Raw genomic sequence first — 576,716 nt, forward strand, 5'->3', positions numbered from 1 at the left:
ATCTGTGTTGTATTACAGTCCCTGGGTATGACTGGGGCCCTCACAAAGACGACGCCCTAACTCAGCACACATATGGTGCTTGACATATGGTCCTTGGGCCGTGGTGGGTATACTCTCTGCGTGTAAGAGTTTGTGCGAGTGTGCGTATGTTACGTACCGTGCTGCCTGCTGGGTGAACAGGCCAGGGTGGATGGCACTGAGCCAGTGTATGCCAGGGCTGCCTGGGGAATGGGCCAGAGCTGGCGCGGAGCCCTCTCCAGGTCTGTACTGGAAAGTCCTGAGGGACATGACACATAGCCATCAGAATACAGCATATCAGCCCAATGTGTCCTTTGCCTATGCCGTGACAGTGTATGGACCTCAGAACAGACTCAATTCGTCGGGGCATGGACTCTCCAAGGTGTCGCAAGCGTTCCACAAGGTTGCTGGCCCATGTTGACTCCAATGCTTCCCACAGGTGTGTCAAGTTGGCTGGATGTCCTTTGGGTGGTGGACCATTCTTGATACACGGGGGAAACTCTTCTGCGTGAAAAACCCAGCAGCGTTGCAGTTCCTGACACAAACCGGGCCCCTTCGTCTACACCGATTTAACAGGCGACATCAATAAGGGATCATAGCTTTCACCTGAATTCACCTGGTCAGTCTATGTCATGGAAGGAGCAGGTGTTCCTAATGTTTTGTACACTCAGTGTACAGCAGATGGTGGTTGAAGTGATGGTGTCGCGGATTGACACCCTGCATAAAGAGTGGTCTGTTACAACAAAGCCAGGTTAATCTTACCATGCTGCAGTAATGTACATGAATATAGGTTTATGATGTCAGAGTGAACCCCTGGGACTAAGCGGCGGTTTAAAAGACGACAGTTCCCAGAGGTTTGGGGTTGGTAAAAGGTAGACAGCATGCGCTACAGCTGATTGGTTAGTGCGGCCAGTGTGAGAGATCAGATGACAGAGGCTGTGTCTGTACCAGTAGAGCTGAGGCAGGGGTGCTGTCACGATGACCAGCGTGGTCAGGAGCTGGTCACACAGGCTGTGGATTGAGGCGACCCAGACGCAGCCCGCCACTGATGGCTCTGACTGAGCCAGCGCCTCGGGTCGCTCACACACACTCCACATGAGCTGCTCCACACACAGCAGCACCACCGTGATGTCACACCTGGGGGGGGGGGGGAGAAGGGGTTAGACACTACACAGAGCATCCCGAACTCTCATCAGGCATGACATCATAACATGACAACATGGTTGGCGAGCCAGATGAAACCTCCTGCTGAGTTTATGACAGGACAGTTACGGGCCTGAGGCCTTCGCTCTACTATGTAAATAAATAGCTTCTTTCATGTCCAGAAAGCAGTAAATCTGTTTCCTCAATTGGTTGTAGGGCTTTTATTGGACTATTTCTTCACGGGAGCCAAATCTGTCATCACCATTCTAAGTTAGATGGACAGCATTCCTAAGTGTGTCTTAGTGTAATCATGTGAGGGTTGTGAGTTGGAGCAGAGATAGACAGAGGAACCCTACACTTCCTCCCTCTCTTTGGGAGGCCTGTATGTAACACAGTGCAAGCGCACACACACACACACACACACACACACACACACACACACACACACACACACAAGCCCTCTCTCCCAACACTAATTAATGGACGACCTGCACATTGTCATCCGTCAGCGGTGATGTGAAGCAGTTGTGGACTGAAGGCCTCAGCATGTGTTCAGGGTGTGTTTAGTATGTGTTAATGCAGCGTTCAGTCCCCCACGTCAAGCCCAAGAGGAACACTATGGAACTGAGCCTAACCCTAACACAACAACACTAACAACAACACCAACACCACAAATAACAACACTAACACCAACAATGCTAACAACACGATCAACAACACTAACAACACGATCAACACCAGTAACACCAACAGTACAAACAACAACACTAACAACACTAACAATACTAACAACATGATCAACACCAACAACACAAAATAAACCAACAATACTAACAACACAAAAACCACCAACAATACTAACAACACCAACAGCACAAACAATACTAACAACACAAACAACACTATCAATACTAACAGCACTAACACTACTAACAACACAAACTACAAACAACACTAACAATACTAACACTACTAACACCACTATCAACACTAACAACAACACTAACACTACTAACAAAACTAACACTACTAACACCACGAACAATACTAACAATACTAACACGACCAACAATACTAGCACTACTAACAATAATAACAACACTAACACTACAAACAACACTAACACAACTAACAACACTAACACTACAACCAACACTAACAATATCACTACTACTAACAACACTGACAAAAATAACAATACTAACAAAACTAACACCACTAACAACACTAACACTACAAACAACACTAGCAAAACTAACACTACTAACACCACTAACACTACTAACGCTATTAACAATACTAACACTACAAACAACACCAACAATACTAACACTACTAACACTACAAACAATAATAGCAACACTAACACTACAAACAACACTAACAATACTAACCCCACTATCAACACTAACACCACGGACAACACTAACAATACTAACACTGCTAACACTAACACCACTAACACTACTAACAATACTAGCAACACTAACACTACAAACAACACAAACAAAACTAACACTAATAACAATAATAACAACACTATCAATACTAACAACACTAACATTACTAACACTACTATCAGCACCAATAACACTAACAATACTAACAATATTAACAATAATAAGAACACTACCACCACAAACAACACTAACAATACTAACACCACTATCAACACTAACACTATAAGCAACACTACCAATACTAACACTATTAACAACGCTATCAACACTAACACTACTAACAACACGGACACTACTAACAATACTAACAATACTAACACTACTAACAATCCTAACAATAATAAAAACACTAACACTACAAACAACACTAGCAATACTAACACTACTAACTATACTAACAACACTATCAGAACTAACAACACTAACACTACAAACAACACTAACAACACTAGCCACGCTAACATTACTACCGGCACTAACAATACTAGCACTACTAACAATACTAACAACACTGACAACCCTACCAATACTAACAACACTACCAATGCTAACACTACTAACACCACAAACTATACTAACACTACTAACAATACTAACACGACTAACAACACTACTAACAATACTAACACCACTAACACCACCTACAATACTAACAACACTACCAATACTAACACCACTAACAATACAACACTGCCAATGCTAACACGGCTAACACCACTAACATCACGAACCATACTAACACTGCTAACAATACTAACACCACTAACAACACGACCAATACTAACACCACTGACAATACTAACACCACTAACAATGCTAACAACACTATCAATACTAACAACACTAACACTACAAACAACAGTAACACTCCAAACACTACTATCAACACCAATAACACTAACAACACCAACAATACTAACACTACTAACTATACTAACAACACTCAACACTAACACTACTAACAATGCTAACACTACTAACAACACTACTCGCACTAACAATACTAGCACTACTAACACTGACAACCCTACCAATACTAACAACACTACTAATGCTAACACTACTAACACCACAGACCATACTAACACTACTAGCAATACTAACAACACTTCCAATACTAACACCACTAACAATACTAACACCACTAACAATACTAACACCACTACCAATACTAACACCACTAACGATACTAACACCACTAACACCACTAACAATACTACCAATACTAACACCACTAACAATACAACACTACCAAAACTAACAACACTACCAATGCTAACACTACTAACACCACTAACACCATGGACCATACTAACACTATTAACAATACTAACACCACTAACAACACTACCAATACTAACACCACTAACGATACTAACACCACTAACACCACTAACAACACTACCAATACTAACACCACTAACAATACAACACTACCAAAACTAACAACACTACCAATACTAACACTACTAACACCACGGACCATACTAACACTATTAACAATACTAACACCACTAACAACACTACCAATACTAACACCACTAACGATACTAACAGCACTAACAACACTAACAGCACTACCAATACTAACACCACCAACAATACTAACACTGCTAACACCACTAACAATACGAACAACACTATCAATACTAACACCACGAACAATACTAACACTACTAACAATAGTAGCACTAATAACAATACTAACACCACTAACACTACGAACAATACTAACACTACCAACACCAACAATACTAATGCCACTAACAATACTAACACCACCAACAATAATAACACCACTAATACTACCAATACTAATAACACTACCAATGCTAACACTACTAACACCACTTACACCACTAACAATACTAACACTACTAACACCACTAACAATACTAACACCACTAACACTACTAACAGCACTAACATACTAACAATACTACCACTGCTAACAATTCCAACAATACTATCGATACTAACACCACTAACAATACTAACACCACGAACAATACTAACACCACTAACAATACAAACAACACGAACAAACAATAATGTGTGTGTATATGAGTGTATGTACGCATGTATGTCTGTGTGTTCCTGTATGCATATGTGCGCTTGTGTATGGGGAAGCACTGCCTCATACCATACTGTACCTGATCTGCAGGTGCCTCTTGTAGGAGGGCCGTGCCCTGGAGTACCTCTGCACCAGAACCTGCAGACTCTCACTGGTCACCTGAGCAAGCACGTCCCTCCCCACAGAGCCTGGCACAGCCAACCACAGGTCAGTACGCAGCCCAGTCAGGAAGTAGTGCCACATCTGCACTGAGAATGAACACCTATCACCCTGCAGAGAGAGAGATAGAGGGAGCGAGGGAGCGAGATAGAGAAATGGAGAGATGGATGGATCGATAGATGGGAGAAACAGTGAGCGAGCGATAGAAAGAGAGAGAATGAGAGGGATAATGAATGTGTGTGAGAGAGAGAGAGAGAGAGAGAGAGAGAGAGAGAGAGAGAGAGAGAGAGAGAGAGAGACAGTGCTGTCAACACATAGAAGGCCCCATGGTCACACCACCTGCACTCTGCACCTGGTCTCCTGTTCCCCTATGTGACTAAATACTGCTTTCATGCCCTGATCTGTGGAAGGCATCACAGACAAGGGGAACAGTCTGGAATATCACTAAACACACAGATGTTCACTCACACACACACACACACACACACACACGCACACGCACACGCACACACACAAAACACAAACACACACAGATGCTCACGCACACACACACACTGAAATTAGATGACAGAAAGATGAATGGGGTTTTACATCGGGTCAAAGAAATGTTGTAAAACAAAGACAGAGAGAGAGAGAGGAGAGAGAGGAGGGAGAGGGGGAGAGGAGAGAGAGGGAGAGGAGAGAGAGGAGAGAGAGAGAGGAGGGAGAGGAGAGAGAGGAGGGAGAGGAGAGAGAGGAGGGAGAGGAGAGAGAGGAGGGAGAGAGAGGAGGGAGAGGGGGAGAGGAGGGAGAGGAGAGAGAGACAGGAGAGGTAGAGAGAGAGAGAGAGAGAGAGAGAGAGAGGAGAGAGGAGAGAGAGACAGGAGAGGTAGAGAGAGAGAGAGAGAGAGAGATAATGAGAGAGGCTGGTTTCCTGTCTCTAATTGCTTTCAGACGAGGGGAGGAGGGGGGAGGGGGGGACAGTCCAATACAGTTGGTGTTGTGACCAAAGAGAGATTATTAACAACATGTTCGACATCTAGTAATGATCTCAGCCCCCTCTTCCCCCTCCTCCCCCCAAGGAAATCATTTAGGGATTGTCTCTGGACAGAGAGCATGACCATACGTCCGGGATTAAGACTCCATCCTCTGCCTCTGGACCCAACAGACCCCCCTGAATTACAATCTGTACCAGGACCAATAGGAAGTGCACGTGTGGCTGAGACTTGTCTGTGGCTGGGCCTGGCCAGGTTGTGGGTCTTGGTGCTGGGTCTGGGCCGGAAGAGCTAAGCTGCCTCCCTGGAGCTCCAGGATCCAGGACAGACAGAGGAAAACACACCTGCACACAGCAGGCCTGTCTGACCTCAGTGACTGGGAATGGAGGGAGAGGGAGGGAGTGGGCAAGGGAGGGAGGGGGTTCTGGGTTGGTTTAGGGGGCATAGGTATGGTTTGGACAGGGGCTCCAGCAGCCCTGTTTCCAGATGGTCACAGTGCAGACGCCTCGATCCCACCAGCCCTCAGGGAAGCACGGGAGCCCCAGATGTGCTGGGAGAGCTGAGAGTGGAGCCCTGAGTTTGGGGGCGGGAGGGGAAGGGGGTGCTGATAACGCAAAGAGTGCATTTTGGGAATACATCTAAAGAGGGAGAGAGCTCTTCATAGTTGTAGCGACAAAAAAAAAAAACTTGAATACACACACAAAAACACTACAAGACTCCATTACTCTCTCTTGCTGATAAATACCAGCAGAGAATCTCCATTAGCACAGAGAGCATTATCGAAACGCTTGCTACAGTAGAGTACCATGTAGTAATTGTGGTCTAGCTCACCTCGTAGAAGGGTTTGGGGTCAGCCCAGTGGTGGCTCTCTGCGTCTTGCAGGATAGTGCTGGTGCACACCTGGACACAGTAGCTGGCCAGCTGCTCCCTCAGGCCCTCCGTCACATCCTGGTACCTCTGGATGGGCAGCAGTGTCATGGGGCTGCAGGGCCACAAACAACACACACGCAGGAATACCTTTCAACAGGATTGCACAGGGGCCAGAGGGAGGGGGCAGTTCAAGAGAATAGGGGGTGAGGGGCCACAGGGCAGGTGAAGGTGGGGGGCGTGAGGGAAGAGGTACGGCACATGGGCAAGCAGGGCACTTTGAGGAGGGATACGTGGAGTGCAGTGGCAAAAGGGGTACTAGGAGGTAAATAAATCTGCCAGATGTATTCACAAATGGCTGTGATTAGAACCACTCCATTATTTCCCTCCCTCCCTTCTCTCTTAGCCCCTCCCCCTTCAAACAGCCCACCCCCTTCTCTCCAAACTCTCTCCATCTTGCTCCCCAGCCCTCTCTGTCAGCGCTAGGCCACACAGACTCTCTGTAGCCTTCTCACTCTCCTCTGCCTTTAACCTTTGGCTCAGTTTGAGAGGCAACATCTGTTTTCCAACCAACACATCTCTTCCATTCCACCAGACAGACGAACGGACGGTGCAGTCAGGCCATCGCTCGCACACAGATATGCAGATTCTTTACAACTCAATTACAGAGTTTTAGTACCTTTGGCAGTGCTCTGACAATCTCCCTTGGCTGAGAAACTACACTGGACATCAATAAATCCCCCAGAATATTTTGGAAAATATGTCTGGTGAACCCCCTGGCTTTTTATGGCTTTCTGCTTGTTTTAAATCTTTGTTGTCATGGAGGTGCAGTTTTCTTTTAGCCATGACCAGGGTTGGGGAATAACAGATTACATGTAATCCGTTACATGTAAGGGATTACAAAAAATGGTAACTGTAATCCTGTCACGCCCTGGTCTAAGTATTTTGTGTTTATCTTTATGTATTGGGTCAGGCCAGGGTGTGGCATGGAGTTTTTGTATTGTGGTGTGTTTTGTCTGGGGGTTTTGGTGTGTATGTTAGTGGGATTGTAGCTTAGTAGGGTGTTCTAGGAAAGTCTATGGCTGTCTGGAGTGGTTCTCAATCAGAGGCAGGTGGTTATCGTTGTCTCTGATTGGGAACCATATTTAGGCAGCCATATTCTTTGGTTGTATTGTGGGTGATTGTCCTTAGTGTCCTCGTTGTTAGTTTGCACCAGTTTAGGCTGTTTCGGTTTTCTCATTACGTTTATTGTTTTTTTTTTTGTAAAGTTCGTGTTTCTTTATTATTAAATAAACATGGATTGCAATAGCCACACTGCATTTTGGTCCGATCCTTGCTACACCTCCTCTTCCGAGGAGGAGATAGAAGAAAACCGTTACAGAATCACCCACCACAAACGGACCAAGCAGCGTGTCAACAGGCAGGAGCAGCCCAAAGAGGAGATGCGTGAGAAGGATTTCTGGACATGGGAGGAGATCCTCGACGGGAGAGGACCCTGGGCTAAACCAGGGGAGTGTAGCCGCCCAAAGGTGCAGCAGGAGAAGAGGCAACAGAGGCGGCAGCAGCAGCTACAGTGGGAGAGGCTGCACCACCTGGAGAAATGGACATGGGAGGAGGAACTGGACGGTAAAGGACCCTGGGATCAGCCTGGAGATTATTGTCGCCCCAAAGCCGAGCTAGAAGCGGAAAAAGCGGAGAGGCGCTGGTATGAGGAGGCAGCACGGCGACGTGGATGGAAGCCCGGGAATCAGCCCCAAAAAATTATTGGGGGGGGGGCTTACAGGGAGTATGGCTACGCCAGGTAGGAGATCTGCACAAACTCCCTGTGCTTACCGGGGGGCTAGAGAGACCGGGCAGGCACCGTGTTATGCAGTGGTGCGCACGGTGTCCCCAGTGCGGGTGCATAGCCCGGTGCGGTATATTCCAGCTCCACGTATCGGCCGGGCTAGATTGAGCGTCGAGCCAAATGCCATGAAGCCGGCTCTACGCATCTGGTCCCCAGTGCGTCTCCTTGGGCCGGTGTACATGGTACCAGCCTTGTGCTCAGTGTCTCCGGTTCGCCTACATAGTCCAGTGCGGGCTATTCCACCTCGCCGCACTGGTAGGGCAACCGAGAGTTTTCAACCAGGTAAGGTTGGGCAGGCTCGGTGCTCAAGAGCTCCAGTGCGCCTGCACGGTCCGGTCTATCCAGTACCACCTCCACACCCCAGTCCTCCGGTAGCAGCTCCCCGCACCAGGCTTCCTGTGCGTTTCCTTGATCCAGTACCACCGGTTCCAGCACCACGCACCAGGCCTTCAGTGCGCCTCACCTGTTCAGCGCAGCCAGAGCCTGTCTCCTCTCCTGCGCTGCCGGAGTCTTCCGCCTGTTTAGCGCTGTCGGAGCCTTTCTCTTCTCCTGCGCTGCCGGAGTCTCCAGTCTGCCCAGCGCCGCCAGTCTGCCCAGCGCCGCCAGTCTGGTCAGCGCCACCAGTCTGCCCAGCACCGCCAGTCTGCCCAGCATCGCCAGTGCTCCTAGTCTGCCCAGCGCCGCCAGTCTGCCCAGCGCCGCCAGTCTGCCCAGCGCCGCCAGTCTGCCCAGCGCCGCCAGTCTGCCCAGCGCCGCCAGTCTGCCCAGCGTTGCCAGTCTGCCCAGCACCGTCAGTCAGCCAGACTCTTCCAGATCTGCCAGTCAACCAGACTCTTCCAGATCTGCCAGTCAGCCAGACTCTTCCAGATCTGCCAGTCAACCAGACTCTTCCAGATCTGCCAGTCAGCCAGACTCTTCCAGATCTGCCAGTCAACCAGACTCTTCCAGATCTGCCAGTCAGCCAGACTCTTCCAGATCTGCCAGTCAGCCAGACTCTTCCAGATCTGCCAGTCAGCCAGACTCTTCCAGATCTGCCAGTCAGCCAGACTCTTCCAGATCTGCCAGTCAGCCAGACTCTTCCAGATCTGCCAGTCAGCCAGACTCTTCCAGATCTGCCAGTCAGCCAGACTCTTCCAGATCTGCCAGTCAGCCAGACTCTTCCGGGTCAGCCAGGATCTGCCAGTCAGCCAGGATCTGCCAGTCAGCCAGGATCTGCCAGAAGTGCCAGTCGGCCAGGATCTGCCAGTAGCACCAGTCAGCCAGGATCTGCCAGTCAGCCAGGATCTGCTGAGACCACCAGCCAGCCAGGATCTGGTAGATCTATCTACCTGCCTGAGCTTTCTCTCACTCCCGAGCTTTCTCTCACTCCCGAGCTTTCTCTCACTCCCGAGCTTTCTCTCACTCCCGAGCTTCCCCTCAGTCCCGAGCTTCCCCTCAGTCCCGAGCTTCCCCTCAGTCCCGAGCTGTCTCAGTCCCGAGCTGTCCTTCAGTCCCGATCTGCTCCTCAGTCCAGTGGGGTTCTGGGTGAGGACTACTAGGCCATGGTCGGCGGCGAGGGTGGACTATCCAGGGACGCGAGGAAGAGGGACTAAGACATTAACTGAGTGGGGTCCACGTCCCGCGCCGGAACCGCCACCATGGACAGACGCCCACCCGGACCCTCCCTATTGTGTTGAGGTGCGTTCGGGAGTCCGCACCTTAGGGGGGGGGGGGTTCTGTCACGCCCTGGTCTAAGTATTTTGTGTTTGTCTTTATGTATTGGGTCAGGCCAGGGTGTGGCATGGAGTTTTTGTATTGTGGTGTGTTTTGTCTGGGGGTTTTGGTGTGTATGTTAGTGGGATTGTAGCTTAGTAGGGTGTTCTAGGAAAGTCTATGGCTGTCTGGAGTGGTTCTCAATCAGAGGCAGGTGGTTATCGTTGTCTCTGATTGGGAACCATATTTAGGCAGCCATATTCTTTGGTTGTATTGTGGGTGATTGTCCTTAGTGTCCTCGTTGTTAGTTTGCACCAGTTTAGGCTGTTTCGGTTTTCTCATTACGTTTATTGTTTTTTTTGTAAAGTTCGTGTTTCTTTATTATTAAATAAACATGGATTGCAATAGCCACGCTGCATTTTGGTCCGATCCTTGCTACACCTCCTCTTCCGAGGAGGAGATAGAAGAAAACCGTTACAAATCCGCTATGTTTGCAGCAAAAATATTGTAATCTGATTACAGGTACTTTAGAAAAACTAGATGATTACTTTGAGGATTACTTTTACATTCAGAAAGGATGTTTTCAAAAAAGAAATTTGTTGGCACTCCTCTGTTTTCTCAATGACATTCAAATCAGCATTGAAAAAAAGGTGCAAGTTTAAGTTTGTTCCACCCGAGAGAGTCTGACCACAAGTCAGAGACCACTATGATGACACACCAAATGTGTTTGATGGATCACGGGAAAAGAGGAGGAATAGGCTTTTGGAGGCTACAGTCCAAGCCATGTCTTCCAATGGTACGACTGCTGTCAGCGTCCAAAGATTATCCAACTTGAATAAACGCTTGGAGGTAAGGATGACAGTAGTGGTGTAGTCTACGGTGATACGGATATCACTTATTACTGATATCTACGTAGCGCATTGATGTGAATCACACTGTTACTCTCTCATTTAGCTATTTGTGCCTTATGGATCGTGGTTGTTGTGGATGGCTGATCACAAATCTAAATGTGTATTTCTAACCAGTAATGGTTGAATTCAAGATGTTTACGCTGCCTGTCAATCATTGTTTTTGAAACCAGTTACAGCCAGTGAATAATACATTCCTGCAACAGCTTCATAGTGCGGATCTCAGCCTACGGAATAAAAATGGGGCTTTTATTGCTCAATCTAATTCATGCTGATACAAAAAAGAAATCCATTGGCCTAATAGACACATGCTCAAACTCGTCCAGGTTTGATAGACTTAAAGGGGCCATCTGTAGGTGCTACATTCATTCTTTAACTATATATCAATGGATATATCTATAGATTCTTGAAGAATATAACTTATAAATGCCTCATAAGCTTAGTTCAACTGTCACACTCCATGAGAACCCAAAACATAAGCTTGTTTTACTCCAATGTTTGTAACATGGTTAAAACTATACTTTTTATATAATGGATGGCCAGTCTTTGCATCAATAGCTCTGTCTATTCATCTGAGAGTGGTTATAATTCTCCAGGCCCATCCCTCATCTTTTTACCAAAACAGAGGCGGGCTGACCGTTTTGTTATTGTTTCATATGTGGATTTGCCCTTTAAACAGCTGCAAATTATTAAGATATCAAAGTGTCACCAACAAAAAGGTCAACTAAAGGCCTATAGCAAATGCAGCAGCATATGGCATTCATTTTTCACATGTAAATAGCACTTTTCAGTAGTGCTCAAAGCAGGCCATTCCATGAGCGCAGCATTTATTTTTCAACTCGAAACAATGAGCCCAATCAGTCCTTCATGACAACAGAGTAGGGTTGGCTAATAAATCCTTAGTTTTGGGGTCATGCTCAGGTAAAACAATTTGGCTAATCTATACTTCCATATTTCCAAGTCCTATTGTTGAAGCTCAAGGGGCATAACATTTATTGGAATGACTGGAATTCTGATAGACTTTGGTTTTTAATGTAAAGTCATAATTTAATCGTATTATTTGTAGTAGAAAGCACGTCTTGCACTGAGATGCAGTGCCTTAGACTGCTGCACCACTCGGGAGCCCACAGAACCAAACCATGAAGTAACATCCATATATGGTCAGCTACTGTATGTAAACTTTAACATTGACTTATCCTGCAATAGATGCCGTTCAATTGGTAACATACATTGTTGTCTTCAACTAAAGCCTCTTGAGGGGAAAGTCATCTAAAAGTAACTGCACGTAATCAGACTACTTTTGGGTACCCCAAAAGTTACGTTACTGATTACAATTCTACACAGGCAACGAGTAACTGTAACGGATTACATTTAGCAAGTAACCTACCCAACCCTGGCCATGACACAGGGTTGTAGTGATTATGTAACTGAGAAGGGAGTTGGAAGGTGGACTGTTGAACAAGGGGAGTGGGTGGTGTTTAATACAACGATTATGCTCTTGAGTGTGGAAACCAACAGAGGTATACATGCACACATACGCACGCAGTACACAAACTCACACACGCAGTCTAAACAGACTCACACTCTGGCTGCGGTGGGGTTAGTCTCTCTGAGTTGGGCCTCATAGTGACACAGCCGTTGGTGGATGTACATACTGGTGCCCAGCAGAGCAATAAGGTTCTTCAAGGGGGCAGCAGAGGGCACCTCCCCTGCCCGTTCCTCCACACGGCCCAGGATGGCAGACGTGACCCAGGCACACACCTCCACGAAGCTGCAGCGCACCTCCAGGAGGGCGGCATCTCCACACGCCTCCGCCAGGGGCAGGAGGGCATCACACTCCCCCATGATGTCGCCACAGAACTAGCCAGAGAGGAACAGAGTGGGGATGGATGAGAGCCAAGCCAACAAGAGAGAGAGAAAGCGAGAGCGAGAGTGACAGCATAGACATGAGGTGCCTCTCAGTGAAGGCATGCTATAAACTACAATACGTCTCAATCACCTTTGTTTCTCTGCTTTTACACTCCCATATTAGCCATGCCCCTAACTGAAAGGTCAAGGTTCAAAGCTGTAGAGGTCACCGGTGGTACCTTAATTTGTGGAGGACGGGCTCTTAGCTATGGCCCGGAACATAATGAATGGATTGAACACATAGTTTCAATGTGTTTGATACCGTTCCATTCACTCCAATTCCAACCACTATTATGAGCCGTCCTCCCCTCAGCAGCCTCCTGTGACAGAGGTGTTTAGCTCTTCCTCCTGGTCCTCAACCTCTGTCCCCCTGGCAGACATCACCTACCACATCTACACCTCCGCTCATAACATCAGGATACATCTATTCCAGCCCAGGGAAAGAATGTCTCCAATGTGCATTGTATTAGTGGGGATTCAGTTTGAAAGACAGTGGAGAGCTGCGGTGCCGGGCCGGGCCGGGCCGGAGCATGAGTGACTGAACGTCTTCCAGTTCCCCTCCCGCAGCGCTTGGACAGCAGAAGCAGCACGTCTCCTTTTTTCCACATCGGTCCCGGGGAAACTTTTCTGTTTGGTCCGTGCTGCACCTTTCTATTTGGAAAGGACAGGATACTTGAGGAGCCTAGCAGCTGGGCGTGGTCTGTCTGGGGGAGGATGGTTGGTTGTTTTCAGTGGAGGAGGAGGGTGAGGGTGGGGGGGGGGGGTTGTCCAGAGAATGTAGAAAGACAGTGTCAAATGAATCACCTCACAGAGCGAGAGACAGACACAGAGACATCACCCTGACACACACACACACACAACCCTTCCCATTGACAGCACATTGAGAATAATGGCAGAGGGTCAGCGAATGCCAAAGAGTCACACGTGTGTGAATGAGTTCACCCTACTTTTTATATGTGAGCTATGTGCCAGGGTGATTTAAAAGCAGTAAAACATGGCCAGGTACGCTCATATATTTCCTAAATTCCCGCAGGAGTTGGCTTTCCCTTAGTGTGGAAAAGCACTGAATGTATTTTCTCCCTTCTCCATAACAAAGCCCTTCCAATAGTGGCAGCACGGATATATCAGCTCAGTTCCATTTTGTTTTACACTCACACTGCCTTACTTGACTTACTGTAACACTGGCAGGAGGTCTGACAGTATTACAGACTGAACCTATGGACTATAGACTGAACCTTAACTAGCTCAGAACAAAGGGACGGATCGCGACAGGTCTTACAGGAGCACTCCACTGCAAGGTGATTGAAATGACACAGAGGTAAGGCACGAATTGGATCACTCTCTGTTTCTATGAGACGTTTGTAACGCGAGGCTACAGGCAGCTGAGAGATTGAGTGTACAGGCAGCTGAGAGATTGAGTGTACAGGCAGGGGTGAATGCAGAAAGAGCAAGCGTTAACGTTGCGCCGTCAAACTAACGGACTTACACAGGTAACTGCTCAAATAATGGAAACACCAACATAAAGTCTCTTAATAGGACGTTGGGCCACCAAGAGCCGGAACAGCTTCAGTGCACCTTGGTATAGAGTGTACAAGTGTCCGGGACTCTATTGGAGGGATGCGAGGCCACTTTGCCATGAGAAATTCCATAATTTGGTGTTTTGTTGATGGTAGTGGGAAAACGCTGTCACAGGCGATGCTCCAGAATCTCCTGTAAGTGTTCAATTGGTTTGAGAACCGGTGACTGACACACACACGCACACACACCCTTTTAACCTAGCCATGTTAGCCAAAATAATGGGCAACTAGGCATTTTTATACATGACCCTAAGCATGATGGGATGTTAATTCCCTCATTTACTCAAGCGTTTCCTCTATTTTGGCAGTTACCTGTACCTATTTATGGTCATGTGGGCAGTAGAACGGGTCATGCAACTGAAGCTGGGATGAAGCTACAAAGGTATGCATATGAATGAGTGAAATATTGATCGGCTAATGCTTTCGAACCGGGCCACATTTCATGCTCGGGTCTTGTATAGTAATTTGCTCTCACCTCAAACATGCACGCATATGTCAAAAAAAAGGGAGACAAAAAAAAAAAGGTCTCGCCTTTGGTCTCGGTGGGTGCTCCTCAATGCATATGCATGTATAACCTTTGAGCTGAGAGGCACTCGTATTTTAAGCGTTGACCTACACATAAATATGTTGTACAGGTCTTGAGCGGAGACAAAGTCTTGACACTCGTTAGCAACGAGGAGCCAAAACGAGTGCCGGTGTAAGGGGCTAGAGGAGAGGAGGAGGAGAGGAGGAGGAGGAGAGACAACACAGGCTTCTTATGAGGCAAGGACGAACAAAGAGGTTTAGGGAGAGGAGAGGAGAGGACGAGGAGAGAGAGAAGTGGATGGATGGGGGGGAGAAAGGTATGAGTGAAGAACACTAATATAAGAGAGAGACTTGGAGTGGGGGATGATGGTGATGAACGAGGGGGGGGGGGTTCATCTTGATCTGAGGAGGAGAGAGGGTTGATCGGTGGGGACTTAAGCAGGACAAAATACTTCTGGGCTGAGGGAAGACAGACAGGGCTGCCTCTGTCACACAGCCTGATTTTTCTTCACACGGACCACCCACATATTTGTGTTGATCTTTATGCTTACCTTGGCGACCATCTTGGGGCGGTCCCTCTCTGGGCAGGTGAGGGAGGAGTCATCTCCGTGGGGTGTGCTAGTCAGGACCACGTGGGCGGAGCCAGATGTGTGTGACAGCTCCTCCTGCTGCAGACTCTTGGTGCACACATCCTCCAGCACCACCTTGACACAGTGAGCCATATGGGGCACCAGCTTCCTGAAAGCAGCCCTCCAATCAAACTCCAGAACAATGGCCTACGACCAGGAAGATACAAAAGGTCAACCAATCAACACGAGGAAAGGGCAAAATGAACATCTAAAGAGACTGATTAGTCAGAAACATGTTCAATCAGGTGATATGGCAGCAGTTGATAGAATAATAGTTTATTGCTTAAGCTGCAGTTCCTCCTCCGAGGCAGCAGAGGGCAGTCTCACCTCCGGACTCTGGAAGAGTGTCTCTGCCGTGGTCTTGCTACCATCGACAGTGGTCATATCCAAGTCATCTTTGGTCTTTTTCCATATTCCTATCAACAGAAACAGATATGGATTCCAAATGAGTCTCAACATTGGAATACGGTCTCAGATGGATGGGTTTGGCCAAATCTCCAAGCCCATAGCTAAGATAAATTAATTGGCCATCAACCTAAAGACAAGGTCATGACATAAACTCATTGATAACGCATATTTTGAGAGAATAGGCTATTCAGGAAATATAGCTACTGTATAATTCTTAAAAGTATTGCTGAAATGTCCACGATAATATCCCATGGTAAATGGTGGGCAGCATGGATAATGCATAACTGTACATAAACCAATCAGTACAAGTGACAAGCAAATGACGACATGAGCAGTTAAATCAAGTTTTAAGGCAAATGCAACAGTGAGCGGTTTATTAGTCTAAATCTGGCGCTTGGAGTTGATTTGAACCCAGATAGCAACGGCCATAACTGGGCTAATCCTTTGAGGGGGTGAGGGGGAGGATAAGACGGGTGTATGGGGGAACAAATTAAAAGGAGCACACATCAAGGCCACGTTTTCCTAATCAGAAGCGGAAAAGTGAGACCCCAGGCGAGGCAATTTAGCCGAAACAAGACCGCGCGGAGCGGAAGAGGGGTGGAAGCAGCCCGCGCGTCACTTTTTGACCTTTAAGCCCATCTGATGAATTTCTGGTAATTAAGCCGTTTGATTGCCTCGAATTAATGATTTGGATAACTGCCCTTTAAAGGCTGTTTACTTCTCTGTAAATCGAGCCTTTCTGCATGTCTTGTTTTTTAATGTAACCTTTATGGAAATTACTACATGCACCAAAAGCTTTCATTTAACTTCCCTGCTCCAGTTCAGAGGGGAAAGAGGAGATGGCTGGCAAAGACTTGTACGGCAACAACGATAATTCCCTGTTAAAAGTGCACATTTCAATAACACATGGAGAGCATGCAGTCGATTTAGACTGTATGTCCAGGCAAGTTACGTGTGCAAAAGCATGCAATGTTGTTGTTTGGTGTTCTGTGTGCATGTGTTGGAGTAGACTTGTCTCAGCCTGATGTGCAAAGAGACCTCTTCTTCTGAACATCATGTGCTCTCTCTCTCTCTCATTCTCTCTCTCTCTCTCTCTCTCTCTCTCTCTCTCTCTCTATATATATATATATATAAGGATACCTGCCATCAGTCTCATCAGTGGAGACTGTTGCGAAGGATGTGACATCACTGTTGCAGTCTATCTTCACAGTTCACGCAGACATGCACTGGTGTTTGTGTGTGTGTGTGTGTGTGTGTGTGTTTCTGTAGCGGTTGTGTACCTCTCACACTGCAGGGAGTCTCCCCAGCACAGTTGATGAATGCCAGTTGAGTGGCCAGCTCGTCCACTTGGCTCTCCAGGCCCAGCAGAGTGCAGGCTAGCTGGGTCAGGACCCTCAGCTGGTGAGATGTTAGGCTGAAGTTCCTGTCTCTCCTGGGGGGCAGCTCCAGAGGCGCTGTGGTGGACGAGGTTACACAGAGAAAACAACCACTTTAGCCGATCTGTCACTAGCAGGCTGTCATTTCATATTACAGGATTATTCAACCTCATGTGGTATTCCACACACGCACACCCTCACAAACACACTCACACAGACGCACGCACGCACGCCCGCATGCACACACACCTCCACTCCATCATATCACACCCTCTACCACCTTAGTATAACCTTACACCCCCCTATGAATATCGATTCCCGCACAATTCCCAGCACTCCAACAACAACAAAAAAAGGAAAAACTTTCTCCTAACGAAGTCACACATCCCCGGCACAAACTTTCTCTCTCCCCCTAACCCGCGGATGACCCCCCTCAGCAAATATGGATTTCCCATTTCTGAAGCTGCCAAACCCATCACCCAGGGGATGTTCCGCATTAAGCCAAAGAATGGGCGGCGATGAAATGTGTTGCTGTACTCCCAGACACATGAACAAATACTTTTGTGTGTCTGCTTAAACGAGTTCCTCCACTGCAAAGGCATCTGGGAATGGATCAGCGCGGCATTAGCCATCGTTATAAAAGCATGGCCATGATTGAGTGTGGAGAAAAAAAAGAAGAGGCTTCCAATAATTGCGACACTATTGCCTCTAGATCCTAATGTCATTTTGTCACATTGTTAAACAAAATCGGAAAATATGACAACACACTCCATTCCCTCGTCTCCAGGCTTAATCATGCACGAGAGTGTGTGGCGGGACTGGTAAACATCTTTATTTGTGGAAGGCTTTCGCCTTACATTTGCACGCGTCACTCTTCCTAGATGATTATCCCAGTGCTCCGCTGGTCACCTTGCAACAATATTCATGCTTCAAATGTGCGTGTTGGCATGTGCAAGTACGTGTGTATGCCTGCAGTGTGTGTGTGCGTGCGTGTGTTTGTGTGTGTATGAGAGTGTGATTAAGCAGCATAGGCCCATGGCTCTGCAGCTCCTCAGTAATGGTTTCCAGTGGGAGTCGACGACCTGGCTGACACACACGCGCGCGCACGCACACGCACACGCACACGTACACGCACACACACACACGCACACGCGCGCGTCCGGTAGTATGGTGAGGTGCAGGAAAGGAAAGACCTAGCAAAGCTGCAGCCGGCTCAAAACACAACATGCCCTTAACTGCAAACACAGAACGAACATCAACTACATGCATGATAGTCTTTCATGGTTGTGGGTTGAGGAGAAATGGACTACTTCTTTTCTAGTCTTTTTAAGAAACATTTGTGTGTTGAAAATGCCTAACCATCTAATCTATTTGCATACACGTCAAACAGACATATAGTGTGTTCAGAAAGTATTCACACCCCTTGACTTTTTCCACATTTTGTTGTGTAAGAATTCAAAATGGATTACATTTAGATGTTGTGTCACTGGGCAACACCCATTACCCCATAATGTCAAAGTTGACATGCCCTGGCCATAGAGAGGCTTTTATTCTCTATTTTAGTTAGGCCAGGGTGTGACTAGGTTGGGCATTCTAGTTTCTTTATTTCTATGTTTTCCATTTCTTTGTGTTTGGCCGTGTGTGGTTCTCATTCAGAGGCAGCTGTCTATCGTTGTCTCTGATTGAGAATCATACTTAGGTAGCCTTTTTCCCACCAGGGTTTGTGGGTAGTTGTTTTCTGTATAGTTTTAGCTACCTTACAGAACGGTTTGTTTTTCGCGTTGTTATTTTTTGTTCTAGTGTTGAGATTTAAATAAATATCATGAACACGTACCACGCTGCGCTTTGGCCCACAACTTCTTCATCAGACGAGCGTTACAAAAGTGAAATTATGTTTTTTAGAAATGTTTGCTAATTATTTAAAAATGAAAAGCTGAAATGTCTTGAGTCAATAAGTATTCAATCCCTTTGTTATGGCAAGCCTAAATAAGTTCAGGAGTAAACATTTGCTTAACAAGTCACATAATAAATTGATGGACTCACTCTGTTTGCAATAATAATAACATCTCTGTACCCTACACATACAGTACAATTATCTGTAAGGTCCCTCAGTCAAGCAATGAATTTCAAACACAGATTCAACCACACAAACTAGGGAGGTTTTCCAATGCCTCGCAAAGAAGGGCACCAATACCCTAATCTAACTGCCTGTAGCTCAGGCTCAAGGGCAAGGATATGCATATTCTTGGTATCATTTGAAAGGAAACACTCTGAATTTCGTGGAAATGTGAATTGAATGTAGGAGAATATAACACAATAGATCTGGTAGAAGAAAATACAAGGAAATAAACATACGTTTTCTGTTTTTTATTGTTGCTGCATCATCTTTCAAATGACCAAGAACAGCCAAACATACATATAGGATGCTGGGGATGATTTGAATGAAGAACATAAGATGGCAACAATAGCTGAGCAAAGTTTTGGACAGATAACTTCAGAAATGAGCGAGCTACATGACATTGAGCATGAAGTCACCCAGGTGTCCCACACAAATGTACCCAAATGTACCCAAGTGGCCGAATTGGTACAGTGATACATTTTGAAGGAAAGAACTATATACAAAATACATAAATGCTATTCTAACACCCCCCCCCCAAAAAATAAATATATAAAATATATATATATGTAAAAATATATATAATAATAATAATAATAATAAACAACTCTTAGCCATTTCCTTCTGGAGGATGAAGGCATTCACCACAGCAATGTCAATGAAATGATAGAAAAATGTATTGTACCATTTCATGGTCTTGTGGAGAACATTGTAGTATCCCATCAGTGCATCTGACAGGTCCATGCTCTTGTTGTAGTCCTTCACAACAGCTGGAATGGGGACATTTTTGTGGTCCATGACCCGCTACCGTCCTTCACACGCCTGACGACGTGATCTCCACTGAAGGACTTGTGGATACTGGAGCACATGACCACCTCTCTGGTATCCATCCACTTCACAAAGAGCAGGCCATCTTCACAGATCCATCTCATGGTACCCCGCTCAGCCCGCTTAGGCATGTCGTTCACCTTTGTCTTTGGAAAGCCCACTCTGTTGGTCTGTTGGTCCGAATGGTGCTGCTCTATAAACAGGGTAGGGCTTGTGTAGAAGTCCACAATTTGGCCCTTCCTCAGCTCATAAACAGGGTAGGGCTTGTGTAGAAGTTGTCCACAAACAGTCCCTTCCCCAGCTCTATAAACAGGGTAGGGCTTGTGTAGAAGTTATCAGCTTCCTCAGCTCTATAAACAGGGTAGGGCTTGTGTAGAAGTTGTCCACAAACAGTTTGTAGCCCTTCCTCAGCTCTATAAACAGGGTAGGGCTTGTGTAGAAGTTGTCCACAAACAGTTTGTAGCCCTTCCCCAGCTCTATAAACAGGGTAGGGCTTGTGTAGAAGTTATCCACAAACAGTTTGTAGCCCTTCCTCAGCTCTATAAACAGGGTAGGGCTTGTGTAGAAGTTATCCACAAACAGTTTGTAGCCCTTCCTCAGCTCTATAAACAGGGTAGGGCTTGTGTAGAAGTTGTCCACAAACAGTTTGTAGCCCTTCCCAGCTCTATAAACAGGGTAGGGCTTGTGTAGCTTTGTAGCCCTTCCTCAGCTCTAAAACAGGGTAGGGCTTGTGTAGAAGTTATCCATCAGTTTGTAGCCCTTCCTCAGCTCTATAAACAGGGTAGGGCTTGTGTAGTTTCCACAAACAGTAGCCCTTCCTCAGCTCTATAAACAGGGTAGGGCTTGTGTAGAAGTTGTCCACAAACAGTTTGTAGCCCTTCCTCAGCTCTATAAACAGGGTAGGGCTTGTGTAGAAGTTGTCCACAAACAGTTTGTAGCCCTTCCTCAGCTCTATAAACAGGGTAGGGCTTGTGTAGAAGTTGTCCACAAACAGTTTGTAGCCCTTCCTCAGCTCTATAAACAGGGTAGGGCTTGTGTAGAAGTTATCCACAAACAGTTTGTAGCCCTTCCTCAGCTCTATAAACAGGGTAGGGCTTGTGTAGGGGTTATCCACAAACAGTTTGTAGCCCTTCCTCAGCTCTATAAACAGGGTAGGGCTTGTGTAGAAGTTATCCACAAACAGTTTGTAGCAGCTCTTAAACAGGGTAGGGCCCACAAACAGTTTGTAGCCCTCAGCTCTATAAACAGGGTAGGGCTTGTGTAGAAGTTATCCACCTCAGCTCTATAAACAGGGTAGGGCTTGTGTAGCCCACAAACAGTTTGTAGCCCTTCCTCAGCTCTATAAACAGGGTAGGGCTTGTGTAGAAGTTATCCACAAACAGTTTGTAGCCCTTCCTCAGCTCTATAAACAGGGTAGGGCTTGTGTAGAAGTTAGGGCCCTTCCTCAGCTCTATAAACAGGGTAGGGCTTGTGTAGAAGTTGTCCACAAACAGTTTGTAGCCCTTCCTCAGCTCTATAAACAGGGTAGGGCTTGTGTAGAAGTTATCCACAAACAGTTTGTAGCCCTTCCTCAGCTCTATAAACAGGGTAGGGCTTGTGTAGAAGTTGTTTGTAGCCCTTCCTCAGCTCTATAAACAGGGTAGGGCTTGTGTAGCCCACAAACAGTTTGTAGCCCTTCCTCAGCTCTATAAACAGGGTAGGGCTTGTGTAGAAGTTGTCCACAAACAGTTTGTAGCCCTTCCTCAGCTCTATAAACAGGGTAGGGCTTGTGTAGAAGTACAAACAGTCCAGCTCTAAAACAGGGTAGGGCTTGTAGCCACAAACAGTTCCTTCCTCAGCTCTATAAACAGGGTAGGGCTTGCTCTATAAACAGGGTAGGGCTTGTGTAAAGTTATCCACAAACAGTTTGTAGCCCTTCCTCAGCTCTATAAACAGGGTAGGGCTTGTGTAGGGCTTGTGTAGTTATCCACAAACAGTTTGTAGCCCTTCCTCAGCTCTATAAACAGGGTAGGGCTTGTGTAGAAGCTCTGGGTCTTGTGTAGAAGTTGTCCACAAACAGTTTGTAGCCCTTCCTCAGCTCTATAAACAGGGTAGGGCTTGTGTACAAACAGAAGGGTAGGGCTCCCACAAACAGTTTGTAGCCCTTCCCCTCAGCTCTATAAACAGGGTAGGGCTTGTGTAGAAGTTATCCACAAACAGTTTGTAGCCCTTCCTCAGATCTATAAACAGGGTAGGGCTTGTGTAGAAGTATCCACAAACAGTAAACTAGGGTAGGGCTTGTGTAGAAGTTGTCCACAAACAGTTTTGTAGCCCTTCCCCAGCAGTTGAAAATCCAATAACTCCATAACGGAATCATAACTCAGTCCATTACCGGTAGCAAAACTGTTTTCCCCCTCATAAACAACAACATTGCAAGTGTAGGCACACACAGAATCAGAAAAAAACAAACAGTTTGTAACCCCATTTGGTTGGTTTGTTTCTCATCTATTGTTTGAGGCTGATTCTGGCCTTTGAGGCTACCATCCTCTCATCGATGGACAGGTTCTGGGTGGGCTGAAAATAGGTCTTGCAGGCCTCAACGATGTCGGGGTAGAGAGGTTTGATTTTGCACAGCCTATCAAACCTTGGTGTGCCTCTCTTCTTGTCATTCTCCCCATCAACTTCTGGGTCACTGATGTGAAGCGCCCGTGAGATAGTCAGAAACCTTTTACAAGACATGACAGTCATGGGGAAAGGCAGTTGATAGAGAGCTGACGTTTTCCAGTTGTCCCTTAGAGTTTTCAACTTCACCAGCCCCATGTAAATGACCATTGAAAAGTAGCACAAAAGGTCTGACATGGAAATGGTCTTCCATGTCTCTTTCTTTCCTGCTTCTTAGCCCCGTACTTATTCGTATTCGACACCAGGGAGTCAACAACTGACGAGGTGAAAAACAGTTGAAAAAGTTGAAGGGGGCTGTACTTTGCAGTCATGTCTAGTTGAGGTCCTGGCTGCCTTTTGGGTCTAAAAACTGGTGGATTTGGTTCCACATCATCTTCTAACACAGAGTGCCAATGACCCTCTGTCCCTCTGTCCGCAGGTTTCTCTCTTCCCCACCTCCTCTTCTATGTCACTGACTTCACATCTCTAGATGGCCAGGTAGGTGTGGAGCCGGAGACAGCGGGGTTCCGGCTGGATGAACCAGCTTCAGAGGGAGATGGACACCTAGACATTGACGGCTCATAATCAGAATCACTGCCACTGTGAAAGATTTTTTTAAAATCAGTAACAATACTTTCACGTATGAGCCCTGAATCAACACGTAAAATAAACAGATATATATAGAGTACAGGGGACATAACACTATGGTGAAATGGTGAAGGGCTGTTCCATGTTTATGTAAAATACATTTTGAAAATATATCACACACACACACACAATTTCATTGCAGATTATATTTTTATATATTGCAAATAAAATAACATCTCAAATGAATAATATTTGATATTATTAATTTCAAACAATGACATTAGCATTAGAATTGACCAATCCAGCATGGCATCCTCGCCATGCAGAAACATGTCCTCCGCCTGGGAGTCAAAACTGGCTTTGCTGAAAGATTCATCTTCCTGAAGCAACTCGGTCTCGCTGTATCTATCTATTTCCTCTATAATTTGGGTTAAATCTGTATACCTAGACTTTGTTTCAGCTTTTCCTGATTTATTCATATTTTAAATATAGAAACTTGTTGAAAATGCTATTGAATATGTACTGCTATGCGTAACACCCATGGCTTCGTCAAGTAGGATTTGCGATGGCGAATGAACCTCTCTTACGCCAGAGTTTACGACAAAGGCTGGTCTTCAAACGTATAACCATTACATATTGCCGTTTACCTCAGCTCATTGGCTATCTTCCAGGCTAGATTTCAAGATGATTAGTGGTCATTGGGCCAAAATACAGTCAATCAACGATAGACCGGTGATGTCATTGATTGGTGTCTTCAAATCGGTTTGTTACGGTCAATACGTCCCGGGAAAAGAACCATCATGTATGGTTGTGTTAGTAACAACCAGAGGATTGCAATGAAACCAACCATGACTGGATAAACGTTTGTTTAGTGTGTGTAATTACCACGAACGCATCTTCCAAAGTTGAATGAGACGGAAATCATGACGCAAGCAGTTTACAAAAGTTTCGTGTTAGGATATAAAAATGTATTTTATCAAACAAAACGAACATATTGTTATTTCTGACTTTCATGACGCTAATGCTTGGTTGGAAAATGCTAGTAATACTTGTGTGTGCGTGGAGCCGTCCTCATAAAATAGCATGTTTGCTTTCGTAGTAACGGCTTTTTGAAATCTGACACAGCGGCTGGGTTAATAAGACGTTCATCTTTTAAATGATGTAAGATACATGTATTTACAAGAATGTTTACTATAACAAATGGTGTATTTAGAATGTTAGCTCTCTGCAGTTTCACCGGATGTTGGCCTGGTGGGACGTTAGCCTTCTCACCTACCCTAGAGAGGTTAATAAATACTGACAAAACTGGCACTTAAACTTTTAAGAAATGTCCTGAATACAAAGCATTATGTTTGGGGAAAACACAACACATCACTGAGTACCACTCTTCATATTTACAAGCATGGTGGTGGCTGCATCATGTTATGGGTATGTCATGGGCAAGGGCTAGGGAGTTTTTTAGGATGAAAAGAAACGGAATAGCGCTAAACACAGGCAAAATCCTAGAGGAAAACTTGTTTCAGTCTGTTTTCCACCATAACAATTCAAGAAGAATTAAAAATAATAATAATGTGCAAATATTGTACAATCCAGGTGTGCAAAGCACTTTAGAAAAATCCACATCTGTAATCGCTGCCAGCTGTGATTCTAACATGTTAAGGGGAAGGAATACTTATGTAAATGGTGTTTCTATACAGTAGATAATGGGGATCGTGAAAATCTCTCTCTCTCTCTCTCTCTCTCTCTCTCTCTCTCCAAAGATAAACATGGAAAATAACTAACTTATAACTAAATAAATGTCATCTTTACATCAGTACTACAACTACTATCATCATTGCTACTACTGCTACCACCACCACCATTAAACTGCTATCATTACCATCACCCTACTATCCATACCACTACTATTTGGAATGATGAACAACAATAATAATAGTTATAACAATAATAGTAATTACAGTAATACTAATAATAAGTAAGTTACTATTTACTATGCAGATGTTATTATTCAGTGTCCCTCAGGCTATGGCAGGCAAATACATATTTGGCTGCAAGAGGAGCCATTGCTCCTTCGCCCATGACTATTTTTAGTTTTTCCTCTGGGTTTAATATGTTAAAATTTGGAATAAATGTAGTCATGTCTGTGAATAATGAATCTCAGAGTGCATCTCTGTTTCTACCTCCCCTGTCGTGCAGTGATCACAAACACCCTCTCTCTCTCTCTCTCATCTCTCTCTCTCTCTCATCTCTCTTCTCTCTCTCTCTCATCTCTCTCTCTCTCTCTCTCTCTGCAACATCTCCAAGCAAACCATCTAAACGAGATGTGATGTGTCTCAAAGAAACGCCAACGCACAACCCCCTCTTAATAAAGAGCTCTCTCCTGAGTGGGCAACCTGTTGACTGTTCCCTTCTCTATTCTCTCAGGTGAGTTGTCCGTGAACCCGGGAAGACTGTTTCCCCTCCTCCATCTCTCCGTTACTCCAACACTCACACCGTGACACTTGACCTTGGAGTGTAACAGCCCTGTCTACTTCAACACCCATTGCTATATGAACTATATGTATTTATAGCTCTGGCTCCACTGCTATACAGGATACAGCCATTTAAAGGTCATTATGCCTGTGTCACATCACACGGTGGAACCAAACGGGGGTGCTTAAGGCACCCAGGTGTGTCATCGACAAGAGAGCACCGAGAGGCAGGGAGGAACACGGTAGGGTTCACTTAAGGGTCAGTCTACAGAAAAACTATACGGGGAACTAGCACTATTGCAGCCCTAAAACGGACATGATCACTATTGTATCACACCTGAATGATAGATTTCTTTGATTGAGAGTGATAGGTAAAAGACTGTGCCAGGAAATCATGGGGATATTAGACTACCCTAACTTGGAGAACAAGCCATTGAAACAGAAGTATAGCGTAGCTATATGAAGTCACATACTGCAGTTGGTGTTGTGTGGTGATGGATAGTTGCATGGCCCTTGTGAAAACACAGCCAAGAGGGCGACATATCGGAGGAGCTAGTGAGGTCATGCTCTTATTTCCACAGTCATGACCAAGGCGACTAGTAAAGACAACATGTACTATCAACTGTGGAGGATGGTGGCCAATGATAGACAGCATGTGCTTGGTTGGAACACAAAGGAACACAAACATCCATTTGGGGGGAAAACCGTCAGTTTCCTCCACGGCAGTTCCACCTGAGCTGAACAACATTACTGTCACAGTCACACTCCCCTTGACTGGCATGAAAAGGGAGAGAGGGGAGGGGACGAAAACAGAGGGAGGGAGGGAGGGAAGGGAATTCCCTCAGCAGTTGTTATTGATTCCGGTGTTTACGGGCGGATAGTTTAGTGCCGTTTACAAAACAGAACAGATGCAGCCAGTGAGCAAAAAATGTAAACAATTGCTGTATGGCGGACTGCCAAATCCCCGGCCTGATGTATTAAACTCACACTGAAGTGCATTTCCCCTTTGGGCTGTACTTATTACCACTTCATTTCCTCAGCGCTCCCTCTCTCTTTCTCTCTCGCTCTCTCTCTCTTGTTCCCTCAGTCGTCAGAGTGGGGTGCACCGGCTTGTTGTCTGGCCGTCTTCTGTCCTTCCCTGACCCCGGAGGCCCGGCACTACCTAACAGACCCATTAGCGAGGGGAATTGCATGTGTCTGACGTGGTCGAAAAACCAATTATTAGACACTTTCTTCCAAATGTTGCCAGAGTCTGTTGGGAATGGGCAATCACGCAATAATTTAGCCACTGATTTAATTTCATTTCACTCCTCTCTCTCTCTCTCTCTCTCTCTCTCTCTCTCTCTCTCTCTCTCCCCTCCCTCTTTCTCTCCCTGTAGCGTGGCTGACATCTCTATGGTCCTTTGCCAGGGCTGCTCTCTCTAACTCTGCCAGGGATGGTTAGCTGGCTGGCCTCAAGCCTCACGTCTCAACTCCACCCATGATTACAATAACTCAGACAGGCGCTGAGATGTGCGTGTGTGTGTGTGTGTGTGTGTGTGTGTGTGTTGTGCGTACATACGTACGTACGTTGTTGCTGGTCATAAAAAAAACTCCAGTTCTGTGTGGAGCGGGATATACATTTCAAAAGCCCATTGACAAGTTTATCATGCAGTCAGATCGCCGGGTGCTATTCTCCGCAGACTGGCACTGACAGAACAACAAAGGGTTTGTCAGTGGATTGAAGGCAGATATCCACAAAGATGCAGATATAAACCGCAGAGCCCAGGGACTCCCTCACTCCGACATCAAGCTGGTCTCCTTCCTACCCCGCTCCCCCGTGCATGATGGCACTCAGAGGAGACGGATGCAAGGTGGGGTGGACGGTGTGTATGTGTGTCACGGCAGTTTAAGGGGGGTATAAAGCAGGCACGGCTCCCAGGGCGCTGATTGGCCCCCTGCGTGAGGGTGGCAGGGTCAGAACGGAGCTGGGGGGGCCACCGGGAGGACTGCCCACGGGGCCCCGTGGCGGCTGGGTCCCGCTCCATCAGTCGCGGCCCGCTGCTCAACCAGACAGCCTTATTATGGGACTCCCGCTGATGCCCCCCCTCGTGGCCCCTGGACTGCAAGAGGCAAAGTCTGCCTGAACCACAGCAGGGGCTACCCGCCATTCACAGGGGGGGAAAGTGGGAAGTTTTGATATCTCGATTAGGCTGCTGTTTGGGTGGGGAGGGGTGTACGGTGGCCAGGCTAAGGCTGCTGTCAGCTTTCTCCTTGTACTCTATAGCCAATCAGCTCCAAATGGAGAGAGGGACGTATTGTATTGTGTGGAAACATTTCATTACAGGCCACTTGTTTTGGTACCGTGTTCTTGGACCCTCTAGGACTCCATACAGTAGCAGAGTGTTATCCTGTCTGTGCTCTCAATAAGCCCTGCTCTACTCCCTCTGAAAGAAGGTGCTGGAATACTTGAGTGGTTTGTTGATATGCTTGAGCTTAACAAGAGTGATGCACAAAAGCTTTTTGTGACCATTCGAAGGAAATGGAACCGGACTTGACACACGCGTACTACGCACGCATGTACACGTGTGCGCACGCACACACGCACAAACACACACACAGTGCCATGTTTAGTCTTGCAGTAATTCCAACGGACCTAGGGTTTGGAGACACTGGGACATAGTGGAATTCATAAAATCTCAAGTGAAATGGTGAACACACATAAAAGATTATCTCACACACACACACACACACACACACACACACACACACACACACACACACACACACACACACACACACACACACACAGAGAGACACGCGCACACGCACACCCACATGTAATGAAGCATCATTAACATCAGTAAACAAACCCTCACTAGGTCGTGAACCCACAGCCCTTAAACCAGACCTTCTAGAGCGTAGGGATGTGCAGGTCTGTGGCTATACAATGGGAAGCAGCAGCCGTAAACAGAGAGCATTGGGCATATAAAAACCTCTGGTTCTTCCCCCCCCTCCTCCTCCTGCCGTAATTACATGGCTACATCCATGTGCACGGCCCGGCAGACACCGCGTCTGAACCCCTGCACAGATATGATCTAGTGAAGAGCAGCTCTTATTAAATATTAACAAACACCATTCCCAAGTAGCCTCAATCCCCAGAAGGAATCTCCCGCGGTGGCGGCAGCAGCAGTAGCAGTACTAGCTATCTCTGGCACTACTGAAGCACTCTCCCTGCTGAATAGGCTGGTGCGCTTTGACTGCAGGGAGTTCAGAGAGCCGAGGAAGGAGGCAAGGAGGGAGGCAGAGGGCGGAGGAGTGGAGGTGAGAATGTGCTTACTACACATGTTCAAACCCAAGCCTTCTGTACGCAGTACTTCCTATAGCGCACAGCACAAGTCGGAGAGAATTAGTGGGACCTGGGAATGGAATTCATACCTCGGGGACCATGCAGATGTCCTTCAGTGTGTGAATGGAGACTCTTCGGCTGTGCTGAATGATTGCTTGGGACAAGTTTATCGATGGATGTGTAAGCAGGCAAGCCAGGTGTATCGCGTTCCATGGTGTACATGAAAAGTGTGTTCTGTTTCTATACTATGCAAATTGGGAAGCAATTACTCAATTGCAGATTTGGAAAATCTGCAATTTACATAATGTATATATTAGGCTTATGTAAGAAGCTATTTTTCTGCCGAATTACTGCATGTCATCATTAGACATAATGGAAATGACACATTTCCTCAAAGGTACTTAAACGCTGCACAAACACTTGCGCACCTTCAACGACAGACCACCTGGCAGATAGCAATGCACGTGTACGAACACACAAACAGACACACACACACTACTTGATTACCCCTTTTCCTGTCCAGACGCAGTGAGGTGTGATAGTAAGGTTTAAAGCTTGCATTGTTCCTGGCCAGTCAATCTGTCCGGCAGACTCCAGAGTCCTACTGATCACCCCATTACTCCCGGGAAGGAGAGAGAAAGGGGGGTAGAAAGGAGTTGGAGAGCGAGGGACGGCGCGAAAAGGGGCTACAAAGGGCTGAGACACTCACATCTGTCTGGGAACAATGTCAGCGCTTCCCCATTCAGAGAGAGGGGTTAAAAGAACTGCCACATCTCGCTGATGTGAACGCTGTTAAATGGTTCAGTGGTTTGACAGTAGTTGATGCCAGAGACTGCACTCCCCTGGGAGAGCTCTGGGAAGGAGGCACAGGCTCAGGCTGCCTCCCAGGCTCCCCTCCCATTACCCACCCCTCCATTGAAAATCCAGCAGATAAATAGATAGGCGGAAATAAACAATAACACGCTACAGGGAGATAATAGGGATCTGAGAACGTATGCATCAAGTGAATATATGCATATTGTTTTTCTATGTGTCATCGATGTCAACGTGGCCCTTGAAGATCTCCATGGGTAAAGACAACCACCAAAGTGACGTGAAGCCACTCCGCCGATTAGGCCACAGTGTCCTTGGTGGATCTGTTGATGTTTGGGTGTCTACTGTTGTCTTTCGTTGATGTGACCCCCCGCAAAAACGAGCCCCGATCCCCGTCCCACAGTAGTTGCGGTGGAGCAGGCACTCACATGACAAGGGGCAACAAAAAAAAACTGCATCGCTTTAGTGTCGTTACACTTTGCGGGCGCTGCTTCCCTTTGGTGAGATGTTCTGCCTCCGGTGCTACATTTGACGGTTTGTTGAGCGGCACGTAGGTGTGTAGCCGGAGCCACAGCCGCTGCGCTGTGATCAAACAGCCTAACTGACGCATGGCCAATTATCCTGGCTGCCTTCTTTCATCTCATGTTTAAGGGTAGGGAAAGAGAGCGGGAGCGAGGTGGAGAGAGGGAGCTAGGGAAGGGAGGGAAAGAGCGTGAGAGACGGCTGTGGGTTTAGAAGAGTGGCAGATGTAAAAAGCAGACTTCCCATCCCCAGAAGGAAGCACGCCTGACATATGCACCATTTTGGGAAAGTAAACAACGGAGTTGTCTACTTTGTGGATGGTTACCCCATCTATCCCATAAATAGGCCAATCAGAGAGCCAAACATAGAGTATAAGGGGATCTATCAGATGTGACATACCATGTACAGATTTTTTTGTTCCCCAGTCTCTCTGTACATCACTCCTTTCCTCCCACACAAGAAAAATGACTTCCTTTCAAATTTTTGTAAATACTTCTCAGCTGCTTCATTCTATTATTTTCCCTAGCCCAAGGGCGATAACGTAAGGAACCATCAACTCCTAGACTTATCCTTAGCTGTGAAGGATAGGTTACAAGGCCTGTGCTCACTACCAAGGTCATCTTTGTCCGTTTTACCCTTGGTTTGCATTGATTTGCTACGAGAGAAAGCCTTAAGTGAAGCACTCTGTCGTAAAAGACTAAAATTCCAACTTGTGTTCAAGTGAATGGAATTTAAAAGAATGTAGAGAAGGATTGCTCCTTCTCCAGTGCTTGGTCTGTGCATTGAATACTCCAGGGAGAAAAAGGTGTAGATTCAAGAGCAGAGCGCGGCAGGTGTTTATTTCGCCTTCGCAGAAGGCAGGAATCGTGATCACAGGCAGGCAATGGTCATACACAGGTAGGCAAACAGGCAGGTGAATCAAAACTAGGACTGAAGGCTATAACTGATTCTCACAAACGAGCTAGGAAAAGGCTTAGCAGAGTCAAAACGAACAATACCTCACAACGGCACAATCAGGACGGACTGAACTAAATAAGGAGCTGATGAGACCATGTGAGTAACTAACACAGGTGAAATCAATGAACAAAAATGAAAGACAAGGCTACGTTCAAGAGCACAAAGAAACAGAACACAAGGTTGATGAAGAAAATAAATGCAGAACCTTACAGTGCGTAAGTGGGGAGAGTGTGGTACAGTTTAGAGAGAGTAAGAGGTTTGCTCCACTGACCTACAGTAGCCTTGGTCCTGGCCGAGCTCTTCCTCCCCTTGCCACCGCTCAGCGTAGTGTTGTCCTTTAGGGCGTTCTCACACTCTCTCTCCATCATGGCGCCCAGCTCCTGGGACACAGGGTTCAGGTAGGCAGCATTCAGGAAACCCAGAATGGTATGGGGCTTGGCCACCCCATTGAGGACCTGGAGCTCCTCCCTGAGGGCCGAGCACAGGGCTGGGGCGGCAGCACGGAGCCCCAGGGCCAGCCTGTCGAAGCCCGTCTCCTTCCCACCGGGGCTGGAGGCCAGGGCAGAGTGGAGCAGAGACAGGACAGCCTGGCTCCTCAGGCCCTGGTAGAGCGTCAGCACCTCCCACTCTGGGTAGAGGAAGAACAGCTGCTGCAGACAGTAGATGCGCTGAGGGACGGGGAGGGGACAGGAAAGTCTGTCCAGCAGGTGGCGCCGCAGCCGGAGCCGTACCTCATCCCACACCTCATGGCTCTCCAGAGCACTGTCGTCCCTGACCGTGTGGACCGGGGTGTGTGCCGAGGGGCCGGGCTGCTGGGGGGTGGGCGAGGGGGTGGTGTTGGGGAAGGACACGCCACACTGGGAGGAGATGTTGTGGAGCAGCTGGAGGGTCACGTCCTCTCGCCCCTCCTCCTCGGTCCTAAGGTACTGGAGCTGAAGAGGAGGAAGGATGGTTCACGGAGGAGCTATCAACATGTTTATAGGTATCAATACGATCAGCAAATCATTTTCATTTTATGGATGGTTATTGTTAAGTACATTTTGACTGGCTAGTGAACTACATAGCGTTGTACATTGTAGGTTCACCCTCTCTCATCATTATTATCATGATGTGTTGTTACCAGAGCTTTCAGGAAGTCCAGGAGCTCCTGGTTTCCTGTGGCGACAGGCCTGACGGTGCTGGGGTTCCGTGAGTTAAACCACTGCAGACATTCCGTTGGGCTGGGTGGACGCTCCCCCGTCCAGGACTCACCCATCTTCCCCTGCAGTTCCTTCAGACTCTGTTCTATACTGGAGAGGGACAGAGGGGCGGCAGGGTAGCCTAGTGGTTAGAGCGTTGGACTAGTAACCGAAAGGTTGCAAGTTCAAATCCCTGAGCTGACAAGGTACTAATCTGTCATTCTGCCCCTGAACAGGCAGTTAACCCACTGTTCCTAGGCCGTCATTGAAAATAAGAATTTGTTCTTAACTGATTTGCCTAGTTAAATAAAGGTAAAATAAAAAATAAAACAATAAACCTCTGACTGTCACCTCCATCACATACTGCATAACAGTACTGTATTCCCCCCACCTCCCTGTCCCCCCCTCCCCCGCCGACACACACACCCAAACCCTGAGAGAGACACATCAGCAGTAATGAACACAGACATCAATATATCCCGGCTGTGTGTGTGTGTGTACTGAGTGTCTGGTGTGAAGTGGTGTTACACACGTCCGATACAAGTGCATCTCCCAGTGTCACTTCTCTCGCATCCCCTCGCCACACACACACAGGTCTCTAAATATTAACAGACTACCTCTATCTTATCAAGGGTAGTAGGTTAAGGCCGAGTTCTCTTTGACGTTTTAGGGACACATTTGCATCCACCCCTGCACATACTCGTGAAGACGTTTCCCTTTCACACGCGCACGGAGCACAAAGAAGAATGAACATTGAGAGAGAATTGACATTGATTCAAGAAAAGAAGAAAAAGAAGTCAAATAATGTATTACAATAGTGATTAAAAGGTTAAATATGTTACATGTTAAAGGTTGAAAACATGGGGAAATATATACGGGGGATTCGAGTAATGCCGTAAAATAGTTAACAATGTTAATAATGTTGTTTGCTTTAAAGTACGAGGCATATACACAATGTTTGTTTTGTTGAAAGCTTAGATTAAGGCCTGAGGGCCTGCGGGAGGTTGAGGGTGGAAGGTTTATAATGTTGAAACGCTGTAATGTTGCAGTGATGAAATGTTTAAGCTGGTGGATGTTTAAGGTGTAATGGGAGTGGCGCATTGAGTTGGAGTACGATTGTAATCGAGTGCGGTAAGGAAGATTCATGTTGAAGAGTGAATGTTTAAAAGGTTAAGGTTAATAATAATAAGGATGTTGGCGTGATCTGGAAATTGCCAGGTTAGAACAGTTAGGGCTGAAGTGGATGGACGTCCTGTTTAGGGGAAGAAAAGATTGGGGTTAAGGGGCCCGGAAAAACACCTTTTTGAACGAGGCCCACATGAGGTGTCTAACTACTAGATACGTCATTAGGGTAGGTGTTAACCACAATGAGCAGAAAGGAAAATGGAGGGAATAAAAGAGCTAGGATTTTTTTTGACGGGGAAAAAAACTCTGAGCTTGCTAGAAGAACCTGTCGACTGCTGGATTTAAAAAAAATATATGTATTTTTTTATTATTATAATAACCTTTATTTAACTAGGCAAATCAGTTAAGAACACATTCTATTTTACAATTACGGCCTACCCTGACCAAACCCTAACCCCAGACGAAGCTGGGCCAATTGTGCGCTGCCCTATGGGACTCCCAATCATGGCCGGTTGTGATACAGCCTGGAATCGAACCAGGGTCTGTAGAGAAATATTTGTTCAAGTTTTAGACGCCATCTGAGGGACTTATCATCCTGAGGGGGGAGCCAACAAACTGTTTATAGAGTTGTAGAAGGTTAAAAAAAAAGATATTATATTTTATTGGCACACTGCAAAAGGGGTTTAGTTAAGGGCGCTGAAGGTTGTCTGTCTATCAATTTCATTTACTGTACATTTTTGCTTATCATTTTCTTGCTTATCATTTGCGATTGGTTGTTTGATCTGGGATTTTTTTATGCATGTTTCTGGAATTTTGAATAAACCTTCTTTATTGTTCTGTAACCCTGTGTCATCAAAGAGTCTCTCTTCAACTGTAGGTTTCTGAAGTAGACTTGATTCGTTGAGGATTTTTTCACATCTGGTTAATTAGTCTATTGGGGACTCGAGTGACTGGTATAAAAGAACCTAACCTGAGACACAGCTATAGGTGCTGAGCGCATTGGTAGACGTCGTAGGAGGAGATGATTCTGGGCTAAGCCAACCCAAGAGAGAGCACCCCATAGTGCTCTAAAGTTGAAGCTGTGGCCTGGACGATCCTGAAGAGGCGCCGGGTTGCAGGGGATAGCCCACTCTACTGTAAGGCCCTCACGGTTGAGTTTAAGGGACAGCTGTATACTAGCTCAGTGGTAAGGCAGAGCGGCATCTATCAGATCTGTAGGGATTAGGGCCCAGAAATAACGGAACTGCCATTGGGTAGACAGGGCCTAGTTGAGTCGTTAATCCTGCATGGTGGGGGGTTATTTTAGCTTTGATAATGTGACAGATTAGATATGACATTCGCAGGCTCAACATGTTTAGTCGTGTCCATGAAAATCAATGCTAGCACTCGTCTGTGCGTGTGTGAGAGAGAGTGAGAGAGAGAGAGAGAGAGCGAGAGAGAGCGAGAGAGAGAGAGAGAGAGAGAGAGAGAAGGGAGAGACAGAGGGTAAGAGAGAGAGAGAGGGAGAGACAGAGTAAGAGAGAGAGAGTAAGAGAGAGTGAGAGAGAGAGAGAGAGAAAGAGAGAGAGAGAGAGAGAGTGAGAAAGAGAGAGAGAAGGGAGAGACAGAACAAGAGAGATGGAGAGGGAGAGAGAGAGAGAGAGAGAGAGAGAGAGAGAGAGAGAGATACAGAGAGAGAGAGAGAGAGAGAGAGAGAGAGAGAGGAAAAGGAAACAGTTTCATTTACTAACACCCAGCTCATTCACCACTCTGGGTCTATAAAGCTCCTCCTGCCCCCTGCGAGTCGGCAATACACACATCCAGATGTCTCCCAATGACGACACATTAAATAACCATTCAACGTGACACACTTTCATTTCAGAGGGAAAATGTGGGGCATAAAACGTTATAGACCACCAATCTGTATCCAAATTGCTGCCGATTGAATCCCGCACACGTGGTTTCAGTTGGCTAGACGACGCTGTATGTATAGACAGTCTACTTATTTCAATTTGATGCTGCATTTGCTGACTGACAGAAAGCCAGAACACGCCAGGGGAGTCCACCACAGAGGGCATCCAAGTGGTGACAGGTGTTGTTGGAGGGAACACACACTCTTCCACAACGATAGTCAAGCGCTAGCTGTAAAACAGCGCTAGCTCCAACTAGCTCCCACCGCTAACGGCTTGTGTGAGAAACGCTGACAGTGCTGTCTGTAAAATGAACACAACAGCCCCCCACACACACACACCTAAAATCTATGTATTTTTTCAATTGCTGTTTGTTTTGATTGAATAACTTCTATGCCCTTACCTTGGATGCCACAGTGTTCAAGAATGGGATCCCATTAATGCAGAGAAAGGTTTTCTTGTGCATCGTTATGTATTGAGTACATATGCATTGTTTGAATTGTGTTCGCGCACACAAATGAATATAGCTCAATGTTTTTCTCCAAATGAACCAATATAGCACAAAACAAGAAATCACTAGCTCCCACTCTACCAATCAAAGCAAGCCAAGCTGACATTTCACATTTCTGACCACGCTGACATTTGTTTTAGCCCACATATCTTCATGTTAAAATGTGTACAGGCGAGGCAGATAGAGGCAGTCTATTTAATGTTAGTCATAAACGTGGATGTGTGATCTGGGCTCCACCCCAGGACTTTACTCAGACAGCAGGTCTTAAATGAGCATCCATCTGGTCCGTCAGCCTGCCTCTCAACACCATCAAAACACACCATTTTACAGCATACACCTCTCATTTGACCTCTTTATATAGAAAGACACGCGTGCGTGGGTGAACACATGCGGCCATACACAGTCACGCGTGCACGCACACGCACGCACACGCACATACAGTACACACTTTTATATCCCACCTCTACTTCTCTCTCTCATCTCATCTTTTCTGCTCATCTCAGCTTTGAAGGTCCACTGTAGGATTTACAGTTTGATTGAATGTCTGTGTGTCACCTGCCAGGCTGGGGTCCAACTCAGGGTGTATGGACTATGTCAGAGCCCCCCCCCCCCCCCCCCCCCTCACAATGCACCTCACAATGTCTCACCTTTAGACCTGAGGTGTGGGAACTAATCTGGAGATTAATCAACTCTGCCGGATTAGCCTCAACCACAATGACTTTCACCGCACAGAGCTCACAAGCTGCAGAGCTAGACAGCTAATGCAGCGCGAGATAGAGAAGGGAGGAGAAAGACAGCAGTTTGACACAAGAAAACACCAGTCAATTCTCCAAGTGAAAGTGAACAATGGACAGACCAGAGGTGAAAAGAACCACACAGTTAAAGCTAAACAAAAGGCTGGGAGATGAGTGGAGGAGAAGTTCCTTTAAAGTCTCTCGACAAACATGTCAATCATATCACTCCCCACCTCCTTACCCCTTCTCACATCCCCCAACGAAACTGAATTGTTTTTCAGATTGGGCTATAGCAATACCCTACAAGACAGCCTGGGCACACCACCACCGCCACTCCGTCCCCACCCTCTCACCCCAAAGAAAGGAGCGATAGGAGGGCTTTTGTTAGATGGCACATTTCACAGCTCTGTGACTTACAGAAACCCAATCCTGTGATTAGTCAGCGCATTGACGTTATCTTAAGTTCCTTGTCAGAATTAATTTAGTGTGGGTGGGCTGCGGGGCTGTCTGTCAGGCTCCGGGGAGAGGAAAGCAGAGAGGGGGCTGGAAGCGATCCCTTTCAAATAAGCCCTAGCTCCAAACTGGACCGGCCGCCTGGGAACCAAATATCTGCCCCATCAAAAGGCCCCCTTCTACACAGAAACAAGAGGGAATGGGGTTCAATGAACAGCCTGAAACGGATCCCCCTTCGCCCTGCCCGTGGCCCTCTTAGTGCCCTCAACCTTGCCAGAGACCGCAGGCACACACACACACACTGCCACACACACACACACTGCCACACACTCGCATACACACAAACCTACATGTTTGATATACACAAATACATGTTTAAGGTACATGCAAGCACACGCACTCACACACACGGCAGATATAACTATGAGAAATGTTGGCAGGCGTCTAGTGTAAGCCATTTCCCTGCCTTGCAGAAAGGCGACAGCAGTGTCTGCAGTCCCTTGGCCTGCGCTGACACTTCATTAGAGGACTTTTTCTGCTGGCCTCCTGAAGTGTACCATTTGATGAAACCTAATGGATTACAGCATTTCAATTTGGGGAGCCGGGCCCCGTTGTCAGCCTTCTTAATCTCCTTCAATTAGGGAGCAGCTCTTAGGCAAATCTCTGACATCTGAGAGCTGGGAGCAGGCCAGCCAGTCTGACCCACAAATAGGTTGAAGCCTTCCTTCATGGGAGTGGGAGCTCACTCTTTCTCTTTATCTCTCTTTATCTTTATCTCTCTCTCTCTCTCCTCTCTCTCTCTCTCCTCTCTCTCCCTATCGTCCCGATTCCCTTCACTCTCCTCCTCTTCCATAATTTGTCCCAGACACTGATAAATGGATTAGGCAGCAGGTGTGTGTATACGTGTGTGTGTGTGTGTGTGTGTACGTGTGCGACTGCCTCTGTGTGTGACAGAGGCTGACCTTGGTGGAAGTACTGTAAGAGAGGAGCCTTGCCAGCATCTGTCTCCTAGTCCCCAAATGGGCTGAGATGAGCCCAAGGCTGACTGACCGGAGGTGCAGACTGAGTGGGGATCGCCCCATTTTTTGCCCAATTCCCCATTATCTGTCCCTTTGTTCTCATAATGGTTATCCCTCTCCCATATCCACATGAACACAAAATAACCCTTTAATGCTTAGAAGGAAGAAAAATGCCTTGGCCTTCAGTAATAAGCCTTGAATTACCTACCCAAGGGTTTTCGTTTCAAGATGTGGAATCTTCAATTATTTTGTTCCTATTTTCCCCCCAAAAAGAGGGCGAGAAAAGGGGGGGATGAGACGCAAACGCTAATGGTACCAGAGTGAGAGGCTTTGTTCAGCCGCCACATTTAGCCTGTCCCTCATCATCTATCCTCGCCCTCACAGCAGCACAAAGGATAAAAGAGCTGAAATATAGATTTCTCTCTCTCCTCCTCCTCCCCCTCCCTCCCTCCTTCACTATGCCCGGTCTCCTCTGGTTCCTCTCTCCCTCCCTCAATATGTGCCATCAAAATATTGAGAGCCTAGTGTGGTATTTTCAAAGAGAGAGAGAACGAACGAAAGAGAGAGACAGACATAGAATCGGGTGGCTTGTCTAGCCATCTCATGTGGGAGGGGGGGGTTAAGAATGTAGTATTGGAGCAGAAGTTCTCATCAAAGTGGCTTTCACACACCTCAAAATGAGTCAGTGGTAACTGGTTGGAAAAGCAGGTGTAATGTTCCCTTTGATGTAGAAATCCTAAAACGGGATATGCTTCAACTGTCTATGCAAGATTTACATAAAATTCAGTCTGGGCACATATCTTAAGATTCACTCCTTTACTATAAGTGAATAATGTTATCATGCTCTATCATAACGGAATACAAACAGATGGAGTACGGACAAAAGAGCCAGACAGACAATCAAAGGTTCTTAATCTGCAATGTTGCTGCAAAAGCATGTTCTTTCACATAGGTTGGAGAAGAGCTCTTCATTGTAAATGGTAAATTGAGATGAGTGAATCTTCCAAAGCTTGAGGGCTCTGCTTCCATGATGCTTTCAAAGATAATTGACTTCTTCAAGCTCACAAAAGATCAAAATGTAAACAACGAGCATCTTAATCAACCATTCACTTCTCAAATGAACCTTTAATAACTGTAAACCCACACTGATGTTTCCGACAGATACTTGGCAACGACTAGGAATGCTCATTAGTAACAGAACACACGCACACGTATGCACGCAAACACGCACACACGCACGCACGCACACACACACAAATGGTTTCAGCAGTTATCTTTAACAACGTGCTAAAATATTAAACTTACAACAGAGTTGGATGCTACAAGGCCAGACCATGTTGTAGAGTCTTCTAAATGTTAAAGGCCCAATGCAGCTGTTTTTATCTCAATATCAAATCATTTCTGGGTAACAATTAAGTACATTACAAAAATTGCTTGTTCGCAAGAGCAATTTTTAAAGCAAGACTTTTGCTAGGACTGTCTGGAAGTGGTCTGAGTGCAGGGGAACACTGATAATCCCTGTCAAAATCCAAACTAGCTGTTATTGGCAGAGGTTTGGCCGGTAGGGATATCCTTGTCTCATCGCGCACCAGCGACTCCTGTGGCGGGCCGGGCGCAGTCTACGCTAACCTAGGTTGCCAGGTGCACGGTGTTTCCTCCGACACATCGGTGCGGTTGGCTTCCGGGTTGGATGCACGCTGTGTTAAGAAGCAGTGCGGCTTGGTTGGCTTGTGTTTCGGAGGACGCATGACTTTCGACCTTCGTCTCTCCCGAGCCCATACTGGAGTTGTAGCGATGAGACAAGATAGTACTACTAACAATTGGATACCACGAAATTGGTAGGGAGGGTTAGGGAGTTTTTTTTACATTGTTTGCAAACTGATTTGTGACTCGTATTAATGCCAAAATAACATGCAAAACAGGCAAGCCCCCCCCAAATATACACAGTTGAAGTCGGAAGTTTACGTACACTTAGGTAGGAGTCATTAAAACTTCCTTTTCAACCACTCCACAAATTTCTTGTTAATAACAAACTATAGTTTTGGTAAGTCGGTTAGGACATCTACTTTGTGCATGACAGAAGTAATTTTTCCAACAATTGTTTAGACAGATTATTTAATTTATAATTCATTGTATCACAATTCCAGAGGGTTAGAAGTTTACATACACTAAGTTGACTGTGCCTTTAAACAGCTTGGAAAATTCCAGAAAATTATGTCATGGCTTTAGAAGCTTCTGATATGCTAATTGACATAATTTGAGTCAATTGGAGGTGTACCTGCGGATGTATTTCAAGGCCTACGTTCAAACTCAGTGCCTCCTTGCTTGACATCATGGCAAAAATCAAAAGACCTCAGAAAAAAATTGGAGACCTCCACAATTCTGGTTCATTCTTGGGAGCAATTTCCAAATGCCTGATGTTTTTTTAAATTGTACCTTTATTTAACCAGGTAGGCTAGTTGAGAACAAGTTCTCATTTACAACTGTGACTTGGCCAAGATAAAGCATAGCAATTCGACACATACAACAACACAGATTTACACATGGAATAAACAAAACATAGTCAATAATACAGTAGAACAAAAGAAAACAAAAAGTCTATATACAGTGGGTGCAAGATAAATAAATAAATACTGTATGGGGATGAGGTAGGTAGATAGATGGGCTGTTTACAGATGGGCTATGTACAGGTGCAGTGATCTGTGAGCTGCTCTGACAGCTGGTACAACGCAACTTCGACAGCAGCAACGGTTCCTGATCAACCCGCACTGCGTTCCTGTGATCGTCCTCGGGGCTGGTGTTGTTGTGCTGCTAGTGTAGTGCGTTGGGGGGGGGGGGGGGGGGGGTACTGTCACGGATCCCTCCGAAACTTTCATTATGCACACCTGTCCCCTTTTCCCACAGATTAGTACTTGAATAAGTGTGCCCGTTGGTTTCCATTGGGATGTTGATTCTTTTTACATTGTCAGTTGGTGCGTGTGAGTACCTGGGCTTTATGTTTTGGCTTCGTGCCATTGTGGATTGCGCAGATGATTACAGGTCTCGTCCTGTGTGTTAATCATTGTGTGTGTGTACTATTTCTTCGAGGTACTTCTCGCTATTTAGTTTGGGTTTCAACCCTGTGTTTTGTAACGTGTTTGTTTGCCCTTCGTTCCCGTGCACGGCACGCCGTAATTTGGGTAGAATTTCAAAAAACGATTACGCATTCCTGCGTCTGTCTCCCGATCCTTTCATGCCAACGTGACAGACAAGAACTGGGACATCTCAGCTTAAAACTGTGTGTGTGTACCTGGGTGTATGTGTTTGTACGTGTGTGTGTGTGTACGAGTGTGTATGAGTGTGTCCCTGTCTGTCTGCCTATGTGTGTAGTGCCTCTGTCCAAACTCTCGAGTTTCACCTCCTGTCAGAAAAACTTTAAGAAAACGTCAGTGTGGAATAGACGTATCCTCGGGGCAACCCATCAACCCCAAAAAATTATCGGGATGACACGCTCCTTTCTCTACCAAGCATCCCATTCTACCAAGCATCCCACCAGGTGGCATGGTGCCCAACTTTGCCCACATCCGCTACAGCATAGAGCCTTCACTGACTGTGCTCATATTCCCATAGAATCCCTTGTGCCAGGAGTCGTACCTGGGCACATAACCTGACCAGAGTCTGTATTCAAAAGCATCTCAGAGTAGGAGTGATGATCTAGTATAAGTTTTATAAGCCTTTTGAATCATAATGAATAAGAAGGGGGACCTGATCCTAGATCAGCACTCCTACTCTGGAATACTTGGTGTATATACCGGCCGTGGACAAACTCTGGGTCCTAGTTATGGTGGTCCTGAGAGACACTGACCTGCAGGCATTGAGTTTGAGTTTGTCCTCTGTGTCTCGGAGCAGCTGTTGGATATCCAGCTCGCTGGGAAGCCCAGGAAGCAGGAGCTCTACAAAGGCATGATCCTGTGGAAGGTCCCCCTGCCATTCCATCCTGCCTGGGGCACAGCGAGAGAAGAAGGAGAGTGAGAACGAACGGAGAAAAATGGAAAATGTATTTTCTCACAAAAACAACAAACAAGACATTGTCAGTATCACAGACTAAAAAGGCTTCGGTTCAATAGATGTTTTTCTTGGAGAAAAAAAATCAATAGGTCTCTTGTTTAGCTCTTATTGAATGCATTATGCATACAGTAAATAATGAATGTAACAAAATGAAGCCATCACATTCAAAGATATTTGATCAAATAGACCATGGATGGACCCCCTCCAAACACACGCACACACACACACACACACACACACACACACACACACACACACACATATGAGACATGGTAATTTGATTTCCCCTCAAACAAGATTGTTATCAGGAGACGTAAATCAACTGCACCTGAAACAAGAGGCAACTTAAATATGTTCCACCTCATCCCTTTCCTCTGTTCCACTTACAGTAGGAGGACCCCTCATCAAAATGCATAGCTTCTAAGTATTATCAGACAGTGACACTACAACCAGTTAATGTTAAAAAAAAACTAGGTAAATAAATAACTAACAAGAAAGGGGATTCTTCACTGCAGGCTTTAAATAAACAATCCATCTCGGTTCACCTCAGTATTGACGCCCCCTTGGTGCTTAACACATCCTCGAACAGCCAATCATGCGCTGGCGGGGCTCGGCCCATATCAACACCGTCATCATGAGTCAAATGGAATGTAATGGAGAGTGTCAGTGTCAATTTGGCTTTCTCACACTCCTCTCCCCTTCATCTGCTGTGATTTTAATAATCCCTGTCAAAGTCCAAACAGCCTGCCGTACGTAGGCCTACCACCCTGACACGCCAGACAGAAAGCTCAACATTCATTTAGCCCGCACAAAGGGAGGCCTGTCCAGCTGGACAAATATTATTTTCTTCACTTGACAGTCTCTGCAGTTAAGCTTGTACTTGATTATTCCCTCCCTCCCTCCCTCCCTCATCCTCCCCTCACCCCCTCTCCTTCCCCACATCATCATCCGCGCACTCTGTCTGGGAGGGAGTATATAGAGAGACTTCTGGAGACGTGTAGGTTTTCAATCGGCGGATTAGGAACTCGACGGTGTAATTATATGGGAGAGAGCGTGTGTGGCGGAGGCTGGTGATGATAGTGTGTCACACAGGATGTGCATCAACGCCCATGTGTGTGCGCGCGTGTGTGTGGTACACGTGAGAGTTAAGGGAGAGTGTCAGGTTCACATTGTCACCACACAGGGCCTCATTAGCAGCAGAAGCAGTAGATATCTTTTGTGTTGTCATTATCTATTTTGAAAGCAGATGTTGAGGAGCCCCAGTGTATTTTTGACTGCTGCCACTGGGTTGACTGGGGCAGACGTATACTCAGAGCACTCAGAGAGAATCTACAGTAGCAGTCTCCTCTCACACAATCCAAGTTAGAGATTGTTCTGAAATATTTAGCAGCTCGTCCCCAGGCTGGCATTTTAAAGCCACTTAAAGCATGTCAAGTTAAAGTCAACACGGTTTAAAAGAGGGCACCTAACATCCTCTTTTAAAGAAACAATAAATTAAACACGTACATATTTTGACATCAAAACATTTCAGAAAATGATCTAATGTGTTCTCAGAAGCAGCTATGAAAACACTGTAACTGTGCTTCACAAGGCCTCAAAATAACAGTTTGAAATTGAGTTGATTCATGTTCCCCATTATTTCTCCCTTGCATTCATTCAATTGTCGACCTACTACTGAATTTATGCTTAAAGGTTACCTATATGCTGTGGAAATATCTAAGTAGGCCTATTTGTAGGCTGCTATTACATAGCATCAAAGTAGGCTAAATGGAATTAAAATCAGTCTTTGGAGAAGCAGCTTAATTCACGCTATGGACAGTGGTTATGGTTAGTGTTGGGGTAGGGGCATCCCGGATTTTTGCACTCATTTTTTAAATGGTTTTATTATTTAACCTTTATTTAACTAGGCAAGTCAGTTAAGAACAAATTCTTATTTACAATGACGGCCTCCCCCGGCCAAACCCTAACCCGGTTAGGGGTTAGGCTGTGATACAGATAGAACAAGAGTCTGTAGTGACACCTCTAGCACTGAGGTACAGTGCATTAGACCGCTGCGCCACTCGGGAGCCCGAGTGCCTAGAGTCGAGGGGCCAAGTTTGGCACAGGGGTATAGTTCTCCTTGTTTGTTATTTGAGAATATAAATATAAGACTTCTGTATTTTTTTGAGTTGATGGATTTGATGGGTTATTTGGCTCTGTGCTGAAAATGTAGCTTTCGAATGCCATTCCACTGATTAAGAGTGTCATACTCTGAAGTATTTTAGAGAGATGTGATTTGGTATGATCAAAGAAAATGATCATCCAGAAGTGGCGCTCCTAGTGGCCGAGGACTTTAATGCAGGTTAACTTAAATCTGTTTTTCCTCATTTCTACCAGCATGTCACATGTGCAAACAGAGGGGGAAAAAACTCAAGACGATCTTTATTCGACACACAGAGATGCATACAAAGCTCTCCCTCACCCTCCATTTGGCAAATCTGACCATAATTCTATCCTCCTGATTCCTTCTTACAAGCAAAAACTAAAGCAGGAAGTACCAGTGATTCGCTCAATACGGAAGTGGTCAGATGCGAATGCTACACTACAGGACTCTTTTGCTAGCACAGACTGGAACATGTTCCAGGATTCATCCAAATGCATTGAGGAATATACCACCTCTGTCACCGGCAGATAAAGTAGATGTCACCGGCAGATAAAGTAATCCCTCTCACCCCCCCTCCCCCTGAAAAGATTTAGATGCACTACTGTTCCACTGGAGGTCATAAGGTGAATGCACCAATTTGTAAGTCGCTCTGGATAAGAGCGTCTGCTAAATGACTTAAATGTAAATGTAAATAAGTGAATCATCAATGTTGTCCCCACAGTGACCATACGTACGTACGTACATACCCCAACCAGATTGATTGAATCCTACTACACCGGCTCTGATGCTCATTGGATGTGAAGATGCTCATTGGATGTTCCAACAGTTGTGAAGAAGGCACGACAAAACCTTTTCCCCCTCAGGAGACAAAAAATAGTTGGCATGGGTCCACAGATCCTCAAAAATGTATACTGCTGCACAATCGAGAGCATCCTGATTGGTTGCATCACAGCCTGGAATGGTAACTGCTCGGCATCTGACCGTAAGGCGCTATAGAGAGTAGTGCGTACTGCCCAGTACATCACTGGGGCCAAGCTTTCTGACATCCAGGACCTATATACTAGGCGGTGTCAGACGAAGGCCCAAAAAATTGTCAAAGACTCCAGTCACCCAAGTCATCGACTGTTCTCTTTGCTACCGCACGGCAAGTGGTACTGGAGCGCCAAGTCTAGGACCAAAAGGCTACTTAACAGCTTATACCCCCAAATGGCCATCTGGACTAACTACATTGACCCCCCCCCCCCCGGTACCGATACCCCCTGCATATGTAGCCTCGTTATTGTTACGTCATTTTCTTGTGTTACTTTTTGATTATTTTTTAAAACTTTAGTTTATTTTCTTAACTCTATTTCTTGAACTACTTTGTTGGCTATGGACTTGAAAGTAAGCATTTCACGGTCTACACCTGTTGTATTTGGCGCATGTGACAAATACATTTTGATTTGATTCATGCCAGTCTGTTTTAGAGGAAGGGGGTAGACTGCTACTGGATGACACCAGGATGGATCACACCAGGATGGCCCGAAAATATTTTGGGTAGGTCAGATTGTTCTGGAAATTCTCACATAGAAACTTCAAGGGAAGGAGGATGTTTGACATGCTTTACATTTGTATCATAAACAATGTGTTAAAATCATGATGAAAGTGGCCATATTAGGCCCTTTTCCTCCTGTAAGACCCTTTGATCCGTGAATCATACATGATACAGACAACATCTTGGTGTCATTATAGTCCTTATAGTGTGCCCTAAAATATGAAGTCTACATCCCCCAAAAAAAGTAACATTCATTTAGTCAACATTTAAAATATTAAAGGTTCCACCTCAGACAATTTTATCTCAATATCAAATAATTTCCGGGTAACAACTAGGTACCTTACTGTGATTGTTTTACTTCACCAGTCGCCCTGATTACTATAAAAAGTAACACCTGAGAATAACTTCTGGGGTCAAGAGTGGAAGACAGTGATAAAGGAAAATGGGGAATAAAAGGGCTAAAGTTGTAAATGAGTATAATTTTTGGGTTGGAGTACAATTCACTGACAATTACACTTGTTGGGGGGATCCGTTTCAAGTATTGAGGATGGTAAAGGATGCATTAGGAAAAGTGGAGCTGGTCAGAGTTACCCAAAGTTGTTTTGACTTATTGTGTGTCGAAAGAGTAGAACGAGAAGGCATTATGGCTCTACATCAACCTACAGTGCATTTGAAAAGTATTCACACCCCTTTTCCACATTTTGTTGTGTTATAGCCTGAATTTCAAATGGTTTAATAATGAGTCTTCTGTCGCTGGCCTGCACACATTACCCCACAACGTGAAAGTGGAATTATGTCGTTTTTTTTTACAAAAAAAATGAAAAGGTGAAATGTCTTGAAATGTGGTGAAATGTCAATGAGTATTCAACCCAGGCTATGGCAATCCTAAATACGTTCAAGGGTAAAAATGTGCTTAAGTCACATAATAAGTTGTATGTACTCACTCTGTGTGCAATACTAGTTTTTAACATTATTTTTGAATGACTACTTAATCTCTGTACCCCAAATATACAATTATCTGTAAGGTCCCTCAATCCAGCAGTGAATTGTCTACCACAAAGCCCAGGGAGGTTTTCCAATGCCTTGCAAAAAAGGGCACATCTTGGTAGCTTGGTAAACATACAAAAAGCAGACATGTTGTAGTTATTAATTACACTTTGGATGGTGTATGAATACACCCAGTCACTACAAAGATACAGGCTTCCTTCCTAACTGAGTTGCCAGAGAGGAAGGAAACCACTAAGGGATTTCACCATTAAGGCCAATGATGACTTTAAAACAGTTACATCATTTAATGGCTGTGATAGAAGAAAACTGAGGATGGGATCAACAACATTGTAGAATGGACCTCAGCATAGAAAAATACCTAGAGGAAAACCTGGTTCATTCTGTTTTCCACCTGACACTGGGAGATGAATTCACCTTTCAGCAGGACAATAACCTAAAACACAACGCCAAGTCTACATTGGAGTTGCTTAGCAGGAAGACACTGAATGTGGCCAAGTTACAGTGTTGACTTACAGTGTTGACTACTTGAAAATCTATGGCAAAATCTGAAAATGGTGGTCTAGCAATGATCAACAACCAATTTGACAGAGCTTGTGCAATTTTAAAAGAATAATGGGCAAATATTACACAATCCAGGTGTGGAAAGCTGTTAAGAGACTTACCCAGAAATACTCGCAGCTGTAATCACTGTCAAATGTACTTCAACAAAGTATTGACTCAGGGGTGTGAATACTTGTGTAAATGATATATTTCTGTATTTCATTTTCAATAAATTTGCAAACATTTCTAAAAACATGTTTTCACTTTACCATTATGGGTATTGTGTGTAGATGGGTGAGAGAAAAACCTCAAGTTAATCCATTATCAACTAAAGCTTCAACACAACAAAATGTGGAATAAGTCAAGGGGTATGAATACTTTCAGAAGACACTATATGGGGAAGATGTAGATGGGCAACGTAGATTTTTGAAGCAGAGCACCGTTAAAAGGAATCATCTCTGGCGTCACGATGGATGCTGAGGCCTCGTGGTTTACAAGGACTATACCAGGACTTTGTTGGAGCACGATGTCTGAACCGCGCCGTGGACGGAAGAAAAGAGGAAATCCTGTCTGTATTATTGGCAAAGAGTATCTCCTTTCACATGTGAAGCTGGGATATGTGAGATACGAGGTGAGAGTTTTCGTGTCCAAGCTGTTGTTCTGCTGGAATTGTGTGTCCGGGAAGTAATGTTGATGAAGAATCTGAAGATTTACTGCATTGCAATTGTGCTGAAAAAATCACATTCACAATTCCCTGGAGTGCCCAGTTAGGGTGAATGAGTTTGAAGTGGCAAGGGTCAGGGCTGTACAGGAGGTCTCCACACAGAGGCAGCCGAAATACTGTAGTCGAAGGAGACTGGAGCTGAAGATATGGCGGTGGATGCCCCCGCAGCCTGTGGAGATTCAGTGTCATTAAACAGTTGAGGGAAACTGATATGCTGACAGTGAAGAAGGTAGAATTTGTGGCATTTATTGCACATGTGATTAATTGTACATCCCAAACGAACAAGAAGTCCAAGAAACTGGCCATAATTGTATCTGCGGCTGAAAGGTTCTTGGCTCTCCAGGACTTCACTGCCAACTTCATTGACATTTGAATCTGACAAAAGGATTACATTGATTTTTGCCTTTTGTTAATTATTTGAGAACAATATACTTAAAAATATATATTCTATACTACCCCGCACAGTGGGTGGCGGCATGCACCTCTAATATATGTTTGTGGACCACCATAATACCATAGAAGAAGAACCTCTGGGGTCACTAGAAAAAAGTTTGAAAGATAAGACGATCATGGAAAATACATTTCATCAATTAAAACAGACATTGGTGCTGTGACCCCTTCAAAATTCATAAGAAAAAAGTATCAACAGGCTCAAGAGCAAACCAGACGAGATAGCGTATTGCTGCAGAATGCTGTGGTAGCCATGCTGGTTAAGTGTGCCTTGAATTCTAAATAAATCAAAGACAGCAAACCCTCCCCACACCATCACACCTCCTCCTCCATGCTTCATGGTGGGAATCACACATGCAGAGATCATCCATTCACCTCTGAGTTTCACAAAGACACAGTGGTTGGAAGCAAAAATCTCAAATTTGGACTCATCAGACCAAAGGATAGATTTCCACTGTCCATTGCTCATGTTTCTTGGCTCAAGCAAGTCTCTTCTTATTATTGGGGTCCTTTAGTAGTGGTTTCTTTGCAGCAATTCGACCATGAAGGCCTGATTCACGCCGTTTCCCATGAACAGTTGATGTTGAGATGTGTCTGTTGCCTGAACTCTGTGAAGCATTTATTTGGGCTGCAATCTGAGGTGCAGTTAACATTAATGAACTAATCCTTTGCAGCAGAGGTTACTCTTGGTCTTCCTTTTCTGCGGCTGCTCGGCATAAGGCGCTACAGAGGGTAGTGCGTACATATCACCGGGGGCAAGCTTCCTGCCATCCAGGACCTATATACTAGGCGGTGTCAGAGAAAGGCCCAAAATATGGTCAAAGACTCCAGTCACCCAAGTCATAGACTGTTCTCTCTGCTACCGCACGGCAAGCGGTACTGGAGCACCAAGTCTAGGTTCAAAAGGCTCCTTAACAGCTTCTAATCCCGAACCATAAGACTGCTGAACAATTAATAAAAATGGCTACCAGACTATTTGCATTTACCCCCCCCCCCCCTCCGCGCGCTCTTTATTTTTTACACTGCTGCTTCTCGCTGTTATAATCTATGCATAGTCACTTTACCCCTAACTACATGTACAAATTACCTTGACCAAACTCCCCCCACACATTGACTCGGTACCGGTACCCCTGTAGATAGCCTCATTATTGTTATTTTATTGTGTTACTTAATTTTTAAAATATATTTTAGTTTATTTAATAAATATTTTCTCAACTCTATTTTCTTAAAACTGCATTGTTGGTTAAGGGCTTGTAAGTAAGCATTTCACGGTAATACCTGTTGTATTTGGCGCATGTGACAAATAACATTTGATTTGATTTGATAAACTATGGCCTACAGTGTTTATTTTTTACAACATTGTGAACCAATAATTGAGTTTAACACACTTATATTTGGGGTACTAATGGGGTAATACAGTTGAACTACGCTCAGGAGGCTTTCATGTTATATTCTTCAATAACTAATGGCTATAATCAATTTAAAAGTCTAAAAATTGATGCACTAATGCCGGATTGCGCCCTTAACAGTTTAGCCTCTCTCTATTAGCTCACATGTGAGGTCAGAGCTGAATAATAGAACGGCCTGCATACACTTTTGCCTGTTATAAGTGTGAGGTTTAGATACAACAAAACACCAAGTAGAAGCTATAAAGTACTGATGGCTTTTAATCCATTTCTTTGTTACCAAGAGACAGCCATCAATATCATAATCCCATTAGGCTACTTCTTCAAAATCCCCTATCTAGTAGCTTTACAGCTATGAGCCTATTTCAAATCAAGGACGCAATATAGTGAAAATAGGCATATAAATCCCAATTAAACCTTTTTTCTTCTCCTAAATCTTCATTTAATAAACTGACCATGGGTACAGTCAGAGGCATATATTTCGCTTGTCTCAACCTGTCATGTTGTCCCTTGGTCCCATTGATTGGTCCCCATGTAGCCATACCAGAAAGAGAATTGGATAAATTACAGACTAAGGTTACTCTACATTGGCCAAAAGAGTTTAAAACGATTAAGAATCCTGCATGCTGAGGATACACAACCTATGAACGTTTTTGAACGCCTACAATGCTATGAAAACGTTTGAAATATACATATAAATAGACGATAGGCTACACACCTCTCGATCAGATCGTTTTGTTTGCAGTCAATGAAAATCTGTTACAATCTGCTCCATTTGTAACTAATCTGAATTATCCAGATAGCGTCTGTGACAACCACCCGGAAGCAACCAAGGGAAAACTTCCGCAGGTCGGAATGATCCAAGTTTCAGGCATAATAGGGAGGGATTTTAGTTAATCTTTTTTTTTATTCAACGGTTTTGAGACGTGATACCCATGCACAATTGAATTTGTTATGAAAATTATAATTTACGAATTTGCTTCTCATTAATGAAATCATGCAATGTTAAAATAATGTGTGTTTAAAAATATAAATGTGTCGTGGACCCCCCCTCCCACTAGCGCAGTTTACTGTCAAGATAGAGTATTTTCTTCTTAGCACAAGGGTGGCAAAACACCTATATTTTGTTCAGTGATAGTCCAATATGTAGCTAGTTTATTAACCATTATGCACGATTTAATTGTAGTTTCGATAAATATAGCAACATGTTGTTGAACGAATCAAATGTTAGTCTAGAGAAATAAAATATTGACGGCTCGCGAAATGGTATCGACTGTCAAGTCTGGTCATGGCGTCTGAATTTTGGCGCTAGCTAGATAGCGTTAGTGTGGACGTCACATGCACATGCCAAGGTAATTTAACGTTAACGGTATATTGTTTTTAGTTCAACACTAACCGAACTAGTACCTACTATATAACTAGCCAGTCTTACTGACATATCCAGGGATTTAATGAAAGCGCAATATGAACTTCCCCTCGGGCGTTCTATTGGTTTCTACATCATGCTGAAATTTCCATTGACGTTCTCCGCTAGCTAGCTAACGTTAACTGGCTAGTTATCTGCAGTACAGATAACCACTGAAAACGTCTGTTGCAAAAGTAAAGGACAGTCTTGCTAGCTTGCTCTACTGTTATTTCTACTCAAGCAAGGCATGACATGATGTATAGTAGACTAGTCTTCATGTGTTGTCTTTTATCAGGATGGTGGACACCAAGTATGTGTTCCAAGTGTCTGGGATCAAGAATCTCCAGAAGAAGGGAAAGTTGCTCCATGGAATCGTTCAACTGGGTGGAAAGTACATTGGTGGCTCTGTAAGTGTTGACTTCATAGCTACGGGCTTTCCCGCTCAACCCTCACTCTCACCTTTTTTATAATCGGAAAATAGCACCAAAGGCCAGGCTGTGAGACAGCCATTATGAGAGCTGGATGGCACCTGTCACTGTCAAGACCGTTCATCGAGGAAAAGATGAACAGTGGGTGATTAGTCCTGAAAAATGACCTTAATTGGTTTCTGATGTTGGGATGTATTTTTGACTCTGTCATTTTATCCTTGCCCTCAATTGGCTCTTATTATAGTTACTGTACATTTGCCTCCAGTCTCAGGGGCACACAATGTGCTGCAAAGTTCGTATCCCTTTATCCCCGCCACGACTCTGCGGGAAGGTCACGGCAAGAACGGTCACTGGTCAGTTTAGAACTTTAGTTGCTGACCTCTTTGGTATCCGTTGTTTTATTTTCTATGTACTAGGCCTATATCAAATGAGTTGGCCGACCGCCTAGGATATTTTCAATGCCACCGAAACATCACGCTTTATTTAGATGGTTTGCCTTGGTGGAGTCAAAGCAGATGTGTTGATCTTCCAGGTTTATAAAGACGGAACTACCCATCTGATTGTCACCCGCGAGCTGCCGAGTGAGAAGTTCATGGCAGCCTGTGCAGGAGGTAAGTGATGATGAACGTAAGCGCTACACTTACTAGGTGTTTCCGTAAACTGAGTGTACAAAACATTAGGAACACTTGCACTTTCCATGACAGACTGGCCTGGTGAAAGCTCTGATCCCTTATTGAATGGGCAATACAAAATATGTAGGTGCTTTTGAACGGGGTATGGTAGTAGGTGCCAGGTGCAGCGCTGCTGGGTTTTTCACGCTCTACAGTTTCCCGTGTGTATCAAGAATGGTCCACCACCCAAAGAACATCCAGCCAACTTGACACAACTGTGGGGGTCATTGGAGTCAACATGGGCCAGCGTCCCTGTGGAATGCTTTTGTCACCTTATAGTCCATGCCGCTACGAATTGAGGCTGTTCTGAGGGCAAAAGGGGGTGCCACTCAATATTAGGAAGGTGTTCCTAATGTTTTGTACACAGAGTATTAGGTAGCAAGCTTTGACAAAGTCAGCTTGTACAGACTAGGGATTCCACAGCTTAATACTCTCATGGACCTTTCATAAGTAGCATTTTCATTATTTTGTGGTGTTTGTTTTTCTTCCCTCTCTGTCAGGCAAATGGATCGTGACTCCAGAATATATTTTTGACTCTGTTAAGAATGGTTCGTGGCTGCCAGAGGGGCCCTATGAGTTGGACATTGTCTCCAAGGGGGGAGTCCCTGGGACCTCTAACCCAGTGAAGGTGTGGAGGGAGAGGGTGACCAGCAGGGCCATGGCTGGGGCCTTTGAGGGTTGGAGGGTCCTCCTGATGGTCAATGATCCTACTCGCAGAGACATGCTCAGAAGGTGGTCTTTAGAATTGTAGTGGGCAGTAATGTGTGTATGTATGTGTGTGTGTATAGATATATATAGATATATCTAGATATCTATATATAGATATGAACATGTTTTAGCCATATGTAAGAGCCTACGCTTGAGTAACAGTAATAGACAATGAGGAAATGTCTGAGAATGGAATTCTAAATACATGTGTATTTAATGAATTTGTAAAATGAATGGATTCACATTCAAGGCATAAAGCTTAAGTTACAAGCATTACAAGGCATTCCAAGCATATGCAGTGCATTTGGAAAGTATTCAGACACCCTGACTTTTTCCACATTTTGTTACGTTACAGCCTTATTCAAAAATGTATTAATGTATGTATTAAGTGGACCCCCCCCCCCCCCCCCCCTCAATCTACACAAACTACCTCATAATGACAAAGCAAAAAAGTTTAGACATTTTTGCACATTTATTAAAAACATAACGCTGTCACATAAATATTCAGACCCTTTACTCAGTACTTGAAAGCACCCTTGGCAGTAATTACATCCTTGAGTCTTCTTGGGTATGACACTACAAGCTTGGCACACTTGTATTGGGGAGTTTATCCAATTCTCTGCAGATACTCTCAAGCTCTGTCAGGTTGGATGGGGAGTGTCGCTGCATCAAGGATCTCTACGTTGCTCTGTTCATCCTTCCCTCGATCCTGACAGTCTCCCAGTCCCTGCCACTGAAAAACATTCCCACAGCATGATGGTGCCATCACCATGCTTCACCGTAGGGATGGTGCCAGGTTTCCTCCAGACGTGATGCTTGGCATTCAGGCCAAAGAGTTCAATCTTGGTTTCATCAGACCAGAGAAACTTGTTTTTCATGGTCAGAGTCCTTTAGGTGCCCTTTGGCAAACTCCAAGCGGGCTGTCATGTGCCTTTTACTGAGGTGTGGCATCCATTTGGCCATTACCATAAAGGCCAGATTGGTGGAGTGCTGCAGAGATGGTTGAACTTCTGGAGCTCTGACATAGTGGCCATTGGGTTCTTGGTCACCTCCCTGATCAAGGCCCTTCTCCCCCGATTGCTCAGTTTGGCCGGGTAACCAGCTCTAGGAAGAACCTTGGTGGTTCCAACCTTCTTCCATTTAAGAATGATGGAGGCCACTGTGTTCTTGGGGACCTTCAGTGCTGCAAAAAATGTTTTGGTTCCCTGCCCAGATCTGTGCCTCGACACAATCCTGTCTCGGAGCTCTATAGACAATTCCTTTGACTTCATGGCATGTTTTATGCACTGTCAGCTGTGTGACCTATATATAGACAGGTGTGTGCCTTTCCAAATCAAGTCCAATCAATTTAATTTACCACAGTTGGACTCCAATCAAGTTGTGGAAACATCTCAAGGATGATCATTGGAAACAAGATGCACCTGAGCTCAATTTTGAGTCTCGTAGCAAAGGGTCTGAATACTTATGTAAACAAGGTGTTTTTTGTCACAATACTTGTTTTCTCTTTGTCATTATGGGGTATTGTGTGTAGATTGATGGAAAAAAGTATTTAAAAAATCCATTTTAGAATAAGGCCGTAACGTAGCAATGTGTGGAAAAAGTCAAGGGGTCTGAATACTTTCCCGAAGGCACCGTAGATCCTAAGGTTAACTTACAGGACAGAGCATGAACAAAGAGATGCACACTAGGCCAGAGGCCTAGGAAATGAGAACATGCAACCTTCCTCCATGGACTAGATACAGGATAAGAGAGAGAACAAAGGCATTTCCATTTCTAACATCCGAAGGTGTAACCTTTCAACCCGAAACAAACCACCATTGACATATCAAACGTTACCAAGTTCACAGTAACCTCAACACTCCCAGGCACCGATCTCCACAGGGTGTCGCAGCGTCTAAGAGCTTGTGCGACGGATGAGACCAATGTAAATGAGACCGAATTCCTGAGAAGACAATCGAACTCCTTTGCATGATAGTGTAATTCCGAGGTCACCCTGTACAGACACACGTAAGAGATCGTCCATCCGTATAGATAGCATCTCCGTGAACAAGTTTCAGATAGAGACCAAGCATTGAATTAATGCAATATCTTCCATCACACTAGTCCTCTGGATACTGTAACAGAGATAGATACATGTTGGCCCCTCAGAGGGGGAAGGGCTGACTAGTCCTTGGGCATTGACCTTCTTGTTCCCGTCACATTTTCTGTGCAGCTCCAGGTGACACACATTAGGGCCAAGCCTACAGAATCGTCTTGAAATGAATTGACCTCAAACCTTATGCTTAGACATGTAAATGATGCATTTCTTGTCTTCTCAAAAATGTTGTGTCCTGTATTTGCTACATCATCAGACATACCTGTCACTTTAATTTATTATGAACATATATTTTTTTCAGAATCCTAAAAGCTGGGAAGGCCAATGTGTACTCGTACCCTCCTCCCTCCCATGCTGACGTGACACACGTGTTGACAAAACACGTCGCAGAGCATGTGAAGGCCCACAATGCACCGTGCTACTCCATAGAACACATGGCCCTGCATCTTTTTGGGGTAAATGTCTATGTAGATATCTGTTGATTAGCGTAATTAACAATTACACCCAGTGAAAGGCTTGTATAATAAGGCTCAATCTAAGTGCTCTGTCTTGTCTTCAGGAGAACGTGTGTTCTGATATGGGTTTAACCTGGACAGAGGGCCAGCCAGAGGAGACACAGGAGGCCAATGACGCACTCTCCACAGACTTTTCAGAGCTGGAGAGCGAGGCCAGGGACTACATCTCTCAAATAGGGGTGAGGGGCAGGTCTTTTCAAATCCGTCTATGTTTAGCAATGAAACGCTAGGTTTCCAAATATTTTTTTTTGTGGGCGAAAACTCATGTCAGTCATACAACTTTTTCAGTCGTCATTTTAATGACTGCATGTGTGACATTGTGGATGGCTCATTTCATGCAGGAGCGGAAAAGACTCCCAGATACCCTGAGCTACTATGCCCCCGGACCGTACGCTCAGGTATGCAGATCTGCTCAAAGCGTCTACCATACACGCTTATTATACAACTGTAAATGAGTGTGTGACGTGTCAAAGGAGATCAGGTCATTCAATTTCCTTTATGTCAGGCGCCTCACTGAAAGGTGACATTTTGTGCATAGACGCATCATATCCGGGTCACCTGATTTAACCAATGCTGTCAGTTGATTGGTGAAGCGTGATTGGCAGAGCTATTAAAGGTAGTCTCTCACTGTCCCTCCGGCACCTTCCCAAGTGGATTTTCTTCCGATTGCTATTATAAACGGTCATGTAGTACTTTTTCACATTTCCTAAGTTCATATTCAAGTGGGCAATAGATGACAGTTACCGAGATTACCTGATGAACTTCTGACGTCCTTCTCTTTCTCCACCCCAACTGCTCACGCCATTGTCATCTCTCTCTATTTTTTTGTAGACTGCTGTAGCCAACTTCAGCAACGTGCAGAGCCTCACTGAGTGTGGTTTATTCACCCAAGCCCTAGAGGAGCTCCAGTTGTACCTGCTGCCAGGGCAGCTCCCCCCAGCCCCATTCCTCCAGCCCCTCATGCGTCACGCTCTCCACGTAAAGACCACACAAACTGTTTGTTGTCCATTGTCAAAAAATATAAATGTTACGAATCCCTTTTGGCCCGACAGTCTAGGGGGGATGGTAATGAGACCCGTAACATAACTCATGCAAATTATTATTGTGACAAAGTAAAAGTGTGCACGAAATAACCACGACAACAGAAATCTACCGTCAAACTCTAGGTTTATTTATAAACACACGGTAATGGGGGGGGGGAGCAGGAAAAGGGGCTGAGCTGGACCCAAGGAAAGAAACAATAAGTATTCAAAAACACCCCTAAGCTAGACTAGCCTACTTTAACAACAGCTAACTAACTAACCAAAAATACAGTGGGTGGTCCACCCAGTTCTAACTAGTGTATTTAACAAAGTTCACCTACGGGTAGTGTATGCCCATGGGCGACTTGTCTTGGTTTCCCCCTTTTCCCACCAGCAACAAACAAACACCATAACCAAAAACAATACTCACAGGTGATGACAAAGTGCTATGGAGGTGCTTTAAACAAAAGAGAGGTTTAAGACACAAAGCGAGAGTGAAACACAGAGACCTACAGACATGGCATTTACAGAGAGATTGCTAGAGAGCAAACAAATGATGGGGTTTTTAAACCATGGGGAAGGAACTGTGATAGGGTAGGAAATAGGAGGAGCTGTGTCTTCTGATTGATGATTGATTGTTGACTGATTGGGGAGTGATGGTTTTCACCTGTGAGGGGAGAAGGAGAGAAAAGAAACACACACACAGGATACACACACACACACAGGATAACTGTATCCGTAACAATAAACCTGAGTCCCTGGCTACTCATAGCTCCTCTTTCCCCATCCAGGGGGATGCCAAGCCTTTCTTTCTCAGTGAGTTCCGCACGGTTCTCCACAGCATCCTGAGGAACAACCCTCCCTGGGGTTCTCCAGCTAGCGGGACATTCTTCATGAAGGTGCTACAGTGTCCCCAGTGTCGAAAAGGAGTCTGGCCCCTTTTGGAGACATCACTCAGGTATAGAACACTAGAGAGACACTTATACAAAGGCCATAAACTGTATGTCCCAGTAACGTCTGTTCAAAATATTACTTTAATATGAGATACCCAAGTCTCCTGTGTTTTCATGGGCTATCAGCAATTCTACTATATCCATCTCTCTTTTTTACATACCCTACCGGTGAAAAGTTTTAGAACACCTCATTCAATGTTTTTTTCTACATTCTAGAATAATTGTGAAGACATCAAAACTATGAAATTACACATGGAATCAAGTAAGAACCAAAAATGTGTTAAACAAATCAAAATATATTTTATATTTGAGATTCTTCAAATAACCACCCTTTGCCTTGATGACAGCTTTGCAAACACTTGGCATTCTCTCATCCAGCTTCACCTGGAATGCTTTTCCAACGGTCTTGAAGAAGTTCCCACATATGCTGGGCACTCGTTGGCTGCTTTTTCTTCACTCTACGGTCCAACTCATCCCAAACCTTCTCAATTTGGTTGAGGTCGGGAGTTTGTGGAGGCCATGTCATCTGATGCAGCGCTCCATCACTCTCCTTGATCAAATAGCCCTTACACAGCCTGGAGGTGTGTTGGGTCATTGTCTGGTTGAAAAACAAATGACAGTCCCACTAAGCCCAAACCAGATGGAATGGCGTATCGCTGTGTTGGTTAAGTGTGCCTTGAATTCTAAATGAATCACAGACAGTGTTACGAGCAAAGCACCCCCATACAATAACACCTCCTCCTCCATGCTTTACGATAAAAAATACACACGTGGAGATCATCCATTCACCTACACCGCGTCTCACAAAGACACGGCGGTTGGAACAAAAAAATCTCCAATTTGGACTCTAGACCAAAAGACACATTTCCACCAGTCTAATGTCCATTGCTCGTATTTCTTGGCCCAAGCAAGTCTCTTCTTCTTATTGGTGTCTTTTAGTAGTGGTTTCTTTGCAGCAAATCCACCATGAAGGCCTGAGTCACAGTCTCCGCTGAACAGTTGATGTTGAGATGTGTCTGTTACTTGAACTCTGTGAAGCATTTATTTGGGCTGCAATCTGAGGTGCCGTTAACTCTAATGAACTTATCCTCTGCAGCAGAGGTAACCCTGTGTCTTCCAGTCCTGTGGCGGTCCTCATGAGAGCCAGTTTCATCATAGCGCTTGATGGTTTTTGCAACTGCACTTGAAGAAACTTTGAAAATTCTTGAAATGTTCCATATTGACTGATCTTCATGTCTTAAAGGAAGGACTGTTGTTTCTCTTTGCTTATTTGAGCTGTTCTTGCCATAATATGGACTTGGTCTTAACCCTATTCGGTATATCTTCTGTATACCAACCATACATGGTCAGAACGCAACCGATTGGCTCAAACGCATTAAGAAGGAAAGACATTCCACAAATGAACTTTTAACTTTTAACAAGGCACACCTGTTAATTGAAATGCATTCTAGGTGACTACCTCATGAAGCTGGTTGAGCGAATGCCAAGAGTGTGCAAAGCTGTCATCACGGCAATGGGTGGCTATTTGAAGAATCTCAAATATATTTTAACACTTTTTTCGGTTAGTACGGGATTCCATATGTGTTATTTCATAGTTTTGATCTCTTCACTATTATTCTACAATGTAGAAAATAGTCAATATAAAGAAAAACCCTTGAAAAAAGCAGGTATTCTGGCGACCGTGTCAGCGTGCATGCGCCCGGCCCGCCACAGGAGTCGCTAGGGCGCGATGGGACCCGGACGACGCTGGGCCAATTGTGCGCCACTTCATGGGTCTCCCGGCTGCAGCAGGCTGCGACACAGCCTGGGATCGAATCCGGATCTGTCGTGACACCTCTAGTACTGCAATGCAGTGCCTTAGACCGCTGCGCCACTCGGGAGCCAATCCTTCTCCTTTTCATGTTGTAACCATCTTCCTCCTTTTGGTGTCTCTGTTTCTCCAGGTTCTGCATGGGTAGCAAGCCCTGTCACTCACTCCCTAGCCCCGCCTCCCCAGAGCTGCTCCGCTTCCATGGTGACCTGCAGGCCTTTATGCTCGAGCTCTTCAAGTGTGACATGCACTCAGCTAGCAAAGGGTAATCCCCACCGACGGGACACAGGCATATATTGGCGTAACGTAGAAAACAGGCGTCACTTACTTGAAACAACTTCGATAGTTCCAATCAACGTCATGCACCACAGACACGACACTGGATATTTCAACATGTCCTCCTTCTTCCCTCAGAGAGGCGGGAGGCTTGCGGTCGTCCGTCCTCTACAGGGTGTTCTGGAGCTTGTGGGAGCACTCGACGCTGGCCTCCAAGGCCGTGCAGCAGATCGCCCAGCTCCTGGTCCAGGCCTCATTGTGGGAACGCTCTGTCTCCGAGGTAAACCTGGACACGTTCCCAAGTCCCTGTTCCTGTCCTCACCAACATTCCAGTCACATACAGTAGGCCTACATCCCTGTCCCGCCCATAGATCAGTTCAAAGTCGATTCTGAACTTGCAGCGGTTCCCAAATTGTGGGGTGCTGTGTCAGCAGGGGAAGTGCAGGGGTCTTTTATTTAAAAAAAAATTGGGGTGGGGAGGGGACTCAGTTCCTCTTGTTATGTTAGTCATTACAGACCTTAGAGATATTTGTAACTTATCAGAAATGCCCAGATCAACTAGCCCATGTCAGCTGTTTTTGTTTGTTTGTTGTTTTTTTAGGTATTTTAAGCCGTAGATATTGTTGTAATTATTTTGTCACATGAATAGACATTAGACAAGCCTAAGTGTGTAGGGTTGCAAGACAATTTGCTTTAGAACTGCAACATTTTCTTTGCTCCCATGGTAACATTTGTAGAATTGCAAGCAATCAGCTTTATCCTGCAAAATTCTCCACCAACAAGAGGGGTGTGAACAGTGCTTGTGCACATAGAAATAGACTGGTGCGGGGAGGAATTGCAGGAATTATAATGGAATTGGGCCCTCACTCTGGTCCAGCTAACTACCCATCTCTGTTTTTTTGTGCTGTGGTTGCTTGCGTAGGGTCAGGAGAGGGACTGTGAGAGAGACCGGAGGCAGACGCTGGTGCTGACCCTGCAGGACACGCTGGGCGTGGTGGTGGACTACTGGTGGCAGGAGTACAGCCGCCTCAACCGCAGCCTGGTGGACAAAGGCCTGGAGGACCTGGCTCAACACATCGCCATCCTCTGTCAGGGTACTACGCTGCACTGCACGCAGGTCTGAGGCTCCGTCCCGATCGGCACTCTGTTCCCGATTATAGTACACAACGTTCGCACTACCTGTGGACCCCTGGTGAGAGGTAGTGCACTGTATAGGGAATCGGGTACCATTCGTGACGCAACCAGTCTGACACACAGCAGCACAGTTTTAATCATGTGTTCTAACTGCTCCCGTGTTGATGTGGATGGTATTCTTCCTGCCCTCAGACCTGCCCCCGGATGTCCTCCAGACGTTTGTTCCCGGGATGGTCCCAACCAGGCTACGGATGGTCACGGCAGACGCCATCTTTAGGAACGTGTGCTGCAGGAACGGCATCATCATAGGAGCAGAGCCCATCTCGCTAAGGAAGATTGTACGTTTTGGCCAAGCCTACGTTAGAATGTGTTTGGTTTCCCCGTCTTGGCTCTTGTGTCCCAGGTGTAGTAGAAGTGCAACAGCGGTACAGTGTATTGGAGCTCTGTTGCACATACAGGCCAGTTATTTTGCTGGGATCAGATTCTCCTGCTGCTGTATTCACTGCTGGGCCTCTCACTGTCACAGCTGCTAACGCTGGTGTCTTTATTCCTCTGTCTAACATACACGCACACACCTCCTATACTACAGACCCTCTCTATAAAGACCCTCTCCTTCATCCTACTGTGTGTGTGTGTCCTGACAGGTGTCCTCCTACCTGCCAGCCCTGGGGAGGCTGTGCGCGGTCAGGACAGGTGGTTCCAGAGTCCCCCGGGCAGACAGCGGGGGCCCTCGGCCTGGGACTGAACCCACCTCCTACAGCTGGAGCACCCAGGGGACTGATACAGGGTGAGTCTGTGTGTCTGTTCCCCCGCTGACCACTCCAGTCAGGCTAGAGGCCATACAACCAACCTCCCTGAGGAAGGTGTAGAGGAGGGAAAGCTGTGTGGATGGGAGAGGTGAGAAAGGGAGATGAAATGAGGGAAAAGAAGGAGGGGGTGAGAGGATGCCATAGGAGAGGAGAGTGTAAGAGAGCAGGTCAGAGTGAGTGTGGAGATGTGGAGTCTTCAGTGGACATGCGTTTTCACATGCCTATGTATCAGAGATTACAGGAGAGGTGCAGGGAGCAGGTTAGAGGCCCTACAGCTAGGCTTCTCTGGACAGACTGATGGCTCACCTCTCTCCCCTGCCACCACCGCCCCCGCGTCATACCAGGCAGCTGTTGCTGTTCAACACCCCGCCGCTGGCACAGACACGGGGAGGCAGGGCCCGCTGGGGATGAGGTTCACCTCAAGGCTAGCAGCTCACTCACCGACCAGCCTTGGCCTCTTTTCCCCTCAAACACTTTATTCACCAACATTCACCTTTTTCAATAGAAAATCAAAAGACAAGTTATTTTACCTCACCTTACAAAAATTTATTTTCAATGAGTAATTGTGTATTACTCAGAGAGTTGGGGTGAGGGGATCGTATGATATAGATGATTTGGTTTAGAATGCTGAGGTAGCATGTGAGTGAGAGGCCATGAATATGGCTTAATAGATAAAGTGTGTGATGAGGAGAGTCCCTCTCTTGCTCTCCTCGGCTCTTCCTGTAAGGACAGCTTGCCATCAGGGCACAAGTCCAGACAAAGGCTGGCGGGAGGCTCTCTATAATTGAAGCCCTGTTTCCTCCTGCTGGCTTAATCAAGCAGAGCTTATTGCTTTTCTGTTTGAGCCCGTTTGGGTTTGTCATTCTCTGTATCGCTCTCTCGCCCTCTCTCGACACATGTTACTGTAGTCTAGCAGTTAGAGCGTTGGGCCAGTAACCGAAGAGTCGCGTGTTCGAATACGCGAGTCGACAAGTTGAAAAATCTGCAGACGTGTCCTTGAGCTAGGTACTTAACCCTAATTTGCTCCAGGGGAGCCGTACTAATATGGTTGACCCTGTAAAACAACACATTTCACTGCACCTATCCGTTGTGTGACAATAAAACATATATTTTTGTGTTTATTATTTTACTACAGCACAGTGAATCACACCATCCCTTAAAGGCATAGTAGGCAGCTTTTTTGGCGACCTGAACAATTTCACATATAATGTGTGTTAAGATCTGTTATGCACAGCCGCGAGCTGCCTAGTGACACGAGCCTACCAGACAAGCAAAATTGCTTGCCTCGAAGTGAGCATAGAATTAACACTGAAGCATGCATGAGAGCATCAGCTGTTCTGGACGACTGTGTGATCACGCTCTCCGTAGCCGATGGGAGTAAGACCTTTATAAACAGGTCAACATTCACAAGGCCGTGGGGCCAGACGGATTACCAGGACGTGTACTCCGAGCATGCACTGACCAACTGGCAAGTGTCTTCACTGGCATTTTCAACCTCTCCCTGACTGTGTCTGTGATATCCACATGTTTCAAACAGATCACCATAGTCCCTGTGCCCAAGAACACTAAAGTTAACCTGCCTAAATGACTATCGACCTATAGCACTCACTTCTGTAGCCATGAAGTGCTTTGAAAGGCTGGTCATGGCTCACATCAACACCATTATCCCACTCCAATTTGCATAGCGTCCCAACAGATCCACAGATGATGCAATCTCTATTGCACTCCACACTGCCTTTTCCCACCTGGACAAAAGGAACACCTACCTGAGAATGCTATTCATTGACTACAGCTCAGCGTTCAACACCATCGTGCCCTGAAGGCTCATCTCTAAGCTAAGGACCCTGGGACTAAACACTTCCCTCTGCAACTGGATCCTCCTGGACTTCCTGATGGGCCGCCCCCAGGTGGTAAGGGTAGGTAACAACACATCTGCCACGCTGAACCTACATGGGGGCCCCTCAGGTGTGCGTGCTCAGTCCCCTCTTGTACTCCCTGTTCACCCATGACTGCATGGCCAGGCACGACTCCAACACCTTCATTAAGTTTGCAGATGACACAACAGTGGTTGGCCTGATCACCGACAGACGATGAGGTCGCCTTTTGGGAGGAGGTCCGAGACCTGACCGTGTGGTGCAAGGAAAACAACCTCTCCCTCAACATGATCAAGACAAAGGAGATGATTGTGGACTACAGGAAAAGGAGGACCGAGCACGCCCCCATTGTCATCGACGGGGCTGTAGTGGTACATGTTGAGAGCTTCAAGTTCCTTAGTGTCCACATCACCAACTATCATGGTCCAAACACACCTAGACAGTCATGAAGAGGGCACGACAATGCCTATTACCCCTCAGGAGACTGAAAAGATTGGGCATGGGTCCTCAGATCTTCGAAAGGTCTATAGCTGCACCATCGAGAGCATCCTGATTGATTGTATCACCCACTGCCTGGAATTGCAACTGCTCGGCCGCAAGACACTACAGAGGGTAGTGTCGTACGGCCCTGGGCCAAGTTTCCTGCTGTCCAGTACTTCTATACCAGGCGGTCAAAGGAAGTTCCTAAAAATTGTCAGACTCCAGCCACCCTAGTCTCTCTGCTAACGCACGGCAAACGGTACCGGAGCGCCGAGTCTAGGTCCAAAAGGCTTCCTAACAGCTTCCACCCCCAAGCCATAAGACTCCTGAACAGCTAATGTATTGGCTACCCCAACGCCTGTTTTACCCTGCTGCTACTCTCTGGTTATTATCTATGCATAGTCACGTTAACCTTACCTACATGTACATATTACCTCAATTACCTCGACTAACCTGTGCCCCCGCACATTGACTCTGTACCGGTACGCCCTGTATGTAGCCTCGCTACTGTTATTTTACTGCTGCTCTTTAACTATGTTACATTTTTACTTGACATATATTTTTCTTAACTGCGTTGTTGGTTAAGGGCTTCTAAAAAAGCATTTCACTACACCGGTTTTATTCGGCCCATGTGACACATAAAATTAGGTTAGATTTTCTCATTGAAAGCAAGTCTGAGAAGCGGTAGATCCGTTCTATTTGCACTATTTCTATGCTTCTTATTAAGTTTAATTTTGGTTAGTCTTACTTTCGCATTTGTACACCAGCTGAAAATACAATTTTTGCTTTTTGAAAATGTATTTGGTACAATTCTATTTAAAAAAAAAAATATTTTATTATTACAAAACATATATACACACACAAATGACAGCATACGCACACAAACATCATCACACCTGCCCAGACCCACATGCTCACACCATCTCCAGCGCCTGCATCACTCTCCGCCACATGGCCTCAAACTGCACCATTTTGTTTCTCTCAGTAGCCCACCCACTTTCAACATTTTGGACAATAAATCATTGACCTTTCCATTGTGTTATCAGTAGAGGATTGGTTGATTTCCAGTTAAGTAAGATAAGAGTATCATCCAACCCATCAGGTATCTCACTACACCCTCATATGCCATGCCTTGAACATATGCAGACTGACAGTCAGTGAATTTACATTTGTTAATGTTCGAACATTCCCTCCATCTTGTGCCAATATCAGTTATTTTTAATTCATGGTTCTAATATTTTTTTTCTAAGAGGTTGTCAGTTGGATAGGCTCTCTGCAAGGTAAGATATACAAATCCTATCATATGACCATCCTTTTTTGACTGTAAGATTCCCTCAAGATTGTCCTGATGTCCCAAACATTTCAAATTGAATTTTCGTGATATGAAAGATAAGTTGCATGTTTTTGAAAATATCTACATTGGTCAGTCCAAAATTGCTTTTTACAATTTCCTATTACAAAGTCATTTACGGTTTCTATGCCTTTAGCATTCCATGTGGACCAATTTATTGGTGAATTCTGAAAAGCTTGCTGGTTTTGTGTTCTACCCGGTAATTAATTGCATACACCTGGTGTCCCAGGTCTAAATCTGGCCCCGATTAGAGGGGAACAATGGGGGGGAGCAGTGGGACTGGCTTCAAGGTCCAGAGTTGGGTTTGAGGGCTCTACACTATTCATTGCCTGTTTTGTTACTTCTTAGAATTTTTAGCAACCAGGAAATGGCGGAGCGTTTTCTGCCTATTGTAAAACATTTTTTAAATGAAATAAATCTGCTTTTTATGATTAAAAAAATAACCATTTAGAAAGCCTCAAATGCAATTTAACAAAAGCAATGTCAGTTGTGGAAGGGTTTCTTATGTTGCTGCCTCTTTATCACACCGTGTGGGGTGGAAATGGCACTGGAGAGAGTCTGCTGCCTGTGTGTGTGTGTCTGTGTGTATTTTGTGTTAGTGAATGGCTTATTGTACAATGCCCCCGGGCTTGCAGTGATCCTGCACCCAGAGTGACAGAATGATAATCCTCTATAGTATGGACGATCATAGGGGAATGAGAGAGGCTCTCTCGCCAAGTCTGTTGTCCGTCTCCCCATGTGGACAGGGTACTTTTTGAGTTAAGTGGGATGAGATGAAAATGTTTCTCACACACACGCAGGCACTTCTGATCTCTTCACAGACTTGTCCCTGCTAATAACAAGCTACGTGACAGAACGTGTGTTCCTCCCACACTGTCGGGGAGATTCCGCCCGGGTTCTGAACAGCCCAATTACAGGGAACAAGCAGGCTTCCCTGTAGTAAAGCATGCCTCCCCCTCTCTCTCCTCTTCACTGTCACCCACATGTCAGACGTCCTGCTGGCAGCCAGGCAACAGGTCTCCCCTCCGCACACTCACTCACAGCACTACTGACAGCCATACAGCTATTAGCACTACGCAGCTTTGAAGAGCGCACTTTCACTACTTCGTCTTTATTTATTTCTCATAATCTCCTTTTTCCCCGTTGAAATGACTCAGTTGGGGTTTTACTTACTAGGCGGCGGAAAAGGGACGGAAAAAGGACCTGTGACGCCTACGGAGCCGCCGTGTGTGGTAATTTGATCAAGCGCGTCGTCGCTAGCTAGATGGGATGGTGTTGCGGTATTCCACAGCCAGGACACACAGCTCAGGCTGTAGTGTTATTGCTGCATGGCCAAACTGGTCATCTCTCCTTGACCACGTCATCATTAAATACTGTAGGAAATATTGAATTGCATTCTAGAGTATTAATTTAACCAGCGTCCTCCTTGGCGTTTACACTACCTCACAGGATCCATTTCCTCAGTGCAATTGGGTGTGACCTTAATTTTGGTTATTCTTCAAACGGGGGGCAGTGGAGATGAGTAACACACTGACTGCACTGTATTTGAGAGTATGGGCTTTAGTAGGTGAACAGTGCTTCATAGTGACAGCCATTAAAAGACTGTGCTGAGAGTATCTCTTTGCCAGGGTCCTGGTAGTTGTCTGTTTGAATGAGGCACAGCACAGTGGCCCTGTACACACTGCTGCCACTGCTCTGTTACTCCGAGGATGTTCCATTGCTTTGTGCGCGTGTCCATGTCTTCCTAACGTGTAGGATTACTAATCCCAGCTGTGAAAGGAAATTCCTCTCTATGGACATTCATTGTGGCAGTATTAAATAGTTTGAAGAAATGCCCGTCATCAGATGGCCATGACGATAATGTTTGATGTCAGACCTGACCCTGTCTCCCGTCTCTACCCAGAATGGCCAGCAGTCTGGTTAACGGAGCAGGTCTGGGCAAGGAGAACATCCCCAGAGGTCTCAACCGTGTCAACACAGCAGGTAACACACACACACACAAACACACACACACACGCTTCTCTGCATATTTGCAAGCAAATTTTTTTTTTTTTCATAGACTGATGCACAGGACTAGGTCATCAGTAGAGCGAGGACACGAGAGCCTTGTCGTCCGTTTGAACTTAATGAAGAGCCCATTATGTATTTATAAAGCCATGGATTAGCAGATGGTGTAGCTATGTGGGTGGATTCAATAGGCTTTTCTCGTCTGTAACGAGTTCACCTTGTTTGCCACCTCTGGCATTCTCATTGAAATTCCACACACGGTTTATTTTTTGGATCTATTATTCACATTTTTTTAGGGTAAAAAAAAGAATAATAATCGCACGGATAAAAGAGAAACGTGGAAATAATGACAAAAGACAACACCACCACCACACGGGCACACAATTGGTCGTCAGATCCCCAGTTTAAGAATATTAAACACAGTAATTAGGGCTGTGCTGTGAAAGTGACTTACTACGTGCAGAACTTCCTGCACTTAAGAGGCTTGGCACTCTGTGTGAACTCTCTGAGGTGTCAGCGCTCATATCTCCCCTCTCACCTGTTCAGAAAGGCCCTGCACCAGAGCCAGGGAGGTGGTGTCGGGGAGGGCAGGCAGGAGACTCCAGGCTGTTTGCATGTGTTGTTTTTCCACTACGTGATCTCTATACCGATGCGCTCAAGCATACATTTTTGATGAACCATCAGCACATCTCTCTTTCTCTCGGACACACACACAGATTTCATATTGCTTTCCTATGAGCTATTTTTCTGTGCTGCATATCTCTAGCAGCTGAGAGGGGCTGTGGGTTTAGGAAGGTCGTTGTCTGTGCTCTGGCAGTTCTACAGTCTCCTTGGTGTACGTGCTGTCCTGACTCCACTGTTGAGTTTCTTGGGTGCTACTAACATAGCTAGCATTGAGGAGAGCAGACTCTTACAGTAGGTGAGGTACAACATTAAAAAGTGGCATATTGTACCCCTGATTCCTGTTAGAACGCTCAATTGAAATCGCATCGCTATCCAGTGACCACCGTCTTGTGATGCTCTCTACACACATCAAATCGGTTCCCTGTCGTATGTCACCGATCAAGCCCGGTTCACAACATTCTTACGCAGTTTTTCAACTTCCACGGCAAGCCAGGTTTGGTGTTTTTATACAGTAGGATATTACCATCCAAGAGTGTACGAGGTTGTACATTCAGACATGGGTGTAAATGAATACTTGGCACTGTGTATAGTTTTCTAGCACCGTTCTGACAAATAGCGTTCTTATTGGAACCGATTGCCAGCGGCGTTTTGAACCAGCTTGCCAGTCAACACGCAGCACGGCTACACAGACAAAGTGGGGGGGGTTCAACACACACATTTAACTTTTCTATTAAAGAATGAAATGGGTGATTGTTAGAGGGATTTCTAGAAAAGGACAGGCGGATTTATCCATTCCGTGCTTTATAAATGCTGAGCATGCAATTACCCCTGTAATGGAGGCATTTCGTCCAAATTGGAGCCATTACAGTGATTTAACAGTGCGTGGATTGGGCCTGGCATTTGCGAGGATGTGTACACACGGGGAGCTGTGGAATGGGTGTTTTAATCACAGCGTTTTTAGAGGCTGTAATGGTGGAACACACTGTGCAGAACGCTGACCTGCCACAGTGCAGAACAACTCATTAAGGCCCACTTGGACTTCACTCTCTAGTCTAGTTATTGCTGTTTTTTTGTTGTTTCCCCCCCACGTTTATTATTCATTTTGAATTTTATGTTTATTCGATTTGGAGATCATTTATTTACATGGAAAGAATGTGGTCTTATTTATCGGAGTTTATTAACTGTTATTATAGGAAGATTGAGGAAGTAGCGCTTTATGGGGGAGAGGTTGCGTTGGAAACTGTGCTCATGTCGGCCATCTTGGCTCCTGTGTATTCCTCGCCGCATGGTGTGAGAATATTGGTATGGACCAGTAACTCAGAGAGGAGAGTGTGCAGTTGGGTTCACGGTACTGTTCTGGGAAGCTCCACCGCCAGATCCGATCCACCAGTACCGGCTGTCCCTTTTCAAATCCGGACTATTCCAGTTGGACATAACGGACAACACCGCATTTCAAAACCCATAATTGTGGAGAGGCAGGATTAATTTTGGATTTCCTGTGTTTTGGGCTGGCGAGAGGCAACGCACCGAAGAGACGCTGGGTTGCTCTGGAAGGGAAGTTTTTTTCCGAGGAGGGAGCTGGGGCATGATACAGCAGGGCAACTGGCACTGGAGATCTGAAATATATTCCACAACACAAGCTACCCTCTGCTTTGTGGCTTACCTCTGCATTTTGACACGAAAAAAAAAGAAGAAAGAACAGTGAAACCATTCGCTGTTCCTCGTCCAGATGTTGTCGAAGCTCCAGATAAACAGCGTCTCTTTCTTTGCTGTCCCGCCCTTCAACCTCGTCGTCAGCTGGGAAAACACATTTAATGCGTCTAATGCAACCTCAAAGACACCTCTGGGAAGAAAGGAACTCTTCAAGTTGAAAGCGTCGAGCATTTTCAGTATTTCGCTGTGCCTTGAAATGTAGCAAGCCTCTCTTCCTCTCCCCTGCACTCTTGCATGTCCTGTCTCTGTCTGCCCTCTCCTCCCTTTCTCCCCTCGTTCCTCTCCTCCCACTCCCCATGCCCTGCTCTGTGCTCCAGTGAAGCCTCTGTATGGCCATGCAGGCTAGTAAAGCATTTATTAGGAATTCTGCAGTCCTGTATTATACTGGCAAGCAAAGAGGCACTCATGCTTGGCCTTTAACTTTCTTGTGAAGTTCAGCCATACATGAAAATATATTCCTGATTTAATATTGTATAAAAAAAGAGAGCGGGGGGGGGAAATGTAAATATGTCTTTTGTGTCTGGGTGTTGTAGTTTGCTGATTAAATATCACGTGGTACGTTGGTAATGCCCAGTGGGAGCTTTTGAACCCTGGATGTGTGAAGAATCCTTTTTGGAGCCTTTGTGCCTGGGCTGTGTACCATAACTTCCTCCAGAGGAACAATACGTGACAGGAAGAGGCTCTTCTCACACTCACAGCCCGTTTATTAACTTTGAAGCTCTGGTGTAAGTGGAAAATCCCTCTGTCACCCCCCAAAAAAGGAGGAGAAAGAGCCCTATTCACTACCTTTTTTTATGACTTTATTTAAAATAAATGTTTTTATCTCTCCCTGTTATCTCTCCTCTTAAATTGCATTCTCATTGGAGGTTCGCTGTTTCTTCTTTTTTTTTAGGTCAGTTTTTTTTTTGTGGTCTTTGGGGACATTTCTTCAGTACATTATTGGTGTGTGAGTGTAACAGGGGGACAATGGGTAAGACACACCCTAATTTTTGATTTCTTTTTTTTTTTCTCTTCTCCTCCTTTGTGCCCATTGACGCGGTCCTGGTGAAGGCGAGACACTCCTCCACAGAGCCTGCAAGAGGAACCAGGTTGAGACGCTGCTTCAGATCCTAGCACTTCCTGGGACCGACGTCAACGTGAAAGGTAGGTCACCCCCCCCCTCTCGCTGCTTCCACTTTAGGGTGTCGTGGAGCGATTTTTAACGTGGAATTAGAGAAGGAAGGGAAAGAGAAGTGTGCGTCATCAGTGTAACCTTTAGCTAAAATGCGAAGGGTGTGTCTTGGAGGAACGGGGTGGGTTGGAGGTTAGATTTACAGTCTCTCTGCCAAGTGAATGCACTTCCTCTTATATTTCCACCTGTTTTTTTTTCCTCCCAGGGCAAATATAATAACAGTCTTCCTTTTCAGTCCATTTCAGTGGCTTATGCAGATGCAGCGTTAGTTTAATAGTTTAGATGCGTTGCTGGATGGTCGTCTAACGTGCTAAGTGGAGATTGGGTGAACGGGGGAGGAAGAGTAAAACCAGAGACGGGATGGCGAAAAGGAAACGGGACAAACTGAAGGGCTTAGAGTGGTGGGAGGACTAGTTTGAGTACGATCTCTATGCTCTAGTGACACGGAACGCAAGCCTGTCCCCATAACGAGGCCTCTGGTCTCCGAGACAGAGAACTCCTATTGTTTAACGAGCACAAGAACGATTACACTGGATAAGAGCGTCTGCTAAATGACTTAAATGTAAATGTAAAATTACACCTACAGAATACGCCAACCTACCTTTCTTCAGATCAATATAGATTTAAGCTATTAAATATTACGTTTTGGTGTGTGTCTAGCTTTGGATGTAGAGAAATTATTAGAGTATCCTAGATTATTTGCTTTTCAAATGAAAATATGGCTGCTATGAAGATATTAGCAGTATAATATGTTGTATGCTTGTCATAGGTGTTGTCGTCCATTTAACTCATAATGTAGAATTCAATCTTAAAAATATAATTGGATGACCGTTTTGTCTGGTGTGTGTGTGTGTGTGTGCGCATATTTGTGTGTGTGTGTGTGTTACTACTTAGACCACGCAGGCTGGACGCCCCTGCACGAGGCGTGTAACCATGGCAGCCGTGCGTGTGTGGAGGCCCTGCTGCGCCACCGGCCCACCCCTCACCTGTACAGTCAGGTTGGTGGAGTCAGCCCCCTACATGATTCGCTGCTCGGTGGACACACGGACATCGCCATGATGCTCCTGCAGCATGCAGGTCAGTCAGCGCGCATGGTATCCCGAAACTTCTGTACTTTTTCCATTCTGGAACATGAAATATAAAAAGTTTTGTCGTATGCGCCGAATACAACCTTACAGTGAAATGCTTACTTACAAGACCTTAACCAACAATGCAGTTCAAAAAATAGAGTTTAGGAACTAAAGTTTAAAAAAAAATCTAATTAACAGACAATAAAATAACAATAACGAGGCAATAAATCAATCAAATTCAATCAAATGTATTTATAAAGCCCTTTTTACATCAGCCGATGTCACAAAGTGCTGTACAGAAACCCAGCCTAAAACCCCAAACGGCAAGCAATGCAGATGTAGAAGCACAGAGGGTACCAGTACCGAGTCAATGTGTGGGGGTACAGGTTAGTTGAGGTAATATGTACGTGTAGGTAGGGGTAAACTGACTATGCATAGATAATAAACAGCGGGTAGCAGCAGTGTAAAAATACAGTGTGGGAGGGGGGGTCAATGTAAATAGTCCGGTAGCCATTTTGATGAATTGTTCAGCAGTCTTATGGCTTGGGGGTAGAAGCTGGTAAGGAGCCTTTTGGACCTAGACATGGCGCTCCGGTACCGCTTGCCGTGCGGTAGCAGAGAGAACAGTCGGACTTGGGTGACTGGAGTCTCGGAAAAAAATGTTGGGCCTTCCTCTGACGGTTCGGTGCTAGAATTATTACTTTTGCTATTTCTGTCAAATGTGTCTCACATTGTATAGAGATTAAGAGGAACTCTCAAATATTTTTTTTAACTTCCCACTTTGGGCTGGATGTGTCAATGCAGAATTACTGTTTTACCTCAATTAGCCATGAAATCCCTAGTTTGAAAGCAGCTGTTTTTCTGGAAGCGGTGCTGTGCCATTTTTCCTATATTTTCATGTGGGCCAGCCCCTAGCAATTCAATTTTAACCCATGACCTTCAGCCCCTCAGCATTTGAGTGACAGCTAGCAAGAGGCACACCATGCGCACACAGCAGAGTGAGAGAGAGCAATGACGAAGTGCACATATCATATATGATGTAGTACGCAATTTTAGGGGACCACTCTTTGCTCGTGAGCGCTACTTAAAAGTTTACAAAAGTACCGGAGAACTTTTAGTACCTCACTGGAATAGTTTGCATTAGAATGGGCAAAAATAGCTTTTTATCAAAATGTTGGTACCGTGACCACACACACACACCGAGAGAAACAAATGCTTCACACACAAGGTCGAAGAGTTACTTTATTGGTTTGAGGGCTACTGTAGTATTTGGAAATGTAGCCTAACCATTGAATGAGGTGAGAGGAATATGGATGGATGAATGAGTCTGAAATGTAGCTTTGATGTATCAGGGAAATTGGCACTGGACTTTAGCGGCCTAACAGTCTTACGGCCACAGTCTCGATCTAAATCATCTATGCATCTCTACTATCCCCCACCACCACCCTCTCTTCCTTTCTGTGTTCCATCGCAACGTCTGTCCAAACGTATTACCCATCCACTCATAAGATGTCTGTTAATGTCTTTTTGAAGAGATTAGAGTCGTCAGGTTCTGCCGCTTGTGAAATTCACACGCTGGTTTGGTGGGAAATGTGTCACAACAGAAATAGTTTGTGTGTCTCTGTGTGTTTGCTTGCCACATGCAATCGCTGTTTGGGAGCTTTGAAGTGAGTGTGACGTGTGTCAAAATGAAAGGGGGGAGGAGGTGGTGGTTGCATAGCTGTGTGTGTGTGTGTGTGTGGGTGGATGGGGGGGATGGGTAGGTGTGTGTGTGGGGGGGAGGTAGACAGCGTTGAACAAGACTCCCATGTAGGCTGCCGCCACTTCCCTGCCTCACTCTCCAATTTGACTAATTATAGTTAATTTGATTTGGCTTTCCTATTAACACATGTATATATTCTGTCCTCAAAAAGTAAATTAGATTGGGATTGTTTGGTCCCGGTGAGAGAACTGAGTTTTTTTTTTTTTTTTTCATTGCGTGGTGACAGGAAGAAAAGGAGCAAAATTTTAAGAGGTCAGAGGAAGAGACTATTGGCAAAATGAAAGTGTGCGTGCGAGCTGTCTGTGTGGGCTGCACCAGTCACTGCGAGCGTCGTCTTACTAAGACTCTGCTCGGTGCTGCCCGCTAGGCCACATCACTGAGAGATGGATGGATGGAGCAACTGCTGCTGGAGAAACGAGAGAGTGCTCACAATTTAACACGCAGCTCTTTTCCCCCCTTCTTTCTTTCACTTAGTTTCTGTTTCTTGACGTTGTGACTGGAGGTAGTGAGGCTAGCTGGGGAGAGGGAAGGGGTTGCAGTGTCTCGGTCTGTCCCCACGGACACCACTGGCCTTCAGGCTGACCGATGGAAAGGACGGAGCGAGCGATTCCCGTTGAACAGAACATTCGAACCAGGGGCTTTGATTAGCAGGTGGCTGGGTCCTACACATCAAGACCGTTGTGGAGCCACTTGGACAGCAGCTTGGCTCCATTTACCACTCATTGAGCTTAAAGAAGAGGGCCAAGTAAAGTAGCTTCAATGTATTAATACGTTTTCTACTGACTATTTGGTTTACGATGATTACTGAATACATTTATACATGAAAAAATATCTTTAGTGGTGGGGTTAGCTAGCAAGCGTTGTAGTGGTTACTAAATTGCTGCTGCCTGGCTGTCATCCTGTTGTTCCCAACAGCCAAACTCAGCTGAGCTGCCAGGGCTTGGTCGGAAAGGCAGCTCTCGCTGCCACTGCCAAACAAACAAGGCCTTTCAATGGCAGTGTTGTAACCCTGAAATAATAACCCTGGCTGCAGGACACAGAGGGAGGGAGGGGAAGGGGTGGTGGGGGTTGGAACGTATGGCCCCCACCCTCGACCCTGGGGTGCTGGCGGGGAAAGCATGCCATGGCTAAGGGAAAGGCCTGCTCTCTCTCCTCCCTCTCGTTACCCTCCCTCTGCTCTCTGAAGACTTGCCCACACGACCCTGTGTGTGTGTTAGCGTGTGTGCCCGCTCGCTGTGCCCCCTCCTCGGCTGGGAGTGTTTAAATTTTGCAGGATGACCAGAAAGAGAGAGAGTGCCCCTGATTGGAATGGAAAATGACCTGGAGCTGTGGCTGAGATCTGAGCTGCTCCAGAGAGGCGTGGAGAGAGAGGCAGGAAGAAAAGAGCCTTCAAGCTGTCGCCCTGCGCCTTAATCTCTGGTGGCATGGGCTCAATACAGCCACCCATGTTAGTAAGCAGACCAAGTCTTGCTTAGCCTAGCCTAGCAACCCTCTACATCCAGTCTCATTGAGGCCCAGCTAAAACAGACCAGCTAAACAGCTCATTTAGATTAGGCTACACTACACTAGGTTAATTAATTAGTGTTTTTTTTGCTACTTTTCTTTCCTCATCACGAGCGTTTGCTCAACCGTAGGATAAAGAGGAACTGCACCTGCTGATTTAACCTAGTTTTTTGGCTTGCTCTTCAAGAAATGCTGGCTGCCTTGACAGAAGCCAAATGTGAGTTGGTGTGGCTTGATGTGGGTGTTTCTTGGATGTGTCCTTGCCACCACCAAGACACACTCATCTGTCAGAACCTTGGCCGCAGATGTCCCCCCCCCCCCGATCACAACGAACAAACCTCCTGCAGGTGGCGCTCCATAACTACAGGCACAGGTGTATGGTGAGATGCCAGCGGAAGCTTTGAATAGGTCAGTAGCCTACAGAATAATATGAAAAGAATGCAATTGCTGAATTTCTGCAGATCAAACCGTTATGTCACACGCTTCGGAAACGACAGTTGTAGACTAACAGTGAAATTCTTACTTACGGGCCCTTCCCAACAACGCAGAGAGAACATTATAGAAACGCCAGGAATGAATACACGATGAGTAACAAACTAAGGGTTTTGATAACTTTCAAACAAAGTAGCAGGTCCATGTAGAATAAACAACACTTTACATAATACCATAGAGGCAGTCTTCTGCTAATATGACAATGTGCACCTTTCATTGTCATTCCCAGCTGTGACAGATACGTTGCCTATCGGCGTTTTTGTCTGCTGGTAATGGGGCTACCTTGGCAAACATGTCAGAGTGGTCATACCTTCCTGTGTGGTGTCCCGTATACAGCAGGAGTTCCCAGATCCTTGTGCAGAATACACAGGGTTTCTCCCTCCCCATACTGACTGATACCATTCATTTCAATAATAATCAAAAAAGACAATACAAGAAAAAGTTGTCTAGTATAATTTGTATGCTGAGTGCCAGGTCCCTGTCTATTCAGAGGCATCAGTATCAAACCTGTATGTCCGTCTGGACTTCATCACAACATCTTGCAAGTCTCCATGGATGTTTCTGTGAACACACACACAGTCACAGTTCTATTACTAACGGCAGTTAGGATGTGGGTGATATCTGACACACAAACTCAATTATGGTCTCCCCATCAAACGACCGACGCGCCAGTCCATCTGTAGAAACAGGCAGAGTTGAGGCAGAGTTCATCAGTGACACATGGAATGAAAAGGGTTTTGCTATGAAAAGGGTTTTACTGGACATATACCATGTCGACCGTTGGTGAGCAGGCAAGGGGTGAGGCTGGAGGGTGAGGTCTTTGGCTGCAAACTGGACACCTATCGGCCCACTGCAGCAGTCAATCTTATGAAGTGGTGTTGACTGGGAGGGCCTGCGACAGGGTGACATAATAGACAACCAAGTGGTAAGTTTCATTTTGTTCTAAATAAAAGGACAAAGCTTTTTGCTAATGCACTTCACAACTAAAATGACTACTACTAGATGTACAGTGGGGCAAAAAAGTATTTAGTCAGCCACCAATTGTGCAAGTTCTCCCACTTAAAAAGATGAGGCCTGTAATTTTCATCATAGGTACACTTCAACTATGACAGACAAAATGAGGGAAAAAATCCAGAAAATCACATTGTAGGATTTTTAAATGAATTTATTTGCACATTTCAGGCCTCTCATCTTTTTAAGTGGGAGAACTTGCACAATTGGTGGCTGACTAAATACTTTTTTGCCCCACTGTATCTGCTTGGCTGGGGAATTAGCCTATTTTATCAAGTCAGATATTTCTTATAAAATAACTTTTCACAACACACATTACCTATCATTGTTGATGTGTCATCAGGGCAGTAACTCGGGTCACTATTAGAAGCCTCATGGCATGTCCTTTTCATAGGAGTTGAGGGAGACAGTAAGAGGTGTCACATGGGTACTTGTGTTGCGTGACACTTTTATTCTGAGGTCTTGCCTGACAAGCTGTGAAAATAGCAAGTGAACAATTTAATGAAATTATTGGTCACTAAACCATTTGTAATCACATTGCTGGACATACCACATGATTACCCACCTTTCTGCATTCTGGTAGGTCCTGGCATCCAAATGTGCACTTTGTCTAACAGAAAAACAGGGTCAACCATTGTCATCATTCCTAAATGATAAACATAGCTCGAGAAATAATGTCATCTGGTTTGTTTGCAAATGGTTAGGCTTTACAGATGTAGATTTGACTGGCTCCAGATTAGATTCTGGCCAATTTTCAACCAACTGTGACATGTTTTTGCTATGGCTCTGGGTTGGTTTGAATTTGTTGCTGCTAGTTAGTACACTGTTGTAGTCAGACATGAGTTAGCTCGTACCACCATAGCTGCATCCAATATTTATTTGTGCCCCAATCTTAATTAGCTGGCTATGGGTATACTCATCACCACTGAGGACCAACAAATCTCCATCACCTATCCCCACATGATAGGGTCATTTGGCAGGGCTTACAAACCATAGTTGTTGGATGTGTATCCTGCTTTAAACTTGCGTTGCATGGTCAATCCGTAAAGGCTTTTCAGTCTCAAAACGTCTGTGATCTTTTTGAAATCGTTGGTTGGGGGCGATGAAACAACAGAGCCCCATTCGATGAAGGGACGCGGTGTGGGCGTAGGGGCGGTTTGCACGTGGACATGATTGTAATCCAAACCCAACCTTCATTTACTCATTGTGACACATTTCGGTTCCAAACGTTTAGACGACTTTGACAAAAATGGTCCTATTTACACATTTGTAGTTAATTTTGACACCAGAATAAACGTTTGTGACTCGAAGGGATTAGTTGGTTTTTAGGGGCAGTAGCTCCTTAAAGCAGTTGCAAATTAATTGTTCATTTGAGCACAGCGATTTATGTTCTACCAGACCTCTTCTGCGGCTGCTTGTTTGTTAGTCACACCACCAAGCATTCATCCTCTTGTCTCAGTCATTCACCCCTCCCTTCCCAATCCCTTTTGAGTTCTGAATTCATGTTTGTGGAACTGAAAGATGTCATTAGCTCGGCGGCAAAGGAAGCAGTTTTGTTCCCTCAGACTTGTGCAGTGTCACAGATGTCCTCAGGCTGTGATGCGGTGCGCCGTTTCCAAAATGGCGGGTAAACCTTGCCTTTCTTGATCGGGGTCAACTCGGTAGTTGTCGCAGCTGGGACTGAAACCAGAGACGTTCTGGTAGCGACTGCTACGTTGTTAGCGTGTTGCTTAACCCTCACTGTGGCCAGTGCATGTGTTTCAGCAGAACTTCAGGCTGTGTTTTAAATGGTTAGGTGGGCTGCGAGAAATCTTGCAAGAAAGAAAAATAGCACAAACCCAAGTAGAAGTGTAACCTTGGAATAAATAGCAGCTTGCCTGCATGCACACACACACACACACACACGTGTGAGAGGAGCATGAAAGGGGAAACTCTTCTATAGATAGAGGAGACATCCAAAACACCATTGAAGGCTGCGAGAGAAAGTAGAAATTTGGTGGAGGGCCTAAGCCCCATAAGGACCCAAAGTACATTCTCTGTACTTCCCACACCACCCCATCCACCTCCCTCTTAGACCAGACTAGCCCTCCTCTGTTAGAACCACTTGCCTGGTGCTGTGTTTTGTACTGCCTATCGAGGCAGCTTAGGAAGGGTAGGAAGCTTCTTTTATGTGAGTGGAGTAAACACACACAGGTCGAGCAACTCCTCCTGTAACACTCCATTTTCTCCTTCTCTTCCAAAGGTCCAGTTGCGCGCGCCTTTCCTCTCAGAGGAACAAGGGGCGACTGGCTAGACACAAGCACGGCCCCAAGGTTAATGTCTAGCGTCTCCGTTTCCGACAGGGACGTAGCCGCGTCCTTTTCCTATGACTGTGTCTTCTCTCTGTTCAGGCCGGACCTCAAAAACGCCAGCAATCGGTCTTCACTTGAATCGACTGTGTGTCGACCCAAAAGGCAGCACCACCGTGTCCAAGAGCAACATGAATAAGCCGTAGTTCAGACGTATCTGATCACGGTTACCCAAAAGTAAAAATTGCGCGAAGGTTGTCACTTCCTGTGAATCTGGCCACGAGAGATTAAGAGGAGTCAAGTCTTCTATATTATTACATTTTCCAGCTGTGTTGAATGTGTGAAAAATGAAAGTGTTCAATGTATGATAGTGAGTAGTTTTATAGACCTTCTGTTTGTAAGAGGTCATGACTGCTTTGTGTACTAAGTTGCCTACCCAGTTCCTTCCTTTTTATATGTTGTCCACTGGCCAATGAGGGTCCAAGGGCACTAAAGCTGCTCGAACCCTTACACAGTAACAAGTCTGAGTGGGTCACAGGATATGAAGAGAGAGTCTAACCTCTTTATCGAAAGACACGTGCCTACGCCATGGACTTTCTTAGCCATTTCCATGCACTTCCTTGGTCATCTACTGACAAGACACTGTGCCTCATCGAGGTTATTATCAAAGTGCTGCATAACAGCATAAAGCTTGAATACTGGGCAGCAAGGGATTTACAATGTCGCCTCCAATCTGTTGGTTCCTCGTCCTGTAGATGTCACAACGGCTGTGCGTGTGGCAGGTGTGCCTGTGGGGGATTACAGCTAGAGTCCAGCCTTCAACCCCTAACCCTCTGGCCCATAATCTGGCTCTAATCTCTGTCTGCCCAGGCCTATGTTTGATTGGGTGATGAGCCCTTCAACCGGAGAGCTCTCATTACCACCGCTAACAAACAACCATCCCTACGACTCTCTCGCTACCGCTAGCAGGCTGGGTTCCCTTAAAGATGTGGGCTGCGTCTCAATGATTGCAAGTGGTTTCTAGGGCTGTGACGATACCAGTATCGCCCCCCAAAAAATGTACATGGCAAAAATGAAAGCATGAAGTAGACCAAACTATTATGTTCTTAAAATCCTGCTGCGTGTAAAATATTGTTTGCTGTAGCTTGGAAAATAAATACATGTGACTCTGGATGACAACGTTGTCTCCAACGTTAGGGCTGTTTTCAAGAAGTTAAAGCTGCTTCGTGTTTTGTTTCCTTGCCACGATACAAACAAGTATCGCGATACTGATATCGTCCTGGCCATAGTGGGTTTGTTTCTTTGTCTCCTGTTCCCTTATCCACAGTGATTTCACCAAATCAGTCGTTGTTTTAGATCGGCGTGAAGGAAAGGAGACTAGGAGAATACACTTTATTCCCCTGGCAGTTGAGATGTGTACATTGACTGTGGTTGGGCCGTGCCATTGGTTGATGCTGTGCTATTGTCTTCCTATGGTTGCTGTTGTTGTAGGGCAGGGGTGCTCCTCTGGGGGTGTTGCCCCTGGTCTCAGTTCACACAGTCTCTCGCTGTCTTTCTGTCAGGTGGAAGGGGAAATGGAGAGAGGGATGTTTACTGTGCTCTGCTGTGCTGTGGAGCCGCATCCCAGTCTGTTTGCCTCTGCGTCTCTCGTCTGGAACTAAAGCAGACAGAGAGAGGGGGGGGGGGGGATGGTGGAACTAGGACTCCTTGCTCGGTTTCTCCCCTCCTCCACTCTGGCTTTTGTATTTCTTGTCTTTGCCTGCCCTCTAAAGGCCAGAGGGCTCTGTGCTCTGTGTGTGATGGTGTGTGTGGCAATCAGGCTGCGTCTGACTGGTGCAGGCTGCAGTAGCATTTGCGAGGCATGTGAATTCCCCTGCCTACACACACACATACACACGTAGAGCAAATAGCGTAATTACCCCTGCTCACATTTAATCCCCCAGGTGTTTTATTTATCTCCAGAGCAGCATATCTGACACATTGCGCCAATACCTGGACTCATTTTAATCGCTCTCCGTGATGCAGGAGCCAATATCGTACCAAGCCCCGGACACACTCCCAACGCTCTCTCGCTCTGTGTGTGTAGGGGTGTGTGTGTTTGTGTGTACAGTGTAAGTGTGAAGTAAAGCACTGACAGATTGTTGGCAGGGCTGAGGGAGTCTGAATCGGTTTAGATCATGCCACCAAATATGGTGATGAGAGGAAGTCCAGTGGGAGAATATGGCGATACACCAGTCCTTTGCAGAGCCGAGACTACTTTCCAAGTCAAAATACAAGCCGAGATCTACTGCTCAGATTTACACGACCTTAAAAAAACGTAAGCCTCTGTAACATTAACCAATTAAAAAGCAGTTGTGTAGCAATGAGGTTTGTGCAGTAGGCTATAGACCCAATACATTATCGCTGCATATTGGCTATGCTTTGAGTTGCCGTGCCAATGTCGCTCTTCTCCGGCCATTTTGAAATGATATAACAAACATTGTAGCCACTGTATATGACCATTTGATCACAGTGGTAATAGATCATTTGTTGTATTACTTGTGAGGGCACAGCTGAGTGAGCATAATCTTTTTTTTTTTTACTGGACTGATGGCCTGCATCTGATGGTCAGTCTGAGCAGAGGAAGGGGAGCAGCAGTGAGGCTGCCTCTCACCCGACTCACCATCCCTCCCTCCGCTGGGAAAAGGGGACACAGTCCTCCGGCTGATGGCGAAACTTAAGTCGCACCGCATTATTTCTGCCTCGTGCGCCAATTCATGTTGTTACTCCAATGACCGGAGAAAGGTAAATATTCCTTGATATTAAAAAAGGCACAAGGCGCTAATAATAGCAGCGCTAGCTTATGGAAACACCTTGCTGTGCTCATTCATTGCAGCTGCAGTGCTGGTTGTAGTGTTTGTGGAAGTAGGGAGAACAAGGTGTTGACAGGGCTGAATACCAACTTCAACATGAGCTTACTCATCTAAACAGCAGCTCTTTGCTGTATTCGTCTAGTCATAGTTTTTAAACATTTTGAAATCTCACGTGATCAACTTTGCTGTGCGTTCGAGGCTTCTTGTTTTTACAGTCTATGGTGCGAGGAAATGGTGCAGATGGTGATCTGGTTGTCCTGCGGTAGGCCTATAGGTACCCTTGATTTGTTCTCTCTGGGCCTGTCGGGTAGGCGTTCTACCTTCAGACTTTGTCTTCCTGGCGCTAGGGCTGCTGAATCAAGTGCTCCCGCTGCCATCAAAAACAGGAACGCAAGGCGTTTTTGTTTTACAGAAATGTTTGGCGATCAACTAGGGAATGTTTGTAGATCGACCAAGTGACCACCGCAAATGTTCTCATTGATGAAACACTATCTCAATGCAGTTTTCTGTTCCCCCAAATTAAAAATGTGTTTCGAACAGAGTGCACAACATTTTTGTAGGCTTCACCATTTCTAAAAGTTAGAAAAAATGGCATTGTTTAGAAAGAGCACAAGGACGAATTGCGTGCACTTCAGGGTAGGCATTCCCTAACGAAAATATGCAAATACATGTTAGCTCGCTAGCTAACATGCTCAGCTCTGCCCACCTCCTTGTGTGTTCTGCCCACTATACCTCCTTTGTTACCATTTGGAAACTACGCCGATGAGATATCTTGGGTTAGTTACGGGTAAACATTTTGGAGCGCGTGTGTACAGGGAGACCGACACAGCCAGGCAGGATAGAAAGACCACCATAGAGACAGACCGGTCTCTGCTGAAACCCCCCTCCCCCACTACGCCTCTCTCTGTTACTCCCCCGTGTTGTGGCCTGTCTGTCAGGCAGTTTGATATGGCGGTAGAGCGGCAAGCAGGCCAGGACCACGTCAAGCCTGCCTCGCCCAGCCTGACACGTCACTCACAACTGATGTTTTTGATTTGGGCCCAGGCCTCTTTTGCATGGAGGGGAGAGGGGAAAATTAATCAGCTCGGGGGGGGGAGGAGCTCAGTTCATGGAGAAAGGGGGAGCAGAATAAGTGGGGGGTTGGTGGCTGTGCCCATCATACCCGACTGTAGGTTTAGTATTTGGCTTCCTGTATTTCCAAGTGCCCTGTAGTTAGCAAGCATGTAGGGAGGGCCACAGGATGTTTCAACAGAATTTACAGTCATGGATGATGGTGCACTCCTTTGCCAAGGATTTTTCACACACAAAAACATGGATCGTTGAAGGCCACTTGAGCTGAGCCTGCATTCTGTGGACTGAAAAGATATATATTTTTAATCCTTTTTGGAGAAGAGTTCCAAAAAGTACTCAAGAACATGGCCTTCTGCCATTGAAATGTTAATTGACGGTGTGAAAGGCACATGCAGAGCACAACCCAAGGCTGGACCCCTCACTGAAAGCTACAGCTATTGTGAATAAAATATTCCCACTTTGGAAGTCTAATTTTGAGGCTCAAAACTGGAAGAAATGTGTGAAGATTGCCCATTCCTGACATACAAAACTGTAAGAAATGTGTGAAGATTGCCCATTCCTGACATACAAAAATTCTCTCCCCCTCTCTTAAACTTGATAGACCTGGCAAATACTGTGAATGCTTCCCCTCAAGGCCCAAAGTCCTTTGCCTGAGCATGACATGACTGACCTGAAACTTCATAAGCACTCCTTTTCAATGGGCCTAATGGCAAGGCCAAATAAACCTGGAGTGGTTGGCTATTATTACCTGCTTTGTGTGAAGAACTCTTCTCACCTCGCCTACCTCTCTCTTTCCATCCCTCTCTCTATTTCTCTCTAGAGCGGCTTTGATCAAAACCGTGCTCTTACGTCCTTGACTGCTGCTCCCTGGCTGACCTCTGCATTGTAAATGTCCCTGCTAATGTAAAAGTTTATGTAGATTAACGCGCCAATTTATGCAGATTGAGTTTTTGCCACTTGAGCTTGAAGCACTAAAAGGTAGATGAGAGCTGACCTCCCGTGGTACCCGAGTCATGTGCTTTACTTTCGCTATTCCTCCGAGCGCCAGAGCTGGCTAGCCGTATTCGAGAGGGAAAAAGAAACACCTCTTCATTTGCAAGCTCCCTTTTCTCTCCACAAGTCGTGATGGCCACCTTTTTATTTTAAAAAGGGGTGTTCCCCTAAAGTTCCATAATAAATAACATTATTTAGCGTGAGTACGGTATGTATTTACTATGTGTGCGAGAGCGCCAACCAAGAATTCCAATGTACGTACTGTATTTATTTTAATACCTAGATAATGAGCTACTTGAACTTGCTGAATGCCAACTTCCGCACGCAAGGTAAAGAGCACCATTCTGCGAATTAAATCGTAGGACGAAAGGAGAGCCTCCCTTTTTTAAGCCTGGTGCCGCCTCTGCACGCGCCAACCGCAATCCAACGACAGGGACGGCGATTGTCCTTCCTTTACCCGTCCGGTTTCCCAAGCCTCAGAGTGTCTGTCAAACAGAACCGGCTGCCTTTCAGACTCTGCGGCGAATCGTTAGAGAGCCCTAAACTAGCTCACAAGTGGCGGGAACGTTGCGGACGTTGAGCTGTCAAGTGGCATCAAGTGCAGTTTGCCATAGGAACTTAGGATGTCTAAAAGCAAACAACGGGCGCACACTCGGCCTGCTCCACATCGGCCAAGTGTGCGTGGGCCCGCTGCTGGGAACAGGCTTTTATTATGAACACACAAAGGGAAGAGGAGAGCGGGAGAAGACAAGAAAATGTCAAAAGTACTTTTAACACATTGTCCAACGACACACAGGGAAACTGGCTCTGCGTGAAAATACATTTTGTGTGTACGTATGCGTCATGTACTGTCCTACTGATGTCATATATGAGCGAGGGGAAATGCGGTTCGTGACAAGATCAAATCGGTCTCGTGTTTGAACGACAATGACTTTATTGTCCTCCAGCCTCATCATATCGGTTTCCCAACCCTTAGCAATGCCTCTGTTTGATTAATCTGCACTGACACAGCCTAATGTGTTACATAAGCATGTGTAAACCTAAAACTCATATTAGGTCACTATCTCACTGAGTCCCCAAACACAACCACAATGTGACCAGTTAATCGTGTCAACATAAGTTAGCAGTAAAGTGAGTTGAATGCCCTGGCTGGCCCTGTGGGTTAACAGCTGTTCTCTCTCTGTCTGTCTCGCTCTCTCCACTATATATATCTAAAGCAGTCCCATTGGCCCCCATGGAGTTTTACACTGAGTATGAAAAAACATTAGGAACACCTTCCTAATATTGAGTTGCACCCTCTTTTGGCCTCAGAACAGCCTCGATTCGTCAGGTCATGGATTCTACAAGGTGTTAAAAGCATTCTACAGGGACACTGGCCCATGTTTGACTTCAATGCTTCCCACAGTTGTGTCAAGTTTGCTAGATGTCCTTTGGGTGGTGGACCATTCTTGCCACACCTGGAACATTTTGAGTGTGAAAAACCCAGCAGCGTTGCAGCTCTTGACACACTCAAACCGGTGTACCTGGCACCTACTAACGTACCCCGTGGTAAATCTTTTGCCTTGCCCGCTCTGAATGGCACACATACACAACCCGTGTCTCAAATGTCTAAAGGCTTAAAAATCCTTATTTAATCAGTCTCCTCCCCTTCATCTACACGGATTTGAAGTGGATTTAACAAGTGACATCAATAAGGGATCATAGCTTTCACCTGGATTCAGCTGGTCAGTCTGTCATTGGAAAGAGTTGTTAATATTTTGTTTACTCAGTGTATTTTCATAATTACGCTTCTTAAATTGGCTGCTCAACCGTGCGTTCGTTGTGTCATGATTTCATCACTGATGCTTCTCAGGCCCTAATTGCACATGTATGCAACGTTTCAAAAACATTACCATGTTTTCTTAAGAGTGGCACTGTTTTAATGTCGTTTTATAAAGTTGAATTCTATTTGACTCCCTATTGCTCAGTCATACGATGGTGTAAATATGGTATTAATAGCAGTAGTTGAAATGCCCAAAATATTGAAAATTGCAACGAAAGGTAGAAACTAACTAGAAATCTAAAGCAATCTTGTTGGGGTCAAGATGAAAGGTTAAAGTTGAACTCTGTCTGTCTCTGTCCTGCAGGCTCTGAGCTGCTGCAGCAGAGGGATGGCCGTGGCCGGACAGCGCTGGACCTGGCCTCCACTGTCACGCTGAGGGAGGAGCTTCAACGCAGCGCCCTTGCCGGAGATGCGGTCCTGGAGGCCCTGGGGTCAGAGGTCAGAGACCTACCCTTCCTGGAGGCCTGCTCCTGCCTGCTGACTTGCCTGCTTCTCACCTACCAGCTAGAGAGGGCTGTCCCTTTCCCTCCCCCCTTCTCATCCTCCCAGGCCCAGGACAGGCCTCTCTCCCTGGGGGTGAAGCTGGCCAGAGCCCTGGAGAGCCACTCTGCCCGGAGGCTGACGGCGGGCTGGGGTGACCCACGGCTGGTGCGCCTGGCTGAGGACATGGAGACCGCGTTGGGGGTGGAGGAATGCCTGGCTCAGTTGTGCCCCGCTATCAGGGATTGCCAGGGCCCACACACACGCCTCCTCATCACCCTGCTGGAGGAGATGAAGGCCCACAGAGCAGCGCTTCCCTCTCACACACACACTGTGACACACACACTGTGACACACACACCTGACTGACAATGGACATGGACTGCGGCTGTTATTCAATCCAAGGCACGTTATAGAGCAGAGCACTATAACAGACTTTTAAAGGTATTTTATGCTTTAGCCAACATGGACAACGTTTCCTGTGAATGTGATCTCCACTGTCTAGGTCCCTGCTCTATACCGCACCTTTTGAGTGAATTGTGACATGCATAAATGATTGTTGTTTACATTTGTATTCACGTTAATCATGTGACATTACACTACCACTGTTGAGTCTTTTTTTTATTGTTCATATAAATTTTCATGTTAACACTGTTTTTATAGATTTTGAATAAATATATTTTGTATTGAGAATTGGTACAATATGTAATGATTGACAGCGGCTGCACAACTTCCTCATATGGATGCATTCAAGGGCTAGGCAGGTAGTTATATCCTAAAGGATTGGTAGGTTTAACCAATTACATCAGCCTTTTTTTTTTTTTAAACTATGGGTTGGAAACCCAGTGAGTCATCATGGGTATGTAAAAAGTGGGTCGCTACTGGTGGAGTAAAGCGGTCACAATAGGGCTCTCCTAGGATGAGAAGATCCACGCCCCCTCACCTTGAACCTTCCCTTCCAATCTGTTATAGATTAGCACACTAGACAGCTGAGTTTCAAGTGTTAAAACTGCCCTGGATTTAATCCCAGCCACAACGGGCAAATTCAGTTTGTATTACCTGGGTGGGTGGAGATTTTACCATGGAATGGTCTAAAATAAGCAAACTCCTCCCAACCGGGTCTATGGTCAATGCTAAACTAATCTTGTTCTAAAGGAAGCTCTGCCTCAGGGGCTGAGCAATTGTGATTGGTTGGATAAAAGCTCTGGTCCCTCCCTTTACGCATATTATTTGACAGATATTCTTAAAAATATCTCTATTTATTTTAAGACTCATATTGATGCCATAAGTCAATGGTGCCACCTGTCAATTATTTTAGAAGGCGGGATAATGATTTTAATTATTTCACCGTCTACACTTGTAAGATGTAATGTGTGCCTGACAACCTCCAGAGGTGGCCAGGAAGATCCGATCAATGTGTATTTTGTCTTCACCTGTCTAAAAATGTTGCCACAATCTGTGGACAAGATCAGGACAAAGGACATGTCAAAAAGTTATAAACAGCTCTTTAGTTGCAACACAACGGATGTGGCTTTGACTCCCGTTAAGGCCACATATAAGCTGTGGTGTAGCCACGGGTTGACGTAGCCACGGGTCGACGCATTCAAGGAGAATAGAAAAATAGAAAAACCACAGTACAAACTCATGACGCAGGTGAAAGGTAAAATAAATACTTTTTAATGACAAAGCTCTGTCAGAGCATCTAACTTACTCAAACTGAACTCAAAGTCCTTCCTTCAAAAAGAAATGGTTTATGGAGAGTCCCAATGCAGTGCAGGTGCTGCCAATGTAATAAGGCCACTCAGGCCAGCGACACTTTCTGCAGAATTGAATGTTGTGGAACGTTCAAATAGAAATAGGCTATGTCGATCAAACATGCCTCTCTGGCACGTAGAATAGGGAATTACATTGGCTCTGTTCACAGCATTTCTATCTGCAATGTAGTTGGAAGTGTCACATGTGCATGTGATCGTGCAGCACGAGAGAGACGGGTGTCTGTAAGCAACAACAAAAGTACTTTAATAAAGAGCTTCATCCGTTACAGGGAATGACAAATGACTCTCAAAACAACACAACAGGACTCAGATCAACATAATATTGGCAGAGCTACCCATGCTCTTACCCCAAATAGTCTTCTCCCATGCAGGGGAAGCTACAGTAACCTCTAACCCTGTAAGGCTGTTCACTTCTTTATAGTGGCTGGTACGGGTCAGGAGTCTTTCAAATAAGCAACAACTCACTGCAGTATCACCTACTGGGGCTTCCAGTAGCAGTTCTACCGTTGTGAGAAACCATGCTGCTTAGCATTCGATCGCAGAGCAATTGAAAGGGCAACGAACTGAGGTGCGTGTCAGTTGAACATGCACCAGCACAGGCACGTACGCACACACACTCACCAAAGGTCTATCTTTCTGTTTGGCAGTGGAAGCATCTATTGAGCCCAGGTGGGTCCTGCCATGTTTGGTCACGTAGTGTCCTGAGCTTGGGGCACAGGACAGAGATGGAAGAGGTGGGGGTGGGGGGGGGGTGACCAGGAGTAAGACTAGCCCACCTCTGGGTGCTCAAGAATACAACCTAAAATTAGCCTGGCTACACAAACTACTTCCTGAGTGGGGAACTGCAATAAAGAGATGGGTTTATACTGTAGCGTGTGATTGTGTGTGTTAGAGGGAGCTAGCGATTACATCCTGATATGTGAGGATGATGTGTGTTTGTCAGAGGAGCAGAGACTAATAGCCCAGTGTTCCTTCCTGACCTCTTCTTGTGGAGGGGAGTACCACTGGCTGGGTATGCATGTCGTCATTTATGGGGCTGTGAGGAGTGATGTACAGGAGTTTAGATGGAGGAGGTTCAGACAGTGGAGGGACTCCCAGACTAATAAATGATCCGGTCAGAGGATTCACACAGGGGCCTCAAGGGCCCTCCCGGGTGGTATGCACTTCAGACCAACCTTTTGTGTAGCTGGCTATGTATTTGTCTTCGTGAAGCTCAATGCCATTTTGGCAATGAATGAAAAATCTCCAAAGATGATACAAAATATTTAATCTTTTACACGTTTTTCCAAAATAATCGACATACATCTGGTGAATTTATTGGTCGTATTATATGCACATTATTTTCTCATAACTTTCCCTTTACTGCCCCCACCCAACCCAAATCCCCGTCCTTATCCTCGACAACCATTGGCCAGGACTAGGAGAGTGAAGATGATGTCACAGGCAACACTGCGGGCGAAAATACCTCGGAGAGCAATGACAAGCATACACCGATACAAGATCATCAACCGACCATTTACATTTACAAGCATATTATGTACATCATTCCAAAAGAAGTTGAGTAAAAAAAAAATTAAAAAGGGGGGTGCAAATGAAAGTGCCATTTTCCTTTATGCCTGTCCGATGATACATTCTGTTGAGCATTTTTTTTCTGTCGCGTCAAATAAATCACTTTGGTTTGCTTGCATACATAGCCAAAACAATGTTATAAAACTTAGAATATTTGGATATAAGACCACACACAATATACCCACCACAGTTACTGTAAATAATACCACGTATAGTAGTTCACACATACATATTCAGGTTTTCAAACTGTCCCCTTTAGGCAATACAAATAGACACGAGTCTGCATTTTAGAGAGGATGATATAACCCGTGTAGGTCCTACATTCCACGCAGCATGTTATTGTATTTCAAGTGCATTTCTCGAAACAAACCAAACCAATGGCCTTCCAAAGTGGCAGATCTACACTTGTTGAAGTGTAAAGGACGGAGGGAGGGAGGGAGGGAGAGGGGTATGTGGAGGAGTGGAAGGCCCCTTCAGATGTAGCCTACGCTGTGATCTTTCAACAGATGCTTGCGGGAGACACCCAGGAGACGTTCCCTTCAGACAGGGCCACGATCCTAACCGCTGATGAGGGAGAGAGGGAGAGTGAGAGGGATAATGGGCGGGCTTTGGAAAGAGGGTGCGCGCGCATACACGCAAAGCCCTGCGGTCTCTGGCCACCCGTCGTCGTGTCTTGTCACACAGCGGCTAACTGGCTGCTCGTCTAACAGTCGACCTCTCCACCAACAAAACGCAGCATCTGGCCCTACAAGTTCACAGTCCCATCCACATCACTCTCCAGAGCCAGAAGAGACAAGACAACTCCAGAAACATGCACCCATGCACATTTACATGTGCACACATGTAGCATACACACCCAGCGCGCGCACACACACACACACACACACACACACACACACACACACACACACACACACACACACACACACACACACACACACACACACACACACACACACACACACACACACACACACACACACACACACACACACACACACACACACACACACACACACACACACACACACACACACACACACACACACACACACACACACACACACACACACACACACACACACACACACACACACACACACACACACACACACACACACACACACACACACACACACACACACACACACACACACACACACACACACACACACACACACACACGTCAGTTCAACGTCTACCTTTGATTGATTTACCTTTGGTTCAATTGTCAACTAACCTGAAATCAACCAAACATTTAATCTGGTCATTGGTTTTTGGTTTGGTTGGAAAATTCCCCGACATGGATCAACTCTGTGCAAAGTCATCAGTTTTCCCACGTCGCGTAGCATTGTTTGGGCTGAACTGACGTGGAAGCAACGTTGATTCAGCGTCGTCGCGTAGCATTGTTTGGGCTGAACTGACGTGGAAGCAACGCGATTCAGCATTGTTTGTTTGGCTGAACTGACGTGGAGGCAACGTTGATTCAGCGTCGTCGCGTAGCATTGTTTGGGCTGAACTGACGTGGAAGCAACGTTGATTCAGCGTCATCGCGTAGCATTGTTTGGGCTGAACTGAAGTGGAGGCAACGTTGATTCAGCGTCGTCGCGTAGCATTGTTTGGGCTGAACTGACGTGGAAGCAACGTTGATTCAGTGTCGTCGCGTAGCATTGTTTGGGCTGAACTGACGTGGAGGCAACGTTGATTCAGCGTCATCGCGTAGCATTGTTTGGGCTGAACTGACGTGGAAGCAACGTTGATTCAGCGTCATCGCGTAGCATTGTTTGGGCTGAACTGACGTGGAGGCAACGTTGATTCAGCGTCATCGCGTAGCATTGTTTGGGCTGAACTGACGTGGAGGCAACGTTGATTCAGCGTCATCGCGTAGCATTGTTTGGGCTGAACTGATGTGGAGGCAACGTTGATTCAGCGTCGTCGCGTAGCATTGTTTGGGCTGAACTGACGTGGAGGCAACGTTGATTCAGCGTCATCGCGTAGCATTGTTTGGGCTGAACTGACGTGGAGGCAACGTTGATTCAGCGTCATCGCGTAGCATTCTTTGGGCTTAACTGACGTGGAGGCAACGTTGATTCAGCGTCATCGCGTAGCATTGTTTGGGCTGAACTGACGTGGAAGCAACGTTGATTCAAACTGTTTTTGCCCAGTGGGACACATGCACACACATACACGTATACACAAACTCGTCCCTTGAAAGAGAGATCATAGTTGAGCAGGAGGTGGGGCAGATGGAGATGGCGGCCAGCCTGTGGCACAGTGTTGGAGAGTGTGTGTGTGCCCACTGAGGCAACATGTGGAGATGAGAGGAGAGGAGACCAGCCTTTCAAATAAGATTACCGCTTGGGCTGCCTAAGGCCTGCCTGGCGATTCTGTCTGCACAGGGTGACATCTATATTAGCTCAGTGGCACAGCAGAGATCTACACTTGCCTGCCTCTTCTGGGGGGAAACGACACCCTGTTTCTGAGTAGAAAAACACTGATGTGCGCTATTGATGGTCGTGAAGACCGGAAGAATGGCATATCGGCAGGACTGCAGCAGTCATCGGGTTCCATTTAAAAGAGGATTTTTGAGGTTTTTGAAGTTATCATTCATTTGGATAGTCAAGGACCACTGGAACAGGTTGATATGTATATAGGCCTAAGAGCTGAAAAGACCATTAACATTTGACCTCTTAAAATACACCCCCCCCCCCCCCCCAAAAAAAATAGAATAATTTAATCCAAAATGTAAATACAACAAAAAATATTTACAACATTTTGTAAAATAATGAATAAATAAGCTCTTTATCTATTGTTCCACATGCTTACACCCAGAGGTCATTTGGGAGTTCAGATTTGGAAAAGTAGACTCCATTCTACCTGGTTGGCGGCTTTCTGACTATGATAGGGTTAAATGATATGTTCCTTACGGGGGAATTGTGTAAAAAATGCCTGAAACCTCTTCGGCTGATCTCATAACTGTCACACAGTCGAGCATGACTTGTACATCTGTCAGACTGGTACAATGCTGTAAACACCTGGGTCTGGAATGGTCCAGTCCACTTTCATCCAGGCTCATCTCTAAACTCAGAATTTACCATTTTTCTCTTGCTGTCTCTTTCTACAGTGATAATTACACTTCGGGAGCCTGTACATGTATATATAAAGTCAGTAGAAGAGGGAGAAAGAGGAAAAGATGAAAAAAGGAGAGAGAGAGAGTTGAGGAGGTCCAGACCAGCCTTCCTCTGCTCCTCGGTGTCGGGCCGTTGAGGGAGGGAAGATTCCGTGGGCGGACAAAGCCAGCTACCCCGGGTTGTTTTTCTTTCTTTTATTTGGACTATGACTGAGATCCAGTTTCAGCTCTCGGTACTGCACCTGTTAAAACACACACGCAGAAAGAGAGAGAGAGAGAGAGAGAGAGAGAGAGAGAGACAGAGACAGAGACAGAGAGAGACAGAGACAGAGAGAGACAGAGACAGAGACAGAGAGAGAGAGGCAGAGAGAGAGAGAGACAGAGAGAGAGAGAGACAGAGAGAGAGACAGAGAGAGAGAGAGACAGAGAGAGAGACAGAGAGAGAGAGAGAGAGACAGAGAGAGAGAGAGAGAGACAGAGAGAGAGAGAGAGAGAGACAGAGAGACAGAGAGAGAGAGAGAGAGAGAGAGAGAGAGACAGAGATAGACAGAGAGAGACAGACAGAGAGAGACAGAGAGAGAGAGAGAGAGAGAGAGAGAGAGAGAGAGAGAGAGAGAGAGAGAGAGAGAGAGAGAGACAGAGAGAGACAGAGAGAGAGAGACAGAGAGAGACAGAGAGAGAGAGAGAGAGAGAGCGGGCAGTCAGGTGGGGAAAGTGCAGGATGCTGGGATAGAGTCAGTGAGCACCCTGGGCAGGCTCAGTGTGTCCGTCCAGCTGTGTGGAACAGTGGCCTGGGGGGAAAGGATCACACAAACAAACAGAACAGGGCAAAGGCTCATGGGAGAGCTTGGAGAGAGTACAGAGCCATCCCTGAGTGCACGGAGGCTATGCAGGAAACACAGGTTAACCCTTCACGAGCTACTCCAGTTTAGGCTCCAGCCTCAGTGTAGCAGTGTGTTGTGTTGCTCCGTCTATGAAACCCTGCAATATGCAATGCTAACTGTATTCACCATGCCTAGGCTTGACCACGCAGTGCTTTTGCACAAGTCTGATTATGAACAAGTCATTTCGAGGCCAACTACACACAGCCCCATTCAAATAAACACAATTAATGATGTTCTCCACCTCCATCGGCTTTGTTCTCTACCAGACAAGGACCAGACAGTCGTAACACAGCCCTGTCTCTGAGAGGCACACTGAACAAACCCCACCTGTGTGTCCAAAACGTCATTTGGCAAGAAAGGTCAAATTGGAGATTTTCTCCCATGCTTATATTCTCTAACCCAGAGGTAACCTAACCAGTAAAGATTCTATACGTATGGAGAGAGAGAGAGAGAGAGAGAGAGAGAGAGAGAGAGAGAGAGAGAGAGAGAGAGAGAGAGAGAGAGAGAGAATAACAGCAATCCTCAGTAAGACAAAAATAATGGCGTTCCAAAAAAGGTCCAGTCACCAGGACCACAAATACAAATTCCATCTTGACACCGTTGCCCAAGAGAACACAAACAAATATACCTACCTCGCCCTAAACATCAGCGCCACAGGTAACTTCCACAAAGCTGTGAACGATCTGAGAGACAAGGCAAGAAGGGCCTTCTATGCCATCAAAAGGAACATACAATTTGACATACCAATTAGAATATGGCTAAAAAAACTTGAATCAGTTACAGAACCCATTGCCCTTTATGGTTGTGAGGTCTGGGGTGCGCTCACCAACCAAGAATTCACAAAATGGGACGAACACCAAACTGTGTCCCACGTAAAACACCATATAATTCATGCAGAGCAGCATTAGGCCGATAACCACTAATTATCAAAATCCAGAAAAGATTCTACAACCACCTAAAAGGAAGCGATTCCCAAACCTTCCATAACAAAGCAATCACCTACAGAGAGATGAACCTGGAGAAGAGTCCCAGCAAGCTGGTCCTTGTGTTCACAAACACAAACAGACCCCAGAGAGCCCCAGGACAGCAACACAACTAGACCCAATCAAATCATGAGAAAACAAAAAGATAATTACTGTACTTGACACATTGGAAAGAATTAACAAAAAAAACTGAGCAAACTAGAATGCTATTTGGACCTAAACAGAGAGTACACAGCGGCAAAATACCTGACCACTGTGACTGACCCAAAATTAAGGATATCTTAGACTATGTACAGACTCAGTGAGCATAGCCTTGCTATTGAGAAAAGCCGTCGAAGGCAGACCTGGCTCTCAAGAGAAGACAGGCTATGTGCTCACTGCCCACAAAATGAGGTGGAAACTGAGCTGCACTTCCTAACTTCCTGCCAAATGTATGACCATAATAGAGACACATATTTCCTTCAGATTACACAGACCCACAAAGAATTAATAAACAAACCCAATTTTGATAAACTCCCTTATCTACAGGGTGAAATACCACAGTGTGCCATCACAGCAGCAAAACTTGTGACCTATTGCCACAAAAGGGCAACCAGTGAAGAACAAACACCATTGTGAATAGAACCCATCTTTATGTTTCTTTATTTTCCCTTTTGTACTTTAACTATTTGCACATCGTTACAACACTGTATATAGACAAATGTATTTACTATTTTGGAACTTCTGTGAGTGTAATGTTTACTGTTCATTTTTGTTGTTTATCTCACTTTTGTTTATTATCTACTGTACTTGCTTTGGCAATGTTAACATATGTTTCCCATGCCAATAAAGCCCTGAAATTGAAATTGAATTGAAATTGAGAGGAAAACAGAGAAAGAGAGGGGGAGAGAGACAAGAGGGGGGACAAGAGAGGGGGAGACACGAGGGGGAGAGACAAGAGAGGTGGGGTGGGGGGGGACAAGAGAGAAAGAGAGGCAGTAAAAAGAAAAGGGTAAACAACAACATCATAAATCAGGGGGTCATTAGTGTTTTATTCGTTACCATTGTTATTGTTTCTTTTAAATCGGGCAACAAATGCAGGCTACAGTGTTTAGCTCGATGCTTCGCCTCATACTAATTATGGTCCTGTATGTTGAGGTGGACAGGGAGCCATATATGACATGGATTCAGTAATGGTGTGTTTCTGCAGCACACATTTTCTTTCATCGACACAAAGGAATCGTCCATTAAACATGACGGTGGGTAAAAGCTATCAAAAACAACTCTCGGAGTTCCGTTTCCAACTCAGTAATGGGTGTTCATGCATAGTGGCTTGTCACTCTATTTGCCCCTCACTCACAGAGATAAAGCCATGCAACACACAGAGACACAAGACGCTGGCATCCCTGAAAGCCTGAGGTACACTACACTCCACACTGACTGACACCCTCTCAGATTCGCCAGACAAGTGACGGACGTCATCTAAGCGTTCCCCAGCTCCAGTGTGGTCGCTGTTTGCTGCGGCCGGAACACAAGAATCTCTCATCGTGGCTGTCTGAGAGCGCTAGCTAGAGCTTTCCCATTCGTCTCCTACCGCTAAACAGTGCCACTTCACCAGGCATTGTCTAACCTAGCCTTCATCTGTCTCACAACATGACTCAAGGCACATCACACGGTCATTGCATTAACCCCCCCCAACCAGCCACACACTGTACGCTATTTCATCTCCCCTTCAACAGCGGTCACCACCAATGTTTCACCCATAAAGGGATCGGTGACTGGCGACCATACGCTCCTCCTCTTCGCATTGCTAGCACAGCAGACGGGGCTGATTCAGGGCCGCTGTCCACTGCCTACAAGCAGAACATCTGACAAAACACAGGATCAATTTACAGCTGAACAAATAAGGTTGAGTGAATGGGCATTGTGAGAGAGGTCCGGAGCGGAGGATTGCAGAGTGGAGGAACTAGAAGAGTGGTCCTGTACATCTGTACTGGTTCTGGTGATGAGCACAGATCCGGGGAGAGAGAGAGAGAGACAGTGAGAGAGAGAGAGAGAGAGAGAGAGAGAGAGAGAGAGGGTCCAGCCACATAACAGTGGGGGTGATGACAGATACTGTTCTCATGTGGGTGGGGATAATTTTCTCGTCTGGCCAACTGAAGCAGACACTGGAGCAGAAGCCCAGGGGACACAGGTTTTATATGGCCCCGTCCCATCTGTTCTGCTGCTGGTATGCAGGGCTGCGCTGTGTCAGTCAGAGTTTCATTATGGGAGCTTAGGGGGCCGTCGCAGAGCTGGCGGGATGCCATCGTCGGGTGAGGCTGAGATCCTGCCATGTCCATACGTGAGGGAGTGAGGGAGTGAATGAGTTCATGAACGAGAGAGGGAGTGAGTGAGTGAGTGAATGCACATTTTGGGGGGTGGGACAGGTTCACTTTCAAAGTGCTTTGCCAGGAGCCATTCTGGTTACTTTCTGGAGCACAGTGACAGTCCTGACTCCTGAGTTCTGTTGTTCATATATCATTGGACAACATTGGGTATATTTTCAAAAGCATGCAGGGAGTGAGGAAAACGCCTACAAAGTATCCGAAGCAGGATATTGTGAGATCACTGCCTGTTAGTGCCCCATTATAAAATAAAACGCCTACAACTAGACAAACAAAAGTTTGCATTTTGGGAGAAACTAGTTTCCTTATCGAAAGGAGGGAACCAGACAGAAGAAAAGGAAAGGGGGAAAAACAATAATAGCTCAATCAAAAAAAAGATCTCTTTCAGAAGAGCTGCCAGGGAGCGACGTTCTCCCACACGTCACCTGTTCCCTTCCACCTTCCAGGTGACAGGCCCGCCGTGCAGCACTCGCGGCGCCGCTCGCTGGTGCTCACGCTCACCCTTCCTAATAAAGCTACACCGCCCCGCACAAGAAAACGTGGCGAGCTAGTTAAAGTCAAAAAAGAGGAGCGGGAGAGGAGCTAGTGAGAAGAAAAAAAAAAAAAGGGGTAAAGAGAGAGAGGGAGTGGGAAAAAGGTGACGACAGTGAGCTAGCAATTTGTTTAAAAACAAAGTGTAGAGCACAGAGATAACATCTTTGGGAGACAGTGGGTAAAAGACCTGCTCCACCCTCGCTCCTCGCCACCCGCCCTCCTCTCTTCTCCCCCATGTCGACAGTCAAACTACAAAACAGCCTTTGAAGTGTGCACTGCGGAGGGGGCGCCACGCATACCAGAGAGCATTTTGTTTAGCAGTGTCAGACGGTGGCGGCGTCCCGGGACCCGGTGTTTCCGCACGGCTCTCTCTTCTGTCTCTCTCTCTGTCTCTCTCTCTCCCTCTCTCTCTCTCTCTCTCTCTCTCTCTCTCTCTCTCTCTCTCTCTCTCTCTCTCTCTCTCTCTCTCTCACTCTCTCACTCTCTCACTCTCTCACTGTCGCCCAGTCGTTAAGCGAGAGGATTCCGGTTTGAAGGCGCCTGGGCGGGTAGCGGAGCGGGAAAAGGCAGATATAAGTAAGCCAATGAGAGGAGGCAGAGAGGGCGTTTTAATGATACACTACACTATGCTGTTTCTACAGGGGGGGGGGGAAGCTGCTGCAGGCTTCATCTTTTGTGATGCCTATAACCTTGCATTAGGGGTATTAAACGGTGCCAAAAACAACAGCCAGCGCACCGACACCCATAAACAGGGGACTCGACGGTGCTCCTGTTGAGTTTTCACAGAGAAGAAGCATGTCAAGGTGAAAGTAGGCAAACAGACAAAGAACAAACGGAGCGTTTTCCCGGCAAGTTTGTAGGCTGCTGAGTGGAGACTAATTGCTTGCTTCAAGTGAAAGATTGAAATGTGTCCCAGGGACGATGAGGGGGCCTGTGGCAGAGCAGAGTGGAAGATGTGATGGATGATATTTCACAAGTAGCCTCGGCCCTTTTCAGTCCCCTACGCCCTGCTTTTGACCTCCTGACCTCTGGGATCCCCTCCTCAGCAGCCAATAAGAGCCATCCTCAACATCAAGATTGTTAAAAAAAAAAAAAAAAAAAAATCCCCAGCCTGCATTTGGAGTTCAATGACGAGTCGTGTCTATTTCTGTGGAGAGGTTTAAAGTAAACCTGCTACTTTACGCTGGCTATAAAGGAGCACTTGCTATGCTAATTGCTATCTTCCTACTTATGCAGTCCACAGCTCACATGGCTAATGGCATCATAAAGCATGCTGGTACACGGAGCTGTCCCAAATGGCAGGTTGGAAATACTTAAGTTGATTATGTCTGTTGGCCTCGTTTAGGGCACATGAAGGATTCCCCTAGCCTAGAATGCAAGGTAGCTTACTCTGGTATAAAAATCACAGCCAGCCAACCAGAGGGGGAAGTATACAAGGCAGTCATTATAGTTACAGCCTATGAAGAACATTAAGCCCGGAGGAAAACGAAGCAGCTGACAAGGTGAATTGGCTAGTAGGTAGAGGTTTCAACCAATGTACCCCCCTTTGTTCTGGTCTTTAAAGGGGGTTCACAGTGCTGTTTGAGGCCCAGGGTCAGTGAGCTGAAGAGCACATTTTTATAAAGGCCCCCCTGTAGCTGTAGTGAAAGTGCACTGTTCAGGGTTCACTAGAGCTGAGGGAGTAGCAGCCATCCAGCCCCGCCAACCCAACCGCCAGCACTTCCTGAGCAATGGCCGCCTCGTGAACAATGCTGCAACTGACGAGCAGCAATATGCTGCTTGATCCATTGCTCTCGAAACACAAAACACACACCCACAGACAATCTCGGTCTCTGTGAATGTACACATGTCGGCAAATCAAATAAATGTGAGAAGCTATACAACAATAAACACATATGCACCTGGGAGACCACACGCACGCACGCACACCCAGAGCGAGAGACAGAGAGCGACAGGGAAAGAGACTTCGGGAGATGGCGAGATAGAACGAGAGAGAGAGAGAGAGAGAGAGAGAGAGAGAGAGAGAGAGTACAAACGTTCTTCCACAGAAAAGACACAGAGCATGCCAACCTGTGGTGCAGCAGCCTGTCTGCCCTTTGTATGTAAAGTCATTCGAAAGCCATCAGTCCCGGCTGCTCCAAAGAACCTCTAAAATGACATGGAGCGCTGAGCTGGCCCTGCCCTGGCATCAGAGAGGGCCACCAGGGGGACAGTGTGGGAGGTGTAGAGGGCCCTGAAATAGCACTTCATTTGTTATCCGCAGAGCTGGCCGGCTGGAGACGCGCCGGGGAGGGGATGCTCCATTTAGGCCTGCGGCCCTCCAGCCTAAGCCTCCCCTGACCTGGCCCCTGCAGGCCCCTGTGGCCCAGAAACACAGGCAATGTGGGGAACCCAGCACCGGAGGCAGTGCAGAGGAGAGAGTACAACACATCGGAGGAGGGCAGAACGTTCTGGTCCGATTTTAGCCACGGAGCTCGCAGTGTTCTGCTTCTGGAATGGAGCACCCAGTCCGGTGATCAGGAAGTTATATTTGGCTGGGAATAGTGGTGTGAGATGAGGGTGTCGCAACCTGGTGCTGAAACCTGTTACCAATGAACCCTTCAGCAGCAGCAGTAGTAGCAGCAGTAGCAAGAGCTCCAGGGTCCGTGGGCTGTGTGTCTGTGTGTGTGTGTGTGTGCATGCTTTCGCCCGTGTGTGTGTTGGCGTACGCATGTCTGCCTGTGTGTGTGTATGTGTGCACGCGCGCGTCCCTGAGCTATCCCGACCAGCCACCCCTCATTAAGGGGCTCGTAAAGCCCTCCTACCTGCCGGCCCCTCCGGCTCCAGGTGTGCAAGGTGGCTGCACCTCAGCAGAGGGCCACCTTGGCCTCATTTGGGTCGGGGCTACTTGCCACTGGTATGGCTCTGGAATACCGTAAAACAGCACGGGGCGTGCTGGGGGCGGGGCTGGGGGCGGAGGATTACGACCCTGTAAAGATCAAAGAGGTGGCGGCCAACAGGCGATCAAAGGGGAAGCGCCGATGTGGCAGGGGATTGGGTCGGGTGTGCGTCTGTGTCGCTCTGCTCTCAGCAGCACGCCCTGAGCACCAGGCATTGCTTAGCGGTCACAGAGGACGCCGCCCCTCCCGCCCGCATAACAGGCTCACTTTCACAAGCTGCCGTTTAATTGCAGTTAAACAGAGGCAGCACCTTGGCTGGGCGCGTTAGAGTGTCGGAGTTAAGAGTTTATCAAACCCCACCGTCCTAACCCAGCGACCGCAGCGTTAATCTGATCTCACGGTTAATGTGGAACTAAACCGCGTGAGGGTGGTTAAACTGTTGGTTTAAATCTATAATGACTTGCTCACAACAGCATCTCTATAGGAGCCACTTCTGGATGGATTCAATCAGTCAGCCCATAAAGGTCTTCACTCACTTAACATTATTCATTATGTGGACGTGGAATGAAATCAGGAAGTATTGAGCAGGAAAAACACTTAATAGTGGTTGAAAAAAAATGGTCATATATTGTTTTCCAGTATGTGTTAGCAATAGGGTAGTCTATATAAATCACTATGGGAAAATCACCATTAGAAGGGACATCAGTGAATACATAGGTATGGCGGGAGAGTGAGAGAGAGGGAGAGAGAGAGAGAAGAGAGAGAGAGAGAGAGAGAGAGAGAGAGAGAGAGAGAGAGAAAGAGAGAAAGAGAGAGAAAGAGAGAGAGAGAGAGAGAGAGAGAAAGAGGAGTGGGAGCAGGGAAAGAAGGGACGGAATCACACCCACCACTTGTATATCTGAGGGGACTCTGGACAGGAAGTCCAGGAGCTCGTTGTTGTCAATGTTGTACGGGTCACGGAGCTTCTTGGTGAATTTATTCACCCCTGCAGGCAGAGGGGGAGAGAGCTGTTCAGCGCATGGATCACAAGAGCTCGCCTACCTTCTCTTTCTTTCTCTCTCTCTCTTGTTCACTCACACTATCTTTCTCTCAAACTCCTCTGTCTCACTCACACTATCTTTCACTCTCTCAAACCTCCTGTGTCTCTCACACTATCTTTCTCTTTCTTTCTCTCTCTCTCTTTCTCCCACACTGTCGTTCTCATTCTCTCAAACTCCTCTGTTTCAATCACACACTATCTTTCTCTTTCTCTCTCGATCTCTTTCTCTCACACTCTCTCTCCCATGCTCTTTCACTCTCTGTCTCTTTCCCCCTCTATTTTTCTCTCCTTCTCTCGTTCTCGGTCTGTGTCATCAAAGCCCTCTTTGAGCCCTTCAAGGTAACTCAATGTGTTTCAGAAGACGAGTGCAGACGCCATTAGAGACCAGAGCTCCCCTCTCCACCCCTCAAGGAGGTGCTGCTCAGCTCTGTCTGAAATGCGAGTTTGTTCCCTGAGCAACTGTGCCATGGAAGTAGACACCAACCCACATGACAGGGTCAATAAAGGAGATATAATGATTTTCCATTCCCAATCTAGCCCACCTTACCGGTTACATCACATACAGGTACTGTAAACAAAGAACTTTAGGCTTTATAGAGCATATATAAAGGCTTCATAAGCCCTACATAAATCCTCTATCAGCATATGTCATACACTATAAACAGTGTATAAACATATACAGTGCGGCTTTTGTCACATTTAGCAAATTCACCAAAGGTACTATACAGTTCCATTGTAGTCTTACAAATGTATATTACTACTGCGTTTATAAGACAATGGTACAGTACCTCTGGTGAATGGCCAAATGTGACCGAATGCACAAATGTATGTTTACGCACCCTTGTGAAGCATTTATGTAGTGCTTTATGCAGCCTTTCTGTATGCTCTATAAAGCCTTTAGAAGGTGTAACTTGGTTTCAGGCACTCACCCCAGGCCAGGACAATGTAGCGTAGGGGGATATAGTAGATGAGCACAGTGGCCACACACAGTGCAACGATGGCCAGCCAGCTTAGGAAAGGCACTGTCCAGTTAAATGTGCTGTGGAGAGAGTGGGACAGATACGTATTAGCCCTGAAGGAGAGAGAGAAAAAAAAACGAAAAATATTCAACAGTCTAGACTAAACACTTTTGGTCGAGACTCTTTACTTGAGGGGGGACCATGCATCCTTTAATTCTCAGACATTGCCCTACAAGTGAAACTGACTTGGGAGTCTCAATAACTTTACTGCCTATCCTCTACCCTGTGTGTAGCTGAAACGCGTATGTGTGTGTGTGTGCGTGCATGAACGGGTGCGTGTGTGTACGCGCGCATGGTGTGTGTGTTCCAGCCAGCTTGGCGGGGCTGAGTAAGATGTGACAGGGGGGGGGGCGGTTGGTGAGGGCTAGCGATGCCGACAGCGCTGGCACGGGGAAGCGGGGGGACGAGGGAGCATTGGAGGAGCGGGCCGGGCGCCGAGGAGGAAGCTTACGACTCACTTCTTTATCCTCTCGCCGTAGGAGGCTACTTCATCCAACGCATTCTGCACACTGATGCACACATCCTGGATGGCATACAGCTTGTTGATGAAGCCCTTTCTCTCCGGGTCCTGCAAGGACAGACACAGAGGAGGAGGAGGAGGAGGAGGAGAAGGAGAAAGAGAGAGTGAGAGCAAGATAGAGAGATAGAGAGAGAGAGGAAAGAGATAAAGCGAGCGAGGGAGTGAGAGAGAAAGAGAGACGGGCTGGGCACGTGCATCTTTCAACAAAGAAAACATTTAAAGAGCGTCAAAGACTTGAAGCGGGGAGCCAAATCAGGAGAGATTCTCCTCCAGTTGACTGACTATTCTCCAGGCTGTAATAGAGACAGAAAGTCAGCAGAACGAATCCCAATGTTTTCTCTCTTACAGCGAGGACACGGGGAAATCTGAATATGTGAATAGGGGGGGGGGGGGGGGGATTTAGCTGAATGCCAAATGGATCCATCAATCTTTCTAATGCCAAAGACTGGGCCCGCTTTGTTGTTGGCAGCAAACTGTGATGTCACCAGGGTGACATCATTATCATCGTGAACGCCGTCCGCGCCGTGACGAGCACTTCCTTCTCAACATTTGACGGTTGAGAACATCAGCAGGCCCAAAATGGACCACAGAGTTACGCGTCGGGCCAATGGAAAAGCCCCCAGTTACGTGTATTAGACAGAGTACAAAAGAAGTCATGCAACAGTCAATGAGCTGCTGTAGGACTGACCGACAGAACGGACTGGGACAGGATGTGGTGACTGACTGACGGAGTGAGAGTGGGTGAGTGAGTGAGGACATAAAGACAGACGCAGACTGTTGTGGTCGGGGTGTGCACATGCTTGGAGGAGAGGGGGCCGCAAACCAGGGCTCTCTGTCTCTGTCTCGGGACAAAGACAGACTAAGAGCATAGCACTGATTCAGCATTACACCACTACAGTGACCTGTGACCTTTCAGGAAGTTCACTTGTAGTTTGTAAAGATAGTCACCTACGGGCAAGGAAGACCAGATCAAGTATCACCATCCCTGTTGATTGTCAGGCAGGTTTACGCAAAACCACTTATTTTCAAACCCACTTTACACATCATGGTAGTATTTGACATCAATGAATGGCCACCTGTGTATGACAATGCTACAGTTACACACTCTGGTCATGGCCTTCAATAATCAAATGAAACAGCCACATCCTAGAAACAACAAGAGGCTAATTCATCTCATTAAAGAGAATTAGTGGATCTTTTACCCACCAGGCCCCAACCCCAAATCCTCCCCAGAGCTCCCCAATCGCTCCCCTCCATCGCAACCCTTGTCCTGCTCTCCCTGCTCTTCCTGTAGGATCAGATATTTGAAAAATGAACCTGGATGCAGCCAGCAAAAACCACATGGCCTCCTCGAAAAACCACACAAGACAAATAGATATAATTAGACAATGTCCCAGGGTTATTTTTCTTTGCAAATATTTCACAAACCCTCTTTCTCCCCCTTTCCTCAGCCCCCATCTGTTTTGTATTACTGGGCCCAACAAAGCCCCATGTCCATAGTCCATTGTGTTGGGTTGTGTTGGGCTTTGTGTTCTGGGCCTGGGGAGTGTTCTCGGGGCACCGGGGAGAGTGTTTTGAAGGACAGTCGAGCGGTGTGAGAGAGCGAGTGGGGGCGGAGGGGATAGGTTAGAAGTCAGAGGCGCATAAACCATTGCCACATGCCCCTCGAACTGTGGGCTGACTCCTATTTCCTGCCTTCAAACATAGGAGGGAAGCAGCAAAAACAGAGCCAGGGAGAGCCTTGTGTTTTCCTGCTCCCCAGCAGTCACATATGGACTAGACTAGAGCAACCTGCTCTAGAGAGAAGCTTGATACGAACAGCTGGCTCAGCTGTGGCCAAGTAATACGCCTCAGAATGACTTCACAGTACCTTTAGTTACATTGTGCTGCCTTCACCTTGCTTCTCTTTGCCCCTTTGCTGTTGGTAACCTTGACATCCATTGCGACCTTGCCAATGCACTAGAATGTCAGCGCCGAGGGAAGCGTTGCTATAGAGTGTAGAGTGCATCTGTCTTGGATGACAGCGCCATTCACAGATCATTGCGAAGGTCAAAAGTTGCCATGTGTCGTGTCTTCAAAAGTGTGCGTGTTGAAAGAAGGATAAAATGCAGACTCGTGTCTGCTTCTCGGATGAGGATTTGACTTTGACGTTTAATGTTGGCGCCCTTCCCATTTTGAAAATGTCTTTCACGCGTGTATGTAAATGATCCGGCACCGGCAACAACAAGAACAAAAATTGTGTAGCGTCCGCTACACGTCAGACATGATGAAGTTCAAACAAGTCAATCGAATTGTAGGCTTATGTCCTATTTCTTGTCGGTGTTGTACAATTGCATGTCTTGATGAGGCTATGCCATTGCTAACCCTACTTAACAGTTATAGGCTAGTTTGATGCCAGATGAACCTGGCCTACAACAAGCTGATGTCACTAGTTTATGTCACACTTGTCATGTGGTTTCCATGGCCTGGTCAACAGTGTAAGTGTAGGCAGATCCCTAACGCTGGGTCCTGGTGTCACATACCAGGCCTATATACACCTAACAGGATGACAAGCTAGAGACAGAGGGAGACTGTGGTGCTAGACCTCCCAATGGTAACCAATCGTCACCTGAGCCAACTCTGTACTGTACTCATCTACTCAAACTTCTCCAAATACAGGGGCCTCCCGAGCGGCGCAGCGGTCGCAGTGCTAGCTGAGTCCCTACAGACCCGGGTTCGATCCCAGGCTGTGTTGCAGCCCAGCAGGGGAGTGTTCGGCCGGCCGGGTTGTTCTTGTCCCATTGTGCTCTAGTGACTCCTGTGGCGGGACGGCGCAACGCACGCCAACACAGTCGCCAGGTATACAGTGTTTCCTCCGACACATTGGGGTGGCTGGCTGGCGGGTTAAGCATGCATTGTGTCAAGGAGCAGTGCGGCTTGGCGGGGTTGCGTTTCGGGGGACGCACGGCTCTCGACCTTCGCCTCTCCCGAGTCCGTATGGGAGTTGCATCGATGGTACAAGACTGTAACTACCAATTGGGGAAAAAAACGTTTTTTAAATTATAATATTAAAAAAAACACTTCTCCAAATATGGACAGCACAAATGGGGGAAAATAGGAACGAGAGCCAGATGAAACACTTTGTTGCATTTTGTGAAGATTTGGCCTCTTTGTTTGCTTCAAGGTCTGTGTCTTTGTGACCCATCCTCCCAGGACTGTAGAGGTACATTATAATCGTCTAATGTGTGCTGACATTTCACTGACTTGAAAAAGAAAACAACTTTGAAAATAGATGACTTGATTCATTTCCCATCATTAGAGCTGTATTCATAATGAATGTGTGTGTGGAGGGAGTGTGGTGGCAGGGGCCACTGGTATGTCTGTCTCCGTTGGTGCATTTATTAAAAAGTCTAGTCTAATTATGTCAGGGAAGTTTGTTGCACATAAACAAAACGCAGACGACGATCAGCTCCCCTGACTCTCTCACCCCACCGCCACGGGCTCTGAACTACAAGTCACAGACTTGGAGTCAGTGATATGGGATTCTGCACCTCCAGGAGAATGGAAGAAAACACGCTGTGTGTGTGTGTGTTTGTGCATGCGTGCGTGTGTGTGCTCCTCCATGTGCATGCACACACGCATACAGATGTGGGATCATAATTTGAGCCAGTTTGCTACGGCAGGAAAAGAATCCTACAGCAACAGGAAATGTGAGTTACAATGTGAATTATAATTAATTTTCGCAAGGAAATATCGAGTCTGACATTTCAAAGTGGAAATGTCAAACTTTTAGAAGCCCTTTTAAACCTCAATTACACTACAAGTTTGAAATGTTCTGCATTGCGGGAAAGTTCTCCTGAAACAGGGTGATCAAATTAAGATACTGCATCTGTAAGGTTAGGATTGAATGGTTTCTCATTCATCATCGGTGGCCCCTCTCTGGATTTGGGTCTTTACTGGGGACGGTGGGCCTGTATTTCTGTTTGCCATTGGAATGACTCTGCTCCAACGTCTGTCAAACAGCCTAAGTCCTTATAGTGGTGTAGAGGGAGCGCATATAAAAAGCAAGCGTTTTGAGGCTTCCGTTCTGTGTTTGGTTGATCTGGACTGTGCTGTTCCAACTGTAAGTCCTGCACGGGGGGGATAATGTTCTAATTGACCTAATGGGTGTTCCTGATGGATCATTAGATCATCGGAAGTGCTTATCGACCTCTCCTCATGACGACATCAAACGTCGCCTGCTTTAGATTGAATCTGTTGGAGAGAACGACACACACACACAAACAGCAGCGCGGTATATGCCAGTTCAGTTGGATATGTGTGTGTGTGTGTGTGTGTTGCTCTCTCCACAACAGATCATTTAGTCCAATCTAAAGCATATGGTGCAGTGCCACTCAGCAGCAGAACCTTATGGAGCAGAGGAATGCTCCATTTCATATCTGAGACAAACTGCATTGAGCCCTGCTGGGTGTACTGTACATGAAAGGCCTGTGTTTCAGCGTGAGGGGCAAACATTCTGACGTCAATTCCCTCACTGGGATTTTACAGCCACAAGATTTTGAGGGCTGGTTTCTCTGCTGGAGTTTTTAAAATGGTTTTTATGTATGTTTATTTGTGTGTATTTGCACTTTGCACTAATACTGCGAGTGCATATGTCCATACTGTGTGTGTGTGTGTGTGTGTATCTGTGTGAGTGAAAGTGTGCGTATCTGTGTGTGTGTGTGTGTGTGTGTGTGTGTGTGTGCGCTAGTGATGCGTGGGTCAGCAGGTTCACCTGCACCAACCTGCAATTGCTAATAAACCGCAACCCCTCCAGACTATACGTGATAAAGTGTCAAATCTGAAGCGGGCACCCGACCCTAACCCGCAGATATAGACAATGGGCTGTGCAGTCAGAGACGGCGGAACAATTTTTTGACAGGGGGTGTGGGATTTATTTTAAGCCTAATTTAGATATTTCTTGCTTATAATTTGCATTTTGGTACGCTATTTGTTAGTCAGTGTAATCATAATTAGATACATGCAGTTTCTCTCTAGTCATTACTTGCCCTAGAAGACGAAATAAATCCTTGCTCATAAGAATGTCATAAATCGATAGCATAAATGCTTCAACATCTGTAAAGTTTTCCTCTTTCATCTCCGCTTCTCTCACAGAGCAAAGACTTTTTCCGTGCAAAGATTTCCCAATGACATCAGTTTGACCTTGTTTTAAGGAGATGAAAAGCTGTGAAAAACGACATGTTTTTTGATAAGATTTCAGTTCGGCTTGGATGCATATTCTATGTGGTTGAAATACTAAATGGGCTTCTATGACGCTGCTAAAAGAGACCACCTTTACAGACGGTCCCTAAACACGCGTTCACTCTCTCAAGATGCATGTTTTCTCTTCGCTCCTGTTCGTGAGTCAAAATGCACGTTTTGTCTATCGTTTCACAGCGAGAAATGCTTCATTCTGCAGGGGTTAATATATTAGGCGAGAGGTGAGAGGTTATAGACCAACAGTCCGTGTCCAGATTCCACTTGCTATTCCATTCAACCCGTCTGAATAGTACAGTTCCCTTGACATGTTTGAAGTCCCCCGTCTTGGGACTGTCGAATTTGTATGGCGCCTCACAATCACCACACGTTAGCGTAGCCGGCCCTGCTATCATCCTCTTTTGAATCCATTTCACCAAATCTTTCCCAAACATTACTGTTCTGGCCCTCCCTTGTATTTTCTATTTCAAACTCTCCGTTTCACCGATTTTTGCCTCTGTGGAACCAAGTTAACTTTTTCTGCCCAAGTTCCCAAATGTGTTTGGCAAGTGGCGTGCATTTGGCACGCGTAGGCTGTAGTTAGGCCCTGAAGCTTAGGCTTTAGCCAGATTCAAATAATGAAAGAAAAACCTCAATGTAGCCTATAGATATGAACTGCACAAGAATTACACATGCATTTCATTGTTGTCTCTTTTATCCAACCCACCCGCCATTCATCCACACAATATTTCATGACCCTTAACCCGCCCGCCCCGTGGCTATGAGTCAACCCGCGCATCACTGGTGTGTGCGTGCCCTGCATCTGCGCAAGTTTGTTTGTGTGTGTGTGTGTGTGTGTTTGCTGTGTGTTGATCCCCGTACTGCTGAGCTTGCCTTTCCTATAAGTGTCTGGAGCAGTTCTCTCTATGTGGGAAGACATGGAGGCGACACTCATTAGAATGTTGGGAGCTCGGTAAGAGTCTGTCGAGGAAAGACAACCTACGGTGACATTGGAGAGCGCTCCATATACGCACAGCCAAGTTAGGTTGACTGAACTCCGCATTGTGAATCGGAGGGCGACGACGTTCCTGCAAATTCACTTCATCACAAGTCGAAGCATTTAAAAAGGGAGACGTGAATAGGATATGCCTCGTTGTATGTGTCGTCTATGCTCTCGTTTTTGTCTGAGAGGAATTGCCGTAGGGTGGGACACTAGATGAGCCATTTTGAACTCTATAGAGACAGTTAGTTCTGAACTGACTTAAGGCTTTGAGAAGGAGGGAGGTCACCATCTATAAAGATGGCATCTCACATGATATTATTCTTCCCTAACAGACACATCATAAAAAAAACCTAAGCCTATTCCACGGCAGTCAGGATGAGTGTGAAACTCTGGTGACCGCTCGCTGCTGTGCTTAAATTGCCCCCCCCCCCTTTTTTTGTGGCGCACAATAAAATTGAAATGTCATATAAAACGTGACAGGATGCTAATTTAAGGCTCCCAGGGGGCATTTGAAACAGTTCTTGTTGATTCTGTAACAGCAGACAGCCCGTAATCCCCCTCTTCCACCTCCGAAACAACGGCAGTAAAGATTCAAGCTGCTAAATGCTTTCAGGGTGACACCATTTCCAGCCAAGGCTCAGAATTAGCAACGGCAGAACAGCACAGATATAACAACAAATCAAGAGTCGACTACGTGGGTTTGGCTCGCTCATATTTCTTTCGTTTTAACAAGAGATTCAGCAAAATACGCAGTGTAACTTCAGTCATCACAAAATACCGAACGGTTTCAGAGTAAAAGCACCACGGAGCTACATGGGAGTGCACTTGGGATAAATGCAGCTGGGTTGTTTCATGAAAAGAGTGCCCTTTTAATTCAAAATTCTGCGCCAATATTGAATTTGAAAACCCTGCTGCAATAAATTAAGTGCATTTTAATATAGACCACACGGCCACTTCAATGTATATTATATGAATAAAAGAAGTGCCAAAATTCAGCTTAACCCCAACATGTCTCAAAGTCTTTTAACATCATTGTGTAAAGCCATCATTCTTTTTGTTGCTTTGACCAAGTCGTATCTGAAGCCTATTATTTATTTCCTGTGATTAGTGATTCATTGTATGTCTGTCCCTCGTGTTAAGATCAACCCTGTCATGTGAGCTGAACTCTCGTTTCAGATGGTGAAATTATTCCTTTTTATATTTTTTTCTCCCCCTAAATAAATATTGAACATCTAATAGTCACATCAGAGTGTAAAAGTAGGCGAGCTGGTTCTACGCTTTTTGGCAATTTTTTGGTGTTTTGTGGTGGAAAACCTTCACCCATAGATAAACAGGCTAGACACGTTTTAACAATTACATTTTATTTTTTATTTTTTGTGAAGGTTGCATTCAATTGTCCCTCCCTGTTACACACAAGGTTCCAATTCCCCTGTCACAAGGGGATTTATGGCTGATTTAAGATGAAATCGTCAACCCTGTTACGGTCAACCCTGTTAGAGTCAACCCTGTTACTTTATTTGGCACTTAATAGGCACTTACTATAGTAAATTGAACATGTGGTCTTTATAACAGAATGTTAAAATTAGGGGAAATAAAAGTTGCACTTCTCAAAAGTCAACGAATTGTTGGAATGACCCAGCTCTTATATCAAAATGCTAGAACAAATCTTTAGAATTTCATAAAACTGATATAAACACTGATAACAAATCTAGTTCCTAGCCACCGGCACTGTTTACCAAAGTTCCTCCCTAGATAAAAAAATAATAAAAAAAGGATTGAAGTTGAGCAGCTCATCTGTAGGACATGAGTATTACCCAAGACAGTTTTGGAGGGATGCCTAAACAGGATGCAGTTATCTTATCCATCTAGTTTATAAACAAAAACACATGGATCTCATAAACAGGACCCTACAGTGCCCATGAGACATACTGGTTTATACAGTACAGTACCTCTCGCACCATTCTACAATCCAACCGGAAGGGGGAAGCTGCAGGATCAAACCTGATGGCTTGCGGCCCCAAGCTAATGCTATGTCTGATAACCATTGGTTCACTATTAATCCCTGAAGGTCAGTGATCTATGCTCATGGCCAGACCGCGACCACACTGTACCAGCGGTCCTCATAGAGGACATGTCTCCTATTAGGAGACATGTCCCAACTTCAGCTCCCTCCGACCAGCTAGAGATAGCACTGTGCTGCTGGCACCTCGCCAGCACGACGTAAGAGGCAGATGTTTCGTTTTGAAAGCAGCAGTGTTAATACATGATTTATTTCACAAGTAATCCTTGGGTGAATATGGAGAATACATCTCTGTTTTTCCCTCCCTCTCTTTTCACAACCACATAAATATCTGGTTAACCGGGCCCCGAGATGCTCTGCACGTTCTCCCCTATCATCTAGTGGCGCTCGCAGACACAAAGGGTCTTGGGAAGGCATGCAGGAGCGCTCAGTTCTCTAACGGGGGGTTGTGGTGTGTGTGTGTGTGTATGTATGTATCTATGTGAGTGTGTGGGGTGTTGCTTCGAAGGAGCCAAAGTCAAACTCCAGTTAACTGTGGCAGCTGAAGGTGGACTATGCAGACACTCTCTCATTCTATTGAGGCTTTTCACCCAGCCTGTTCCCATGGCGAGGGTTGCCGAGATGCCCGAGGATAAATGTACACATAAGTGGAGGTGGAGGAGGCTTATTTTCAGGTTGACCTCTACGTCCCATGGCTCCATCCTAAAAAGCCTATGTGTGTGTGTGTGTGTGTGTGTGTGTGTGTGTGCGTGCACTTCTAATGGGGCCGGGGGTAGTGCTGCCATGATCACCTTTCCAATCTCCCACCCACCAGCCTCTCCATCAGAGAGACTCAAGGTCGGGCACAACAGCCTACGGAAACCTCCTCCACCATCCAAGACCCTCACTCTGCCATGCTTCCCCCTGCCTGCCCTCACCCCTGCCCTCCTGTCCCCCTACTCTCCTTCCCCTGTCCTCTCCAGGTTCCCGGGTGGCAGCGGGTGATGAATGGGACACCGATACTCTTCTCGTTTGTTGGCCTGGTTCAGCCCGCTGCCCTCTCCATCTCCAAAAAACAAGGCTGTCACATTCACAACAGCCCCAGCACAACTCTACTCTCAAACTTACGTTGTTTTCTGAGAACCCGGGTTAAAGGCACAGGCAATTCAGGGATTTATAAGTGATGTACAGTCAATAATAAAAGGTTATATATCCAATATGTACACTAGCACAAATACCATCTGTGTTTTTCAATCCTGGTTCGAGACAAGCCACAGGGTCTGCAATGGTTTCAATTAAACCAATTCAATTCATTCCTTCATAGGGCACATGCCTTCAAACATTGGGACACTCTTTCCCTGTCACAATACACTGTGGTGAAACAAGGTAATTTGACAGAGTAAGTCGTGCTGATAGTTAATTTTCTCTGATTCATCAACTTGCTTTACAAAATCCAGGCCAATTTATTCAGTCTTCATAACACCTGAAATGTCATTACATATTCATGTGCGGAGATAAAACAAGAGACCGGGACAATTGGAAAATTCCCGTATTTAAAAAAAAAACTTGTTTTAGAAAAAAGTGATGGGATCGTACCTTCAAAAGCAGCATAAAATATGTATCCTCAACACTCATTACACATTTATGACTCTTGTTAAAAGAAAAGGTAGCAACTGCCTCTTCCCATGTTTGACTTTGAGACACAGACGCAGCCGCTATCATGTGATGTGCTCCAGATTCCAGCCAATCAGAGGGCGGATAGAAGAGCTCCATGTCTGTCAACAGTGCCAACATTCTACCCTGACAGACCTCTGATACTCTGACAGAAGGCAACTTTCACTGGTTTACAAGTGCAGATCTGCTTTAACCGAGGCTGCAGGGGGCTGGTGGCATTTCTCTTCCATATAATGTCCATCAGAGTCAAGACGTCTGGATCGTCTGGTTGTGAATGTGTAGCTGATTCAACTAGAAGGCCGTGACAGGTAGGTAGCAGTGGTATCCTGAGGACAGGGGGATAGGGCCTTCTTGGCTTAGCGACGGTGAATCTCTAAGTACAGGGGACGGGCACACACACACACACACACACACACACACACACACACACACACACACACACACACACGCGCGCGCACATACCCACACACACACACACACACACACACACACACACACACACACACACACACACACACACACACACACACACACACACACACACACACACACATACACACACACACACACACACGCGCACATACCCACAACAATGGCTCACCCATACAGCTAGCAAAGCGTTCCCAGATGGTGTAATGGTGTAACTATTAGATAGGGGACATGAAGCCCTCTTAGCAACTGTTATCTGTGAATGGTCATCTGACACCTGAGACTCGTCATATGGAGAACAGAAAAGGTCCATGGGCTTACACAATGATCGCTGCATGATGAGCTTGGGTTTAACTTCCCATTACAGAGGATCTTGTCTCTTCCCGTCTGTCTTTCCTTATTGGGATGGATCCTACCCCCCCCCCACACACACACACATTCTTATCCCAAAAAGGAACTGGGATGGGCGGTGTCGGGGGTGACAATAGCGCGGTGTGTTACGGAGCGAGCGTGCCAATGAAACGAGGACAGGGACTGGCAGGAGAGCCTGCAGGCGAAGCGGCTGGACAGACAGACGATGAGCCATATAAGCCAGACAGGGACACCGGGAAGACCGGAGCGGGGCCACACTTACCACCATCACCCGTATCCACTCAAAGTGCCAGGAAGCCAACATATCCACAAGGATATGGCTTTCAGGCAGTCGGCCGTCATCCGAATGGCCGGGCCTAGGCACCTTGTGGGTCAGAATAGATTAAAATGTTGTTGTTTTTTAAACCAGGGACACAAAGGAAAGGGTTAAAACAAGGCTGAGCAGCAGAGCAGAGGAACAGATATCTGGGGGAACGGGAGAGAAAGAAAGAGAGAGAGAGCGAGAGAGAGAGAGAGAGAGAGAGAGAGAGAGAGAGAGAGAGAGAGAGAGAGAGAGAGAGAGAGAGAGAGAGAAGAGAGAGAGAGAGAGAGAGAGAGAGAGAAAGAAAGAGAGAGAGAGAGAGACAGAGAGAGGAAAATAATCCACCTGATGTGTTAGAAAAAAATGGCAAACAATGTGGCACACTTTGCTTTGCAAGACAATACTCCTCCACACTTTTCTCCCCACCTTTTTGTTCTTTCACTCTTTATTAGCCAAACATGATTAAAATGCAGTTCCGAGGAGCGTCTCCCAGAAAGAAATAGGCAAAAAAGTAAAAAGCACCTCTTTTTTTTTAACAGCGTGAAGCTTTTCATCCTTCACAGGCGGGGAGAAGAAAAGAACTCAGAAGCAGCTCAAAAGTTCTCTTTATTTTATTCTCCTCCGCACTTAAAAAAAACAACCTAACTTGTTACCTGAGGACATGCATGGCGAATCACAAGCTCAATAGCCCCAGAACAACTTTTCAGTCACACTTTTTAGAGTATTAAAAGTAATCCCCCCCGCGCACTCTTTAGTCCAATTACATCGGAGCAAGCAGCTATCGGCGGATCGGCGCGGCGCAGTGCGGAGCTGGGGCTCCGGCGGCTCCTGCGCTCCATGTGCTATCTGCAGATAAGCACCGTCTCCCTCCACGCCCAGATCCACATTGTCACAATGCTGCCTGTACCAGGATCAGATCTTACAGCATTACACACTGCTGAGAGGTTACCTGTGTTTTCCCCTCTAATGTCACCGCGATAGGAAAACAGAGAGAGGCAGATAGAGAGGGAGAGAGAGAGAGAGAGAAAGAGAAGGAAAGGGAATGACGGAAAGACGGCTCCGAAACAGGACAGAAACAGTGAAGGTAGAAGAATGAGGAAAAAGGGAGATAGTCGGAGAAGAGGAAGAGCGAGAGGGGTAGCGATGGCTGTGAAATGGGGTGTAGCGTATTAAGGTTGCTGCTGTTAGGCCCAGGGGTCAGGAGAACGCGAAGTGTGTTGCTACGGCGCCATGGGCGTCGACGAAGCAACACAGCAACGGTTAATACCCAGACACCTGCCAGGCCATCGATAAACACAGAGCTGCTATCAGGTCGCCACAGCTGCCTAGAACCCCCATGATATCCTCCATTACTGACTCCACATGGTAACGGCGGGGAGATTAGCAACTTTTTTTTTTATTAGCAGATAGTATCTCCATATACTCGCCTTAACAGCATAGCAGTGATATCACTTGATATTTTCTCTCTCTCTCTCTCTCTCTCTCTCTCTCTCTCTCTCTCTCTCTCTCTCTCTCTCTCTCGTGTCATTAATTGTCAGGCGGAACTCAATGAAAGCTTCCCCGAAAAATGCCATACAGCATGAATAACACAAACAGTGTTTTTTCCCAAATTATACTGAACAATGTGCCAGTGTGTTCCCAGTGTGAGCATGAGTGTGCGTGCTCTGCGGAGAACATGTGTGTGTGTGTGTGTGTGTGTGTGTCCTTCGCCTACAGGGAGAGGGGATGGTAAAAAGCCTGCCTCAGCAATACAGAGGAGAAGGATAAGGAGATATGACTAGAGAGAGGGAGAGTGGGGTACTGTCAGCTCTTCATCTCTTTTCAAGAGATCCTTACTCGAACTTAGAATATCCATCACACCTGAGTCCACATGAATGTTCGAATGACGAGTAGCGAAATGTCTATGTGTTATTCACAGTACAGTAATGCCTAGGAAGCATACTGGGAAATGGGACAGACTTGTGCTTAACAAATCAGGGCTGCTTCGCTGTACTAAGTTGTTGAGTCGACATAATCGAAAACAAAGAATGAACAACAACAAACAATGCTTCTCTATACTGTCTAGAGTCTCTACCAGCACCTCATCAGGGCACCTCACTGGAACATGTGATGCAGTCAAAGTGTCCCTGGTGTTTCTAAGCCAGCGTACATAACGCACGTACAGCCCTGTGTGGGTACCAACGCTCAAACTACTCTAGAGGACATAGACAATAAACCCAGCATCAGACAGAGAGGGACAGGACGGAACGAGAAAGTGAAAGGGAGGGAGGGAGAGGGAGAGACAGAGCGCGAGAGAAAAGAGAGACTAACTGAGAGCGAGGGAAGAGGAAAGGGAGGTGGAAGAGGGAAAGAGAGAGAGAGAGGGAGAAGGCTGACATCTGTAGTAGGTGTAAAGAGGCGTGTGGGTGAGGTGTGTGTGTGTGTGTGTGTGTGTGTGTGTGTGTGTGTGTGTGTGTGTGTGTGTGTGTGTCTGTGTGTGTGCGTGTGAGCGCGGTAAAGCCGTGAGTGGGACATGATTGCAGTGTGTATCTTATCTGGCTAGCAGTAAGTCCTGAGGCGAGACGAGCGCGACTCCAGTGACCAGCCATGCGTAGTGAGTGTAATCTCAGAGCTTCTTCAGCCCCTCTATCCCGCTCTGTGAGACAGGCTATCACACACAGGGACCCTGGAGGTGATAACTTTACTCCAGCTCTGGACAGCAGGCTGTGTAAGACAAAGCTGCGACATAGATGTCATTCAGTCCCTACAGATGCTACTGGAAAGTCTAGTCTGTCCTGTACTTACACCGAAAGCTCCCATGGCATACATGTACCAACCTGATCTCATAGTTTCACTCCGGAATTTGACGTAATTGGATGAGCGTTGAGTTTTGACCCGTTAATTCCGTGTGGTTACAGGGTTAATTCCGCGTGGTTACAGGGTTAATTCCGCGTGGTTACAGGGTTAATTCCGCATCGTTACAGGGTTTAAAACAGGGTTAAGTTTAGGTATTGATTCCGCGTGGTTAAGGTTAGGGCTATGGTTTGGGGAAGGCTTAAATCAAAATAATAATAATAATAATAATAAAAAGACCTGTTTCCAGTATCATCAACTAGTCTCCCTGCTTGCTAGAGAATTGTGAACGGCAATGGCGCAGTGGCCTAAGCAGTTTTTATTTATTTATTTTTATTTCACCTTTATTTAACCAGGTAGGCCAATTCTCAAGTTCTCATTTACAACTGTGACCTGGCCAAGTTAAAGCAAAGCAGTGCGACAAAAACAACACAGAGTTACACGTGGGATAAACAATCGTACAGTCATTTACACAATAGAAAAATCTATATACAGTGTGTACAAATGGAGTAAGGAGGTAAGACAATAAATAGGCCATAGTAGCGAACTAATTACAATTTAGCAAATTAACACTGGAGTGATAGATGTGCAGATGATGATGTGCAAGTAGAAATACTGGTGTGCAAAAGAGCAGACAAACAAAAGCAAATATGGGGATGAGGTAGGTAGTTGGTTGGATGGGCTATTTACAGATGTGTACAGCTGCAGCGATAGGTAAGCTGCTCTGACAGCTGATGCTTAAAGTTAGTGAGAGAGATATAAGTCTCCAACTTCAGTGATTTATGCAATTCGTTCCAGTCATTGGCAGAAGAGAACTGGAAGGAAAGGCAGCCAAAGTAGGAATAGGCTTTGGGGGTGATCAGTGAAATATACCTGCTGGAGCACGTGCTAAGGGTGGGTGCTGCTATGGTAACCAGTGTGCTGAGATAAGGCGGGGCTTTACCTAGCAAAGACTTATAGATGACCTGGAGCCAGTGGGTTTGGCGACGAATATGAAGCGAGGGCCAGCCAATGAGAGCATACAGGTCGCAGTGGTGGGTAGTATTATGGGGCTTTGGTGACAAAACGGAGGGCAATGTGATAGACTGCATCCAATTTGCTGAGTAGAGTGTTGGAGGCTATTTTGTAAATGACATCGCCGAAGTCAAGGATCAGTAGGATAGTCAGTTTTATGAGGGTATGTTTGGCAGCATGAGTGAAGGAGGCTTTGTTGCGAAATAGGAAGCCAATTCTAGATTTAATTTTGGATTGGAGATGCTTAATGTGAGTCTGGAAGGAGAGTTTACAGTCTAGCCAGACACCTAGGTATTTATAGTTGTCCACATATTCTAAGTCGAACCGTCCAGAGTAGTGATGCTAGTCGGGCGGGCAGGTGCGGTTGAAGAGCATGCATTTCGTTTTACTTGCATTTAAGAGCAGTTGGAGGCCATGGAAGGAGAGTTGTATGGCATTGAAGCTCGTTTGGAGGTTAGTTAACAAAGTGTCCAAAGAGGGGCCAGAAGTATACAGAATGGTGTCGTCAAGAGCGTCATCATTGATGTAGACAGAGAAAAGAGTCGGTCCCAGGAATTGAACCCTGTGGCACCCACATAGAGACTGCCAGAGGTCCGGACAACAGGCCCCCTGATTTGACACACTGAACTCTCTGAGAAGTAGTTAGTGAACCAGGTGAGGCAGTCATTCGAGAAACCAAGACTGTTGAGTCTGCCGATAAGAATATGGTGATTGACAGAGTCGAAAGCCTTGGCCAGGTCGATGAAGATGGCTGCACCGTACTGTCTTTTATCGACGGCGGTTATGATATCGGTTAGGATCTTGAGCGTGGCTGAGGTGCACACATGACCGGCTCGGAAACCAGATTGCATAGCGGAGAAGGTACGGTGGGATTCGAAATGGTCGGTGATCTGTTTGTTAACTTGGCGTTCGAAGACTTAAGAAAGCCTTTCTGCCTTTCTAAAGCAGAGCAGGATGGATATCAGCCTGTAACAGTCTGGGTCTAGAGTGTCTCCCCCTTTGAAGAGGGGTATGACCGCGGCCACTTTCCAATCTTTAGGAATCTCAGACGATACAAAAGAGAGGTTGAACAGACTAGTAATAATAGGGGTTGCAACCATGGCGGCAGATAAGTTGCTCTCTGGCTTGAGCCCAGTGCTGTGCCATCGTTATGTTTTGGAGGAGGAGTGCCGGCGAAGGCACATTTCCACGTCCTCAGCACCTTTTCAAATGCTCGAAATCCACGGCTCTTTCCTGTCACCAGCCTGACATGTACACTCTTACAGAAAAAGGTGCTATCTAGAACCTAAAAGGGTTCTCCAGCTGTCCCCATAGGAGAACCCTCTGCAGTATTTATGCTGCAGTAGTTTATGTGTCGGGGGGCTAGGGTCAGTTTGTTATATCTGGAGTACTTCTCCTGTCCTATTCGGTGTCCTTTGTGAATCTAATTGTGCGTTCTCTAATTCTTTCCTTCTCTCTTTCTTTCTCTCTCTCGGAGGACCTGAGCCCTAGGACCATGCCCCAGGACTACCTGACATGATGACTCCTTGCTGTCCCCAGTCCACCTGGCCATGCTGCTGCTCCAGTTTCAACTGGCCTGGGCCCTAGGACCATGTCCCAGGACTACCTGACATGATGACTCCTTGCTGTCCCCAGTCCACCTGGCCATGCTGCTGCTCCAGTTTCACCTGTTCTGCCTTACTATTATTCAACCATGCTGGTCATTTATGAACATTTGAACATCTTTGCCACGTTCTGTTATAATCTCCACCCGGCACAGCCAGAAGAGGACTGGCCACCCCACATATGCTCTCTCTAATTCTCTCTTTCTTTCTCTCTCTCGGAGGTCCTGAGCCCTAGGACCGTGCCCCAGGACTACCTGACATGATGACTCCTTGCTGTCCCCAGTCCACCTGACTGTGCTGCTGCTCCAGTTTCAACTGTTCTGCCTTATTATTATTCGACCATGCTGGTCATTTATGAACATTTGAACATCTTGGTCATGTTCTGTTATAATCTCTACCCGGCACAGCCAGAAGAGGACTGGCCACCCCACATAGCCTGGTTCCTCTCTAGGTTTCTTCCTAGGTTTTGGCCTTTCTAGGGAGTTTTTCCTAGCCACCGTGCTTTTACAACTGCATTGTTTGCTGTTTGGGGTTTTAGGCTGGGTTTCTGTACAGCACTTTGAGATATCAGCTGATGTACGAAGGGCTATATAAATAAATTTGATTTGATTTGATTTGAAGAACCCTTTTTGGTTCCAGGTAAAACCCTATTGGGTTCCATGTAGAACCCTTTCCCCAGGGAGTAGGTGTGTGAGTGTGTCTGTCTGTCAATGTCTGTTAATCATACAGGTCTCTCTCACTCCCTCTCCCTCCCTCTCTCTCACTCCCTCTCTTTCAGGGATGAGTGAGCAGACGGCGGTGTGTGTGTGCCGACGGTGTGTGGTGGCAGAACCATCGCCTGCTGGATCCCCTGTAGCGAGGGCCTGTCTGGAGGATGACAGACAGGCAACAGGCAGGAGCCCAGAGAGACGTGGAGGGAGGGAGGGGTGAGAACCAGTGCCAGCCAAGGTAATGACACCCTCATTAGAATATGGCCACGTTCTGTTAGTGTGTGTTTAGCTCTTCAACTGTAATGCAGGTGTTGACATTGATGACATTGAGACCTTGGTATATCAAGTGTGTGTGTTTGTGTGTGTGCGGGCGTGTGTGCGTGCGTGCGTGCGCACATGTGTGTCTAGTCATTGCCATGAATTTACTGGCTGTGGAAGGGTTCGCAGGAAACACATCTTGAACATCTTTAAGTCCTGCCATCCGCACACACACACACACACACACACACACACACACACACACACACACACACACACACACACACACTGCTATTCACCTGGACCATCTCAACAGGTACTATAACGCTCTATGAAAACTGTCTTCTGCATTGATATCATGTTCTCATCCCACGTGGACAGTTCACAGGCAGGCACGCAGCGCGCTCAAACAAGCACACACCACCAGAGAGAGAAGAGGAGGAGGAGGAAGAAGCAGCGCAGAGTTAAGCTTCATTCTTCTTTTCCCCTTCAGGTGCCCGCTTGGGTTTAACAACTGAGCCGTCCCCATCAATTAGCCTGGACTTTGGACTTTCATTGAGAGTAAGTGACTAATATCAGCGTTGGCTAAGAAGAAAGACACTTTTCACGATTGCCCAACAATCTGTTAAGTGGATACACATGTGGCGGCCTCGGCGAAGCCTGCAAGGGGTCCTCTCCCCAATAAAAAACAGGTGCTCCACTTTTTTGCCATGTAATACCCCATTTAGCCCCCGGAGCAAAGGTTATCCAGCTAATAGCTGCCTTGTGGTGCACAGGGAAGAGCAGCACACACGGCCAGAACTGAACATCTGGAACGGATTGCACATACTTGCAACATATGCTTCAGGTTCAATTAAAATGAGGCCTTGGCACATTTATTAATCTTTTTTTTCTACCTTTGTGCCGTGAAAAAGGCCTCCTCTGACCTGACCTTAATATTATACAATTTTAGCAAAGAGGAGAGGTAATGAGAGCGTCAGGTCATTTCAATACCTGAGAGTGAGAATGGAAATGACAAATTTGTTCAGCCTCAAAACTCCATTTGTTGTGCACTTAACCAGGGAATAAGGGGGGGAAGAGGGTGTAAGAATGAAAGAGAACGGGGGAGGGCAGGAATGGAGGGAGGGAGGGAAAGAGTGAGGGAGAGGGCTAGGGTGGTTTGAAGAGACAGATATTGGTGAAATAAAGAAGAAAAACACCCCCCTTTCAACTTCCCTACAGCTCAAATGGAATGCTAACATTTGAGGGGAGCGATAGATCAAAATGTATGAAGCCAGAGTTGGTCAATTGTAGCCTTTGTGGTCGCCTTGCTATCCGGCGCCTCAGCCCTGTGTGCAGAAAGAGCAGGGCCCTCTTATGTGGAATAATCAGCTCAGGACTCAATCTGACAGACGCCGCGAGCTGCAGCTCCCTCATTTCAATATGAAAGTTGAAATGTATTTTTTTTCTCTTTCTATAATCTGCATCTTTTCAAACGCCTGTTTATTTTTTTCTGAGGGAAGGGAGGAAATGCAGAAAAAGAAAAGTAGAGCGATAGAGAGGTGAAAAAAGGTTCAAGGTTGCTTAACGCATATCTTCAATCACCATAGCCTTGGAACCTTGCAGCCGTGGAACTTTTCCCTCAGAGCCGCTGGAGGAAGGGGGAATGAAAATGCTGAGACGCATGTGGACTGGAGTGCACATAATATCTGCTTTTTTAACCCTGTGATCTCACACAGACACTTGTGGCACTTTGGATATTTCAAAGGGCTGGAAAGAGGTCAGCCTAAAATAACTCCACTCTAAATGAAGAGAGTCTTCAGGCTATTTCATTTCAGATAACAAATTGCTTCGTCAAAGGCTCATACAAGTCGAATAAAAAGGACAGACTGAAGAGATTTTTGTCGAAAGTAGTGCCCAGAGATGCTAAATCAGATGATATTCGAATTGGTCTTGGTGTTGGGCAAAAAAACTAACAATAACCACGAATCAGTGTGCAGACAAACCACAACATGTCACGTATTGCCATTTACATCATAGGAAGAACCAGGAAAAACTCTATAGCACACAAATATCCTCCTGAAACAAAACAGAACCTGGGGAACGATTACTTCAGATTTGGTTTGGGACTATTCGATAGGATTCTACTCTGTTGTCTTTTAGGTGCTATGAAAACCTTGCTGCGAGTATCAAATGTCAGGTTCCGTAACGTTGAAGCATAACGCCGCCTCTCTCCCTGACTAGGACTAGAAAGGATCAGGAAGCTCAAGGCTAGTATGGCTACAAGCTGCCACTGTGTAAACGAGCGAGCTAACCCACTAAAGCAGCCACCTGTTGTTACCTGATAGCTGCTGAGCACATATTCTCTTTTATTACTAAGTCAATGAGAAGATAACGCTCCTAAATAGTTCCTGAAGCTCCTTAAAGTCGGCGCTTTAAGCGTGATCCCATCTCGGCGGCGCAACGGGCCAACGCTGCACATCGGCATTCCAAATACAGTAGAGAGCCACATAAAGAAGAGAAGAGGACGTTTTAGAAGAGCGAAGCAGCGCAAATCACTAACACTGGCAACCGTGACGCTATGCATGAAGGGGTTACAACAGGCAGAGGACCACGTGTCTGGACCCATTTCAGGAAGACGACGAACAATGTTCAAAGTTTGGATGCGTGCGTGCGTGTCTGCGTGCACATTTGAACGTGTGCATCTGAAGTTTGGAGTGTATTGAAATGGAGTGTACACAATGCATCTATGTGTTTGTATTTCCTGTGTGTGGAACGCTGGCACCCCAGAGACGTCCTGTCCCTTGACAGCATACAGAGAGAGAGAGAGATAATTACCTTGTCATCTTTCTCATAGTCCTCATCCTCGTCCTCCAGCAAGTCCTCCATCGCTTGCTGCACGGCGGTTGCCACAGGAACAAGAGAAGAAGAGAGAGATTTAAAAATACACAAGTGGGGCAGACAGGTATTCTCATTCATTCTCATTACCACAGATTGCACTATGTACAGTATACTGTACACATGGCTGATGTTAATACAAGTCAATACAGGGCTGATTGTAGGACTGTTAGTCTTCCAGGCCAATCGGAGCCCACCTCTGACCACCCATTCCCCTACCTCTTCTATCACTACAGGGGGTAGAGGAAAGGAGAGGACGGCCTCCAGCAGAGGAAGCCCCAGTGACAGAGGAGTGTAACTATCTGCTTCACTGGTCCCTAACTGATGGAACAACAGCCATTTCAGTAGGGTCCTCCCACTAACCCCCATAACACACACAAACACACACAAGGGAGAACAGATAAAGAAAGAGAGAGAGAGAGAGAGAGACTGGCAGAGAGAGAGCGGGTGAAAGTAAAAATGAAAATGAAAATATTTCTATGTATGTATGCATGTGTGGGATGCTGAAGAAAATAGGTTAAGGAGTTGTGGAAAAGTGGTTGTTTTGACCTTTCTGATAAAAGGCATAAAGACATCATTATTAACCATACGTACGTTATGTGTCTTCTTCAACCGCTCAAATGGCCTTTTAAATCACCTCGGAGGCCTACTTAAGCACATGAACTAGGTTTTGAATCAATCTCTTGCCATTAGCTGTAGGCAAGGAGGAAAGTGGGGGAAAAAACAGGCACTCAAAGTTGTATTACACAACAATGAAGGATGGAGCAGTCAACTGTAAACAGGTTGACTCAGATCAGTGATTGAACTTAGTATCCCCTGGGAAAGAGGAGATCTGTAGATAGTCGGACGGACAAACAGATGGATGGACAGACGGATGGAGAAACAGACAGAGTCGGTGGTATCACGCGTGGATTCTCGCTGCCTGCCTGCCTGAGGAGCAGTGGTAGGACGGCACAGATCGTTATTCCCTCCTCTCCTGCCTCCTCCCCGTCAATCACACATCAAAGTTACAGGGTCAGACGCAGCGGCATTACCATAAACAAACGGGCGCATCATAAACCCGTAAGCTGCCAAGGGGGTTGCATTTATCTCCTCCCATTATCCCATACCCCCTACCCTACCCCCCCGTCCGCACCCGCAAACAAGTTGGAGAAATCCAAAAATCATTACTTCCCAGAACAATAGCTTTTGTCCCTTTGTTTTACTGGAATAATAAAAGTGTGGCTGACATAAGCTCCTTATGTAAATACAGCTTCCCGCAGAAACAAAGAGAGGTTCAACCCAGTTGTGCTGAGCGTGGAGAGAGTAAATACAAGTCATGGCGTTGTGTGTGTGTGTGTGTGTGTGTGTGTATGTATCTATCTACAGCTTAGTATGGTTGTCTAACTTGTTCTACTCCTGCCCATTCGCTGGAATCCATTGGCGAACCACGGCAATCAACTGTTACCGAGCTAACGAGCAAGTGTCCCGCATCTATAACTCTCGTGTACAATAAAGACCTGGGCACCGTGTTAGAATCAAACAACCACAAAGGACGCGCTCAAAATGGATCATGGGTTTCTCCAAACACAGCCTTTTTTTTTTACTACAGTATACAGCACAGTAACATACTGTAGGCCCCATGTTATCTAAAAACAGAGAGAATATCAGCATTACCGACAGAGACAAGGATACCGCCCCCCCCCCCCTACGTTCTCTTCTCTCCTCTTGCCTGGGGTAAAGAGAACAGCCTTGTTCACCGCTACGCGAGTGCGTAGTATTATAAATAAATAAAAGGAAAGACATGTCATCTCATCTGCCCTGAAGATTGCCACCACTAAACGCTGTGTCTCCGGAAGACATCAATTACCAGCGCGGTGCTGATGAATTCAACAATTTCCCCTGTCCTGTTATGATGAACACCGTTTGGGTACATTGTACCATTCAGCTGTTTATCCCCTTATCGCATCGTTTGAATTACTATCATTACAAACCGATGCTTCAAAGACTCAATGTCGACAGGATCGTGTAACGTTCTCACAGCCCACGACGCGCTTCAATCCAACACTTTACCAGAGGGGAAATTAACATATTCAAAGCATTCAAATCATCTGAACGGTACAGGTTATACTCACAGATTACAGAGGGTACAGGAATACATATAAATATCCTGCACATGTGAAATATGTAAAATACATAGCTAGGTGTAATGCAGTGGAGGCTCCTCAGAGGAGGAAGGGGAGGGCCATCCTCCTCAGTGGATTTCATAAAAATAAAAATTGTGAAACATTTAAAAAGTTACTATTTTTAGATAAAACTATACAAAATATATTCACATGTCACTAAATAATTGATTAAAATACACTATTTTGCAATGGCCTACAGTAGCCTCAGCAGCACTCTGTAGGATAGCGCCATTGTGTAGCCGGAGGACAGCTAGATTCCATCGTCCTCTGGGTACATTGACTTCAATACAAAACCTAGGAGGCTCATGGTACTCACTCCCTTCCATAGACTTACACAGTACTTATGACAACTTCCAGAGGACATCCAACCTATCAGAGCTCTTGCAGCATGAACTGATATGTTGTCCACCCAATCAAAGGATCAGATAATTAATCTAGTACTGAAAGCATAAGCTACAGCTAGCTAGCACTGTAGTGCACAAAATGTGTTGAGTAGTAGACTCATAGAGAAAGACAATAGTTGAACAATTTTGAACCCATTAATTTATTAAAAAATGAAGGAGTAGCGAGAGAGAGAGAGAGAGTGACAGAGAGAGAGAGAAAAAGCTAGCTATATTTTCAATATATTTTTTTCACAGACTTAGCTAGCAAATTCCGCTAGCTAGTTTAGCCTACTCAACCACCCAGCTCAAACAGAGGGATGCTATGTTAGCTAGCTGGCTATGACTATCCAACACTGGAACTCTTCCAAGTCAAGGTAAGCTTTTGGTTTGACTTATTTATTGCCTTCTGGGCCCGCCATTGTAACTGCTAAACTGCTTACAAAGGTGAGAGGAGGACAGCGCGTAGATGTGAAAAGGGATACAACGAGCTGTTTGTATGTGGCTATGAAAGTGAATGGTGTATTTATTCCTCCAAATTCTGTTGAAAAAATGTCTTAAACAAAAGCATACGGAAAGAAACGGGGATAAACAAACCTGAATTTGTCCAATAGAAACTCTTGTTTGCAACTGTTGGGCTAATGATTACATCCTAGTTCAGCTGGATGCAGGAAAGAGTGTACAAGGTGGCATTGAATGTGCCACTGACCTGTGTGCACCTACATTGCAAACTTTCGTTTATAGGTTATGGTTGTATTAACCTCATGATGGGTATAGGGAACATTTTAGTATCATGTAGTAGCCTAAACCTATCGCTGTTACATTGAACTGGGTCAACGGAATATGAATGACAGTCATCCAATATGCTGTAATAGAAAAAAGACAATGCTCATGAAAAAATAATTGCCCTCCCTCATCTTAAACGGCACCGACCGCCACTGGTGAAGCGGATAAATAAAGTATAGACCATTTAGTATGGAGCAGTGCTCGTGAACACATGTCCTGGAGGGCAAGTGTCCTGCAGAGTTTATGTGAGTCTGGCTTGTTTAAAACCAGCCTATAGGGTCAGTGCCATGGCAAGCCATTTCCTCTTGTTTGGTCATTAAGCCCCAGTAGGCCGGAGATCCTGACACCTGTGTGCCCTAAAGGAGCAGGGAACAGGGAGCTGACAGAGATATTGATGTACAGTAGGCAAGTACAGGACACTTGAAGTAGGCCTGCCGGCTGTGGGAGGAGAGAGAATAGGAAAACTACAGTGGATGTGTGAATTCTGGAATACCACTCAGGCCTTGGATGGGTCGATGAACCTGAACAACCACACACACACACACACACACACAAGCACACACACGTGCACGCACACAAGGATAAACACGCACATGCACACACCAGACAAGATCGACATCACCATTCGACCTCCTGAGCTGCCGCTGGCATCCTCTTCACCCCAGCTCGGTGACGTCCGCCCTGCCAAGCGAATGCCGTCCCCCAACCCCCCACACCCCCACCACCCTCCTACCACCACTATCTCTGCTGTCTTCCTCCTAACCTTTCCGAATGACAGCCGCTAGGGGAATTGACGCCAAGGCAGACATCCCGCCGAACATGAAGATATACTCTCCTTTTTTCCCTCTCTCTTCTCTTCCCCCTCTCCTTCTCCTCATCTTCCTCTTTGATACGTGAGAGGGTTTTAACCTCTCCAGCTGCCGGGGTCTGCTCCAGTCCCCTCCAGGCCCTGCTTGGTATGCTGTGTGTGTGTGTGTGTGTGTGTGTGTGTGCGCTTTGGCGCTGGAGGAGAGGGGCGAGGAGAGGGGAGGGCTGGAAGGCTGATAAGGACTGTGGGCAGGCAGAGCTTGTCTGACCCATACGGGCCCTTCACAAGCTGTCAGAGCCCTGGCCCTCACAGGGGGGGCCTTCCGTCTACGCTGACCCAGCCCTGGCTCACCCAGCAGGGGGCAGAGAGGGGTGAGGCTGGCTGGGGCGCTCTGGGACTGGGGTTGACGGGGCCTGCCTGTTTTCATGATCACACAGACCAGTCAAAAGTGCCAATCATAATCATCACTACATTCCAGAGAGATACACATAGTATTATCTTATTGATGGACACATTTGACACATGTCAGCACTGAGTCAGACGGACCAACGCAAAGAAAACCAACCTCTGAGTTTTGCTCAAACAGAACCAAACTGAGATAGACCTTAGTTTGTATCAGAAACAGGGCTGGTGTGTGTGTGTGTGGTAGAGAGAGGCAGGTGCCTGGCTGGGGAAAGTAGGAGTCACAGGGTAGAGGAGGCTCTGGGCTAGTGTCTGAACACCCACACACTGTCGAGACACACACACACACACACACACACACACACACACACACACACACACACACACACACACACACACACACACACACACACCCAGAACAGTCAGAGAGAGCAGCAACAGAACAACAACAAGGACTGCGGCAGAACACGGAGAGCTGACATTGTTAGCAGCAACGGGTACAGAGGTTCACAGGGATAGAGAGGGGGGAGGCTGGGAGACTGGCGCGGCGTTCTCGCCCCACTCCCAACCCCGTCTGCCTGCCTGCCAGCGAAGAGGAGCAGGGGCGGCACGGGGGAAATCAGCGGGGCACAAACGCTTCCAGTTAAAAGTGACATGACCTTTTGATTTTGTCACCTGTCACCGACTGCCATGTCTTCCGCTGCACTGAGGAGCGCCTGCCAGGCACCGCAGCCTTCCTCTCTCTCTCCTTTTGTCTATCTCTCTGTTTTTGGGGCAGGGCCACTGTGGAGGTGTTCCTTTGGTTTGAGTGAAGGCACACTGGGCCAGGCTCTCTCTTTCTCCTCCTCCTCCTGCTCCTCCTTATCAGAATATAGTTCATTCTCCTCTCTTTCTGTCAAATCAAATCCTTATGGGGACACATGACATCCCATTAACTTCTTCCAAGGCTTGTTGCTCATTTAAATGAATTATATCCCAACCTATTCTTTCATGGTACAAGCTAACAGAAATGGATTGCTGTCCACATCTAACTAACAAGACACTGATGGCCAAATGGATGTACTGTGTATTCACAATCGACTTAATGTGAAGAAAGACAACAATTAGACAACAATTAGTCAATTCAAGTAGAAGGGGCAGAGAGAGAGAGAGAGAGAGAGACAGAGAGAGAGAGAGAGAGAGAGAGACAAAAAGTGAGAGAAGCTGCAGGCTCTATCCTGGCAAACACCAATAAAGGCTGAGAGAGTAGAAATTGGTGGAGAAAAGGCCCAGGGTCGTATGGGAGGCCTGGTCTTTTGAAACAATATGAGAGAGAGAGAGAGAGAGAGAGAGAGAGAGAGAGAAATTAGACTACTTGACACTGGAAAGAATCAAGCAAAACCCTGACCAAACTAGAATGCTATTTGGCCCTAAACAGAGAATACACAGTAGCAGAATACCTGACCACTGTGACAGACCCAAAATTAAGAAAATCCTTGAATATGTACACTCTGAAAAAAATGGTCTATCTAGAACCTAAAAGGGTTCTTCAGCTGTTCCCATAGGAGAACCCTTTGAAGAACCCTTTTGGGCTCCAGGTAGATCCCTTTCCACAGGGGTTTCACACGGAACCCAAAAGAGTGCTACCTGGAACCAAAAAGGGTTCTGCCTCTGACCGAAAAGGGTTCTCCTATGGGGACAGCCGAATAACCCTTTTGGAACCCTTTTTCTAAGAGTGTACAGTCTCAGTGAGCATAGCCGTGCTATTGAGAGAGGCCGCCATATGCGGGTACAAGTTCCTGACACTTCTCCCTATTGCCAAGGATTTTCCGGGAACTCAAATATTATTTTCAGATTTCCCAAAACTTGAACGAAAAGCTTGGTGAGGAGAAGCCTTCTGTAAAAGAAAACATCCAGCCGGCTCCCACCCATCGACTGCCCGCAAAATGAGATGGAAACTGAGCTGCAATTCCTCACTTCCTGCCAAAGGTATAACCATTTGAGAGACACATATTTCCCACAGATCACACAGACCCGCAAAGAACTTGAAAACAAATCAAGCATTGATAAACTCCCAGATCTGTTAGCCGAAATGCAGCAATTTGCAATCACAGCAGCAAGATTTGTGACCCACTGCCATGAAAACAGGGCGACCAGTGGAGCACAAACAACATTGTAAATTCAACCCAGATTAATCTGTTTACTTGTCTTCCCCTACGAATCGCACTACAACTATTCGCAAGAAGTTAAAAACACTGTACATAGCTGATAATATACATTTCATCCTTTTGAAACCATGATGAGTGCAATGTTTACTGTATATTTTTGTTGTTTGACGTTTTCAGTTTCTTCTCGCTTCCCTTTATTGCTGATTGCACTTGCTTTGGCAATGTAAACATTTGTTTCCCATGCCAATAAAGCACAATTCAATTGAATTGAGAGAAAGAGAGAGAGATGGAGAGAGAGAGAGAGAGGGAGGGAGGGAGGGAGGGAGGGGGAGAAAATACACCTTAAATCTTGGCTGCCAAGTTATCAGAGACTACATTGTGTACGTCTTGTGATTTACAGGCGAAACATGCTACCCAGATTTTAAAAATAACTTTAGACAGATCCCTGTACATAAACTCCCCTGTTCACAACCAGAGAGAGATGGGATGGACTTCACGGTTGTCAGTGTTTTTGCTTTGTTTCAATGTATCTTGTTCTCTTTTTGTTTTGTTTCCTTATAGATCATTTCTGTGCATGCTCATGAATGCACTGTAAATATAAACTATATACTACATTCAATTACGTATACACCCCATACACTTATCCACACACTCCCATAGGCAAACACTCCCATACAAAACCAAGGTGTGTGTGTGCTGGCGTATATGTGCACACACACACGTGCATGCAACCCACACATACACACACACTACCCGACACCTGCATGCATGCTCACCAACACTCCATAGACGTTCCCATTGTACCTCATTGTACCTATTCAATGTTGCTACACGTACACACTGCATGATTTCATTGTACCAATATATATATATATTCTTATTGTTTTGTTTACTGATAAAAGCAAAATAGTTTTTTAGATTATCACATTATTGCAATTTTTATTCATTTTACTTCTATTATTTGTAAAAAAAAATAAAAAAGTACTATTTATGTGTATATATATATATATACTTTTTTTTCTTCTTTCTCTTATCACCATTACTATTATAAATGTTTTATTCTTACTGTTGATGTCATTATGTCACTCCACTTTAGCAACAGTGGCCTTGTCATTGGTGCTAATAGAGCCTATCTGGATCTGAAATCTGAGAGGGGAGGAAGAGAGAAGCACAGCGAGCGACAGCGAGAGAGCGAGAGACTTTTGTAAGTGTAATGTTTACAGTAAATGTTTTATTGCTTATTGTCTACTTCACTTGCTTTGGCAATGTAAACATGTTTCCCATGCCAATAAAGCCCCTTGAATTGAATTGAGAGAGAAAGAAAGAGCCTATCTGAATCAGAAAGCTGAGGGGAGAAAGACAGAAGGACAGTGAGAAACAGAGAGAGAGAGAGAGAGAGAAAGAAAGAGACAACAAGAGACAACGAGAGAGGGGGAGAGAGAGAGGGGGAAGAGAGAGAGAGAGAGAGAGAGAGAGAGAGAGAGAGAGAGAGAGAGAGAGAGAGAGAGAGAGAGAGAGAGAGAGAGAGAGAGAGACAACACCGCCGTATTTCTGCACCATGACAGCATGTGCTATAATTAACACCTCCACAACATCTGGTAAAGAGTTTTCTGGGCCAGTGGCTCAGCAGTGCCGGTCGGTCTTCCAGCGACGGCCCTACAGGCCTCCAGCTTTTCCATTCCAGCTGAGCTGTACCCCGCTTGACTGAGCCCAGCCACCCGGTCACCCAACCCGGCAACAACTCAGAGACGGAACCTACCAAACGGTTCCAGGTTTCAAAACAAACGGGGTGGTGGTGGGAAATGGTGCTGATGGAGGTGGTGGTATTGTTGGCGCGGTCATCCTATCTTTGTCTCCAGACACTAGTCTAGCCGGAGGGTGCAGTACCACCTCCAAACAGTAGGGGTCTCTACTGAAACACAGAGGGCCAGTATGCAAGATGAACAGCTCTTTACATAAAAATATATAGTTCTATTATTTTCCAACTGCAATGAGAATAGCATACAATTATGTTGTGGCATTGGTCAGACTGTCTGCACCTGTAATGATGTCTCAACACGTAACACTTAAAAACACCCTGTCCCCACCACTCTGACCAGCAGCAGTACCATATTCTCTCCCTCTGTCCTGTCAAGGCTCACATAGCCCAGCAGTGTCTGGCATGTTAATAACATATTTTATCCATAACAAGCCACACACCGCCTTAGAGAGGGTGACACATGGGTCATCTAATGGTGCCACAGCTGACAGACAAGATAACAGGGTTAGAGGTCAGAGGTCAGAAAAAGGCAAGGTAAGAGCTGAGGCCAGTCACACTGTTGCTGCACCAGATCTTTAATAGCCGGTCCAAGGTCATCTTTTCTGTTCAGCACGTCTACTGGTGAAGGTAAGGCCTGCATGAGGAGAACCGGTCTGATATATGTTGTATAGGAAGAGAGTAATAGAAACGAAGAGAGTTGCACACTCCATATATATATATAACCTCCCAGTAAATTATTGGGTGTAAAAAAAACACCAACGTTTCGGCATCACCGTGCCTTATTCAGTTTAGTGTCACGAATGCTTGAACCAGGTTGTGTAGAGTAACCAGAGCGCCAGTGACCCTGAGGTGAATATTACAGCGTGTAGAAAAACAGTGTGTTCGTTTACCCATTATGGACAGGGCTGTGGTTTTGGTATAGAATACGAGAGGGATACTCATATTGAACCCATCACATGGAACTCATTTTATTTCATTAGGGAGTTTGTAATCAACTGAGCCCCCCCCCCTCCTCTCTTTTTAGTCAAAGTGAGTTGAGTTCAAGAGAGATTCCTCCAGTATTACCCTCATCCCAGGTTTTTGGAAAAACCACAGCCTTCCGGATGCTGACCCTTGGTGAAGCACAATGGTTTCATTTGACATGTTCTTTAAAGCATTTAGTGGCCGGGTTGTTATTTTCTTTTCCAGGCGAGTGAACGAGGAGGCCACAACTTTCTTTCTCTCTCTAAACCACCCCCCCCAGTGACAAAATGTGAAACACTGCTTTAAAACAAACAGGGACATGCCTTTGGGGATACATCAGTGTCTGTGTGTGTGTGTGTGCGTGCGTGTGTGTGCGGCCGTGAAAGAGAGCTTGGCTCGTGCACGCGCGTGTGCGTGTGTGTAACATGGGGGACAATCATTTTCATATCATATACACAATCACATCCCTTACAAAACTGTCCTTCCCCTAGTGCTATAGTGCTTTCTGGATGGCTGCAACTGCTGTGTGTGTGACTCCGCAGCAGAGGGCTCATATTACTGCAAGGTGAAATTACTGTCTGTCTGTCTGTCTGTCTGTCTGTCTGTCTGTCTGTCTGTCTGTCTGTCTGTCTGTCTGTCTGTCTGTCTGTCTGTCTGCCTGCCAGCCAATGTGAAGATGGCAGCCGAGCCCAGGTGGGAGAAGCAGGATGATACACTCCTAGAGAATGGCCCCTATAACATATCACAGCTCCTCAACCATCCTGCACAGCAGTGCTCAGACACTGACAAAGAGAGGAAAGGCGAGATGGAGGCACTGATATCACACGCCAAGAGCGGTGATTTTCTACAGAGGACGTCTTTTGTGCCAGCTATATACGGCATGTTCCTTCGGCGCAATGGTCTCGGATGTAAGTGAAAGGTGCTAATCTAAAACAATTACTCCCATTCTCCTGCCCACGCATCCCCCATATAGAATGTACACAGTGAGAGAGAGTACGAGAGACTCCATCCCAGGAGTTGATAATGAACTAACTTCCCATTTTTTAGGGACTGTGTGTGAGTGGAGTGCAGTGCTGTGGCTCATCATGGGAATGGGGCTCAGTCAGCGGCTTTGGTTAATGGGAAGCATACCCGCGTGTTTGTTTACTGTGGCGGGGAGCGGAACCCCCCCCCCCCAATACCTCATCTGTTGTGGTTACAATCGTCAAACTGTAGAACAATGGAGGAAGAGAAAAGAGTAGGGGGGAGTAATAACATAATGGCAGCTCTGTCTGAACCCTCCTCTCTCATTGGAAGCACAGGTCACTAATAGTGAACCACACCAACCTGGTTCTGCAGGCACGCAAGCGCACGTGCACAGACAGCCAGACAGCCAGACAGACAAACAAAAACCCAGCTGACCTGGTTTTGGCCAGGGCTCAGATCTCACAGTTGGCTTAACATGTGATCTGACCAGGGAAAACTCTGGGCCCAGGGTCAGATCTCATTACATTTAAGTCATTTAGCAGACGCTCTTATCCAGAGCGACTTACAAATTGGTGCGTTCACCTTAAGACAGTTGTCATAAGGCTGGGAGATTTTCCTCCGTGGGCACATGTGATCTGACCAGGGAAAACTCTGGGCCCAGGGTCATTCCTGGTCAGGCCACTTTAGTCAGTTACAATTCCTGGATTAGGACCTGGTCTTGTACTCATGTTGTAGAGCATGAACCTACAAGAACACAATGTTGTCCAGGATCACGCCAAGGTTCTTAGAATGGAGTTGTCAAGTGATAATCATTCCTTCCCGGGAGGAAGAGCAGCTCCGTTGATTCAGCTGGGTGGTGATCCGTCATAATATGTCTGCCAGACAATTCCTGGTCTTGTACTCATGTTCACAGAATGAAGAAGGGGATATGGGGTGAATAATATACTTGTTTTTTTAAATTCTATCAGATAAATACCACTCATTACAGTGTTAACTGGTTTTAATGTAGAAGCCAATTCGGGGAGTCCTCGAGACAGTAGGAATGGGCGGGGGGGCTCTTCTGCATAGAGAGTTATTTGTATGTGAAGTGAATAGGTATATGCAATCTTTATTGCTTTAATTCAATTAAAACGTGCCTGGTGAAATAACATCGTTATTCATAGATCATATGGAGGTAAATAAATAATGAAATCTTTTTTTTTGGTTTGTGTCTACAGATTTCTGTCAGGCAACGTCGCCATCTACAGGGAAATACTGTATATACAGAGCATTGAAGCAGGAGCGAAGCACCAAGGTACAAAAACGACAAAAGCTGCATGTGTGCACTGCTATGTGCTTACTGTAGGTTTTACACTCAGTTTAACTTCCCGTTGTAAAAATACATGCATTTCTTGCTGTTAATTGTGACCCAGCCACAATAATGTCTGCAATGGCTAAACACATCTATGCCTGAAGCCTGTTCAAGTATTTCCTAACATTCAGGTAATACTAAAACTAGTGCATTCACAGCTACATCCTGTTAAAAAATTTTTTTAAAAGGACAATTAGTTATTCAAATTCGTTTCGCCTGTTGTTTTCATTGGTTTAACGGCTATCTGTTCCATATCCTGAACAATCTGCTGAACTGCGACCTCGTGAAAGATGAAGTCATATACGTTAAGAGAGGACAACATGTGGTCTCTTTATTGTGCATTCTGGAAGGTAGTCTGGAAATGCTCTTATTAAAATGAATCACTTCATTGTTCACGCTCGCACCACAATTGCGGTGCAGCTTCTGCGTCACACGACTCTCCAACTACACCTCGGTGATTAAAACATGTCCACTTCTCCGTGACATTGCTTTGACACTGTTTAATTGGAATAGGAGATTAAAAAAATAAAATAAAAAAAACACAATTAAATACATATAATACTAGGTAAGTGGCGTAGCCTTGCTCAAGGTGACAAGCTATTATTTCCTCCTATGCAAGAGGAAGAATTTGAGAGCGATTCTTGAAAGTTCAAGGCAATTGGCGTTTCTCATTTAGAAGCGTAATGGAAAGAATTTTCTCTCGGTGTCTGTTTCTTGTTTGCATTAACTTTGTGACTCTTTTCAGTCCTATTTCTACATCTAGAGAGAAGGTGCCAACACAATGTGTCCACTCCCTAGTCCACATCTGTTAGCTTTATGTTCACTGGACTTTGTCAACTTTTTATTTGATTTTATTATTTTACAAAGACATATTTACAATAATGATGTCTTAGCACGTAAGTCGCTCTGGATAAGAGCGTCTGCTAAATGACTTAAATGTAAATGTAATGTAAATGTACACATTATATATATTTTTTACTACATACATTTTTTCGTACGTGTTTTTTCTATAGTAAAGATGACAGTATATTCAGGATAAAATCCATATTGAAATGAGATAAATGAGATGATTGACAGAAATGTGTGTGAGATGTAAGCGCTTGCCATATGACCTAGAACGAGACAATTAAAGGGGCAGAACGGCGTAGGGATACTTAAACAGGGACACTCACCACGTCTTGCCTGGTGTCCTTCCCCGAAGCGACAAGGATATAGTTCCAGGCCAGCGGCAGCAGCAGAGCCAGAGGAATCATGTAGAGTTCAAAGTTCCACACCACGAGAACAAAGAGCTGCAGAGAGAGAGAGAGAGAGAGAGAGAGAGAGAGAGAGAGAGAGAGAGAGAGAGAAACACTTGGGACTTAATGTAGCAGAGACCTGCATTGACCTCAAACTGCAAACACACATTCGCATAGCGCGCATAAACATAACACACAGACCCATACATTTGATAATATATGTATGATAATCAAATAGAAGAAAGCATTAAATGGACGGCTGTTGTGACAAAACAGGACCCCTGAACCCAGAGCTGGGACAGGGCCTACGAGGCCAACAGGGCCACCCTCCACCTTCATCGGAGGATGAGGAGGATAAGTACCGACCGTCACAACACTCCCTCTCCACGCCAATCATCCGTCATCCACAGGCCTGAGGTCACTCTCTGTTTCAAGCACAACTAGTCAACATGACCTTAACCCTCCGACCCTCAGCCCAGCACCTGACCTGCCACACCATGAGCCCCCTAACCCTGTCACCCCAACCCCACCCACCCCGAGATGCCCATAACCCTGTCACCCCAGCTCCAAATACCCCTATTCCACCTCCATAGTCATCTGTCCTGTCCCTCTCTATCCCCCATCTCTCATCCTAACAAATAAAAAGCGTAACTCTAGACCTGAGTGCCCCAAAACCTGTATTCTGTTTAGTACAGAGTCTTTTGCAACCCGAACATAAATTATCATGATCCTGTGAAAATGAAATGCTTGAGGAGACATAATTCACAAACACAAAATCACTCATGTCAAATTGTTTTAGCGTGTGTTGACTGATATTTATTTATTTGGGTTGGGGGGGTGGATGGCACATTTTTGTGAAAGAATAGATAAAAACAGTTAAATTATTTCCCGAAACATTAAAAACATATTCCGACATATCTATTTTTTGTTGGAAATGATCAATGTAGAAAATACTTAATAGCAATGTAAAAAAAATAATACTATAATCCAGGTGAAAATATTTGATACATATTCATATATTTTCCGACAATGCACATAAATCAAACTCAAGGACGCAAAATGTTCATTCATTATTTCCAAGTCTATAGAAAAAGACTTGAAATTGTGATGGGAGGACTATGGTTTGAGATGAATTGCATCTGTTGCAAATGCATTCACAATAGATTGTCACTGCCTTAATGGTCAACTTGCACTGACAATGAAAATGAGGTTTGAAACAGGAAACAGCCAATACATCGGGCTGTCTCACCTTGCGCGGTCAATTATGATATATACATGACAAAGCTATACGTTCGGCTGAATGAAATAATACAATACATTTCAATCAATGTATATCTATCTCATAATCAGCGGGAAAGTGCTGGAGTTTACTAACGTTCTTTCAGTTCCTTGCAGCCTCTCGTGGAGCAGTTGATGTGTAGGTGGATACGTGGGATACGTGTGAGTCTTCACCTTCTCTCCTCCTCCCGTCATTTACAGGCTATAGGAATAAAAGCTTCAACATCTTCCCTCCTGTTGACCTAAAAGGACATTGCACCTCTGTGTCCGCGCCCGGCCTCCCTCTATAAACCCCTGCCCTAACACATCTCTAGTCCTGGGTTGGGCACTAGTGCACTAGTGGTCAGGTGTGTTGTACTGTGCTGGGCTCCCTCTCTCCATCTCCGCGGATCATTGGCCTGTCCCTTACAGCCTCGGAACCCGACGCAAACACGCGCGCAGACACACACACACACACACACACACACACACACAAACAAACACATCTAAAATGAATGTGTAACTTACCACCACTAAGCTATAACAAAATTACAAAAGCCACATAAAACTCCTCCCCCCCCACAACCACAAATCATGCACTCATACAAATACAAAAGAGATAAATAAAACATTACAAATGAATTGGCCAGGACATTAGCATATTGCTCAGAGCCAAATATCTCCGTCCACAGTGCAGTACTACCATGGTGGCCAGCCTATTTCCGTCTCTTTCGTTTTCTTTAATAAAGGTCTGTTTAGGGAATTGGAGGAATACTCTTCAATAATTCAGGAGTGCTTAGCAACCTCCAGTACCTGTCCTCCTACTTCCACATCCTTCCGCAAGCCGCCACAAATACTGTCTGTGTGTGGGCTCAGTATTATCTAGTGTTCTTTCTCTAGCACTCCAGTCTAAACGCAAACGGCACCGCCCTCACTAATCTACTGTTACTGTACTGCACAGTCCCACCGCAGTGACCACGCAGAAGAAATAAAGATGCACAGGGTCTTTTAACACTGAAGCAGCGAAACCACATCACCCTGAACACTTGTGTTTTTGAGCAAAACAGGAAAAAAGCGATTTCTCCAAACAAATCTAATTCAGTTATCTTATGCCTATTAATGTTCTACACCTAAATATAACTTCACCCATACAGTGTATAAATACATCTTAACCAACCTAGTTGTTCCCTGTCTATTATACTTTATGCGTTCTCATACGAAGGCGTGATATTTTTGAAGTGTTTCTGAGAGGACTGCAGCTCCCCCCTCCTCTGCAGTGTCTGGCTGGTGTGTGGTGTGTCTGTCCGTCTCGTTTCCCTGCGCCTGGGGTTATTTAACCTGTCGTCCACCTCATCCCTCCCCATTTGGTTATTCTAGCTCTGGGCGAGGCTGTGACTGACAGCTGGAGGAACCTGACACCCCGGCCCCATCAGAGGCCAAGCCTGCCCCGTCTCACAGCCCCTCGGCTGGGGAGAGGAGCCCGCAGCGCCGGGACCTTTCCCCAGGACCAGGAGACCACATCCCCCACATTGCTACCCCACCGAGAGGCTTTCTGCCTGGGGAGGAAGGAGAGAGTGTCAGCCGTGGAGGTCTGTGACTGGAGAAAGAGCAAAAAACATTGAGATAAAAAGGTAGAGGGGAGGAGGGAAAAAGCTGTATACAGTATGTGCTTTGCTTTGTGTGTGTGTATGTGTGTCTGTGTGTGTATGTGTGTGTGTGTGTATGTGTGTGTGTGTATGTGTGTGTGTGTGTGTGTGTGTGTGTGTGTGTGTATGTGTGTGTATGTGTGTCTGTGTGTGTATGTGTGTGTGTGTGTATGTGTGTGTGTGTGTGTGTGTGTGTGTGTGTGTGTGTGTGTGTGTGTGTGTGTGTGTGTGTGCACCCAGGAATTGTCAGAGCTCCCCACACACAGCTCACAGGCTGGTGTTACGGAGCGGCAGCGCTGGCCTTGGAGACACGGCTTTGCTCCATCCCCGCATCAACTTCTGTTACGTTATCCTCCTGATTCGGAGAACTCATCGAAAGTCTCGTGGTGCGAGACTGTATTGGTGTGTGCGCGTGCGTACACATGCATGTTTGCATAACACAAACTCCCTTGAATTAGGTCCCGGGAGTATTAGATAGAAGGAGAATACAATGCAAATGATCACTTCCTATTTGTCGCACACTGAAACAAGAGCTATTCACTGTTCTTCGTCTGGCAAACAGCCTCAACACGGCATGAGTGTAAAATGTTATTAACTCATTAGGATTTACGGTAGCAGAGGATGTTATGTCGATTTTTTTTTAAACACTAAAAAACGACATTTTCTTACGTCAAAGAATGTCAAAATGGAAACAGAATGAGAAGCATCAAAGGTGAACATAGACGTATTCAACTCAGAGCATCATACACAACCGTGCCGAGCTCAGGCCGCCGAGCTCAGGCCGCTTAATAGACGTGCAGTTTTGTTTCCAAATCACAGCAAACCAGCCTGTTAAAAAACGTTACTGAATACAAAATACAAAAAGAAAAATATACTTTAGTGAAACAATTAGAAAAACTCTTCTAGGTACCTCCGTTGATTTTTTTCTCTCTCCAATACGAGAATATAGATATTCTAATGATCTAAAATGGGAAATAGTACATGTGCGTTTATTTATACCAGACAAACGTTTTATGGCATATTATGTGACATGAAAACAACACCCCCCCCCCAACAAAAAACCATTTGGTTTCTACAAACTAATAAACAGCAAAAACAACAGATAATCATGTTAAACTCGAAATGATTATTTTGTTAACATGTAGTAGATACACAATCATTTAACTTTCAATAGAATGAATAACATCCCTGTCTTTATGAAGCATTCCCTTAGGAAACACAATCCCATTCGGGAACAGATGAGTGTTTCATTCATCTACTAAACTTTGATGAAGGTAGAGGATTTGGACTTTATGGTTTTTTGGCATTATGTGGTTTACTGAACACCACTCTGGTGCTCGGCTTTACGGCTTGGATAGGAAGTGCTTTGGCGTACATGGAGCGTGTACTAGTCTTACTCCTCTCCTCCAGAAGTCGACTGGAGTTTTGAATTTCAGAGTTAAGTTGGCTTTATCTTTATTACATGGACATCGACTCCAGATACTAGCCGACCGCTGCCAGACAGCAAATAGAACAAGTCATGTTTGACTGGAAGCCTGTCTTACTTCGTTGGACAGGACAGTCCCATTCTGTGGTGCTAGATTGCCCCCTGCTGGTGAGACAAGTAACTAGAGCTGTTTCGCATTTGATAAAGAGCAGTTGGACATGACATCTGAAACGTGGAGCCAGATATGACCAGGTACTACACTCAATCTGTAACCGAAAATGAACTAAAGACACCCACAAATGGCCTGTAACGGCGTCCATGAATGAGAATAAAACAGAGATAATTATCTTCAGATGTGCTTCTGTCCGTCTTTAACAATCACACCCCAGACTCCACAGTGTCCTCTGGCTCAACCTGCCATTGTATTTCACTCTCCCTCATTTTTCCAATCAGAGAGGTAGTAAAAATGTTATAGTTTATCTATTCCAAGCTGTCCATTGCTCTGTGGCAAAAACAAAATCCTGCTGTTAAAAGTTAGCAAGCTTTCTCAAGTGGAGTCAAGAGAGGAGAGGTGTGTGTTTGTGTGTGTGTCGTGTGTGTGCGTGCCTCTCTCTGTGTGTGTGTGCCTCTCTCTGTGTGTGTGTGTGTATGTGTGTGTGTGTGTGTGTGTGTGTCTGTGTGTGTGTGTGTGTGTGTGTATGTGTGTGTGTGTGTGTGTGTCTGTGTGTGTGTGTGTGTGTCTGTGTGTGTGTGTGTCTGTGTATGTGTGTGTGTGTGTGTCTGTGTGTGTGTGTATGTGTGTGTGTGTGTGTGTGTGTGTGTGTGGCTGTGTGTCTGTGTGTGTGTGTGTGTGTGTGTGTATGTGTGTGTGTGCCAGTGCCATAGGTTTTTCTATTTTTTATTTTATTTCATCAGGGTGAATTTTTATCTTAATGCAAAGCAGGTGATAGGTGCTCCAGTTTCCAGCAGAAGTAACTTCCTTGTCCTCCCACAGATAAGAGTCCTACTTCGCCCCAAATAAAAGGCCCTGGTATCATTTCTCCTGTCTTCCACACAACCCCCGTCTCCTGCCCTTCTCACCCTTCCTGGGCCTCACAAAGCCGGCTTTATTTGCTCCCAATTCAAGGCTCAATTGTGGATAAAGTTACGGCAAATTTGTTTGGAGGAAGAGTTGCTGAGGCCTGCGGTCCCTGGAGCAATAACAGCCTTGTCTTTCAGGAGCCCCGGGGAGAGTTGGCATGACTCACCAAACAGAACCCAACACCACCGAGCCTGACAATGGCCCCAGCTCACATGCAGGGAGGGAAGGATGGGGGGATGAGAGTGGTGGAGCGAGAGGGAGGGGATGGGGGGGGGGGGGCTCAGCTTGCAGGTGTTCAGGTAGAGAGGAAGCAGACGCTTAACCCCCCTCCTCTCCCACACACACACACACACACACCACCCGTGGTGCGGGACGGGAGGTAACTCCAGCTCTGCCCATTGTGCCAACGCCGCGGGCACTGCTGCCACAGTGGCTGGTTCTCTGTCTGGGTTGTGTGGTGTGTGAGGCTCACTTACCACACACACACGACTCTAATCGCAGTTGGCGCTAATGGCTGAGGCGCACATGTGGCTGGATGGACAGATACGGGGAGAAGGAAAGCAGGAGAACAAACTGGAGAGAGGAAGAGAGGATTTGTACCTGTTAGCCCACCAGACTGGATCTGTCTGGACACTAATCTGAGACAGAAAGGCATTACATTACTGCTGTGTGTGTGTGTGTGTGTGTGTGTGTGTGTGTGTGTGTGTGTGTGTGTGTGTGTGTGTGTTTGTGTGGTCAGAATAAGCAGTATTACAACAAATGGGTTGCTCCAACAATATCTATTACAACTACCACTACACAGTCACACACACACACACACTTCACTAGCGTACCACCTTGGCTAGACGGGCCCCCTATAAAAACCCACTTAGAGAGATGAGTGAAGTGATTAAGAGGCCTCTCAAAGCGAGGGAGGGGAGAAGGAGGCACTACCTGTGTGGAGGAGAGGACCTGACAGTACAAGTATACACTGTGGCGTTGCTTAAGGGTCCTCTCCAAACTCCCAATTACAGCCCACGGCCATGTCCACTTTGACACGAGGCGCAGGAAGGACAGAGAGAAAGTGAGAGAGAGAGAGAGTTAGAGAGAGAGAGAGAGACAAAGAGAGAGAGAGACACAGAGATCGAGAGAGAGAGATAGAGAGAGCGAGAGAGAGAACTCAATGAGATCCCCACACCTCATGTTCCATGGCGTTAGACACCTTCTACCAGGAATGTGAGAATGCAGAGCACACCTTTCTTACAGCACACCAGTTGCACTGTCTTCGAACAACTTCATGGAAAGTGTGCAGTGCCAACACAGACAGACGAAGGGTCTTCAGATTGAACACACAGCAGCGATTCCTCTCGTTAGAAAAACAATTGGCTCAAACGCGCGCACGCACGCACACACACACACACACACAGAAGCAAAATGTTAACTGATCAATAACGCCTCTCTCCGGGCTTCTGTCTTGTGACGGCATGATGACCTACACACACACACACACACACACACACACACGCACGCACGCACACACACACACACACACTCCCAACCCTCCGCAGAAATTAAAATGTGTCAAACAGCAAATGCTAATAGTTCACACAGCGACATTTAGTCGCCCAAGGAAAGGGCTCAGGCATCACTAGAACCTCTAAAACAGACAGGTCATGTATCTACTTATGTCTGCGCTAAGGACAGGATTTAAAGTCTGTCTGTCAGTCTATCTGTCTGTCCGTGTGGAGTACCATTCAGCCACTCAGAGGCTTAAAGGAGGGTGTCCTTTTAGTGATAGCTGCTTTGCAGACCAATTATACTTTACAGTTAAATACCAAGTACAGGTGACAGGCAGAGAGCAGGACTTGACTACAGCTGTCATCACCAGAGAGAGGGAGAGAGAGAGAGAGAGAGAGAGAGAGAGAGAGGCAGAGAGGCAGAGAGAGAGAGCGAGAGCACGAGAGAGAGAGAGAGAGAGAGAGAGAGAGAGAGAGAGAGAGAGAGCAGAGAGGCAGAGAGGCAGAGAGAGGCAGAGAGGCAGAGAGGCAGAGAGAGCGAGAGAGCGAGAGAGAGAGAGAGACACTGCCATTTACAACAGGACTTCATTATCAACATTACATTGTCTCTTGCACTCTTAGAAAGACAGGTTCCAAAGGGGTTATTCGGCTGTCCCTTTTTAGCTCCAGGTATAACCTTTTTTTTGGTTCCAGGGAGTAACCTTTTGGGTTCAATGTAGAACCCTCTGTGGAAAGAGTTCTACATGAAACACAGAAGGGTCAGTATGAGAAAGGGGCCTATGAGTGTGCGCATATGTAGCCTATGTGTACTGTGTCATCCGTATATATATATATATATATGTATGTACACGAGGTGTGTAAAAGGAAATGAATGCATTAGTACCAGGAAGGCGCAGATGCTCCTCTGAGGCGAGTGCCATTCGAAGCAGCTGTTGATGTAGCAGCCGGCGTTGATGAGGAACAGGATGCAGCGCCTCACTCTGTTGAAGTTCTGCAGCAGCAACTGGACAGAGCACAGACGTGACATGAGCGGCCGTGAACACGACTCGGGGAAACAGACATAACAATTACAGCCGACGTTGACGGCGGCCCGGCGGCCAAGGAGTCGAGGAATCGATTCTTTCGGGAGGCGACCCTCACTCGGCAGCTTCCTTATGCCGTCACGTGGACTCCGCGCCCTCTCGACTGAGAGAACGGCGGGGACAACGAGTGGGACTACACTTCGACTTCAATGCCGCGTTTGTACGCAGGAAGATACACACAGGCATGATAATGACAGAGTATTATACAAACTGCTACTTGATTGGTCAACATAGGACAGCGGGTAGGCTGTATGCTAAATATAGATGACGCTTGTCTAAAGACAGGAGAGGAGGAATCGTGTCTGGAAAATGTATCATATAAACAAAGCAATCTTGCAGCTGTCTGATAATAGGCTGGCTTAGAACCATGGGATTGGTCCAATAAAACGAAAAACAGGCCACAGGTGACTGATAACGAACAAGATTGTATCTTAGACGTTTGCGAAATCCCCGACCCTGGCGCTTGGGAAATACTTGGCAGAGGTACATTTTCTCGGAGAACTCCTCTGGAACTCGAACGCTACGCCAGCGTCTGTCATCGCATCTCAATGAGCTTTCCTGCCTAAGTCTCTTTCCTACGCGTTGCCTTTGCTACCGCTCTAAGTGTTGCCATCATGTGGTTTTTCTATGGCCTTGTCAGCCCCGGGTATTAGTTGCTCATGACATGTCATCGTCAATAGGTCAATAAACCATCGCATGTTAACTATTAGTTAAGATTCCCCAACAATGTCCCTCGGTATGTGGTAGTGACTATAGGATGATTAAAAGATATATGAACACACATTTACTATGAAATTCCACTTCTAACACGACCAAGCAGAATGAAGTATTCAACCACTCCGTGGGTCTAAAACGTCTTCAGGCCATAATTAACGTCAAATAAAAAATGTTTTGGGCAATATTGCCTGGTAATGTCGCTGCCAATGTAATGGGGTATGAGATACTGGAGCAAAAAACAAATACAATACATTTAGTTTCTCAGACCCCATCACGTCACCCAGCCTAGTGTTGGGTCAAGTATTGGCACAATAACATTAACGAAATGCTGAGCGTACAGGAAACCCAATCGCTAAATCAAGTCAAGTTCACTGAGGCGGGTGTCTTTTTAAAGCTAGCTCGTCAAATGGAGTTCAGTCATAGTAATAGTGTTCACAGCCTGTGATGATTTCACATCCCTAGGGAGTCCATGCAAGCATCTGGCCAAGCATCGCAGTCCCATTCCGCTGTGCTCCAATCACAGAATGCCATAACGACATGACAGAATAGAAGTCAGCCAATCAGGTCACATCCAGGAAGTAGTCCCCGAAGAGGGAATATCTATTCGGATGTGTCTTTAAGAGGATTCGGGGATGTTTAAGGGGGAATTGTGCTTTTTACAGCACCGCCTAATCCATTATTCAACGGAGAGTAGTGGTGAACTGAGAATGACTGTGTGTCTACGGTGTCCTGTTGGGGACATCCATCCCCTGCAGACAACAGCACTCTGAGTCACCCGCATCCCCGCATGGTCTCACGCGGCCACGCTTTGATCACGCAACTGTAACTAGCAGGACTGCTCTAAAGTCTCTCTCTACTGTGTTTGCTCCGCGCATTTCGTTGCAACCAACGTGAGTACTAATATTTAGGGCCAGGAGTTTTTCCCGTGATCACATGACTGGACCAGGAAAAACCCTGGACTCTAGTTATGGGCTATAACTACGACGCGGAGTTTCTCCGGCTTAGGTCCCGGCTCTGGTAATATCCTGCATTCAGATATTAACCGTCTAATTATAATGTCTTATAAATGTCTGTATTTAACTGGCAACTTTTGGGGTTTGTGTGTGTAAGGACAGGCAGCGGGCCACAGCGGGGACTAGCCCAACACAAAAGAGCCCTCACCGGGGCAATCTCTCTAAAGCAATCGATGACATCATCATTCAGAGACGTTGACATGGGGCATCTCTACGAGTCAGAGGTGAAGTGCAGATGAACATAGAGACGCGCAAACAGGGAGGGTGGGTGGGGAGGAGCACACAGGGGAAAGTGCAGAGTGGGCATCTTTTGGCACCGGGAGAGAGAAGGAGAGCGAGAGGGACGAGGAGGGGAGAGAGACAAAAGGGTATAAGAGTGGGTGACTGCTCAGCCCAAACGGCGTTTATGTGACACGTCTGATGTGGGCAAGCCCCCACGATTCAGCCCTTTGTGGGGCCGCCACATTGAGCGGCGTGACAATGAAGTGCAAATCAGCAGTGGCACAGAGGGCCAACTAAGGATGGCCAATCTACTTATACACCCCCAGAGCTGACAGCTTGACATTTCTATTCACCACTCACAGTAAAGGAGAGAGCCGGGGGGGGTGGGAGGAGGGGGGGAGGGAGGGGGGGGGGACGTTTTTCTCTCCCTCCTGCCCACACTGTTGTGGCCTCACAAGATGCCACTCATGACCGGTTGGGTTTTGTTAACATTTGTAATATAATGGAGGACGGTGGTAGACGCCGAGCTAAACGGGCCAGCAGGTTAGAGGGCGTTGGTGTTGACCTACCTGTTTGGACACTCTGGGTTCATCCTCAATGTATTTCTGCTCGATGGGTATTAACGTCCTGAGACCGGCCTTCACCTGGTGTGGGGATAATAGACATATAATCAACACACAGCCAATGGTGGGACATTATCACAATAACACAATATGGTCCTATATCTACTGGGATCGTTCACAAAACGGCATAGACAGATTTCTGAATTGACTGTGTTAAATGCATTACATGTATGTTGTTGTGAGTCACGGCAGTACATATGCCCTGTGTCACGGGCTATAGCGAGAGCTCTCTCCATCACACACAGAACTAAGATGGCCGCCGGCAGGACACACACAGTGAGAATAAATGGGCGAACAAAGGCAGCTGAGTGGGAGTGTTCGATAATTCAACTGAAAATGAGGACGGGGGACAAGGGACGGCAGGGGAGGAAGGACAAACAGCATAAAGACGACAATTCTGGAGCGGGGAGGGAGTGTGTGTGTGGGGGGGCATAGTAGGAAAAAAAGGGGAGGAGAAGGAAAAAAGAAAGACTTACAGCATTAAAAATCACGTCTATTTCGAGAAAGATGACCCCTTTTGTTGGCCCTGTCAGCTCCTTGCTTTTCAAGGCGTAGGCTTTCCGTTCACCATTTTGAATCTGCGGGAGAGGGACATGACAGCCGTCTGTCTGGCAATACCCGGCTGAATACACTCCCTGGGCCACCTTTGAACCCCAGCTGCTGCATCTGACAGAGAGCCCAAAACAACTGTGGCAACTCTGACAAGTACCTGTTCATTACCACCACAGCACTGTCAGGGAGAAATTAACTATCCTGGGGAATCAGCCCAACATTACCACATTCACATTCTCTCTCTCTCTCTCTCTCTCTCTCTCTCTCTCGCTCTCTCTCTCTTTAATGATAACACAGTCTCATCCACAGTTGCAAAAGAAACGTTGTGTTTTTCTCAACAGTATTTCCCCAAGGGGGAGTCGATAGAGATAGCAGATACATTTCATCAGGAGGACTCACGTTTAGTAAAGGGATGGCCACTTTCCCCAGGAAGTCTGCACTCCTGTCTCGGTCCTCGTCGTACACCGTCACCTCCAACACTGAGTGGATGTCCTTCACGTTGCTGCTCGCCACAGAACAACAATTAAACCACTACAATCAGACACCTGCCCACACCGCTCATAGCACAATGAAACTACAGTCCTCTATGACCTGTGTGCTCAACTAAAGAGTATGTGAGTTGTAGGAGGAAGGGTTATCACGGTTTTGCGAAATGTCATCTTTGAAAAGTAGGCTAGCGAGGATGCTGATGGAAAGAAAGGAGGTTAGTCTGAAAGAGAGAGAGAGAGAGAGAGAGAGAGAGAGAGAGAGAGGCGCAGCATTGCGCAAAGGACGACTCAATGACCCAGCTTTCCACGGGAATTCGCTAGTGTATTTCCCCATGAAGAAGATTTGGAATAAATAAAATGGATTTGAAATCAACATGTGTACATAGTCATGTCTTTATAATCCAAACTAACTATAGCATGTCAGTCAAAAAAAGACATTGATAGGCGGAAAGATTCAAGCAGGGAAAGAAACGTAGACGTCAGAGGTTCAATCTCCGCGGTTTACTAGCATTTAGCTATGTTTTGTATGAGACGTATCGACGTATGAATGTAGGAATCATCAATAATACTGTCAAATAAATAGATGGGAGATGGGGAGGGAGGACGCGGGCGGGTGGATGGAGACTGAGAAGCGGAATGGGTTGGGTGCAACTCTTTAATTGTTTTTGTACCTCCACTCCCCTAAAAAAAAGAAAAGACAAAACAAAATATAAAGTTGATATTTTTTTTCTTTCATCAAAATATATTTTTATGATATACAGAAGGCTAAGTGCATATACACGGTGCAATATTTGGCTAGTTGAATGAAAACACATTGGAAATGGCAGTGTTTGATTGCATTATTCAATCAAGATGTTTTCGAAAATGTGCTTAATCCACACAACGATAAATCGAGATATCTGCAGAAATGTGAGAATTCGCCATTAAAAATGGGCATTGTCATGTGCATTCCACAATAACATTTCCACTGTAACACTTACATTTTTACAACATCCTATTGCAAATGTAAACACATGGCCTAATTGGAAACATAGATAACTGGGAGTGTGAACATGTTTTTAAAATGAGGCTGTTTTAAAAAATATATTTGTAAATGTAATAGCTATAATTGCTTTGTTACAAACATCGCTTGTATTAAAGTTATGATAACAATACAATTGAGGCATATGGTTATCCGTCAATGTATTTAAAACGTATTGTAATACTGAAACTAACATAAGATTTATTTTCTTATTTTATTAGGTATAGGTGTAACACAATTGACCCAACAGTACATTTAAGAACAAACAGAATTTGATTTGTGTGTGTGCATCAAGTAGCGGCATGTGTCGGAGAGCGATAGAAACAGAGAATGAGAAATAGAGAGACCACCCAGTATGAGATCATGAGTGTGTACGTCTGTGGCAACATGGGGTGCAGAAGTGCACTCACAAGGTGAAGACCTTGTTCCATTCGGGGTTGAGGTTCTTGTAGACGGTGTGTGTCTGTAGCCGATCATTACTCAGCTCCACCACACAGAAGGGGTCACTCTTGCCTGCGAGGGGGAGACATAACGAGAGAGAGAGAGAGAGAGATAGAGAGAGAGACATGTCGATAAAAAGAGGAGTTGTATTAGCTTTATCTCTGTCTGGTTTACTCCTGTCTAATCCAGTGTCGGCTGGCCTACGGAGCCTACGGAGGAAGCAGCGATGGTGGTTCGCAGTAGCGCTTAGCTTTCTACCTGATAAAGAGGCGCAGGGAAACAGCCAGGAGCTGATCAGAGAATTACCAGCCACATAGCCCTCCTGCTCTTCCCCACCCTTCCTCCTCCTCACCCTCCTCACCGCATGACAGCTCCAGCCACCATTTATAACCCAGAGTAACAATGTGATACATTTATTTTACCCCGTGCTATACTAAATCACCGGCCCTGCTACAAGGATCCTAGCGCTCGGACACTGATAAGCACTACGGAGACTCTGCCTGGGGCAATGGAGAGAGAGAGAGAGAGAGAGAGAGAGAGAAGACATCTTGTCTGACAGGGATGAGACTGAGAAGAGGCAGGGAGGGGGGAGAGGAGCTAGGGAGTTTAGTAAGAGACGGACGAGACAGCGCAAGAGGAAGACACTGATGTCATTTCACTAATCACAGAAAGATTGACGTTATCTACACATGATCTACGCAATGTGTTATCCCTTATAATACTGGCTTTGCTATTTCGGACAGACATTATATTGTATACTAAGCCAAATCATGTGATGGCAGCGTGTTGAAGAAAGACTATCAAAATAAAGAGAGTCACACACTCCATATATAAACTCCCAGCAATTTCATGGGTATTTACCAATGTTTCGGCATCACTGTGCCTTCCTCGGGGTAATGTCATGAACACTTGAACCAGGTTATGTAGACAAAACAGTGCAATTTAGTGCAACCAACGACAACAGTGAGGGGTGTGTCATAATGATAAGTCAATTCAAATGAATTTGTGAAACTGTTCAAAAACAAAAGATGTAAACAAATAAATAGTTCATGGCATATTAAATATATTACGCTATTGTTATCATATAGAAACAAAATGGAATATTGTACCTCATATTAGCATCAACATACATTATTGTTTACTTCAAATCCACATCATTCTTTTGTATTTCATTTCATATTTGCTACATGTAATCTTTGGGTTCAACCTTAATGTATAATGAGCATCATCAACAGGGGGGAACACGTTAGGTGTACGCTAACAAGCTGTAGAAACAATATATACATTTATAAGGCTTGTTCATAAAACAAAGATTTGTTCATAAGAAGGGCCCGAGATCAAAGTCCACATTCAGACCACTAGGGGTCAATGTTTTCAGAGAGGACATCCAGTAAGCCTCCTTTTGTCGAAGTAGGATCTCCATGTTACCTTCCTCTCCTTGGTAGAGCAGCACCTGTGTATTTGAGGGAGGACATGGGATGGTTAGCCTCGACAAAGTGAGCTGCTACTGGATAGTCCGTGTTCTTACACCCGATTGTCTTTCAAATAAGAAAGACAGGCTGACATAATCCCCCATTCAATGAGTAGCATGACGCCAAGACACCATGGAGATGATAGCCGTGCAGGAGATACATCCTCAGCCGCATGAACAGAAGTCACATTTGGCAGAATATTGTGTCTTATGTAATTCTCCACTATCAAAGGAAAGACTCCAGAAAGTTTTGGAGTTGAAAGAAAAACACACAATTTGAAAGCCATGAAATAGAGACATATTGGTTGGACACTTCTCCAGAGAGTAGCATACTGTACTAATCCCAGTCAATGTCCTATATATTCTGTGTTTGTGTATGGAAATACATGTTACTATTTCTTTGTAAAGGACTGCCCCCCCGACAAACTCTTAATTCCAGCTTTGATCTATACTTTTACCAGAACTGTTGGGAACACTTTTGCTGTTTGTTCAAGAAGATCACTCTTAAAAGCTAGGTCAGGGAGAGAGAAACATATCCCATTCAAATTCCCCAAGAGCGTAACGTGAAATAAAATCACTTCCAAGAGTGTGCGGGTTGCTTTTAATAATTAAGTTAATAACAGAACAAAATTGGGTTGAAGGCGAGGCTGAATTTCGGGTTCACGCATCAATTCCCCCGTTGAGGCGGCGCGTCGGGTACAGGCTCCATTGATTCCTGTGAGTTTCTTCCAATGTTGTGACAAGGGCAGAACATTTCGTGGGAGAGCTAAACAAATGTCACGGTGATCAATGCGGAGCCGTAGGTGTGGCCTCCCGCATCTATTTGTGGCACGTATTGATCTGCCGGTACACTTCAAGTTGATATCGACACTCAACTTCTACCATGCAACATCATTATAAACGGAATAATTCCCTATCAGTTATTCGAGTGGGTTCACCCTTTTCACATGCTCTATACTTTGTTCAAGTAATGAATATTGTGAATTTCCATATGCAATTCAGAAAACACTGGGGAGTATTGAGTATAAAGTTCTGCTGTTTTATGTTTTTTGGGGTTTCCTTTTCTAAATTCTGAACAATATATTACATCTTCCTAAATTACTGCACCAACAACCAGTTGTTCATGCTATTTGTGTGGTCACTAGAATATACAAGATATTACTCTCGAATGAGCTGCAATTAACCGAAATCCAATCACTGAAAACGATTGAAATGTTTTGAAGAAGAGAAAATATATTCCCCTCTAACAGTGTTATCCTTTAATAATATGCAGGCAATGTGGCTGCGAGCGGTTGTCGCTGGTGATGAACTTTCACCTTAATGGAGAGCACCAGAGGCGGCTGTCTCAGCCAATTACACGCTCAGGTTTTGAGGGCTACTTTGACGGTCCAGGTAAATGGCCAACCGGAGCTCCTCCCCGGGTTCATTTTCCATATCGTGGCTGGGTTCACGGCGAGAGCTTCAAACTAATTTCAGGCACCAGTTAGATAAGCGTGTTAAACTGAGCTAAGCAAAGCGGTGGAACTGAGGTGATGCCCTTGTCTTCCAGGAGGCAAGTCTGAGTTCCTTTTTTTAGAGATGTTGAAAGCAGCATGCTTTATGCTGCAGTGTTGGAGAGTCTCAACACATCCCTGTCATCCCTATGACTACCCTTGCAAAGTGTTGATACCTGTCATCAACAATCTGTTACATAGTATTATTATTATTATTATTTTTGTTTTACCTTTATTTAACTAGGCAAGTCAGTTAAGAACAAATTCTTATTTTCAATGACGGCCTAGGAACAGTGGGTTAACGGCCTGTTCAGGGGCAGAACGACAGATTTGTACCTTGTCAGCTCGAGGATTCGAACTTGGAACCTTTCGGTTACTAGTCCAACGCTCTAACCACTAGGCTACCCTGCCGCCCCTACCGTAATATAGACGTTTCAGCTCAATGCACGTTTTTACTGTACACCAAATACCATTACAAAGATTGATCCTCCGAGAATAAACAAAGTTCCTCTTATACTGATGCAGTAAATTGATGTGCATTCCTCCTTCACTGGGAAGATGCTGTGTGTCTCTGAAAGGCTGGAACAGCACGGGCGGTGCTCACACGGGTCAGAGCACCTCACCAACTGGGATTGTTATTCTACTGGGCTGGAGTAGAGGTGCTCCATGTAAACACGACAATTAGAGTAGCGATGGGACAGACTTCCTGACAGAGAGAGAGAGAGAGAGAGAGAGAGAGAGAGAGAGAGAGAGAGAGAGAGAGCGAGAGCGAGAGCCAATTAGGATCTGGTTAAAAATACTTGAATCAGTTACAGAACCCATTGCCCTTTATGGTTGTGAGGTCTGGGGTGCGCTCACCAACCAAGAATTCACAAAATAGAACGAACACCAAATTGAGACTCCGCATGCAGAACTCTGCAAAAATATGCTCTTGTGTACAACGTAAAACACCAAATAATGCATGCAGAGCAGAATTAGGCCGATAACCACTAATTATCAAAATCCAGAATAGAGACGTTCAATTCTACAACCACCTAAAAGGAAGCGTTTCCCAAACCGTCCATAACAAAGGTATCACCTACAGAGAGATGAACCTGGAGTAGAGTCCCCTAAGCAAGCTGGTCCTGGGGCTCTGTTCACAAACACAAACAGCAATGCAATTAGACCCAACCAAATCAATCACAAAAAGATTTTGACACATGACACATTGGAAAGAATTAACAAAAAAAACTGAGCAAACTAGAATGCTATTTGGCCCTAAACAAAGAGTACACAGTGGCATAATACCTGACCACTGTGACTGACCCAAATTTAAAAAAATCTTTGGCTATGTACAGACTCAGTGAGCAGACCTGCCTATCAAGAGCAGACGGGCTGTGGTGGAAACTGAGATGCACTTCCTAACTTCCTGACAAATCTTTGACCATATTAGAGACACATATTTCCCTCATATTACACAGACCCACAAAGAATTTGAAAAAAAATCAAATTTTGATAAACTCCCATATCTATTGGGTAAAATACCACAGCAGCAAGATTTGTGACTTGTTGCCACAAGAAAAGGGCAACCAGTGAAGAACAAACACCATTGTAAATACAACCTATATTTATGTTTATTTATTTTCCCTTTTGTTGTTGAACTATTTGCACATCATTATTTGCACATCCTTGTATATAGACATAACATGACATTTGAAATTACTTTATTATTTTGGAACTTTTCTGAGTGTAATGCTAATTTTGTATTGCTTATTTCACTTTTGTTCATGACCTATTTCACTTGCTTTGGCAATGTAAACATATGTTTCCCATGCCAATAAAGCCCCTTAAATGTTATAGTATTGAGAGAGTGGGTGTGAATTGGAGTGGAACGGAAAAAAACTGCCTCTCACTGTCTCAATTCAATTCAAGGGGCTTTATTGGCGGGGAAACATGTGTTAACATTGCCAAAGAAGTGAGGTAAATAATACACAAAAGTGTCTCTCTCACTCATGCTCTCTCTGTCCCTCATGGTCTTTCTCTCATGGTATCTATCTCTCTCTCTCTATCTCTCTCTCTCTCTCTCTCTCTCTCTCTCTCTCTCTCTCTCTCTCTCATGGTTTCTCTCCCTCGCTCATGGCCTCTCTCTCAAGTTCTCTCTCTATCTCGCTCTCATGGTCTCTCTCTCTCGTGGTCTCTCTTACGGTCTCTCTCTCACCGATGGTATCTCTCTCACTTATGGTATCTCTCTCACTTATGGTATCTCTCTCACTTATGGTCTCTCTCATGGTCTCTCTCTCTCTCTTTCCCTCTCCATCCCTTGGGAACACCACACGCACGCACACACAAAAACAAACACACACTGGAACAGCCGGGCAAGGTTAGCAGGTCAGCGTGGTGGACCTGACCATCTGAGGGGGTGGGGCTAGAGGATGGAGCAAACCATCTGAGAGATGGGGTGGTCGATCGGCTGAACAATCTGTGAGGGTGGGATTAGTGGAGGGTACCATCTGGATAGGGGTGATACTGTGAAATTAAGGGTGGAGAGGACAACCTAACAGCAAGAGAGAGAGAGAGAGAGAGAGAGAGAGAGAGAGAGAGAGAGAGAGAGAGAGAGAGGGAGAGCCTCGAAATGGTGATACTTGACAGTGCCTAGCATTCCACAAATGCTCACACTGACAACACCACCGGAGTACAATGCATGAAAAGAGGACACACAACTTCACTCAAAGGACATTTGAGGCATTGCACTTCTGTTGAACTAAACGGTTTGATGGCTATCCTATGCACTTCCCTACCGTAGGCCATATTTGTCCATCATTACACAAGGAACACATTTCTGCAGGTTCTGGGCTGAAAGTGGCTGACTACTTAACTGTAGAATAGCTACAGTAAAACCCAGACTGAGATATGAGTTCTGTATTGAGGTCAGCAGCACATAGCGGAGGGATTCCCATTTGTTTCTCTGGTAAAAAAACAAAAGGCAGAGCCATTAGCCCTTGTTACTGCCGCTTCGCTATCTCCAACAAGAAAATGGAGGAGCGTGGCTCTAGCTGCTAATGTGTGTGGGTCCTCGCACCTGAATAAGGCCAAGCTAACTCACTCCCACTTCCCTTCTGCTAGATAACACACACTGTGAAACAGTAAAGTAGGCCTGTCCACTGTAGACCTCATTAAAAGTGTGAATTAATGGAGAAACTAGGATGTCAGAGAAATATTTTGGAGACTTGGAGGTTTAAATGAAGCTTCTCCCCTATATGAATTAAATCCAGAAGAAATCAGATGTTCTGTAGTCTAGATACTGTCTCGATGGGTTCTTGTGGGCCATTGTCAATTACAACTACACTGATGGATTGATGTTTTATACACTTGGCATGGGAGGATTCAATTTGGTAGAAACTAACAGACAAGCAGGTGTGTTTTTAAGCGACAGATTTACTAAAATGCTTTGCTCTTGATAGCCGAGAAGAAAGTCTTCACGTCAATTGAAGGAGTTTTAGTTGACTTACCTGTGACGTCTGCTGCCATCAGCCTCTCTGCTCTGATGACCTTCACCTGGACCATACCCACATCTTTCAGGTTGTGGAACGACCTCAGCACACTCTGCAGGATAGAGGTCAGAGGTCAGGGGTGAAGAGTACATTGAGTACATTAAGCTTAGAGTATCCCTTTTTGGAGTTCAGCAATTCACCACTGACATTCAAACGGTCACATCAAGGGGAGTCGAACTGGCAAGATGTCCTTTTATTGTCAAGCCAGTCAATGTTTCCCCCCTCTCTGTCTCTTTTTTTATTTTGACACACACGTGTCAGAATAATATCATTACCTTCTCTATTTTGTGTGAACAGAGCGAGAGAGAGAGAGACAGAGACAGAGGGCGAGAGAAACAGCGAGAGCGAGATACAGAGCGAACGAAAGAGCGAGAGAAAGAGTGAGAAACACCATTTACTGATAATAGAGATATTGCAGAGCTCAGCCACTCCCACTGAGGGATGACTGGTACTCAGGCAGTGATGTGATAGTTACTAGGCACCATCACTTATTTACTGGCCATACTGGTACACACACACACACACACACACACACACACACACACACACACACACACACACACACACACACACACACACACACACACACACACCTCCACTCTCTCTGTGACCTTTTCCACACTCAATGAAAACACATATCTCCATGTTAGCACCAGCATCATTGTCACTTCACACAGGTCAGACAGGCAGGCAGCACAGATAAAGAACAGAGCTGAGGAGGTCAATGTGTGTGTGTCACGGCATAAGCATTCACACAAACACACACAAACTGACACACACACACACACAAAGACATGCACTGAGGCCGTACTGAGAGACATGCTGGCGTGTCTTAAAAGCAGTGAAAACGCACTTCACTTCAATTTATTTCTCTCTCTGGCAATAACCCCTTACATACCCAGAGGAGTAATTATAATTTACATTTTGGAGTCAGGGCGAGGCTACAGACTTAATTTATTATAAACTCTATCAGCCTCTGCCTGTTTCCAGCGATATTATTGTTGAAAAGCCTTCGAAAAAAGATGAGAGGAGAGGAAGGAGAGGGAGAAAAAAAACCTTTCCACATAAGTTTAATACATGATTTCTCTGAAGATATGACAGCTTGTTATTTGTGATTATTGGGGATGGCCTAAAAGAGAGAGAGAAAAAAATAAACATGGCTGATTTGTGAAGCCGGAACATTTCCATAGCAGAGGAATTTCTGATTTGCGTGGCTGCCTTTTCAGGCACACTCAATAGACAGGCAGATAGATTGAAAAGCTCAGGAGATGAGGCCTCTTTATTTTTTTAATGAAAGGCTGTAGAATATATTTTCTCACCCTCCATCCTCCCAGCTACCAAGCTGACGAGGCTCTCTCTCTCTCTATATATCTGGGTTCAGCCTAGCCCCATTACTGAAGAGGATCCATCCCCCCCAACCTCCTACCCGCCAGCAGGGATTGGCTGGGGAGGTGGGGTAGAGGGGGGGGGTGGGATAGCATGTGGCGAGGGTGAGTAAGGGGGAGGAGGGGATGGTAATATGGCGGGGCCCCTGGCTTGACTGACAGCTTGTCACCGTGACGTCTTATTCCATCTCTGTTGTGGTGAAAATGAATGTCAGCGCGCCGGGCCTTATGACTCGCTGTCATCTCGGAGGAGCCTCACCTTTTATCAACGCTCCAAATAACATTTCATCCCCACCGTCTGCAGGACGGACAATCCGGTCAGGGGACATTAAATCGGATGACTGTGAAATGTCATAATAAAAATGGAATGCTAACAGCTTCCGCATCCTCCTCTCTCCCCTCTCTCTCTGCAGTTCTCTCTAACCCTTCCACATCCTCCTCTCTCCCCTCTCTCTCTGCAGTTCTCTCTAACCCTTCCGCATCCTCCTCTCTCCCCTCTCTCTCTGCAGTTCTCTCTAACCCTTCCGCATCCTCCTCTCTCCCTCTCTCTCTCTGCAGTTCTCTCTAACCCTTCCACATCCTCCTCTCTCCCCTCTCTCTCTGCAGTTCTCTCTAACCCTTCCGCATCCTCCTCTCTCCCCTCTCTCTCTGCAGTTCTCTCTAACCCTTCCGCATCCTCCTCTCTCCCCTCTCTCTCTGCAGTTCTCTCTAACCCTTCCGCATCCTCCTCTCTCCCCTCTCTCTCTCTGCAGTTCTCTCTAACCCTTCCGCATCCTCCTCTCTCCCCTCTCTCTCTGCAGTTCTCTCTAACCCTTCCGCATCCTCCTCTCTCCCCTCTCTCTCTGCAGTTCTCTCTAACCCTTCCGCATCCTCCTCTCTCCCCTCTCTCTCTGCAGTTCTCTCTAACCCTTCCGCATCCTCCTCTCTCCCCTCTCTCTCTGCAGTTCTCTCTAACCCTTCCCGCATCCTCCTCTCTCCCCTCTCTCTCTGCAGTTCTCTCTAACCCTTCCGCATCCTCCTCTCTCCCCTCTCTCTCTGCAGTTCTCTCTAACCCTTCCGCATCCTCCTCTCTCCCCTCTCTCTCTGCAGTTCTCTCTAACCCTTCCGCATCCTCCTCTCTCCCCTCTCTCTCTGCAGTTCTCTCTAACCCTTCCGCATCCTCCTCTCTCCCCTCTCTCTCTCTGCAGTTCTCTCTAACCCTTCCGCATCCTCCTCTCTCCCCTCTCTCTCTCTGCAGTTCTCTCTAACCCTTCCGCATCCTCCTCCCCCCTCTCTCTCTGCAGTTCTCTCTAACCCTTCCGCATCCTCCTCTTCCCTTCCGCATCCTCCTCCCTCCCCTCTCTCTCTGCAGTTCTCTCTAACCCTCCCGCATCCTCCTCTCTCCCCTCTCTCTCTGCAGTTCTCTCTAACCCTTCCGCATCCTCCTCTCTCCCCTCTCTCTCTGCAGTTCTCTCTAACCCTTCCGCATCCTCCTCTCTCCCCTCTCTCTCTGCAGTTCTCTCTAACCCTTCCGCATCCTCCTCTCTCCCCTCTCTCTCTGCAGTTCTCTCTAACCCTCCCGCATCCTCCTCTCTCCCCTCTCTCTCTCTCTGCAGTTCTCTCTAACCCTTCCGCATCCTCCTCTCTCCCCTCTCTCTCTGCAGTTCTCTCTAACCCTTCCGCATCCTCCTCTCTCCCCTCTCTCTCTGCAGTTCTCTCTAACCCTTCCGCATCCTCCTCTCTCCCCTCTCTCTGCAGTTCTCTCTAACCCTTCCGCATCCTCCTCTCTCCCCTCTCTCTCTGCAGTTCTCTCTAACCCTTCCGCATCCTCCTCTCTCCCCTCTCTCTCTGCAGTTCTCTCTAACCCTTCCGCATCCTCCTCTCTCCCCTCTCTCTCTGCAGTTCTCTCTAACCCTTCCGCATCCTCCTCTCTCCCCTCTCTCTCTGCAGTTCTCTCTAACCCTTCCGCATCCTCCTCTCTCCCCTCTCTCTCTGCAGTTCTCTCTAACCCTTCCGCATCCTCCTCTCTCCCCTCTCTCTCTGCAGTTCTCTCTAACCCTTCCGCATCCTCCTCTCTCCCCTCTCTCTCTGCAGTTCTCTCTAACCCTCCTCCTCCTCTCCCCCTCTCTCTCTGCAGTTCTCTCTAACCCTTCCGCATCCTCCTCTCTCCCCTCTCTCTCTGCAGTTCTCTCTAACCCTTCCGCATCCTCCTCTCTCCCCTCTCTCTCTGCAGTTCTCTCCCTAACCCCTCCCCCCTCTCTCTCTGCATCCTCCTCTCCTCCCTCTCTCTCTCTCTGCAGTTCTCTCTAACCCTTCCGCATCCTCCTCTCTCCCCTCTCTCTCTGCAGTTCTCTCTAACCCTTCCGCATCCTCCTCTCTCCCCTCTCTCTCTGCAGTTCTCTCTAACCCTTCCGCATCCTCCTCTCTCTCTGCAGTTCTCTCTAACCCTTCCGCATCCTCCTCTCTCCCCTCTCTCTCTGCAGTTCTCTCTAACCCTTCCGCATCCTCCTAGTTGCCCCCTCGCTGCTATGTGTGTGTTGAGGGTGAGCTATGGGGGTGTAGGGGCTGCAGGAGTGGAGTAGAGTGGAGTGGCACCACTTGAGGAGAGGTCAGTGTGTGTACCCCCAGGCCCATTAAGACCCATTAGTCCAGTTCCTCCTCCCCCATTAGTATGCATAAGTCCTGCCCGCTCCCTCTTCTCGCCTCACCTTAAAACAGCTGACATACCCAACACACTACAGAGCACCATCACTGGGCTTGGCAGAGGGGTGAAGTAGAGGAAACCATGTTAACATTTGAACACTGGTGGATCAAGACTTAAGGCTAAAGAAAAGTCATACACAGAATGGAATATTTGCACAGATACACAACCAAGATACAGATACACTATCACCATACAGATACACTATCACCATACAGATACACTATCACCATACATTTATACACTATCAACATACAGATACACTATCACCATACATTTATACACTATCACCATACAGATACACTATCACCATACATTTATCACCATACAGATACACTATCACCATACATTTATACACTATCACCATACATATACACTATCACCATACATTTATACACTATCACCATACATATATACACTATCACCATACATTTATACACTATCACCATACATTTATACACTATCACCATACAGATACACTATCACCATAGAGATACACTATCACCATACATGTATACACTATCACCATACAGATACACTATCACCATACATATATACACTATCACCATACATATACACTATCACCATACATATACACTATCAACATACAGATACACTATCACCATACAGATACACTATCAACATACAGATACACTATCACCATACATATATACACTATCACCATACATATACACTATCACCATACAGATACACTATCACCATACAGATACACTATCACCATACATATACACTATCAACATACAGATACACTATCACCATACATATATACACTATCACCATACATATACACTATCACCATACAGATACACTATCACCATACATTTATACACTATCACCATACATTTATACACTATCAACATACAGATACACTATCACCATACAGATACACTATCAACATACATTTATACACTATCACCATACAGATACACTATGACCATACAGATACACTATCACCATACATTTATACACTATCACCATACATTTATACACTATCACCATACAGATACACTATCACCATATATATATACACTATCACCATACAGATACACTATCACCATACAGATACACTATCACCATACAGATACACTATCACCATACAGATACACTATCACCATACATTTATACACTATCACCATACATTTATACACTATCACCATACATTTATACACTATCACCATACATTTATACACTATCAACATACAGATACACTATCACCATACAGATACACTATCACCATACAGATACACTATCACCATACATATATACACTATCACCATACATATATACACTATCACCATACATTTATACACTATCACCATACATATATACACTATCACCATACATTTATACACTATCACCATACATTTATACACTATCACCATACAGATACACTATCACCATAGAGATACACTATCACCATACATGTATACACTATCACCATACAGATACACTATCACCATACAGATACACTATGACCATACAGATACACTATCACCATACATTTATACACTATCACCATACAGATACACTATCACCATACAGATACACTATCAACATACAGATACACTATCACCATACATATATACACTATCACCATACATATACACTATCACCATACAGATACACTATCACCATACAGATACACTATCACCATACATATATACTATCAACATACAGATACACTATCACCATACATATATACACTATCACCATACATATACACTATCACCATACAGATACACTATCACCATACAGATACACTATCACCATACATTTATACACTATCACCATACATTTATACACTATCACCATACAGTTATACACTATCACCATACAGATACACTATCACCATACAGATACACTATCACCATACATTTATACACTATCGCCATACATTTATACACTATCACCATACATTTATACACTATCACCATACAGATACACTATCACCATACATTTATACACTATCACCATACATTTATACACTATCACCATACATTTATACACTATCACCATACATTTATACACTATCACCATACAGATACACTATCACCATACAGATACAGATACACTATCACCATACATTTATACACTATCAACATACAGATACACTATCACCATACATTTATACACTATCACCATACATTTATACACTATCACCATACATTTATACACTATCAACATACATTTATACACTATCACCATACAGATACACTATCACCATACAGATACACTATCACCATACATATATACACTATCACTATCATACATTTATACACTATCAACATACAGATACACTATCACCATACAGATACACTATCACCATACATATACACTATCACCATACATATACACTATCAACATACAGATACACTATCACCATACATTTATACACTATCACCATACATATACACTATCACCATACATTTATACACTATCACCATACATTTATACACTATCACCATACATTTATACACTATCACCATACATTTATACACTATCAACATACAGATACACTATCACCATACAGATACACTATCACCATACAGATACACTATCACCATACAGATACACTATCAACATACAGATACACTATCACCATACATTTATACACTATCACCATACAGATACACTATCACATACAGATACACTATCACCATACATTTATACACTATCAACATACAGATACACTATCACCATACATATATACACTATCAACATACAGATACACTATCACCATACAGATACACTATCAAGATACAGATACACTATCACCATACATATACACTATCAACATACAGATACACTATCACCATGCAGATACACTATCAAGATACAGATACACTATCACCATACATATACACTATCACCATACAGATACACTATCACCATACATATACACTATCACCATACATTTATACACTATCACCATACAGATATACACTATCACCATACATATACACTATCACCATACAGATACATTATCACCATACAGATACACTATCACCATGCAGATACACTATCAAGATACAGATACACTATCAAGATACATTTATACACTATCAACATACAGATACACTATCACCATGCAGATACACTATCAAGATACAGATACACTATCACCATATATATATACACTATCACCATACAGATACACTATCACCATACAGATACTATCAACATACAGATACACTATCACCATACAGATACACTATCACCATACAGATACACTATCACCATACAGATACACTATCACCATACATTTATACACTATCACCATACATTTATACACTATCACCATACATTTATACACTATCAACATACAGATACACTATCACCATACAGATACACTATCACCATACAGATACACTATCACCATACAGATACACTATCACCATACATATATACACTATCACCATACATATATACACTATCACCATACATTTATACACTATCACCATACATATATACACTATCACCATACATTTATACACTATCACCATACATTTATACACTATCACCATACAGATACACTATCACCATACAGATACACTATCACCATACATTTATACACTATCACCATACAGATACACTATCACCATACAGATACACTATCACCATACATTTATACACTATCACCATACAGATACACTATCACCATACAGATACACTATCACCATACATTTATACACTATCACCATACATTTATACACTATCACCATACAGATACACTATCACCATATATATATACACTATCAACATACAGATACACTATCACCATACAGATACACTATCACCATACAGATACACTATCACCATACATATACACTATCAACATACAGATACACTATCACCATACAGATACACTATCAAGATACAGATACACTATCACCATACATATACACTATCACCATACAGATACACTATCACCATACAGATACACTATCAACATACAGATACACTATCACCATACATATATACACTATCACCATACATATACACTATCACCATACAGATACACTATCACCATACAGATACACTATCACCATGCAGATACACTATCAAGATACAGATACACTATCAAGATACATATACACTATCAACATACAGATACACTATCACCATGCAGATACACTATCAAGATACAGATACACTATCAAGGTACATATACACTATCACCATACAGATACACTATCACCATACATATATACTATCAACATACAGATACACTATCACCATACATATATACACTATCACCATACATATACACTATCACCATACAGATACACTATCACCATACATTTATACACTATCACCATACATTTATACACTATCACCATACATTTATACACTATCACCATACAGATACACTATCACCATACAGATACACTATCAACATACAGATACACTATCACCATACATTTATACACTATCGCCATACATTTATACACTATCACCATACATTTATACACTATCACCATACAGATACACTATCACCATACATTTATACACTATCACCATACATTTATACACTATCACCATACAGATACACTATCACCATACAGATACACTATCACCATACAGATACACTATCACCATACAGATACACTATCACCATACAGATACACTATCACCATACAGATACACTATCAACATACAGATACACTATCACCATACATTTATACACTATCACCATACATTTATACACTATCACCATACATTTATACACTATCAACATACAGATACACTATCACCATACAGATACACTATCACCATAAAGATAAACTATCACCATACAGATACACTATCAACATACAGATACACTATCACCATACAGTTATACACTATCAACATACAGATACACTATCACCATACAGATACACTATCAACATACAGATACACTATCACCATACATTTATACACTATCAACATACAGATACACTATCACCATACAGATACACTATCACCATACAGATACACTATCAAGATACATTTATACACTATCACCATACATTTATACACTATCACCATACAGATACACTATCACCATACAGATACACTATCACCATACAGATACACTATCACCATACATATATACACTATCACCATACATATACACTATCACCATACATATATACACTATCAACATACAGATACACTATCAACATACAGATACACTATCAACATACAGATACACTATCAACATACAGATACACTATCACCATGCAGATACACTATCAAGATACAGATACACTATCAAGATACATATACACTATCAACATACAGATACACTATCAACATACAGATACACTATCACCATGCAGATACACTATCAAGATACAGATACACTATCAAGATACATATACACTATCAACATACAGATACACTATCACCATGCAGATACACTATCAAGATACAGATACACTATCAAGGTACATATACACTATCACCATACAGATACACTATCAACATAAATATATACACTATCACCATACATATATACACTATCAACATACAGATACACTATCAAGATACAGATACACTATCAAGATACATATACACTATCAACATACAGATACACTATCAAGATACAGATACACTATCACCATACATATACACTATCAACATAAATATATACAATTAAATGAATGCAACCAACACATGCACTGCATACAAAACGTCCTACAGTAAACCCTCCACGTTTCTCATCGTGGTAGAATAACTGACAGCTAGAGAGACAGCAGTCTGTCAGTCCATTCGGCACAATAGACACAATAAGAGCCAAACCTACTACATGGGGGAAATACCACACCCAACATCTACAAGCCCACCCACCCATGTCCCTCCACTGTTCATCAAACAGACGAATGGTTATGAAAGCCTAGGCCCAGAGTATAATAGAAACATATAGGATGGGAAAATGGTCTTTGAGAAGCCCAACATCTCCAGAGCCCACTCTCAGGTGGGCATTGTCAGTTGTCTTCAATGGCGGCAGATTAGGGAAGGGGAAACGCCTGCAATACACGCTTACCTCAGAGAACTAACGGGCTACCGTCCACATCCTGTTCCCACATGCTATTAAACCAGGGACTTAACGTGGATGGTGGGGGCGGAGAGTGGGGAGGTTCAATAGCCCGGCCCTGTGCCCCTCCCTCTTCTCCTCTCCTCTAGCAGCCAGATGAAAGCTGAAAGTCATCTGATATGTCAGCGCTGCGTTAATGATGTCGGGCCGGGCCGGTGGTGAGAAGCCAGGGACGGAGGAAGGATTTAATTGCGTTTGTTCCTCATCTATACGTTTTTAAGGAGCCAGCATATGTGCTTCAAAGCCCAGGTGCTATGATGATGATGACAATGCACGGCACTTGTAACCCCCACCGACATCCCCCTTCCCTAAGTCGTTTATTGGCTAGTTGATGGAGGGTGAGGGTGCAGGGTGCAGGTTAGCTGGTGTGTTAGGGAGGTTGCAGTGATTAGCACTAGTGGGTGCTTGGTACGGCCGTCTGCTAGACAGCTGATTCCATACTGATGATATCAGGGAAGACATTCGCCGGAGCAATGCTTCACACACACACCTCCTTACGCACACACATATTCATGAACACATGCACACCCGAGACACACACAGACCCACACACACATGCACACACACGCACGCACGCGAGCACACACACACACATTCAGACTAATCTGCTTTGGAGAGTATTGCACAGAATTAGTGGCGACACTTGCTGTTATCGGTCTGCCTTGATAAGGTACATCTTTATTCAATTCTCTCATTGAAAGGGCATCAGTCAGGAGAAAAGGAATACGCGAATGGTGGCAGTCCTCTTCAAACCAAACCATACCACACTGTCCCCCACCGACTCACCCCCCATCCCTCCATCCCTCCATCCTCCACTTGCTGCTAGTCGGGTGGCCAGTGGGGTCGTTGGTGGGAGACAGAGAGCATAGCCTGCACAGAAAGACCAAGAGCGAGCGAGAAAACGAAGGAGAGAGAAGATGGGGGGAAATGTCTCTCCTTTACAGAACAGAGAAAAGGGGGGCGGCAGTAGTGAAAGGTGAAATAGCTTTTTCTTTTCATTTTGCACGCCTACCCCTTCCAACGCAACCCTCGCCCCTTACCTCTCGCTCCCCATTACACACCCACACCCACTTACACACACATTCCCCTCCCCGCCCTTGCTCTATGTGTGTTTAGGAAGAGAGTCGCGACCGCCGCCTGTTTCGGTCCTAGAGCTCCCCCCTCTGAGCATGGGACGCCACTACAGCGTGGAGAGTGCTCTCGTGGCCAGCCAATGAGGTGCTAGCGTGGTATGTAGGTCACGCGTCCGTGGTTGGCCTGTGGAGCGCTCTCCACTGGAGCTCACCCAGATCAAACACACAACCCAGCAGGAATCTAAACTTAAATTAGAGCACAGTTTACACACAAACACACACACACAGAATCAAATTCCCACATACAAACAAATGAAGTAGGTTGCTAGAATATGGTGCAACTACAGAGAAACAAAACACACACACACACACACAGCGTGATAGAGGAATGAGCATTTCCTGTCTTAATGAAGGAGCACGGCACAGCGCTGGGACGTATGCTGAGACTCCTCCAGGCCTCAATCTGCATTATCAGTGTGTTAAGCAACTGCCATCAGACAACATACTGTTGATATGTGACGAGTGTCCCCTGTCAGGGCTGTCAATGCGAGAGCTGCAGTGTCCAGGTTGTGTGTGTGTGTGTGTGTGTGTGTGTGTGTGTGTGTGCGCGTGAGAGAGCGTGTGCGTGCGTGTCTTTGTGCTGGGCCAATGGCTGAGAGTGACAGCAAGTGAAGGGTTAACAGCGCTAAGACAAAGGGACAGGCGAAGTGTATTGTGCTGTGTGGAGGGCCTCAGGTACACAGGGGGCCTAGGACTCCTCAGAGAGACACCAAGCATTTTTCAGCTAACAGGCACACACACAGACGCGCACACACAGGCATACAAACAGTAACACACTAGCAGACACCACAGATCCTTTTGAATATTCAAAAATAATAATATTCACACCCCCTCACATTATGGTATAAAAACACACACTAATGGAGAGAGGGGAGGGAGTCACGGCAGCTTCAGTTTCAATAGAACCTGTCAGAGTCCGTCTTCTTTCTTAACCTCTCAACCCCCTCTCAACCCCCTCTTTTCTTTCTCTTCTCTGTACCCATCCTCTCATCTACGGTCCCCTCCCCTCTTTCAGCGGTAGATACCAGGTCAAAGCCCAGTTCTCACTCGAGATCCAAGGCGATATTTGACATTCGTTCAGGTCGCCAGGACGTCGGGGATGCCTTCAAAACCAGCCACTAGGGGCAACGGTGAGCGCCATTCCCATTAAGTAGGCTTGCAGCTTGCTAGGGTGTTACGGATGGGAGATGGGCGAGCTCCAGCTCCAAGGGTTGCGTGTTCAATCCCAGTGGTAGCCACTCATCTTTACAAATGTCAAACAGTGTCAAACTGAAATCTTGGTGCAAAAAATCTACAAAAGTGATTTTATTGTTACATACACTGGATAGGTGTATCAAAATGTGTTTCTATTGTTACATACACAGGATAGGTGTATCAACATGTGTTTCTATTCTTACATACACTGGATAGGTGTATCAAAATGTGTTTCTATTGTTACATACACCGGATAGCTGTATTAAAGTGTGTTTCTATTGTTACAAACACTGGATAGGTGCATCAAAATGTGTTTCTATTGTTACATACACTGGATAGGTGTATCAAAATGTGTTTCTATTGTTACAAACACTGGATAAGTGCATCAAAATGTGTTTCTATTGTTACATACACTGGATAGTTGTATTAAAGTGTGTTTCTATTGTTACATACACTGGATAGGTGTATCAAAATGTGTTTCTATTGTTACATACACTTGATAGGTGTATCAAAATGTGTGTCTATTGTTACATACACTGGATAGGTGTATTAAAGTGTGTTTCTATTGTTACATACACTGGATAGGTGTATCAAAATGTGTTTCTATTGTTACATACACAGGATAGGTGTATCAAAGTGTGTTTCTATTGTTACATACACTGGATAGGTGTATCAAAATGTGTTTCTATTGTTACATAGACTGGATAGGTGTATCAAAATGTGTTTACATTTTTACATACACTGGATAGTTGTATTAAAGTGTGTTTCTATTGTTACAAACACTGGATAAGTGCATCAAAATGTGTTTCTATTGTTACATACACTGGATAGTTGTATTAAAGTGTGTTTCTATTGTTACATACACTGGATAGGTGTATCAAAATGTGTTTCTATTGTTACATACACTTGATAGGTGTATCAAAATGTGTGTCTATTGTTACATACACTGGATAGGTGTATTAAAGTGTGTTTCTATTGTTACATACACTGGATAGGTGTATCAAAATGTGTTTCTATTGTTACATACACAGGATAGTTGTATTAAAGTGTGTTTCTATTGTTACAAACACTGGATAGGTGCATCAAAATGTGTTTCTATTGTTACATACACTGGATAGTGTATCAAATGTGTTTCTATTGTTACATACACTGGATAGGTGTATCAAAATGTGTTTCTATTGTTACATACACTGGATAGGTGTATCAAAATGTGTTTCTATTGTTACAAACACTGGATAAGTGCATCAAAATGTGTTTCTATTGTTACATACACTGGATAGGTGTATTAAAGTGTGTTTCTATTGTTACATACACTGGATAGGTGTATCAAAATGTGTTTCTATTGTTACATACACTGATAGGTGTATCAAAATGTGTTCTATTGTTACATACACTGGATAGGTGTATTAAAGTGTGTTTCTATTGTTACATACACTGGATAGGTGTATCAAAGTGTGTTTCTATTGTTACATACACTGGATAGGTGTATCAAAATGTGTTTCTATTGTTACATACACTGGATAGGTGTATCAAAATGTGTTTCTATTGTTACATAGACTGGATAGGTGTATCAAAATGTGTTTACATTTTTACATACACTGGATAGTTGTATTAAAGTGTGTTTCTATTGTTACAAACACTGGATAAGTGCATCAAAATGTGTTTCTATTGTTACATACACTGGATAGTTGTATTAAAGTGTGTTTCTATTGTTACATACACTGGATAGGTGTATCAAAATGTGTTTCTATTGTTACATACACTTGATAGGTGTATCAAAATGTGTGTCTATTGTTACATACACTGGATAGGTGTATTAAAGTGTGTTTCTATTGTTACATACACTGGATAGGTGTATCAAAATGTGTTTCTATTGTTACATACACAGGATAGTTGTATTAAAGTGTGTTTCTATTGTTACAAACACTGGATAGGTGCATCAAAATGTGTTTCTATTGTTACATACACTGGATAGTTGTATTAAAGTGTGTTTCTATTGTTACATACACTGGATAGGTGCATCAAAGTGTGTTTCTATTGTTACATACACTGGACAGTTGTATTAAAGTGTGTTTCTATTGTTACATACACTGGACAGTTGTATTAAAGTGTGTTTCTATTGTTACATACACTGGATAGGTGTATTCAAGTGTGTTTACATTGTTACATACACTGGATAGGTGTATCAAAATGTGTTTCTATTGTTCCATACACTGGATAGGTGTATCAAAATGTGTTTCTATTCTTACATACACTGGATAGGTGTATCAAAATGTGTTTCTATTGTTACATACACTGGATAGGTGTATCAAAATGTGTTTCTATTGTTACATACACAGGATAGGTGTATTAAAGTGTGTTTCTATTGTTACATACACTGGATAGGTGTATCAAAATGTGTTTCTATTGTTACATACACTGGATAGGTGTATTAAAATGTGTTTCTATTCTTACATACACTGGATAGGTGTATTAAAGTGTGTTTCTATTGTTACATACACTGGATAGTTGTATCAAAATGTGTTTCTATTGTTACATACACTGGATAGGTGTATCAAAATGTGTTTCTATTGTTACATACACTGGACAGTTGTATTAAAGTGTGTTTCTATTGTTACATACACTGGATAGGTGTATCAAAATGTGTATCTATTGTTACATACACTGGATAAGTGTATCAAAATGTGTTTCTATTTTTACATACACTGGATAGTTGTATTAAAGTGTGTTTCTATTGTTACATACACTGGATAGGTGCATCAAAATGTGTTTCTATTGTTACATACACTGGATAGTTGTATTAAAGTGTGTTTCTATTGTTACATACACTGGATAGGTGCATCAAAGTGTGTTTCTATTGTTACATACACTCGACAGTTGTATTAAAGTGTGTTTCTATTGTTACATACACTGGATAGGTGTATCAAAATGTGTTTCAATTTTTACATACACTGGATAGTTGTATTAAAGTGTGTTTCTATTGTTACAAACACTGGATAGGTGCATCAAAATGTGTTTCTATTGTTACATACACTGGATAGGTGTATCAAAGTGTGTTTCTATTGTTACATACACTGGATAGGTGTATCAAAATGTGTTTCTATTGTTACATACACAGGATAGGTGTATCAAAATGCGTTTCTATTGTTACATACACTGAATAGGTGTATTAAAATGTGTTTCTATTCTTACATACACTGGATAGGTGTATTAAAGTGTGTTTCTATTGTTACATACACTGGATAGTTGTATCAAAATGTGTTTCTATTGTTACATACACTGGATAGGTGTATCAAAATGTGTTTCTATTGTTACATACACTGGACAGTTGTATTAAAGTGTGTTTCTATTGTTACATACTGGATAGGTGTATCAAAATGTTTCTATTGTTACATACACTGGACAGTTGTATTAAAGTATGTTTCTATTGTTACATACACTGGACAGTTGTATTAAAGTGTGTTTCTATTGTTACATACACTGGATAGGTGTATCAAAATGTGTTTCTATTCTTACATACACTGGATAGGTGTATCAAAATGTGTTTCTATTGTTACATACACTGGATAGGTGTATCAAAATGTGTTTCTATTGTTACATACACTGGATAGGTGTATTAAAGTGTGTTTCTATTGTTACATACACTGGATAGGTGTATCAAAATGTGTTTCTATTGTTACATACACTGGATAGGTGTATCAAAGTGTGTTTCTATTGTTACATACACTGGATAGGTGTATCAAAATGTGTTTCTATTGTTACATACACAGGATAGGTGTATCAAAATGTGTTTAAATTGTTACATACACTGGATAGGTGTATCAAAATGCGTTTCTATTGTTACATACACTGAATAGGTGTATTAAAATGTGTTTCTATTCTTACATACACTGGATAGGTGTATTAAAGTGTGTTTCTATTGTTACATACACTGGATAGTTGTATCAAAATGTGTTTCTATTGTTACATACACTGGATAGGTGTATCAAAATGTGTTTCTATTGTTACATACACTGGACAGTTGTATTAAAGTGTGTTTCTATTGTTACATACACTGGATAGGTGCATCAAAGTGTGTTTCTATTGTTACATACACTGGACAGTTGTATTAAAGTATGTTTCTATTGTTACATACACTGGACAGTTGTATTAAAGTGTGTTTCTATTGTTACATACACTGGATAGGTGTATCAACATGTGTTTCTATTCTTACATACACTGGATAGGTGTATCAAAATGTGTTTCTATTGTTACATACACTGGATAGGTGTATCAAAATGTGTTTCTATTGTTACATACACTGGATAGGTGTATTAAAGTGTGTTTCTATTGTTACATACACTGGATAGGTGTATCAAAATGTGTTTCTATTGTTACATACACTGGATAGGTGTATCAAAGTGTGTTTCTATTGTTACATACACTGGATAGGTGTATCAAAATGTGTTTCTATTGTTACATACACTGGATAGGTGTATTAAAATGTGTTTCTATTGTTACATACACTGGATAGGTGTATTAAAATGTGTTTCTATTGTTACATACACTGGATAGTTGTATCAAAATGTGTTTCTATTGTTACATACACTGGATAGGTGTATCAAAATGTGTTTCTATTGTTACATACACTGGATAGTTGTATTAAAGTGTGTTTCTATTGTTACATACACTGGATAGGTGTATTAAAGTGTGTTTCTATTGTTACATACACTGGATAGGTGTATCAAAATGTGTTTCTATTGTTACATACACAGGATAGGTGTATCAAAGTGTGTTTCTATTGTTACATACACTGGATAGGTGTATCAAAATGTGTTTCTATTGTTACATACACTGGATAGGTGTATTAAAGTGTGTTTCTATTGTTACATACACTGGATAGGTGTATCAAAATGTGTTTCTATTGTTACATACACTGGATAGGTGTATCAAAATGTGTTTCTATTGTTACATACACAGGATAGGTGTATCAAAGTGTGTTTCTATTGTTACATACACTGGATAGGTGTATCAAAATGTGTTTCTATTGTTACATACACAGGATAGGTGTATCAAAATGCGTTTCTATTGTTACATACACTGAATAGGTGTATTAAAATGTGTTTCTATTCTTACATACACTGGATAGGTGTATTAAAGTGTGTTTCTATTGTTACATACACTGGATAGTTGTATCAAAATGTGTTTCTATTGTTACATACACTGGATAGGTGTATCAAAATGTGTTTCTATTGTTACATACACTGGACAGTTGTATTAAAGTGTGTTTCTATTGTTACATACACTGGATAGGTGCATCAAAGTGTGTTTCTATTGTTACATACACTGGACAGTTGTATTAAAGTATGTTTCTATTGTTACATACACTGGACAGTTGTATTAAAGTGTGTTTCTATTGTTACATACACTGGATAGGTGTATCAACATGTGTTTCTATTCTTACATACACTGGATAGGTGTATTAAAGTGTGTTTCTATTGTTACATACACTGGATAGGTGTGTCAAAATGTGTTTCTATTGTTACATACACTGGATAGGTGTATCAAAGTGTGTTTATTGTTACATACACTGGATAGGTGTATCAAAATGCGTTTCTATTGTTACATACACTGAATAGGTGTATTAAAATGTGTTTCTATTCTTACATACACTGGATAGGTGTATTAAAGTGTGTTTCTATTGTTACATACACTGGATAGTTGTATCAAAATGTGTTTCTATTGTTACATACACTGGATAGGTGTATCAAAATGTGTTTCTATTGTTACATACACTGGACAGTTGTATTAAAGTGTGTTTCTATTGTTACATACACTGGATAGGTGTATTAAAGTGTGTTTCTATTGTTACATACACTGGATAGGTGTGTCAAAATGTGTTTCTATTGTTACATACACAGGATAGGTGTATCAAAGTGTGTTTCTATTGTTACATACACTGGATAGGTGTATCAAAATGTGTTTCTATTGTTACATACACAGGATAGGTGTATTGTGTTTAAATTGTTACATACACTGGATAGGTGTATCAAAATGCGTTTCTATTGTTACATACACTGGATAGGTGTATTAAAATGTGTTTCTATTCTTACATACACTGGATAGGTGTATCAAAATGTGTTTCTATTGTTACATACACTGGACAGTTGTATTAAAGTGTTTTTCTATTGTTACATACACTGGATAGGTGTATCAAAATGTGTATCTATTGTTACATACACTGGATAGGTGTATCAAAATGTGTTTCTATTTTTACATACACTGGATAGTTGTATTAAAGGGTGTTTCTATTGTTACATACACTGGATAGGTGCATCAAAGTGTGTTTATATTGTTACATACACTGGACAGTTGTATTAAAGTGTGTTTCTATTGTTACATACACTGGACAGTTGTATTAAAGTGTGTTTCTATTGTTACATACACTGGATAGGTGTATTCAAGTGTGTTTACATTGTTACATACACTGGATAGGTGTATCAAAATGTGTTTCTATTGTTACATACACTGGATAGGTGTATCAAAATGTGTTTCTATTGTTACATACACAGGATAGGTGTATCAAAATGTGTTTAAATTGTTACATACACTGGATAGGTGTATCAAAATGTGTTTCTATTGTTACATACACTGGATAGGTGTATTAAAATGTGTTTCTATTCTTACATACACTGGATAGGTGTATTAAAGTGTGTTTCTATTGTTACATACACTGGATAGGTGTATCAAAATGTGTTTCTATTGTTACATACACTGGACAGTTGTATCAAAGTGTGTTTCTATTGTTACATACACTGGATAGGTGTATCAAAATGTGTTTCTATTGTTACATACACAGGATAGGTGTATCAAAATGTGTTTCAATTGTTACATACACTGGATAGGTGTATCAAAATGTGTTTCTATTGTTACATACACTGGATAGGTGTATCAAAATGTGTTTCTATTTTTACATACACTGGATAGTTGTATTAAAGTGTGTTTCTATTGTTACATACACTGGATAGGTGTATCAAAATGTGTTTCTATTGTTACATACACTGGATAGGTGTATCAAAATGTGTTTCTATTCTTACATACACTGGATAGGTGTATCAACATGTGTTTCTATTCTTACATACACTGGATAGGTGTATCAAAGTGTGTTTCTATTGTTACATACACTGGATAGGTGCATCAAAATGTGTTTCTATTGTTACATACACTGGATAGGTGTATTAAAGTGTGTTTCTATTGTTACATACACTGGATAGGTGTGTCAAAATGTGTTTCTATTGTTACATACACTGGATAGGTGTATCAAAGTGTGTTTCTATTGTTACATACACTGGATAGGTGTATCAAAATGTGTTTCTATTGTTACATACACAGGATAGGTGTATCAAAATGTGTTTAAATTGTTACATACACTGGATAGGTGTATCAAAATGTGTTTCTATTGTTACATACACTGGATAGGTGTATCAAAATGTGTTTCTATTCTTACATACACTGGATAGGTGTATCAACATGTGTTTCTATTCTTACATACACTGGATAGGTGTATCAAAATGTGTTTCTATTGTTACATACACTGGATAGGTGTATCAAAATGTGTTTCTATTGTTACATACACTGGATAGGTGTATTAAAGTGTGTTTCTATTGTTACATACACTGGATAGGTGTGTCAAAATGTATTTCTATTGTTACATACACAGGATAGGTGTATCAAAGTGTGTTTCTATTGTTACATACACTGGATAGGTGTATCAAAATGTGTTTCTATTGTTACATACACTGGATAGGTGTATCAAAATGTGTTTATTGTTACATACACTGGATAGGTGTATCAAAATGTGTTTCTATTGTTACATACACTGGATAGGTGCATCAAAGTGTGTTTCTATTGTTACATACACTGGACAGTTGTATTAAAGTGTGTTTCTATTGTTACATACACTGGACAGTTGTATTAAAGTGTGTTTCTATTGTTACATACACTGGATAGGTGTATTCAAAATGTGTTTACATTGTTACATACACTGGATAGGTGTATCAAAATGTGTTTCTATTGTTACATACACTGGATAGGTGTATCAAAATGTGTTTCTATTCTTACATACACTGGATAGGTGTATCAAAATGTGTTTCTATTGTTACATACACTGGATAGGTGTATCAAAATGTGTTTCTATTGTTACATACACTGGATAGGTGTATTAAAATGTGTTTCTATTGTTACATACACTGGATAGGTGTATCAAAATGTGTTTCTATTGTTACATACACTGGATAGGTGTATTAAAATGTGTTTCTATTCTTACATACACTGGATAGGTGTATTAAAGTGTGTTTCTATTGTTACATACACTGGATAGTTGTATCAAAATGTGTTTCTATTGTTACATACACTGGATAGGTGTATCAAAATGTGTTTCTATTGTTACATACACTGGACAGTTGTATTAAAGTGTGTTTCTATTGTTACATACACTGGATAGGTGTATCAAAATGTGTATCTATTGTTACATACACTGGATAAGTGTATCAAAATGTGTTTCTATTTTTACATACACTGGATAGTTGTATTAAAGTGTGTTTCTATTGTTACATACACTGGATAGGTGCATCAAAATGTGTTTCTATTGTTACATACACTGGATAGTTGTATTAAAGTGTGTTTCTATTGTTACATACACTGGATAGGTGTATCAAAATGTGTTTCTATTGTTACATACACTGGATAGTTGTATTAAAGTGTGTTTCTATTGTTACATACACTGGATAGGTGTATCAAAATGTGTTTCTATTTTACATACACTGGATAGGTGTATTAAAGTGTGTTTCTATTGTTACATACACTGGATAGGTGTATCAAAATGTGTTTCTATTGTTACATTCACAGGATAGGTGTATCAAAGTGTGTTTCTATTGTTACATACACTGGATAGGTGTATCAAAATGTGTTTCTATTTTTACATACACTGGATAGGTGTATTAAAATGTGTTTCTATTGTTACATACACTGGATAGGTGTATTAAAATGTGTTTCTATTGTTACATACACTGGATAGGTGTATTAAAATGTGTTTCTATTGTTACATACACTGGATAGGTGTATCAAAATGTGTTTCTATTGTTACATACACTGGATAGTTGTATTAAAGTGTGTTTCTATTGTTACATACACTGGATAGGTGCATCAAAGTGTGTTTCTATTGTTACATTGGACAGTTGTATTAAAGTATGTTTCTATTGTTACATACACTGGACAGTTGTATTAAAGTGTGTTTCTATTGTTACATACACTGGATAGGTGTATCAAAGTGTGTTTCTATTCTTACATACACTGGATAGGTGTATCAAAATGTGTTTCTATTGTTACATACACTGGATAGGTGTATCAAAATGTGTTTCTATTGTTACATACACTGGATAGGTGTATTAAAGTGTGTTTCTATTGTTACATACACTGGATAGGTGTATCAAAATGTGTTTCTATTGTTACATACACAGGATAGGTGTATCAAAGTGTGTTTCTATTGTTACATACACTGGATAGGTGTATCAAAATGTGTTTCTATTGTTACATACACAGGATAGGTGTATCAAAATGTGTTTAAATTTGTTACATACACTGGATAGGTGTATCAAAATGTGTTTCTATTGTTACATACACTGAATAGGTGTATTAAAATGTGTTTCTATTCTTACATACACTGGATAGGTGTATTAAAGTGTGTTTCTATTGTTACATACACTGGATAGTTGTATCAAAATGTGTTTCTATTGTTACATACACTGGATAGGTGTATCAAAATGTGTTTCTATTGTTACATACACTGGACAGTTGTATTAAAGTGTGTTTCTATTGTTACATACACTGGATAGGTGCATCAAAGTGTGTTTCTATTGTTACATACACTGGACAGTTGTATTAAAGTATGTTTCTATTGTTACATACACTGGACAGTTGTATTAAAGTGTGTTTCTATTGTTACATACACTGGATAGGTGTATCAACATGTGTTCTATGTTTCTATTGTTACATACACTGGATAGGTGTATCAAAATGTGTTTCTATTGTTACATACACTGGATAGGTGTATTAAAGTGTGTTTCTATTGTTACATACACTGGATAGGTGTGTCAAAATGTGTTTCTATTGTTACATACACAGGATAGGTGTATCAAAGTGTGTTTAAATTGTTACATACACTGGATAGGTGTATCAAAATGTGTTTCTATTGTTACATACACTGAATAGGTGTATCAAAATGTGTTTCTATTGTTTACATACACTGGATAGGTGTATTAAAGTGTGTTTCTATTGTTACATACACTGGATAGGTGTATCAAAATGTGTTTCTATTGTTACATACACTGGATAGGTGTATCAAAATGTGTTTCTATTGTTACATACACTGGATAGTTGTATTAAAATGTGTTTCTATTGTTACATACACTGGATAGGTGTATCAAAGTGTGTTTCTATTGTTACATACACTGGATAGTGTGTCAAAATGTGTTTCTATTGTTACATACACTGGATAGGTGTATCAAAATGTGTTTCTATTGTTACATACACTGGATAGGTGTATCAAAATGTGTTTCTATTGTTACATACACTGGATAGGTGTATCAAAAATTGTTACATACACTGGATAGGTGTATCAAAATGTGTTTCTATTGTTACATACACTGGATAGGTGTATTAAAATGTGTTTCTATTCTTACATACACTGGATAGGTGTATCAAAATGTGTTTCTATTGTTACATACACTGGACAGTTGTATTAAAGTTTTTTCTATTGTTACTGGATAGGTGTATCAAAATGTGTTTCTATTGTTACATACACTGGATAGGTGTATCAAAATGTGTTTCTATTTTTACATACACTGGATAGGTGTATTAAAGTGTGTTTCTATTGTTACATACACTGGATAGGTGTATCAAAATGTGTTTATATTGTTACATACACTGGACAGTTGTATTAAAGTGTGTTTCTATTGTTACATACACTGGATAGTTGTATTAAAATGTGTTTCTATTGTTACATACACTGGATATTCATTGTTACATACACTGGATAGGTGTATCAAAATGTGTTTCTATTGTTACATACACAGGATAGGTGTATCAAAGTGTGTTTCTATTGTTACATACACTGGATAGGTGTATCAAAATGTGTTTAAATTGTTACATACACTGGATAGGTGTATCAAAATGTGTTTCTATTGTTACATACACTGGATAGGTGTATTAAAATGTGTTTCTATTGTTACATACACTGGATAGGTGTATTAAAGTGTGTTTCTATTGTTACATACACTGGATAGGTGTATCAAAATGTGTTTCTATTGTTACATACATACACTGGATAGGTGTATCAAAATGTGTTTCTATTGTTACATACACTGGATAGGTGTATCAAAATGTGTTTCTATTGTTACATACACTGGATAGGTGTATCAAAATGTGTTTCTATTGTTACATACACTGGATAGGTGTATCAAAATGTGTTTCTATTTTTACATACACTGGATAGTTGTATTAAAGTGTGTTTCTATTGTTACATACACTGGATAGGTGTATCAAAATGTGTTTCTATTGTTACATACACTGGATAGGTGTATCAAAATGGTTTCTATTCTTACATACACTGGATAGGTGTATCAACATGTGTTTCTATTCTTACATACACTGGATAGGTGTATCAAAATGTGTTTCTATTGTTACATACACTGGATAGGTGTATCAAAATGTGTTTCTATTGTTACATACACTGGATAGGTGTATCAAAATGTGTTTCTATTGTTACATACACTGGATAGGTGTATCAAAATGTGTTTCTATTGTTACATACACAGGATAGGTGTATCAAAGTGTGTTTCTATTGTTACATACACTGGATAGGTGTATCAAAATGTGTTTCTATTGTTACATACACTGGATAGGTGTATCAAAATGTGTTTCTATTGTTACATACACTGGATAGGTGTATTAAAATGTGTTTCTATTCTTACATACACTGGATAGGTGTATCAACATGTGTTTCTATTCTTACATACACTGGATAGGTGTATCAAAATGTGTTTCTATTGTTACATACACTGGATAGGTGTATCAAAATGTGTTTCTATTGTTACATACACTGGATAGGTGTATTAAAGTGTGTTTCTATTGTTACATACACTGGATAGGTGTAAAAGTGTAATTGTTACATACACAGGATAGGTGTATCAAAGTGTGTTTCTATTGTTACATACACTGGATAGGTGTATCAAAATGTGTTTCTATTGTTACATACACAGGATAGGTGTATCAAAATGTGTTTAATTGTTACATACACTGGATAGGTGTATCAAAATGTGTTTCTATTGTTACATACACTGGATAGGTGTATTAAAATGTGTTTCTATTCTTACATACACTGGATAGGTGTATTAAAGTGTGTTTCTATTGTTACATACACTGGATAGGTGTATCAAAATGTGTTTCTATTGTTACATACACTGGACAGTTGTATTAAAGTGTGTTTCTATTGTTACATACACTGGATAGGTGTATCAAAATGTGTTTCTATTGTTACATACACAGGATAGGTGTATCAAAATGTGTTTCAATTGTTACATACACTGGATAGGTGTATCAAAATGTGTTTCTATTGTTACATACACTGGATAGGTGTATTAAAATGTGTTTCTATTCTTACATACACTGGATAGGTGTATCAAAGTGTGTTTCTATTGTTACATACACTGGATAGTGTATCAAAGTGTGTTTCTATTGTTACATACACTGGATAGGTGTATCAAAATGTGTATCAATAGGTGTATCAAAAATGTGTTTCTATTTTTACATACACTGGATAGTTGTATTAAAGTGTGTTTCTATTGTTACATACACTGGATAGGTGCATCAAAATGTGTTTCTATTGTTACATACACTGGACAGTTGTATTAAAGTGTGTGTATTAAAAGTGTGTTTCTATTGTTACATACACTGGATAGGTGTATCAAACATTGTTACATACACTGGATAGGTGTATCAAAAATGTGTTTCTATTGTTACATACACTGGATAGGTGTATCAAAATGTGTTTCTATTGTTACATACACTGGATAGGTGTATCAAAATGTGTTTCTATTGTTACATACACTGGATATCAAAATGTGTTTCTATTGTATCAAATAGGTGTATTAAAATGTGTTTCTATTGTTACATACACTGGATAGGTGTATTGTTACAAAATGTGTTTCTATTGTTACATACACTGGATAGGTGTATCAAAGTGTGTTTCTATTGTTACATACACTGGATAGGTGTATCAAAATGTGTTTCTATTGTTATACACAGGAAGGTGTATCAAAATGTTTTATTGTTACATACACTGGATAGGTGTATCAAAATGTGTTTCTATTGTTACATACACTGGATAGGTGTATCAAAATGTGTTTCTATTTTTACATACACTGGATAGTTGTATTAAAGTGTGTTTCTATTGTTACATACACTGGATAGGTGTATCAAAATGTGTTTCTATTGTTACATACACTGGATAGGTGTATCAAAATGTGTTTCTATTCTTACATACACTGGATAGGTGTATCAAATGTGTTTCTATTCTTACATACACTGGATAGGTGTATCAAAATGTGTTTCTATTGTTACATACACTGGATAGGTGTATCAAAATGTGTTTCTATTGTTACATACACTGGATAGGTGTATTAAAGTGTGTTTCTATTGTTACATACACTGGATAGGTGTATCAAAATGTGTTTCTATTGTTACATACACTGGATAGGTGTATCAAAAGTGTGTTTCTATTGTTACATACACAGGATAGGTGTATCAAAGTGTGTTTCTATTGTTACATACACTGGATAGGTGTATCAAAATGTGTTTAAATTGTTACATACACTGGATAGGTGTATCAAAATGTGTTTCTATTGTTACATACACTGGATAGGTGTATTAAAATGTGTTTCTATTCTTACATACACTGGATAGGTGTATCAAAATGTGTTTCTATTCTTACATACACTGGATAGGTGTATCAAAATGTGTTTCTATTGTTACATACACTGGATAGGTGTATCAAAATGTGTTTCTATTGTTACATACACTGGATAGGTGTATTAAAGTGTGTTTCTATTGTTACATACACTGGATAGGTGTGTCAAAATGTATTTCTATTGTTACATACACAGGATAGGTGTATCAAAGTGTGTTTCTATTGTTACATACACTGGATAGGTGTATCAAAATGTGTTTCTATTGTTACATACACTGGATAGGTGTATCAAAATGTGTTTCTATTGTTACATACACTGGATAGGTGTATCAAAATGTGTTTCTATTGTTACATACACTGGATAGGTGTATTAAAATGTGTTTCTATTCTTACATACACTGGATAGGTGTATTAAAGTGTGTTTCTATTGTTACATACACTGGATAGGTGTATCAAAATGTGTTTCTATTGTTACATACACTGGACAGTTGTATTAAAGTGTGTTTCTATTGTTACATACACTGGATAGGTGTATCAAAATGTGTTTCTATTGTTACATACACAGGATAGGTGTATCAAAATGTGTTTCAATTGTTACATACACTGGATAGGTGTATCAAAATGTGTTTCTATTGTTACATACACTGGATAGGTGTATTAAAATGTGTTTCTATTCTTACATACACTGGATAGGTGTATCAAAGTGTGTTTCTATTGTTACATACACTGGATAGGTGTATCAAAATGTGTTTCTATTGTTACATACACTGGATAGGTGTATCAAAATGTGTTTAAATTTTTACATACACTGGATAGTTGTATTAAAGTGTGTTTCTATTGTTACAAACACTGGATAGGTGCATCAAAATGTGTTTCTATTGTTACATACACTGGATGGTTGTATTAAAGTGTGTTTCTATTGTTACATACACTGGATAGGTGTATCAAAATGTGTTTTCTATTGTTACATACACTGGATAGGTGTATCAAAATGTGTTTCTATTGTAACATACACTGGATAGGTGTATCAACATGTGTTTCTATTCTTACATACACTGGATAGGTGTATTAATGTGTGTTTCTATTGTTACATACACTGGATAGGTGTATCAAAATGTGTTTCTATTGTTACATACACTGGATAGGTGTTTCTATTGTTACATACACTGGATAGGTGTATTCAAGTGTGTTTCTATTGTTACATACACAGGATAGGTGTATCAAAGTGTGTTTCTATTGTTACATACACTGGATAGGTGTATCAAAATGTGTTTCTATTGTTACATACACTGGATAGGTGTATCAGAATGTGTTTAAATTGTTACATACACTGGATAGGTGTATTAAAGTGTGTTTCTATTGTTACATACACTGGATAGGTGTATCAAAATGTGTTTCTATTGTTACATACACTGGATAGGTGTATTAAAGTGTGTTTCTATTGTTACATACACTGGATAGGTGTATTCAAGTGTGTTTCTATTGTTACATACACAGGACAGTTGTATCAAAATGTGTTTCTATTGTTACATACACTGGACAGTTGTATTAAAGTGTGTTTCTATTGTTACATACACTGGATAGGTGTTCAAATGTGTTTCTATTGTTACATACACTGGACAGTTGTATTAAAAATGTGTTTCTATTGTTACATACACTGGATTGTATTACTATTGTTACACACTGGATAGGTGTATCAAAATGTTGTTACATACACTGGATAGGTGTATCAAAGTGTGTTTCTATTGTTACATACACTGGATAGGTGTATCAACATGTGTTTCTATTCTTACATACACTGGATAGGTGTATCAAAATGTGTTTCTATTGTTACATACACTGGATAGGTGTATCAAAATGTGTTTCTATTGTTACATACACTGGATAGGTGTATTAAAGTGTGTTTCTATTGTTACATACACTGGATAGGTGTGTCAAAATGTGTTTCTATTGTTACATACACAGGATAGGTGTATCAAAGTGTGTTTCTATTGTTACATACACTGGATAGGTGTATCAAAATGTGTTTCTATTGTTACATACACAGGATAGGTGTATCAAAATGTGTTTAAATTGTTACATACACTGGATAGGTGTATCAAAATGTGTTTCTATTGTTACATACACTGGATAGGTGTATTAAAATGTGTTTCTATTCTTACATACACTGGATAGGTGTATTAAAGTGTGTTTCTATTGTTACATACACTGGATAGTTGTATCAAAATGTGTTTCTATTGTTACATACACTGGATAGGTGTATCAAAATGTGTTTCTATTGTTACATACACTGGACAGTTGTATTAAAGTGTGTTTCTATTGTTACATACACTGGATAGGTGTAAAAGTGTGTTTCTATTGTTACATACACTGGATAGGTGTAAAATGTGTTTCTATTGTTACATACACTGGATAGGTGTATCAAAGTGTGTTTCTATTGTTACATACACTGGATAGGTGTATCAAAATGTGTTTCTATTGTTACATACACAGGATAGGTGTATCAAAATGTGTTTAATACACACTGGATAGGTGTATCAAAATGTGTTTCTATTGTTACATACACTGGATAGGTGTATTAAAATGTGTTTCTATTGTTACATACACTGGATAGTGTATTAAAGTGTTTTTCTATACATACACTGGATAGTATCAAAATGTGTTTCTATTGTTACATACACTGGATAGGTGTATCAAAATGTGTTTCTATTTACATACACTGGATAGGTGTATCAAAATGTGTTTCTATTGTTACATACACTGGATAGGTGTATTAAAATGTGTTTCTATTGTTACATACACTGGATAGGTGTATCAAAATGTGTTTCTATTGTTACATACACTGGATAGGTGTATCAAAATGTGTTTCTATTGTTACACACTGGATAGGTGTATTAAAGTGTGTTTCTATTGTTACATACACTGGATAGGTGTATCAAATGTGTTTCAAAACACTGGATAGTGTATCAAAATGTGTTTCTATTGTTACATACACTGGATAGGTGTATCAAAATGTGTTTCTATTGTTACATACACTGGATAGGTGTATTAAAGTGTGTTTCTATTGTTACAAACTGGATGTGTATTAAAATGTGTTTCTATTGTTACATACACTGGACAGTTGTATTAAAGTGTGTTTCTATTGTTACATACACTGGATAGGTGTATCAAAATGTGTTTCTATTGTTACATACACTGGATAGGTGTATCAAAATGTGTTTCTATTGTTACATGGATGTTTCTATTGTTACATACACTGGATAGGTGTATTAAAGTGTGTTTCTATTGTTACATACACTGGATAGGTGTATTCAAGTGTGTTTCTATTGTTACATACACAGGATAGGTGTATCAAAGTGTGTTTCTATTGTTACATACACTGGATAGGTGTATCAAAATGTGTTTCTATTGTTACATACACTGGATAGGTGTATCAAAATGTGTTTATCAAAATGTGTTTCTATTGTTACATACACTGGATAGGTGTATTAAAATGTGTTTCTATTCTTACATACACTGGATAGGTGTATTAAAGTGTGTTTCTATTGTTACATTGGATACATTGTTACACTGGATAGGTGTATCAAAATGTGTTTCTATTGTTACATACACTGGATAGTTGTATTAAAGTGTGTTTCTATTGTTACATACACTGGATAGGTGCATCAAAGTGTGTTTCTATTGTTACATACACTGGACAGTTGTATTAAAGTATGTTTCTATTGTTACATACACTGGACAGTTGTATTAAAGTGTGTTTCTATTGTTACATACACTGGATAGGTGTATCAACATGTGTTTCTATTCTTACATACACTGGATAGGTGTATCAAAATGTGTTTCTATTGTTACATACACTGGATAGGTGTATCAAAATGTGTTTCTATTGTTACATACACTGGATAGGTGTATTAAAGTGTGTTTCTATTGTTACATACACTGGATAGGTGTGTCAAAATGTGTTTCTATTGTTACATACACAGGATAGGTGTATCAAAGTGTGTTTCTATTGTTACATACACTGGATAGGTGTATCAAAATGTGTTTCTATTGTTACATACACAGGATAGGTGTATCAAAATGTGTTTAAATTGTTACATACACTGGATAGGTGTATCAAAATGCGTTTCTATTGTTACATACACTGAATAGGTGTATTAAAATGTGTTTCTATTCTTACATACACTGGATAGGTGTATTAAAGTGTGTTTCTATTGTTACATACACTGGATAGGTGTATCAAAATGTGTTTCTATTGTTACATACACTGGATAGGTGTATCAAAATGTGTTTCTATTGTTACATACACTGGACAGTTGTATTAAAGTGTGTTTCTATTGTTACATACACTGGATAGGTGTATTAAAGTGTGTTTCTATTGTTACATACACTGGATAGGTGTGTCAAAATGTGTTTCTATTGTTACATACACTGGATAGGTGTATCAAAGTGTGTTTCTATTGTTACATACACTGGATAGGTGTATCAAAATGTGTTTCTATTGTTACATACACAGGATAGGTGTATCAAAATGTGTTTAAATTGTTACATACACTGGATAGGTGTATCAAAATGTGTTTCTATTGTTAAACACTGGATGTGTTTAAAATGTGTTTCTATTGTTACATACACTGGATAAAATGTGTTTCTATTGTTACATACACTGGAAGTGTGTATTAAAGTGTTTTTCTATTGTTACATACACTGGATAGGTGTATCAAAATGTGTTTCTATTGTTACATACACTGGATAGGTGTATCAAAATGTGTTTCTATTTTTACATACACTGGATAGTTGTATTAAAGTGTGTTTCTATTGTACACTGGATTGCATCAAAGTGTGTTTCTATTGTTACATACACTGGATAGTTGTATTAAAGTGTGTTTCTATTGTTACATACACTGGACAGTTGTATTAAAGTGTGTTTCTATTGTTACATACACTGGATGGTGTATTCAAGTGTGTTTACATTGTTGTATCAAAATGTGTTTCACATACACTGGATAGGTGTATCAAAATGTGTTTCTATTGTTACATACACTGGATAGGTGTATCAAAATGTGTTTCTATTGTTACATACACTGGATAGTTGTATTAAAGTGTGTTTCTATTGTTACATACACTGGATAGGTGTATCAAAATGTGTTTCTATTGTTACATACACTGGATAGGTGTATCAAAATGTGTTTCTATTCTTACATACACTGGATAGGTGTATCAACATGTGTTTCTATTGTTACATACACTGGATAGGTGTATCAAAATGTGTTTCTATTGTTACATACACTGGATAGGTGTATCAAAATGTGTTTCTATTGTTACATACACTGGATAGGTGTATTAAAGTGTGTTTCTATTAGGTTAAAATGTATTTCATTGTTACACACAGGATGGATAGGTGTATCAAAACTGGATGTGTTTGTGTTTCTATTGTTACATACACTGGATAGGTGTATCAAAATGTGTTTAAATTGTTACATACACTGGATAGGTGTATCAAAATGTGTTTCTATTGTTACATACACTGGATAGGTGTATTAAAATGTGTTTCTATTCTTACATACACTGGATAGGTGTATCAACATGTGTTTCTGGATAGGTGTATCAAAATGTGTTTCTATTGTTACATACACTGGATAGGTGTATCAAAATGTGTTTCTATTGTTACATACACTGGATAGGTGTATAAAGTGTGTATTGTTACATAACTGGATAGGTGTTTGTATTTCTATTGTTACATACACTGGATAGGTGTATCAAAGTGTGTTTCTATTGTTACATACACTGGATAGGTGTATCAAAATGTGTTTCTATTGTTACATACACAGTTTCTGTGTTTAAATTGTTACATACACTGGATAGGTGTATCAAAATGTGTTTCTATTGTTACATTGGACAGTTGTACATACACTGGATAGGTGTATCAAAATGTGTTTCTATTGTTACATACACTGGATAGGTGTATCAAAATGTGTTTCTATTGTTACATACACTGGATAGGTGTATCAAAATGTGTTTCTATTGTTACATACACTGGATAGGTGTATTAAAATGTGTTTCAACATACACTGGATAGGTGTTCTATTGTTACATACACTGGATAGGTGTATCAAAATGTGTTTCTATTGTTACATACACTGGATAGGTGTATCAAAATGTTTCTATTGTTTACACTGGATAGTTGTTAAAGTGTGTTTCATACACACTGGATAGGTGTATCAAAATGTGTTTCTATTGTTACATACACTGGATAGGTGTATTAAAATGTGTTTCTATTGTTACATACACTGGATAGGTGTATCAAAGTGTGTTTCTATTGTTACATACACTGGATAGGTGTATCAAAATGTGTTTCTATTGTTACATACACTGGATAGGTGTATCAAAATGTGTTTCTTTCTATTGTTACATACACTGGATAGGTGTATCAAAGTGTGTTTCTATTGTTACATACACTGGATAGGTGTATCAAAGTGTGTTTCTATTGTTACATACACTGGATAGGTGTATCAAAATGTGTTTCTATTGTTACATACACTGGATAGGTGTATCAAAGTGTGTTTCTATTGTTACATACACTGGATAGGTGTATCAAAATGTGTTTCTATTGTTACATACACTGGATAGGTGTATCAAAATGTGTTTCTATTGTTACATACACTGGATAGGTGTATCAAAATGTGTTTCTATTGTTACATACACTGGATAGGTGTATTAAAGTGTGTTTCTATTGTTACATACACTGGATAGGTGTATCAAAATGTGTTTCTATTGTTACATACACTGGATAGGTGTATCAAAATGTGTTTCTATTGTTACATACACTGGACAGTTGTATTAAAGTGTGTATTAAATGTGTTTCTATTGTTACATACACTGGATAGGTGTATCAAAATGTGTTTCTATTGTTACATACACAGGATAGGTGTATCAAAGTGTGTTTCTATTGTTACATACACTGGATAGGTGTATCAAAATGTGTTTCTATTGTTACATACACTGGATAGGTGTATCAAAATGTGTTTCATACACTGGATAGGTTATCAAAATGCGTTTCTATTGTTACATACTGGATAGGTGTATTAAAATGTGTTTCTATTCTTACATACACTGGATAGGTGTATCAAAATGTGTTTCTATTGTTACATACACTGGATAGTGTGTTTCTATTGTTACAACACTGGATGTGTTTCTATTGTTACATACACTGGATAGGTGTATCAAAATGTGTTTCTATTGTTACATACACTGGATAGGTGTATCAAAATGTGTTTCTATTGTTACATACACTGGATAGTTGTATTAAAGTGTGTTTCTATTGTTACATACACTGGATAGTTGTATCAAAGTGTGTTTCTATTGTTACATACACTGGATAGGTGTATCAAAATGTGTTTCTATTGTTACATACACTGGACAGTTGTATTAAAGTGTGTTTCTATTGTTACATACATGGACACTGGAACAGTGTGTATTCTTAAACACTGGATGTGTTTCTATTGTTACATACACTGGATAGGTGTATCAAAATGTGTTTCTATTGTTACATACACTGTGTATTAAAATTGTTTCTATTGTTACATACACTGGATAGGTGTATCAAAATGTGTTTCTATTGTTACATACACTGGATAGGTGTATCAAAATGTGTTTCTATTGTTACATACACTGGATAGGTGTATCAAAATGTGTTTCTATTGTTACATACACTGGATAGGTGTATCAAAATGTGTTTCTATTGTTACATACACTGGATAGGTGTATTAAAGTGTGTTTCTATTGTTACATACACTGGATAGGTGTGTCAAAATGTGTTTCTATTGTTACATACACAGGATAGGTGTATCAAAGTGTGTTTCTATTGTTACATACACTGGATAGGTGTATCAAAATGTGTTTCTATTGTTACATACACTGGATAGGTGTATCAAAATGTGTTTAAATTGTTACATACACTGGATAGGTGTATCAAAATGTTTCTATTGTTACATACACTGATAGGTGTATTAAAATGTGTTTCTATTCTTACATACACTGGATAGGTGTATTAAAGTGTGTTTCATTGTTACATACACTGGATAGTTGTATCAAAATGTGTTTCTATTGTTACATACACTGGATAGGTGTATCAAAATGTGTTTCTATTGTTACATACACTGGACAGTTGTATTAAAGGTGTTTCTATTGTTACATACACTGGATAGGTGCATCAAAGTGTGTTTCTATTGTTACATACACTGGATTGTATTAAAGTATGTTTCTATTGTTACATACACTGGACAGTTGTATTAAAGTGTGTTTCTATTGTTACATACACTGGATAGGTGTATCAACATGTGTTTCTATTCTTACATACACTGGATAGGTGTATCAAAATGTGTTTCTATTGTTACATACACTGGATAGGTGTATCAAAATGTGTTTCTATTGTTACATACACTGGATAGGTGTATTAAAATGTGTTTCTATTGTTACATACACTGGATAGGTGTATTCAAGTGTGTTTCTATTGTTACATACACAGGATAGGTGTATCAAAGTGTGTTTCTATTGTTACATACACTGGATAGGTGTATCAAAATGTGTTTCTATTGTTACATACACTGGATAGGTGTATCAAAATGTGTTTAAATTGTTACATACACTGGATAGGTGTATTAAAGTGTGTTTCTATTGTTACATACACTGAATAGGTGTATTAAAATGTGTTTCTATTCTTACATACACTGGATAGTGTATTAAAGTGTGTTTCTATTGTTACATACACTGGATAGTTGTATCAAAATGTGTTTCTATTGTTACATACACTGGATAGGTGTATCAAAATGTGTTTCTATTGTTACATACACTGGACAGTTGTATTAAAGTGTGTTTCTATTGTTACATACACTGGATAGGTGCATCAAAGTGTGTTTCTATTGTTACATACACTGGATAGGTGTATCAAAATGTGTTTCTATTGTTACATACACTGGATAGGTGTATCAAAATGTGTTTCTATTGTTACATACACTGGATAGGTGTATCAAAATGTGTTTCTATTGTTACATACACTGGATAGGTGTATCAAAATGTGTTTAAATTGTTACATACACTGGATTGTATCAAAATGCGTTTCTATTGTACATACACTGGATAGGTGTATTAAAATGTGTTTCTATTCTTACATACACTGGATAGGTGTATCAAAATGTGTTTCTATTGTTACATACACTGGACAGGATTAAAGGTGTTTCAATAGGTGTGTCAAAATGTGTATCTATTGTTACATACACTGGATAGGTGTATCAAAATGTGTTTCTATTTTTACATACACTGGATAGTTGTATTAAAGGGTGTTTCTATTGTTACATACACTGGATAGGTGTATCAAAGTGTGTTTCTATTGTTACATACACTGGACAGTTGTATTAAAGTGTGTTTCTATTGTTACATACACTGGACAGTTGTATTAAAGTGTGTTTCTATTGTTACATAACTGGATAGTGTATTCAAGTGTGTTTCATTGTTACATACACTGGATAGGTGTATCAAAATGTGTTTCAATTGTTACATACACTGGATAGGTGTATCAAAATGTGTTTCTATTGTTACATACACTGGATAGGTGTATCAAAATGTGTTTCTATTTTTACATACACTGGATAGTTGTATTAAAGTGTGTTTCTATTGTTACATACACTGGATAGGTGTATCAAAATGTGTTTCTATTGTTACATACACTGGATAGGTGTATCAAAATGTGTTTCTATTCTTACATACACTGGATAGGTGTATCAACATGTGTTTCTATTCTTACATACACTGGATATGTGTATCAAAATGTGTTTATATTGTTACATACACTGGATAGGTGTATCAAAATGTGTTTCTAACATACACTGGATAGGTGTATTAAAGTGTTTTCTATTGTTACATACACTGGATAGGTGTATCAAAATGTGTTTCTATTGTTACATACACAGGATAGGTGTATCAAAGTGTGTTTCTATTGTTACATACACTGGATAGGTGTAGGTGTATTAAAATGTGTTTAAATTGTTACATACACTGGATAGGTGTATCAAAATGTGTTTCTATTGTTACATACACTGGATAGGTGTATTAAAATGTGTTTCTATTCTTACATACACTGGATAGGTGTATCAAAATGTGTTTCTATTCTTACATACACTGGATAGGTGTATCAAAATGTGTTTCTATTGTTACATACACTGGATAGGTGTATCAAAATGTGTTTCTATTGTTACATACACTGGATAGGTGTATTAAAGTGTGTTTCTATTGTTACATACACTGGATAGGTGTCAAAATGTGTTTCTATTGTTACATACACAGGATAGGTGTATCAAAGTGTGTTTCTATTGTTACATACACTGGATAGGTGTATCAAAGTGTGTTTCTATTGTTACATACACTGGATAGGTGTATCAAAATGTGTTTAAATTGTTACATACACTGGATAGGTGTATCAAAATGTGTTTCTATTGTTACATACACTGGATAGGTGTATTAAAATGTGTTTCTATTCTTACATACACTGGATAGGTGTATTAAAGTGTGTTTCTATTGTTACATACACTGGATAGGTGTATCAAAATGTGTTTCTATTGTTACATACACTGGACAGTTGTATCAAAGTGTGTTTCTATTGTTACATACACTGGATAGGTGTATCAAAATGTGTTTCTATTGTTACATACACAGGATAGGTGTATCAAAATGTGTTTCACATACACTGGATAGGTGTATCAAAATGTGTTTCTATTGTTACATACACTGGAAATTAAATGTGTTTCTATTCTTACATACACTGGATAGGTGTATCAAAATGTGTTTCTATTGTTACATACACTGGATAGGTGTATCAAAATGTGTTTCTATTGTTACATACACTGGATAGGTGTATCAAAATGTGTTTCTATTTTTACATACACTGGATAGTTGTATTAAAGTGTGTTTCTATTGTTACATACACTGGATAGGTGTATCAAAATGTGTTTCTATTGTTACATACACTGGATAGGTGTATCAAAATGTGTTTCTATTCTTACATACACTGGATAGGTGTATCAACATGTGTTTCTATTGTTACATACACTGGATAGGTGTATCAAAATGTGTTTCTAAAACACTGGATGTGTTTCAAAATGTTTTCTATTACATACACTGGATAGGTGTATTAAAGTGTGTTTCTATTGTTACATACACTGGATAGGTGTGTCAAAATGTATTTCTATTGTTACATACACAGGATAGGTGTATCAAAGTGTGTTTCTATTGTTACATACACTGGATAGGTGTATCAAAATGTGTTTCTATTGTTACATACACTGGATAGGTGTATCAAAATGTGTTTAAATTGTTACATACACTGGATAGGTGTATCAAAATGTGTTTCTATTGTTACATACACTGGATAGGTGTATTAAAATGTGTTTCTATTCTTACATACACTGGATAGGTGTATCAACATGTGTTTCTATTCTTACATACACTGGATAGGTGTATCAAAATGTGTTTCTATTGTTACATACACTGGATAGGTGTATCAAAATGTGTTTCTATTGTTACATACACTGGATAGGTGTATTAAAAATGTGTTTCTATTGTTACATACACTGGATAGGTGTGTCAAAATGTATTTCTATTGTTACATACACAGGATAGGTGTATCAAAGTGTGTTTCTATTGTTACATACACTGGATAGGTGTATCAAAATGTGTTTCTATTGTTACATACACAGGATAGGTGTATCAAAATGTGTTTAAATTGTTACATACACTGGATAGGTGTATCAAAATGTGTTTCTATTGTTACATACACTGGATAGGTGTATTAAAATGTGTTTCTATTCTTACATACACTGGATAGGTGTATTAAAGTGTGTTTCTATTGTTACATACACTGGATAGGTGTATCAAAATGTGTTTCTATTGTTACATACACTGGACAGTTGTATTAAAGTGTGTTTCTATTGTTACATACACTGGATAGGTGTATCAAAATGTGTTTCTATTGTTACATACACTGGATAGGTGTATCAAAATGTGTTTCTATTGTTACATACACTGGATAGGTGTATCAAAATGTGTTTCTATTGTTACATACACTGGATAGGTGTATTAAAATGTGTTTCTATTCTTACATACACTGGATAGGTGTATCAAAGTGTGTTTCTATTGTTACATACACTGGATAGGTGTATCAAAATGTGTTTCTATTGTTACATACACTGGATAGGTGTATTGTGTTTCTATTTTTACATACACTGGATAGTGTTTCTATTGTTACATACACTGGATAGGTGTCAAAATGTGTTTCTAACATACACTGGATAGGTGTATTCTATTGTTACATACACTGGATAGGTGTATCAAAATGTGTTTCTATTGTTACATACACTGGATAGGTGTATCAAAATGTGTTTCTATTGTTACATACACTGGATAGGTGTATCAATTGTTACATGTGTTTATAAGTTGTTACATACACTGGATAGTGTGTTTCTATTGTTACAAAATGTGTTTGTGTTTCTATTGTTACATACACTGGATAGGTGTATCAGGTGTTTCTATTTTTACATACACTGGATAGTTGTATTAAAGTGTGTTTCTATTGTTACAAACACTGGATAGGTGCATCAAAATGTGTTTCTATTGTTACATACACTGGATAGTTGTATTAAAGTGTGTTTCTATGGTTACATACACTGGATAGGTGCATCAAAGTGTGTTTCTATTGTTACATACACTGGACAGTTGTATTAAAGTATGTTTCTATTGTTACATACACTGGATAGGTATTAAAGTGTTTCAACATACACTGGATAGGTGTATCAACATGTGTTTCTATTCTTACATACACTGGATAGGTGTATCAAAATGTGTTTCTATTGTTACATACACTGGATAGGTGTATCAAAATGTGTTTCTATTGTTACATACACTGGATAGGTGTATTAAAGTGTGTTTCTATTGTTACATACACTGGATAGGTGTATCAAAATGTGTTTCTATTGTTACATACACAGGATAGGTGTATCAAAGTGTGTTTCTATTGTTACATACACTGGATAGGTGTATCAAAATGTGTTTCTATTGTTACATACACAGGATAGGTGTATCAAAATGTGTTTAAATTGTTACATACACTGGATAGGTGTATCAAAATGGTTTCTATTGTTACATGTATCAAAATGTGTTTCTATTGTTACATACACTGGATAGGTGTATTAAAGTGTGTTTCTATTGTTACATACACTGGATAGTTGTATCAAAATGTGTTTCTATTGTTACATACACTGGATAGGTGTATCAAAATGTGTTTCTATTGTTACATACACTGGACAGTTGTATTAAAGTGTTTTCTATTGTTACATACACTGGATAGGTGTATTAAAGTGTGTTTCTATTGTTACATACACTGGATAGGTGTATTAAAGTGTGTTTCTATTGTTACATACACTGGACAGTTGTATTAAAGTGTGTTTCTATTGTTACATACACTGGATAGGTGTATCAACATGTGTTTCTATTCTTACATACACTGGATAGGTGTATCAAAATGTGTTTCTATTGTTACATACACTGGATAGGTGTATCAAAATGTGTTTCTATTGTTACATACACTGGATAGGTGTATTAAAGTGTGTTTCTATTGTTACATACACTGGATAGGTGTGTCAAAATGTGTTTCTATTGTTACATACACAGGATAGGTGTATCAAAGTGTGTTTCTATTGTTACATACACTGGATAGGTGTATCAAAATGTGTTTCTATTGTTACATACACAGGATAGGTGTATCAAAATGTGTTTAAATTGTTACATACACTGGATAGGTGTATCAAAATGCGTTTCTATTGTTACATACACTGAATAGGTGTATTAAAATGTGTTTCTATTCTTACATACACTGGATAGGTGTATTAAAGTGTGTTTCTATTGTTACATACACTGGATAGGTGTATCAAAATGTGTTTCTATTGTTACATACACTGGATAGGTGTATCAAAATGTGTTTCTATTGTTACATACACTGGACAGTTGTATTAAAGTGTGTTTCTATTGTTACATACACTGGATAGGTGTATTAAAGTGTGTTTCTATTGTTACATACACTGGATAGGTGTGTCAAAATGTGTTTCTATTGTTACATACACAGGATAGGTGTATCAAAGTGTGTTTCTATTGTTACATACACTGGATAGGTGTATCAAAATGTGTTTCTATTGTTACATACACTGGATAGGTGTATCAAAATGTGTTTAAATTGTTACATACACTGGATAGGTGTATCAAAATGTGTTTCTATTGTTACATACACTGAATAGGTGTATTAAAATGTGTTTCTATTCTTACATACACTGGATAGGTGTATCAAAGTGTGTTTCTATTGTTACATACACTGGATAGGTGTATCAAAATGTGTTTCTATTGTTACATACACTGGATAGGTGTATCAAAATGTGTTTCTATTGTTACATACACTGGATAGTTGTATTAAAGTGTGTTTCTATTGTTACATACACTGGATAGGTGCATCAAAGTGTGTTTCTATTGTTACATACACTGGACAGTTGTATTAAAGTGTGTTTCTATTGTTACATACACTGGATAGTTGTGTATCAAAATGTGTTTCTATTGTTACATACACTGGATAGGTGTATCAACATGTGTTTCTATTCTTACATACACTGGATAGGTGTATCAAAATGTGTTTCTATTGTTACATACACTGGATAGGTGTATCAAAATGTGTTTCTATTGTTACATACACTGGATAGGTGTATTAAAGTGTGTTTCTATTGTTACATACACTGGATAGGTGTGTCAAAATGTGTTTCTATTGTTACATACACAGGATAGTGTTTGTGTTTCTATTGTTACATACACTGGATAGGTGTATCAAAATGTGTTTCTATTGTTACATACACTGGATAGTGTATCAAAATGTGTTTAAATTGTTACATACACTGGATAGGTGTATCAAAATGTGTTTCTATTGTTACATACACTGGATAGGTGTATTAAAATGTGTTTCTATTCTTACATACACTGGATAGGTGTATTAAAGTGTGTTTCTATTGTTACATACACTGGATAGGTGTATCAACATGTGTTTCTATTCTTACATACACTGGATAGGTGTATCAAAATGTGTTTCTATTGTTACATACACTGAATAGGTGTATTAAAATGTGTTTCTATTGTTACATACACTGGATAGGTGTATTAAAGTGTGTTTCTATTGTTACATACACTGGATAGGTGTATCAAAATGTGTTTCTATTGTTACATACACAGGATAGGTGTATCAAAGTGTGTTTCTATTGTTACATACACTGGATAGGTGTATCAAAATGTGTTTCTATTGTTACATACACAGGATAGGTGTATCAAAATGTGTTTAAATTGTTACATACACTGGATAGGTGTATCAAAATGCGTTTCTATTGTTACATACACTGGATAGGTGTATTAAAATGTGTTTCTATTCTTACATACACTGGATAGGTGTATCAAAATGTGTTTCTATTGTTACATACACTGGACAGTTGTATTAAAGTGTTTTTCTATTGTTACATACACTGGATAGGTGTATCAAAATGTGTATCTATTGTTACATACACTGGATAGGTGTATCAAAATGTGTTTCTATTTTTACATACACTGGATAGTTGTATTAAAGGGTGTTTCTATTGTTACATACACTGGATAGGTGCATCAAAGTGTGTTTATATTGTTACATACACTGGACAGTTGTATTAAAGTGTGTTTCTATTGTTACATACACTGGACAGTTGTATTAAAGTGTGTTTCTATTGTTACATACACTGGATAGGTGTATTCAAGTGTGTTTACATTGTTACATACACTGGATAGGTGTATCAAAATGTGTTTCTATTGTTACATACACTGGATAGGTGTATCAAAATGTGTTTCTATTCTTACATACACTGGATAGGTGTATCAACATGTGTTTCTATTCTTACATACACTGGATAGGTGTATCAAAATGTGTTTCTATTGTTACATACACTGGATAGGTGTATCAAAGTGTGTTTCTATTGTTACATACACAGGATAGGTGTATCAAAGTGTGTTTCTATTGTTACATACACTGGATAGGTGTATCAAAATGTGTTTCTATTGTTACATACACAGGATAGGTGTATCAAAATGTGTTTAAATTGTTACATACACTGGATAGGTGTATCAAAATGTGTTTCTATTGTTACATACACTGGATAGGTGTATTAAAATGTGTTTCTATTCTTACATACACTGGATAGGTGTATCAAAATGTGTTTCTATTGTTACATACACTGGATAGGTGTATCAAAATGTGTTTCTATTGTTACATACACTGGATAGGTGTATCAAAATGTGTTTCTATTGTTACATACACTGGATAGGTGTATTAAAGTGTGTTTCTATTGTTACATACACTGGATAGGTGTATCAAAATGTGTTTCTATTGTTACATACACTGGATAGTTACAAAATGTGTTTCTATTGTTACATACACTGGATAGGTGTATCAAAATGTGTTTCTATTGTTACATACACTGGATAGGTGTATCAAAATGTGTTTCTATTGTTACATACACTGGATAGGTGTATCAAAATGTGTTTCTATTGTTACATACACTGGATAGGTGTATTAAAGTGTGTTTCTATTGTTACAAAATAGGTGTATTCAAGTGTGTTTCTATTGTTACATACACTGGATAGGTGTATCAAAATGTGTTTCTATTGTTACATACACTGGATAGGTGTATCAAAATGTGTTTCTATTCTTACATACACTGGATAGGTGTATCAACATGTGTTTACTTACATACACTGGATAGGTGTATCAAAATGTGTTTCTATTGTTACATACACTGGTGTATCAAAGTGTGTTTCTATTGTTACATACACTGGATAGGTGTATCAAAATGTGTTTCTATTGTTACATACACTGGATAGGTGTATTAAAATGTGTTTCTATTGTTACATACACTGGATAGGTGTATCAAAATGTGTTTCTATTGTTACATACACTGGATAGGTGTATTAAAGTGTGTTTCTATTGTTACATACACTGGATAGGTGTATCAAAATGTGTTTCTATTGTTACATACACTGGATAGGTGTATCAAAATGTGTTTCTATTTTTACATACACTGGATAGGTGTATTAAAATGTGTTTATATTGTTACATACACTGGATAGGTGTATCAAAGTGTGTTTCTATTGTTACATACACTGGACAGTTGTATTAAAGTGTGTTTCTATTGTTACATACACTGGACAGTTGTATTAAAGTGTGTTTCTATTGTTACATACACTGGATAGGTGTATCAAAATGTGTTTACATTGTTACATACACTGGATAGGTGTATCAAAATGTGTTTCTATTGTTACATACACTGGATAGGTGTATCAAAATGTGTTTCTATTCTTACATACACTGGATAGGTGTATCAACATGTGTTTCTATTCTTACATACACTGGATAGGTGTATCAAAATGTGTTTATATTGTTACATACACTGGATAGGTGTATCAAAATGTGTTTCTATTGTTACATACACTGGATAGGTGTATCAAAGTGTGTTTCTATTGTTACATACACTGGATAGGTGTATCAAAATGTGTTTCTATTGTTACATACACAGGATAGGTGTATCAAAATGTGTTTAAATTGTTACATACACTGGATAGGTGTATCAAAATGTGTTTCTATTGTTACATACACTGGATAGGTGTATTAAAATGTGTTTCTATTCTTACATACACTGGATAGGTGTATCAAATGTGTTTCTATTGTTACATACACTGGATAGGTGTATCAAAATGTGTTTCTATTGTTACATACACTGGATAGGTGTATCAAAATGTGTTTCTATTGTTTACACTGGATAGTGTATTAAAGTGTGTTTCTATTGTTACATACACTGGATAGGTGTATTAAAGTGTGTTTCTATTGTTACATACACTGGATAGGTGTATCAAAATGTGTTTCTATTGTTACATACACAGGATAGGTGTATCAAAGTGTGTTTCTATTGTTACATACACTGGATAGGTGTATCAAAATGTGTTTCTATTGTTACATACACTGGATAGGTGTATCAAAATGTGTTTCTATTGTTACATACACTGGATAGGTGTATTAAAGTGTGTTTCTATTGTTACAACACTGGATAGGTGTATTCAAGTGTGTTTACTATTGTTACATACACTGGATAGGTGTATCAAAATGTGTTTCTATTGTTACATACACTGGATAGGTGTATCAAAATGTGTTTCTATTCTTACATACACTGGATAGGTGTATCAAAATGTGTTTCTATTGTTACATACACTGGATAGGTGTATCAAAATGTGTTTCTATTGTTACATACACTAGGTGTATAAAGTGTGTTTCTATTGTTACAACACTGGATGTGTTCAAAGTGTGTTTCTATTGTTACATACACTGGATAGGTGTATCAAAATGTGTTTCTATTGTTACATACACTGGATAGGTGTATCAAAATGTGTTTAAATTGTTACATACACTGGATAGGTGTATCAAAATGTGTTTCTATTGTTACATACACTGGATAGGTGTATTAAAATGTGTTTCTATTCTTACATACACTGGATAGGTGTATTAAAGTGTGTTTCTATTGTTACATACACTGGATAGGTTGTATCAAAATGTGTTTCTATTGTTAAACACTGGATAGGTGTTTGTGTTTCTATTGTTACATACACTGGATAGTTGTATTAAAATGTGTTTCTATTGTTACATACACTGGATAGGTGTATCAAAATGTGTTTCTATTGTTACATACACTGGATAGGTGTATCAAAATGTGTTTCTATTGTTACATACACAGGATAGGTGTATCAAAGTGTGTTTCTGACATACACTGGTGTGTATTAAAATGTGTTTCTATTGTTACATACACTGGATAGGTGTATTAAAGTGTTTTCTATTGTTACATACACTGGATAGGTGTATCAAAATGTGTTTCTATTGTTACATACACTGGATAGGTGTATCAAAATGTGTTTCTATTTTTACATACACTGGATAGTTGTATTAAAGGGTGTTTCTATTGTTACATACACTGGATAGGTGCATCAAAGTGTGTTTCTATTGTTACATACACTGGACAGTTGTATTAAAATGTGTTTCTATTGTTACATACACTGGATAGGTGTATCAAAACACTGGATGTGTTTCTATTGTTACATACACTGGATAGGTGTATCAAAATGTGTTTCTATTGTTACATACACTGGATAGGTGTATCAAAATGTGTTTCTATTCTTACATACACTGGATAGGTGTTACATACACTACACTGGATAGGTGTATCAAAATGTGTTTCTATTGTTACATACACTGGATAGGTGTGTATCAAAATGTGTTTCTATTGTTACATACACAGGATAGGTGTATCAAAGTGTGTTTCTATTGTTACATACACTGGATAGGTGTATCAAAATGTGTTTCTATTGTTACATACACAGGATAGGTGTATCAAAATGTGTTTAAATTGTTACATACACTGGATAGGTGTATCAAAATGTGTTTCTATTGTTACATACACTGGATAGGTGTATTAAAATGTGTTTCTATTCTTACATACACTGGATAGGTGTATTAAAGTGTGTTTCTATTGTTACATACACTGGATAGTTGTATCAAAATGTGTTTCTAAAACACTGGATAGTGTTTCTATTGTTTCTATTGTTATACACTGGACAGTTGTATTAAAATGTGTTTCTATTGTTACATACACTGGATAGGTGTATTAAAGTGTGTTTCTATTGTTACATACACTGGATAGGTGTGTCAAAATGTGTTTCTATTGTTACATACACAGGATAGGTGTATCAAAGTGTGTTTCTATTGTTACATACACTGGATAGGTGTATTAAAATGTGTTTCTATTGTTACATACACTGGATAGGTGTATCAAAATGTGTTTCTATTGTTACATACACTGGATAGGTGTATTAAAGTGTGTTTCTATTGTTACATACACTGGATAGGTGTATTCAAGTGTGTTTACATTGTTACATACACTGGATAGGTGTATCAAAATGTGTTTCTATTGTTACATACACTGGATAGGTGTATCAAAATGTGTTTCTATTCTTACATACACTGGATAGGTGTATCAAAATGTGTTTCTATTTTACATACACTGGATAGGTGTATCAAAATGTGTTTCTATTGTTACATACACAGGATAGGTGTATCAAAGTGTGTTTCTATTGTTACATACACAGGATAGGTGTATCAAAGTGTGTTTCTATTGTTACATACACTGGATAGGTGTATCAAAATGTGTTTCTATTGTTACATACACAGGATAGGTGTATCAAAATGTGTTTAAATTGTTACATACACTGGATAGGTGTATCAAAATGTGTTTCTATTGTTACATACACTGGATAGGTGTATTAAAATGTGTTTCTATTCTTACATACACTGGATAGGTGTATTAAAGTGTGTTTCTATTGTTACATACACTGGATAGTTGTATCAAAATGTGTTTCTATTGTTACATACACTGGATAGGTGTATCAAAATGTGTTTCTATTGTTACATACACTGGATAGGTGTATTAAAGTGTGTTTCTATTGTTACATACACTGGATAGGTGTGTCAAAATGTGTTTCTATTGTTACATACACAGGATAGGTGTATCAAAGTGTGTTTCTATTGTTACATACACTGGATAGGTGTATTAAAATGTGTTTCTATTGTTACATACACAGGATAGGTGTATCAAAATGTGTTTAAATTGTTACATACACTGGATAGGTGTATCAAAATGCGTTTCTATTGTTACATACACTGAATAGGTGTATTAAAATGTGTTTCTATTCTTACATACACTGGATAGGTGTATTAAAGTGTGTTTCTATTGTTACATACACTGGATAGTTGTATCAAAATGTGTTTCTATTGTTACATACACTGGATAGGTGTATCAAAATGTGTTTCTATTGTTACATACACTGGACAGTTGTATTAAAGTGTGTTTCTATTGTTACATACACTGGATAGGTGCATCAAAGTGTGTTTCTATTGTTACATACACTGGATATTAAAGTGTTTCTCATACACTGGACAGTTGTATTAAAGTGTTTTCTATTGTTACATACACTGGATAGGTGTATCAAATGTGTTTCTATTGTTACATACACTGGATAGGTGTATCAAAATGTGTTTCTATTGTTACAAAATGTGTTTAAAGTGTGTTTCTATTGTTACATACACTGGATAGGTGTAAAATGTGTTTCTAACATACACAGGATAGGTGTATCAAAGTGTGTTTCTATTGTTACATACACTGGATAGGTGTATCAAAATGTGTTTCTATTGTTACATACACAGGATAGGTGTATCAAAATGTGTTTAAATTGTTACATACACTGGATAGGTGTATCAAAATGCGTTTCTATTGTTACATACACTGAATAGGTGTATTAAAATGTGTTCTATTCTTACATACACTGGATAGGTGTATTAAAATGTGTGTTTCTATTGTTACATACACTGGATAGTTGTATCAAAATGTGTTTCTATTGTTACATACACTGGATAGGTGTATCAAAATGTGTTTCTATTGTTACATACACTGGACAGTTGTATTAAAGTGTGTTTCTATTGTTACATACACTGGATAGGTGTATTAAAGTGTGTTTCTAGTTACATACACTGGATAGGTGTAAAATGTTTCTATTGTTTACACAGGATAGGTGTATCAAAGTGTGTTTCTATTGTTACATACACTGGATAGGTGTATCAAAATGTGTTTCTATTGTTACATACACTGGATAGGTGTATCAAAATGTGTTTCTATTCGTTACATACACTGGATAGGTGTATCAAAATGCGTTTCTATTGTTACATACACTGGATAGGTGTATTAAAATGTGTTTCTATTGTTACATACACTGGATAGGTGTATCAAAGTGTTTTTCTATTGTTACATACACTGGATAGGTGTATCAAAATGTGTATCTATTGTTACATACACTGGATAGGTGTATCAAAATGTGTTTCTATTTTTACATACACTGGATAGTTGTATTAAAGGGTGTTTCTATTGTTACATACACTGGATAGGTGCATCAAAGTGTGTTTATATTGTTACATACACTGGACAGTTGTATTAAAGTGTGTTTCTATTGTTACATACACTGGACAGTTGTATTAAAGTGTGTTTCTATTGTTACATACACTGGATAGGTGTATTCAAGTGTGTTTACATTGTTACATACACTGGATAGGTGTATCAAAATGTGTTTCTATTGTTACATACACTGGATAGGTGTATCAAAATGTGTTTCTATTCTTACATACACTGGATAGGTGTATCAACATGTGTTTCTATTCTTACATACACTGGATAGGTGTATCAAAATGTGTTTCTATTGTTACATACACAGGATAGGTGTATCAAAGTGTGTTTCTATTGTGGATAGGTGTATCAAAGTGTGTTTCTATTGTTACATACACTGGATAGGTGTATCAAAATGTGTTTCTATTGTTACATACACAGGATAGGTGTATCAAAATGTGTTTAAATTGTTACATACACTGGATAGGTGTATCAAAATGTGTTTCTATTGTTACATACACTGGATAGGTGTATTAAAATGTGTTTCTATTCTTACATACACTGGATAGGTGTATTAAAGTGTGTTTCTATTGTTACATACACTGGATAGGTGTATCAAAATGTGTTTCTATTGTTACATACACTGGACAGTTGTATCAAAGTGTGTTTCTAGTGTTACATACACTGGATAGGTGTATCAAAATGTGTTTCTATTGTTACATACACAGGATAGGTGTATCAAAATGTGTTTCAATTGTTACATACACTGGATAGGTGTATCAAAATGTGTTTCTATTGTTACATACACTGGATAGGTGTATCAAAATGTGTTTCTATTGTTACATACACTGGATAGGTGTATCAAAATGTGTTTCTATTGTTACATACACTGGATAGGTGTATCAAAATGTGTTTCTATTCTTACATACACTGGATAGGTGTATCAACATGTGTTTCTATTGTTACATACACTGGATAGGTGTATCAAAATGTGTTTCTATTGTTACATACACTGGATAGGTGTATTAAAGTGTGTTTCTATTGTTACATACACTGGATAGGTGTGTCAAAATGTATTTCTATTGTTACATACACAGGATAGGTGTATCAAAGTGTGTTTCTATTGTTACATACACTGGATAGGTGTATCAAAATGTGTTTCTATTGTTACATACACTGGATAGGTGTATCAAAATGTGTTTAAATTGTTACATACACTGGATAGGTGTATCAAAATGTGTTTCTATTGTTACATACACTGGATAGGTGTATTAAAATGTGTTTCTATTCTTACATACACTGGATAGGTGTATCAACATGTGTTTCTATTCTTACATACACTGGATAGGTGTATCAAAATGTGTTTCTATTGTTACATACACTGGATAGGTGTATCAAAATGTGTTTCTATTGTTACATACACTGGATAGGTGTATTAAAGTGTGTTTCTATTGTTACATACACTGGATAGGTGTATCAAAATGTGTTTCTATTGTTACATACACTGGATAGGTGTATCAAAATGTGTTTCTATTGTTACATACACTGGATAGGTGTATCAAAATGTGTTTCTATTGTTACATACACTGGATAGGTGTATCAAAATGTGTTTAAATTGTTACATACACTGGATAGGTGTATCAAAATGTGTTTCTATTGTTACATACACTGGATAGGTGTATTAAAATGTGTTTCTATTCTTACATACACTGGATAGGTGTATTAAAGTGTGTTTCTATTGTTACATACACTGGATAGGTGTATCAAAATGTGTTTCTATTGTTACATACACTGGATAGTTGTATTAAAGTGTGTTTCTATTGTTACATACACTGGATAGGTGTATTAAAATGTGTTTCTATTGTTATACACTGGATAGGTGTATTAAAGTGTGTTTCTATTGTTACATACACTGGATAGGTGTATCAAAATGTGTTTCTATTGTTACATACACTGGATAGGTGTATCAAAATGTGTTTCTATTCTTACATACACTGGATAGGTGTATCAAAATGTGTTTCTATTGTTACATACACTGGATAGGTGTATCAAAATGTGTTTCTATTGTTACATACACTGGATAGGTGTATTAAAGTGTGTTTCTATCAACACTGGATGTGTTCAAAATGTATTTCTATTGTTACATACACAGGATAGGTGTATCAAAGTGTGTTTCTATTGTTACATACACTGGATAGGTGTATCAAAATGTGTTTCTATTGTTACATACACAGGATAGGTGTATCAAAATGTGTTTAAATTGTTACATACACTGGATAGGTGTATCAAAATGTGTTTCTATTGTTACATACACTGGATAGGTGTATTAAAATGTGTTTCTATTCTTACATACACTGGATAGGTGTATTAAAGTGTGTTTCTATTGTTACATACACTGGATAGGTGTATCAAAATGTGTTTCTATTGTTACATACACTGGACAGTTGTATCAAAGTGTGTTTCTATTGTTACATACACTGGATAGGTGTATCAAAATGTGTTTCTATTGTTACATACACAGGATAGGTGTATCAAAATGTGTTTCCATTGTTACATACACTGGATAGGTGTATCAAAATGTGTTTCTATTGTTACATACACTGGATAGGTGTATTAAAATGTGTTTCTATTCTTACATACACTGGATAGGTGTATTAAAGTGTGTTTCTATTGTTACATACACTGGATAGGTGTATCAAAATGTGTTTCTATTGTTACATACACTGGACAGTTGTATCAAAGTGTGTTTCTATTGTTACATACACTGGATAGGTGTATCAAATGTGTTTCTATTGTTACATACACTGGATAGGTGTATCAAAATGTGTTTCTATTGTTACATACACTGGATAGGTGTATCAAAATGTGTTTCTATTGTTACATACACTGGATAGGTGTATCAAAATGTGTTTCTATTTTTACATACACTGGATAGTTGTATTAAAGTGTGTTTCTATTGTTACATACACTGGATAGGTGTATCAAAATGTGTTTCTATTGTTACATACACTGGATAGGTGTATCAAAATGTGTTTCTATTCTTACATACACTGGATAGGTGTATCAACATGTGTTTCTATTCTTACATACACTGGATAGGTGTATCAAAATGTGTTTCTATTGTTACATACACTGGATAGGTGTATCAAAATGTGTTTCTATTGTTACATACACTGGATAGGTGTATCAAAATGTGTTTCTATTGTTACATACACTGGATAGGTGTGTCAAAATGTGTTTCTATTGTTACATACACTGGATAGGTGTATCAAAGTGTGTTTCTATTGTTACATACACTGGATAGGTGTATCAAAATGTGTTTCTATTGTTACATACACAGGATAGGTGTATCAAAATGTGTTTCTATTGTTACATACACTGGATAGGTGTATCAAAATGTGTTTCTATTCTTACATACACTGGATAGGTGTATCAACATGTGTTTCTATTCTTACATACACTGGATAGGTGTATTAAAGTGTGTTTCTATTGTTACATACACTGGATAGGTGTATCAAAATGTGTTTCTATTGTTACATACACTGGATAGGTGTATCAAAATGTGTTTCTATTTTTACATACACTGGATAGGTGTATTAAAGTGTGTTTCTATTGTTACATACACTGGATAGGTGCATCAAAATGTGTTTATATTGTTACATACACTGGATAGTTGTATTAAAGTGTGTTTCTATTGTTACATACACTGGATAGGTGCATCAAAGTGTGTTTCTATTGTTACATACACTGGATAGGTGTATTAAAGTGTGTTTCTATTGTTACATACACTGGATAGGTGTATTCAAGTGTGTTTCTATTGTTACATACACAGGATAGGTGTATCAAAGTGTGTTTCTATTGTTACATACACTGGATAGGTGTATCAAAATGTGTTTAAATTGTTACATACACTGGATAGGTGTATCAAAATGTGTTTCTATTGTTACATACACTGAATAGGTGTATTAAAATGTGTTTCTATTCTTACATACACTGGATAGGTGTATTAAAGTGTGTTTCTATTGTTACATACACTGGATAGTGTATCAAAATGTGTTTCTATTGTTACATACACTGGATAGGTGTATCAAAATGTGTTTCTATTGTTACATACACTGGACAGTTGTATTAAAGTGTGTTTCTATTGTTACATACACTGGATAGGTGTATCAAAGTGTGTTTCTATTGTTACATACACTGGATAGGTGTATCAAAATGTGTTTCTATTGTTACATACACAGGATAGGTGTATCAAAATGTGTTTAAATTGTTACATACACTGGATAGGTGTATCAAAATGTGTTTCTATTGTTACATACACTGGATAGGTGTATTAAAATGTGTTTCTATTGTTACATACACTGGATAGGTGTATCAAAATGTGTTTCTATTGTTACATACACTGGGATAGGTGTATCAAAATGTGTTTCTATTGTTACATACACTGGATAGGTGTATCAAAATGTGTTTCTATTTTTACATACACTGGATAGTTGTATTAAAGTGTGTTTCTATTGTTACATACACTGGATAGGTGTATCAAAATGTGTTTCTATTGTTACATACACTGGATAGGTGTATCAAAATGTGTTTCTATTCTTACATACACTGGATAGGTGTATCAACATGTGTTTCTATTCTTACATACACTGGATAGGTGTATCAAAATGTGTTTCTATTGTTACATACACTGGATAGGTGTATCAAAATGTGTTTCTATTGTTACATACACTGGATAGGTGTATTAAAGTGTGTTTCTATTGTTACATACACTGGATTGTTCAAAATGTATTTCTATTGTTACATACACAGGATAGGTGTATCAAAGTGTGTTTCTATTGTTACATACACTGGATAGGTGTATCAAAATGTGTTTCTATTGTTACATACACAGGATAGGTGTATCAAAATGTGTTTAAATTGTTACATACACTGGATAGGTGTATCAAAATGTGTTTCTATTGTTACATACACTGGATAGGTGTATTAAAATGTGTTTCTATTCTTACATACACTGGATAGGTGTATCAACATGTGTTTCTATTCTTACATACACTGGATAGGTGTATCAAAATGTGTTTCTATTGTTACATACACTGGATAGGTGTATCAAAATGTGTTTCTATTGTTACATACACTGGATAGGTGTATTAAAGTGTGTTTCTATTGTTACATACACTGGATAGGTGTATCAAAATGTGTTTCTATTGTTACATACACTGGATAGTGTGTATCAAAGTGTGTTTCTTTATTGTTACATACACTGGATAGGTGTATCAAAATGTGTTTCTATTGTTACATACACTGGATAGGTGTATCAAAATGTGTTTAAATTGTTACATACACTGGATAGGTGTATCAAAATGTGTTTCTATTGTTACATACACTGGATAGGTGTATTAAAATGTGTTTCTATTCTTACATACACTGGATAGGTGTATTAAAGTGTGTTTCTATTGTTACATACACTGGATAGGTGTATCAAAATGTGTTTCTATTGTTACATACACTGGACAGTTGTATCAAAGTGTGTTTCTATTGTTACATACACTGGATAGGTGTATCAAAATGTGTTTCTATTGTTACATACACAGGATAGGTGTATCAAAATGTGTTTCATTGTTACATACACTGGATAGGTGTATCAAAATGTGTTTCTATTGTTACATACACTGGATAGGTGTATCAAAATGTGTTTCTATTGTTACATACACTGGATAGGTGTATTAAAATGTTTCTATTGTTACATACACTGGATAGGTGTATCAAAATGTGTTTCTATTGTTACATACACTGGATAGGTGTATCAAAATGTGTTTCTATTCTTACATACACTGGATAGGTGTATCAACATGTGTTTCTATTCTTACATACACTGGATAGGTGTATCAAAATGTGTTTCTATTGTTACATACACTGGATAGGTGTATCAAAATGTGTTTCTATTGTTACATACACTGGATAGGTGTATCAAAATGTGTTTCTATTGTTACATACACTGGATAGGTGTGTCAAAATGTATTTCTATTGTTACATACACAGGATAGGTGTATCAAAGTGTGTTTCTATTGTTACATACACTGGATAGGTGTATCAAAATGTGTTTCTATTGTTACATACACAGGATAGGTGTATCAAAATGTGTTTAAATTGTTACATACACTGGATAGGTGTATCAAAATGTGTTTCTATTGTTACATACACTGGATAGGTGTATTAAAATGTGTTTCTATTCTTACATACACTGGATAGGTGTATTGTTACAAAAAATGTGTTTCTATTGTTACATACACTGGATAGGTGTATCAAAATGTGTTTCTATTTTTACATACACTGGATAGTTGTATTAAAGTGTGTTTCTATTGTTACATACACTGGATAGGTGTATCAAAATGTGTTTATATTGTTACATACACTGGATAGTTGTATTAAAATGTGTTTCTATTGTTACATACACTGGATAGGTGCATCAAAGTGTGTTTCTATTGTTACATACACTGGAGAGTTGTATTAAAGTGTGTTTCTATTGTTACATACACTGGACAGTTGTATTAAAGTGTGTTTATATTGTTACATACACTGGATATGTGTATCAAAATGTGTTTCTATTGTTTACACAAAATAGGTGTATCAAAATGTGTTTAAATTGTTACATACACTGGATAGGTGTATCAAAATGTGTTTCTATTGTTACATACACTGGATAGGTGTATTAAAATGTGTTTCTATTCTTACATACACTGGATAGGTGTATTAAAGTGTGTTTCTATTGTTACATACACTGGATAGTTGTATCAAAATGTGTTTCTATTGTTACAAACTGGATAGGTGTATCAAAATGTGTTTCTATTGTTACATACACTGGACAGTTGTATTAAAGTGTGTTTCTATTGTTACATACACTGGATAGGTGTATTAAAGTGTGTTTCTATTGTTACATACACTGGATAGGTGTGTCAAAATGTGTTTCTATTGTTACATACACAGGATAGGTGTATCAAAGTGTGTTTCTATTGTTACATACACTGGATAGGTGTATCAAAATGTGTTTCTATTGTTACATACACAGGATAGGTGTACTGTGTTTAAATTGTTACATACACTGGATAGGTGTATCAAAATGCGTTTCTATTGTTACATACACTGGATAGGTGTATTAAAATGTGTTTCTATTCTTACATACACTGGATAGGTGTATCAAAATGTGTTTCTATTGTTACATACACTGGACAGTTGTATTAAAGTGTTTTTCTATTGTTACATACACTGGATATGTGTATCAAAATGTGTATCTATTGTTACATACACTGGATAGGTGTATCAAAATGTGTTTCTATTTTTACATACACTGGATAGTTGTATTAAAGTATTGTTACATACACTGGATAGGTGCATCAAAATGTGTTTCTATTGTTACATACACTGGATAGTTGTATTAAAGTGTGTTTCTATTGTTACATACACTGGATAGGTGCATCAAAGTGTGTTTCTATTGTTACATACACTGGACAGTTGTATTAAAGTGTGTTTCTATTGTTACATACACTGGACAGTTGTATTAAAGTGTGTTTCTATTGTTACATACACTGGATAGGTGTATTCAAGTGTGTTTACATTGTTACATACACTGGATAGGTGTATCAAAATGTGTTTCTATTGTTACATATACTGGAGAGGTGTATCAAAATGTGTTTCTATTGTTACATACACTGGATAGGTGTATTAAAATGTGTTTCTATTGTTACATACACTGGATAGGTGTATCAAAATGTTTTTCTATTGTTACATACACTGGATAGGTGTATCAAAATGTGTTTCAATTTTTACATGGATAGTTGTATTAAAGTGTGTTTCTATTGTTACATACACTGGATAGGTGTATCAAAATGTGTTTCTATTGTTACATACACTGGATAGTTGTATTAAAGTGTGTTTCTATTGTTACATACACTGGATAGGTGCATCAAAGTGTGTTTATATTGTTACATACACTGGACAGTTGTATTAAAGTGTGTTTCTATTGTTACATACACTGGACAGTTGTATTAAAGTGTGTTTCTATTGTTACATACACTGGATAGGTGTATTCAAGTGTGTTTACATTGTTACATACACTGGATAGGTGTATCAAAATGTGTTTCTATTGTTACATACACTGGATAGGTGTATCAAAATGTGTTTCTATTCTTACATACACTGGATAGGTGTATCAACATGTGTTTCTATTCTTACATACACTGGATAGGTGTATCAAAATGTGTTTCTATTGTTACATACACAGGATAGGTGTATCAAAGTGTGTTTCTATTGTTACATACACAGGATAGGTGTATCAAAGTGTGTTTCTATTGTTACATACACTGGATAGGTGTATCAAAATGTGTTTCTATTGTTACATACACAGGATAGGTGTATCAAAATGTGTTTAAATTGTTACATACACTGGATAGGTGTATCAAAATGTGTTTCTATTGTTACATACACTGGATAGGTGTATTAAAACATGTTTCTATTCTTACATACACTGGATAGGTGTATTAAAGTGTGTTTCTATTGTTACATACACTGGATAGGTGTATTAAAGTGTGTTTCTATTCTTACATACACTGGATAGGTGTATCAAAATGTGTTTCTATTGTTACATACACTGGACTGTATTAAAGTGTGTTTCTATTGTTAAACACTGGATGTGTTTGTTTCTATTGTTACATACACTGGATAGGTGTATCAAAATGTGTTTCTATTGTTACATACACTGGATAGGTGTATCAAAATGTGTTTCTATTGTTACATACACTGGATAGGTGTATCAAAATGTGTTTCTATTGTTACATACACTGGATAGGTGTATTAAAGTGTGTTTCTATTGTTACATACACTGGATAGGTGTATCAAAATGTGTTTCTATTGTTACATACACTGGATAGTTGTATCAAAGTGTGTTTCTATTGTTACATACACTGGATAGGTGTATCAAAATGTGTTTCTATTGTTACATACACTGGATAGGTGTATCAAAATGTGTTTCATTGTTACATACACTGGATAGGTGTATCAAAATGTGTTTCTATTGTTACATACACTGGATAGGTGTATCAAAATGTGTTTCTATTTTTACATACACTGGATAGTTGTATTAAAGTGTGTTTCTATTGTTACATACACTGGATAGGTGTATCAAAATGTGTTTCTATTGTTACATACACTGGATAGGTGTATCAAAATGTGTTTCTATTGTTACATACACTGGATAGGTGTATCAAAATGTGTTTCTATTCTTACATACACTGGATAGGTGTATCAACATGTGTTTCTATTGTTACATACACTGGATAGGTGTATCAAAATGTGTTTCTATTGTTACATACACTGGATAGGTGTATTAAAGTGTGTTTCTATTGTTACATACACTGGATAGGTGTTCAAAATGTATTTCTATTGTTACATACACAGGATAGGTGTATCAAAGTGTGTTTCTATTGTTACATACACTGGATAGGTGTATCAAAATGTGTTTCTATTGTTACATACACTGGATAGGTGTATCAAAATGTGTTTAAATTGTTACATACACTGGATAGGTGTATCAAAATGTGTTTCTATTGTTACATACACTGGATAGGTGTATTAAAATGTGTTTCTATTCTTACATACACTGGATGGTGTATTAAAGTGTGTTTCTATTGTTACATACACTGGATAGGTGTATCAAAATGTGTTTCTATTGTTACATACACTGGATAGGTGTATCAAAATGTGTTTCTATTTTTACATACACTGGATAGTTGTATTAAAGTGTGTTTCTATTGTTACATACACTGGATAGGTGTGTGTTTATATTGTTACATACACTGGATAGTTGTATTAAAGTGTGTTTCTATTGTTACATACACTGGATAGGTGCATCAAAGTGTGTTTCTATTGTTACATACACTGGAGAGTTGTATTAAAGTGTGTTTCTATTGTTACATACACTGGACAGTTGTATTAAAGTGTGTTTATATTGTTACATACACTGGATAGGTGTATCAAAATGTGTTTCTATTGTTACATACACTGGTGTATCAAAATGTGTTTCAAAACATACAATGGATAGGTTATCAAAATGCGTTTCTATTGTTACATACACTGAATAGGTGTATTAAAATGTGTTTCTATTCTTACATACACTGGATAGGTGTATCAAAATGTGTTTCTATTGTTACATACACTGGATAGTTGTATCAAAATGTGTTTCTATTGTTACATACACTGGATAGGTGTATCAAAATGTGTTTCTATTGTTACATACACTGGACAGTTGTATTAAAGTGTGTTTCTATTGTTACATACACTGGATAGGTGTATTAAAGTGTGTTTCTATTGTTACATACACTGGATAGGTGTATCAAAATGTGTTTCTATTGTTACATACACAGGATAGGTGTATCAAAATGTGTTTAAATTGTTACATACACTGGATAGGTGTATCAAAATGCGTTTCTATTGTTACATACACTGGATAGGTGTATTAAAATGTGTTTCTATTCTTACATACACTGGATAGGTGTATCAAAATGTGTTTCTATTGTTACATACACTGGACAGTTGTATTAGAGTTTTTTTCTATTGTTACATACACTGGATAGTTGTATCAAAATGTGTTTCTATTGTTACATACACTGGATAGGTGTATCAAAATGTGTTTCTATTGTTACATACACTGGATAGGTGTATCAAAATGTGTTTCTATTGTTACATACACTGGATAGGTGTATCAAAATGTGTTTCTATTGTTACATACACTGGATAGGTGTATTAAAGTGTGTTTCTATTGTTACATACACTGGATAGGTGTGTCAAAATGTATTTCTATTGTTACATACACAGGATAGGTGTATCAAAGTGTGTTTCTATTGTTACATACACTGGATAGGTGTATCAAAATGTGTTTCTATTGTTACATACACAGGATAGGTGTATCAAAATGTGTTTAAATTGTTACATACACTGGATAGGTGTATCAAAATGTCATTGTTACAACACTGGATAGGTGTATTAAAATGTGTTTCTATTCTTACATACACTGGATAGGTGTATCAACATGTGTTTCTATTCTTACATACACTGGATAGGTGTATCAAAATGTGTTTCTATTGTTACATACACTGGATAGGTGTATCAAAATGTGTTTCTATTGTTACATACACTGGATAGGTGTATTAAAGTGTGTTTCTATTGTTACATACACTGGATAGGTGTATCAAAATGTATTTCTATTGTTACATACACAGGATAAACTGTTACATACACTGGATAGGTGTATCAAAATGTGTTTCTATTGTTACATACACAGGATAGGTGTATCAAAATGTGTTTAAATTGTTACATACACTGGATAGGTGTATCAAAATGTGTTTCTATTGTTACATACACTGGATAGGTGTATCAAAATGTGTTTCCATTGTTACATACACTGGATAGGTGTATCAAAATGTGTTTCTAAATACACTGGATGTGTTTAAAATGTGTTTCTATTCTTACATACACTGGATAGGTGTATTAAAGTGTGTTTCTATTGTTACATACACTGGATAGGTGTATCAAAATGTGTTTCTATTGTTACATACACTGGACAGTTGTATCAAAGTGTGTTTCTATTGTTACATACACTGGATAGGTGTATCAAAATGTGTTTCTATTGTTACATACACAGGATAGGTGTATCAAAATGTGTTTCAATTGTTACATACACTGGATAGGTGTATCAAAATGTGTTTCTATTGTTACATACACTGGATAGGTGTATCAAAATGTGTTTCTATTTTTACATACACTGGATAGTTGTATTAAAGTGTGTTTCTATTGTTACATACACTGGATAGGTGTATCAAAATGTGTTTCTATTGTTACATACACTGGATAGGTGTATCAAAATGTGTTTCTATTCTTACATACACTGGATAGGTGTATCAACATGTGTTTCTATTCTTACATACACTGGATAGGTGTATCAAAATGTGTTTCTATTGTTACATACACTGGATAGGTGTATCAAAATGTGTTTCTATTGTTACATACACTGGATAGGTGTATTAAAGTGTGTTTCTATTGTTACATACACTGGATAGGTGTGTCAAAATGTATTTCTATTGTTACATACACAGGATAGGTGTATCAAAGTGTGTTTCTATTGTTACATACACTGGATAGGTGTATCAAAATGTGTTTCTATTGTTACATACACAGGATAGGTGTATCAAAATGTGTTTAAATTGTTACATACACTGGATAGGTGTATCAAAATGTGTTTCTATTGTTACATACACTGGATAGGTGTATTAAAATGTGTTTCTATTCTTACATACACTGGATAGGTGTATTAAAGTGTGTTTCTATTGTTACATACACTGGATAGGTGTATCAAAATGTGTTTCTATTGTTACATACACTGGATAGGTGTATCAAAATGTGTTTCTATTTTTACATACACTGGATAGTTGTATTAAAGTGTGTTTCTATTGTTACATACACTGGATAGGTGCATCAAAATGTGTTTCTATTGTTACATACACTGGATAGTTGTATTAAAGTGTGTTTCTATTGTTACATACACTGGATAGGTGCATCAAAGTGTGTTTCTATTGTTACATACACTGGAGAGTTGTATTAAAGTGTGTTTCTATTGTTACATACACTGGACAGTTGTATTAAAGTGTGTTTATATTGTTACATACACTGGATATGTGTATCAAAATGTGTTTCTATTGTTACATACACAAAATAGGTGTATCAAAATGTGTTTAAATTGTTACATACAATGGATAGGTGTATCAAAATGCGTTTCTATTGTTACATACACTGAATAGGTGTATTAAAATGTGTTTCTATTCTTACATACACTGGATAGGTGTATTAAAGTGTGTTTCTATTGTTACATACACTGGATAGTTGTATCAAAATGTGTTTCTATTGTTACATACACTGGATAGGTGTATCAAAATGTGTTTCTATTGTTACATACACTGGACAGTTGTATTAAAGTGTGTTTCTATTGTTACATACACTGGATAGGTGTATTAAAGTGTGTTTCTATTGTTACATACACTGGATAGGTGTGTCAAAATGTGTTTCTATTGTTACATACACAGGATAGGTGTATCAAAGTGTGTTTCTATTGTTACATACACTGGATAGGTGTATCAAAATGTGTTTCTATTGTTACATACACAGGATAGGTGTATCAAAATGTGTTTAAATTGTTACATACACTGGATAGGTGTATCAAAATGCGTTTCTATTGTTACATACACTGGATAGGTGTATTAAAATGTGTTTCTATTCTTACATACACTGGATAGGTGTATCAAAATGTGTTTCTATTGTTACATACACTGGACAGTTGTATTAGAGTGTTTTTCTATTGTTACATACACTGGATATGTGTATCAAAATGTGTATCTATTGTTACATACACTGGATAGGTGTATCAAAATGTGTTTCTATTTTTACATACACTGGATAGTTGTATTAAAGGGTGTTTCTATTGTTACATACACTGGATAGGTGCATCAAAATGTGTTTCTATTGTTACATACACTGGATAGTTGTATTAAAGTGTGTTTCTATTGTTACAAGGTGCATCAAAGTGTGTTTCTATTGTTACATACACTGGACAGTTGTATTAAAGTGTGTTTCTATTGTTACATACACTGGACAGTTGTATTAAAGTGTGTTTCTATTGTTACATACACTGGATAGGTGTATTCAAGTGTGTTTACATTGTTACATACACTGGATAGGTGTATCAAAATGTGTTTCTATTGTTACATATACTGGAGAGGTGTATCAAAATGTGTTTCTATTGTTACATACACTGGATAGGTGTATTAAAATGTGTTTCTATTGTTACATACACTGGATAGGTGTATCAAAATGTTTTTCTATTGTTACATACACTGGATAGGTGTATCAAAATGTGTTTCAATTTTTACATACACTGGATAGTTGTATTAAAGTGTGTTTCTATTGTTACAAACACTGGATAGGTGCATCAAAATGTGTTTCTATAGTTACATACACTGGATAGTTGTATTAAAGTGTGTTTCTATTGTTACATACACTGGATAGGTGCATCAAAGTGTGTTTATATTGTTACATACACTGGACAGTTGTATTAAAGTGTGTTTCTATTGTTACATACACTGGACAGTTGTATTAAAGTGTGTTTCTATTGTTACATACACTGGATAGGTGTATTCAAGTGTGTTTACATTGTTACATACACTGGATAGGTGTATCAAAATGTGTTTCTATTGTTACATACACTGGATAGGTGTATCAAAATGTGTTTCTATTCTTACATACACTGGATAGGTGTATCAACATGTGTTTCTATTCTTACATACACTGGATAGGTGTATCAAAATGTGTTTCTATTGTTACATACACAGGATAGGTGTATCAAAGTGTGTTTCTATTGTTACATACACAGGATAGGTGTATCAAAGTGTGTTTCTATTGTTACATACACTGGATAGGTGTATCAAAATGTGTTTCTATTGTTACATACACAGGATAGGTGTATCAAAATGTGTTTAAATTGTTACATACACTGGATAGGTGTATCAAAATGTGTTTCTATTGTTACATACACTGGATAGGTGTATTAAAACTGGATTCTTACATACACTGGATAGGTGTATTAAAGTGTGTTTCTATTGTTACATACACTGGATAGGTGTATCAAAGTGTGTTTCTATTGTTACATACACTGGATAGGTGTATCAAAATGTGTTTCTATTGTTACATACACAGGATAGGTGTATCAAAATGTGTTTCAATTGTTACATACACTGGATAGGTGTATCAAAATGTGTTTCTATTGTTACATACACTGGATAGGTGTATCAAAATGTGTTTCTATTTTTACATACACTGGATAGTTGTATTAAAGTGTGTTTCTATTGTTACATACACTGGATAGGTGTATCAAAATGTGTTTATATTGTTACATACACTGGATAGGTGTATCAAAATGTGTTTCTATTCTTACATACACTGGATAGGTGTATCAACATGTGTTTCTATTCTTACATACACTGGATAGGTGTATCAAAATGTGTTTCTATTGTTACATACACTGGATAGGTGTATCGAAATGTGTTTCTATTGTTACATACACTGGATAGGTGTATCAACATGTGTTTCTATTCTTACATACACTGGATAGGTGTATCAAAATGTGTGTTCTATTGTTACATACACAGGATAGGTGTATCAAAATGTGTTTAAATTGTTACATACACTGGATAGGTGTATCAAAATGTGTTTCTATTGTTACATACACTGGATAGGTGTATTAAAACATGTTTCTATTCTTACATACACTGGATAGGTGTATTAAAGTGTGTTTCTATTGTTACATACACTGGATAGGTGTATCAAAATGTGTTTCTATTGTTACATACACTGGACAGTTGTATCAAAGTGTGTTTCTATTGTTACATACACTGGATAGGTGTATCAAAATGTGTTTCTATTGTTACATACACAGGATAGGTGTATCAAAATGTGTTTCAATTGTTACATACACTGGATAGGTGTATCAAAATGTGTTTCTATTGTTACATACACTGGATAGGTGTATCAAAATGTGTTTCTATTTTTACATACACTGGATAGTTGTATTAAAGTGTGTTTCTATTGTTACATACACTGGATAGGTGTATCAAAATGTGTTTCTATTGTTACATACACTGGATAGGTGTATCAAAATGTGTTTCTATTCTTACATACACTGGATAGGTGTATCAACATGTGTTTCTATTCTTACATACACTGGATAGGTGTATCAAAATGTGTTTCTATTCTTACATACACTGGATAGGTGTATCAAAATGTGTTTCTATTGTTACATACACTGGATAGGTGTATCAACATGTGTTTCTATTCTTACATACACTGGATAGGTGTATCAAAATGTGTTTCTATTGTTACATACACAGGATAGGTGTATCAAAATGTGTTTAAATTGTTACATACACTGGATAGGTGTATCAAAATGTGTTTCTATTGTTACATACACTGGATAGGTGTATTAAAACATGTTTCTATTCTTACATACACTGGATAGGTGTATTAAAGTGTGTTTCTATTGTTACATACACTGGATAGGTGTATCAAAATGTGTTTCTATTGTTACATACACTGGACAGTTGTATCAAAGTGTGTTTCTATTGTTACATACACTGGATAGGTGTATCAAAATGTGTTTCTATTGTTACATACACAGGATAGGTGTATCAAAATGTGTTTCAATTGTTACATACACTGGATAGGTGTATCAAAATGTGTTTCTATTGTTACATACACTGGATAGGTGTATCAAAATGTGTTTCTATTTTTACATACACTGGATAGTTGTATTAAAGTGTGTTTCTATTGTTACATACACTGGATAGGTGTATCAAAATGTGTTTATATTGTTACATACACTGGATAGGTGTATCAAAATGTGTTTCTATTCTTACATACACTGGATAGGTGTATCAACATGTGTTTCTATTCTTACATACACTGGATAGGTGTATCAAAATGTGTTTCTATTGTTACATACACTGGATAGGTGTATCAAAATGTGTTTCTATTGTTACATACACTGGATAGGTGTATCAACATGTGTTTCTATTCTTACATACACTGGATAGGTGTATCAAAATGTGTTTCTATTGTTACATACACTGGATAGGTGTATCAAAATGTGTTTCTATTGTTACATACACTGGATAGGTGTATTAAAGTGTGTTTCTATTGTTACATACACTGGATAGGTGTGTCAAAATGTATTTCTATTGTTACATACACAGGATAGGTGTATCAAAGTGTGTTTCTATTGTTACATACACTGGATAGGTGTATCAAAATGTGTTTCTATTGTTACATACACAGGATAGGTGTATCAAAATGTGTTTAAATTGTTACATACACTGGATAGGTGTATTAAAATGTGTTTCTATTCTTACATACACTGGATAGGTGTATTAAAGTGTGTTTCTATTCTTACATACACTGGATAGGTGTATTAACGTGTGTTTCTATTGTTACATACACTGGATAGGTGCATCAAAATGTGTTTCTATTGTTACATACACTGGATAGTTGTATTAAAGTGTGTTTCTATTGTTACATACACTGGATAGGTGCATCAAAGTGTGTTTCTATTGTTACATACACTGGAGAGTTGTATTAAAGTGTGTTTCTATTGTTACATACACTGGACAGTTGTATTAAAGTGTGTTTATATTGTTACATACACTGGATAGGTGTATTCAAGTGTGTTTACATTGTTACATACACTGGATAGGTGTATCAAAATGTGTTTTCTATTGTTACATACACAGGATAGGTGTATCAAAGTGTGTTTCTATTGTTACATACACTGGATAGGTGTATTCAAGTGTGTTTACATTGTTACATACACTGGATAGGTGTATCAAAATGTGTTTCTATTGTTACATACACTGGATAGGTGTATCAAAATGTGTTTCTATTGTTACATACACTGGATAGGTGTATCAACATGTGTTTCTATTGTTACATACACAGGATAGGTGTATCAAAGTGTGTTTCTATTGTTACATACACAGGATAGGTGTATCAAAGTGTGTTTCTATTGTTACATACACTGGATAGGTGTATCAAAATGTGTTTCTATTGTTACATACACAGGATAGGTGTATCAAAATGTGTTTAAATTGTTACATACACTGGATAGGTGTATCAAAATGTGTTTCAATTGTTACATACACTGGATAGGTGTATCAAAATGTGTTTCTATTGATACATACACTTGATAGGTGTATCAACATGTGTTTCTATTCTTACATACACTGGATAGGTGTATCAAAATGTGTTTCTATTGTTACATACACTGGATAGGTGTATCAAAATGTGTTTACATGGTTACATACACTGGATAGGTGTATCAAAATGTGTTTCTATTGTTACATACACTTGATAGGTGTATCAAAATGTGTTTCTATTCTTACATACACTGGATAGGTGTATCAAAATGTGTTTCTATTGTTACATACACTGGATAGGTGTATCAAAATGTGTTTACATGGTTACATACACTGGATAGGTGTATCAAAATGTGTTTCTATTGTTACATACACTTGATAGGTGTATCAAAATGTGTTTCTATTCTTACATACACTTGATAGGTGTATCAACATGTGTTTCTATTCTTACATACACTGGATAGGTGTATGAAAATGTGTTTATATTGTTACATACACTGGATAGGTGTATCAAAATGTGTTTCTATTGTTACATACACAGGATAGGTGTATCAAAATGTGTTTAAATTGTTACATACACTGGACAGTTGTATTAAAGTGTGTTTCTATTGTTACATACACTGGATAGGTGTATCAAAATGTGTTTCCATTGTTACATACACTGGATAGGTGTATCAAAATGTGTTTCTATTGTTACATACACTGGATAGGTGTATTAAAATGTATTTATATTGTTACATACACTGGATAGGTGTATCAAAATGTGTTTCTATTGTTACATACACTGGATAGGTGTATCAAAATGTGTTTCTATTGTTACATACACTGGATAGGTGTATTAAAATATATTTATATTGTTACATACACTGGATAGGTGTATCAAAATGTGTTTCTATTCTTACATACACTGGACAGTTGTATTAAAGTGGGTTTCTATTGTTACATACACTGGATAGGTGTATCAAAATGTGTTTCTATTGTTACATACACTGGATAGGTGCATCAAAATGTGTTTCTATTGTTACATACACTGGATAGTTGTATTAAAGTGTGTTTCTATTGTTACATACACTGGACAGTTGTATTAAAGTGTGTTTCTATTGTTACATACACTGGATAGGTGTATTCAAGTGTGTTTACATTGTTACATACACTGGATAGGTGTATCAAAATGTGTTTCTATTCTTACATACACTGGATAGGTGTATCAACATGTGTTTCTATTCTTACATACACTGGATAGGTGTATCAAAATGTGTTTATATTGTTACATACACTGGATAGGTGTATCAAAATGTGTTTCTATTGTTACATACACTGGATAGGTGTATTAAAGTGTGTTTCTATTGTTACATACACTGGATAGGTGTATCAAAATGTGTTTCTATTCTTACATACATTGGACAGTTGTATTAAAGTGGGTTTCTATTGTTACATACACTGGATAGGTGTATCAAAATGTGTTTCTATTGTTACATACACTGGATAGGTGCATCAAAATGTGTTTCTATTGTTACATACACTGGATAGTTGTATTAAAGTGTGTTTCTATTGTTACATACACTGGATAGGTGCATCAAAGTGTGTTTCTATTGTTAAATACACTGGACAGTTGTATTAAAGTGTGTTTCTATTGTTACATACACTGGACAGTTGTATTAAAGTGTGTTTCTATTGTTACATACACTGGATAGGTGTATTCAAGTGTGTTTACATTGTTACATACACTGGATAGGTGTATCAAAATGTGTTTCTATTGTTACATACACTGGATAGGTGTATCAAAGTGTGTTTCTATTGTTACATACACTGGATAGGTGTATTAAAGTGTGTTTCTATTGTTACATACACTGGATAGGTGTATCAAAATGTGTTTCTATTGTTACATACACAGGATAGGTGTATCAAAGTGTGTTTCTATTGTTACATACACTGGATAGGTGTATCAAAATGTGTTTCTATTGTTACATACACAGGATAGGTGTATCAAAGTGTGTTTCTATTGTTACATACACTGGATAGGTGTATCAAAATGTGTTTCTATTGTTACATACACAGGATAGGTGTATCAAAATGTGTTTCAATTGTTACATACACTGGATAGGTGTATCAAAATGTGTTTCTATTGTTACATACACTGGATAGGTGTATCAAAATGTGTTTCTATTCTTACATACACTGGACAGTTGTATTAAAGTGTGTTTCTATTGTTACATACAATAGTAACCAAAAGGTTGCTAGAACAAATGCCCGAGCTGACAAGGTAAAAATCTGTCGTTGTGCCCCTGAACAAGGCAGTTAACCCACTGTTCCTAGGCCGTCATTGTAAACAGGAATTTGTTCTTAACTGACTTGCCTAGTTAAATAAAGGTTAAATCATTTTTGGTTTTTATTGTTACATACACTGGACAGGTGCATCAAAATGACGCCCTGGTTGGAAATGTGATCCAATGAAAACAAGTTGTGACAAAGTGTTGTTGCTTGATGTTTTCACACGAGGGAGCAGGAGAGACCGAGAGCCTGAGTCGTTTCACTTAGGCCTCTTCCATTAAGGTCACCTACTGACACATGCACACACACAAACTCACATATCTCTGTAGTATCTGGTGTCTCTCTTGTGGGTCATCCAGAATATTGACCGACAGGTCCGAGATGGACACTGCTGCAGCCCCAGTGAGTGTGACCAGCAGCACCAGCATGCCCTCGCCCTCCTCCAGCGGTACGTCCAACTTATGAGTGTGCTCTTTACTCAGCGGCGACAGGTCAACCGAACACCTGAAACACACACACGCTTTAATTACAGATATACAGATATATAGACTCTGACGTTGAGAGGAATAGGGGGGGATGATAGTGAGAAAGAGTGAGACAAGTGGTAGAAAGCAGGAGAAAGTGGGGAAGAGAAAGAGCGAGGTCCCAATAATCACTGTGCTTTTACTGTCGTCTGCCAGTCATTTGGAAATATGGTGCATCGGGATGGCACAGGGTTGCTTTTTCCAGTCCAATTCACCAAGAGACTGGGAGAGAGAGAGAGACTGAGCGCGATAGAGAGACAGAGAGACAGAGAGAGAGAGAGAGAGAGACAGAGAGACAGAGAGAGAGAGAGAGAGAGAGAGAGAGAGATGTTGAGAGAGAGAGAGAGAGAGAGGTTGAGAGAGAGAGGCTGAGACAGGGGAGATATTTTTTAGTTTTCCAGTGAGCCAGTGGTGCAATGGGAGGCAGGCAGGCAGGCACACTGGTGCTGAATGTGTGTGCGTGTGTTAATGAATCTGTCAGTAGGTCCTGGACAGAGGGGTGACGTGGACATCAGTGGGCCTGGAACATGACTCAACCAGATGGGTATTTAAGGAGGGGGAAATAGTCAATTACAAGCAGGGACCTGTGGACACTAGCTCTCCAGGAAGAGAGCTACTCTCCTAGCTATTAGTCTCCTGTCTTAGTGGGAACTTGTCAAACACACATTCACGCACACACGCACATGTAGCAAGAGTCGGGCTAACGGTTTAACGAACTCAAAAGCAGTGTTACCCTCGGCCCAAGAGGGAATCTCACATCAAATACACACACAGATACACACACACACACACACACACACACACACACACACACACACACACACACACACACACACACACACACACACACACACACACACACACACACGGCAGACCCTTAACGCATTCTAACAAAGACAGGAGGGAGACGATTGGTGTTGTTGAAAAATGAACAAAAGAAAGTGTGTGTCAGTGCGTGTGTATAGGTGAGCTTGTGTGTGAGCTTGTGTGTGTGCATGGGAGAGGCCCACCTGCCCATGAAGTCGTCCTTCTTGCCTGCGTCTTTGTCCCAGACGGTGATGTCGATGAAGCCCCCCTGCTCCTCATACAGATGGAAGTCAAACTGCTCTCTCCACTGGGGGTTCAAAGTCTTGGGTATCGTCTGCCGAGTGGAGCACACAAAAAGAGGGACATGTGCGCAATCGGAATGTTAACACCCCACAGTTTTAAATGTAACACGTTCTTAGAAATGATAGGTGACCATCGCAAATAGTGTTCATCGACTAACACAACCAAGAGTGTTGGGTCCCTAACACCATGGGTGTTGCAAATTCTGACGTGCATGAACACTTTTTTGTAGCTGATGCTGTTACACTTTCTCAGTGTTCAGGGAATTAACACCTGTGGTGTTACAGTAGCTTGTTTCTGGGGCGTTGTTTTAACACTGTAGGGTGTGAAGCCTTATTTGCATATATATTATCCAGGATGCCTTTTGAATGATTTTACCACCCCAGTACCACCCATGACTGTGTTTGCGTAGCGTGTAAAAATCCTCTGGCCTCGCATTGCCACACTTACTACCGAGTTCCAAACTGCCTCTGGAAGTAACAGCACAATCAGCACAATAACTGTTCGTCAGGAGCTTCATGAAATGGGTTTCCTGGAGTGATGAATCACGCTTCACCATCTGGCAGTCTGACGGACGAATCTGGGTTTAGCTGATGCCAGGAGAACGCTACCTGCCACAATGTATAGCGCCAACTGTAAAGTTTGGTAGAGGATGAATAATGGTCTGGAGCTGTTTTTCATGGTTCGGGCTAGGCCCCTTGTTCCAGCGAAGGGAAATCTTAACGCTACAGCTTACAATGACATTCTAGATGATTCTGTGTTTCCAACTTTGTGGAAACAATTTGGGGAAGGCCCTTTCCTGTTTCAGCATGACAATTCCCCCGTGCACAAAGCGAGGTCCATACAGAAATGGTTTGTCAAGATCAGTGTGGAATAACTTGACTGGTCTGCACTGAGCCCTGACCTCAACCCCATTGAACACCTTTGGGATGAATTGGAATGCTGACTGAGAGCCAGGCCTTATCGCCCAACATCAGTGCCCAAACCTCACTAATGCTCTTGTGGCTGAATGGAAGCAAGTCCCCGCAGCAATGTTTCAACATCTAGTGGAAAGCCTTCCCAGAAGAGTGGAGGCTGTTATAGCAGCAAGGGGGGATCAACTCCATATTAATGCCCATGATTTTGGAATGAGATCTTTGACGAGTAGGTGTCCACATACGTTTGGTCATGTATTGTAATGCTAAAGTAACAAATTGGCTAGGAAATGAGTTGGAAGGTACAGTACGTGAGGGCTGGTGTAGGTACCTTGCTCTTGTATTTCTGATGGCCCAGTCTGAATTTGACGTAGGGGTCACTGAAGCCGTTGGCGTCCATAGGCTGGAGATCGCGAGCCTCAATCAGACTGATGCTCACTATACCTCTCCACAGCTGAGCTTTCCTGTGGACATCTGACAACCGCATACTTGAATGCAGCTGCTGCGTACACCCACACACACACCCACACACACCCACACACACACACACACACACACACACACACACACACACACACACACACACACACACACACACACACACACACACACACACAAGCATGCAAACAGAAACAGACAGTCAATCAGTGTTCTATCTGTAGACACACAGCAATACATATGACAGACATGAAGACCATACAAAGAGATGGAGGCAAAGGAATAAACACACAGTCCAACACAGAAACATTGGAGACAACTTCTGGTTCAGAGCTTGCCCATTATGCTGTGGATCACTCCTGTACATTGTAATATAGATACTGTACCTGATCTGGGTTCAGATCCCACCCCTGGCGCTTCTACTGTCCACTCTACAGGCTTATCTCTGTGTTTTCACCTGGACCTGTACTGATAAAGTGTCTCACAGTAGGAGTGCTGATCTAGGATCAGTTTAGCTTTTTAGATCATAAAGAATAAGACTATGGACAGGGGGTGGGGGCTAATTATAGATCAGCACTCTTACTCTGAGACACGTTATGAACCCAGGCCCTGGTCTATGAGTCTTTGAGTGACAGCAGTAGAATATAATAAAACCCATTGAGCTGTACCACTGACAGCATGAATTCTGATTGATGCTCCTCCCCCCTCAGTTTAAAACTAATTTTCGAACCGTTTCCCAATCGCTTACAGGCTAATTTAACCTCGGCAGGAGTCACACAACTATTGCTCGCTTGTGCGGGAGGAGAAAACCCCCCCCACAAAAATAAAGCCCGTCGGTACTTATTTGTCAAACAAACACATCTCTATGAGTTATCTCACTGTCTCCCTGCCTCATTTGGAGGGGCCTCATTAGCATATATTTTGTTTGGAGTGAATTTCATTAAACTGTGAACAAACCCTGGCGCACAAGCAGCAGCACTTTGATGTGGAGACGAGGCCTATTCATTTCCATTCTCCAGACATGAAACAATGAGAGCTGGGCTTTGTGTGATACTACCACCCAGACCCGCACTACTGTACAGTAAGTCCAGGGAACCTACTACACGATGTTGTCATGCTAATGGTGAAGGGTGCCGCTCTATGCTAGCTAACTCCTCTTCCGGGGGAAAAGCCTCATTGGGAGGCCGCGTTAATTGTATTGTTGCTACATGTCGCTCATTATGTAAAAACCCATGGCCCGATTTGGATTAGGAATGAACAGATTCAACACCCCACGCCCAAAGTAGAGCAGGGAAAATAAAATATGAGGGTAAGTGTTGGGTTGAAATCCCTTATTGAGAATAACAATCAATTTAGGAGCTGATATAGTCTAAAACGAAAGCCCTGTGTGATTGAACTCTTCGACTTATGCGATAATAAAGAGGCATGAGCTGGCTTTTCTGGACCTGAAGGGAAGATGATTTCAACTATTTTAGTGTTATAATTATGCCACAGTGGTTCTTGCATTGTTTGCATGTATTGAGTCCAGCACTATACTGGCTTGATTAAAGAGAAGAGGGTGTATAAATAACCGTGGAGGGAGGGAGGCAGACACACAGGAGAAGTAGGGCTTGGTGGGGAAGTGCAGCAGTTAGTTAGCACTGGAGATAATTCCCGAGTCACAGGCGGGATGGCCCAGTTTGGCGCTTCAAAGGGTTGGTTTGGGGGAAGCACAGCAGAATGGCCGCACCACTCCAACCAGAGACACACTCAAACTATGTTACTGTCTCCCAAGATAAACTCAAACAAACTTGTACTCAGATGTACTCAACTGTACTCGACTACACGCCTTCAGATCAAAAATGCTGCTCTCTGAAACATAGACAAATGTGGGAAGTAGACAAATGTGGGAACTCCTGAGGGCTTCTATGGTGCAGAGGTGACAAACAAGGTGACAAACGGGATACAGAACATGAATAGCCAATGGCTACAGATACAGACACATGTGCCACATGCATAGGCCAATGTAAGGGAGAAGCAGCCCCGGGACCAGCATTCCTTCTATAGTAAGGAAATAAAAGAGAGCAAAGACATGGATCATAGGTTAAGGGTCGATCTGCTAGGCATGATGGGAAATCAAAAGGATATTCACAGGGTGGATGTTCTCATGAGGTAAAAGGGTCTCGTCTCAGACCTGGGAGATCTAGCTTGATAGCAAGTAAACCTCCAACACACAAAGACACACCTCTAAAACTATCCCTTCATCCAAAAGGTGCTCTCTCACTCTCTCTCATCACAAGTTCCTTCTCTGAACCTCCTCTTCTCCCTTTTTTACTAAAGAAACTTGTATACATTTTTTCTCAGGACTATCTACAATCTTCAAACTAAGACCATTAAGGGCCAGACATTTCTTGTCTTTAGTTTGGCCCTGAAGTTGAGCCTGGTGAGCCTCTGTAAAACTGCTGCCTCAGTCACATAGGCCCCTTAACAATGGGAGGTGTATAGAGATGACAGGGGAGAAAGAGTCACTTTATTTTCTCACCCATCAGCTGCAATACACTAGTCTGGCTAATACCAAACTCAAAGTCCTGTGGAGGCTAGTGGGAGGAGCTATAGGAGGACAGACTCATTGTAATTGCTGGAATGGAATGAATGGAATGAATGTGGTTTCCATATGTTTGATGTGTTTGATACCGTTCCATTTATTCCATTCTGGCCATTACAATGAGCCCCTCCTCCTATAGCTACTCCCACCAGCCTCCTCTGCTGGAAAGGCTGTTTTGAAGTTGTTCCTTCCATTACAACTGTTGGATTTTCAAATCCAAACAGCTCTCTACCCCCCCACCCCACCCCCCCGGGAACAAAATGATCATTTGAGGGAACCAAATCAATGTTTATGCTAAATTTTCGGAGCGAATATTGCACTAACAAACGTCCTCCTATCCAGACCAGTGAGTCATAGTGCCTCCTTGCTGGTTGTAGCAGCCAGACTAGCAAAATACTGGACTTGCTCCAATAGGGTCTTTGCAAACTGCTTTCAAGTGCCACACTCCATAACTTAACAATTATAACTTACAACCCTGATTAGTTACTATATAATACATAGTATCTATTTTTATATTTCAGGCACAAAGAATATGAAATCACGGTCTAAACATTCAACTAAAGTTTCAGTATTGATTCTTGGCTGTAACCTTAAAGACGGGTTACTATGTTACAATGACTACATTTTCACACGATTCTATAGCTTCTGGTCAATATAAAGAGACAAAAAATTCAGTCAAAGTACAGAAGACCCCATCTGGACTTTTTATTTATTTTACCGTTATTTAACTAGGCAAGTCAGTCAAGAACAAATATTTATTTTCAATGACAGCCTAGGAACAATGGGTTAACTGCCTTGTTCAAGAGCAGAACGACAGATTTTTTGTTTACCTTGTCAGCTCAGGGATTCGATCTTGCAACCTCTTAGCTACAAGTCCAACGCTCTAACCACTAGGCTACCTGCCATCCCTAACTGCTAGGCTACCTGCCGACTAACAACAAGCATGTACTGTACATCCAGTATACCCACTACTCCTCACTGCTCCCAGTTCCACCTGTCTGTATAATGCAGCTTGAGGGAAATAAAACATGATGGAGTGGGAACTGATAAAGGTGACAGGGAGAGGGGCTGGGTCTCCACCTGAACCCAGGGCAGCAGAGGGGTTTGGGTGGGTAGAGTAGGTAGGTAGTTGGTATTAGAGGTAACATGCCATGTATTACCTTATTGGATCGTTTCCAGCTCCTTCTCAAAAGCATGGTCTGTAAATGAGACAAAGCAGTTATCGGACGCTGGAGAGCTTAGAGCTGCAGGGGATCAGAGGGCAGAGGTCAGCCCAGGAGGAGGCAGGGTGAGGAGGACGGTCACAGGCAGCCAAAATAAGCAACACATTCAGTAAGAAGCGCTGCCACCCACGACGGCCCATATATACTGTGCTGCACACACACAGGGGACAGGTATATATGTGTGCTAGCACGCACACACTGGCAGACAACATGCAAATACAGTCCCACATGACTCTCTAACCCGACCCTTGGCCCTAACCCTTCAATACCTGCAGATCTTAAGGGTATGTGTAGGTGTAACCCGTGTAGAGGAGGTCCGTCAACCATATTGCTTCCACCTTACAGATCCGAAAATATTGAAGGGTTGTTAGGGCCAAATGAATGGTTATGAAGTAATTTGGGACCGGCTAACACACTCCAGGATGTGTGTGTGTGTGTGTGTGTATCTGGGCATTCCTTCCTTAGACATTAGTAGTCATTATGTTGAGGTTATTTTCCTGTTTCTGATTACCACGTAGTACAGTATTTTATGAAATGTGAACATATGAATGTGAATCGGCCGTCTAGTTTTGATTCTTGTTTCTCATGCCCTTGAATTCAAGATTTCATTTTGCCCAGTAGGTGGCGATAGAGGACAACTTCCATACTGTGTAGTGTCGCTGTGACCTTGTGCTCCTTTTCACAGTTTGAGGGATCCAAAAGGATGCTTAATCCAAACACACTTTATATGTTGTGTCAAATGCGGATTCTGTGAATTATCGAACCAAATAAGGAGCACAATTAAGACATCAGATCAAACGGAATAAAACATTTCCCCCAAGAATCTCCTCTTGTTCTATATCAAACATGCAGGGGTCCAATTAACCAAACAAATAATTGAACATAAATAAATACTACTCTGAAACATTGAGCACGTCCACAGAGGGAAGGATGCACATCATTAGGAGCAATATTACCCAACACTCTTAGAAAATGGAACAGTTTTTTTTTCTAAAAGCAAATTGTTTGTTGTGCGTGCTCAAATCTTTTTTCTCCAGTAGGTCTACTATACTGCAAATTAATTTCCACCAATTGAAAGATGGATTGTATACAGTTCAGCAGCTCATAGACTATCTATCATTGGCTTGCTGATGTATTACGGCACCGTGCCATTGGCTGGGGAGACATTTCCTCTGAGCCAAATTAAAGTGAGAATGAAAGGGATACTTCAGGATTTTACCATTTTTATGTCTGTGTGTCCAGTATGAAGGAAGATAGAGGTAGCTTCTCAAGCCAATGCTAACTAGCGTTAGCGCAATGGCTAAAGGTCTATGGTATGTTCTAGCACGCTAGCAGATACCCATAGACTTCCAGCCATTGCGCTAACGCTAGTTGAGAAACTACCTCTAACTTCCTTCACACTGGACCGAGGAACTTGGAGCTGTCGACCCACTCCACTACAGCCCGATCAATGTGGACATTTCCTGTAGTCCACGATTAGATCCTTTGTCTTGCTGACGCTAAGGGAGAGGTTGTTATCCTAGCACCACACTGCCAGGTCACTGACCTCCTCTCTATATACTGTCTCATCGTCGTCAGTGATCAGGCCAACCACTGTCGTGTGAAAAATGAATGATGGTGTTTGAGTCGTGAACGGCCACGCTGTCGTGGGTGAACAGAGAGTACAAGAAAGTGACTAAGCGCGACCCCTGTGGGGCCCCCGATGTTAATGGTCCAGTTTGGCGGATATGTTGTTGCCTACCTTCACCACCTGGGGCGGCACCTCAGAAAGTTCAAGATCCAGTTGCAAGAAGGAGGTGTTCAGTCCCAGGGTCCTGAGCTTTCGTGATAAGCTTGAAGGGCACTATGGTGTTGGGATATGTACGTACGGTCACTGTGGGGGCGATGTCATCGGATCACTTATTAATGAAGCCGGAGACTGATGTGGTAAACTCCTCAATGTTATCGGATCAATCCGGGAACATATTCCAGTCTGTGCTAGCGAAACAGTCGTGTAGCTTAGCATCCGCTTCATTGGACCACTTCGTATTGAACACGTCACTGGTACTTCCCGTTTGAGTTTTTACTGGTAAGCAGGAATCAGGAGGATAGAGTTATGGTCAGATTTGCCAAACGGATGGAGAGCTTTGCATTGTGTTTCTGTGTGTGGAGTAAAGGTGATGTAGAGTTTTTTTCCGCCTCTAGTTGCACAGGTAACATGCTGGTAAAAATGAGGCGAGACAGATTTCAGTTTCTCCGCATTAAAATCACAGGCATATAGGAGCGCCGCCTCTGGATGTGCATGGTCTTGTTTGCTTATGGCCCTATCCAGGTCGTCGAGAGTGGTCTTGTGCCAGTATCAGTTTTTTTGGAGGTAAATAGACATTTGATGAAAACTCTCTCGGTAAATAGTATGGTCTGCAGCTCATCCTGAGGTATTTTAACTCAGGCGAGAAGAACCTAGAGACTTCCTTTACATTCGAGCACCAGCTGTGGCTAACAAAGAGACACACACCGCCCCCTTAACCTTACCTGCCGTTTTGGTCTTGACGATGCACAGAAAAAACAGCTAGATGTACAGTACCAGACAAAAGTTTGGACACACCTACTCATTCCAGGGTTTTTCTTTATTTTGACTCTTGTTTTAATTGTAGAATAACAGTGAAGATATCATACCTATGAAATAACACATATGGAATCATGTAGAAAGTGTTAAACAACTCAAAATATATTTTATATTTGAGATTCTTCAAAGTAGCCACCCTTTGCCTTAATGACAGCTTTGCACACTCTTGGCATTCTCTCAACCAGCTTCATGAGGTAGTCACCTGGAATGTATTTCAAGTAACAGGTGTGCCTCGTTAAAAGGTAATTTGTGGAATTTCTTTCTTTCTTAATACGTTTAAGCCAATCAGTTGTGTTGTGACAAGGTAGGGGTGGTATACAGAAGATAGCCCTATTTGGTAAAAGACCAAGTCCATATTACGGCAAGAACAGTTTAAATAAGCAAAAAGAAATGACAGTCCATCATTACTTTAAGACATGAAGGTCAGTCAATGCGGAACATTTCAAGAACTCTGAAAGTTTCTTCAAGTGCAGTCGCAAAAACCATCAAGCACTATGATGAAACTGGCTCTCATGAGGACCACCACAGGAAAGGAAGACCCAGAATCAACAGGACAATGATCCTACACTCATCCAGGCTGTGTAAGGGCTATTTGACCAAGAAGCAGAGTGATGTATCAGATGACCTGGCCTCCACAATCACCCGACCTCAACCCAATTGAGATGGTTTGGGATGAGTTGGACCGCAGAGTGAAGAAAAAGCAGTGAACAAGTGCGGAAACTCCTTCAAGACTGTTGGAAAAGCATTCCTCATGAAGGTGGTTGAGAGAATGCCAAGAGTGTGCAAAGCTGTCGTCAAGACAAAAGGGTGGCTACTTTGAAGAATCTCAAATATACAGTGCCTTGCGAAAGTAGAATGGCCAAGTCAAAGTCCAGACCTGAATCCAATCGAGAATCTGTGGAAAGAACTGAAAACTGCTGTTCACAAATGCTCTCCATCCAACCTCACTGAGCTCGAGCTGTTTTGCAAGGAGGAATGGGAAAACATTTCAGTCTCTCGATGTGCAAAACTGATAGAGACATACCCCAAGCGACTTACAGCTGTAATCGCAGCAAAAGGTGGCGCTACAAAGTATTAACTTAAGGGGGCTGAATAATTTTGCACGCCCAATTTTTCAGTTTTTGATTTGTTAAAAAAGTTTGAAATATCCAATAAATGTCGTTCCACTTCATGATTGTGTCCCACTTGTTGTTGATTCTTCACAAAAAAATACAGTTTTATATCTTATCTTATGTTTGAAGCCTGAAATGTGGCAAAAGGTCGCAAAGTTCAAGGGGGACGAATACTTTCGCAAGGCACTGTATATGTCATAGTTTTGATGTCTTCACTATTATTCTAAAAATAAAGAGAAACCCTTGAATGAGTACGTGTGTCCAAACTGTTGACTGGTACTGTTTATTACTCACGTCCTTGTTCAGCTGCGACTCCAAGAAATACACAATATCACAGTTCTTCAGGATCCGTTGATATGATAGTCTCAAACGGAACTTGTCCAGATTGTTCTCTTGTGATTGTACGTTCGCCAGTAGAATGGCGGGTAGAGACGGTTTATTTACTCGCCATTGTAGTCTCGTCAGGGAGACCACTAGTTTGCCTCTCTTGCGCCGTCTTAGCCTCTTTGGAGTCCCAGGGATTAAGGCCTGGTCCGGAATGAGCTGTATGTCCAATCAGGCTTTATTGTGCCCTTAGGACAGTCTAAGATACTGATGTGGAAACAGACATTTTCCCTTTTCATCCAAATCCTGGCCCATTCAGATATGATATATACATGGTTAGTTTGATGACGCGACAGAGAGAGAGCAGAGAGAGAGAGAGAGAGAGAGAGAGAGAGAGAGAGAGAGAGAGAGAGAGAGAGAGACATAACAACATAGCGGACTTACAGCTTCCCTGAAGTCTCCCTCTTTGGGCGACAGTGTGACTGCCAGGTCTAGAGTTCCCAAGTCATGGTCGGGGTACTGGGGGTCCTCAAGGTCAAGGGTCACGTCCAGGTTCCTGAAGTGGCACAGGGAGGACACAGTGACCCGCACGCACATGCACACGAACACATGTACACACACTCCCTAGCAAACCTGTGTGTGTCATGTTAAATACAAGTCATTTGCATTTCCATGGAAGTACACTAGAGGGCAGTGGTGCATTGAATAAGTTCCATTGAACCAAGTGTCAAGGGAAATGGGGACACAAATAGGTGATTTGTGGGCATAAGAGAGAGAGATAAGCAAACAAGGACAACAGTTGTGAGTGACAAAGATAACCGATGACATGGCTGAGAGACATGGAGACAGAATGTGTGGGAGAACAAGAGAGAGAGAGAGAGAGAGAGAGAGAGAGAGAAGAGAGAGAGAGAGAGAGAGAGAGAGAGAGAGAGAGAGAGAGAATATGCTTCTGTGTGAGATAAGCAAACAAGGACAACAATTGTGAGTGAAAAAGAAAACCGATGACATGGTTGAGAGACATGGAGACAGAATGTGTGGGAGAACAAGAGAGAGAGAAGAGAGAGAGAGAGAATATGCTTCTGTGTGAGACAGGGGAAAAAGGAGACGGAGAGGGAGAAGAAAAGGAAGGAAGAGAAGCAGAAGGAGATGGGGATGGAGAAAGAGAGGGATGAGATGGAGGGATGAAGGGAAGGACAAGGAGGAGAAATAAGAGAAAGATGGGTGAAGGAAAGAGAGAGAGCATGAGAGTGAGCACGAAAGAGAGAGAGAGAGTGCGAGAGAGTACAATAAAAAAAAAGAGAGAAAGTGCAACAGAGAAAGAAAGAGCGAGAGTTGAAGGAGAGGTGTAAAGTTGAGTGTTTCCCCTGTCTGTCCAGACCTCTGGTGTTCCAGGGACTCCAGGTAGAGGTATGCCGAACCCATGAAGTCATCCTGAAGGCCAAAGTCATAGTCAAACACCTGCAGGACACAACACACTGTTACCATAGAGACCACATACGGTATTGTATAGGGTTGCAAAAAATCTGGTACCTTTCCCAAAATGCCCAGGTCTTCCAGAAATACTGTCTAGATGACTTGGGATTTCGGGCTTATTTCCTCCTGATTCCCGGGAATATTACAACCAGGTTTTCTGGGAAGTTACTAGATTTTTGCAACCCTAGTACTGTACTCTGCTCAGGTGTACTGCACTGTAGTACAGTTGAAGTCGGAAGTTTACATACACTTATGTTGGAGTCATTAAAACTAGTTTTTTAACAACTCCACAAATTTCTTGTTAACAAACTATAGTTTTGGCAAGTTGGTTAGGACATCTATTAAGTCATTTTTCCAACAATTGTTTACAGACAGATTATTTGACTTACAATTCACTGTATTACAATTCCAGTGGGTCAGAAGTTAACATACACTAAGTTGACTGTGCCTTTAAACAGCTTGGAAAATTCCAGAAAATTATGTCATTGCTTTAGAAGCTTCTAATAGGCTGATTGACATCATTTGAGTCAATTGGAGGTGTACCTGTGGATGTATTTCAAGGCCTACCCAGCATCATGTTGTGGGGGTGCTTTGCTGCAGGACGGACTGGTGCACTTCACAACATAGATGGCATCATGAAGAGGGAAAATGTTGTGGATATATTGAAACAACATCTCAAGACATCAGTCAGGAAGTTAAAGCTTGGTCGCAAATGGGTCCTCCAAATGGACAATGACCCCAAGCATACTTACAAAGTTGAGGCAAAATGGCTTAAGGGCAACAGAGTTAAGGTATTGGAGTGGCCATCACAAAGCCATGACCTCAATCCTATAGAACATTTGTGGGCAGAACTGAAAAAGCGTGTAAGGAGTAAGGAGGCCTACAAACATGACTCAGTTACACCAGCTCTGTCAGGAGGAATGGGCCAAAATTCACCCAACTTATTGTGGGAAGCTTGTGGAAGGCTATCCAAAACGTGTGACCCAAGTTAAACAATTTTAAGGCAACGCTACCAAATACTAATTGAGTGTATGTAAACTTCTGACCCACTGGGAATGTGAGGAAGGAAATAAAAGCTGAAATAAATCATTCTCTCTACTATTGTTCTGACATTTCACATTCTTAAAGTAAAGTTGTGATGTCAGGAATCGTGAAAAACTGAGTTTAAATGTATTTGGCAAAGGTGTACTGTAAACTTCCGACTTCAACTGTATATGCATTCATTTAATTGATATTCCTTTCATTTTCACATTAAATGGCATAAGTCCACTGAAATTAGCGCTGTACTCGAATAACCACATCACACTTTCCCAAACGTCACAATTACATGTTTCAGATGGAGGCAATGGTTAGACAAAGTATATAAAGATAGTACTAACGCTTGAAAATACATGTGTTAATATCCCAAAACAGTGCAGTAGCTCTGCGTCCTCCTACCTTGACATAGAGGGGTTCTCGGAGGCTGTCCACCAGTAGGCTGACTTTCTCGTCCCACACTGGGTTCAGGTTCTTATTGATGGTCCTGCTCCTGAACACCTCCTTCCCACCGATCTTAAACTTCACATACGGATCACTTGTCCCTGGACACAAGACAACAACACAGAGGGAAGATGGGGGTTAGTATTACCTGTCCATAGAGACAGGAGGGAGATTTCTTCTGCGCAAAAGAGATTTGGGTGAAACTGATGAGATAAGGGTGCTTTGTTTTGGGAAAAAGCAAGGTGCCCAAGATGGTGCATAATGACTAAATATTGTTTTCGATATGCCTCCTCGTGTATTGCTTACTGAATCTAGTAATACATCTGTAACGTAATGTCATGCATGTTGTCCTATTCAGAGTTGAATCTCTTTTACCGCGCTGTAGGGGTAAACAGATGTCTCTCTCTCCCTCCCTCCCTCGCTCTCTCTCTCTCCCCCCTCTCTCTTTCTTTTCCTCCCTACCTCCCCCAGGTCTAAGGCAGCCTGTCCTCTCCTCTCGGTTGTTATAGTGAGTTGTGTTAATGTTTGTGAGCATGGGGGTGCTAACCAGGGCAAGGCAGGTCAGGTCACACAGACAAACACTGTCTGGCCTCAAGACTCATGTCATGTGACTCACACTCCAGGCCCTGTTATCTACAAAAGTAATGCCAACAGAACTGCAGTAGGCTAAAATGCTTTTGTAGATAACTTGGACGCATTTTTGGAAACAAAAGATGCTCTACAGGGATGACGGGGACCATCCATCCAAATCATCTTGGTGCCTGGACCCTGTCCTCGCATTTCAAGGCCGTGTTGAGACATTGACTCCAAAACAGCCCCACCACTGCTCAGGTACCTCATCCCATCCCCACTGTTATCATCGTACTGCCACAGACAACCATATTCCCAGGGATATTGTCAGTGATAGCCTTGTGACCATAAAGATTAATTTCACTGTTAGCTCTGTTACTGTTAACCCAATTGGGAGGCCCACTGTGGTAAGCTCGTCCGGTGCTATTATTTCAAATGCCACAAATATGGATACCCTGCTGTTTTCTAATCGTGTGAAAGGCTCGGGCTGTTTCATATCAACTTACGAAGTTTGATTTCAAAGATGGACCTTCTTGATATCTGGATGCATGACACAAGCCTGGATATGTTGGTTCTCACAGATTTAACTAAATGGCTCAATCCCAGATAAGGACATTGATATTGCTGATTACATCATCTTCAGGTGTGACAGTCAGAAAAAGAGAGAGAGGTGTGGCTATATTTTGGAAATAAACTCTTGTGGCATCATGTTCTCTAAACATCACTATCCTATCATTTTTATTTTTGTACTATTTCTGAGTATTTAAAACCTTTTCTTTCATCTGATTTAGTTGTGTTTGGAAGTTTTTACTTAGATACAGTATGGGTTACCCCAGCCTCTGGACTTTAACCTGACTCAACTGATTGCAAAATGGATTCAGTGGTGCTAATGATCTGAGTGATCACTGTCCTATTGCATGAATTAGAGATACCAATTCTCTAAAGAACTGTCAGATTGTTATGATGAGAAATCAAGGCCTGGGCCAAGGCTACAAAAGTTGAAAGTAGCTAATTGGCTTTTTTTTTAAAGGCAATTGAGAAATAGATACACTTCCTCAATCAAGAAAGCTACATCTAGAAACTTTCTAAGTTCTATCTCAGACTCTGCTGGTGAGCCGTCTAAAGTTTGGAAAACAGTTCATCCACTGACGTGTCGAAATTCCTCTCCGCAGGCTTTGCTTTAAAAATAAATAAATTATGGTTTAATTTAAGCTGGTCCGCCAGTCGACTGCCTGCGCCTCTTGGCTCACTTGGAAGTTCTGTCAACTAGTGAATCTTCATGTTCTTTTCAACAACTTTACACTTGTAATCAATCTTGCCTTGCGCAAGATTGATGACCCACTGGGCAGATTTGCTCCTCTGATTTCAGAATCTTTAACACATATTTTTAACCTTACAATTATTTCTGGTATCATCCCCAGGGTCTGGAAGGTGGCCCATATACTCCCCCTTCACAAAGGTGGTGACCCGTGACCTAAATAATTATTGCCCCATTTCATAACTCACTTGGACTAGCAAAAATTCTAGAATCCTTACTAAATACTCACCTACAAAATGATTTCTAAATGTACACCAGTCAGGTTTCAGACCAGGTTATTTGGTTTTAAACCATGTTCTTAATAGCTTGGATAAGAAGAAACACTGTGCAGTCCTTTTTATTGACCTGTCTAAAGCCTTCGACAATGTGGATCACCCATTACTTTTCATTACTTATTCAGAGGCTTTCATCAATTGGCCTGGACCAGGCTACCTGTAGTTAGTTTGGAAATGATTTAAAGGACAGTGTTAAATCACGTTTTCCAGACATTTCAAGAGGTGTCCCACAGGGATTAACTCTTGGTCTGGTTCTTTTCACTATTTACATGAACTAAAATTGGCACTAAATGCAGGTAAAACCAAGTATATTTATTTTCCAAATCACGTAAAAATATATCTGATGATATATTCATACATACTTTGGATGGTGCCCTCACTGATCATGTCCTCGATTATAAATATCTGGGCATCTGGATTGACGAAAAGCTATCTTACAAAAAAGCACGTTGATGAGTTAGTTAAGATATTAAGAATTAAAATAGCCTTCTATAGTAACAGGTCCTGTCTTTTGTTAAATAGCAGAAAACAAATCATTCAGCCAATATTCATTCTGGTTATTGACTATGGCGATATCGCCTATATGAATGCAGCTGCTACGGTATTGAAGCCGTTGGACACAGTTCAACATAGCAAATTGCGCTTTACTACGGGCGATAGGTTTAGTACGCATCATTGCATTTTGTATCAGAAAGTAAACTGGCCTTCCTTGAAGTCTCATAGATCGATACACTTCTGCCATACCTTACCTCATTGTTCACCTTCAAGCGTATAAGTTACCAGACCCGGACTCAGGGATGGCTGACCCTGGAGACCCCTTCAATTTCCACTGAGTTACGTAATTCTGCATCTACTTTTCCCCCCCGCCTGGTGGAGTAATCTCCTCAAGTCGTTAAAGTTGGTGTATTTGGTGCCTCTAAAGCAATTCAGGGGGATGTTAAGAGGGTCTTTTTACGGAATAATGTGTTTGTTTAATATGACTGTGTTCTGCTTTTCATGTATTGTATAATTTATTTTTATCAAGATATGTATAGTGTAATTGTTGTTTATCGATGTAGTTTATTGATTTGTTTGACAGGTCGTCATTGTTAATAAGAATTTGTTCTTAATTGACCTAACTGTACAAAATAAAGGTAAAGCATAATTGTATTTTAATGTGACTAAGGATACAGCCTAATAGGCTGCTTCTGGAACATGCTGTGGGGTCGTAGGCCTCAGGACTAAAAAGGCTTTCTTTAATTAACAGCTCACTCTCATTAAAACTATCCTCTCTTGAACTGTGGCTAATTTGAAGCTGTTTTGTGAAGGGTGCACCCACATGACAGCATACACAAGTATACACACCAGGCCAGGGGTCATTTCAAATTGAAAGAAGTCGACTCAGGGAGTAAACTTAGATAACAATTGAAAATGTGAAAGAACGGCTTCCATTTTCAACGACTTCTCAATAAACCGAGGAGCAGAAGCTGTTTACTTTAAACGTTTTTCAATTTTTAATAAATTCACTTCCTGGATTGATTGCCTTCAATTCGAAATTGACCCCATGGCCTGGTGTGTATACTTGTGTATGCTGTCATGTGGGTGCACCCTTCACAAAACAGCTTCAAATTAGCCACAGTTCAAGAGAGGATAGTTTTAATGAGAGTGAGCTGCATGAACACACACACACACACACACACACACACACACACACACACACACACACACACACACACACACACACACACACACACACACACAGCAGAGGAGCTCAATGCTTGATATTGACCACTAGATGGGGGTGTTTACCTAGTTGTCCCTGTGTCTGCTAGATCCTGCTGATTCGGACTCATCACCAAAACTGGCCAAGTAGAGTGGACAGAAGCTTCACTCTATCACACACAGGTAACCCAATATACGCATGCATAAACATGCATAAACATGCATAAACATTACCCGTGCCTATATGCAAAAACACTGATTTATTGGGACTATAATCTGAGCCCACTCTTATATCCACAGCAGCACAACTCTATTCCTGACATCCCTTAAAAATCGGTGAACTGGTTTATAGTTCTCTCTATATGAAATCAATCCTGGTGGAAAGCACACGAAAACGATAAATGTAAAGCAAATATGACTGCGTAGATAGATAATGTTGGTGGACGGGCCTCCTTCAGTCGGAACCAATGGGTTTGGCACTTTATCTAATTTGAATAAACATAAACACAGAGTAGCTTTCAAAATGTCATAGTCATGGACATCCGAGCTTTGTTTGGAGAGGAGATAATGGAGTTCATCAGCTTGACAGTCTGCTCACGTTCAGTGGTCCATAGTAACCTGGGTAGTGGTTAAAGCTGGATCATGTGTGCGTGCATGCATGCAGGCACACATCTCAATCTCACAATGAGTGTATGTGTGTGTGTGTGTGTGTGTGTGTGTGTGTGTATCGCCACTGAATGTCCATCATACCTTTCTGAGGTTGTTGGTCACTTTGTGTCACATGATTGCAGAGCAAAACCAGACGTCACTGTGTTTTCTTAACCGCACCCCTTCCTCCTTCACCAGCTCACACTGAGAACGGAACTTGGGACCTCTGTCTCAGACACATGACCGTCCCCTTGACAACGTCTTAGCTAGCTACTCCACTGAAAAACTAGTAATTTGTTGGTGTGGGTGGATATTTTTTGAAACTGAAGAGTGAGTTTACCAATCCCCCATCGGTCACACAGTCTCTCATCCTCCATCCCCGTAAGTCTATCTGATATCAGCAGCCAACCACCCACTCTCCTTACTGACCCAGCAGAGGCAAGAATGGAGGCCAGGGCTGGCTGGGAGCTTGGCACTGCGTGTGTTTCCACGTGTCTTTTCAGATTAGCATCAAAGCAATGATCATCCGTCGCTACTACAGTCATTAAACCTACCATACAAACCGCATTAACATAATCACACAGTCACCCACCCACTCAAATAATCAAAACAAGCGAACGCGCACACATGGAGTGTTAGAGTGTTAGTGTGGCATTAATATCAATACAAAACAGCCCCATCACCAATCCCCTCTCAGGATGAAATTAGACAACTAACTATGCAATCCACAAACACTACACACACACATTCTCACAGGTGTCGGACAAACTCACCTACATACCCTGAACTGTGTTTAGGGGTCGTATTTATTAGGCTTGGGCGGTATGAAGATTTTCACATCTTCATACCATCCTTCTCTCACCCTGGGATTAACGGTATTACCAGCATAGCACGCAAAGTGGCGTTGAAAATGCAAGACAATCCCAGAATGCAAACACAATTAGCACAAACTAATAGCAAAATCACATATAAGCTGTTAGCTAAATGCTAACGAGTGAAAATGAACGTAAACTAATTGCAAAGACAGGCAAATCCCGCTCCTAAAGTTATACAAGGAAAGCTAGTAGCTTCTGAACGTCATTTTCGGTGAGTGTGGACATTTACAAGAGAAAGTGAACGAGAGAAATTGGGTAAATGAACAAAGTTGTGATGCATGCTTTTCTGAAGGAAGAGCAGCAGGTGTTCACGGAGCAGAGGAGAGAAGAACGGAGGGGAAAAAACACTAGAAGGAAGCACAGGGAAGAAAATGGCAACTGTACAGATAACTCATCCAGAGCCCTTTGACTTCTGGCAGAAAGCCATTATAAGGTATCTGATGGCAAACATTTAGTAGTGAATTGCAAAATGGAACCTCATCCTCTCGTGTACGCCACACAACATAGACTCACCGATAGATATTGAACTCTATGGACTCACCAGCTCCCGATTTCTCCCGTTGTGCTATTTACAAAACAAACGTGACTGGCTCAATTCTTCTGGGGAATTACGGCAAGCTTCATAATGTGACAGGTGAAATGAAGAATGCAATCTGCTTTATCTCTTAACGTATTGCACATGACTGCAGGTAAAAAGGAGCTACAAATATTCACATTTATTGAAAAACGTCCAATAAATAGTTTTGACGGTATTGAAAAACAATCCCATGGCTTTTTCCAAATACCCCGGTATACGGTATGCATGGTCTACTGCCCAGGCCTAATATGTGTCACGAGTCTCAGAGTAGGATTGCTGATTCGGGATCAGGAGCATTACTCTGCCATTAGTATCAATACAAAACAGCCCTATCACCAATCCCCTCTCAGAGTTAAATTAGACAACTAACTATGCAATCCACAAACACTACACACACACACACATTCTCACAGGTGTCTGACAAACTATTTTTTGATCACAATGAATAAGACTACATGACAGAGGGGATCTGATCCTAGATCAGCTCTCCTACTCTGAGACGCTTGATACATACGGGCTCAGACCTAAATTTGGAGCAAAAACAATGGGCACCGACGACAAAGGCAATCAAACAACTCATTAACATCATAGTTCTCCTTCTTGTCCATCATTTCAATCTCCATATTACTCCTCTCAAATTCCACATACATTAGCAGGTTAGTGTTTTTGTCATTCAGCTTGATCTGGAGGCAGCTCTGCCGAGTGGTCACTAGCTGGGAAAAATCATCAAATTGGATTTAAAACCTAACCCTAATCTCAACCCTAACCACACTGCTAACCCTAACCTTAAATTAAGACCAAAAAGCTTATTTTTGTTATCATACATTTTTACATATTTTGTTATCATACATTTTTATAATATAGCCCATTTTGACTTTGCAGCTGGCCCAGCTAGTGGAAATGGCAAAATTCTGCCTCCAGGGTAAGATTCATGACAATGAACATCAACCTGCCACACATGATCTCATTCATAATATAGTCCCATTCATAGGCTTCATCGTGTCCAACATGCAGTCTGTCGGACGACTCAGCCATCAAGTGCTTTTTTTTTGGTACTTGCATTCTAGTGGCATACAGCTCATTACATCATAACGTGCTGTATGCTAGAGGGGCTGAGTGAAAACGCTGACATAACAGTGACACGATTCTGTGCTGCCAGCCCAGCAGGTTATGGCTCTGTGACGAGATGTGCAGTAAGGCCTGCTGGGATGAGATGTGCACTTCACTACCCCCCCCCCCCCCCCACATTCCCTTCACATGTGCATCCCTAATGGCACCCTACTCCCTACAGAGTGCTCTGGTCAAAATAAGTGCACTGTGTAGGCAATTGAGTGCCCATTTGGGATGCACTCGCATATCTCTGCAGGACGAGAGCAGGATCAGGGCTGAGGCTTGGCTGGAAACAGGAAGAGCGTAGTAAATAGCTACCACACTGTGTGAAGGGTGTAGTAGTTACTAGTTAGTAATGGGTGTCAACAGAAAATACATGTGAAAGATAGTAGGTGTTGAAACCATTGAGGGTTATATGGAAGGTACTTGTAAAAATGGAAACTTTAACCACAAACACTTCATTTACCAGGGGAACATTCAGTGTAATGACTTAGTAAGTACTGAAAACAGACTATTTCCCCCCTCATTTTTTGGTGTGCCGTTACAAAGAAATAACAATTGACGGCATGCACTTAAAAGCCAGAGTTATTCTATTCTTCCCTTACCAGGGCAATCACATAATGTCTAGAATAAAATAAAAAAAACGAAGAATTCGTGAAGCCAGAACAGGTCAACCCAAATTCAGAGTCCTACATTCAGATGCTCAGGGTCTCATATGGATCAGGCAATAAGCCGAGAAATCCGCTATCGGATCCCCACACGATGTATCTATTCTCTGGACACTCTCCACTCCTCCCCTTTCCCCCTGCTGGAGGGATAATATCCCCCGGGACATCCACCAGAGAAGCTGCTGCTCTCAACACACCACCATGGCCAGCTTTACGACGCCACAAATGTGTATGTTAACGCTGTCCATCCAACAGGCTGAAGAGCATGAAATGAAGGTGCCTGCCTGGAATGGTGCTGGAAGTGGCTGGTGTGTGTGTGTGTTATATCTCACACGCAGATGGACTGGTGGTCAGGGGAACAGGCACTATGGAGCATGGGAATGAAAAAGCGGGCAGAGGCCCAACTTCCTCAGTCAGCTCTGCTCCGTACGTCATCATCACTCACAGTGCCCACGTAGAATGTCTTCTACACGCAGGGACGCGTGGACGCGCGCAGGGTCTACGGATGTCGCCGTCCAAACCTCTCGAACCAAGTAAAAATCACGAGGAGGTGAATCAAGTTGACTCCGAGACGAGCAGAGCTCCAAGCTCCATGTGTTCCTGAACCTGAGGCTTATTGATGTGGCCAATTAAACTGTATTAGATTCCAGCTACCCTCAACTAACTTGACAGGCAGCTGAAAAGGCAATCCAATACACACTCGTCTCCGCTCTCATCAACTTCAGAGGGAATAAGAGGGAATAAAACATGCCAGGTAGGTCGGCTCCCTTGCCAGACATTAAAATTGCATCAATCTGATTTTTACTTACAGTAAGTTGACCTCGTGAAGTATCATAGCATGAGGTCATCACCTCGGACCTCCTACGGTCCTACACCTGAGAGAAAATGTGCATCACCCAGTGGTAGCTGTCAACAACACATGTTTGACATCACTTTTGACATCACTGGCTGAGGTCCCTCCAAACAGAGTCAGGTCAGTTGGAGGGAGTGGGCCCATACTGCCACCACTATCCTGACTCAACAGTAGTGTCTGCCAGCCCAGAAGACAGAAGGTGTGTACGTCATACCTGGATCATTGGGATATACTATCAACCTATTTTCCGGTGAAACACATATGACAGCATGGTTTTCTGCTGTTCATATCGTGTGAACTGTATGCTGAACCCACAAGACAAACATTAGAAAATCCCAACCAATAAAAACACATTTCCCTAGGCTACCTGTATGTATGTATGTATGTATGTATGTATGTATGTATGTATGTATGTATGTATGTATGTATGTACGTACACTGAGTGTACACAACATTAGGAACACCTTCCTATTATTGAGTTGCACCCCTCACCCCTTTTGCTCTCAGAACAGCTTCAATTCATCGGGGCATGGATTCTACAAGGTGTCAAAAGTGTTTCATAGGGATACTGGTCCATGTTGACTCCAATGCTTCCCACAGTCGTGTCAAGTTGGCTGGTTGTCCTTTGGGGTGGTGGACCATTCTTGATACACACGGGAAACTGTTGAGAGTGAAAAACCCAGCAGCGCTGCAGTTCTTGACACAAACCGGTGCGCCTGGCACCTACTACCATACCCCGTTCAAAGGCGCTTAAATATTTGGTCTTGCCCATTCACCCTCTGAATGGCACACATACACAATACAGTAGACTTTTCAGTAGACTTAAAAATCCTTCTTTAACCTGTCTCCTCCCCTTCATCTACACTGTTTTAAGTGACATCATATAGGAAAAGGAGGTCCAAACAGGTCTCCATTAACATTGACAGGGCTGAAGTGGAGCGGGTCGAGAGTTTCAAGTTCCGTGGTGTTCACATCACCAACTATCATGGTCCAAACACACCAAGACAGTTGTGAAGAGGGCAGTTGTGAAGAGTCCCCCACAGGAGACTGAAAATAGTCCCCAGATCCTCAAAAAGTTCTACAGCTGCACCATCGAGAGCATCCTGACCGGTTGCATCACCGCACCGCCTGGTATGGCAACTGCTCAGCATCTGACCGTAAGGCGCTACAGAGGGTAGGGCATACGGCCCAGTACATCACTGGGGCCAAGCTTCCTGCCATGGGGGTAGAAGCTGTTAATGAACGGTAGGCCTGATCGCCTTTATATTAGGCGGTGTCAGAGGAAGGCCCCAAGTCATATACTGTTCTCTCTGCTACCACATGGCAAGCGGTACCGGAGCGCCAAGTCTAGGACCAAAAGGCTCATTAACAGCTTCAACCCCCAAGCCATAAGACTGCTGAACAATTAATCAAATGGCCACCCGGACTCTTTGCATGGACAATATGGACACATACAAAAAAATGAATATATTTGAATAGATTCTTTAAAAGTTATTCAAGTATAAACGACCAAAGTTATCATAGATGGCCTGTTAATTAAATTTGGTAAATTACCGGTGGCTTTTGCAACCCTGTGTGTTTACAACTCTAGTGAAATCTTGCTCTCTACCTCTCAGCTACAGCTAATTTCAACTCAAGCCTTCTGCTCTACACCGCCTTTCTCCTTTCACGGTTCCACCCTCTTGTTATCAAAATATATATACATGCCATTTAGCAAAAAAATACATTACAACAACGGCCTCTGAGCATCATAGGGAAACCATACTTTTCTATCTGCGATTGGCATGGTAGCACCACTCCTGTGCTATTAACTCAGTATAAGGCCTTATGAGGCCTTATAAGGCCTTATGAGGCCTTATAAGGCCTTATGAGCTGATTCTATGACCTCCGTCATGTTCTGCTTTTAACTCAGGCTTGACCACAAGAGACACACATACACACACACAAACTATTTCTCCCTCCCTCCATGGCCACCAAGGCTAGAGCCAGGAGAGGGAACAGGGATGACAAGGAGCAGGTCTTGAGCTAGTCTGTCAGGAGGAGGGATGACGCCATTGCTCTGGCTCAGTGACATACAGTAGACCTGGCATGGGCTTCGTGCCCAGAAGACCTGAGGGGATGAGGCTGGGGATGAGGCTGTTCTCTATTTTTCTCTAAGTTCAAGAGGGAACTTGTAATGAATGACTTCAACAGTGGTTTCTATTAGAATTACATTATGACACATTTGGTATTATCTGGATATTAAATTGGTGAACGGTATTGAATATTTTTAATGAACGGCACTGTTAATCAAGACAAGCCAACGAGCCGACAAGACCGTGAATAATTTAATGAGAAGTCATAACCAGGTAATTACAATTCCACATCGAGACTGATGATGTCATCAGATCCCAAAATAATAGCAGTCGTGCTATGGTCTGGCTGTCAGATTACCTGTCAGGGCAGTGTCATTTATGAGGACCTTAGTGAAAGCAGGGGCCAGCAGCTCACTGAGGCATTTCATTCCGCTACAAGACCATGGTGCTTGCCTACGGAGCTGTGAGGGGAACGGCACCTCACTACCTCCAGGCTCTGATCAGGCCCTACACCCAAACAAGGGCACTGCGTTCATCCACCTCTGGCCTGCTCGCCTCCCTACCACTGAGGAAGTACAGTTCCCGCTCAGCCCAGTCAAAACTGTTCGCTGCTCTGGCCCCCCAATGGTGGAACAAACTCCCTCACGACGCCAGGACAGCGGAGTCAATCACCACCTTCCGGAGACACCTGAAACCCCACCTCTTTAAGGAATACCTAGGATAGGATAAAGTAATCCTTCTCCCCCTCCCCCCTTAAAAGACCTAGATGCACTATTGTAAAGTGGCTGTTCCACTGGATGTCATAAGGTGAAAGCACCAATTTGTAAGTCGCTCTGGATAAGAGCGTCTGCTAAATGACTTAAATGTAAATGTAAATGATAAGGAAGAAGTGGAGATCTGGTCAATGGCAAAGTCACTCCAGAACAAACGGCAGCGGCAGCCCTACGCTCACGAGCTAGATTGAGGTCTGAGTCGAGGCTGTGCGGTGCGGTGTCTCCCATTTTCCTGCCTGCAATCCCTCTTCACTGTGCCCTATAGAGGAATGTATGGATTGGGCGCTCCACAGGGGAACTATATCATAAGAAAACCCCATTAACACACACACACACACACACACACACACGCGCGCACACGCACACGCACACATATACATATGTGTATATATATATATGTATATATGTATATGTGTATATGTGTATATTTATATAAGTATATGTGTGTATATATGTGTATATGTGTGTGTATATATATATATATATATATATATATATATATATATATAAACGGTATATTGGCCATATATCACAAACCCCCAAGGTGGTATATATTGATATTATAAACTGGTTACCAACGTAATTAGAGCAGGTCTGATATACCACGGCTGTCAGCCAATCAGCATTCAAGGCTCAAACTACCCAGTCTATAAATAAATGTACACTTCATTATCATTACGCCAACCCAGATCCATACATACATCTGTGCTCCAACCCACACAGACATATCCCTCAGTGAAAGTACCTAAGGCTAGCCAAAAAATGTCCTCCGTTTTCTCTTACTGCATACCCACAAAATGGTAACTATTGGATTCATAGCATCAGTAGTGCTATTATTACAATTGCCTTAGTAACATATTTCATAAGATCTGATAAGCTGGTTAACCGCAGCATTGAGATGCTATTAAAGTGATGGACAACTGAAGTGAGGGGACCATTTACACTGGTGTAGTAGTGACGAGGGGTTGGAAGTTGTCTGTGTGGATTACCCTGTCGTGCTCTTACGGCCCTCAAGCGCACGTGCACTATTGGCTGTGCTTTCAATTCTGCAACCTCCTGACACAAGAGTCATGTTTTCACTTCATGCGCCACCTGTACACCATTTCTGACCTCCAAGTTATATACAGAGTGGAACCCATCCTTAAGCTCTGTCTCCCCCTTCGTCATACACTTAGCTCAAACATGTATCCCAGAGGACAAGTTCAACCAGCTCCATCTAACACATTCGATCCTGGTCAATCGGCTTTCTAAAGCAGGGAGGAGGGCTGAGTCACGGCCAGAACACTGTCTGAGCAGTAATCACTATTCAATCAGCACTATGATAATGATAATGAGTAGACTAAATACTTCTCCTTTACCACCCTCTGAGTCCTCTCTCTCGTAATATGGGCAATGACTCAAGCCCCTGCACAGTCAAAAAAATGCACTGTGTAATAACATGTCCGTCAATTTGTCAAGATAATAAGACGAATTTCAGTAATTTGGTGTGACTTAGCGGTGTGATGAGAATAGTAAAATCCTCGAGCAGATGTTTTGTCACCTGCTCTTGACACCCAAAGCCGTGACGGAACAGAGCCCTGGCATGGAGTCAGTGTGAGGAGTGGTAATGTCACTTCACACCACATTATACAGTACCCTAGACTCAACTCCAGCCACTTTAATAATGGGAATTGATGGGAAATTATGTAAAATACATCACTAGCCACTTTAAACAATGCTACATAATATGTTTACATACCCTACATTATTCATCTCATATGTATATGTATATACTGTACTCTATATCATCTACTGCATCTTTATGTAATACATGTATCACTAGCCACTTTAACTATGCCACTTTGTTTACATACTCATCTCATATGTATATACTGCACTCAATACCATCTACTGTATCTTGCCTATGCCGCTCTGTACCATCACTCACTCATATATCTTTATGTACATATTCTTATCCCCTTACACTTGTGTCTATAAGGTAGTAGTTTTGGAATTGTTAGCTAGATTACTTGTTGGTTATTACTGCATTGTCGGAACTAGAAGCACAAGCATTTCGCTACACTCGCATTAACATTTGCTAACCATGGGTATGTGACAAATAAAATTTGATTTGATTCGGACATGCTTAACAGCACAGAATGACAAATCTCTTCGCTCAACAGACTCACACCAAACCTGTGACTTTTTACTGACGGCTATGGGCGGACATTTCCATGGATGGTCTGAGGGGTCCTCTCTCCGACACACCCTCACGAGTAGAGATACTGACCACACCGTCTTTTTCCCACCTGTTCTCCACCTCACAAATCACCTCCTTAATGATCAGCCTCAGGGATGGAGAGATTGGGAATTGGAGGGATATAGGGATGAGGGTATTGGCAGGGTAGTCGAGACCTGTGTGGTTAACAGTCCCCATCGATAAAGTAGCAACAAACTAAATCCACACAATTGCAGAGAAGTATCATATACTTGTGTGCTAGCTCCTGCATATTTGTAGGAGTGGCAGGTAGCCTAGTAACCGAAAAGTTGGTGGATCGAATCGCTGCGCTGACAAGGTCAGAATCTGTCGTTCTACCCCTGAACAAGGCAGTTAACCCACTGTTCCTAGGCCGTCATTGTAAATAAGAATTTGTTCTTAACTGACTTGCCAAGTTAAAGAAGGTTAAATAAAAAATATTGTGCCTGGGTTAGAAACATGACATGATGCAATGACATTGAACAAATACAGTAACCAAATCATCTATCAAGGCGATAATACTGCAAGGTGATGACAAATAAAGAGATATTGAAGAACATTTGAAGAAATATGCAACAGAGCAATGACACAGCTGGATATTTGAAAAGGGGTAATGCCTCAATTGAGGGTAACGACACGGCAGAAGAGCAAACGAGAGTGGAAGATTCAATGAAGCGTGATGGGAAGGAGGCAAAGTTCAACAACTCTCTCACGATGCATGTTTACTGTCTGGCCATAGCATCGCCTTGAGCTCGCAAAACGGTATTCGCACTTGGATTGAAACCGTTGATATGCTCATATGACACGAATATAGAGGTCTTTGGCCACGCACACGCTGGGTTTGGCCTTCGAAAGAACAATGCATATGCAGAAAAGTAACCTCCCACCTACTGTAAAATATGGTGGTGGATATTTGATGTTATGGGGCTATTCTGCTTCCACTGGTCCTGGGGCCCTTGTTAAGGTCAACGGCATCATGAACTTGACCGAGTAAACAGGACGTTTTAGCCAAACACCTGCCAGGGGGCTGAAACCTGGCTGCATTGGGATCTTCCAGCCAGACAGTAACCCCACGCACACATCAAAATCACCCAAAAGCATCATCGCTGACCAAAAACAATACAATACATTCAAATACAAATAAAAAGCCTGTGTGGAGGGTTCTGTATCTTTATCAAAGCACTTAGAGCATCTCCTCTCTCAACTGTCCCTGAGTGGGGGATTTCCCCAGCAAGTTCCTCTCCCCAGGACACACACACACACACACACACACACACACACACACACACACACACACACACACACACAACAAAGAAAGAAATATATGCAGGTGCATACATACAGACACACAAGCACACATGCACAACACGGAGGCACCCACATACACACTCAGGCACGTACTGTATATACACACACACATAACCAGAACGTAAGCCTGACCCTGCATATAAACCTCGAAAAGTACATCCAGGGAATACAGCCTCTCCAATCACATGCCACCTGAACCCAAGCCTCTGACACAAATCCACACACACCCCGACTGCATCCAGAAGCCAAGCATTCACTACATAAATAGTCAAATAAAGAACAGGAAAAACACACTCACTCAAATGGTTTAATCAAAACATTTCGACAGCAAGAATTCTGACGCCCCACTCCCATTACTTGTCCGGTCTACGCATCATTTGTGTCCAACCTACCTTCATCTAGCATCTCTACAAAACACACTCAAGCAGACAGACAGAGAGATGGTGATCTAGTTTACTGTACCACTGCAGGTACTGTAGCGTTGTCTTTCATCTGAGGTGAAGCTGGTTAGCAGACCGTGACTAGGCCACTGACACGCCCCGCCACCCCCCACCAAGCTGGCTGTCTTTTTCCTCGACAGGTGCGTGACATTGGGGACAGTACCCCCCCCATCACCCATCACCAAGTGACAACCAATGCAATCCTCTGGGGGAGATCAGGCAGTGGGGCCTTACCCGGGTCACAGCCATGTAGTGCCTCACCAGAGGTTGTCATTAAAGGCTCACAATCAGTGACAATTTGGACAGGGGTGAGTGCATTAGGCCTAGGAGAATGACGTATTATTGATGAGTTATGTGACAAAGAGAGGTTGCTGTTCACTTGTCAAGGATTGGAGATCTATGACCATACACAGACAGGCACGCGCGTATGTACACTAGGACACACGCGTACCCAGTTGCACAGACACGCAAACAAAGCCCATAAACCCATACAAATGGCTGGATGACTTTTACGGAGTAAGGAAAGAGAGCAACATAAGCTAGGAGGAGGCTCTACTGCTATTTCCAAGCGGGCCAGGCTGTTGCTTTTGCAAATGAGTGAGAGGTTCAGCCTGACGTCTCAGCCCGCTGTAAGCTGGGCAGTGCCATGCAGGCAGCACAGGATTCCTTGTCATCTCTAGATGAGAGAGAGCCACTTTGGGGGAGTATATCTTTTCCTCCTCTATGACAAGTCTATCAGACGACAAAAAGGCCTGAAGTCTATGTGGGGGTGAAAAGGGAGGATCAGGGAGAATTTTGGCCTCCTACTGTATATCCCTCTCCTCTTGTCAGGGTGTCCCATTGGTTTCTGAGACCAATGCTTGCTCGCTGGCACGACACACACACACACACACACACATGTTCCCAGATACGCACGCATACACGTACACACACGGATGATTCATGCCTGGACTGAGATAGATCCGGGCTCGGGCTGAAGCCTGCCAGGCACCCAGGGAGGAGCACCTCTGAGGACAGCAATGTGCTACTTCTCTTTGAAAGACTGTCGTTGATACGCTGTAAGAGAGCACCTAGGGTTTCGCCTCTATCGGTTCAGTATGAGCACGATCATAAAAACATAAATGGTTATTTCTTTTTACTACAGTATCCCTTTTATGGCTTTAAGGGGAGAGGATAACCCCATAAAGACTTGGAGAATCTGTAAGAAATACAACAACTCAGTACTGTATCTGTTTGACACACAGACATACACATCTCTGTGCATTCGGTTGCATTCCGCTGGCACACATCATGAGCATTGCATTAACAGTCATCCCACTAGGCTACCCTGGGGCGGCAGGGTAGCCAAGTGGTTAGAGCGTTGGACTAGTGACCGGAAGGTTGCAAGTTCAAATCCCCGAGCTGACAAGGTACAAATCTGTCGTTCTGCCCCTGAACAGGCAGTTAACCCACTGTTCCTAGGCGGTCATTGAAAATAAGAATTGGTTCTTAATTAACTGACTTGCCTAGTTAAATAAAGGTCAAATAGAAAAAATAAAAAAATTAAAAATTCAACTCTGGCTGCAATTACAGTGAGTGTTCAAAACATTAGGAACACCCACTCTTTCCATGACACTTGTTAAATCCACTCCAATTAGTGGAGATGAAGGGAAGGAGCCTTGAGACAATTGAGACATGGATTGTGGTTTGACTTTCAAGAACTGCAACGCCGCTGGGTTTTTCACGCTCATGATTTCCCCGTGTGTAATAAAGTATGGTCCACCACCCAGCCAACTTGACACAACTGTGGGAAACATTGGCGTCAACATGGGCCAGCATCCCTGTGGAACACTTTCAACACCTTGTAGCGTCCATGCCCCAAAGAATTGAGGCTGTTCTGAGGGACATTAGTGGGGGGGTGTGAGAGAGAGTGAGCGAGTGGGAGCGAGAGAGAGTGAGAGAAAGACTAAGGAGGCCTGCCATAGTGCTTGTCATAGCACTTACTAATGAGACCAATTCTGTCCACCAGCAGCACAGAAACAAGGCTGAAACAAGGCTGGCTAGCAAAGAGACAATCACAGAGCTATCTCCTCCAGCATAGAGACAGGCTGGGGCTGGGGAGAGAGCGGCGGCTGGGGTGTCACTCAAGGATCGGTCTCACCATCCCTGAGAAAAATATTCAGTTAACTATAGCTGAACTCTTACTTTGAGTCTACACAAAATGTGATTTAATTGGAATTGTACATTCGTAATAAAGTTGTCTGTTACGAATTAGAGAAACAATTTGTCATAAGCATCCAACAAAGTAAAACATCAATTGCGAGTTTGAGAATGTGTCAATGCATGACATTTGTTCTCACTAACTCCTATTCTCCCTTACCTCTCTTCTCATACCTTGGAAACTGAAGAGAGCTCTCAAAGAGAGAAAGAGAGAGAGAGAAAATAGGGAGGGGTGGAGTGTTTGAAGTGAGATCAATCGTTCACAGAGCGGGAGATGAGAGACAGAGCGAGGAGAGGGAAATGAGAACGTGAGAGAAAGAGAGAGAAGCCTATTCGTTCACAGAGAGAAACGGAGGACAGGGAAAGGGTACTAGACGAAAGCCACCACCTTCTTTGTTTCATGTGAATTAGTGCTTCACACACAGAGAGAGAGAGAGAGAGAGAGAGAGAGAGAGAGAGAATCCACAGAGAAAGAGAGGTGGAACCCATAGAGAGAAAGAGAAAACCCAGAAAAAGAAAGAGGATCCATAGATAAAGAGAGAGAGACAGAAAAGAGCGAGCGAGAGAGAGAGAGAGAGAGAGAGAGAGAGAGAGAGAGAGAGAGAGAGAGAGAGAGACCCCAGCAGTAGTTCGTACCTCCTCTGTCTCTGATGGCGAGGTTGTGTCCTTTCTTCAGTATGATGTCCAGCTGGTACATCCCTGGGTTGGTACCAAGGGTGGTCTCAGCATTACTTGGCTCCACAATGTTGATGCCCTGCAAAGAAACACACAACAACTAGAAGTTAATCAGAAACACTCATCCACTATGACACGCATAGTGACCTCACCAATGAAAATCAAAGAAATGGAGGACACCGCTCATTGGATATGTCATGTGTGTGCTGTGTTAAATGGATCGTGCTATGTTCTCTGGCATCACTGGGTAAAATAGACCTTAGACCTTAGTGTCTCTAGCCCTGGATGCTGTTTTGGGGGACTTTGCGCTACGCCTAAGATTACATCTAAGGGAAACACTGAGGGCCGGTATCCCAGAGTATGAACATTCAGTGAGTGACCACAGATTCTCCATTGACCATGATTTTTAGTCCAGATTTAGGCTTAATCTGTGTCCTCATAGCCAGGCCCTGACTGTGACCCTGAATGTCCTAAAAACAGACCCAGCTCCCCCCTGGGCTCACCCTGGTGCAGCAAACTCATTAGAAGGCTACACTGTGCTGGGAGGTCTGCTAGGAGATAGTCTCCCCCTCACTCTCACTCTACTCCATTCGAGACGCCTGCCCTGCGTGGGTTTCCCTGTCACGTATCCCCAGCTCTCTGGGTTTGAGATGCTAAGAATAGCCTGCCCTGGCGCTAGCATCATCCAGGCTGCGACAAGAGAGAGAGAGAGAGAGAGAGAGAGAGAAAGAGAGAGAAAGAGAGAGAGAGTTCTCTGAATAGGGTCATGTTGGCACGTACACAAAACACTAGTGTTTCCCCTACATACTTTTAGCATTTATAATTCTTTTTTTATTGTGAAACAAACAAGAAACACGACAAAACAACGGAAAACTTGAGCCTGCATAACTATTCACCCCCCCCAAAAGTCAGCTGCAAGTCTCTTGGGGTATGTCTCTATAAGCTTGGCACATCTAGCCACTGGGAGTTTTACCCATTCATCAAGGCAAAACTGCTCCAGATCCTTCAAGTTGGATGGGTTCCGCTTGTGTACAGCAATCTTTAAATCATACATACAGATTCTCAATTGGATTGAAGTCTGGGCTTTTCCAAAACATTTAAATGTTTCCCCTTAAACCACTCGAGTGTTGCTATAGCAGTATGCTTAGGGTCATTGTCCTGCTGGAAGGTGAACCTCCGTCCCAGCCTCAAATCTCTGGAAGACTGAAACAGGTTTCCCTCAAGAATTTCCCAGTCCCTGCTGATGAAAAACATCGCCACGGCATGATGCTCCACCACCATGCTTCACTGTAGGGATGGTGTTCTCGGGTGATAAGAGGTGTTGAGTTTGCGCCAGACATAGTGTTTTCCTTGATGGCCAAAAAGCAAAATTTTAGTCTCATCTGTACCTTCTTCCATATGTTTGGGGAGCCTCCCACATGCCTTTTGGCGAACACCAAACATGATTGCATATTTTTTTCTGGACACTCTTCCGTAAGGCCCAGTTCTGTGGAGTGTACAGCTTAAAGTGGTCCTATGGACAGATACTCCAATCTCCACTGTGGAGCTTTGCAGCTCCTTCAGGGTTGTCTTTTGTCTCTTTGTTGCCTCTCCGATTAACGCCCTCCTTGGCTGGTCCGTGAGTTTTGGTGGGCGGCCCTCTCTTGGCAGGTTTGTTGTCGTGACATTTTCTTTCCATTTAAAAAAAAAATGATTTAATGGTGATCCGTGGGATGTTCAAAGTTTCTGATATTTTTTTAAAACCCAACCCTTATCTGTACTTCTCCATAACTTTGTCCCTGACCTGTTTGGAGAGCTCATTGGTCATCATAGTGCGGCTTGCTTGGTGGTGCCCCTTGCTTAGTGGTGTTGGCACACAGCCAAGACAACACAGGAGTGGCTTCAGGACAAGTCTCTGAATGTCCTTGAGTGGCCAAACCTGAGCCCGGACTTGAACCCAATCGAACATCTCTGGAGAGACCTGCAAATAGCTGTTCAGCGACGCTCCCCATCCAACCTGAAAGAGCTTGAGAGGATCTGCATGCACTGAGTATACCAAATATTAGGAACACCTTCCTAATATTGAGTTGCAACCCCCCTTTTCACTCAGAACAGCATTAATTTGTTGGGGCATGAACTCTACAAGGTGTCGAAAGCGTTTCATGGCCCATGTTGACTTCAATGCTTCCCACAGTTGTGTCAAGTCGGCTGGATGTCCTTGGATGGTGGACCATTCTTGATACACACGGGAAACTACTGAGCGTGGAAAAACCCAGCAGCGTTGCAGTTCTTGACACAAACCGGTGCACCTGGCCTACCTACCATACTTCGTTAAAAGGCACTTAAACTTTTTGTCCTGCCCATTCACCCGCTGAATGACACACATACTCGGCTTCCAACCGCAAGGTGCTACAGAGGGTAGTGCGTACGACCCAGTGCATCACTGGGGCCAAGCTTCCTGCCATCCAGGACCTTTATAACAGGCGGTGTCAGAGGAAGGCCCAAGAAATTGTCAAAGCCACCCTAGTCATAGACTGTTCTCTCTGCTCCCACACGGCAAGCTGTACAGGAGCTCCAAGTCTAGGTCCAAAAGGCTTCTTACCAGCTTCTACCCCCAAGCTATAAAACTGCTGAACAGCTAATCAAATGGCTTTGCATTGATCCCCGCCTTTTTTGTGCTGATGCTACTTGCTGTTTATTAATTATGCATAGTTACCTACTGTACATGTACATGTTACCTCAATTACCTCGACTAACCTGTATCCCCGCACATTGACTCAGTACCGGTAACCCCTGTGTATAGCCTTGATATTGTTATTTTATTGTTGATTTTTGTTTTGTTTTACTATAGTTTATTGAGTAAATCTTTTTTTTGACTCTTATTTCTCTTAAAACTGCATTGTTGGTTAAGGGCTTGTAAGTAAGCATTTCACATTTGTTGTATTCGGCGCATGTGACAAATAAAATGTGATTTGATACACAGTCCGTGTCTCATTTGTCTCAAGGATTAACAATCCGTCCTTAACCCGTCTCCTTCCCTTCATCTACACTGACTGAAGTGGATTTAACAAGGGATCATAGCTTTTACCTGGAAATAGCAGGTCTTCCGAGTGTTTTGTACACTCACTTGGAAGACGTTTTAATCCAGAAAGCGACTTACAGTCAGGCGTGCATGTTTGTTTACATATGGGTGGTCCCATACGTACGAACAGCTCAACAGCTCAATCACAAGTGAATTCGCACTCGTATCACTGCTTCTTATCGAGACCTTGTCGCAGGATTTCCATTCAGTTCAGCCCACAGCCTCACACTGTGCACCGAAAATACCTCAAGTGGCTCTTGAAGTTGATTATCTCACTGGATATTAACTAAGGATATCAACTCCTACTCAGGGGGTTATTCTTCATACCAGCACTGTCTTTACAAAGGTATTATGAGGAACTGTGGCCTCCAGGGGACTGAGTGTATGAGACATTCCTCATGGTAGTGGCAGGTCATTTCCACTCTGTGCCTCCACCTCCTTCATTGCGTCGCAGCTTTCTTTCCTCATTATTAGACCACTCATGACAAACCTCTCAGCTAGTCACACAGCCACTGTACTCTGCTCAGCTCTCTGCTGTCCTCACAACTTGGACCCCTGGAAGAGTAGCTACTGCATGAGCAACATCCTAACAAACTAAACCAGTCACCACTTCTCCCCTCTGCATCTACTGGGAGTCGGGCCTGGCCCAGGAGTTGTTCCTGACCATTTACTCTGTCCCATGGAAATGAGCCACTGCACTAATGAGCCACTGTGCTTCCCTAGCCTCTGGCTAGGACTGAGCTGGACTGAGTTGCAGAGCTTGTTAGCATGGGGAGGTGCTGTGGTGTCATGTTGTTGTTGGACAGGACAAGTGTAATTGCTGCAGTGAAAATGTTTTTGAGGATCGAGGTGTGGGATGCACATGGCAGCTGATTTGGATAAACACAATGGCTTATTGTTTCAATGCAGCCAGGTGCCAGGGACATTCATTTGCATCAGTGTGCGTGTGTGTGTCTTTGGACTTTAGAGACGCCATTGGTACTTTATCACATAGTGTAATGTTCAATGCACTTGAGGATGTACAACTGCCTCAGGCTCAATGTGGATATTAAATCTGATGTGTACAAAGGCTCTTTTCTCCAAGTTATCTGCGGGAAGAAGCTGCCTGAACCACTCCCACTCATAAAAACAGGCGCGGAGTGCTGCTAACTTCCTCCTAGCAATCGTCCAGTGGCTAGAATGGCTATGCAAGTGTGCCCCAGCCCATGTGCGGTCACCGAATCCAGTATAGGGGTATATAAATTATGCTCAGATAAGTTTAATGTTTCTGGTGGGTGGGGGGATCCAGTTGAGGAGCTTGTCCATTGGGTTTTCAACCTGCCTGCGGTCATGAAGCTAGAGGCTGTGAGAGAGGTGGCCTTAGCAAAAGGGTCAACATCTGTTTGCCAATGTGCACATCCCACAGAACTTTCGGACAGAAATGAATCACAAAACTGTTCAAGTGGTGGGATACCTCATCAGTTGCACAACTGATTGCATTCAACCAAAATGTGTCTTCCCGCATTTAACCCAACCCCTCTGAATCAGAGAGGTGAGCTGCCTTAATCGACATTATCAGTACTCAGGGAGCAGTTGTTGGGGATAAACTGCCTTGTTTAAGGGCAGAACAGCTGATCTTTCCACCTTGGGGATCCAAACCGGCGACCTTTCGGTTCCAGGCCCACTGCTAGGCTATGCTTATACACACACACACCACATGTTATGTTATGTTATCTTCCTAAGCCAACGTGAGGGGGGGGGGGGGCTTTAACCAAGTTTAATTCTTCCCAAAGGATCTGTAGAGGTGTATTCAGACAGCAAAACATTTCTCACCATCACAGTTATATACGTCTCACTTTAGGACACTCCTCCTTCTCTCGCCAATCCTTGTATCTTATGTGTCAACAGGAAGAAGGTAACCAGATACTAAACACTGATTACTCCCTTAAGGGGAACTGACCTCACCTCTTGACCTCAACCCCTCCTTCCCCTAGTGCACAGATGTCCATCTGTCTCCCCTATCTCAACCGTTGCTCTACTCCCTTCCACCCAACACATTCCGAAGTGATCTGTCTTCCCACAGAGAACCATTAACTTCTGTCTCTTTCACTCTTCCTATTCAAGGCTTCTTCTCTGTTTTTTTTATTTATTTCACCTTTATTTAACCAGGTAAGCAAGTTGAGAACAAGTTCTCATTTACAATTGCGACCTGGCCAAGATAAAGCAAAGCAGTTCGACACATACAACGACACAGAGTTACACATGGAGTAAAACAAACATACAGTCAATAATACAGTAAAAAAAAAACAAGTCTATATACAATGTGAGCAAATTAGGTGAGAAGGGAGGTAAAAGGCAAAAAAGGCCATGGTGGCAAAGTAAATACAATATAGCAAGTAAAACACTGGAATGGTAGTTTTGCAATGGAAGAATGTGCAAAGTAGAAATAAAAATAATGGGGTGCAAAGGAGCAAAATAAATAAATAAATTAAATACAGTTGGGAAAGAGGTAGTTGTTTGGGCTAAATTATAGGTGGGCTATGTACAGGTGCAGTAATCTGTAAGATGCTCTGACAGTTGGTGCTTAAAGCTAGTGAGGGAGATAAGTGTTTCCAATTTAAGAGATTTTTGTAGTTCGTTCCAGTCATTGGCAGCAGAGAACTGGAAGGAGAGGCGGCCAAAGAAAGAATTGGTTTTGGGGGTGACTAGAGATATACCTGCTGGAGCGTGTGCTACAGGTGGGAGATGCTATGGTGACCAGCGAGCTGAGATAAGGGGGACTTTACCTAGCAGGGTCTTGTAGATGACATGGAGCCAGTGGGTTTGGCGACGAGTATGAAGCGAGGGCCAGCCAACGAGAGCGTACAGGTCGCAATGGTGGGTAGTATATGGGGCTTTGGTGACAAAACGGATTGCACTGTGATAGACTGCATCCAATTTGTTGAGTAGGGTATTGGAGGCTATTTTGTAAATGACATCGCCAAAGTCGAGGATTGGTAGGATGGTCAATTTTACAAGGGTATGTTTGGCAGCATGAGTGAAGGATGCTTTGTTGCGAAATAGGAAGCCAATTCTAGATTTAACTTTGGATTGGAGATGTTTGATATGGGTCTGGAAGGAGAGTTTACAGTCTAACCAGACACCTAAGTATTTGTAGTTGTCCACGTATTCTAAGTCAGAGCCGTCCAGAGTAGTGATGTTGGACAGGCGGGTAGGTGCAGGTAGCGATCGGTTGAAGAGCATGCATTTAGTTTTACTTGTATTTAAGAGCAATTGGAGGCCACGGAAGGAGAGTTGTATGGCATTGAAGCTTGCCTGGAGGGTTGTTAACACAGTGTCCAAAGAAGGTCCGGAAGTATACAGAATGGTGTCGTCTGCGTAGAGGTGGATCAGAGACTCACCAGCAGCAAGAGCGACCTCATTGATGTATACAGAGAAGAGAGTCGGTCCAAGAATTGAACCCTGTGGCACCCCCATAGAGACTGCCAGAGGTCCGGACAGCAGACCCTCCGATTTGACACACTGAACTCTATCAGAGAAGTAGTTGGTGAACCAGGCGAGGCAATCATTTGAGAAACCAAGGCTGTCGAGTCTGCCGATGAGGATGCGGTGGTTGACAGAGTCGAAAGCTTTGGCCAGATCAATGAATACGGCGGCACAGTAATGTTTCTTATCGATGGCGGTTAAGATATCGTTTAGGACCTTGAGCGTGGCTGAGGTGCACCCATGACCAGCTCTGAAACCAGATTGCATAGCAGAGAAGGTATGGTGAGATTCGAAATGGTCGGTAATCTGTTTGTTGACTTGGCTTTCGAAGACCTTAGAAAGGCATGGTAGGATAGATATAGGTCTGTAACAGTTTGGGTCAAGAGTGTCCCCCCCTTTGAAGAGGGGGATGACCGCAGCTGCTTTCCAATCTTTGGGAATCTCAGATGACACGAAAGAGAGGTTGAACAGGCTAGTAATAGGGGTGGCAACAATTTCGGCAGATAATTTTAGAAAGAAAGGGTCCAGATTGTCTAGCCCGGCTGATTTGTAGGGGTCCAGATTTTTCAGCTCTTTCAGAACTTCAGCTGAATGTATTTGGGAGAAGGAGAAATGGGGAAGGCTTGGGCGAGTTGCTGTTGGGGGTGCAGTGCTGTTGACCGGGGTAGGAGTTGCCTCTGTCATTTATTTAATATCTCAATGTTCAAAGTTTAGTCGATTCCAACAATGGTAATGTGTTTTCTTGTATACCGAATAAGCCAGATATTGTTGTTTGTGGGGGGGGGGGAAGCCAAAGAGAGACGCTGATTTTGGAGGTGGGCTGCTCCTTTGACTGCCACATGGAGCAGGCCTTTTCTGACAAGCTGCTTAAATACAGGCCCCTCATGTCATGCCTGAACAGCCTCGGACATGTCCACATGCTGCCAGTATGTGGCCTTCAGATTGCAGGCCTACATTAAGACCAACGCAAAGCAGCTATGGGAAACCTTGCAGTGTGGTGAAAAATGTTCAGTTTGTTTCCCTAGGTGTCCAGATATCCCTGTCCTGAAATGTTTGACTCCGTATTGTACGAATAATGATTTGTGGATTCAAATAAAGTATTTGTGTGTGTGTGTGTGTGTGTGTGTGTGTGTGTGTGTGTGTGTGTGTGTGTGTGTGTGGATTAAATAGGAAGGAACCGTGTGTGTGTGTGTGTGTGTGTGTGTGTGTGTGTGTGTGTGAACAAGTCTGTTTACTTACAATGATGAACCACAGCATCTGTCAGATAACTAACTGGTAGTGTAAACAGACAGTTCCTTCTAAACCACCACTGGCTGTGGATCAGACTCACTGGATTGGACTGAGAGAAGCAGCCATTAATCCACTGCAATCATCAATCCAGCGTCTCACTATAAAGCAGTAAACACATCTCATCTTCAACGCAAGTCTCACATCTTCATCAAACTAATGAATAGCAACTTTCAACATTAAAACAACGATGAAACAGTAACAAGCACACACTCCATGATTGTGCGCAGCAGTTGTTGATGTTAAAATGAAGTCCCATTTCCAAATCCCTCATTACACTTTAGCTGGTACAGCAGCTTCTTTAAAGTCAAGCTTGGGAGAAAAGTGCTGGTAGAAAACATACAATTCCATGATGAGCAACTCCTGCTGGATATCAATAGCAATCAGTCAAACAGTTGTTAGAGTAATTGCTTTGGGTGACTTGACCCCTGTCAGTGGGTCCCTAATGGTTCGGCCCTTTGTATTTCCTTTACACAAAAATCATTTTTAATTAAGGAGACACTGACATAAGCAGAAGATCAAATCAAATGTGGATGCGGTAGGAGGGATGTAATCGAAATTTAGGCTCCAGAGAGCCGAGACTCGACCTAGCTTTAACAACAACTACAATCGGATGCATTTAAAGTGCCTTCAGAAAGTATTCTCACCCTGTGACTTTTTCCACGTTAAAATGGATTAAACTGTATCACGAGCCTACACACAATAACGCAATGTCAAAGTGGAATTATGTTTCTAGAAATGTATACAAATTAATAAAAAATGAAAAGCGGAAATGTCATGAGTCAATAAGTGTTCAACCCCTTTGCTACGTCAAGCCTAAATAAGTTGATGATTCAAAATGTGCTTAACAAGTCACATAATAAATTGCATGGACTCGCTCTGTGTGCAATAATGGAGTTTAACATGATTGTTTAATGACTACCTAATCTCTGTACCCCAGACATACAATTATCTGTAAGGTCCCTCAGTCGAGCAGTGAATTTCAAACACAGATTCAACCACAAAGGCCAAGGGAGATTTTCCAATACCTCGCAAAGAATGGCACCTATTGGTTGATGGGTAAAAAAAAATTAAAAAGCAGACATTGCATATCCCTTTGAGCATGGTGAAGTTATTTATCACACTTGGTGTATCAATACACCCAGTCACTACAAAGATACAGATGCCTGAAGAGGAAGGAAACCGATCAGGCCAATGGCAACTATAAAACAGTTACAGAGTTGAATGGCTGTGATAGGAGAAAACTGAGGACCAACAACGTTGTAGTTACTCCATAACACTAACCTATACTAACAGAGTGAAAATGAAGAAAGCCTGTACAGAATACAAAATACTCCAAAACATGCATCCGGTTTGCAATAAGGCACTAAAGTAATACTGAAAAAAAATGTGGCAAAGTAATTTACTTTATGTCCTGAAAACAAAGCGTTATGTTTGGGACAAATCCAACAAAACACATTGATGAGTACCACTCCTCATAATTTCAAGCATGGTGGTGGCTGCATCATGTTATGGGTATGCTTGTCATCGGCAAGGACTAGGGAGTTTTTTAGCATTAAAAAAATGGAATAGAGATAAGCACAGGCTACATCCTAGAGGAAAACCTGGTTCAGTTTGCTTTCCAACAGACACTGGGAGACAAATTCACATTTCAGCAGGACAACATCCTAAAATACAAAGCCAAATACGCACTGGAGTTGATTACCAAGACGACATTGAATGTTCCTGAGTGGCCTAGTTACAGTTTTGACATAAACCGTCTTGAAAGTCTATGGCAAGACTTGAAAATGGCTGACTAGCAATGATCAATAACCATCTTTACAGAGCTTGAAGATTTTTTAAAAGAATAATGTGCAAACATTGTACAATCCAGGTGTGCAAAGCTCTTAGAGACTTACTCAGAAAGACTCACAGGTGTAATCGGTGCCAAAAGTGATTCTAACATCTGACTCAGGGGTATGAATATTTACAGTACATTTGGAAATTATTCAGACCCTTTGACTTTACCCCCATCATCAATCTACACACAATACCCATTAATGACAAAGCACAAATGAGCTATTCAAAAACATACTGTAGACCTAAATCATTATGTTCTTATAGTCAACCATACAGTATGACTCATAGAGAAACAGCTAGTTCTCCAAACTATAAGGATAGGTTAAGGATAAGGATAAGGATAGGTTAAGGATAAGGATAGGTTGTTGTCAGGCACAGCTTCAACACTCTGCTGCGTTCGTATATTTCACAAGCTAATGCAAAGAGATCATTCTTCTAAGTGTCTAAGTGTCACGGAGCCCTCCGGAACTGTGTCATTACGCACACCTGGTCCCCATTTCCCTGATTGTAATTGTTTAAATGTGCCTTTTTGGTTTCCATTGGGCTGTTGATATTTGTTCCAATGTCCATTGGTCATGTGAGTACCTGTGCTGTGTTGTTTTGGCTTTCCTTCCACGTGTATTTCGCAGATGATTTTGGGTCTTGTCACATGAGGTATCATTGTGCGCTTGTGTTATTTATTCAAGGTACTCCTCGCTCTTTTGTTTGGGTCTCAACCCTGTTTTTTTGTATACGTGTTTGGTCTTCGTCCCCGTGCCTTCACATGGCACGCTGTAATTTGAGTGAAATAAAAAAAAAGATTATGCATTCCTGCGCCTGTCTCCCGATCCTTCATGCCAACGTGAAAGTATTCACCCCCCCTTGGCATTTCTCCTATTTTGTTGCCTTACAACCCGGTATTAAAATAGATTTTTGGGGTGTTTGTATCATTTGATTTACACAACATGCCTACCACTTTGAATATGCTAAATATGAAACACACGAGACAAAGAAATGAGACTTGAGTGTGCATAACTATTCACCCCCCCCCAAAGGCAATACTTTGTAGAGCCACATTTTGCAGCAATTACAGCGGCAAGTCTCTTGGGGTATGTCTCTATAAGCTCGGCACATCTAGCCACTGGGATTTTTGCCCATTCATCAAGGCAAAACTGCTCCAGCTCCTTCAAGTTGGATGGGTTCCTCTGGTGTACAGCAATCTTTAAGTCATACCACCGATTCTCAATTGGATTGAGGTCTGGGCTTTGACTAGGCCATTCCAATACACTTAAATGTTTCCCCTTAAACCACTCGAGTGTTGCTTTAGCAACATGCTTAGGGTCATTGTCCTGCTGGAAGGTGAACCCCTGTCCCAGTCTCAAGTCTCTGGAAAACAAACAGGTTTCCCTCAATAATTTCCCTGTATTTAGCGCCATCCATCATTCCTTCAGTTTCCCAGTCCCTGCCGATGAAAAACATCCCCACAGCATGATGCTGCCACCACCATGCTTCACTGTGATGATGGCCAAAAAGCAAAATTTTAGTCTCATATGACCAGAGTACCTTCATACATATGTTTGTGGAGTCTTCCACATGTATTTAAATGTCAAACGTGTTTGCTTATTTTTTTCTTGAAGCAATGGAATCTTTCTGGACACTCTTCTGTAAAGCCCAGCTCTGTGGAGTGTACGGCTTAAAGTGGTCCTATGGACAGATACACCAATCTCCGCTGTGGAACTTTGCAGCTCCTTCAGGGTTATCTCTGATCAATGCCCTCCTTGCCTGGTCCGTGAGTTGTGGTGGGCGCCCCTCTCTTGGCAGGTTTGGTGTGGTGCCATATTCTTTCCATTTTTTAATAATGGATGTAATGGTGCTCTGTTGGATGTTCAAAGTTTCTGATATTTTTGTATAACCCGACCCTGATCTGTACTTCTACACAACTTTATCACTGACCTGTTTGGAGAACTCCTTGGTCTTCAAGGTGCTGCTTGCTTAGTGGTGTTGCAGACTCTGGTGCCTTTCAGAACAGGTGTATATATACTGAGATCATGTGACAGATCATGTGACACGTAGATAGCACACGTGGACTTTATTTAACTAATTATGTGACTTCTGAAGGTAATTGGTTGCACCAGATCTTATTATGGGCTTCATAGCAAAGGGGGTGAATACATATGCACGCACCAATTTTCCATTTTTTATTTTGTATAATTTTTTGAAACAAGTTATTTTTTTCATTTTCACTTCACAAATTTGGACTATTTTGTGTATGTCCATTACATAAAATCCCCCCCAAAAATCACATTAAATGACCTGTTTACATGAAACAAAATACGAAAAACGCCAAGGGGGATGAATACTTTTGCATGGCACTGTATGGTTTTATTTTAAACCATCAAACTCGTTCACAAGTCGTCCCTGCTCAGGCGACAGACTCATCCATCATATGGACACACACACGTGCGCAAGCACACACACAACCACATGTGCGCACACACACGCATGAGCACACACACACACAACAAAGCAAGCAGATGTTATCAATACAACATACGTGTTGTATTGGAGCCATAGAGTCAGTGGTGTCAGGCAAGTGAGAACAGGATGGCAGACATGACTGACACACACAGACACTCATCTAATCAAACACCAGCCACCCACACTAATCTATCTTTTGGTCTTCAGTTATACCTCTTTATTTAATACCTTTCCACCTAACTCACACACAGACTGAGAGATTATTGGGCAGAGGAGCAGTAGAAACAAGTTGAACTATGTCAGAGAGGCAGCTCCACTGAAATCGTGCTTGTGCAATTATAGAGAACATATGTGGGCGGTGGAAGTGGAGGAGAGATTGAGCCTGGCTTGTGTCGGAGAATGAGTTCTGAGCAGCGGGGAGTGTTAATCCACCTCCTACCCACTCTAAGGCAGTACAGTGGTACTGAAGCCTATACATTAGTCTACCCAACATAACCCCACACTACAGCTACACAGGTCCCCTGCTCCCTCCACTCTGCTAAGTCAGCTCAGATGCTATCTCTGTTACTCTTCTCTTGTCTTGGTTGTATGACAGCTATTCAGGAGATATAATGTATCCTGGGTGAATGGGTCTCTAAATGACCATTTCTGAGGCATCAACTTTATCTACAAGTAAAATGGGTTACCTCAGCATGGGTTACCTCAGACCATTCAGACAACAGTCCACTCTGTGAACCTTTGACCTCAACGCTCACCGCAAACCTATCAGCGTTTCTGTTAACAGGCTCTCCTCCCACAGCCAGTCATTAACGGAGTATTGAAGATGGAGGATCTCCTTATAGAGTTCCTTTCATTAGAGGTGCCTATTCACTGGGGAGAGGTGAGTCACCGTCAGCTCCCTCTTTCCCAACCTCTGAAGTCTGAGCACTTCCAGGAATAACCGCAGCCATTCTGCCAGTCTACATACACCATGCTGCTTTATTACTCATTAACACACATGCTGCTTCCTTGTCTAACACTCCTTCTCCTTCTGTCTCGTTCTCTTTGTCTCTCCTTCTCCAACTCTCTATGTCTGTCTGTTTGCCTCTCGGTCTGTCTGTCTTAACCCACTTTTCCCCTCTTAACTCTCTCTCGCACAGACGCACGCTGTGCTTTCCCATTAAGGCCCCCGGGCACACACTCACACGCGGTTTGCTGTGACCATCAATAGGCCACATCACAATAACATTTACTCCATAGAACCCGGCGCTGTGCAAGTGAGTCAATGTACAAAAAAAAACTTTCCAAAAACAGCACACAAAGAATCACATTACGGTTCATTTCCCGAGAAGAGCCCTTGAGGCCGGAAGGACCCCCAGGCCCAGCGTGTGACAGAATGTGACAGAAGACCGAGCCAGAGGAGATGTGTGGAGAGGTGTTCCATCTAATGAGCTTTTCCTGGTCTTTTCTGTCATCCTGCAGACTAATGATACAGGACTGGTAGTCTGGGGCCATCCTCCTACATGTTCAGCCACAGAAGGAGAAGCAAAGAGGGCTATGATAGCTAGTGATGGGGATAATGAGCCTCCTGATCCCAAAAAAGGAGAGGACTACCGTAACAACCTTTACCATGCTGTTCATATAACCTTATGGAGGGTATCTGCTCTCATCTCTATGCACTGGTGTTGGAACGCTCTCACCCAGCAGATGACGACATCTCACAGCCTCGAGTCTGAGCCACTGTTCATTAACATTTACATTTACATTTAAGTCATTTAGCAGACGCTCTTATCCAGAGCGACTTACAAATTGGTGCATTCACCTTATGACATCCAGTGGAGCAGCCACTTTACAATAGTGCATCTAAATCTTTTAAGGGGGGGGGGGGGGAGAAGGATTACTTTATCCTATCCTAGGTATTCCTTAAAGAGGTGGGGTTTCAGGTGTCTCTGGAAGGTGGTGATTGACTCCTCTGTCCTGGCGTCGTGAGGGAGTTTGTTCCACCATTGGGGGCCAGAGCAGCGAACAGTTTTGACTGGGCTGAGCGGGAACTGTACTTCCTCAGTGGTAGGGAGGCGAGCAGGCCAGAGGTGGATGAACGCAGTGCCCTTGTTTGGGTGTAGGGCCTGATCAGAGCCTGGAGGTACTGAGGTGCCGTAACAAGTGGGAAAAGAAAGAGTATAAGAGAGTATAAGAAGAACAAAAGGAGAGTCGAGGATATCCGAGAATGAGATTAAGATCGAGCTAGAGGGAGAGAGAGAGAGAGAGAGAGCGCAGCGAAGTGATAAGAAAGTACAATAAATGGGGAATGAGGAGAGAGAGACCTGTTGTCTTGGGGTATACAGCCGGTCAGTGTGGCAGTGAGGGAAAATGTATAGCTGAACTGGATAGCAGGCTACGGGTGGCAGAGGGACAATGGAACATAAAGGTATTATTGCCTAAGTGAGTATTACTAGAGGTCATGGGCCTGCATCTGAAGGTTCTGTTAGTACACAACTGAATATTAACATACACCGTTATTACCCTGGGCTGGGGATTTCCAGAGACCTCACAATGATCATTCAGACCCCTTTGCATTTTTCACATTTTGTTTACGTTACAGCCATATTCTAAAATGGATTCAATCGTTTTTTCCTCCTCGTCAATCTACACACAAAACCCCATAATGACAAACAGGTTTTGAGAAATGTTTGCAAATGTATTAATAAAAAAAACTGATATCACATTTACATAAGTACTCAGTCCCTTTACTCAGTACTTTTTTGAAGCTCCGTTTGGTAGCGATTACAGCCTTGCGTCTTCTTGGCTATGACGCTACAAGCTTGGCACACCTGTATTTGGTCAGTTTCTCCCATTCTTCTCTGCATATCCTCTTAAACTCTGTCAGGTTGGATGGGGAGCGATGCTGCACAGCTATTTTTAGGTCTCTCCAGAGATGTTCAATCAGGTTGAAGTCTGGACTCTGGCTGGGCCACTCAAGAGCATTCAGTCTTGTCCCGAAGCAACTCCTGAGTTTACTTGGCTGTGTGCTTAGGCTCATTGATCCGTTCATCTTTTCCTCGATCCTGACTAGTCTTCCAGTCTCTGACGTTGAAATATATCCCCCACAGCATGATGCTGCCTCCACCATGCTTTACCGTAGGGATGGTGCCAGGTTTCCTCCAGACGTGACGCTTGGCATTCAGGCCAAAGAGTTCAATCTTGGTTTCATCAGACCAGAGAATCTTGTTTCTCATGGTTGGCAAGTCCTTTAGGTGCCTTTGGCAAACTCCAAGTGGGCTGTCATGTGCCTTTTACTGAGGAGTGGCGTCCGTCTGGCCACTCTACCATAAAGGACTGATTGGTGGAGTGCTGCAGAGATGGTTTTCCTTCTGGAAGGTTCTCCCATCTCCACAGAGAAACTCTGGAGCTTTGTCAGAGTGACCTTCAGGTTCTTGGTCACCTCCTTGACCAAGGCCCTTCTCCTTGGTTCTAAACTTCTTCCATTTAAGAATGATGGAGGCCACTGTGTTCTTGGGGACCTTCAATGCTGCAGAAATGTTTTGGTAACCTTCCCCAGATCTGTGCCCCAACACAATCCTGTCTCGGAGATCAACGGACAATTCCTTGGAACTCATGGATGGGTTTTTGCTCAGACATGCACTGTCAACTGTGGGATCAGTAGACAGGTGTGTGCCTTTCCTATTCATGTCCAATCAATAACCCGAACACGAGCTCAATTTTGAGTCTCATTAGTAAGGGACTGAATATGTATTTCTTATGTACAGTGGGGAGAATAAGTATTTGATACACTGCCGATTTTGCAGGTTTTCCCTACTTACAAAGCATGTAGAGGTCTGTAGTTTTTATCATAGGTACACTTCAACTGCGGAAGTGGAATCTAAAACAAAAATCCAGAAAATCACATTGTATGATTTTTAAGTAATTCATTTGCATTTTATTGCAATGGTGGCTGTTGTCGTTGTGTTGCTGTTATACTGGCAATACTAAAGTGTCTATAAGAACATCCAATAGTCAAAGGTTAATGAAATACAAATGGTATAGAGGGAAATAGTCCTATAATTCCTATAAAACTACAACCTAAAACTTCTTACCTGGGAATATTGAAGACTCGTGTTAAAAGGAACCACCAGCTTTCACATGTTCTCATGTTCTGAGCAAGGAACTGAAACGTTAGCTTTCTAAAATAGCACATATTGCACTATTACATTCTTCTCCAAAACTTTGTTTTTGCATTATTTAAACCAAATTGAACATGTTTCATTATTTACTTGAGGCTAAATGGATTTTATTGATGTATTATATTAAGTCAAATAAATGTTCATTCAGTGTTGTTGTAATTGTATTGTTGTAATTGTATTGTTGTATTGTATTGTTGTATTGTATTGTTGTAATTGTATTGTTGTATTGTATTGTTGTAATTGTATTGTTGTAATTGTATTGTTGTATTGTATTGTTGTATTGTATTGTTGTAATTGTATTGTTGTATTGTATTGTTGTAATTGTATTGTTGTATTGTTGTAATTGTATTGTTGTATTGTATTGTTGTAATTGTATTGTTGTATTGTATTGTTGTATTGTATTGTTGTATTGTATTGTTGTAATTGTATTGTTGTAATTGTATTGTTGTATTGTATTGTTGTAATTGTATTGTTGTATTGTATTGTTGTAATTGTAATTACAAAAAAAAAAAAAAAAACGTCAGATTAATCGGTACCGGTATCATAATCATAATAGGTCGACCTCAATTTCTAACATCTTATCATTTGCTCATTAAAGTATAAGAACACAGAATCCTTGAAAATTGTTCATGCTAAATGTAATAATAGGTCAAGTACTGCAGGCTATGTATTCTTAAATAGTTTATACAGTGCAATCAAGTCAATCTGAGTTTGTCCAGATGTTGCCTGGGCAGGATTTGTGAAACAACGAGTGTGTTTCTCCTGTGGATGACTGAGGATTCACCAAGGCAACACAGCTAAGCTCAACGAAGCCAAATACACCAATACCTGTTATCTATTAACCATGACGCAATAGTACTATAGCACCACTCACAGAGTCACCAATCAGCTCCTTTGACTTTTAAGCGACAGGGGGAAATAGGATAATAGCTTTCAGAAGGCATTTGATATTAATGAATTGTTTTACTGCAATATAACAATGCAGGATAACAGAAAAGGCTATGATTCAGCCATGAAAATGTCACGCTGAGAAAAGCTAGCTAAATGAAGATAAATCTAGAGTGTGACAGAGTTAAGACAGAATTTGCACTAAAAGCCTCAGACCATGAGAAGGTATGTTGCTGCCTTGGATCCATCTTAACTTTACAGTGTTAAATATATGCCATTAAGCTGTTGCTTTTATCCAAAGCGACTTACAGTCATGCATGCATACATTTCCCGTATGAGTGATTACTAGGTTGTACCAACGCCACTGCGAAGTGTTACCCAAAACAGCATAGCAAAGCTCAGTTAACATAACCATCTCCAGCCTTAAACTGCCAGGTCAACATCTGGGCTGCGTGACACCGGAAAGGGAAGGGAAAACGTCTCTGGCGTCTCTAGCGTAGAGCATCCCTTCATTTGACATAATAATAAGAGCCCGCAGTGAGTACAAACCTGTCCAAAGCAGTTTGGGATATCCTGAGAGCTACAGTGCTGCCGTTTAGAACATCTCTCATCAGTCTCTCAGAGGAGGGGGAAGTGGTCCCTCTCAAGTATTATCAGACCAGAGCTACTCTGATACATGCTAAACAGGTGTCTACTGAAGAGTATCTCCATCATTTTAGTAGTCATTGAAGAAAGTAGTGCAGGGTGCCCTAATAGTATGCTGGATCCCCCTTTCAATTGACGGCATCTCCCACTGGAATCCATCCTCAAACCCCATCTACATCGCACACACATTCAATACGCCATCCGGCCTGCAGGTGAGTGCAATCCTCTCCCTATTATTCCATTGGGACACACAGATAGATCAGGTGCACTCCCGCATTAGAGGCATTTCAATCCATTGGTGGTAATGCCACCACAAAACAGCATTAGTAAACTGCAGTTTCCACATACGTACACTTATAAATCCTAGATGCAATCCTAGATGTCATTCAAATAGCAAAACCATTCCATGTTCAAATCAAATGTTATTTGTCACATGCTTCGTAAACTTGTGTGGCTCCCTGTTAAGTGAGTGTGTGTGTGTATGTGTGTGTGTGTGTGTGTGTGCGCGCTTGTGTGTGCGTGTAGTTTAGGGCTGGGAATTGCCAGGGACCTAATATACGATATCATCATGATACTTAGGTGCTGACAGGATATGTATTGCGATTCCCACGATTCTATATGAATTGCGATTCGATACTGCAATTTGATGTTCCACCGTTTTTTATCAATCTAGTCAACTATCGATATAATATTGTCCCAAAATAATATTGCGAAATGTAACTGCATTAATTTTTCGCCCATCACTAGTGTGCGTGTGTGTGTGAGAGAGAGAAAGAGAGCAGTACAATAGCAGTAGGCTATTGTCACATTGGTATAAAAGGAATCGGGAGACAGGTGCAGGAATGCGTAATAGTTTTTTTTATTGACCCAAATTACAGCGTGCCATGTAAAGGCATGGGGAAGACCAAACAAACACGTATACAAAACACAGTGTTGAAACCCAAACAAAAGAGCGAGGAGTACCTCGAATAAATACACCGGGACGAGACCCGTAACATACACGCACACAATGATTCTACATGGGACGAGACCCGTAATCATCTTCACAATACAAGCGGCACGAAAGCCAAAACAACACAGCACAGGTACTCACACGACCAATGGACATTGGAACAACAACCGACAAGACCATGGAAACCAAAGGGCACATATATACAAATAATAATCAGTGGGAATAGTGGACAGGTGTGCGTGATGAAAGTTCTGGAGGGATCCGTGACAGTACCCCCCCCCCCCCTCTCTATACTTGTTCTATTCCTCTCTGAGAAGATTTAAATAGAATCTTAAGTAAAGTCAAACTAATCCAGCTTCACCTCTTTTGAAAAGTGATGACACAGTGGCAATAATAGTGTCTAGTTATAATAATGTTCTTTATTGTGGAAGTGGCTAGAGACAGAGCATCTAGAGACAGAGCATCTAGAGACAGAGCATCTAGAGACAGAGCATCTATCGCTGACACCGTTTTTTTCTCTCTCTACTGCCTGCACCTGACATCCACTTGACATACTACTGACAGTGTCATGCAGTGTCATTCTGCATAAACGATGGCCAGGCAAGTACTGTTGCTGAGTGAGGAGGGGGGAAGTGACACTGTAAGACAGAGAACATTTTCAGAAAGAGACAAAAAGAGAGTGGTGACACAGAGAGAGTGAAAACACAGAGAGTGTGTGAGAGAGAGAGAGAGAGAGAGAGAGAGAGAGAGAGAGAGACATAATGACAGAGCAGCATCTATGTTTTGGCAGTGTTCCCGTCTGTCCGTCACCGTTAAGCTCTGGGGGGAGGAGAGCGGTCGTCCCAGAGAGTCAGAAGCTGCTGACAACGCAGGCAGAGTGCCCAGTCCCAGCCCCAGCCCACTGTCACACGCTTCGCAAACCAGTATAGTACAGGACAATACAGTACAGAACAGTACAGAGCCTGCACAGCATCTTCAAAGACATAACCGCCCCATAAGGCCTATAGCTGGCCCACCCACAACCACCCTCTCATCTTCCAACAAGTTTCTTTTATAAAGTTAATTACATCATCAGCTGTCACTAGGGCTGTTGCGGTGACCGTATTACCACCACACCGGCGGTCATGAAGGCAGTCAAATTCCAGGTGACTGTTTAGTCACGGTAATTAGACTTCAAAAAAAGCTCTGATGCCGCTGATGGTCATTAGTAGCCTACCAAACTTGCTAACTGCCTGTTCCTCAGCACTCTATTGTCCGTCTAATCACTCTGACATCAATGCAAATGTAATCGAAAATCTAATCAAATACTTCACGAGAGCCCATAAACTCATGTTGCGCAACATTTCTGCAGGCTATGCAATTCAGCAAGAAAACAGAGTGGTGGCCTCTATTAAAAAGAGGAGGCTCCCATCAACTTTCTATGGGTTAGGCCTACTATATTTATTTCTCAACTTTCCTAATATTAAGCACATTGCTTATCTTTACAACAGGAGTGTAGCCTACCTAGCTGGCATGAAAATGAATCATGGGAAAAGTGTCCTGTATTTGCTATTTATGTGCATAGATTACATTTTTCCCTAGCCCCTGTTTCGAGACAGCTGCATGATAATGGTCAATTCTAAATCAAAACAAATTTCACACATACACTGTATATGATTTAGCATATGTAAAGACAAGATTAAATCAAGAATCTTCTGATGGGTGACAATACTAGGATATCACTTGCAAATGATATATTATCAATTGTGAATGATGCCCAGCGTAAGAAACAATGGCTTTTTTTTGCAACTTTTTTGAAATAGTCGCACACCTCATGTAGCCTAGCCCATAGGTCTACATGTTTTGATAAGGTTTGTATCACTAAAGTGACCAAATAACGTTTTAAAATTAAGCACATTTATCTGCTTTACAAGAGGTGTAGAGCCTAGCTGGCATACATAAGAAGTGTGTGAATTTCAAGTTTTGGGAAGTTAATATTAAGCACATTCATCTGCTTTACAAGGGGTTTAGAGCCTAGCTGGCATACATAAGAAGTGTGTGAATTTCAAGTTTTGGGAAGTTAATATTAAGCACATTCATCTGCTTTACAAGGGGTTTAGAGCCTAGCTGGCATACATAAGAAGTGTGTGAATTTCAAGTTTTGGGAAGTTAATATTAAGCACATTCATCTGCTTTACAAGGGGTTTAGAGCCTAGCTGGCATACATAAAAAGTGTGTGAATGTCAAGTTTTGGGAAGTTAATATTCACCATAAGAATACACCTTTATAATAAAAGCATTACATGCGTAATTGCATTTGCGGTCACTTTTGATAATGGTATTTTCCCGCTAATGGAACATTCACGCTTATAGCCTTGCTGCGCTTATAAACGTGAAGAAATAGCATAATAGTTTATCAACATTTTAAGCTAAACGTTCTGATCTGTTGCGACAGCCACATTGCATACTTTTTTTGGGGGGTGGATTGCTAGTGGTTGTATTAATTTGGGATCTACCACAACTGTCCTAGACTATGTTTGTAATATTTATTTCACACACAGAATAGAAAAGGTCAACTTTTGTACTATGGGGATAGAAGATTGACATAGGCTAGTGCTTTTGCTGTTCATTAGGCCTCATCTCGTTGGCTGATGAAAAGGAAATGTAGACAGTTCTTCCAAAATTTTCAATATGCACCTCGGAATTGGATAAGCGCAGGTGCGTCCCCGATGTGTCTGTCTTCACTTGTAGCTTGTGAGAAAGACCCGATCACGTGATGGAGAGCCATGTGAGTGAGAGTTTCTTCGGAGCAGGCAGCATTCAGGGAGAAGGGCACATCACAGCACTCCAGGCCAAGGGCACAACAGCCAATGGCCGCAAATGGCATGTCCTTTTTTTAGGGTGCATTATGGCCACAAAAAGGGAACGCCATCGTGAAATTCGAGGCATTAGCAAGTGCTTGTCAAATTGTGAACGAGAGACTGATGAAGTGTGAACAGCCTGCGCAAAAAAACAAAGCAGAGCTCATGCCTTTCAAGTGAATTTTCAAATCATCATTAGAGTGGCATCATGCAGCCTTACAATGTATTAAAAATCTAAACATATACTGTAGCCAAACATTTGTAGAACAACTACAGTTACATTACTAACGCTAAATTAAGCACGTAGGAGGACCTATTTCTTTGTTAACTGCTCAACCCAGAATAGCCGCATGTGCCCACTCCCCAAAATCGTTTGGAGAAAATATCCCTTCTATTTTATTCAGCTGTGTTCAATTGTATTCTTCATACTATAAAATGATATACAATTTTAAGCAAATCGTGTCTGCTAAAGGAACTATTGTAGCCCACAGCCATTTGGCATAGCTAGATCAGGACCTAGCATAAGGACAACTCAGAGTATGCTATTCTGTTCATCTGAAATAGACTACATGTTCTTCATATCATGTTTCTTTAGACCTGTCTAAAATATAATGGATTTATTGTGAAGGTGTAGGCTATATTACATGGATTTATTAGACTTTTTAAAATGTAGATGATCTGAAGGTGTGCATCAGTGGCATGCGTGGAAGCCACGAGATGCTAAATGTGCTTTTGTTAGTTAACGGTCAATTACCATGTGACCGACAGTTATTTGCTTGACAATCACCGGCTAACAAAATTTCGTGACCGCCACAGCCCTAGTTGTCACAAAGTGCTTTAAAGATACCCGGTATTAAGTAGAATAATTGATTATGATGATGTCATCATTCATCATCACATCGTAGCTTGCAGTTAGCTACAGCACGTTCAATTACCATGACAATGACACATGCACCTTGGTTGGGCTGTGAGGTAGCGAGGACTTCTCCCTGTGTCTCTGTGCCAGGCTGGGGAGAAGGCGGGCTCTTATGCTCTCCCTGTCACTGCCTGACATTACCAGGTAAGAGGCACGATGAGATAAGGGCACGACTCACTCTAACAGCACTGTAGTCTGTGCACAGCTTCTGCTTCACAGTGTGAGAGAGTGAGTAAGAACGTGAGAGAGACAGAAAGAGTCCGAGAATCAGGTCAAAAGGAGCAGGCCACCTAGAAAACCCACGAGGCCCAAACTGAATTAGAGACGTACTAAATTAGAATGTGAAATTAGTTGTGGTTACCAAACTCGCTGTGAGAGAGTGAAAGCATGCGGGGAGCTGCCACTGTCAACGGAGCACAGCACATGAATGAACAAGCAGCCGTCATCCAGCTCCCAGCCGCCCCACAACCATCCACATTTGCATACGGTAGAGAGAAGCCGCAGGTGGCTGCTTCACATCCCCATCTCTAAGGTCTTCACCCCCCCAAAACAGCCATAATACTCCACACTACAGTCGTGGCCAAAAGTTTTGAGAATGGCACAAATGTTAATTTCCACAAAGATTGCTACTTGAGTGTCTTTACATATTTTTTTGTCAGATGTTACTATGGAATACTGAAGTATAATTACAAGCATTTCATAAATGTCAAAGGCTTTTATTGACAATTACATGAAGTTGATGCAAACAGTCAATATTTGCAGTGTTGACCCTTCTTTTTCAAGACCTCTGCAATCCGCCCTGGCATGCTGTCAATTAACTTCTGGGCCACGTCCTGACTGATGGCAGCCCATTCTTGCATAATCAATGCTTGGAGTTTGTCAGAATTTGTGGGTTTTTGTTTGCCCACCCGCCTCTTGAGGATTGACCACAAGTTCTCAATGGGATTGGGGAGGTCTGGGGAGTTTCCTGGCCATGGACCCAAAATATCGATGTTTTGTTCCCCCAGCCACTTAGTTATCACTTTTGCTTTACGGCTAAGTACTCCATCATGCTGGAAAAGAATTGTTCGTCACCAAACTGTTCCTGGATGGTTGGGAGAAGTTGGTCTCGGAGGATGTGTTGGTACCATTCTTTATTCATGGTTGTGTTCTTAGGGAAAATTGTGAGTGAGCCCACTCCCTTGGCTGAGAAGCAACCCCACACATGAATGGTCTAAGGATGCTTTACTGTTGGCATGACACAGAACTCATTGTAGCGCTCACCTTGTCTCCCCCTGACAAGCTTTTTTCCGGATGCCCCAAACAATCGGAAAGAGGATTCATCAGAGAAAATGACTTCACCCCAGTCCTCAGCAGTCCAATCCCTGTCCCTTTTGCAGAATATCAGTCTGTCCCTGATGTTTTTCCTGGAGAGAAGTGGCTTATTTAGAGAAGTGGCTTCTTTGCTGCCCTTCTTGACACCAGGCCATCCTCCAAAAGTCTTCACCTCACTGTGCGTGCAGATGCACTCACACCGGCCTGCTGCCATTCCTGAGCAAGCTCTGTACTGGTGGTGCCCCACCAGATGGTCCTTGCGCTTGCTGGACTTTCTTGGGCGCCCTGAAGCCTTCTTCACAACAATTGAACTGCTCTCCTTGAAGTTCTTGATGAACCGATACATGGTTGATTTAGGTGCAATCTTACTGGCAGCAATATCCTTGCCTGTGAAGCCCTTTTTGTGCAAAGCAATAATGACGGCATGTGTTTCCTTGCAGGTAACCATGGTTGACAGAGGAAGAACAATGATTCCAAGCCCCACCCTCATTTTGAAGCTTCCAGACTGTTATTCGAACTCAATCAGCATGACAGAGTGATCTCCAGCCTTGTCCTCACTCACACCTGTGTTAACGAGAGAATCACTGACATGATGTCAGCCGGTCCTTTTGTGGCAGGACTGAAATGCAATGGATTTTTGGGGGTGGGTTCAGTTAATTTGCATGACAAAGAGGGACTTTGCAATTAATTGCAATTAATCTGATCACTCTTCATAACATTCTGGAGTATATGCACACATTGCCATCATACAAACTGAGTCAGCAGACTTTGTGAAAATTAATATTTGTGTCATTCTCAAAACTTTTGGCCACGACTGCACTTCATAATAATACTCTGGAGTTTAAGAGGAGCGTATTGATGAGTGTGCTAAAAAAATCAATTGATTAACTTAATCTCAAACAACTCAGTAATTTTTTTTTTTACAAAAATAAAACTGCTACAGTAGTTGACGTGGCAGCATAACATATGATATGTTTCTATATCATGTATAGGTTTCATATATAGTTCATTTAAAGGAAACACCAACATAAAGTGTCTTAAAAGGTCATTGGGCCACCAAGAGCCAGAACATCTTCAATGCAGAGTGTCTGGAAGGGATGAGACACCATGAGACAGAAATTCAATAATTTGGTATTTTGTTGAAGGTTCTGGAAACATCACCATGCGCAAAGCCAAGCGTCGGCTAGAGGAAAGCTTGCCACCATTGAACTCTGGAGCAGTGGAAACTCGTTCTCTGGAGTGATAAATCACACTTTACCAACTGGCAGTCCAACAGACAAATGTGGGTTTGGCTGATGCCAGGAGAACGCTACCTGCCCCAATGCATAGTGCCAACTGTAAAGTTTGGTGGAGGAGGAATAATGGTCTGGGACTGTTTCGTGGTTTGGGCTAGGCCACTTAGTTCCAGTGAAGGGAAATCTTAATGTTCCAGCACATTCTCGATGATTCTGTGCTTCCAACTTTGTGGCAACAGTTTGGGGGAGGGCCCTTTCCTATTTCAGCATGAAAATGCCACCCATTGGGGGATCAACTCCATATTAGTGGAGTTGATTTCCGAATGAGATGTTCGACGAGCAGGTGATATCCATCCATAGCCATTTGCCTTTTACTGGCCCAACGCTCCGACCACTAGGCTACCTGCCACCTATATGACCTTGGTCATGTGTGGCTCAGTCAGTAGAGCATTGCACTTGCAATGCCAATGGTTGTGTGTTCAATTCTCCCTGGGGCCACCCATAAATAAAATGCATGCACACACTTTAGAAAGAAACATCGACTAAATGGCTTAAATTTGTATTTTTATGTACAGTTGAAGTCGGAAGTTTACATACACCTTAGCCAAATACATTGAAACTCAGTTTTTCACAATTCCTGACATTTAATCATAGTAAAGATTCCTTGTCTTAGGTCAGTTAGGATGACCATTTTATTTTAAGAATGTGAAATATCAGAATAATAGTAGAGAGAATGATTTATTTCAGCTTTTATTTAACTAATCATATTCCCAGTGGGTCAGAAGTTTACATAGAGTCAATTAGTATTTGATAGCATTGCCTTTAAATTGTTTAACTTGGGTCAAACATTTTGGGTAGCCTTCCACAAGCTTCCCACAATAAGTTTGGTTAATTTTGTCCAATTCCTCCTGACAGAGCTGGTGGAACAGTCAGGTTTGTAGGCCTCGTTGCTCGCACACGCTTTTCCAGTTCTGCCAAAAATGTGGTCAGGGTTTTGTGATGGCCACTCCAATACCTTGACTTTGTTGTCCTTATGCCATTTTGCCACAACTTTGGAAGTATGCTTGGGGTCAATGTTCATTTGGAAGACCCATTTCGACCAAGGTTAAACTTCCTGACTGATGTCTTGAGATGTTGCTTCAATATATCCACATAATTTTCCATCCTCATGATGCTGCCACCCCTGTGATTCACGGTTGGGATGGTGTTCTTCGGCTTGCAAGCCTCCCCCTTTTCCTCCAAACATAACGATGGTCATTATGGCCAAACAATTCTATTTTTGTTTCATCAGACCAGAGGACATTTCTCCAAAAAGTATGATCGTTGTCCACATGAGCAGTTGCAAACCGTAGATTTTGGGTGGTTTTGGAGCAGTGGCTTCTTCATTGCTGAGCGGTCTTTCAGGTTATGTCGATATAGAACTCGTTTTACTGTGGATATAGATACTTTTGTACCTGTTTCCTCCAGCATCTTCACAAGGTCCTTTGCTGTTGTTCTGGGATTGATTTGCACTTTTCGCACCAAAGTACATTAATCTCTAGGAGACAGAACACGTCTCCTTCCTGAGCAGTATGACGGCTGCGTGGTCCCATGGTGTTTATACTTAAGTACTATTTTTTGTACAGATGAACGTGGTACCTTCAGGCGTTTGGAAATTGCTCCCAAGGATGAACCAGACTTGTCGAGGTCTACAATTTTATTCTGAGGTCTTGGCTGATTTCTTTTGATTTTCCATTGATGTCAAGCAAGGAGGAACTGAGTTTGAAGCCTCCAATTGACACAAATCATGTCAATTAGACTATCAGAAGCTTCTAAAGCTATGACATAATTTTCTGGAATTTTCCAAGATGTTTAAAGGAACAGTCAACTTAGTGTATGTACATTTCTGACCCATTGTAATTGTGATACTGTGAATTATAAGTGACATAATCTGTCTGTAAACAATTGTTGGAAAAAATACTTGTGTCATGCACAAAGTAGATGTCCTAACCGACTTGCCAAAACTATAGTTTGTTAATGACTCCAACCTAAGTGTATGTAAACGTCCGACTTGAACTGTATATAGATATTCAATCACTTAACTACCATCCATCCTAAAGCAGCCTCCTACACACCCACCTCAGGCTATCTCCTCTCCTCTAGTCTAACCAGCTCTGTATCCCTCTCATTCTGATCATGTATAGTACATCTGAGAGCCATGGTGGTGAAGCTGGGGCTGGAGTTAAATGTAAAATGTAATGTAAATGAGTTATTATTAATGACCCCGTCCCTCCCTGGCTGCTCATCTGTCCAGATACTGGGAAGGTTCTTCCTCTATCCCTCCATCCCTCTATCCAGCCCTCCGCTCCACCGAGCCGCTGTCATGTTCCATCTCTCCCTGGGTGTGATAGATGGAGGGGGAACAGGAGATGTCTGTCGATCTCCCTCATTCAATATTCAACATTCAGCTCTCCTTCTCTCTTTATTTTTCTCCCTCCCTCCCTTTTCCTTTCCCTCCCTCCACGTCTCACTCTCTATATCGATCTTTCTGTCTTCATCTCAATCCTTCTCCCTCTCTTCTTGTTTCTCTCTCATTTGCATTGTCTTGATCATTCTTGCTGTCTTTCGCTCTCTTTCTCCACTCCCCTGTCATGCAAGCTGCACCCTCCTCTATTCCACACGATTGAAAACTAGACACCACTGGCAGATCAGCCTACACCAATTCATTAACACAAACACAGACAAACATACACACAGACAAACATATACAAAACACAGACACAGACCAGCACCTATCAACCGGCTCTGTGTAGCCGATCTGAGTAAGACCTTTAAATGGGTTAAAACTCACAAGTCCGCAGGGCCAGACGGATTACCAGGACGCGTACTCAGAGCATGCGCTGACCAACTGGCAAGTGTCTTCATTGCATTTTCAATCTCTCCCTGACACTGTCTGTAATACCAACATGTTTCGAGCCATAGTCCCTGTGCCCAAAAATGCCAAGGTAACCTGCTCACATCTGTAGCCATGAAATGCTTTGAAAGGCTGGTCATGGCTCACATCAACACCATCATCCCAGACACCCTGGACCCACACCAAATAGCAATCCCCCAACAGATCCACAGATGTCGCAATCTCTATGTGAGAATGCTATTCATTGACTACAGCTCAGAATTTAACACCATAGTGCCCTTCACGCTCATTACTAAGCTAAGGACCCTGGGACTGAACACCTCCCTCTGCAACTGGATCCTGGACTTCCTGACGGGCCAACCCCAGGTGGTGAGGGTAGGCAACCACACCTACGCAACGCTGACCCTCAACACGGGGGCCCCTCAGGGTTGTGTGCATAGGCCCCTCCTCCGCCACTACTGCCTGGCCGTGCACGACACCAACACCGTCATCATTAAGTTTGCGGATGACAAGACGGTGGTAGGCCTGATCAACGATGACAGTGAGACTATGAGCCTATAGGGAAAAGGACAGGAACAACAACCTCTCCCTCAATGTCAGCAAGACAAAGGAGCTGATCGTGGACTACAGGAAACGGAGGGCCGAGCACACGCCCATTCACATCGACAGGGTTGTAGTGGAGCGGGTCGAGATCTTCAAGTTCCTCGGTGTCCACATCACTAAGGGGTCTATCATGGTCCACACACACCATGGAAGGTAGGTCAAAAAGGGGGAGGTCACAATTCTGTTTGTACACTTGTTCACATGCAGATTCTTCTTAATAAAAATAAAAATAAAATTTGAAACAAGCCATTACACTTTGTTATTATCATGGCATTTCATATTAGTATTCAGGTTATTACTTGTAAATATTAATCAATTAATGAAGAAATGCAAGGTTGGAGGGGATCTGTCACATTTTTGTATTGACCCAAATTAACGGAGTCGAAATAAAGATATACCTACCTTGTCCTCATCTATTGGCTTTTCTGCATATGTAAAAAAATAAATAAATACAGATCATATTTCGATGCACAAAACCATTCAAACGAAGTCTGATGGGTTTTCTCACACTTTTCCCGAAATATTCGCATGAAGTCACAAACCCCGCTGCTGCGGTCAATCAAACGTTCTTCAAAGAGAGGACACTGTAATGAGGTAAATCATGTACCCTAAACTACTGAAAATAGGCATTTTACAAGATTAAATCATGTCATGAGTATTTGATTCCTATTAAAGAGATGGAGTCCAGACAGGCCACTTCATGAAACTTTTTGAATGGACATATAGGCCTATAGAGAGAATCCGCGAACCACACGCGCACAACCCCGTAAAAGCACCCGTCAATCAAAGCCACCATTGTATGTCAGACATAAGAGCAAATATTTATCCTTTCCTTGAAACATATTAAAAAACCTAGGCCTACGTTAGGCTTTATGAAAGTAATCTATAAGATAATGAATTGACAAGGAGAGTATGAAGGGGACAGCTATGTTATAGCATAAAGAGGAAATTGACAATCAATAAAACTAAAACAAATACACGCAACATGTCCATAGCCTGTTTATCAGAATTGCTGATTATCGAGGGGGAGAGTGTTGGAAAATATTTTTCAAATACTGTGAGGACTGAGGAGCTATTATAATTTGAATGGATGTAAAAAAAATATTTAAAAAATTAAAAAGACTGAGTCCAACTTTTCTACATTTGACATTTGCGAGAAGCAGGCTAGGCACTTCTATGCATCAAATGGCACGCAAACTCCATCCACATTAACAGGACACAGAAACCAGACACATGTTCATTCCTCACACGCAGCGCGTAAATGATGGTATGAAATAAACAAAAACTTGTTTGTCACAAGTGTAGCAGGTTGTGAATTCCCCAAATAACATTTCCACTCCGAGAATGAGAAATCACTGTAATTTATACATGCATTAACATAAATTAATGTAAACAAATGACAGGGATTAACAATAATTTGCCTGTTTTACAATCAGTAAATTACCACATGGGCATTCATAAAAGTGTGACAACGTATAGCCCAGGCTACTATTCTACTTTGCGGGGATAGGAGGGTGGCCATTTTTTGGTCTCGCCTAGGGCGGAATATCGTCCAGGATCGGGCTAGATCAGCGTTGATTAGTCTATAAATTAAGAAGAGATCCCGTATCAAATTATACCTTGCCAGGTTGGAGAGGATTTGGCCCATTGTCCATTTGACACAACGCATTATAGGCATTAAAGCATTACAGGCCTCAGAGCCAGAACAACCTTGTCGACTGCTGTTGAATAATGAATGGAGTTAACTAAATTAGCAAAACAATTGCTTTCAGTCATTGATTAACACTCCCGCTAGTAGGTTAAGTGTATCTGCATGAAAATAAAGTAAATAAAACATTTTTTGAAAAATTGAAGGATATTTAATTTTCATGGAGGTCTTCATCCATAACCACCAGTTCTACAGCTATTCAATTACCGTCACAGCCCCAGTAAGGTGCCAAAATAAATACTCTGAGAAGCTCTGCAGCTCATAACTGCTGGGGAGTTAAGACAATCCAAAATGGCCTACTATCAGACATCCAAATACATGAAAAATAAACATGAACACAAGGGCAAACAATTCACCAAATGAATGTGACCAATTAACGGGAGACAGAGAAACGCATTCTGGAGAGAGATGGGCCTATGGTGCATTTTCACCACACACCCCTTCCCTTCTTATTGTGTCGACATTTTCAATTGGGGATGTCATTTATCTAAATACTAAGCTGTGGTGCAGACCACAACTCAATTGTTTTCGATAGGTCTACAACAGTAAATCCGTGTGAAACATTAATGTTCACTGACTACCAGACAAGTCAAGTATATTACTATCATATTAATTAAAAACAGTATCAAGCTGCATTTTAATATTTCGGATCTATTTGGGTCCGATACAGACCCGACCCAATTTGGATCTGATTCTCCCTCATGTCGGACATGTTTTGGTGTCGGATCTTGTCCACCTCGGATCCAAATCCGACGACCGCGTCCTGTCAGTGTCGGATATGAATATCATGGATCCAATTCGGTCCAGATCTCAATTTCTGGATCAGAGAAGACATCTAATGTACATATCTACCTCAATTACCTCACACCCCTGCACATCGACTCGGTACTGGTACACCGTGTATATAGCCAAGATACTCATTGTGTATTTATTACTACTACATGTTATTAGTGTGCTGACTTTTTCTTTTGACTGTCAGTATACGGCCACTAACTCTTTTGACTCATCATATACACTGCTGCTACTGTTTATTATCTATCCTGTTGCCAAGTCACTTTATCCCTACCTATATGTACATATCTACCTCAATTACCTCGTACCACTGCACCTCGACTCGGTACTGGTAAATACTCATTGTGTATTTATTCCTCATGTTATTATTTTTCGATTATTTCTCCATTTTCTTTCATTCTGAATTGTTGGAAAGGGCCTGTAAGTAAGCATTTCACTGTTAGTCTACACCTGTTGTTTACGAAGCGTGCGACGAATACAATTTGATTTGTTTTGACCGTCTGAGTGTGGCTTTACAGTGCAAACCAACATAGTCTTTTGAAAGCGTGATCAAAACAGAGTAGATACCGAAGCTTACGAAAATACACAAGCCCACACTATACTGTACTCTGCTACTCTCTGTACTTACAGACATTTTACTGATCCAGGACACTTTAGTCCCATCAACACCTCTGAAATCCACTGTGTTAAAATCCTCTGTTCAAAAGAGTCCATGCAAGCAGTCCCCTGCACAGTGCACACTGACCAGAACAGTAAAACATCAGCTTCGACAGTGTGAATATTCTCCAATAGAATACAGCAGCGCATAAAAACAGTAATCCACTAGCATGATGATTAGACACATGCATGTGTGTGCGTGTGTACCTACAGTCAGGCTTCGTCCCACGGAGGAGAGAGACAGTGCTAACATCCAGACTCAGAGCCAGCTCCACACTACCACTGCAGCTGCTGGCTTTACTGTCCTATATGAGACACACACACACACACTTGCACACACACACACACACATAGTGCATAGCAACGGGCAATCAGCTGTGAGGGAGGTTCTTTCAAATACTCCACATATCCACTCCCACCCTCCCACCTCGGTAGACGCAAGACTCTCTCTCTCTCTCTCTCTCACACACACACACACACACACACACACACACACACACACACACACACACACACACACACACACACACACACACACACACACACTAAACGAAATAGGATATGCAAGCAACACAACTGCCCACACAAACAAACACACACACTGAACTAAGGTAAAAAGAGACGCTGACAGTGTAATCCTGTGGGACTGTGTGACGTAAGGAGAGGAAGCAGGGCGTGGCACTCAGGACTAGAAGTCTTCAAGTTGGATCTGTTCCGAAATGGATCTGTGGATTTCCCACTCGACCCGATATGCATACATTTTTTTTTTTTTAATGGAGACCCGTTCAGAATGGACCAGAGGACAGTCAGACCCAAAGGACAGTGGAAAACAGACATGTGCTGGTTTGGATCCGAGAGACCTGTTCAGATCCGAGAGAAAGAGAGAAAGAAACCTCCTACTGGGCGATGCCAGCGCCATCAACAAACAAGCCATATTGATCCATGATCCATAATTACGTGTCATTAAAAACTGGGTATAACAAATTACCCCAAATAATATTTGTTGTGTTTTGATGTGTAGCCTATTAAAAACATGATAGTTTATTGTTTTTTACTTTCCTAAAACAATAGTTGTCTATCTCATGGTTCAGCTGTCGGAGATTTGAGCGATATAGGCATCAGGCCATTGCATGCATATACTGTAGGCCTGTAGGCATAGGTGTCCACTGTATGATATTTACATTTAAAAAATAAACATTCATGGAGACAAGCTTAGGCCTAGCTCTAGAGCGAATGAGAGAAAGATATGCCGGCACCATGTACCCAACATCCACATCTTTACACTTGTCGGATAGGCTACTACTGCTATACAGATATGTGACCCGTTTCAGGAAACTAGGCGTCTTGACTTCACAGCAGAGCCGTTTGAAATGCCTTCTCGAACATGTGAACTTCCATGTGCCTTAATAAAAACTGTAAATACAAATAAAGTTGTTAAATTACGAGCCTAGTTGGTGTAGTCAAAGAAAAAGCGAGAAACATCCTGAGATAGACAACACAGAGTTACACATGGAGTAAACAATTAACAAGTCAATAACACAGTAGAAAAAAGAGTCTATATACATTGTGTGAAAAAGGCATGAGGAGGTAGGCGAATAATTACAATTTTGCAGATTAACACTGGATTGATAAATGATCAGATGGTCATGTACAGGTAGAGATATTGGTGTGCAAAAAAGCAGAAAAGTAAATAATAAATAAACAGTATAGGGATGAGGTAGGTAAAATTGGGTGGACTATTTACCGATAGACTATGTACAGCTGCAGCGATCGGTTAGCTGCTCAGATAGCAGATGTTTGAAGTTGGTGAGGGAGATAAAAGTCTCCAACTTCAGCGATTTTTGCAATTCGTTCCAGTCACAGGCAGCAGAGAACTGGAACGAAAGGTGGCCAAATGAGGTGTTGGCTTTAGGGATGATCAGTGAGATCCACATGCTGGAGCGCGTGCTACAGGTGGGTGTTGCCATCGTGACCAGTGAACTGAGATAAGGCGGAGCTTTACCTAGCATGGACTTGTAGATGACCTGGAGCCAGTGGGTCTGGCGACGAATATGTAGCGAGGGCCAGCCGACTAGAGCATACAGGTCGCAGTGGTGGGTGGTATAAGGTGCTTTAGTAACAAAACGGATGGCACTGTGATAAACTGCATCCAGTTTGCTGAGTAGAGTGTTGGAAGCTATTTTGTAGATGACATCGCCGAAGTCGAGGATCGGTAGGATCATCAGTTTTACTAGGGTAAGTTTGGCGGCGTGAGTGAAGGAGGCTTTGTTGCGGGATAGAAAGCCGACTCTAGATTTGATTTTAGATTGGAGATGTTTGATATGAGTCTGGAAGGAGAGTTTACAGTCTAGCCAGACACCTAGGTACTTATAGATGTCCACATATTCTAGGTCGGAACCATCCAGGGTGGTGATGCTAGTCGGGCGTGCGGGTGCAGGCAGCGAACGGTTGAAAAGCATGCATTTGGTTTTACTAGCGTTTAAGAGCAGTTGGAGGCCACAGAAGGAGCGTTGTATGGCATTGAAGCTCGTTTGGAGGTTAGATAGCACAGTGTCCAAGGACGGGCCGGAAGTATACAGAATGGTGTCGTCTGTGTAAAGGTGGATCAGGGAATCGCCTGCAGCAAGAGCAACATCATTGATATATACAGAGAAAAGAGTCGGCCCGAGAATTGAACCCTGTGGCACCCCCATAGAGACTGCCAGTTTTTACCTGATTGAACCCTGATTGAACCCTGATTTAGGTAAAAACATTTTAATTGAAGAAGACATTGTAGAGTCTTCTGATGACAGTGATGGGGAAGAAACGACGATCAACATGTATGAACTGTGTGTAACGTTAGTGATGTTTTCTCAGAATGCCATTTTGCATTGCATTGAACTCATTTGGTTAGCTAGCTATGACAATCGGTTTGTATTGGTAGTACTATATGGCTTGGGATAATAGTTCATTGTTTACATGTCTAAACAAAAGACCCAAAGTTAAAGTTTGCTGTTAGCTAGCTAACGTTAGCTGAGGATAGATGGCTGGCTTGCTAGCTAACAGTAACTTAGATGTATGAACCTAATGTTAGTGATGTTTTCTCAGAATGCCATTTGGCATTGCTAGTTAACTTTAGCTAGCTATTACTATCAGTTTATATTGCTAGTACTCTATGGATTGGGTTTATGGTTCATTATTTAGCTAGCTACACATCTAAAGAAAAGACCCCAAGTTAAAGCTTGCTTTGAGCTAGATAACATTAGCTGACGTCAGATGACTGGCTAGCTAGCTAACATTACATGTATGAACTGTGTGTAGTGATATCTCAGAATGCCATTTCACATCTATTGTATAATAATGCTAAAATATTTGTATCTGGAATTTGTCTTTCAGCATCAGTAGAACACACCTTACTCTCCTCCACCAGTCATACAAGGATACAAGGATAATGGTCTAATGCCTCCCATCACAAAGAGAGCTGGCCCAAGCAAGCACAGGTTACACCTGAAGCATGAGGACTTGCAGCGAGTTGTGAACTTCCTCAACAACTACGCAGAGGATAATGCAATAGTATTAGCAGGACGCCACCCAGGACACAAACACTTTGGTGGAAAGCTGCTGCCATCCCATGTGACAAAAGCCGCAGTGTGGCGACTACAAGGAATCGATGACAACACTTGGTATTTAAAGCATAAACACGATTTGATTATTTTATTGAGCTCCAACATTACATTTACATTTAAGTCATTTAGCAGACGCTCTTATCCAGAGCGACTTACAAATTGGTGCATTCACCTTATGACATCCAGTGGAGCAGCCACTTTACAATAGTGCATCTAAATCTTTTAAGGGGGGTGAGAAGGATTACTTTATCCTATCCTAGGTATTCCTTAAAGAGGTGGGGTTTCAGGTGTCTCCGGAAGGTGGTGATTGACTCCGCTGTCCTGGCGTCGTGAGGGAGTTTGTTCCACCATTGGGGGGCCAGAGCAGCGAACATGACTGGCACTACTTTTATTCAGGGCCCCTACTGAACAGTCTGGACCTAAACTTCCTAATCACAGGCCACACCAAGTTTGCCCCCGGCTGGTGCTTCGCGCCTCATCAAGCAGCGCTTCAGAAAGACCAGAGTGAACACTTTGTCTGAGATTGCTGGTGTTGTGAAGGACAGCATTGTGACAGGGGTCAAAATCTCACAGCTGGTTGGACTGGAGGATTGTACGAGTGTGTTTCATTTGGTGACCTCAGAGAGGACAGGAAACACACATAACTACGTACTGTATATCTCTGAATGTGCACATTTCTCAATTATGAGGTTTGCATCAAATTCTTGTATAAATTGAATGAGTAAAGATGAAACTATTTGTGAAATGATGTAATGTGATGTTAAACCTTTAATGTGAGAGAATTGTATTCCCTATAAAGTTTAACTAAGGCATTGGCCTGCCCCCATGAGCACAGACACGATCCAGCTTCATGGAACCATGCTTTGCTATTGTTACGAATAAAACCCCCTCCTGAGGAAATCCTCTTCAGACTAAGCAATTTGCGAATAGTTATTGAATTCCTAACCATAGAACGTGGAGCATTGGTTCAACTCTGAGACTATCGATCCCGACAGAAAAGAGCAAATCTTAGATACTACTTACTAATCTGCAGCTTTAAATGATGTCAACCTGAGATGTGAAGACTGACAACCGCCAAAACATCTATTCTATGAGAACATTTCAGAATTTTACTCTAAAGTATCCATCCTAACCACAAAATACTTTGATCTTCAGGGAAGCAGAGAGAGAGAGACGCTCGGATGGACGATTCCAACAGAATCGACACCCACTTCCCTTTGTCCACCAAGCCGTCATATCGGCTTAGCCCACTAGGGAACTATCATTTCCTTGTAACCATATCTACTATTTGTGTGTTTATGCATTTATGTGATTATTTAGTTAGTTAGTGAATAAATTAGAAGACAATTGGTGTATGGATGATTCATAGTAAAGGCTGGGTTTGTGCAGATAACCAACAATATACGACGTTTGGAATGAGACTAACGTGAGGTAAAGAATAATATTAAAATATCTGAAGAGTTATATTAAAAATTATAACTTTCCTTGGTGCCCAGACTTCCTAGGTAACTACACTTACATGATTAGTTTAATCACGTAATAATAATTACAGAGAATTGATTTGATAAAATAACACGTCACTTTTAATGATGCCAAAGACATGACATTGTAGACAAAGGAGAGCTCTCCAATAGGTACCGAAACCTTCAAAGGCCCTTTTCTCAAAAGTCTGTTTACAAGTTTATCAACTTTCAAAGCATAAATACTTTCCCATTGTTCCTCAAAACTACAGTGTATTATATACAATTTTGTATCTCTGAGTCTCGACTTTTATTCAATGTAAAAAAACGATTTCAAATTTTGTAACATAAGATTTTGAGCCGTTCAGTCACATTCAGTGCATTCGCAAATTATTCAGACCCCTTGACTTTTTCCACATTTTGTTACGTTACAGCCTTATTCTGAAATTGATTAAATACATGATTTTCCTAATCAATCTACACACAATACCCACAATGACAACGTGAAAACAGGTTTTTAGAATTGTTAACTATGTTAACTTACAGTTAACTAGTCCAACGCAATAACAACCTGCCTCTCTCTCCTTGCACTCCACAAGGAGACTGCCTGTTACGCGAATGCAGTAAGCCAAGGTAAGTTGCTAGCTATCATTAAACTTATCTTATAAAAAACAATCAATCATAATCACTAGTTAACTACACATGGTTGATGATATTACTACATTTTATCTAGCGTGTCCTGCGTTGCATATAATGTGACTGAGCATACAAGTATCTAAGTATCTGACTGAGCGTGGTGGTAGGCAGAAGCAGTCACGTAAACATTCATTCAAACAGCACTTTCGTGCGTTTTGCCAGCAGTTCTTCGTTGTGCGTCAAGCATTGCGCTGTTTATGACTTCAAGCCTAGCTAGCTAGTTAGCGCGCGCTAATAGCGTTTCATACGTCACTCGCTCTGAGCCTTCTAATAGTTGTTCCTCTTACTCTGCATGGGTAACACTGCTTCGATGGTGGCTGTTGTCGTTGTGTTGCTGGTTCGAGCCCAGGGAGGAGCGAGGAGAGGGACAGAAGCCATACACTGGCAATACTAAAGTGCCTATAAGAACATCCAAAAGTCAAAGGTTAATGAAATACAAATGGTATAGAGGGAAATAGTCCTATAATTCCTATAATAACTACAAACCTAAAACTTCTTACCTGGGAATATTGAAGACTCATGTAAAAATGAACCACCACCTTTCATATGTTCTCATGTTCTGAGCAAGGAACTGAAACGTTAGCTTTCTAACATAACACATATTGCACTTTTACTTTCTTCTTCAACACTTTGGTTTTGCATTATTTAAACCAAATTGAACATGTTTCATTATTTACTTGAGGCTAAATTAATTTTATTGATGTATTATGTTAAGTTAAAATAAGTGTTCATTCAGTATTGTTGTAATTGTCATTATTACATTTTTTAAATATATAAATCGGCCGATTAATTGGTATCGGGGTTTTGGTCATCCAATAATCGGTATCGGTATCGGCGTTGAAAAGTCATAATCGGTCGACCTCTAGTTGAGTCATCCGTATACATAGACACACTGGCTTTACTCAAGGCAACTGGCATGTCATTAGTAAAGATTGAAAAAATTAAGGAGCCTAGACAGCTGCCCTGGGGATTTCCTTATTCTACCCGGATTATGTTGGAGAGACTTCCATTAAAGAACACCCTCTGTGTTCTGTTAGACAGGTAACTCTGTATCCACAATATAGCATGGGGTGTAAAGCCATAACACATACGTTTCTCCATGAGCAGACAATGATCGATGATCGCACTGAAATCTAACAAAACAGCTACATGTAGTATGAAGTGAATTCTGGTTAGAGCTGGGATGAGAAGCTCAACCCTGCAGGCATCCTCCAAGCTAATAGCTATTAATATCACACACTGTGGGGATCTCATTGGCTCTGCAGCTAGCAGACAGAGAGAGAGAGAGAGAGAGAGAGAGAGAGAGAGAGAGAGAGAGAGAGAGAGAGAGAGAGAGAGAGAGAGAGAGAGACTCCAGCCACACGTCAGGAAAAAGACATGTTTAAGTGCCGGAGGCTAAGAAAGAAAGACCGTGATCTGAAAATTCCAGAATTAACAAAAGAGAGTGAGAGGTTGACAGAAGTTAACACAAAGACAGGTTGTCAGACAGGTGAACCGCTGAAGGCGTGAAGAAGAAAGGAGAAGAGGAAGGTTCAGAGAGACATGTAAACAGCCAATACAAGGATGGAGGGCAGGCGATTGCGAAAGGGAGAGAGCATTGAGAGAAGGATAATAATAAGTGATTTTTGTACAGTAATGTTGTTGCTGGCAGACCCATAACAGCCTGTGACAGGGAAGAGAGGGGCACCAGGCCTGGCACTCACAGCAGGGGATGCCACTCACCAGCGGGCAATGGGCAACAGACTGCAGGCAGCACTAAACCCTATGGTGGCACAGCGGAGAGAGGGCGGTGTGTGTTAGTGCATGTGTCTGCAAGTTTTTTTATATGAGAGTGTTTGTCCCTTTCAGTGTGATACTGCAGTATCTGACTGTCAGCAGGTTTGATGGATGCTGAGGAAACCCATAAATGAGGGGATTAACATCCAACATCACACTTCTAATGCTGCAAAACAGAGCAGGCTATTCAAATGCAGACTCTGGCTACTCATAGGTCAACATGATGTTGTGGTTGGAATCTAAAGGCATTTCTGATGGCTCAGTGATGATACAGATGGTATTAGCATAATGACAGGCCTGGGAAGACATGACTATGACCTGTGGCGCAGAACGTTGTTTTGATATTTTTAATGCTTGAAAAAATGTTGCTTGCCTCCAGGCGTCATGGAATATGTGTTTGAGAGTGTGTTCCCGTGTGTGTTTCCAAGTTGATGTGTAGTGTGTGTTTATTCGGACAGTGCATTTAGAAAGTATTCAGACCCCTTGACTTTTTCCACATTTTGTTATGTTACACCATTATTATACAATTTATTAAATAGCTTTTCCCCCCCTCATAAATCTACCCAAAATACTCCATAATGACAAAGCAAAAACAGGTGTTTAGAATTTACGTAAGTATTCAGACCCTTTACTTAGTACTTTGTTGAAGCACCTTTGGCAGCGATTACAGATTCAAGTCTTCTTGGGTATCATGCTACAAGATTGGCACACCTGTATTTCAGGTCTCTCCAGAGATGTTCAATTGGGTTCAAGTCCGGGCTCTGGCTGGGCCACTCAAGGACATTCAGAAACTTGTCCTGAAGCCACTGTACTGTAGAGTCATTGTCCTGTTGGAAGGTGAACCTTCACCTCAGTCGGAGGTCCTGAGCACACTGGAGCAGGATTTCATCAAGGATCTCTCTGTACGTTGCTCCATTCATCTTTGATGCTGCCACCACCATGCTTCACCGTAGGGATAGTGCCAGGTTTTTCGCCAGACGTGATGCTTGGCATTCAGGCCAAAGAGTTCAATCTTGGTTTCATCAGACCAGAAAATCTTTTCTCATGGTCTGAGAGTCCTTAAGGTGCCTTTTGGCAAACTCCAAGCAGGCTGTCTTGTGCCTTTTACTGAGTAGTGGCTTCTGTCTGGCCACTCTAACATAAAGGCCTGATTGGTGGAGTGCTGCAGAGATGGTTGTCCTTCTGGAAGGTTCTCCCATCTCCACAGAGGAACTATGGAGGTATGTCAGAGTGACAGACAGCCAAAAGAAGGTATTTGTTTTTGGGGACCTTCAATGCAGCAGACATTTTTTGGTACCCTTCCCCAGATCTGTGTCTCGACAAAATCCTGTCTCGGAGCTCTATGGACAATTTCTTCGACCTCATGGCTTGGTTTTTGCTCTGACATGCACTGTCAAATGTAGGACCTTATATAGACAGGTGTTTCCCTCCAAATCATGTCCAATCAATTTCATTTACCACAGGTGGACTCCAATCAAGTTCTAGAAACATCTCAAGGATGCTTAAAAAAGTGTTTATTTTATTTTTATTTTTATAAATGTGAAAAAAATTATGGAGTATTGTGTGTAGACTGATGAGGATTTTTATTTATTTTAATACATTTTAGAATAAGGCTGTAACGTAACAAAATGTGGAAAAAGTCAAGTGGTCTGAATTCCTTCCGAAGGCTCTGTATATATGAGGGCTGTCTGTTTCATACAGAGTCATTCATAAAGTCTTAACGGTGCCGACTACTGGCCTTTCCACTTCCCGAGGACAAGGTCACTGAACCACCAGACTGACACAAGAAGGAACAACACAGTTCATCATATCTGCGGACTTGCCTCCTGTCCTCTATGTTGGCATTAGCGTGAGTGGTGAGTGGAGTCTAGTGCGTGAGCCATCTGTCTGCTCATTAGTCACAACACATCACAGGACACACACACAGTATGGCAGCCCGGGCAGGAGCCCCCAGAGTGTTTCCGATCCAGGGTTCGGAAACACTCTTCAAAGCCTTCCAGTCACTGAAGCCCTTTCAGAGGACCTACGCCAGCTCACAGCAGCGTTATCAATGAACCCACACAATAGAATACTGTAGTGGAAACAGTGAGCTACAGTGGTTACTCAAGAGGCAGACAAATTGACAGATGTCAATTTAACGTCTAGTGTTACATTTGGTTGAGTTCAATGTGAAATCAACAAAAAAATGAAGGCTGGCACCACTACTCTGTCTGTTCTGCCTACCCATCTGGAGGTGTGTTGAGGTGGGTATACTGTATAGAAAGGTTTATGGTCATATGCACATCCTTAAAAACATAGGTGCTGGGCTAATAAAGAATAGTTGTGGAGACCCGGAAGGACCGCACACTGTTTATGCTCCCAATTCATCACTTTATTGACTATGTTTCGATCCAAACCAGATCTTCCGGGGGTGGTTTGGGCGTGAGGCTGCCCTCCTGGGTCATATATTTGTAACGATCCCTTGCGTTATGCAGACATTCCCTCTGGGTAACTCCGCCGTCTGAAACGCTCATCCAGACAGTCGACTTGTTTGTCATAGTCACTCTGTGTACTACAGATCCTGCGTATGCGACTGTATTGGCTGACAGTGAGGCTCTTTTTCAGGGGTGTAGGGTGGAAGTTATCTCCGCGTAACAGGGAATTTCTGTCCGTCGGCTTCCTGTATACAGTAGGTCAGTGCTAAAGCCACCCCTCTCCACCTTTATCAAAATGTCTAGATACTTGTTTCATGTGCATCAAAGGTGAGGTGGAATGTCAGATGTTCAACTGCTTGTATTGATGAAAGAGGGAATTGACAAAGTTCCTCTGCTGTGCCCTGGATTAGAAGGAATATGTCATCAACGAAACGTTTCCAGCATATTGTGCAAGAATGGATTGTTAGGGCTGAAAATCCACATTCTTCTCAAACAACCCCATTTACAAATTGTCATTATTCAGTGTCATTTTTACTACCCCTAGCAGTTCCCTTCTGTTGAACGAACATGTACAAGTTCTTAGTCAGAACAATCTCAGCCAGTTCAACAATGCAGTTGGTGCTTGGGAGAGTGCCAGTGGGTCGATGACGAATGATAGTGTTGCCATGGCTTCTAGGCCTCCCTGGTGGGGGATGTGTGTAGACAGGGATTCCACATCAACGCAAGCCATAATCATCTCTCCATTACTATTGTGCATCATGTTAAGGGTGTTAATCATGTCCATAGACATATGCGTACATATGCAGGGAGGGACACCACACTTGGTTTTTTAGAAAGAAATCAATAAGCCAATGGAGGCCACAACAGGTCTCCCCGGGTGGCTTATCCAGTAGTTTGAAAGGCATGTCCAGTAGTTTTAGAAAGGCATGGATTACGCTCGTGATTGGATTGTCTACTTTCATGAACTTATATTATTTTTTGTATAATGTCTCCACTTTCGACGAGAAACTTCAGCTCGCAGTAAATATCGTCTTTGAACAGTGGTGTGGAGTCACGTGACAGTTTCTGATAGAAAGTGGTGTTGTCCCCGGCTCTCATTCACATAATCATCACGGTTTACCAACACCACAGCTCCGGCCTTATCAGCATTACTCACGATCAAACTGAAGTCATTGTTTTATTAATCCAATGATTGTCTCTGTTCTTTGGGAGATTATGGTAGACTATCTTTCTTATTTAGAATCTGAGACACATCTTTTTCCACCAATCTGCAGTATGTTTGTAGGGAGGGATTTCCGTATCTGGGCAGACAAAAGATGGATTTTCCTTGAAAAATAGTTTTTGTTCTGTGGGAAATGTCATTCTCTATTGTGTTACCCATAGCCTGAACACTAATCTCAGCCATTCTTGATACATCCACAATTGGACTTTTATGGGGCAGAAAAACTCCCTAAATCTCAATGTGCAAAATCATTTCTGAAACTCTATTGTAGTGTCGAAGTCATTACATGATAGTGGGGACGAAAGATAAGCCTTTACTCAAGGCCAATTCACATGAAGTGTTTATGGGATGTGAAGAAAGGTTGATTACACTCAGGCATTCTGATCGCGTGTCCAATAGCAGCCTTGCTCCTGTGTTCTTCTCTCCCATCCGACCCTTCTTCCACATCCGTGGTGCTGCTGAACCCTTTTTGGGCCACTGAGTGTTTCCTCTTACCCCTCGTTTGCATAAAAAAGATCCACTCCCATGGGAATCAAAGCTGTAATCCCAATCTGCATCAAAAGAAGACACACTCGAGTGCGGAGGTGGGGTAGCCTGTTGTGGGTCGCCACAGGACATAACGTGCCACAGTCAAGCTGGCACTACCTAAGGTGGTAGTGTCCTGGGTGTGCCCACACACACCCCACCAGGGTACACAGGTCACACAAGTGTTGGGTAATTAGCTAGGCACAGTGCCAGTGCAGAACCAACACACACAGACAGACCTTGAGATCCAAAATTAAAGCCTGGGAAAGTAATCACAGGACATAGACAAGAACAAAAGAAAAGATCATCAAGGAGATAAAAACAAAGCACGGAAGACAATAGAAGAAAACCACCAAAAGTGAATGAGAGAAAGAGAGAGAGAGATTCCTGTCTCTGAATGGTAGATGCTATCAGAGTGCTTCCCAGGGAGATAGTGTAGCCCACAAGGCTGCCAGCAGAGCAGGGCTGAGACAGAGTGCACCCATGGCCAGAAGCCCAGCTCTTTTCCCAGGTAGGCTTTCAGTCTGCCTTCCTATCTTCCTCCTTCTCTGTCTCCTGCCTGTCTCTCAGTCTCCCTGCTTCCCTCTCAAGCCTGCTTGGCTTCATCCCCACCTTCCTGAACTTCCTCTCTCCCTACCTTTCTCCCTCTCTGCCTCCCTGGCTTCCTCTGCCCCGCCTCATAGCTCTCAGCCTCCATACCTACCCTCTTCCTAGCTGCCTTTCTTCCTCCTCCTTTCTGGAGCCTGTATGATGGCTGGCATTTGGTCTGTTTCAGTCTGCTGAGTCCTCCGACTCCCCTCAAAGACAAACTGCAGGACTCCACCACTTTCACAGGAGACTAGATAGCCAACTAACATAGGACACTCATTTATACTCTTTTGCAAACAGATGCGAATGGGCTAACAAAAGAACAGATTCACCTTTTGGCTTCACACACACACACACACACACACACACACACACACACACACACACACACACACACACACACTAGGGCTGTGACAGTCATAGAATTCTGGATGATGTAATTGGCCAGCCAAATGACAACGGTCTCCGTAATAACCTTTCAAATAACAAAATAAATACATATTTTATTATTCATGTTTGTTTATTTTTACGCACATTTTCTCCTATCCTCAGCTCCTGACCGCATGTGCTGCCATAGAAATAGAATTAAAAGAATGGGCGTCCCCATTTAAGTCAATGACGGCATAATGTGTGACTGGCAGCCATTGTGAATTTATTGTGAATTTACAGGACCAAAGTAGAGCTGAAATCACGTTGTTACTATAGAAACGGACTCAACCGCACAAATGCCCGGATGTCCCGTCTTCAGTCAACGATTCGTTCCCCCCCAAAATTATTTTAAAAAATAATTACATTTAAAAACGGTTATGACATTCTTTTTTTTTTTTTTTTACAGTAGTCATCCATAACCATTGGTTACATGGTTATGCGGTAATTAGGCCAGCCCTAACGCACACACACGCTTGCACACACATACACACACACACACACACACACCAGGATTTCAGTTAGCCGGTAACAGCCGGCTTTTGTCCCCCCCCTTAATTTAAAAGCCGATAAATAAAATTGGTGTGAGACATTTGTCTGCGAGAAGAAAAACATCCCATTGCGAAATAGTGTCGAATACCAGTTGATGCAGCTGTTTGTTGCTGCTGGAGTGCAATCATTGCACAACAATTCTAAAGGCAATAGCGTGTAAAAAACAACAACAACAAAAAACAATGTCCACTATTAAAAAGAGCTACTATTTTTATTTCTCAACTGGTAATTGAAGCGTGCTTCCCTAGCCATTCAAGTGCATAGGTAACTAGGCAGGCTTCAGCGCATCACACACCACTTTGCAATGACCTGGAGGCATATTCCATTCAAACCAGTAGCCCCTTTCTCTCATATTCTATTGGTTTTCAAATCGACTTTCTTTTATTGTCCAGTAGCCAAAGGCACAATCCTCGTCATATTAGCAACCCATTCTAGTTGTTGCATCTTTAGATCTCCCCCTCTTTCTACATTTCTAACAGATATTTACATCTCTGTCACATCAAACCGCTCACAATAGTATTTTCCACTAATTGCATTATGGAACGACCATTCACGTGTAGCCTACTGCCTTATGCGCATTTCTGCACCTATAATGTGAAGATATAATAGTTTATCAACATTTTATGCTAAACCTCTTGATCTGTTGAATTAGCCTCATTGCTTTTTAAAGTTTTGGGGATGTAGCCTAGGCCTACTGGTTGGATGAATTTGGGATTTACTGTCCCACAACTGTTTGAAGTAGCGATTTCTTATCTCGCACAGAATGATAAAGATAGTCAATATGCACACTCACCGGGGCCGATGCTCCCTGTTGGTGCCAATAAGATAGGCTACTTTTCATTTTTATTTAATTCTGTAAAGAAAGGAGTTGGCTAATTAGGCTATATACATTTTGGCAATTCTATTCACTTTAGGGAAAGCTTAGCTTCCCCTAGCCTTATGGGCGCACCGCCAAATTGCTCATCGGAATTTAGTAAGAATGAAGCATGCCTGCATCCGAGTTGCATATTCTGTTGAGATGAACTACAGTGGCCTGCGAAAGTATTCACCCCCTTGGCATTTTTCCTATTTTGTTGGCTTACAAGATGGAAATAAAATGCATTTTTGGGGGTTTGTATCATTTGATTTACACAACATGCCTACCACTTTGAAGATGCTAAATATTTTTTTTATTATGAAACAAACAAGAAATAAGACAAAAAAAAACACAAAACTTGAGCGTGCATAACTATTCACCCCCCAAAGTCAATACTTTGTAGAGCCACATTCTGCAGCAATTACAGCTGCAAGTCTGTTAGGGTATGTCTCTATAAGCTTGGCACATCTAGCCACTGAGATATTTGCCCATTTTTCAAGGACAAACTGCTCCAGCTCCTTCAAGTTGTATGGGTTCCGCTGGTGTAGAGCAATCTTTAAGCAATACCACATATTCTCAATTGGATTGAGGTCTGGGCTTTGACTAGGCCATTCCAAGACATTTAAATGTTTCCCCTTAAACCACTCAAGTGTTGCTTTAGCAGTATGCTTAGGGTCATTGTTCTGCTGGAAGGTGAACCTCCGTCACAGTCTGAAATCTCTGGAAGACTGAAACAGATTTCCCTCAAAAATTTCCCTGTATTTAGCGCTATCCATCATTCTTTCAATTTTGACCAGTTTCCCAGGCCCTGCCATTGAAAAACATCCCCACAACATGATGCTGCCACCACCATGCTTCACTGTGGGGATGGTGTTTCGGGTGATGAGAGGTGTTGGGTTTGCGCCAGACATAGCGTTTTTCTTGACGGTCAAAAAGCTAAATTTTAGTCTCATATGACCAGAGTACCTTCATACATACAGTCTCCCACATGACTTTAGGCGAACACCAAACGTGTTTGCTTAATTCTTTCTTTAAGCGATGGCTTTTTTCTGACCACTCTTCTGTAAAGCCCAGCTCTGTGGAGTGTACGGCTTAAAGTGGTCCTATGGACAGGTACTCCAATCTCCGCTGTGGAACTTTACAGCTCCTTCAGGGTTGTCCCTGATTAATGCCCTCCTTGCCTGGTCTGTGAGTTGTGGTGGGCGGCCCTCTCTTGGCAGGTTTGTTGTGGTGCCATATTCTTTACATTTTTATTAATGGATTTAATGGTGCTCTGTTGGATGTTCAAAGTTTCAGATATTTTTTTATAACCCAACCCTGGTCTGTACTTCTCCACAACTTTGTCCGTGACTTGTTTGGAGAGCTCCTTGGTCTTCATGGTGCCGCTTGCTTGTTGGTGCCCCTTGCTTAGTGGTGTTGCAGAATCGAGGGCCTTTCAGAACAGGTGTATATAAACTGAGATCGTGTGACAGATCGTGTGACAATTAGATTGCACACAGGTGGACATTATTTAACTAATTAACCTCTTGCTTCTACTCGGGACGCTTGCGTCCCAACTAGAGCTCTGGAAATGCAAATGCACTACGCTAAATGCTAATAGTATTAGTTAAAACTCAAACGTTCATTAAAATACACATGCAGGGTATCGAATTAAAGCTACACTCGTTGTGAATCCAGGCAACAAGTCAGATTTTTAAAATGCTTTTCGGCGAAAGCATGAGAAGCTATTATCTCATAGCATGTAACACCCCAAAAGACTCGCAGGGGACGTAAACAAAATAATTAGCATTTCGGCGTTACACAAACCGCACAATAAAATAGAAAACATTCATTACCTTTCACCATCTTCTTTGTTGGCACTCCTAGATGTCCCATAAACACTATTGGGTCTTTATTTCGATTAAATCGGTCCATATAAAGCCTAGATATCGTTATATGTAGACTGTGTGATAAACGAAAAAAACATTGTTTCAAAACGTAACGTCATTTTTTAAAATTCAAAAAGTCGACGATAAACTTTCACAAAACACTTCGAAATACGTTTGTAATGCAACTTTAGGTATTAGTAAACGTTAATAAGCGATAAAATTCATCAGGAGGCGATGTAAAGATCATTAGCTGTCCGTCTGGAAAAATGTCCGGCTAGAAACTCAACGAAAATATCCGGTCCTAGACCTGAGGAAATACGGTGCCCTGCATGTGTTTGACCAAGAAAAAACTCGAAGGGAAATGACAAGACTCTAGACACCGTGTGGAAGCTGTAGGTACTGCAACCTCAGTCAATTAATTGTGGTTCACCTTTATCAATGGGTTCAAGTAGCGCATGGATATATTTTCCCATTTTCAGTGATCAGTTTTTCCTGTGCTTTTCGATGTAAATGCCGTTCTGGTAAAGCCACAGCAGTGATTTAACCAGTTTTATAAACGTCTGAGTGTTTTCTATCCACACAGACTAAGCAAATGCATATACTATATTCCTGGCATGAGTAGCAGGGCGCTGAAATGTTGCGCGATTTTTAACAGAATGTTCAAAAAAGTAGAGGGTAGAAGCAACAGGTTAATGTGACTTCTGAAGGTAATTTGCTGTACCAGATCTTATTTAGGGGCTTGATAGCAAAGGGGGTGAATACATATTGTCACGTCCTGACCTTAGTTCCTTTTTTATTTCTCTATTTTAGTTTGGTAAGGGCGTGAGTTGGGGTGGGCATTCTATGTTTTGTTCTGTGTTTTATATTTCTAGGTGTTTGGCCTGGTATGGTTCCCAATCAGAGGCAGCTGTCAATAGTTGTCTCTGATTGAGAACCATACTTAGGCCGCCTGTTTTCCTACTATGGGTTGTGGGTAGTTGTTTTCTGTGTCTGTGTTTCACCATTCAAAACTGTTTCGATTTTCATTGTTTCACTTTGGTTATTTTGTATTCAGTGTTCAGTTATATTTCATTAAAATGGACACTTACCATGCTGCGTTTTGGTCCGATCTTTTTATACTCCTCATCAGATGAAAAAGATCGTTACACATATGCACGCACCACTTTTTCGTTTTTTAGAATTTTTTTAACAAGTAATTTTTTCCATTTCACTTTTGGACTATTTTGTGTATGTCCATTACATGAAATCCAAATGTATTGAAATTTAAATGACAGGTTGTAATGCAACAAAATAGGAAAAACGCCAAGGGGGATGTATACTCTTGCAAGGCACTGTAGCATAAAATAAATGTGATTTCTGTCATACTAAGAATCGTGGGTGGACGTGCCAATAAGGTTGGGCAACCAATACATTTGGGTCTGGTAAATGTCTTAAATGTCAGATAAATTAAAATGCTGCTGGTCAAATGTCTGGCGCTTCATTTTCCGAACGGAAACCCTGACACACACACACACACACACACACACACACACACACACACACACACACACACACACACACACACACACACACACACACACACACACACACACACACACACAAACACTTTCCAGTACAGTGGAAAATAACAGCCAACACACCCTACCTGACAGAGTGACGGAGCATGTTTAGCTGAAGAACATATGCACAGTTTGGCTCCCTTTGGCCCTCTAATGTGAATCAAGCTTGTGTGTACGGCATTATAACATCTCTACTGGAGGTGTCCCTACTCCCTATCCAACACAGAGCATCAGTGGGTCACTAAGGACGATAACGTATTGGCTCCCGTAAGGTTGCACCGTACCACCGTCATAGATGCCGCCAACTATGTTCTACAAAAACGGAGATACCATTACAAGTTAAAAACACAATGTGCTGTGTTATGACTGCACTTCTTTCTCAATGTACCTAGAATCAATACAGCCAACACCCACACATATGCAGTACATGCACATACTGTGCATCTAAGGCACTGCATCTCAGTGTAAGAGGCGTCACTGCAGTACCTGGTTCGAATCCAGGCTGCATCACATCCGGCCGTGATTGGGAGTCTCACAGGGCGGCGCACAATTGGCCCAGCGTCGTCCGGGTTTGGCCGGGGTAGGCCGTCATTGTAAATAAGAATTTGTTCTTAACGGACCTGCCTAGTTAAATAAAAGGTTAAGTAAAACAATTTAAATATATGTTTCATTACTAGATAGCGGACAAGCATTTCAACTGTGTGTTAGGCTTTTGTCCAATGATGCAATACGGAAAAGTAATTGTGTGAGCAAAGCACTTCACAATTTCAAACTTATTCATCGTCCAGTGATTACAATGATTAAAACGGTGTAATTGTTTCTCTCAGACAAAGAGCTCCTACTCACACTAGTAATGCAACACCTTTCTGTTCAGAGACAATGGGTTTACATCATATTGTATCTGAGAGACAATTCTTTAGTGCAGTGAAGTAATTTCAAACACACATTACGTAGGGCACATGGGAGCACTTATGCTGCTTAGTCACACCATTGGGAAGAATAAGCAGTGAAAACACACACACACACACACACACACACACACACACACACACACACACTAATTTACCAAATATCCCTGCCTACGAGCGGTCACGACCAGCCAGTATAGGTCTGATTAGAGCATTCACAAACAATTCTACAGCACTCCCACCACATTTCATTCATCTGTTCCAACTGGGAACTGAGTCTGTAAAAGCACTCACATAAAAGAGCCTTGCTGATGGTCACTACGATGGCATCAATATTTCATGGAAAAAAAACACTTTCTTTCAACAATAAAAAAAAAAAACATGCACCTCTGTCTGATGACGCAAATGGACGGAATGGACTTCCATGTACCATTCTGAGCTGCTCTCTCTCCCTCTTTCTCTCAGAATCACCTTCTCGCTCTGGCTCACTCTTTCTCTCCACCCCCCCCTCTCACACACATACAGACACAACCCACAATGCAGTCAGACTATTTACCTTATGAGCTGCGAAGTATCACTGATAGAGTCCAATTCAGAATGTCTGCACTTCACCTGAGCCACTGTGAAGGGTTTGCCACTTTATGAATGAGAGACAGCACATAAACTACAGTAGTAGTCCTGCTTAATCGCATCAGTCCCAAGACCCCAGCAGAAAATAGATCTGCTTTTCTTTTATTTGACTTTCATCTATCTGCATGTCCAGCCTTTATATTTAGCCCCACAATCAAGTGTTTAAAAGTGTATTTTCAGAACAACCAGGGCTACAAGTAGAACACAAAACTATTTGATATAAACAGCTGCATTCATGAGTTGTATTGACAAATGTCAACAACAAAATAAGGTCCGTAAAGGCAAAAAACGAATAAAAACTAATTTAAATTGTTTGCTCAGTGAGAAATTAATATCCACCTAGTCAGTGACAAAAGTGTGGAGTTTGTGACAGCAACTATGTGAGCTTATTACAGTACTATAGTTACCATGTCCTAGGATTTCCTATGACTTTCTATGTAGAAGAGCCCCTTACTAACTAACAACTCTTGTGTAGCTTGTGAGTATCATAGAGCAAAACATTACATGTGCGTGTTTGAGAGAGTGTCAGCTTTTCATAGATAGCTTTTAATAGTTTGTAGCTCAAACCATTCGGACTCTACAGACATTTTTGTAAAAAGACCTTTCCCCGGGCCCATTCGGTATCCGCCCTTGTCTCGCAAACTGTCACGACTTCTGCCGAAGTCGTTGCCTCTCCTTGTTTGGGCGGTGCTCGGCGTTCGACGTCACCGGTCTTCTAGCCATCATTGATCCTTTTTTCATTTTCCATTGGTTTTGTCTTGTCTTCCCACACACCTGTTTTCAATCCCATTCATTACCTGTTGTGTATTTAACCCTCTGTTTCCCCTCATGTCTTTGTCAGAGATTGATTTGTTGTCTGTGTAGTGTGCTTGTTTGTATTAGGTGCGCGGCGGGTTTTCATACCCATGTTTTGTTTGTACATTTATTGTTATGGAGCATACTTGTGGAACTTTATTAAAAGACTCCATATTTAAACTCCATTTTGACTCTCCTGCGCCTGACTTCCCTGCCACCTATTACACCTATGCGTGACAGAATCTCTGACCAAAAATATATGAAGTCAGCAGGAGAAGACACTATACCCATGGACCTGGAGGAACGCGTTCAGGAACAAGCGAGGGAGCTTGACTGTATCAGCTCCGTCATGGAGCACATTGTCCAGAAAATGGATCGCTGGGAGAGACAGGGAGTTTCTCCAGCGCCACCACCACCACAACCGGAATCTCCCGTGAACGTTTTTTCCTCTCCGGAATCGAGGATCCATTTATCCCTACCTACGGGATACAATGGAGATACTGCCGGCTGCCAGGGTTTCCTCCTCAAGCTAAACTTATATCTAGCCACGGCCTCCCCAGTACCATCTGACCGTGAAAAGAGTTACGCCCTCGTCTCACGCCTCACCGGGAGAGCCCTGGAATGGGCCAGCGCTGTGTGTAGAAGGGAGGATGCGGCGTTGGACCATTTTGAGGAGTTCACCCGCCAATTCCGGATAGTATTCGATCACCCACCTGAAGGCAAAGCAGCGGGTGAGCTTCTCTATCATCTGAGGCAGGAGACGAGGAGTGCACAGGATTTTGCTTTGGAGTTTAGGACCTTGGCTGCCGGTGCTGGATGGAGCGACAGGGCCCTGATCGACCATTACCGATGTAGTCTACGCGAGGATGTCCGTCGGGAGCTGGCCTGTAGAGACACCACCCTCACCTTCGACCAGCTGGTGGACATGTCCATTAAGCTGGACAACATGCTGGCTGCTCGTGGACGTCTAGATCGGGGTCTGGTTGTTCCATCCTCGCGCACCCTCTCTCCCGAAGCTATGGAATTGGGAGGGATGGTGCGCAGGGAGACCGGAGGGGGTTCCCGCTTGATGGTCGCAGAGGGCACACTGCTGGTCGGTGCCGGGTTGGTTCCTCTGGGAATAGAGAGGGCAGGCAGGGCATTCTGGCGTCACCCCAGGTGAGTAGGCACCATTCTCATCCAGAGCCCTCTGCTGCACTAATGTTTGTCTCTGTCTTTTTTCCTGATTTTTCACTGCATTCCCAGTATAAGGCACTAGTTGATTCAGGTGCGGCTGGGAATTTCATTAATAAAAGTCTAGCTCATAGTTTAGGGATCCCTATTGTTCCTGTGGATATGCCTATCCCTATTCATGCCTTAGATAGTCGGCCATTAGGGTCAGGGTTTATCAGGGAGGTTACCGCACCTTTGTGTATGATAACGCAGGAGGGTCACAAGGAGAGGATTAGTCTTTTCCTTATTGATTCTCCTGCGTATTCTGTGGGGCTAGGCCTACCCTGGTTAGTTTGTCATAACCCCACTGTTTCTTGGCCACAGAGGGCTCTCACGGGGTGGTCGCGAGAATGCTGAGGTAGGTGTTTAGGGGTTTCCGTTGGTGCTACTACGGGTGGAAAGTCCAGACCAGGTCTCCACCGTGCGCATTCCCCCCAAATATGCCGATTTGGCTCTCGCCTTCTGTAAAAAGAAGGCGACTCAATTACCACCCCATCGACGGGGGATTGTGCGATAGATCTCCTGGTAGACGCTGCATATCCCAAGAGTCACGTGTATCCCCTATCGCAAGCGGAGACGGAGGCTATGGAGACATATGTCTCTGAATCCCTGCATCAGGGGTTCATTCAGCCATCCATTTCACCCGTCTCCTCGAGTTTCTTTTTGTGAAGAAAAGGATGGCGGTTTTACGCCCCCGTGCATTGATTATCGAGGTCTTAATAAAATCACAGTGAAATATAGCTACCCGCTGCCTCTGATCAATACGGTTATTGAGTTAATGCACGGGGCACGTTTTTTCACAAAATTGGATCTCAGGAGTGCGTACAATCTGGTGCGTATTAAGAAGGGTGATGAGTGGAAGACGGCATTTAGCACTACCTCAGGTCATTATGAGTACCTGGTCATGCCATATGGGTTGATGAATGCTCCATCAGTTTTCCAATCATTTGTAGATGAGATCTTCAGGGACCTGCACGGGCAGGGTGTAGTGGTGTATATCGATGATATTCTGATATACTCTGCTACACGCGCCGAGCATGTGTCCCTGGTGCGCAGGGTGCTTGGTCGCCTGTTGGAGCATGATCTATATGTCAAGGCTGAGAAATGCTTGTTTTTCCAACAATCCATCTCCTTCCTAGGGCATCGGATTTCCACTTCAGGAGTGGAGATGGAGAGCGACCGCATTACAGCCGTGCGTAATGGCGGTAAAGGAGTTGCAGGGTTTTTTGGGGTTTTCCAATTACTACCGGAGGTTTATCCGGGGTTTTGGTCAGGTGGCAGCTCCCATTACCTCACTGCTAAAGGGGGGCCCGGTGCGCTTGCAGTGGTCGGCTGAGGCGAACAGGGCTTTTGAGCACCTGAAGACTCTGTTTACCTCGGTGCCTGTGTTGGCTCATCCGGATCCCTCTTTGCCATTCATAGTGGAGGTGGACGCATCCGAAGCTGGGATAGGAGCAGTGCTCTCTCAGCGTTCGGGTGCGCCACTGAAACTTCGCCCCTGTGCTTTCTTTTCGAAGAAGCTCAGCCCAGCGGAGCGAAACTATGATGTAGGGAACCGAGAGCTGTTAGCTGTCGTAGAAGCCTTGAAGGTGTGGAGGCATTGGCTTGAGGGGCTAAACACCCTTTTCTCATTTGGACTGACCACCGCAATCTGGAGTACATCCGGCAGGCGAAGAGATTGAATCCTCGCCAGGCAAGGTGGGCCATGTTTTTCACTCGTTTTGTGTTTACTCTTTCTTACAGACCAGGCTCCCAGAACGTTAAGGCAGACACATTGTCTCGGCTGTATGACACAGAGGAGCGGTCCATGGATCCCACTCCCATACTCCCAGCTTCGTGTCTGGTGGCGCCAGTAGTGTGGGAGCTGGACGCGGACATTGAGCGGGCGTCACGTGCAGAGCCCTCTCCCCCTGAGTGTCCAGCTGGTCGTCTGTACTTTCCGTCTGCTGTCCGCGACCGATTGATATATTGGGCTCACACGTCACCCTCCTCTGGTCATCCTGGGATAGGTCGGACGATGCGCTGTCTTGAAGGAAGGTACTGGTGGCCCACTTTAGCTAAGGATGTGAGGATTTATGTTTCTTCCTGTTCGGTGTGCGCCCAGTGCAAGGCTCCTAGACACCTGCCCAGAGGTAAGCTACAACCTCTACCCGTTCCTCAACGGCCATGGTAGCACCTGTCGGTGGATTTTTTGACTGATCTTCCACCTTCACAGGGTTACACCACGATCCTGGTCGTTGTGGATCGGTTTTCAAAGTCCTGTCGTCTCCTCCCTTTGCCCGGTCTCCCTACGGCCTTACAAACTGCAGAGGCCCTGTTTACACACGTTTTCCGGCACTATGGGGTGCCTGAGGATATAGTGTCTGATCGGGGTCCCCAGTTCACATCAAGGGTCTGGAAGGCGTTTATGGAGCGTCTGGGGATCTCGGTTAGTCTTACCTCAGGTTTTCACCCCGAGAGTAATGGGCAGGTGGAGAGAGTTAACCAGGATGTGGGTAGGTTTCTGCGGTGTTATTGCCAGGATCGGCCGAGGGAGTGGGAGGGAGAACTCGCTACGTCACTCCTCCACTAACCTTACTCCCTTTCAATGTGTATTAGGGTATCAGCCGGTTCTGGCTCCTTGGCATCAGAGCCAGACCGAGGCCCCTGCGGTGGACAATTGGTTTCGGCACGCTGAGGAAACCTGGGAGGCAGCCCACGTCCACCTTCAGCGTGCCATAAGGCGCCAGAAAATTGGCGCAGACCGTCGCCGCAGTGAGGCCCCAGTGTTCGCACCAGGGGACAGGGTCTGGCTCTCGACCCGAAACCTGCCCCTTCGCCTGCTCTGCCGGAAGCTGGGTCCGCGGTTTGTGGGGCCGTTTAAAGTCCTGAGGAGAGTGAACGAGGTATGTTATAGGTTACAACTACCCACTCATTACCGTATTAATCCCTCGTTCCATGTGTCTCTCCTCAGGCCGATGGTGGCTGGCCCGCTCCAGGAGGCTGAAGTGCGTGATGTTCCTCCGCCTCCTCTAGACATCGAGGGGGTTCCGGCGTACTCTGTTCGATCCATTTTGGATTCGAAACGTCGGGCGAGGGGCCTTTAGTACCTCGTGGACTGGGAGGGGTACGGGCCGGAGGAGAGATGCTGGGTTCCGGTGGAGGACGTGTTAGATCCTTCCATGTTATCAGAATTCCACCGTCTCCATCCGGATCGCCCTGCACCTCGCCCTCCGGGTCGTCCCCGAGGCCGGTGTCGACGCGCAGCTGGAGCCGCGCGTCAGGGGGGGGTACTGTCACGACTTCTGCCGAAGTCGTTGCCTCTCCTTGTTTGGGCGGTGCTCGGCGTTCGACGTCACCGGTCTTCTAGCCATCATTGATCCTTTTTCATTTTCCATTGGTTTTGTCTTGTCTTCCCACACACCTGTTTTCAATCCCATTCATTACCTGTTGTGTATTTAACCCTCTGTTTCCCCTCATGTCTTTGTCAGAGATTGATTTGTTGTCTGTGTAGTGTGCTTGTTTGTATTAGGTGCGCGGCGGGTTTTCGTACCCATGTTTTGTTTGTACATTTATTGTTATGGAGCATACTCGTGGAACTTTATTAAAAGACTCCATATTTAAACTCCATTTTGACTCTCCTGCGCCTGACTTCCCTGCCACCTATTACACCTATGCGTGACACAAACACTGATCTAGCTCAGCTCCCATTAATCACAGAGACTAATGGTTTGTAGCAATGAATGCATATGCAATAGACGAATCCAATGGTACAACCCGGAAGTATGTAGCTCAAACACACAAGGTTTAAAAGGGGTTATAAGTCTAAATTTCCCCAGCGTTGTGGTGGGACTCATTGGGTTAATAATAAGACCATGGAGAAGTCCTCTTCTCAAGTCAGAGTCAGTGTGAAAGATGTGATCTGAGGAGTAAGCGTTGTCCAATTTCATGAGATATCAAAGCGGAGATGAAGGAAATGGAGGGATGAAAAGATGGTTGGAGAAAGGCACCGCTCGGTGGGCCAAGAAATTACAGATAGCTCTACTGAAAGCTGTTGGGTTGTGTATGGGCAACAGCTCTGACAAGCACTTTTTTATTTCTTTTTAAAATTTTGGCCAAGATAAAGCGTAGCAATTCGACACATACAACAACACAGAGTTACACATGGAATAAACAAAACATACAGTCAATAATACAGTAGAAAAAAATAAAATAAAAAGTCTATATACAGTGAGTGCAAATGAGCTAAGTTAAGGAAATAAATAGGCCATGGTGGCGAAGTAATTACAATATAGCAATTAAACACTGGAATGGTAGATCGGCAGAAGATGAATGTGCAGGTAGAGATACTGGGGTGCAAAGGACCAAAATAAATAAATAAATACCAGTATGGGGATGAGGTAGGTAGCTAGATGGGCTGTTTACAGATAGGCTAAGTACAGGTGCAGTGATCTGTAATCTGCTCTGACAGCTGGTGCTTAAAGCTAGTGAGGGAGATGTGAGTCTCCAGCTTCAGAGATTTTTGCAATTCGTTCCAGTCATGGGCAGCAGAGACCTGGAAGGAAAGATGGAGGAATTGGCTTTGGGGGTGACCAGTGAGATTTATACCTGCTGGAGCGCGTTCTACGAATGGGTGCTGCTATGGTGACCAGTGAGCTGAGATAAGGTGGGGCTTTACCTAGCAGAGACTTGTAGATAACCTGTAGCCAGTGGGTTTGGCGATGAGTATGAAGCGAGGGCCAACCAACGAGAGCGTACAGGTCGCAATGGTGGGTAGTGTATGCGGCTTTGGTGACAAAACGGATGGCACTGTGATAGACTGCATCCAGTTTGTTGAGTAGAGTGTTGGAGGCTATTTTATAGATGACATCACCGAAGTTGATTATCGGTAGGATGGTCAGTTTTACGAGGGTATGTTTGGCAGCATGAGTGAAGGATGCTTTGTTGCGATATAGGAAGCCGATTCTAGATTTCATTTTGGATTGGAGATGCTTAATGTGAGTCTGGAAGGAGAGTTTACAGTCTAACCAGACACCCAGGTATTTGTAGTTGTCCACGTATTCTAAGTCAGAGCCGTCCAGAGTAGTGATGCTGGACGGGCGAGCAGGTGCGTGCAGCGATCTATTGAAAAGCATGCATTTAGTTTTACTTGCGTTTAAGAGCAGCTGGAGGCCATGGAAGGAGAGTTTTATGACTTTTAAACTAATCTACAGCAAAAATAATTATGCTGCGTGAGACTGACAATTGTTTGCGACAAGTATTACTCTCTAATAACGTTGCATGTGAGGTATTCAAGAACAAGGGATGAGAATGGAAGCAAAGCAAAGAGCGGTAGAGAGCAACAGAAAGACACTCCCCAATGAGGTAGGTGAATGAGGTACAGTAACAGTAGACAGGTGAGTTCCGGAAGATGGCGCCGACAGAGATAGTCGCCTCGCTTCGTGTCCTTAGGAAACTATGCAGTATTTTTTTCGCAATTCATGTATGTGGCAGGGTCTACAGGAAATCACGGAATACAAAAAGAAAACCAGCCACGTCAGACACCGACGTCACGCTTCCAGACAAACTAAACACCTTCTTTGCCCGCTTTGAGGATAATATAGTGCCACCGTCACGGCCAGCTAACAAGGACTGTGCCCCCCACCCCTCCTTCTCCGTGGCTGAAGTGAGTAAAACATTTAAACGTGTTAACTTTCGCAAGGCTGCTGGCCGAGACGGCATTCCTAGCCGCGTCCTCAGAGCATGCACAGACCAGCTGGCTGGTGTGTTTACGGACATATTCAATCGCTCCCTATCCCAGTCTGCTGTCTCCACATGCTTCAAGATGGCCACCATTGTTCCTGTACCCAAGAAGGCAAAGATAACTGAACTAAATGACTACCGCCCCGTAGCATTCACTTGAAGTGCTTTGAGAGACTAGTCAAGGATCATAGCACCTCCACCTTACCAACCACCCTAGACCCACTTCAGTTTGCATACTGCCCCAACAGGTCCATAGACGATGCAATCACCATCACACTGCACATTGCCCTATCCATTCTGGACAAGAGGAATACCTATGTAAGAATGCTGTTCATTGACTACAGCTCAGCATTCAACACCATAGCTCATCATCAAGCTGGAGGCCCTGGGTCTCAACCCCGCAAGAATACAACCTCTCACTCAACGTCAAACAAAACAAAGGAGATGATCGTGGCCTTCAGGAAACAGCAGTTTGAGCATCCCCCTTTCCACATTGAAGGGGCAGCAGTGGAGAAGGTGGAAAGTTTTAAGTTCCTTGGCATACACATTGTGCTGCCATCCTGTTAGAAGGTAACAGATTATTTTATCACAATGGTTAAATTGGATTTTCATTGTGTTCAATGGTGTTATTTGCCCCCTAGTGGATGTTTCTGGTACTTAAAAAGACTATGCAAACAGGAGGTAGAGAATTTTTTCTGCACGCATAGAAGCAGCTACAAACAACGCTACGGTGTTGTTTGTAGTCAATGTAGTTATTTCTCGTCACGCTTCAGCCTTGGAAAATATTTGTTTGTAAGTTCGATTCAAGCATTTAGCTAATGATGATAATCTTGTTATTGATAGAGTTGCTTACATATCAGTGTTGGTTGGTTGGTTGCATTTACTCACAAATTGCAATGCCTTTCATGTATGTCGTTAGCTGTATTACTTTGCTCGTGCATCATGCAAACGAATTGTAAAATATACAATAATGTAGTTTTGTTACTGTTTCTAGTGTAATATGCTTTGTTATTCTACATAGATGGTTGTACATTATTAGAGTAATGAAAGGAGTTAGCCAATTACCATATGAGTAACAATTAGCTATATGGTTTGGCATCATGCCAGATGCATGGTACCTTAGCACGTGCTTTGTATTTATGCAACTTCAAATGTATAATGTACAGCTACAGTATGTCGGTGTGAATTCAATACTAAAGTATATTCTTTTCTGTATTTTGCAGTTTCACAACATAAACGTTTTCAATATATTCATTCAAGAAAAGTCACGCCTTGGGAGTGATGCCAAACCATTTAGCTAATTGTTACTCACATGGTAATTGGCTCCTTTCATTACTTTAATAATGTACAACCATCTATGTTGCTTCAGAAAGAAGAACAACAATCTCTGAGACCTTAGCAGCTCCTTGCTTGACAATTTTTAGTTCTACTTCCCTAACCTTTTTGTCAGTACTGGGAAAGGTTTTTACCACAAGCCCGACCGGCCAGTCATTTCTGTGTGCCTGACTGACTTTCAATAAGACAACATCTCCCACTTTTACATTTGGCTTTTCTGCTGTCCATTTTCTGCGTCCCTGCAGCGTTGTCAGGTACTCCTGTCTCCACCTTTTCCAAAAAGGTGTCAGCGAGACACTGGACTTGCTTCCACTGTTTTCCATGAAGGTTGTTCATGCTGAAGTATCCAGAAGGGGCTGAGGTAGCGCTGGTCTTTTGTGTTTTTCTTAGAATGTTGATAGCTTCTTCTGTAGTAGCTACTGATGTCAGACCATCATCGACGTAGAAGTTCCTCACTACATATTGCTTGGGTTCTGACCCGTGTTCCTTCTCACCCTGTAGCGCGGCTCGTCTCATGCAGTAGATGGCTACGGCTGGTGAAGGGCTGTTCCCAAATACATGGACTTTCATCCTGTACTCAGTTATGTTTCTATCTGGGTTGTTATCTTCATACCAGAGAAACCTTAAGTAATCTCTGTGATCCTCACGTACACCAAAACAGTAAAACATTTGTTGCACATCTGCTGTTAGGGCAATGCAATCCTTGCGGACACGCATTAGGACACCCAAGAGTGTGTTGTTTAAGTCTGGACCAATGAGCAGAACATCGTTAAATGACACGCCTTGACACTTAGCACAGGAGTCAAATACTACTCTTATTTGTTCAGGCTTTTGTGAATGGTAAACACCAAATATGGGCAGATACCAACGTGTTTTGTCTCCCTCTAGTGGCTGTGAAGGTTCGGCTTGGTCGTTATCCAGCATCTTTTGCATGAAGTCAATAAAATGATGCTTCAAGTCAGGCTTTTTGTCTAAAGTCCTGTGAAGTGATGTGAGATGGTTCATGGCCTGCTCCCTGTTATTAGGAAGGCGACGTCTAGTGGGGCGAAAGGGTAGTGGAGCCACCCAGTTGTTTCCATCATCCTGGAAAACATATTTGTCCATAATGTCCAAGAAGGCTTTGTCCTCCACTGATGGTGCTGGTTTATCATCATCTTGTGTTTTGTCGAACACGGAACATACCAGGCTGTGTTCACAGTTGTGCTTGGATCTCTCGAGTGCACTGTAGAGGGAGAGATGTGTTTCTGAGCTACGCTGCTGTAGTTCTCTTTTACCTGGATAATGTCAGGGCAAGGGCTCAGATAGGATGTGCGACCATTTTGAAGTATGTTTGTCCTGAACACGTTAACATTGGCTGGTCGGTGAGCCGTTCCCAGACAGACCACACCCACGATGACCCACCCGAGGTCGAGTCGCTGTGCATAAGGAGTGTCGTGGGGCCCATTGATTTGCTCTCGTACCTTATGTACCCTTAAGATGTCTCGTCCTAAGAGCAGGAGGATGGGAGCGTCTGGGTCCACAGCTGGAATTTTGTCCATAACTGGTTGCAGATGGGGATGATGATACACAATGTTGGGGGAGGGAATCTCCATCCTATCGTCTGGCATCATATCACACTCTATCAGAGTAGGGAGAGTGAGCTGCATGTGTCCATCTATAGACTCCACCATGAAGTTGACGGCTCTCCTGCCTGAAGTCTCTGTTACCCCAGAACACGTCTTCATGGTGTATGGAGCAGAGTTGTCATTGATGTTGAAGAGATTGAAAAACTCTGTCTTGGCCAGAGATTTGTTACTCTGTTCATCAAGCACTACATACATTTTGACAGGTTTCTCTCTTTTCCCAGCCAGATAAGCTTTGACTAGGCATATTTTTTAACATGATCTTGGATTGACTGCCTCACCACAGATCTCCGTACACTTTGAGGTGACAGATAGAAGAGCATCGTCACCTTGCTCCCCGCCATGCTCTGTCTCTGCTGTAGCGGTGTCTGTATTTGAAGGGGCTGGGCCTGTATGCAGAGCAGCAAGATGTCTGTCGCTGTCGCACTCAGAGCACTTGATTGAAACCTTACAGTCTTTAGCTCTGTGCTGAGTTGACCCACAACATCAGAAACAAATGCCATTGTCTTTGAGATATGATTTGCGCTCATCTAGAGTTTTGTATCTAAACCCACGACACTTTTTAAGAGGATGAGGCTTATGTATTGTATTGTATTGTTATGTATTGGGCAGTGATGGTCAGGGTTTTCAACCTTTGTCTTGCTGGGTTTGGTTTGGTGATCTGAGGTCTCAGATGACATCTGTTTTGTATAAAGTCACAGGTGTCTTGCTGTTGAGGTGTAGAGGGTGAAGCTGGGATCATTTCTAATTTTTGCCTGGTTCCTGATGAATCTCGAGAAGAACGAGAATGGTGGGAATGCTACCCGATAGTCCTCCTTATATTTGGATCCCTGTGCTATCCATTTTTCTTGTAAACTGAATGGAAGTTTCTCTACAATAGGGTTCACCCCCCGAGATGTGTCCAGATAAGCGAGGCCTGGAAGGTACCCTTCTACTTTAGCACACTCCAGTTCGAGAAGAATGTCACCTAGTTCTCTTAGTTTGTGATTGTCTTTGTTAGCCAGTTTTGGAAAATCATCAATTTTCTTCAACAGTGCATTCTCGATCACTTCGGGTGTACCATAGCACTCTTCTAAACGTTGCCAGACCATGTTAAGCTTCCGGCGCCGACAGAGATGGACGCCTCGCTTCACGTTCCTAGGAAACTATGCAGTTTTTAGTTTTTTTACGTGTTATTTCTTACATTAGTACCCCAGGTCATCTTAGGTTTCATTACATACAGTCAAGAAGAACTACTGAACATAAGAGCAGCGTCAACTCACCATCAGTATGACCAAGAATATGACTTTCGCGAAGCGGATCCTGTGTTCTGCCTTTCACCCAGGACAACGGAATGGATCCCAGCCGGCGACCCAAAAAAACGACTTCGTAAAAGGCGAGGGGGAAACGGAGCGGTCTTCTGGTCAGTCTCCAGAGACGGGCACATCGTGCACCACTCCCTAGCATTCTTCTCGCCAATGTCCAGTCTATTGACAACAAGGTTGATGAAATCCGAGCAAGGGTAGCATTCCAGAGGGACATCAGAGACTGTAACGTTCTTTGCTTCACGGAAACATGGCTCACTGGAGAGACGCTAACGGAATCGGTGCAGCCAGCTGGTTTCTCCACGCATCGCGCCGACAGAAACAAACATCTTTCTGGTAAGAAGAGGGGCGGGGGCGTATGCTTCATGGTTAACGTGACGTGGTGTGATCATAACAACATACAGGTACTCAAGTCCTTCTGTTCACATGATTTAGAATTCCTCACAATCAAATGTAGACCGCATTATCTACCAAGGGAATTCTCTTCGATTATAATCACAGCCGTATATATTCCCCCCCAAGCAGACACATCGATGGCTCTGAACAAACTTTATTTGACTCTTTGCAAACTGGAATCCATTTATCCGGAGGCTGCATTCTTTGTAGCTGGGGATTTTAACAAGGCTAATCTGAAAACAAGACTCCTTAAATTTTATCAGCATATCGATTGCGCAACCAGGGCTGGAAAAACCTTGGATCACTGCTATTCTAACTTCCGCGACGCATATAAGGCCCTGCCCCGCCCTCCTTTCGGAAAAGCTGACCACGACTCCATTTTGTTGATCCCTGCCTACAGACAGAAACTAAAACAAGAAGCTCCCGCGCTGAGGTCTGTTCAACGCCTCTTCAAACTCAGGAGGCTGAAGAAATGTGGCTTGTTACCCAAAACCCTGACAAATTTTTACTGATGCACAATTTAGAGCATCCTGCCGATCTGTATCACCGCCTGGTATGGCAACTGCACCACCCTCAACCGCAAGGCTCTCCAGAGGGTGGTGCTGTCTGCACAAAGCATCACCGGGGGGAAACTCCCCGCCCTAAATGACACCTACAGCATCCAATGTCATAGAAAGGCCAAAAAGATCATCAAGGACAACAACCACTCGAGCCACTGCCTGTTCACCCCGCTACCAGCTAGTAGGCGAGGTCAGTACAGGTGCATCAAAGCTGGGACCGAGAGACTGAAAAACAGCTTCTATCACAAGGCCATCAGACTGCTAAACAGTAATCACTAACTCTGCTGCTGCCTACACTTAGACCCAATCACTGGCCACTTTAATGAATGAATCACAAGTCACTTTAAACGATGGCACTTTAAATAATGGCACTTTAATAATGTTTACATATCTCACATTACTCATATCACACGTATATACTGTATTTTATACCATCTACTGCACCTTGCCTGTGCCGCTCGGCCATCGCTCATCCATATACTTATATGTACACATTCTCATTCACCCCTTTAGTTTTGTGTGTATTAGGTAGTTGTTGGGGAATTGTTTGATTACTTGTTAGATATTACTGCTCTGTCGAAACTAGAAGCACAAGCATTTCGCTACACTCGCATTCACATCTGCTAACCATGTGTATGTGACCAATAAAATTAGATTTAATATTAATTTGATTTGAGCTGAGAGAAAAGGGGTGCTAAAATGAAATGTGTGAAGTAAACAAGGGCAGAAAGTGAAATTAGGTTTTAGAGGATAAGAACTGAATGAGTTTGGTATTTGGTATTATTTTGGTGAGACGTCTATTTGCAGGTGAAACCGTGAGGAAAGCAGGTGTGACGATGATGCCACATTCATTCAGCACACCCTACTGACGGTCTCCCATAAAGATGGGGCTACATAACAGATCAAAAAAGCTGTCCTCATACCAAGGTACAATTAAAACTGCAGAATATGATAGCAGCCACACAAACACACACACACACACACACACACACATACACACACACACACACACACACACACACACACACACACACACACACACACACACACACGCACCTGAACCCTGCTGCTGCCTTTTCCAGCTCAGAGTCAGAGTCTGCACTGAGGCAGAACACTATCTGTGGAACACAGTTACATAAACTCGCTGTTTGTGCTTGCACAACCTTTCCACAAAGCCTGGGTGAAATGCATCCCTCCATCTCTCTCCACTCTATCCCTCTATCACGCCACCCACAGTGTGTGTCCACGTATTTTATTACTTCAAAAAAGACAAACATAGCAAAAGGTAGAAAAATGGAGCCGCAGACTGTGAAAGCAAGGACCAGGCAAACATCCTCGATGACTGTGTTTTTAAAATGATATTCATTCAAAGCACTAATCCCTTGCTTAGCGTTGCTGATAGCAGCACCGTTTACACCACCGCTTAAGATAAAAGGGTAGAAAGGCTTTGAATCTTTATCATGAGGGAACCCGTGGTTTATAGCCCGTGGTTCTTAAGAACAAGCGCACTATTTGTTCATCTTTTACTGCAGTGGGCTAAATCAGGGTCACACAGTGTGTTTCTTGTGTTTCTCTTAAACAAATCTACTTTGAAACCGAATTATCCACCTCACACACATGGTTATGGGCTTAACAAAAGAAGGAACCTGTGCCATGTCAGATATAAAGTTGAAATGTATTGCACTTCATATACGTCGCAGAAGATTGAAATATATATAAACATACTGTAGAAACACCAGATCTTTTTGTTGTTGTTGATTAATTCGGAAATTAGGAAAAACATCAATAACATGAAGCTTTGAGGCCACTAGAGGGCGCTTTGAATTACAGAAGAAAACGTTATTCAGAGAGAGAGAGAGAGAGAGAAACAAACAAACGCAAAGAGAGAGAGACAGAAAGAGAGCTATGGGACGGCGCTGCTCAGTCTAATATCTATCCTGTTGACAAGTCACTTTATCCCTACATATATGTATACCTCAGTTACCTCGTACCCCTGCACATCTACTCAATACTAGTGGTACTCCCTGTATATAGCCATGTTATTTTTACTCATTATTGTTATCCGCTATTAACTGTATTTAATCCTTGTGTCACTTTTTTCTATATTCTTTTTATACTTCTGTAACTTTATCTTTAACTCTGCTTTGTTGGAAAAGGGCCCGTGAGTGTTCCACTGTTAGTCTAAACCTGTTGTTAACGAAGCATGTGACAAATAACATTTGATTTGACTGAGGTGCCTTAAAAAGACAACAAAAAAGAGCAACAACTTCCCCCTGCTCTTTCAGCACACACACACACTCTCTCTCTCTCTCTCTTTCTCTCTCTCTCTCCTATATTTCTTCTCTCTCTTTCCAATAAACTAGAAGCTAGATTGAAATATATTTAGCTTGAGCAGAGAGAACACCCATAATTCCAGGACCATGGATACAAGACACAATTGCTGGAACTGTTTGTGTGTGTGTGTGTGTGTGTGTGTGTGTGGGGGGGGGGGGGGGGTCTGAGTCGGAGCCCTAATGCCTTTCGAACACATTGAGAGAGTGACTTGGCAGAGGACAGAAGGATAAAAAGGGAGGGGTGTTATATGGATCAGGGTGAGGAGGGAGTCAATTCAATACACCATAATGCACACCCGGATTGTACAATATTTGCACATTTTTCTTAAAAAGAAATCTTCAAGCTCTGTCAAATTGGTTGTTGAACATTGCTAGTCAGCCATTTTCAAGTCTTGCCGTAGATTTTCAAGATGATTTAAGTCAAAACTGCAACCAGGCCACTCAGGAACATTCAACGTCGTCTTCATAAGCAACTCCAGTGTATACTGTATTTGGCCTTGTGTTTTAAGTTGTTGTACTGCTGAAAGGTGAATTTGTCTCCCAGTGTCTGTTGGAAAGCAGACTGAACCAAGTTTTCCTCTAGGATTTTGCCTATGCTTTGCTCTATTCCATTTATTTTTATTCTCAAAATTCTCCCTAGTCCTTGCCGATGACAAGCATACTCATAACATGATGCATCCACCACTATGCTTGTAAATCTGAAGAGTGGTATTTAGAGATGTGTGTGTTTGCTCCAAATATAGCACTTTGTATTCAGGACATAAAGTACATTTATTTGTCCACTTTTTTGTAGTTTTACTTAGTGCCTTATTGTAAACAGGATGCATTTTTTAGGAAATGTTTTTTTTCTGTACAAGCTTCCTTCTTTTCACTCTGTCATTTAGGTTAGCATTGTGGAGTAACTACAATGCTATTGTCCTCAGTTATCTCCTATCACAGCCATGTTTTTAAGTCACCATTGGCCTCATGGTGAAAACCCTGAGCAGTTTCCTTCCTCTCCAGCAACCTAGTTAGGAAGGATGCCTGTATCGTTGTAGTGACTGGGTGTATTGCAACACCATCCAAAGTGCAATTAATAACTGCAGCATGCTAAAATGGACATTCAAATTCTATTTTTACCCATCTACCAATCGGTGCAATTCTTTGCGAGGCATTGGAAAACCTCCCTGGTCTTTGTGGTTGAATCTGTGCTCGACTGAAGACCTGACAGATAATTGTATATGTGAGGTACAGAGATGAGATAGTCAGTATTCCTGAAGTTATTTAGGCTTGCCATAACAAAGGGGTTGAATACCTATTGATTCAAGACATTTCAGAGTTTCATATTTTATTCATTTGTAAAATATTATACTTTGATATTATTGGCTATTGTGTGTACCGTAGGCCAGTGACACTATATGTGCCAGCAGTAGATAAACAAATACAGTGTGTGTGTGTGTGTGTGTGTGTGTGTGTGTGTGTGTGTGTGTGTGTGTGTGTGTGTGTGTGCAAGTGTTTGCAATGTGTATGATGTGATTGTAGATGGGGGGTGGCGTGTGGTGAAGTAAAATATCTCAGCAGTTCAGTCTCACACACTCATCTCCAATCGACCTGGGCAGAAAATACATGTATTTGTTAAATTAAACAGGGTTTCAGAGATGTTAGTAAATAAATTAAACATAAAAAACAGAAATACACTATCTACAGAGGGGAGAACATGTATTTCACACACATTTTGCAGGTTTTCCTACTTACAAAACATGTAGAGGTCTGTAATTTTTTATCAATGGTACACTTCAACTGTGAGAGACGGAATCTAAAACAAAAATCCAGAAAATCACATTGTATGATTTTTAAGTAATTAATTTGCATTTTATTGGTCCCCAAGAACAAAGTGGCCTTATTCATTCTTAAATGGAAGAAGTTTGGAACCACCAAGACTCTTCCTAGAGCTGGCCACCCGGCCAAACTGAGCAATCGGGGGAGAAGGGCGTTGGTCACTCTGACAGAGCTCCAGAGTTCCTCTGTGGAGATGGGAGAATCTTCCAGAAGGACAACCATCTCTGCAGCACTCCACCAATCAGGCCTTTATGGTAGAGTGGCCAGACAGAAGCCACTCCTCAGTAAAATGCACAGCCCAGTTGGAGTTTGCCAAATGGCAACTAAAGACTCTAAGACTATCAGAAACAAGATTATCTGGTCTGATGAAACCATGATTGAACTCTTCGGCCTGAATGCCAAGCGTCATATTTGGAGGAAACCTTGCATCATCCCTACGGTGAAGCATGGTGGTGGCAGCATCATGCTTTCGGGAGGTTTTTCAGGGGCAGGGACGGGCAAACTAGTCGAGGGAAAGACGAACAGAGCAAAGTACAAAGAGATCCTTGATGAAAACCTGCTACAGAGCACTCAGGACCTCAGACTGGGCTGAAGGTTCACCTTCCAACAGGACAACAACCCTAAGCACACAGCCAAGACAATGCAGCAGTTGCTTCAGGACAAGCCTCTGAATGTTTTTGAGTGTCCCAACCTGATCAAAAATCTCTGGAGAGACCTGAAAATAGCGACGCTCACCCTCCAACCAGGGAGAGCTTGAGAGGATCTGCGGTGACGTATGGGAGAAACTCCCCAAATACAGGTGTACCAAGCTTGTAGCGTCATAACCAAGAAGACTTCAGGCTGTAATCGCTGCCAAAAGTGCTTCAAGAATGTACTGACTAAAGGGTCTGAATACTTATGTAAATGTGATATTTCCATTTTTAAAAATTTGATAAACCAGTTTTCGCTTTGTCATTATGAGGTATTGTGTGTAGATTGATGACGAAAAAAACAATTTCATCAATTTTAGAGTAAGGCTGTAACATAACAAAATGTGGTGTATACATGGGGTACCAGTACCGAGTCGATGTGCAGGGGTACAAAGTAATTGAGGTAGATATGAACATATAACTAGGAATAAAGTGACTAGGCAACAGGATAGATAATAAACAGTAGCAGCAGTGTATGTGATGAGTCAAACAAGTTAGTGCAAACAGGGTCAATGCAGATAGTTAACTAAATAGCAACCTGCACTAACTATTTCGCCGTCTTATGTCTTGGGGGTAGAAGGTGTTCAGGGTCCTGTTGGTTCCAGATTGTGGAAGCAGATAGAATAGTCTATCTATGACTTGGCTGGCTGGAGTCTTAACATTTTTTTAGGGCCTTCCTCTGACACAGTCTGGTATAGAGTACCTGGATTAATGTGTCTTGGGGACATGATCTTTGACCCTCTGTAACTTTCTCACTCATCATTATTCACGATTCATTCAGGTTTATCCGTAATCGTGGTAGTATCCACATTAATATAGAAGTGTGTAGAAACATATTCTATTCTTATTTATAATAAAAGTTACTCCAAAATACACAATTTTCCATTAATTTCTATTGGGCACAAAATAATCTGTAACACATCCAAAACTAACTGCAAATGCATCCAACAATTTTGTAGGTTGACATAGTCATTTTTGCATACAATATACTGTAGCTCAGTATTTGAATAATTTATTTCATACAGTCATTATTGCTCATTTCAACGGTTTCAATATAAACTATGAGCCAGGAATAAAATCAACTCCTAAAAGTTTGGAACTGGGTAGTGGGGGTTGCAAGCGAAGACAGACGATTTTTACGCACTACGTGCTTCAATACTCGGTGGTCCCGTTCTGTGAGCTTGTGAAGCCTACCACTTCCAGGCTGAGTCGATGTTGCTCCTAGACCTTTCCACTTCACAATAACAGCATTTACAGTTGACTGGGGCAGCTATAGCAGGGCAGAAATTTGACTAACTGACTTGTTGGAAAGGTGGCATCCTATGACAGTGCCACATTGAAAGTCACTGAGCTCTTCAGTAAGGCCATTCTACTGCCAGTGTTTGTCTATGGAGATTGCATGGGAGTGTGCTCAAATGTATACACCTGTCAGCAACGGGTGTGGCTGAAATAGCCAAATCCACTCTTGAAGGGGTAGCCACATACTTTTGTACATATAGAACATCTGTCGACTAGGTGGGACTCTTATGACTAAAGAGGTTTCATGCGTGCGTTTTATTTTTACCCATAAGAGAAAAATGTCTCTATTCCTCAACAAGGCCAATTTTCTACTCAGATGCTTTGTGGATACGGGCCCTGATCTCCACCCAGACAGAGGTCAACAGTGGACTAACACAAGGTCATATGGGAGATGTCACAGCTACAGCTGGCATGATGTAGGGAAGAGTGGGCCTCGGTGATAATAAATACTACCCATTCTCCCAGCAACCTTTGGGGTGTGAGATTTTCTGTAGGTCAGCCATGTCCTACAGTTGAGGGACCTTAATATCTCCGGAATTTACATGTAGTCACTTGTGTTTGAGAGGACTACGACAGTGTTTACAAAATATTTGCCTATTCACTAACTATGGCCTGTCACAATGAAGCCAGACAAATAGAAGCCACCTGCTGTTGTGTGTTTCTCGTCATTTTCCACTGTTCCTTCAAATAGGAACAGTGCTGCTTTACATACAGTGGGGCAAAAAAATAAAAAATGTAGTCAGCCACCAATTGTGCAAGTTCTCCTACTTAAAAAGATGAGAGAGGCCTGTAATTTTCATCATAGGTACACTTAAACTATGACAGACAAAATGAGAAAAAAAATCCAGAAAATCACATTGTAGGATTTTTAATGAATTTATTTGCAAATTATGGTGGAAAATAAGTATTTGGTCACCTACAAACAAGCAAGATTTCTGGCTCTCGCAGACCTGTAACTTCTTCTTTAAGAGGCTCCTCTGTCCTCCACTCGTTACCTGTATTAATGGCACCTGTTTGAACTTGCTATCAGTATAAAATACACCTGTCCACAACCTCAAACAGTCACACTCCAAACTCCACTATGGCCAAAACCAAAGAGCTGTCAAAGGACACCAGAAACAAAATTGTAGACATGCACCAGGCTGGGAAGACTGAATCTGCAATAGGTAAGCAGCTTGGTTTGAAGAAATCAACTGTGGGAGCAATTATTAGGAAATGGAAGACATACAAGACCACTGATAATCTCCCTCGATCTGAGGCTCCACGCAAGATCTCACCCCATGGGGTCAAAATGATCACAAGAACGGTGAGCAAAAATCCCAGAACCACACGGGGGGACCTAGTGAATGACCTGCAGAGAGCTGGGACCAAAGTAACAAAGCCTACCATCAGTAACACACTACGCCGCCAGGGACTCAAATCCTGCAGTGCCAGACGTGTCCCCCTGCTTAAGCCAGTACATGTCTAGGCCCGTCTGAAGTTTGCTAGAGAGCATTTGGATGATCCAGAAGAAGATTGGGAGAATGTCATATGGTCAGATGAAACCAAAATATAACTTTTTGGTAAAAACTCAACTCGTCGTGTTTGGAGGACAAAGAATGCTGAGTTGCATCCAAAGAACACCATACCTACTGTGAAGCATGGGGGTGGAAACATCATGCTTTGGGGCTGTTTTTCTGCAAAAGGACCAGGACGACTGATCCGTGTAAAGGAAATAATGAATGGGGTCATGTATCGTGAGATTTTGAGTGAAAACCTCCTTCCATCAGCAAGGGCATTGAAGATGAAACGTGGCTGGGTCTTTCAGCATGACAATGATCCCAAACACACCGCCCGGGCAATGAAGGAGTGGCTTCGTAAGAAGCATTTCAAGGTCCTGGAGTGGACTAGCCAGTCTCCAGATCTCAATCCCATAGAAAATCTTTGGAGGGAGTTGAAAGTCTGTGTTGCCCAGCAACAGCCCCAAAACATCACTGCTCTAGAGGAGATCTGCATGGAGGAATGGGCCAAAATACCAGAAACAGTGTGTGAAAACCTTGTGAAGACTTACAGAAAACGTTTGACCTCTGTCATTGCCAACAAAGGGTATAAAACAAAGAATTGAGATAAACTTTTGTTATTGACCAAATACTTATCTTCCACCATAATTTGCAAATAAATTCATAAAAAATCCTACAATGTGATTTTCTGGATTTTTTTTCTCATTTTGTCTGTCATAGTTGAAGTGTACCTATGATGAAAATTACAGGCCTCTCTCATCTTTTTAAGTGGGAGAACTTACACAATTGGTGGCTGACTAAATACTTTTTTGCCCCACTGTACCTCTGCTTTACATAGCATCATCAGCTTTGACCACCCTATTTCACAGACCGTATCCGTGTTCATCTGCTGATGACACATCAGCGTGTGTGTGTGTGTGTAGGCAGGTAGATGCATGGCGTCTCTCCCTGCAGTGTGAACTAGAGGTCGACCGATTAATCGGAATGGCCAATTAATTAGGGCCGATTTCATAACAATCGGAAATCTGTGTTTTTGGGCGCCGATTTCCGATCTTTTTTTTTATACCTTTATATAACTAGGCAAGTCTGTTAAGAATACATTCTTATTTTCAACGATGGCCTAGGAACGGTGGGTTAACTGCCTTGTTCAGGGGCAGAACGATAGATTTTCACCTTGTCAGCTCAGAGGATCCAATCTTGCAACCTTACAGTTAACTTGTCCAACGCTCTAACCACATGCCTCACGAGGAGCCTGCCTGTTACGCGAATGCAGTAGGAGCCAAGGTAAGTTGCTAGCTAGCATTAAACTTATCTTATAAAAAACAATCATAATCACTAGTTATAACTACTAATCCAGGTTAGCAGGCAATATTAACCAGGTGAAATTGTGTAATTTCTCTTGCGTTCATTGCACGCAGAGTCAGGGTATATGCAACAGTTTGGGCTGCCTGGCTAATAACAAACTAAAATGCCAGAATTTTACGTAATTATGACATAACATTGAAGGTTGTGCAATGTAACAAGAATATTTAGACTTAGGGATCCCAACCATTAGATAAAATACTGAACGCTTCCGTATTTCACTGAAATAATAAACGTTTTGTTTTCGAAATGATAGTTTCCGGATTCGACCATATTAATGATCAAAGGCTCATATTTCTGTGTGTTATTGTGTTCTAATTAAGTCTGATTTGATAGAGCAGTCTGACTGAGCAGAAGCAGTTTCGTAATCATTCATTCAAACAGCACTTTTGTGCATTTTGCCAGCAGCTCTTCGCAAGCACAACGCTGTTTATGACTTCAAGCCTATCAGCCTAATGGCTGGTGTAACCAATGTGAAATGGCTAGCTAGTTAGCTGGGTGTGTGCTAATAGCATTTCTAACATCACTCGCTCTGACACTTGGAGTAGTTATTCCCCTTGCGCTGCAAGGGCCGTGGCTTTTGTGGAGCTATGGGCAACGCTGCTTCGAGGGTGGCTGTTGTCGATGTGTTCCTGGTTCGAGCCCAGGTAGGGGCGAGGAGAGGGAAGGAAGCTATACTGTTACACTGGCAATACTATAGTGCCTATAAGAACATCCAATAGACAAAGGTATATGAAATACAAATGGTATAGAGAGAAATAGTCCTATAAATACTATTAAATACTATTATTAACTACAACCTAAAACCTCTTACCTTGGAATATTGAAGTCTCTTGTTAAAAGGAACCACCAACTTTCATATGTTCTCATGTTCTGAGCAAGGAACTTAAACGTTAGCTTTTTTTACATATTGCACTTTTACTTTCTTCTCCAACACTTTGTTTTTGCATTATTTAAACCAAATTGAACATGTTTCATTATTTACTTGAGGCTAAATTGATTTTATTGATGTATTATATTAAGTTAAATTAGTGTTCATTCAGTATTGTTGTAATTGTCATTATTACAAATAAAATAAATAAAAATCGGCCGATTAAATCGGTATCGTTTTTTTTTGTGGGCCCTCCAATAATCGGTATCGGCGTTGAAAAATCATAATCGGTCGACCTCTAGAGTGAACGGAAGGCTAATAGGCCTGTCAGTCAGTGGGGTGTGTCAGTTTGATTTAGAACCCTGTCTGTGAACACTGACTGGAGAACAGTCTAACTCTCTCTTAACTTCCTTTTCCCAGAGGAATGGGTTCTTTCCGACAGGTAATGCTGCCATCTATTTAATCCTGATTACATTTTATATGACACTTCTAATCTACTCTGAATTATGGTGATTATTATAGATTGGTTCTCAATTAGAGGCAGCTGTCTATCGTTGTCTCTGATTGGGAACCATATTTAGGCAGCCATATTCTGTGGGTACTTTGTGGGTGATTGTTTCCGTGTCTGTGTTTGTTTCGCCACACGGTACTGTGGCGGTTATTCACGGTTTGTTTATTGTCAGTGTAGTGTTTATTTGTATAGGTGCGCGACGGGTCTTCGTACCCATATTTGTTTATATTCATTTTTTCTTATTAGTGTTATGGAGCATGTTACTTTGACATTTATTAAAAGGCTCCATTTTACACTCCGTTTGACTCTCCTGCGCCTGACTTCCCTGCCACCTATACACACGTCTCTGACACTTCCCATACTCTGTTTTAAAGGTGTGACACCAGATCAGTGAAATGCTCGGCTTATTTTAGATGCTCATTTGTAGGAAAGTGTGTCCAATAAAACCTTAAAGGTCATGAACAGTCAAAATCGTGTTTTTCACGAAATTGGATGATATTTGGATGAAACCTGACCTGAGTATGAAAAATGACTGTTGCTTCCTCATTGATAAGGTTTTTTCAGAAGGTTACTGGTCCCCTCCCTCATTTCAAACACTTGGATTCAGGAGTTGGGATTATTAAGGGGATAGGGTGACATCACCCTAACTCTCATTTTACACCAATGGTAACATGATATTCTCTTAACAAATTTAAATAAGTACAGCCTTGTAGCCAACATCGGAAAATGTGTCTACTAGTGCCAACATTTGACTTTAGGGTGTCAGCAAATGTAATTAAAAGTTTCAAATATTAATCTATGGCAAAGATACTTATGTCTCTCCTATCATCTGTGTCTAGTGTTAGATAGTTACTGGCTAGCTGGGTCTTCAGCCAGCTTAGAACATAATAGGGGAACGGGTTGTTCAAAACCCTGACGTAGCTGTCTTGCCAACACATCCGTCAGTGCTGCTGTGAACCGAACCACAAGAGACATGTCAAACGGGAGATGTATAAAAGAAATGGACATCACTGACGCAATTTCAATGTTGTGTGAGTTGTTTTGTGTATCACCACGTTTGCTTGAGAGGATTTTACTGCAACACTGCATCCAAGTTTCTTGACAAAGGTGTTTCAAAGAGCTGTCAGTCAAGACGAGCTCAAGAATATAAGCTCCCTGCCCACTCAGCCTGTCTTTTCAAACTTCCAGATAGTTAGCCATGAGAGAGAAAGTATTTTTCTAAAATGTTAGGCATTTCTATCCTAAACAAATATTATGGTTGATATTTTAGTCACTCAAAAAGGCTATTTTACATGGGAATCAGAATGATTGTTCGGGACCTTTAGTGCTGTACTTGTTTATTCTTTCTCGCAGAGAAGGTTGAGTTTGGAATTTGAAACCTTGGATTTAACTTAGTTCTCACCAACAGGTTCTGACAGCTTCTCATCCAGATGTATCCAGCATAGCACAGCTGGCCTACAGTGGTACAGTCCATCACCACACCAGAAAATGTACTTTCTCTGGGTGTGAAGTGGACTTCAACACCTGCCACGAGGGAAGAAGAGGATCCAATGTCCCTCAAACGTCCCTTGAGGTTAGAATCACTCTCTCAGGAGGTGCAAATTGATAACTCAGTGGGTGTTTTTTTCCCCCACCCGTTAGACTTGACTGTCACTGATGCAAATGTGTGACATTGCTATTTTATCAGACATATTGCATTTCCAGCACATGAAAGGAACTACTAGTGATGTTGAGCCAAAATATGAAAAATAGTGTACATGCGTACATGCATGCATTTTGGAGTGTATGTGCATCTCTGTCCTGAATGTCAGTGTTAGTGCCTGCGCACGAACGAACGCGCACACACACACACCACAAGAAGCGACAGTCAGGGGCATACTAATTATTGTATCTCTGAAGTCACTGTACAGTTTGGGATGCTGTCCAAGATGAGGAATTAGACACTCAGAGACTGCTGACCTAAATGGATAAACCCTACATGTAAACACTGATAAACAGACATATGGACGGGCCACCAACACTGCTATACTAGCAAATAAACAGCACAAGGCTACACAATGACTCGCTATATTGATCTTCTCTATGCATTGATGCACACAGTACATACAGAGTAGACCATTACCATAATACAGGTGTGGGTTACAAACCAACTGGACTAAAAAGCGGGAACATACAGTATTTTGAGATGGCAGACAATGAATTGAAACAGACACAACCCCAGCAGTCAAAAGATAGAATTCCAATTGCATTTTACTCTGTGATTTAAGCCATGGTTATTTTATACGCCTGAGTCACATGGTACTGCACACACACGTATCCATGCACGTGTGCGCGCACACTCACACACACACACACACACACTGTTATTGCCGCTGGGAGGAGAGGGTTGCCGAGGGCTCATTCATTCTTCTGGCTCAACCACACAGGATGGAGAGGAGAGGAGAGGAGGGAAAGAGTAACCATGTCTGATCATGAGGCATCAAATGAAACCCAGAGGATAGCTAACGGTAGTAGAATACAATGAAACAATTAGCATCCCAAACCTCTCCAAGCTGACACACACACACACACACACACACACACACACACACACACACACACACACACACACACCACAGCAACACGCCCACAGCAACACGACCACATATGATACAGAGACATGAATAGTAATGAGCTTTGTGTTGACCTCTTGACCCCTGAGCTTGTATGAATAGGGGTATGGTGGACAGGTGTTTAGGGGACAAAATAATATGAAAATGTTGCAGCTTTTACTCATTTAAAGGCCACTGTCTGCCGACCTTCAATTGACCCATCTTCTATCCCCATATATTTACCCACAGATATACCCAGGTGTATGAATTATGTCTGAGTGAATGATGTGTATTACAGTCAGATGAAAAGGTTTATAACAGTCAGTTAGCACTAACACCGTAAATAAAAAGGGAGAGCACAAGTGTTGTGTAAAGAATTATTTCTATTCTGCAATAAATCAATTGACATACAGAATCAAACCAACTCAAATGTACAGGGTCAGTCTTTTAATCACAACTAAAAACATAAAAATCAAGTCTGTTTTAAAGGGATTGTGGCAATAAAGCCCTGTTTCTACAGTACTTCCCCAGAGTCAGATGAACTCATGGATACCATTTTTATGCATCTCCACCCAGTAAAGAAGGAACGCACTGGGAACACCACGTCGTTTCAATGTGGAAATGTGGGTAATATTTGGTTGAGGTCAATGAGATTTCAACCTGAATTCACTCACTCAAAAAGACAGCAAGACATTTTTTCAAAATTCCCAATGTGTTAAAAATATGTTTTCAACAATCTAAAAGCACCACCGAAATTCCAATGTAAAAACCAATGTCTGATTTTTGGTTAAGTTGTCATCCAAATGCGTTATCACGGCACTTTTAACCCTACAAAAGCACGACAAAGTTCCAATGGAAATACACAAACGTCATGTGTTATCACTGGGCTTCATCGAATAGCACAACCAAATGACCTGGATTTGCAGTTGAGATGACATTACAAGTACATAGTGCAACGGATCAATGCTGTTCAAGATTACGCACGTTATTAGAACAGTTGTGAAGATCCTCACAGACCTGCGACCTTCGAATGTCATCTTGAACATGGTTTCTATGACTGCATAAGAAGACATTTATACAGTAACCGTGGAGATGTATCTAATGCTTGGATAGTTTCATCTGATCCGCAGGTTTAATCGTATTCTTTTTTAATGTTTTATTTAACTAGGCAAAGCAGTTAAGAACGTGTTTAATTACGGCGACGGCCTACCCTTGCCAAACCCTAACGACGCTGCCCTATGGGACTCCCAATCACGGCCAGTTGCGATTCAGCCTGGAACCGGGGTCTGTAGTGACGCCTCTAGCACTGAGATGCAGTGCCTTAGACAGCTGTGCCACTCGGAAGCCCAACGAAAGAATAGGACTAAATCAAAATCCAGTAAGAATTCCAAATAGCAAGCAAAAATCGAATTCATTCAGCCAAGATGAACAAAATAAGTATTGACTTTACCAGTTAGGTTGTTAGTCTGTCAAATAATCCAATAATGAGAAATAGGCCTAGTCCACAGAGGAAAAACACCAAATATATAAGTAGGCCTGAGAGATAGCCTTCCACACGTTGCTACTTGGAAGTAAGTCAATAGTCCACAAAAGGAAATGTATTCTGATATGCCATTCAAGTGAGAATGTTCTCAGTGACTTGTAAGGGATATTGTATTGTTTGAGATGAATAGGCTTTTAAACTATAAACAGTTTCCTAGTTACACCTATCATTTTTTTTACCAAAACATACAGTCACTCAAACAAGGACACGTTCAGTTGCCAAACCTTGTCGAACACTGCAGATAGAAACGCCACGAACAGAGACAACATGATTCCTTGTTCTACATGTCGGAGAGGCACGTTTGTTCTACATAACATATTTCTATCTAAATGTACCAAAACATTGTGTCCTGCTGAATGTGCCCCAGCAAGTGACTATGGGTGTGTCTAGGGAGTGTCCGAGGCAGAGCCCGCAGACGATACCAGTCTCAAGGAACCACATGAAACCTTTTGGGTTACAGGTTTCTGCTACTAACATGTCTCCTTCAAATCCAATAGGCATTACTTATGTGTCGACTCATTCTCTTTCCACAGAACTATCAAGGACTAACAGGGTCTAAACTCTGAAATATAAGCAAGGCATGATTATCAGAGTCTGATTGTCAATCTCGACCTACTGTCAGCCACGTCCTCTGTTTTCCTCACCGGGCCAGACATAGCCACCTTAATGCCAGCAGGTGGCGCCATATCCATTCTCGCCCACTGACACTGCAGGTGCAGGGTCCCACTCACCCACACACATGCCACGGTTTGAAAAAGTGGAGCTACATTGTCACTACGGCTGCCAGGTGCAGGGTGTTGATTACCCACGCTAATATAAAAGGGATCATATGCTACAATGACTTCCCTCTTGATCTACACAGGACAGGAAATACATTCCAACTGTGAATTAGTGCGTGGTGCGCAGCAATAGCAGGCGATAGCTACGACTCAATAGGTCAAAGGGCTTCATCTGAACAGCGTGGTATACATTGTGTTGAACTTCATAGGGATGTGTTCTTGGATTACATAACTGCACTGGGCACATCCACACGATCCACTAACAGAGCTCTGCAATCCTGCATCTCAAAACATATGCCTTCTAAAAGATGCCCCAAGGCCAGGTTTAACCTTCCTCAATCTGAGCACGCTAGAAAAAAACAAACATGCGCCGTGCCATCCTGCCATCCTTACATCACCGACGTGGAGATTTTCGGGCTAAAATTGGCATCGCAAGTGCAACCAGAAAACCAGCAGAGCATCGGTCAACGCTGCTTGGAAAACAATGAAGAGAAACCACAAAGCCTTCAGAAAAGTATTCATGCCCCTCGACTTACTCCACATTTTGTTGTGTTACAGCCTGAATTAAAAAATGGATTAAATAGATTTGCTTCTCTCACCCATCTACACGCAATACCCCATAATGACAAAGTGAAAACACGTTTTTAGATATTTTTGCAAATGTATCGTGTCAAGAAGCAGTGCGGCTTGGTTGGGTTGTGTTTCGGGGGACGCAAGGCTCTCGACCTTCGCCTCTCCTGAGTCCGTACGGGAGTTGCAGCAATGAGACAAGACTGTTACTACCAATTGGATACCATGAAATTGGGGAGAAAAAGGGGTATAACAAAAATAGTGAGTCTTCCTGGGTAAATCTCCTAAGAGTTTTCCACACCTGGATTTGCCCATTATTCTGAAAAAAAATCTTCAACCGCTGTCAAATTGGTTGTTGATCATCGCTAGACAACCATTTTCAGGTCTTGCCACTGTATTTAGGACCAAAAGTTAATTGCTTTGCCACATTTTTTTGCAGTATTACTTTAGTGCCTTGTTGAAAACAGGATGCATGTTTTGGAATATTTGTATTTTGTAAAGGCTTCCTTCTTTTCACTCTGTCAATTTGCTTAGTATTGCTTTCTCCTATCACAGCCATTAAACTCTGTAACTGTTTTAAAGTCACTATTGGCCTCATGGTGAATTCCCTAAGCGGTTTCCGTCCTCTCCAGGCAGTTAGGAAGTATGCCTGTATCTTTGTAGTGACTGGGTGTATTGATACACCATCCAACTTCACCATGCTCAAAGGGATATTCAATGTCTACTGTTTTTTTTTTACCCATTTACCAATAGGTGCCCTTCTTTGCGAGGCATTGGAAAACCTTCCTGGTCTTTGTGGTTGAATCTGTGTTTGAAATTCACTGCTTGACCGAGATAATTGTATATGTGGGGTACAGAGATGAGGTAGTCATTAGAAAATAATGTTAAACACTATTATTGCACACAATATGAGTCCATGCAACTTATTATGACTTGTTAAGCAGATGTCTACTCCTGAACTTATTCAGACTAGCCATAACAAAGGGGTTGAATACTTACTGACCCGAGGCGTTTCAGATTTTCATTTTTTTCATCAATTTGTACACCTTTCTAAAAACATAATTCCACATTATGGGGTATTATTGTGTGTAGGCCAGTCAAAGGGTGTGAATATTTTGAAGGCACTGCATAACTCTGTCCCAATAAATAACTCTGCAGGCTAGCAGTCACGACACACATAACCAGCTCCTTCTTGCCCTTACGTCTCTCTCTCTGTCTCTGTCTCGCCTCTCTCTCTCTCTCTCTCTGTCTCCTTCTCTCCCCCTCTCTCTCTCTCTCTCTCTCTCTCTCTGTCTCTCTCTCTCTCTGTCTCTCTCTCTCTGTCTCTTTCTCTCTCTCTGTCTCTCTCTCTTTGTCTGTCTCTCTCTCTCTCTCTCTGTCTCTCTCTCTTTCTCTCTGTCTCTCTCTTTCTCTGTCTCTGTCTCGCTTATCTCTCTCTCTCTTTCTCTCTGTCTCTCTCTTTCTCTCTGTCTCTGTCTCGCTTATCTCTCTCTCTCTGTCTCCTTCTCTCCCCTCTCTCTCTCTCTCTCTCTCTCTCTCTCTCTCTCTCTCTCTCTCTCTCTCTCTCTCTCTTCGTCTCTCTCTCTCTGTCTCGCCTCTCTCTCTGTCTCCTTCTCTTGTCTCTCTCTCTCTCTGTCTCTTTCTCTCTCTCTCTCGGTTCAGTAAAACAGGTCTAATTACAGGTTATCATCATTCCTCCCTCCAATCTTTGAGTGGTAACAGCAGAGCAGAGGACACGGAGGATTAGAGAGACAGAGGGTGGACGGCATTTGAAACTGTACTAACTCGAGAGGCTGCATTCACTAACAGTGAAAGCGCATTCACCCAGATGAGCAGAGGGATAATGGTTCAAATGTGCTGCTTAAAGAATGAATCCAGGTTAATGATATTTCCTATTCTCGTGTCAATACATACCAAACAGTGTGTGGGTAAAGCTTGGTATACTAGATGAGTTATGTTAGCCCACACACACTGCTTGCTGTTTTACTTTCGGATTTGGTAGAAGAAACGGAAACAAACTAAATATCACACACATGCACACACACACGGACACGCACACACACAACCACAGTAGGTAGGCAATAACAATAAGAGAGCAGAGAGCAGCAGAGCCACAAACCACTTCACAGGGCACACCAAGGGCCCACCAAGAGATCCAGCCAAGCCAGACTAAACAAGCATGGTTCATGCAGTTGCCATTCTAGGAACGCAACACATATCTCAAACATCATGGTGTATGTAAATGCTGACATGGGGCTTCTCCAATGAGTGTCCATGTGACCATCAACCTGTAGGCGTTTATATGGTACATCCCTGGCATTATAATTCCTGTGAAGGACACAGCTATGATAAACAAGCACATGCATGAGGAATCATGCTGTCGGCTGGGTTCGAGCGACGCATCTTTTCCACGGGATTTGGAATTGGTGTCCAACCTCCCCGAAAGCTGAATTATCTCTGCCTCTGTGGCGTGCTGCTAGTAGTGCTAACCCTGTCCTTGGCTAGCCTCTATCTGACTCACACTAGGCACAATGTGATTGAAGTCATTTCAGACTCTATGGTCGCCTTAATGTGATTTATGGAACCGCTGCTGTCCCTCCCCCAGATTGCCACTCTGCACACAGCCTGAGAAGGGAGAGGAGGTGGTGAGGAAGTGTCATATTAGAGTAAGGATAAGGAGGGAGGAAGGACACATTGGGTTGCAATACTAGGTAAACTAGACTGATACCATGACCCATCAGGATCGGGTGGGAAATGGGAATATTCCCCCCTCTTTTTACTGTGGTCACCACTTCATGTCCACATTGACGTGGTGGGTTGGCGGTAGGTGGGGCCAGTACATCCTGTATAAACACAAACTCACTTCCTTGGCAACTTCCTTCACAACCGCTCTGCTCTGCACTGCTCTGCGAAGTGCAAGTGTATGAATGCAGTGACATTTGCAGAGGCCATATCGCCGTAAATGCTGCACGGCCAATGCAAACGTCGGATTGACCATGCAGCGCCCAGACGCACAATGCACTTCTCTCTCATGACTTCATTGTGTGAATTGTGTGTGTTTGATTGTTAGTGTGTTTCACTTCCAGATTACATATACCACTAGTAGTACGTTCACCTTTAATTCCTATCATTTCTCATCTGTTGCGGTCATTTCTGTTAATGCATTCACAGTGGCGATTTTAGCATGTTGATCTTGGCGGGGCAAAAATACACAACACTAAACAATACATTAATTGCACTGTAACAGTGACAAACGGCGCCCACAAACTGTTAGGGCCTACATAAAGCTGTCCCAACACCTTACCACTGCTACACCTGGCTATCAGCAGAGCCTTGTCTGGCAGCGAAACCTTGTTTTACAGCGAAACAGTTCATTCAGCCTCATTTACTGCTTAAAAAAAAACATAGCTGATATGGCTGATGTGCTTAAACAAATGTGGTTTCTACTGACAATTGAGATGTACAAACTATGGCATAAGGGAACGACAAGCGGATAAGAGTCAATCCGTAATTTCGATTAAGACAATAATGAGCGAGCTAGGACGGACGTAGTCAATTTAACTATTTGTTCAGCACTTTTGAAATGTACAGCGACAGAATTCAGAACATGGGCCACTCTTACAGTGTTCTCCCTGTGCAGCAAGTCAGAACCGTAGGATAAATAAAGGGGGCATATAAGCAGACAATGAAAGCTCTTACGTTTTTCAATTATTATATTTCTCAAAAACAGGTTACAGGCTACATGTGCTACACAACATACACTTAGTATTACTTTCTTAGCTACAGTCAGACGAGAAAGATATACTGCTCTCCCTAGAACATGTAATCATTGGAAAATAAAACTGATGACCTACAGTTACAATTATCCTACCAATAGGACATTAAGAACTGTAATAGCTATTGTTTCACCGAGTCATGGCTGAACGACGACACGGATAATATAGAACTGGAGGGATTTTCACCGCACAGAAAAGGGAAGCTACTTCTGGTAAGACATCTGTCTTTTTGTCAATAACAGCTGGTGCGGTGTAGAATATGAAAGAATTCTCGAGGTATTGCTCGCCTGAGGTAAAGTACCTTATGATAAGCTGTCTACCACACTATCTACCAAGAGGGTTGTCATCTATATTATTTGTAGCCATCTATTTACCACCACAGACCAATGCTGGCACTAAGATCGCACTCAACCACGAAAATGCTCACCGGAAAGCGGCGCTCCTAGTGGCCCGGGGACTTTAATGCAGGCAAACTTAAATCAGTTTTACCAAGTTTTACCAGCATGTCACATGTGCAAACAGAGGGAAAAAACTGTAGACCACCTTTAATCCACACACAGAGATGCATACAAACCTCTCCCTCACCCTCCATTTGGAAAATCTGACCATAATTCTATCCTCCTGATTCCTGCTAACAAGCAAAAACTAAAGCAGGAAGTACCAGCGAATCACTCAATACGGAAGTGGTCAGATGACGAGGATGCTATGCTACAGGACTGTTTTGCTAGCACAGACTGGAATATGTTCCGGGATTCATCCAATGGCACTGAGTATACCACCTCAGTCATCGGCTTCATCAATAAGTGCATCGACGACATCTCCACACAGTGACCGTATGTACATATCCCAAGCAGAAGCCATGGATTACAGGAAACATCTGCATCGAGCTAAAGGCTAGAGCTGCAGCTTTCAAGGAGCGGGACACTAATCTGGACGCCTATAAGAAATCCCGCTATGCCCTCCGACGAACCATCAAACAAGCAAAGCATCAATACAGGATTAAGATTGAATCCTTCTACACCGGTTCTGATCAGATATGGCAGGGCTTGAAAACTATTACGGACTACAAAGGGAAACCCAGACGCGAGCTGCCCCGCGACATGAGCCTACCAGACGAGCTAAATGCCTTTTAAGCTAGCAAGCAACACTGAAGCATGCTTGAGAGCACCAGCTGTTCTGGATGACTGTGTGATAACACTCTGAGTAGCCGATGTGAGCAAGACCTTAAAACAGGTCAACATTCACAAAGCCGTGGGACCAGATAGATTACCAGGACGTGTACTCAAAGCATGCTGGCAAATATCTTCACTGACATTTTCAACCTTTGTCTGTAATACCTACATTTCTCAAGCAGACCACCATAGTCCCTGTGCCCAAGGAAGCGAAGGTAACCTGCCTAAATTATTACCGCCCTGTAACACAAACGTCGGTAGCCATGAAGTGCTTTGAAAGGCTGGTCATGGCTCACATCAACAGCATCCTCCCGGATACCATAGACCAACTCCCATTCGCATACCGCACCAACAGATCCACATATGACGCAATCTCAATCGCACTCCACACTGCCCTTTCCAACCTGGAAAAAAAGGAACACCTACTGTATGTGAGAATGCTGTTCATTGACTACAGCTCAGCGTTCAACACCACAGTGCCCACAAAGCTCATCACTAACCTAAGGACCCTGGGACTAAACACCTCCCTCTGCAACTGGATCCTGGACTTCCTGACGGGCCGCCCCCAGGTGGTAAGGGTAGGCAACAACACACCTGCCACGCTGATCCTCAACACGGGGGTCCCTCAGGAGTGTATGCTTAGTCTCCTCCTGTACTCCCTGTTCACCCATGACTGCATGGCCTAACATTACTCCAACACCATCATTACGTTTGCTGATGGCACAACAGTGGTAGGCGTGATCACCGAAAATGATGAGACAGCCTATAGGGAGGAGGTCAGAGAACTGGCAGTGTGGTGCCAGGACAACAACCTCTCCCTCAATGTGAGCATGACAAAGGAGCTGATCGTGGACTACAGGAAAAAGCCGACCAAACAGGCCCCCATTAACATCAACGAGGCTGTAGTGGAGCGGGTCTCAGAGTTTCAAGTTCCTTTGTGTCCACATCACCAACGATCTATCATGGTCCAAACACGCCAAGACAGTCGTGAAGAGGGCACGACAAAACCTTTTCCCCCTCAGGAGACTGAAAAGGTTTGGCATGGGTCCCCAGATCCTCAAAAAGTTCTACAGCTGCACAATCTAGAGCATCCTGACCGGTTGCATCACCGCCTGGTATGACAACTGCTCGGCATCTGACCATAAGGCGCTACAGAGGGTTGTGTGTACGGCCCAGTACATCACTGGGGCCAAGCTTCCTGCCATCCAGGACCTATATAATAGGCGTTGTCAGAGGAAAGCCCATGTAATTGTCAGACTCCAGCCACCTAAGTCATAGACTGTTTTCTCTGCCACCGCATGGCAAGCGGTACCAGAGCACCAAGTCTAGGACCAAAAGGCTCCTCAACAGCTTCTACCCCCAAGCCGTAAGACTGCTGAACAATGAATCAAATGGCCACTGGACTATTACATTGACCCTTCCCCTCCATTTGTTTTGTACACTGCTGCTACCCGCTGTTTGTTATCTATGCATAGTCACTTCACCCCTACCTACATGTAGAAACGACCTCTAACCTGTACCCCCGCACACTGACTCGGTACCCGTATATAGCCTCGTTATTGATATGTTATTGCATATGTTAAGCATTTCACGGTAAGGTCTATACTTGTGTTGTATTCGGCACGTGACAAATAAAGTTTGATTTTAATTTGAGAAATTACGTTTACTTCCTTCCAATTACAATCCAAATTGTATCCAAATCAGTCAGGTTTCAAGACTAGTCATTCAACTGAGACTGCTCTTCTCTGTATCACGGAGGCCCTCCGCACTGCTAAAGCTAACTCTCTCTCCTCTGCTCTCATCCTTCTAGACCTATCGGCTGCCTTCGATACTGTGAACCATCAGATCCTCCTCTCCACCCTCTCCGAGTTGGGCATCTCCGGCGCGGCCCACGCTTGGATTGCGTCCTACCTGACAGGTCGCTCCTACCAGGTGGCGTGGCGAGAATCTGTCTCCTCACCACGCGCTCTCACCACTGGCGTCCCCCAGGGCTCTGTTCTAGGCCCTCTCCTATTCTCGTAATACACCAAGTCACTTGGCTCTGTCATAACCTCACATGGTCTCTCCTATCATTGCTATGCAGACGACACACAATTAATCTTCTCCTTTCCCCCTTCTGATGACCAGGTGGCGAATCGCATCTCTGCATGTCTGGCAGACATATCAGTGTGGATGACGGATCACCACCTCAAGCTGAACCTCGGCAAGACGGAGCTGCTCTTCCTCCCGGGGAAGGACTGCCCGTTCCATGATCTCGCCATCACGGTTGACAACTCCATTGTGTCCTCCTCCCAGAGCGCTAAGAACCTTGGCGTGATCCTGGACAACACCCTGTCGTTCTCAACTAACATCAAGGCGGTGGCCCGTTCTTGTAGGTTCATGCTCTACAACATCCGCAGAGTACGACCCTGCCTCACACAGGAAGCAGCGCAGGTCCTAATCCAGGCACTTGTCATCTCCCATCTGGATTACTGCAACTCGCTGTTGGCTGGGCTCCCTGCCTGTGCCATTAAACCCCTACAACTCATCCAGAACGCCGCAGCCCGTCTGGTGTTCAACCTTCCCAAGTTCTCTCACGTCACCCCGCTCCTCCGCTCTCTCCACTGGCTTCCAGTTGAAGCTCGCATCCGCTACAAGACCATGGTGCTTGCCTACGGAGCTGTGAGGGGAACGGCACCTCAGTACCTCCAGGCTCTGATCAGGCCCTACACCCAAACAAGGGCACTGCGTTCATCCACCTCTGGCCTGCTCGCCTCCCTACCACTGAGGAAGTACAGTTCCCGCGCAGCCCAGTCAAAACTGTTCGCTGCTCTGGCCCCCCAATGGTGGAACAAACTCCCTCACGACGCCAGGACAGCGGAGTCAATCACCACCTTCCGGAGACACCTGAAACCCCACCTCTTTCAGGAATACCTAGGATAGGATAAAGTAATCCTTCTCACCCCCCTTAAAAGATTTAGATGCACTATTGTAAAGTGGCTGTTCCACTGGATGTCTTAAGGTGAACGCACCAATTTGTAAGTCGCTCTGGATAAGAGCGTCTGCTAAATGACTTAAATGTAAATGTAAATGTACAAGTTTTGTCAATTCAATTTAGTCATCGACTTTTGTTTGGAGCGTTCCTATCAATGTTGAGTATATATTTTGGTTAGGTCAGGGTGTGACATGGGTGATGTATGTGTTTTTGTACTGTCTAGGGGTTTTGTAGGTTTATGGGGTGGTTTACCATCTAGGTGTTTATGTATGTCTATGGTTGACTAGAATGGTTCTCAATTAGAGGCAGCTGTTTATCGTTGTCTCTGATTGGGAACCATATTTAGGCAGCCATCTCTTTGGGTATTTTTGGGGTTATTGTCTATGTGATGTTGCATGTTTGCACTCAGTTTTGATAGTGGTCACATTCGTCTTGTTATTTTGTTTGTTTGTTTAGTGTACTTCGTGTTTTCCGTCTTTCATTAAAAAGATGTATTCACATCACTCTGCGCTTTGGTCTCCTCACTACGACGATCGTGACACACTGCTTCTTATTGCTTGCACAAATAGCCTACAGCTGTGTCTGTCCGGAGCTCACTGGCAGCAGGAAACTCTGAGGGCCGAGAATACTTCATACAATGTTGCAAATTCGCTAGCACATGCTTTGGGCATGACCAAAGTTAATAGGTAATACAATGTTTCAAGTTCATTGCAGACAGGTCATGCGTAGCCAATGTGATTTACGGGATATATTTTTTAAAATCAGGATATTTTCTACCTAAAAGCTGCAATGTTTTTGTTTGTTATTTTTATGTAGGCTATTTTTAAACTTTCTTCCATCTGTTCTTTAATAGGTTGGGGAAAGGTGTCTTTTATAGTGATAACAAGTTCAAACAGGTGCCATTAATACAGGTAACGAGTGGAGGACAGAGGAGCCTCTTAAAGAAGTTACAGGTCTGTGAGAGCCAGAAATCTTGCTTGTTTGTAGGTGACCAAATACTTATTTTCCACCCTAATTTGCAGATAAATTCATTAAAAATCCTACAATGTGATTTCTGGATTTTTTTCTTCTCATTTTGTCTGTCATAGTTGAAGTGTACCTATGATGAAAATTACAGGCCTCTCTCATCTTTTTAAGTGGGAGAACTTGCACAATTGGTTGCTGACTAAATACTTTTTTGTCCCACTGTAGTTGATTTTATTAAAACACTTATGGTGTGTCTATAAATGGAAAAATACACTTAAGAAATTTTTGACCAATCGATTGGTCAAAAGAACAGACAATTTTCGGTCAACCAATATTTTGTTTTAGTTGGGGACAGCCCTAGAACACACCGCTGTTCTATTCCCGGTGCAGACAGTCCATCTGCAACACCTGGCAATCACAATACAAACTCTGCTTCTTTATCCAGAATTGGAATTGCTGTTTTTTTAAATCTAATTCTGAGAAAGGATAATGGGCTTTTCCAATGAGGTAGAGCACAGAACAGAAACTGTCACTACAAACTGGAAGAGACAGTGTATCATGGTTATCATTCATACCGAGACCAGATTAGATCATAAATGAAAGCAAACAACGTATGCATCATTGGTTATTAGGACTGCAGGTTTCCTCTTTTGGGGGCCTCATTTGCAAATGCATTCGATACTCCTCTGGTGAGTGGAGCTGTGTTCATTGAGCTGCAAATGGCTTATGTTTGATTAGCATTTTTTGAACAGTGAAGGTTCTGCGGCCCGTTTGTCCACTGCATGTTTACTGCCCACCTGTGTCTTGTTCCCTCGTCCGTGTTGTCTGGTTTTACATATGGCAACAGCTAATAATGTCTGCTGTTGTCCTATCATTGTCAGGCTGTTCAATTGCATGTGGAGATGTTTTTGAAGTGGTGTGTTGCGTTTGCACGAGATTTTGAAATTAAACTCTATATTAGTTTGTAAACCTTTCAAACAGACTGAAACATTTTATTACCAGACAAGGACATTTTATTATCTTGATGACAAAAATAAAACTCAACATTTCTGCTCTGCCAATATCGATACATTCAGCAGTGTCCGGAATCTCCCAAAAACTTAAAAGAAACATTTAGGCGGTTGCTTACAACTTTTGAGCTGTTGGCGGATTGCTACTGCTTATTAGGCTCTTAGGGTAGAGTAGCTATTAAGAGGACTAAGAAAACGTAAACTCAAATAACCAGCATGTTGACCTTAACTGACATGAATTCATGTCGGAATTAACTAACAAGCGGCATATCTAATTTGCTAAAATATCCTGTTCAGTAATTGGACTGATGTTCCATTTCATGTTTGATGTCATCTTTCTTCATGCAGCCACTGCCCATGTTTCTGAGATCCCAGTTCAATAAGGATTTTACATGTCAGCAGTTAAGGGTTCCGTTCCATGCGTAATACTCCTTTGATTCATGTGTCGATTGTCAAGCTAAACCATCCCTTCTGTTCTCCTAATTGCACTGTTTGTTATTTCATTATCTTTGTGGAGGCTTTTTCAAATGTTCCATAACCTGAAGGAAGGACTGAGGTCTGAACAGATAGTTCAGAGCTCCTGCTCTTTTCCTATAACCTGTAGGGAACACAATATATGGTCATACTTGGCATGTGGGTTTCTCACTTATGGGTGGCACAAACTGGGATATGGGGAGGGGACTGGCAGGGTATATGCAAATGAAATGCTGTACTATTTACTATAGTTTTTAAAAAGTGTGTTTTGCGGACAATACTGTAGTATTAACTACAGTGTTTTTTTCCCCTTCATATAAAACTAGTATTTACTATAGTATTCTACAGTATATGACAACATTCTATAGTAAGTACTACACATGATAGAGGGATACTACAGTGTGTAGTATAGTATTATAAAGTTTACAACAGAGTTATACAGTAAGTACTACAGTAGTTTGTAGTACATTTGAGTTTTTAACGTGTGTCAACACAAAAGATGACGAGAAGGCAACCGTAGTAAGCCTTACTGTGCATTTCTGCTGTGTTTGTCAGAGGGACAGAGCAGTGCTCTGTGATCTGACGTTACAATGTGAGATTCACATCTCCGATTGTGCTGCTCGTGATGAGAGCTGTAGAGGACTACTGAGTCATGCGGTGGTTTAACACGCAACTCTGTCGCCCCGAGAGAAGAGGCAGAATCTAGAGAGCAACGCCTCAGGGAAAGAATGCCATGCATTGGCGTTCTCTCTCTCTCTCCACACACCACCCTGTTTGTTCTCCCAGTTCTCTCCTGTTTTTAGAGGGTAGGCATATGTGTCCTCAGAGCAGAGAATCCTCCCTTTCAACCTTAGGCGAGGTGTCTGTCGTACATTCACTCAGACACCCAGATTGAGATCAGTCCAGGGGAGACGTCAGAGAGGTGAGAGAGATACACACCGGGATGCTTGGATGTGGTGGTAATAAAGTAAATATTGTTGATAGGCTTAAACTGTCTGGAGTTGACCGTCTGTCTGCATTTGCCCAACATGCTCAGTCAGACACAAGTGAAAGGCTTTCCTCCATTCCCATCAGTATCCTTCACTAGACCTTGAGCACACCTGAGTAGCAGGTGGGAGTCTGGGAAAGAAAGAGGGTGATATTGCAATCTATCAGAAGTGAGAGCTACACGCCTCTATTTCTTGAGCATTTGCTGCTCAAGCCTGCACCAATGTTATAGTGGGTTGTTCTCCGAATCATGGTGCCCAGACACTTTCAGGCTCTCAACATCAGTCGTTCTCTGGCAAGCAGCAGGTCAAGAACCTCAAATATATGCAAATGCACTTCCTGAATAAAGTGATTCTGATTCTTCCATCGAGGGAACTGCCATTAAGATCGAGTGCCACTGGAAGGTGAAGGCCATGTTTCCACGCCCCCACAACCCTGAGGCCCCCGCATATCAGCCACTTTTTCATCCACGCTACCGGTCCAGGAAACCAGTCAGTATGACAGCTCTTGTACGAAACAGTCTATGAGTTGACTGACAACATTTGAGTCTGGTGTGTCCTGCATACAAGATGGCCTTCCTCCTTCCTGACTGCTAAATATTTCACAAATGGCCAATAACAGCTGGGCACAGAGGCAGGGTGACTGATAAGCAATCTGGGGTGAGAGAGAGAGGGAGAGAGAGAGAGAGAGAGAGGGCTATGTATGAGGTGGAGAGTGAGAGAGTAAAATGAAGGGAGAGATATGAGGGAATTAAATCTTCCCAGAATGATTCTAACCTTGCTTTTTAGCTTGGGAGCAGGGTCTGATTTCTACCTGGAAAAGTGTGCACATATCCAGCCAATCAGAAACATCACGTGTCAGTGTCACCAAAACCAAAACACAAGAGTCTGTGGTGTGCGACGCTAGCCAAGATCTATACTGGAACAGAGCAGACCCACAGTCACTTTCACATGGGCTGGAGGTTATTGTGTCTGGGAGTGGCCATTCATCAAGTGGACATCAGTAGAGCTGGGGTTAAGTGTAGAGCCTCATGACCTGAACGCAAAAGATGAACATAGCTGTGACTCCAGCTGATTTATTTCAATACACAGAGGTCCTATTGAAACACCTATCACCCTGACAAGAAGCATCTGTTAAATAGCAACATCAACGTCATGCAACGCAAAGTGTCCATGGAATAGGACACATGCTGATTATGACAGATAATGAGGAAACGCATGACAGTTCTCTTGCAGTTTGTCTATCCGCCCATTTCCCATGATCAAATTAAATGATATGGGGTACAAAACAGTAGATACTGCATGACAATATGAATTTTCTGTGACATCAAGAAACCATTCAGCCTTGCTGACACACAAACACACACACACACACACACACACACACACACACACACACACACACACACACACACACACACCATCATCAAATATGTTTTTGATGCCTCATTGCATTGGTGAGGTATGCAAAGTTCTGAAAGGAATTGGGACTCGTAGTAATCTACACCCTATGACATACACCCACTTCCAATGGACAGTATACACTGTGTGGTTACTAGTTAACAAACTAGGACATCCTAGAATGTCCAGTTGTATGCCGCTTTCATTGAATACATGTTTAACGGACTCTCAGAAGTTACAATGAATCACCACCGCTCACTCTCCAGATGACATTGTGAAATTACGAGCAGGTAATACAGTGGCTTGTTATTTCCCATAAACTCTCGTTTAATTTAGAAAGTGTAGGCTAAATCCTGAGCTCTGAGAGGCATTTTAGAAATGAGAAATGCTTATTTGCCTTATTTGGCAACCCTGGTTATACAGTAGAGACCAATCTCTGGTAAAGGGGCCATAGAGTACACATAGTATTCACAGATCATTTAAAAAAAAATTGAAGTACCCTTCACCCTGTCACCTGAATGCAGGTGTCTCAAATATGAAATGGATAAGAGGTCCTTGGCACAAGGGAAAAGTGCACTTGAGTAAGTATGTGTGCCAAATTGCTTACACAAGCACCTGGATGTCAGACGGAGCTGTTGTACTGTGGAGGCTAAAGCCAGAAACACTGGGGAAGGAGTGGGAGTCAATTTAGTTTATCTTAACGTACTGAGAGCTGAATGGATCTTGACTACAGCAGGGTTTGATTTTATTTTTTAACCAAGTAAGCGTAAGATGGCTATCATTGTGTATGGCATTCGCCATACCCTAGCTCAACACCAACAATTTCAAATAGGCTACTAAAATCATTCCAATCCCGATCAAAAAGGAAATGCAGTGTAGCAAGTACTAAGGGGTGGCTTTAGAACCATGCGGATAGCTAAGAGCCGTGTTTAGCGGTAGAAGAGAGAATGTTTTAGGACCATACGGATACCTCTGGGCAGCGCGTCGAGGCAGCTGCTGTGAAGAGTGAACAGCATGACTTTTACCTCAGAACAGTGCAGAGATGATATATGGCTGTGTAGATGGCAAGGTAATTTGACTAGACATTGAAACTAAACTAGTTTGTTCATCCCCGTGCTAAGCTGCTACGTAGCATCTAATTGCTGTATGACACGTGTGTAGAATGTTAAAGCCTGACTAAGTAAGTCCCAAATAAAATGACCCTTTTTTCCCCTGTATTTATATACACTGCTCCAAAAAATAAAGGGAACACTTAAACAACACAATGTAACTCCAAGTCAATCACACTTCTGTGAAATCAAACTGTCCACTTAGGAAGCAACACTGATTGACAATAAATTTCACATGCTATTGTGCAAATGGAATATACAACAGGTGGAAATTATAGGCAATTAGCAAGACACCCCCAATAAAGGAGTGGTTCTGCAGGTGGTGACTACAGACCACTTCTCAGTTCCTATGCTTCCTGGCTGATGTTTTGGTCACTTTTGAATGCTGGCGGTGCTTTCACTCTAGTGGTAGCATGAGATGGAGTCTACAACCCACACAAGTGGCTCAGGTAGTGCAGCTCATCCAGGATGGCACATCAATGCAAGCTGTGACAAGAAGGTTTGCTGTGTCTGTCAGCGTAGTGTCCAGAGCATGGAGGCGCTACCAGGAGACAGGCCAGTACATCAGGAGACATGGAGGAGGCCAACAACCCAGCAGCAGGACCGCTACCTCCGCCTTTGCAAGGAGGAGCAGGAGGAGCACTGCCAGAGCCCTGCAAAATGACCTCCAGCAGGCCACAAATGTGCATGTGTCTGCTCAACCGGTCATAAACAGACTACATGAGGGTGGTATGAGGGCCCGACGTCAACAGGTGGGGGTTGTGCTTACAGCCCAACACCGTGCAGGACGTTTGCCATTTGCCAGAGAACACCAAGATTGGCAAATTCGCCACTGGCGCCCTGTGCTCTTCACAGATGAAAGCAGGTTCACACTGAGCACGTGTGACAGACGTGACAGTCTGGAGACGCCGTGGAGAACATTCTGCTGCCTGCAACATCCTCCAGCATGACCGGTTTGGCAGTGGGTCAGTCATGGTGTGGGGTGGCATTTCTTTGGGGGGCTGCACAGCCCTCCATGTGCTCGCTAGAGGTAGCCTGACTGCCATTAGGTACCGAGATGAGATCCTCGGACCCCTTGTGAGACCATATACTGGTGCGGTTTGCCCTGGGTTCCTCCTAATGCAAGACAATGCTAGACCTCATGTGGCTGGAGTGTGTCAGCAGTTCCTGCAAGAGGAAGGCATTGATGCTATGGACTGGCCCGCCCGTTCCCCAGACCTGAATCCAATTGAGCACATCTGGGACATCATGTCTCGCTCCATCCACCAACAGATGCACCACAGACTGTCCAGGAGTTGGCGGATGCTTTAGTCCAGGTCTGGGAGGAGATCCCTCAGGAGACCATCCGCCACCTCATCAGGAGCATGCGTTGTAGGGAGGTCATACAGGCACGTGGATGCCACACACACTACTGAGCCTCATTTTGACTTGTTTTAAGGACATTACATCAAAGTTGGATCAGCCTGTAGTGTGGTTTTCCACTTTAATTTTGAGTGAATCCAAATCCAGACCTCCATGGGTTGATAAATTTGATTTCCATTGATCATTTTTGTGTGATTTTGTTGTAAGCACATTCAACTATGTAAAAAGAAAAAGTATTTAATAAAAATATTTAATTCATTCAGATCTAGGATGTGTTATTTTAGTGTTCCCTTTATATTTTTGAGCAGTGTATTTCGAAAATACTCATTTGCGAGTTGGATCACTTCAAAGTGATCCAAATGTTCTGAGAAATGAAGACTATTCCATGCGAGGAATTGCCAAAAAACAGAAGATCTCGTACAACACTGTGTACTACTCCCTTCACAGAACAGAGCAAACTGGGTCTAACCAGAAAAGAAAGAGAAGTGGGAGGCCCCGGTGCGCAACTGAGCAAGAGGACAAGTACATTAGAGTATCTAGTTTGAGAAACAGACGCCTCACAAGTCCTTAAATGGCAGCTTCATTAAATAGTTTCCGCAAAACACCAGTCTCAACGTCAACAGTGAAGAGGGGACTCCGGGATGCTGGCCTTCGGGATGCTGCCTTTCTTTCAAAAACAAGGACATTTCAAAGCGACCCCAAACTTTTTGAACACGTGATTAACCTACAGCCAAATAAACATTCATGCACCTACTTGCTAACTTTTTTGGAGTGGCTAACTGGCTAATTGTTTTCCTCTTAGATGTTGAGTTTACTATTGCAACCTTTCGATGGCATATGTATTTTACAATTCAACCCTATGGTGGCTGAGGGTCGACTTTTCCAGGCAAGTTTTGGCACTGCAAGAGATCAAGCGGATAACGCCACTAACGTTACCTTGCACCGCAGTAGGCAGCCTATATTGTTGAACTTGTCTATGTATATTTGGAATTAGAATTAGAATTACATTTGACTGCTGTAGCATTCATAGCTGACTCCACTTGTACATTTGAATGTTAATCAATTGCATCCCATGTAGAACATTTAAAAAAATAAATGTAATAAACTTGGTGTTACAAATGAGGATGTTTACTACTACAGGCTCTACCCAGAGGTCAGGACCTTTATGGCACAGGGGGTAGTGCACACTTGTCTTGTTTTTCAGGGTTTCTGGTTCAAACCCTGCTCCCCCATAGCTACAGACAGTGAATTTGTAGGTATACTGTAATTGAGATTTTGTGTAAGTGTAGTAATGAGATGGGATTTGAAGGCAATTTATGGAAATCTAGTAACTTTTACGGTCACACAAAAAGTCCATCATACCGTGATGTCATTGTCCGTAAACTGACACTTCTACAGCCTCATCAATTTTCTTAAAATACATAAACAACCTGCTAATATGTATTCACACATATCATTAAGGTGTGCTTTTGGAGACGTTGTGGCACGTTTATTTACTTCCAGGTTACTCACAGAATCACTGGCGTTTTTGCGGAGCTGTTCCTCCTCTCCAACGTCCGCAGATTTTACTACCAGCTTCTCGAAGCATGCAGAGCCGAGAGAGGAGCTCTTCTGGTGGGACATGATTAAATGGGAGACGATGAGCTTCGGGCACTCGTGTCCCGTTAGCTCTGGCTTGCTTGCCGACACTCCAACCGCACCCAGCAGCTGTTGCATAGGTTGCCCGTTGTCGCTGTTCCCAGGGACCGCTGTACCGCCGAGTGACAGGTCGCCCGGGAAAGTCGACGGGGTAGAGGAGCAGAGATTGGGCTGTGAGGACGAAAAGACACGGTCCAACTGTTTCTTTTTCCTTTTAAACATCCATAACCCCGTCTCCTTTTTACTGTCGGGATTGCGACGTTCAGAGACCAATTTGGGACTCAAAAACGGTTTGGTTTTTTCTTGAAAATTCTTCCACATCCTCCGTTGATAGGACATCGATTCCTGTCCCTTCGTGGCGTTATCGTCCTTGTTTTTCTCCTCCATAGTGCCGGTACAACAGCCTGCCAGTCTGCGCGCACGGCGTCGTGAATGTCACCGTTGGCTGAAGATACTGCACTTCCACTATGATCAGTTTCCAGCGCCAATGAGCCGCACAAGACGCATGGGCTCGTGTAGATCTTCTGGATCTTCGTCATCCGCGAATGTGTGCGCCTGAAGTGTGAATTTCATGTCAAACGTGTTGTGTTGCGGTCAAACGGTAAATGATGGAGCGGAAGCGTTGCGCTTGCCATATACATGTGAAGTTCACACAGGCTGCATGGGCAGAAAAATCATCACCCCTCTTGGAGTCAGAATCAGATGGAAACACATAGTTGAACAGATGGCAACACACACTTTAACAGACAGCGCTTAATAACTTATGCGTTGGTAGTTAGTAGTTGCAATATACATTTCCAATAGAGATAGAGTAGAGAACTGAACATGAGACTGACTGGACACATTAAAATATTCAATGCGCCTCCCCCTGGTCAACACATGCCAGTGGGTTGAAGTTATCACATGTTCTGATTGCGTTTCATAATGCATTTTATGCCATTGACAAAGGCCAGTAGATTTTGTTTTCATTTTGCAAGAGAGGTGTGCGTGTGCATGCGTGCGTTTCATGAATATTAGCCGAATAAATTAGTCCTTTTGATGCCTTCCCCTCTGTTGTGAATGAATGCACTTTCTCTCTGAGAGAAGGGAGCTCACTCAGAGGATGACCATTTTGGGCGCCTCTAGATATCCTATTACATTTCTAGAGGGGCTATGTCGAAACCCTTGAAGTTGCAAAGTGGGCTGAAAATGGCAGACATATTAGTCAGGAAGAAATCCAAACCAGTCTCATTCGGAATGAATGGCAATAGAGGCATAATCCAGATTTTTACTCATGCAAGAAAATAAAACAATTCCTAATTATATGAGGGCAAACTCCAAGGTGCCCCAAGAGCTCAACCCCCCCCCTCATCTTGCGGGAGCTGCAGGGGAGTGTTGTACGCAAGTGGTTCAGACCACTCCCAGACAGTCCTACAATATTGCTTGAGAAAGCTTTTTGCTAAAAAGCTATTTTTCTCCATTGATGGCAATCTAATGGAAATCTATTACAGGGAGGTAATTTATTGTTACCCGGAAAGGATTTGTTATTGATAGAAAAATGGCTGCATTGGGCCTTTAAGCATGTTTAAGGTCAAGTTTATCATAAATATCAGCTGGAACAAGCAGATGTTTAACAAGTGCATCTGCATTTAGTCTTTTGAAATCCCATGTACGTATAATTCCACTTCCACCCTAGCCTTGTTTTAGCAGTTGTGTGACCTCTCTCTCTCTCTCTCTCTCTCTCTCTCTCTCTCTCTCGCTCTCGCTCACACACACACACCATGGCATGCAGCGTTCACACGCACCGAACTAAGGTAAAAAGAGACACTGACAGTGTAATCCTGTGGGATTGTCTGATGTAAGGAGAGGAAGCAGGTCTCAGGACTAGAGATCTTCACGGGTCCAAAAAGTTGGATCTGCGGCTTTTCCACTTGACCCGATATGCATAAATACATTTTCTTTAAGCAGAGACCCGTTCAGAATGGACCCGAGGACAGTCAGACCCAAAGGACAGTGGAAAACAGACCCATGCTGGTTTGGATCAGAGAGACCTGTTCAGATCCAAGAGAGAGAGAAAGAAACCTACTGGGCGCTGCCAGCGCCATCAACAAACAAGCCATATTGATCCATGATCCATAATTACGTGTCATTAAAAACTGGGTATAACAAATTACCACAAATGTGTTTCGATGTGTAGCCTATTAAAAACGTTATAGTTTATTGTTTTATTGGTTTTTACTTTCCTAAAACAATAGTTGTCCATCTCATGGTTCAGCTGTCGGAGATTTGAGCGATAAATGCATAGGCGTCCACTGTATGATATTCATATTCAAAAAAGTAATATTAAAGGAGACAAGCTTAGGCCTAGCTGAGGCACACACAAACACACACACAACCATTGCCATTACACCTAGATGATGGCATTAAAATGGGGATTGTGAGCATGAATATTGTATATGGTGCAGTCTGACAGGCCAAGGACCAGGATGTACATTTCTGTAGGTCATGATCCCTATAAGATGATCTGATAAACTGCTAAAGCACCTATCCACCCCTCTCACAATCCATTCATGAAACAACTCATGACACCTGAAAGTCAAACACACCCCAAGTACTTAATCCAAACTCCACGTCTAAATGAACAACTACAAGTCACATGTAAATGTTGTTTCTCAGACTATGGACGGTGCAGGGACTTGGAGACGATAGCAGCTCAGTCCCTGTGTTTCCCTCTGTCCCTCTGGAAAATGATCCACCATCTTTAAGGAAACAGGTGGAGGTGCATTCTTCATGGTCACAACTGCAACCAATCAGAGCTCACAAGTAATTCATTCAAACAGACAAATAAGCTCAGTTCCATAGTACATGGCTACTGTAATTCACTGAATAGATGTACAGTACCTCCACCCTGGTAACATACATATGTATAGGGTAAATGAGAAGGGGGGAAAAAATCACTCAGGAAGGTAGATATTTTTTCAACACAGTAATTTAGACTTGGAAAGGGGTAAATAAATTCAAGAGAATGTTGAGAAAAAAAAAGTACAGCCCAATAAAAAAAATCTCTTGGATTAAGAGAAGCTCTTAGACGGATTCATTTGGAGGATAGGCTAAATCAATCACAGCGCTAGTCGTCTTACTTTAATCAGCATGGGATCGATTGGAGGGCAAGAGAAAGAGACACGAGGTCAGCTTTTAAATCTGCACTGCGGAGTGTTGCATGTACTGGTGTTGAAACCATCTCCCACTAGACCTTTCTGCCATGGCCCAGAGGTGTTTGACTGGGTTTAGGGACGGGTTCGTATGCTAATCTAATCCCTTTCTCCATTAGATAATTATATGGGCAGAAGAAAGTTATCTTCAAATAAGAATGTTCCAATTGAATCACTTAATGTAATCACTAGCATTTCAGCTGGGGCAATTACAAGTATTTCCTCTGAGTAGATATTAACATTTGGTCTGGGAAAGGGACATTTTAAGCACAGGTTTGTAAATTGTGTAATTGGCTTTTTACAGATGTTAATGAGGCTCTGCTAGAGCAGCAGTTTTCAGTGAAGGAGATGCCATAGTTGAGCGCCAACAGACATGGAAACGAATCAAACAGACGGAATACATATCCAAATTGAATTGCTGTGAAATAAACACTCCGGAACAATCCAGCCTCAATAAAAATCCACGTTGAAAAAGTATTGTTGGTCTACCACGACACAAACACTGGCGATTATCACACTCTTTAGCCAAAATGACTATACTTTAGCCACTAAAGTAATAGAGGAAGTAAAGATGCTTTGCTTGCTGAGCTCAGCACAAACACAACATCAATCCCTCATTATCACGTTGCCAAGTCCACACTGGCACACCCCATTCAGCTTTACTGCAGTAACCAAGTGAACAACACAAACACATTATGCACAACACACTGTAGACCAGACATTGGTTTGTAAGTATCCTGCGTTTTCTTTTGTTAGTTTACTTGATGAACAAAACATAATAAAATTATATACTACAGAGGACAATGGACCTCTCAGACTGGCTAATAAGTACGATGTTACGTAAGGGAGTTGAGATCAGGCTAATGGAAATAACATGACTTGTATCTTTGTGTTTGAATTGAAGAGCAACCTCCCGTGACCCAATTTCCATTTACTGTAACAGCGAATGGGAATTTGTGTTATCTGTCAAGGTGAAAGCTGTTTTGCATGCTTAACAAAATGTTCTATCTTCTTTTCAGGGAAACAGAAAACTGTTATGAAGAGGAATCATGTCACAGCCATACCAGCCTTATGACAAGTGAGTTATACCTACAGCGCATTCGTGAAGTATTCAGACCCCTTCCCTTTCTCCACATTTTGTTATGACATTACAGCCTTGTTTTTTTTAAATGATTAATGCAACAAAAATCCTCATCAATCTACGCACAATACCCCATAATGACAAACCGAAAACAGGGTTTTAGAAATGTTTGCAAATGTAAAAACAGAAATAACACATTTACATCTGTATTCAGACCCTTTGCTATGAGACTCAAAATTGAGCATTGTGTTTCCATGTGCATTGTGTTTCCATTGATCATCCTAAGTCGCTCTGGATAAGAGCGTCTGCTAAATGACTTAAATGTAATGTAATGTAATGGTTCTACAACTTGATTGGAGTCCACCTGTGGTAAATTCAATTGATTAGGCATGATTTGGAAAGGCACACACCTGTCTATATAAGGTCCCACAGCTGACAGTGTATGTCAGAGCAAAAACCGAGCCATGAGGTGGAAGGAATTGGCCGAAGAGCTCAGGGACAGGATTGTGTTGTAGGCACAGATCTGGGGAAGGGTACCAAAACATTTCTGCAGCATTGAACGTTCCCAAGAGCACAGTGGTCTCCATCATTCTTAAATGGAAGAAGTTTGGAACCACCAAGACTCTTCTTAGAGCCGGCAACCCGGCCAAACTGAGCAATCGGGGGAGAAGGGCTTTGGTCAGGGAGGTGACTAAGAACCCGATGGTCACTCTGACAGAGCTCTCTAGTTCCTCTGTAGAGATGGGAGAACTTTCCAGAAGTACAACCATCTCTGCAGCACTCACCCCAATCAGGCCTTTATTGTAGAGTGGCCAGACGGAAGCCACTCCTCTGTAAAAGGCACATGACATCCCGCTTGGAGTTTGCCAAAAGGCACCTAAAGGACTCTCAGACCATGAAAAACAAGATGATGCCAAGCGTCACATCTGGAGGAAACCTGGCACCACCCCTACGGTGAAGCATGGTGGTGGCAGAATCATGTGTGGGGATGTTTTCAGTGGCAGGGACTGGGAGACTAGTCAGGATTGAGGGAAAGATGAACGGAGCAAAGTATAGAGAGATCCTTGATGAAATCCGGATCCAGAGGGCTCAGGACCTCAGACTGAGCCGAAGGTTCACCTTCCAACAGGACAACGACCCTAAGCACACAGCCAAGACAACACAGGAGTAGCTTCTGGACAAGTCTCTGAATGTCCTTGAGTGGCCCAGCCAGGGCCCGGACTTGAAACCGATCGAACAAAGGTGCTTCAACAAAGTTTTGAATACTTATGTAAATGTGTAAAAAAAAATGTTTTTTCATTTTTAATAAATGCGAAAAAATGCCTAAACCTGATTTTGCTTTGTCATTATGGGGTATTGTGTGTATTGATGGGTGGGGGGGACGATCTAATACATTTTTTAATAAGGCTGTAACGTAACAAAATGTGGAAAACAGGATGGGGTCTGAATACTTTTCCCGAAAGTGTTTCAAAACTGACATTCAAAAAGTCTCTCACATTTCCTTTCATTAGCAACCCTCATTCAATCAGTGCAGTGGAGACATTGGGTTTCCACCATAGTGCGTCAGAAAACCCACAGAGACCTAGTCAATGGGAAATATGATTTGTGAAAGGCCCGAGGATACGGTAACAAACCCAGTGCCATGCAGCTTTCCCATGGATACACAGAGATTGACAATGTTTCAGATTTGACAGAGGTGTTTCTAATCCTCTTGGCGGGTAGACTGAATTTGCATTGATTTTCTCTGCCTAGGTGCAATGTCAACCAAGTCAGATCTGTTGACATACATATCTCCATGCAATGCTACAGGGTAATCTCATTGTTTGAAGAAAGCAAGCAGCCTTACAGTTTACAGATGTAGGATCTTAATTTGAGCCAGGTTGCTACAGCAGGAAACTAATCCTGCAATAACAGGAAATGTGAATTATTATGTGGATTAGTGGATATCTTCGGGAAGGGGTTGATACGTGTTTTGTTAAGGAAAATCATGTCTGAAATGTTGAATTGGAAATTATAAACTTCAGAAGCCTTTTTAACCTCCAATACACTACACGTTTGCATTTACTGCTGTGCAGGAAAATTCTCAGCAACAAAACAGTGACAAAATGAAGATCTTACATCTGTAGCTTCATCGGACACAGATGAATCACATTAGTAAGACACATAACTGGTCGTAGCACAATACTATGTCAAACCCAAACCAAAACGGCAGCATGCACATCAAGTGCTACCAGAGGAATCTAAATCTTCCTCCTTTTCCCCAAGGTCTGATGTCATAGAAGGCCGTCTGACCAATCAGGAGCGTACGATGAGCGTGCTGCTTGAGCAGGCGTTCAGGATCAAGGAGGAGGTGGTGGCCAGTCTGCACTTCACCCAGGGCTCTGTCCAGTCAGAGACCTCCTCTCGCAGGCTGCTGGAGAGCCACATCCACACCATCACGCACATCGTCAAACAGCTCAGCACTGACATACAGGTGGTGGCCTGTAGCATCACGTGTCTCTCTCCATTGTTGTCATCATGTAGCACACATACAGGACATATATACATGTGTTCTGTTTTCAGTTGACATGGTAACAGCCAGTATACAGCACATAGAGAACTACAAAACTGGTTCATGTAATCATGTTCATCATAATCATGACCATAACTTGTATGTGTGGTATTGCTGTACTGTGTCGACAAGTTCAATGAAAATCTAAATGCACAAGACACAAGAGCATAACAGAAAATAAATAAACAATGGAAGGAGTACATTTAATACATATGGTAGTGTAGAAAACCTGAGAGCGGTGAGTATAGGAGCGCGAGGTCAGAGTGACGAGAGAGTGTTACAGACGTAGGATCTTCATTTGATCACCCTTTGTTGCTGGGAATGCAAACGTATAGGTGTATTTGTGTTTTAAAAAAGGCTTCTAAAGTTTGTCATTTCCACTTTCCACACACTTGATTTGCCCTGAGGTAAAATGTATCAACCCTACAAAAATGTCCATTAATTATAATATTCATAATAATTCAAATGTCCTGTTGCTGCAGGATTGTTTTACTGCTGTAGAAAACTGGCTCAAATTAAGATCCTACATCTGTGAGTGTCTCTGTGTGAGTCTCTCTCTTTCTCTCTCTGCCAGATCAGGCTGATTTGATTATGCTGCACTGAGCAAAGCCTCACTGAATCTCATTCAGGCTCATGGCGTATTCCTCATAAGTAAGCAGAAATTTTAACGACATCCAATAAACCTCAACGAGTTCTGGAACGGTGGCCAACAGGGCCACTTAAGAGGGATTGCGTAATAACAGTGGCGCATGAAATAGATAGATCAAATAGATCCGTATCTGGAGTCATATTTTCCTCCACAGCAATAATGACCTCACAAACATAAGGGGACATGGCAAAATGTGGGTATTTATTTTGACAAAATGTTCGCCATTCACAGTTACTGCATCTGAAATGAAAACGATAAATTATGAGGTAATTAGTGTGTGTGAGAGAGCGAGAGAAGCAATAGGCAGAGCCAGGATTTTACTCCTCTACATGGAAAACGAGGTGTGATAACGTTAATACACCTGTCGCACAGGAGCTCAATATTCTTTTGGTTTATCTGCCAGGGCACAGTCGTGTGATACAGGGTGAGTGGAGCTCAACTCATTTGAATGGTTCTGCGAGTGATTGTCCATGCAAGAGGAGAGTAGTGCGTGAGCGATGATGATCTCTAGCAACAGGCCGATACCACCTGACAGTGCCTCGATCTGTTCTCCCCGCAGGTTCTGAAGAGTCAGATAGCCCAGCGGGACAGTGTCACCTCTGGGACCTCTTTTGCTATGCAGAGTCTGGATCACAAAAACCTGGCTGGTTTTGGTGACCTCAGGGGCAGGGTGGCCAGGTATGCATTTACTATAACTGAGTCACTGTCTCTCACACACTCACACAAACAATAACACTCATTAGTGTTAAGATGGGTTGCATGAAAGTCTGTTTAATTTCCATACCTGGCAAAGCAGAACTTTACAATTTGCATTATGGAAATTATATTGCTCCCATCCTTAGAAGTGTGTGTGTGTGTCCGTGCGTGCGTGTGTTGAGTGTGTTTGCGTATTTGATACTCGTCCAAGTAGAAAAAATGCTATGAAGCATCTCCCTTCATCATATTTGATTGATCATCTGGAATTCCATATCTGCTATCAAAATCTGGCAAACCAAACAGAGAGGTGTGAATATAGATTTGTAATCAGGAGGAATATATGAGTTCCAGGCTGGTCAGATGAATCTCTCTGATAGGAAATGAGGATCCGTGTGTGGGTCACAGCAGGTTAGCCCAGTCTAGAATATAGATGGCGTCATGCATGGAGGTTGGGGAGGACAGTCAAGGGAGGGAGAGAAGTGGCTGCTCAGTGCTGTGTTGATTTAGTGTCTACCAAGGTTGTCTAAAGCTCTCCAACTTGAACGATTTACCGCTTTTGGGCAACTCATTAATAATCAGGTTGTCTTCTGTTCTTGTAAACAAGTAAAACTAAGTGTAGAGTACCAGTAAAAGGTATCATGAGACATTGTTGCTCTCCACATTGTGCTTTGTAACAAAGCAAAGGGGAAGCTACAGTAGGTGATGACACATTTAGCTGAAGCTCTGTTTGTGTTGATAAAAGGCATTGACCAGTGGTACGTTTATTTAACTAGGCAGGTCAGTTAAGAACAAATCCTTGTTTTCAATGACAGAACAGAACGATTTGTACCTTGTCAGCTCGGGGATTCGACCTTGCAACTATAGGCCTACTGGTAAAATGTACACGAGGGGGTACTTCAGATGTACTCCAGACAGAGCAAAATTCAGTTGGTAGTACAGTAACTGTAAAAAAAAAGGTTGGGAACCACTGGACCAGATCAATTAAAGAACCATTGAGCTTTACAGTGCAGTCAGACCAGTGGTGCTCGGTGCCGTTTAACATGAAGAGAACGATAATTTTTTAAATGAGCATAGCCTTCTATTTCTATTACGGCATATTGGATGACTGTCAGTCATAATACATTCACCCCAGTCAATGTAGGTTTAGGCTACTACGTGATACTCAAATTCTTCCTGTACCCATCATGAGGTTGCTATAACCTAGCCTATGAATGAACATTTACAACGTAGGTGTACAGGTCAAGAGAAATTTGAGAAATCAAGGTGACAGACATTGACATATTCAAAACCGCCCTGCACACTCTTGCCTGCATCTAGCTGATCTAGGGTTCTGTATCTAGCTGATCTCGGGATCTGTAGTCATTAGTCTAACAGTTGCAAACTAGAGTTTCTATTGGAGAAATTCAGATATGTTTATCCCCGTTTTTACTAGATTCATTCTCTGATCCTTTGATTGGGTGGACAGTATGTCAGTTCATGCTGAAAGGTCTAATAGGTTGGAGGACAAACTCTGGAAATTGTCATATTTACTGTGGAAGTAACCACAAGGCTCCTTTTGTATTGTAGTCAATGTACCCAGAGGACAACGGAAACTAGCTGTCCTAGCCGTCCTTTGGCTACACCATGGTGCTACCCTACAAAGTGCTGTTGAGGCTACTGTAGACCTTCATTACAAAACAGTGTGATTAAATCAATTATTTGGTGACGTGAATATATTTAGTATAGTTTTATCTAAAAAAGAGAACTTTTTTATGTTTCACAATTGTTATTTTTATTAAATTCACTGAGGTGGAAGGATGGTCCCTCCCTTCCTCCTCTGAGGAGCCTCCACTGAGTCAGACACTACTGTAAAGGAGCTGCTGTGAGTCCGTTTGAGTTGGCTTTACATTAGTGTTCAAAAGGTGCCTTGTGAACATAAAGATTTATGTGAACAATTCAATGTTGTCCCCCGCGTTGTTGATTATTATCTGTCGCATGGTGAAACACCTTGTGTTATCCATTCTGAAATGTGTATTCAAAACATGAAATATGCATATTATACATATTATGAAATATGCATTCGCATATTTGAGTATTATTCTACACACTGGCTATTATTTTACTGAAACACCCACACATGGTCCCCCGTTGTGACCATTATCCCAAGCATCTCCATGCAGTCAGACCTTTGATGATTTTGTGCCACCAGGGCCACAATAATATGCCCCCTCTCTGAATGTCAGTGTGACCCCCTCCCCATGGGGGTTACTACAGCTAGTGTTGCCAGCACTGTCACTGCCTGGTTGGGGGAACCCCACCGGAATCCCCACCGGCTACGTACAAGGTCGTCAAGGTTCTCATTAGCAGCTTTGAGAATTTCCTTGTATATTATGGTCTCCCATCAGGGGGCTCTGCCTTTGCAGGACCAACCCTGCCAGGCAGGCTCAGAATCTTGAGGGGGCGGTGCTGCTCTAGAAGGTCTCTGATTGCATTTTGGCTGCATACAGGCAGCTTACAGCAGGCCCATAAAACAGATAAGGACTTCTCTTTAGTGTCTGAGTCATTCAGGTTGGTGTCTAGCGTATAGGGTTGTTGACCGTCCCATCAAGATAGGACCATAAATAAATACATTAGATGTATAATTTATTTTAAAATGCAGTTCCACCATGATTGGACAATAAATAAGTAAATGAGATGTATAATTCATTATAAAATGTATATCCCTCATCTGCACAAAATTGAAAGCTCTCTCACAACCCCTGCTCGCAGACATACATAGTGTATGTACAAACCATTTTCTTTCTCACTCACTTAACGCCACACTTTCCCAAGCACCAAAAAACACACAACACCTTCCATCACAATACATCCTCACATACCCACATACTGAGCCTTCTGCCTGCTGTGTTTATCTACACCATGTTCAATTAGTACTTTTGTGTTCCAATTAGTTATATTTGAAGATTGCTTTTCTATCTATTTTTTTTTGCACTATTACAATCCCTAACATGGATAGTATTGTGTGTTCCATTATTCGCCTCCTCTATGCGAACATTGTCGTTTTTAGAATAGCCATGGAGTAGTCTTTGTGTCTCTGAACATTTGGTTATCAATATACAGTTCATCGACTACGAGAGCAATGTATTTTCATTGAAGATTGCATACAGAACTTTGCAACGTTCTGCAATTTCTTTCGGGAACTGAGCATTCCTATTTTCGTGCCAGCAAGTCTTTTACTCTGGCTTTTAACCATTATTTTATCTTTAATGAAAGCAAATTTGGCAACGATTGGGCGTTCATAACCTTGCCCTCTCTGTACGAAACGGTGTACACGTTCAAGACGGTTTTTGTCGATATCTTTGGTTGGGATCTGAAGCTCTGTAAGGAGGAAATGTCTAACTACAGATTCAGGAACTTCTCCTTCTTTCTCTTGGATAGCTGTAAATAACAGATTCTCTCTCATGGATCTAGTCTGTATGTCAAGTAAGGCTTCTCTCAGAATCTATGTTCTCCTTTCTAATTTCATTAACTTCAGTTTCAATCTTATTGACTGTCCCTTTTAGCTTGTTTGTATCTTTCTCCAATGTCGAAGCTTTTTTGTCTCTCATCTCGAAGTTTGACTTCAACTCTGTTATATCCTTACTGACTAATTCAAGTATGCCCAGTTTGTCATTTGGTGATTTTAACAGATTGGTTTCGACCTTTACCATTCCCGGTGGTGAAAAGATGAATTTGTCTGTGTCTGTAGAAGATTCACATTTTTGTTTTGAGATTGGTTCCCCTGTTTTACTCTCCATGTTTGGGTGTTACTTGTTTTTGTAATATTGTTGATACATTTCTCTAGTCTTATGATTCGTTTTGTGTTGTTATCCAGATTGAAGGTTATTACCCACCAGTTTGTGAAGTGCTAAAATTTTGTCTAACTTAATGATATTGAATTTTACATTTTTATCTTGAGGTGATCTACACTGCTGTGTTCAATCCGCCATCTTGGATCAGTCCGCCTTGTCTGCTTTCTCTGACATTGTTGCCGCCTGTAGCATTTAAAACAAGGGAAGCCAGCAAGCATCTGACCTTCCTTGACAAAAATAATACAAAATTGCCCAATCAGTGTTGAGCTAAGCTGAGCGAGCTCAACTGTGAATGGTCCTGGCACACCAAAAAAAAAGTGTCAAGGGAAGCCTGCTTGGATTTGGTGTCACTACTATCAAATCCCATTGAGAGCATACGTCATTGACAGAGAAACTTGAATTGTTGCATCTTGTTTTGTTGTTGTCCTCTGGTGGCTAGCCAGCTATCTAAAATTGGCCCTTTCCTAAATTAGCCATGGATGGAAATAGGGATTTGGACTTGTGGTTTTACTTAATTCTCCGAACTGGCCAATTATTATAACTGCGATTCTGATCCAACCATTGATTCATACATTGTTGTGCCCCTGGCCTGAGAGGATGGAAGTTCAATATGTAGCTAGACGGCTAACCGTCATGCGGAGTGGAACAAGGGAACCCAAGAGCAGACTCAGATGAGGAGACGGGGATGAAGTAACCAAGGTATTTATTGGAACACAGGGGGAAGATTGAGTGCAGGTCAGGGGAAGCTCGGGCGGGTTGCTGGAAACCAGGTGCTGAGGATTAGGCTGGAGCTAGAGGGGTTGAGACAGGGTAAGCAGGTCCGTGGGGGGGGATCCAAGGGAGTAGTAGAGTGGGGAATCCAGGACAGAGTAGCAGGATGACGAGACGTGGGACAGGAGACAGGGACCAGAGTCAGAGAGGGCAGAACTGTAGCGGAGAGGAAAACAGTGTCAGGCAGGGAAACAGGCACAACAGGATCTGAATAGTAACAACTGGCTCGAAACGTAGACTGACTGAGCAGAGGTTACGATCTGGCAGCGTGGAAGTGGCAGGGCTGAGTATTTGTAGAGGTCCTGATTATGGAACATGTTGCAGCTGGTGGGGATTTGCTCTGACTCCAGCACACCGGTCTACACACACACGCACACGCACACGCACACACACACACACACACACACACACACACAGATACACACACACACACACACACACACACACACACAGAGATAGAGAGAGAGGTAGAGAGTACTGCGGGAGTGGAGGCAAGTCAAGGAGACACAAAATTAGAGGGTGTTGGAAGTTAGGCTAGCGAGCAAGATTTTTTTAGCCAGGTAGCCTAGAACAACAAAAAAAATAAAAAAAATAAAAAAATAAAAGAGAGTACTGAATCACAGTGATAGACCGTTTCGTCAACATGAAAGAGAGGAGGATGACATTGGTGTTTCTCTACACGTAGGGTGAGTCAACAGGTAAATTTGCAGGAACGTGCATGCACACACACACATGCAGAAATCAGAACCATAAACAGCCACATCATATTTAGCTTACGTTGATTGGACTAAATTGTGTTTGGTATCTTTTAGTTGTCACTCTATTAAACTAAGCAGAGGTGATTTGATGTTGAAATGTTGCTGGAATAGTGGAGGCAGTTCATATTTATTTTGTGACTTGCGGTACCTCTTTGTTGTTCTAAATCAATAGTTGTTCAGTGGTCTAAAAATGGCAGAAACATTCATTTGCCTGACCATACTGTAGGTCAGGTAACTAACTGTCTGTTACTATACATGCAATATACTTTGTGGACTTCACTTGACAGAGGTTGCTATCTGGTTTTGTGATAAATCAAAGGTGTGGTTGAAGTTATTCTGCCACTGTCTTATTGTCTCGGCCTTTAGGCCTATATATCACTGTCGCAAGGCATATTAATTAACAGGTTATTAACTTGCTGGTTAAGTGTGTCTTGAATTCTAAATAAATCACAGACAGTGTCACCAGCTAAGCACCCCCACACATCACACCTCCTCCTCCATGCTTCACGGTGGAACTACACATGCGGAGAACATCCGTTCACTTACTCTGCATCTCACAAAGACACGGAGGTTGGAACCAAAAATCTCCAATCATGACTCATCAGACCAAAGGACATATTTCCACCGGTCTAATGTACATTGCTTGTGTTTCTTGGCTCAAGAAAGTCTCTTCTTCGTATTGGTGTCCTTAAATAGTGGTTTCTTTGCAGAAGAAAACCATGAAGGCCTGATTCATGCAGTCTCCTCTGAACAGTTGATGTTCAGATGTGTCTGTTACTTGAACTCTGTGAAGCATTTATTTGGGCTGCAATCTGAGGTGCAGTTCATTCTAATGAACTTATCCTCTGCAGCAGAGGTAACTCTGGGTCTTCCTTTCCGGTGGCGGTCCTCATGAGAGCCTGTTTCATCATAGCGCTTGATGGTTTTTGCGACTGCACTTGAAGAAACCGTCAAAGTTCTTGAAATATTCCATATTAACTGACCTTCATGTCTTCAAGTAATGATGGAGTGTTGTTTCTTTTTGCTTGTTTGAGCTGTTCTTGCCATAATATGGACTTGGTCTTTTATCAAATAGGGCTATCTTCTGTAAACCAAACCTACAGTACCTTGTCACAACCAACTGATTGGCTCAAATGTATTAAGAAGGAAAGAAATCCCACAAATTAACTTTTAGCAATTGAAATGCATTCTAGGAGACTACCTCATGAAGCTGGTTGAGAGAATGCCAAGAGTGTGAAAAGCTTCCATCAAGGCAAAGGGTGGCTACTTTTAAGAATCTCAAATACATTTTGATTTGTTTAACGCTTTTTTGTTTCTACATGACTCCATGCGTGTTATTTCATAGTTTTGAGGTCTTCACTATTATTCTACAATGTAGAAAATAGTACAAATAAAGAAAACCCTTGAATGAGTAGGCGTGTCCAAACTTTTGACTTGTACTGTATAAATAACTTAATTTCTCAAAAATATAGACTCTTAGCTTTCATTTGACACCCAAACTTCCCAGAGATGGTCAAGCCAGGTGGGAGTGTGTTGTACTGTAATGGTAAAGACATCTCTCTTTCCCTGTCTCACTCTCAGGTGTGATGCCAACATTGCCAAGCTGTCAGGTGATGTGAGCGACAGGGCACAGGAGATCGCCAGGCTCCAACAGGGGGTGTCAGAGGTCAAGTCAGGTCTGGGAGAGCGACTGAGAGAGATAGACATCAAGGTTAGGGGTTCTGAACAACTGGACTGCTTTTAGGTCAGACTCAACTTGACCAAGCACTTCACAACAAGATGCATAAAGGAATCTCCCTTTCATTTTAGCTTCCTTTCCTGAAGGAACCAACATGGCCTCTCGCTGAATACATACAGTACATAGTAGGGATGACGACTGTAGCAAAAACTGGCTGGACTTTTGTGTTGGACGAAGAGTGAAAGAGGATATTACTCCAGGCCACAATGATCTAATTCTCATAAAATAAGAGTATTAGAGAATTGTGGCCTGGGGTTGACAAACACATGAAGGTTTTAGAGCCCCAAAACAGCCTCAGTTATGATTGCATCTAGCCAGTGAATTGCACATGTTGATCAAGTTGTGTTCATTTAAAAAAACGTTTTTTTGTTGTTGCTATACAGTATATCCGCCTCACTCAGAGATAAATAAGTAGTACTGCTAGGTTTTACACAGTCAAAGGTAACACATTTCTACATAACATTTTTTTTTTCTACAAATGATACATTTGTGACATCAATATATATATAAAAAAAACGATTATAATAATTATTCAATACAGTCATATGAGATCTGTATGTAAAACATTTACATTTGAAATGTTTGTCACTTAGCAGACGTCCAGCTAAACAATGGATGTATAGCGTTTATTAAAAAAAAAAAAAAAATGTTTTTTTTGTACACATCTAAAATCTATTAAACAACAAATCTGAGAACAGTAATATTTTTCACACACATCAACACAGAATATAGCGAATATGGAATATAGCGTTTTGGAAATAAACTCTTCATGTGTATGTCACACAGGGGCCAGGTTTGAGGCTGAGTTGACTGTTTACACTGCCTGTCTGTTTGCCTGTCTATCTGTCCATCTGTCTGTCTGCCTTCCTGTCTGTCTGGAGTGTCCATGCATACAAGGACCTTTAAATGTTTGGATCCTTTTTTAATGTAAATTTGATTGGTGGATTCAAATCAAGTATTTAAAATGTGTGTGTGTGTGTGTGTGTGTGTGTGTGCAGCTGTCTCAGGCAGTTAGCAGACTGGAGGTGTTGCTGGTGGACCAGACCCACGGCCAGAGAAACAGCTGGACTGACCTGCACAGCCAAATCAAGCTCCTGGAGGCCAAGTGTGTCTTGTGCTCTTACAGTAACCCCATTTAACACACAACCTAGACACTGACCTTTAAAAGCCTGTTGAGAGACAACTTAATCATACTATTTATGGGGGGAACGGGGTACGAATACTAGTACCTACGCTGTATTCTATGCCATTGAATATAACAGCACATCATGTAGTAGCACCACGAAGGAACCAGGTCAAAGCCCCTACATCAAGGAAGCTTGGTCTGACATGCTTATTTTTCATGGGCAATATAAGAGATAGCTCTCTCCTTTCCTTGTGAAATGCACTACCTTTGCCATTATAAGTGGTGAGGCAAAATCATTATTCAATGTTGAATCCACCAGTTTTACATTTTTATTATTTTATTTTTTACAATGGAGACACTAAGATCTGACCCAAGCAGGTAATCCATCTGTATCTAATCCATCATGGCCTGGCCCCAGGAACAGGTAATGAATAGCTTAAGCACATCATGTTGCACAGCCCTGCCCCTTCAAACCAGACACAAACAAAAATACAGACACACACACACACACACACACACACACACACACACACACACTAGCAACAGTCATTGACGTTGTAAAAGGTAAAAAAAATAACTATTATAATGAATGCAAGTTGTAAAATGGATAAAGATAATCCAAACTATAATCCATCAGATGGCTGAATTACAGTATAGCACAAAACATTTTACTGGCAAGGACAAATAATGAATGAAGTTCAGGCATTTTGGTGGGAATTCAGGTTTTTTAAATATATTTTTTTCCAGGTATTACATTTATTGTATAATGTAACTATTTTTATTGTAATGTAACACATTCCTAATATTGAGTTGTACCCCCTTTTGGTAAGGACAGCCTCAATTCATCAGGGTATGGACTCTGCAAGGTGTCAAAAGCGTTCCGCAAGGATGCTGGCCCGTGGAATTGCACATATAGACACTAGGTGTAGTTACATACATGAATAAATAAATAAATATTCGAGCGCATCTAATTTGTAAACGTTACAACTGTATGAAATCATAACTTTTTTCAATTGCATAGAAAATGTCTCTAGACGATGTGTTAAATCGCTGACAAGCGTCAGTGCTCCTATAGATGCAACGGTAAAGCCAATGTATTTCATTGAGCTCATTTCAGCCATTACCTAAGTGCGTTTGACAGGTCATCACAAACGTTTCCTTTGGTCATTACGTTAATGGACAAAAAAAATGGCACGAGCAAGAGTGGGAAAGAGTCGCCAGATTAAAATGAAAGCAAACAATCCAGGGAAAAATAAGTGGCAAGGGGATTTTGCACTCCTCAAACACAGAAACTAGATGGTTTAAAAGGAGATGTCCTCAGGTGGTTGTGGCATGTGCATTGCTACATGCACGTGGCACCCACACGCAGGTACACACGCAGGTACACGACCCACAGAGCACCAATACCCACCCTAGATGCTGCCTCACTGAAACTCTGTCAAGAGGAAACACTCGATGAGAGGAATGAGGCATGCTGTATTTGAGAAGCTAAGGGGCTAAGACATAACGTCACACCCTTGAGGCAATTATTGATGAGTGATTGAGTATATTGTGCTAAAACTTGCAGAAAGCCTTTGTGGGAAGCTAACTCGGCATATCCAAGGTGGCAGCTGTCACCGCACTGTTTTTGGGACTTCCCTCTGCTATTTACGATTAGTGTGGACAGATGGCTGTCTCGAGTCTCTCCTCTCAAATGGAGAAAGCCTGGCTGTGGACTTCTTAATGGAGAGGCAGCATTTGAGTGCAGCAGAGTGAAGTGCTTGGCTTGCAGACCAAACAAAACAAAGAGTGTGCTACCCAAGAGAACATAGTTTAGGGTACCTCCTCCTCCCATCCAACTGCAGGGCCTGCTACAGAAACATACTCAGTTAATAAGAAGTGACACCCTAAATCTGAGATAGACTATTGAGATAGTTGTGCAACTGTTTAGGTCCATTTCTCAGTAAACCATCCTTAACCAGACTGTCAGAGGTGACTCTTGTGAGGTGTATATGATTGTTCACAATCCTCAACAATCTGTACCCAGTTGCATGTGGATATAACATCAATCACATATATGTTCCACCTACAGGAGCTCTGGCGTGGTAAGGGAGGCGAGGGAGGACACAGACAGACTCAGGATGTGGACAGAGCAACAGCTAAGCAGTTCAGCACAGACACACAGACATGGCAGTGAGGTGCTACGGTCACTACTGCAGGACAAAATGGTAGTATGTATATATGTGTGTGTGTGTGTTAGTGTGTGTGTCAGTTTGTCTGCTGGACTATGGTAAGGCGTGTGGGTGTGTGCAGGTGGAGGCGGATGGGAGGCTCAGTGAGCAGGTCAGGCTGCTGTCAGTCCGTGTGGAGAGAGCTGAAATTCAGCTGCAACAGGAGCAACAGGCAGACAGGGTGAAGCACTCGAAGAGGAAACTCCACAGTAGGATCAGCACATTGGAGACCAGCTTCCGGGAAGAGCTGCAGCTGATCAAACAGGACTACCAGTCAGGTCGCTACTCACACCCTCACTAACACTGTCAATACCAGAGACAGGAGACCTTTACCAGGAAAAACTCTGGGTATTCGGTATAACTTATATATGGTGTGGATGACTGTCACAATAGGGGTCAGCGAAGGAACGATAAATAGGACAACTGGGCAGGTGCATTAAAGACCTAGATCCAATGGCCTACATTAGCAATGAGCTCTCAGCTTGTATTTCTTTGGCAAAGTTAAATTACACACCTCACAGTTGTGTGGGGCTGTTCTGATTAAGTAGGCCACCTGAGCTCAGAAACTAATTGAGAATGGTGCCTTTTGGAGCAGATACAGTGCCTTGCGAAAGTATTCGGCCCCCTTGAACTTTGCAACCTTTTGCCACATTTCAGGCTTCAAACATAAAGATATAAAACTGTATTTTTTTGTGAAGAATCAACAACAAGTGGGACGCAATCATGAAGTGGAACGACATTTATTGGATATTTCAAACTTTTTTAACAAATCAAAAACTGAAAAATTGGGCGTGCAAAATTATTCAGCCCCTTTACTTTCAGTGCAGCAAAACTCTCTCCAGAAGTTCAGTGAGGATCTCTGAATGATCCAATGTTGACCTGAATGACTAATGATGATAAATACAATCCACCTGTGTGTAATCAAGTCTCCGTATAAATGCACCTGCACTGTGATAGTCTCAGAGGTCCGTTAAAAGCGCAGAGAGCATCATGAAGAACAAGGAACACACCAGGCAGGTCCGAGATACTGTTGTGAAGAAGTTTAAAGCCGGATTTGGATACAAAAAGATTTCCCAAGCTTTAAACATCCCAAGGAGCACTGTGCAAGCGATAATATTGAAATGGAAGGAGTATCAGACCACTGCAAATCTACCAAGACCTGGCCGTCCCTCTAATCTTTCAGCTCATACAAGGAGAAGACTGATCAGAGATGCAGCCAAGAGGCCCATGATCACTCTGGATGAACTGCAGAGATCTACAGCTGAGGTGGGAGACTCTGTCCATAGGACAACAATCAGTTGTATATATTGCACAAATCTGGCCTTTATGGAAGAGTGGCAAGAAGAAAGCCATTTCTTAAAGATATCCATAAAAAGTGTTGTTTAAAGTTTGCCACAAGCCACCTGGGAGACACACCAAACATGTGGAAGAAGGTGCTCTGGTCAGATGAAACCAAAATTGAACTTTTTGGCAACAATGCAAAACGTTATGTTTGGCGTAAAAGCAACACAGCTCATCACCCTGAACACACCATCCCCACTGTCAAACATGGTGGTGGCAGCATCATGGTTTGGGCCTGCTTTTCTTCAGCAGGGACAGGGAAGATGGTTAAAATTGATGGGAAGATGGATGGAGCCAAATACAGGACCATTCTGGAAGAAAACCTGATGGAGTCTGCAAAAGACCTGAGACTGGGACGGAGATTTGTCTTCCAACAAGACAATGTTCCAAAACATAAAGCAAAATCTACAATGGAATGGTTCAAAAATAAACATATCCAGGTTAACACCTGGCCAAGTCAAAGTCCAGACTTGAATCCAATCGAGAATCTGTGGAAAGAACTGAAAACTGCTGTTCACAAATGCTCTCCATCCAACCTCACTGAGCTCGAGCTGTTTTGCAAGGAGGAATGGGAAAAATTTTCAGTCTCTCGATGTGCAAAACTGATAGAGACATACCCCAAGCGACTTACAGCTGTAATCGCAGCAAAAGGTGGCGCTACAAAGTATTAACTTAAGGGGGCTGAATAATTTTGCACGCCCAATTTTTCAGTTTTTGATTTGTTAAAAAAGTTTGAAATATCCAATAAATGTCGTTCCACTTCATGATTTTGTCCCACTTGTTGTTGATTCTTCACAAAAAAATACAGTTTTATATCTTTATGTTTGAAGCCTGAAATGTGGCAAAAGGTCGCAAACTTCAAGGGGGCCGAATACTTTCGCAAGGCACTGTAGATAATGAGCACACCACTGAAGCATAGTTACAGCAGTGACAAACATCGTCTTTCATGAGACATCAGGTAAGTCAAACGTGAAATATTGATTTATTTATTGGGGTTTCCATAAACAGGGTCTAGTCAAATCGATCCACTCGATGTGACATGAAAAGAACATAAAAAGAAACTGTAACAGGCCCTTCCACCACGCCTTCAAGCATGCAGTTGGGGCGATGTTATCTATGTCCCTATCTCTCCGTTAATAAGTCATGGGGTGGACGTAAGCACGGCAGCCTGTTGTTGGGTTGACATCTAATACCAATTTTCTGATTCCAGTTTATAGTTAATTTCCCCAAGGAGCTGATGTTGGCTCTAAGGCCTTCGCTCTGCAGGGCTTCTGAAACCCTTGTGAAAAAGGCGAAGGGACAGCTCAGTAAATAAAACTAGCAATAAACGCAGGGATGAATCACGCCTCAGTTTCAGCTTTAATAAGGCTGCGAGGCTAGCGCTTCAGACCCCTCAATCGTTCACTCTGTCTTCAGAGGAAAGGAAGGGAAAAGAGAGGGGAGGACAGTGCATAATTGACAAGGTTCTTAATGTTCAACACACAGCAGCAGCAGTAAGGTAGAGCCTATAGGAGAGTCTGCAAGGCTGTAAGTCATGTTGTAGGGACTGACTCTCCTTATCCCCCACCTCTCTGACGGCCAGGTTTCCAGTCTATCCATGATGCCATAGGCTCGCTGAGGCAGATCGGTGACACCAAAGCCCGGCTGGACAAGGAGAAGCTGCAAAAGGACATCAAACAAATCCGCAGGAAGATGGTGGAGCTGAGAGATGTGTGACGCCACAGGCCACACAGGAGTGTGGTACTGCATGGTGAAACAGACCAGTAATGAAATTTCATACTCAAAATTGTCAATGATTGTGAATGACACCGAAGTCCATGATTACTGGGATCCACATGGTATAGTAAAGTGTGCAACACATCAGGGATTATTATGGGATGCTTTCACTTTGAAACCTTTTCAAATCACTGATTTAATAACCAAAAATAGTTCATCGGAAGAAAATCTTGATGTTATTATATCTGATCTGAAATGAATAAAGTTCATCATGAAAGTACAACTCAATAATATTGACACAATCAAGCATGAGAATTTATTTCCAAATGCACATGTCATCTCAAAATGCCAGAATTTCTTGTTCAGGTACTGTGTAAAGAGCTGAAGGGTATAGTATTTCATATTATTACAGCACTATATTTCTGCAAAATGCATCTCACTTCCAGCTCCTATGTCAAGGAAAAAACATTTGACTGTTGAGATGAAGCCAAACGTCACATCTTTCTAGTTGTTACAGTTGCCCAGTTGCTATAATCTATTGTTGTCTACGAATTGTCTCTGGAAATCGCCTGCACAAATGTCTAGCCTGCTCCAGTTGTAAATGCAACTTGTTCAGGTTTCCACTGTACATCCTGAAATGCAAGATACACAGCAGTGCTGTGCAAAAGTATTTGCCCCCTTTTCAAATGTTCTCTACTTTTGCATATTTTTAATACTGAATATTCTCAGATCTTCAACCAAAACCTAATATTAATTAGATAAAGGGAACCTGAGTGAAAGAAATAACACAACAATGACATACAGTACCAGTCAAAAGTTTGGACACACCTACTCAAATAAGGGGTTTTCTTTAGATTTACTATTTTCAATTCTTTGAAAATAATGAAGAAATCAAAACTATTAAAACACACATATGGAATCATGTAGAAGCCAAAAACGTGTTTAACACATCAAAGTATATTTGAGATTCTTCAAAGTAGCCACCCTTTGCCTTGAGGACAGCTTTGCACACTATTGATTCTCTCAACCAGCTTCACGAGGTAGTCAACTGGAATGCATTACAATTAACAGGTGTGCCTGGCTAATTTGTGGAATTTCTTTCCTTCTTAATGAGATTGAGCCAATCAGTTGTGTTGTGACAAGGTAGGGGTGGTATACAGAAGCTCTATTTGGTAAAATACCAAGTCCATCTTATGGCAAGAACAGTTCAAACAAGCAAAGAGAAACAACAGTCCATCATTACTTTAAGACATGAAGGTCAGTCAATACAGAACATTTCAAGAAGTTTGAATGTTTCTTCAAGTGCAGTTGCAAAAACCATCAAATGCTATGATGAAACTGGCTCTCATGAGGACCACCACAGGAAAGGAAGACCCAGAGTTAACTCTGCTGCAGAGGATACGTTCATTAGAGTTAACTGCACCTCAGATTGCAGACCAAATAAATGCTTAACAGACACATCTCAACATCAACTGTTCAGAGGAGACTGCGTGAATCAGACCTTCATGGTCGATTTGCTGCAGAGAAACCACAACTAAACACCAATAATAAGCAGGGACTTGCTTGTGCCAAGAAACACGAGAAATGGGCATTAGACTGGTGGAAATGTCCAAATGTCTTTGTTAAATGCAGAGTAGGTGAATGGATGTTCTCCGCATGTGTGGTTCCCACCATGAAACATGGAGGAGGAGGTGTGATGGTGCTTTGCTGGAGATACTGTCAGTGATTTATTTAGAATTCAAGGCACACACATCCACAGCATTATACAGCGATATACCATCCCATCTGGTTTGTGCTTAGTGGGACTATCATTTGTTTTTCAACAGGACAATGACCAAAAATACACATCCAGGCTGTTTAAGGGCTATTTGACCAAGAAGGAGAGTGATAGAGTGCTGTATCAGATGACCTGGCCTCTTCAATCACCCGACCTCAACCCAAGTGAGAAGGTTTGGGATGAGTTGGACCGCAGAGTGAAGGTAAAAGCCATCAAGTGCTCAGCCATCATAAGAGTCCAGTCTGCTAGCAAAACAGTCCTTTAGCTCAGTATTTCCTTCATCTGACCTCTTTTTTGGTCTGGGGCGGTGTCACAGCATCATCGGACTGAGCAGTCAATCTCAACGCTGTGCGTTACAGGGAAGACATCCTCCTCCCGTATGCGGTACCCTTCCTGCAGGCTCATCCTGACATGACCCTCCGGCATGACAATGCTACCAGCCATACTGCTCGTTCTGTGCGTGATTTCCTGCAAGACAGGAATTTCAGTGTTCTGCATGGCCAGCGTAGAGCCCGGATCTCAATCCCATTGAGCACGTCTGAGACCTGTTGGATCGGAGGGTGCGGGCTAGGGCAATTCCCCCCAGAAATGTCTGGGAACTTGCAGGTGCCTTGGTGGAAGAGTGGGGTACGTCTCACAGCAATAACTGGCAAATCTGATGCAGTCCATGAGGAGGAGATGCACTGCAGTACTTAATGCAGCTGGTGGCCACACCAGATACTGACTAACTTTTGATTTTGACCCCCCTTTGTTCAGGGACATATTATTCCATTTCTGTTAGTCACATGTCTGTGGAACTTGTTCATTTTATGTCTCAGTTGTTGAATCTTGTAATGTTCATACAAACATTTACACATGTTAAATTTGTTGAAAATAAACGCAGTTGACAGTGGGACATTTCTTTTTTTGCTGAGTTTACTTTAACCATTTTAGACAAAGGGGTCAAGGTGTTTAAATTACCATTTGACTCAAGCTACATTTGCTCAGTGTAGGTCAATGTATGCTAGTAGCATCCTAATGTGTTTTAGCATCAAATGATGTGCAATGGGTTCTAGTTGATCAAAACTTGATGTTTGTTTACTGGGTTGTAGAACTGAGTGTTTGGGGTTGGTACATGAGGATGTTGCTAGAATTACTCTGCTGGGTGTATACTAGTCGTGAGTCTCCTAACTGACTTGGTTTCCTATTAGTGAATGCTTACATGTAAAAACCAGCTCTTGTGTCATTAGCCCATCGTTTGAGGGGTTAGTCTTCATATGCCAGTGAAAATCCAAACTTTTACTTTAAGTCAATGTTATCCTGTCTGTTATCCAAACTTTTACATTAAGTCAATGTTATCCTGTCTGTTATCCAAAATTGTACATTAAGTCAATGTTATCCTGTCTTAACTGGCAGGCTGCTATCTGGTCCTAGCTCTCCCAGAGTTGCTTGTTGCTTCCCACCCACTCCGTTTTAAATGGGATAAATCATTGCGAGAAACGGGTAAATGTAATGTCTGTTCATACAGGCCTTGATGATGAACAAAACCGTATTTATAGATGTTTAACGCAACCTTGACATTCAATTAATACAGTAACAAAATTGGCTCAAACTTTTGAGCTACGGGTAGGCCGACCTGATTTAATTCATACAAAAAAAATGTCTGTGGCAAAGCTTTACTCATTTATGCCGAACTGAATTCAGCCTGTTTTGAAGCAACAAGTTAAACAGTTTTGGCCTATGCAAATGATTTTGTTTGCTACATGGTAGCCCTACCCGGTTATTTTATGTAGCCTGTAGCATAAGTTTGTGTATCGAATGTTATTCTACATTTGTTTGGCTGGGTCTTGAGAATCAGTCAGCTACAAGTCTGTTTTTCCTGTTGAAAAATGTGAGTACTGGGTGTATTTTTGTCTTGAATAAAAGTAATCATGGAGACGAATAATGGCAGGGTCTTGAATAGCTTATTTAATTTGATTGTATAGTCCACGTTTGTGTAGGCTCACGTTTAATTTATGCTGTGACTTAAAACCTGTTAAGGATAGGGCTGACTACTGCCCCCTTTGGAGGAATTGCGTGCCCATAGTAAACAGGAAAAAAATCTGTCCAAAATTGCTAATATATGCATATAATAATTATTATTGAATAGAAAACACTCCAAAGCTTCTAAAACCGTTCAAATTATGTCTGTATGTAAAGCAGAACTCTCAGGGCAGCCATTCTCCCAAACTCTCTCTTGTCATCAGAAAAGTTGGCCCAACTTTGACGTCATCGCCCCCACTCTTCCCAAGCAGCTACAGACCTGGGAACAGTGTCTATGTCTTCAGCACGATGTCTTCAGCCCACGAGACTTTTGGCGGGCTGAAACCGTCGGGTCACGCGAAAAAACAAGTACTTTCATGCGCGCGGACGCTCCAGAGCTCTCTTTCTTCCAGGATTGACCAAACGATGTCGGTGTTTCTGTTCGTGCTAAGGATTGTTTTCCACGTGTATAACATGCTAAAGCTTGATTCTGCACTTAGTTTGACCAGTTTAGTCGACATATAATATGTAATTTTGAAGTTTTGGTGCGCATCCACTAGAATTTTGGCTGCATTTCGACCGGAATTTGTCGCGTTTGATAACCTAAAGACACAGACTTCAAAACCAAACAATGTTTTTGGTAAGTATAACTCCTTCCAGGTCTTCTGATGGAAGAACATCAAAGGTAAGGGAATATTTATGTGGTAAATTTGGGTTTCTGTGGACTCCAAGATAGAGGAGACATAATGCTAATTTCTGAGCGCCGTCTCATATTATAGCCTAGTGAACGAATTCTGTAACGTTAAAAATAAATGTAACACAGCGGTTGTATTAAGAGGAAGTGTATCTTTCTATCTATGTGTAGAACATGTATATTTAGTTAAAGTTTATGATGTGTATTGCTTGTTATCTGACGTTCTCTGACGGAGCTATCATCATTTCTCCGGACATTTGAGTAGCATTTTTTGAACATGGCGTCATTGTAAACAGAGATTTATGGATATAAATTGCATATTATTGAAAAAAACATAAATGTACTGTGTAACATGTCCTATTACTGTCATCTGATGAAGATTTTCAAAAGGTTAGTGAATTATTTTTCTTTTAATCCTGCGTTTGTTGATTGCATATTTTGTTCAACTTGGCTATTCAAATTAGCTGTGTCTTTGGTGGTGGTTTGCCATAAATATGTGCTATGTTTTCACCGTAAAACATTTTAGAAATCTGACTTGCTGGGTAGATGAACAAGGTGTTTATCTTTCATTTGAGCTATTGGACTTGTTAATGTGTGGAGGTTAAATATTTCTAAGAATATTTTTGCGTTCCATTGCGCCACGTTCCAGCTGAACGTGGGAGGGTTCGTTCCCAAATGGGTACCATAACCCCCTTCTGGTTAATGAATATTAAACTTAATCATTTACTTTAGTGCTAGAAAACAGATGCAATAAGTAGGCCTGATAAGATTTTATGTAAAATATAACCTACCTTGGAATGGCACATGATTAACTGTGGGTTTAGATTCACAGGCAATTGATCAACTGGTGTGTGTGTGTTTTTCAGAACATTAACCATTTGTGTTCTCCTGTTTTGTACTGTTCTATAGTTTCGACCCAATGATTTGTCTGACTAACAAATTTGCGTCTTGCAGGCCCAGGCATGGGTCAAAGCTGGCGAGAGTATTTGTATAATTTTATTAACGAAAGCATAAAGATGTTGATGAAGAAGCCACATTTGCCTCGGGATTTATCCCAATTGGTATTCTGTGGAACCATGCGGTTTTTTTCGGAGCAGCCCGTTGTCCAGCGCTTTGTCCACTGATCTCCATGGATGGTTGTCAGCATGGTTGTATACTCTACAAAAACACATTCAAGTTTTTAGTACACAATTATAAATTTTATTACACAGTATTACTGCACATTGACAGGCTATATACATTTTTTTTGTTGAAAATGCACTGAAACCAAAATAATTAATTTTTGGTGATCCTCTCAGCTCCGGCTCATAATGTACTGCAGTAAGAGCAAAATAGTCCTAACATTTCCCCACCTAAATGTCGGCTAACCAATACCCAAACGGAGATAAAAAAAATCTCATTGATTTATCAAGACCAGCCCCCATGCTTGTCTCAGAGCAGCGCTGTCTTGACCTTTTTCCCCCTTCCACTTGCCTCTTCCATTCATTTTGAAAGAGTCTTTTCCAGTACGCTACAATTTGTTTACCTTCATTGGCCTACTTTGTTAGAGTATTTCTGTAATTCAATGATATTTATTGCCATAGTAATTTGTTATGGATTCATATGGAAAATGACATGCGCAAGAGATGGTGGTAATCTTTTAGAGACTTTAACCTGTTGCTTCTACCCGGGACGCTTGCGTCCCAACTAGAGCTCTGGAAATGCAAATGCGCTACGCTAAATGCTAATAGTATTAGTTAAAACTCAAAAGTTCATTAAAATACACATGCAGGGTATCGAATTAAAGCTACACTCGTTGTGAATCCAGGCAACAAGTCAGATTTTTAAAATGCTTTTCGGCGAAAGCATGAGAAGCTATTATCTGATAGCATGAATCACCCCAAAAGACCCACAGGGGACGTAAACAAAATAATTAGCATTTCGGCGTTACACAAACCGCACAATAAAATAGAAAACATTCATTACCTTTCACCATCTTCTTTGTTGGCACTCCTAGATGTCCCATAAACACTATTTGGGTCTTTATTTCGATTAAATCGGTCCATATAAAGCCTAGATATCGTTATATGTAGACTGTGTGATAAACGAAAAAAACATTGTTTCAAAACGTAACGTCATTTTTAAAAATTCAAAAAGTCGACGATAAACTTTCACAAAACACTTCGAAATACGTTTGTAATGCAACTTTAGGTATTAGTAAACGTTAATAAGCGATAAAATTCATCAGGAGGCGATGTAAAGATCATTAGCTGTCCGTCTGGAAAAATGTCCGGCTAGAAACTCAACGAAAATATCCGGTCCTAGACCGGATTAGATACGGTGTCCTGTATGTGTTTGAACAAGAAAAAACTCGAAGGGAAATGACAAGACTCTAGACACCCTGTGGAAGCTGTAGGTACTGCAACCTCAGTCAATTAATTGTGGTTCACGTTTATCAATGGGTTCAAGTAGCGCATGGATATATTTTCCCCATTTTCAGTGATCAGTTTTTCCTGTGCTTTTCGATGTAAATGCCGTTCTGGTAAAGCCACAGCAGTGATTTAACCAGTTTTTTAAACGTCTGAGTGTTTTCTATCCACACAGACTAAGCAAATGCATATACTATATTCCTGGCATGAGTAGCAGGGCGCTGAAATGTTGCGCGATTTTTAACAGAATGTTCAAAAAAGTAGAGGGTCGACTGAAGAGGTTAATACATGGTGTAAAAGTCAGGATAACCAAAACATGTCTTTATTAACCTCTCTGAACCACCCATGCCGGATCCGGTATAATTGTCATCAGCAACGCTGAATAGCATAGCGCCGCAGTCAAATAACATTACTAGAAAATATTCATATTCATGAATATTGCAAAACACAGCTTAGCCTTTTGTTAATCCACCTGTCGTCTCAGATTTTGAAATTATGCTTTACAGCGAAAGCAATACAAGCGTTTGTGTAAGTTTATCGATCGCTTGACAAAACAATAAGTAGACTTAGCATCAGGTAACTTGGTCACGAAAATCAGAAAAGCAATCAAATTAATCGTTTACCTTTGATGATCTTCGGATGTTTTCACTCACGAGACTCCCAGTTAGACAACAAATGTTCCTTTTGTTCCATAAAGATATTTTTTATATCCAAATACCTCCGTTAGTTTGGTGCGTTATGCCCAGGAATCCTGGGCATCACGACAACGTAGACAAAAATTCCAAATTATATCCATAATGTCCACAGAAAAATGTAAAACGTTTTTTATAATCAATCATCAGGGTGTTTTTCAAATATCTATTCGATAATATATCAACTGGGACAGTTGGCTTTTCACCAGGACCGGGAGTAACAATGGCCGCCATTCTCTTTTGCGCACAACTCACTCTGAGAGCCCCCACCTATCCACTTACACAATGTGGTCGTTCACGCTCATTCTTCAAAATAAAAGCCTGAAACTATGTCTAAAGGCTGTTGACACCTTAGGGAAGCCATCGAAAAAGGAATCTGGTTGATATCCCTTTAAATGGGCAATAGGGATGCATAACAACAGAGAGGTTTCAAAAACAGGGGCACTTCCTGATTGGATTTTCCTCGGGTTTAGCCTGCAATATCAGTTCTGTTTAACTCACAGACAAAATGTTGACAGTTTTGGAAACTTTATAGTGTTTTCTATCGCAATCTGTCAATTATATGCATATTCTAATATCTGGTCCTGAGAAATAGGCCGTTTACTTTGGGAACGTTATTTTTCCAAAAATAGTGCCCCCTAGTTTCAAGAGGTTAAAAGACTAACAAAGAATGTTGGTACTTCATTATTTTGATCCAAATACATGAATGACAGAGTCACTCAGCATTATGTAGGTGCCGAGGATATATGACTGCGCCATCAACTTCATTATTTAGCTGACATCACTTCCTTATATTCAGTCAACATAGTTTTAGTAAGTAATACTGATGAGTAGTCACAAAAAAACAAGTTTTTTCCGGGTTGTGCACGTACAGGACAGAGGAATAGCAATTCTTACACTATTGTTCTAAATTCAATCACCTTCTTCATCCTCATCATTCAGTTAATTGAAATTCAATTTTGAAGTCGTACACAATTTTCAGTTTCTATTTGGTTGATGTCGCCCATTCATTGTCAGTTAGAGACACATTAGCGCCTTGGGACCCAAAAGCAGCATCTCTGCTTTGTAGTTTGTCATTATATGACTGGCCTGTGTTGCCCGGAGCACTTCCATCTGCTAGCGGAGTCGAAGGAGCACAGCGTGAGGAAAAAGCCCATCAATGGTCGCATGTTACGAGCCGCAGAAGCCAAAGACAGCGACCTCCCGCAAAGCAGTCAACACTCCCAAAGAGAGGCCAGGAGGGGATACTGACAGCAACTAGTTCCACCGTCCTGGAGCCTGATCATCCTGCACCTTCGTCGCTGGGGTTGCCTGTGTCTGCGGCCGCAGTGCCTCCCACTACGCTTTCGAAGTCGACATTGGAAACCTTTCCGTCCCTGCTCTGGATCGAGCAGGGCTTCTCCATCTGTCGGAGGCCTGAATCTCGTAAAGCGTAGGAGTGGGCGGATTTCCTCGTCCTTTTCGCCAGCCGTGATTTTGGGACAGCTCCATGGTAAGCAATGTGACCGCTACTGGTGTAAAAACAATGTCCTATCAAGGAGCGAAAGTAAATGACATAACTAAGCTGCTCCAAAATTATTACACTGGGGGTGTCGGTAGACACAATATCAGTCACATAATGTATGTCCCTTTAGCTGCTCTGAATAACTCTGCTGATCCTACATCTATTGTATGCAGTAATCATGTGCTTACGAACCCGATTTATACTGTTAACACTGATCTGGTGTGCCCTAGGAGGAAGTCCACTGTGTGCAGCTCACCCTGCACTAGCAAAAAGAACATGAGCACATCTAATGCTGCTAAGTTTCCATGTAAAGCAATAAAAACAAATAAGCAACCCAGAAGAAAAGTGATCAGTAGGTTCATGAAATCAATCATTTGCTAGTAACGGATGACATTCATATTCTGACTATCTCTGAAACTCACTTAGACAATACCTTTGACGATAAAGTGGTAGCAATGCAAGATTATAACATTTACAGAAAACATATAAATGCCAATGGTGGATGTGTTGCTGTATATATTCAGCACCATTAAAGATTAGAGAGGCTATCATGTTAAATACTGTTGAAGTAATATGGCTGCAGATTCATCTGCCTCACCTCAAGCCCGTTTTGGTGGGAAGCTGCTATAGACCACCAAGTGCTAACAATCAGTATCTGGATTACATTGATAATGTATGTGATGTCATTAGAGAGGTTTACTTTCTGGGTGATTTAAATATTGGACTTGCTTTCATCAGGCTGCCCACTCAAAAAGAAAGCTTCAAACCCTAACTAGTGCCTGCAACCTGGTTCAGGTGTGACAATAGTGCTAGTACATACTTGGACCAAGGCACAGAGAAACACAGCAGGCAGAGGTAAGGGTAAATCCATAATATTCACTTAAAGTCTTCATAGCAAGACAACAATGCAAGGGCACACGAGAACACTGAACAAAACATGAGACCTGAGCAACTGGCCCAGTCCACAGAGGAACCTAAATAGTCATCCAGCAGGTGATCCCAATAAACCCAATCCGGGTCACCTGTGGAAACCCAAGGGTGCTCTCTAGTGGCAACCACAGGTAGTACACTCCAGGAAGAAACCCTGACCTGTGACATCAGTCAACCTACTGGGGAGGTTATAAACAGCACAGGAATGAAATCATCAACATGTATTTACTAATGCTGCAGAGATTTGTTTGAAAGCAGTATCCAAATCCATTGAACATAGTGATCACAATATAGTAGCCATATCTAGGAAAACCAAAGATCCAAAGGCTGGGCCTAATATAGTGTTTAAGAGGTCATACAATACGTTTTGTAGTGATTCCTATGTTGTTGATGTAAAGAATATTTGTTGGTCCGTGGTGTGTAAAGAGGAGCAAACAGACAGTAAAGTAGACAGACAATGTACTTGACACATTTATGAAATAGCTTATTCCAGTTACTAATACGCATACACCCATTAAGACAATTGCTGTAAAAACTGTTAAATCCCCTTGGATTGATAAGGAATTGAAAAATGTTATGGTTGAGAGGGATGAGGCAAAAGGACTGGCAAATAAGTCTGATAAGGCAAACATACTGAAATTTGAGAATTCATGTGACAAAACTGAACAAAAAGAAGAAGAAACTACACTATGAAACAAAGATAAATGACAAAGAACGATAGTAAATAGCGTTGTAGCACCTTAAATGAAATTTGGGGGAAAAAGGCTAACAATCATTCATTGAATCAGATGGCTCAATCATCACAAAACCAACTGATATTGCCAACTACTTAAATTATTTTTTTAATTGGCAAGATTAGCAAATTTAGGCATGCCATGCCATGCCTGGCATGGCATGCCATGCCATGCCAGCAACAAACGCTGACACTACACATCCATTTCAAGACTAGTCATTCAACTGAGACTGCTCTTCTCTGTATCACGGAGGCGCTCCGCACTGCTAAAGCTAACTCTCTCTCCTCTGCTCTCATCCTTCTAGACCTATCGGCTGCCTTCGATACTGTGAACCATCAGATCCTCCTCTCCACCCTCTCCGAGTTGGGCATCTCCGGCGCGGCCCACGCTTGGATTGCGTCCTACCTGACAGGTCGCTCCTACCAGGTGGCGTGGCGAGAATCCGTCTCCTCACCACGTGCTCTCACCACTGGTGTCCCCCAGGGCTCTGTTCTAGGCCCTCTCCTATTCTCGCTATACACCAAGTCACTTGGCTCTGTCATAACCTCACATGGTCTCTCCTATCATTGCTATGCAGACGACACACAATTAATCTTCTCCTTTCCCCCTTCTGATGACCAGGTGGCGAATCGCATCTCTGCATGTCTGGCAGACATATCAGAGTGGATGACGGATCACCACCTCAAGCTGAACCTCGGCAAGACGGAGCTGCTCTTCCTCCCGGGGAAGGACTGCCCGTTCCATGATCTCGCCATCACGGTTGACAACTCCACTGTGTCCTCCTCCCAGAGCGCTAAGAACCTTGGCGTGATCCTGGACAACACCCTGTCGTTCTCAACTAACATCAAGGCGGTGGCCCGTTCCTGTAGGTTCATGCTCTACAACATCCGCAGAGTACGACCCTGCCTCACACAGGAAGCGGCGCAGGTCCTAATCCAGGCACTTGTCATCTCCCGTCTGGATTACTGCAACTCGCTGTTGGCTGGGCTCCCTGCCTGTGCCATTAAACCCCTACAACTCATCCAGAATGCCGCAGCCCGTCTGGTGTTCAACCTTCCCAAGTTCTCTCACGTCACCCCGCTCCTCCGCTCTCTCCACTGGCTTCCAGTTGAAGCTCGCATCCGCTACAAGACCATGGTGCTTGCCTACGGAGCTGTGAGGGGAACGGCACCTCAGTACCTCCAGGCTCTGATCAGGCCCTACACCCAAACAAGGGCACTGCGTTCATCCACCTCTGGCCTGCTCGCCTCCCTACCACTGAGGAAGTACAGTTCCCGCTCAGCCCAGTCAAAACTGTTCGCTGCTCTGGCCCCCCAATGGTGGAACAAACTCCCTCACGACGCCAGGACAGCGGAGTCAATCACCACCTTCCGGAGACACCTGAAACCCCACCTCTTTAAGGAATACCTAGGATAGGATAAAGTAATCCTTCTCACCCCCCCCTTAAAATATTTAGATGCACTATTGTAAAGTGGCTGCTCCACTGGATGTCATAAGGTGAATGCACCAATTTGTAAGTCGCTCTGGATAAGAGCGTCTGCTAAATGACTTAAATGTTAAATGTTATATCTGAACAAATTATGAAAAACAAGCATTGTAATTTTGCATTCCGTAAAGTGATTGTGGAAGAGGTGAGAGGACCTCGATTGGTGTCTATCAGCAATGACAAGCCACCGGGGTCTGGTCTGGCAACTTGGATGGAAAATTACTGAGGATAATATCGGATGATATCGCCACTCCTATTTGACATATATTTTTATTTAAGCCTACGAGAATGTGTGTGCCCCCCGGCTTGGAGGGAAGCAAAAGTCATTCCGCTACCCAAGAATAGTAAAACCCCCTTTACTGGCTCAAATAGGCTACCTGGGGCAGCAGGTAGCCTAGTGGTTAGAGTGTTGGACTTGCAACCGAATCCCCAAGCTGACAAGGTAAAAATCTGTTGCTCTGCCCCTGAACAAGGCAGTTAACCCACTGTTCCTAGGCCATCATTGAAAATAAGAATTTGTTCTTAACTGACTTGCCTAGTCAAATAAAGATTAAACAAAAATAGCAGACCAATCAGCCTGTTACCAACCCATAGTAAACTTCTGGAAAAAAATGGTGTTTGACCAGATACAATTCTATTTTACAGTAAACAAATTGACAACAGTCTTTCAGCACGCTTATAGGGAAGGACATTCAGCAAGCACAACACTTACACAAATGACTGATGATTGGCTAAGAGAAATGTATGATAAAAAGATTGTGGGGGCTTGTTAGACTTCAGTGCAGCTTTTGACATTATTGATCATAGTCTGCTGCTGGCAGAAAGTATGTGTTATGGCTTTACACCCCCTGCTATATTGTGGATGAAGAGTTACCTGTGTAACAGAACACAGAGGGTGTTCTTTAATGGAAGCCGTACTAACATAATTCAGGTAGAATCAGGAATTCCCCAGGGCTGTTGTGTAGGCCTATTACTTTTTCAATCTTTACTCATGACATGCCACTGGCTTTGAGTAATACCAGAGTTTATATGTATGCGGATGACTCAACTCTATACATGTCAGCTAGTACAGCTACTGAAATGACTGCAACACTTAACAAAGAGGGTGGCAAGGAATAAGATAGTCCTAAATATGTATACAACCTAAAAGCATTGTATTTGGGACAAATCATTCACTAAACCCTAAACATCAACTCAATATGTGTAAGAAATAATGTGGAAATTGAGCAAATTGAACTGAACTGTCATGGTCAAAACATATTGATACAACAGTAGCTATAATGGGTAGTATATCAATAATAAAGTGCTGCCCTTCTTAACAGCACTATCAACAAGGCAGGTCCCACAGGCGCTGGTTTAGTCGCGCCTGGACTACTGTTCAGGATTTAGGAAAGTTGCAATTGGCTCAGAACAGGGCAGCATGGCCGGCCCTTGGATGTACACAAGGTGGCAGCGTAGCCTAGTGGTTAGAGCGTTGGACGAGTAACTGAAAGGTTGCAAGGTATGGCCCTGTGTCCATTAAACATCTCAGAATAGGAGTACTGATCTTGGATGAGTTTGACTTTTTAGATCATAATGAATAAGACTTTGGACAGGGAAGAGATGATCCTACATCCCCACTCTTACTCTGAGATGCTTTGCGGATACAGAACGAATTTCAGTGCGGTTGGCCAATTGGTGAGGCTGTGCTGTTGTTTGTTGAGATGCAAGACAAATTTCCCAAAAGGGATAATCAATAATTATTATTATTATTATTATTTCAGGCCCAGGTTCCCAGAATATATCAGAATCACACTTTTTTTTAACACTGTAACTGACACGATGACTCAGTAATTTCCTAACTCTGGGAGTTAACTTATTCCCTTATTTCCAAAAATGTCCTTACGACACAATATCTGCTATATCAGTTATAACACTGGTTTGAAGGCATTTCACCTGGTCTCCACTAAATGGGAATGTCAGCCACAGAAAGGTTCTAAAGTTGTGCCAAAGTAAAAGAGCAGTGACTTTTGTTATCAGATTTATTTGGTGATGCTCATTGGTCCTGTCAACTAAGGAAATATGCCACTTGATTTCTAAAGAATAATGATTGATTTCTAATCTTAGATTTTTTTCCCCATCCAAGTACAACAATTTGTTTTAAACAATACGGGGTACTTGTGATTTAAAGTCTTTACAGTTGAATTTGCTTCATCTAAATCTCTCTGAATTAGTCTGATAAGTGACACATACAGTATAAATGTGATGTACCTAGGATAGGATAAAGTAATCCCTCTCACCCCCTCCCCCCCCTTAAAAGATTTAGATGCACTACTGTTCCACTGGATGTCATAAGGTGAATGCACCAATTTGTAAGTCGCTCTGGATAAGAGCGTCTGCTAAATGACTTCAATGTAAATGTAAATGTATGTACAATATGATAACTGATGTGTTTGATGCTTTACTGTAGCTTACATCTGGTCTTGTAATGTTTTTCCTGCAATCACTCACTCACTCCTGGAAATGCTGTGATATATGGAGGAACTTTTCTGATTCTCTTACTCGCACCCCTTTTTCCCATCATTCTGCTGCGGGGAAACCAGTCCAAATCTCTCCGGATCCTCATTGACTGGGGCCGATGAGTTTGTTGGATGCCACACTGGCTTCCGAGCTGAACATCCCCACTAAGCCCCTTTCCATTCCCATGGATGTTAGAGCGCTGGACCACTCCCATCAACCTACGTGTGTCAGGGAATCACAGCGAGACCATTCAATTCCTGCTCATTAAATCCACCCAGATCCCTGTGGTTTTTGGGTTTATCCTGGCTCCAGCAAAACAATACCCTCATCAACTGGTCTACGGGTGCTATCATGGGCTGGGCCATGCCCATTTTCTGAAGTTGGCGCAACCTGCCCCGGGAACTCGGAAGTTGCTCTGCCATTCCCGTGGAGTACCAAGACCTCCGGGAGGTGTTCAGAAAGTCCCATGCCACTTCCCTTCTGCCGCACCGCCCCTATGACTGTGGGATTGACCTTCTCCCTAGCATCACGCTGCCCCGGGGACATCTGTACTCTCTGTTGGGACCAGAGACCAAGGCTATGGAGACCTACATTGGGGACTCCCTATCTACAGGATTTATCCGTCCTTCCATCTCCTGTGTATTTATACCTGTGTTCTCTGTTTGTCTGTTGCCAGTTTGTCTTGTTTGTCAAGTTAACCAGTGTTTTTGTGTCTCAGCTCCTGCTTTTCCCAGTCTCCCTTTTTCTCGCCCTCCAGGTTTTTGACCCTTGCCTGTCCTGTCTCTGAGCCCGCCTAACGACCAGTACCTTTGCCCCACCTCTGGATTATTGACCTCTGCCTACCCTGACCCTGAGCCTGCCTGCCTTCCGGTACCGTTGCCCCACCTTTGATTTACTGACCCCTGCCTGCCTTGGCCTGTCTATTGACTCCCCCGTTGGATTATTAAACCCTTGTTTATTTGATGTTGTCTGCATCTTACCTTCAAACCTGATAGACATTAATACTTCCAGATGTGTCTTTGAGAGTGAGAGGTCAATCACCAGGGGACAGCAGCACCGTTGTCTCCCCGCCTGCTCTCATTGCTGGCCTTCAAGATCCCTATGTGTGCAGGTTTTTACTTCAACCCAACATACCAGTATTTATGGTCAAAATGACCAATAATGAATAATCACTGTGGCATTTTAAAACTACCCCACCTCTTTCCTATGGAATATTCTGTATCTCAGGAACATACATCACATTCTACACTACACACTACATACAGTACTATATCCGATGTTCTTATGAGAGACAATAAGAATAAAGTGACTTCACTATATACTTTATACTAAGTGAATTACTAAACAGATGTGATTATTGTGTATAATCCCTGTCACATGTAATAAAGTCTATTGAGCCTTTCCCAATGGTTTCCAACCCGGTGTATGTGTACATACCTGGGGTACTTGGCCCATCCACAGGGGGTACCTCCAACATAGGCCTACGAGTGGGTACGTGGGTACGTCAGAGGGTAGAGCAAAATTTGGTTTGGGTAAACAATCGAGAACCATTGCCTATCATAAGAGTGCAGGATCATCAACATTTAGGCTCATCATAACTTTTCAGCAGTTGAGGGTCACATCTTGGCTGTGTTACTGGAGTTCAGACAGATATTTGATATATTGTCTTAGGAGAGAGATGCAGTGAAATGTGTTGTTTTACATGGTCAACCATAGTAGTATGGCAACCCTTTAGCAAATTAGGGTTAAAAGTGCCTTGCTCAAGGGCTCAAGGGACAGATTTTTCACCTTGTCGGCTCAGGTATCTGAACCAGCGACCTTTCGGTTACTGGCCCAATGCTCTAACCGCTAGGCTACCTGCCTCCCTAAGAATCATCTCCCCTAAAGCAAGCTACTTTTAGGTTTGGGAGTACGCATCCGTCAAACAGGCAAGAGACTTAAAACATAACCAATGGGCCATAGAGTTCTGTTCTGTGAAATGTCCATGCTCGTACCTCGTCTATGCTTTCAGATTTAAAAAAAATGCAAAAAAGGACCAGATTCATGATTTTAAAGTTCATGTGTTCCCCAATCACATAGCTTTTAAGTGAAACCATGCCCATGCTCTTGACAGAGACTCTGGGATCTCTCTTTGCACAGAAGGAGAGTGTGTAAGAGCTGAGCATGTTAAGGCAATTAAGGCAGAGATGCATATTGAAACCTTCAGATCGGGCAATTTGGACACCACACAGGCTTCAGTGCTCCATGGGTTCTGACTCAGCAGAAAGATTCACAGTACCTCTTTCTCAAGTTCACCTCAGCTGAGGTGTGTGTGTGCGTGTGTGTGTGTGTGTGTGTGCGAGCAAGTGAGTCCTCATCAAGCTGGAAAAAGCTTGTTTGCTCCTCCTCCTCCAAACCGGAGAAATCAATATCCGAGTCGTTTGAGGTGGTGTCAGAGCAGTTGTTGGAGGTAGAATAATAGCATTCCTCGTTCTTGACTCCATTGCTAGTGACCAGAATAATATTGCAGCCGCCTCCCGCGATGTAAGTAGCTGTGGCTGTAGTCTCCTCCGTTGCTGCGGTGCTTTTGAACCCCCCCTCGCTGTCCTCGTCCTTCAAACCACTTTATTCTGACTGAAAGATTAAGGGGAGAATCTTCGGTGGTTTCTTTGTCCGTGCTAGTTTCCAGAATAGTAAATAGCTCTCTCCTTTTTCTTGCCGCCATGTCGGGGTATGGAACTGTCCCTAAATTAGTCTTTGTGTATTTGTTTTTCGTGGGGAAACAATCCTCAAAACTAATGTTCAATTCAATAGCAGCTGACATACACGTAGAGTTGTCTTTATAAAACTTGCTGGTCTTTAAATCATGCGGATTCTATAAACTTGAATCTCACTGTTTCTGCCCTTGGGTATTCTACGCTTTGTAGCGAAGTGTGGCTGCAGACGTTAGAAGCTGCATGCATGTCCTGCTTTGTCGGGCGTTTTGCGGCTGCAGCTGGTGGGGTTGCTAGGTCACTAGGCTCGCAGATGGCTTCTTGCAGTTGTATTCACCACTATCAGTAAGTAGCTGAATACCCACCTCCGGGGACACGGAGGAAAGGAAACGAACTCACAATATAGTTTATGCAAAGGGTTCCTATTTGTAAATAAACTGTTTGTTTGTATTATGACGCATAAATAATGTTGAATTTGTAGCCTACATAATAAACAGTACATTTACAGTCACTGGGTGGCAACATTGCGTATTTGTAGGTTGTTATTACATGCATACGAAATCGATTAGTTCGCCATGATATTATTTCGGTCGGCAATGTCTGGTGAAGGTGCATAGCATTTGGTTCTACATGACATACCCCTCTATGTGTGGATATACCCCAAGAATGTATTATATTAGAATAGTTCACTCACGAACCTGCAGTCCCGTAGGCTACTGTGGGAATTTAGTCCGTCCCTCTTATATTGTTTGAATGTGGCCAGTCCCTATTCTTCACTCGTAGAGGGGAGTATTTCTGAGTGAAGTTTTCCTGACTATTTCCATTGCACTGCAGGCCTAACTATTAGCTGATGTGTGGTTTAGCCTACTTTCATATCATTCAACATATAGCACTTATAGAATCATTATTTCTAGTGGTATTTAATTTAACAAGAATGTTATTCTGGCCACACCTAAATATTACAGGTATGCATTGGTTTCAGAATTGGCCAGAACATGTCTTGTGAGTAGTCTAGATATTTGTTGAGCAACTACATATACTGTACTGGTTTCACATGTAATTGTATGCAATGCAGCCTTGGTGTGCTGTCTTTCTGTAGTGTTTTCCTACTGTGGTCAGTGTACAACTAGACCTAAAGCAGTATACAACAACTAACATATATACAGTGTATATATATATATTGGCTAAAGGTGTAGTCTTTCCATAGGATATCTTAATGTAAATTATTTTTGTAATCAGTCCTAATGTGGGAGAAGGGACCTAATGGGAAAATCAAGACACTTGAACGTGGATAATGGGCTAATATTTGATTGACAGGTAGATCAATGAGATTACAACCTATTCACTCACTCAAAAAGACAGCCAAAATTGAATTTCCAATGTGTTATCACTTTAATTTCAACCATCTGAAAACAACCACATTCCAATAGAAAAATTGTCTGAATTTTTAGTTGTCACCCAAATGTCTATCACTATGCATTCAATCATTTCAAATAATACAATGTCAGATATTTTGTTTTTTTTATAAAACATATCTTATCACTGTACTTCATCTCATAACCAAATGACCTGGATTGCAGATGAGATTACATTAAAAGTACATTGTGTAATTGATCAATGTTGGAATGATATAGAGCAACAGGAGCAACGAAATTATTCAAATTTGACGTTTGCAATTCGTTCCATTCTTTGGCAGCAGAGAACTGGAAGGAAAGGCTTTGGTGTTGGCTTTGGGGATGACCAGTGAAATATACCTGCTGGAGCACGTGCTATGGGTGGGTGTTGCTATGTTGACCAGTGAGCTGAGATAAGACAGGGCTTTACCTAGTAAAGACTTATAGATGACCTGGAGCCAGTGGGTTTGGCAATGAATATGTAGCGAGGACCAGCCAACGAGAGCATACAGGTCGCAATGATGGGTAGTATTTGGGGCTTTGGTGACAAAACGGATGGCACTGTGATAGGCTGCATCCAATTTGCTGAGTAGAGTGTTGGAGGCTAACTTGAAAATGACAACGCCGAAGTCAAGGATCGGCAGGATAGTACGTTTTACGAGGGTATGTTTGGCAGCATGAGTGAAGGGGGCTTTGTTGCAAAATAGGAAGCTGATTCTATATTTAATTTTGGATTGGAGATGCTTAATGTGAGTCTGGAAGGAGTGTTGTATGGCATTGAAGCTTGTTTGGAGGTTAATTAACCCAGTGTCCAAAGAAGGGCCAGATGTATACAGAATGGTGTCGTATGCGTAGAGGTGGATCAGAGAAACACCCGCAGCAAGAGCAACATCATTGATATATACAGAGAAAAGAGTCGGCCTGAGAATTGAACCCTGTGGCACCCCCATAGAGACTGCCAGAGGTCTGGACAACAGGCCCTCCGATTAAAAAACACACTGAATATCTGAGGAGCAGTTGGTGAACCAGCCTAGGCAGTCATTAGAGAAACCAAGGCTGTTGAGTCTGCCGATAAGACTGACAGAGTCAAATCCCTTGACCAGGTCGATTAATATGGCTTTTATTGATGGAGGTTATGATATCATTTAGCACCTTGAGTGTGGCTGAGGTGCACCCGTGACCAGCCAGTTGCTGCGAGGGTTGCAGAGCAGTTGGCCAGGGTTTGGGGTAGCCAGGTGGAAAGCGTGGCCAGACGTGGAGAAATGCTTACTGAAATTCTCGATTATAGTGGATTTATCAGTGGTGACAGTGATTCCTAATCTCAGGGCAGTGGGCAGCTGTGAGGAGGTGCTCTTATTCTCCATGGACTTTACAGTGTCCCAAGACCTTTTGGGATTAGTGCTGCAGGATGCAAATTTCTGTTTGAAAAAGCTTGCCTTTGCTTTCCTAACTGACTGTATATTGGTTCCTGACTTCACTGGAAAGTTGCATATCGCGGGGACTATTCGAAGCTAGTGCAGTGCACCACAGGATGTTTTTGTGCTGGTCAAGGGCAGTCAAGTCTGGAGTGAACCAAGGGCTATATCTGTTCAAAGTTCTCAATTTTTTTTATAGGGGCATGCTTATTTAAGATGGTGAGGAAGGCACTTTTGAAGAACAACCAGGCATCCTCTACTGACGGGATAAGGTCAATATCCTTCCAGGATACCTAGGCCAGGTGGATTAGAAAGGCCTGCTCGCAGAAGTGTTTCAGGGAGAGTTTGACAGTGATGAGGGGTGGTCGTTTGACCACGGACCCATAACGGACACAGGCAATGAGGCAGTGATCGCTGAGATCCTGGTTGAAAACAGCAGTGGCGTATTTAGAGGGCAAGTTGGTCAGGATGTTGTGGGTGCCCATGTTTACAGATTTGGGGTTGTACCTAGTAGGTTCATTGATATTTTTGTGAGATTGAGGGTATCTAGCTTCGATTGTAAGACGGCTAGTGTGTTAAGCATATCCCAGTTTAGGTCACCTAACAGTGCAAACTCTGACGATAGATGGGGGCAATTAATTCACATATGGTGTCCAGGACACAGCAGGGAGCTGAGGGGGGTCTATAACAAGCGGCAACAGTTAGAGAATTATTTCTGGAGAGATAGATTTTTAAAAGTAGTAGCTCGAACTGTTTGGACATAGCCTGCAGAGTTCTGTCCTACTATCCAGGTCTATCTCTACATTAGATTGCAACTCCGCCCCCTTTAGCAGTTCTATCTTGACGGCAAATGTTGTAATTGGGATGGAAATTTCTGCATTTTTGGTGGCCTTCCTAAGCGAGGATTCGGACACGGCTAGGACATCAGGGTTGGCGGAGTGTGCTAAAGCAGTGAATAAAGCTAACTTAGGGAGGAGGCTTCTGATGTTGACATGAGAGCGCCTAGGGACACACGGGGCCTGGGTTAACCTCTACACCACCAGAGGGACAGACGAGGAGTAGGATAAGGGTACGGCTAAAGGCTATAAGTACTGGTCGTCTAGTGCGTTCGGAACAGAGAGTAAAAGGAGCAGACTTCTGGGCGTGGTAGGATAGATTCGGGGCATAATGCACAGACAAGGGCATGGTAGGGTGTGAGTACAGTGGAGGTAAACCCTTGGCATTGAGTGACAATAAGATAGGCTGCATCTCTGGAGGCGCCAGTTTAGCTAGGTGCGGTCTCCGCATGTGTGGGGGGTGGGGCAAGGGAGCTAACCGAGACATGTAAGGCGGGACTAGGAGCTCTGCAGAAAAACAAAACAATAAGAGCGACGATAAAAAACAGTATTCAAGGCATATTGACATTTTGTCAAATGTTTCAAAAACAAGGACATTTCTAAGTGAGCCCAAACTTTTGAACTGTAGTGTATTTGGAGACTGTTTAGTGACAAAAATCATCATTTTTCATCTAATAATCGTTTTATGACTCCCGAGTGGTACAGCGGTCTAAGACACTGCGTCACAGTGCAAGATGCATCACGACAGATCCGGGTTCGATTCCAGGTTGTGTTGCAGCCGGCTCACAATTTGCCCAGCGTCGTCCGGGTTAGGGGAGGGTTTGGACAGCCGGGATGTCTTTGTCCCATCACGCTCTAGCAACTCCTTGTGGTGTGCGGGGCACATGCACGCTTGTCACCAGTTGTACAGTGTTTCCTCTGAAACATTGGCGTGACTTGCTTCTGGGTTAAGCGAGCAGTGTGTCAAGAGGCAGTGCGGCTTGGCAAGGTCGTGTTTCGGAGGACGCATGGCTCTCGACCTTTGCCTCCCCCGAGTCCGTTCGGGAGTTGCAGTGATGGGACAAGACTGTAACTACATATATCATGAAATTGGGTAAAAAAATATAGATAGAAAATATATAATCATAATAACCATAATTGTTTCATATATCCTTGTAATACTTAAATGGGTCTTAAAATCAAATATCAAAAGGATGCTTGGTATGACGTCCTAAAAACAGTTTCTACATATCTTATTACTAAACCATCTTTGATATAGCAGTGTACACAACTGCATTGACATGGAGATGGGAACAGACTGAGGTTCCCAACAAAACCACTGGATGGCGATAAAGCATTGGATTTCATGAGGTAAACTTTGGTCAAAACGACTTAATTGTACAGTAGCTGGTGGAGAAATGTAGGATTACTGACAGAGAATGTCAGTGTATGGGTTAGACTTAGTTCTGAAATACAAAATATCTATGTAAAGTGTTCTTATTTCCTCTGTCAGAAGTGACATTTGTTGACTTTGGTGACAGGGTTGTGCACAGACCTTTCAGGGCACAGCTGCTCAAAATTATTGTGATTTTCAATGCTCTTAAGTCCTTCAATAATATTCATAATCCTTTAACTAATATATGGTTTCCTGGCTAGTGGCTTGTGTGGATATTTTAGTATATGGTGGTTAGCTAAGGTTTAGACTACCTGTGTAACTCCCGCCTGAAGAAAGCATGAAGTTGAGTCGGAGTATCGTTGATGCAGCCGCTCCTCTCTATTTCTTTCTGCATCTCTCTGCCAACCAGATCGAATATTGATGATGATGATGCACAGTATATCAAGTGCTACTCAAATTATATTCTGCTGTGGCAGTATTGTTGATATTTAAATGTGTTTCACATTATGGCCATTATGCTGATGGGTTGGGTCAGAGTTGCTTTTGTCAGGATCTGACCTGTGACTAATCCTAATTGCCTAAGCAATTTATCCCTATTAGCCTTTTGACTCTGCCTCTCCATTTTCTACTGTGGTTATTATTTGTTTCTGTCACTGCCTTTGTTCAGGAAATGGAATGACATTCAATGCAAAGAAATTGCTGCATACAATGCATTATACACTGAGTGTACAAAATATTCATTTTGAGTTGCACCCCCTTTTGCCCTCCGAACAGCCTTAATTCATTTGTGCATGGACTCTACAAGGTGTCGAAAGCATTCCGCAGGAATGCTGGCCCATGTTGACTCCAATGCTTCCCACAGTAGTGTCAAGTTGGCTGGATGTCCTTTGGATGGTGAACCATTCTTGATACACACAGGAAACTGTTAAGTGTGAAAGAGCCAGCAGCGTTGCAGTTCTTGACACACTCAAACTAGTGTGCTTGGCACCTACTACCATACCCCATCCAAAGGCACTTAAATCTTTTGTCTTTCCCATTCACCCTAGGAATGGCACACGTACACAATCCATGTCTCTTTTGTCTCAAGGCTTAAAGGGAAGAGAAAGGCTCCGTGTTTCTCCTGCTATTTTGTACAGACTCTTCCTGGACTCAGCCTTAGCAGGCTGTCCTGAATTCCTCTCCGACTCCATAAGTAAATGCAGCCTAAATGAAAAGAAAACCACTGGGAGATTACGGCTAATTAAAATGCTGTTTACCCATGTTAACATACACTACTGGTTACTACTGTTTTAGAACACTTACTCTGGGTTTTTCTTTATTTTAATCGTGAATACATCAAAACTATGTAATAAAACATATGGAATCATGTGGTAACCCAAAAAGTGTTAAACAAATCAAATCAAGAATTTTCAAATAGCCAGCCTTTGCCTTGATGACAGCTTTGCACACTCTTGGCATTCTCTCAATCAGCTTCACTTGGAATGCTCTTCCAACAGTCTTGAAGGGGCTAAGAAGATGTACAAACACGCCCCATAAAGAAAATGAGAATTAAAAACAGTTTCAGCCCCTGGTTCGACAGTGATCTTGCAAAGTTACTCCACCTCAAGAATTCCATTTGCCGAAAGGCTCTGCACACGCATTCTCTGGCTGACTGGTTCTCGTTCAGGCAAATGAGAAATACGTGCACTCAGGCTATCCAGAAGGGCAACGTTAGTTACTTCATGTTGATGGTTGTTACTTACAAGGAGCAAAAGGCTGAGCTCTTTAGTCACCACTTCATTAAGTCAGATTCCTATTTGACTCAGCCATGCCTCCTTGCACCTCCAACATTCCCTCTTCTCCAAGCCCTTCTAATGTGACTAGCCCCGTTGCTCTTCACTCTTTTCCCCCTGCCGTGCTACAAAGTTTCTCCCCGCCGGCGGTCACTGAGTCCGAGGTGCTAAAGATCCTCTCTAAACTTGACCCCCAAAAAACATCTTCTTTAAGATTGCTGCCTCTTTTATCGCCAAGCCTGTCTCTCACCTCTGGGGAGGTTCCCATTGCTTGGAAGGCTGCCACAGTGCGTCCTTTTTTTAAAAGGGGTCATCAAGCTGATCCTAACTGTTATAGGCCTATTTCTATTTTGCCCTGTTTAACAAAATTGTTGGAAAATTTCTCAATAACTAACTGGCTTTCTTGATGTCTATAGTATTCTCTCTGGTATGCAATCTGGCTTCCGCTCAGGTTATGGATGTGTCATTGCAACCTTAAAGGTCATCAATGATGTCAGCAATGCCCTTGATTCTAAGCAATGTTGTGCTGCTATTTTTATTGACTTGGCCAAAGCTTTTGATAATGTACCCCAAGGCTCAATCGTAGGCCTGACGCTCTTCTCAATTTACATCAACATAGCTCAGGCAGTAGAAAGCTTATACTTATACTTACACTGGCCCCTAACTGGATTTTGCATTAAACGCTATACAACAATGCTTTCTCAGTGTCCAACAAGCTTTCTCTGCCCTTAACATTGTTATGAACACCTCCAAAGCAAAGGTCATGTGGTTTGGTAAGAATAATGGCCCTCTCCCCACAGGTGTGATTACTACCTCTGAGGGTTGAGAGCTTGAGGTAGTCACCTCTTACAAGTACTTGGGAGTATGGCTAGACGGTGCACTGTCCTTCTCTCAGCACATATCTAAGCTGCAGGATACGGTTAAATCTAGACTTGCTTTTCCTCTATTGTAATCACTCCTCTTTCACCCCAGCTGCCAAACTAACCCTGATTCAGATGACCATTTTACCCATGCTAGATTACAGAGCGGCTAGATGTTCTTTACCATTCGTCCATCAGATTTGTCACCCCTGCACTCTATACTCCTCTGTAAACTGGTCATCTCTGTATACCTGTCGCAAGACCCACTGGTTGATGCTTATTTATAAAACCCTCTCACCCCTATCTGAGATACCTACTGCAGCCCTCATCCTTCACATCCAACACCTGGTCTGCCAGTCACCCTCTGTTAAAGGTCCCCAAAGCACACACATCCCTGGGTCGCTCCTCTTTTCAGTTCACTGCAGATAGCGTAGTAGTGTTTAATGGTGTACCATTTTGAGTCTCCACTTGTATCCAATGTAAAAAACACCATTTCAAATTTTGCTACATAAGACCAAATTGAGCCACTCGTCACATATAGTCTATTAGAAATCCTCTTGGCCTTGTTTTGAAGCATTGCAGGCCTAGCTATTTCATGTTGATTGACTCACAGATTTAAAAAAACAAATCCACAAATTGCTAATTTACGCATAGGCCTGCTTTGTATCAGCAAGAAACCTCAACATATCCTTTATCAGTGACCGTTTTGCTCACCTTTTGTAGCAAGGAGACACAACATTACTTCGGGAGTACTTAATGAAACCTTTCCTGATTATGCTGCCTTTTTAGACTATTTTATGGCACATCTCTGAACAAGGAATTCCCCATTTCAGATTGGACCAGATCGGGTTTGGGAGGGCTGAGACGAAGGGTGCGTATCTGAAGCTTCTCTGAGGTTAATCAGATAGCATGACCAGCCCAAACTCCTGTACAGCATTAGCAATACTGTGCTGTCCATTGAGGGATCACTTTATTACTTGTGGGAAATTATTATGAGTATCTCGAAAAGGTCAGGGGGCGTCAATATTGCAGGTGGACCTACGATGTGAAACGAATATCAAAGTAGTTCAGGTTGTTTCTCCTGTACATTTGTTCATCTGCTAGTCTGGAGAGATCATAGTACCTCTGATCTTTACAGACAATTGATTTCGTAAGGTATTTTCATCTAAGGCCCACCCTAATCTAACTGCTTGATGCTATGTGGTTATGATTGAGGAGAAAAGTTCAGACCCACCACTCTCATACACATAGAACCAACAGTCCAATTGTAGATTTATAGATTTCTCCTCCTGAAAATCTTCTGATAGTGTTTTTGATAAAAATACAAATAAAGTGTTAGGGGTCGATTCAATCTGTAGCGCAGAAAATCAGCAGTTATAGAGCAATTGATATTTAAAGGCAATGTTTCTGCATTCATGGTAAACTGTCACGCCTGCTCTTGCTCTCCTCCCCTGGCACTCGAGGGCACCAGGCTCCCCAGCCTAACGCACTCCTGCCACAATCATTACGCACACCTGCCTTCCCCCATCACGCGCATCAGCGATTATTTGACTCAATCACCTCTGTCATTACCTCCCCTATAACATGTTTGACTCTCTGTACCTGCTTCTCTACTCCAGCATCGGTCCTTACAGTAAACGTTGCATACGTCGGCTCAATCGGAAATTACCTTTAAAAAATGTAAACCATGCTACAGCACAGATCTTCTGCATAATGGATTAAATCGAGCCCTACGCCGTGTAAAAGTTAGTAATGGAAAGATAAGTGAGCTAAAATGACAGGACATTTTTGTCACATGAAACCCATATCTAGTGGTTTCTAGTGGTAGTGACAGGCACCTTCGAACCCAGCAAATGGTATTGATACACCTTGAATAAAATACTAACATTTTCAATTTTATGTCTAGAGCAATACAAAACAAAGATGTAATATACAATCCTTCATCAGTACTCGACATCCTCACCAGATCTCATGACAGAGGCAAACATGACTCACCTCAATCGAGTAAACTAATGGACAGATTTGTAAATGTCAAGTTAAACAGTCCATAATGTCCTCAATAGACAAAATAACCGATTTACTGACAACCCGTTTTAAAGAGAGAGGTTTACAGCTTGAATTATACATTTGGTCATATTACGGGAAAGTCCCCTGTCGAAGATGGTGTGCAATGCTGTATTTATTTCAAACACATGTCAAACAAGACTTCCATTGGGTAAGAGGTGGGTAGAGGCTGTTTGTCATTAAGGAGAGAGTTATTTGATCCCTACGGTAAAGACTACACAACCTACCTTTTGCATGTCTTTTTTCTTCTCAAGAGGGAGGTCAAATGAGGACTAGCATACAAGAATCATAAATTAAGGGTTTCCTCCTGGAAAAATAAAGCCTTTATATTCTGGGATAGGCTATTTCTGCAGTAGGAGAGTCTTTGCACTTTTTTTTTATATATAAAAGGGTTCTTCGTCTGTCTGTATAGGAGAACCCTTTTTGGTTCCAGGTAGAACCCTTTTCACAGATGGGGCTACATGGAACCCAAAAGGGTTCTACCTGGAACCAAAAAGTTGGGGAGTGCCAAAAAAAACTTTTTTATAAGAGTGTAGAAGTGTCACATTGAGTGTGTTCTCTTTTAAGCCTTGATGGATATCGAAATATACATATCCTGTGAGTTAGAAGCACCAAGTCAAAAAACAAATCCCCCCCAAAAAATCAGCTGTTGCGCAAAACTTCTCAAATGAGAAACATGTAATACAGTGTGGCGATGTAGACTGTTCATTGGTCATCCTGTGCGGTCATTTGCTTGTGTTACATTGGCTTATGGAAATACAGTTTGAAGTCTACATTTACTGTAAATTACCATGGGGTATCTAGCCTTTAATAATCTGGTGTTCAGGTCCATTGCAGGATCTTGTTGCACAGAGGAGTAAGCCAATTTTAAAGCACGATCAGAATCAGGCCAGCTCCTAGCATCAGCAACATGCTCAAACAATCAAGAGAACATCTCAGGGTCATTCTCATTAAATTTTGGCAACAACCGTAAGTGTTAAACAATATTAAATGAGTCCGGGGCACGACCGAGAGAGGAACGACCCCTAGATAAATCTGGGTCACCTTCTGAGAGCAAAATCTCCCCTGAGAGCTTTCCTTCCCTAACCAACTCTAGCCGCTCTTGTTGCAAATTGATTTTAGCATGCTTCAAATCCTGTTCAAATGCCAAATCTTTTTCATACTTTACACGATCATGCTCTAGCTTCAGCTTAACACAAGCATTCTCACGATCCTGCTCCAGTGGTAACAGAAGCAATTCTTTCTGTTGTTCAAAATAAAGACTACTAGGGCTAACAAAACGGGTAGATGGCGAATCCGACAGGGGCTGCCCCAGATTTAACTTCAAGAATACCACTCTCCATCAGATTGGCCTTCAATATCACCCTAACAGAATTATTTTGACGTTCATCACTAATTTCAACCTGATTTGCCCATGTCAGCAAACTTTTTTAGCCCATAGATATTGTTGTATTTTTTTGTCACTCAAATATCACATGAATACACATTAGACATGGCAACATTTATAGAATTGCAAGAAAATGTGCTTTAAAACTTCAAAAAACTGCAAAATGCTCTTTGCACACCATAACAAAATCTATGGAATTGCAAAACTCTGTCCAGCAGCAAGAAGGGCGTGAATCGTGTGTTTCGTGAACAGTAGGTTGTTTGTCACCAATGTTCCTCATAGGACACATCACTGCACTCTATACTCTTCTGTAAACTGGTCACCTCCGTATATCCGTCACAATACCCACTGGTTCTTGCTTATTTATAAAACCCTCTTAGGCCTCACTCCCCCCTATCTGAGATATCTACTGCAGCCCTCATCCTCCACATACAACACCCGTTCTGCCAGTCACATTCTGTTAAAGGTCCCCAAAGCGCACACATCCTTGGGTCGCTTGTCTTTTCAGTTCATTGCAGCTAGCGACTAGAACGAGCTGCAACAAGAACTCAAACCAGACGTTTATGTCTCAATCTCTTCATTCTAAGACTCAGTCATGGACACTCTTACTGACAGTTGTCTGTTTTGCGTGATGTAATTGTTGTCTCTACCATCTTGCCCTTTGTGCTGTTGTTTGAGCCCAGCAATGTTTGTACCCTGTGTTGTGCTGCAGCCGTGTTGTGTTGCTACCATGTCCTTGTCATGTTGTGTTGTGTTGCTACGCTACGTTGTCGTCTTAGGTCTCTCTTTATAGTGCTGCGTTGTCTCTTTTGTCGTGATGTGTATTTTGTCCTACATTTTTATTTAATGTATTTTTATTTTTAATCCCCCATCCTCCTCTTTCAATACAACAAAGTGTGTGTGTAGGGGGGTGGGGGGGTGGGGGGGGGGGGGGGGGCGAGATGTGTCGGATGCTGGAGGAGGGGTTGAGTGAACAAGTCTGAGTACCACTGGTATAATGAACAATCAAATGTTTTGGGTAGCGCTGCTGTGGAAGTGGATGGTTTCTCTGGTTTTTGTTCTGACTGCGCTTATTCTCCCCATAAACTCACTTGGCCCTTTCTTTCCAGTCTGCTGGTGCTATCAGGTCTTCAATCTCAGGTGAGCGCCAGGGTTGGGACATTATTAAAAATGCATCCGTTTCCTCTGGGTCTGTCTCCACATCAGACATTTTGTCATCAGTTGTCCCATTCCTTTGGTATGTCTAGTGAGTCCCACAATTTATACCTCTCTCTTTCCGTCCAATAACAACATCATTGACAAAATTGTAAGATTTAGAACTATGTCACAGTAAGTACGTGTCTTTATGAGACTACTCACCTTCAAACTCTCCATGCTCCACTCTCCATCTCTGCACCTTCATCTCAGCTGACTAAACAGCAGATAGGACACTGCTGTTGTGCAGACTCTTCTTCCGATGACATGTCAAAACAAAAACATGAAATACATTTTACGCATGATATTCGCACCACTATTTCAGGTGACATATTTGAGTGCTAAAATAACCAATATTTGGACAAATTCAAATTCTTGTGACTTATATTTGTCCACCTCGCCAGAATTAATTTGTATATCCCTTACTGCCCACTATTAAAAGAACATCATTAGCAAATTAACCGCCATTAGCAAATATTTTGCCCACTTTCAGTGGTGACAAAACAAGAAAGTATAGTGTAGAAAATCATTGTACCATCAAAAGTGCTGTTTGCATTTTCAGCATTTTGAAGCTGGTGTACAAAACCGAAAGTAAAAGATACAAAACCTAAACTTAATGGGAAGCATAGAAATAACAGACATAGATCTACCAGCCTGCCACGGAGCTGGTATATCTATACCTCACATATCTATGTGAATTTGGTCAGGTCGCCCAAAAAGTTTCATATTTCAGCTTTAAGTAGCTTTAAATAAAATTGCCATCACAGCAAGAACAGAACAAGGAGTTATTTTGGCAGGATGAACAAGGCACGTGTATGTTTGTTATTACGGAGTTGTTTGTGTGTCCTCTGTAAAAGCATTCATAATCTTGTCCCCCAGTAGAATATTCTCCAACTAGCGATAATACTGTCTATCATAACAATTTATAAAGTTGGCTACTTTATTGCCGGGCCTTTCAAGGCCCCTGTTTATTTTCCATGTCACTCTATTTGTTAGTGTCTGTTTTTAACTTTCATGTAGCCTATTTGGGTTTTTACCACAATCTTTTTAGCTGTTCAACAACACTGATCCAGGCCAAGCTCGCACACGTTGCAACAAATGCCTGATGGAAATGGGGTGAAAAAGAAGATTACTCCAATATGCACTTGACGGAGAACCATGTACTGCAACGTCAGAATGAAGTTCACAATATGCAAGGGAGTATGTGGACACGGGCGAAGACCAACACAGAGGAAAACAATAGAGACTGAAACTGGAGACAGATTCTCTGAGCAATTTAAATTGACGTATTTCATGCCCATGGACATGGCTGTCGTGGATCCTAAGCATAATCTTTTACTGGGGACAGCAAAACACAATTTTCAGTTTAAAGTTGATGTACTGAAAGCACCTGCAGACATAGGCCAACTAACTACCTTCTAAAATCTCATCAGGGTTTTTTCTTTTCAATGCATAATAACAGAAAAATTGGACACCTTATTCGCTCATATCACTTTCTTGCAGTCAAATGACCTAGTGGCTTCATGGGTGGAATGATTTTCATAATTTCATAATTAATCATACAAAATCAAATAATGCTGAAAATACTTCCAGACATAAGGACTGCGATTTCTCACCATGGACTAGCAGAATCCTTTTTATCTTTTCACGACTCTGACGAGCCCGATGCAAAGTATACACTGCTTTCTCGGGAACAGGCCCTGTTCCCTGTAATCTGCATAAAGAGGAGGCCAAAGGTCGGGCCTTCTGAGAATTCGTAGGCGATCAAATAAACCCCCACTTCCTTCCATTCTGCTAGAAAATGTGCAATCTTTGGACAATGAAATCGACGAGTTACATGGAAGATTAAACTACCAACGACATTAAAAACTGTAACATCTTATGCTTCACAGAGTCGTGGCTGAACGACGACAACATCAATATACAGCTGGCTGGTTATACGATATACTGGCAGGATAGAACAGAGGCGTCTGGTAAGACAAGGGGTGGCGGTCTATGTATTATTGTAAACAACAGCTGGTGCACGATAGCTATGGAAGTCTCAAGCTATTGCTCGCCTGAGGTAGAGTATCTCATGAAAGCTGTAGACCACACTACATACGGAGAGAGTTTTCGTCTGTATTCTTTGTAGCTGTTTACATACCACCACAGTCAGAGGCTGGCACAAAGACAGCATTGAATGAGCTGTATCTTGCCATAAGCAAAAAAGAAAACACTCACCCAGAGGCCGTGCTCCTAGTAGCCGGGGACTTTAATGCAGGGAAACTTAAATCCGTTTTACCAAATTTCTATCAGCATGTTAAATGTGAAAGCAGAGGAAAATTTACATCTGGACCACCTATACTCCACACACAGAGACGCATACAAAGCTCTCCCTCGCCCTCCCTTTGGCAAATCTGATCATAATTCTATCCTCCTGATTCCTGCCTACAAGCAAAAATGAAAGCAGGAAGCACAAGTGACTAGATCAATAAAAAAGTGGTCAGAGGAAGCAGATGCTAAGCTATAGGAATGTTTTGCTGGCACAGATTGGAATATGTTCCGGGTTTCCTCCGATGGCATTGAGGAGTACACAACATCAGTCATTGGCTTCATCAATAAGTGCATTGATGACGTCGTCCCCTCATGACTGCAAGGCCAGACACGACTCCAACACCATCATTACATTTGCCATTGTAACAACAGTGGTAGGCCTGATCACCGACAACGACTAGACAGCCTATAGGGAGGAGGTCAAAGACCTGGCCGTGTGGTGCCAGGACAGGAACCTCTCCCTCAACATGATCAAGACAAAGGAAATGATTGTGGACTACAGGAAAAAAAGGATTGAGCACGCCCCCATTGTCAGGGCTGCAGTGGAGCACATTGAGAGCTTCAAGTTCCTCGGTGTCCACATCACCAACAAACTAACATGGTCCAAGTACACCAAGACAGTCGTGAAGAGGGCACAACAAAACCTATTCCCCCTCAGGAAATTGAAATGATTTGGCATGGGTCCTCAGATTCTCAAAAGTTTCTACAGCTGCCCTAGTAATAGCCTGTTCTCTCTGCTACCGCACGGCAAGCGGTACGAGAGCGCCAAGTCGGGGTCCTAGAGGCTTCTAAACAGCTTCTACCCACAAGCCATAAAACTCCTGAACATCTAGTCAAATGGATACCGAGACTATTTGCAGTGCCCCACCCCCCTCTCACCCCCTCTTTACACCACTGCTACTCTCGGTTGTCATCTATGCATAGTCACTTTAATAACTCTACCTACATGTACATACTACCTCAACTAACCGGTGCCCCCGCACATTGACTCTGTATCGGTACCCCCCTGTATATAGTCTTGCTGTTGTTTTTTTCCTGCTGCTCTTTAATTACTTGTTACTTTTATCTCTTATTCTTATCTGTATTTTTTTTAAACTGCTCTGTTGGTTAGGGGCTCGTAAGTAAGCATTTAACTGTAAGGTCTACACCTGTTGTATTCGGCGCATGTGACTAATAACATTTGTACAGGTGCCTTCTTTTTTGTAAGCTCATAACCATGTCTGTGAGCTGTATACTTTTGTTTCAGAAGTAGATTTGTTTAAGACTACCAAGAAACACTCTGCGACCCTGATTTAGCCCAATGCAGTAAAATTGTATTAAGGGACTTTTATCAAAGACTGTACCATCTTATGTGTAAGATGTTTCTCAAGAGCAAGTTGGAGAGGCTCATCGCCACTTGCAACAGTTCTGAGATATCTTTGCAAGGTTGTGTGGAAAACAGTATTGCACACCAGACATGTACCTACATAGCCACTTGAAGAAATGTGTTTTTGACTATGGTCCAGTATGATCAGAGGAAGAATAAGGATCTGATCAGCGTTGTCCATTTTTTTATATGGAACTTTGCATCGTACTGTGAAACTGCTTGAGGTGTTAAAATCCCATTTGCCAACCAACCTTTTTTTAGCTTGGCCTTTAATCAATGATGCCTTTGTGTTTTATGTTCTTTGATAACATTTTATCTATTTTATTGCCAACCTTGTTTTTTAAATTTGATTGCTTTAAGTGTGTTGCTATTTTATATGCACTTCAAATAAAGTTTGAATTGAAGTTTGATTTTATATTGGATCTTTAATTGATGATTGTATTAATATAGACTCCATTAACTTTATAGTCCATCATTCTTATTAAGACATTTTTTTAATGTATGAACTAGGTTATAGGCCTACTAAATACATTTTTGGAGTATATTGCCTACTGAACTGGGGCATGATATGAGGACAATGAAGAGAAGGAGTTAGGGGCTAGCATGTATAAAGACCCATGACCCTTCTGACTAATCAAGACTGGCCAAGCTCTGTTTTTATTCTGACTTCTCAATACTGAGCTTCTACTTCTACTTCTTAATATTAAAGATATTCTGACTTACATGTACACACTCAGAAACAGGCCATTTTACAGTGTCTCAAATTCATAGACAGAGCAATGGATGCAAGGACGGACTGACCATATGATCCATCGATATACATTCTTTTGTTTTAATCATAGTAAATCAAGCTTATATTTTTGGGCTCATTTATTTATATTATAATAACGTAAGCCACATAACTGTGGGGGATCTCCTCCAATAATTTTGTTTTACATTTTATCTCAAAAGACGCACTGGCCACTGTGTTTTGTATTTTTGTCTATTTTCTTGTTTGTGTTTCAGAATGGTCGTAACCATGGGAAACCTTAGTTGATCACAGACAAGACATTTACCCGAAGAATTACGCTATAGCCTACAAATATGATATACTAGTCAAAATGAAAGCTTCGATTTCTTATAGATATGACAAACAGTAGCCTAACTTCTATGATAAACAAGCATAGAAGAAAATCCATCAGGAAAAATGCTTTTGGTTCAGGTCAATGCTCTGTAGAACCTAGAATTTAAGAAGATCAAGACTGGACATTATCATAAATGATTTGTTGCATTTCTATGATGTTTTAGCCTACTTCTCACTATTTCAAAACTTTGTGATCTTTTCCTTTTCATGATAGGCCTTTTCATCATACTGTAGATAGCCTATAAGCCTACTCAAGTCTACTTTGAAAAAGAAATTTGCTAATCTCAATATGTTCTTCTGTTTGATACAAAATAAAAGTAAAAATAGGCATACAAATAAAATAAAGACTGGACAGTTTCGACAATCTTAATGATTTGTTGTTTGTGTGATATTTAAAAATAAAACCTTGTCCATTGCCCCGTATAAACATGAGCTGGTAGATTGGTCAACCCTCACTGGAGAGATGGAAATTTGATTTAAAAACATTTCATTTCCAAGAGAAAGAAAGTGCTATTATTTTACAGGAAATATGAGTGTTTTTCAAATGATTCGGAGTTGAGAATATTAGCGGCATATCCGGATACATTTTCTTTTTAAAGAGAAATAACAGTTTCAGGAGAGGGATTGTCACGGCTGTCAAAATAAATGGACCAAAGAGCAGTGTGGTGAGCGTACATTTTCTCTTTTATTCAAAATAACGCTGACAAAACAATAAACAATACAAAACGTGCCGCTTAAGGCTATGTGCCATCAAACAAAGTTAACTTCCCACAAACACAGGTGGGGAAAAGGGTACCTAAGTATGGTTCCCAATCAGAGACAACAATAGACAGCTGTCCTTGATTGAGAACCATACCTGGCCAAAACAAAGAAATATAAATTCATAGAAACACATAACATAGAATGCCCACCCCAACTCACACCCTGACCAAACCAAAATGGAGACATAAAAAGGATCTCTGAGGTCAGGGCGTGACAGGGATTGTATTATTTGTTTTACCTTAATATTATTCACTAATCTTTATTATTATTTGTTTTTTTCACGAATCGCAAATCACAGGAAATAAATCTTAATAATCTTCAGAAATGAATTTGTCAAAGAAACAAAATAACTAGGGCTTTGGGTTAAGTGGGTTAAAATGCTGAATTCTTTATTCATATAAAAAAATGGATTTATTGCATTTTCCGTGTGGTCTATATTAAAGGGCACTTCATTTAATATAAAAGGCGTTTAAAATCCAATATTGGTGCACAATTTATACTTAAAAACATCAAAGGGATGCAAAAGGCACTCATTTCGTGGAACGCTGTTGCAGATGAAATTAGGCCGTTCCCTCTTTACTGGAAACGTGTTTCTGTCACTGATCAAACTACAGAAATGCCACGACCATCATTGACATTAGCAAGGGTTGATGTGTGAGAAAAACATGCAACTAAAAAGCTGTCAATCAATCTGTGGCTAAGCCGCTTCATTTCCAGTCAACTCTGTCTCAGAACCCCCGCTGATGGAAACCATCTAAACATCTTTACCACATTTTCCACCACCATGGTTTCGTCACAATATGGCTTGCTTTGCACCTGTGTGCTAACTCTAGCAGTTAAAAGGTACATTATGGTTATAGTCTACTCTTTGTTATCATCATGATGAATCATGTTCATAAACATTCTCTGATTCTCTGAGCTTATAGTCAGCCAACAGCAAACCGTTTGTTTAATGTATTTTTTAAAGCCTTTACAAGAGAAAACAAACATGTTTAAGTATACTAGCAGATTCAATAAAAAAATAGTCCCCTTTTATCTACAGGCACATAAATACTGCGAATATGAATGTTTTGCCAAGGTTTATCTACCGATTTCAATGTGTTCCAGTTATTCTATCAAAATCCTTCTTAAAAAAATCTAGATCAATTTATTCCCTCTTTTATTCAGAATAAGGAAACCCTGCGCCTACGTAGTTTACCTTCAAAGGCCTAAAAACCAAGGTGGCCTGCCAATACCAAACATGCAGTTGTATTATTGTTCTACCAAACTGACGATACATTTAACTTCCGTCATACTACACTGAGTACACCAAACATTAGGAACACCTTCCGAATATTGAGTTGCAACCGGTGCGTCGAGCACCTACTCCCCGTTCAAAGGCACTTCAATCTTTTGTCTTGTCCATTCACCCTCTGAAGGGCACACATACACCATCCATGTCTCAATTGTCTCAAGGCTTAAAAATCCTTCATGGAAAGAGGTGTCCTTAATGTTTTGTATTCTCAGTGTATTTATATCAACTATTTTATATTTAATACAAATGTTTGTTTTTTTACTGAGACTGTTGATGGATGGAATAATTTGTTGAAAATAGAGAATGTTATTAAGCAGTGCTGGTATATGGTAGCATTGCCATAATTGTGACTACTTTGGGATATGCACTTCAAGTAGCAATGATTGGGAACACTCCCCGCTTTCAACATATTGTGCCCTCGACCTGAGGAGCAGAAAGGACAAGAAAACAAGGTTACACACACATTGCATACTTTCTCCCCTAGCTATAATGTCACTAGCTCTGGTCCAGGGTTTTAGTGTGCTGCACACACACCTGTCCGCACTAGCTGGTCTGTACTAGCTCTAGTCTAGTGCGTAGCTAGTTAGCTCTGGTCCGCACTAACTCTGGTCTGCATTAACCAGTTCTGGTCCAGGTAGTAGCTAGTAGCTAGATAGTTCTGGTCTGCACTAGATTTGGTCCAGGGCATAGCTAGTTGCTACCTGGCAAGTAGCTACTTCTATGTAATTTTACTACCCGTGCTGTTGGTGACGGTAACACACCATCCTGTCTGGCACCATTCGAAATCCTGTTTCAGTTCCCGCCTCACAGTGTTTGTGCCTTGAGGAGGTATCTGCCAGACAGACCCTACTGCAAAAGTCCATCCTCTCTTTGACTCCTCCGCCCTCTTCTCTGTGCATGCACATAACTTGCAGGGGGCACTGGGGGATCATGACACCCCCAATATTAGAGACAGGTCAATTTGACCACTTCAATAATATACAATGGTGAATTTGGGTGCGTTCCTCTGTTCAGTGGGCGAACTCTGCCGGTTCACGCTGGGGTCATAGGCAGAAACATGCAGTACAGAAAAAAAAGCAGCCGTTGGAAGTACAGTCACCGCCTGGGTCAGTGAAATGGCCGCGAATTGTGCAGCGCTGTAGCTGGTCTCCACCGCCTAGTTCACGCAGCAAAGCTGCTCAATGAACAAAGGAATGTTTGGCGGAAATGAGGAGCCGAGCACTGAGAGTTTAGCATATTTTCGACATCTACATGGAAGGTGTGAACTGCAGGCTATTGCCATCTGCTGTGTGCTCAGTTTGAAGCCACATTAGCCTAGCCATTAGCCCAAACAAAGAAACTATCCTTCAAAGTTGATAGACGTGCATCCAGGTGTAACAGTTGTCCTTCCTTCCCTCTCCTTGACCCAACCTGGACTCAAACCAAGGACCCTCTGAACACATCAAGAACAGTCACCCACAAAGCATTTTCACCTATCGATCCACAAAAGCCTCAGTTCTTGCTGAGCAAGGGAAACAACTACTTCAAGGTCTCAGATTGAGTGATGTCACCAATTGAAACACTTCTAGCATGCGCTGCTAACTAGCTAGCCATTTCACACCGGTTACACACGTATACATACTTATGTGGGTGAGTCAACTTATTTTAATGACATCATTTAATATGATTCAATCCATGCTATTAACAAATGCGTGCTCCATTTGAGGTCGAAAATATACTTTATTTCATTAAACAAAAAAGTTGTATAATTTTGAGACTATAGATTGACTGCTATGTTAAGCAACTGCAGTAATGGTTGCTTTGGTTATCAACAGCCTTGTGGCTATTGTAGTCTTTTGACTGTAGAAAAACTTGTCCCAGATGAGGCAGGCATGCGAGGGATGGGCAACTGCGACTGCGCAATGAAGTGTCTGAGCAGAGGAAGGCTTGATTGATAGGGGTGGAAAATCCCACCGTAAAGTGTCAGGCAGCTACTGGCTTTCTGTGTCTTTACACCACAGAGTGCTACTCAAGTCATCTTTTTATGATTGGATCCCACCTGCCGCTTCTGGTTTGGCCCGGACCTCAGAGGCCGTGTTTTTTAAGGTAAAAAAAGTTGAGCAAGGCTAAAGGTGCGTTCTCACCTCGTCCGTTAAATACGAGCACGTCTTCTTTATGCCGCCTTTCACCAATCCGTAATCCGCCAATTATTTGATCGGAACAGGTTTGATTTTTGTTCTCTGAGACACGTGTTGTAGAGACGGAAGAGGAAGTGAGACATCTCACTCACAATCGTTTTCTGGTTCAATGGACGTCAATGAACTGAGCAGACCAGACCCAGCTGCAATCGCATGGTGACTATGGCAAAGCCACCCCATTAAGCAAACCATAACTGTCATTTTTTTCCAACGGTAAACGACCTATCTTAATTTATCCTCCATATTTGACGTGTTCTGCCACTGACAGGTTCGATGTGTGAATGAATTTCTCTGTGTCGGTCTGTCCAGTGCAGCTATGTATCAATTCATCCCCACAGCCAATCTGATCACATCACAACAGAGCTTCACGCTCTCATCACTGAAACTTCTCCGGCAGTTTATTTCCAACACTGTAGAATATTTTATATTCAGCATGCAAGATCAGGTGCTTCTCTCCTTGAATAGGCCTATTATTTTTTTTTGTGGCCAAAATCTATTTATATTCCTGGGACTCACATTGTTCTAGGTGACAAATTCAAGAGCTATAGACCTAAGTTGAATAGTGAGAGGAGAGAAGAGAGAGAGGCCAGCAGAGCATGAGATGCCAGTGGAGATGTGTGAACAGTGAAGACAGAGAGATATGTTAATTCATACATCAATACATTATTCAGATGCTAGCCTAGCCTATATACAGAGTGTACAAAGCATTAAGGACACCTTCTCTTTCCATGACATCGACTGACCAGGTGAATCCAGGTGAAGGCTATCACCCCTTATTGATGTCACTTGTTAAAACTTTTTTGGGATTGGTGTCCCTTCCACGGGACAATTAAGCTAACGTAGGCTAATGTGATTAGCATGAGGTTGCAAGTGACAAGAACATTTCCAGGACATAAACATAACTGATATTGGCAGAAAGCTTAAGAACTTGTTAATCTAACTGCACTGTCCAATTTACAGTGAAAGAATACCATGATATTGTTTGAGGAGAGTGCACAATTTTGAACATAAAAGTTATTAATAAACAAATTAGGCACATTTGAGCAGTCTTTATACAAAATTCTGAACAGAAATGCAATGGTTCATTCGATTAGTCTAAAACTTTGCATATACACTGATGTCATCTAGTGGCCAAAATCTAAACAGCAACTGGGTTGGAATAATACATTATGGCCTTTCTATTGCATTTCAAAGATGATGGTACAAAAAATACGAAAGAACGGTTAGTTTTTTCTTTGTATTATCTTTTATCAGATCGATTGTGTTATATTCTACTACATTCCTTTCACATTTCCATAAACTGAAAAGTGTTTCCTTTCAAATGGTACCAAGAATATGCATATCCTTGCTTCAGGGCCTGATCTACAGGCAGTTAGATTTGGGTAGGTCATTTTAGGCGAAAATTGAAAAAAAGGGTCTAATCCTTTAATCCACTTTAGTTAGTGTAGATGAATGGGAGGAGACAGATTAAAGACTGAGACATTAATTGTGTGGCATTCAGAGGGTGAATGGGAAAGACAAAAATGTAAGTGCCTTTGAACTGGGGAAGGGGGGTTACAAGGTAATTGAGATATAAATGTAGGATCTAAGGATACATGCCAACTCTTTTCAGCCTTGTGAGGGGTAAAATGCATTGTCGTGCATTCTTCACGACTGTGTTGTGTGTGGACCATGTTAATTCCTTAGTGATGTCAACACAGAGGAACTTGACGTTTTTGACCTGCTGCACTACAGCCCCATAGATATGGATGGGGGCTTGATTGGCCTTCCATTTCCTGTAGTCTGACATTGAGGGAGAGATTATTATCCTGCCAGGTCACTGCCTGCCTCCCTATAGGCGGGCTCATCATTATCGGTGATCAGGCCTAACACCGTCGTGTCGTCGGCAAACTTAATGATGGTGGTGGAGTCATGTGCGGTGTCGTGTCTTTGGCATCATTAACTTCTTATGGGTAGGTGGGACGGTAGCGCCCCACCTGGCCAACATCCGGTGAAATTGCAGAGCGCGAAATTCAAACTACAGAATTATGAATATTTAACTTTCATAAAACCACAAGTGCAATACATCAAAATAAATCTTAACTTCTTGTTAATCCAGCCGCTGTGTCATATTTCAAAAAGGCTTTACGGCGAAAGCACACTGAGGATTATCTGAGGACAGCCCCTCGCATACATAACCATGAAAAACATATTTCAACCAGGCAGGTGCGACACGAAAGTCAGAAATAGCGATATAATAAATGCCTTACCTTTGATTATCTTCTTCTGTTGGCACTCCAAAACGTCCCAGTTACATCACAAATGGTCCTTTTGTTCGATAATGTCCTTCTTTATATCCATAAAAACATTACTAATAAACTTTTCCAAACAACGTTTATAATAAAACCTTAGGTACCCTAATACTTAAATAAACGATCAAATTTTAGACGGAGAATCGTTATTGTCTTTACCGGAAGAAAATGCCAAAGAATGAGTTCTCATTCAGCGCTTGGAAACACTACAGTCAAAATGGGTGCCACCTAGAAAATCTACAATTTATGGCTAATTTTTCCAAAAACCAGCCTGAAACTCTTTCTAAAGACTGTTGATATCTATTGGAAGCCATAGGAACTGCAATCTGGGAGGACTTTGCCTTATAATAAAAGTGACAGCCATTGAAAATACTGGTAGGCTGACATTTTTATGGGGTTTATTTGTGATAGTTTGAGAGCCCTGCCAGATCCGAAGTGTCAGAGCCGACGTAGTACGATTAGATCTTAGTCCTATTTTGAGTATTTGCCAGTTTGATAGCACGTCAGAGGTCGTAGAAGGATTTCTTAAAAGCGTCCAGATTAGAGTCTTGCTCCTTGAAAGCGGCAGCTCTAGCCTTTAGCTCAATCCGGATGTTCCCTGTAATCCAAGGCTTCTGGTTGGGATATGCACGTACAGTCACTGTGAGGACGAAGTCATAGATGCACTTATTAATTAAGCCAATGAGTGATGTGGTAAACTCGTCAGTGTTAATCGGATGAATATTAGGCCTACTACAGTGAATATAGGCCACTACTTGTGCTATGAAAGACAGAGATTGAGACAATCACTCACTCTAATTAAAATATTTTGCCGGCAACCACCCATTACGTCACAAAATGTATCAAAGGCTGGCTAAAGAACAGGTTGGTGGCTAAAGGCTGGCTAAAGAACAACAGGTGTTGTTTCATTGCCTTCAAACCTTCCTTGTCAATTCATTTGATCAGCTCGATTGGTTCCGCATTATCACAATGTAGCCCTTGCCTACAGACAAGATTTGAAGGTAGGAAAGGAGAAATGGGATTTGCTTTTGCTTTTGTGTCTGAGATGCGATGGTGATTGATAGATCCAATTAGAGGCGTGTGCATGTGTGAGTTCGCTGATTATCTCTATGTCCATTCAGAAAGTTTCCTAATGTAGCCTGTCTGGACTCCATCTCTTTAATTCGATAGAACTGCTATAACTGAAATGAGTGGAACAAAAACTAGGCATAGGCCTATGCGAGGAATGCCAACATCAGACTATTGTCAATTTAATCTTATCTTTAGGCTAATTCTCTTATAATACACTACATGGCCAAAATCATTTCAACATCACGGGCATTTATATGGAGTTGGTCCCCCCTTTGCTGCTATAACAGCCTCCACTCTCCTGGGAATGCTTTCCACTAGATTTTGGAACATTGCTGCAGGGGCTTGCTTCCATTCAGCCACAAGAGTATTAGGATGGTCGAGCACTGAAGTTGGTTGATTAGGCCTGGCTTGCAGTCGGTGTTCCAATTCATCCCAAAGGTGTTTGATGGGGTTGAGGTCAGGGCTCTGTGCAGGCCAGTCAAGTTCATCCACACCGATCTCAACAAACCATTTACAGTATGTATGGACCTCGCTTTGTGCACGGGGGAATTGTCATTCTGAAACAGGAAAGGGCTTTCCCAAACTGTTGCCACAAAGTTGGAAGCACAGAATTGTCTAGAATGTCATTGTTTGCTGTAGCGTTAAGATTTCCCCTTGCTGGAACTAAGGGGCCGAGCCCGAACCATGAAAAACAGCCCCAGACCATTATTTCTTCTCCACCAAACCGTACAGTTGGCACTATACATATAGCTTTCTCCTGGCATCCGCCAATCCCAGATTCGACCGTCTGACTGCCAGATGGTGAAGCGTGATTCAATACTCCAGAGAATGCATTTCCACTGCTACACTACTGAGTGTAGCAGTGGCGGCAAGCTTTACACCACTCCGATGCTTGGTGTTGTGCATTGTGATTTTAGGCTTGTGTGCAGCTGCTCAGTCATGGAAACCCATTTCATAAAGCTCCAGAAGAACAGAGACAGTTTGGAACTCGGTAGTGAGTGTTGCAACCGGGGACATACGATTTTCACTTGCTTTAGCACTCAGCTGTCCCGTACTGTGAGCTTGTGTGGCCTACCCCTTTGCGGCGGAGCCAATGTTTCTCTTAGACATTTCCACTTCACAATGACAGCACTTACAGTTGACCGGGGCAGCTCTAGCAGGGCAGATATTTTACGAATTGACTTCTTGGACATGTGGTATCCTATGAAGGTGCCACGTTGAAAGTCACTGAGCTCTCCAGTAAGACCATTCTACTGCCAATGTTTGTCTATGGAGATTGGATGGATGTGTGTTCGATTTTATACACCTGTCAGCAATGGGTGTGGCTGAAATAGCAGAATCCACTCATTTGAAGGGGTGTCCACACACTTTTGTATATAGAGTGTATGTATGAAATTAGTTTCTATGTGCACTGAGTATACAAAACATTGAGAACAACTGCTCTTTCCATGACATATATTGACTAGATGAATCCAGGTGAAAGCTATGATCCCTTATTGATGTCACCTTTTAAACCTACCTTAATCAGTGTAGATGAAGGGGAGGAGACATTTAAAAAAGAATGTCTAAGATTTGAGACATGGATTGTGTATGTGTGCCATTCAGAGGGTGCAGGTGATAGTTGCAATTTGTTGGGTCGTGCATTGTGAAATCCCCCTAGGTAATCATCGAACAGATCTCATCCTTCTTTGGTTGCTATGTAAAAGAGACAGATCTTTCTTGAACTGACGTTTTTAGGTAAACCAGCAACAGCATGGGCAGAGAGGTTGTGGCAATGGTGCCACAAAAGACCTTGGTTTCTACGTTGCACTCCAAAGAAACACCTTGTGTCCTCTAACCCACCCCCCCAAAATATAGACATTGTGGGACCCCAGATAGCATATAAATTGCAGGAAATTAACTTCAACATTTTCTCTCAGCCTCTAGGCAAAATGTGTGGAATTGTACTTATTTTATTTTATTTAACCGTTATTTAATTAGGCAAGTCAGTTAAGAACATATTCTTATTTACAATGATGGCCTACCAATAACCTAATTATTTGGGGGATACATACGAACACATGGGTGTGATCCTTCTACAGTGGTCCCCTGCAGCGTATACGCTCAAATTAGAGGACTCTAGTTACAATTGACTTGTTACAATTGAGCTGGCCACACTGTTTTTACACTGAAACATTTTGCACAAACACAGTCTTTATAATGTTATGTCCTCAATGTGAGCAATTTATTTTTGGATGCAATGTTCAGATATTCACAGAAGTAGCAACAGCATAACACAATTCTCATCCAAATCAGAACATGTAGGCTACATTAGTCCTAGCGCTAACTGGAGAATTCCCCAAGCAGCCATTTTTGGTTATGCACTTCAACCAAAGATAAGAAGAGGTGACAAGATGAGTTGGGTCTGTTTGTAGTATGCATGTTGAAGGTAGTGTGTCGTCTACTATCATCACATCACAAGTTTACTCAAAAGACATGTGACTCTTGTTTTGTAATTGTCACGCCCTGGCCATAGAGGTTTTTATTCTCTATTTTGGTTAGGCCACGGTGTGACTAGGGTGGGCATTCTATGTAATTTTTTCTATGTTTTTGTATTTCTTTGGCCGGGTATGGTTCTCAATCACGGACAGCTGTCTATCATTGTCTCTGAATGGGAACCATACTTAGGTAGCTTTTCCCACACGGTTTTTGTGGGTAGTTATTTTCTGTTTAGTGTTTTCTGCACCTTACAGGACTGTTTCGGTTTTCGGTCATTCACTTTGTTATTTTTGTTATTTCAGTGTTCAGTTAATAAAAATCATGAACACGTACCATGCTGCACCTTGGTCCTCTCCTTCCAACAGCCGTTACAGTAATACCATATGTGGTCCGAGAGACATTTACGTGACACGCAGAGTGCAAAACATGGCTCCACACAAAGCTGGCAATTAGTTTAGCATTAGCTCATCATAATTAGTATAATCTCAAAGTGTTTTACACATATCATATGTGTCAATTACAATCTAAGCAAGAATTGGAATTCATGATTTGTCACCAGTACTTGGAAACGTCAATAAAACATTACATAAATAAATTATTACCACACAAACTATATTCTGATAATGATTTATTGATACAAGTGGCACCTGCCGGCAGTCAATCACGTAACCTCTGACACTCATTCATAGTCATTCAGTGTTGTTGTTTATGTAAGTAGCTAGTGGGCTAAGCTGTAGCATTAGCAATGTCTTTAAAAAAGAGACCTCTGACGTATGCATTTGTATGAAAGTGAGGAATCAGATTGACAGTGACTGAGGACCTAACCCAACCTTCTGGCCATTGAGAACCCTCAATTTGATGACTCCTGGCCGTGTGGTGCCAGGATAACAACCTCTCCCTCAACGTGGTAAAGACTAAGGAGATGATTGTGGACTACAGAAAAAGGAGGACTGAGCATGCCCCCATTCTCATCGATGGGGCTGTAGTGGAGCACGTTGAGAGCTACAAGTTCCTTGGTGTCCACATCACCAACAAACTAACATGGTCCAAGCACACCAAGACCGTCGTGAAGAGGGCATGACAAAACCTATTCCCACTCAGGCGACTGAAAACATTTGGCATGGGTCCTCAGATCCTCAAAAGATTCTACAGCTGCACCATCGAGAGCATCCTGACTGGTTGCATCACTGCCTGGTATGGCAACTGCTCGGCCTCCGACCGCAAGGCACTACATAGGGTAGTGCGTACGGCCCAGTACATCGCTGGGGCCAAGCTGCCTGCCATCCAGTACCTCTATACCAGGCGGTGTCAGATGAAGGCCCTAAAAATTGCCAAAGACTCCAGCCACCCGAGTCATAGACTGTTCCCTCTGCTACCACACGGCAAGCGGTACCAGAACGCCAAGTCTAGGTTCAAGAGGCTTCTAAACAGCTTCTACCCACAAGCCATTAGACTACTGAACATCTAATCAAATGGCTACCCGGACTATTTGCATTGTGCCCTCCCCCGCCAACCCCTCTTTTACGCTGCTGCTACTCTGTTTATCATCTATGCATTGTCACTTTAACTATACATTCATGTACATATCTCAATTAGCCCGACTAACCGGTTGTCCCCGCACATTGGCTACTCAGACTATTTGCATTATGTCCAGCCACCCGCCAACCCCCTCTTTTACGCTACTGGCACTCTATGCATAGTCACTTTAACGATACCTACATGTATGTTTTACCTAAATTAGCCCAACTAACCAGTGCCAGCGCACATGGACCCTGTACTGGTACCACCTTTATAGAGCTTCGCTACTGTTATAATCACTGTCATTTTACTGATTTATTTTGTTGTTGTATTTCTTTACTTATCAATTGTTTACCTAATATCTATTTTTTACTTAAAAATTGCACGGTTGGTTAGGGCTTGTAAGTAAGCATTTCTCTGTAAGGTCTACACCTGTGTTCGGCGCACGTGGCAAATAAACGTTGATTTGGATGATATGGTGTGAGTTTTACTGTAGACCTAGCTACATAAGCTGTATGTGTGTGAGTATATCTCTCTCTCTCTTTCTCTAGCGCCATGTGATAACTTTAATATTTTTAAATGAATTTGGTATCAGCATTTCTGGCTTCATTAAATATAGTTAATGTGATGGATTTTGGATGTCCTTGATCTTATTTATTTTCTGGAGGGCCTATACATGAGGCCAACTTTAACACCCAGTCTCATTATTTTGCGTGAATGATATATCTGAACTTTAAATAATAGACATTTGAATACAAAATCATTTTTTAGGAACTTTTTATTCTGTGGCTGCATGAAATAGCAAACATAACATGAATTCAGTGATGACATTACTTCATCTTTGTCACGGCTGTTGTTGGTGGTGGAAGAAGAGGAGGACCAAGATGCAGCGTGGTAAGTGTCCATGTTAGATTTATTCGATAAGCTGAACACTGAAACACAAAGTAAACAACCGTACAACCGAAACAGTTCTGTCTGGTAGAAACACAGAGACAGAAAACACCTACCCACAACTCAAGTGGGAAAAACAGGCTGCTTAAGTATGGTTTTCAATCAGAGACAACGATTGCCAGCTGCCTCTGATTGGGAACCATACCAGGCCAAACACATAGAAATGGAAAACATAGAACACAAAACATAGAATGCCCACCCCAACTCACGCCCTGACCAAACTAAAACAGAGACATAAAAAAGGAACTAAGGTCAGGACGTGACATTCATTGATGAAACAGTAACATCCATGCTGTAGTTAGGCGGTGAGTTGAAAATAGATTCCAAGATTCAGACTTGAGCGTATTGTTATTAATTATTATTATTATGCACACTGTAATCTATGCCCACAGTGATGTATGGCACCGCCCACCAGGTGAAATGGTGTGAAAATAGTGTGTTCCGGTAATGCCAGCCTACTAAATCCAAGAGTTTGACATGTTGGGAGGGGACCAGTAACTTAATGATCAAACTTTATCAATGTACCAGTTACAGTCATTTTTCATATGTGGGTTAACCTACTTTAAACTAGTTTCCTCTGAATATCATCCAGTTTGATGAAAAACATGATTTTCACTGTTCGGGGCCTTTAATTGTTTTTACCTGTTTTTTATTAAGCATTCAAAGAAAGCAACCCTTGTGGGTTAGCTTACAGCTGAAGCTCACCACCCTACAACTTTGCAAAGCATAAAACAACATAGACTGATTTCAAAGCTGATTGACACAAAAAAATGGTTTATTTCAAATTGCCTGCATAAGTGATTTGTGAATGAGTGACTGGTGACTGGTCTTAAAGAGACAATTGCAATTGCAAATACACTGTATTTCCGATCAACGTGATGTTATTTTAATGGACAAAAAAAAAAGCTTTTCTTTCAAAAACAAGGACATTTCTAATTGACCCCAAACCTTTCAATGGTTGTGTATATCATTGATATTGATGCCAACAACTTTAGCGGTGCCCAGTCATTCTTAGCATCCATGTTTGGTCTAAATTAAACTGTAGTCTCGGAAATACGATGATATTGCCACACAGGGCAAATATTAAGTAGGAAACAATTTTGTCAGCATTATTATGTCTTCACATTTACTTCAGACAGATGGCAATGTCATTAGCTAGTAAAGGTTGTCAAAAAAATCTAGCAACACTAATGTTAGCTAGGTAACAGTCGGTGCTCTCCCCTCACGTTCAGATAGCTAGTTAACGTTATACTACAGCTAAAGGAAATCTGGTGACATTACAATGATGACAAAAGGTTTTCCTACTAATTATTTGTCTACTTGAGAAATATCACAGTTTCCCAGTCATTATAATGCACTTTAGACTAAATATTAATCAGCGCCAATTGAGAATGCATTGAGTATAACTTTTAGTCGGCCACCAGTCCTCAAGAGGAAGCTCTAAAGAATATTGTGACAAAACAAGCAACCCATTACTATTTTTTACCTTTAAAATAACAGTAACTTTTACAGATGTTTTCAAACGAGTTTGGAATACAAAAACTTCTCATAGATATCAGTAATGGTACTTTTTTCTCACTGTGAGGAATTGGAAGACGAAAATGGGGACCGAAATTTCCTCCTTATTTCCCAGAGCTCTTTCAGAACTCTTCATAATGAAGAGATGAGCTTTTCTTCAGGAAGGGGGGCTATTTCCCATGTTCCTGTGGTGCAGCAGGAGAGAGAGCCCACAGCAGTACACCATGCTCTTCACTATCATCACTGTGTAAACCAGAGAGGCCAGACGCAGACTGCACATGGACTGGAAGGTTGCTGAGGAAGAGGGAGAAGACTGATGGGTTAATTTCAATCTCGTGCCTTCAGATTGTATTGATACCCCTTGACTTATTCCACATGTTGTTGTATTACAGCCTGAATTCAAAGAAAATATTTGTTTTCTCACCCATCTACACACAACACCCAATAATTAAAAAGTGAAAGTGTGATTTTAGAAAATGTAGCTAATTAATTGAAAATTAAATACACAAATATCTCAAATACATAAATACAATTTTATTTGTCACAAGCTTCATAAAAAAGAAAGTGTAGACTAACAGTGAAATGCTTACTTACGGGCCCTTCCCAACAATGCAGAGACAAAAAAATGTGAAATTATTGAAACATTAAAACACAAGGAATAAATACACAAGTAAAAGATAACTTGGCTATTTACACAGGGGACCAGTACTTAGTCGATGTGCAGGGGTACGAGGTAATAGAGGTAGATATGTACGGTGCATTCAGAAAGTATTCAGACCCCTTTACTTTTTCCACATTTTGTTACATTACAGCCTTATTAAAAAACTTTTTAATAAAAATAAAAAAATCTCATCAATCTACATACAATTCTCCATAATGACAAAGCAAAAACTGGTTTCTATACATTTTTGCAAATGTATTAAAAATGTCATTTGAAATATCACATTTACATAAGTATTCAGACCCTTTACTCAGTACTTTGTTGAAGCACCTTTGGCAGCGATTACAGCCTCAAGTCGTCTTGGGTATGACACTACAAGCTTGACACACCTGTATTTGCAGAGTTTCTCCCATTTTTCTCTGCAGATCCTCTCAAGCTCTGTCAGGTTGGATGGGGAGCATCGCTGCACAGCTATTATCAGGTCTCTCCAGAGATGTTCGATCGGGTTGAAGTCCGAGCTCTGGTTGGGCCACTCAAGGACATTCCTGTGTTGTCTTGGCTGTGTGCTTAGGGTCGTTGTCCTGTTGGAAGGTGAACCTTTGACCCAGTCTGAGGTCTTGAGCAGGTTTTCATCAAGGATCTCTCTGTACTTTGCTCCATTCATCTTTCCCTCAATCCTGACAAGTCTCCCAGTCCCTGCCGCTGAAAACCATCCCTACAGCATGATGCTGCCACCACCATGCTTCACCGTAGAGATGGTGCCAGGTTTCCTCCAGATTTGACACTTGGCATTCAGGCCAAAGATTTCAATATATTTTTCATCAGACCATAGAATCTTGTTTCTCATGGTCAGAGTCCTTTAGCTATTACCAGCCTTTCAAAGCATTTCATGGCTACAGATGTGAGTGCTACGAGGCGATAGTCATTCAAACAGGTTATCTTGGCATTCTTGGGAGCAGGGTCTGCTTGAAACATGTAGGTATTACAGACTGTGTCAGGGAGAGATTAAAAATGTCAGTGAAGACATTTGCCAGCTGGTCAGCGCATGTTCTGAGCTCTGGTCCAATTCACACACTTATCAAGAGAACATCCCTGCTCATCCCTACTTCCTCTGATCTGGTGGACTCACTAAACACAAATGCTTTGTTTGTAAATTTTGTCTGAGTGTGCCCCTGGCTATCCGTCAATAAAAAAAAACAAGAAAAATGTGCCGTCTGGTTTGCTTAATATAAGGAATTTAAAATTATGAATACTTATACTATTACTTTCAATACTTAAGTACATTTTAGCAATTCCATTTACTTTTGATACTTAAGTATATTTAAAACCAAATACTTTTCGACTTTTACTCAAGTAGTATTTTACTGGGTGAATTTCACTTTAACTTGAGTCATTTTCTATTAAGGGATCTTTACTTTTACTCAAGAATGACTATTTAGTACTTTGTCCACCACTGTTAAAGTGGCATTAATAAAGTGACTAGTGCTCCATTTGTTAAAGTGGCCAATAATTTCAAGTCTGTATGTAGGCAGCAGCCTCTCTGTATTAGTGAAGACTGTTTAATACTCTGATGGCCTTGATGCAACTTTTAGAGGAAGAACCACTGTGTCATACTGCGACACACCTTGCGGGCTGCTGCAGCATTCTGTGGCACTTTATCTATTTGTCAGCCATTTTTTCTGTTACTGCAAGTTATTGCTAGTTTGAGGGCATCAGAGGGCATCTTTGAGAAGCATTTGATAGTCTTCCGTATTGTCATTAACAGAGAATTGAAAACATTTTTGTAATAACATAGGATATGGGATTGATGTTAAGAAATTTAATTTGATTAATATTATGGTGTTTCTATTCAGAGAAAAACTAAAAACGAAACCCTCAGGGTTTCCGTTAGGATGGAATGGAAAATATGGAAGGAGTATGCTGTCCTTGCAAATAAGAATTTGACTTGCCTAGTTAAATAAAGGTTACAGTACACAAGAGCATAACATTTCTGCACCCTCATTTTATAATTATTGTCTTACCAACACCAAAACAGAAATTAAGTGAAAATAAAAATCTCATTAATTTACCAAGACCAGTCCCCATGCTTGCCTCAGAGCAACGTGAAATGGTGCTAAAATAGTTGAAGGCTTTTGCTTCTAACTTCAATATGTTCTTTAAATAAATAAGACCTACACCATTTTTAACAGCACATTACTAAACACGAGTGGGAGTCATTTTGCCTATGAAAGGCCTATAGGATATCTAAAAATATTTTTTTCAATGACGTGACTCTCCGCCAATAATTAAATTTAGAGGATTGGAGGACTCTAAATTATTATCTATGGGGCATTTTCCTCTAGGATCTGTGAGAATATCTTAGGGGCTTTTATATACTTCTAAATGATTTAATAATAATAATTGCATGGTTTAAAAAGTAACAGTATTTTGGAGATTTCATTTTCATTTAACCTAGAGTGAGCGAGAAAAAGGCCATTCTTCAACATGGGGTGAGACATTCTCACTAATTTGTAAATAAAGCCAGTTTGTTATTTAGATGTATTTATTTCTGGAGAAACCTAACTTGATTATTTAGCAGACATCACTTGCTTATATTCATAAAGATGATGAACGATCGACAAAGGCAATCTGTAATCTGCTGGCATTACGGCACGACATCCACATCGCTCTAATTACAGTCAGGAGTGTCACGACCTCCGCCGAAGTTGGCGCCCCTGCCTGTTCGGGCGGTGCTCGGCGGTCGTCGTCACCGTCCTACTAGCCGCTACCGATCCCTTTTTCGTTTGTCTGTTGGTTTTGTCTTATTAGTTTCACCTGTGTGTATTTTAGTTTAATTAGCTTCCCTATATGTAGTAGTTTGACCCGCCCTTGTTTTGTGCGGGATTGTTTTTTGTTACTCTGTCAGTTGTGTTTTTCATGTTTGTATTCTCCGGACTGTTTGGTCCTGTGTTTGGGATGGTCTGTTTTATGCATAAAGCAGGATTTACTGAACCCTGCTCTCTGCGCCTGATTCCAACCCACCACTCCTAGTATCCTGTGACAAGGAGACAGTTGAAGAAACTTGCGTGGACTTATGGAAAGGCTCGGTAAGTAATGGTTTATATATAGATATATATATCGACCAAATGATTTGTCTGACAAACAATGACCTTCGTGTCCTGCAGGCCCAGATCAAAGCTGGCGAGACATTCAATAATATCATCTTCACAGAAGAATCAACCGAATCAACCGAGCAATTTGCTCAAAAAGGAAGAAGAAAAAAAGGAAGACGATCAAGCACACCGAGTCCCAAGTATCCGCTCAAACTCCATGTGTGGGGGGCAATTTCTCGCCAGGGACCAGGCCCATATTTGATTTTTGATGGTAAGTTTGGCTATTTACAAAGCAAAAGGTGCATGAAATATTATAGCCTACACCTCACGGACTGTTATGTGTTCCACAATAATTCACTCTTGCCTCCTTTTTCAGGTATCATGGCTCGAGATTTCTTTGAGGAAGAAATCATCAAGAGATATGCTGGACCCTATGTCAGAGAGGTGTTTTTGGGTACACATAGTTTCTTTCAAGGTAGGATTATAGCAATATTGTGTTACGTTTAGGCCTATGTACATTTCTATTATTGTACCTAATTTTGGCTGTTAGGCGAAAAAAAATGTTTTCTCCAAATGCAGACAATTACTCAAAACACACTGCCGCCCGGGTTTGCATTACAAATGATGGCATAAACTGGGTCAAGACGCCAGCAGAGTAACTAGACCTTTATGTAGTAAAATAAAGGTTAAGTAAAAATAAATGAATAAAAAGACCTACAACACCTTCGGTTTTGGCGAGAGAAATTGACGTTACAACAATGCAACAAATACATTGATCATCTCAGCAAGGTTTTATCAGTGGTCGTGGAGCTGGGTGGAAGTGAGACTAAAATGTAGTTAATATAAACATCCGCATTTGAATGTCTTTTTTCTCGTTATTTTATTTAATTAACGAAAGCATAAAGATGTTGATGAAGAAATACTGTACGGCTGTGTAACACTTTAGAGTACTTAAGCATCGAATACATTGCAAGTTGATATGGATTTTCACAACAGTAGCCGGGTTATGAAAAGTCTATTGTCTTGCTAATAGGAACCATTTGCATGATGGGCTACACCTGCTACAGTTGTGATGGTTTCACTCTTATTCTACAATGTAGAAAATATTAAAAATATAATAATGAATAGGTGTCCAAACTTTTGACTGGTACTTGCTTAATTAATTTAAGTTTCTATTCCATGAACAATTAAAAACCCTCTGGGTTTCTGTTAGGATGTAATGGAAAATATGGCGCTGTATAACTTGACGGTCGGCTGTACAGTACTGGGCTATTTAGCTAAAGAATCTCTGTCGTGCGGACGGGAGTCCCGGGTTCAAATCTCTGACTGGCTATTACACAATTATTTAGTAAAGGTTGATTAGTCTATTGTTCAGCTAAAAGCCCATCCTGCTACGTTTGTGAAAAACTAATAATAATACTTTTCCCCCTTTCCACGTTAAAGATACATGGAAAATTAATAGTTTGTTTTGAAGTGTATGTCCTATATCTGAGAGATATAAGAAAGGTCAGGAAAATGTATAGATTTTTTTTTTTACACACATTAAAAAAATTGTTGGTCACTAAACCACTTCCATATATACTTCCTTATATATATTTTTAACTAGTACCCGGCTACCTAAAGACAAGTCTTGTGGGGTTTGTGAACGTCCTGGAGCAAAACTTGTTTACGAGAAACTCACCTTTCCATAGAGGGGTCATAGGGTAGCAGGGTAACCTAGTGGTTAGAGCGTTGGACTAGTAACCAGAAGGTTGCAAGTTCAAACCCCCGAGCTGACAAGGTACAAATCAGTTTGGGCTAGTGTGTAGCCCAAACTGTTCGGACGCTACAGATGTTTTCGTGAGAAGACCGATTTTCAGGATGTCTCATGGTCTGACAAACACAGCTGTAGCTCGTCCATTGACAGATGTAGCAGATTGAGATGCAGCCCATGCCAGAAAAATGAATATCTTTAGTTTAAACAGATATATTTTGATGGGGATTTCTCACAGGGAGCGGACATTGACTCTAGGGGGTTGCTATTTTGGCACATTTTGACCTTGCCTTGAGTAACGCAATTGCTGTGACCAGGACTGTCAAGTGAGCTGCATCACATACGCCTAAAACAACATTTCAGGACTGTGGTTGGATGCAGGACCAGTTATTGTGGGAACCGGTGGGAGTCAGACAAGAAGTCAGAGGGAGCAATATGAAAAGCATCAGGAGCATGATAAAGAAATTAGTCGCCCGCAGACCTCAAGTTCAAAGTTCATAAAATGATCAAATGAATCTCACCATTGGGTATGTAGGGTGGTGCCATCGCATTGGTTGATGGAGAGCAAACATTTTGCTTTGATGAAAAACCTACAAGTAACAAAGAACATATATTTGTGAGAAATAAGTAATTGATTGACAATGTGAGGGTTACATGCAGAGTTGGGGTCAATTCGAACTAAATGTTTTTCTCAATTTTATTCAAAGCACCCAACCCTGGTTAGATGGTGTAATTCAACCAAATATTATTGTATATCCAATCACAACATCTTTAATTATTTCTGGAGGATAATTTCATTATCACAGGTAGTTCACTAATGTCTCAATTCAATGTTTCAATTACACAGTTTTTAAATCATCTGGAAAATTACTAACACATTGCCATGTGAACTAGTAATTCAAAAACAAACAAGAAGGAAAATACCACTCAAATTGTGGAATATTTCAAACTTTGGCTACCTTTTAATGTGTCAGCTTCTTCAGGGCCCGCTTCATGCTCCACCGAACAGATGTATTTGGCGTCTGCCTTTCCCTGATACATGATGATCATACTGGTCGTCTGTCCTTCCTCCCTCTGCTCCAGCTGTTCCCTCTCTGCTTTGGGCACCTCCACGGTTCGGCCGTTTTCATCCTCCATCTTCCATGAGATCTTGACCAAGTCTGGAAACATGTCTCTAGCCAGACATAGCAGGGTGGTCTTCCCATTTGGCTCAGGTTTGAACGCCAGGTACACGGTCACTTTGGGTTTCCTGAGCTGGTTCTCATCTGATTTGCATGTGAAACAATCGAAACTCATTTTATAAGAATAAAATAAAAAAGTGAACACCTTTGTGTGTAAAAGGAAACACTTTGCACTTTCCAATCTATTGTAGTACTAAAATATCAACACACACACACACACATAAGGATAAATAGCATGGGCACAACAAAAAAGCCTTTCTAGCCATCAGAAATGAGATTTCAACAATGCCATGGTATAAAATAGAATAGTGTATTATATATCTATCAGCTCAGAAAGGTTCTTAACCCCCATCGTCAGGAGGTACGCCTGATCCAGAGTAATCAGCTCTACCACTTGACCAGACTCCAGCCCCACGCAATTAGTTTTAAATTTCTCTAATATAAAGTGTTTGCACAACATAGCATTTATTTATTTATAGGAAAATAAAGTTATTTTTCCCTATTCTAAGCCATTGCATTTGCGTCTAACAGAATATGTATGCAACATCTAAAATTAGTTTAATTTCATTCGTCAAATATAGTCAAATAAACAAATATAATATACAGTATCAAATAGAGGTCCTTACCAGTGATGATGAGTTTTGAGCCGGACCCAAACCGCAAAATCTCCTGTGTCCCAGATCCAGAATCACACTCCAAGTAAATCCTAGACAAAAACATATAATCTTTTTGTTCATTTAGACCCCCCCCACACTATTGACACAATTGCAATTTTTCTGCTGTATTTTACATGGTTATAGTCAATATAGACCATACAGTAGTAATACATTATATATAATATATAATACTATCGTTATATTCAAAAGGTATTCCAAGAAACTATTTGCGAGTCAAAAATATATTTCTCAGTGTGATTTCTCGCTGATTTGATTGGACCTCCCAATGAAGCATCAGAGAATGTGGTTAGATAGGGGAGAAATAAAGATGAGTTAAAACATCATCACCTCGGTTTGGTGTGGTTTCTAACAGCTTCTCAACCCTCTGCTTATGTCACATCCCGTGGTGACGCTAAGGTCTCTCATTGAGAAGGAACTGTAAGGTAGTTTTCTGCACAGGGAATGAACTGCAGTTGTCACTGTGGTTATCAAAGCTAGCACAGTAGTAAGTGGCTACATGATCTGTCTTTAGGGTAGGGATTGTCAGTGTGAATATGTCAGAATTTTCTGCCTTTTCTGCTTGGTAATCCTCAAAATCAGGATCCTTGGTTGATTTTCCACCACTTATATGCATGAACAGAATCCACTTCAGAGCTTCTCCGTCTTTTTGCTGATACCAGTGAATGTTACCAGTGTTGAAGCCTGTAGCTCTGCATTCAATAACACCGGATTTGCCGGAGGATTTGGTCACTGTTAACTGCTCCTGATGCAGATTCACAGCTTCTGCTGCTGCTGTAGAAAAGAGAGAACAGATGGTGTGAGTAAAGTGGATATACTGTATCTTTCAACGGAGTATTTAACATCAGCGGCACCAGACACTTCAAATACAAATGATACACTTACCGACTAAAAGGATATAGGTAAGACACAATGGACGCATGATTGTGCTGAGATATGCTGGCCTGTTATGTGGCAAGTGTGAGATGCTGTGTTCGACTAGTAAAGCTTTAGAAGGAAGTGACTCTAAAAGCAGTGAACCAAACTCAAGAAGGGACACCTAAAAAACATTGCATTTTGCCCGGTGGGCAGTGGTACACATCACAGTGGGCGTGAAATAAAGTGTGCACACCAGGCAACAACTGTGTCCAAGCTTGTGATCCAGGCCTAATTTGATTAATGTACACGATCTAACTTTGTGTCAACTTTACTTGCTAACCATCGGCAAAAGTTGAATGAAATATAAAATGTACATGCAATGGTACCTGAACATGAATTTGAATTTGGTCAACTTACATGAAATGGTACTTGCTGTACACCTATAATTAAATTATTCAGCATTGTTGGGTTATTACACCTCATTAATAAAATCAGGGAGCTATTTTCTTCACAAAAAAAGTATAGTAACAGATATGGACAATACGATTATGATATTTTTTTTTATTGTCTGTGATTTTTTTTAAAGGCATTTATCTTTCTAAAGTCACTCAAACAGTGCGAGGAGCTGTGCACTCTGAATAAATCCACTGGCTAGTTCTGCTGTCTGTAAAGAAATGGGTGGGCTGTAGGTTGATCCTGCTGCTACAATTGGATAGAGCGACTGTTCACTTGCTCTTTGTCACTTGATAATTTCACCTGTCACTTCTCGTCGCATGTTTTGCTCAGACCATTCAGATGTGCTACTGCCTACTACTACTTTGATAAATAAATTGGCGAGGACGTTTGCAAGCAAGCAATCAATGAGCATAATATCTAACAAGCGGAGCTTGTTGGAAAACAAAGATGAGAGACCAATGAGTTCTGACAGTGAAAGTAAACTCATCTGCCCGCTGCAAGTTTTGAGAAACAACAGGTACACAGTTCCTGATCTGCAGCTTCCTTGATTTATATAAGTGTGCAGGTAGACGATTAGGTGCTGCCAAGCTCTATTTAGGCATTTTTTATAATCCGATCCGACTATCTGTCATTTTAAGGATACGATTACGGATATGAGTATTCACAGAGGCTATATTTACAACTGCAATAAAAATCACCACCGGCATATATATATTTTTTAGGCCCACATTAATCATGAGAATAACCATTGTGATCTAGCATAAAGTCAGTTTGTAGCCAATATTTCAAGACAGCTAAAACGAACCTACCTAGCTAGCTAACGTTGCACCAACAAAATAGTATTGCAGTCCTACCTTTGTACTAACGATTAAAGGGATACTACAATATTATTTTTATGTCTCTATTTGTGTAACTCTCTGTGCAGTATGAAGGAAGTTAGAGGTTGTTTTGTGAGCAAATGCTAACTAAGTTAGCACAATAACTGGAAGTCTACAGGTATGCTAGCGTATGCTACTTTACCTGTAGACTCCCAGTAACTGCGCTAACGCTAATTAGCATTGGCTCGTGAAACTACCTCAAACGTCCTTAATACTACACGTAGAGATATAAAAATGGTATCCACAAGTTCATCTGACTCTTGGTAAGTAATAAAATGGTGGAATTGCCATAATCTCAAAGTATCCCTTTAATCCACAAGAAAGTGTGTCCTGGTCATCTTCAAACAAAATGTTTTAAGCAATGGATATCCAAGGTTGGGTCAGGGTCAATTCGAATTGAAGGCAGTCAATTTAGAAAGTGATTTGACGTGATTTGACTGCATCTAATTTGAATTAACAACAACCCTGATATACACAAAGAATGACTCTAGTTAGCTACATCTGTGAATTTGTTAGGCGAACAGGACAATCTTCGACGACCAGATGATTTGTTTGCATGTCCAAAAATGTAAAACTAAGTACATTTTCATATTTATGCTAGCTACCTTAATAGTGATTTGACGGTTTTGATATGTTTGACGGGCTATTGGGTGCTCTATGGCGCCGCAATAATTGTCTTAGGTGTAAGAAGAATTTGGGAAAAAGATCAGATGTGACGCATGTCCCAAATGTATCTAGTATCAGCAAAACACCTACTTGAAACCAATCAGCTACTCAAAACTACCATAAAACCTCCATTCTCTTATAATGGCCGAGCATCACAAATAAATGGAACATGCGTAGTACAACATGCTGTTGGCATGTTAGCAAGCAAGTAAGAAACCATTTTTGTTTTTCATAGAAACCATTCCAATCGAATGAGCGATCAATGTTTTTGTCAAGCGAAGACAGAAATAGAAACCTTATTTTTGTCCAGACTATATCCTCTGTTGGAAGGATATATGGTGGTTTTAATATGTTGTTAAGTGTTTTATAAAAACAATAAGGCACACCCAACAAGGCACAGGGTTTGTGGTTTGTGGCAAATATACCACGGCTAAGGGCTGTATCCAGGCACTCTGCTACACAGCTGATGCCCGCTGGACTATTCACTATTTATCTGTCAGCCCCAGCCTCAAACTCAAACACCCGTGATTGCTTTATGCCTCTCTCTAATGTCAATATGCCTAGTCTCCTGCTGTCTCGGTTAGTACTTATTGTTTTATTTCACTGTAGAGCCCCCAGTCTCACTCAACATTCCTTAGATTGCTCTTCTTTCCAGAAATAGGTCTCTCGCTGTTGGCGCTTGTTATAGACCCCCCTCAGCCCACAGGGAGCATTTGACAGTGATGAGGGTTGGTCGTTTGACCGCGGACCCATTACGGAGGCAGGCAATGAGGCAGTGATCGCTGAGATCCTGGTTGAAGACAGCAGAGGTGTAATTAGAGGGCAATTTGGTCAGGATGATATCTATGAGGGTGCCCGGGTTTACAGATTTAGGGTTGTACCTGGTAGGTTCCTTGATAATGTGTGTGAGATTGAGGGCATCTAGCTTAGATTGTAGGACGGACGGGGTGTTAAGCATATCCCAGTTTATGTCACCTAACAGCACAAACTCTGAAGATGGGTCGATGGGGTGGGGGGGAAATCAATTCACATATGGTGTCCAGGGCACAGCTGGTGGCTAAGGGGGGTTTATAACAAGTTGCAACGGTGAGAGAAAGTGGGATCCAGTATGTACACTCTGAAAATTCCTGAAATATAAACCAATCGCTCAACTACCTACTACTGTGCCTACAGAGATTCCCAAAGTGTTTAACTACAAGACACATCCTGTATCAAAACTGATGTTACCGTAGTTCGTTTGATTCTGAATTAGAGACCATGTAGCACTCTCTGCCCAACTTTCTGCTTCAAATTATATAACATCTGCAAGATATAAAAAATATGCTGGAAATATGGTGTGACTTTATTTTTATGACAGTTTACTCTTCATTAGGCAGCACCTATAAAAACATTACAGGGTGTGTGTCAGCTCGTGCTTTTTACTAGACCATTTAACTACACAAAATATGAAGACGTTTTTTGTCTAATGTTATGATACTTCTCACTATGACACAGTTATGACAGGTGTCCTAACACTTTAGCTACAGCAAACCATTTAATCCAATATGTCATAACAGCTGTCATAACAGTTTCCGAATGTATTGTATCTTGATATTCAGGTAATTTGTACTCCCCCCCATGGTGGCCATCAAATGTGATTTCTAACCACAAGAATAAGGAGTTGCTGGTCAGAGTCTATGAGACAGGTAGGCTGACTTCAGTACAGAAACAGCCTTGAGCCAACTGAATCAGAGAATGAATAGGTCATTCTCTAATTTCTCTGCTGTGACTTCCTCAACGCCAGGATCACTCATCCATTGTTTATTTTGGTGTCTCATCTCCTGTGTTCTCTCATCAGCAGTTGCCATGTACAGCATCCTCCTCAAAGTCTCTCCCTCTTTGTGAAGGTACCAGTGGAGGTAACTGCTGCAGAGGACAGTCACAAGCCATTCGATGAGAGACGTTTTGGGTGTCCGTTTTTGTCAGGCTGAATTCCTGACACAGCTCTGCAGTTTCTGACACTGTACAGAATGTGTGATGAACAAAGAAAGTAACATTGTCAGGAAGGCCAATACATAACAGATTCCATGGCCAGTATTCAGGATTATGGACGGGATTCAATCTGATTGAACTTTGTCTGCTTTGCACATTTGAAAGGAAACATTCCTGCATTCATGAAGACCTCAGTCACAGTAAAAACGACATATGTTGGAAATGATCTTTAAAAGGTGCATAAGTGACAAAGTGTGATCGGATTGAATCATGGTCTATCTCTCAGCCAGTGTTTCCCCAGGCACCTAGTAAATACAGAAAAGCAATATACAAAAACTAAATGAACTCAAATACTGAATTATAGTCATTCTTGACTGTGGCTTCTCTCAGGGAACTTTTGGATCTGACATTATCAGTAGTGCACTAAAATAAATCAAAAGTGGAACTCCACCAAGCGAATAAGTTAACCCACAAAACTTACTTCCCCACAAAAAGGAGAGAGATTAGGTACAGAAGAGCTAAAGACATGTTTCATCTAAGTCTACTTGTTTACACAATGTGCTGTTTGTCCTCAGTGCACTGTTGCACTGTTATGCAAGTGGGAGTCACCTCCAGAGCTGTACAATTTTGGGAGGTGCATGGAGTTAGGCACGGATCTTCTGTACAGCCAACGTTCACTGCAACTGCATCATAATCTCTGGCGCCGCATGGACCCTTCGCGCCGTAGATGCCAGATCGACCAAAAATTTGGTTTTTATCCTGGCCTCACTTCAAGACCCTGATAAAAAAAAAACAAGTGTGTTAAGTATCGATATAATGTATGAATTGTCAATTCAACTGAACATTATAGATCAAACAATGATAATTAGTATTTTAAATTGTGATTTCATTTACATTTTAAAAACCCTAAACGTAATGAATTCAGCTGACACAATGCTGTAAATAGAAGACTAGCTGGTGGGTAATAATGCCAGCTAATGTGTAAGGCCCTTAATTGACAATGTATCACTGATATGGGTGAGTGAATGTCAAGTTCACTCTTTATCGCTTACACATTTTCAAATCCATAAGAATAGTGAACGTCATGATGGAAGGATGCATTGCTTAAACTTGATGTCACAGTTTGTCAGTAGCATATGGGGAAGGTTTGCATTTCTCTCTCCTCATCAGCTTATGACAATAGTTGAAAAATAATGTGTCAGGTTTAGGATTTGTCTATCAGTCATGTCAGGAAAGTCATAAAATAGCCAGACTTTGATGCAAATGATGTGTGTCAGGAAAGTCTAAAGTATATACTGTCCATACAAAAAGACTGTTACTGTAAGGTCCTTGCACCCTCTTGTGGCACAGACATGCATTTATCTTTGAGAGGCCTTGAATGGGTTAAAAGAAATCAGTCGAAGCATCCAATTAATCCCAAATAACGACGACGAGCTACACAAATCCACCCAAAACCACTCATTCTTTTCATTTACAGTGTTAAATAACACTCATATGTGAGAACAATATTTTTTATGAACACATGTTTCATTTTGGCATTATAATAAGGTTGGTGGCAAAAGGAACAATTGTTGTGGAAATCTATTGCATTTCAAGTCGACGACAAAATCCACAATGCAATGCTCTCTCTGTGGGCTGGCTGGCTAGCTTGGTAGCTAGCTAGCTAGCAAGCAAATGTAGCTACACACAATAATACCAAAGACAATATCAGCATGTAAATTAGGAGTCTACAATCTCATCATGTTCAACCTGCAGATCGATGTGCTTCACAGAGTGAGGTCTGACATTCACTATGGCAGACATACTTATGAGGAGATGGGAAACGTTGCCCATACTCCGTCAACGGACTCTGCGGTGCATTTGGGGCGATTCTGGGACAAGGAGTGAATTGGAGTCTATAAGTGGAGGTTGCTGAGCAGAGGACGGCTCATAATAATGTCTAGAAATGAGCTAATGGAATGGCATCAAACAAATGGAACATGTGTTTGATGTGTTTAACACTATTACACTCCAGGCATTAACACGAGCCTGTCGTCTCCAATTAAGGTGCCACCAACCTTCTGTGCAGTCTATTGGGCGCTAGCTCAAAAACACAACATTAGCACACATTTTTTTCAACAAGTACAAAACATTATGTTCTTTCGAGGAAAATAGGCACGTAGATATACTGTACATTGACTTTGATAAGGGATTGCATGATGATTAGCTTAGCAACCGCGTGACGCAGCATGACAACGTGTATACGATTGGTCGACAGTCTGCTGGGTGGCGCGTGATACGTTCTTTCATTTATTGGATTCGTAAAAAAAAGAATTATTCTTAAAGTAGGAATATCGCAAAAATATATTCAATGGTTCATTCGAGAGAAGACATCCTCCCAAGTTATGACATCGGCAAGTATTGAAATCTAACGTGCGATAGAGGTTTTCGCAATCTAAAAGTCTCATTCCTATTAAATTCCATAGTAGTGAGAACTACTTTATACAGTGCTACGTCATACCTGCCGGATTTCTGCATGCTTGAATGCCAGTAACTCAGATACACATGAAAACATGAAGTGACCCAGGGAATTGATAAAACATCACTCAGAGATGCACAAAAAGAATATTACATTCAAAATAGGTGAACCTTTCCTTGAAGCCTTGTTCACAGTGCAGGCCTTAATGCTCAGATCAGTTTTGTTGTTAAAATATGTTTTGGAAAACTGACTGTCCAAACAGCAAATTGGATGTGTGTGTGTTCAGACAGCAGTCATTTGCTGACTTGGTTACACTGGTTGCCATAGTAACGACGGGTGTGTGAGCAGTGGTGTTGAACATTGAACATGTATTTTTGATCAATGTAAAGAGAAAGTCATAACAATGAAATCACACTTACACATTGCCTTCACTAAAAGTACAGAATACATCATAATAACAATGATTTAATTGACTGGTGTAAAGTAACCCCGAAAGCAGTAAATGTCACTGCATTTATTTCATTACACAAAATATAAAAAAACAGATGTCTGATCAACCCTTTTGCATGTATTTTTAGTGAGTGGTAAAATATTTTAAATAACTGACCATCGGTCTACTCAGTGACAGGTGTCTCAAGTGCTACGCCCTGACTCAGGCTGTTAAGTGCGGAGGTCAGTAGGTAGTAGTGAAGACATTCCCACAGTGCCAAGCATTGGGACACGTTGTCTCACTTAGCATACCGTGCACTTTGAGCTCCGACAGCTTCTTTCCAGTGGTGGAGTGTACCCTCTCGTAAAGCACCTACAGGGTGTGGGAGAGGTTTACAGCAGGAGAAGTGAATATGATCGTATAGTCAAATCTACCTTTGGAGAGACAAAAGCCTTCAATGTCATTTATTAATATGTAGGGTTTAAGTTTTGAAAAGTAAATAGATAATAAAAACCAACCCAGAAAGGACTGAAGGTAATAATTAAACAGTGGAGTGACATCATCCAGTAAGTGTAACTATTGTTCATTGAGTGGGATGTTATAGATCGAGAGACGTTTTTGTACTTGATAAGGTTCTGTCAGTGCCACTAACTGCTGTAAGGCTCATAAAACCCTCTATTTAGAGTACACAGATCTATAATATGTCATGTGCATTACTGAACCTCGTGTTTTATTTATAGTTTACATCTACTGATTCAGAGGGGTTGGGCTAAATGCGGAAGACACATTTCAGTTGTACAACTGACTAGGTATTCCTTTCATTACCATCTACTGCCTTGCATGACCAATACTAAAACTGTTGTCCAGCTAAATAGTACAATCTGGCGGTCTGCTCATGAACTGCAATATTGCACTAGTTAATATGGGAAAGTAAAGAGTGACGGTTTTAGATAAAGATGAATGTGATTCAGAAGAGAACACAGGAAACTGGTCAATCATGTGTTCTCATGTAGAACATATGTACTGAATGAGTAATCTTGGGTAAAACCACAATTTATATATAGACAATTAACACTGGTTCATTCTAAACTAGGATTATTTTCAAATCCACTTTCTAGAGGGAGTCATGTTCAAATATCATGCAATTGTTTCAAAGCACATCCAATTTGGTTCTCAAAAGGCTAGGATTAGATTATACTGGAGTTAAATTGTAAAAGCAAGTGTCTTTTCTGTGAATATATATTTTCAGAGTAAATTTACTATGAGTAAAAAGCTGTAGATCCCAATATGAATTTCCCATCTAATGCAGTAAGGTTATATTGTGCTAACCAATATTAAAACTATTGTGACCTTACTGTCCCATTGATCAATTACATTTGAACATTTATTTTCAAGTAGCATAATTTAATGATCTACTTATCAGCATTTCCTTGTTTGAAGACAATATTCAAGAAAGAACGCAAACACAGATCTAGCTTGCAATTCAATATTGAACATTATCTCACTCATTGGCCAGTGCCTTCATCAGAACATTGTGTGCATCATCAGCCAGCTCATTCAGACACTTCCTCAACATGTAGTCGGTTGTACCAAAGGAAATCCCTGCGGCAGCTAAGCTGCCGACAATAGGAATGTTACTGAACAGGTACTCAACCACCGTTACCCCTGCGAGAACTGCACTTTGAAGCAACTTGACAACCACATCTTTGTTTATTTCTTTGTTCAGAGGTGACTTGAGGACTGCTTTCAGCTCCTCCACTGGCACATTCATTCTGTTAGCTAGCCTCTGCAGGGACTCATCATCAAGACCAAAAGCATTATAGTACTTCTTGATCTCAATTACCAAGATGCTTACATCTACAGCAAAGGAAAGGCCTGGGATAGGTATTGCTGCCACAAAGCCAGATACAAAAGCTAGTCTCCATATGTTGGCTTTGAAAGCCTCCTTCTTCCTCTGGTTGATTTGCAGGGTTATATTAGGGATGGACAACAGTAGTACATGCCTCTTGTGGTCAGGAAGCTCTTTCTCTATTGTCTCCTCAAAGTCATGGAAATCGTAGTGACCAAGGTCAAAACTGGAGATGAGAAAGACCTTAGGAGAGCCCAGACCCTGATCCTCAAGCCCTGAGGAGCAAAACAAAGTAAAGTCAAATACAACCCCACTAACTACAATATGAAAAAACAAATTCCTTTTGTTTAGCAATAGAGTACATTTACATAATGTACATAGTGTGTAGACAAACCTTTGATGCAGTATTGTTTGATTGTTTCCAGTGTCTTATCCTGGTCAAACTTCTCTTTTCTCCCCTCAGCCCTCATGTCGTTGTCTATCTTGGAGCGAACAAAGTAGAACTTCTTCTTCATCTTCTGGATCTCCTTGGCCAGAGTAATGTCATTGGCTCTGAATCGCTCTGATGAGACTATGATGAAGAAATCAAAGCGATCGAATTCAACTTTCTGAAGGTACTCTTCTGGTTTGAAGTTAGTGGTGCCAATACCAGGGAGATCCCAAACTTTCAAATTTGGGTATTTTGGGTGGGGGTAAGCCTTTGCCTCCATGGTGGTTTCCACCACACCAGTTAGAGCAGCTCCTTCTTCATTATTCTTCATGCCTATGAATGCATTGACAAAGGTAGATTTACCGGATCCTGTCTCTCCTGTGACAGCAATATTCAGCTCCACATTATTAATCTCCTTCAAATAATCTTGAATCTTGCCTGCAGCTGTGGTCAAGCTGTTGTTCTTCAATGCTTCTTCAAGCTCTCTTGGTACTGCTGAAAGTTCATCAATATTCTCCATGGCAATCGTATTTCAAATAAATGCAAGTGAATGAATGTATGTATGTATGTTTGACAATGGCGAGACTAGGAACTGGACATATAATGACAGTCTTAGACCACACCCACCCATAACTGGCAGCAGCATTGTAAAATACCTTATCTTTACGGTCTACTTTGTACGTCAGGGTATGGGACCAAGGATAACGACCTGTTCTCTACATCTGGAAATGTTTATGAACATTCACACAGATTGAATACCTACAAGGTATGTGTCACGCACTGGCCATAGAGAGGCTTTTATTCTCTGTTTTGGTTAGGCCAGGATGTTACTAGGGTGGGCATTCTATGTACTTTTTTCTATGTTTTTGTATTTCTTTGTTTTTGACCGGGTATGGTTCTCAATCAGGGACAGCTGTCTATCGTTGTCTCTGATTGGGAACCATACTAAGGTAGCTCTTGCCCACATGGGTTTTGTGGGTAGTTGTTTTCTGTTTTGTGTCTTTCTGCACCTGACAGGACTGTTTTTGTTCATTCTCGTTGTTATTTTTGTTATTTCAGTGTTCAGTTAATAAAAATCATGAACACGTATTACGCTGCACCTTGGTCCTCTCCTTCCAACAGCCTTTACAGTATGGCTGTAATTATGGCCACTTGGGTCAATTCCATTTCACTCTGTTCAAGGGACATTGTATTCAAACAGCACAAATTGTGTTAAAAAATAAGTGAAATATGTTCCTCTTCGTTTTACAGGTGAGGTGTTAAAAGTCCATGTTGAAGTATACAACTCGATGCGCACTATAACCTCAGTTTTACCAAAAAGAAAAGCAGAGCTTCTTTAAGCATAATAGGAAATTCTACACTGATGACATTGTATAAGGCCCAGTGCAATCAAAGACATGATTTTCCTTTGATATAACCACAAAATGAGGTTGGAAATAATACCATTGAAATTGTGAATATGATAAAGCCCGTTCTGTGTAAGAGCTGTTTGCCTGCCTGGTGACAAATGCTATGTATGTTGTCTCCTCCCCACTCAGACCACTCCCAGATAGTCCTAGCAAAAATATTTTTTATACGCACTTACATATGACTTGACAGAGACTTCAGTGCGGCTTTTGACATTATCAATCGTAGTCTGCTAAATCTAATTTTACATAGGTATTCAGACACTTTGCCATGAGACTAGAAATTGAGCTCAGAGGCATTCTGTTTCCATTAATCATCCTTGAGATGATTCTATACCTTGATTTGAGTCCACCTGTGGTAAATTCAATTGATTTGACATGATTTGGAAAGGAACACACCAGTCTATATAAGGTCCCATAGTTGACAGTGCATGTCGAGCAAAAACCAAGCCATGCTGTCGAAGGAATTGTCCGTAGAGCTCCAAGAGAGGATTGTGTTGAGGCACATTCCTGCAGCATTAAAGGTCACCAAGAACACAGAGGCCTCCATCACCACCAAGACACTTCCTAGACTTGGCCACCCGGCCAAACTGCACAATCCGGGGAGAAGGGCCTTGGTCAACACAAATCATAATATATCATCTCTGTAGGTGTCTCGGCTGGTGGTTTGTCATGTGAAGGACATTGAAGTGGATGTGACCGCTAACCTGCAGGAGAGGCTCACCGGGGTGACGGACCTCCTGTCACGGATCTCCATGCTTGTGTCTGAGGACCTGGAGAGGCTGTGTCTACAGCTGTGGGGCAGGACAAGTATGGTAACCTAACCTCACTGTATGAAGGAGGAGGCTGTGTGTAAGGAGACGCAAGGTAACCTAATTGTGTGACACCCATATTGTCTTACTTTGCCTAGTCAAATGCTCTATATTTAGCTAGAGCTGTGTGTTGTTTTTATGGATAGTCATCTCCAATCTGTTAAAATATCTGTTTGTCTTCCTTTGCCAACATAAATGTGATGTATCACCTATCCTTTGTTTTTGAGTTAATTTAGCTGTATACCGAAATGTCTTCTCACCCTCCTCCTCAGACCGCTGAACCCTGAACCCTGACCTTTGACCCTCGCACAGCCACCTGCTCCCCTCTCAGGAGAACCTATGGGCGCCTCTTCCCACTATAATCTTTGAACCCCACATCACTCCCCCGTATGACCTCAAGGGCATTCCCCGGATAGAAAAGTGGAAATGGTGTATGGTGTGAATGAACGGTCTACGCTGGAGCCTTCAACTGGATGAGTTCAAGCTGAGGGCCTGGCGCAACGTGTGCCGAGAGATGGTGGCTGGCCATTCCCAACACTCCCGCATCGGAATGCTGCTGGACTACCAGGCTGGAAAACTGACGTACTATGAAGACGGCCGACGCAGCTGCTGACTTCCACTGTGCCTTCACTCAGGAGCTGTTCCCTGCCTGTTGGATAGGGGAAGGCGTCAGCGTCACCCTCTGCTCGCCATGACGACAACACGAAAGGGAATGACCGGGACCTAACAATCTTTTATGGAACTAGTCTACATGACTATAGACTTAGACATTATACCTGCCCCATTATGGTGTCTGCACGGGCAGCACCATTGAGGCAACCTCCATTTCAAGTAAATTGTCTTCTACTACTTCTATGAGTTGGCAAACAAACTGAAATGGTTCACACTGCCACCTAGACTGTGTTTGAACAGGTATAAAGCAAAGGTTGGTGATTTACTGCCACTTGGGGTTATGGAATATTTTCATTGGCTGATACCACCTGTGATCTGTATGGAATTCTGTGAGCTTTCTTTAACCCGTAGGAAGTCCCATCTCCCCCCCCCCCCCTTTTACCCTCAGAAAAGCCTAAATTCGGCAGGGCATGGACTCTTCAGGGATACTGGCCCATGTTGTCTCCAATGCTTTCCACAGCTGTGTCAAGTTGGCTGGATGTCCTTTGGTTCGTCCATCCTTGATACACGGGAAACTGAGCATGAAAACCCCAGCAACGTTGCAGTTCTTGGCAGAAACCGGTGCGCCGGCCACCTAATAACATACCCCGTTCATAGGCACTTAAATGAAATATCCCTATTTTTCTCAAACGTCGTGGAAGCTTGGCGTATTACAAAAACTCTCCCCACCCCCACCCCCTTTCTCAACAAGCCTAGAGTCACTCCTACTTTGCATGCTCTCACCCTTTCATTCTAAAACGTGTGGATTTGTTTATATAGGCATAGCTAGCTAACTAGCTAGCCAGCCATTTCATACAGCTACAGCAGCAGTCCACTAGCTAACCACTGGACACAGAATGTCGAGTGATGAGGTGAAATATAACGTTAAACTCCAAAAAGGATTTGTATTGTAAAACCACATGGCAAGTTAACGTGATGTGTTCTTTCAGTTCCCTTGCTAGCCTTGTTAACGTTTGCTAAACCAATGTTAGTTTGACACAATTGCAGCTACAGCTAGGCTGCAATAGTTTCAACCTTGTGAAATTGTTTTGTAATAGCCAATGTATTTAAGAAAGTATTTCACATAGCAGGACATCCAGCTGACGTCATTCATTGTATGCGCAGGTTGCATTGGACAACGTTGATGATGGCAGGGCAAGGGGCAGGGCTAGAGGGAGAGCCAGGGGCAGAGGACGGACAGGCAGAGGCAGGCAGTAGAGAGACAGAAATGAGGATGAGGAGAGTCTTTTTGCTCTCCGACATGATAGAATGGCTGCCACACAGGTTTGTATTATGTTAAATGCCAATATATTTATCAAAAATAAAGTACTTTCTCTTGAATAGCTATTCTATGAACATAATAATTGGTGGATTAATACATTTTTGTTTTTGGTATTTATCGACACATACTACTTTCAGTAGAAACATGATCTAGTTTCATCAATTTGCAATGGAAAGTAGTTGCTTTGAATGAATCGTAGTCCTTGACCATACATCGGAGAACAACCTTTATTTGAGTGTGGAGAGAAATATCACATTCTGCCTTACTGATAATAGGCTGTGTGCATCTGTTCATTCAGAAATGCATCATTAGGGAGCAGGATTATGCAGACAACAGAGGTGGTGAGGCTGATATTTAAGCGAGAGCCAGGATTGATTTTTGATGTCCTTGAGATTTACCGACAACGGAATGGTAAGCCTACAGAGAGAGAGAGAGGAAGTGTTGCGGTCAGGGACCAGCCTTCTGTGTAAGCCAGCTGCCACATTTTGCCCAGTACTGCCTAGACAACAGATATTTATGTTTGCACAGGCGGTAAAGGGTTGACGTGCTGGCAGTGGCTGACGCAGTAGAGCCTGGAGATGACTCCAGGGAATACCGGCATGCTGCCTACACACAGTTTAGCAAGGCTTGGAGTAAGTTCTCATTTACCTGCAGTGACCTGGCACAAGTCATTGGTGTTAAATGTTGCTTTGAGGGTGACATTTCAACCGTAGAATTATGTTTGTGATGTGGCAGCTTTGTGCAGGAAACTGAGTTGTCATCCCCAGTTACTGTGTTTGGAGAGTCAGGGATACCTTCCCTGGTCCCCATTCTGAGTACACTGGGTTCTACCCTGGGCGCTAGGATTCTCAAAGTGTTTGGCATGATGACGTACTAGTGTTATGCCCAAAGAATGTCCATTGCCAGACACTTATCGGCATGACATTAGTATGACATCGTGTCACTTGCTGTGAACAGAACACAACCTCTCCCTCAGTATGCATTCTCCACACACAAACACCTGCCAGGTGCATCTTCAGGACATCAACCTTCTTACTGGGCACATCATGCCATATAAAATATTCTAAAGGTTGCTTGTTTATTTCTCACCCAAAAGTGTCATACTGCACTTTCTCCCGGCACAATAAAGTTTAAATGGGAAAATGTCCGATTTTTATTCATACATCTGAAAGTGTGCTTGAATAAAACATTATTTCACTTTTTTTATTTTGTATATTATTTTTTTCTGAATAAAAAGTTTCATAGACACAATTGTACACATTTCAGACAACGTTTGTCTTTATTGGTTACCGTTGACATAATTCCACGTTTGAAATGTCACCCTCAAAACAACATTTAACCCCAATGACTTGCAGGTAAATGAGAACTTACTCCAAGCCTTGCTATTCAAGGAGACGTGGGAAGTCCAGTCAAATCTAAACAACACAGGAAGCGGGGGGAAGCCTGTGGTCATGGACGACTCACTGATTACGACTTCAAATATGTCATTGAGTTCATTTGTCCAGGGGTAATTCATGTCAGCCCAGACATAATATACACCCCTAGAGACCGGTCACGGGTCCACCTCAGCCACGCTCAAGGTACTAAAGGTACTACACTAAGCTGCAGTCCCATAGGCATTTTCTTATATTGTTTGAATGTGGCCAGTCCCTATTCTTCACTCGTAGAGGGGAGTATTTCTGAGTGAATTTTTCCTGACTATTTCCATTGCACTGCAGGCCTAACTATTGGCTGATTTGTGGTTTAGCCTACTTTCATATCATTCAACATGTAGCACTTGTAGAATCCTCATTTCTAGTGGTATTTAATTTAATAAGAATGTTCTTCTGGCCACACCTAAATATTACAGGTATGCATTGGTTTCAGCATTGGCCAGAACATGAAGGCTGTGTCTTGTGAGTAGCCTAGTTATTAGTTGAGCAACTACATATACTTTACTATTTGAATATGACTTTGGGATTAGATGTGAATACAGGACTTTGGGTTTCACATGCTATTCTATGCAATACAGCCTTGGAGAGCTGTCTTTCTGTTGTGTTTTCCTACTATGGTCAGTGTACAGCTAGACCTAAAGCACTGTTAGCAGTTGATGCCATTCTTCAATAACACAAACTCCAAAGCAAATCAGGGGGAGAAAAATAGGTTTATTTGAGAAGGACATATCATAGTTGTTATGCTGTGAGGTAGTCTGTTCAATCTCCCTGTCCTCAGCTATTCTCTACAGAACAGGGGCAGGATGCCATTTATAACTCCCCCACCCTAGCCTGGGGTTGACCAATCAGAGGTCCTTGCAGTATAACTGGGCCAATGGCCAAAAAACAAGTATCCTGCTCCCAACTCAGGAGTGACATTCCACAGATTCTAAACAGCTGTTGATCTGAAACCCAACTCCTATTTACATTCCCTATTGACCATTAGTCCTCTCGTCCTCTCAAACTCTGCATTGTGTATTTATCTTCAAAATATTCTTATACTCCCCCATAGACCATTTAAAAAATAAATATACTTAAATTGTATTTTTAGAAAACAATAGAAAACATTAAAAAAATTGACAGAATTAAAACATTAGCAGTAAGCATAAAATCGTTCACATGAAACACCTTGCATTTCTATAAAACACAAAGGGCATATTGTACTTGCCGTTGCAATAAGAAATAGATTTCACATAAATTTATAGAAAATAGGTATTAACGAGTGTGATACCACATCTAAGAGAGCATGGTTCATTACAGCACCGTGGACATTGACCACAATCATGAGACTTGGTGTGAAGATGAAGACCCTTATGATCCCCACTACGTTCTTGTGAACACCACTGACACCCATCTCCAAAAACTACACGGATGATGTATCCCCTATCACATAACCGTCAGATTTTAGCAGACAACCATTGGTTAATAGCACACTTGATAACCTGGATGAGGATAAGAAAAATAACCACAACTCCCACTTTTGGAAGTATGATAATCAAGGGCCAAACGATTTTGCATCGCCACAGTCCGAATGGCAACCATCTCAGCTGTAATTAACTCAAGACTCTTAACTGTACTATTAGATAGGATTTCCAAAGAGTTAGCCATATTAATAACTTCCAAATTGATGCAGCCTCAGACGATAGATTCTCATATCTTGTAAGGAACGAAACAAAAAGTGAAAGTAACATGTCCTGGTTTCAAGAGAAATTGATACTTCACATAGATTTCCCTAAGTAAGCATGTCCCAATTTTCAGAAAAGCATTGGACATTTCACCTAGACATCCTTAACATGACGACTGCGGTATACAACATAGAAGCTTGTCAGGTTCTGATCATCTTACTATGCTTCTTCACCCGAATTTGGCCCCCAATTGCTAATCAATCAGTTCTTTATTCTCCAGTCTCCGCTTTGTCATCAAAATGGACAACCTTCCAATGAACGACATGTATCCATCATGATTTTTCCTGGACTTTTACTGTCGATCTCTTTATGAGCAAAACTTGATAAGGACCTTCCCATGTTGGCCCTGTGTGGTCACATATTTGTTTTACCATCCCCCACTGTCCTGGCACTACATCCTGTCCCCCCTTGGGAGTTACACCCCACACCTCTTTTACTTGTCTGTCTTCTTCCCCTACTGCAATAGAGAGTTGAATGCAATAGTTAAGCATTGTGTCACTCATAAAATGAACATCTGCTTTTTATCACATTGTCCATTGTAGTAACTACCCATGCTCAGCCTGCCTCACACCCCCCTCCACAGTGCTTGAACCGTCTGTGAATAAGATAAACTCAGAGGTTTTTGCCAACAAATGATTCTACAAACCCATCAGAGAGCTGATCCAAAACAACTCACAACAGTCGTGTTCAAGTAATGTGGTATCTGCAGGATGCATCAGAGTTACTGGATTACATGGTGTCTTTTCAACTACACCCGTGTCCCATAGATCTTTAATCACTACTTTAGTAATGTCCATAGCTTCCTTGCTAATGGGCTATTGTTTTGTGTAAGCACACTGGTTCAATATCCCAAGTTCCACACCCATTTTTCTTCATAGTCCAAGTAGCATGGTTCCTAACTGTAGATTCCTGCATCAATCTTCATTGGACCAATAGAATTTGATAATGGTTTTGTTTGTGTCATATCTGTTTCCCCTCCCCCTCTCCTGTTGCTCTCATCTTCTTGCCTGTGTACTGAGGACATATACTGTTGAAGTCATTAAAACTCGTTTTTCAACCACTCCACACATTTCTTATTAACAAACTATAGTTTTGGCAAGTCGGTTAGGACATCTACTTTGTGCATGACACGTAATTTTTCCAACAATTATTTACACACAGATTATTTCACTTATAATTCACTGTATCACAATTTCAGTGGGTCAGAAGTCTACATACACTAAGTTGACTGTGCCTTTAAACAGCTTGGAAAAGTCTGGAAAATTATGTCATGGCTTTAGAAGCTTCATTTGAGTCAATTGGAGGTGGACCTGTGGATATATTTCAAGACTTACCTTCATCTTGGCTTGACATCATGGGAAAATCAAAAGAAATCAGCCAAGACCTCAGAAACAAAATTGTAGACCTCAACAAGTCTGGTTCATCCTTGGGAGCAATTTCCAAACTCCTGAAGGTACCACGTTCATCTGTACAAAAAAAAATAGAACGCAAGTATAAACACCATGGGACCAAGTAGCCGTCATACCACTCAGGAAGGAGACGCGTTCTGTCTCCTAGAGATGAACGTATTTTGGTGCAAAAAGTGCAAATGAATCCCAGAACAACAGCAAATGACCTTGTGAAGAAGCTATAGGAAACAGGTACAAAAGTATCTATAGACACAGTAAAACAAGTCCTAAAACCGCCACAAAAAAGCCAGACTATGGTTTGCACCTGCACATGGGGAGAAAGATCGTACTTTTTGGAGAAATGTCCTCTGGTCTGATGAAACAAAAATGGAACTGTTTGGCCATAATGACCATTGTTATGTTTGGAGGATAAAGGGGGAGGCTTCCAAGCCAAAGAACACCATCCCAACCGTGAAGCACGGGGGTGACAGCATCATGTTGTCGGGGTGCTTTGCTGCAGGAGGGACTGGTGCACTTCACAAAATAGATGGCATCATGAAGAGGGAACATTTTGTGGATATATTGAAGCAACATCTCAAGACATCAGTCAGGAAGTTTAAATTTGGTCGCAAATGGGTCTTCCAAATCGACAATGACCCCAAGCATACTTCCAAAGTTGTGGCAAAATGGCTTAAGGACAACAAAGTAAGGGTTTTGGAGTCGCCATCACAAAGCCCTGACCTCAATCCTGTCGAAAATTTGTGGGCAGAATTGAAAAATCGTGTGCGAGCAAGGAGGCCTACAAACCTGACTCAGTTACACCAGCTCTGTCAAGAGGAATGGGCCAAAATTCACCCAACTCATTGTGGGAAGCTTGTGGAAGGCTACCCGAAACGTTTGACCTAAGTTAAACAATTTAAAGGCAATGCTACCAAATACTAATTGAGTGTATGTAAACTTCTGACCCACTGGGAATGTGATGAAAGAAATCAAAGCTGAAATAAATCACTCTCTATTATTCTGAAATTTCACATTCTTAAAATAAAGTGGTGATCCTAACTGACCTAATACAGGGAATTTTTACTGGGATTAAATGTCAGGAATTGTGAAAAATTGACTTTAAATGTATTCGGCTATGGTGTATATAAATTTCCGACTTCAACTGTGTGTAGATTTCTCAGTAGGCATTTCAGTTCCTATGCACAACTATTACAGTATGATAGACTTTTGAATTCAATAGGGCTGTCAAACGATTAAAAAGTAGTTAAACCCGATTAATCACAAATTAAGATGTAATTTAAAGGCCCAATGCAGCTGTTTGTATATCAATATCAAATAATTTCTCAGTAACAATTAAGTACCTTACTTTAACAGTTTTCCATTGAAATGGACAAAAGTAGCTTTTTAGTAAAAACTATTTCTCAAGGAAGAATTTGTCTAGGACGTTCTGTTTAGAAGGTCCTGTATAGAATGTATTTTCAACCAGCAACTGTCATGTTTGTAAGTTTCATCAGCTGATGTACAATATGATACAAAATGCAGGAAAAACAGAATTTTGACTGCACTGGGCATTTAAGATTTTCCATACCCCCCAAAAATATGACAAGAATATTGACGTCTTGATAAACAACATTTTGTAAATTGAAAAATCACACCTTCTTTAACCTCAAAGTCAACTTGTTTTTACATTGTATTATTGTTTTTAGCTGTATAGATTTATGTATTTTTGATGTTTTCGGTGTATTTTGAATGCTTTCAGACAATGAGATTAATCATGCAAAAAAAAGACAAAAAGTTAACTTGAGTTAACTGATTAAATATGCAATCCTCAATGGTGAAACCGCCACGTCCATTTGCGGTATTACAAAGACGAAGTTCCAGCAAACAACTAACACTATTTTTCCCCTGAGGACATAATTTCATGCACGATAGAAAAGCACAATACGCACAGCATTTTTTTTACATGCTGCGCGATGCCACTCAGCTCGGTAAACAAAAACAATAACAACTGTAGTGTGATGGCCATTGGCGATGTTTTGCTGTTTCTCGGATCTCAGCATTAACTCTGACAGACCTAGTATTTCAACAAGTTTACAGTCTCACTGCGGAATTAGAAGTTCATACACGTTCTCCAAATTTAAAATTTCGAAGTTGCTCCGAACGTCAGCTTTGAAGTGTTTTCTGTTGTTCCTGCTGCTCTGTATCGTTCCATTTCTCCAAACGGCAAATTTCAAAGTTAAGGGTTAAGTTTAGGCACTCATTCCGAATGGTTAAGGTTTGGTATAGGGTTAAAACCAAAAATAAGAAACCAGTGTCCACAACTGGGATCGAACACACAACCTCTCATCCACCACCCCCATCCACAATATCATAGCAAAACCCAAGCTCACTTGATGTTGAGCAGCTGGTTTTGAAGGAATTTCCAGACTTCCTCAAGACATTTCGACGTCAATCTTGAACGACCTGGCTGAGTATTTAGTTTTAAATTGTGAAAGCTTTTTTGTGTCTTTGGGAAGTTGTGTTAGCTATCTTCAGCAACACCCTCTTTTCTATAACATACACACATTCTCTCTGCAAATAAACACACACACACACATAGATAAGAGTAATGTTAATACAAGTTAGCTATGATCAGCAACATCCACTCGTCTATAGCCTACACATTCTGTCTTCAATAAAACACACACATAACGTATGTGTAGCATATAGCCACGGAGTTTCTAAACTCAGAGGACCAACATCGCTAGGCTTCCGATATTGCTTGCGAAGCAGCCTCGTCAGACCAGACCGGGGTTTGTGTGAAAGACTTGTCCTTCGTTGTTCCTTTTCAAAATTTCTAAAGGTACAACCTAGATGCAAATCAATGTTTTAAGTACTCATTACTACAACCTTATGAAAGTGACAAACGTTTTGTCGTAAAACAACTTAATATCGAAGGAGTGCGTTTGATTTGACGGCATGCACATGTGCAGTTTGGTGTGCACCACTGTTAGACAGCGATACCGTATTTCTGAGCATTAGTTTAGCTAGCCCCCTAAGGTCAATGTCCGTGTGGAAATCTACTTAGCATAATACAAACATCCAAATAAAAATCTGTCAGTTTAAGCTAGAGATATGTTTTTTTGCTTTGGATGCGTCTCAACCCGCCATATTCGCCTATGTCGCACGTCCACATCGGCAGTGACAGACGGAGCAGTGTTTGTCAGACCATGAGACAATCCGAAATTTGGTATTCTCAGAAAATTGTCTGTAGCATCAGAATGGTTTGGCCTAAAAACTATTATCTGTGGAAAGAAGAGACACGAGGGTCTTGCTCTACGACCCCCACAAGCATCTTTGGTCTTTTCTGCATTCAGTACGCCGATCTGCCAACTTCCGTCTTTAGCATCCGAACAGTTTGGGCTTCACACTAAAATGTGAAAAGGTGAGACTCTAACGAACACGCACACTACCGTTCAAAAGTGGGGGGTCACTTAGAAAAGTGCTAATTTTTCGTCCATTAAAATAACATCAAATTGATCAGAAACACAGTGTAGACGTTGTAAATGACTATTGTAGCTGGAAACGGCTGGTTTTTATGGGATATCTAGTAAGTGTACTTCTGTTATTATCATTATCAGCAACCATCACTCCTGTGTTCCAATGGCAAGTTGTGTGAGCTAATCCAAGTTTATAATTTTAAAAGGCTAATTGATCATTAGAAAACCCTTTTGCATTTATGTTAGCACAGCTGATTAAAGAAGCAATAAAACTGGCCTTCTTTAGACTCGTTGAGTATCTGGAGCATCAGCATTTGTGGGTTCGATTACAGGCTCAAAATGGCCAGAAACAAAGTACTTTCTTCTGAAACTTCAATCTATTCCAAGGCTATTCCATGCGAGAATTTGCCAAGAAACTAAAGATCTCGTACATCGCTGTGTGCTACTCCCTTCACAATACAGCACAAACTGTCTCTAACCAGAATAGAAAAGGAGTGGGAGTGCATTATTGGCCAGTCTGATATATGGCTTTTTCTTTGCAACTCTTCCTAGAAGGCCTCTTCACTGTTGCGGGCACTAATGCAAATTAATTACTTAAAAATCATACAATGTGATTTTATGGATTTTTGTTTTAGATTCCGTCTCTCACAGTTGAAGTGTACCTATGATAAAAATTACAGACCTCTACATGCTTTGTAAGGAGGAAAACCTGCAAAATCGTCAGTGTATCAAATACTTGTTCTCCCCACTGTATATGATGCTTGGTATGACGTCCTAAAAACAGTTTCTACATATCTTCTTACTAATCCATCTTTGATATAGCAGTGTCCACAACTGCATTGACATGGAGATGGGAACAGACTGAGGTTCCCATCAAAACCACTGGATGGCGATGAATCGTTGGCTTTCATGAGGTAAACTTTGGTCAAAATTACTTAGTTGAACAATACCTGGTGGAGAGATGTAGGTTTAATGACAGAGAATGTCAGTGTATGGGTGAGACTTAGTTCTGAAATACCTATGTAAAGTGTCCTGATTTCCTCTGTCAGATGTGACATTTGTTGACTTTGGTGATTTTTGTATCAGTGCAGACCAGGGTTGTACACAGACCTTCAGGGCGCAGCTGCTCAAAACTATTGTGATTTTCAATGCTCTTAAATCCATAAATATTATTTATCATCCTTTAACTGATATATGGCTGGCTGCATAGTGGCTTGTGTGGACATTTTAGTATATGATGGTTAGCTAAGGTTTAGACTACCTGTGTTGCTGCTGCCCAGACACACGTGCAACTCCCGACTGAAGAAAGCATGAAGTTGAGTCGAAGTATCGTTGATGCAGCCGCTCCTCTCTATTTCTTTCTGCCTCTCTCTGCCAACCAGACCGAATATTGATGATGTATATCAAGTGCAACTCAAATCATATGCTGCTGTGGCAGTACTGTTGATATTTAAATGTGTTTCACATTATGGCCATTCTGGTGATGGACTGGGCCAGAATGGCTTTTGCCAGGATCTGACCAGTGACTAATCCTACATGCGCCCCTTCAACCCATTGTTAAACGTGAACGACATTAAATGAGGCCGAGGTTGCAATACCTACAGCTTCCACACGATGTCAACAGTCTTGTCATTTGCCTGCGATTTGTTTCTTGGTCAAACGGACACAAGGCAGTGCATTTCTTCCGGTCTCCGACCGGATATTTTGGTTGAGAAATATTTGGACATGATATCAGGACGTGGAGCTATTGAATATACATCGCCCCGTGATCATTTTGATAGATTATTAACGTTTACTAATACCCAAAGTTGTATTACAAAAGTATTTAGAAGTGTTTTGTGAAAGTTTATCGTCGACTCTTTTAATAAAAAAAAATGACGTTGCGTTATCAAACTCAGTTTTTTCCTTGATTACACAGTCTTCATAGATCGATATCTAGGCTATATATGGACCGATTTAATCGAAAAAAAGACCCAATAGTGATGTTTATGGGACATCTAGGAGTGCCAAGAAAGAAGCTCGTTAAAGGTAATGAATGTTTTATATTTTATTTCTGCGTTTTGGGTAGCGCCGGCTACCGCAAAATCTGTCGTTTTAAGTGGCGTTGCAGTACTTTGGGGGTGCATGCTATCAGATAATAGCTTCTCATGCTTTCGCCGAAAAGAATTTTACAAATCTGACTCGGTAGCTAGATTTACAACGAGTGTAGCTTTAATTCAGTACCTTGTATGTGTATTTTAATGAAAGTTTGAGTTTTATCAAAAACTATACGTGGCGCACTTGAAATTTCCGCTGATTTGATCCCCACAGCGGGAGCTAGTCCCTAACAAGTTTTTAAAGGGAAGAGAAAGGCTCCGTGTTTCTCCTGCTGTTTTGTACAGACTCTTCCTGGACTCAGCCTTAGCAGACTGTCCTGAATTCATCTCTGACTCCATAAGTAAATGCAGCCTAATGAAAAGTAAATCACTGGGAGATTACGACTAATTAAAATGCCATTTACCCATGTTAACATACACTACTGGTCAAAAGTTTTTGAACACCTACTCATTCAAAGGTTTTTCTTAATTTTGACTATTTCCCACATTGTAGAATAATCGTGAATACATCAAAACTATGAAATAAAACATGGAATCATGCAGTAATCATAAAAGTGTAAAAAAAATTAATCATTTAATCATTTGAGATTATTCAAATAGCCAGCCTTTGCCTTGATGACAGCTTTGCACACTCTTGGCATTCTCTCAGTCAGCTTCATGATGTATTCACATTGAATGCATTACAATTAGCAGGTGTGCCTTCTTAAAAGTTAATTTGTGGAATTCCTTTCCTTCTTAATGCGTTTGAGCCAATCAGTTGTGTTGTGACTAGGTAGGGGTGGTATACAAAAGATAGCCCTAGTTGGTAAAAACCAAGTCCATATTATGACAAGAACAACTCAAATAAGCAAGGAGAAATGACAGTCCATCATTACTTTAAGACATGAAGTTCAGTCAGTATGGAACATTCGAGGAACTTTGAACATTTCTTCACATCTCAACATCAATTTTTCATAGGAGACTGTGAATCAGGCCTTCATGGTCAAATTGCTGCAACAACAAAACAACACTTCTAAAGGACAACAATAAGTATGAGATACATATTTGGGCCAAGAAATATGAGCAATGGAAATGTGTCCTTTGGTCTGGAGTCCAAATTGGAGATTTTTGGTTCCAACCACCGTGTCTTTGTGAGATGCGGTGTTGGTGAACGGATGATCTCCGCATGTGTATTTCCCACCGTAAAGAATGGAGGAGGAGGTGTTATGGTGTGGGGTTGCTTCGCTTGTGACACTGTCTGTGATTTATTTATAATTCAAGGCACACTTAACCAGCATGGCTACCACAGCATTCTGTACCAATACGCCATCCCATCTGGTTTGAGCTTAGTGGGACTATAATTTATTTTTCAGCAGGACAATGACCCAACACACCTCCAGGGTGTGTAAGGGCTATTTTACCAAGAAAGAGAGTGATGAAGTGCTGTATCAGATGACCTAGCCTCTACAATTCCCCGGCCTCAACCAAATTGAGATGGTTTGGGATGAATCGGACTGCAGAGTGAAGGAAAAGCAGCCAACAAATGCTCAGCATATGTGGGAACTCCTTCAGGACTTTTGGAAAAGCATTCCAGTTGAAGCTGGTTGAGAGAATGCCAAGAGTGTGCAAAGCTGTCATCAAGGCAAAGTTTGGCTATTTGAAGAATCTCAAATATCAAATATATTTTGATTTGTTCAACACTTTTTTGGTTACTACAGGATTCCATATGTGTTATTTCATAGTTTTGATGTCTTCACTATTATTCTACAATGTAGAAAATAGTAAAAATAAAGAAAAACCCTTGAATGAGTAGGTGTTCTTAAACTTTGACTGGTACTTTATGTCCTCCAGTTCAGCTGGTCCTTTGCCACCTTGGACTCAACCCTCACACTTTTATTCTCCCTGTTGGAGAATAGTGATCCTCATCCTCTGGTGCTAGAGTAGCAGACAATGTAGTACAGAGAGGAGGCTGGAATAATAGACAGAGGGAAGATCTAGTGGGAAAGTGGGCAAATAATATTCTACACTACCTTTCAGGACAAGGGAAGGGAAGTGGTTGTGGTCTTTTGGAGCTGGTGCAACCAAGTACCACTTTGTCTTGAAGTGATATTAACTGTATTGAAAGCATGTGTGTGTTTGTGCGTGTACTGTACATGTGTTGGTGTGCGTGTGGTAGTTGGCATGGGTTGAGGGTGTGTGTGACACTATACAAAATGCTTCACTAGTATAAATCCATGAGAATGGGGATGAAACAGGAAACTGTCAGCTAATCTCCTTTGCCACACACCATTTTGGAGATTGGGAATGTGCAGACTTTCATAAAGGTCTAAACGGTGTCAAAGCTGGTCTCTTTCCCATGGCCCATGCTTTAGAAATGCAATATGCCATGAGGTGTAATATGAGGCTTGATACACCCTGATTGATTCTCACTGTGAGTATTATGAATGGGAATGATGTAGAAGCTCAATGATGTCAAACAGATAAAAACTATGTGAGAACGTAAAGGTAAGCTCCTCAATGACCCAGTTGGAATCAAGTGGAATAGTCAACCACATCTAACATGTTTTCAATGTTTATCTTAACAAAATAAAACCCCTCAATTCTGAGAGTGTGTCCGACAAAACAAAACCACTCTACATCCATCAATGTAGCCAGCTTATCATGCGCCACAGGATATCTTTAAATGGAAAATGATGATGATATCTATGGAAAAGATATCCAGGAACAAGGAGTGGAGAACAAGGAGTGAGTTTCCTGTTTCAATTTGAAGATCAAACAGAATGTCTCCACTGAGGATAACAAGGAGCTGTATTAACTCCCGCTTCTGATAAAGAAATTAAGAAATGTTTTTGTTTTTACAGTGTATCAGTTCCAAGTAGGGTTGTAATTTACAAAATCACTGGAATCGTCTGTAATTTTGGTAATTAACAGTTAATCTATGGTCATTTGAAAAAAGCATCTAAATCAACGGTGACAATATTGTTTATTAACTCTTCAACTCTTCCAACTTTTGACAAATTGCCATATCGACATCGTAAATCCTATGAAAGTGTATTTCATGCTGAAACCCTCAAAAACACCAATGGTATTCACTAAGTTGCCAGTTTATATTTAGGATAATATTTTACAGCTTTGACATTCAATTTGTTATTTTAAAATGATCTCATTTGATTTTAGATGTGATAAGGCCACACAGACAGCCAGAGTTATGCTGTGTTCATAACCAAGTTGGAAGGTGGTAATTACCATTTGTGAAGCTGTAAAAAGCAGTTGGATGTATTCCGGTGCTATGAACTTATTGAGAAACGCATATTGGGTAATGGCCAGCAAGCTCCGTCAACCATAAACTAAAAGCACAGCTATCATGCTTGTAAACAAATTATAGCGGTCAAAAAAACATTAATAGATTGCTTTTTATAAATAATGTTTTGTTGTAACGTTTAACTGCCAAAAAGGCTGTATTGAGGTAATTTCCTTAGTAAGTGACGTCAGAGGTCAGCATGTGGGACAAGTTGAAGCTCGGGGAGGATAGACAAGTTTTCCACTAGTAATTACCAGTTGAAGGGACACGGTCTATAAAAAAGTGGTCAGATGAAGCAGGTGCTAAACTACAGGACTGTTTTGCTAGCACAGACTGGAATATGTTCTGGAATTCTTCCGATGGCATTGAGGAGTACACCACCTCAGTTACTGGCTTTATCAGTAAGTGCATTGAGGACGTCGTCACCACAGTGACTGTACGTACATACCCCAACCAGAAGCCATGGATTACAGGCAACATTTGTACTGAGCTAAAGGGTAGAGCTGCCGCTTTCAAGGTGCGGGACTCTAACCCAGAAGCATATAAGATAATAAATCCTCTATGTCCTCCAATGAACCATCAAACAGGCAAAAGGGCTAACACAGGACTAAGATCGAATCATACTACACCAGCTCAGACACTCGTTGGATGTGGCAGACACAAGCCTACCAGACGAGCTAAATTACTTCTATGCTCATTTTGAGGCAAGCAACACCGAGGCATGCATGAGAGAATCAGCAGCTACGGACGACTGTGTGATCACGCTCTCCGTAGACGATGTGAGTAAGACCTTTAAACAGGTCAACATTCACAAGGCCGTGGGCAAGACAGATTACCAGGATGTGTTATCCGGGTATGTGCTGACTAACTGGCAGGTGTCTTCACTGATCTATTGAGTCTGTAATACCAACATGCTTCAAGCAGACCACCATAGTCCCTGTGCCCAAGAGCACTATGGTAACCTGCCTAAATGATGTTCGTAGCCATGAAGTGCTTTGAAAAGCTGGTAGTGGCCCACATTAACACCATTATCCTGTTAGGGATCCCTTCACCCCCATTCCCGCTCAAATCCCGTTAACGGGATTGATTTGACAGCATTCAGTGAAATTACAGGACGCCGAATACAAAAACAGAAAGACTCAGAAAAATCCACAAAACATAGATGTGTAATACATCAAAATAAAACTTAACTCCTTTATTAATCCAGCCACAGTGTCAGATTTCAAAAAGGCTTTACGGTGAAAAGATACCATGCGATTATCTGAGGACAGCATCCCGCATACAAACACATGAATATCAGATTTCAACCAGCCAGGTGCGACACAAAAGTCAGAAATAACGATATAATTCATGCCTTACCTTTGAAGATCTTCTTCTGTTGGCACTACAAAATGTCCCAGAAACATCACAAATGGTCATTTTTGTTCGATAAATTCCTTCTTTATATCCCCAAAATATCCATTTATTTGGCACGTTTGATTCAGAAAATACGTTAGAATGCTATTTATTGACTACTGCTCAGTGTTCAACACCATAGTGCCCTCAAAGCTCATCACTAAGCTAAGGATCCTGGGACAGAACTCTTCCCTCTGCAACTGGATCCTGAACTTCCTGACGGGCCACCCCAGGTGGTGAGGTTAGGTAGCAACACATCTCCCACGCTGATCCTCAAGACTGGAGCCACTCGTGCATGCTCTGTCCCCTCCTGTACTCCCTGTTCACCAACGACTGCATAGCCAGGCAAGACTCCAACACCATCATTACGTTTGCAGATGACACAACATTGGTAGGCCTGATGACAGACAATGACGAGACAGCCTATAGGGAGGAGGTCAGAGACCTGGCAGAGAGGTTCCAGAATAACAACCTATCTCACAACATAATGAAGACAAAGGAGTTGATTGTGGACTACATGAAAAGGAGAACCGAGCACAATCCCATTCTCATTGACGGGGCTGTAGTGGAGCAGGTTGAGAGCTTCAAGTTCCTTGGTGTCCACATCAACAACAAACTAGAATGGTCCAAACACACCAAGACAATCGCGAAGAGGGCACGACAAAACCTATTCCCCCTCAGGAGACTGAAAAGATTTGGCATGGGTCCTCAGATCCTTAAAAGGTTCTACATTTACATTTACATTTAAGTCATTTAGCAGACGCTCTTATCCAGAGCGACTTACAAATTGGTGCGTTCACCTTAAGACATCCAGTGGAACAGCCACTTTACAATAGTGCATCTAAATCTTTTAAGGGGGGAGGGGGGGGTGAGAAGGATTACTTTATCCTATCCTAGGTATTCCTGAAAGAGGTGGGGTTTCAGGTGTCTCCGGAAGGTGGTGATTGACTCCGCTGTCCTGGCGTCGTGAGGGAGTTTGTTCATTGGGGGGCCAGAGCAGCGAACAGTTTTGACTGGGCTGCGCGGGAACTGTACTTCCTCAGTGGTAGGGAGGCGAGCAGGCCAGAGGTGGATGAACGCAGTGCCCTTGTTTGGGTGTAGGGCCTGATCAGAGCCTGGAGGTACTGAGGTGCCGTTCCCCTCACAGCTCCGTAGGCAAGCACCATGGTCTTGTAGCGGATGCGAGCTTCAACTGGAAGCCAGTGGAGAGAGCGGAGGAGCGGGGTGACGTGAGAGAACTTGGGAAGGTTGAACACCAGACGGGCTGCGGCGTTCTGGATGAGTTGTAGGGTTTAATGTCACAGGCAGGGAGCCCAGCCAACAGTGAGTTGCAGTAATCCAGACGGGAGATGACAAGTGCCTGGATTAGGACCTGCGCTGCTTCCTGTGTGAGGCAGGGTCGTACTCTGCGGATGTTGTAGAGCATGAACCTACAAGAACGGGCCACCGCCTTGATGTTAGTTGAGAACGACAGGGTGTTGTCCAGGATCACGCCAAGGTTCTTAGCGCTCTGGGAGGAGGACACAATGGAGTTGTCAACCGTGATGGCGAGATCATGGAGCAGGCAGTCCTTCCCGGGAGGAAGAGCAGCTCCGTCTTGCCGAGGTTCAGCTTGAGGTGGTGATCCGTCATCCACACTGATATGTCTGCCAGACATGCAGAGATGCGATTCGCCACCTGGTCATCAGAAGGGGAAAGGAGAAGATTAATTGTGTGTCGTCTGCATAGCAATGATAGGAGAGACCATGTGAGGTTATGACAGAGCCAAGTGACTTGGTGTATAGCGAGAATAGGAGAGGGCCTAGAACAGAGCCCTGGGGACGCCAGTGGTGAGAGCGCGTGGTGAGGAGACAGATTCTCGCCACGCCACCTGGTAGGAGCGACCTGTCAGGTAGGACGCAATCAAGCGTGGGCCGCGCCGGAGATGCCCAACTCGGAGAGGATGGAGAGGAGGATCTGATGGTTCACAGTATCGAAGGCAGCCGATAGGTCTAGAAGGATGAGAGCAGAGGAGAGAGAGTTAGCTTTAGCAGTGCGGAGGGCCTCCGTGATACAGAGAAAAGCAGTCTCAGTTGAATGACTAGTCTTGAAACCTGACTGATTTGGATCAAGAAGGTCATTCTGAGAGAGATAGCGGGAGAGCTGGCCAAGGACGGCACGTTCAAGAGTTTTGGAGAGAAAAGAAAGAAGGGATACTGGTCTGTAGTTGTTGACATCAGAGGGATCGAGTGTAGGTTTTTCAGAAGGGGTGCAACTCTCGCTCTCTTGAAGACAGAAGGGACGTAGCCAGCGGTCAGGGATGAGTTGATGAGCGAGGTGAGGTAAGGGAGAAGGTCTCCGGAAATGGTCTGGAGAAGAGAGGAGGGAATAGGGTCAAGCGGGCAGGTTGTTGGGCGGCCGGCCGTCACAAGACGCAGATTTCATCTGGAGAGAGAGGGGAGAAAGAGGTCAGAGCACAGGGTAGGGCAGTGTGAGCAGAACCAGCGGTGTCGTTTGACTTAGCAAACGAGGATCGGATGTAAATCGACCTTCTTTTCAAAATGGTTGACGAAGTCATCTGCAGAGAGGGAGGAGGGGGGGAGGATGATTCAGGAGGGAGGAGAAGGTGGCAAAGAGCTTCCTTAGGGTTAGAGGCAGATGCTTGGACTTTAGAGTGGTAGAAAGTGGCTTTAGCAGCAGAGACAGAAGAGGAAAATGTAAAGAGGAGGGAGTGAAAGGATGCCAGGTCCGCAGGGAGGCGAGTTTTCCTCCATTTCCGCTCGGCTGCCCGGAGCCCTGTTCTGTGAACTCGCAATGAGTCTACAGCTGCAACATTCCAAGATGGCGTAGCAGTGAAGTTGTTCGTTCTCTCATGTACTTTTGTATTTTTCGTATTTTTTTGTATATATATATTTCAATTTTATTTTCAATCTCTTTTTGATTTTACCTTGCGGTAACCTGCCTCACCCAATGTGATATGGAATCGCTATTATTTAAAATTTTAGAATTTTAGAACACGTTCAAGAACCTCCAGAAGCTAACCAGCTAATTAGCTACAAGCTATTTAGTCATTGTTAGTCACTGCTAGTGGCTTTTACCTTCGGCACAGATACCAGCCCTGTTTTTAGCCTGGATAATACTCGCCAGTCTACCAGTATCAGACTGTCTCTCCACAACAACGCCGGATTCCTGCCGTAATCCCTGGACCACTAATTCTGATCTTCACAGCTAGCTTGCAGCTAGCTAGCTCACAGCTTGCACTCACCGTGGCACCCAGTACCGAAGCTATCCCTGAGGACCACCTCCCGGCCTACTCAGCTGTTCACCCGAACTCCACTCATACACTGCTAAAGCCCAATACTCCACTGGATCCTTGCTGTAAACTCTGGACCTTGGCACCGATTGGCTATAGTGGCTGACGCCACTGCCACGAAGCTAGCACCAGTTAGCCGTGAGCCAGGTGCATCTCCCGGCTAGCAACCTAAATTCTACAATACCTCTTTCGCCATCTGGCTTGGATTCTCTGTCGATACGGCGCCCCGCGGCACCACCACGACTGGTCTGCCGACGAATACTCCATCCGCTGTGCCTTCAACCAGCCTCCGTCGGAGCAGACGCTCCTACAAGCCCCGGGCTACTAACTTTAAATGCCGTGTCGCCCACACGATGATCACTTGGCTACATAGCTGATGCCTGCTGGACTGTCCATTAATCACGGTACTCCATTCTGTTTATTTATTTTTTATCTGTCGTCCCCAGCCGCGAACTCAGGCTCTGTGTGTAGTTAATCCGACCCTCTCTGCCTAGTCATCACCATTTTACCTGCTGTTGTTGTGTTAGCTGATTAGCTGTTTTGTCTCACCTGTTGTTTTAGCTAGCTCTCCCAATCAACACCTGCGATTACTTTATGCCTCGCTGTATGTCTCTCTCAAATGTCAATATGCCTTGTATACTGTTGTTCAGGTTAGTTATCGTTGTTTTAGTTTACAATGGAGCCCCTAGTTCCACTCTTCATACCTCTGATACCCCCTTTGTCTCACCTCCCACACATGCGGTGACCTCACCCATTACAACCAGCATGTCCAGAGATACAACCTCTCTTATCATCACCCAGTGCCTGGGCTTACCTCCACTGTACCCGCACCCCACCATACCCCTGTCTGCGCATTATGCCCTGAATATATTCAACCATGCCCAGAAATCTGCTCCTTTTATTCTCTGTCCCCAACGCTCTAGACGACCAGTTTTGATAGCCTTTAGCCACACCCTCATACTACTCCTCCTCTGTTCCGCGGGTGATGTGGAGGTAAACCCAGGCCCTGCATGTCCCCAGGCACGCTCATTTGTTGACTTCTGTGATCGAAAAAGCCTTGGTTTCATGCATGTCAACATCAGAAGCCTCCTCCCTAAATTTGTTTTACTCACTGCTTTAGCACACTCTGCCAACCCTGATGTCCTTGCTGTGTCTGAATCCTGGCTTAGGAAGGCCACCAAAAATTCCACCAAAGAGATTTCCATACCCAACTATAACATTTTCCGTCAAGATAGAACTGACAGAGGGGGAGGAGTTGCAGTCTACTGCAGATATAGCCTGCAAAGTAATGTCATACTTTCCAGGTCCATACCCAAACAGTTCGAACTACTAATTTTAAAAATTACTCCCTCCAGAAATAAGTCTCTCACTGTTGCCACCTGCTACTGACCCCCCTCAGCTCCCAGCTGTGCCCTGGACACCATTTGTGAATTGATCGCCCCCATCTAGCTTCAGCGTTTGTTCTGTTAGGTGACCTAAACTGGTACATGCTTAACACCCCGGCAGTCCTACAATCTAAGCTATATGCCCTCAATCTCACACAAATCATCAAGGAACCCACCAGGTACAACCCTAAATCTGTAAACAAGGGTACCCTCATAGACGTTATCCTGACCAACTGGCCCTCCAAATACACCTCCACTGTCTTCAATCAGGATCTCAGTGATCACTGCCTCATTGCCTGTATCCGCTACGGGTCCGCAGTCAAACGACCACCCCTCATCACTGTCAAACGCTCCCTACAACACTTCTGCGAGCAGGCCTTTCTAATCTACCTGGCCCGAGTATCCTGGAAGGGTTATCCTGCCCACTGCACTGAGGCTAGGTAACACTGTCACCACGGTCACCACCGATAAATCCATGATAATCGAAGACTTCAACAAGCATTTCTCAACGGCTGGCCATGCCTTCCTCCTGGCTACTCCAACCTCGGCCAACAGCTCCGCACCCCCGCAGCTACTCGCCCAAGCCTCCCCAGCTTCTCCTTCACCCAAATCCAGATAGCAGATGTTCTGAAAGAGCTACAAAACCTGGACCAGTACAAATCAGCTGGGCTTGACAATCTGGACCCGCTATTTCTGAAAATATCCGCCGCCATTGTCGCAACCCCTATTACCATAGCGTCTGAGATCCCCAAGGATTGGAAAGCTGGCGCAATCATCCCCCTCTTCAAAGGGGGAGACACCCTGGACCCAAACTGTTACAGACCTTTATCCATCCTGCCCATCTAAGGTCTTCGAAAGCCAAGTCAACAAACAGATCACTGACCATCTCGAATCCCACCGTACCTTCTCCGCTGTGCAATCTGGTTTCCGAGCCGGTCACGGGTGCACCTCAGCCACGCTCAAGGTACTAAACGATATCATAACCACCATCGATAAAAGAGAATACTGTGCAGCCGTCTTCATCGACATCGCCAAGGCTTTCTACTCTGTCAATCACCATATTCTTATCGGCAGTCTCAGTAGCCTCGGTTTTTCTAATGACTGCCTTGCCTGGTTCACCAACTACTTTGCAGACAGAGTTCAGTTGGTCAAATCGGAGGGCATGCTGTCCGGTACTCTGGCAGTCTCTATGGGGGTGCCACAGGGTTCAATTCTCAGGCCGACTCATTTCTCTGTATATATCAACGATGTTGCTCTTGCTGCGGGCGATTCCCCGATCCAGCTCTACGCAGACGACACCATTCTGTATACTTCTGGCCCTTCCTTGGACACTGCTATCTAACCTCCAAACGAGCTTCAATGCCATACAACACTCCTTCCGTGGCCTCCAACTGCTCTTAAACGCTAGTAAAACCAAATACATGCTTTTCAACCGTTTGCTGCCTGCACCCCCGCACGCCCGACTAGCATCAACACCCTGGATTGTTCCGACCTAGAATATATGGACATCTATAAGTACCTAGGTGTCTGGCTAGACTGTAAACTCTCCTTCCAGACATCTCCAATCTAAAATCAAATCTAGAGTCAGCTTTCTATTCCGCAACAAAGCCTCCTTCACTCATGCCGCCAAACTTACCCTAGTAAAACTGACTATCCTACCGATCCTCGACTTCGGCGATGTCATCTACAAAATAGCTTCCAATACTCTACTCAGCAATCTGGATGCAGTTTATCACAGTGCCATCCGTTTTGTTACTAAAGCACCTTATACCATCCTCCACTGCGACCTGTATGCTCTAGTCGGCTGGCCCTCGCTACATATTCGTCGCCAGACCGACTGGCTCCAGGTCATCTACAAGTCCATGCTAGGTAAAGCTCCGCCTTATCTCAGTTCACTGGTCACGATGGCAACACCCACCCGTAGCACGCGCTCCAGCAGGTGTATCTCTCTGATCATCCCTAAAGCCAACACCTCATTTGACCGCCTTTCCTTCCAGTTCTCTGCTGCCTGTGACTGGAACGAATTGCAAAACTCTCTGAAGTTGGAGACTTTTATCTCCCTCACCAACTTTAAACATCTGCTATCTGAGCAGCTAACCGATCTCTGCAGCTGTACATAGTCCATTGGTAAATAGCCCACCCAATTTACCTACCTCATTTCCATACAGTTTTTATTTATTTAATTTTCTAATCTTTTGCACACCAGTATCTCTACCTGCACATGACCATCTGATCATTTATCACTCCAGCGTTAATCTGCTAAATTGTAATTAATCGCCTACCTCTCCATGCCTTTTGCACACAATGTATATAGACTCTTTTTCTTTTTTTTCTACAGTGTTATTGACTTGTTTATTGTTTACTCCATGTGTAACTCGGTGTTGTCTGTTCACACTGCTATGCTTTATCTTGGCCAGGTCGCAGTTGTAAATGAGAACTTGTTCTTAACTAGCCTACCTGGTAAAATAAAATAAAATAAAAACGTTGAGAACATCCTGACTGGTTGCATCTCTGCCTTGTACAGCAACTCTTTGGACTCTACAGAGGGTAGTGCGTACGGCCCAGTACATCACTGGGGCAAAGCTGCCTGCCATCCAAGACCTCTACACCAGGCGGTGTCAGAGGAAGGCCCTTATTAAAATGATTAACAACCCCAGCCACCCCAGTCTAAGTCCAAAAGGCTTCTCAACAGCTTTTACCCCCAAGCCCTAAGACTCCTGTAAATGTAATCAAATGGCTACCCAGATAATCGCATGGTCTGTCCCGGCACGTCCCAGAACCACCTTTCTGTTAATCATCTATGCATAGTCACTTTAACTGTACATACATATTACCTCAATTAGCCCGACTAACCGGTGCCCCCGCACATTGTACCGGTACCACCAGTATATAGCCTCGCTCTGATATATCCACTGTCATTTTACTGTTTGTTTTTCATTTCTTTACTCTTATTGTTTAGCCGTCTTTGTTTCAAAGATAATTGTGTAGTCTAGAGCGATTTTCTAGGTTAGCTAGCCAGCTATTGTCGTTCTCCTAACGCAACCTTCTCGAGACCTTCTCCCTTACCTCACGCTGGCTACGTCCCTTCTGTCTTCAAGAGAGCGAGAGTTGCACCCCTTCTGAAAAAACCTACACTCGATCCCTCCGATGTCAACAACTACAGACCAGTATCCCTTCTTTCTTTTCTCTCCAAAACTCTTGAACGTGCCGTCCTTGGCCAGCTCTCCCGCTATCTCTCTCAGAATGACCTTCTTGATCCAAATCAGTCAGGTTTCAAGACTAGTCATTCAACTGAGACTGCTCTTCTCTGTATCACGGAGGCCCTCCGCACTGCTAAAGCTAACTCTCTCTCCTCTGCTCTCATCCTTCTAGACCTATCGGCTGCCTTCGATACTGTGAACCATCAGATCCTCCTCTCCACCCTCTCCGAGTTGGGCATCTCCGGCGCGGCCCACGCTTGGATTGCGTCCTACCTGACAGGTCGCTCCTACCAGGTGGCGTGGCGAGAATCTGTCTCCTCACCACGCGCTCTCACCACTGGCGTCCCCCAGGGCTCTGTTCTAGGCCCTCTCCTATTCTCGCTATACACCAAGTCACTTGGCTCTGTCATAACCTCACATGGTCTCTCCTATCATTGCTATGCAGACGACACACAATTAATCTTCTCCTTTCCCCCTTCTGATGACCAGGTGGCGAATCGCATCTCTGCATGTCTGGCAGACATATCAGTGTGGATGACGGATCACCACCTCAAGCTGAACCTCGGCAAGACGGAGCTGCTCTTCCTCGCGGGGAAGGACTGCCCGTTCCATGATCTCGCCATCACGGTTGACAACTCCATTGTGTCCTCCTCCCAGAGCGCTAAGAACCTTGGCGTGATCCTGACAACACCCTGTCGTTCTCAACTAACATCAAGCGGTGGCCCGTTCTTGTAGGTTCATGCTCTACAACATCCGCAGAGTACGACCCTGCCTCACACAGGAAGCAGCGCAGGTCCTAATCCAGGCACTTGTCATCTCCCGTCTGGATTACTGCAACTCGCTGTTGGCTGGGCTCCCTGCCTGTGCCATTAAACCCCTACAACTCATCCAGAACGCCGCAGCCCGTCTGGTGTTCAACCTTCCCAAGTTCTCTCACGTCACCCCGCTCCTCCGCTCTCTCCACTGGCTTCCAGTTGAAGCTCGCATCCGCTACAAGACCATGGTGCTTGCCTACGGAGCTGTGAGGGGAACGGCACCTCAGTACCTCCAGGCTCTGATCAGGCCCTACACCCAAACAAGGGCACTGCGTTCATCCACCTCTGGCCTGCTCGCCTCCCTACCACTGAGGAAGTACAGTTCCCGCGCAGCCCAGTCAAAACTGTTCGCTGCTCTGGCCCCCCAATGGTGGAACAAACTCCCTCACGACGCCAGGACAGCGGAGTCAATCACCACCTTCCGGAGACACCTGAAACCCCACCTCTTTCAGGAATACCTAGGATAGGATAAAGTAATCCTTCTCACCCCCACCCCTTAAAAGATTTAGATGCACTATTGTAAAGTGGCTGTTCCACTGGATGTCTTAAGGTGAACGCACCAATTTGTAAGTCGCTCTGGATAAGAGTGTCTGCTAAATGACTTAAATGTAATGTAAATGCAACGTAACGTAACCAACACTGCTAGCTAGCCAGCTAGCCCCCGAATAGCAGCATTGTAGAAACTTCACACTCAACGGAACGACTTGATTAGCGTAGTGTCAACAACGCAGCTAGCCTACCTCAGCAGTACTGTATCATTTTAATCATTTTAGTCAATTAGATTCTTACTACGTAAGCTTAACTTTCTGAACATTCGAGACGTGTAGTCCACTTGTCATTCCAATCTCCTCTGCATTAGCGTAGCCTCTTCTCTAGCCTGTCAACTATGTGTCTGTCTATCCCTGTTCTCTCCTCTCTGCACAGACCATACAAACGCTCCACACCGCATGGCCGCGGCCACCCTAATCTGGTGGTCCCAGCGCGCACGACCCACGTGGAGTTCCAGGTCTCCGGTAGCCTCTGGAACTGCCGATCTGCGGCCAACAAGGTAGAGTTCATCTCAGCCTATGCCTCCCTCCAGTCCCTCGACTTCTTGGCACTGACGGAAACATGGATCACCACAGACAACACCGCTACTCCTACTGCTCTCTCTTCGTCCGCCCACGTGCTCTCGCACACCCCGAGAGCTTCTGGTCAGCGGGGTGGTGGCACCGGGATCCTCATCTCTCCCAAGTGGTCATTCTCTCTTTCTCCCCTTACCCATCTGTCTATCGCCTCCTTTGAATTCCATGCTGTCACAGTTACCAGCCCTTTCAAGCTTAACATCCTTATCATTTATCGCCCTCCAGGTTCCCTCGGAGAGTTCATCAATGAGCTTGATGCCTTGATGCCAAGTTCTCTCACGTCACCCCGCTCCTCCGCTCTCTCCACTGGCTTCCAGTTGAAGCTCGCATCCGCTACAAGACCATGGTGCTTGCCTACGGAGCTGTGAGGGGAACGGCACCTCAGTACCTCCAGGCTCTGATCAGGCCCTACACCCAAACAAGGGCACTGCGTTCATCCACCTCTGGCCTGCTCGCCTCCCTACCACTGAGGAAGTACAGTTCCCGCTCAGCCCAGTCAAAACTGTTCGCTGCTCTGGCCCCCCAATGGTGGAACAAACTCCCTCACGACGCCAGGACAGCGGAGTCAATCACCACCTTCCGGAGACACCTGAAACCCCACCTCTTTAAGGAATACCTAGGATAGGATAAAGTAATCCTTCTCACCCCCCTTAAAAGACCTAGATGCACTATTGTAAAGTGGCTGTTCCACTGGATGTCATAAGGTGAAAGCACCAATTTGTAAGTCGCTCTGGATAAGAGCGTCTGCTAAATGACTTAAATGTAAATGTAAATGTAAATCTAATACCTATTATTTACTTAAAAATTGCACTGTTGTTAAGGGCTTGTAAGTAAGCATTTCCTTGTAAGGTGCACGTGACAAATGCACGTTGATTTGGGGCATTCAAGTGGATTTTCTCCAACATTATGTGGTGAATGCCACTTTCACACGTGGTTATGAGTGCAGCAATAGTTATACATTCTGGTACCCTCCCTTTGCAAACCTAGTCCCAAGTGAAACGGAGACGAAATCCCTCCTCTAATAGGAGTTTCATAAGGGGTTTGGTCTCATCTACTTCTGAGGTCCTCTATGTTATTACACCAGAGGAAAAATGTATTCTGATGCTACCCCAGACTCCAACTATGGTACTTGACTAAAAGGGGCAAACTAGATATGTGAAAGATATCCTGTCACTCTTAGAGGACATTGGTAATGATATATTGTAATTATTAAAGAACATTGTGTTTCCACATATAACCTTCATCGGGATGCTTGTTGTTACACCAAACACTTCCCAGACTCCCCCACAGATTCCCATGTAACCAACCCCACAACAAAGCCCTCCCCAATACAAGACAGTGGGGGATTGTGAAAGTGTATGGGGTGTTTAATTTGTCTGCTTCTCGATACAGAACATTCTGTTTATTATGACCGGAACAGTCTGAGCATAGCAGACAGTAGTAAACAAATAAAATATCTACTATATGTGTACTTTATTCAGCATGGGAAACTTGAACATATTTTTTTATTTAGATTTGAAAACACAGTATAGCTATTGTCTCTCTCTATATATATAGATATATCCTTCATTTAATTCCCCCCTGCAAAATTCTTCCCTAATTTTATTGAATGAATTGTCAGTTTATGATGAGGTCTCTTAAATTGTTCACATGTTGCTTTTTAATTTAGTCCTATTGAGTTGTAACTAAGAAAAGACAACAAACAACTGGATTATGAGTGCATGATCATCGGTTTTATTGGAGTGCTTAACATTTTGGCAGGTGTTAAATATCTATGATTTGCCAATGTCATTTGTTAGCATGTTAATTTGACATTCACTGTAAAAAAAGCTAAAGCTCTGTACGTCTAATGTGCTGGCTGAGAAGAATCCTACAAAAGCTTCATGTCTATTTGGTTTTCAACTTAACTCTGTCCTTTCTTGATAAAGTTGTGATTCTTTTAGATTTAGGAAGGTCCAAGCAGGAACGCAACCTGGACGCCAGTGCATTCTGATGTGTACACCCCAAAAAGACATTACCAATAGACAATTATTCTAATGCATATCTGTGGCTGGTATGGTTTCAGACAATAATGTCTCTTGTATTTTATAGACAGAGTGTTAGCTGTGGGAAGAGAGGGGAAGAGATTTAATCACACTTCACATGATGTCTGTATATGTTGAGAATTAAATGTTCACCATATTTAAACATGAATCAGAAACCCCCCTTCGAATTCCTTGGGAAGTAAAGACTACCCACTGGGCACAGATGTCAATTTAAATTCTATTCCACGTTAGTTCATCGTAATTTCATTGAAATGACGTGGAAACATTGATTCAAGCAGTGTGTGCCAAGTGGGTAGTTATTACAAAATAGCCCGTTTAAGGAAACTAATGCCTCAGGTCACTACTTCACTAGAAAGCCATTTGAATGTAAACTTTTTTTTAAACATTGAAATGCATTTTTTTGGCAGAAATGCCTTCTCCAACATGTGAACTTTCAGGTGCCTTAATAACGAACATGTATGGCATCTGTAAATACAAATACAATTGTTAAAATTATGTGCCTAGTTGGTTTAGCCACAGAAAAAGTAAGCAACCTTACTGCTAGCGATGATTGGCTGAGATAATGAGTGAGATGGACATGTTGAGAGATAAGTTTGGATTGGTCTGCCATTGTCACGTTCTGACCCTAGTTATTGTGTTAATTGTTTGTTTTAGTTGGTCAGGACGTGAGTTGGGTGGGCATTCTATGTTTTGTGTGTTTAGGTTGTTTTTCTGTGTTCGGCCTAGTATGGTTCTCAATCAGAGGCAGGTGTGGTTAGTTGTCTCTGATTGAGAATCATACTTAGGTAGCCTGAGATTCACTGTTTGTTTGTGGGTGATTGTTTCCGCGTCTGTGTTTTACACCACACGGTACTGGTTTCGGTTTTGGTTATTCACATTACGTTTATTATTTTTGTATTGAGTGTTCAGTTTATGTGTTTAAATAAACAACCATGGACACTTAAAACGCTGTATATTGGTCCTCCGATCCTTCTCGCCTCTCCTCTTCAGACGAAGAGGAGGAAAGCCATTACAGCCATATAGTATGCTTCTGTCTATTTGAGCTGGTCAGTATGTCTAGGTAATCCTGTCTAACAAATAATATTTTTTTTATGTATCGCATATTAAACTGCATAGGTGTTCCTCTCCACTTTCTGGAGGACACAAGTTTTGAAATCAGTGGAATTCAAGTATGATAGCTAAGGAGATGGAGAAAACACCTGTCTCCGGATGACATCTTCAAACTAAGGGCAACCATGGCAACCGACAGCAGACATGTCCATTCATGATGTCTAGCTAGCTACGTTTTCAGATATGTGTGTTATGAGATATGAGTGTTTTAATTTCAAGTTAAATAGTACTGCTAGCTAACATTACGTGTATGATCTTAATATTTGTATTTCAGAGCCATTTGCAAGCTAACATTGGCCCTAATTGTATTACTGCTGATGCTATCTGGCAATGTGCATGTACACCCTGGCCCACCTGTTGCTAGCCGGAATTCTGATATGTGCTCTCATTTCTGCTTTCGTAAAAGGCTGGGTTTTCTGCAAGTTAACACCTGAAGCTTATTACCTAAAGTGGATCAATTGAAAGTGTGGGTTCACAGCTCCAATCCAGATGTTTTGGTCATTACTGAGATGTGGACTTCTTCAGGATCGGTGTCGCTTCCAATGGACGGTTGAGCTAACATAGGCTAATGCGATTAGCATGAGGTTGTAAGTAACAAGAACATTTCCAAGGATATAGACATATCTGATATTGGAAGAAAGTTTAAATTCGTGTTAATCTAATTGCACTGTCCAATTTACATTAGCTATTACAGTGAAAGAATACATGCTACTGTTTGAGGAGAGTGCACAATTTAGAACAGGAAAAGTTATCTATAAACAAATTAGGCACATTTGGGTAGTCTTGATACAACATTTGGAAATGCAATGGTTCATTGGATCAGTCTAAAACTTTGCACATACACTGACGATCTCTACTGGTCAAAATCTAAATTGCAACTGGGCTGGAATAATACATTATGGCATTTCTCTTGCATTTCAAAGATGGTATTATCTTTTACCAGATCAATTGTGTTATATTCTACTATGAAGTATTTCCTTTCAAATGGTACCAAGAATATGCATATCCTTGCTTCAGGCCTGAGCTATAGGCCGATTTGGTTTAGATAAAACAATGAAAAAACCATACATTTTTTATTTTTATTTTTGTATGATCTTTAAAATGAACAAGATAAAACAAACATTCAGATAGGATGATGGGGACACTTTCAGTGAGAAATATGAGGGCAACAGTACTTGTGCAAAGTTTCAGAATGATAACTTCCAAAATGAGTGTGCTACATGACATTTATCATGAAGTCACCCAGGTGTCCCACACAAGTAGCAAATGTACCCAAAGTGGCCAAATTGGTGAAGGTATACATTTTGAAACAAATAACTATATACAAAATACCAAAATGGTATTCTAACACACACCCCCCAAAAAAAAAATGAGAAAAATTTAAAAAATGATGGAAAAAAAAATATTGATAAAAAAATATGAAACTTAATATATTGACAAAATGACATGGGTAACTATTTTGCACACTTTCAATATTTGGAAGACCGTCAGTCCTCTATCAAATCAAATCAATTTATATAGCCCCAGCCTAAAACCCCAAACAGCAAGCAATGCAGGTGTAGAAGCACGGTGGCTAGGAAAAACTCCCTAGAAAGGCAAAAAGCTAGGAAGAAACCTAGAGAGGAACCAGGCTATGAGGGGTGGCCAGTCCTCTTCTGGCTGTGCCAGGTGGAGTTCACAGTGGTTGTTGAGGGTGCAACAGGACAGCACCTCAAGAGTAAAAATGAACAGTTTAGGGTTCCATAGCCGCAGGCAGAACAGTTGAAACTGGAACAGCGGCAAGGCCAGGTGGACTGGGGACAGCAAGGAGTCATCATGCCAGGTAGTCCTGATGCATGGTCCTAGGGCTCAGGTCCTCCGAGAGAGAGAAAGAGAGAATTAGAGAGAGCATACTTAAATTTACACAGGACACCGGATAAGACTCCCATTCGGAGTCAGTGTCACTGTGAAAGAAAATGTTCAGTTAGAATAGTTTCACATATGAGCCCTGTATCAACAGGTCAACAGGTCGAATAAACTGGTCAAACTAAGTAGAGAATCAATCTTCAGGATGTTATTATCATATATATCCAATAACGTTCCAACCGGAGCATTTGTTTTTGTCTACAGAATAATGGAACGCAAGGCGATATAATGACTACTGCGCATAACCAGGAACTGGCATTCTGCCAGACCAGTGACTCAAATAGCTGCCATCTGGTCCCACATCACACTAGAGGCTTCATTCCACGTTCTACTGACTGTTGACATCTAGTGGAAGGCGTAGGAAGTGCGAACAGATCCATATCTCATTTGGAGGTTGAGTTGAAGTGAGTTGAAAATCAACCTTCCCCAGAATTTCCACTTCCTGTTTGGAAGTTTGCCTGCCCTATGAGTTCTGTTATACTCACAGACATAATTCAAACAGCTTTAGAAACTTCAGAGTGTTTTCTATCCAATATTAATAATACTATGCATATATTAGCATCTGGGACAGAGTAGGAGGCAGTTCTCTATGGGCACGCAATTCATCCAAAGTGAAAATTCTGCCCCCTATCCCTAAAAGGTTAAAAACCCAGACTATGGTTTGCAACTGCACATGGGGACAAAGATCGTACTTGTTGGAGAAATGTCCTCTGGTCTGGTGAAACAAATATAGAACTGTTTGGCCATAATGACCATCGTTATGTTTGCAGGAAAAAGGGGGAGGCTTGCAAGCCAAAGAACACCATCCCAACTGTGAAGCACGGGGGTGGCAGCATCATGTTGTGGGGGTGCTTTGCTGCAAGAGGGACTGGTGCCATTCAAAAAATAGATGGCATCATGATCAAAGGAAAATTATGTGGATATTTTGAAGCAACATCTCAAGACAGCAAGGAGGCCTACAAACCGGACTCAGTTACACCGGCTCAATCAGGAGGAATGGGCCAAAATTCCCCCAACTTATTGTTGGAAGCTTGTGGAAGGCTACCCAAAACGTTTGACCCAAGTTAAACAATTTAAAGGCAATACTACCAAATACTAATTGGTTGTATGTAAAGTTCTGACCGACTGGGAATGTTCTGAAATGAATCATTCTCTCTACTATTATTCTGGCATTTCACATTCTTAAAATAAAGTGGTGATCCTAACTGACCTAAGACAGGGAATTTTCACTAGGATTAAATGTCAGGAATTGTGAAAAACTGAGTTTAGATGTATTTGGTTAAGGTGTATGTACACTTCCGACTTCAACTGTACCTACTGCAGCCCTCATCCTTCACATCCAACACCCAGTTTGCCAGTCACATTCTGTTAAAGGTCCCAAAGCACACACATCCCTGGGTCGCTCCTCTGTTCCGTTTGCTGCAGCTAGCGACGGGAACGAGCTGCAACACACACTCAAACTGGACAGTTTTCTCTCTCTCTTCATTCAAAGACGCAATCATGGACACTCTTACTGATAGTTGTGGCTGCTTTGCGTGATGTATTGTTGTCTTACCTTCTTGCCCTTTGTGATGTTGTCTGTGCCCAATAATGTTGGTACCATGTTTTATGCTGCTACCATGTTGTGCTGCTGCCATGTTGTGTTCCTACCATGTTGTTGTCATGTTGTGTTGCTACCACGCTGTGTTGTCATGTGTTGCTGCCATACTATGTTGTTGTCTTAGCTATCCCTTTATGTAGTGTTGTGGTATCTCTTTTTTCGTGATGTGTGTTTTGTCCTTTATTTATTTATTTAGATTTTTTTATCCCAGCCCCCGTCCCCACAGGAGGCCTTTTGACTTTTGTTCTTTAACTGACTTGGCTAGTTAAAAAAAGGTTAAGTAAAAATAAAAAATATATTACAAATGTGTGTCTGGAAGTAGCTAGCAAGTGGTGCTTGACTGCTGTTTTTAGTACAGAACGATCAGATCAACCCTTAAAGAGATGGGTGGGGCTAAAGCTCTCCAGCAGTAGTACCAAAACATTCAAAAGGCCTCTTTCTCAAAAGCAGAATTACTTTCCCATTGTTCCTCAACTGTAGTGTACAATATAACATGAGTCTACTTTTATCCAATGTAAAAAACACAATTTCAAATTTTGCTACATAGTAGCGATTTGAGCCAGTCGGTCACATATTCTATTAAAAACACTCATGGACTTGTTTTGCCAAGGTGAAGCATCGCAAGCCTAGCTATTTTAGGTTGACTGACTCACAGATAAAAACAAATTATCCACAAGTTGCTCATTTACAGATTGGCCTACTTTGATTCAGCAAGAAACCTCAACATGTCCTTTATCAGTGACCGTTTTGCTCACCTTTTATGAGAATGGTTATTGTGAGACACAACATTACTTAGGGAGTACTTAATGTGACCTTTTCTGATTATGCTGCCTTTTTCGACCATTTCGACCACCAGATTGGACCAGATCGAGTTTGGGAGGACTTGGACGAAGGGGCAAGGTAGCATGACCAGCCCAAATTCCGATACTGCATTAGCAATACTGTGCTGTCTATTAATGAGGGTTCACTTAGGTTATGATTGAGGAGAAACGTTCATATCCACCACTCTCCTACACACCGATCCAACAGTCCAATTGTAGATTTGTAGAATTCTTTTTCTGAAATGCTTCTGATCGTGTTAGTGATAAAAATAAAAATAAAGTGTTAGGAGTTGATTCAATCCATAGCACAGAAGATCAGTGGTTATAGCGCGATTAACATTTCAAGGCAATGTTTCTGCATTTGTGCATTCATCGTAAATGCTGCGTACGTCGGCTCAACCGGAAATGACCTTTAAACTGTAAACCATGCTACAGCACAGATCTTCTGCATTACGGATTGAATCGAGCCCTACACAATAGAAAAGTAATGAAAAGATAAGCAAGCTAAAATGACTTCACATGAAACACTTAGTAAACATCTAGTAGTTTCTAGTGGTAGTGACAGGCACCTTTGAATTCGGCAAATGGTCTTGATTTGTGAGCATATTTGAGGGATTCTACTTCAAATGATATGATCCCTCTCTCTCGGCTTCCTGCTGATGTCATCCTGTTAACACTTACCACCTCCCCCCACCCCCCCAGGAGGAAGTGACCACATATGGACATTGGTACTGTCCCATGGGCTTGTGCACAATATATGTCCCAGAGCGACATGGGGGAGATGGGAAGACACCGTCAACAAAGATCTACTGGCCCAATCTGTGAGTTTACAGTTCTCTCCAAAAGCATAATGCTGATCTATCTGATCAAACATATTTAATTTGGGGACTGTGTATGGGTGGGATGCAGTGTGTGAGTATTGAAACACCTTGAATTAAAGCATAACAAAACAAAGATCATAACAAAACAAAGATGTAATATACAAACCTCCATCAGTGTTCGAAATCTTCGCCAGATCTCATGACAAAGTACTCAAGGTAAACATGACTCACCTCAATCGAGTAAACTAATGGACAGATTTGTAAATGTCAAGCTAAACAGTCCATAATGTCCTCAATAAACAAATTAACCGATTTGCTGACATCCTGTTTTAAAGAGAGAGAGAGAGAGGTTTACAGCTTGAATTATACATCTGGTCATATTACTGGAAAGTCCCCTGTCGAAGATGGTGTGCAATGCTGTATTTATTTCAAACACATGTCAAACAAGACTTCCATTGGGTAAGAGGTGGGTAGAGGCTGTTTGTCATTGAGGAGATTTATTTGATCCCTCCTATAAGACTAAACAACCTGCATTTTGCATGTCTTTTTTCTTCCCACGAGGGAGGTCAAATGGGGACTTAGCATACAAGAACCATAAATAGCTGAAAGGCTATTTCTGCTGTAGGAGAGACTTACGCTCTTTTATATATATATATATACACAGTTGAAGTCGGAAGTTTACATACTGTACATTTTAGCCAAATACATTTAAACTCTGTTTTTCACAATTCCTGACATTTAATCCTAGTAAAATGTCCCTGTCTTAGGTCAGTTAGGATCACCACTTTATTTTAAGAATGTAAAATGTCAGAATAATAGTAGAGAGAATGATTCATTGCAGCTTTTATTTCTTTCATCACATTCCCAGTGGGTCAGAAGGTTACATACACTCAATTAGTATTTGGTAGCATTGCCTTTCAATTGTTTAACTTGGGTCACACGTTTTGGGTAGCCTTCCACAAGATTCCCACAATAAATTGGGTAAGTTCTAGCCCATTCCTCCATATAGAGCTGGTGTAACTGAGTCAGGTTTGTAGGCCTCCTTGCTTGCACACGCTTTTTCAGTTCTGCCCCAAAATGTTCAATAGGAGTGAGGTCAAGGCTTTGTGATGGCCACTCCAATACCTTGCTTGGGGTCATTGTCCATTTGGAAGAACAATTTGTGACCAAGCTTTAACTTCCTGACTGATGTCTTGAGATGTTGCTTCAACATTTCCACATAATTTTCCCACCTCATGATGCCCTCAATTTTGTGAAGTGCACCAGTCCCTCCTGCAGCAAAGCACCCCCACAAAATGATGCTGCCACCCCCGTGCTTCACAGTTGGGATGGTGTTCTTCAACTTGCAAGCCTCCCCCTTTTTCCTCCAAACATAACGATGGTCATTATGTCCAAACAGCTCTATTTTTGTTTCATCAGACCAGAGGACATTTCTCCAAAAAGTACAATCTTTGTCCCCATGTGCAATTGCAAACCATAGCGTGGCTTTTTTATGGCAGTTTTGAAGCAGTGGCTTCTTCCTTACTGAGCGGCCTTTCAGGTTATGTCAATACAGGATTAATTTTACTGTGGATATAGATACTTTTGTAGCTTTTTCCTCCAGCATCTTCACAAGGACCTTTGCTGTTGTTCTGAGATTCATTTACAATTTTCGCACCAAAGTACGCTCATCTGTAGGAGACCGAACGCGTCACCTTCCTGAGCGGTATGATGGCTACGTGATTCCATGGTGTTTATACTTGCGTACTATTGTTTGTACAGATGAATGTGGTACCTTCAGGCGTTTAGAAGTTGCTCCCAAGGATGAACCAGACTTGTGGAGGTCTATAATTTTTTTCTGAGGTCTTGGCTGATTTCTTTTGATTTTCCCATGATTTCAATCAAAGAGGCACTAAGTTTGAAGTTAGGCATTGAAATACATCTACAATTGACACAAATGATATCAATTAGACTATCAGACGCTTCTAAAGCCATGACATCGTTTTCTGGAATTTTCCAAGCTGTTTAAAGGCACAGTCAATTTAGTGTGTGTAAACTTCTGACCCACTGGAATTGTGATACAGTGAATTATAAGTGAAATAATCTGTCTGTAAACAATTGTTGGAAAAATGACTTGTGTCATGCAAAAGTAGATGTCCTAACCCACTTGCCAAAATGATAGTTTTAACAAGAAATTTGTGGAGTTGTTGAAAAATGAGTTTTAATGACTCCAACCTATGTGTATGTAAACTTACGACTTCAACTGTATATATATTTATATATACTGTATATATAAATAAAAGTGTGCATCTAGAACCTAAAAGGGTCTTCGGCTGTCCCCATAGGAGGACCCTTTCGATAACCCTTTTTGGTTCCAGGTAGAAGTGTTTTGTTTCAGTGTAGAACCCTTTTGGATTTCATGTAGAACACTTTCCCAGAGGGGTCTACATAGAACCCAAAATTATTCTACTTGGAACCAAAAAGTGTTATTCTATGGGGACCGCCACAGAACCCTTGTTTTCTAATAATGTGGAAGTGTCACCTGAGTTTGTTCTCTTTTAATCCTTGATGGATATCAAATGATACATATCCTATACGTTACATGCACCAAGTCAAAATATCTGCTGTTGTGCAAAACTTGTCAAATGAGAAACATGTAATGCAGTGTGGTGATTTAGACGGTTTATTGGTCATCCTGTGCGGTCATTTGCTTATGGCTTATGGAAATACGGTTTAAAGTCTACATTTACTCTAAATTACCATGGGGTTTCTAGCCTTTAATAATCTGGTGTTCAGGTCCATTGCAGGATCTTGTTGCACAGAGGAGTAAGACCATTTTAAGTGTGTTTATAGTACTTGATACATAAGACCTCTTTGAATATTGATAAGGATAAAAAACACAGTGCAGAGAACATTAGTTTGACATCATTGAGTGAAACATGAAAGGATTTTGAGAAGTCAATTAACTTAATTCTGTTAATGTACTGTATTCTATCATGTATATTTGATTGTTCCACATACTGATGCCTCTATTTGGGGACAGTCAGGAATGTACTCTGGGTTCAGAGGTCACAGCAGGCAGGTGGGGCTGAAAACACACAACCCAAATACAATGTTATAATGTCCCCATTGTACGAATACAATCATTTCAATGAATAATTTAGCAATTTCAATGTCATGTGGAACACCAATAGTCGTCAATTAGTACTGAAAAGGGACATCATTCTTCACTTCACCTTCACCCCTTCACCCAACCTAAATGGTTGAGGTTGTTCAAAAGTGGTGGGTTACATTCAAGTCGAGTAGAGATAGGAGGTTACAAAGTCACCCCTGCACAGTGAGATTGTGTCTTGAACTGTTGGTGGGAGGGAGATGTGGTAGCATAATTACAAGATGTTATGTTTATGCACCAGATGGCTGTTTTATGAAATAGAGTAAGGTTCTTAGGGCTCTCTGACTTCCTTTCTGAGTTAACTGAGAGGTGTATTTTGAAGCTTGGGCTGGCAACTGTTAAAGAGAGGGTTTCCACTCTAGCTTCCTGCAGATAGTCTGGGCATATGGTCAAGGAAAAATGGGTTTTGCTAGAGATAGCTTGAGCTGACAATGGCTTGGTGATGAAAACCTAAAGTTGGCATTTCATAGACAAGATGTGGTGTGTGTGACTCTTGATAGAGATAGCCTGGAAGTTTAGAACAATGCCCCGTTGGCATCTGGGAAACTATGCCGGGTTGGAAGTAAAACAACATCTAGATAACCAGAACATGAACCAAGGGGGTTTATGGGAAGGTTAGAAATGACTGACTAAGCATTATTTAGTGCCTATATAACAACAGTAATTTGTTGTGGGTTCTGTGTTGTTACAATATGTAGTGAATATGTTATTCGTGTAAAAATATGAAGAAACTCGTATGCCAAACATGTCCACATTGGCAAACTATGTGGTAGAGCAGGGTCGCAAGGCATTATATGATAAAGTGCAACCGGCGAAACAAGATAACATTTTTGGGGGTTTCGAGAACAATACAACTCAGGAAAACCCTAGGGGTTTTAATCTTGTGAGACACTATTTCATTTTATTCTAAAATAGATATATAGAATTGACGAAAAGGAGGAGTAATTAAAGTGGCCTCCCTGTGAACAGATGTTAGTTACTATGTTTGTTTTGACTATAATTTAAAACTATTGCCATGTTTGTTCTTAGATAGATATAGCAGCCAGTGTTGGTTTTAAGATGCAACCTGAACGTTTTAACAGCTTGCTTACTTCAAATTGAAAGGAAAATGTATTCAACATCAATAGCGAGACGATTTCGATGTAATACACTGTGTGGCCTAAATAGTCTGCTGGAATAACCTCGTGAGAATGGAGTCTTATTTGAATCAGTGAATCATGAACTGAATGTATGCTTGTATACAATTGCAAGTGTTTGTTTTCTTACATGTAGCCTACTCAGAAGAGACAGTTGCCTAAATCTAATGAATTCTAATAATAGCGGATAGGCAATTGTGATAGAGCTGTGACCATGATTATTTATAAAACAAGGCTACAACAGCAATGGATCGAAGTTGTGGGTAGTAATGTGTGTTTTTTCCTTAAGAATTGTCTGATGTATTGTATACATATGGTGCATTGTCTTCTAGTAAGGAGTGAATAATCATGGTTTGGTTTCTTTTATTTTCTAAACCTTACGATGGGTGACAGTGACGAAGACATTGACAAGGAGGATTGATGTAAACTTAGTGCTGACAGTATGTGAATGGTAATATGTTGTCTGTGTTTGTTCTTGATAGCACTCTAATGATACGATATTTTAGTATTTTGAAAAACTGAGGTTTAAATACAAGGTTAAATGATGAGTAGAGGGATTGAGCCTTGAGATTGTAAAAAAGATTAGCTGCGGTTGAAAGCGAGCAGGCAGTGGGACATTTGAAGTAGAGGTATGATACATTTTTCTTTGACAGTTTCTGATTATTGTTGCTTGGTTTTGTAGTTTAGGTAACACCAGTAAAATGAAGCAGGAAGGTAATGTCACTTAAAACAATAGTGGAGCATCAGTCTAAAACACTGCAAGAGCCATCACTGCAGTCCCTGGTTCAAATCCAGGCCACATCCGGACGTAATTGGGAGTCCCATAGGGCGGCACACAATTGTCCCAGCGTCGTTGACGGTTGAAAGTCCTCCGATACACAACCCAACCAAGCCGCACTGCTTCTTAACACAGCGTGCATCCAACCCGAAAGGCAGCCGCACCAATGTGTCGGAGGAAATACCGTGCACCTAGCAACCTTGGTTAGCGTGCACTGCGCCCGGCCCGCCACAGGAGTCGCTGGTGCGCAATGAGACAAGGATATCCCTACCGGCCAAACCCTCCCTAAGTCGGACGATGCTATGGCAATTGTGCGTCCCCACGGTCACAGCTGGTTACGACAGAGCCTGGTCGCGAACCCAGAGTCTCTGGTGGCACAGCTGGCGCTGCAGTACAGCAGTACCCTTAGCCACTGCGCCACCCGGGAGGCCCACTGCTGAGGTATCTTAAAGGGGCACACACACACATGGAGTTTTTATTTTCTGAGTTTTAATTGAACATGTGAACTATTTTGATAAAAAATGTACTGCAGAAACTTACTGTAAACCTGGCATACGAAATGTATGAAATGTTTGACAGTTTAAGATAATTGGTCTGATAGAGAAAGTAACACTTATTTGAAGGGTTTGAATGACCTCTGACCTCTGTCCTGACTTTCCGGTGTGGTTTGATCACCCTCACTGTTAAGCCGATGAGATGAGATGGTTGGCTGATTTTAAAAGTCATATTTAATACTGATTTGAAGGTCATTTGTAATGCTGATAATTACAGAGAAGTTTTATAATTAATAGGGGGCACGAGAAGAATAGACCTGTCTTCAGCCTATTTTAATTTGATTTGCAGTGTTGTTTTTACACGACTCATATGGTGAGTCATGTCAAAATGGGTGAATTACCAGCCTTTGTAGGTTTTTTGGATTGTAGTTTACACACCACATATATAGAAATGTAAAGAATGTATTGTTGCGTTGTTTGTTGTGTTTTGTTTCGATAAATCTCACCAGATTGGGTTTGCTGGATGATCGAGATTACTCCCTAAGGATTAACTGTCTAATTTCCTGATCCTATGACTCTGCGATGAAGTTGACAGTGTGATGGAGAGTATAAACCAATTTGGAATGTGATGTTAATCTTTTTGACATTTGTTTTAGAAATGTGTATCAAGAATCTTGGTCCGAAGTAATAATTTGTCAAATAGTGAATGCTTGTCTGGATTTCCTGAATAAGAGATGCACTTGTCACGCCTTGGTCATTGTATTTTGTGTTTTTTTCATATGTTTGGGTAGGCCAGGGTGTGACATGGGTTTATATGTTATGTTTCGTATTGGGGTTTGTATTATTTGGGATTGCGGCTGATTAGGGGTGTGGTATAGGCTTGGCTGCCTGAGGCGATTCTCAATTAGAGTCAGGTGCTTTCATTGTCTCTGATTGGGAACCGTATTTAGGCAGCCTGAGTTCGCTTGGTATTTCGTGGGTGTTTGTTCCTGTCTCTGTGTTGTAATCACCAGATAGGCTCAGTCACTTGGTTTTTTCTTTTCAATTGTTTTGGAAGAGAAGAGAACGAGCGCCATTCTCCTTGCGGAGATGGTGCTAAATACATCAACACGGTCGGTCCCTGGGATTGGGCTGGCCAACACGATTCGGTTTGCTTGGAAGGAAAAGGAGTTTGAGCCTTTAGGACGGGAATCCTTTGGAAGGATAATATTGATGGGGATTCTAAAGCTGACGGTGAAGGACGTGTTTTGTTTCCAAGGCAACTCGTTGGAGGGAGCATACGACGTTGCACTATATACAGAGGAAAAACACGATGATATCCTGAGAAGGGCAAGAGCAGTGGGAGGTGAGAGGCCGATGTGCCACTACGAAATAACAAGCCTGGCGAAGAATAACTTTAGGGTTGTAACTGTAAACATTTACAACCCTTACGTTAAGGACGAAGAGGTGAGGGCTTTTCTGGGGAGATACATGGATAACGTCTCCTCAGCAAGGCACCTCAAAGACTCCCTTGGGTTTTGGAATGGGAGGAGAGGCTTCCAGGCCCTCCTCAGAGAGGACCCAAGGGGACATGGTGGCTACCTCCATCCTCCTGCTATGTTCTCCCTAGGGGCTGACAGGGGACGTTGTATTATGCACGTCAGCCCCCATTTTGCAGACGCTGTATGGCCTATGGTCACATATTCGCCTCATGCAGTGCAAGAAAATGCAGATTTTGTGCATCTGAGGATCACGAGGCGAGGGATTGTGACAAGCCTAAGACGTGCCATGGGTGTGGCTCGTCAGCACACCTGTGGAGGGGGTGCCCGGCCCGTCAGAGGTCATATGCGTCTGCTGCTGGGGGGGAGCAGGAGCGGGGGATGGGGGAAGAAGAGGAGGGGAAGGAAGCACGCCTCATGACCAGAGATCAGGTCCAGAGGGGAAGGCCACAAGGAAGGAGGAGGAGCCAGAAGCGGCGGATGGAAGAGAGAAGGAAACGGAAGGCACGGGAGTAGGAGAACCAGAAAAAGCGGCGGAAGAAGGCAACCGAGTGGAGGAGCATGAGAGAGAAGAAAGCGAGGGAGGAGTGGTGGAGAAGGAGACGGTGGAAGAGAAAGTGGACTGGGGGAAAGTGCCATGGTGGAAGAGATGAGGGGTATGGTGGAGGAGCTGGCAGGGGGAGGGTGGTATCTCTTCACTGCCGCCATCACCAAAGAAGAGTATGAAGAGGAGGGGCGATTGGCCGACAGTGAGGGGAAGGGATGGCCAAGAGAGTGATGGGGGCGGGAGAAACCTCTGGGTTGCTGCTGGTTTCCCCAGGCCCTCAACTTCTGTTGGGTGGGGACACACATAACAAGACTCAGGACTGGGTACAAGAGGAGGTGGGGAGTTTTTGTTTGGGGACTCAGCCTCCCCAATTTTTTTCCAAACCAGCTGCAACACTGGGGAGGGGGAGGATTGTGGGGGTAGACCCAGGGTGCAGGGCACTCCGGAGCCAAACACTATTCCTGCATCCTGGGAGGGTGTGATGGAGGAAGAGGGGGATGTCGGGATTACGGATGGTGTTCTCACCGGTAGATATGGAGCAGGGGAGCATCGGGTGAGTCTCCTGTTTTATGTTTTTTTCTGTCTGGGTTTAGAATTTGAGTGTATTACATGTATTTATTTTTCATGGAGTCTAATTTTACTTTTGTTAGTTTAAATGTAAGGGGTTTAAGGGATTTTGTTAAGAGGAGGGCGGTTTTTAGTTATTTGGAGGGTGTGGGGTTTGATTTTTGTTTTTTACAGGAGGTTCACCTGAGGGATGGAGGGATGTTATTAGGTTTAAGAGGGAGTGGGACAAGGGGGAGTCGGTTTGGGGTGTTGGGGGTGCACTCATCGGGGTAGGGATTTTGTGTGGGCACAGGGAGGTAAAAGTGGAGGATTCTTTCGTGGTAATGCAGGGGAGGGTTATAGGGGTGGATGTCACGATAAGGGATTGTAAATTTAGATTAGTGGTGGTGTATGGGCCACAGGTGGTGGCAGACAGAAGGGAGATGGTGGACTGTCTGACGCCCCTGTGTGTCACAAATAGGAAATTAGTGATAGGGGGGATTTTAATACAGATTTAGGAAGAGGGGGATAGCAGTGCGGGCGCCATTGCCAGGCTAATGGCTTGCCATGGTCTGGTAGATGGTGGTCTGCACACTACTCCGAAAATGGACGGTCCTACATGGCGTAACTCCAGGGGGGTTGAGCGGAGGCTCGACTATATTTTTGTACCCAGGTCTTTGGGTAAGTTGTCTGGGCGGCTGTTGCCTGTTTTCTTTTCGGATCACGACGGGGTGCTCCTGCAGGTGGGGTCGCCAGTCTGCCTCTTTGGTAGAGGGTACTGGAATCTAGATCGGGATGTGCTGGAGGAGCAGGCTTTTGTTGACAGGTTTTATGGTTTCTTTTGGAGGCTTGAGGGCCTCCGGTCCATGTGCGAGGGGGTGTTAGAGTGGTGGGAATTAGTTAAGGTGAGGATTAGGGCTTTTATAATAGGGTATTGCAAGAGGAAAAAAAGGGAGGAGAGGAGGGAGGTGGATCGTATCCAGAGGTTAATTGAACTCGAATACGAGGCAGGCAACCTCGGCGGGTCGTTTGACTGGGAGAGATCCGCAACCCTAAAGGCGCAGCTCAGGGAGTTGCAGGAGCGGAAGGCTCGAGCTTTCCTTGAGCGAGCGCATAGTGGCTTTCTAGAACATAATGAGACTTGTTCTGCTATGTTCTTTAAGTTGGTTAGGGCAAGACAGAGTAGGAAGGTAATGCATGGTGTTAGGGAAGAAAATGGTAGTATAGTTAGAGAACCAGAGGATATGGTCAGGGTGACAACTGATCATTTCCAAGGTTTATTTAAGGAAAGGGAAATAGATGTAGAGCAGGGAAATGTGTTTTTAGAACACTTGTCCAGGCGGTTGCCGGAGGACATTAGAGAAGTGATGGAGGCCCAGATCTCACTAGAAGAGGTTGAGAGCGCTCTTAGGAGGATGGGAAAAGGGAAGGTGCCTGGGATAGATGGGCTGCCGGCTGAGTTTTATCTCAAGTTTTGGGGTATACTTGGACCAGTGGTCCTCGAAGTCTTGAAGGCCATCCTTGAGACGGGGTCCCGGGGGATCAATGGCTGTTGGTGTGCTGTCACTTTTATATAAGAAGGGGGAAGTAACAGACCTTGGCAACTGGCGGCCGTTGACCATGCTGTGTGTAGATTACAAGCTACTTGCAAAGGTTTTAGCAGACCGGTTGCGCACAGCCCTTCCCTACGTCGTTCATGAGGATCAGACGTGCGGGGTAGAGGGCCGCTCTATTCGATGGAACCTACAGTTAATCAGGGACTCCATCGCTTGGGTTGAAGATAGAGGTCTGCCTTTAATGGTAGCAGCGCTAGATCAGGCGAAAGCCTTCGATCGCGTGAATAGATCCTTTTTATTCAGAGTGTTAGGTCGATTAGGATTTGGGGAGAAGTTTATAGGATGGATTCGTACATTATATGTCGGAGCGGGGTGCCGAGTTAGTGTAAATAGTCACTTGGGTGATGTTTTTTTAAATAGTCACTCGTCTGGGGTCAGGCAGGGGTGCCCACTCTCGGCTCTCCTCTTCGTTCTGTACATGGAGCCTCTGGGGGCTGCCATTAGGGCAGACACAGGGGTGGAAGGTTTGCTGATCCCTGGAAGTGGTGGGCTGCGTGTTAAGATGACGCAGTACGCCGACGACACTTCCTTGCTGTTGTGCAAGGACTCGTGCCTGACAAGGTCCCTTGCCATCTTTGGGGATTTCACCCGAGCGTCGGGAGCAGTTCTGAACCATGCAAAGTCTTCAGTCAAGTTTTTCGGAAGATGGCGCGGTAGAACGGATGTGCCTGGGGGGTTATCTCTCTGTGAGGGGGCCCTGAGGATTCTCGGGGTCCATTTTGAGACCTCCGGCTCAGCGACGCTAAACTGGAACATGCGTATCGCAGTGGTACAGAGGAAGCTAGCAATGTGGAAAGCTAGGTATTTGTCTTTTATGGGCAAAGTCCTGGTCCTAAAGGTGGATGTGTTGCCGTCTCTTTTGTATTTGGCATACATCTACCCATTGCCGGCTTGTCTGAGGAGGCCTCTAGTGAGGCTTGTGTTTCAGTTTATGTGGAGTGGCAGGTGCGAGTGGGTCGCCAGGGCACGCATGATCTGTCCCATCGGGGAGGGAGGTAGGGGGTACCACATTTCCCCTCAAGCTGGACTCAATTTTTGTTTCCTTCTTGTTAACGGAGCTTGCTCAGCCAGTGATACACCCGTCCGGTTACCTCCTGCGGGTGTTTTTCTCGTATCAGGCGAGAAGCATAATGGTGTGGTCTAACACGGGTCCTCGGGCGGAACAGCTGCCGTGGCACTTTGGTCATGCGGCCAAGTGGCTGCGTGCGCACCCTGAGGTTGAAGTTGCCCGAGTAGGTTTAGATCACAGGCACCTGTACGAGGAGGTCAGAAAGGCAGGGAGTCCGGCGCCTGTAGTGGGCATCTCGGAAGTGGTCTGGGAGGGAGTGCAGGCGCGGGGTCTGGATAACAGGCTCAAGGACCTGAATTGGTTGAGCCTTCATAAGTGTTTGCCGGTACGTTCCATCTTGTACCGGTATAATTTGGTGCAATCCCCACCTGTCTAAGATCCTCTTGTGGCAGGGAGGAGACTGTGCGCCATGTCTTTTGGGACTGTGCCTTTGCCGGAGTAGTATGGGCTAGGGCACGGGTGTTGTTAGGTTTGGTAAAGGGGATTTTGTATTGACGTGGGCCAGGTTAGAGAGGGGTGTAGGGAGAGCGAGAGGGACGGATAGGGACAGGTTTCTGCTCTGGCTTCTCATGAGTCTCTTTAAACGGGGCTGTGGGAAGCAAGGCAGAACATGGTGAAGACAGGGAAAGATTGGGGGTGGAAGGGATAGTGAGGAGGGTGGAAGGAGATTTGAGGGGGAGGATGAAGAGGAGGAGAGGGGAAGTGGGGGCAGCATGCTGCTCGGGAGAGGTGGAAGGGGGTTTAGGGCTGGGTGTCATTTAGATTTGTAAGAGGATAGATTAGGGACGGGGAGATAGGGAGAGGTATTTTGTAGGGTAACGGGGAGGGAAGATGCTCCCCTGAGGTTTTGTTTGTGGTTTATGTTTTAGTTTAATTCGTTTATTTAAAATACCATTATTTGTGTATGTATGTAAATTATGAGTTGTAAAGAATGAATGGTATTGAAGATAATAAACTATTTTTATAAAAAAAAAAAAGATAGGCTGTAATTAGTTTCACGTTCTGTTTGTTGTTTTGTATTCTGAGTTATTTCATGTACCGCATTTCATTTATTAAAGTCATGAGTAACCAACACGCTGCATTTCGGTCCGACTCTCTTTCCACAAACGAAGAAAGCCGTTACAGAAACACCCACCACTCAGGGACCGAGCAGCGTGTGAACTGGCAGGATCTAAAGGAGGACGTTATGGACAGCAGAAGCATGGATTATACTACGTGGGAATAAATCGACAGGTGGGCGGCCGACCCAGAGCGAGTGCAGGAGCCCGCCTGGGATTCCCTACAGCAATGCGAAGAGGGCTATAGACGAATGGAGTCAAAAGGAAAGCACGGAGGCGCAGAGCGAAAACCGAAAGTAACGGGGGAGAGCGCAGAGAGAGAGTGGCTGAGTCAGGAGTCAGACCTGAGCCTACTCTCCCTGTTAATTGTGAGGAGCAGCAATATAAGGACTTCTGGTCTTGGGAGAGGATCTTAGACGGAAAAGGACCCTGGGCGCAGCCGGGAGAATATCGCCGTCCCAAGGAAGAAGCAGAGGCAGCCGGAGATAGGAGCCGACGATACGAGGGAACACGGTTGGCAAGGAAGCCCGTAAAGCAACCCCAAAAAATTATTGGGGGGGGCTAGAAGGGAGAATAGTTATGCCAGGTAGGAAACCTGCGCATACTCCCTGTGCTCACCGTTGGGCTAGAGAGACCGGGCAGGCGTCGTGTTATGCTATGGAGCGCACGGTGTTTCCAGTGCGGGTGCAGAGCCAGGTGCGGCACATACCAGCCCTTCCTATTGGCCGGGCTAGAGTGGGCATCGAGCCAGGTAAGCTTGGGCAGGCTCGGTGCTCAAGAGCTCCAGTGCGCCTGCACGGTCCGGTCTATCCAGAGCCACCTCCACACACCAGTCCTCCGGTAGCAGCTCCCCGCACCAGGCTTCCTGTGCGTGTCCTCGATCCAATACCACCAGTTCCAGCACCACGCACCAGGCCTTCAGTGCGCCTCGCCTGTTCTACACAGCCAGAGCCTTCCTTCCCTTCTACGCTGCCGGAGCCTCCTGCTTGTTCAACACAGCCAGAGCCTTCCTTCCCTCCTACGCTGTTGGAGTCTCCCGCCTGTTTAGCGCAGCCAGAGCCTGTCTCCTCTCCTGCGCTGCCGGAGCCTCCCGCCTGTTCAGCGCAGCCAGAGCCTGTCTCCTCTCCTGCGCTGTCGGAGTCTTCCGCCAGTTTTGCGCAGCCAGAGCCTTTCTCCTCTCCTGCGCTGCCGGAGTCTCCCGTCTGCCCAGCACCGCCAGCGCCGCCAGTGCTCCCAGTCTGCCCAGCGTCGCCAGTCTGCCCAGCGTCGCCAGTCTGCCCAGCGTCGCCAGTCTGCCCAGCGTCGCCAGTCTGCCCAGCGCCGCCAGTGCTCCCAGTCTGCCCAGCGTCGCCAGTCTGCCCAGCGTCGCCAGTCTGCCCAGCGTCGCCAGTCTGCCCAGCGCCTCCAGTCTGCCAGGATCCGCCAGAAGTGCCAGTCAGCCATGATCTTCCAGATCTGCCAGACAACCAGTCTCTTCCAGATCTGCTAGACAACCAGTCTCTTCCAGATCTGCCAGACAACCAGTCTCTTCCAGATCTGCCAGACAACCAGTCTCTTCCAGATGTGCCAGACAACCAGTCTCTTCCAGATCTGCCAGACAACCAGAATCTTCCAGTTCCGCCAGCCAGCCAGGATTTACCGGAGCCTACTACCTGTCTGAGCTTCATCTCAGTACTGAGCTTCATCTCAGTCCCGGGATTCCTCTCAGTCCCGGGATTCCTCTCGGTCCCGGGCTTCCCCTCGGTCCCGGGCATCCCCTCGGTCCCGGGCATCCCCTCGGTCCCGGGCATCCCCTCGGTCCCGGGCTGCCTCTGTCCCGGGCTGCCCCTCTGTCCCGAGCTGCCTCTCTGTCCCGAGCTGCCTCTCTGTCCCGAGCTGCCTCTCTGTCCCGAGCTGCCCCTCTGTCCCGAGCTGCCCCTCTGTCCCGAGATGCCCCTCTGTCCCGAGCTGCCCCTCTGTCCCGAGCTGCCCCTCTGTCCCGAGCTGCTCCTCAGTTATGTGGGGATCTGGGTGAGGACTATTAGGCCATGGTCGGCGGAGAGGGTGGATTATCCCAGGACGCGAAGGGGAGGAACAAGGACATTAACCTCTTACCTCTACTTGGGACGCTTGCGTCCCAACTAGAGCTCTGGAAATGCAAATGCGCTACGCTAAATGCTAATAGTATTAGTTAAAACTCAAAAGTTAATTAAAATACACATGCAGGGTATCAAATTAAAGCTAAACTCGTTGTGAATCCAGGCAACAAGTCAGATTTTTAAAATGCTTTTCGGCGACAGCATGAGAAGCTATTATCTGATAGCATGCACCAATACACTACAACAGAAAAGCACAGCAGGGGACGTAAACAAAATAATTAGCATTTCGGCGTTACACAAACCGCACAATAAAATAGAAAACAGTCATTACCTTTCACCATCTTCTTTGTTGGCACTCCTAGATGTCCCATAAACACTATTGGGTCTTTATTTCGATTAAATCGGGCCATATAAAGCCAAGATATCGTTATATGTAGACTGTGTGATAAACGAAAAAACAGCGATTTCACAACGTAACGTCATTTTTAAAATTCAAAAAGTAGACGATAAACTTTCACAAAACACTTCGAAATACGTTTGTAATGCTACTTTAGGTATTAGTAAACGTTAATAAGCGATAAAAATCATCCGTAGGCGATGTAAATATCATTAGCTGTCGTCTTGGAAAAAATTTCAGGAGAGAGCTCTTCCGGAATGATCTGGGCGGAGACCGGAGGTAAGTCGTGCCCCTCTTTCGGTTCAACCAAGAATCAAAGATGATTCAATTCACAAGACTCTAGACAACATGGGGATGCTGTGGGAGTTGAATGCTCGGTCTTATCTAATTCGGCTCACTGTTAACAATTGCTGGAAGTGGCGCAAGGATATTTATTTCCATTTTCTGTGATCAGGTTTTCCTGCGCTTTCCGATGTAACGCACGTTATGTAATAGCCACAGTCGTGATTTAACCAGTTTTAAAAACGTCCGAGGGTTTCCTATCCACACATTCTAACCATATGAACGTACTATATTCCTGGCATGAGTAGCAGGGCGCTGAAATGTTGCGCGATTTTTAACAAAATGTTCAAAAAAGTAGAGGGTAGGAGCAACAGGTTAATGGAGTGGGGTCCACGTCCCGAGCCAGAACCGCCACCATGGACAGACGCCCACCCGGACCCTCCCTATGCTCTTGAGGTGCGTCCGGGAGTCCGCACCTTAGGGGGGGGGGGTTCTGTCACGCCTTGGTCATTGTATTTTGTGTTTTTTTCATATGTTTGGGTAGGCCAGGGTGTGACATGGGTTTATATGTTATGTTTCGTATTGGGGTTTGTATTATTTGGGATTGCGGCTGATTAGGGGTGTGGTATAGGCTTGGCTGCCTGAGGCAATTCTCAATTAGAGTCAGGTGCTTTCATTGTCTCTGATTGGGAACCGTATTTAGGCAGCCTGAGTTCGCTTGGTATTTCGTGGGTGTTTGTTCCTGTCTGTGTTGTTGTCACCAGATAGGCTGTAATTAGTTTCACGTTCTATTTGTTTTGTATTCTGAGTTATTTCATGTACCGCATTTCATTTATTAAAGTCATGAGTAACCAACACGCTGCATTTCGGTCCGACTCTCTTTCCACAAACGAAGAACGCCGTTACAGCACTGAACTGAATTGATGTTCTGATCTGTCTTTTCTCGAGGTTATGGTGGAGATGGTATCTAGATGCATGAAAGGGATAATTTGACCAAACGGTGTGGACCTCAAAACCCCCTCTAACCGGCTGAAGAGATCGTGTTCACTAGGGCCCAGTCCTCAAATCAAATCCATTTTTATTTGTCACATGCACCGAATACAACAGGTGTATTTCACTTTATAGTGAAATGCTTACTTACAAGCCCTTTACCAACAATGCAGTTTTATGAAAATATATTTAAAAAGTAAGAGATATAAATAACAAATAATTAAAGAGCAGCAGCAAATAACAATAGTGGGGCTATACAGTGAGGGGGAAAAGTATTTGATTCCCTGCTGATTTTTCACATTTGCCCACTGACAAAGAAATGATCAGTCTATAATTTTAATGGTAGGTTTATTTGAACAGTGAGAGACAGAATAACAACAAACAAATCCAGAAAAACGCATGTCAAAAATGTTATAAATTTATTTGCATTTTAATGAGGGAAATAAGTATTTGACCCCCTCTTAATCAGAAAGATTTCTGGCTTCCAGGTGTCTCTTATACAGGTAACGAGCTGAGATTAGGAGCACACTCTTAAAGGCAGTGCTCCTACTCTCAGCTTGTTTCCTGTATAAAAGGCACCTGTCCACAGAAGCAATCAATCAATTAGATTCCAGACTCTCCACCATGGCCAAGACCAAAGAGCTCTCCAAGGATGTCAGGGACAAGATTGTAGACCTACACAAGGCTGGAATGGCCTACAAGACCATCGCCAAGCAGCTTGGTGAGAAGGTGACAACAGTTGGTGCGATTATTCGCAAATGGAAGAAACACAGAATTGTCTCCTGGGGCCTGGGGCTCCATGCAAGATCTCACCTCGTGGAGTTGCAATGGTCATGAGAACGGTGAGGAATCAGCCCAGAACTACACGGGAGGATCTTGTCTATGATCTCAAGGCAGCTGGGACCATAGTCACCAAGAAAACAATTGTTAACACACTATGCCGTGAAAGACTGAAATCCTGCAGCGCCCGCAAGGTCCCCCTTCTCAAGAAAGCACATATACATGCCCGTCTGAAGTTTGCCAATGAACATCTGAATGATTCAGAGGACAACTGGATGAAAGTGTTGTGGTCAGATGAGACCAAAATGGAGCTTTTGGCATCAACTCAACACCCCGTGTTTGGAGAGGGAGGAATGCTGCCTATGACCCCAAGAACACCATCCCCACCGTCAAACATGGAGGTGGAAACATTATGCTTTGGGGGTGTTTTTCTGCTAAGGGGACAGGACAACTTCACCGCATCAAAGGGACGATGGACGGGGCCATATACCGTCAAATCTTGGGTGAGAACCTCCTTCCCTCAGCCAGGGCATTGAAAATGGGTCGTGGATGGGAATTCCAGCATGACAATGACCCAAAACACATGGCCAAGGCAACAAAGGAGTGGCTCAAGAAGCAAATTAAGTTCCTGGAGTGGCCTAGCCAGTCTCCAAACCTTAATCCCATAGAAAATCTGTGGAGGGAGCTGAAAGTTCGAGTTGCCAACCGTCAGTCTCGAAACCTTCATGACTTGGAGAAATCTGCAAAGAGGAGTGGGACAAAATCCCTCCTGAGATGTGTGCAAACCTGGTGGCCAACTACAAGAAATGTCTGAACTCTGTGATTGCCACAAGGGTTTTGCCACCATGTACTAAGTAATGTTTTGCAGAGGGGTCAAATACTTATTTCCATCATTAAAATGCAAATCAATTTATAACATTTTTGACATGCGTTTTTCTGGATTTTTTTTGTTGATATTCTGTCTCTCACTGTTCCAATAAACTTACCGTTAAAATTATAGACTGATAATATCTTTGTCAGTGGGCAAACATGAAAAATCAGCAGGGGATCAAATACTTTTTTCCCCTCACTCTATACAGGGGCTACAGGTACCGGTGTCGAGGTAATTGAGGTAATATGTACATATAGGTAGAGTTATTAAAGTGACTATGCATTGACAATAACAGAGACTAGCAGCAGCGTGGAAGGGGGGGGGCAATGCAAATAGTCTGGGTAGCCATTTGATTAGCTGTTCAGGAGTCTTATGGCTTGGGGGTAAAAGCTGTTAGAAGCCTCTGGGACCAAGACTTGGCGCTCTGATACCGCTTGCTGTGTGGTAGCAGAGAGAACAGTTTATGACTAGGGTGGCTGGAGTCATTGACAATTTTAAAGGGCCATCCCCTGACACCACCTGGTATAGAGGTCCTGGATGGCAGGAAGCTTGGCCCCGGTGATATACTGGGCTGTACGCACTACCCTCTGTAGTGCCTTGCGTTCGGAGGCCGAGCAGTTGCCATACCAGACAGTGATGCAACCCGTCAGGATGCTCTCGATGGTGCAGCTGTAAAACCTTTTGAGGATCTGAGGACCAATGCCAAAATCTTTTCAGTCTCTTGAGTGGGAATAAGTTTTGTTGTGCCCTCTTCACGACCATCTTGGTGTGCTTGGACCATGTTAGTTTGTTGGTGATGTGGACGCCTAGGAACTTGAAGCTCCCAACCTGTACCACTACAGTCCCATCGATGAGAATGGGGGCGTGCTCGGTCCTCCTTTTACTGTAGTCCACAATTATCTTCTTTGAAAATATCAGTGAAGACAGTGCATGCTCGGAGTAGACGGCCTGGTAATCCTTCTGTCCCTGCGGCCTTGTGAATGTTGACCTGTTTAAAGGTCTTACTCACATCGGCTGCTGAGAGCGTGGTCACAGACGTCCGGGTTAGCTGATGTTCTCATGCATGTTTCAGTGTTAGCTCATGTGGTAGGCTCGTGTCACTGGGCATCTCTTGGCTGTGTAGTCTGTAATAGTTTGCAAGCCCTGCCACGTCCAACGAGCGTCAGAGCCGGTGTAGTACGATTCAATCTTATTCCTGTATTGACGCTTTGCCTTTTTGATTTTTCTTCAGAGGGCATAGCGGGATTTCTTAAAAGCTTCTGGGTTAGAGTCCCGCTCCTTGAAACCAGCGGCCCTTTAGCTCAGTGCAAATGTTGCCTGTAGTCCATGTCTTCTAGTCGAGGTACGTACGTACAGTAACCGCGCGGACGACGCCCTTGATGCACTTGTTGATAAAGCCAGTGACTGATGCTGTACTCCTCAATGCCATCGGAAGAATTCCGGAACATATTCCAGTCTGTGCAAACAAAACAGTCCTGTAATTTAGCATCTGCTTCATCTGATCACTTTTTTATAGACCGAGTCACTGGTGCTTCCTGTTTAATTTTTAGCTTGTAAGCAGGAATCAGCAGGATAGAGTTTTTTTCAGATTTGCCAAATGGAGGGTGAGGGAGAGCTTTGTACGCTACTCTCTGTGAGCAGTAAAGATGGTCTAGAGTTTGTTTTCCCTCTGGTTGCACATTTAATTAGGTAAACCTGATTCAAGTTTCCCCTGTATTAAAGTCACCGGCCACTAGGAGCACAGCCTCTGGATGAGCATTTTCCTGTTTGCTTATGGCGGAACACAGCTCATTGATTGCGGTTTTAGTGCCAGCCTCTGTCTGTGGCGGTATGTAGTGTTTGATCATTAGCTAGCAGAATGGAAGGCAAGGGCAGATTAGCCACTCGTCGACCTGATCCTCGCAAGGCATCTTGATCTCTTTCCGCAAAACCTGCGTTTCCTTTTCCAGCGAATCATGGGGATCGGGGCCTGGTCTGGTGTCTGTAGTATATCCCTATTGTCTGACTCATTGAAGAAGAACTCCTCGTCCAATTTGAGGTAATTCCAGTTCTGATGTCCAGAAGCTCTTTTCGGTCATAAGAGATGGTAACAGCAACATTATGTACAAACAAGTTACGAACAACTCTAAAAGACAAACAAAATAGCATGGTTGGTTAAGAACCGATAAGACGTTAGCCCTACCCTCCAGTGCCATCTGTTGGGTCGACGGTTTCATTAATGCAATAATTATCGATATTACATAAAGATAATTCTCTCAACGCTATCAGAGGTTCTTTAGTAGGAGACGTGGAGCGAGGGAGGCCCTTCAGTAAGATACGTCACACTCAGCTGTTCTGAGTCATGTCTGAGAGGCTGGGAGGAAACTTTTATACCTCAGTGAGCCTGCAAACAGTACACATCTGAGGAGGCATTCCTCAAACATCAGCACTAATGTAAAGGAATCAGCTTTTCATGTGTTAACCTGTCCTCATCAAGGATAGTCTAGATATATGTCATATGTGAGAAGGCTCAGAGTAGAATGTAAGGGGGAGTGGGGTAAGTTGAGCCATTGTTTTTACACACAGCATCACCGTCAAGGGAAATAGTATTTTTTCCAACAAAGATATCTGCATACATTTCAGGATGTTGTATATCCATGATAATAATTAGAATTCATGCAAACATTAGTTTTGAAAACATAGCTTGTCCAAAAAAAAGTGATCACTTGGCACAATTTATGGGACAAATTTAGCCACCCGACACAGTAACTTAAGTCACCTCCAAATTGCTGTACTAAATTAAATACTACCACTAGCTTTTTAAAAGCATCTTTATTTCCCAAACACAATTTAACACAATCGCAATAATTGTTTTGTCTTTTAATCATTTGAAGCATATTTTAACACAGGCTTAACACCTAAAAAACATTTGCTACTTTAAAACACTTAACACAGGCCAGGCCCTATCCCAGTGATAATACCTTCAGTTTCAGGAAACGAGGTGTATGTCTCGGGTCACTACTTCACAGTAGAGCCATTTGAATGCAAACTGTTTTTTAATCAAACTGTGTTTTTTTGGACAGAAATACCTTCTCGAACATGTGAACTTTCATAAGCCTTAATTACAAACTTGCATGCCATCTGTAAATAAGAATAATATTGTTAAATTACGAGCTAAGTTGGTTTAGCCACATAAAAAGACACCAATCTTCCCGCTAGCCATGATTGGCTAAGATAATTATTGGGCTGGACATGGCGAGAGATGAGTTTGGACTGGTCTGCCATATAGCGCACGCTTCTGTCTATTGGAGCTGGTCACTATGTCTAGGTAATCCTGTCTAACGCAGCTTTTCTGGAAATGTATCGCATATTAAAACTACAGTGTGTTGCTCACCAGTGTTGCTCACCACTTTCTGGGGGACAGAATTCCTCCTGAACCACTCTCTCCTCACCATGTCACATACCAGTCCCACCCATGGGCATGGATGGTAGTTTGTGGGATTCAGCCGAGCAATAAAGATGCTTCATGTTGACAAACAAAATGTAATTGAATTAACAGTGTGACAGTGTGATACTAAACTATCAAATTAGTGTAGAAGATGTTGTAAAGGTCAAAGCGTCAGGATTTTAATCGAAGTAGTGTTTATCCCCAACAGAAAATATTTTCTGTATATTAGCGTATTACTCTCAAATACAAGCACAACCAGCACAATCCATCAATAACCCAATTTCATTATCGCAGTGGGAATTCCCTAATTTCTTATGGGTAAAGTGAAAGAGACAAGCCCTAAAGCTAATTTCATTACACAACACTCACTCAGAGCCTTCACTGTTCTCAGACAAAGAAAACAACAAGCTTGAAGTGAGTAACTGAATTCTTGTACTGTACTGTATCACATATTCCCAACCTATTTCCCAGGGTATCCTGACCTCTGTCATTGGGGTTTAGTTGGTCCATAACTGACATCACTCCATGTCCGACCTGTGACATGAGATCCCAGAATATCCCATTTACACATTTAGGGACAAGGGTTTCAGCCTGTAGTTTGCATCGAACTGTGGTTCATTCATCATGTCTAGAGCTCAAATATGCAGCAAAATTGCTTGGCCTCTGTTGTGGGCTGAATGTTGTTGATTGGTGACTCGATGTCAAAGCACTGTAGACTGGACCCACTAGGCTCCCCTGGCCTTCCCCTTCTCACTGTGGGGGGAATTCTGACCGAGTTAAGCGCAAGTAAATGGAACCTAATTCCCTTTTTATTCACTTCTCTCTGCACATATTCTGACCTTGAACTTAAGCTTGAGAATATCATGTTATTCGCCCGCCATTCATTTGGGGTGCAGATCAAAGAAATTAAGGTTTTGCGGGGATGCGTCTACAGATATTCCATATTCTGACCTTGATTTAATTCACTTATAATTCCACCACCTTTACGCATGAGGATATCATGAATAAGTTTGACCAAATTCGGTGGAAAAAGCATTTACTTTATTGTTTCTATAGAATAAAAGCATGCCCCATGCATTGTAATTTATACATTGATTAGCGCTAGGTCAATGAGCAATCTGTTTGGAAATGGGATTTGTAAATAGATGATTTTTCCTTATGATCCTTGGAGACAAGTGTGAAATCAATAATATGTATCACGCCCTGACCTTAGTTCCCTTTTTATGTCTCTATTTTGGTTTGGTCGGGGTGTGAGTTGGGGTGGGCATTCTATGTTGTTTTTCTATGTTTTCTTTTCTATGTGTTTGGCCTGGTATGGTTCCCAATCAGAGGCAGCTGTCTATCGTTGTCTCTGATTGAGAACCATACTTAGGTAGCCTTTTCCCACCTGGTGTTTGTGGGTAGTCATTTCCTGATTAGTGTTTTCACCTTTCAGGACGGTTTCGATTTTCATTTCTTACATTCACTTTATTTTGTATTTTCGTGTTCTGTTATAATAAATAATCATGGACACTTACCACGCTGCGTTTTGGTCCGATCCTTCCTACTCCTCATCCGATGAAGACGAAGATCGTTACAATATGGAAGAACTGAAAATCATATCAACATAACATGTAATTTGGGATTCATCCAGTGGCATTGAGGAGTACACCACATCAGTCACTGGCTTTATCAATAAGTGCATTCAGGACATCATCCCCACAGTGACTGTATGTACATACCCCAACCAGAATCTATTGATTACAGGCAACATTCGCACTGAGCTAAAGGGTAGAGTTGCCGCTTTCAAGGTGTGGGAACTAACCAGGAAGCTTATAAGAAATCCTGCTATGCCCTCCGACGAACCATCAAACAGGCAAAGCGCCAATACAGGGCTAAGATTGAATCGTACTACACCGGCCCTGACGATCGTCTTATTTGGCAGGGGTTGCAAACTATTACAGATTACAAAGGGAAGCACGGCCGCGAGCTGCCCAGTGACACAAGCCTACCAGACGATTTAAATCACTTCTATACTCGCTTCGAGGCAAGCAACACTGAGTTATGCATGAGAGAATAACCTGTTCCGGACGACTGTGTGATCATGCTCTCCGTAGCCGACGTGAGTAAGACCTTTAAACAGGTCAACAAGGCTGCAGGGCCAGACGGATTACCAGGACGTGTGCTCAGGGCATGTGCTGACCAACAGGCAAGTGTTTTCACTGACTTCACCTTCTCTGATTGAGTCTATAATGCCAGCATGTTTTAAGCAAACCACCATAGTGCCTGTGCCCAAGAACAGTAAGGCAACCTGCCTAAATGACTACAGACCCGTAGCACTCACGTCCGTAGCCATGAAGTGCTTTGAAAGGCTGGTCATGGCTCACATTAACAATATTATCCCAGAAACAGTAGACCCACTCCAATTTGCATACCGCCCAAACAGATCCACAGATGATGCAATTTCTATTGCACTCCACACTGCCCTTTCCCACCTGGACAAAAGGAACACCTATGTGAGAATGCTACTCATTGACTACAGGTGAGTGTTCCACACCATAGTACCCTCAAAGCTCATCACTAAGCTAAGGACCCTGGGACTGAACACCTCCCTCTGCAACTGGATCCTGGACTTCCTGACGGGTAGATAACAACACATCTGCTACGCTGATCCTCAACACTGGAGCCCCCCTGCTGAGTCCCCTCCTCTACTCCCTTTTCACCCACTACTGCGTGGCCAGGCACGACTCCAAAACCTTCATTACGTTTGCAGACGACACAACGGTGGTAGGCTTGATCACCAACAAGACAGCCTATAGGAAGGAGGTCAGAGACCTGGCCGGGTGGTGCCAGAATAACATCCTATCCCTCAACATAATCAAGACAAGGGAGATGATTGTCGACTACAGGAAAAGGAGGACCGAGCATGCCCCAGTGCTCATCAACGGGGCTGTAGTGGAGCAGGTTGAGAGCTTCAAGTTCCTTGGTGTCACATCACCAACTGACTAGAATGGTCCAAACACACCAAGACAGTCATGAAAAGGGCACGACAAATCCTATTCCCTCTCAGGAAACTAAAAAGTTTTGGCGGGGTCCTCAGATCCTCAAAAGGTTCTACATCTGAAACATTGACAGCATCCTGACTGGTTGCATCACTGCCTGGTATGGCATCTGCCTGGCCTCCGAATGCAAGGCACTACAGAGGGTAATGCGTACGGCCCAGTACATCACTGGGGCTAAGCTGTCTGCCATCCAGGACCTCTACACCAAGGGGTGTCAGAGGAAGGCCCTAAAAATGGTCAAAATCCCCAGACACCCCAGTCATAGAATGCTCTCTCTACTACCGCATGGCAAGCGGTATCGGAGCGCCAGTCAAGGGCCAAAAGTTTTCAACAGTTTTTACCCCCAAGCCATAGTCCCACTAACCGGTGCCCCCGCACATTGGCTACCCGGACTATCCTTTTTTCCAATCTTCCTCTGTCCAGTGTCTGTGTTCTTTTGCCCATATTAATCTTTTATTTTTAATGGCCAGTCTGAGATATTACTTTTTATTTGCAACTCTGCTTAGACGGCCAGCATCCTGGAGACGCCTCTTCACTGTTGTCGTTGAGACTGGTGTTTTGTGGAACTATTTAATGAAGCTGCCAGTTGAGGACTTGTGAGGCATATGTTTCTCAAACTAGACACTAATGTACTTGTCCTCTTGCTCAGTTGTGCACGGGGGCCTCTCGGTCCTCTTTCTATACTGGTTAGAGCCAGATTGCGCTGTTCTGTGAAGGGAGTAGTACACAGCGTTGTACGAGATCTTCAGTTTCTTGGGAATTTCTTGCATGGAATAGCCTTCATTTCTCAGAACAAGAACAAACTGATGAGTTTCTGTCACGCCCTGACCATAGAGAGCCTTTGTCTCTATTTTGGTTTGGTCAGGGTGTGATTTGGGTGGGCATTCTATGTTCTGATTTCTATGTCTTCTATACCTTTGTGTTTGGCCGGGTATGGTTCTCAATAAGGGACAGCTGTCTATCGTTGTCTCTGATTGGGAATCATACTTAGGCAGCCTTTTTTCCCTGTTGTGATTGTGGGAAGTTGTCTCTGTTAGGGGCACTATTGCCTTTGTAAGCGACACGGTCACCACGCTGCACTTTGGTCTCATTCCGACGACGGCCGTGACAGTTTCAGAGGAAAGTGCGTTGTTTCTGGCCATTTTGAGCCTTTAATCGAACCCATGAATGCTGATGCCCCAGATACTCAACTAGTCCAAAGATTTTCAGTTAACAATGTGTACACTGTATTTCAGATCATGAAAATGTGCTTTTCTAAGTGACCCCAAACTTTTGAACGGTAGTGTGTATATATCTTTTTTTGTGTAATGGAGATTCAAGTGACACCATTAAGTGGCACGAAAAGATTTCTGATCCAAAATACCTAATTCAATCATTTATAATAATTATCCTCATTGTAACTTTAAAAAGCATGCTAGTTAAAAAAACAACTAAACAATGACAAAAAAACATACCAACAATCCAAAGAAAACAAAAAGGGGCACAGGAAGTAATGCAGCTCAGGATGGAAGGGGTCCATTTTTCTCAAGCTCTAAAGGTTAAATATGGTCATATAAAGTCACATGACCTGTCAATTAACCAATAATAATCATGTTAGTTAGGGTCAACACGCAAATACAGTGCCCTCTGTAAATGTTGGGAGATTGAAGCATTTCTTCTTCTTTTGACTCTATACTTCAAAACATTGGATTTGAAAGCAAACAATGACCATGAGGTTAATGTGATATTTGTGCTACTATAACTTTCACTCATTATTATTCACACTTCATTCAAGATGATCCATTATCATGGTAGCATCCACATTAATGTGTTTAGAAACATATTCTATTCTTATTTACAATAAAAGTGACCCCAACATGACCGTACAATACATTATTTACCACTCATTTCTATTGGGCGCATAATAATCTGAAACACAACCAAAAGAAACAGCAAATGCATCCAACAAATGTGTCACAAACTTGATGTAGTCGTTACATGAATATGGGCACAAATCATTTTTTTAAACAAAAATATATATACGTTAATTTGTCCAAATACTTTTGCTCCCCTAAAACGGGTGGACTATGTACAAAAAGTGCTGTCAATTCTAAACGATTCACCCAGTATGGATGAAGATACACTCAAATTAAAGCTGACAGTCTGCACTTTAACCTCAGTTATTGATTTGAAATACAAATTTTGAAGTATAGAGCCAAAATAAAATAATGCTTCACTGTCCCAGTTACCAATATATTTGTTTAATTAGCTGTCTTACAGTTCTCAATCCAGTTCAATCTGTGTCAATTTTACATACAGTAAATAGAAATGCTGCGTGGGTCACTAGCTTAGAACCAATATATTTTGTTAACTAGCTGTCTTATAGTTCTCAATCCAGTTCAATCTATGTCAATTTTACATACAGTATATTCATGTTCAATAATTCATTATCAAACAGGCAGCATTAGCTCTGTGGAGGTGAATACGTTGTTCTTGATGAGCTGATAAATGGTTGATCAATCTTACTGGCAGCAATATCCTTGCCTATGAAGCCATTTTTTGTGCAATGCAATGATGATGGAACGTGTTTCCTTGCAGGTAACCATGTTTGACAGAGGAAGAACAATGATTCCAAGCACCACCCTACTTTTGAAGCTTCCAGTCTGTTTTTCGAACTCAATCAGCATGACAGAATGATCTCCAGCCTTGTCCTCGTCAACACTCACGCCTGTGTTAACGCGAGAAACATGATGTCAGCTGGTCCTTTTGTGGCAAGGCTGAAATGCAGTGGAAATGTTTTTGGGGGATTCAGAACATTTGCATGGCAAAGAGGGACTTTGCAGCAGTTTGACATAGTTTCCTCCAGCAGCAGCCCAGAAGTGAGCTGGGAGCTCAATTATAAAGGAGCCTCACTTAGCTCGTTAGTCGTTCAACTCCCATCTCCATGGTGACCAGTCATGGGGAGGAGGCTATAATATATCAATTAGTTAACACAAGAGGTAGAGGCACAGCAAAATCATGTAATATTCTAAAATAAGACATGCAACATATTTGAGGTCTAATGTAGACTTATTTTTTACCATCAACTAATTTCTGGGTAAAAATGAAGTACCTTACTGTAATAGATTTCCATTCAAATGGGCAAAAATAGCTTTTCTCAAGCAATAATTCTGCTAGGACTGGTCTGATTGGGCAGGGGAAAACTGAAAACTAGCTGTTATTGGTTTGGAACTTTATTGGTCGGTTAACCAAATTACTGTATGGTGACGTTACCATGGAAAGCCAAAACACCTGCCCATGCGTACCTGCTGATTAGAAGGTCCTGTGTATATTGAAAATGCAAACAACTATCAGGAAATAATACTGATCAAATATTTTAACACTTTTAAAGTGTTGGTTTCATCAGTTATACAATAAGCAACCAGTCAGTATGTGGTGTGACCACCATTTGGCACATGCAGCGCGACAACTCCTTCGCACAGAGTTGATCATGCTGTTTTTTTCAGCTACCAGGAATTGTGTACAGATCCTTGCGTCATAGGGCCATGCATAATCATGCTGAAACATGAGGTGATGGCGCCAGATGAATGGCATTACAATGGTTGTCAGGATCTCTTCACTATCTTTGCATTCAAATTGCCATTGATAAAATGTAATTGTGTTAGTTGTCCATAGGTTATGCCTGCCCATACCACAATGAGGCACTCTGTCCACAAAGTACATCAGTCAAACAACTCGCCTACTATCTGTCCGGTACAGATGAAACTGACATAAATCTGTGAAGATCTCAATTCTCCAGCGTGCCAGTTGCTATTGAAGGTGAGCATTTGTCCAGCAGTCAGGTCAAGACAATGAGCATGCAGATGAGCTTCCCTAAGACTGACAGTTTGTGTGGAAATTCTTTGGTTGTGCAAACCCACAGTTTCAGGGTGGCTGGTCTCAGACGATCCCGCAGGTGAAGAAGCCAGATGTGGAGGTCCTGGGCTGGCGTGTGCTTGCGTTTGTGAGGCCGGTTGGATGTACAGTCAAATTCTCTAGAAAATTGGAGGCAGCTTAATGGTAGAGAAATTAACATTACATTCCAACAGCTATGTTGGACACTCCCTCAAAACTTGTCACACAACGCAACAGATGTCACAAAACTGTGCATTTTAGAGTGGCATTTTATTGTCCCAAGCACAAGGTGCACCATGTAATGATCATGCTGTTTAATCAGCTTCTTGATATGCAACACCTGTCATGTGGATGGATTATCTTGGTAAAAGAGAAATGCTCACTAACAGGGATGTAAACAAATTTGTGCAACACATTTGAGAAAAATAAGCTTTTTTTTGCATATGGAAAATGTCTGTTATCTCTTATTTCAGCTGATGAAACAAACTTTACATGTTGTGTTTATATTTTTGGTCAATATACATGTAGCTGGAGAAAGCATTATAGCACATTCAAAATGCCGTGTGGAACATGAATTAATGCTCCTATGTACTTAGATATTAACTGGCAGCGAACATGTTCAAAGTTTCTTACAACAGAAAACGTCAAGTACTGTAAAAGTCTCAGTAACGTTACAGAAACGTTTCCTGCCATGACTGTGGACCGTTTAGCTACCTTAATTGAATGCACTGAATAAGTCCCTCTGGATAAGAACATCTACTAAATGATAGAAATGGAAATATGAACACTTACAACGCATGCTAGGTATTATTCCAATCAGGTCTGAGCACAAACATGATCTGTCTGGACCAAATCCAAAACAATCATACGTCTGTTTCACAAGTATGGACATCACAGTATAATATAGTACAGTAGAATACAAAACATTATACTGTACCGTCTAAACTTGGACCAAGTCTGAACCAATCATAGAAGTATTTTTGTCCAGTCTGGATGTCTGTGGACATTGAAATAAAGGCCGCTCATGAAAACGACTACTGTGGACGTTGAAGTTACGGCCAGACCAAATTTTAACATCACTGTCAGACAGTGCTCACTGGGTTGACTCAAGGCTGTCAGATAGTCGAGTGATATAGATAAAGGCAGCCAATCTGAACAGAAGCATACAACAAAACTCAAATGTATGGGCCCCCTCTGGTTGCAAGGTCATCGGCAGGGAAGTGTGATGTGGTCCCAGTAGAGGCAGCGGTGACAGCAGTCCGCTGCAATACGGCAGTAGTGTTTTAACACCATCAACAGACCCCAAAGCGGAGCTGAAAGCTCCCTTTTCAGTAGTGTGGTAGCTCGTTATGTCAATCAGGCAAACTCCTGTCTCCAAGGAGACCAGCCAAGGAGGAGTCTGCAATTAATCAATTATACACACAAAAGGAGGGACATACAAAGAAAAACAGAAAACCATAAAAAGTATATTAGGGCACACACTCAGTTAAAAGTCACAGCAAATGCTAAATGAATAATACATACACACAAGGGCTGGTCTCCATTTAGTGGAAAAACAAGGAGCGGCAACATGCTAACAAGGCAGCACAACCAATGACTGGTCTTTTGTCCATGAGACAAAGCTAATCTACTATTTGACACAACTCTGATCGCTAATTAGAGGTTGGTGACGTAATTTGATTTGCATCATAATTCATTCCTCAATCTGCAACAGCAGAAGAGACAGATTGAAGAGATCATTCCGTCATGACAAAAATAATAGGATATCATTATCCCCTTGGAACACAGTTGGACAAGCCGAAGCTACAACGCTCGGGTTTTCAGGGTGTGTAAACCAAGTCTCATGACAGAACAATTACTAGTCAAATGTATGAACTTTAAGCTTACAGAGAGCAGTGTGGGAGCACTGTGTCCTCAACACAGTGCCTCAAATGACCAAGTAGCTGCCAGAGTGTTATAGATGACGATGTTTATTCGTGCCATCCAATCATATTTTCCATTTTGACCCAGCCCAATTGCCAACTGGACCGTCATAATAAGAAAGACATTCATACCATTTTGACAGTTCCACAGGTGGGAGAGAGAGATGAGCACAGGTCTCTAAAGACACATGCCCCATGGCCCTCTGCTTTCCACACTTTCAGCGTCCAAGTCCCCTCTTTTCCAAGCTATTTTTTTTAGAGCTTCGGCAGAAAGAGGTCACTTCAGTCCAGGCCTTTTCTCTTGGAAGCTAAACAATAGTCCCTTTTTACACAACACATTGATAAATAATGACCATTAAGTTCACCTAAAAAAACAGATATCTTACAGAAACATAATACCACAAGCATCCTGTTTTTCAATAGGCAACGCTGATATTTAGAGACATTTGAACTGTTCTGTGAAATGTTAGTGTAAACAGTGAAACTTGTGAACTCAATAAGAACAATCATTGAAGTGCAGCATTCCAAATTGTCATTCACAATGAGCAATAAGTTAAAAGCAATTCAATGTCATCTAGTTTTTATTAACGAGATGGTTTTCCGAGATGTGAGATGTTTGCTTTCCCCCCACATCTCCAGTCTCTCTCCAATCCAACGGATATGGCACTGACACAATGAACGCACAACCCTTGGTGTAACAAAACACTAACAACACAATGGGTCCCAACCACCCACCCTCTTTCAATTGAAACCAGGACTTGTGACTGTGTTATGTGAAGAACTGGGCATCTCCCCTATTGTTGTGCAACCATCACCCCTTGCAGATATAGTAGGTCTCTGTTGATCCAATTGTGTAACTACTAACTTAAAAGCTCATTTAGATACAAACTCCCACAGAGCTGAATTGGCATGATTGATCTGAGTTGTACATACAGAGAGCCCCCTGAAAGTATTGGGACAGTGACAATTATTATTATTTTTGGCTCTGTACTTCAGGACTTTGGATTTAAAATTATACAATGACTGTTAGGTTAAAGTTCAGTCTGTCAAATTTAATTTGAATGTATTTTCATCCATACCTGGTGAACCGTTTTTGTACATGGTCCCCCCATTTTAGGGTACCAAAAGATTTGGGACAAATTCACTTATATGTGTATTAAAGTAGTAAAATACACTACTGGTCAAAAGTTTTAGAACACCTACTACTGAAATTGGAGGAGAGCGAAGGGAGGGAAGCAGAGACAGTGAAGGAGTTGATGGGAAGATTGGAGGAGAGAGCTATGAGAGAGCTGCTGTGTTGATGCATGAGGCACGACATTCGCCCTACGGAGCGTGTCCTCGATTTGATGTCACCTGAGTCAGCTCTCCACACTCGTCCTGAGGTGCATGCTAGCCTTCTGGTGAAGACTGTGCCAGCCCCATGCACCAGGCCTCCTGTACGCCTCCCCAGCCCTGCACGTCTTGTGCCAGCTTGGCGCTCCAGACCTCCAGTGTGCCTCCACGGCCCGGGGAGTCCTGCGCCGGCTCTAGGCACGGTTTCCCCAGTTCGCCAGGAGAACCCAGTGCGGCCTGTTCCGGGCTAAAGTGGGCATGCAGCCAAGAGGAGCAGTGCAAGTGCTAAGCAACAGAGCTCCAGTGCTCCCCCACAACCCGGTATATCCTGTGCCTCCTCCATGGACCAGGCCTCCAGTAGATCTCCCCAGCCTGGTGAGTCCTGTGCCTGCTCCCAGAGCCAGGCCTCCTGTGTGTCTCTCCACTCCAGCGACGGCCTCCAGTCCGGGGCCCGCAACGAGGGTCCCCAGCCCCGGGCCGGCGGAGAGGGTCCCCACACCAGAGGCGCCACCAAAGTGGGGGGAGCAGAGGCGGAGGGGGCTCTACGTCCCGCACCAGAGCCACCGCTGTAAAGGAGGCCCACCCGGACCCTTCCCTTTAGAGTCAGGTCCGCACCTTTTTTTGGGGGGGGGGGGGTACTGTCACGCCCTGGCCATAGTGAGGCTTTTATTCTCTATTTTGGTTAGGCCATGGTGTGACTAGGGTGGGAATTCTAGTTTCTTTATTTCTATGTTTTCTATTTATTTGTGTTTGGCCGGGTGTGGTTCTCAATCAGAGGCACCTGTCTATCATTGTCTCTGATTGAGAATCATACTTAGGCAGCTTTTTCCCACCTGTGTTTTGTGGGTAGTTGTTTTCTGTTTTGTGTCTGTGGTCAACTCCAGAGTAAATGATAATGCAAGAAGCCAGAAACCGAAGGACTGTGGAAAGATGAAGAGGCCTGATATAGTATACTGTACTCTGCCGAATTACTATAACCTCTGGGCTGTGACTTTTATACATTGGAACATGTTCTTGAAGCCAGACAGTTACCAAGACCTAGCCAGCTGACTCATACAGTACACCACTTTCTCTATCTGTCTCTGACAGGCTCAAAGCTTCACTCTCCACTTCTCCACTGTCGTTTCTAAACATGCAATTAAGTATAAACAGGCCGTAGATTTTAACTGCCACAGTGGTCGTATAAAAACAAAGACATCAGGGAACCACCACCCTGGGTCTAGCGTTTGTTGGAGAGCAACACATTAGACGATCCTGGAAACCCAAGTTCTCCACTAGTGCGTAACTACCTTCAAAACAGCACTTGTTGTGAATGAAATTACAATACCACTTTGATTCATCTAATTATAATAGGCCTGTCAGAGGACAATCATCATTATCACATAACATATTGGATACAAAAACATCAATGATGTTTTCTATTATGAAGAGGCTCTTGCTAGACTCACCATTGGAATGGATCATGAAAGTGAAGACACAATGAATGTTGACAACATTAGGAACACCTTCCTAATATTGAGTTGCACCCCCCTTTGCCTTCAGAACAGCCTCAATTTGTCAGGGCATGGACTCTACAAGGTGTTGAAAGCCTTCCACAGGGATGCTGGCCCATGTTGACTCCAATGTCTGACCTCCCTAATCTTACCTCATTTGCACACACTGTATATAGATTTTTTTCTATTGTGTGATTGACTGTACATTTGTTTATTCCATGTGTAACTCCATGTTGTTGTTTGTGTCGCACTGCTTTGCTTTATCTTAGCCAGGTCACAGTTCAACTGGCCTACTTGGTTAAATAAAGGTGAAATAACAATAAAAATGCTTCCCATAGTTGTGTCAAGTTGGCTGGATGTCCTTTGGATGGTGGATTATTTTTGATACATGAGGGAAACTGTTGATATTGAAAAAAACAACAACAGCATTGCAGTTCTTGACACTCTAAAACTGGTGTACCTGGAACATGCCATAATACCCCGTTCAAAGGCACTTAAATCTTTTGTCTTGCCCATTCACCTCTCTATGGCACATATACACCATCCATGTCTAAATTGTCTTAAAATCCTTCTTTAACCTGTCTCCTCCCCTTCATCTACACTGATTGAAGTGGATGTAACAGGGATAAGGGCTTTCTTCTGGATTCACCTGGTCAGTCTATGTCATGGAAAGAGCAGGTGTTCCTAATGTTTTGTACACACAGTGTATGCACATACAAAACACTTTCGAGACGTTCATACACTTTCTTTAGCAACGCCCATGCAGAAATTATTATTTCCATTTTAACCCTCTGAGCGTCAACAGGAAGCCCTCTCTGTCTCACACCCCTGACCTCTCTGTAAGAGTCCCCCCAAAAGAAGATTATATTTATTTATTTAATTTTTGGTGAAGACTTGTTTCTCCAGCCGCCACTGGAGAGGATGACCTCTCTCTGAGGAACAAACACATTCTCTGGTCAGGAGTCAAATGTCAAATCGCTTGAGATCAGAAGGTCATGCCACAAAAGTATGGTTTGTGTGTGGATGGTCTCTGTGTGTGTGTGTGTGTGTGTGTGTGTGTGTGTGTGTGTGTGTGTGTGTGTGTGTGTGTGTAATGATGTAAAACCATTGGCTTGGAAATACAACTGACACATTCGATGGGAAATCGCCACAGTCTTTTATTTTCTCTGGTCCTCACCCTTTGGCATCACTGTGCGTAAATTCAGACCAGCCAACTCAAATATATTACCAAGAGTCAGGAGAGACTTTACTTCTTACAAGTCTCTTCATGATCAACATGAAAGGGTGAACTGTTGTTTTGGGCAAAGTATTCTAGAGTTTTATGCCAGGTAGCCTTTTTTGTCGTTCGCTATTAGTTGAGTTGGAGGATTTAGGCAGATTACAATGAACAGTGCAATTAAAATAAATACCATCTCTGCAATAGTTTGAAAGAGATTGTCATCATATCCAGGAGTTGACATTTGCCAAACTGTTTCAGTATTAGCCAAGCTCATTGTTGATAATTCACATCAATGTTTCATCACAGTTCTGCGATACTAGATTGAATAAACAGGGACACTGATGATTACTTTGTTTTGTCTTAACAATCTGGACCAATCCTATCTCTCTGGCTTCGTAAGGCCTCCATAATGGCATTGCTACCATCACACAGGGGAAAAAAAAGTGACCTGAGTTCACCGTATCTTTCCTCTTTCATCATCAACCAAGACATTAGCTTGGTCCACTAGCCCAGCACTGTCTCTCAAGTCTTATATCAGGCCTCAGATAGCAGCAGTAATGGCTGAGACTTCTGCTCCTCAGTGGCTCCTGTATCGGCGTCACGGTCTGATTATCACTGCATTACGGGCAGGCTCTGCTTGACGGGTTATCTTAACCGGAAAGTACCAGAACGGATACACACTAATATGGTGAATAGAGTTTTCTATTGAGGTATGGTGCGGGGGTGTTGAACAGTCAATGCCGGTTAGGCTATCACGGTTCTTGTCGGTCAACACTTCTGCTCACTCACGTGATTCATGGAGTGTTCTGTAACAACTGAGAATTGGGAAATAGTGTAGGACAATTCTGGTGTGTTCTGGACTGTTGGGCTATTTGCTCTACACGGGCTCCAGAACAACTAGTATTGGGAAGGATTTTGGGATGACACTGCAGTCCCTTTGTTTTAGTTTAATCCATGATGTTAATAAGACCTCATTGATACATAGTAGAATAATTTACAGTATTTTTACATTTTCGCAAGAAATTGAAGACAGTTCAAAACTAATTGAAAAACGTTGCCTCACTGTCTTGATGCAGGAGACTACGCACCAGAGCCCCAGTGCTCCCCACAGCCCGGTCCATCCGGTGCCTCCTCCACGCACCAGGCCTCCTGTAGGTCTCCCCAGCCTGGTGGGCCCTGTGGCAGCCCCACGCACCAGGCTGTCTCTCCGTCTCCTCCCTCCAGGTTGTCCCTCTAGTCTAGAGCTGCCAGAGCCGTCCTCCTGTCCGGAGCTGCCAGAGCCGCCAGAGCCGCCCGTCAGTCCGGAGGCGCCAGAGCCACCCGTCAGTCCGGAGGCGCCACTCACTCCAGACTCGACCATCCAGTCCAGTGGCGTCCTCTAGTCCGGTGTCGGCGGTGAGGCTTCCCGCTCCAGAGGCATTACTAAAGTGGGCCGAGCCAGAAGTGGGGCGGGGTCCAGGTCCCTCACCAGAACCGCCACCGCGGAGTAATGCCCACCCAGACCCTCCCCTATAGGTTCAGGTTTTGCGGCCGGAGTCCGTACCTTTGGGGGGGTGGGTACTGTCACGCCCTGACCTTAGATTGCTTTGTATGTTTCTATTTTGTATTTTTGTTTGGTCAGGGTGTGATGTGGGTGGGCATTCTATGTTTGTATGTCTAGGTTTTGTAGTTCTATGTTTTGGCCGGGTATGGTTCTCAATCAGGGACAGCTGTCTTTCGTTGTCTCTGATTGAGAAACATACTTAGGTAGCCTGTTTTCCTACTGTAAGTTGTGGGTGGTTATTTTCTCTTTAGTGTTGGTTGCACCTTGCAGAACTGTTTCGGCTATTCTTTTGTTATTCTGTATTCAGTGTTCAGTCAGTTAAGCTGAAAAATATGAACACGTAACCCGCTGCATTTTGGTCCAATGACTCTTCTTCTTCTTCCGACGAAAGCCGTGCCATTGAAATTCCATTACCAACCTCTAGCTGAGGTAGAAAGGAAACAATGTTTTGATCCCATGAACAAAGAGAGGGAGAAACTAAGACCTAGATTCAATCAGATCAAGCTTTAACCCGGCTTTAGCAGACACCCGCATAGCAGATGTTTTGGCGGTGTCAAGGGGTGGAACTGAGTTGGAGCCCTCAAATCGGTGAGCAGCTGCTACTGCAATCATTGTCACGAAGCCACACCCGCCCCACTCCTGTCAGAAGTTCAGAATGAACTAGGCTATATAGAAATAATGGAAAAATCATTCATCGAGATATTACATCTCACATTTTAGTGTTGGAACATGGATCTGATAGTGGAGGAGACATTGGCCCCACATGGTTGGAGTAAACATTGCACACACACACACACACACACACACACACACACACACACACACACACACACACACACACACACACACACACACACACACACACACACACACACACACACACACACTGACAGACCATGAGTCCCTCGTAAATTGTACACACATCCACACACTCCTAATTGGTGGACAACCATTGACATCAATCCACACTCATACACAGACCCCTTTGCCCTTTCTATCTATCCATGTGACTGGAACCGGGTGTTCTGTTATGCTTTGTGGATCGTACAGTCCATTTCTTCTCCTTTCTCATCCTCCTCTCCACTCCCCATCTGGTGTGCTACTGTATAAAGAGAATACTGAAAGTCATAATGACATAGCAACAAATAACCACGGGACTCTTACGATCACCTGAAAGTGAGAGAGAAAAGAATATAGTTAAATATTTAATTTAACTAAATGCTTTTGCCTATCTAGCAAATGTATCATTTGATAATACCACTAAGTCCATTACATCAGATCACAGTGGACACAGAATAAGGCTATTTAGTAATCAAACCGAAAACTCTCTCACCTGTGTTGAAGTGTACCAGTAGGCTACTGTGTTATAGGGCTGTGTTCTGTCACTCTTAAATAGCACATCTACCTATTAGCAATCAGCTCAAATAAAAAAAGGCTGTACATAGCAGAAATAATAATAATAATTACTCTATATGTAGAGTGCTTCTCAATACAAGAAACAAAATGTTTCACATCATAAAATAAAAGTACTAAGAAAGTACACTAGTGACCACCCAAAGCTACTGTAGCTTCGTAACTGGGTCTGATTGGTAAATAGTAGTAAAACCGAAAAAAGGATGGGGCCCAGAATTGACCGCTCAGGGATGCCATAGTGAATACGTGCTGGGGACGATACTGAACCACCCATGCTCACTGGGAAACATCTGCCACACAGACATGAACCAGTCGAGGGCAAGGCCGGAGATTCCCACCCACCTCTCCAGCGGATCAACAAGAATGTTATGATCAATAGCATCAAAAGCGGGAACGGTGATCCATCGCTGTGGGAAGTAGGGGTGCTGAGGGTGCTGGAATACCCCCTAATAAATAACCATTTAAAAATATATATATATAAATAAAACATTTAGATGTTTTTTACCTCCCCACAAAATTGATGAACTATGCCTTTATTACTCCTGTATGAGAGGAGAAACATACTCAACAGTTCTGAAAATATACATCAATAAGTTTATTCCAGTTCAGAATAAAACGTATTTATTGTAACATCAACATTTCCAACCTAGACAGATACAGTGCATTCGGGAAGTATTCAGACTGCATTTGGGTAGTTTCTCCCATTCTTCTCTACAGATCCTCTCAAGCTCTGTCAGGTTGGATGGGAAGAAAAATACATGTCAGTTTTGAAAATTGTAATTGGCTCTTGAAAATATACATTAATTGTGTCTTTAATTATACAACTCAATTACGAATGTAATAACTTAATCATCAAAAATGGTGCCCAAACCCTATGTAAGTCCTCCTCATCCCTCTCCACCAAACCATATCAGCAAAGACAGAAATACTGTACTTGAGTCTGAAGATAATACTTGCGCACTATCACATCCCTCCTGCTGTAGTGGGCCTAGGGGCAGGGGGCTGTTTAAGAATAGGCCAGGTGCTGAGGATGAGCTGCTGAGCCGGAAGGTGGAAGTCAGAAAGGCCTCTGTCATGGCTTCACTGTGTGTGATAACACAGGAGAGACACCAGGCCAAGTGCTGAGGATGAGCTGCTGAGCCGGAAGGTAGAAGTCACACATGCCTCGGTCATGGCCTCACTGTGTGTGATAACAAAGGAGAGACACCAGGCAGGAGCGTCATCTCCACAGAGGAACCCCAGACAGGCCAGCCAGTTCCCATCCATGCCCATGTAGGGGCTCTCCTGGTGGGGGTAGAAGAGGAGGCAATGGCCCCTCCTTTAGATCAGCTTTAATACGGCAGACACAGTGCCTTCAGAAAGTACTCATACCCCTTGACTTATTCCACATTTTGTGTTACAGCCTGAATTCAAAATTGATTAAATAGATGTTCTCACCCATCTCCACACAATAACCCATAATGAGATTTTTTTTTCTTCAAATGTATTGAAAATGAAATACAGAAATCTAATTTATATAAGTATTCACACCCCTTCTCTATGACGCTTCAAATTGAGCTCAGGTGCATCCAATTTCCTTTGATAATCCTTGAGACGGCAGTACAACTTGATTGCAGTCCAACTGTGGCCAATTTAATTGTTTGGACATAGTTTAGAAATAAACATACCTGTCTATATAAGGTTCCATTGTTGACAGTTCATGTCAGAGCAGAAACTATACCATGAAGTCCAAGGAACTGTCCGTAGATGTCCGAGATAGAATTGTGTTGAGCCATATATCTGGGGAAGTGTATAAAACAATTTCTAGAATGTTGAAAGTTTCCAAGAGCACAGTGTTCTCCATCATTGGGAAATGGAAAAAATAGACACTAACTTAGCTGGCCGTCCTACCAAACTGAGCAACCGTACAAGAAGGACCTTGATCAGGAAGGGGACCAAAAACCAAATGTCCACGAGGACATAACTACAACCAGCAGCATACAACCCTGCATCCCACTGCTGACTTGCCACTGAAACTAAGCTGTGTCTGTACAGGTCGATCCCTGGATGGGAGATCAGTTTTGTGCTGGAAGTGGTGTTGGAGGGCCAGTAGGAGGCACTCTTTCCTCTGGACGAAATACAAGATCCCAATGCCTCAGCGCAGTGATTGGGGATATTGCCCTGTGTATGGTGTCTTCTTTCAGATGGGATGTTAAACAGGTGTCCTGACTCTCTATGGTCCCTAAAAGATCCCATTGCACTTATTGTAAGATTTGGGGTGTTAACCCTGGTGTCCTGGCTATATTGCCAAGCTGGCCCTCACTTCCGGCCCTTCCTTGGACACTGTGCTATCTAACCTCCAAACGAGCTTCAACGCCATACAACACTCCTTCCGTGGCCTCCAACTGCTCTTAAACGCTAGTAAAACCAAATGCATGCTTTTCAACCGTTCGCTGCCTGCACCCGCACGCCCGACTAGCATCACCACCCTGGATGGTTCCGACCTAGAATATGTGGACATCTATAAGTACCTAGGTGTCTGGCTAGACTGTAAACTCTCCTTCCAGACTCATATCAAACATTTCCAATCTAAAATCAAATCTAGAGTCGGCTTTCTATTCCGCAACAAAGCCTCCTTCACTCACGCCGCCAAACTTACCCTAATAAAACTGACTATCCTACCGATCCTCGACTTCGGCGATGTCATCTACAAATAGCTTCCAATACTCTACTCAGCAAACTGGATGCAGTTTATCACAGTGCCATCCGTTTTGTTACTAAAGCACCTTATACCAGCCACCACTGCAACCTGTATGCTCTAGTCGGCTGGCCCTCGCTACATATTCGTCGCCAGACCCACTGGCTCCAGGTCATCTACAAGTCCATGCTAGGTAAAGCTCCGCCTTATCTCAGTTCACTGGTCATGATGGCAACACCCACCCATAGCACGCGCTCCAGCAGGTGTATCTCACTGATCATCCCTAAAGCCAACACCTCATTTGGCCGCCTTTCGTTCCAATTCTCTGCTGCCTGTGACTGGAACGAATTGCAAAAATCACTGAAGTTGGAGACTTTTATCTCCCTCACCAACTTCAAACATCTGCTATCTGAGAAGCTAACCGATCGCTGCAGCTCTACATAGTCTATCGGTAAATAGCCCACCCAATTTACCTACCTCATCCCCATACTGTTTTTATTTATTTACTTTTCTGCTCTTTTGCACACCAATATCTCTACCTGTACCTGATCATTTCTCACTCCAGTGTTAATCTGCAAAATTGTAATTATTCGCCTACCTCCTCATGCCTTTTGCACACAATGTATATAGACTCTTTTTTTCTTTTTTTTCTACTGTGTTATTGACTTGTTAATTGTTTACTCCATGTGTAACTCTGTGCTGTCTGTTCACACTGCTATGCTTTATCTTGGCCAGGTCGCAGTTGTAAATGAGAACTAGCCTACCTGTTTAAATAAAGGTGAAATAAAAAAAATTAAAAATATATGTTCATGGCCACCTAATCATACTCACCTTCCAATTGGCTCATTCATCCCCCTCCTCTCCCCTGTTACTATTCCATGGGTCATTGCTGTAAATGAGAATGTGTTCTCAGTCAACTTACCTGGTAAAATACAGAGTTTGTTGTCTAAGATGGGCTCCTGATTGGTGCAGTGGTCTAAGGCACTGCGTCTCAGTGCTAGAGGTGTCACTACAATTGGCCCAGTGCTGTCAGGGATTTGCTGGGGTAGGCCATAATTGTAAATAAGAATTTGTTCTTAACTGACTTGCCTAGTTAAATAAATAAATAAATAAAAAAGATGGGAGAACCTGCCAGAAGGACCAGTCTCTACAGCACTTCACCAGTCTGGGCTTTATGGGAGAGTGACCAGACAGAAGCCAGTCCTGAGAAAAAGGCGCATGGCAGCATGCCTGGAGTTTTCAAAAAGGCACATGAAAGACTCAGCGCATAAGCAAAAAGATTCTGTGCTAGATCAGCCTTTCTTAAAGTGTGGGTCGTGACGTGTCAGAGTAAATGCATAATACATTACTGAAATTGATTTGGCCTAGTGCAACTTCGCTCTGCTTAGCAGCGGTGTCTCTGCTCAGTTTGGCAGAGCTCTGCGAGTGGAGGAAGATGACCGTGTGCTTTGCGGGTTCTGCAGTTTTATTGAAGATCACTCTGCGACCCACACGCTGCAGAGCTGTCGGTCAGCAGCAGATGATGCACTGTCAGCCACAGACTTGTCAATCCAACTGGCCCTCACTCACTGCTGTTATCAAATGGACTCAAGCTAGCCAGAAGTTCTGAGTGAGCTCAATTGTCATGAAATGCAAACACAGTGATGAGTTTCTCTCTTTGTTTCATACAAACTTTGAGAAATAACGAGGAGCGCCCACAATGTGTTTTGTGTGGGTAAATGCTTAGTAATGAGTCACTCAAAATGAACAAATTCCATCAACACGTCCTGACCAAACCTCTACAGCATGAATAAAAACCCAGGGAGCTCTTTCAGAACAGGGCAGAATGCTTCATGAAACAATGCTTCAACAGTAAGTCATCTAGCAAGGCATGGCTGTTACTTTATAAAAGCTGATGATAAGCAAAAATACGGGAATACTATCTCTCTCTCAGTTTCTCTTTCAAACCTTCCCCTGGAACAAGCTGATTGAAGCAAGATGCTTTTTGAGGCAATCACTCAAATAAAGAGGGAAGCGGTCTCCTGGGCGACTGAGAAAGCAGGAGATGTTCTGATCCATTTTGGCACCACGTTTCTATGTGAGTCAGGGTTCTCAACTCTGGCAAACTTTAAAAAAACAAGTACAGAAACAAACTCAATGCTGAGCATGACCTCAGGATTGCACTGTCAAAAACTGAGCACAGAATAAACATGCTTGTTGAAAACGTCAACCAGCCACACACATTTCATTAGGACTGTGTGTGTGTGTGTGTGTGTGTGTGTGTGTGTGTGTGTGTGTGTTGTGTGTGTGTGTGTGTGTTGTTGGTCAACATCTGTGGGATGTGATCAAGAAGTTTGTTCCAGATCAGAATAAAACATATCCATTGTATTTTAACGTCAACAGTTCCAACCAAGACAGATGCAGTGCATCCGGAAAGTATTCAGACCCCTTGACCTGTTCCACATTATGTTACATTGCAGCCTTATTCCCTTTATCAGGTATAGTAAAGACACTGATTCAAAAAGGACAGACAGTGTCTTCTCACCAAATGGCGGGCATCAATCTACACACAACACCCCATAATTACGAAGCAAAAACAGGTTTAGACATAAAGAAACTGAAATATTACATTTTCACAAGTATTCAGAACCTTCACTCATTACTTTGTTGAGACCCCTTTGGCATTGATTAAAGCCCCGAGTCTTCTTAGGTATGACGCTATAAGCTTGCCAAACCTGTATTTAGGGAGTTTCTCCCATTCTTCTCTGCATATCCTCTCAAGCTCTTTCAGGTTGGATTGGGAGCATCACTGCACAACTATTTTCAGGTCTTCCAAGAGATGTTCGATCGGTTTCAAGTCGAGGCTCTGGCTGGGCCACTCAACGACATTCAGAGTCTTGTCCCGAAGCCACTCCTCCGTTGTCGTGGCTGTGTCCATAGGGTCGTTGCTCTTTTGGAAGATGAACCTTTGACCCATTCTGAGGTTTGGAGAGCTCTGGAGCAGGTTTTCATCAAGGAGCTTTCTGTACTTTGCTCTGTTCATCTTTCCCTCGATTCTGACTGGTCTCTCAGTCCCTGAAAACATTCCCACAGCATGATGCTGCCACCACAATGCTTCATGTAGGGATGGTGCCAGGTTTCCACCAGACGTGACGCTTGGCATTTAGGCCAAAGAGTTCAATCTTGGTTTAATCAGACCAGAGAATCTTGTTTCTCTTGGTCTGAGAGTCTCCAAGCGGGCTGTCATGTGCCTTTTACTGAGGAGTAGCTTCCGTCTGGCCACTCTACCATAAAGGCCTGATTGGTGGAGTGCTGCAGAGATGGTTGTCCTTCCGGACGGTTATCCCATCTCCACAGAGGAACTCTGGAGATCTATCAGAGTGACAATCAGGGTCTTTGTCACCTCCCTGACCAAGGCCTTTCTCCCCCAATTGCTCAGTTTGGCCGGGCGGCTAGCTCTAGGAAGTGTCTTGGTGGACCTTCAAAGCTGCCGAAATGTTTTGGTACCCTTCCCCAGTTCTCTGCCTCAACACAATCCTGTCTCGGAGCTCTACGGACAATTCCTTTGACTTCATGGCCTGATTTTTGCTCTGACATGCACTATCAACTGTGGGAACTTATATAGAAAGGTGTGTGCCTTTCCAAATCATGTCCAATCAATTGCATTCACCATATGTGGACTCCAATCAGGTCAATAAGAAAGTTGTCAAATGAATCAGATGCTAAGTTACAGGACTGTTTTGCTAGCACTGACTGGAATATGTTCCGGGATTCTTCCGATAGCATTGAGAAGTACACCACATCAGTCACTGGCTTCATCAATAAGTGCATCGGTGACGTCATCCCCACAGTGACTGTACATACATACCCCAACCAGAAGCCATGGTTCACAGGCAACATCCGCACTGAGCTAAGGTGTAGAGCTGCTGCTTTCAAGGAGCGGGACTTTAACTCGGAAGTTTAAAAGAAATCCCGCTATGCCCTCTGATGAACCATCAAATTGGCAAGACAGGACTAAGATTGAACCTTACAACACCGGCTCCGACACCCGTTGGATGTGGCAGGGCTTGTAAACTATTACAGACTACAAAGGGAAGCACAGTCACGAGCTGCCCAGTGACAAGAACCTACCAGATGAGCTAAATTACTACCATGCTCGCGTTGAGGCAAGTTACACTGAAACATGCATGAGAGAACCAGCTGTTCTGGACAACTGTGTCATCACGCTCTCCGTAGCCGATGTGAGTAAGACCTTTAAATTCTTTCGGCTCATTGGGACGCTATCGTCCCACCTCGACAACATCTGGTGAAATTGCAGAGTGCGAAATTCAAAAAACAATCATAAACATTCATAAAAATACAATTGTTGAAAACCATTCTTTAGCTCAGAATCTTGGTAATCAAACCACTTTGTCTGATTTACATTAGGCTTTACGGCGAAAGGGTAGCATTTGATCATCTGAGGACAGCTCCTCACACACTTCCTGCATTAACTTCACTAGGGTAGGGGGCAGGCACTATTTTCACTTTCGGATGAAAAGCATGCCCAAAGTAAACTGCCTCTTACTCAGGCCTAGAAGCTAGGATATGCATATGATTGGTAGCGTTGGATAGAAGACACTCTAACGTTTCCAAAACTGTTAAAATAATGTCAGTGAGTATAACATAACTGATTTGGCAGGTGAAAATCTGGGAAAAATCCATCCAGGAAGTGGCATTTTTTAAATGTTTGTGGTATTCTATTGACTTAGGATTCAAATTGCACTTCCTATGGCTTCCACTATATGTCAACAGTCTTTAACAATTGTTTCAGGCTTGTATTCTGAAAAATGAGGGAGTAAGAAAGTCACGACCGAGAGCGCGCCTTTCTTTTTACCTTTTATATTGACGATGTTATTGTCCGGTTGAAATATTATTGATTACTATGACTAAAAACAACCTGAAGCTAGATTATATACATCGTTTGACATGTTTCTACGAATTTTACGGATACTATTTGGATTTTTTGTCTGCCTGTTCTGACTGCGTTTGAGTCTGTAGATTAATGAAGAAAACGCGCAAACAAAACAGAGGTTTTCGGATATAAAGAGAGACTTTATCGAACAAAAGGAACATTTCATGTCTTTTGATTGCAAACATATGAAGATCATCAATGGTAAGGGATTCATTTACACTCTATTTCTGACTTGTGTAACTCTTCTGCTTGACTGGTTACTGTTTGCTCCTTGGAATTTTTCTCTTGTATTGATTATTTACATGTTAGGGTTGAGGTTGGATTAGAAACGTTGTTTGAATTGTTTGGACGAACTTTACAGGTAACTTTTTAGATTCCTTTGTAGGCACGTTGGGCGAGTTGTATTTCTGAATCAAACGCGCCAAATAAAACAGACATTTTTGGGATATAAAGAAGGACTTTATCGAACAAAACGACCATTCATTGGACCCTTTGGATTGCAAAAAGATGAAGATCTTCAAAGGTAAGTGATTTATTTTATCGCTATTTCTGACTTTCGTTATGCCTCGGCTTGGTTGAAAAATATTTGTGGCGCGCTCCGGTGAGGGCGAGCACTTGGTTATTTATCTCCGGGAATGAACATACTATTTTCCGTCTTAAATTTGATCGTTTATTTACATATTAGGGTACCTGAGGATTGATTAGGAACATTGTTTAACTTGTTTGGATGAAGTATATTGGTAATGTTTGGGATTCATTTTGCATGCATTTTGAACGAGGGGAAACCAGTGGATTATTGAATGAAGCGTGCCAATTAAACTGACTTTTTGGGGATATAAAGAAGGACTTTATCGAACAAAAGGACCATTCATTGTGTAACTGGGACCCTTTGGATTGCAAAAAGATGAAGATCTTCAAAGGTAAGTGATTTATTTTATCGCTATTTTTGAGTTTTGTGACACCTGTGCAGATTATGAATTCATGTTAAACAGGTCAACATTCACAAGGCCACAGGGCCAGAGGGATTACCAGGCCGTGTACTCTGAGCATGTGCTGACCAACTTGCAAGTGTATTCACACACACTAATTTGCATACAGCCCCAACTTATCCACAGACGATAATATCTCTATTACACTCAACATGGCCCTTTCCCACCTGGATAAAAGGAACACCTATGTGAGAAGGTGGCAAGGGATGGGAACAACACAACCTCCACTGTGATCCTCAACACGGGTTCCCCTCAGGGGTGCGTGCTCAGTCCCCTACTGTATTCCCTTATCACTCATGACTGCATGGCCAGGCACGACTCCAACACCATTATCAAGTTTGCCGATGACACAACAGTGGTGGGCTGATCACAGACAAATAATGAGACAGCCTATAGGGAGGAGGTCAGAGACCTGGTCATGTGGTACCAGGACAACAACCTCTCCTTCAATGTGATCAAGACAAAGGAGATGATTGTGGACTACATGAAATGGAGGATCGAGCATGCCCCTAATCTCATCGACGGGGCTGTAGTGGTGCAGGTTAACAGCTTCAAGTTCCTTGGTGTCCACATCACCAACAAACTATCATGGTCCAAACACACTAAAACAGTCGTGAAGAGGGCACGACAAGCCTATTCCTGCTCAGGAGACTGAAAAGATTTGGCATAGGTCCTCAGATCCTCAAAAGGTTCTACAGCTGTACCATCGAGTGCATCCTGACTGGTTGCATCACTGCCTGGTATGGCAACTGCTTGGCCTCCGACCGCAAGGCACTACAGAGGGTAGTGCGTACGGCCCAGTACATCACAGGGGCCAAGCTTCCTGCCATCCAGGACCTCTATATCAGGCGGTGTCAAAGGAAGGCCCTAAAACTTGTCAAAGACTCCAGCCACCCTAGTCATACACAGTTCTCTCTGAAGTCGAGGTCTAAAAGGCTTCTTAACAGCTTCTACCCCCCAGCTAATCAAAGGGCTACCCAGACCCCTCTTTTACGCTGCTGCTACTCTCTGTTTACAATTTATGCATAGTCACTTTAACTCTACCAACATGTACATATTTCCTCAATTACCTCAACTAACTGGTGCCCCCGCACATTGACCCCCTTTATGTAGCCTCGCTACTGTTATTTTACTGCAGCTGTTAAATGATTTTAAGAATCCCACCGAAAATCCTGTTTCATTGTCAAAGCCAGTCAAATCACCAGGTGAGATCTTTATCAGCCTCTCTCCCCTCCAACACAAGGGCATATACTGTATCATCAGCTGTCAGCATGGCCATAAAGCACCAGCTGCCACACTATTCCCCAGTCTCCCTTTCACCTACATGTCAAAAGCGCACCAAAACTGAGAACCTCAAACCTGAGAACTCCTTTTCAAATACAAAAACAAAATTGTGTGACTGGACAGACAATTGTAAGTAGCAACATTGGATATGTGTATTGATTATTGATGTTATTGTTGTAGCTAAATATATAGTTATTGCTATAAATGTTGTTACATAGTGCATTCAGGTTTAATAGAATGCCATTGTAGCCGGTGTAGCTAGAAGCTCAGCCTAAAGAAAGGGAAGGAATGGTAGCATAAGACACATTATAAAGCGAACAAAACAGATTGAAATACTGTATATTATATAATAGTATGCATCTGACATGTAGAATATGGAATCCTGTAAACTCTGATAATGACATTTATTTTGGCCACAGAAAATGAGAGATGCTAGTCTACCAAGAGACTCAACTAGATTTTCGATAACTTCCTGTAATTCGCGTTGCGCAAGGAAGATTCAGGCAGAAGTCAATGGAAAATTGTCACCTTCTAAGCTACAGGAAGTAATCTTATTTTGAGTCAAAGTTGAGTATCTTGGCCGCCCGGGTGGCGCAGTGGTTAAGGGCGCTGTAATACAGGACGCACAATTGGCCTAGCGTCGTCCGGGTTAGGGAGGGCTTGACCGGTAGGGATGTCCTTGTCTCATCAGCACCAGCGACTCCTGTGGCGGGCCGGCCGCAATGCGCGCTAACCAAGGTTGCCAGGTGCACTGGTGTTTCCTCTGACACATTGGTGCGGCTGGCTTCCGGGTTGGATGCGCGTGGTGTTAAGAAGCAGTGGGGCTAGGTTGGGTTGTGTATCGGAGGACATATGACTTTCTTTCAACCTTCGTCTCTCTTCGTCTCTAGCAATGAGACAAGATAGTAGCTACTAAAAACAATTGGATACCACGAAATTGGGGAGAAAAAGGGGTAAAAAAAAGTTGAGTATCTTGTTATTCTACTTAGTCCAGCACGCATAAACGTACGGGAATCTTCTATCGACTACTTTCCATAACCATTTTGATGCAACTTTTATTTTGAAACGTTGTTGAGATTAAGTTAGGCCTATCTGTTTTAGGACAGGCTAAGGCTAACACACATTCATTGACGTTCCCCTGCACATATTCTAGATTCTTCTAGATTTTTGGCATTTTTAGAGCTTTTTGAATATTTCATTTTTTATACTCTATTTTACTTCAGGAATTATGTTGAACACCTGCTCAGATGAAACCTCTCTCCTGGATTAAACAGTTAATCTTCCCCATCCTCACCTACAAGTACTCCTGGCTGGCTGAGTTAGTGCTGCATAGCCTATTATTCAGCCAATGCAAACACATCACAATTTAGGATATTGTTTATTTCATCTTTATTTAACTAGGCAAGTCAGTTAACTGCCTCGTTGGTTTTGTTTACATTCGGCATGCTATTCCTGTTTTGATATTCGTCATGTTTAAAAAAAAAAAAATCACCTTCTGTACCTGCTCCCTCACTCCCTGTGTATACGTTACAGAGGCCCGGTTCCTTCCCTGGGCAGAGTATGCCCAAAATTCACTACGTCACCATTGTGTCCTGGGATATCAGCCATCCTTGGCTCCGTTAACCACTTGTTCACCGCAGGAGCTTTGGTCTGGCCCGGGTCCACAGAGCCAGGCCTGGCTGATATCCCAGAATACACTCGAAGGGGGTCAGCCCAGTGGAGTGACGTAGTGAATTCTGGGCACACTCCGCCCAGGGAAGGAACCAGGCCACCTCCCCAGCTCCTGGTTCATCCTCTCCACCTGCCCGTTGGACTGAGGCTTGTACCCGGAAGTGAGGCTGACCGTGACCCCCAGCTTCTCCATTTCCATACACCTTACCTGAATTGGGGGCCACAGTCAGAGAAAAAGTCCTCTGGAAGGTCATGGTGCTGGAAGACCTGCTGGAACACTGCCTCAGCGACCTGAAGAGTGGTAGGGAGACCAGAGAGAGGGATAAAGCGGCAGGATTTAGAGAATGTCTACAACAACCATAATAGTAGTGACCATAATAGTAGTGAAACCATCAGACGAGGGGACATCTATGATGAAATCAATAGACAGATGAGACCAAGGCCACTGAGGCACGAGAAGAGGAAGGAGTTTCCCTTCTGGAGTGTGCCGGGGAGATTTCCTGAAAAGTGAAATAAATACTATTGTGTAAATATTTAGTAGTTATGTCTTGATTTCTTTTAAAGCCCTAGATAGCCTACAGACACTATAAACAGGATTACTGTGGGACCACAATTGCTTTGCATCGTGTGTCATTATACCATTTGGATGACAGAATTTTACCTTGTCAGTTTATGGATTTGATCTTGCAACCTTTCGGTTACTAGTCCAATGCTCTAACCACTAGGCTACCTGCCGCACCACATCTAGTTTAACTAGTTTTATATAGTTATATCTAGTTTATTCAAATGGTATAATGACACACGCTGCAAAGCAATTGTGGTCCCACAGTAACCCTGTTTATAGTGTCTGTAGTAATTGTTTACTGGCAATGATGAGCTCTCTTTTTCTCTGACGTTAGACTGAAATGCTTGTGGTAACGTTTTCACAATATGCCCCATGCCTCCAACCATGCAAAGAAGACCAATCGACTTTACTGCATTTAAACCATGTTTTATGATCTCCCCAATCCCTGCCTCTTTTTGAACAAACCTAATGCAATGGGATATGCATTTAAAAAAATATTATAAATATAGTTGATTTATTTATTGTCTTATCATGATGGAGCGGTCCCCCACGCTGTACCCTAGACACCCACCTGAGCAACCCACACAGTAAGTATACAGCCTTATATGTTTTATAAGCCTACAGCAAGTAGCCTACAGTGGGGCAAAAAAGTATTTAGTCAGCCACCAATTGTGCAAGTTCTCCCACTTAAAACGATGAGAGAGGCCTGTATTTTCATCATAGGTACACTTCAACTATGACAGACAAAATGAGAAAAAAAAATCCATAAAATCACATTGTAGGATTTTTAATGAATTTATTTGCAAATTATGGTGGCAAATAAGTATCATGAAACATACACCACCTCATTTCTTCTTCCCAAGGGGAGTTCTTCATCCTGTCTGCAAAATGTACTGAGAACCAAGCTGGCTGTATGGACAGGACAGTATATTCAGAGAGAGCCATGATTCCATGAATCAGAGTATGTGACAGTCCCTGGTGTCTCTCTGGAAGGAGATTCTCACCCTGAGCCCATCTACTTTACTGTCCAGAGACTGAACATTAGCAAGTAATATACTCGGAAGCCATGGATGCCAAGTCCACTCCGAATACCTCTTCTCCACCGGCAGTGTCTTGGAGCAGCCTCTGAGATAAGTTGCAATACAAGCAAAGGATCCAATTCTGGAAAGTCGTATTCTTGGTCTTAATACTGGTGAGTTACTGCCGCTCTGATATCCAAAAGTTATTTCCGTCTGTATGTAATAACACAAAAAAACATTCTGGGCTAATAATGTATGAAATAACACACAAAAATACAAACAAAGTTGTTTAGGCGCAAGAAGCAGAGCTGCCATGTCTGTCAGGAATGGCTGAAAAATTGCAACATTTACCTGGAGCGAACTCTGCAAACACCACTGCTGGGTGATTTAAAAAGTCATAATCAATTGATTAGTAATATAATAATTATTTTAGCTAAAATATGTATCTTTACTTTACAATATGTAAAATCTATGAGAATAGTAAGGTTCAGAACTTTTGTGAAACATCCCAGTATAGAAAAATATATGGAAAATAGAAACTGGATGTTGTTCAGAGATGGATGGGAGGTGTTGAGTGGAGCTGAAGGATGGGAACAAAAACAAACAAAGATAGCTACTGTAAACATTCTTTTTTTATGGATAACTGGAAACGATGCAGACAATTACATTGATGGAAGCCTTAAACTATCTGCAATATTAAAGCTGATCTATCCCCTAAAATGTTGTATAGATTTACTGTATATAAAAACATATGCAATGGAGGTAGCACTATAGGTCCAGGGTGTATCAGAAATTGTTTTTCTATTTTCACAGATGGAATTTTGAGCGCAATAGCTGGCGATGGCGTGAAAAGGCTGGGTTTTGATGGAAAAAGTTGTAGATGTTACGAGGGCTTACCCACTCACAAGCCAATCAACGCATTACTTGGCTAAGTAATGCATGCTTTCATTTCAAGTTCTGTAGGATATTGACGGTCTTTGTATTTTCATTGTCTCCGTTTTGGCTGGTGGCACGGAATATTATCCTCCTGTTCCATTGTGGATTGATATTACTGTTTAATAAATTGCATAGGCCGCTACAGGGGCCAGTAACCAAAAGGTCGCTGGTTTGAATCCCCAAGCCAGCAAGGTGGACATTTTGCCTTTGAGTAAGGCAGTTAACCCCCAAGGAAAACTGCTCCATGGGGGCTGGTGACATCAATAAAGGCAGCCACCCGTACTTTTCTGATTCAGAGGGGTTGGATTAAACATGGAAGACACATTTCGGTTGAATGCACTTATTTGTACAACTGACTAAGTATCCCTTATCCATAACGAGTAATAGCAACAGTAACAAAACAATTCATTCCAGTGTTTGCTCAATAGTCTGAGTTGGCAGGCAACATTGTTGTAGCCTAATCCCTAATTGGCTTCAAAAATCCTTGTTATGTCTCTTGGGTTTATAACCACGTCTTTATAACAATTCAATAAAGATGAGACGGGAGACAGGAATTAGTTCAACCATTTACGACTAATAGCAACAGTAAAAAAAAATGTTTTCCATTGTTTGCTCAATAGTCTATGTTTGGAGTGTTGGCAGACAACAATGTTGTAGCCTAATCCCTAATTGGCTTCAACAAGCCTTGATATGTCTTGTGGGTTTATAACCACGTCTTTATAACAATTGAATAATGATGTGACGGGAGAGGAATTATTTCAACCATTTATATGAAAGTGCTCATCTCAACAAACATATTACCCAGGAGATGAAATCAGTTCTCACAAGTCCAAGCATCTATCTCTTGTAGGGTAAACCCGCCTACAGTCGATGTCCGATGCCCTCGCAGGAAGCGAATTAGCATAATAACAACATCCCTTTAAAAATCTGTCAGTTTAAAATAGAGATATCTTTTTCGCAACTCACTGCATCCGCCGATGTCGGCCTTCCGCATTTGCGGTGAAAGGTGGCAGAGTTACCGCTGTGTTTGTCAGACCATAAGAAATCGCGAAAATCTGTCTTCTCACAAAAACGTCTGTAGCATCCGAATGATGGTGTTCTCTGTATAGCTCTACTACCCCCACAAGCGTCACAGGACTCATCTGAAGTCGATATCGCTGATCTGTCAACTTAGCTCTGTAGAGTCCTAACTGTTTGGGATACACACTAATATGACCCCTTTTTGGAGAGGTGAGACTCTCTTAAACACGTACATGTTGGTTGTATTGCTCTAAGCCATCTCACAAGACTAGTCTGAAGGTAACCTGGGACCAGTTAGAAAACAGATATAGAAATATGTATTTTTTATGTTTGAATCTGTTATTCAATGTGTTTCTATGGGTTAATAGCAGTAAGTCCATATCTAATGTTTCATCAAATCAAAAAAACGTTATACTCAAAGTGGTCTTAAAATTCAAAATCAAATAGATGAGAACGTGACTGTGAGGCCCTAGGTGAAAACTGCTGGGTCAGGGAGTCACCCAGTAACAATTATGTACCACTCACGTCGGGTGGTTATGTCAGCGTGGCTTTACTCAACACTAACAGATCTGTGTGCCTTTTCCAGCTGATGTCCTCTGGACAGTGTAAGACACAGGACCAGTCTAGCAATGACTGTAGCAGGAACTCACTTTGGTCCGTTGAGGTTGTTGACAGTATCTCCAATATTGAAAGCCTTGTCCTTTGCTCTCAGTTCACTACATTTGACTCTCATGTTGACGTCTCCTTTGCACTTTGCGGTTAGAGTAGGTCTGCCCCGTATCATCCATCATTCATAAGGCTGGCAGAGAGGTTTGTACCGACCATTAACTTCTTCGAGATAGGGGGCGCTCTTTTAATTTTTGGATAAAAAACGTTCCCGTTTTAAACAAGATATTTTGTCGCGAAAAGATGCTCGACTATGCATGTAATTGACAGCTTTGGAAAGAAAAAACTCTTACGTTTCCAAAACTGCAAAGATATTATCTGTGAGTGCCCCAGAACTAATGCTACAGGCGAAACCAAGATGAAATTTCATACAGGAAATGCCCCAGATTCTGAAGGCGCTGTGTTCCAATGTCTCCTTATATGGCTGTGAATGCGCCAGGAATGAGCCTGCACTTTCTGTCGTTTCCCCAAGGTGTCTGCAGCATTGTGACGTATTTGTAGGCATATCATTGGAAGATTGACCATAAGAGACTACATTTACCAGGTGTCCGCCCGGTGTCCTGTGTCGAAATTATTGCGTAATCTCCAGGTCCATGCGCGTTCCATTTCTTCAGAGGAGAAACCAAACTGCCATGAATGATTTATCATCGATAGATATGTGAAAAACACCTTGAGGATTGATTCTAAACAACGTTTGCCATGTTTCTGTCGATATTATGGAGTTAATTTGGAAAAAAGTTCACGTTGTAATGACTTAATTTTCGGGGTTTTTCTTACCCAAACGTGATGAACATAACGGAGCGATTTGTCGGTTTTGCTGTCTAACTGAGAGTCTCCTCATTGAAAACATCTGAAGTTCTTCAAAGGTAAATGATTTTATTTGAATGCTTTTCTTGTTTTTGTGAAAATGTTGCATGCTGAATGCCAGGCTTAATGCTATGCTAGGCTATCAATACTCTTACACAAATGCTTGTTTAGCTATGGTTCAAAAGCATATTTTGAAAATCTGAGATGACAGTGTTGTTAACAAAAGGCTAAGCTTGAGAGCTAATATATTTATTTCATTTCATTTGCAATTTTCATGAATAGTTAACGTTGCGTTATGGTAATGAGCTTGAGGCTATAAATAGGATCCCGGATACGGGATTTCTCGTCGCAACAGGTTAAACACATCTTAAAAGCGACTCAGGGTCAATGGACAATGCACCAACACTTGAACAGCTTCCTGCTATACTACAGGAACACACCTCATGCAACCACCAAGGCTTTGCCTGCATCACTACTCATGAAGAGAGAGCTACGCACAAGCTCCGACCTACTCCTGCTTGAATTTTTGCTTGTAAGCAGGAATCAGGAGGACATAATTATGGTCAGATTTGCCAAATGGAGGGCGATGGATATCTTTGTATGCGTCTCTGTATGTGGATTATAGGTGGTCCAGAGTTCTTTTTCATCTTGTTGCACATTTGACAATGCTGATAGAAATGTGGTAAAACGGATTTAAGTTTCCCTGCATTAAAGTCCCCGGCTAGTAGGAGCGCTTCCTACATTTACATTTAACATTTAAGTCATTTAGCAGACGCTCTTATCCAGAGCGACTTACAAATTGGTGCTTTCACCTTATGACATCCAGTGGAACAGCCACTTTACAATAGTGCATCTAGGTCTTTTAAGGGGGGAGGGGGAAGGATTACTTTATCCTATCCTAGGTATTCCTTAAAGAGGTGGGGTTTCAGGTGTCTCCGGAAGGTGGTGATTGACTCCGCTGTCCTGGCGTCGTGAGGGAGTTTGTTCCACCATTGGGGGGCCAGAGCAGCGAACAGTTTTGACTGGGCTGAGCAGGAACTGTACTTCCTCAGTGGTAGGGAGGCGAGCAGGCCAGAGGTGGATGAACGCAGTGCCCTTGTTTGGGTGTAGGGCCTGATCAGAGCCTGGAGGTACTGAGGTGCCGTTCCCCTCACAGCTCCTCTGGGTGAAAGATTTCTTGTTTGCTTATGGCAGAATAAGGCTCATTCAATGCTGTCTTAGTGCCAGCCTCTGGCTGTGGTGGTATGTAAAACAGCTACATAAAATCCAGATGAAAACTCTCTCGGTAGGTAGCGTGGTCTATACCTTATCATGAGATACTCTACCTCAGGCCAGCAATAGCTCAAGACTTCCTTAGATATTGTGCACCAGCTGTTGTTTACTAAAATAAATAGAACGCCGCCCCTTGTCTAACCAGATGCCACTGTTCTATCCTGTCGGAACATCGTATAACCAGCCAGTTGTATGCTGATGTTGCCGTCGTTCAGCACCAACTCTGTGAAGCATAAGATGTTACATTTTTTTTTATATATCCCGTTGGTAGTTTAATCTTCTGCTTAACTCGCCGATTTTATTCTCCAAAGATTGCACATTTGCTAGCAGAATGGAGGGAAGTGGGGGTTTATTCGATCACCTGCGAATTCTCAGAAGGCACCCCGACCTTCGACCCCTCTTTCTCCGCCTCCTCTTCATGCAAGTCAAGGGGATCGGGACCTGTTCCCAAGGAAGCAGTATATCCTTCGCGTCGGGCTCATCAGAGCTTACATTAGAGGCCTGGGCCCCACCATTATCGAAAACTGAACCAGCGGATATGAAGTGCTTGTTAAAAACCTCTACAACATCGGCTTTATTCTTCACTTCATTAGAATCCTTCAATAAATGGTCAGGAAGGCCAGAGGATACATTAAAACCTGACACTGATTTGATTAGCTTCCAGAACTTGATATGATTGTTTAGGTTCTCTGTGACTGCATTTAAATAGTCATCTGTTTTGGAATTCCTGATCAATCCTGTGCATTTGTTTCTTAGCGCTCTGAAGGAGGCCCAGTCAACAGCAGCATTTGTATGTCTAGCTTGAGTCCAAGAGATATTTCTCTTTCTGATTGATTCTGCCAAGTTATTTGAAAACCAAGGATTGTCCCTTCTACTGATGAAAAATTTCTTCACAGGGGCATGCTTATCACAAATTGACACAAATGCCATATAAAAATAGTCCCAGGCAGTGTCAACATCGGGAATCAGACTTGTAAGAAAGCTTGCTCATCAAACTGTAAAAAATATAATGGGGGTTTGGTTTTGGTCATTATTGTATTTGTAACACAAGCAATTGCCTAGTGATCACTGACATCATTACAGAATATCCCAGTCGATGTGTATTTGTGAGGGGTAGTCGTTAGAATAATGTCCAATAGCGTTGATTTGTTAGGTGCTCTGGGATTCGATCTTGTAGGCGCATTAATTAATTGAGTGAGATTCAGAGTCACACAGTTCTTTAAAAGAGTCCGATACAGTTGTAAGCATGTCCCAATTCAAGTCTCATAAATAAATTAATTCAGAGTCATTTAGCTAGTGCAGGACATCAGAAAGAGAGTTAAGTATGTTTCCCGAAGCCGAGGGCGGTCTGTAGCAGCCGACTACAGTGACGTGGGAGTCCTTATATAGGCTCACTTTAAACGCAAGCAATATATGTTTGGCTTTGGCAATCGAGAGAATTTACGAGGTGTTAATTAAACTCTGATTTCACATAAATTGCAACCAATCTTCCTTTACTCACCCGATCCGTTCTAAAAACCGTGTACCCATCAATAGAAATCCATTTATTTGACACAGATTTCTTTAGCCATGTTTCTCATAAAACCATTATGTCTGGATTTGTCGTTTTGGTCCATATTCTAATCATGTCTATTTTTGGAAATAGACTTCTGACATTAACATGAAAGAGGCCAAAACCTGCTCCATTTTTTAAATCATAGGGAGTAGGTAGAGATTGCATGGTATCTACCAGCCCAGGGTTTGGTCGCACATTACCAGAGATCATCAATAAAAGTATAACAATATATCTCAGTTGCCCAATGCATGAGGATTTGGCGGATGGGCATTTACCAACACGAATTGGACATGCTCTAATATATTTCAGAAATGCCAAATTGACTGGCTTGTCTCCATCGCTCGTTGGTGTTGATTTCAGCCTGTCCATTTTGTGATGGTAAATCTCTCATCAAATAAATTTGAAATGCTCACTGTCCATCAGTCAATTAATATCATACTAACACCACACTTATACATACTGACTCACTTTGTCCAACTCTTTTAGAAGCCAACTATCACATATTTCAGAGCCGGCCCATAATTCAAAGCGCCTTCTGTTAAAACCATAAAAAATCTTCAAAGACATAGTTACATTCGAGCTGCGGGTCCAGTTCTGACATTATGTGTAGGCCTAGCTGAGGCGACCCCGAATTCCGAGTTTCGGTTTGATAGGTCATTCAGAGCCCGAGCAGCAACCTTGTTCAGTGCTGAAACTTCACTTATTTCGGGGGTTGCTACGGGGTCCATGAACTAGCTATCGGCCAGAAACGTTAACTACCGACTTAAGCTCTAGAACAGGTTTATGGCGTTTCAGAGCTCTAGGTCTGATGGTTCTTTAATGGTTTGAACGCCGGAATCTATTGAATGCTCTGTATGTCTGTAAGCCCCACGCTGTGTTACTCCATCCTGGCTGTGTGTGTGTGTGAGAGTTTTTTCTTGGACATCTGATGGAAGAACTGTCTAATTTACAGTTCATGAGGGTTGCCTAATCACACATACGACATTTTGGAAAGATGTGACCTTTTTAACCCTTCGAAACAGGCCCTATGACCCCAATTTAAGGCAGTTCCGCTTGTCACAGGAAGCTGAAAGTAAACACATATCCTCATTGGTGCTTTTATAGAATTCTGAGAACTGACTGATTTACAGAGGGTTGAATGCAATGTTTTTTTTCACTAACTGTAGGTTGTGAAATCAAAACCACTATTAGGGTCAATTTAACCACTTACTGTTGCTCCAGAAAGCTTAAAATCAACACAGGGAACCTTCATAGTAGCCTGATGTAATTGTCATTGAAGACAGTTTGAAATGGCAATCATAATCCACATAGGCATCATGTTGAAGTTAGGGGAGCAGGCAATGTATTCCTATAGGGAGAGATGTCAATGTAAACTGTTAGAAGAAAACACCATGTTTTCACTGTTAAGGATTAATTCCATATGGTGAAGGTTAGGCTTACACAGATCGGGAAGACCTGTGGTTGAATTGTGCTTCTAGCCTTAACGGTTCTGTCACTGTCACCCAAAAGCACCTCAAATTTAGGTCAGGCTTCATTTTGGGCCAACTTTTTGGCACGCTCACTGCGGTCAGACCGAGCGGGCTACAGTCAAGTGGGACATCTCCTTGAGAGACTAGAGACTATGGTGATGCCATTTGTTTCCCTTTCTATGATGATTTAAGCCTGCACATTTTAGGATTTCAGCCCTATTTCATGGTGAAGTTCATACTTCCCCTTTAGGACATGAAGGGAACCATTCAATCTTTTCATATTGATATCTGTAAAGGTACAGGTGACCCTGAACACGTGGCAAAATACATTTTGAAAATTGCCTGCACAGAAGCAGAGTTAGAGCATAACCTGTAAACCCACGTTATCCTTAGGGAGAAACTCGGATGTGTCAGACGACATGAACCGGCGCACGCAGCTTGAATGACTCTATGGCTTATCACAGAAAATCACAGAAATCACATAGAATGGAAGGTATTCAACGTTATTGGGACATTTATCTGGTGGGGGAGGGGATTACCTTCATGAAATAGGCCAAGTAGCAAAAGAAAGTCATAATAGGGTCTATTTCACTGTGCTGTGGTCATGCTTCCAAAGTGCTTTCTTTGATGTTTCCGTCCATAGGCAAATCATCAGTTTTCCACGTGCAGAGCATGTTGGGAATGTGAGTTAAATACACTGCTGGTTGTCCAGGCTGTGGCTGCGGTGGTTTGCTCTGTGTTATTAGAGAACCACTTATCTCTGGGAAGCACCTTGAATTAGTGGCTGGGGTTGTGTTTGACTTCACCCCAGCTCTACCAACCATAACTCATCCTCTATGGAGAATGACCTTTTATCACCTAGGCCTAGTTCACAGTTGTCAGGCAGCTCAATGCGGCCTCTGCAGATCACAGAGAACATCACAGGCTCGTGATACATTTCTTTCTCCAGGTACTTTCTCCATTTGTTTTTGACAAAATATTTGCCCTTGTGTCATACACAATTATCATACAATGATTTGTAATGTTGATTGAATGCCAGTGTGTAACAGTTGTACAGACCAATATATTTTTGACTTTATTTTAGTATGAATCAGAGGCGAGTAACACAACATTGGTAGGCCTGATAACCGACAACGATGAGACAGCCTATAGGGAGGAGGTCAGAGACCTGGCCGGGTGGTTCCAGAATAACAACCTATCCCTCAACGTAACCTAGACTAAGGAGATGATTGTGGACTACAGGAAAAGGAGCACCGAGCATGTCCCCATTCTCATCGACAAGGCTCTAGTGGAGCAGGTTGAGAGCTTCAAGTTCCTTGGTGTCCACATCAACAACAAAATAGATTTGTCCAAACACACCAAGACAGTCGTGAAGAGGGCACGACAAAGCCTATTCCCCCTCAGGAAACTAAAAAGACTTGGCATGGGTCCTGAGATCCTCAAAAGGTTCTACAGCTGCAACATCAAGAGCATCCTGACCGGTTGCATCACTGCCTGGTACGGCAATTGCTCGGCCTCCGACCGCAAGGCACTTCAGAGGGTAGTGCGTACGGCCCAGTACATCACTGGGGCAAAACTGCCTGCCATCCAGGACTTCTACACCAAACGAAGGCCCTAAAAATTTGTCAAAGACCCCAGCCACCCCAGTCATGGACTGTTCTCTCTACTACCGCATGGCAAACGGTACCGGAGTGCCAAGTCTAGGGCAAAAAGGCTTCTCAACAGTTTATACCCCCAAGCCATAAGACTCCTGAACAGGTAACCAAATGGTTACCCGGACTATTTGCATTGTGTGCTGTTAATCTTATATGCATGGTCATGTTAACTATACATTCATGTACATACTACCTAAATTGGCCCGATCAACCAGTGCTCCCGCATATTGGCTAACCGGGCTATCTGCATTGTGTCCCACCACCCACCAACCCCTCTTTTTACGCTTCTGCTACTCTCTGTTCATCATAGTCACTTTAAAGATACCTACATGTACATACTACCTCATTAAGCCTGACTAACAGTTGTCTGTAGATAGCCTTGCTACTCTTTTTTCAAATGTCTTTTTACTGTTGTTTTATTTCTTTACTTACTTACCTACACATGCACACACACACACACACACACACACACACACACACACACATACATCCTTTTTTCCCGCACCATTGGTTAGAGCCTGTAAGTAAGCATTTCACTGTAAGGTGAAATGTAAGGTGTTGTATTCGGCGCACGTGACAAATACAGTGCCTTGCGAAAGTATTCGGCCCCCTTGAACTTTGCAACCTTTTGCCACATTTCAGGCTTCAAACATAAAGATATAAAACTGTATTGTTTTTGTGAAGAATCAACAACAAGTGGGACACAATCATGAAGTGGAACGACATTTATTGGATATTTCAAACTTAACAAATCAAAAACTGAAAAATTGGGCGTGCAAAATTATTCTCGGAGGAGGAATGCCGTTACACATTCAAATCATATTAGCAAGCTAACCAGATTATGTTTAAAATGGGGTTGTGGGTTGTTGAAGCAGAGTTTGTTACATGATCAATAAGAATAAATTGCCATTAAAACAGTGAATAAATTGATTCAGTTCTCAAATACTGAAAGTAGCTTACCCTATATGTTGCATCTGATAATGAAAAGAAAATGGGAGTGGACAGACAATTAAATGAGTAGTGTAGAGGGGCCATTATTTATCAGGTTCCATTATTTATCTTAATGGTTTGTGGTCACATGATCCTAGGCTTCCCCTTGATTGGTCTGTCTGTCTCAGAGCTTTCTTCCTACAATAAGGTACGACACCATTGAGACTTCAACCATTGGGGCCAGAAGAGGATGGAGAAAGGACAGAAAAGAACATTGGAGAAGAGGGGAGGACAACAAAGAATGACAGAGTTAGTGAGACGAGAATAGGGTAGTGAGGGGCTGGAGGTGAAAGGGAGTTTGTTTCATAATATAGGGATGCAGTGATTGTGTTGAAGGGATGTGAGATAGCCAGAATTCGAGCACTAGCTTTGAAGCTCTGTGTGGGTATTGCTCCATTCCTGAGACAGCACAGTGTTTATTTAACTGGAGTGTCTATCTGTCATTACTGCAGAGTTGTCGTCCTTTCAGAGCAGATGTTACAGTAACTAATGAAAAGCTAGGCTCTCTTTATAAGGTTAAAGTTGACCCCACCCCCTTCCTTCCCCCTTTACCCATCGCTCCTGCCGAACCAAACCCTCCTCAGAGCACAAAGGGTCAACTTTAATCTGCTGAGAAGGGTGTGTGTGTGTGTGTGTGTGTGTGTGTGTGTGTGCGTGTGTGTGTGTGCCCGTGTGTGTGTGCCCGTGTGTGCCTGTGTGTGTGAGAGGACAGGTCTCAGCTGTACCACTAATTTTGAATCACCTTTACCTGCTCCTTGGGCTTCTTAAAAAAAAGTGCAGACACATCATAACTTACGCATAGCCTCAGGAAGTAGGGGTGCTGAGGGTGCTGCAGTACCCCTTGAAAATATGAATATGAATGAATACAAAAAGTATTGCACTGGGCCTTTAATATTTCTGTTTTAGCTGAGCTACTGTATTTAGCATATGTAGCACGGGCAAACATAATTTTTCATCACCCCCTTGAAAATACAATAAATTCACTTTTTTTTAAACACATCCCCCCCACCCCCAAACTACTTCCCACGGCTATGAACTTATGGCTCCCTCTCTGAAGGGATTAATTTACATCCCCCCCCCCCATAAGTGTCCAAATGGCAAACTGACAATTAAGCTGTTCTTTTCTCTCTGCCTCCACACACGTTGCCATACAGAGGTAGGATCTTAATATGACCCATTTCATCGCAGGAGGATAATAATCCTGCAGCAGGAGGATTTTAATGAATATTTAAGATGTGTAAACGTCATCAGGGGGCAGCTGGAAGCAGTGTTTGTAGGCTATACAATGCAGTGCCCTACATGGGGGGCATGGTTTGTGCTATTGTTATTCCTCCACCAGTTTTGATCCTTTAAATTTAGCAGACCAGTTCCCTACCTCCTCCCGCTGCCACCTGCCTCCTCCATTTTTGGGGTAATGCTGTAATCAATTGGTTGTATTCTTGGATTGAGCAGACCTTCCCATACAATTCTGATAACGCCATGGAGGACATAACTCTACCATTGTCACGCCCTGGCCTTAGTTATCTTTGTTTTCTTTATTATTTTGGTTTGGCCAGGGTGTGACATGGGTGATTTATTGTGTTTCCTCTTGTCTAGGGGGTTTATTAGATTAATGGGGTTGTGTTCAGTTTAGTTGTCTAGGTAAGTCTATGGTTGCCTAGAGTGGTTCTCAATCAGAGGCAGGTGTTTATCGTTGTCTCTGATTGGGAACCATATTTAGGCAGCCATATTCTTTGGGTATTTTGTGGGTGATTGTTTCCTATCTTTGTGTTTACTGCACCAGATAGGGCTGTTTTGGTTTTCACGTTTCTTGTTTTGTAGTTGTGTTCATGTTTGAGTTTTCCTATTAAACCATGGACACTTACGACGCCGCATATTGGTCCTCCGATCCTTCTCGCCTCTCTTCTTCAGACGAAGAGGAGGAAAACCGTGACAGAATCACCCACCACAAGAGGACCAAGTGGCATGGTGGCAGGCAGCGCCAGCAGGAGCAGCGCAATCAGGACTTCTGGACGTGGGAGGAAATCCTCGACGGGAGAGGACCCTGGGCAAAGCCAGGGGAGTGTCGCCGCCCCAAGCAGCAGGGGAAGCGGCAGCAGGAGCAGCGCAAGGAGGAATGGACATGGGAGGACGATTTGGACGGCGATGGACCCTGGACACAGCCGGGGAAATATCGCCGCCCCAAGGCAGAGCTGGAGGCAGCCAAAGCGGAGACGTGGCGGTTTGAAGAGGCAGCACGGAAGCAGGGCTGGAAACACGAGTGTCAGCCCCAAAAATGTATTGGGGGGAGCACACAGGAAGTATGGCGAAGCCAGGTAGGAGACCTGCGCCAACTTCCTGTGCTTACCGGAGAGCGAGAGAGACCAGGCAGGCACCGTGTTATGCTGTGGAGCGCACGGTGTCCCCAGTGCGGGTGCATAGCCCGGTGCGGTACATACCAGCTCCTCGCATCGGCCGGGCTAGAGTGGACATCGAGCCAAGTGCCATGAAGCCGGCTCTACACATCTGGTCTCCAGTGCGTCTCCTTGGGCCAGCGTACATGGCACCAGCCTTACGCATGGTGTCTCCGGTTCGCCTGCACAGCCCAGTGCGGGTTATTCCACCTCGCCGCACTGGCAGGGCGACCGGGAGCATTCCACACCAGATAAGGTTGGGCAGGCTCGATGCTCAAGAACTCCAGTGCGCCTGCACGGTCCGGTCTATCCAGTGCCACCTCCACGCACAAGCCCTCCGGTGGCAGCCTCCCGCACCAGGCTTCCTGTGCGTGTCCAGAGCCCAGTACTCCCTGTTCCTCCTCCCCGCACTCGCCCTGAGGTGCGTGTCCTCGGCCCAGTACCGCCAGCGCCGGCACCACGCACCAGGCCTACAGTGCGCCCCGTCTGTCCAGAGCTGCTGGAGTCTCCCGTCTGTCCAGAGCTGCTAGAGTCTCCCGTCTGTCCAGAGCTGCTAGAGTCTCCCGTCCGTCCAGACTTGCTAGAGTCTCCCGTCTGTCATGAGCCGCCAGAGTCTCCCATCTGTCATGAGCCGCCAGAGTCTCCCGTCTGTCATGAGCCGCCAGAGTCTCCCGTCTGTCATGAGCCGCCAGAGTCTCCCGTCTGTCATGAGCCGCCAGAGTCTCCCGTCTGTCATGAGCCGCCAGAGTCTCCCGTCTGTCATGAGCCGCCAGAGTCTCCCGTCTGTCATGAGCCGCCAGAGTCTCCCGTCTGTCATGAGCCGCCAGAGCCGCCAGTCAGCCAGGATCATCCAGAGCCGCCAGTCAGCCAGGATCATCCAGAGCCGCCAGTCAGCCAGAATCTGCCAGAGCCGCCAGTCAGCCAGGATCTGCCAGAGCCGTCAACCAGCCTGCTACCTCTCAGTCCTGTCCTACCCCTCAGTCCTGTTCTACCCCTCAGTCCTGAGCTATCTCAGTCCGGAGCTGCCCCTCAGTCCAGTGGGGCCATTTAGTAGGGTTGCCAATCCTAGGTCGGCGACGAGGGTCGCTGTTCCTAGGATACTACAAAAACAGACTAAGTCTATGGTGGAGTGGGGTCCACGTCCCGCGCCAGAGCCGCCACCGTGGACAGACGCCCACCCAGACCCTCCCCTATGGTTTAGGTGTGCGGCCGGGAGTCCGCACCTTTGGGGGGGGGGGGGGGGGGGGGGGGGGGTACTGTCACGCCCTGGCCTTAGTTATCTTTTTTTTTTAATTATTTTGTTTAGGTCAGGGTGTGACATGGGGGATTTATGTGTTTGTCTTGTCTAGAGGTTTTGTACGTTTATGGGGCTGGTTCCTTTCTAGGTAAATTGTATGTCAATGGTTGCCTAGATTGGTTCTCAATTAGAGGCAGCTGTCTATCATTGTCTGATTGGGAACCATATTTAGGCAGCCATATTCTTTGGGTATTTTGTGGGTGATTGTTTCCGTGTCAGTGTTTGTGCCACACGGGACTGTTTCGTTGCCAGTTCACTTTGTTATTTTGTATCTGTGTTCATGTTTAGTTTTTCTTATTAAAAACCATGGACACCTACCACGCTGCGTATTGGTCCGATCCTTGTTTCACCTCTTCAGAGGAAGAGGAGGAAATCTGCCGTGACATAACTGACTTTCTTAGTTAAATAAAGGTTACATTTTTTTAAAGTAGGTGTTCTAAAACTTTGATCGGCATTGTATATATTCTTAATTCCATTCCTTACTTAGATGTGTGTGTATTGGGTATATGTTGGGAAATTGTTAGATATTACTAGCTAGATATTGCTGCACTGTCAGAGCTAGACACACAAGCATTTTGCTATACTCACAATAACATCTGTTAAACACGTGTACAGTATGTGACCAATAAAATTATATTTTATTTTTCTATCCTTTCCATTTGGGCAGAGCTGGCCCCTCTTCCTCTTCTGGCCCTGGCTGCTCTGATTGGTGGTGGCATGACTCTCTTTCATCACCCCAAATCTTTCCATTGCCTCAGTTCTTCTGTGAAGATGGGGGAACCTTCCAGAAGGACAACCTTCTCTGCAGCACTCCAACAATCAGGCCTTTATCGTAGAATGGCCAGACGAAAGCCACTCCTCAGTAAAATGCATAAGACAGACCACTAGGAGTTTGCCAAATGGCACCTAAAGGACTCACAGACCATGAGAAACAAGATCCTTTTCTCCATGCCGGCGAGGAGGGTTAAACCACTAAAGGCCTTTAGTTCCTATTTGTTAACATCTCCACACTTTCCCTTTTGCTGTCGCTATTCTCCGTCCTAAATGTGTATCCATACTGTGCTACCGGTAACTTTACGGAAAATGGAGGACATGAATGTAAAGTCTGCAAGTTGGAAACTCCACTCATTGCTCCCCAAAAACTTTTGTTGGAGCCCACACCAGCACTAATCACAGCCATATCCCCTGGCTCAAAATATGATGCATCTCTGGAAAACAAGGATGTGTGTGTGTCAGAGGAGGCTTGAGGGAGGAGCTATAGGAGAATAGCCTCATTGTAATGGCTCGAATGGAATTTATGGAACGGACATAAACGTGGTTTCTGTATGTTTGATGTGTTCCATTTATTCCATTCCAGCCATTACAATGAGCCTTTCCTCCTATAGCTCCTCCCACCAGCCCCCTCTGGTATGTGTGTGTATGTGTGTGTGTGTGTGTGTGTGTGTGTGTGTGTCCCAGCAAGCCACAGAGTCCACCTAGGAGAGGCGGTGAGGAAGATAAAGAGAGGGAAGTGAGAGGCGGCAGTGCCCTGCTAAAGACTGATAATTTGAGCTTTCCTAAAGAGGGGAGGATGAGCATGTCCCTACAGTTATGAGCACAATATTGTATGCCAGCAGCCACAGAAGAGCTATGAATATACTGTATCTATATAGCCATGGAACATGATAATACTGAACGGGTGGTCACATTTAGGGCTGTTGCGGTGACAGTATTACTGCCACACCAGCAGTCACGAGTCATGAAGGCAGTCAAATTCCATGTGACCGTTTATTCATGGTAATTGGGTTTCTCCAAACTCTGATGCTGCTGATGGTCATTAGTAGCCTACCAGACTTGCTAACTGCCTGGTACTCAACACTTAATTGTCCCTCTAATCACTTTGACATCAATGCAAATCGTAAAATCTAATCAAACACTTCATAAGAGCCCATGAGCTCATGTTATACAGCATTTCTATACGCTATGCAATTGCACAAGTGATGGCCTCTATTAAAAAGAGGAGGATCCCATCAGCTTTCTATAGGTTTACAATATGTATTTGTCAAATGTCCTAATATTTAGCACATTGCTTATCTTTACAACAGGAGTATAGCCTTCCTGGCTGGCATGAAAATGTACCTCTATTTCGAGACACATGCATGATAATGGTTCATTATATATGAGAACAAATTTCGCAAAGATATTATTTAGTATACAGTGGCAAGAAAAAGTATGTGAACCCTTTGGAATTACCTGGACTTCTGCATAAATTGGTCATAAAATGTTTTCTGATCTTCATCTAAGTAAAATAAAATAGACAAACACAGTCTGCTTAAACTAATAACACACAAACAATTATACTTTTTCAAGTCTTTATTGAACACACCGTGTAAACATTCACAGTGCAGGGTGGAAAAAGTATGTGAACCCTTGGTTTTAATAACTGGTTGACTCTACTTTGGCAGCAATAACCTCAACCAAACTTTTTCTGTAATTGCGGATCAGACCTGCACAATGGTCTGGAGGAATTTTGGTCCATTCCTCTTTACAAAACTGTTTCAGTTCACCAATATTCTTGGGATGTCTGGTGTGAACCGCTCTCTTGAGGTCATGCCACAGCATCTCAATCGGGTTGAGGTCAGGACTCTGACTGGGTCACTCCATAAGGCATATTTTCTTCTGAGATTTCATTAAGTCTTTAGCTAACACTCTAGATTCTTCTTAACCTTAACCATTCTGCGTTGTGCTCTTGCAGTCATCTTTGCAGGATGGCCACTCCTAGGGAGAGTAGCAACAGTCCAAGTAGCAACTTTCTCCATTTATAGACAATTTGTTTAATTGTGGACTGATGGACATCAAGGCTTTTAGAGATACTTTTGTAACCCTTTCCAGCTTTATGCAAGTCAACAAATCTTAATCTTGGGTCTTCTGAGATCTCTTTTGTTCGAGGCATGGTTCACATCAGGCAATGGTTCTTGTGAATAGCAAACTCACATTTTGTGAGTGTTTTTTATAGGGCAGGGCAGCTCTAACCAACATCTCCAATCTCGTCTCAATGATTATACTCCAGGTTAGCTGACTCCTGACTCCAATTAGCTTTTGGAGACGTCATTAGCCTAGGGGTTCACATACATTTTCCAACCTACACCATGAATGTTTAAATTAGGTATTCAATATAGACAAGACAAATACAATAACTGGTGTGTTATTAATTTAAACAGACTGTGTTTGTCTGTTGTTGTGACTTAGATGACGATCAGATCTAATATTATGACCAATTTATGCAGAAATCCAGATAATTCCAAAGGTTTCACAAAAAATGTCTTGCCACAGTACGTAAAGACAAGATTATATCAATAATAGTCTGATGGGTGATAATATTAGCCTGTCACTTGTGAATTATATATTATCACTTGTGAATGATGCCCAGCATAAGGCAAGAAACAATGGATTTTTTTGTTGCAACTTTTTCTAATCAAAGTCACACACCTCATGTAGCCAAGCCCATAGGCCTATATATTTTGATAAGGTTTCTACCACAACTAAAGTGGCCAAATAACTTCTTAAAATGAAGCACATTAAACCGCTTTATAAGAGGTGTAGAGCCTAACTGGCATTCATAAGCAGCGTGTGAGTTTCAAGTTTGGGGAAGAACATTTTCACCATAAAAATGCACCTTTATAATAAAAACATTACATGCATAATCACATTTGCGGTCACTTTTGATAATGGTGTTCTCCCGTTAAGGCTTCCGGCCCAGATGGCATCCATAGCCATGTCCTCAGAAAATGCGCAAACCAGAGTGGCTGGTTTGTTTACGGACATTTTCAATCTTTCCCTACCCAGTCTGCTGTCTCCACTTGCTTCAAGATGTTCACCATTGTTCCTGTACTCTGTGGACGCGGATAGGGATGCCATCTGGGCTGGCAGCCTTGTGAGGGTTAACACGTTTAAATGTTTTTCTCACGTTGTCCACGGAGAAGGAGAGCCCACATGCTTTGGTAGTGGGCTGTGTCGGCAGCACTGCAGCACTGTATTGTCCTCAAAGCGAGCAAAGAGTTGTTTAATTTGTCTGGGAGCAAAATGTCGGTGTCCGCAACAGGGCTGGTTTTTCTTTTGTAATCCGTGATTGACTGTAGACCCTGCCACATACAGTACATCTCGCCTTTGAGCCGTTGAATTGCGACTCGACTTTTTCTCTATATTGATGCTTTGCTTGTTTGATTGCCTTGCGGAGAGAATAGCTGCACTGTTTGTATTCGGTCATGTTTCTGGTCGTCTTGCCATGATTAAAAGCGGTGGTTCGCGCTTTCAGTTTTACCTGAATGCTGCCATTAATCCACGTTTTCTGGTTAGGAAAGGTTTTAATAGTCACAGCGGGTACGACATCTCCGATGCCCTTGCTAAAAAACTTGCTCACCGAGTCAGTGTATACATCAATGTTATTGTCTGAGGCTATCAGTAACATATCCCAGTCCACGTGATCGAAGCAATCTTGAAGCGTGGAATCCGTTGGTCAGACCAGCGTTGTATTGACCTGAGCACGGGTATTTACAGTTTCTGTCTATAGGCGGGAGCAACAAAATGGATTCATGGTCAGATATGCCAAAGGCAGGGCGCAGGAGGGCTTGTGTGCATTGCGGAAGTTCGAGCAGCATTGATTCAGAATTCTGCCAGCTCGTGTTGCTCATTCGATATGCTGATAGAATTTAGAGAGTATTGATCTTAGGTTATCTTTGTTAAAATCCCCAGCTTCAATAAATGCAGCCTCAAGATGTATGGTTTCCAGTTTACATAGAGTCCAGTGAAGTTCTTTCAGGGCCGATAAGGTATCTGGTTGGGGGGGGATATACACGGCTGTGACTATAATCAAAGATAATTCTCTTGGAAGATAATGCGGTCGGCATTTGATTGTAAGGAATTCTAGGTCAGGTGAACAAAAGGACTTTACACCATGAGTCGTTGATCATAAGGCATACACCCCTGCCCTTCTTCTTAGCAGAGAGATGTTTGTTTATGTCGGCGTGATGCGTGAAGAAACCGGGTGGCTGTACCCACTCCGACAACGCATCCCGAGTGAACCATGTTTCCGTGAAACAGAGAATGTTACAATCTTTGATATCTCTCTGGGAGGCAACTCCTGCCCTAATTTCGTCCACCTTGTTATATAGAGATTGGACAGGGGCAAGTAATATGCTCAGAAGTGGTGGATGGTGTGCTCACCTTCTGAGTTAGACATTAGACAACAATGTACAGTATGCCACCCTCTGCCTATTGGATTCTTAGCTTGTTTCTCTTAATAGTAATAGGGCTTTCATTTGTTACATTAACTGGACTAAATTTGACCAATAAGATTTGTATTAAAAAAAACGCTGGTCTAGATTATCAAGTAGATTTTGCCATATTAAACTGTGTTTGAAAAAGTAATTTTTGAAAAGGCAAAATAGAATGCAGTTATGAAGTTTATTGTGTCTCTTCTCCCAGTTCAACCAGGGTGACTCAAGGACATTGGGTTAGGAGTTGGATGCCCCCATAAGGACTGCTTTCTTCTCCTCTATGCCCACTATGTGTTATGGTAACATTTTCACTGTGGTCATGTTCCTTTCCCTTTGTCTTCCACACCTACATTTCCCCTCCCCTCCCTGTTGCTGACCTTATGGTCTGGTCCCTGACTATCTGGACTAGGCCCACACACACACACACACACACACACACAACACACACACACACACAAGGGATTCCCCTCTGACACATACTGATTAGGACTTGTTTATGACTGTGATTGGAGCAAAGTAATGTGGGTGTGTACTGTGGACACCCACACCCAAAGATCTAGATACCATATAGAAATAGCATGTATCCCAACTCCTTTTCCCCCCTCTCCCTCCCCGGCCTCCCTGCTGTTTTCCTCAGGCTATTTCCCTTTACTCCCCCCTCTGTCAGTGCCTCACATACTGTGATTCAGTTATTAATATGAGAGGGGATGACAGGAGCAGCTAGTAAATAAAAGCCAGGCGTCTTGTCTTAAACACTGCTCCGCAAGCCACAGCTGCCATCTGTGTAGGAAGTATAAGACAGAGGAATAATTGTAGTGTGTCTGGGCATATGGGCACTGTATGGCAGATGTGCATGGGGGCAGGCAGTGTGTAGCCTACAGTAGGGAGATGTATATTCTGAGTATGGAGGTGGTGTTTGTAAATGTTGAGCTAGAGGGTTGGGGACATAAGTCTTGGGTCATAACTGTGTGTGTCTGCACATTGGGGAATTTATGGTATGCATAAGTAATCTGTTTGTGAATGGATTATACGTATCAAGATCATGTATCAATTGAATGAATCCAAACAAAAATTATGCAAACGTGTGTGTGTGTGTGTGTGTGCGTGATATCCATTAGCCTACTTCTCAAATCCATGGCTTCTGTTCTCCCTTCCTTATTGCTTACAGAGGTGTACGTCTTTGATTCTCTACATGAAGCGCATCCCCGAAGTACAGTAGTTTTCCCAGGGATATCATGCACTTGTAGAACATACCTGGTGTAAAGTGTTTTTTACTGAGGCAGGCTTTCAGACCTTCACTAGATGCATCTCAATTGTCTGAAGGAACTTCCTTCCCTCGTCTTCTTGCTTCCTTTGCTTCATCCTCACTTACTGAAATAACCAGATAGGTGAATGTAAATATCCTTATTCAATAGCAAGTGAATAATATTTGCGATGATGTGTGTTCATCAGCACTAGCAATATGCAAACGTGTAAGCTAAAAATATTTCACATGAAATTTAAAAAGATTGAAGTGTCTGCTTTGTCTGAAAGGATGCCTTGAGTTCTCAATACCCCAGCTCTCTGTGAAATGATAGCCTATGTCAGTCACACTAGATGGCAGTTCTGCTATCTTCCCACACCCTGGCGAGGCCTGGCACAGGGCACAGACATTGACCTTTAGCTTTATCACTGCGTCTCAGGAGGAAAGGGAAGTAATAAGAACAGAGAAGCGAGACTTCATCCTGTCCCTCTGTCCACAGGGACTATAAATTAAAGGAATGTTTTTGGTATTAGTGTCACGAATATGGACAAACATGAGTGGGTGCTTCATGCATACAAAAAGAGTATGGCATGTTCAGACAGCACCAGATACAGTTGAGGTCGGGGGTTTGCATACACCTTAGCCAAATACATTTATTAAACTCAGTTTTTCACAATTCCTGACATTTAATCCTAGTAAAAATTCCTTGTCTTTATTTTAAGAATGTGAGATGTCAGAATAATAGTAGAGAGAATGATTTATTTAAGCTTTTATTTCTTTCATCACATTCCCAGTGGGTCAGAAGTTTACATACAATCAATTGGTATTTGGTAGCATTGCCTTTAAATTGTTTACATACACTAAGTTGACTGTGCCTTTAAACAGCTTGGAAAATTCCATAAAATGATGTCGTGACTTTAATTGACATCATTTGAGTCAATTGGAGGTGTAGCTGTGGATTCTGACCCACTGAATTTGTGATACAGTGAATTATAAGTGAAATATTCTGTCTTAACAATTGTTGGAAAATGACTCGTCATTCACAAAGTAGATGTCCTAACCAACTTGCCAAAACCAGAGTTTGTAAACAAGAAATGTATTTGAGTGGTTGAAAAACTAGTTTTAATGACTCCCACCTAAGTGCACGTAAACTTCCAACTACAACTGTACATTGGCTACATATAATAAGACAGAGGGGTGCTATTTCGTTCGCTCGGATGCTTACTCCAGTGAGATAGTAGTTTCTACTCCCAGCAGTAGAGCCTGCTCCTTTCCTTTCGACAGTTGAAGATGTTGTGCCAAGTTGATGATATCCCCGACAATTGCCTCTAACTGAACCTAAACTACACCTAAACAAATGTCACAGATGTAACGACAGATTAAATAAATGAAGTAAAGTATGATGGAAGAGAAAGGGGGAGAATGAGTGAGTTGAGGGGAAGCAAAATATGCATAATTATGTAATCATCTATTGTGAATGCCATTCTGTAGTATTGATCTATTCTAATTATCATCTCAAAATGGTCTGTATCCAATATTAGTCCACCGAATCCAAGCAGTCTTGGAGTCAGTACTTGGAGTAGGCCGATACAGTGAGAGTCTGCGTCATTTACAATGGCAAGAAGACCAAGACCAATGAAAACGACTCGGATGGCGGGGAAGAAATGAATCGTGATGACATCCCTGATGATTATTCTTCTGATTCCGAGCCTCTGCCTGAACCTACAGCTCCGAGGCCTAAGCACAAAAAAAAACCTGAACTGAACATGTGTCTGTGCAACTACCAAATGAAATGGTGAGACAGGAAAGAGGAACCGTTTGGATAGAAACAAGCCAGTGACAATGCTACAGGCTGATTATATGCACACAACGTCATCTTTGAGAGAGCAGGCCCTATATATCAGCGATACACTCACCAGCTTTCAGTGTTTATGTGAGATGGACATGCTCCAAAGGATGCCATTGCGTGAAGATGCAATAATTGACTGTTTTTTTTTCATGCTGTCATATCGACACTTATAGTATATTCAGTATAATGCCATTGTTGCTTTTGTACACAAATATAATTGATTGAACACTTACAATTTGTGTTTTTTGTTTTCCTTCACATGAACTATACAGTGATTTTGGAAAGCATACCAGACCCCTTGACTTTTTCCACATGTTATCATGTTACATCCTTACTCTAGAATTGATTGAATGTTTATTTTTCCTCATCAAATTTCACACAATACCCCGTAATGACAAAACAAAAACTGTTTTTTAAAACATGTTGCTAATTTCAAAAAAATGAAATATGACATTTATGTATGTATATTTCTGTGAGATGGTAAGGATGAGAAAGGTGCAATTTAGCAGGTCGGTAAAGAACCATGGGCCATACCCTCTCATGCAGTGCTATGCCTATTGGCCTCATTGTGTTGATTGAAAATGCAAACTCTGAAAGGTCACCTGAATTTGCCTCAAAGACCCATGAAGAATTTTCTGCCATTTAGAATTTTGTGAATGTTTTTTTTTATGAGAATGTAGTTCATTCTTCCCTGTGACATGTGCATAGAGAAATATGTTCACTTATCCTAAGGGGCGCACAGCCCCACGCATGCACACGCATGCACGCCAACCCGACCGCATGCACATGTCACCGATGTGAAATGGCTAGCTAGTTAGCGGTGGCGTCACTCGCTCTGAAGTAATTGTTACCCTTGCTCTGCAAGGGCCGTGGCTTTTGTGGCACGATGGGTAACGATGCTTTGAGGGTGGCTGTTGTCGATGTGTGCAGAGGGTCCCTGGTTCGATCCCAGGTAGGGGCGAGGAGAGGGACGGAAGCAATACTGTTACACACACACTGTTTGTATTCGCCCTCTGTAACTGACCTTTTGTCTCACATTGTCTTAGATAATAACCCTAGTCCATAAACGGGTTATTTCTGGCCCCTTCTAACAGAGATTCTTACTCCCCAGCCCTCCCTCTACCTGGACAGGGGTCCAAGGATCCCCAGTGACCTGACCACCAGGGCCCTAAACACTCTTTCCCAGGACATTATGGACCCAAACATAAACATATGTTGGTCACTGGCAAGAAGGTCTGCTGTAAAGGAAACAGTTTGCCATCAGAATTAGAGGGAGCAGAGAAACAAATGTGCACATATTGACCTCCATAATATAACGACCTGCAATAGCAATGGAAAAAGAGTCCCAAAACAAAACAGGAGGAGCCAAGCTGCAGCTGACTGCAGGGCTCGCTGTGCTTTGTCAGCAATGCTCAGCATGCCAGTGCACACAGATCTGAAGGAAGAAGTGAAGGTGGTTGAGTTACTCGGAACAGAGCCTTACAAAAGTGTGCCTCAGACTGACAAATTATTACTTGTACACACGCACACTTTACAAACCTTTGCTCAGATTCATCGTAGCCAAGTCAAAAATGTAATGGTCACTCACACAGATTTGTGCACATATACCTGCTAGTTTAATAGGTCTCTCATTTGAAAAAGTGCACATGCCTTCTATCATCTTCTATTAAGAAGGCCTACAGGTTTCTAGAAACTCACTCTCAGGCCCTGATTGTCAGCCTGCATAGGATCACTCAGTAACATCTTAATGTCTTTTGCGAGGATGGGAAGCTTCCAGTCAATAGAACCTGGGTGGTCTCCTCTGAACCCTGATGTCATCAGGGCATTGTCAAAGTACTGATTTATGTTGTGATCAGTCATCATTGTTGGTGGGGTTCTTTCACAAACGTTACCTCAGCTGTTTGGCAACAGCAAGGCCGATGGCAGTGCTTAGGTTAGCAAGCACACAAAATACAGACAGGGAGACTGAGGGAGGTTAATGTGGCTTGTAGTGTTTTAGCTTTGTATTGTTATGTTTTTGAGTGTTGAAAGAGATATAGTACATGTATACAGTAGTTACCAAACAATAACATATTGTACTGTATAAAGAATACAGAAGAGCATAAATGTGTTTCCAATAAAAGTTTATTTGTCACGTGAGCATGTTGAGCATGTTTGGGGTGCTCTGGATCGACATGTACGACAGCATGTTCCAGCAACTTTGCACAGGCAACAATAAACAGCCTGACCACCTTTCCAGCAAGTCAGTGCGTCAGATTTCTGCCATGCTAGAGCTGCCCGGTCAACTGTAAGTGATGTTATTTTGAAGTGAAAATGTCTAGGAGCAACAGCTTCACAGCCGCGAAGTGAATATCGTCTGTCTTCAGTTGTAACACTCACTACCAAGTTCCAACCTGCCTCTGGAAGCAACGTCAGCACAAGAACTGTTCGTTGGGAGCTTCATAAAATGGGTTACCATGGCCGAGCAGCTGCATTCAAGCTTAAGATTGCCATGCGCAATGCCAAGCGTCGGCTGGAATGGTGTACAGCATGCAGCCATTGCACTCTGGAGCAGTGGAAATGCGTTTCCTGGAGTGATGAATCACGATTAACCATCTGGCAGTCCGACGGACAAATCTGGGTTTGGCAGATGCCAGGAGAAGGCTACCTGCCCCAATACATAGTGAAACTGTAACGTTTGGTGGAGGGGGAATAATAGTCTGGGGCTGTTTTCCATGGTTCAGTCTAGGCCCCTTAGTTCCAGTGAAGGGAAATCTTAACGCTACAGCATACAATGACATTCTAGACCATTCTGTGCTTCCAACTTAGTGACAACAGTTTGGGGAAGGCCCTTTTCGGTTTCAGCATGACAATGCCCCTGTGCAGAAAGCGAGGTCTGTAAAGAAATGGTTTGTCGAGATCAGTGTTGAAGAACTTGACTGGCCTGCACAGAGCCCTGACCTCAACCCCATCGAACACCTTTGGCTTGATTTGGAACAGCAACTGCAAGCCAGGCTTAATTGCCCAACATCAGTGCGCAACCTCACTAATGCTCTTGTGCCTGAATGGAAGCAAGTCCCCGCAGCAATGTTACAACTTCTAGTGGAAAGCCTTCCCAGAAGAGTGGAGGCAGTTATTGCAGCAAAGGTGGGAGCTACTCCATATTAATGCTCATGATTTTGGAATGAGATGTTCGACGAGCAGGTGTTCACATACTTTTGGTCATGTAGTGTATATGTGACTTACAGATGAATATCTGTATTCCCAGTCATGTGAAATCCATATATTAGTGACTAATTAATTATTTTCAATTGACTGATTTACTTATATAAACAAAATCCAAAATATATTTAATATTATTTTATGTTGCATTTAGATTTTTGTTCAGTGTATTTAATAACAGTATTTTTTGTAAAAACAAATCCGTAAATGATCCGAAAATCATATTTGCATATGTTATAGCTAAGACCCTATTTTACGTTATCTAACGTTTTTGTATTGTGAGACACAACATCCCCGTGAATACAGGGAGGGTGTCATGTTTTGGCTGATGTTTTAGCTGCAAGTGTTCCTATTGTTTGGTATACTCATTCTGTTGTTTTAAATCCCCAAAATGCTCAACTATCACCATTCACTCTTAATCTCTATCCAACATATAATATATAATATATATATATATATATATATATATATATATATATATATATATATTATTTTTATTTATTTTATTTATTTTTATTAATTAATTATTATTATTATTTTGTTCTTGGGCCTCTATAACTATATCTATTGTTTTCTTTTGTGTGTGTGTGAATTGGATTCATCCCCTCTACCACACGGAACCCCACTAATCCTACCGACGGAAACGCACAAGGTGACTAATAACAGACCTCCATCCTATGTTAGCTTGCTACCGAGGGCCGTGACCCCAACCAACCTCACTACTCACTGGACACTTTTGATCACTCGACTAAGCATGCCTCTCCTTAATGTCAATATGCCTTGTCCATTGCTGTTCTGGTTAGTGTTTATTGGCTTATTTCACTGTAGAGCCTCTAGTCCTGCTCACTATACCGTATCCAACCTATTAGTTCCACCACCCACACATGCAATGACATCTCCTGGTTTCAATTATGTTTCTAGAGACAATATCTCTCTCATCATCACTCAATACCTAGGTTTACCTCCACTGTATTTACATCCTACCATACCTTTTTCTGTACATCATACCTTGAAGCTATTTTATCGCCCGCAGAAACCTCCTTTTACTCTCTGTTTCAGACGTTCTAGACGACCAATTCTTATTTATTTTAGCCGTAACCTTATCCTACTCCTCCTCTGGCGATGTAGAGGTGAATCCAGGCCCTGCAGTTCCTAGCTCCACTCCTATTCCCCAGGCGCTCTCTTTTGATGACTTCTGTAACCGTAATAGCCTTGGTTTCATGCATGTTAACATTAGAAGCCTACTCCCTAAGTTTGTTCTATTCACTGCTTTAGTACACTCTGCCAACCCGGATGTTCTAGCTGTGTCTGAATCCTGGCTTAGGAAGACCACCAAAAATTCTGAAATTTTCATCCCAAACTACAACATTTTCAGACAAGATAGAACTGCCAAAGGGGGCGGTGTTGCAATCTACTGCAAAGATAGCCTGCAGAGTTCTGTCCTACTATCCAGGTCTGTACCCAAACAATTTGAACTTCTACTTTTAAAAATCCACCTCTCTAAAAACAAGTCTCACCGTTGCCACCTGCTATAGACCACCCTCTGCCCCCAGCTGTGCTCTGGACACCATATGTGAACTGATTGCCCCCCATCTATCTTCAGAGCTCGTGCTGCTAGGCGACCTAAACTGGAACATGCTTAACACCCCAGCCATCCTACAATCTAAGCTTGATGCCCTCAATCTCACACAAATGATCAATGAACCTACCAGGTACAACCCCAAAGCCTTAAACACGGGCACCCTCATAGATATCATCCTAACCAACTTGCCCTCTAAATACACCTCTGCTGTCTTCAACCACGATCTCAGCGATCACTGCCTCATTGCCTGCATCCGTAATGGGTCAGCGGTCAAACGACCTCCACTCATCACTGTCAAACGCTCCCTGAAACACTTCAGCGAGCAGGCCTTTCTAATCGACCTGGCCGTGGTATCCTGGAAGGATATTGATCTCATCCCATCAGTAGAGGATGCCTGTTTTTTTTTTTAAATGCCTTCCTAACTATCTTAAATAAGCATGCCCCACTCAATAAATTTAGAACCAGGAACAGATATAGCCCCTGGTTCTCCCCAGACCTGACTGCCCTTAACCAACACAAAAACATCCTATGGCGTTCTGCATTAGCATCGAACAGCCCCCGTGATATGCAGCTGTTCAGGGAAACTAGAAACCATTATACACAGACAGTTAGAAAAGCCAAGTTCAAGCAGAAATTTGCTTCCTGAAAAACTAACTCAAAAAAGTTCTAGGACACTATAAGGTCCATGGAGAATAAGAACACCTCCTCCCAGCTGCCCACTGCACTGAAGATAGGAAACACTGTCACCACTGTCACCACTGATAAATCCACCATAATTGAGAATTTCAATAAGCATTTTTCTACGGCTGGCCTTGCTTTCCACCTGGCTACTCCTACCCTGGTCAACAGCACTGCATCCCCCACAGCAACTCGCCCAAGCCTTCCCCATTTCTCCTTCTCCCAAATCCAATCAGCTGATGTTCTGAAAGAGCTGCAAAATCTGGACCCCTACAAATCAGCCAGCCAGTCATGGGTGCACCTCAGCCATGCTCAAGGTCCTAAACGATATCTTAACCGCCATCGATAAGAAACATTACTGTGCAGCCGTATTCATTGATCTGGCCAAGGCTTTCGACTCTGTCAATCACCACATCCTCATCGGCAGACTCGACAGCCTTGGTTTCTCAAATGATTGCCTCGCCTGGTTCACCAACTACTTCTCTGATAGAGTTCAGTGTGTCAAATCAGAGGGTCTGCTGTCCGGACCTCTGGCAGTCTCTATGGGGGTGCCACAGGGTTCAAATCTTGGACCGACTCTCTTCTCTGTATACCTCAATGATGTCGCTCTTGCTGCTGGTGAGTCTCTGATCCACCTCTGCGCAGACGACACCATTCTGTATACTTCTGGCCCTTCTTTGGACACTGTGTTAACAACCCTCCTATTTCGCAACAAAGCACCCTTCACTCATGCTGCCAAACATACCCTTGTAAAACTAACCATCCTACCAATCCTCGACTTCGGCGATGTCATTTACAAAATAGCCTCCAATACCCTACTCAACAAATTGGATGCAGTCTATCACAGTGCAATCCGTTTTGTCACCAAAGCCCCATATACTACCCACCATTGCGACCTGTACGCTCTCGTTGGCTGGCCCTCGCTTCATATTCATCGCCAAACCCACTGGCTCCATGTCATCTACAAGACCCTGCTAGGTAAAGTCCCCCCTTATCTCAGCGTGCTGGTCACCATAGCATCACCCACCTGTAGCACGCGCTCCAGCAGGTATATCTCTCTGGTCACCCCCAAAACCAATTCTTTCTTTGGCCGCCTCTCCAGTTCTCTGCTGCCAATGACTGGAACGAACTCTCTGAAACTGGAAACACTTATCTCCCTCACTAGCTTTAAGCACCAAATGTCAGAGCAACTCACAGATTACTGCACTTGTACATAGCCCACCTATATGTTAGCCCAAACAACTACCTTTTTTCCCTACTGTATTTATTTTATTTATTTATTTAGCTCCTTTGCACCCCATTATTTTTATTTCTACTTTGCACTTTTTTCCACTGCAAATCTACCATTCCAGTGTTTTACTTGCTATATCGTATTTACTTTGTCACCATGGCCTTTTTTTGCCTTTACCTCCCTTATCTCACCTCATTTGCTCACATCGTATATAGACTTGTTTATACTGTATTATTGACTGTATGTTTGTTTTACTCCATGTGTAACTCTGTGTCATTGTATGTGTCGAACTGCTTTGCTTTATCTTGGCCAGGTCGCATTTGTAAATGAGAACTTGTTCTCAACTTGCCTACCAGGTTAAATAAAGGTGAAATAAAATAAATAAAAAATGTCACCAAGCTTCTCAACATATAGATATAAACTATGTAAACTTCCGACTTCAACTGTATGTCTATGGAAGGGGGTGAGGCCTACGAGCCTCCTAGGTTTTGTATTGAAGTTAATGTGTTCAGAGGAGGACGGAAGCTAGCTGTACGCCGGCTACACCATGGTGCTACCCCAGCCAGTGCTGTTGATGTTACTGTTGATCTTCGTTGCAAAACAGTGTATTTTAATCAATTATTTGGTGATGTGAATATATTTAGTATAGTTTAATCTGAAAAGGATAATGACATTTCACTAAGGAGGATGGTCCTCCCCTTCCTCCTCTGAGGAGCCTCCACTGACACACACCCCAAGAATGTGATAATAACTGAAGTGTGATCCTCAGGCTGGAGCAGCATGTCCAGGAGATTGAGATGACAGGGAGACCTGTTCTCTTGTTTCGTCATGGTGCTCAATGAGAAGAAGGCCAAGATCAGAGGCCTGCAGGACACTTTCAGACACTTTCAACAGCAGCCACACCAGGGGGTGGAGCTGGAGGAGCAGGAGAACCACAGGTTGGACAAACAACAACCGCACATTCCAACACACCGTTGGGTTCCTTGTTTTGTCTGTATGTCCTTCGACCCCCATGTCTCTCTATCAGCTTGTCTAGAAAGACAGCCACCCGAATGTTGAAGTTAGTCAGAGGCCCGAGTGCCAAAACGAATTAAGCAGTGTGTGCGTGTGTGTGTGTGTGTGTGTGTGTGTGTGTGTGTGTGTGTGTGTGTCTTGCTTGTCTCTCTGGGTACTTTTGTGTGTTTGTACTGTAACGTGAATCATCTCTATACGATCAGTCCATTCATTACTCAATGAAATTACAAACAACACTTTTCTCCAGGCAATGGGCCCACTCTGACCAATAGATCCCTTCCTGAAAGATGAGTGTGTGTGTGTGTATGTGTTATGATTTTGGATTATTTCTGCCATCCATAAAACAGCAGTCAAATACTGCACCTTGTTTGTCTGTGGAAGTGCCATTTGGCTGACACCCACAGGGAGGTGCCAAGAAGCACCCTCAACCATAGCCTTCTAGATCATTGTCTAGTTCTGGAACCCTGACACAGCAGCTTCTCCCTGTGGTATAATCGGACTCATGTGTACCTTATTAAGTTACAATAGTGGGAACATTCTGTCAAAACTCCACTCTAGCACCCAGAGTACAAGCAACCGTTTGGGTGGGGTGTTCAGTGTTCAGCTGGGTTTCATTTTAAACCCATTCCCCGTTACTGCTCATGATGTGATGTCATAGATTGCTGGGCGATATGGCCTAAAAGTAAAAGTTTTTTTCAGAAGTATATATCTTGTTTTTTCTTGTTTCTCTCTAAACCAGCTAAAAAAAGATCAATATATGGTTTAAATTAGCATTTTCTTTATTAAAACTAACCAATTGTAACGAACCTCGTCCTCCTCTTCTGAAGAGAAGTGAGAAGGATCGGAGGACCAATTTGCAGCGTGGTAAGTGTCCATAATGTTTATTTTAAAACAAACTGAACACTACGAAATACAAAACAATAAACGTGAAATGAACGAAACAGTCCCATGTGGCGACAAACACTGACACGGAAGACATACACCCACAACCCAAAACTGAAACCCAGGCTACCTAAGTATGATTCTCAATCAGGGACAACAATTGACAGCTGCCTCTGATTGAGAACCATACTAGGCCGAACTCAAAAACCAACATAGAAAAACAAACAGTCTGCCCACCCAACTCACGCCCTGACCATACTAAAACAAAGATAAAATAACAGAACGTGACACAAATAAACAATGCTGCTTGTCTTTCGATATCAACCAGGCCTATACAGTATGTGCAAAGCAAACAAACTAACCACTTCCCAGGCTGTCATTGTACGTAAGATTTTTAAATAAAATGACCAAATTAATAAAAATAAGTATATCTGTTACTTTGCTCTTATAGGTTTCTGGAGAGGAATACGAGCCTGTCTACTGATTCTGGCTTGAAGCATGCCCTGTGGCATGTTACAATGTTCCCACCAGTGCTGAAGGCTCTCTCCGATGGGGCACTTATAGCAGGAATGCAAAGGTACTTCTTTGCAAGATTGCTCAGTCTCTGGATGTTGGCCTCATGGAGCTTCCACCACTCAAGTGGATCTTTGTGAGGGGACATCAAGGAGCTTCAAAGCTCAGTTTTGATGGTGTACTCTGACTGAAGAAGATAGCTAGTTTTTTCTTGCCCTATTCCACATTTTCGGCTTCTTCTACTTGGTGGATGTGCACGTGCACAGCTATGCCAGGCTGAGGTAGGCTTTTCTCAGTTAGCAGAGACTCCAGCTCCGAAACCGCTTTTGTTCGATGCCCTCAACCTTGTCGTCTGCTATGTATGTTGCCGTGAACCGGGGGATCCATTAGTGAGGCCATATCCAAGAGGTCATCTGTGGCAGGGTCATCGTACTTGTCATTGAGATACTCCAGCGTGGTGCTCTTTTTTTCTTTTGTGTGAAATTGACCGTTCTCAGGCTGCAGTGCCTTCAGAAAGTTTCCACAAGCCTTGACTTATTCCACATGTTGTTGTGTTACAGCCTGAATTCAAAATGGATTCAATAGATTTTTTCTCTCTCACCTACCTATCTACCTACATACAATACCCCATAATGACATTAAGGAGATATTTGGGAGAAAGACTGAGAGCAGGGTAGTGACAACATGATTTTAGAAATGTTAGCGAATTTATTGAAATAAAATACAGAAATATTTCATTTATATAAGTTTTCACACCCCCTGGGTCAATACTTTGTAGATGCAACGATTACAGCTGAGTCTTTCTGGGTAAGCTTCTATGAGCTTTCCACACCTGGATTGTGCAACATTTGCCCCAAATTATTTTTGAAATTCTTCAAACTCTGTCAAATTGGTTGTTGATCATTGCTAGAAAACCATTTTTAGGTCTTGCCATAGATTTTTAAGTAGATTAAAGTCAAAACTGTAACTCAGGAACATTCACTATCTTCTTACCAACTCCAGTGTAGATTTAGCCTTGTGTTTTAGGTTATTGTCCTGCTGAAAGATTAATTAATCTCCCAGTGTCTGGGGGAAAGCAGTATGAACCAGGTTTTCCTCTAGGATTTTGCCTGTGTTTAGCTCTATTCCATTTTTTTTATCCTGAAAAACTCCCCAGTCCTTAATAATTCAGATTTGCAAAGTGTAATTAATAACTTCACCATTCTCAAAAGGATATTCAACATCTAATTTTGACATTTTTACCCATCTACCATTTTTTTTTACCCATCTACCAATACCAAACATTTGAAAATGTCCCTAGTCTTTGTGGTTGAATCTGTGTTTGAAATTCACTGCTCGACTGAGGGACCGTACAGATAATTGTATATGTGGGGTACAGAGTGAGTCCATGCTATTTATAATGTGACTTGTTAAGCACATTTTTACTCCCGAACGTATTTAGACTTGCTATCACAAAAGGGTTGAAAACTTATTGACTCAATTTGACATTAATTTGATGACATTTAAAAAAACATAATCCCACTTTGATATTATGGTGTATTGTGTGTAGTGACACAAAATCTAAATTGTATACATTCTAAATTCAGGCTGTAACAAAACAAAAATGTTGAAAAGGTGAAGGGGTGTGAATAGTTCTGAAGGCACTCCGACATCGTCAATATCCTGCCAGCTGGACACCAGGTGACTGCTTTTCTTCCCTGAGCCCAGGAACCGGGCTATGGCCTTGTCCTACCACAGGACTCGTTCAACAATCTTCTGTCTTGAACCCCACCTGGTTGGGGACTCTGATTAGCTGGTGAATGGGTAGACTTCTTAGCCTGTACAAAAATCATATCTCCTCTTCTTGCAGCTGAAGGAGAAGCAGCTGACAACCTTCTTGCATACCTCGATGGCACAGTTAATCCGTGGGTCTTTCACACCTTTCACTGTACAAAACCCAGATAAAAAAAACACTTAGAAAGGATATTTGGAATGGCACCATTTTCAATATTGTGACAAGTATAGCATTCACACATTGTGATGTAACATTTCCTGATAAGCCTTATTTCTATTTAACAGAGAAAAAGCAGGGGCCAAATCGTTTCACCTTACATAATGTTGTGTGTTTGGCTATGCCAGATTAAGTGATATGACATGCTATTCTATAAAATCCTTTCTATGTAATTAATATTACCTGATTGAGCTAATCATGTAAATGTAATTAACTAGAAAGTCGGGGCACCACAAAATAATGTTTATAGAGCTTTTATCTTCCGAATAAACTCTTAAAGACCTAGTAATATTTTACATCAATAGCAGTCAATATTAATCGTCATCTTATTTCAGTGTCATCTGAAACTTGTAAATTCTTGGTTATCTTCACGAACCCTGGCTAACAAGTTGAATCAGCAATACAAAATTGGGTTTAATTATTTATTTACTAAATACCTAACTAATCACACAGAATTACATATACCTTGATTGAATCATACCTTGATTATAAATTATATCATGAAGGAAAACGTCTCTAGTGGAGGGAATAGATATGACCACTGGTTACACAAAGAAAGTGAGTGAAAGAGCGGGACGACTGAGGAACAAAGGGAGAAGCGATGTCTCTATAGTAAATACAGTATCTTATGCATTCTAAATTACCGCCCATTTGAAAAAGGAAAATGCAATAAATATTTACTCTGAGCTGCGCTTGGGTAGGTTGGTGGTAGATGGAAGGCCGTGTTGCCCAACCGAGTCCTTTGAAGAATGTCTCTGGTGGTAAATTGTTGACGTTGTAGCAACGTCGTTGTGTGGTAGACGGGATACTCTGTCTGTTCTTTCCTAGCCCACGTTTGCAGCTGCTGTTGCTAACTCAACGGCTAGGAGGTATCACTTCTGTAGTAAATAAGAGTTCAAAGTTCATACCATTCGCAACCAAAGCTCACGCTGAAGTTGGCTTAGTTCTGTAGTTGACATGTTAGTCTTTTTAACGTATGGACCATCGTCCTCACATCCTCGGAACAGGAGGTTACATTTACGTCAAGGCTTTATATAGTGGAGCGAGAAGGGTGTGTTTGAAAAGTTTTATAGCCCATGTCTCTTCACAGGGGCGGGCCACTGGTTGAGCAGAGCCCTAGCCTTATGAAAACCCAAATCTCTCATTTGGAAGCTAAAATTACATTTCATCTTCTCACCAATAATTTTATATTCAAACATTTAAATTGAACAACAATTCCATGTGAATCCGATAACTACAATGTGCAGACTTTCCACTGTAGAGTTTATATCATCCTAACAGTGATGAGAATGTCTCAGATGACAATCGAACTGACATCATATTCATTAAGTACCACCGCATATGTTCAATTTGTCGGATCACCAGAATATAGTTCAATTCCCCCCACCTTCTGATGTTCCCAGAATCTCTATGTTAACCAAATGTCACATCAGTAGGGTAGAGAGAGGAAAAAGGGGGAGAGGTAAATATGACTGTCATGAACCTACCCCCAGGCCAACGTCGTGACATAATATTATGAATGCATACACAAGTAGGAACACACACACACATCGGTCTATTATATTGTTCACGAATGTAGCTGTTTGCAAACTGTAGCTGTTTGCATATGTTTAGATATTTTATCATTTTGATTGAAAATATATTTAAATCAAACAATTACATGTTGTCCATACTGTTGTTATTATTTAAATAGGCTTGTGGTTAATTTGTTATTAGATGGTAGAATTAAAACAACAGTAGGTCTGATAAAAACACAGATCACAGCTGGTCTGGACATCTTTTTATTTTTTTGCATATACTTAAAATGTTCATTATCCAATGGCACTTTCCGATGGCGAGGTGAAGCTTGTGTCCAACAAGCGGGTCCACTTGTTTAACGCCAATGCGATTATCGTGTTGCTTCCTCTGTCGGTTGTCATGAACACCTGTTTGTCTTTGCTCAGCTTCCACGACAGTGCGCTTTGAGACCCTGGGATATTATTCGGGGAAGTATGATGCATTTTGCGATGTCCAATCTTTATCTATGTAGTGGACTGTCTAGTTTAGGCAGGCACAGAACTTTCACTGGGGACAGGGGACATGTCCCCCCAATAGTCTGAAATTGCATTTTTGCCCCCCACCAGTTTTATCATTGGAATGTGATACAAAACAAGGGTGTTTTAGGACCGTGCGGACACCTCCAAGTAGTCGGGTAGGATGTTTGGAGTGTTTATCCGATAGGATAAAAAAAAAATATATATATATATGGCCCATCCACTTCTAAAACCAAAGTTGCGCCCCTGAGTTTAGGTATGGCTCTGACGTTCTGCTCAACCATAGATCGGTTGTAGTGGAAAGTAAGACAGTTAGCCAGCTTTTCTGTGACTTTTTTTGCGGGTAGCAATATGGTAAATATTTGCAGCTTGCTAACTGGTATGTGTGGTCAAACTTTTCAACTGTGGAAATGGGTACCATCTCTTTAACTATTTACTGTGTCACCGCATCTGTGATCTCCTTCCACGCAAACTTTTCCTGTCATATGGGATTACGTTAGACCATTATATGACTATGGTTATTTGTCTACGACCAGACCTTTTGGTAATGGGACTGCTGGAAGAGCCAACATTTCATAGTTTCACGCACTCCTCCCATTCCACTGCATGCTTTTGTCTCAGGTGCTGGAAGAGAGTAGTTTTCAACACATTTTGCACAGAACAGTGGTTTGTTGAACATCTGACCTCTTAAAACCAAACCACTTCCATATCACAGACTCAGTTGGGACATGGTTTGGTTAATTATGTGCTGACACACAGTGAGATGCCACATTTGCCCACGTTATTACAAAAAACCTTGGTTCTTGCGATACAGACATTTGGCATTTTGAGCCAAAAAAGTTATGTAAATTAACTCTATATATCGCCCAGCCCTAGAATCACGTGATGACATGTAGGTCAAGCTCTCCCAGTCCATATCTGTGAGCTCCTGAGTTCACACGTGGTCTTTTTTACTATGCCATAAACTCCACATAGTGACAGAACTTATCCTAGAGGTTTAGAGCTAAACTCCATCCCCTGGTGTAGTGGAGGTCTGGGAAGCACTGAGTCATGAACCCTCCGTGTGAAGTCTTCACTGATCTGGAGGGGCTCAGCATGGCCGCATAAGAGGTGGTCTCCCTTTCTGCGTCAGGGAAAGACAGTGTGATGCCACACAGGGTGTGAGTCATACCTCCCGTCTCTATGGGGGGGGGGGGGGGGGGAACCGGGGCCTCCTTTTGCAATGGCTGCTTATGCTTGGTCCAAACCCAGCAGAGTAATGGAGCAGGCGGTTGTGAAACGTAACAGTCATGGATCTGACATATGTACAGACTTAGTTGTGGTGGCTCTCTCTGTCCAACGGGTCAGTGTGTGTGTGTGTGTGTGTGTGTGTGTGTGTGTGTGTGTGTGTGTGTGAGCACGAACGCAACAGTGTTTACAGTAATTTAGCTGTCCAACTAATCCACAGTTGCTAGGCGTTCCTCTCTTGGCTATGAGCTGCAAGTGGGAGGAAGCAGGCCATGCACTATCACCAATGCCTTGGCTGCTATGTGAATCTTACTGTAATTGAGAGCCAACGCAAAGAAGGCAACTTGAAACTCTAGAGGACCATAAAATCACTGTAGTTGGTAGAGAAGGAGCACTAAAGCACGTGTGTAAAGGCCTGTGTGTGTGTGTGTGTGTATGTGTGTGTGTGTGTGTGTGTGTGTGTGTGTGTGTGTGTGTGTGTGGAAGCATTGTTTCCACAATGTTCTCTAACTGACAGCTGCAGTTTGTGTGTTTGTTCATGCACGCACATGCAATGCCTTCAGAAAGTATTCATACCCCTTGACTTGACTTATTCCACATTTTGTTGTTACAGCCTGAATACATTTTTAAAATTGTTTTTTTAAGTTCAGGAGTAAACATGTCTTCTATCAATACCTTTTCAACCTCTTATGGCATGCCCAAATAAGTTCAGGAGTAAAAATACGCTTAACAAGTCACATAAGTTGCAAAGTAGTGTTTCATTAAATTTTTGAATGACTACCTCATCTCTCTACCCAACACATACAATTATCTGTAAGGTCCCTCAGTTGAGCAGTGAATGTCAAGCACAGCTTCAACCATGAAGACCAGGAAGGTTTTCCAATGCCTCGCAAAGAAGGGCACCTATTGGTAGATGGGTAAAAATGTAAAAAGTAGACATTGAATATCCATTTGAGCATGGAAAAGTTATTAATGATACTTTTTGTTTTTTTCCAAAACATGTTTTGGAATAGTTTTATTCTATAAAGTCTTCCTTCTTTTCCCTCTGTCAATTAGGTTTGCATTGTGAAGTAACCACAAGGTTGTTTATCCATCCTCAGTTTTATCCTATCACAGTCATTCAACTCTGTAACTGTTTTAAAGTCACCATTGGCCTCATGGTGAAATCCCTGAGCGGTTCCCTTCCTCTCCAACAACTGAGTTAGGAAGATGCCGGTCTATTTGTAGTGATGCCTGTATCTTTGCAGTCATCCAAAGTGTCATTAATAACTTTTCCATGCTCAAAGGGACATTCAATGTCTACTTTTTAAATGTTTACCCATCTACCGATACCTGCCATTCTTTGCAGGGCATTGGAAAACCTCCCTGGTCTTTGTGGTTGAATCTGTGCCTGAAATTCATTGCTCAAGAGATGAGGTAGTCATTCAAAAATCAAATTAAACACTATTTTTGAGTCCATGCAACTTATGTGACTTGTTAAAGCACATTTTTACTCCTGAACTTATTGAGGCATACCATAAGAGGTTGAAAACTTGTTGACAGAAGACATTTCAGTTTTTCTTTTTTTAATTAATTTGTAAACATTTCTAAAAACACTATTCCATGTTGACATGGCATGTTCCATGTTATGGGGAATTGTGTGTAGGCCAGTGACAAAGACATCTTAATTGAATCCATTTTAAATTCAGGCTGTAACACAACGAAAATGTGAAGAAAGTCAAGGGGTGTGAATACTTTCTGAAGACACTAACTGTCTGTATGTCAGCTCCTTCTGTGTTTGTCTGTGAACATGCCTAGTCCAGAGTAGTCTTTTGTGGATGTTTTGACATACTTGACCCCAGTTAACCCATGTCCCTCTGTGTAAGGCATGGTTGTGTTTTCCTCTTGATTAGGGCCTGATAAGAGAGAGTAGGATGACAAACAAAAGCTGCAGAGAAAGAAGAAGTCTACCCTATAATCTTCCTGTAGTTGTTCTGTGCTCTGTAAAAGTCTAAATATGACTCCCTGACACTCTCACGGGGAGCAGGTCTAGGACCCATAGATCTCCAGAGATTAAATAAAGGAGACCGTGTCAGGGATGAGAGACACGAGTGGGGAGGGTGGGAGGAAAGGAGTGTGAGAATGACTGTCTGAAAGGCATTGGAATGTAGAGAGAGCAGAGAGGGAAGTGGGGATGATGTGTGGACGTCCCTTAGACAATTAAAGGCCTCTGAACCCAGGCAACTGAACCCAGGCAACTGCTTTATGCCCATTGCTATGCACACCCATTGTGTTTATACTGCATGTAGGCTACATTATATTAGGCACTACATCATCCCCCTGGAAAAGTCCTCTTTTCCATCTCGCTAAAAGAAATAAAGATGGATGGCTAGAGTGGGCGATGAGAGGAAAAGGGCGGGCTTATAACGTTAACATCTAGCAACCCAAAGGTTGCTTGTTTGAATCTTCATCACGGACAACTTTAACATTTGAACAACTTTGCAATTATTTTGTATGTCAGCTAAGCCTTCCCCTAACCTTTTAACCTAACTCCTAACCTTAACACTGACCTTAAAGAGGAATGGAAACACTTAAGGAAGTAAAGCTGGCCAAAGAGATGTATTCAATCCAGACATGTGCTTGTAACATAGAAACATCTCTATTTTTTGTGTTTTGATGTTGAACAATGTTTTTTAGAGGGTTGGGAAGAATTATCTTGAATTGCCATAGTAATGACTTAGGCCAATCCATCATCAGTAGGAGTGAGCAAATTGTGGCATGGAGACTGAAAATGAATGCTGTCAAACCAGGAGGTGCCTCAACTCTACTGGACCTGAAATATTTTGCACAACTTTGACAGCTGTCATTGAGATCAGGAAACTATATACAATTTGTCTCTATGTTGGTAATTATTATATGTACTTTAGAGTATGTTTTGTTCTGATTGATAAGATGAGTCTGTGTAATGAAAATTTGATTTACAAGCTGAGTAGACATTCAGCCAAAATGTGGCAAGGTAGCTAGGTAGCCTACTTGATTTAGCTATTCTCTTGCCTTTTGATGTAAATGTTTTCATTGATAACTGTACAAAATACAATACTCATATTGACAATTTGAAGAGCATTTCTCATTAGGTATGAGCAAGACCTAGCTAAAACAAACTGGCTAAAGTTAGTGATTAGATATGAAGCTAGCTAGCTAGGCAGCCAGGCAGAAGAGAGTGCTGTTAAAGGATTGCTATTTAACCAGTAAAATTATTCTTGCAAAATATTATCAAATCTACATACTATAATTATCAACAAAAAATCTAATTGGATTTGTCCTGATCTCAGTTAGCTAGCTACTTTCGAAAAGTATTCAGATTCCTTTACTTTTTCCACATTTTGTTACGTTACAGCCTTATTCTAAAATGGGTAAAAAAAAAAAAAATTCTCATCAAACTACACACAATACCCCATAATGACTAAGCAAAAATAGTTTTTTAGAAATCTTTGCAAATGTATTAAAAATAAAAAAACTTATTTACATAAGTATTCAGACCCTTTACACAGTACTTTATTGAAGCACCTTTGGCAGCAATTAAAGCCTTGAGTCTTCTTGGTTATGAAGCTACAAGCTTGTCACACTTGTATTTGGGAGGTTTCTTCTATTCTTCTCTGCAGATCCTCTCAAGCTCTTTCAGGTTGGAGGGGAACGTCGCTGCACAGCTATTTTTGTGTCTCTCCAGAGATGGTTGATCAGGTTCAAGTTGTTTAAATTGTGTACACTTATTCCATTTAAGAATGATGGAGGCCACTCCGTTTTTCGGGATATTCAATTCTGTTGACATGTTTTGGTATCCTTCTCCAGATCTGTGCCTCGAAACAATACTGCCTCGAAGCTCTACGGACAATTCTTTCGACCTCATGGCTTAGTTTATGCTCGGATATGCACTGTCAACTGTGGGACTTTATATAGACAGTTGTGTGCCTTTCCAAATCATGTCCAATCAATTGAATTTACCACAGGCGGACTCCAATGAAGTTGAAGACACATCTCGAGGATCAATGGAAATAGGGTGCACCTGAACGCAATTTCGAGTATCATAGCAAAGGGTCTGAATACTTATATAAGTAATGCATTTCTGTTTGTTATTCTTAACAAATTTGCAAGCAATTTCTTAAAACCTGTTTTTGTTTTGTCATTATGGGGTGTTTGTAGATTGATGAGGAAAACTTTCCGAATGCAATGTACATGTCCTACAATTCCTATTATTTTGTATGACCACTATTACATTGGTAGGCTAATGTAATGTAACCTAAAGTGAAGAAACATATCATACTAAATAGAGTGGTACGGAGTTCAGTAAAATATAATATGTTTTGCTCTACGACAAGGTTTATTAGTGTTTACGGTTGAAGTCGGAAGTTTACATACACCTTATGTTATGCAGGTGAGTGAGGACCCAAAAGCGATTTAACAGAAACAGTCTTTTAATGTCCAAACAGGGAAAACATAAATCCTCAATCTTTACAGGAGATGTCCAAACAGCGAAAACATAAATCCTCTATCTTTACACTGCAGGTCCCTCCGGGTAGGCGCGGGCCGTAGAGGACAGAGACACCTGCTCACACGCAGCATCTGATGAAGAGGCAGATTACGACAGGACGGGACAAGGGCAAAGCAAACAAGAATCCGACAAGGACAGAAGCAGAAACAGAGAGAGAAATAGAGACTTAATCAGAGGGCAAAAGAGGGGACAGGTGTGAGAGAGTAAACGAGGTCGTTAGGAGAATGAGGAACAGCTGGGAGCAGGAACGGAACGATAGAGAGAGAGAAAGTAACCTAATACGACCAGCAGGGGGAAACGAAGAGAAGAGAAAGCACAGGGACAAGACATAACATGACAATACATGACACCTTAGCCAAATATCTCAGTTTTTCACAATTCCTGACATTTAATCGTAGTTAAAATTCACGGTCTTAGGCCAGTTAGGATCACCACTTTATTTTAAGAATGTGAAATGGCAGAATAATTGTTAGAGAGAATGATTTATTTCAACATTTCTTTCTTTCATCACATTCCCAGTGGGTCAGACGTTTACATACACTCAATTAGTATTTGGTAGCATTACCTTTAAATTGTTTAACTTGGGTCAAACGTTTCGGGTAGCTTTCCACAAGCTTCCCAGAATAAGTTGGATGAATTTTGGCCCATTCCTCCTGACAGAGCTGGTGTAACTGAGTCAGGTTGGTAGGCCTCCTTGCTCGCACACGCTTTTTCAGTTCTGTCCACACATTTTCTATAGGATTGAGGTCAGTGTTTTGTGATGGCAACTCGGAAATTGCTCCTAAGGATGAACCAGACTTTTGGAGGCACTGAGTTTGAAGGTAGGCCTTGAAATACATCCACAGGTTCACCTCCAATTGACTCAAATCATGTCAATTCGCCTGTCAGAAGCTTCTAAAGCCATGATATCATTTTCTGAAATTTTCCAAGCTGTTTAAAGGCACAGTCAACTTAGTGTATGTCAACTACTGACCCACTGGAATTGTAATACACAAGTAAAATAATCTGTCTGTAAACAATTATTGGGAACATTTCTTATGTCATGCACAAAGTAGATATCCTAACGGACTTGCCAACACTATAGTTTGTTAACAAGTTTTTGAGTGGTTGGAAAATGAGTTTTAATGACTCCAACCTAAGTATGTAAACTTCCGACTTCAACTGTACATAGGCTTATCTGGAATGTGAGATCTTTAGTCCGGATCTGGGTCAGTGGATGTCCGAATGGGATATAAGTGGTCAAGAGGTTTCCTGAGGTCATCCTCCATAAAATGTGATCTGATACATGTGAATTCAACCTCAAGGGGCAGTTTCACAAGTAGACTTAATCTGTCTCAGTGCAACCAAAAACTTCATAGACCTTTTCTTGACCTTGGTGTGTTTTCTGCCATTGTGTCCGAATGAGCTCATAACAGAATGTGGCCCTGAATGGCCCTGCAACTAAATGACTCCGTAATGACCCCTTAAAGATGGAATCTGCAATAGGGTAAGCAGCGCCACTATTCTCCCGCTTTGCTGTTTTGATTTTGTCTACGAAACAGAGCTGAGCAGTATCCAACCAGAGGTGAATAGAGTGTTTAAAAAAAAATGGTAGCACATATTTTGTTCTTCTACCTCGTGTGTAATGATGTCCGAGGGGGGCGGGAGAGTTTGTTTGCAGTAACTTATTTTTTGTTGTTGTTGTGATAGCCCAAACAGACGTGGCAGTTTCACTATCAACAAACCCAGCTTGAATCACTTAATACACTTCTGACTACTGGCATCACCAACACATTTGAGATTTTGTCTTGTGTGAAATTTGTAGATGGACAAGCTCTATGAAGGACACTGTGAGTGACAGCAAAGATGTGTTGCTTAGCCGCAAGAATTGGCTCTGTTATTCCCCAGGGCCCAGAGTCAAGAAACCCTCTCTAGACCAGAAGTAAACTTGCAGGTTAGTGAAGCAGCCAATGAAGCCCTACAGTAGTTTGAACATCATATTCATTACATCTCTCCTACTTACCACAATTATTATTGTCAAAATGTAATATGTCAACATTATATTCAATTCATATTATTACAAATGTGTAATCATTGACAGCCATGTCAACATTATATTGAATTCATATTCTTATAAATGTGTTATCATTGACATCCATGTCAACATTATATTCAATTCATATTATTATAAATGTGTTGTCATTGACATCCATGTCAACATTATATTCAATTCATATTATTATAAATGTGTTATCATTGACAGCCATCATACATGTATCAATATGTATGATGATTAGGTTATGTGGGGTTTTATTAGCAGTTGAAAACCAGTTATGACAGTATAAAATCATGTCTATAAAATCAGCCCCGAACACTCACACTAATAGCGTGCACATACAGCCTAAATGAATATCTACCAGAAAAGCATTTAATGATAACCTACATCAAAACTAGTAGCTTGGCCATTTCAATCATTTTACAGAACCTTTGCACAGAACCTTTCTTCAGACCCCTTCACCTATGTGTAATTTGTTATGGGTGGCTCAATGGTCAACCACTGGCATCCTGTTTCCCTACGTCAGTGGTCACCAACCAGTTGATCTTCAAGGCATTCCCAGTCGATCATCGAACATTTCTGTAGAAAACACAACTGTAAAGTCTTGCGCTCCTTTTTTTATTGTCCGTGTTGTCGGTAGATGCACTTGACTCAGAAGCCCTGTGCACTCGGATAGCTGAAATCACCGTTCTTGACCCTGGTCACAGCAAAGTTTGACATGTTGAAAAAAAGGGTCAGATCCTTAAATTAATGTCAATCTATTCCCCAATTTGGGTTAAAACAATTTGGAAGATAAGTAATTTGGGGTTTCATGCAGAGCAAATGAGTGGTCTGGTGGTTGGATGGTGGACACTTGCAAATCATTGCTATCTGGCAAGGATCATTATTGAACAATGGTCCTTAGCTACTGGCAGAGTCAGTCACACTTTCTGGATGTAAATGTGTTATGGTTTGCTGTTTGCATATCGTTACATTTGAGTGTGTGAGTATAAAATTACAGATTATGTTTGGTCTTCCACTGTAGATTTGAATTGCTCAACTCTAAAGATTTAATAAGAAGTTGGGTTGTTTATCTTCTAGGCTTGCCGCCTTGAATTCTATAATTCATTTGTATCGCATCACTTCCTCTCGCCTTGTTTTTGAGAGCCCATCACTTCCTCCTCAAGGTGTCTGTAAATAAACAAACAGGAGTACTGCAGCAGAACTCCATGAAGCAGAATGTCCAACAAGGCGTTAAAGGCCACAGCTCGGATGACTCCCTGTAGGCCATGAAACCAGAGACCGGTCACTATTGGCCAGTGATTCCGCACACCATGATAGACAACTCTTTAACTGTCTTCTGGAGTTGCGTCACCATTTTGATCACATCTTTTCAGTTTATTATTCGTTCATATTGAGTGATATGTCGTCGGGTCATGTTTGTTACCGTTCGATCTTTGTGGCTTGTAGAGTTTTGATACCTAATTTTTCAGTAGAATCTTATCTGGCAGTGGTATTGACAACTTGCATCTTGTCCTTCTGCAATTTGTACATCTTGATCCAATCAAAAAGGTCACAAGGTTGACTTGATGCCATCCCGTCTTTCTTACGTACTGTAAATGCCTCCAGCTGTGTTCTCCACACAGTGCTGCGGTGAAAACATGCTAAACATGGTTTTATGATGACAGTGACTTATCTTCCTCCAGTGCTTCCCTGGTAATGGCATTGGGAGTTTACCACTTGAAAGGCGCCGTCGCAATTCAAGTCCAAAGATATGGAAGCAATTTCTCAAGAGCTTCCAGGCCTGAGTTTTGAGTGAGACCATGCAGAGAGGCACCCCATGAAGGAACGTCAGAGACCGTGGAGACCACTCCCTTCACAGGGTGTATTGTCAAGTCTGCTAACATGATTTGCTGCCATTCAGACCTGCCACCACTGTTCTGGCTCCATCTGTTTCCCAAGTGGTAAGGCTAATTAGGTAGCATCATTTCAGATGTGGAGAAAGGTCTGAATGTGTTGCTTGGGTGATTTTCTTAAACCTTACAGCAATATTTGTTTTGCATTAATTGTCGTAATCTATTGCATCATGGTCTGTTTTAATATACGTGCTAGTGTTTTAAAGACATTATGAGCAGCTGTACCTGAACTGTTGTTAAAGCGGCAATCAGCAGTAGAAACAATAACAAAGCCTTCTCCCCACCCGTTTCTGTAGAAACCTGAGGGATGGGGCTGAAGAAATGTAACCACTCTAATTCATCAACAGAGCTATGGATGAAAGGACTATATAAAAAGTTTAGTACAAAAAAATGAAGTCAAATGTTTTACTTTGGTTACAAACAAACGTATAAGTTGGGTTCTGATGGTGTTACACCGTGATCTGTTTCAGCTGTCTTTGTGATTTTCTCCACCCCCCTACATGTGTCACTCATCTTCCAAATGATCCCCTGTGTATTTATACCTGTGTTCTCTGTTTGCTGGCTGCCAGTGCGTCTTGTTTGTTTAAGTCAACCAGTGTTTTGTGTTTCAGCTCCTGCTTTTTCCAGTCTCTTTTCTTGCCCTACTGGTTTTGACCCTTGCCTGTCCTGATTCCGAGCCCGCCTGCCTGACCACTCTGCCTGCCCCTGACCCTGAGCCTACCTGCCGACCTGTACCTTGCCCTCCTCTGGCTTACTGACCCCTGCCTGTCTTGACCTGTCTATTGCTTGCCCCTGTGGAATATTAAACTATTGTTTATTCGATGTGGTCTGCATCTGGGTCTTACCTTCATGCCTGATAGATGGGGCACACCAGTTGAACTAAGCTTGTATGTTATTTATAAGTTATATACTTCAATAATAAATGGGTACATATAATTCATTTATACAGTCAAAAATGGATATAGCAACTGAAAAGCACCACATTTTTCCCTCTTTAAAAGAATGATCTTAAAGGATCCACAGTAATCTGACATACACATGACACAGAGAGAAACCATGAATATACAATAAAGGGTCTTGGGTGCTTCAGTAAAGGGTATTTTGATTACAAAACCAGAACCATCTGCATTCGCTCTGTACAAACGCATAGAGATAGTGACACAAACAATGTACGTGTTTACTAGGAGCCCGAAGACTTGGTTCTGACTAGGTGGAATACAGCTACGACCAGAAGTGCCTTTTCGGAGCAGTTTAGGATAACTTACGCAGCAAGTTGAGATATGTTAGGGCCACTGAATTCATTGACATTTTTGATTGGAGACTTTTACAGAGGAGTGTAAAAATGCTTTCTTTAGGCTGGAGCATGTTGTTGAATTGTAATGTTGTGGTTTTTTAAATTCTGTAATGTATTCATTGTTGCTGAATTCTTGGCCAAATCTTCCTTGAAAAAGAGACTCTGGGTCTCAATGGGCTGATCTCGGTAATTATTCCAAATATATAACAAGAAAATAATTGAGCAAGATAGGAGAATGACGTTAAGGTTAAGAAAAGGGTTAGGGTAAGCTAAATTGCTCTCCAAACCTGTTATGAGAAGTCACTTCCGGATGTAGCTGTACTCCATCTAGTCACAACACTGAGACTAGACTTTTAAAATTGAATGTGGCACAGATGTCGATATTTCCAAAGACAATTGCCTTGCCTATTTTAATGTTTATTTCTTGCCACAAGGTGTGGAGGGGCTTGCACATTTTTGATTTGGAAATATTGATACATCTCAACAAGCGATATATTGTTCCAGCAGCATGCGCATTGCCCTTGTGGTCTGTCTGTTTGTCACCTACCAAATGTTGTGTGTCTCAGAAAAAGTAACATTTTGTATGTATCTAATCCACTGACAAGAGTTCATGACAAGGCTGCCATGGTGTGCTAAACCTGTCATGATGTCCAATCCCCCTCTATCTCTCTCCATGGTGCCTCAGCAGCCTGGGCTACCGAGAGGTCAACATGCCCCAGATGGAGTCTGAGTTTGTATGCCTCACTTAGCACCACTCCTCCCAGAGGGTCATCACAATATGTCTTTACACAGGGGGCAATGAAGCTCTGTGTCAGTCAGAAATGTTATCCCTCGCCCCCCTGCAGAGTAGATGATGATGCAACTAGACACAGATCAAAGTCTCGGGTTTAGCATCCACCCCCAACATAATGGCTAAGATTTGGGGAGAGTAAACTGATCCCAGACCTGTGCATGACAGCAACTTGGACTTGGAGCCTGTGCCTGAGGAGCCAGTCTGACCTCTGACCCCTGTCTCCCCTGCAAATGCGTTGATCATACTCACACCCTGATCATACTCACACTCAAACTATAAAAGGGAATAACCCAAGGAGACAGAGAAACAGAAATAATAAATACTTCATATAATACTTAATTCTGTATTCTTTTGAGCGTGGATATTCCATTAAAATCAGCCGTTTCCAGCTATAATAGTGATTTACAACACTAACAATGTCTACACTGTATTTCTGATAAATGTTGGGTTATTTTAATGGCCAAGAAATGTGCTTTTCTTTCAAAAACAAGGACATTGCTAACTGACCCCAAACTTTTGAATGGTAGTGTACTGTATGTAGAGTTCAAAAGTACTCGCACTCAAATCATGAAAAGGAATAAACCAAAGACGCCAACATGCAAAAATAATATACTTAATTGAATCCAAGCTCGAAAGAATACACAATTAAGTATTATATTAAGTCAATTTGGTGGTATTTATGGCTGTTGATGGTAGTGACCCCAAACTTTGGAACGATAGTGTATATTTTTTCTCACGCACCTGTCACCACTCATACTATCCTGGCCGCAAATGCAAATACTGGCTTTCTATGACCTGATGATACCCACATCTGGTAATGACAGCAGGAGGCCATGCTTTTGCTAATCCCACCATGCACTGGCTAAACTAAGCCTAATCCGCACAGGAATGTCACACTCTTCTTCCCTCAGAGTAGCTGCTACATATACAGTATAACAAAGAGATCGGAAGAGAGAACTTGAACTTGATTTCCTTGATTTCTCCAGAGACGCTAGACTTCCATTGGATACTGTATTATGACTGATGTGTCAAAGCCAGCGTATCCATGGCAGCTGAAAGGGTTAACCCTTTTACCTGACTTCTAACCTTAACTCTGACCTTAATCCCTAACCTAACGTAGCATATCATACCAAAGCAGTCCAATGTAATATATCATACAAAAGCAGTCGAACATAATATATCATGCTAAACGATCAAGACGTAGGATACTATACATCCTACAGTTCATTTTATGTTGTACGACCACTATTACATTGGTAGGCAGATGTAATGTAACCAGCCATGAAAGTACAATTAATGTCTTCCTGGTATGGGACATCATATATGTGCAAGCGATTGCCTAGCAGTAAAGATTTGTCATTTAACG

The 576,716-nt window shown here is 42.6% G+C and overlaps 5 protein-coding genes, 1 long non-coding RNA gene and 1 gene segment (V, D, J or C); 3 read left to right on the top strand and 4 right to left on the bottom strand.

Annotated features, from left to right (window-relative positions):
- The window catches only part of kiaa0825 (KIAA0825 ortholog), a 150,161-nt gene extending 98,763 nt beyond the window's left edge, over positions 1 to 51,398 (bottom strand). The window contains exons 1-12 of the mRNA XM_065026490.1: positions 51,307 to 51,398; positions 42,581 to 42,716; positions 32,948 to 33,116; positions 32,099 to 32,759; positions 17,469 to 17,642; positions 16,108 to 16,196; positions 15,703 to 15,927; positions 12,724 to 13,001; positions 6,660 to 6,810; positions 4,775 to 4,965; positions 967 to 1,155; positions 158 to 277 (exon numbers count right to left, since the gene is read on the bottom strand). Of these exons, the coding sequence (XP_064882562.1) occupies positions 158 to 277; positions 967 to 1,155; positions 4,775 to 4,965; positions 6,660 to 6,810; positions 12,724 to 13,001; positions 15,703 to 15,927; positions 16,108 to 16,196; positions 17,469 to 17,642; positions 32,099 to 32,759; positions 32,948 to 33,116; positions 42,581 to 42,711 (2,378 nt within the window). The 5' untranslated portion in view covers positions 42,712 to 42,716; positions 51,307 to 51,398. The remainder of the gene's footprint in view (positions 1 to 157; positions 278 to 966; positions 1,156 to 4,774; positions 4,966 to 6,659; positions 6,811 to 12,723; positions 13,002 to 15,702; positions 15,928 to 16,107; positions 16,197 to 17,468; positions 17,643 to 32,098; positions 32,760 to 32,947; positions 33,117 to 42,580; positions 42,717 to 51,306) is intronic.
- A 256-nt stretch (positions 51,399 to 51,654) lies between these two features.
- slf1 (SMC5-SMC6 complex localization factor 1) lies at positions 51,655 to 87,670 on the top strand. 2 transcript variants are annotated; one of them, XM_029677419.2, is made up of 18 exons: positions 51,655 to 51,940; positions 52,289 to 52,400; positions 52,954 to 53,032; positions 53,593 to 53,824; positions 56,197 to 56,350; positions 56,455 to 56,589; positions 56,752 to 56,808; positions 57,242 to 57,388; positions 58,224 to 58,390; positions 60,329 to 60,460; positions 60,610 to 60,751; positions 61,394 to 61,565; positions 61,798 to 61,943; positions 62,250 to 62,392; positions 68,023 to 68,102; positions 71,514 to 71,606; positions 72,529 to 72,711; positions 86,803 to 87,670. In XM_029677419.2, exons 1-18 carry the CDS (start codon positions 51,927 to 51,929, stop codon positions 87,327 to 87,329), a joined length of 2,715 nt encoding a protein of 904 aa, XP_029533279.1. In that variant the 5' UTR covers positions 51,655 to 51,926; the 3' UTR covers positions 87,330 to 87,670. The 2 variants fall into 2 exon arrangements, with proteins under 2 accessions (XP_029533279.1, XP_029533280.1); XM_029677420.2 differs by lacking the exon at positions 57,242 to 57,388.
- A 5,063-nt stretch (positions 87,671 to 92,733) lies between these two features.
- Positions 92,734 to 354,420, bottom strand: mctp1a (multiple C2 domains, transmembrane 1a). Of its 7 annotated transcripts, XM_065026496.1 has the most exons (22): positions 353,594 to 354,418; positions 257,207 to 257,324; positions 238,903 to 239,045; positions 237,371 to 237,450; positions 236,437 to 236,548; positions 231,889 to 231,927; positions 228,038 to 228,208; positions 226,696 to 226,826; positions 225,479 to 225,665; positions 156,442 to 156,535; positions 149,959 to 150,061; positions 148,439 to 148,541; positions 147,964 to 148,065; positions 147,434 to 147,508; positions 144,714 to 144,833; positions 136,862 to 136,978; positions 123,903 to 123,959; positions 114,629 to 114,730; positions 103,614 to 103,723; positions 103,066 to 103,175; positions 101,985 to 102,082; positions 92,734 to 93,693 (listed from the first exon to the last, which is right to left on the bottom strand). In XM_065026496.1, exons 1-22 carry the CDS (start codon positions 354,104 to 354,106, stop codon positions 93,622 to 93,624), a joined length of 2,757 nt encoding a protein of 918 aa, XP_064882568.1. In that variant the 5' UTR covers positions 354,107 to 354,418; the 3' UTR covers positions 92,734 to 93,621. The 7 variants fall into 7 exon arrangements, with proteins under 7 accessions (XP_064882568.1, XP_064882571.1, XP_064882570.1 ...); XM_065026499.1 differs by lacking the exon at positions 114,629 to 114,730; XM_065026498.1 differs by lacking the exon at positions 231,889 to 231,927 and having other exon boundaries at positions 228,038 to 228,205; positions 353,594 to 354,417.
- A 3,159-nt stretch (positions 354,421 to 357,579) lies between these two features.
- fam81b (family with sequence similarity 81 member B) lies at positions 357,580 to 375,679 on the top strand. Of its 2 annotated transcripts, none has more exons than XM_029677434.1 (9): positions 357,580 to 357,638; positions 357,930 to 357,988; positions 360,257 to 360,464; positions 361,751 to 361,869; positions 368,828 to 368,957; positions 369,983 to 370,089; positions 372,182 to 372,320; positions 372,403 to 372,598; positions 375,244 to 375,679. In XM_029677434.1, exons 2-9 carry the CDS (start codon positions 357,960 to 357,962, stop codon positions 375,375 to 375,377), a joined length of 1,062 nt encoding a protein of 353 aa, XP_029533294.1. In that variant the 5' UTR covers positions 357,580 to 357,638; positions 357,930 to 357,959; the 3' UTR covers positions 375,378 to 375,679. The 2 variants fall into 2 exon arrangements, with proteins under 2 accessions (XP_029533294.1, XP_029533295.1); XM_029677435.1 differs by having other exon boundaries at positions 372,182 to 372,317.
- Positions 375,680 to 422,267: 46,588 nt separating this feature from the next.
- Positions 422,268 to 431,367, bottom strand: LOC115140642 (T-cell receptor gamma chain C region C10.5-like). The segment is given in 4 exon segments: positions 422,268 to 424,248; positions 429,982 to 430,050; positions 430,420 to 430,725; positions 431,268 to 431,367. Coding segments are annotated over 4 exon segments (606 nt in total).
- Positions 431,368 to 438,525: 7,158 nt separating this feature from the next.
- LOC135574718 (uncharacterized) lies at positions 438,526 to 446,700 on the top strand. The gene is made up of 3 exons (XR_010465597.1): positions 438,526 to 439,598; positions 441,345 to 443,584; positions 443,802 to 446,700. It is a non-coding gene; the product is annotated as an uncharacterized LOC135574718 (long non-coding RNA).
- LOC115139730 (interferon-inducible GTPase 5-like) lies at positions 439,048 to 441,914 on the bottom strand. Its single transcript, XM_029677437.2, has 2 exons — positions 441,276 to 441,914; positions 439,048 to 441,156 (listed from the first exon to the last, which is right to left on the bottom strand). The coding sequence occupies exons 1-2, from the start codon at positions 441,829 to 441,831 to the stop codon at positions 440,534 to 440,536; spliced, it is 1,179 nt and encodes a 392-aa protein (XP_029533297.1). The 5' UTR covers positions 441,832 to 441,914; the 3' UTR covers positions 439,048 to 440,533.
- Positions 446,701 to 576,716: the final 130,016 nt, after the last annotated feature.

This window comes from Oncorhynchus nerka, linkage group LG13 (genome assembly GCF_034236695.1).
Source record: "Oncorhynchus nerka isolate Pitt River linkage group LG13, Oner_Uvic_2.0, whole genome shotgun sequence".
NCBI lineage: Eukaryota > Metazoa > Chordata > Actinopteri > Salmoniformes > Salmonidae > Oncorhynchus > Oncorhynchus nerka.

Coding starts and splice junctions, on each gene's coding strand:
- mctp1a (XM_065026496.1), bottom strand. CDS start 354,106: ATGGAGGAGAAAAACAAGGACGATAACGCCACGAAGGGACAGGAATCG. Junction 226,827..228,037: donor ATCAGAAATACAAGAGCAAG/GTACCTACACCA, acceptor TCCACTCGGCAG/ACGATACCCAAGACTTTGAA. Junction 148,066..148,438: donor TGGCCATCCCTTTACTAAAC/GTGAGTCCTCCT, acceptor CCTCTCCCGCAG/ATTCAAAATGGTGAACGGAA.
- fam81b (XM_029677434.1), top strand. CDS start 357,960: ATGTCACAGCCATACCAGCCTTATGACAA. Junction 370,090..372,181: donor ATCAAGCTCCTGGAGGCCAA/GTGTGTCTTGTG, acceptor TTCCACCTACAG/GAGCTCTGGCGTGGTAAGGG. Junction 372,599..375,243: donor CAAACAGGACTACCAGTCAG/GTCGCTACTCAC, acceptor TCTGACGGCCAG/GTTTCCAGTCTATCCATGAT.
- slf1 (XM_029677419.2), top strand. Junction 58,391..60,328: donor CTTTTGGAGACATCACTCAG/GTATAGAACACT, acceptor CTGTTTCTCCAG/GTTCTGCATGGGTAGCAAGC. Junction 62,393..68,022: donor ACCCAGGGGACTGATACAGG/GTGAGTCTGTGT, acceptor GTCTCTACCCAG/AATGGCCAGCAGTCTGGTTA.
- LOC115139730 (XM_029677437.2), bottom strand. CDS start 441,831: ATGGAGAATATTGATGAACTTTCAGCAGTACCAAGAGAGCTTGAAGAA. Junction 441,157..441,275: donor CAAACAATACTGCATCAAAG/GTTTGTCTACAC, acceptor TTTGCTCCTCAG/GGCTTGAGGATCAGGGTCTG.